At 44.1% G+C, this 576,716-nt stretch overlaps 2 protein-coding genes and 1 pseudogene across 2 annotated transcripts; 2 read left to right on the forward strand and 1 right to left on the reverse strand.

The window, feature by feature from the left end:
* Positions 1 to 12,956: 12,956 nt before the first annotated feature.
* Positions 12,957 to 414,559, reverse strand: Tln2 (talin 2). The gene is made up of 59 exons (XM_051197857.1): positions 414,461 to 414,559; positions 340,736 to 340,812; positions 239,362 to 239,437; positions 181,989 to 182,152; positions 179,404 to 179,501; positions 177,578 to 177,707; positions 176,421 to 176,573; positions 174,163 to 174,305; positions 172,802 to 172,929; positions 162,473 to 162,536; positions 161,377 to 161,481; positions 157,156 to 157,311; positions 153,700 to 153,801; positions 152,566 to 152,642; positions 146,108 to 146,288; positions 144,874 to 144,987; positions 141,599 to 141,707; positions 139,946 to 140,154; positions 139,298 to 139,396; positions 132,857 to 133,024; positions 131,332 to 131,626; positions 128,634 to 128,800; positions 126,430 to 126,558; positions 124,793 to 124,906; positions 122,688 to 122,801; positions 119,031 to 119,165; positions 116,531 to 116,659; positions 115,135 to 115,237; positions 107,957 to 108,165; positions 106,875 to 106,994; positions 104,958 to 105,155; positions 103,815 to 103,954; positions 94,664 to 94,757; positions 92,053 to 92,142; positions 89,697 to 89,819; positions 88,288 to 88,431; positions 85,936 to 86,097; positions 79,065 to 79,205; positions 78,406 to 78,587; positions 76,096 to 76,228; positions 74,289 to 74,390; positions 72,417 to 72,587; positions 66,141 to 66,287; positions 63,567 to 63,668; positions 61,072 to 61,191; positions 55,146 to 55,292; positions 51,216 to 51,382; positions 50,229 to 50,412; positions 47,957 to 48,082; positions 47,652 to 47,768; positions 44,931 to 45,116; positions 41,232 to 41,339; positions 34,461 to 34,566; positions 33,164 to 33,288; positions 20,475 to 20,600; positions 18,548 to 18,610; positions 18,273 to 18,455; positions 15,620 to 15,745; positions 12,957 to 13,833 (listed from the first exon to the last, which is right to left on the reverse strand). The coding sequence occupies exons 4-59, from the start codon at positions 182,128 to 182,130 to the stop codon at positions 13,705 to 13,707; spliced, it is 7,635 nt and encodes a 2,544-aa protein (XP_051053814.1). The 5' UTR covers positions 182,131 to 182,152; positions 239,362 to 239,437; positions 340,736 to 340,812; positions 414,461 to 414,559; the 3' UTR covers positions 12,957 to 13,704.
* A 126,203-nt stretch (positions 414,560 to 540,762) lies between these two features.
* Positions 540,763 to 542,369, forward strand: LOC127231478 (C2 calcium-dependent domain-containing protein 4A). The gene is made up of 2 exons (XM_051197036.1): positions 540,763 to 540,934; positions 541,137 to 542,369. Exon 2 carries the CDS (start codon positions 541,177 to 541,179, stop codon positions 542,197 to 542,199), a length of 1,023 nt encoding a protein of 340 aa, XP_051052993.1. The 5' UTR covers positions 540,763 to 540,934; positions 541,137 to 541,176; the 3' UTR covers positions 542,200 to 542,369.
* A 17,893-nt stretch (positions 542,370 to 560,262) lies between these two features.
* Positions 560,263 to 560,730, forward strand: LOC127231479 (60S ribosomal protein L23a-like; annotated as a pseudogene).
* The last annotated feature ends 15,986 nt before the right edge of the window (positions 560,731 to 576,716 follow it).

Below are 576,716 nucleotides of genomic sequence, written 5' to 3' on the forward strand. Positions count from 1 at the left end.
TCCCTTCACTCCCCGCCCGCCCCCCCCAACCCCATATCCAAGGCTTGCTCGCTGTTCTTGTTTGATCAATCTTGTGTGGATCTTGTGCAGGCAGCCATAGTGGCAGTGAGTTCATGGGAGGCACAGCCACCACGTGCAAAAGCCAGCATTTCACAGCCCCTGTCCACACCCTGCTCTTACATTCTTTGTGCCCTCTCTTCTACATTGTTCACTGAACCATCAGGGTCAACTTCATCCTTTGGGACAGAGTCTCTCACTGACCCTGGAGCACACCAGCTTTTCTAAGCCGGTAAAGCAACAAGACTCAAAGATCCTTCTGTCCCCACCTCCACCTGTGCGGGATTTTTCTTCATTAAAGCATTCGAAGCCGGAAGACCTACTTTTAATCTGGGTCTTTTGAGGTAGGAAGACTTTAATCTGGGCCATGCCTCCTGCTGGTAGCCCATATGAAGGCCATGGAAGAAGGAAGCATCTCTCTTGGCTTGCTCTCGCTGGCAAGTTCAGCCCTTCACTGGCATTAGAGCCTACTTCCTCAGGACTTCCAGCATACACTGAAGACCAGCTGAGGCATCTAGCCTCGAGAACTGAACATCCATACTCTACATTCTTAGACTTTCCAATGGTAGCCATTGCTGGTATACTAGCATAGCCTGTAAGCCACTCTAATAGACTGAACATGCGTGAGCGTGTGTGCACACACGCGTGCACGCGCGTGTACACACACACACACACACACACACACACACACAATCAGTTCTGTTCCTCCAGAGAATCCTGGAGCAAAGAAGCAAGACCTCAGGAAAATTCAACTGCCCAAAGCCTTTCTTCTGCTTTCACAGCCGTATACCTTTCTAGGAATCTTACTGGAAGTCCCGCTTACAGGGAAAAGTCATGCACTAGACCCCTAGACCCCAAGAGCAACGATAACAGACCCGACTTTAACGTACCAGATTGTAATTCCATCTGAGGCATCTCCAGAGTTACCTGTTTATCGCATCTGTCAAAGGAGGTTAATGTGACAGTGGGGTTTCTAGGCTGTCTTTTGAGATGTAACTTGAAGGGCTCCCAAATGATGTATAGTGCTAATGCTAAAACACTTGCTTATTCTACCTTGAGGAGCCTATACCCACACCACTGGCCATATCTTGCTTTGCCCTACTCTGCCTTGGGAAGCACACACCCCCTCTTAGGTTTGTCTTACATATTTTCTGAGCATCTCTCTTTTATCACTCATGTTTCAGCCTGTATTAAAGTATCTTAATAAACTCTCCAACTTCTCTTCATCATAAGCCAGTTCATCTTGAGATTCTTTTGAGTATCAAGGCTACCTGAGTTTAGGTCCCTAAAAGTCTGGGGGAGCTCCTGAGTCTGTTGGAGATGGTAGTGATGAGCTATGTCTCCACCCCCTCACTACTGACATGTAATAACAGAGCTCCTTGGTGGTCTCCATTCTGAGACAGGCTGCCTGGGTTCTGTTGATGATCTCTTGTTTATCACCTGCCGGACCCAGGGAAATTATTCACATTATTTTGCTTCACTCTCTTCATCCATACAAAGGGATTAGAACCTTCTTTGCAAGGATAAATACACTAGTATTTAAAAATGCTAGTACAGACAGTGCAGCTGGCATATTGTGTGCCCACAATGAATGCTAGCTGTGAAGAAGAAATATTTTTAAAATACTTACAGAGGACTAGTGACACTGTCCAGCAAATAAAAAGGCATTTGCCACCAATCTTGATGACCTGAGTTTGATCCCCAGGGCCCACATCGTTGGAAAGAGAGAAACAACTCCTACACATTGCCTCTGACCTCCACACACATGCCATGGCATGTAACATGTACTAAATTAAAAAAAAAAAAAAAAAGTAAAACCAAAAACAACCTAGTAGACTGAGCCTGGAATGAATTCTTCGAAGCTGTCCAACACCAATGCTGTTCACCTGGCCACCTTCTAGCCCCAAGACAGATTATGGAAAGGGTCTGGTTACATACAAAAAATAAAAGTTCTGAGAACCAAGACTTGTATCTAAGATTGCCTGGTCAGAACTTGCACCATATCTCACCAACACCAGCTCTGTCCTTTGTGTGCAGGTAGGGAGCTAGACATAGAAGCAGAAGAACAGCTATCCTTATGATCACCCCCACACATCCCCTGCATAGCTGTCAAAGACTTCCTACCCTCCAGTCCCCGAGATGCTGCCCCCCCATCCCCACCCCAATACCAACTCTTCTAATTCAAACAGTGATGGAAACCATCCAGCCTTAGGAGCAGGAGCCTGGCATCTCTTCTCCCTCTCCTACCTTCAGTTTAGGGGTCCTCAGGTCCTTGCTGATGCCTCCAGACATAATAGCTAGGGATTTCCATCCCCAGTGAGGAAGACCAGAAAAATACACCATACCACACCACATACCCTGAATACCAGACATTCCTCAGATGCTTTGCTTTGTAGGTGATGGCCACAGATGCTGCTGTAGCTTATTCAGGCTTACTACATGGCAGGAAACAGGAAAATCTGTGCCCCAATTATTCATCCCCAAGTTCAGGAGAGGCCAGGGACCCTTGCTGTCTGTTCCTTCTGCTGTCTGCACTGAGCCTGTTAATATTTTCATTCTCACCAAGTAAGCCCCATTTTGGAACCCAGGCATTACCAACATGTCTTTCTAGAAGAGCATGGAGTGCTAGAGAGATGGCTCAGTAGTTAAGAGCAGGTACTACTCTTACAGAGGACCCAAGTCCAGTGTATGCTTGTGCATATAAAGTTCAGAGGTCAGGGCTGACTGTTGATGTCTTCTTCAGTTGCTCCCTACCTTTTTGTTTGTTTGTTTTTGAGACAGGATTTCTCACAGTCCTTGCTGTCCTAGAACTCATTCTGTAGACAAGGCTGGCCTTGAATTCAAAGAGATCCACCTGTCTCTGCTTCCTGTCTCTCACTGAAAGTGGAGCTCACTGATTGGCTAGATTTGATTGTTAAGTGCTGGGGATCCTCCAGTCCCACCGGCTCTCTACCTCCTCCCACCCAGTGCTAAAGATATGGAGTCTTGATTGCTTTTACTTTGTCATCAGGTAGAGTCTATCCTGAGGCTGCCTAAACATATGGCTAAAAGTGGCTTCTTCATTCATCACTGTTATGAGAGAGAGAGTCCCACACCTTCAGCAGACATTTCTCCCCTCACAAGAATCAGGGAATATGCACAGTTCTGACCCAACCACTAGTAGGAGGAACGGCATCTTCCTTGACCCAGTCAGAGCACCCTTGGCTTCTGTCTGGTTGGCTCTCCATAGATACTGTTCCACTTCGAAAGGAAGTGGGAGAGTTAAACAGAATGTTAGTCATGCATTCCCAATGGTCTTGAAAGCTAATGGCTTGCTCAGAGCCATGTCTTTCCGAAGTCCAAAGCTCTTGCATGTTCTTTCTGCTTCCTTCTTTTGTCTCCAGACAGGAAAGAAAGAAAGCCTATGCCCCAGGGGCCTTCAGTGCCTATGCCCCAGGGGCCTTCAGGGTTTATTAAAGAACTCTTTCTCTCTGTCCCCCCCCCCTTCCATCTCTTCAGGTCCAGGTCATGAGTACCATCTTCTGGAGACCAGGACACACCTTCTGAAGTCTTTTCTAAATTTCAGTAACAACTTCCTTTGGGTTGGCTTCCTTCCTGTGCCGGCTACTCATTTATGTCAACTTGACACAAGCTAGATGGGCTGGTGGAAGCTTCACCCCAGCCCCTAGCATCCATATACCCAAAGAGCCTGGGATGTTATGCTAGAAATTCCACCTAAGCCCTCTCCTCTATCTCTCTCCAAACCCTGCTGCATCTCAGAATGATGACCCCTCCCTGTGAGATGCTCAGGACCACTCCCACAGGGTATTTAAACCCCCCCCCCCAGAAAATAGATGTGTGATTTTCCAGTTTTTCTTTCCCTGTCTCCTCTCTGGGGGGCTGGAAGGCCATCCAGGAGCATTGTCTCCATTAAACATGGGCTTTTTCTAATTCAGTTTGATTTGGTCTAATTTGGATTGCTGCATTGGTGGAGAGGCTTATCCAGGTGCAGAAACTTTTCACTAGGGTCATTAGGAAGAAAGAATATGAATTGAGAAAATACCTCCAAAGGATTGGCCTGTAGGGAAGTCTGAAGGGCATTTTCTTGATGGATGATTGATGTGAGAGGGCCTACCTAGCTTACTGCAAGCAGTGCCACCTTGGGCTAGTAATCCTAGGTGATATAAGAAAAGCAGGCAGAACAAGCCACGGGGAGCAAGCTAGTAGCAACACTCCTCTATCATGGCTGGTTCAGCTCCTGCCGCCCACTCCTGCCTTGAATCTCTGATCTCACTTCCTTTGATGAAGAACATGGTGTGGTACACAAAGTGAGAAAACCCTTTGCTCCCTAACTGCTTTTGGTCTGGTTTACAGCGCAGCCCTAGGAACACTAACAGATCCCACCTTTCAGGTTCTGCTTGTTAGTGGAGAGTGTGATGAGGAGGTGCCAGGATATTAAGGATCAAGCCGTGTTTCCTTGAAGCTGTGTTAGGAAGGGACCCCTAGGAAAGTACTCTTTGGACAAGCTATTTTGGGCAGTCATATTACTCCATGCTATGGTGGGGTCACGTAGGGGATAAGACGAGGAAGGAAGGAGACCGCTGTGGTAGGTGGTAGCTGTTTAGGAACAATCTTTTTGTTGTGTGTTCAAGTTCAAATTAGAGGGCCCACAAACAGGTCATGAACACTGGTCATAAACTAACCTTCACCGAGACTATCCTTCTTATCTATCATAGCTTTGAAAGCTGGTGGTGACAAGATGTGAACCCTGCCTGTGACATAGAAGGGGCTGTTTATATAAATACAGGTAGAAAATAATTCTAGTGAGATTTTAAAGTAGGACTCCAATAAACCCAAGGTGTGGTTCCAAGAGCATTTGTCTTTAGACCATATAATAATTAAAACAAAGCAATTTCCTAAGGACAAAAATACTGACATGAGGGTGCCAGGACCCTTTTGGAGACACTGAAGCCCTCAAGAAGTTTCAGAGACACACAAAGCTATTCACCTATACTTTGCTTCTTAAGTTTCTCCTAGAAACTTTTTTTCTCCTACTGGGAAACAGGGATACTCTACTAGTGTCCCATGGAACCACACTGCCCCCTGTGGCCCAAACCATCAGGGATGAGGACAGTCTGGCAAACAGCTTGGAGCTGGAAACTCTGTGGCCAGCATGGACTATATCGGCAAATATGGCTCCCTTCTAGGACATGGTCCATGTGGCAGAGCTGTCATGTTCCTGACGCATCAGGTCTGCAGACTGTGGCCTTGAGGCAGTGTGACAGCAGTGTGAGGCTGTTTCTCTTCTTCCCTTTGCGACTGGAGCTCTGAATTCCAAGTTGTAGCACTGGCAGGTGATATCTGTTTCTAAACTTCGGTTTTAGCCTTTCATGGTCTTCTCTCCCCATCCCTCCCAACCTGCAGCCCAAAGCATCCTCCACTGCTGCTGTCAGCTGATTGCTTCCCTCTGCCTTTGAAGGTCAGCTCATGCCCTGCTCAGCCTGAGCTCCTGCCCCTCCCCGAAGCTCTGTGTCCTTTTAGCTTTGGTCCACGGTGGCAGAGGGACTGACTTCTCCAGACCCGTCTAAGGTCTTTGGAAAGAAGGAATGTTTCCTACAGAGCCCTGGGAGCTGAGAAGTCACCAGAATTGGCTTTTCCCTTACTGCTTCTCTGTCAACCCCAGTAATGTTAGAACGCTGGGAATGCAGGCCTCTTTATACCCTGAGTCCCTCAAGCCCCGGATGCATGTGGAACACAGCTTTCTGATGAAACCGGAAGATTCCTGCAACACTGAGTTCTGAGCCGAAGAGAATCAAAGTCTTTCCCCCCAAGCTGTAGAGTTTCTGAAGCTAAATTGACAGGGAACTCTGAATATGGTCCCAAGAGCTTAGGCCTTACATTGACCTTCTTAGGTACTGTCCTGGACAGGCCATCCTGTCCTCTGTTCGAGTCTGTACCTGGGCACAAGGCCAGAGGCTTTCTTACTCTGGAGGACTCAGGGTAAGCAATTCTGTTGTGTTCAGGGTGAAGGATGTTCAAATGAAAATCCCCAGGTGAATGTCTCGTCATATAGTTACCATGGCACACTGGTGTTCCAGAGGAATATGTTTCCTAGCACCCATGCAAGGCAACACACAACTTCCAACTACCTGTAACGACAGTTCTAGGGAATCCAGTGCCTTATGGCCCTGTGTTGCATCTAAACTCACAAAGATGTGCACACATACACACAAATATAAAACTCTTTGGTTTGTTTTTTTGAGACGGGGTTTCTCTATGTAACAGTCCTGGCTGTCCTGGAACTCTCTCTGTAGACCAGGCTGGCCTTGATCTCACAGAAACCCACCTGCCTCTGCCTCCTAAGTGCTGTGATTAAAGGTGTGCATCACCACCACCCAGAAAAATCTGATACTAAAACCTACTAACATAGAGGCTTCCATATATGTCATTCAAAGAAATTTAAATGGAGTCACCATATAATGGCTGAGATAATCCCAAATTAAACATCAAATGCTTTCAAATAAAATACCTAATACCAGGAGTAGTTACATCTTCTTGTCCTGTTGGTCAAAGCAGTCCTACAGTCACACACCCTAAATACTACTGGCTATTGTCAATGCTGTGGTTACCTTTCACAACTTGACAGTAAGACCCTACTGCTGAGGACACCACATATTGATGGTATAGAACTTGGGGGAATCTAGCAGGCACTCATTTGGAAGCTTCACCCCTACTGGTTAGCATTCATAGAGCTAAAGTGCTTCACGCACTACTGGATAAATACAATCATCAATCTCACCTAGTAATGAACCCTATGAGCTAGAATAATGAACTGCCTGCAGGAAAGGACACTGGCACAATAGCAGTGTTAGGAGAATAACAACTACTGTTGGATTGGATTTAAGGCCTGCTCCACGAGATGGAACTCATACCCAATAACTATTGATGAGACCAAGAACCTGAAACTAGGTAGGTCATAGGCCCATGGGAAAACCTACTACTATTATTCTACAAAACAAAGATAGCATTAAAACAACTCCTATTGTTTTAATGTAAGGACATATTACTATACCCTTACATCAGTGTATTACTTAACTCTCACTGGAGCATCTTTTTTGCAGTAGATGGTAATAAACAGAGACCCATAACTGGACAATGTGCAGAAAGTGAGATGCTTTGGAGTGCTCAGTCCTGAATGAGATGTCTATCATATACCCTTCCTCTCAAGGCTCAGGGATCCATGAAGAAGAGGGGTAGAATGATTGTAAGAAGTAGAAGCTGTGAATGATGTTCCAGACAAAACAAGCTATACCAACACACACAAGACCAGCACAAGCACAAGCCAGGCAAAACGCCCACATGATAGAGGAGAAGAAAGTACAAAGTCCCAACCCTAGCCAAGAAGTTATTCACAATGATGGGAGCTGGGAGGAAATCAGTTATTTTCAATGGAATGACACTATATCATCCACACTCCAGGGCAGGCTGGCTCATGCTCAGGAGCAGTTGTTCAACACAAATCAGATTCTACATTTTTCAGTGTCTTTTAACAAAGAGAACACGAAGCTGGATGTGTAGGAATGGGAGAGGATCTGGGGTATGGGAAATGATGTGATTAAAAAATATATTGTAAAGGACTGGGGAGAAGTTTGTAGTTAAGAGCACTGGTTGCTCTTCCAGAGGACTGGGGTTTGGTTCCCAACACCAAAATAGTGGCTCACAACCATCTGTAACTTCAGTTCCTTGGGATCCAATGGCATCTTCTGACCTTTGCAGGTACAAGGCATGCATGTAACACACATGCATAGTCACAGGCAGAATACATATATAGAAATAAATACATAAATAAATCTTTAAAATATATACCATAGGAGATTAGCAAAGAATTAAGAATTTAAAAGGTCTGTAGACAAACAAACAAATCATGAGTTTGGAAAAACCAACATGGAACTTTGTCCTTTGTTAGTTGTCCTCAACAGAGTAGCTGGAAGTTCCCAGCTCTATTAGCTAACTAAAATTGGAGTAGTTACCAACTTCTCTGTGCTTTGGCCCCAAATCTACTAAATGGGGATAAGGCTACCTGCACATCTTGCTATGAGGAATAAATGGGGGTAACAGAGTGTTGGCTACCTAGCATCTGCTTCCCTGTTCTCATTGGTGGTAGTTCCCTCCCTAGATTGCATCCCTTCTTTGGAATGCTCTGGGACCCCAATATGATGTGTGTTCTTGACCTCCTCCTCCTTTCTGTACCTTTCCAAGCCCTGGACTTGCTGAATTGTTCCTTGTTCCTCTAAGCCACTGTCTCATTAAACCTAGGCTGTTGCACTTACACCCCCACTACTTCATCACCCCTGTGAAACTCCAGTGCTTAGGATCAGGCAAATGCCATTCTCTTGGAAGCCTTTCCCACTTTCAGGGCTAGAATCTGGTTTTCCATAGTTCTAGTTCAAGTGTTTCTTTCACATTCGCTATATTGAGGCCTCCTCTGGGAAGCCTTTCCCACCTTCAGATCAGTTCCCTATTGTTCCCATTTCTCTGGGTCAATTGTCTATATTCTTCAAGTTGTGACCATCTCTGGGTCTGTGAATTCAGCTCCAAAGTCCTGGGTACAGCATGTGCTGGATTTCACACATAAGGTCCTTGTTGGCCTTTTCATCTGAGTTGATCTTGTGCACAGAGGATGAGTTTTGATAGTTACCAACCAGCCTTACCCAGCTACCTCCTGCCTCACTGAGTCTTGGGCTGCCCCTTTGAAGAATGACCATACACCTTTTCTAGACTGCTGAGTCCTGAGGTATGTGTCTGGCACTCAGGAGACTCAGCAGATGGCAGCCTCTCACCCCATTTCCTGGTCTGCCCCTCAGGCTTCTCACTTTTGTTTGGGTGGTGGTCAGCCCTAACCCCGTAGTCACTGTTAAGTCAGCCATATGAGACCTTCATTCTCAATTGGCTTAGACAGAATGAGTTAGAGAGCCCTCTTATTAATTGGTGGCCATCCCAATGTCACTTTTGGTTGTAATGGTGATTCTTTGACAACCCCATCTTGCAGATTATGAATGCTTCATATTTTTCTAAATCTGGCTGCCCTGACCAAGACTCCCGGCCAAGGATCCACCCCCTCAAACAGGAAGGAAGGCTGGAGGTGACATTTTTGGCCTCAGCTGTCACAAATGAACCCAATCTTCCTGTGGTGGCTCTCCAGGTCAAGAGTCTCATATGCTTCCTTCAGGATTTAGGTGTTCAGTCTTCCAGCGACATGCACAGTCGGTCACAAGGCTAAGCTACCTGTTTCAAAGTGAAGAAGAAATGACACCTTCCTACTCAGTCCATCTTCTGGCATCAGCAAAGCTGAACAGAACTGGGTGCACCCTGTGGCTTTTGGTCTTATTCCCCCCCTGCCCCACCCATACCCTTGGTTATTATGAAGATAGTTAGCTCAGGACAGGACAGAACAGCAGAATTTCTTCCCCATGATGAAGACACTCTCTTCTCTCTCTTTTTTTGTCTCCCTCCCATTGCCATGAAACCTTCACACAAGTTCATTCCTTTAAAAGTTTATTTCTGATGAATAAAAAAAATAATTTATATGATTAGATAAATTAATTTATGTGATTAAACATTATGACAAGGGCAGAGTTTCCATTTCTTGTCTTCTGGTGGACATGGCTGCAGAGGGGTTTGCATGCTGCTGCTTCCTGGTGGGCAGGAAGCTGGGTTCCAGGGAGACCAGATGAAGCCTAGCTCACTGCACAGTAAAGCATCAGCTTTTTATGGTATTTGCAGACTAATGGAAGGCTCATCTTCATACTCACTCCCAATGAGCATAACCTCAAAGCTCCAAGCACAAGTTCAGGTCAATGGAACAGATGATGCCTTCCCTAGCAGAGGTTGCTGACCCTATGGGAGGGACTCGGTGGAGAGGTGAGACCTACTTAGGCTTTCAGGACTCTGGGAACTATTGCCTCTCAGCCTGAAAGTGAACTTTTCCTTCCAATTCCTTGTATTTGTTAAATCTCTTAGAAGTATCTCTCCCCTGGGTCACAGAGTGCCCGTTTCCTCTAAGGGTCTGAGCAAAGCACACTATCTGTGCTGGGATCTTAAGCCTTAAGTCCAGAGGTGCTGCTGTAGCCCAGAACTGCAGAGCTCAGGGGGACTTGGGGGCCACTTGCCAGAGAGGAAAGAGGGGGAGTGGAGAACAATGTCTTACCACATCCACCCTGGTTCCTTCATGAGGCTTTGGTTCTGGAGTCACTTAGGAAGGGGGGAAAATACATTCTTTTAGGGGGTGGTATATTTTGGCTACACTTTGTATGTGTGTTGCTGGGAACAAACCCAGGGCCTTGCACTTACTAGGCAAGCATTCTAACACTAATCTACACTCACCAGTGTTTGATTTTCTGAGACAGGATCTTGCTACCAAGCCCAGGCTGCCCTTAAACTTGTGATCCTTTTGCCTCCACCTCCCAAATCCTGGGATTTTAAGCAGATGTCACCACTCATGGCTATACTGTTCTCAACAAATCAGGGGTTGATTTTAGTTGCCCACACCAGCTGGTAGAATACACAGAAGACAAGCAGATGAGTCTAATGAGAAGTTTAGCATGTTTTCTGGGTTAGCACTATATGTCAGCAGATCTGCTGCTGAAAGGCTGTACACAGATGGAAGTCTGGGCAGCTGCCTCTCAAAACCACAATGACAAGTGGCAGACTGTCTAGGTCTTAAGTATCTGTTCATGAAGACTCCCAAGGTCACCCCCAACTGGCCAGTGGAAGAGCTACCCAGAGCTGTGTGACCAAACATGGCTTTTGCATCCTGATCCAAAGACTTCTGAAAGGCAGAAGCAAGCTAGATGCAATTCCCCAGCCACCAGGAATATCCCTCATTTGATCATCAAAAAATGGAAATTCTGGACCAAAAGATCAATCTAAGGAGTTCACACCCAATACCAGCCTCCCTCCCAGTACAGAAGTAGGAGAGAACTCATTTGCATACCTAGCCCTGCCCCACTCACAGAGGGATACATTTCATGCTCCAGGACTTGGGCCACTTTGCCTCGAAACTACTTCAACATGCAATTCACTGCATCCGTATTTTTTCTCCCTTAGGAGCCAGAAATCCCCTCAGCACCTGTGGGGACACCAGCAGCATTTATTAAGCAATGCTGACAGTCCAGTATTTTGTTCATTTTATGAAACGATGAGAGACCTAGCCAGCCACAAGGACATTCACATGTGGATGGACCATGGGCAAGCAAGAATCAGGTGAGGCATAGGACCATGGCAGGTGATGCCTGGGAACCACTCCCTGCAGAATTCCTAGCAGCATACCACTCCAGACAGGAGGGCAGCCTCCTGCTCTGAAAGTCCCCTCACAACTGCAAAGGGCAGTACTTTGCTTCTCATTTGTTTGAGATTTTTCTCCACTGTCCCGTCTGTGAAGGTTTTTTTTTTTTTTTTTTTTTTTTACAACTCGGGGGGGCAAGGACAGAGAATTCATTGTCTCTCACTGCCCTGTCCCTGGAACGTCCAGTATGACAAGAAACAGGTGGAAGAAGGGACGAGGATCAGCTGCCTGGAAGCATACCATGCAGGACAAAGGGTGAGTTGGCTGAGGAGGGCCTCCTGTCCTACTACGTGAGGTCATTTTCACATCTCGACCATGAACTTTTGGGTCTGGCTTAATAGTTCTGGAAAGCACCCAGGAGAGGCATGAAGAGATATACTCAAAGACGGTGAGCAAGACCATCTGTCTTCCCACGAGCACCCAGGGCTCCCCAGCATCCTTCCTCTATTGGATTTGATGCCTGCACAGCCTCATTCCCTCCACAGGCAGTCTCCATTTGCTTTCCATTCACTCCACACTTTGTATATCCTTCTACCTGTCTGAAAAGAATTCCCATGTGAGGCACTTACAAGTCTCTATACATCTGGAAAGCTGTCAGAATTCAATTATATTTTAAAACTGAGGCAGAGAAGACTCACTGGCAAGCTTGAAGGTCAATTCATTTCTTTTTTTGGACCAGAGTACCAGTATTTCCTCTTTGGTAGAAATCTGGATCTAAGAGTGAGTGCAACATACAATGTGGCACTGGCAACGTATCTTAAGGGAGGGGAAAGCCTGCTTTCAGCAGCCATGAGTCTTGAAAACCTTATGCCTCTATTACCACTTTTTCCCCTTTTGGAGACAAGGTCTCATGTAGCCAAGGCTTGCCTCTAACTTACTATGTAGTCAAGGATAATCTTTCTGACTCTCCTGCTGGGGTTGTCAACATGAGCCACCACACCAGGTTTATGAGATGTTAGTGACGGAATCCAGTGCTTTGTGCAAGCTAGCCAGGCAAACGCTACCACCTGAGCTGCAGCCCCAGCATGCCCCTCCCAACTCTTAATTTCCCTTCATGAAGTCACTGAAATCTGCTGGTGCTTGGTATTAGGCCCCTGGCCATAGGTTATTCATCCTTTATCCATCATCTTAGGTAGTGGCTCAGATCAAATGTAAACTCAGGGATCTAGAATGTTCTTTCCAGAAGAGGGCCCTGAAAAGGGGAGGAAGGAGGGGGAGAAATCTGAAGGATGGAAATGCAGCACCCAAATGATGAACTGTGAAAACACCCATGTGACAATAAGCAGTCCTCTCACACAGGCCCATGTTGACTTGAGGGTACATTTCGATGGGGGTGGGTATTAAGATACACAGTGGGAAATACCCTCCTGGGATGGAAGACCAGTGAACAGCTTTCCATCTTGATCTTGGGCCCTTCTAAGAGCACAGAAGCTGATAATGGGGCTTGAAAGTGGTAAACTCTTCTTGCTTGCCTAAGTCCCACCTGACTCTTCCTCCAGGGGGCGCTGCACTGAGACCCATCAGGGACACAAGTTTGCATGTGTTCATTTGCATGAACTGAAACAGCCTTGCAGAGTAAGGAGCCCAGGATTTTATTCTGGCCCCTGCCCACCTAACCCTGACCACTTCCCACAACTCTGCCCTTTGGATTTTGGAGAGAAAAATAAAATAAAATAACTTCCATTTTTCTGGGCCACAAGAATACAAGATGGGTGTAGATTGTACAAGGAGCTTTCACACTGAGGCAAGAAAAGCGTGCAAACAGGACAGGGCTCTTCACCCCTGAGGGCGAATCAGTGCTCCAAACTTACAAGGACCTCTATGACTGTAGACCCCAGAGTCCACCTGGGAGTGTTTCTGGCTTTACTAACAGCGTCCAACTCCAGCTTCTGTCCTCTCTAGGGAGAGAATATCTGTGTCCATGATACTGATGATCCCTGTGAGCCATTGTTGTTGTTGTTATTCTTTCCTAGAGTGATATCACAGAGGCCTTGGAGCAGTCTTGGAGGACCAAGACTATGGTGTCTGAGCACGACATAATACTGACTTCTCTCTTTTTGGTAACAGTCCATGAAATGTGCGCCCCTCTCTCCTGAGATGGAGCGAGGCACGAGGGAACTGGAGGAGCTGTGGGTAGGGCACTGTACCGTGTGAGGTCATGATCATGCAGCCGATGGTAACAGGACCGAAAAGTGAGAAAGACTCCAGGTGGAGGGCCAGCAGTTTCCAGGAAGTGCCTGGCTCTTAGGAACACTGCTCTGTCCAGTCCCGGGTGTGTGTGGGGGTGGGCACCACCTCCCAGGGCTCGCCCACATGGGTGGGTATTAGCCCTCATCTTCCCTCAGCTCGGTGGGTAGGAATTTATACTGCTGCTGGCGGATCTGGGCCAGCTTCTTCCTGGCTTCCTCCAGCTCTCGTTCTTTCTTTAGCATTTCTTCCTGGGCTGCAATGATCTGGAAGGAAACAACAGGAGGATGAATCTGAAGCTTGGGTGGAGGCCTCTGTCTTCCACAGACCCTCCAACGATGGATGCAAAAGAACATTCTTAAAAAAGAATAAACTTTATTTTGTGTGTGCTGAGGGTATGTGCATGTGCTATAGCATACATGTAGAGGTCAGAGGACAATGTGCAGAAGTCAGTTCTCTATGTCCATCATGTAGGTCTTGGGGACTGACCTCAGGTCTCCAGGCTGGCAGCAAGTGCCTTTGCCATACAAGCATCTCTACTTGCTGAGCCATAACACCGTTCTTAGCTTTCAGAACCTGTCTATACCAAAGCTTGGTTTTGAGACCAATGAACGACCTAGCTGATCAGAAAAAACAAGCTGACTTCTGGGTAGGGACTGAGCAGCACACATCTCCTGCATTCATACCAGGCCTGGTGTCTGTCTTTGACTTAGATTGTCCCATTGCCATTGTGGCAAGCCTGTGAAAGTCCTGTATGTACAACGAGGGTCTGAGGCTGAGAGGGGTGGACCACTGCAGTGACTCGGTTGGTAGAGAAGGATGAGCTCAGGTGTGCAGGAAGCTATTTTTTTTTAAACATGGGATCTGGGGAGCAAACTCAGGTCTTCATGCATGCAAGGCAAACACTTCGCCTACTGAGCCATTCCCTTAGCACTTGTGCATATTTTAGACAATCACCAGGTGAATTATAAGAGTGAATGCAGTTTGAACACCATGCACATAGTTGCTAAACTGCATGGTTTAAGGAATGCCTAGAAAAACAGCTTGTCTATGTTCTGCATAACTGCAGTTTTTCCTGAATATTTTCAAGCCACTGTTGGTCGAATCCAAGGATGGGAAAGTTGTTGATAGACACAAAGGACAAATATGCATGCATTTCATGATGCCAAGGTTGAAATCTGAGGAGTACTAGTTAGCTGGGACAGTGGCGCTAGGGTAAGTTTGTATTCAAGAAAGCCCTTCAGTGGACCCTTCCAGAATATTCACTATATACCAACAAGTTTATTGACTTGTGTACCAGGCACAGTAATATTTCCCAGATTTAACTGATCAGGGACCCTTTCATGTGAGACTTCTAAAGGAACAAGTGACTAAAAAACACTTTCTTGTAACAACAACAGTGCACAGATCAAACCTGGTGTATTTTGGGAGAGTCCAGCCAGGCTTGGGGAATTCCTGGGGCTGCTAAGAACAACAGCCCAATGTAACAGATATATATCTAACACATCCAAAAACTGCAGGCCTGGCTTCCTGGCATTTCCTTTTTACTTCCACGCATGAGAACATGAGAACACAGTCCTGCCCAAGGCAATCCCAAAGATATCCTGCTGGTCTCTAGGCTAGTCTGTTTCTTTCTCTATAACAGAATACTTGAGTTTTAGCTAGGTTTGTGATGACCCAGAAGAGAACCCCACATTTCCAGTCCTCCTGTGTGACCGTATGCTAACCAACAGTATGGGGGATGAAGTGAGGTTTGTAAATCCCAGTGCTTGCTCCTTTCTCACACCCTCCCCCCCATGTATGGGACACTGAAACTGGTAATTAAGCCATTTTGGACCCAGTTGCCAGGGGCAACATCTAGGGAGGGAGGTTAAGGTGTAGTCCTGGTCTCAAACCTGGCAGAAACATCACACTTTTCCTAAATGGCTTCTACCTAGTTCTATAAAGAAGAGATGACTTTACATCCTGCTTAAGGCACTGTTTTGTTGGGTATATGTTATAACATAACCCTCGTCTTGGCAGCTACATGTTACTGTGTGTTTAGCCACTCACCTGAGCAATGCCTCCCACAAACTTTGTTTTCACGACGACATCATCATCATCAGCTTTGCCGAATGCTGCCTTCTGGGCTGCACGGACAAGATTGTCTGAGGCTCTTTTCACAGCATTTCCTGCTGCCTAGAGAGGGAACAAGACACACGGGACATCATTAGCAGCAGCACAAGGGCCTGGCAAGAACAGACATGAAGTTCATGAGATCAAGTTATAACACAGAAGTTTTCTGGAGCCAGCAAGTACACACCAACTCCTCCAGCACCCACCTAACTACAGATCTTTCAGAGATGAACTGAGATACAGTTGTTGGCTCCCCAAAAGAACATGCTTTTTTTTTTTTTTTTTTTTTTTTGAACAACCTCAGGAATGTCAGTTACTTCCTCTGAGACAGGGTCTCTCAGTGGTCTGAAGCTTACCAATTAGGTTAGACTGGCTCACTGGTGAGCCTCAGGGATGCTTTTGTTTCTGCCTTTCCAGCATTGTAATTACAAACACACATCACCACACTCGCTCAGCTTTCTGATGTGGGCTCTGGGGATCAAGTTCAGGGCCTCATACTTACAAAGTGAATGCTTTATTGACTGAGCTATTTCTCTGGCCTGAGCACATGCTTTTGATGGGGAATGATGATCATACTACAAGTGGCATATGCTTGTAATAGAAGTACACTCAGGGGCTGCCCCTAGTCTGGAAAACCACTGCCTTCATGGCCCTAACTTGGCATGTGTTTGAAGTCTTGGTCCAGATTCCATGATTTCCTGCACTCCACGGCACTGCCCACATTCCCTTATCGATGTCCTCAGATATTCTGTGCTGACTTTGTTACTGGCCTTACCATTCTTGGGAAGACTCTATCCTGGGCAGCAACAACTTGAGGGCAGGGGCAGTTATTAATAATTAAACCCTTTGCACCCTCAGAACCTGCTATGGAGGCTGCTCAGAGTTGGGATTCACTGATGGTTTCCTAGGGAATGGAGGGCTGTGAATATACCAGTCAGGGAGCATCCGCTCCGGTGTGTGGGTTGACTCTTGTAAGTAACAGGACTTTCTGGGTTTGCTTGATTTACTTTAAGTCACGGCTTATGCCTTATGGAAAGGATGAAGCAACTGATGGAGACAGATCTAGGAAAGTTTATCAACAGAAGTCTACCCTTTTATTACTCCTGTCCATTCTCATTTACTCTTTACTGTGTACACAGGCTGAACTCATGCTAGGAAACACTCTGCAAGACAGACAGCCATATCCCTGACCCTGAAACCCAGGTCTCTAACTTAAGTGGTTTCCTCAGAGCATCTCCCATATGTAGGAGTCTCACGTCCAAGAGAAAATAAGGATTTTAAAAATCATAGGAGATTTTTGGGTTTGTAAGAAGCATCTGGACTCTCTGCTCTTTGTGATTTTATTCATAGTGTATGTATCAGATACTTTAAGCAATACAAATGATCTATATAGTAACATTTATCACAGTAAAATTCTAGAAAGGTGCAAACAAATACAATGTCTGAAGCATGGGGGAAACTGGCATAATCAGCTGATGCAAAACCATGCAGTCACTAAATAATGAGACCCATGAAGGATGGACCTTCACTCAGGGAAAAATGTGCATGATGACATGCATGTGACAAGGAAACAGATGTATCTTGTATGGCTACAACCAGACACAACCATCTCATGTAGATGACAGGAACAGAAAACAAACATTTGGTGCATGGGGACACTGAGGCAATATGATTTTTTTTTTCCTCATTCAAATCTTCCCCTGTGTTTGAAACACTTTTTATTTTAAATTCCATATATATATATATATATATATATATATATATATATATATATATATATATATATATATGTGTGTGTGTGTGTGTGTGTGTGTGTGTGTGTGTGTGTGTGTATAAGCCCACATGCCATGTGGAGGTCTGAAGACAACTTATGGGGATCAGTTCTCACCTCCCACCATGTAGATTCTAGGGATCGAACTCAGCAAGAACCTTTATTCACTGAGCCATCTATATAGACCTCAATTTTATAATTAAGGCAATCAGAATATTGTATATGTATGTTGAAGAACTTGATTGTTATAAGCATACTCTCTAGGTTCTGGGGAGGAAACATTAGCAACTTCCTTAAATCCTCTCTGGGCTTCCTCTCCCTGCTCGAGCAAACACTACCTGAGGGCCTCCTCTGAATCAGGTGCCATGATGAAGATGGGGTACCTGAGATGCTTACAGCTGTGACACAGAAAAACAAAGGCAGAGGTGCCATGGGACGGGAACCATAGAGTGGCCAAGCCAGGGGCTCTGGCAGGACACAGGAGTGAGTCACTGGAAGAGTTTCCCAAAAGAGGTGACTCTGAGTTCAGTCACAGAAAACAAGCAGTTTGCTGGATTGGGCTGGAGAGGAGCCAGACCATTCCAGGTGAGTGACGGCCCACAGGCACCAGCCCAGAAGGCCCTGGTGCTATGTGGATGTGGTAGGCAGTGGCTGTGGGATGCACAGATGCAGATGGCAGAGGGTGAGGCTGGAGAGAAAGACAGACTCTGGATGATGGAAAGCCTTTGTGGGTCATGCCAAGGAAGTGAGACGGTCCCCTTTGGCGATACTTACCCGCTCCAACAGGAGTATTTTCCCACCAGCATCAGTGACCATTACCTGTAGCCGCTTCATGGCCTCTGAATCCTGGTCGGCCTTCACCTTGCAGGCCACCAGCAGCTGAGCGGTCGAAGCTGCGACCTGCTTAGCGGATGAGATGAGTTTTTCCTCGCTGGCATGTCCCTGAACAGAGGCATTGGCTGCCTCACAGAGACTGCTGGTTGCTGCTGCCACCATCCGGGCCTGAGGACAGTCAACAGAAAAGTGACCCAGGGCCCAAACCCCCCATGGGGGAATCCACAAAGCAAATAAAAAGGAAGAAGAAGGTGACTCACGGCAGAGATCAGCCCCTGTGACCACTGTCCATCATCAGCAGCATTGGCAGGGATGGAGCCCACCTGTTGAACAGGGGAGGTAAGTCTGCCATGAGCAAGGTGATCTGTAGCCACCCCAGACCCTCCCATGTCCTGAAACTGGACATAAAGCACTGTCTGGTCACCTTCACCAATAGCACTGACCTTGGGATGGCCCAATCATTCCTCTCACAGGACCCCAGTCACATGTCCATTGGGTTACTATCTGCTGGCCAGTATGGACTGACCTCATACACAAAGGACAATGCTCCAAATGGCTCCCCATTGGCTGCTAGATAGCACATTTCTAGGAAATGATGGTTTGGGACTATCTTTGATACTGACTTGCTTTGTTGACTTCCCTTTGTTATAAACACTAAGGCTTCCTCCTTCAATGGACAAGGGCAATTTAAATCTCTCCTACTCACACCCAGAAAGCCATGGTGTGAGATTCTGGGAGAGAATATGTTAAAAGGGTGGTATATCTCCCTCTATGCAAATGTCTTAAGGAACAAGAGGCTAAAGGGAAGAATTCTATCTCTGTTTTTTCTTAGAAATCACAGCAAATGAGAGCTTTGCTGTCCAGATCTACAATCTATTGCTGCAGGAGAGATGAGTACTTCAATTTGAAAACAAGGTTGGATCCACAACAATTACAGATGCCTCCCGAGTGTCAGGCAAAATCCTGAGACCCTCATATAATTCTATGTAGCTCCTCGAAGATCAATTGGACATCCTTCCCCAACTTCTTAAAATGGCCAAACAAACCAAGTGCCATGTTGGACAGGAAACCTACCACATTCAATATAGCTTCTCGAGGCACATAGCAAAGTCTCACACTCAGTCTATCTTTTACTATGGCTGAAGGAAGCTGAATACATTAACGATCTATTGGAGTCTCTAGAGGTTGTCCAGTCAACAAGACCTTGATGAAAATGCACGGCAAGATGAGTGCGAGGCAGATCCTATGGAGATCCAGTGAGAAGCCCAGCGGTCAGCCTACATCCTTGGGGTGGGAAGATGTATACCCAATGATCTTGAGTGACACACCGTATGATGGTTTAGAAAGAAGAGCACACGTGTGCTTTAGACTAAGATGCACATAACTTCCTGGTAGAAGATGAAGAGTCACTGGTCAGGCAGAGCTCTTCCTTTGTTCTCTAAAACTCAACTCAGATCTTTGCGTACAAACAACAAAGGCCTGGTAACATGCACACAAGTGACTGAATCATCCTCAGGTCATCCGGTTTCTGGAATCATCAGCACATTTCTGGAATTCCTCTGTATTTGGGAGACTTTCAGCAGGACCCAGCCTGGACAGGATGGCCCCATGTATGGGAATCATGGGACACATGATGTATTTTAAATGCTGAAGTGCAGTGATGCTGTTATGCCAGTGCACGTGGGGCTGAATTGATGGTGATGGCATGGACTGAGGGAATCTCAGATTCAAATATAGACTGATCTTGTGAGCCACAGGCTCAGCAAGGCACTAACTGCTGAGCTGACCAGCATTCACTCAGTTGTGCTAAAACCAGGTAGAGGCATTTGGAGTTGGGAAGTGGGATTATAGAGCTCCCGACTATGGCACTTACCAGGCTGTTCACCAGGAAATGCTGACTGTTTAGACAGCCTAATGTACAGTGGGACTATAAGTGTCTCTTTCAGGCCCTGATCACCGCCTGGAGTGGGGTGTTTTCCCTAACAAGAAGCAGATGAGAGTCTAGGAGCCAAAGTGCTCACTCAGCTGGTGGAATTTGAGCACAGTTTTCAGTGGTAGAGAAAAGACGTGTAACCCAGCAACAAGATCCCAACATGCATTTCCTTTCTCAAGCCAAACATTTCTCTCCTATTGTTTAGTGGCTCTCCTCCACAATGCTCTATGGCTTGGCCAGCCAGGCTTACCCACCTTGCCTTGGGCTACCAGCTCCCTCTGGGCTGCTGAGGCTGACTTGACCAGGGCACTTGTGGCAGCAGCAATGGATTTAGCAGCTTCTAAGATCTGTTCTTCAAAATCCAGGGTCTCGTCTGCTTGCTATAATGAAAGGAAAACCAAGTCAAATGTGATGTACAGCCACAAGGGGCTCTCTCTGGCAAACTACTTACTGCTTCATCACCTGGCTCTTCGGTTGCCTATTGCTTTTTGTTGACAAGCCACACCCAGGGTAGGGAGGCCTCTCCATCAGCTGCCTCCCCTCCCTTCCACTAGAAAGCGAAAGCTGTTAGTGGTGACGGTCTATATACCTTTTAAATCAGAAAAGTCTGAGACAAACTCCTTTTCCAGACAGTCTTTAAAATTGACTGTGAGACACTCATAAGGTTCCAGAAATATCAATAACTCAACTCCAAGTAATCAATTGTCAAAGTCAAAAGCATGAGGGGTGACATATTTGGCCAGAACCTCAAGTTCAAAAATGGTTTTGAAAATAAGGGAAGATGATTAATAGCTTTAAAAAGTGTAATTTTGCTTGGGTGAAAACAAAAACAAAGACACGATTGACATTTCTGTGGCTGAATTATAGGACCACCACATCATACTCCAGAGTCGAACAGAAAAAAAAAAGTTGTCTCCGTTACCTCGATACCCAAGCAGGGCTCTGCTTCAAGAAGAGCCCTGGGCACCACTGTGCAGATTTCAGGGACCAGAGGCAGATCTTAATTTGCCACTGCCACATCCCTGATGCCAAGACTACCCAGGAAGCTGGGAAGGTACTTTGGGGAAAACCAGGCAGGTATAAAGATGGTGGTCCTGGGCTGGGTAGGATGGAGCACAATTTGGGGTGGAAGAACAGAGGACCTGTGAGGTCTGTTGGGTTAACATTCTGTGTGAGACTCTGTCAGCTTGGTTTGACTGTCCTTGGTTCATAAACAGTTGAAGATGTGGCTGGTACCTTTAGGCATTAGAAGACAAAGGCCAGACATGGCAATGCTTTTCTTTGTATGTATACTGAAATTAGAGTCAAATATATTCCACAAATAATCTTGTGTACACAATTCAGCGGCATGAAGTTTATTCACAATGTGGAGTAACAGCAAGATATTTCTGAGGGACCTGATATTTCTGGACAACCATTTACTGAAATGAACTTTATATTTTTATGCTGAGAAAATCTAGGTTTTAATGAGGTGACGGGGCACAGAGAGCTACATTCCAGCCATAGGATACTTAATGGTGTAAGAGAAATCAGACAGCATGGCTTCAAGGTGGAACATGGTGGGCCTAAGGCCATGTGGCAATATGAAGAATCTGAACCAGAATCTAAACCTACATCTCCCTTAATTCAGAATAGTATCAGCCAGATTATGTCACCCCTGAGGGCAGCACAGAAAAATGACTTTGTACTAGATATCCACAACCAGCTGTAAATGGGGTCTTTGAAGCTTCAGTTACTGCTGTTCCTCCCTCTTCCCCCAACTCTCTCTGTGTGTATATGAGTGTTTGTGTGTGAGGCAGAAAGCTACCTTGGGAGTCACATTTTAGAAATGACCCACCCCTTCTTTTTTTTTTTTTTTTTTTTTTTTTTTTTTGAGTCATGCTCTATCATTGGCCTGGGGCTTGTCAGTTTGGAATCTTGTCTCTATTTCCTCAATTCTGGGTAATAAGTATGTACCACTGTGCCTGGCTTTTTTTTTTTTATGTGGGATCTGGGGATTGAACTCTGGTCTGCATACTTGCACAGCAAGGGTTTTATTGATTGAACCATCTTCTTAATCCCTAGCTCCCTATTCTTCTCTCTCTCTCTCTCTCTCTCTCTCTCTCTCTCTCTCTCTCTCTCTCTCTCTCTGTATTGTTTTGGAGCCTGTCCTGGAACTAGCTCTGTAGACCAGGCTGGCCTGGAATTCACAGAGGCTTACCTGCCTCTGCCTCCTGAGTACTAGGACTAAAGGTATGCACCACCACTACCTGGCTAGCTCCCTATTCTTGATATCTATATCTTGAACCTTGAAAATTATTAATTATGATTATTTTTGCAACTCATACAATCAAAATAAAAACTGGATGTACTAGAAGTGGATGTGAAGGGTGAGAACAGCGTGCTGGAAGCTCCCAGAGAGAACTGGTGCGCATGCCTCTGACTTCTGAAAAAAGTCTTGCTCAAAGACTTCTGGATAGGAAGAGATTTAGCTTCATGGGCTCACTCTGGGGTTAGAAGGGTCTACACCTTGTTTACAACAATATAAAAACCACTTAGTATAAGACACTGGCATAAATATACTTATATGCATAGGCCCCAAATACATAACCTCAGATTTATAGAGTCATAGAAATATACATGAATATATATGTTTTATATATTCATTTAATGGTCTGGAGATTTTCTGGAAATTCCTTCTGCAAAAGAAAGTGAAGCATATAACAGATTAAGCCAACAGGGGAATTACTGAAAGGGGCACTTTCCTCATTTTGCTGATGAGGAAATGGAAGCCTGTGGTAGCTCCCAGACTCTTGCCTCAGGCAGTCTCAAAGCCCAAGCTCACATGACAGTAGAAGAATATCCATCATCCAGTTCTGACAAGTCTCATGAAAATGGAATTCCCATATAACTCACTGCCAAGCCTTCACACATAAGAATCTTGGTCACTATTGATTGGAAGACCCTTTCCCCATCTTCCGCTATCCTGGAGGTTTTTATTTTAATTAAACACACACACCTAACTTGGAAGTATTTGGGGCACTCTGAGATTTTTCTATAATGGCAACCATTTTAATTCTTTTCCCTCATTATTTTTCTTTCTATCACATCTCTGGACTTGAACACAGGTATAGTATACAATCTTGTCTCCTGGAGCTCCAGCTCAAATATGAAGAGCTCCCCCCAAAAAGGTAGGTGCTTGGATGCTCTGGCCTGGGCAGAGCCCCTTAGTGAGCCCTGGGTCGACATCTCCCTCTAAGCCAAGGCTATCTCTGGGAGGAAACACCCACATTGAGATCTCCTGCAGAGGGCAGTCCTGCTCATAGTGCAGCACTGGCCTGTGGTTTGCCTACCCGCTCTGGTGCCTACCAGCTGGCAGGATGGAGACTTGAAGTAGGGAGAGTAGGACAGTAAAAAGGCAGGAACATAAAATTTGGTCACATGGTTAAAAGCGGAGAAAGGATTGTCTCTGAAGGGCTATCCTATATAAAGAGAATCATAACCTGTATGTAAGGTATATTTTGAGAACAGCCTTCCTGAGAGCTGGGAGTAGTGTGGAGGACAGCCCCAACCACTAGCACAGAATCTGTAGGGAAGGCACCATGAATGCTCAGGCAGACTTCCCTCACACAAAGCTCTCATTCCCATCTCCTGGATAGGAAGGCCGAGGGGTCACTTTCTTATTTATTTGCTTGGTTATTTGGTTTTTCAAGACAGGGTTTCTCTTTGTAGCCCTGGCTGTCCTAGGACTCAATCTGTAGACCAGGCTGGCCTTGAACTTGGAGATTCTCCTGCCTCTGCCTCCCAAGTGTTGGGATTGAAGGCATGTGCCACCAAGACGGGTTACTTTCCTCTTTAATTTAGACCCTTTGCTGACTGATTCAGGACAGCCAGACCTGTCTCTATCTTAGGGAAACTAAACAGTGTGAGACGCTTACTCCTGAGTTATCTCCCACAACCCTGGGTCACAAAACTCTTTTATGATTGTTAGAAGTCATCCCTTGAAGAATATGATTGGGGTTGGTGAGGTGGCTACTAGAGTTTGCTGCCAAGCCTGTCTGTCTGTGTTTGATCCCTGGAACCCATATGGGAGAAGAGGAAACAACTCCTTAAAGCTGTGGTACACATCCCAGAACTGACTAAATAAGTTTAATTAAAAATAAAGAGCATGAATGATCTCATGCATATGGCTACTTCTATTTCTTTATAAGGCAATGACCTTGAGAAGCCACAGGATCACCAGAGAGAGCCCTTCTGCAGAGTTACCCACAGACTCATTGAAGATGTAGAGTGTGCCTTAGTAGGTCTAGGTAAGGCTCTTATTTCTAAGTGAGGTGGTTAGGAACCACCCTGTGGGAAGCACAGGTTAGTTAACTCCATTCACTAGCCTGTCATCTGCTTCAGGCTTTCTTCAGTTTATGCTTCTTTTGTACAAAGCCAGGCGGGAGAGCACATGTGACACATGGCAGTTGAATGACTCAAATCCCTGTAAGTTCCAGAGTTCAGCCAGAACACATTAATGGAAGTGAGGGCTAGGGATGGAGCTCAGTTGGCAGAGTGCTTGCCTAGCATGTACAAGGCCCTGGGCTTGATCCCCAGTATTGCATAAACTGGGTGTGATGATGTATACTTGTAATCCTAGCATTTAGAAGGTGGAAGCAGAAGGATCAGAAGTTCCAGGTCATCCTCAGTTACATAGAGGACTAGAGGCCAGTTTGGGCCAGTTTCTGACATTTAGTCCTATGCACACAGACATCTGTAAACATGGCATCTTTTATCAGGACACCCTCTTACTTAAACTGGCACATGTAGACAGTACCACCTCATGAAAGTAGTCACTGACTCTCAATCATGTCCCTTTCTCTGGTCTCCTCTGCTGGAAAGGAAAGACCACTGGCTGGGTCACCACCAGCTCCTAGCTGTCTCTTTTGGGTAGTCTGGCTGTCTGTAGCTGAAGATGGGGCTGTCCTTGCACACGTCAGTGACATTTTCTTGTTGCTGGCTATCTGCAGGGACCACCATTTACAGTCAGAGAACTGTTGGGCATGGCTGCACTTAGGGCTGGTTCCTTGCCAGCCACACTTCCCATGCTCAGGACAGAACTTGAGACCCCTGACTCTGCTCTGATACATTTCAAACTTCAGAAGCTTGAATCCCATTGGGCAAGGAAAGAGGAAAATAGTGTGAAAAGAGTAGTCTTTTCCCTTTTTATCTTATGTTTTGGTCTTTTGGAAATCTCATTCTTATTTTTGCAGTGACTCATTCTTCACTCCCTCCTGCCCAGTAGTCAGAACTGCTGGAGTAAACAGTTCATTTACATGAAACATGAACAATTCACAGTAGATACTGAAGAATGATGGCCACCTAGGTTCATTATTTCCACTCATCCGTGCCCCTTGTATTGGGGTCTGAAGCCAGAGTCTTACATATGTGAAGCAAATACTCTGCGCTCCATCTCCAGGCTCTTCACACTTCAGAAATTGCTTTTTAGGCTAAATCTTGAGATGAAGCAAGTATATTTGGATCCTGTGTTACGTGCATGATTCCATTTATAAACAAAACATAAAGCAAGGGTCAAGGAAGCCTCAGGGGATACACGGTGTAGATGGGCACTGCATTTGGCTTGTCCCTCAGCTCCAGTCCAGGCAGTGGGTAACTGGAAATGGGCCACTGTTCCAAACTGGCTAACATCACTTCTGGGTCAGCTCCCCTCTTCTCTGGGTAGTTCATTAATTTTCTTTGGTCTTTAGCTTAGACATGTTTACATTCCATATTACGTTTTTGTAAGATGTGAAAAAGGCAGGAAGTGCATTCTCTTCTCCACCCTCAGGAGTCCTGTCTCTTTCCTGCTCCGTCTTTGGTGACCCACCCACACTCCCTGATGTCCACTGGACAAGTGTGGGCAGGAAGAACATTTGGTTCCATGGTCCTTCTTCTCACCCACTTTATGAATTATGCCCGAGATCCCTTCACCCAGTAACAGCCCTGACCTCTGCTCCCATCTTCGAGTTAAGAAACTTGTTTTGTTTTCTTGAGATAAGAGTCTAATGCATCCCAGGCTGGCCCCTAATTAGATATATAGGAGACCGCTTTCAACTTCTGATCCTCCTGTCTCTTAGATTAGAGGCATGCACCAGGCCCAGTTTATGGTTGCAGGAGATTGAACCCAGGACCTCACGAATGCTTGGAAAACTATCAAATGAGCTACATCCCCTGGCCTGAGAGACCAGACTTTAAAAAGTTATTATTCTTATTACTCTGTGTATGTGTGTGTGTATGTGTGTGTGTGTACATGTGTGTGGATGCATATGTCCCATGGTGCATGTTTGAAGTTTGAGGCCAACTTCCTAGAGTTGGTTCTCTCCTTAGACTGTGGAATTTGGGGATTTAACTCAGCTTGCCAAGCTCACACAACAAGCACTGTTACCCTGCGAGCCACCTTGCCAGCTCACACTGGACTCTTTGAAAGCTAAAAAGTACCATAACCATTTTCCAAACAACCAGCTACATGTGCCAAGGAGTTACCCAAGCAATTACCCTTCCTTCAGCTCATATCTTGTTTTCTCCTGTGTTAGTCTTGCAGAATGGCCGCTACTAAAACAAGGTCACATCAAGTCAGAAGTTCAGTGGGTATGGTTTATTTTGTTGAAGTGTGAACATATTATATATAATTTAAATGTCCTCAAGGGAAAACAGGCCAATACCTAGGACTCCTGTAATATGAAGGAAGGAGTTCTTTTCCTGATATCTGGATGTAGGAACAGGCAGCCATATTTTTCCTTTGTGCCGAATCTGGTTGCTAGTGGCTTGCTTCTGGTTTTGACCAGAGAGCTGCTTTGGGGAGAGAGTCTTGGCCAAAGTATACAATGGCTATGCCAGTTTGTGCTCTGGAGGACCCATGGATGGGTTGGCTTCAGGACCCCCTTCATCCTTAATAGTTCTAACAAAAGGCAAATCTCCAAGAGCTGGCTCCCTTTCACAGAGGCCTCATTTCAAGGGAAGCTCAGAGTAACACAGAAACCACTGCTGTGTACTTGATGTTTGTGGCTGGAAAGGCACCACCTCCATCCACATCCAGACATACAACAAAGAAGTGAGTTGATGTAGCATCCATTGGAAAAGACCCAAGTCTATATGGTTAGTATCCTGGCAAGATTTTCCCATAAAATAAATTGCTTTATTGCATTTTTTTTTTTGGCTGTTTATTTTCAAAATGGAAAGTGATACCCCTGAGATAATCTTCTAATTATTCTGAGTAATGGAAAAATTCTTCAGGACTTTGTAGTGCTCTCAAAACGGGAGGGACACTTGGACATTGACATAGGAAGTATGGACAATAGAATCCTTTTGGATATTAGATGAGATACATTTGGTTCATCTTAGAAATCTCTGGTGAGTCTTCTATGCATCTAAGGACCTGACAAGGACCAGGTAGAAGGTCACCTGGGAACACATTCTCTATGCTCATCTCCTGGTCTGGAATCAGTGACTGGCGTATGAGCGCCAAACCCCATAGCTCAGCCATGCAGAAAATACAAGGTTTGCTTTCTCACTTCACAGAACACCGGCTGCCTTCTCCCACTCAGTATATTAATTAGCAACATGGGAATGCTGGCCAACAAAATCACCCAAAGAAACATGACAATCCCATCACTTCCAGCAAGTGGGCTTCATCTGAAATACCTTTCAGAGCTATGCTTTCAAAAACAATTGTAATAGCCTCCTACGTCTTTCATATGATCATTTGCCATTTCAGTTAAGGAAATGTGAATGGATGGACCTAAGACCAAGACCCTGAGTTGTGCAAATGTGGGGAATAATAGTTGCTCTTAAAATCTACTCAGCCAAGCACCTTTGGACACACACAGTGCACTTGCCACTGGGGAAGGACTCCAGGACTCCACCACTGAATGTCCTTCTCCTGTACTACTCATTCACCTTGTGGTGGCTTCTAGACACTTCTGAGGTTCCTTTCTGACAACCCTAGTTATACTTCTGTCTTGCCTCTGTGAGGGGAGGGTGTCGCATTCATCCACAGTCAGGAGTGCTCATTAAAAGAGTTTTTTTTTCTCCTAAAGCAAAACAATTACAAAAAACCAGGCTGGGAGTATAGCCATGCTGTTTCCAGAAAAACAGTGCTCATAAAGTCTTTGGGCTGGAGAACTCAGAATGAACTCATATATATTTCACAGACTCATTTATGGGACGAGGTCAAAACAGCCAGAGAAGGCTGACATACCCCTGAAAGAATGCTTTGTAGGTCACATCTCAACTTCCTGCCAAGCCAATTAGACTGTGTTTACTTTCTGACTGCTGGGCTCTTCTAAATATTATCAACCTCTGCTCATAAGTTCACCTGCCATATAAAACCCAACAGAGTGTAGTCCATGCCAGTCTCTTCATTAGACATATTTGGTCCTAACAGGTTTGCACAAAGTCCAGTGATGCACCATCCATATAGTGAGTACAGACATCGTGGTTTACATTTGTTACCAGGAGTGCAAAGTTATAGATAATGACTGCCATTGTTTTGTGTTTTTTTTTTTTTTACATTGAAAACTTGATTATAAAATTTACTCTGTGAGAATCATGATAAAGATGAATCTGGAAGAAATGTCTATCAAAGACATGGTTTGGAATCTTCCAATTTTCTCACTGAATATTTTTCTTAAGGATTCCTCACTGCATACAACTAAGCTATAGAAAATATCTCAAGCTCTCAGGAATTACGAGTCCTTTCAATAACAAAGAGTAGTAATGCTGATACAGTTTGCTGCTGTAGTTTCAAATAAAACGCCCCCTCCCCCCATAGGTTCATGTGTTTGAACATTCGGTCTTCATCTGGTGGTGCTGTTTGTAAAGGCTAAGGGACCTTTAGGAGGCATGGTCTTGCTGAAGGACATATGGGGCTTTGAGGTTTCATTGCCTGACCCCACTGGCTTTCCTTCCTCTGGGCTTCCTGACTGCCAGCCCTTCCCTGCCATGAAGGATTGTATCCCTTTTAAGCAATAAGCCAAAATACAGCCTCTCTGTCTTAAGTGGCTTTTTGTTGGGGTAGTCTGTCACAGCAACAGAGAAGTAACTAAGACACAGTTCTTAAAGGCTACAAGGAATAGAATAAAACACAAGAAGCAAGTCATCTAAACCTATTTGTGATTTTTAATATATTCTTTCCTGTTGCCTTCTAGACTTTGTTAGGACCCCCGGAGAAAGGGCAAGACACTGTAGGAATATGCTTGATATATAGTTGGATTAAATAACAACCTAATATATCAAACATATCACACAGAGGCCTGCAGAAAAGGCATCCAGGTTTGACTGAGCTTGAGAATAGGCACAGTATGAAGGCTATGGCTGCAGGAGACAGTCACCGCTGCGGTTATCTCCCAGGCTGCCCTGGAACACAGGTGTGTCTGTAGGTGTGGAAAGGGTGCCATTAGCAACACTGCTGGCACATGCTCTGAGCCTGGGACCATACCCCCAAATAAAAGGAGAGTCTGTGCATCTGTCTTTGACTCACATCTGAGAGATTATAGGTAAAAGAAGATGCTCCAGTGGTCAAGGCCCAGGGTGGAAATACATAAGAGCTGTCTTCAGATGCCATGGACTATTCCTGTAAAACAGATCACCTGAGGATCAGGTGAGCAAAGCATCGAGAGGGCTTCACCTCCCCTCCCCCAAACTTTCCTCAAAAGCAGTGCAGGCGCTCTGCAGGGATGAAGAAAGTCCACATTCATGTTCATGGGCAGGTATGAGCATGCATGTTGGGGGAGGGTGGTCCCAGTTATATTGGCAGGAATGCAAGAGCAACTGCCATTTATGGCACCCTGGGGACTTATGTTTGTCTAAGGTTACAGGAGGGGACAGAGAAGAGTAACATAAAAATATTGGTTGGTTTTTGTTGTTTCAGTCATATTTTTTTAAACTGAGGGGGGAAAAAAATCTTTCAAAAAGCAGGAGGATATTACACGCCATGGAAGAAATTTCCCAAAGTGGATGGCCTTCCTAGCAAAACAAAAGTTGCATGCCTTGGAATGGTAAGATTCTCTGAGACAATTTAATGGATAATGCCTATGTGGCAGGAGCCTGTGGTCATTGGACGTTTACTCTCTCCACTGTTGCAGAAGTAGCAGCCACTCTTCCCAATATGAGGTTGGGAGCCACCCATCAAATAAAGAAACCAAATCAACGGTGTTCACTTTACCTTCATAGAGGAATCCCTGGTCTCTCCCATAAGACCCCTATTACAAATATAAAACAGTGCAACGGGGTCTCACTGGCTCTGTAGCACTCATCACTCTCTTCGAATATGTGTTGGTTTTCAAGCACTGCTTTCTAGAACTTTAACACAGAACCTGTGATTTCCCAATTCTTAGACATTCTCTACCGATCTTTATTTCCAAGCATTGTTCATGGCTCCATACACTTTTACCATTCCTCTCCCGGTAACTCATTCCATGAGCATCTTCGAGTGATACAGTCCTAGAAAACACTACTCTGCATTGCTATAACAGGCTAATAGTCTCCCTTCATGAAGACCCAAACTTCTCATTGCTACCAACAAGACTTCAAGAAACAGTCTTCTCTCACACGTCTTAGCTTTCTTCCTCAGAACAGGAAACCAAGGAAAGCTGAACAGCTTAAAAGATACTATTAAGTACAACGGTCCTGAGGGGCTAGAACCATTTTCTCTGCCAATGGGGGCAAAGACGGAGTGGGATGTACAGAAACTGCCATGCCAGTCATATGTTCCCATCCCTGCTCAATCATGTGGTCCGACTGTGGTGAGGTCAAGGGCCAAATGAGTTAATCACTAATAAGGTAGTTAGTAGATTGGTCCGGATCATGTCTTGTCATGCGTGTGGCCTTGTCACTTGCCCTCCTATCCCTCTAGGGATCCATGGAAGACCTTTCCCTTAACATATTTTCTGAAGATGAAAGGTGAAGGTCTCATAAAGCATGCATTTGGCCACAGAGGTGGTGACAATGGTGACAATGCTACCACTTACTAAGTCCTAGTTAGGCACTGTGTTCTTACATTAGCAACTTGAAATGTTTCAACATCAACACTGCAGGGTGAAGGAGATTCCAGTAAGTCTGTTTTCCAAATCAAGAATACTGAAGCAAATGAGTAATCAGACAAAGGAAAACAGACAAGAGCTCAAGAGGACCCTAGAGGAGGATGGGGGTGGGGGCTGGCTGTTAAATGAGCAGCAGATTCTTCACAGACTACAGGTGCTACCTGACCAACAAGGAGCCTTCCTCCCCCTGTGGAAGGGGCCTCTTGGGATAGACTCAACAAGCCTCAGTACATGCAAATTAAACCGCAAACCTCCAAACCTTAGCTTCAGACTCAGCCTTAAAGTACACTTTTCATCCATTATTAACTTGATTTGCAAAGCAGAAACAAAAACCTAACCCAAAAATGCGGTTGTCTCTAAGCCACTCTCAGATCTTAAACTCTGATAATATCAGATGATCAGGACCTCCAGAGGGCCAGCAGCAGAACCACAGCAAGCACAAAAGTCAGAAATCAAAAGTCTCCAGTTACACCTTGATGAGGAAAGTCTGAAATGTGTTTGCCATCGAAGCCAATGCTAGGAGGTTGGTGGGAAGGCTTGAAGGCTTTCAGGGAAGCTCTGCTGTGTGTGCACACACCTCTTCTTGAGCATGGCTTTGGACCAGGTTGGTGCCTTTCAACCCTCAGACTCCACTGTCAGTCTGACCAAGAAAAGGTAGCATTTTAGGCAGTCCTAAACCGGGGGGGGGGGTTGTCCAGATTTTTTTTGGGGGGGTGAAAACAGCAAGATTTTATATCCTAATGTACTCTGATCATTGGGAAGTCAACTATAGACAGCCATAAAGATGCTCTAGAGAGGAAGAAAATGAAGCCTCCTTGGCTTCCACCATCTTCTTTAAGATGGCTATACTGTGGGGTGGGAATCTCCACCCTTGACCCTGCCCTTGACCCTGGAGATGGACCAGATCCTACCTCGCCACAGAAAAGAATCTCTTTCCCTGCCACTTAGGAAAAGCACACTAGCCAGCCACGTCTCCTGCACACACTGAAATTTCTCTTTGAGATGTGCTTTATTCTCTACTTGTGTGTTTGCATGCACATGTGGAAGCCAGGGATTGATGTCAAGTATCTCCCTCAACTGCTCCTCTACCATATTCCAACATAGGAATATTTACATTTATTTTTAATTATGTATACACATATGTGCATGTGTCTGTATGTGAGAATACGGTGTCTACGGAGCCAGAGAGGGAGTGGGATTCCTTGAACCTGGAGTTATAGATGGTTGTGAACCATGTGCCGTGGGTCCTCTGGAACAGTCACAGCAAACACTCTTAACTGAGCCATTTTTCTAGTCATCCACCCCTCCCATTATTTTTTAGATACAGTCTCTTGTTGAACCTGGAACTTACTAGTCTGGTTGGTCAGCAAGCCTCAGCAATGCTCCTGCCTACCCCGGCTCCCCAAGGTTGGGATTACAGGTGTACAACACCATGTGTGCTTTTTATGTGGGTGCTGGGAAATCCAAACTCATGCTTTCCCGGTAAGCACTTTACTGACTGCACCATTTTTCCCAGGCCTGTTGTTTCTAAGAAAACAAGATACTCAATACTGTTATATCTGTATGAAAGGCACAAAGGAAACCAGTAAACTGAAGGCTGTCAATCTCCTACCTACAGACAGGAACTTCTGACAGAAAACATAATGACCCGCTCTACATGGTAGAATTACACATGTTAGGGCTGTGGATGCTCTGTTTCTCCTCTAACTAATCAGTGTATTTTTCTTGGTAGTTAGCTTGACTCACTGTCTGTTCATCTGCCTCCCCCACCCTGTAAAATGGTGCTGGTCAGGCAGAACAGGTTTGCTGCTTCCTAGAGTGACCACAGGGAAGGAGAGAAAGCACTTCACATGGGAGACAAGTGACCACCAATGAACACTCACCTTTGGTTTTGCTCTCGGCTTCAGTTGCTCTAACTTCTTGGCAGCGGCTTCAATGGATGCCGCAGCTCCCAATAACTCTGTTTCTGCGATGACGGTTGGGTCTTCTGGATCCACCCACTCTGTTCCTAAAATCAGTCCCAGGAAAGTCATTCTTGGCAGGTGGAGACATGAGGGCATTGGGGCGATCACAAACAAAATCTAAATATGCATTTTGGGTGACCCGGTGAGCCTACTCCCTGCCTAAGGGATCCCTATCTAGCTCTCCAACAGCTTGATGTAGGGACTAAGGGGGGAGATAATCTGTTTTTCTAAACCAGCTACATGTGTAGCCCTATCCATAGGAATGGCTATGAATGGCAGATTCAAAATTCCATAGGCTTGAGTCTCACTCTGCCTTCTGATTTATGCTTATGAGTACAGGATATCCCAAAGGGACTCTAGGCCATGGAGCTTTGACATTCTCTACAGCATTACATGCCTCAGGGGAAAAAAAAAAAAAACCACTTCTCTTCGTAAGTAAACTACCATTGTGTTAGCAAGTAAGGGTGTGCAAATGGTGTACTCAGTGAAATTCCCTATACTTGAAAATATTATTATTACTATTATTAATCATTTATAAAGCACATACTCACTATAGTTTATGTGGGTGGGTATTCTGTATGTATGTTTGTATAGCATATGCATGCCTGGTGCCTGTAAAGGCTAGAAGTGGATATTGGATTCCCTGATGTTCGGAGTTATAGATAGTAGTGAGCTGTCATATAGGTGCTGGGAATCAAGCCTGGGTCCTTTCCAAGAGCAATAAGTGCTCTTAACTGCTGAGACATCACTCCAGACTCTAATTACTTTTTTTATTTTATTTTTTTTTTTTTTGGTATGACTATAGATTGAAACTAGGGGCTTGCTAGGCAAGCATTCTCCTACCAAGCTATATTCCTAGTTCCTCTCTCCTATCCTTCAATTTGTTCTGCAGCCCAGTCAGGTCTCAAGCTTGCAATTGTCTTCCCTGATTATCTGGGACCATAGTCCTGTGGTCTTGAGGCCTGGCTCGTGGGCATATTATCCAAGAGACAATAAAGAGCAATAGCTTGATGAATATAAACACAGCTGAAAATAAATGACAAGAGTTCCAGATTGATTATTTCACGAAGTTAGACATACTTAATACAAAGACCAGAGCCAAGTGTTATTTTAAACATGAGAAAAAAAAAAAAGAATTCTATGTTTTTATTCTCACTGTACTCTTGTTGGAATCTACCAAGGATGTCCTAGCACAGTGCCACAAGACCTGACCTACCTTTCATGGCTTCCGCTGCCTGGATGAGCTCCGTCACAGCAGCAGCAACTCTCTTGGAAAAAGCAGCCAGCTGATGCTTGAGTTCTGGGGTTGGCTTCTGAAGGATCTGTGGTGAAAAACACATTAGATGCATGGGGGGGGGGGCTGATGCTTGACTGGAGTACACTCTTCTTGGTAGAAAGGGACATCTCTGAGAAGGAATTTAAAATCTAGAGACAACAGACTCACTAGGTCTTAAAGACAGTAGAGCTGAGAATCAGGGTGCCTTGATGGTCCCTTTTGACATAGTTACTAAAGTTCATAAGGCTGACCCTTACTTGTCCTTCATTTCTTTTATTTTCACATAAAACCAATATAAAAACAAATGTAAACGTTAAATGTAAGAACACTGTGAGTGAGCACAGAAGTCTCAAGCTAAAGGTCAACTTAGACTCCAGACAAAGCAAACATGGACAGGGTTGCAGACAAAATCCCCACATGAGCAACAGCTGAAAGCTGAGAAAAGTCATTCCAGAGCCAACAATCCAGTTCTAGGATTCTGATCATAATTTGTTCAGCAAGAAGTCTTGATACCCTTCCTTCTTCCCTTCCTTAGGATTAAAGGCGTGCCCCACCACTGCCTGGCTTGATATAGATGCGCTTTCTTTGGACTATTTCAAAGTTCTAAAACAAACAAACAAACAAACAAACACATTTTATTAATTTTTTTTTTGAGACAGGCTATCTCTATGTAGCCCTGATAGCCTATGTAGATATGGGTGGCTTTGAACTCATGGAGAGCCATCACCCTCTGTCTCCCAAGTGCTGGGATTAAGGGCCTGCACCAGCACACCTGGCCTTACTGACTGACTGATTGTATACATGCTCTAGAGTGCACATACATGCTCACGTGGAAGTGAAAAAAAAAAAAAAAACCAACTTGCAGGAGTTGATTCTCTTGTTCCACTATGTAGGTTGCAGGGATTGAACTCAGGTTGCCAGACTTGGTGGCAAGCACTTTAACAGATGTTGCCTTATTGTCAGCCCCACTATGCTCCACAGTGGAAAACCTTTAGACACTATAAGATGGTTACAAGAAGACACCTACAGCCTTCTGTGGACAATCGTGGTACCTTGGAGCTGAGGAGCAAGTGTGGGCTTTGGAGTTGGACAGGCATCCCTGGTTACTGGTGTGACTACAGAAACCATCAGAACCTTGTCTCTGCTCTGTAAAGCTGGGAAATGCCTGTCTCTGAGGACTGACACACATCTCACCCAAGGCTCAGAATGCAGTAGACATTCATTTAATGTCAATTCGGCTCTGGGTATCCTACAATTTAGTCTGGTCAGATAACTCATTATTTCTTAGAAGTATGGGAGAGACAGTTCTCAGTTGTTAGGTCTAACTCCTCTGACTATGTTCCTAAAAGAAATGTAGTAAAAAAACAAAAAACAAACAAAACAAAGCAAACAAACAGGGTTGGAGGAGTTTATAGGTTATATTGTGACTAGCCCCAAACATGTCAGTGTACAAATGACATCACATTATATTCTCAAACTGATGAGTCAATCATTTTAAGTATTATTTTATATATATATCTCTCCCCATCTTCCTTCCTCTGGTAATTAATTAAAAAAATTGTGTATGTGTGTGTGTGTGTGTGTGTGTGTGTGTGTATGTGTGATGGTACTAGGGATGGAACCATGTGCATTGGGACTGTGTAAGACAGAGAGTGAACATGGTTTTCAAAGTGAGAGGGTAATAGGAAGTGAAATACAATCCCCAAAGAGATGTATCTGGTCATCTTTACTGTTTACTGTCCCCTTATCCTCAAGGCTCACTATCTGAGATGTGAAGGATGTGCTTTTGTTTTCATATTTATCCAATTCTCATTGTCAGTTTCCCCTGAACTTCATCATGCTGGTGTCTTCTTTCATCTAATACACACTTATCTCCCTTGCTCCTTCTATATGCTATGAGAATGAAAAGACAAGCCACTTCTATGGGCATGTACCTGACAACACCATGCTTCAAGGATACATGGAGAACTCTAAAATCTGAGTAAGAAAATCCACCAAAAGGGAGAAGATCTCAACCCACATTTCAGCAAAGTAGATGTATGGAAGACAGAAAAAAAAGATACTTAAATTTGGACTGACTCGGGGAGGAAAAAAAGGAGGGCACAAATTTGGGTGGGTAGGGAAGATGGTGGATTGGGGAAAAACTCAACAAGGGATTGAATATGGACAGGACTCCCTGCATAGAATTCTCAAGATCTTTAAACGTGACGGGGCAGTAGACTCACAGTGGCTGCGATGGCATGAACAAGACCCATGAAAGACCAAGCCAGCCAATTATGGTGGGGTTTATAAAATCCCAACTTAACTGAGGAGCTATAGCAACTGATGACTGCTATAAGGGGTCAGTTTTCAGGGATGACACCCATGTTCCAGTAGATGGCCCCATACTGATGGTTTTGTTTGTTTTTTCCATTAAAGAAAAAAAAAAAAGCACATAAAATTGGGAGCAAATGCCAGTAGGGTAAGTAAGAAGGAACTGGAGAGGAGGAGCTGGGGTGGACTTGACCCAAACACATTACATCCATCTATAAAATTCTCAAGAGAAAAAAGATAGTTGATGTAAATTAAATCACACAGAGAAGCCATGGTGGCACATGCCTGTAACCAGAGCACTTGGGAGGCTGGTGTAGGAGGTCAGCGAATGCCAGACCAGCCTGGACTATATAATAAGATTCTCATGACATATATCTATATGCCAATATAGGTAAAATTGAACACACTGCAATTCTATTTAGAAAATGTGAGTCAACTGCCCTGTCATGCTTAAGCATCTTTTTAATAAAAAAAATTTTTTATTAGCTCTTTAAGAAATTTGTGAGTTTTGGCCAAAGTGTAGAAAATGCAAACAAGTCTGTAATGATGAAAAGCGGGTCATTGGCTGTCTGGAAAAACTGAAGGAGACATACATTCATTATTTCAATCATGGCAGTGCTTTCGTAGATGCAGAAATGCATGCTGTTTTTTTTTTTTTTTTTTTTTTCTGTATTACTTGTGCCTCATTAAAGCTGAGGGAGTTACAGGTGTGGGAGCTTGAGGCACTTGAATCATAAAACTGCAATGACTAAAGATGTCTAAGGCTGAGAGAAGAGCCCTCAAGATAGATAGAAAGTGCCACTTCCGGGAACAGCTGGCCCTTTAAGGCAGTCAGGAGTACGAGTTAAGGTATCTTAGCTCTAGACAGCCAGGAGGAGAGCTGCTCTATTTTTCATTCTGTGACTGAGTCAACACAATTTCTGATATCAGGACATAGAGAGACCTAGATTAAAGTTCTGCCAGGGAAGTGAAAGTTAACCGTGTCTAAGATCTTGGGCTACAACATCATGGCACTGGGAAGCTGGTGCCTACATCTTGCTCTGTAGAGCAAATCCTCCAGGATGAAGCAGTACACAGCAAAGGCAGGCAGCTAATGCACTCCCACCAGCACTGGGGAACTTCCCAGAGCAGCCATGGTGGCTCTGCCTAAACCAGAACTGTGCAGGTTGAGAGTTGAATAGATTCTTAGAAAAATGCAGAAGTGGGTTTCCCTAGGCAGAGATTCTCAATTTGGTATTTCCTCCTCCTCTTTTCCCCCCAGACAGGGTTTCTCTGTGTAGCTTTGGAGTCTGTCCTGGAACTTGCTCTATAGACCAGGCTGGCCTCGAATCACAGTGATCTGCCTGCCTCTGCCTCCCAGTAAAGGCATGCATCACCACCCTGTGATTTGGTATCTCTTCTTAAACAGTTTGAGAGACATTCCATGTGCTTGTATTTCCTTGACTGTGTGTGTGTGCATGCACATATACCCTTAAAAGGTACACAAAATTTGTATTTATTTACATGTGTGTTTGGGTCTCTGTGTTAATATGTGTGATGTGCAAAGTGGTCCCTGCCAGAGAAGAAGAGGCCATCAGATGCCCTGAGGCTGGAGAACAGGCAGTTGTGGGCCCAGCCAAGGAATCAAACTCCTGTCCTCTGTAAGAACAGCAAGCACTCTTAATCACTGAGCCATCTCTCCAGCTCCCCACACAAAAATGGGCTGAGTTCTTCTCGTTTTATATTAGCTTTATGCCACTGAGCTGGTTCTTCTGTTAATGGTCTCACTCTGGCCCCAGTCAGTTCCCTTAAGAGCCTTGGCGGAACAACACATTCCTATGTCCACAGTAATTACAGATGACAAGGACCACAGCTGTATAGAGTAATGAAAAGAACCACGGCACATTGTCCACAGATAGACCAACTCTCTAGTCTGCAACACAGAAGACTGGGCCTCAGCTCCACAGGAAAGAAGAATCTGTGAAACACTAGGTCTCTCTATGTCCTGATATCAGAAATTGTGTTGACTCAGTCACAGAATGAAAAATAGAGCAGCTCTCCTCCTGGCTGTCTAGAGCTAAGATACCTTAACTCGTACTCCTGACTGAAACACTGACCATGTGAACCTCCCTCCTCTGATCATCCTATGGCTGGAACTGGACAAAGCATCTAGACAGCCCTTAAGAGGGTGCCAGGATATATAGCCTATGGAGCTTTCTGGACCTTCTCTAATGTTTTCAGGGACTCTGGATCTCTTACCTCTTACCTCCCATCAGACAGAGGCGTGCGTGCATGCCTGCAGAGTGTATGTGGCAGCGTGTATGCCTGTGGCCATTAGAGGGAACTTTGGGGAATCAGTTCTCACCCTCCACTTTTACATGTTTTACATTGAACTCCATGCCTCCAGGAGTGTGTGGCAAGCGCCTTTTCCACTGAGCCATCTTGTTGGTCCTTCATGTATCTTTTATTATAGTATGCTGCTAAAATTGTTCATTTTTCTACTAGTGATTGCTAGTAATTTCCTACTGTTCCTATCATATCTAATATGCATAGGCAAAAGCATATAACATAGAGTTTGGAACAATGATAGGTGGGGTACAGAACGTATACCCCAAGGATAATGGAGGATGGAGGATTTCCCATAAAGACAAAGATGCCCCAGAAGCTTTCTGGCTTTATCCCTTTGACTGTGAGTGTCCCAGAGGCATACTCAAGGACCAAGTCCTCTCGATGTATTCTCTGGCACATTTAGTTTGGCTATACAGGATCCTATCTTTGCTTAAGTTGTTCTTTCTTTGGCTCATGTAGTTCACAGTAGCTTCCACTCACTGAAGCTCAGATTTTGAAAGTCCAAGGTTCAAAACCACAGACTCCTCTCCTACCCCCTCCAAGATATAGTTTCTTTGTGTAGCCCTGGTTTTCCTGGAACTCACTCTGTAGACCAGGCTGGCCTCAACTCAGAGATCTGCCTGCTTCTACTTCCTGAGAGCTGAGATTAAAGGCAGGAGCTACCACTGCCCAGACAATTTTTTCCAAACAAAACCAGTAACAACAAACACTACTTTAGCAATGATTGTAGTTCTCTGGATGACATAATGACTCCTCTGAAGACCTGAAATAGTTAACGCCAGAAAATGATTTAAAATGAGGACAGTGACCACTGGAACCAGAACAAAGCTGGGGACTTGTTCTCAGTCTGTTCCTGAACTGTGGGGTGACCTTAACCAAGGGAAAAAAAGACTTTTGTGGGTTTCTGGTCATTCATTTGATCAGCCAGTTAATGTGGTTTTACAAAGAAAAACAAGGAAACCCAATGCTTGACAGTTGACTTCTAGAGACAAGAAGTGCATACTTGAGGTAGCCTGGAACTTGTTTTTATTTTTAGGTTTGGGGAGAGTGGTGCAGAGATGGGAGCAGACATGTCATCTATTTCCTTGTGTTTTCCATGGTTCTTGAACAAATTCTCCTGGGCGATGCTCCAGCCCACACAAGGTTCTAAACATGGCTAGAAAACAGTCTATACAAACCTATGTGCCAACCATAATCATGACATATGCTGCCCAGAATCTTCTGTCTTTGTCTTCTAATCTCATCTACACAGTGGGTACAGCAGGCCAGAAACTCTTAATGTGACCCAGGCCATTCACAAAAGGATGGCAAGAAGCCACCAGAGGTTAGCAGGCCACTAGCAATGGTTCTCTTTAGCTGGTCATGGGGGCTGGTGTTCTCTATATTTTTTAGAATGCACTTGGATCTCTGCAATAAGACCGCCCAATATGTGTGTGTGTGTGTGTGTGTGTGTGTGTGTGTGTGTGTGTGTGTATGCAGGTACATGTACATGTGTGCAAAAGGCTAGAGGTCAACATCAGACATCTCTTTCAACTGCTTTCCCCCTTGTTCATAGAGACGGGGTCTCTGACTCATCATGGAGCTTGCTGATTTGGCTAGACTCTGGTACCCTTCTCTCTTCCAGTACTGGGATTATAGGTGTGGGCTGCCTCACTCATTTTTTTTTCTTTTATTCATGGGTGCTGAGGATCAAATTCAGGCGCCTCATGTTTGCATGGTAAACACCTCAACTGAGCTATATCCCCAGCCTCAACACTTTTCGAGATTGGCTCTGACCTTCAACTTATCACCACTCCTCTGCCGCTGCCCCCCCCCCCCCCCCCAGGCATTCCTGTTCTGCTGCTTCCTTGGTACCAGAGTGAAATCAGATCTGTTGGACTCCCACCGAGGCTTCATGAAGGCTGCACTTTCTGTCCAGTGTGTTGGATCAGATCTGTCTGCTCAGCACAGTCCTAACCTAATGAGAGATGCTGGAGGATGCTGGAAGAGGGTGGGTGGGTATGCCCTATGTCAGCCAGGGAGGCATAAGGATACACAGCTCTTCCCCACCCTGCCCACACCCCTCCTTACCACCAAGACATGTTCCAGAAGGTCTAGGTAGCCCAGGGTGCATTCCGTGCCATACCGCAAGGCTCTGGTTCGTACCTCTTCACTGACATCAGGGTAGAAGGATGCTTGCTGGAGACAGAGAGAGAGAGGGAGCGGGAAGGAGAGAAGAGAATGTTGACGTCTTAAACTAAGAAGATCTTTGGGTGAGTTCCCAGAGCAGCAGAGCTGGGCACCCTGGTGTCTGAGTCAGAAAACATTGCCCAGTGAGCTCTGGGAAGACCTTCACCCACCCTAGGTAGGATAGGAATTCCTGCCTCCCATTTCCATGCCTCTGCAGAAGGTCCTTCGACAGTGTATAGGCTGGCTCCCTGGGGACACATGTCAGAAACACTGGAGTTGGGGACATTCTGCCCTTTCTCAATCCCCCACCCCTCCATGCGCTAACACATCCAGGAAGATTCACAGTTAAGGCTTCCAGCAGGACAGTACAGACCAGCTCTGCCTGGCTTCCTGTCAGCAGTGGCAGGGGCACTGTTATGGCATCTCTGTGTCCCCAGACTAATGAAGCCCATGTTCCCACTCAGCCTCCCAAGTTATAGTCACAGGGCAGGCTCTGTGACCAGAGCCCTTAGGTTCCTTCAGCTAGCAGCTCCCTGGTACCCTCAGGCACTGTAAATAACTCATCTTCCATTATACAAATGTAGAGATAAACAATCCAGAGCTCTGGATAAGAGTGTCTCAGGCTTTTCCTCATACCATGACCTGCCACCTCCAGTCATCCATGACAAATCATTTCAGATGGCATTCTGACTTGCAGGGCTGCCAGATAAAATGCACCCGGAATTGATAAGCAAGACAGAGTGCAAGTGTGGGATACCAGTTTTATTTGCTACAGAAGGAAACCATATCCCTTAATTATTCTTCCACAGTTTTCACTCTGCAAAGAACTTGGGAGGCGTATAGAAATGCATAAAAACAACACTCCCTACAAACCAAGCTTGAGGCCTGCCTGGGCTACAGAGTGAGTTCAAGGCCACAGCCTGGGCAACTGAGTGAGTTTCTGATTCAAAATAAAAAGTAAAAGGAGGGCTGAGGCTACAACTTGGTGTCAGAGAATGCTTGTGTGCCACACATGAGGCCTCAGGTTAAATCTACAGGAACACAGAACCCCAAGCCATACAACCGGAAAAACCTGGTTTTACAATCCATCCCTCTCTCAGGGATGAGCAGTGTGGGTGGCAGCACCTGTGTACCCTCTCTTGGGGAACATGGCGAGCAGCTGTCACTGAGGAGCTAAGTCAGACTAATGTGAGGACTAACAAACCTCAGAGGCAGAAACCAGGGTTGGGGGTGGGGTGGGGATATGGGTGAGGAGGGTGGTCCACAGCCATGCTCTCAAAGCTCCCATATGTCCACGTCTCTCTGAGCCTCCAATGTGGGTCAGAGAGTTTGTGCACTACTGCGGGTGTCACAGACCATGGTGCTGCTGTCCCGTGGCCTCACCAAAAGAGTTGGGGGAAGGACATTCTTGCTAACTGTGGTGGCTCTGTAACTTGGCAGGACCTTCGGGAGAACAATCTGGCAATAATGAAAAGGTTATACAATTTGATCCCCTAATTCCACTTCTGGGAGTCTTCCTAAGCAAATAATCCAAGGTGCAGATAAATCAAATAAGCACAAAGATGTTTCTTATAGTGAAGTTGTAGGTGAGTTGGCAGTGCGCCTGCCCTAACATGCAAGAGGAAACACCCCATAAACCAGCTGTGGTGGGATATGCCTGGAAGCCTAAAGCCCAGGGCATAGAGGCAGGGACCCTATCTCAAAAACACAACACAACAAAACAGTAAAGGCGATAAACACTGTAGGCAATCTACCTATCTGACAACAGGGGAAGGTAGTAATGGCTAACAGAACATGTATAGTCATGAGCAAATTAGTCAGAATGACTAGAGCAACCAGGAATAGCAACCATGTCATCTATAACAATGCAGAATTAAATCTAACAAAAATATAGGCACACGAAAACAGACCACACAGAAACACACACAGGTAAAGTCACCTGGGGACTGGTCAGTCTTGCTATTCTGTTAAGACTAGACAGTGTGGGACACACCTCACCTCTACACACACACACACACACACACACACACAATCTGTGTGTTGGAGCTGGAGAGATGGCTCAACAGTTAAGAGCACTGACTGCTTCTCCAGAGGGCAGGGGTTCAATTCTCAGCACCCACAGGGCAGCTCACAACTGTCTAATTCCCAGGGGATCCAACACCCTCTCCTGACCTCAGTGGGCACTCAGTACACAACATACATTCAAGGAACACATCCACACATAGAAAAATAATTAATAAGAAAATACTGTGTGTGTGGAGGTCCAAGGACAACCTTGGGCATCATTCTTCAGATGCTATCTTCCATCTGCCTGCCTCAGCCCCAGTGCTTGGATTAAAGGTGTGTGTCACCATGCCTAGGCCCACTTCTGTCTCCTCGGTGCTGGGATTACAAGTAGTCACTTGGCTTAAAAAAACATCATGACTTTAATGCTCTAGGCATTTTAAACATCCATAAAATCACCTTATCTCTGATATTATTTCCTCCTAGAGGCAAGATTCTGTGTGCAGAGGCAGAGACATAAACATCACTGCATCATGCTACATACAAGCCAGCCCCTTTGGAACCTTGACTTTGTTGATGGAGCCCCTTCTCCAGCTGCCCACGATGGGATTGGATGTCCACGGAAACCACCTCAACTGTTGAAGAAATCTTGCAGCTGCACTGTCATTGGTTGGTTCTGTGATTCCCAGCCCGTTTCCTGTGCTCTCTGACAGTCTGTGCATGCGCATGTGGGTGACATCCTGAGGGGCTAAGGCAGCATGCCACTGGCTGGCACCTATACCAGCATCCACTCCACTCCACTCCACACCGAAGCACTTACAAGTCCTTGGCAAAATGGACTTTACAATTGCCACAGGAATCAAGTGTGAGGGGTTTCTATTTAACAAATAATCATTAATCTATGTGATTAGATTTATAAATCATGTCAGTTCACAGGGCAACAACAGGATATCCAAGAAGAGCCCCATGGAGGGCCCAGTGTCGATGGTGTAGCAGGAACCAGAGGCCTTGAACCAAGCCAATGACTCTTTGCAATGAACACTTGCAAGTAAAGACGTACGAGCAAAAGGACTCATTATGTCATGCTACAGCTTCCATGATGAGATTTCTCTTTCCTTTTTAAAAATTTTCTCTTAAATTTTATTTTATTTTGGCGGGGGGTAAAGGGCAGAGGGCAGATATGAAATGACAGGGAATGAATGGGAGGGATTGAGATGCATGATGTGAAAGACACAAAGAATAAATAAAAAGAAAGAATAAGTGAGTCCTCTGGGAGAGCACCAAGTGCTCTGAGCCATCATCCTCTTCAGCTATTATTATTATTATTTTTTCCTCTTTTGAGGCTTGCTAGGTAGCCTCGGCTGGCTTCTAACTCACAACAATCCTCCTGTCTCCTCCTCCACGCACTAGGATTATAAGTGGGGTGTGAGCCAGCTGTAAACTGCATTCTCTGCATGTTTGTCTGTCATAAAGTATAAGGTGTGAAGCTGTTCCATGCTCATACTCCAGCTTGCCTCCTTCTCTAGGACACTGAATGAGTCATTTTCTATAGAAAACTATCTATCCATCCATTCACGGCAATGCCCACGTCTTTACCTTGCAAGCTGTCAGCATATCTGAGACAGCCTTCCTGCTCAGATTGGCGGTTGCGATCACGTCCTCCTGTCTACATGAATTCCCAGCTGCCACGGCTTTGGCTGTTGCCATGGTGATGCCTTTGGTCATTCTTATTGATTCTTCTGGTGATGATGTCTTCTCAGGTATGTCTTTTGACTGGAACACCTTGAAGTCAGAAACAGAAGGGGAAATAAATAAATAAATAAATAAAAAGAAAGAAAACAAAAGAAAAGGACAAAAATAACTTTTCTTGGGAGCCAAGCTAGCAATTGGAAGAGACTGTCACATGACAAGAAATTAGAAACCTAATTTGGAGGCAGTAGAGTGGGTTTTGCTTTCAAGATCCTAGCATGGACAAGCCTCTTACACTGACATTTGGCATTCATGGAAACAATATGGTAAGAGGTTTCTAAAGTGCTAACTCATCCATTTGCAAACAGCACCACCCAATATTTATGAAGTGTCTTCTTCAGTCTTGATGTGGGCTCTAGGGCAGGACTAACTTTAAGACATCACTTTGGATGACGTCCTGCCCACTTGGCATAGAGTTTGGGGAAAGTGAACCATTGTTCCTATAATTCTGTTTTACAAATAGAGCTGCAGGGTTATGCAGAGGCATTCAAGTCAGTGACTCTGATTTAAATGCCCCCCCTCTCATTTACAGAAGCTGCAAAGACTTCATGTTAGTCAACATAAGCTGCTTTTGCTTTACACACACCTGGTCCGTTCTCTTTAATATGAAGGACTAGTTCTGTGCCTATATGCTGCATATGTATCTGTCCCTGCAGAAGAGGGGCTGGCCTGTTTTCAGACCTGAAAAACCACTTAATGGCATGGGCTACTCCCTTGAGTAAGATAGGGTACCCATCCAGCATTCTTGCCATGTGACAACCAGTCAAACATCATTGCTTCTTAAAAAACGACAGTGACAATTAAGTGACTCAGGACTGTAAGCCCCTTGTTTGGATTTGAGAACTACTTGGGATGACGGCTACACATAGAGTACTCCAAACTACTTTGGTCTCCATGGCAAAGGGTCTGTGAAAAACACTGTGAGTAAATTCATATTCACTTATTTGTCTATCTACCTACTTATCTACCTTCTTAATTAATTTTCCATTTTTTTTCACATTTGTGTGTATGAATGTTTTTGCCTGTGAGAGGGTGCATATGTGCATGTGTATGTGTAGGCCTGAGGTTTATGTCAGGAATCATCATCATCTACTCTTCCACCTTATTCATTGAGGCAGGGTCTCTCAATCAAACCCAGAGCTCACTGATATGTTTAGTCTTGCTAGTCTGCTTGTTCTGGGAATGCCCTGTATCTGCCTTTCAAGACTGGAATTGCAGATGGGCCATGGTGCTGGTATTTATGTGCACTTGCATGAATCAGAACTCCTGCCTTCATGCTTGTAGGTGAGTGTTTTAAATGCTGAGCCATCTCCCCATCCTTCCAAATGAAAAAATGTGGATGCATTCTAAGCCACTCTGATATACTCACAATGACCAAGTATCTGTAATTTCCCAGGATAGTCTACATTCCATATCTTCGTCACCTGCAGTTGTCTGAACCTGTATCTAGATCTCAGGTGGAAACACAGACATCCCATGGCACCCATACTTTTGAGTTACTTATGTATTCTTTAGTTTCTCCATTAAAACTATGAACTAACTGTATCTCCTAAGCTGGTTCCATTCAAAGTGGGACAAAAGAAGCTAAGACTCATTCCAATAGCAGTGGAGTTACTCATGTCTCACGCTGCTTCTCATGTCGCCTTCACAGGTGATCCTGAAAAGGTACAGGGCAGTCTGCAGCAGAGGCAGATTCCCCTTGTGCTTGCATAGCCCCTAAAAAGCTACATGGGGGGGGGAGACCACTCATGCCCTGCATATTTCTATGTCTGGGTATCAGGATGAAGGGATGCGCAACTGTGCCGAGCACAGAGGAAACAGCTCCACAGTAGCAATTCCTGGTGCCCATGACTCTCCGGGGCTAGAATGAGGGAAGAATGAACAGAGCTAATGTCTCTAAGGAGAGACATCTCAAACAGAAAGGAGCCAGATGCTGAAGAAGACATATGGGCCTCTCCCCCAACAGTGAACCTCAAACTGCCATTCCATACGTGGGCTCTTGCCAACAGCAGCATGAGAAGAAAGAATGCATCAGGTCCCCATAATCTAAACATGAGGCTTTTCTCTTGGCCAGAATCTTCTGTAAATGCTGTAGTGTCAAGCTGTCTTTTTGATGGAATAAAGTCTGGAATGTCCTAAGTGATACATATCAGTCCTAGGGAGGTAGGGCTACATCCTGGTAGAGTGTTTGCCAAGCATGTATTAAGCCCTGAATTCAGTCCTCAGCACCTTCATAAAACTAGGCATGGTGGTGTACACCTGTAATCTCAACATTTGGGAGGTAAAGGTAGGAGGATTAGAAGTTTAAAGTTATGCATGACTACAAAAAAGTTTGAGGCCATCCTAGACTACATGAAACCTTGTCTCATAAACAGTCCCAAAAGATCCTAGTCATGCTCACTGACATACAGGTAAGCAACTACAAATGCCACCAGAAGGCAGATGAATAAGCCTCCACAGTCCAGGAGTTCTAAGTAAAAGCTCTTTCATTAAAAATTGCAGAGAAGCTCATGTGTCAGTCACATGTTGGACGGTGACAGCTGAGGATGACAGCTGTTGGGTACTCACCGTGAGTTCTTGCTTTATGTACTCGATGGTGGCCTCAAGCGCCCTTGTGCCCCGGGTGGCTTCATCTTCTACTGCCTTCACAGTCTTAAGAAGAGAGGTGACATTGGTCACCATCACCTGCACGGGAGGAGAAAATCACTGAGTACAATGTCTGAGGTGCACATTCTGACCCTTTTATGCAAATGACACAAAAGATATCTCCTTCCTTCGTTGAAGGAAGACAACCAAGGGTTCATCCTCCTGATAGCCTGGCATTATCATCCTCATATTTCTGCATGCTCAGCCCCAACTGGAGTCCACTCTACCTTGGCCGCTCCTTTGAGCTGGTACATGGAGGGGTCATCAGCTGGCTTGCTGGCAGCTCCCTTGGTAGCACCGATGAGATCAGAGAGGGCCTTGGCCACATCTTTGATGGCATTTATTAGAACCACCTGAAAGAGCAGGAGACTGGTGAGTAGAGGGGATGACCTTCAACGACTTCTGCTGGGGGAGGAGGCTCTTAATAAGAAGCCCTATGTCCTGAACCTTGACACTACTACCCAGGAAACCACCCTTGGAGCTCAGGGAGGCCAATCTTGATGCTGCTGCTAACGACGATGATAAGGCTAACAGAGAAACTGCTCCTCCTGCTGCTGTTGCTGCAACTCATGCTAAGGCTCAGAACTAATGTACAGCCCAACACAGAAGTGGAGGCTGATGCTGATGCTGGGATCTTAGCACACAGCTCCCTAGCTGCCAATTCTGCCAACAAGCTGCTTCTGTCTGGATGAAGGCTGCTAAAGCAGACACAGTGAGGTACCATTACTCACCGAGAAGCACTGATAACACAATGTCAGTTTCATGCTGGGGAAGTAAGGTCTCCGTGACACTCTGCTTACTTCTCTAGCTTTGGCTTCTGAAGTTCTCTGCCCTACACCACATGTTTAGGCACATGGGTCTTTCTTCCTATTGCCAAGTCTCACCTCATCTCTGTTAAGGGCTTTACTCCTGCTCTCCTCTACCTGGAACCTGGTTCTTTCCATCCTCTGGGTTCAGCTTGAATGTATGTCCCAAGAGACCTATCTTGACCACCCTAGCTAGCAATGGGTCTAACTCCTGAATACCAAACTGCTCTGGATTGCCCTGTTTTATACTATGGCAGTATCAGTCTATGGTGCCATTTAATGCATTCACTTATCCATGATTTATCTTCTCTCATGACCTGATGAGGTTAGAATAGGCCTTATTTGGTTTCATCCTCAGAACGTGTTCTGGCATATAGTTGGGGCTCCATGAGTCTTGAGGGAAAAATGAAGACAAAGGTGGCCTGCTTCATCCTAGAGAGGATGTGATCTCAAATGTTGGAGTTGGAATCTGAAGCAGCAGCCAAAGGGAGAGCTGACATGAACTGGGTCACTGCACTAGAGCCAAGAGTGGTGGGTTTGGAATTTGGACTCTGGTCAATGTGATGCTAAGTACCCCAGTCTTAACCTTCACAGTCTTGGTCTGGCTCATCTACAAGGGGAATTAGCAGTGCTAGCCTTTCCCACCTCGTCCAGTTGCTGTGAGGATCAACTGGGATAATAAACATAAACACCTTTCAGAAATCAAGAACTCCAGACAGCCATGACACAGAAAAATTGTGACTTTGCAGCCTCTTGCCATCCTCACACACTTTGTTGTGTCACTTCATCAACAGGGCATAGGGACCCCAGCCAACCTCCTTATGCACAGGCTGGGGCCAGCTGAGCTTGTGAAGGTGTGACACTGTCTCCTGAGCCAGTGCAGCTCCTGAGGCGCAGCAAGAGAGAGGGGTACAGCAACCCAGGGATGCAGCGAACAGCGGCGCCCAGGAAGTACTGCCCCATCCTGGTTACTTGACAGGTGACTGACATGCAGAGGGAAAATTTTTTTTCTTCTGAGAAGATTTGAAAAATAATTTTATTTATTAAAATTGTAATTTATTATTATTAGTGTGTGTGCAGTCGTCTATCCCTTTATGTGGGTTTTGGGGGCCAAATTTAGGTTGTCAAGCCTGTGAAGGAGGTGTTTTACCTGCTGAGCCATCTCACTGGCCCCTGGTTATATGTGTGTGTGTGTGTGTGTGTGTGTGTGTGTGTGTGTGTGTTTTAAGTGAGTTCTGGAGGGGCTGGAGAAATGGTTCAGCAGTTAAAAACACTTGCTCCTCTCTTGGAGTGCCCAAGTTCAGTTCCCAGAACCCACATCAAGTAGCTCACAACTATCTCTAACTTCAGCTCCACTGGCCTCCTTGGGTACCTGTACTCATGCTCACATACCTACATGCTGACACGCACCACACATACTGCTCCAGCCTGGCCCCTGTTCCCTTCCCTTTATCCTCACAATGTCTTCAACCAACTGTTCACCAGGCCTGGATGACTTACCCTTCTAGGTTTCTCCCAAATCCTTAGGCTTGTCTGGACCCCTGAACCATCAACACAGTCCATGTCTCTGTCACCTACTTCCTATCAGTTTTCCCAACCAACCACATATTGTTTACATCAAAGGCCATTTGCCTAAGCCTCATGCAGGCTGCACAGGAAAAAGTGAAAGGCAGTCCCCAAGCCCCATCCATACCTGGGTTTCGGGGTCACTGGAGCCCAGGCTGGCAGCCCCCAGCTTGACCACCTCGGCAAGCTGGGTAATGGTAGCTGCAGAGGACTGAGCTGCCTGGGCCAGCTTGTCTGGAGTAGACGCAGCCCCTGACACGAGCAGCTTCGTATCTTCCACCAAGGCCTTGGCTGTCTTCAGTATGTTCTCCCTGAGAAGGCAGGGAGGCCAGAGAGCCGGGAGAAACAGAACAAAACTTGTTCACTTGCAGTTGGGAAGGAAGGAGATCCTCTCACGGGGGCTTTGGGGAGAGAGGCCCCAGTGATGCACCCGCCTCTTGAGGGGTGGGGAGTCTTCCATACATGTGAGGTTGGAGTCTCGACCGGTATGGAGTGGGATTGGGAGCACAGCTCCAGAGAAGGGCTCAGCACTGTAGCGGGGTGGAAGCATCATTTCTTCCTATGGCCCCATGATCTCTGCAGATTATTTCCCAGCCACACTAGACTGCAAGGGTGCACAGCTTGTACAAGGTGCCTGGGAATCAGAGCTCAAGGGGCCAGGCTCCAGGACAGACAGCAGAGCACAGAGTCTTCACTCTATCACAGCCTTTGGGCTGGAGGGACAAGAAAGGGGCTGGACACGTGATGAGAGTTTAGGCGTTATGAGCAGTAAGCACGCAGAGTCACTGACACAGGTATGCTCAATGAAGGCTCCAGGGAGGCTTTGAGAAGTGACTGCTAAATATGCCTGCTTCTGCTTCTCCTGGTCCTGCTGGGTCTGTGGGAAGTCAGATGGGCAACTCCCTGGTACACAAACATCAATAAGCTAGCCTCGGTTGGGAAAGACTGTTTCTAACTTGTTAAAGGAGCTTATTCTGACCCCGTGGTTCATATCCCCTACTTTGAATCTTGTTGAAATCAAAGTGGATACCCACATTTCTGAGTCCTGGGCAGGGTGAGGTGACCAAATGTGATCACCAGTCTTGGGCATGCCAGCTGGAGTTTCCCCCAGTACCTGTGATCTGCAAAGGTCTCCCCATTCTCTGCATTCAGTGTCCCTGCTGTTGCAAACATGATGGTGGTATCCAGGTCGGCAATGATCCCAGAAACAGCAGTAGCAGCAGTGATGCATGCTTGGGTCCCCTTGTTCCCAGCCTGGAGAGCGGACAGCACCAAGGATACCTGTAAGGTAGAAAGGTGATGTAAAGGAGAACCCGGGAATGCAGAAAGTGAGACTGAAACATCATGCCACAATTGAAAACACTGAGTTCTCTGTCTTAGAGCTGATGCAGCACAAGGTTAGAGCCAAGGGCCTGGGTCTGAATACCAGCTTCACTATTCACAGGTCACCTGACCTTAGGCAGCCTTCTTCATTGCACCAAGCCTCAGTTTCCTTGAATGCAAAACAGTTAAAACATAGTATGTGCAATGTGCCCAAAAAGGTGTTTGTAGGTCACGACTATTCCTGGGTGGGCAGTGCTCACCAAGTCACTATGGTGCTTCTGACACCACACTGAGCAATCAGGTTTAGGCTCCTAATGTGGGTGCAACTTTCCACCCTTCAGTTAGGTCTAAAAGGAACAACCACAGTTAATACTCATCATTTGCCTCGCCATGCAGGATAGGCCACTTTCCAGAGTGGGTCCCAGTCAGGCTCCTGCTGCTGTCACCATCCACTGCTAAGTAGTGATACGGTGACCTGAGGCTCCATCAAGTTGGCACACTCCATTCCAGAAATCCAGGGTGCCAGCTTCTACCCTCATCCCTTCCTGTTCCCAGAGACATTTCCTACAACCACAGCCGGATTGCCCAACACATTCACAATCAAGCCATGTGTCCATCTGTCCACCATTTGTCAAGTCTGCCAGCTACTGAGTTCCCCACATATCCCTTCCTGCTCAGGGTAAGTGCTTTGCCCTGCCCTCTTCCACCAGCTCCGATGTGCTCATCTAGTGAGCTATAGCTCCAAGTCCCCTCTAGGATGTCTCTCTATTCTCTTTGCAGAGAGGTAGTTCTGCTCCAGGATTCCGAGTACACTATCCCTGTCCTTAGGACAGCTCATTGTCCTGTAGATTAGAAACAGTTTGTCACAGGGCAGCCAAAGACTGTTTACTCTCTGCCTGCATACCCGCTATTCTTGGCTGAGGCTGACCCATGTAAATGCTTTGTAAATACACACACCATGTGTGTGAAGGGGTGGGGTCTGGGTGGGGGCAAGGTCAAACTTGGGGTGTTGTCTTCAGTTGTTCTGAAAACTGCTCTTTTTCTTCTACCCCCAGGTGGTGGTAGTAGGGTGGGATGGATAGGGTGGGACAGCCTCTCTCACTGAAAGCAGACAGATTCTATTAGAGCAGTTGTCTAGTAAGCTGCAGGGCTCTGCTTGTCCCTGCTCATCTGGGCTGGGATTATAAGGTAATACACTTCTTGAAGAATGATGAAGCAGGGGAGTTAAGGCATGAATAAGAGGCATGGAGTTTGGGGTGTTCTTTCTTGTACCCCCTCAGGTTTCAGGAGACTTGTGGGTGTAGTCTGGCAGGATGGACACAGGGACCATTTTCTCCAAGAGAAGCCCACAAAGAGTTGTCTCTTCTGGGATGGTTGGCTTTAATTGTCAACTTGCCACAACCTAGTCTCACCTGGGAAGAGAATCTCAAAATGGAACTGTCTTTAAGATCAGGTTTTGCTAGTGGAACTATTGAGTTCTTCCTTTTCAACTTATTTATTTATTTATTTGTTGTCCCCAGAGAGGCCAGAAGATGTTGTGACCCTGGGACTGGAGTTACAGATAGTTGTGAGCCCCCATTTGGGAGTGGGGAATCAAACCCAGGACCTCTGGAAGAGTAACTGGTGTTTTTGACCACTGAGCCAACTCTCCAGTAGTGGATTTTTCCTTAACTGGGTTAATTGAGGTGAACCCACTGTGGGTGGTACCAGGCCCTGGTATTGGGCCATGGACTGTGTAAGAGCAGAGGAAGCTAGCTAGCTGAGCATGAAGCATACAGTCATTCCTTTCTTCTGCCCCTGACTGTGGCTGTGAGGTCACTAACTGTCCTAAGTTCCTGTTGTTGTGATTTCCCCCACAAAAGGGTTGTAACCTATGAGCTACAATAAACCCTTTTCTCCCCTAAGTTGCTTTTTGTCACAGCAACAAAAAAGCTAGGACACCTACTCATTTGTCTGACCCTTCCTTAAGTACCGCTAGGTCTCACCAGGAAAAGATGAGTCAGACTGGCATAGGGCTGGTCTGGGAACAAAGTCAACAGTTTCTGGAAAGAACTCTTAGGATGGGTGACAAAGGCTATGGAATGTCTTAAGTAAGTGTGTGTGTGTGTGTGTGTGTGTGTGTGTGTGTGTGTGTGTGTAAGATATTCTCAGACAGGGTGAAAGAAGAGCCCAGAAACAGTCCCATCCACTGTGGAAGCTGTACAAATCAAACAACAGGCATTTACTGAGCATCTATTAGCCACTGGGTCTGACACAAAGGTAGACAATGGGCGCACAGATGGGAGACACTCTACTTATACCCCAAGATATGCAGGAATAAGATACACAGGAAAAGTGACCTACAGCAAGAACTCGCCAAAAGGCTAGTTGGTAGGAACTGGCCACCTCCCCACCTCTGTCCCTCTCTACATGTCCCAAGTTAGGCTACTGTGCTTTGAGAAGCAGAGAGACCAAAGCCAGCTCAGGGTGATTCTGTATGCTGCTTGGGTGCCTGGGGAACTGGGCAAGACCTTTGAAGGGAGGGGAGGTGCCTTCCTCCAGCTCAGAGATTTAATTCTTACTGTGGAGCTCAGAGGCTGGCCAGTCCTGCCGACTGGGGGGAGGATGCCAGATGAAGGTTCAGCCTGGTCCAGGACTGGGTGACAGAGCAGCCTCTGTAAGCAGCTTCCCATTGAGCACTTCCTCTGCCTGGCCCTCCAGCCATGTCGCCAAGTTTCTGAATAATATAGAGCTCTATGCACACAGAAGAGAAGAGGAACTGCACACATGGATGCTCCAGCCTGCCCTACTCACAGCTGCAACAGCTGCCACAGGAGTGCTCTGATCCAGAAACAAAGCTAGGGGCTTGCATCCTGGGGGGTGGGTAGAGGGGGAATGATAAAAGAGCTACCGGACACGAAGGGAAGATGTAATGCGGGTCTTGTTAGCTAGGGAAACATCATGGGAGAAAGGGATTCTTGAGGAAAGCATAGAGGATAGGGCTACTTTGTTAAATGCTTAACTGCACACCTGGCACAGTACCAGACACTTACCTTGATTCTGTGAGTCAGAGATTATACATTTGTGTGCTCGTTTTATGGATGAGGAAATTGAGACTTGGACAGATGATGTAACTGATACACTGTTTAAGCCCTGATGGCTGCACCCCGACCATCTCCCCCAGTAGGAGCCAGGGCAGGTTTCTCCTCCTCCATGGTACAGCAGAACATCAGGTGACTGTCTAAAGTCACGGAGACCACTTGGTTATACACCAAGCAGATTCCAGTCTTTTTGTTTGTTCTTGCCTTTGGAGACGGACAGGGTCTCACTGTATAGCCGGGGCTGGCTCTCTGGCCTCAGCCTGCCCTATGCTGGGATTTTGGCTACAGCACTCTACCGAACTCTTTCAGTTTTTCAGTCCCAGCTCTAGCACTTAAGGGAAACCAACTGTTGCAGGGTAGGCTGTGGCAGCTGCCTTCCCCTGGCTGACCCGGATGCTGATTTAGGTAGGGCCACCTGTAGGGGGTCCCTGCTTGTACCAGGGTGCCTCTGCTTTGCTCTGAATTTCTCAGGTCCTATGGATCCTGTGACAGCGGCCTTACTGGGGAGGATCTGGGTTTTGAGGGAGACAGCTGCCTTAGCTGGATTAAATTTTGGTTTCATCCCCACCAGAGCTGGTCACGTTAAATGTCAGTGCTCGGCACAATGGTTATATTCATCTTACCTAGAGGGGGCCCCTTACCTTCTCAGTGACGGAACGGGCACACTCGATCAGCTCCCTCTTGGTGTAGCTGTCTGTGGGGCATACCTGGAGGGCCCCTGCCTTCTGTACCAGGAAGATACAGCCATGGCCCAGGTCCTGCACACGTGTGCGAATCTGGAATCCAATCTACAGAGGCAAAGCCAGAAGGGGAAAGGAGTGTGAGGGACCCTGCCATCTAGGCCTGCCCTAGGTGGAAAATTTCTCTTGTGCCCTCTGGGAGCCCAGTTAGGAAAATTCCATTCTATCTGGAACCCCTGTCTGGTGAAGTACGGAATTTTAGTTGATTTACCTTCCTGTAAAATGACTGTAAAAATGCCCACAGCCTCCATTAAGCAAGCCTGTAGCTCACTGCTGTATGTTTATCTTTTTTGAGGGTCTAGCTCATCTGGATCCCAAGCTACCCAAGAGAATAAACCCGAGAAATAGATGTTCTTCAGACTGGGCTCTGTGGGATAGTTGTTATTATTATTCATTGAATAAGCATCTACTGAGTTCCCACAGTACACCAAGGCCTCTTCTTTACATTTCATTCCATGAGTTAAAAGTACACTTTACCATTGAGCATAATTTAAAGTGGTCAGATTTTCGTAAAACTGGTATATTCACCAAACAGAACACCCCCTCCTGAACTGTATTCACGGTGAGGACAATCACATGGAGCCCAGGCTTCCTGAGCCGGGTTTGACTTTCCCTCTTCAGCTCCAAAGGCTCAGCGGGCACACACTCCTATTTCATTTATTTACTTGATTTTAACAAATTAAGGCAGGACCTCACAGAGTCCAGTCAAACTGAGTGTAACTGAGGATGAGTTTGAACTTCTGATCCTCCTGCCTCCACCTCTCAAGTGCTGGGACTATAGGCATGTGCTATACCAAATCTAGTCTTTGTGGGGCTGGGGTGGAACCCAGGGCCACACACATGTTAGACTAGCACTCTACCAATATACTGCACGGGCATGCATTTCATTAAGGATGCTGGACTGAGCGATTAGAAGGGCTAGTCTGCCTACGAGAAGCCAAATAACTTCACTACAGCTGGGCTGCCAGCTGTCTCCGTTAAGTCCCACACTGTCCTTCCACTTGCCCAAAGCATGCGTCCCTCTAGTTATGTTCTGTGCCAGTTTTCACTCTGAGTTTGGTAAATATGGTCACAAGTGAACTACCTTCCAGAGAAGTCACTAAAAAGAAGAGCAAAACCTTGAAGCATGAGTTAATAGTACAGTCAAGGACCGACATTAGCTACAAGCCAGGGCTTCTCCTAGCATCTATCAAGAATGCTTGCCAAAAGGTCTCAGATATTGTAAATAATTCTGGGGAGATTCCAGCCCTGGGGACACTATTGCCTGCTTCTATCGCATTAGTCAAAGCTTAGGAAAGAGTGACTCTGGAGAGTGGGAAGACTGTAAATGTTTGCTTTCCTACTATAGAAATACTGACTGCTTGGGGGGGGGGGGTACCGCACTTTGAAAGTCATTTAGCAGAAAGTTCGCTAGATGCAGAAGGGTGAGCATATGCTTTCCAGATGCCTTCTTAGTGTGGACACCAGGCCACAGTCCAGGCTGTGCTGCTGACCCTCTCTGTGTGAACGCACATAGGAAAGGGAGCCTGGGAGTCTACAGCATGCCATCTCTGTACATGTTTGCACTGATGCAGCAAGGCCATACCACTGAGAGGGAAATGATGCTTGCTTACATCAGGAATGCCATTCAAGTAGTCACTGTTTGAGACAGAGTCATGCCCAGGCTGTCCAGAACTCTCGATCCCCTTGCTTCGGCTGCCCGAGTGCAGAGATAATCAGGCTGAAATGCTGATGGCTTTACACATAACATCAAGGTGAAGCTAGGAGATGTGACATTAGTTTCAGACTCAACTTGGTTCTTACGAGCTGCCACAGAGTTTAACACCATGTATCCAAGGGTCAGCAGTAAATGAAAGGTGGGGGCTCTTAGATGAAGAATGATCACAGATCCCCAAGTGACAGGGGACTGTGGGAGAAGAAAACAGTGGAAGTAGCACCCAGAGGATTAAAACAAAAACAAAAACCCTCTAATTTAAGTTTTTAGGAGTGGTTTCAATAAGAACAGAATTGTGTTAAACTCTCCAGGCTTGCGCCTGATTATCTCTGAAATGGAGGACACATGATCCTTGTCTTGCATACTTTGCTGAAGATAAATGGGTGGTACTGGCCACAGCACCTGGGCTGGGCACTCATCGCTCTCACTACTCTTCAGGTTACTATGAGATGGTGGAGTGCTTAAACACAAGAGGACCAGACTCAACACAGTCTGCTGGCAATGCCACTGGAAATTTTTATGGCTGGGGAGCTTCCTAGAAAGGGAATACACTCTCAAGATTATGTTTAAACTGATAAGCACCAAGAATTGCCCAGTTCCCAAAGCAACATTAAATTTCTCAGCAAGTCTGGCCCAACTTTGCAAGACCCACAGGGTGGATTGAATGTCCGACCTGTGTTTATTGTAAAGGAATGCTGCTCAAAGACACACGACTGAGGGTTTTAAATGGGCAACTTTAGGAAAGCATTGCTTGAGCTCCAACAAAAAGCCTCAGATCCCTTCCCCGCTCAAAGAAAAAACACTGTGGAGAAAACCATCTGCTTTGGTGCCTTAAAGGAAAAAAAAAAAAAAAAAAAAAAAAAAAAAAAAGCCCTGGCCTTGGTAGTTTTAGATCCAATTACAGCGGGGAAGGGGAGAGTTGTCTAAGAAAAACGGATCATTTTCCCTTTACTGATCAAGACAAAACAAAACAAGATGACGTTTTACACACTTTAAAAGCAACTTGGTCCAGAATTGCTTCCCTGGAGGACCTTATGAGAGTTAGACAAGGGTGGCATTGGAACTTGTCAGCTCAACTTAGAAAACATAGCAGGAAGAACTGTGTGAACAACAAGACCAGGCATCACTTTCTCTCCACCAGATAACAAGTTTTGGGTGGATTGTTTTTTTATTATTTAAATTCTAGAGTGTACATCCACCCCACCTGGGGTGCAGGCTGTTTCCTGGCCAGTCACTTTACAAATCCTTTCCCTGGCTTCCAAAGTGGTGATGTGATCTTCCCCAAGGACAGAACTACAGACACTAAATCTTTTCCCCAGGACTTACATTTGGGAGCTGTGGCTCCTAGGATCTCAGTCCCTCCATCCCTCTGTCCCTCCCTCCGTCCCTCTCTCTGTCCTTCCTTCTCTTCTTCCCATTTTCAGCCTCTCCCCTCTCTGTTTGTCTGTATGCTGGTGCATGCGTGCATATGTAAACACCATAGGTCAATGTCAGGTATCTTCCTCAATTCTCTCCACCTTACTCTTTGCACCTGGGACTCAAATGATTTGGCTAGACTTGCTGACCAGTGAGCCCCAGCCTAGTCTCTACCCCCCCCCCCAGCACTAAGATTATAAGCACATGCAGCTTTTTACATGGGGGCTGAGGATCTGAACGCAATTCCTCATGTTTGTAGAGGACTGAGCCATTTCCCTGCCCTCTCTGTTCTCTGCATTCAGAGAGGAACTAATCTTAAATTGCAAAGCTGCCAGAGGGGTTTTCACTTTTCTGAAGACTTTCCACAGTGTTATTAACAAAGCCTTGAGTTTTCCATGGAAAAATAAACAGAGAAAGATCCTGTTTGATGTTCGAGGACAGAGGTCCTGCTTTTCCTGTAATTGTCACATTGTGGAAAAGACCAGAATTTGGACTCGGCAGGGCATACCGCAGACTCTGCAGGAAGGGCTTCCCGCTTGCCCTAGATATAAATATTTTCACATGGTGGGATATGGGACACTCTTGGGTATACAAATAACTTCCATAGTTTTGGTATTCTTAAAAAAAAAAAAAAAAAAAAGAAAGAAAGAAAGAAAGAAAAAGAAAAGAAAAGAAAAAACTTTCATTGCTTCAGGGACCTCCTAACCTTCTCAGTTTCCCCCAAGCATCTGCCTGGCAAATGCATACAAGGGAACGTTCCTGCACAAGCCACTGGTAATCTTATATTCTTGCTGCCATTTTTGGCTGTGGCTCATAGTGCTCTTGGGCTTGGGCTGTAAAATACATCTCAAGATGCCCCAGTGAAAATAGCAAACCTTACTGACAATGTCACAGGTAAAAACCCAGCACCCAGCAAGGTGATGCTTCATGGTTAGTGATATATTTTTTTTCTTGCTGCCTAGGTACTGTTGTCCTTTCTGTGTTGCAGCAAGGGTTAATACTGCACTGGAGGGGGCGCAGCTCATGAGAACTCTGTTACGGAAAGGGCAGGCCAGTGTTCCAAATCCAGACATGCGGGTGGATCCCATGTGCAAGGCTTTCCGTGGCAAGGGGGCCAACCTCCCTGGCAATCATGGTTTCTGTTTGCAATCCCCTCTCAAAGCCAAACACTTCTTTCCTTTGTGCTAACGTTTCCTGACTGCAGCACAAGTTCTCTTCTACTTGTTTATGAAATTCAAAATTATATGTTGATCAAACAAATTATATGTCTAGATAAATTACAGACTAGAATTATAGTCTAGTCTTACTAAAACAGGGAGACTATTCAAAAAGAAAGAGAAGGAGAATGAGGAGAAGGAAGAAGAGGATGCAGAGGAAGAAAAGGAAGAGGAGGAGGGGGAGATGCATAAAAGGAATCAAGGTTCAGTATTTTTCTTGGTGACTTAACCTAATTACTACAAATGCAATTATTTGTGCAGAAGCTTAACCGAATTTGCTCTGCAATCTGAAGACAGGGGCAGGGTTAGAAAGTGAAGGAACTCCATGCTAGATATATATGTACCTTCATACATATATATGATATGTCTGCTCACATGCATTGTTATGACACATGTTAGAAAGTGATGTGCTTTGGGTTTGTGTTGCTACAGCTGTTTCTAGAAGCCTCTGTTAGACCTGACTACTCCCAGCATAATCAGCAGCACTGGGTAGGTGGGGGCAGTATCTGTCATTTCAGGGAATGAGCAGACCAGCTGAAAACCTTGGCTTCCATAGCCCCAAGCGTTCAGGTAAATACTGAACAGGATTTACATTCAATAAACGGCTTGCTTTTCACAGAATGCATTACCTGTATCTTCCCGTGTTCCCGTAGTCCCTCTATCATTCTGAATCCCAGAATGAACCTTCTAAAAGGAGCCACATGGTTTCTTGGGCCCTAGACACCCTTCTAGGTGTTCACACTAACACAGCTCCACTAGGCCCTCTGGGTCCCCAGCTGTGCCGCATCCTCCCAGGGTATCACTCCATTTCTCATAGCTACCAGAGATGATTGATCTCTGGCAGTGGCCAAACTTGCTGTTCAAACTCTTACGAGTACAGACTTGCTGGGGCCATGTCTACACTAACCTCTATGGAAAGGGATAAAGGAACGTGCGTGGGTCTTGAAGAGGACAACAGAGGTGTCATGGTGGGCGAGACCTAGGCCAGTTTCCAAAAAGCCAGGAACTTACAGGTTGGGCTGTGTAGCATGCAAGCAGGCTTTTCTCAAGAGAGGGGATATGAAATCCCACAAGTGGATCTAATATTCTGGGGAAACTTTGGAAAACATGAGCATGATTGGTGGGATGTGCTGGGGGTGGGAGGGCAGGAAGCAGGAAGAGCAGCCCCAGCTTTTGGTGGGGTGATAGACAGCTGCAAGGAACCTGGCAGAACACTGTAAACAGAGCCCTTCAATCTGAGAGTCCACTCGAGGGTGCCCTAGCTCTTGGTCAGCTGGCCTCAGCAAGGGCCCAAGTTTTGGGCCCAATTAGAGGCTAAATAAGTCTGGGGCATCAGTTGCACAGCAGTGGGAATGAAACCTGATCCTGGCTGTTGTGATGGGGTCTTATAGAGCTAGGCTACAGGGTCCTCCCCTCTCCCATTCCCAGGAATGGACACCATGCGTTTGCTTCTTAAGATAGGGCCCTTAAGGTGGCAGACCTCCTCTGGTTCGGCGGTGGCTGCTGCCATCTGGCCCTGGAGAGCCAGGTGCCCATAGTCACTGGTCATTTGTGAAGCCAGGCCTCCCAACTCCTCCGGGTTAGTAACCGACTTAGTCATCTGGAAAAAGAAAACAAGCAAGACACAAATACATACACACATACACAAAGAGAAGCATCAGAACCAAGTGTTAATACCTCAGGGAAGCCAAAGGGTTTCATTCACTTTTAGCCCCTGGGGAAGGTGAAGGCCAGGCCTTGCATGGGGGCTGGGCACTGGGGAGGGCAATTCAAGCAAAGCCCATGCTGCATTGCACACGACAGGCCAGAGCTGTGACTACCCTGCAGCACAGGCCAGGTGGGCACATGCTCAGTATTCAGGCCGTGCAGCGTGGTCCTCAGGGGAGATTGTCCTGTTGGGGTCACCAGAGAAATTCCCACAAGTAACTCTGGGGAATAAGCCTTGTGAATGGTGTACCCTGACCCAGGCTTCTATGGGGATCTAGGCAAGAGAGAATCTGATGATAGGCTGCTTTGAAGTCATGGATGAGACTCAGTGGAGAAGCCAATATCAGGAAATGAAGGGAATCAGGTCTTGGGACAAGTTGGTATAAAGCATGACAAGGTGCTGCCAGAAACATGGTGGGCCACACACCCAGTCTCCCTGCACCTCAGAGTCATGCTGAAGTTTAATGTTATCATCTCTGCTTTTGCTTATTTTTTTTTTTTTTGGAGGGGTGTGTTTTTTTTTTAGGAATTTCACTCCTGCCTTATTTTTATTTGTAGTTGTGTGTGTGTGTGTGTGTGTGTGTGTATACCATGATTCACAGGTAGAGGTCAGAGGACAACTTTCAGGAGTTGGTTCTTTCCTCTGTGTGGGTTCTAGGGACTGAACGAAGGTCGTCAGGCTTGGTTATTGTTGAGCCAACTGGCTGACACACTCTTTGTGCCCTTTAACACCTTGATTTTTAAAGGGCCATCCCATTTATTTTTGAGACAAAAACAAATGTTTTTGAGACATTTGTTTTTGAGACAGCTCAAGCTGTCCTTGAACTCAGTATGAGGCTAAGTATGGCCTTGAACTGTGAGTCCTTTGCTTCTATCTACTGAGAGCTGGAACTACAAGCATGTGCCACCATGCCCAGCTTAAAGGGCTTTTTAAAAGACTTGCAATGATTCCATCTAAGACATGTTATAAGACCATGTCACAGCCCTCCTCCAAGAGTGGGTTCCAAAGAACACAACCTGGATCCCAGGAGAATGAAGCTGCATCTTGAGTAGTGTGACCTGTGCACTGGGACAGGAACACAAAGATTCTTTACCTCAGGTGAAGAAGTACATAGCTCCAACCTGAAGTGCAGGTTAACTACCTCAGGGTAGCCACTTACTGAGGCTGGACTTGCCAGCAATCACAGGAGTCAAGGGACGAGGCAGTCTGCCTCAAAGCTTGGCTAGAGACTCTCTGGGAACTTCACAAAGCCACCTAAAACTGCTTCCTCCCACTGCCAAACCGGACAGCGAGAGCCTTTGATCTGTCCCCTGTCCTCCCCTGAAAGGATGGTCCTAGGGTAGCTCCAGGTTGGCAGGACTCTCAGAGGTGACTGTGACTTCTCCCTCCATCTGCAGGCCACATTCATTTAAACAGTAGGCCTGGTACAGAGTTCCCATGCATGAGAAGAGCAGGCAGGGAGGCCTTAGTGATCCAAGCTCAACCTCTAGTGGACACACAATTACATGACAGAGCCAGTGTGAGAGGCGCTGGGCCACTCCAGCTGGGCCACTTGCTTTCCCAGATCAGGTTTATGTGGTAATCCTCTTTAATCTACAGTGATTGGGACTCCAAGTGGAGAGGAACATTCCCTATGTATTAACTCTCTGAAGATCTCAATTGCCATCCTTCGTGTAACTATAATGTCAAGAGAGCATATACTGCTTCCCAGTGCCATTTATGAAGATTCCTCTGGAACAGTGTTTTTACAGTGTTTCAGTTTTTAAAAAAACAAAATTACTTCCAAAAGTTACACAGCATCTGTTCTCAGGAATTAAGAAAAAATAAACCACATTAATTTTGCCTAAAAGACTAATTGTCCAAGTGTTATAATTTGACTTTGTTGCAGTTTCATCTTTTTACTATCTTACTCCTGTATATCTTTTCTTATACTAGAATTTAAACCTATTAAAACACCCCAAGTCCTTTCAGAGATGAACAGACTCTTTCCTCCTTGATACCACCTTCTTTCTCATTTCCTGCTTTCTGGAATGTTCTCTCCTGCCTCTGTTCCCTGTCCTCATGCCCAAGTCTCAGTCAACTTCAATTCCTTCTTCCTGGGGCTTCTAGACCACAGGCAGCCAGAAGGACCAAAAGAGGTAGGAGCTGGTGTCCAGCATCACAGGCGGGCCGCTCTTTCTAACACAGATCCCAGCTTTGAAGACTCAGATGGTGGTGGGCAGAAGGGCACAACCCACAGTGGGCAGGGCAGCTCCTTTTCTTCTTACCATTTCCTGAGCTGTGACAGCAATAGCTTTGGAGTATTTAACCACGGTTGTCTGGTAGTCAACGAATGTTCCCTTTGGTTCTGGAGGTGTGCCTTCATCCAGCTGTGGAGGAGAGACAAGCCCAGGGTCATAAGAGCCTGGTCAAGTACAGGCTGTACTTGTAAGAATTAGAAACTTAGAAGAACAGAGAACCCCTCAGAGGTTTTTTTGGTCCAAACTCAACCCCAGCTTCTCCAACCAGAATTGCCTACAGACAGCCCAGGACGTCATACTGATCCATCAGTTCTTAAATCTTTTTTTGGTATTTAAACACAGAGTCGAGGAAACCTCCATGGCAGAATCTCCTAAGTGTCAAAAATGGCATCCAAGTTAGAATTAACTTCGATGCCTCTTTAGTGTTTCAAGCAAACTAGTGAAGCTCAGGTACAGGATGCCAGTTCCTCACTGATGTGTGGCTTGAGGCCCAAAGGACCCAAAACATCACTTTACCTGAAGGCCCCAGAGACAGGTGGAGGAATGGAGAATGAGGAGGAGGTGTGGTCTCCCACATGTTACGTCAAGATTGGTTAATATTGATAGTCAACGTGACAGTAGAATCAGTCACCTAGGACAAAGACCCTGAGAGTGTCTGTGTGGGAGTTTCTAGACTGAGTTAACTGAGGTGGGAAGGGAAGACACAGCCTGAATGTGAGCCAGTCTATGGGTTGGGTTCTAGAAGAAATAAAAAGGAGAGTGAGCTGAGTGTCAGCACTCACAACTCCTTTTCCTGAAGGCAGATGCAATGTGGTCAGCTGCCTCATATGCCTGGCATATGTTTTCCCACCAGGCTGGACTGGGTCTCCCTAAACTGTAAGCCAAAGTAAACCCTTCCCCTCTTATATTGATGCTGTTCCTACACTTCCCTTTTTTTTTTTTTTTTTTTTTTTTTTTTTTGGACAGGGTTAGCCCTGACTGTCCTGGAACTCACTCTGTAGACCAGGCTAGCCTCAGACTCACAGATCTGCCTGCCTCTGTGCTGGGATTAAAAGTGTACACCACCATACCTGGCCCCTTATATTGCTTCTTGTCAAGCACTTTTCAATGATCAGTGTAATGAACACAGCAGGAATTTGTGGAGAGCAATGAAATCCCACCACTTTACATTGTACAGAAAGGAGAGGGAAACCTTTTTTGTGTGGCTTCTGTTGCTATCAGTTCTTGTCCCTATCAGAAAACACCAGACTTATTTCTGAAGAAGGCAGCCAGGCCAGTGACGACACCAGGTGTGTGAGAGCTACTATTGCAGGGTAAGGCATCACAGTAAGTGAGGCTTATGGGTTATCAAAGAAGGACTTCAGGACCTGACTTTCACTTTCTGGGGATTTATAGGACATCTCTCTATTTTTACATTAATACTGAGGCTAAGAAAAAGGGGATCATTTGACTTTGGCTGCTACTAAGAAACTGTGGACTCTATATTTAATATCCCTGATGGACATGTATTTTGTTTCCAGTAACCTACTATCTGCCAAGCCATCCTTATAATCAGCACTCAGTGGATGCTGAAAGAGACTTTAAGAAAGTAGAGCCTCAGCTCTTCTAATGGAGACATGGTCTAACTTTCTTTCACTAGTGTGAAGATGATGGCAGAAGTTTGAGGAGCCATTTCCCTATTGACCATTCCATGGAATCATTCCTTTATGAGACAGGGACAACTAATCTGTAAATCAGCAATTTAAGACTATATATTATCCTGAAATACTATACTGATGTATTCACAATCCAACATTAGACATTCCCCAACACAGACACTGTCTAACACTATTGTCAGCTATCACAGGCTGCCGATTTAAATGTTAATGAACAACTCTTTACCCCAACTATCTCAAAAGGACATGACTAGAGTCAGAATCCTTGCAGGAAAAGTAGAAACCATGGAGTTGAAGCCCTCTTCAGTCTGAAGTATTGGCTTAGTAAGTTCCTTAGTAAGAAAATGACTCATATTGTTCCTAGGTCTGCTACCTCTGAGAGCTCACCAAAGCCTTTCATACATACTGTTTAATGGTTTATGCATTTAGGTAGATACCAAAAGCATAAGATATTTGAAAGTTCCATTAGAGATTCCTAGGCTCCACTTAACTGAGAGTATAATACAGCAGTTCAGGGGTAGAGTCTAGGATCCTGCATTCTAGAAAGTTCCCCAATTTCAATGTATCCATTCCAAGGGCTAACATTCAGAAATCACTTTCTAACTCCTCTTGGAGTTTGCTCCCTATCACAGGCCTATGATGAGGACATAAGGTTAAGTAATTATTTCCATTTTATAAACAAAGAAACCACGGTACTTTCACAATGTCTATTTTTATCACATGTTAACTGGAAGAATTGCACAGTGGCTTACAAAGTTGATGATTTAATAATGGAGAAAAAATACTATGTTGGCTATATAACTGGCCATATGCTCATTAGTTACAACCTTTGGGAAAAGAAGGCCTTGACTGACAATCCATTTCCCAGAGAAGAGCATGTAGGGATGGTATGTGGGAGAGAGGAAGATATGGTTGCATGAGTTCTGGGAGCTAGCCTAAGCCGTACCTTGCTCATGGCCTCTGCAATGGCATCTACCATGCCTCCTACCAGCCCCACTTCACTGGCAGCTTCATTCAGTGTCACCATGATGTCATCCACAGCTTCCTTCATCAGCTGTGCAGCCTCTGTAATGGCATCGTGGGTGTGCTGTGCCTGAAAAGGGAATTAAAAATGTCTTAAGCAGCATGAAATGCTACTCACTCTTAAGAGACACTTGATCTGCTGAGAATAACCCTAAAAGTCAGAAGACAGGATTGGGCATGCCATGCATCTATGATCCCAGCACTCAGGAGGCCAAGACAGGAAGCCCTCAGTTTAAGGCTAACTTGAGCAGTATAATGAGACTTTTGAAAACAAGCAAGTCCTAGGAGAAACCACACCCCAGAAACGCAACCATGTAATGCATTTGAAATGTTTTCTTTCCCTGATTTCATACATTTACTTGCAGACTCAAAAGTAAATGATTTTTACAATAAAATGAAAAAAGAAAAATGGAACACCTAACTGTCAAAATTAGCTTTATATGCTTCTATATTCAGAACAGTAGAGAATGCCACAGGTTTCTAAATATACAAATTCACACATTTAATTTAAAAATCGATAATACAAAGAAAAAAGGTTTTCATAACAAACATACTTCTCTTCAACATTGCCCAGCACGCTATCATTCTCTTTCTATAAATAAACTGGATTATGGAAATGTAGGTACATTCAAGGGAAATAAACCTGCAGAGAACCTACTGGGCTTTAGAACTATGTGATAAATTATTGAAACAATGGCAGACTAGATGAGAAAGTCCTCCAAGGGCCTCCAAGTCCTCCACATGTTCCTCAAACAGCATCCTGGAGACTTACCAATGTCAAGGATGGAGATTGGGACTTAAAATGAATTAGTGAATGGATATGAAGCAATGCTGGTGCAGGGATCCATAGCAGACACCTGGCATGGCAGGAAGATGAAAGAGCCAAGCTATGGGTACAGGAAACCTAGGTTCTAGTGCTGGCTCTACCACGAACTAGCCACATGGCAAGGCGTGGCTTCCCTTTTGGTGAGATAGGGAGAGGTATAAGAGGTCCATGACCTAGAAGTCTGATGTGCCACACACGCGTAGACACCTCATGTATGCATGAATATACCTGCATGTGAACATGTACCTACACTCACCTGATCTTTGAGCCCCATCACTTGCACTCTGCCTGAATGATTGAGACCATCCTGAGTCTGTCTTCCCCACATCATTCTGTGACCTCTGATTTAGAGAACTTCAAGAGAGCTCAGACTTATGCACGAGAAAGGGCAGGCTAGCAGGGAACTCTGCTCTAACCCTGTGCAATGTGACCTAATGCCAGTGACTTAAACATCACAACTGCACTGTCCTCAAGTACTGCATCTGCCCATGCAGCAGCTATGGGTGTTCTGGCCCAACTCAAGGGTGTGAGGCTCCCCAAAGGCCTGAGATACCGCCTTTTTACTTTGGTGGATATAAAGGCAGGGAAGCTAGTGGGACAGAGAAGAGGGAACTCCTTGGTTTGTGTTTGTTTGCTTGTTTGTTTTAATCAAAGAACTCCATGAAGAGGTAGTGTGAGCCATGGGCCCTGCCTGGAAACAAGAAGAGCTCCTCAAAGCTGCTAAGATTCACACATGCTTCTCACAGCTATCATCAGGGCACAGAATTCTGCCTTTGGGATGGAACTCAGGACGCTCATGGTTTACTTAATAGCTGACTTCATGTCTTTATTCTGCTACAAGTCCTAAGGTGACATTCCTATGCTGAACTCTTTAGAGAAGCTTCCAAAACCACAGATTCTCATCACAGAAGGTGAGACAGAAGGGGTGCTTTCCTCTAGTCTCAGCTGCAATGAGAATACTATTGATACAAGTCCTTGTGACCACATCAAAGACAAACACATGTTTTAGGAAAGAGGTGAACAATCACCAATTAGAGGCTTGCTTTCACCCATGACCTACACGGGTCTTAGGAGAAGAACCGTAACAAGAGTGGAACTATTCTGGAGAGATGCTATGCCCCTCCCTCTGGCTGACAGACTATTGAAATAACGCTCCCCAAGAAGCTGGGGTCTCCCCATGAATTTCATGCTGGGAGAAGGAAAAGGCCAAGTCCTGGTACCAGTCAGAGAGGGAAGCTGACTCCTAGGAAGAGATTTCACAGTTTGACCACTAGTCAACTACCTTGCCAGAGCCCAGACAACGATGACAGGCAGGATCACACCATCACCTGGACTGCTTAGCTGTGCATACTTCTTGCCCTCTATTTAAACTTAAACTTGGGACTTGGGGGTTATTGAACCCCTTTATTTGTTCTTCTCCCTGGTGTGGTTGTAATGAATATTCTCTGTCTTTGACTATTCCTTGACTCTTCAGTTGGCCTACTGAGGGTGGGCAGTACCAAGCAACTTGGGAGCAGGCTTGGAGGCCATAGAAGGGAATAAAGCTAGGGTCTGACCATAACAACTCCGGGAATGAGAATACAATTCAGGGAAAGCATTAGTGAATCACAGAATGACCTTTGAACCATTCAGTAAACATTTTTGCTCTTGGGTAGTCCAGAAATAAACTATCCAACTGCCTGCCCTAGAGATGAGTTGATGAATTCTCTAGAAGGTCTGCTCTCCTTCATTCTTCATATTCTCTCGCTCTTTCTCCTCCCCCTGTGTATGTGTACATGCTCATATGTGTAGGTGCATATGTACATGTGCATGAGTGAGGAGATCAGAGGTTGACCTTAGGTGTAGGAGAAACTGTGGCCAGCCTACCCAAGCCACAATTGCCCTGCCACCTCCTCCCCTCCCTGGGCCCCAGCCCAGCCCACAAGAGCATGAGCACTTCCTCCCTGAGCCAAGCCTGCCTCTATCTATGCCCAGGACCAGAGACTGCTGAGGGAGAGACACCTGACCTGGAGACACCAATGGGGAAAGGACACTGCAGCAGAGTCAGCCACCTGAGCCAATAGGACCTTGGGAGGGGGTATAAAGGCGGGTCTAACTTCCTCAATAAATGAGTCTGCAGCATGCTCTGTTACTCATTGATTCCCAGTGTCTGAGTTGTTGGTGCTGCATCTTCTCAACCCCTTCCCCAAGAGGTGTTCGAGCAGGGTACCTGCAACACTTAGATGTCATCCTCAGTCACTCTCCACCTTATCTTGAGATAGGGTCTCTCACTAAAGCTAGAGCTCACTATCTGGCTAGACTGGCTGGTCAGTGAGCCTCCGGTCTCTCCAGGGCTGAGATTACCATGCTGCCTAGCTTTGCAGGTAGATGCTGAGGGTCTGAACTAAGGCCTTCATTCTTGAGTGGCGAGCACTTTATTGACTGAGCCATCTCTTTAGCCCATGCTCTCCATATTTGAGTTTTACAGATTTCTAGAGTGTCAGCTCAGAGTTCACCTCCTCTGTGACATCCCTAGGCATGGCTTCCTCACCATGGCCTTCCGTTCCAAAGACCAGGGGTAGGTTTCATCTTCTTTAAACAGCCTAGCCCCAGTCCACACACTGTGGGCTGGCTGAGCACACTAGCTTTAGACATCCAAAGACATAGGGGATCCCAGTGAAGACACACATTAACAACCAGCAGCCCTCTAGGAAGCGAAGCGAGCAGGCCAACAATGAAGTCATTATTTTAGGGTCTGGAGCGATTCCTTATTACTGTTCCTCACACACGAGAAAAACCACATCTGTTCTTTCTTGGACACATGTCTGAGGATGGCTTCCAAGGAGCCTTTTCCTTCTGGACAGAACTTCCAATACAAAGCCCAGGACAGCCAGCAAAGACACAGAGCAGTATGGAAAGTAAGAGAAGACAAGGGGAATACAGGAATGGACTCCAAACTTTGGGGGTGGGGCAGGACAATGGATAATTAGAGCTCTCCAGAGGGGGTAAGGCTTGGCTGGGGTGCTGCAAACTTGAAGGGAATGCTATAGAAGAGAATGGGGAGGTGTGGAGAAGATGCTTCAGGGCTGCGAGAGGGGCTGCATGTAATGCCTCGGTGCCATCTTGATTTATTACAGTCTGACTGGCAGGGGGTGCCAGTCCCGGATGGCCTCAAACGCCCTATGTAGCCGAAGACACCTGACCTTGGACTCCTGATCCTTTTGCCTCTTTCTCCCAAGAGCTGGGATCATAGGTGTGTGTCACCTCTCCCAGTTTATGCTGGGAATGGAGTTCAGGGCTCAGTGGATACTAGACTACACCTGAGCTACATCTCACATTCTTGTTTTTAAACACCACTCTTGTTTGATTTTATTAGCCACGTCAGGAAGTATTTATAATTAACCTTACTGCTTAGTAGAGTAGACAAAGAAATGAAGAACTTGCTAGCAAGAGGTGGCACTAGGATTTGAAAACCTTATGTCTGATCCAGACCCTGGGGAGTTTGTTTTACCAAATCACAACTACTGATGACAGCATTAAAATTTAACAGCATTTTATTATGTGTTTATTTAAAATAAAATTTTACACTTAGTGTGTGTGTGTGTGTGTGTGTGTATGTGTGTGTGTGTGTAGCACATATGTAATGCTGCATGCCACAGCACATGTGTAGAGGTCAAAAGACAACTGAAGGAGTTGGTTTTCTTCTCCAACCAGGTGGGTCCTGGGAATTGAACTCAGACCAACAGGCTTGGTGGCAATTACCTTTACCCACTAAGACATCCTGCCAGTCTATTTAACAACATTTTAACTTTGTTTCTTCTACAAATGAGATACACAATATCAAACCAACATCAAATAAAGCTTAATAAATATTTCCCCAAATAATAACATCTAAGTTGATTAATTATGTGGCTTTGGCCTCTTAGAAAAGGGTCTAAGGTATACACACTTGAGGCTGACCCTGTGTTACAAAGACATTCAGGTCAGTATAAGTTATATTCCCTGTTTCTGACAGAGAGAGAGAGAAAGTGAGGGGGAGAGGGAGAAGGGAGAGAGAGAGAGAAAGAGAGAGAGGTAATAAAATAAAATATGGGTCTGTCTTAGTATTAGCTGTCAACTTGACATAGCCTAGCTGAGGAACTGTCTTTATCAGATTGGTGGGAGGGTATGTCTGTGAGGGATTTTCTTAACTGAGGGTCCAGTCCATTTTGGACGGCACCATCTTTAGGCAGGTGGTCCTGGCTGTGTAAGCACGCTAGCTGAGCACAAGTCCACAAATCCAGGAATAAGTGAGCTGGTGAGCAGTATTCCTCTATGGAGCTTCCCGCCTCGAGTCCTTCCTGACTTCCCTCAGTGACAGACTGACCTGGCAGTGTAAGCCAAATAAGCTCTTTGCTTCTGTATGTTACTTTGGGTCAGAAAGAAACTCAAATAGTTGGTGCCAAGTCCCTGTTTAATGCCCCCCAACTAGCTCCCATGGCTGATAGAAAGGTCATACTCCTTAGCAAAGAAGATGAGAAGCATCAGTACATCTTGATTCAACTTGTGCAACTGTGTATTCTAGACCAACCAGACTGCTTACAATTTTCTGAAGGCACCACACTCTTTGTAATTCTATACATGCCCATGTTGTTGCTAAGTTGCTGTTAGTTTATTTGTATATGTATGTGCCTGGATATATCCGTGTATCCAAGGCTGGAAGAGGGCACTGAATTACAGGTGTGTGAGATACTTGATGTAGGTGCAGGAAAGGGAAGTCAGGACTTCTGCAAGGACAGCAAGTTCTCTTTTAAACCCTCCCTCCAGGCCCCTTTTGCCACTTCTTAAGTTCTAAGCAAAATGCAGCGCAAGGCCTGTCATCCACAAAGGACTGCTGCCATGCCCGGTTCCAAAGCTACTCACTGAAGAAATGTCCTTTTTACAAACAGGGTGGTGGCAGTGGTGGGGTACTGTTGTATTGAATTAGCATCTCTTGGGCTGGGGAGGGAGGAGGGAGCTAGCTCAGTGGTAAGAGTGTTTGCCTAGCATGTGTGAGGACTCCAACCCTGCAAAAATAAGTAAACTAAATCACCATCTTATAACAACAGAAATGACCTTCACCTGAAAGCAAATGGTGTTCCATCATGCAAGTTAGGCATCAACACCTAGCGGGCATCCAGTAAATGTACCACCTTCATTCCTACAATGAGCTCTCCTGCCCAGGAATGCTTGTCTATATATCCTACCAAGGAAAGAGAACTTGTGAATAAACCTTAACTATACTTGTTTGGAAAGCCAGTGGGTTCTTCTTCCTGTAGACTGGAAAATCAGCTTAGGGGTATGTATTTTTTTGAGGAAGGGGACAACACTGGGGGACTTGGAATCCCAAGCCAGCCCTGATGCCTTGAACCATACCTTGGGGTTTCCTCCACCTTCCTTGGCTGCATACAGCATCTGCAGGGCAGACTCTGCGAGTGTCTTGGTCTGGTCCAGCACCGTCATCTGCTGTTGATGATCCAGCATCTTGGAGGCAACACCGACTGCAGCTAAGATCAAGGGCTCAAAGTAGCTGGCAAGCTGTGTCACCTTTCAAGAAAGAAAAATCCCAGATGTATCATGTAAGTTTGGGTCTCCTTTGAGAGGGGCCCCCTCTGTGAGAAAGGGGTTTGGAGCAAGGATGAGATGACTCACAGAAAAAGACACATTTGGTTACAACTCGATTTCAAAAAATACCCGCTATTTAACAGCCTATTCTGTGGGTTTTCTTCCTTTGAGGAGGAATTCTCCATCTCCCCTCCGTATATGGTAAGAAACCCATTCTGGGATTTAGAGGTGGATACCAGATTTATACCTAATTTTATAAACTGTCAGTTTTATAAGTAAAAACTATGAAGAATAAAAGATACCTTAATAGATTCAAAGGGGGAAGGAAAACAGAAGAGGAAGAAGGTAGTGAGGAGGGGGTGGACGGGAAGAATCTGCAGGGCTTGTCAGAAGACAGTCCAAATGGCGTTGTCACTAAGATTGGATCAAACTTTGGGAATGGAATAAAAGCAAAATGATTTCACTACTTTGTTTGGATCAACCTGGGAAAATAAAAAAAGCTGCCTTCTCTGTGCTGGGGTTATAGGTGTGTACCACTGCCGCCAGCTATGAGGGTGCTGGGGATCTGAACTCGGGTTCTCATGCTGGCATAGCAAGAACTTTACCTGAGACACTTCCCCAAACCTCTCTGTGTGCATCTTAAAGCAAGCCAAGCACAGGTGGACCTGGTTCCCTGCTGCTTGCTTTGTCCCGGTGTGGAGGTCCTAGCCTGAGCAAGCACAGGCAGCACTGCACACGGGCACAGGACTTATCCCTTCCCATGAATGATGCTGGGTTCGTCACCAAAGCAGCCGGACACTGTGGCGGCTTGAATGGGAAATGTCCCTCACAGGTTCCTATGTTTAACACTTGATCCCCACTTGGTGGCACTCTTTGTAAGGTTTTACAACTTCTAGAAGATGGGAGTCTTGCTAAAGGAAGTATGTCACTGGGGCTGGCTCTGGGGATCCACTGCCTGGCCCCACTTTCTGTTCTCTCTGTCTGCTTCCTGTGTGCCAATGAAATATGATCTCTCTGCTCCTGGACTGCCAGGCTGGCTCATACTCCTGCTGTCATGATGCCTTTGCTGCCACGATGGATTATGCCCATCTGGAACTTTAAGCCAAAATAAACCTTATTCCCCCAGGTTGCTAAAAATGTTGAATGCATTAGAATCCTGTGGGTTCTCTAGGCTTACTTGATTAGGAATTAACTTTACTAATACAGGTGCAATAAGTCAAAGAGTTGTGGTAGGGGAAGTGAAATATCTCAACTAAACTAATGCCCAGCATCCTCAGGGAGATAAGCAGGACCAGGCCATGAAGAACGATATTCCTAGCCTTGGGTCCCTTGGATTTGGACTGTCCCTGCTATTATCCTCTTGAGAATTTGACACAGATTTCTTTACATACTGTCAGTTTATTCAGCTGTAAAGTGGGATTGGAGACAGCACCAAGTTCATGGGCACTGTGAGAGAGACTGAATTAAAACACAGGAAAACCCTGGGCATAGGCTTTTGTGAATAATGATAACTACCCTCATACTCTCTCTCTCTCTTTCTCTCTCTCTCTCACACACACACACACATTCTCTCTCTTTCTCTCTCTCTCTCTCTCTCTCTCTCTCTCTCTCTCTCTCTCTCACACACACACACACACACACACACAGTCTCTCTCTTAGCAGGATTCCCTGCTTGCACATTACCTTATGTCCCAGCTGGGCAGCTTCTCCTCGAGCTGCTGTGGCAATGGGGTCAATAAGATGCCCAATTTCCTGGACCACTGAGGTCAGCTGCTCCTGCAGGGCCTGACAGAAAATTGTCAAGGTCATTTGACAGTAGTTCCCTATGGCGTTGTGTCATTCTGAAAAGCCCTCTATGAAGGACAAGGGGACCCGAATGAAATCAGAATGTCTGGAGGCTCCCTGGTCTTCCATTCCTTGACTCGCTTGCTCCCCAGAGTAAGATCCCTATTCCTCAGATGAGCAGTGCTGAGGCAAGCCTGAGAGATGTGTTTCTCATTGGCTTCATTCCTGCAAGCCCTGATGAATGATGCTGGTGGTGTCTTCATGGTAGGTTATACAGCATGATTAGTGGGAATGTGCAATAGCTGTACTTTCCAAGGAGAGGCAACTTGGTCCAAATGGAGACAGATCATTAGGGAACATCCAGGTCTTGATGTTCTCAGAACTTAAAGAGGAGGGAAAGGGTGATGTGGAAATGTGCCCAGTTCTCTGAAGGCTTCCCTGATGGTACCAAGAAGACACCAGGTGGACTCCATCAGAGCTTAGTCAGACTCTGCTCACTGTCCCTGGTGACTTGTAGGCAAATATTGGAAATGACACTCAAGGTATTTCTTGTCAGGTCTGAGATGGTTTCACCTCTCTGCTCCAACGAAATGAATTCAGGATGTTAAGAGACAGGGCAGGAAAGCCAGACTACCTGGGGGCTACTGAAAGGATATGGTCTGCTGACATGTCATCAACACACACACTTCATTCAAGTTCACTGTATGTATGTACGCTTTTAAGAACAGGCTTAAAATACTAATTCTAGTATTTTAATTACAATGCTTAGTCCTGCTCTTCATTTCCTTGGAGTGAGTGTGTGTGTGTGTGTGTGTGTGTGTGTGTGTGTGTGTGTGTGTGTGTAGTTGAAGTACAACAGGTAACTAGCTATAGTAAAGAAAATGGGCAATGCTTAGCTCTAGGTCCATTACTCAGAGAACAGGGACAAAGCTCATTATGCCTAAATCTATGGCAGTAAGGTAACCATATCATCCATGCAAACTAAATGCCTTCTGAATGTTGGCTGCTGTGCTCTTAGTAGAGAAATAAGTATGAATTGTCAACTTTGCATGGACAGCAATCAACTCAAGAGAGACCACCAAGAACAGTAAAGCGAGGCTGGGGAGATGCTCAGGGGTAAAGTGGATGTTCTGCAAGCACAAGGACCTGAGTGTTACAACCAAGAGCAGGGAGTGGGGGACATGGTGGAGATAGGTGGATCCTGAGGACTCACTGGCCAGCCAGCCTAGCTGAGGGTGAGCTTCAAGTTCTGGAGAGGCCCTAATTGTAGGTACTAAGCCACTCCCCCCCAACACACACACATGAGATAAAGAATGACTTAGGTCACAGCTCTTTACCTCTGGATGGATTAATCGCATTAGAGTTTAATGCCAAACTTGGCCAAAAAGTGCAGACACAAAATGTGGCCAGAAGTGTTCAAGCTTTGCATGCCCAGGCCTGCTCCAATGATGTGTGCACCTGAACACTGTAGTCCATGTGTGGGCACAGAATTCCCCAACACTGTCATTTTCCTGCAAATTTCAGCCCCATTTGAACATTCTTCTTTACAGTATGCTCTTCTCCACACCTTCTTTCTCTTCTGAGCACTTGTCCCACTCTCTCCCCTGATTTCCTGGTTGGTTCCAACCATCATCTCACTCCGGCATTAGAGACATTTACTCCCATTTCTGGAGTTTCCAGGGTAGATGACAAAGCCCCAGCCTACCTCCACAGAGATGTCATCCCTCGTGGCCAGGCTCTGGCTGACTGCTGCCAGGGAGGCCTGCTCAATGTCCCTGATGCAGCGGTTGATGCCATCGATGGAGTAGTCACATTCCCTCTGCCCAGGGGCTTTGTCCCTAAAATGGACAGAATAAATCAAACAAAAGTTCCCAAGGCTTAATTAAACCTGTCACATCATGTTCCTGTACCGGTGGGCCATGAGCCTCTGTTCCCTGTCTACATGACCACTTCCACTGAACAGTGCATCTCTGAAGCTTGCCCAGCAAATCCTGGTACAGAGCCCATGCATTTCCTAATTAAGAGTTGTACCTGACACAGTTCTGTTTCTAGCAGAAGAATAGAATCTTCCCCTTCTTCTCAGGCTATTAGTAGGCAATTGTAAAGGAAACAATTTGCACTTGGCTGCTTCTTCCACTTAAACATTAAGGGGAAAAAAATGTGTGTGTGTGTGTGTGTGTGTGTGTGTGTGTGTGTATACACAAGTGTGTGGTGTATGTGTCCAGTTGTGTACAAGTTTTTGCAAACATCAGCACATGGAGACCGTAAGAGGGAGTCAAGTGTTCTACTTTATCATTTTCTGTGTTAGTTCCTGAAGACAGGGTTTCTTTCTGTACCTGGGGCTACTGTGGCAGCCAGCAAGCCCCATCAATCCTCATGTATTTGTCTCCCAGAGTTCTAGGATATAAGGACACACCCAGGCCTGGATTTTTATATGGGTCTAAGTATTCAAACTCAGGCCCTCATGCTTCTATAGCAAGTAACTCTCCACTGAGCCATCTCTCCAGCCACTGGAAAATAAGTACAGCACCATTTATATTGCAACACGCTAAGTGTTCTAAAGGGTACACTCAACACCTTTTAAAGTGCAACACACTAAGTGTTCTATAATGTACACTCAGCACCATTTATAGTGCAATACACTAAGTGTTCTACAAAGTACACCCAGCACCATTTATATTGCAACACACTAAGTGTTCTATAGTGTACACTCAGGATCATTTATATTGTAAATACGCTAAGTGTTCTATAATGTACACTCAGGATCATTTATATTGTAAATATGCTAAGTGTTCTACAGTGTACACTCAGCACCATTTATAGTGCAATACACTAAGTGTTCTACAAAGTACACCCAGCACCATTTATATTGCAACACACTAAGTGTTCTATAGTGTACACTCAGGATCATTTATATTGTAAATACGCTAAGTGTTCTATAATGTACACTCAGGATCATTTATATTGTAAATACGCTAAGTGTTCTACAGTGTATACTGGTCATAAACTTATTGGTTGCAGTAAAAGTTAAAGCATTAAAAATTTTTTCTCTGCAATACATAAAGAAAAGGTTTAATTAAGCAATTAAGAAGTAAAATACTGTAATTAAGGAACAAACACACTCCATGTATAAGGTATTCATTTTGGTCAACTTGAGAAATGTTATTTTCTCAGCTTTTGTGTATAGCCAAGAAGGTCAGGATTAATCTGGGATAACCCAAAGTTAGTATGGGCTGTAGAATATTCCTTTTAGTCTTATTATCAGACTAAAAGGATGTGAACAGTAGAGCTCTCCGAGCCCTTAAGAGTTGGAAATTCAGTGTGATGGTTAGAAGGGCTAGGACTGGAGGCTTTGGGTAACTATGAGGACATCCTTTAAGTTCTCTTGCCCAAAACTTCACAGTAGTTAAACTGGAAACAATGATAATACCTACTTTAAAATGTGATGATCATAAAAGGTAATGTAGGTAAAATATTTAGAATAATATCTGGTTTATACTAGGTGCTTAGATTTGCTGTGTGGCCAGTACTATCATAGATCACAAGGACATAATAAAGATGTGATTGTAATTTTCTTAAGTTTGCTTTTCTGTTTCTGTGATAAACCTCCTGGGGAAGAAAGAAAACTTATCTTACAGGTCACAGACCATCATTAAGGGAAGCAGGGCAGAAGCTCAACAGAGGAACTTATAGAGGCATGAACTGAAGCAGAGACCATGGAATAATGCTTCTTACTGGCTTGCTCAGCTACATTTCTTATATAGGCCAGACCCACCTGCAGTGGGCTAGGCTCTCTCACGTCAATCATCAATAAAGAAAATGCCCCACAGATATATCCATAGGCTGATATGATGGAGACAATTCCTCAACTGAAGTTCCCTCTTCCCAGGTGATTCTAGTTTGTGTCAAGTTGTTAACCAAGATTAGCCATTATAGTAATGAGCAACATTATTTGGAAATCTCCACCCCCCCCTTCAGATGAAGGCTGGGAGCTCCCTCTAGATGAGAAACTGACCTGATAGATGTGATGAGACTCTTAATAGAGTCAGACACGGTATGGGAATGTCCAGCCAACACAGACCAGGTGGGTGGATCTTTGGGATTGATGGCCAGAGAGCGTGCAGTGCGGATGAGGTACGATGAGCTCTCCAGCATGGTCTTAGCTGAGACCAAGATTGGTTCCTGTGCCTGGGAGCCCTACAACCAACCAATGGAGAAGTGAAAGTATTATTCTTTTAGTCAGCACTTTTACCTCGCAGAGGGAAACCAGCTAACAGAAAGGGTCTAGATTGGGGTAATGTGGGCCCAGGCTTGTTCATTAAATAATATATATTTCTTTTCTTAAATAAAAACGTTGAGTATGACACACTTCGTGAGAGGATCAGACCCAATCCCAGAGATTATTCTCAATATCGTTATTATTTCTTAAAGATAGACATTCACTGAGCTTAACAACTGTGCATGAAGCACCATCCATAGTAACTCAGCATAGCAATGTACTGTGTACATAACACAGTACTTAGTGCTTTAAAATACAATTACTATAATATGACTTAACACAGTCCACAGGGTGCTGACACAAGGTCATTTGGGATTTTACCTACCCATGCTCATTCTACTTCATACAGAATTAGCCCATGACTCTAAAGTTATGATTGCTGTAGACTCCCCTACCTCAGAGCTGATCTGAGCAGGAATGCTGACAAACTCAGGGTTTGATGCAAATGCTGTCAGGTTCTCCACAGCTTCAATCAGGGGTGTGGTAGCAATACGACACTTATTGCGGTTGTCCTCAGAGAAATCCCCATCCAGGGCCTAATGGGAAAGAAATGGAGATTCCATCCCACTGACAAACACCTATCATTCCTAAGCCACAGAAGTCACCTCCCAGCAAGGGAGGACAGTTCAATGGGAATGCTACTCTTTAACAAGTAAGAAGCAATTGGAGCCACTGACCCTGCTGCCAACCAGAGAGGCTCGGGTAGCCATCCTAAGGGATAATGTAGGTGTGCAGCTCTCAGGACAGCAGTCTTGCCGTCACCCTTCACTCCCTCCAGCCATGCTGTCACACCTGGCTGCCATGCCACTTTCTCTTCCACTTCTGAGATGGGACCCTCTTGGAATCCTCTCCACTAAGTCCATTCCCTCACAAATGACAGAGATCCTTTGCATGGTATGATACTTTTGACCAGCCTGTCTTCCCTGCCCCCACCTCTTTTGTTTCTGGGAATGAAAACCGGAGTCTACTCCAGATTAAATCTCTAGTCCCTCACACTTCCAACTTTCCTAAGTTCTACATCTAAGGCTATCCCTGAAAGACCAACATCTTGGAATGAAGACAACAGAATCCAATGCAAAGGAATAGACTAGACCTACCCAACCAAATGGGCAATTCCTAACACACACACACACACACACACACACACACACACACCCCTATTACACAATTCCATTCATGAAAGTGCGAAACCAGGAAAAACTAACTAGTGTGTTAGACACTGGCTGACACCCTGGATCAGCGGGGACAGTAGGTACACATAGTCAGGGCAGAGGTGACTTCCCAGTGCTGGTTAGGTTCTATTTCTCAATCTAGCTATTGTTACTCAGTATGTTTAGCTTGAGACATGATGTGTTTCTCCTCTATTTATTTCATGCCTCATCTTTATTTAATTAGCAGCAGGCAACACAAGAGGACTAAGCAATCAGTCACATTGTAGATTCATGGGCAGCTTGGTGAGGATCCAAGATGTGGCCTGGGATACATGCCAAGCTGCCTTACAAAGGGTTAATACTTGAGGTCAAGGTTCCCTGAACCCTGGCTCCAACTCTTCAAGAACAAAACAGGCCATGAAGCAGCTACACTGCCTATCTTCTAGCAGAAGGCTACATGGAGAAGGCAGCTATGCTTGCAGAAGAATGCAAATTTCCTTGTTAAATGACCAATTAAACTTTTAATTTAATCCTTATGAGCAATATATAAAAGCCTACTTAGACAATTAGCGAACAAACAAACCAAGAGGCACTGGCATTATCTGAGCAGCTGGGTCTGAGGTAGGAGTGAGCTGTTTCTCAGTAAGGCAAGAGGAGGCAGGCACTGTAGGTCTGAAGGCTACTTCTGAATAACAACAGCATTCCAGCCAGGCCTTGGCAGCTTGGGATAATAATTACATAGTCACAATGCTAATATTTTCAGAGGCATTCCCATGAGCCCACTCACTTACCATCCTCAGTAATTATAGTGCCTAGCTTGCCTGGCTTCTCTCACCCAACGGACCCTGACCCTACTCTAACCTCTTGGATTCAGCCATTCTTCCAGGCCCATTGGAGACCTTAACAAATGCCTGTTACTTCTTGCTTACATGCATGGCCCCACCTCTAATTGCTCTCCTGTACTCACTAAATGTTAAATCCACATTGCAGGCTCTGGCCATACAGAAAGGGGTTGCCTCAGAGTGCTGATCTCACTGTGCTATTTACATTACAGTCTCCTTGAGGTTGGGTGCTGCCAAGCCTCAGAGCAAGCTGGGATTACCAGTGGGAGGCATGGTGGATGCCACCTGGCAGGTGCCTGATATAAACGGTCCCAGGACAGGAAAATGAGTGAAGTAGGAGGATGGTCATAGTGAACTTTGGAGTCCAAGGAGCTTGGGTACCAGCTCCACAAGTCACAAGTTGCCTGGGTAGTTTCCTTTCTTCCTCTCACCTAAAAGACAGACCTCCTTCCTTCTCTGTGTGCAAGGATGGAGAACATCTAGCCAGGCCACCAACCTTCATTCGAACGTACACAAACCAAAAGTAAATCTGAAGTAAAGCTTGAAGTAAATCTGAAGAAACCATTCTCAGCGGTACAGCCTCAAACATGGACAAATGGGATGCCAAGAGGATTATTTCTTTGGCTCAGCACAGATCCTGATAACACATCTCATGGAGCCCATTGCTACTCATAGGACAGGTCACTGAATAACATGGGCTAGCGCAGCCGAAACCTACATCACCCACCTGCTTTGGCTTTCAAAAAGGAAAGCCATTGGGTGGTGGTGGTGGTGCACGCCTTTAATCCCAGCACTTGGGAGGCAGAGGCAGGGGGATTGCTGTGAGTTTGACGTCAGCCTGGTCTACAAAGTGAGTTCCAGGACAGTTAAAGCTACACAGAGAAACCCTGTCACACAGACACACAAGCTATTTCCTATTTCCTCAAAAAAAAAAAAAAAAAAAAAAAAAAAAAAAAAAAAGGGGAAGCATTTGGCATCAGAAAAGATCTGTAAAGCTATTATTTCACTTCTAAAGTTTGTTTCCTCTGGGTATGACTGAGCCTACCTAGGTAAAATGGACACAGGTCAGCCCCACAGTGAAATGCTGAGCAGCCACAAATGCTTCCTTGTGTCCATTGCATATCACAGAATGTCTTCTTTGCCAAAGGGGAAAGTTCACTTGGTTGCATATTCAAAACCATGTGGAAAAGAGCACCCCATACCTCTAGCTCAGGACTCCCAGTGTCTTCAGTCTAACCTCCCAGGCATGTGGGGGAAGCATTCAAAGACTTAAGGGCTAGAGAGGCCCTTAAAAACCACTGAACACCCATCTGCTTTTCCCAGTAAAATTACCACCTGGAAAAACGACATGATTTACTCAGTCCCTCTACTTCTTGGTCACGTCTCAAACCATCACCTGAGATGCCAACTCTCTTCTTTCTAACAAAGACAGCAAGGCCTAAGATGTCCCACAGGATTCCCAGCCCCAATCTGAAGAACTCTGCTTTAGCAGTCCAAACGTATGGATGACCAAGAAAATATACTTACAGCCAGGTCAAATTCAATTAGAGAGAGCTGGATCGGGTGTCCGCAGCACTCACTGGAAGTGCCTAATTGCAAAAATCTGAGCACTCACTCTGCACTGAACCACAAGGCCAAACTTCAACTTCTCAGCAAAACAAAAGCCGGGGTTGCATAATTTCCACTTGGCACTCAAACCTGAGTGGCTGCACATTTAAAATAACATTCCATTCCACACATCTGATTCAAGGGTAGGTAATGAGCATAATGGAGTGAGAAACTCAGCTAGTGTCCTTGCAACCCCCCTGGCACTGAGAGCCCTCCCTGGCAGGAGACAGACTGAAGTGGGTTCTTGCTGGGCTGTGCTTGGGAAGTTTAAGGAATGTCATCAGTAGAGATCTCAGGTCCCAGTAGCATGCTGTTTGCTCCCTTCTTCATGGCTGGAAGGGTGTGGGAGCTGAGCTTATGCCTGGGCATAGCCTGGTGCAAATCAAACACACACAAAGGAGCCAAAGACAGCAAAAGCATGCAGTTGTGACACTGTTATCTGTTATTCAGGAAATTAAGGAGCCACTTGTTTTTCTGTTTCGAAGGATACCTAGCCATTCTTTTGAATAGGAAATCCATTCAGTACAGAGCACGGGGCACCAAGAAAATAACCTCTGCCATTTTCTTATTAGTGAATGAAAAGAAAGGCAATGCTCAGACTGGCCAGCAAACCCTGCCACATTGGAAATTGAAAACTCTGGCCACACTTTGACAAGCTGGGGCAATAGGTTCATTTCTGTTCCCCTTATATTGATGCCGGTTTGCAGTGACGCTCATGGGACACAGGCTTTATGTGCCCCACATTATAATCACCCGGCTCTCCTCCTCTGATGCTTCCCATAGGCCTATCTTTTGGACCATCACAAGGGCTTATTTGCTGCAGGAAATTGAAGAGGGGCTGACACTGTGAGAAGAATGTGAAAGAAGATTCAATCTTAACAGACAGAACAGAATTTAAAACCAAGGAGGCAGCAGGAGAGAGAGGCTGCAGGAGAGGGGAGGGGCTGCAGAAGAGAGGGAGAGAGAGAAAGAGAGACACACAGAGAGAGAGGCTACAGGAAAGAGAAGATGCAGGAGAGAGAGGCTGCAAGAGTTTCTGAAGTCTCCCCTCCCCCAGATGTTTAACTAAGAAGTTTATTATGCAGTAAGCAACAATGACATCACAGCTTTTAACTACATTGTCCTTTCCACCCCAACTCCCAAACTTACACTCTGTACACACAGCCAGGGCCTTTTCCCTATGCAGGAGGGATGAGTTCATTGCCTCTGTTCCAAAGAGTCCAACATCACTCCAGGACTGAGAATAGGGGCTCTGGGGCCTGGGCTTGAATTCTCATCTGTCATTTACTGGCTGCTTTATCTAGGCAGTTATCTAACCTCTTTATGACCCACTTCCCCATCAGCAAGATGGGCATGACAAATAGAGTATCTGTGTGGATGAAATGATTGATATCTACAAAGCATAAAATACATACTTAAAACATTTTTTTTTTTTTTTTTTTTTTTTTTGGTTTTTTGAGACAGGGTTTCTCTGCAGAGCCTGCCCTAGAACTAGCTCTGTACACCAGGCTGGTCTCAAATTCACAGAGATCTGCCTGTCTCTGTCTCCTGAGTGTTGGGACCAAAGGCATGCACCACCAATGCCCGGCTAAAGTGTAAGTTTGTTAATTGCTAATGTCATGAACTACCATGGCGAGGGAGATGAGCTGCCACAAGGATCCCAGAGCACCAGGACACTGGATTTAATTTGTTTATGCATTTTCCATCTAGTTTCTTGTTGCTTTCAAACACATGGAGCTTTTGTTTGTTTTTAAAATGACTCTTTGTTGAAACAGCTATGGAGCCCCTGACTGGGCGAACTGGCCCAGCTCTCACCAGCCAGCTTCCAGCTGCTGCAGGCTGGATGGATGCTCTTTCTTTTGACCTCTGCAAGGCTCATTCCGTGACTGACTTCTCCATGGGATCATATAGCGATTTTCACGGCAAAAAGAAAATGAGGTCAAGTTACAGTAAGATTGTAGACCCTTTTACTGAAGTCAGGCTGGGGGTGCTAGCTATCCAGTGGGAGAGCAAGTGTCTAGTGTCAGATCCCAAAGAAACCTGGAACAAATGGCTAACTGTGGTGGCCATCAACTACCAAAAGGCACAAAGACTTTCAGGCTCACTAAGTACCTCATCTATTCTCACCACAGCCCCTGCCCTAACCCTTCCTAGCCCTGTACCCCAGAGGGTTCGCTTCCCTTCCCCCTAGCTTTTCTTTCCTATATAACCCTGCCAATTCAGCCATTCTTTCTCTCAGTTCTTCTCTGGGTCCTTGGCTCCTCTTGGTCTGACTGTCCTCTTTCTCTTCTCTCTCTCTCTCCTCTCTTCCTCCCATGCTTCCCCCCCACCCCACCCCCGTTCAGTATGAACTCTTCAGACGCTTCTGGCTGTACTCTTCCTTCATATCTACAATAAAAATTGTTTCCTCAAGCATACCTTGGGTGGTCATGTCCTCGTTTCATTTACCCAACATGCACAAAGCCACTGGTTTGATCCCCAGCACCACCCCAAATCATAAACAAACAAACCAAGCAACAAAAAACCAGTCCCTTTTGCTTCAGCACCACAAGGTTCACAGAGAACTGCTATCTTGCGCTCACAACAATGTTCCTTTGAAGGCTGGGGGAGGGGCCTGGGATGATACTGGGCTGTGTGTTTGTGGTTTGCTCTCTAGGTTTTGGCTGTTTGCCACGAGGTCAGCTGTCTGATATGTGCACGGTTCTAGCTTAAAGGACCCACCTAAAAGACCACTACCTGACCAACCCTGCCTCCTGACACACTTTCACACAACGATGATTGTCTTTGGGAAGACAGAATGCTCTATTAAAAAAATAAATAAATAAATAAAGTTGACACTTTAAGGGGGAAAAAAACCTAAACATTTATAAACAACATGGATGTCATAGGGGAGATAATTACGTATGTATATGCATGTTAGCATGTGTCAGTGTGGCCATGAATAAACCACAGTGCACATGCAGAGTTGAGAGGATGGACGGATCTAGGTGTGGGTCCGCCCCTTCTAAGCTATTTCTTGAGACACAATCTCTTTTGTTGTTTTGCCAGTATGCACATCAACCAGGCTAGCGGGTCCATGAGCTTCCAAAGAATTCTCTTGCCTCTGCTTCCCATCTTGCTGTAGGAGTGCTGGGAATATAGACATGCACTAATGTGTTATGCTTTGACATGGGTTGTGGAGATCTGAACACAGGTCCTTATGTCTGTATGGCAATCACTTTACTCACTGGGCCATCTGTGGTTTTTTAAAATGCAGTTGCTTTTATAATTTCCCATTTCCTTTCCCCTCCAGATCTTCTTTTGGTTCTAAAGTCTCTAGCAACAATGGCACAACCCTTTCTACCTGACCACTCAAAATCACACCAAGTAAATTGAATTTAAGTATGCTTTACCCACACACAGCACCAAGAGAAGCCCCTAATTTCAAACCCTAAGCTCCTAGCTACTGAATTGGGAGTGGCTCTCTCCTACCACCTTGGAGGTGAGTGGAGATGTAGTTGGTTGGGCCTTCTTGGTGGATAACTCCTGATTAGAAAGCAACCCCTCTTAACCATGACTTCAAGGATACTCCTTACCATTCATGTATCTGAGGAGATAAAGCCTCAGCCCCACTTCTCTCTCAGCTTTGTATAGTGATCAACTAGATCTGCAATACAAGGACCTACCTTGATGGTCTTGACCAAGTTGGCGGTGCTGTTTGCGACCTCCTTGGCTGACTGGACAAAGTGCCTCTTGGCCACAGGGTTGGCTGTCTTGGATGAGGCAATGCGACAGGCATTGCATAAAGCTGAGGTGTGCTTGGCAACAATGGTGGCAGCCGACAGAACCTACAAAGCACAGAGCTAGGTTGGGTGTGGGCACCACACATACTTCAGTGCAGAGACGTTTGGGTTTCTCTGCCACTCACATGTCTAGAATCTGGGTAGTATCGTCTGTCTAGTTCTGCTGTCCCTAAAGTCACCCGAGAAAGGAAAAAGCAAGAAATACGAAGCAAGAGAGAATGAAAATAGAAAAGGGAAGGAGGTGCTGTAGCAGGAGTGTGCTGGCCCCAGTCTTAAAGGGGATATGGTCAGCTAGTCTTTGGAACCCCTACAGTCCAGGCTCCAAGCCAAGACCTAAGACACCTGATTTAAAGTTTTCCAATAGGCACATTAAAATGAGTAGAAGACACAAGAGAAATTAACTTAAGTAATATAGTTTATTTAACTCAATGCATCCAAGATAGTTCATCATAACCAGTTTACAGCGATGAGACATTTTAAGGTTTTGTTCATGCCAAGTCTTTGAGATCTGGCATGCATCAGATACTTACAGGCCAACACTACTTGGACTAGCTATTTTTCTAATGATTAATAGCTACATTTTGTTAGTGGCCAACTACTTGGAGAACTCAGGTTGAGATGGATACAATAAGCACCAGATACGCAGCTCCCTCGGGGGTGATGACTAGGAGTCTGTGGGCCATCTATCAACTCCATCCCTATCCTCAACTCAGGTACTCACTTGAAGGCATAGACTTCCCTCGGTGGAGGCTAGACAGGCAAGGGCTCAGGTGCATTTGATTATACACTCTGGTCTGTAAGCCTAGTACTGTCTTCTTGGATTTTTTGGGACTGCCTTAAGCATGTTGGCCTAAGTTCACAGTAGGCACACAAGTCTGCCTCTGGTAGCCCACAGCACACGGTCCTCTTTCTTTTCAGTACAGACTACTTCCCAACATAACCAGATCTCTGTGACAAGAGGAGCATCATGATAAGTGGCACACACTAGATGGTCCTCAAGTGTTTCTTTGGCACCCTGCTGTGTTGTGGATTCTGACCTCAACTCTGAGCTTGTTAGTGCTGTCCTCTCTGAAGTGACCTGAGATAACTTGTCACACTTACCCTGGTGCATTCCTGTCTTGCTTAGTTTTTATTGCTAACCTGACACAACCAAGAGTCATCTGGGTTGAGGAAGAACTTCCTCAACTAGACTGGCCTGTGGCCACGTCTTTGACAGAGTGTCTCAATTGAGAACTGGTGTGTGAGGGCCCAGCCAATCTGTAGGCAGCACCATCTCTAGGCAGGTAGGCCTGGGCTATATGAGAAAGCAAGTTGAGCATAAGCCAGTGAGTGAGGCAGTAAACAGCCTTTCTTTATGCTTTCTATTTGAGTTCCTGCCACGATATTTCCTCTATGATGGACTGTGACCTAGAAATGGAGGCTGAAATAAACACTTTCTGCTCTCAAGTTGTTTTTCTTTGTAGTGTTTTACCACAGCAACAGAAACTGGAACAATCTCATATCTTGACATCGCATCCCAATCAAACTGCCCAATGGAGTAAGGACCAAAGGGGACAAAGGTCAGATTTCACTTACACAGACTCCTTAGTGTTGAGCAGAGAACAAACTGTCAATAAACAGCCTCAAAACTCCTCATGAGTCCTGTTGGGTTCCTTTACTCTGTTGCATCCTAGAATTTTAGATGTAAGCCTTTGCATATTTCTGCCTTTACCGAATTTTCTATACTTTCCTGGTCATTGTGATGACTAGTTCATTTGTCAACCTGATATAACCTACAATCACCTGGGGAAGAGTCTCAGTGGGCATGCCTGTGGGGACTGTCTTGATGGACTTAGTTGATGCCTGGAAACGGAAGGTACCATTCTCTGGGTTCAGGTCCTGAACTGTGTAAGAGCAGAGAAAGCAAGCTGAGCAGAGGCATGCATGTTCTCTCTTTGCTCTTCAGTAAGGTATGATGTAACTAGCAGCTGGAAGTCCTGCCCTGACTTCCCTACAATGATGGACCGAAACCTGGAATTTTAAGATGAATGGGCCACTTTCTCCTCTGCCTTATGCCACGGCATTTCATCACAGCAATAGAAATGAAGCAAGGATAGTCATTATCTGCACAGTCATCTGCACAGCTGTAGTCATCTGGGTTTGCAAGCTCTGAAGGCACAGGATTCTCTGCTTGTTTGCCCACCTCCCACCGCCCACCCAGTAATGACCATATACCCCATCACCCTTCCTTGTTACCTGTGACGGGCTGCTGCCAGGGTCCACCAGGTTCTGGCATGCCATCTGGATCGCCTGGTTAGCCCTGGCAAACTGGATGGGATCTACCAGGCCTTGGTGGCCTGCCTGGCTGTTTGGATCAGAGATGCCAACCAGGTACGCAGCCTGGAAAAGGAAAATCAAAAGCACACCTCAGGTTCCATGGTCCTCCATGAGGCCCTGGGAGACAATGGTCTACAGTGTACAAAATGGTCCTTGGTACACACGCAGCTGGCAAGCTCAGGTGCTTCTTAGTGCAAACTTCACAAAGTAAGCCCATCCCTCTCACCAATGAGGGCATGGTGACAGACAAGCCTATGCCAGTTTGACATACCATCAGGAGTTTGCTGCAGGCACCAGAGGACAAAGCCTCCTTGTTCTTAAGAGAAAGCCTTTGAGACACTCTTCTGTGGGGCATGGACCTAGTCCGCACAGCTCTGGCAGCCATCGTCTGACCACGAGGATACACTGCCTTTACAGTGAAGCTGACTCTGGCTTGTAGTCAGAAGAAAGCTGGTGCAGATTGACACAGGGAGCTTCTGAGTCAGTCTATCTTAGGCCTTTGCTATCCAAAGGTTTCATAACACAGCTTAACCGTCCTTGTTTAGGTCTCTAACTCCAACAGCTGTTAGAGTCTTGGCTTAGGCAATCAATGAGAATGAGAAGACTCAGAAAACAAAAGGAAACAAAACAAACAAACAAATCAAAACCCAAAAAGCAACAAGGTAGCATTTGATTCCCAACAGGACCCTCCCGGAAAAGGCTGTTTCTTTGGGTTCCCTTTGCCTGTGCTAGGAAGTAACTAATAGATGAGTTTGTGGTTTGAGTGGAGGGGTGAAGGTTGAGAATATTCTCTTCCAACAAGGGAAGTTTATTTTTAGGTAAAATCTCCCAAGTTCAAGTTAACCATCAATGATAAACCCTTCACAATAAATACTGGCATCTCTGCAATGTCTGTTATATGGGCTCAATCATGATTGAGAAGGAACACAGGTCAGCCTGGGGAAGGCAGCTCTGCATGGCAGGGTCTTGTTTTTGTTGTTGTTTCTTCCTTTAGTTCAAAAGTATGTGGCAATTCTAAGATTTGGGACAATTTAATTATTTAGCAGTTATTCTCCATGGAACAATTTACTTAGGACCCAGAACACTGGCTTTAAAAGCTGTCCCTGACCTCTGTATGCTGCATCTGCAATACTCATGTCCTCGCCAATCCTGCATGGAAGCACTGGCCAGTATTCTGCACATATGCCCCTCTCACCCAGAAGCCATCAGTCTTCCCATGGTTCCTGTATTGTGCATGGAGGAGCTGCAGCAGGTCTCCCTAAGGGGGTCTGTGCTGTGTCCTAGGGTATAAGGTGGAAAGGAGGGATGGACAGGGGACTGGCTCTCACCTGGGCCGCTGCCTCTGTCAGCCCACAGAGAGCCTTGGATGCAATCCCTACGCATTCCCCGAAGGCAGGGAGGTCCCCAGTCTTGGCATTCTGTGAAATCCCTGCCATTGACTCGCCCAGAACCTGCAAAAACAGCAATCAGTCATTGAGCTTTTATTCCAACCCAAGGCTGCAGGAGTGATGCTGTGGCTTTAATACTCAAGGCTATTTAATTTAAAATATTTGTCATCTTTGCCGTTACTGTGCCCAAGAGAGGTTCAAGAGAATTACACTATTTTTGTTCAATGAAGATAAATAAATAATAAAAGAATAAACCTTGCATCCAAAGGTTATCAGTATCTCCAGGAGGTACAATCAATACACGCAAACGATCAGGTAGAATGTATACAAAGCCTCTCATGGGCACATGGCCCAATCTGAGAACTACTTTACTTCTAAGAGCATAAAATCACACTCAGGGAGCTGGACTTGAAGTACTCCTTGCATGATTAATTTATCAACTGAAAATTTACGTAAGTTATTTCCTAAATATTTTAAGTAGTTAGACTTGTTTTGAAATGCTTTGGTACATTCTTTCTTTGGCCTCATAATGGCTAATAAGGACTTTCACGTCAGTGTGCAATCCACGGTCACATGCCCTCTAAAGATCATATAGAAGGTCACATGGGCAGAGCAGAGCATCTATCCCAAACCTGGTGTCCTGTCCTCTGTGGGCATGTCATCCTGGCATGTGCCAGGAGGAGAGTTTGTACTCCCCAGGGCCATAGATGATGGAGTAGAAAGTGTTCAGCCTTGGGTGAGAGATGGCACTGTAAGTCTCAAATATGGTACAGGGTTCTTCCTGAGACAATAAGCCACTTTGGAGAGGAAACAAAATAAATTACTATAATTTCTTATATACAAAATAACCGATTTTACATAAAGATGTGCAGAGCAAATCAGCTGGGGAGTGTTTGTAAGTATAGTGTTCCACCCCCTCTCCTAACCCAGAAGCAGCCCTTCCTGGGCTGGGGCTAGGTTCAGTCAGTAGAGTGATTGCCTAACATGTATGAAGCCTCAGGTTAAATAACCCACCACCAAAGGAACCAGCTATAGTGGTGTCTGCCTGCAATTCCAGCAGTTAGGAGGTGGAGCTCAAGGTCATCCGATATGGCATGTTCAAGGCCAGCTTGAGCTACTTGAGGCCCCTTCTCAAAAAAAAAAAAAAAAAAGGAAACTTCGGAATTAAGTATTTAAATCATATGCACCCTCATTTAGATAGTCCTTTGTTCCATGACAGTTGCTGAACAGAGGGTATTGTTGTCTTAGCCCAATACAAACTGAGCCCTCATGACATCATCAATGCCAAGGTGGATTGATGGAAACGCAGCATGCATGGGTCCCAGAACCAAAGTCAGGTAGCAAAAGTCCAACCCCCAATTGTCTCTCTGGCACCTCAGCAAAGGGCTCTCTTACCATTGCTTTTTCTTAACTGCCACATCACCCAGCTAACTAGTAAGGAGTCAGCTTTTACTGTGGAAAGATGGAGAAAGGCCTAGAAGCCACGGTACTTTTTCAAAACTTTTCTTTCCAACCACTCAATATCCCCTTAATATTTACTCCCCTCAAAAATGTATGCTATGATTGGACAGAACAAAATATGAACAAGGGCCTTTCATGAAAGCCAAGGTCATAGGAGGAATTTCCACAGCAGTTCAGCCTCCAATAGAGACAACACATGACTGGATCACAATGTGATATAAACTGTGGTTCTCAAAGACAGGATGGGGAATCCCTCAAAAACACATAGAGCTCAAATCTTGGGGCTGGGGTCTGGCAGCTGGTGTTTCCCAAGCTTTCTACAAGGTTCTATGATACCTTGAGTGTTGAAAGACATGTGAGCAAGGTGGAGAATGACACGGTTTCCCCATATTGGGTTACCCAGGGGTGAGGTAGGTGCACGCAAAGCTTTCTCAGTTTCTCCCCACTGAGGAGCAGTGTTGATCCAGACAGTGCGATGGTTAATACCAATTGTCAACCTGACAGGCTCTAGGCTCATCAAAGAAATAAGGCTCTGGGCATGTCTGGGAGGGAGATTCTAGACTGTGTTAATTAACAAGGGAAGACCCACCCTAAGTGTGGATGTATTATTCACAGGCCTGAGGTCCTGAACTTCATAAAAAGGAGAAATTGGCTCAAGGCCAGCATTCATCTCTCTCTGCTTCTTTGTTGTGGATATGGTGTGACTAAACTGCCTCATGTTCTTTTTATCATGTTGTACCTTTAAATTTAAGCCAAAAGAAACCCTTCCTTCTTTAGGTTGCCTTTTGATAGATATTACTTCAGTAAGGAAAGCAACTAACACAGAAAGGCTCACCTTGGAATTTTCCATCACACTCTCAATGCAGTCGAAGTAAGAGAGGTCACTGACAGGTTCATTAGGATTTTCCAGCATCCCCTTGACAGTCTACAAAGGAGAACACAACTTAGAAAGTGAGCCAGGGGCACAGAAGAAGATGTACTGTGAAGTGCAACCATTACTACCCCTTGCTGGACTAGGACAAAGGCCAGCGTTGCTCATTCATTCAGGGTCAAAGGAGGAACTCAGATCAGGGTGTCAAGACTTCAGATTTCCTGCCAGCAAAAAGAAGAAGAAGAAGAAGAAAAAGAAAAAAAAAAAAAAAAAAAAGACAGGAGTGGGAGCCTCAGGCTACCATTGCCAGGAGTTGGTATCAGTTCAGTTTGGGAGAAACCTGTTGTCTGCAGGGGGCCTTCTAAAAGGAAATTCAAAGTTAATGCAAAGTAACATATTCATGGTTGGCTAACAGAATTTCTCCACTGGGTAACTCTGAAGAGCTTAGTTTCCAAGAGCACATTCATTCACTCCTTTGTGGTTAAGAAGGACTCAATATTTCAGTTCTGGGACCTTCTAATGGAAGTAAATGGAAGAAAGTAATTCCTAAAGATGACCCATTGGGATGGTTCATTTGTTATTGATTTAAACAATACAGAAAATGTCTACTCTTATTTATCTACCCATTGAGGAAATAGGTAGAGGTCTGTTTCTCTGTCTCTCCAAATCAGTAGAAATTGTCACCAGCTCTTTCAGTGCAAAGACTTGGACTGCCACCCATAAGGAGTTCCTCCAGTGACTGACAGCCCAGGGATGGATCCTGGATCTGCTCATCAGCAGACTGCGTGCTAGGAGCCAGCAGCCTCTAGGGACACAGTCAACAAAATGACAAAACAGCCCAATTCCAAAGGATGCACGTAGGATGATGGATAATGGATGCACATCCACTTAAAGACATAGGAAAAAGGGCCACACAAAGGCATGAGCTTACTTCATTGAAAACCTTTTCTTAGCTAAAACGTTTTCAGTACCAGTGATCCTGTTAGAAGCCACCAGATTGGCAACCAAGGATACTTTCAAAGCACAAATACCCAGGCTAGTGTCATAATATTTTTAAGGCGAAAAGAGCATGCTAGAGCAGAAAACAGCCCACGCGTGATGGCTCATTTTGGTTGTCAACACTTAGAAAGAAGGAACTCTTATTTCACAAGGGTGACCATGGACCAGGACAAACATGCCAGGCCGACAGAGCTTAAGTGAGCAGTTTTATTAGAAAGGGAAGGGGGAGGGGGGAGATAGAGAGGGAGAGAAGAAGAGGGGGCCTGGAAAAGTTCTGTCTGCCCCTTCAGAGGGACTGCAGGAAAGAGAGAGCAGAACTGGGTGGAGTTTTCCTCTTAAAGGGCCAGGGTACATACACCTACCATGAGCAAGTGGGTGAGAGGCAGGGCCAGGTTTGCCTGGATTACAACAGGAACCCCAACTGAAGAACTGTCTCCTGAGGCTATGTTGTAGGCAAGTCTCTGGGACATTTTCTTGATTGCTAATTGATGTAGGAAGGCCCAGCCCATCATTAGTGGCACCATTACTAGGCAGATAGGCCTGGGCTGTACAAGAAAGGTGAGCTGGACATGGGCCTGGGAGGAAGTCAGTATGCAGCATTCCTCCATGATTTCTGCTTCAAGTTCCTGCTTTGAGCTCTTGCCTTGGCTTCCTTCAATGAGGAACTATAGCCTGTAAGCTAAACCAGTCTCTTCCTCCTGCAAGTTGCTTTTGATTATGGCGTTCATCACAGCAACAGAGAACATACTAGAACACCATGAAAGAACCATTCCCAGTAGTTTCCAAATGCTTCAGTCCTGCCCTGTTGGATCCCTTTTCATTTAAGACCCTGCCTATCACTATCATCAGGGATTTGCTCAAGCATTTAGAAGCTGCCATGAATATTTCCACTGAGTCAGACTTTTGCTAGCCATGCAAAATATGAGCAGGTACAGGGTAAAGATAACTGAGCCACATAAAAGAACGTAGATTAAAAGATATGGGTTATTTGAAGTTATAAGAGGAACAAGCCCAAGCATTCAGATGAGCTTTCATAATTAATAATAAGTATCATTGACTTTTTTGTTTTTTGTGAACTGTTGGCCAAAAGAAAAATCTGTCAACATTGTGGAGGTCAGAGGTCAACTTCAGGTGTCATTGCTCCTGCCATCAATTTTGAGACAAAATCTCCAGGATGTCTGGCAAGCAAGCCTCATGGATAGGTCTGTCTCCACCTCTCCATCACCATGCCCAATGTCTTTATGTGTGGTATGGGGCTAGAATTCAGGTGCTCCTGTTTGTGGCAAGTACCATACCAACTAAGCTACTGCTACAGTTCCAGCCTCCATATGTCTCCCAGCTACCTGAGAATAATCTCTTTAACACTTTATAATCAAAGTTTGCTCATTGGCAGTCTATACTCAATACCACTAATATGTGTTGGCCTAGAATGAAAAGGAATACTAGTAAAAGTACCTCCTAGGAGAGAAGAGACAGAAGGTAAAGAATGAAGAGAGACGGCCGCCAAACAGAGGAGGAGACTCAGGGACACGGGCACAGAGTCTTCCCATCCTCAGCAGCCTCCCAGGGCACTCACCTCAAGCTCCCGCAGGGCATTGTCACACTCCTTCTGCCCTGGGGCCTGCTGGGTACACAACATGATGAGTTGATTGATGCTCTCTGTCACAGCTCTAGGGCAGGGACAGAAAGGAACGTGGGCTTGGGTGTTACTGTTTTATTTTACTATTTTTTGTTTATACATTTCAGCCACTTCCCTCAGCACAGGTAAGAAGTGACTATTTAGGCTATGGTCCCCATGAGGCCCGTCCCACAAGCTCTCTCTATACAACCCAAATAAAATACCCCAGGGAAGAGGTCCCACAAGCTCTCTCTATACAACCCAAATAAAACACCCCAGGGAAGAGGTCCCACAAGCTCTCTCTATACAACCCGAATAAAACACCCCAGGGAAGAGGTCCCACAAGCTCTCTCTATACAACCCAAATAAAACACCCCAGGGAAGAGGAAAGGCAGACTCCCTCCCCACCTTGCTTCTGATTACTGGTCTGACTTCTCAGCGGCTCTAAGGGTTCCCTTAAGAAATTATGACTATCTTGTGATATATTCATGAGTGACAATGAGGCTGCAAACACAAAAAAGACTGCACCGACACCATTCTCAGGACCCTTCTGCAGCAGTCTTCAGGAACAAGCTTATCCAGCCAGGCTATTTCAGACACCCTTGGTATATTTAGGCCATTTCCAAATACTATAAGCAGAGATTCAAATCTGCCAAAGACTTTAAATCTCTACTTTCTAGTAAAGGGTGTGTGGATGACTAGGTCTGAATAGCAAAATCCCAGTCTTGGAAATAGCCATTTTTTTTTTTTTAAATTGACACCAATGTGGTTGCATCAGCCCTCCTGGTATTATTTTACATGTATTTCTATTTTCAGAACTTATAAGGTAAACTCATTTTTTTTTTTTTTTTTTTTTTTTTTCTGTTCCACTCTGAGAAGCTCCCAGCTTATGGATAATTTAGCAACTCCAGCTCGGTTCTGAGTTGGTTTCTACGAGGCAGGAAACAGAAGCTGCAGTTTTGCTTTTAGTTTAAGAACAAATGGAAGTCTGTTTTTAACAGAACCTGTTGAGATCCCATCTTTTCTCCATTGAATTGCTTCTGTAATTACACTCTGTTGGCTGTGTTTGTGGGCATCTGCTTCTGTTCCACTGACCAATGGTCTATTCTTCCTCTAATATCACACTATCTTCAGCGCTACAGTTTTATAGTAAGTCTCAAAGGACCAGAGAGATGGCTCAGTGATTAAGAGATACTATTTTTGAAAAAGACCTGAGCTTGGCTTCTAATATCTGTGTCAGGCAGCTCACAACTGCTTGTAAATCTACTGGCACCCAGTCTCAAATGGAAACACACACACACACACACACACTTATTAAAAGTTAAAATATAAGTCTTGACATTGCATAGGAATGATAAGTACCTAGGCACTAGAAATGCTCACAAGCAGGGCAGTGATAGTATACACTTTTAATCCCAGCACTTAGGAGGCAGAGGCAGACAAATCTCTGAGTTCCAGGTCATCCTGGTTTACAGACCAAATTCCAGGACAGCTGGGGCTACAAAGAGAATCCCTGTCTCCACACCTCCCCACAAAGAAAAGCTAATCACTGACATCATCATTGCACATTGTACACATGTATTGAATTATTATACTGCATCAATAACATATACAAATAATATACAAACACTATTTGTCTGTAAAAGCAATCTAACATATTTCGTAAATGAAGACTCCAAAAACTTAAATCCATGCCTATGTGGCTCTAAAGCCAACCCTAAGCCCTCTTCTGCAGGACTATGATAGGTCCAAACTTCTGGCAAGGCTCAGAAATCCACTCCTACTTCCCACCTGCCACAGCTGATGAGCAACCCAAAACAAGACCACCCAACTAGTAACATCATCTAATAGAAAACATCCTCATTTTATTAGTTCAACAGGTTTTTCAGCTTGCCACAGAATATCAAGTTAGATGGAAAAACGATATTGCCAACACACAAAGGCAATTAGCTGAATTACGCAGTCAAATAATGCTTTCCATTTTAAACTTAGCTAGGGAGGATGAGAAGAAAAGCACTTTATTAGGGTGTCATCAGAGAGTACTGTGTCTTCCTCCAGGTAAGCAGAAAGACCAGGGTGGCAGGGCAGTCCCTAGCTTCAGTGATTTGGGAAGATATAGTCCACAATGTATGCATTTGAAATGTCCCTCAGGGAGCTCAACAGCATGCTCTGCATGGCAGCTCTCAAGACCCAATTCTAAAGGAACAGGCAAGCATATGCCACTGTACTAAGGTTTAGAGAATGCCCTGAATTGTGAAAACATGATCACTGGAGCTTATTCTATATGTCATAGACGTTTTCCATCAAATCTATTCCTCTGTGTGTGTGTATGTGTGTGTGTCTGGAAACCAGATATTAGGTATCTTCCTCTATTACTCTCCCTCCACCTTATCTTTTGAGACAGGGCCTCTCACTGAAGCTGGCACTAGCTTGCCAGTGAGGCCCCAGTGTCTGCCTCTATCTGCAATCCCATCTTAGGGCCAGCACTAGACTTACATAGAAGTCACTGACAACACTCAGGTTTTTATGTATACTCTGGGAAGCTGAACTCAGGTCCTTACACTTGTGTAGCAGGCATCTTCTCACCCTCTACCTGGCTTACATATTACAATGTGTTTTTGTTATTTTTATTTTAAAAACATTTTTCAGAGTTTTATACAACGTACTTTGACCACATTCACCCTCAATTCTTCCCCTTAATGTCTCCCTGATCCATCCTCACCTCACTGCCTCTTAAAAAAATAACCCATTCACTTTCATTTGTAGGCTCATGGATGTGGGGCTACTCGCTGAGTTGATCCACCTTCCAGGAGCCACATCCTTAAGGAGACCCGGCTTTCCCTACCCCAGGAGCCAACTGTCCACAGTCCCTTAGACAAGGGTGGGAACTCATGCCTCTTTTGCCACCCATGTTAGAGGGCTGACTGACTGGATCCTGTGTGCAGGAAACCACAATTGCTGTTGGGTTCCTAAGTGTTCTATGTGAGGTTTTTCCTAGTTAGAAAGTGTTTACAACTGCCCAATCCAGAGGATACAGAGCTGTGAGAAAGCGGCTCCTTTCCCTACTTTTATTTTTGTAGCTGTGAACAAGATTTTAAATTAAAAGATGAGATAAGGCAAAAACAAAACAAACCAAAACACCACACAAAACTAGGCAGACTAGTAGTTTGTGGTGGGACAAACTATACAAATGCTGGCATGGCATTGCACATTTAAATGAGTCACTTAGGTAACTGATCCATGACCAAATAGAATTACAGTGTGATTAATCTCTGTAAGACATCTTAGAGTCTAGATGACAGAGCTATAGAAATTCAGTGGTTTAGAGGCAAATGAATACTTGACAAGAAATAACATTTATATATTTCACATGTGATTTTTACCAGCAAAGAATCACCAGGGACCTTGTCTATGCAACAATAAAGGACTGGCTAAATAAGCACACAGGGTATAACAAAGTCTGGGGTGCTCATTGAAAGACATAATGCATGACATATTGCTAATGTACTAGAATATTCATGATATGGGCCTAAATATAACACAATTGAATAAAACGGTATAAACAATGAGTCCATCCCCTGTACAAGTGATAGATTGAAACACATAAAAGAGTTAATAGTGAGTTATATTGTTTTAAAATTAAGTTGTAAGAAATCTCAAAAAATTATACATTGGGCAATTTATGTTATAATAAAGAAAAAAAAGTCACCCAAATAAGCAAGATCTGGGCTCTATAAACTCAAATAGCCTGATCTATTGTGACTATTATTCTTACCACAGCTTTTTAATGGTCAAATCTACATCAACTTATTTCTTTAATATAAAAAGGTCAGGGCTGGGGAGATGGCTCAGTTGGTTGAGCACTTGCTGTGTAGGTTCGAGGAACTGAGTTCAAATGTCCAGCAATCATGTGAAAAGCAGGGTACAGTGGTGCATTCCTGTAATCCCAACACTGGGGAAGCAGAGATGAGGAGGAGGCCTGGGTCTGGTTGATCAGCCAGTCTGAGACTATGAGCTCCATGTTCAATGAGGGACCTTGGCTCAAAGAGTAAGATGGAGAGTCACTGAGTAAGACACCCAACATTTACCACTGGCCTCTACATATACATATACAAGTACACACACATAAACAGACACACAGGAGAAATAGGTTGAACAGTCATATTTCATAATCTATAGATTATATTTTCTTGTTATCTCTCTATCTATCTATCTATCTTACCTACCTACCTACCTACCTACTTTGGTTTTTTTGAGACAGGGTTTCTTTATGTAACAGCCCTGGCTGTTCTGCAACTCACTCAGTAGACCAGGCTGGCTTCTAAGTTACAGAGCTACTCCTGCTTCTGCTTCCAAGGGCTGGGATTAAAGGCATGCATCATCATCACCCAGACTATGCTTCGTCTTCTATCTAGATATATTTAAAGAATGGAAATCTGGACCCTTAGAGGTTAACAGGGGTTCCTCAAGTAAAATCACTTTGTTTCAGAGATACTGAACTGACTTAACTCAAGCTTTGCAGATCTGGCAGGGATTGTTTCTCTGCTTATTCTAGACAGAGTCTTACTATGTGGTGCTGGAATCATTACAAGGTAAAATGTCACCTGTAAGGAACTTGGAGGGAAAACAAAACATGACTAGCCTCTTCTGCAAAGGGAGGCAGTCACTTTCTCTGTAAGCATTCCCTGGGCCTCACTATACTCAAGGCTTGGAGACTTTAAAAAAAAAAATGATGTAGCATAAATCTCCTTAGGCCAGCAAGGTGTTAGTAACCTAGCTGGAGAAGCAAGGTGGCAAAAGGTAAGACACCAAGGCAGACATGAGATGAGGTGAGATGGGACAGGATAAGTTGCTGATGAGAAGCCAGAAAAAAGCATGGGGTGGGGAAGCCAACCTCAATCATGGGACTTGAATTCTGCACAAAGTAAGGTCTGAATGAGGATTATGGACGTTGAAAAAGTCTATGCTGAGTTAGATCCTGGCTTGATAAAGGCTGAGAACATTTTGGATGAGACCAACAAAGAAAGGAGAGCTGACATTTTTAGTTTTCTATTTTATCTGGTGCAGGCTATCCTCTTTTTTTTTTTTTTTTTTGTTTAGCTTGCTTGGTCATCCTCTGTCAGTCTCTGCAGATAGGAAGAAACCTGTCTAGCAGAAACCAAGGGACACAAGGAGCCCCATTTCCTAGTGAGGTCCTCAGAAGACAGGAAAACAGCTGGCCAGCTAGCTATTCCTGTTGCTAGGGTAATGCATGTTGACACCAATTAGTGGGGACAGTATTCAGAGAGAATGAGCCCTTCCTGCAGCTGTAGACTGGTTTTCCATTCCAGGCCCAAGGAGGATCAGACCAAGAGACCAGCTCCTGGGTGGGAGGAGTCAGAAGAATTGGTTGTAAAATGCTCTCTAGCTCCACCAGACTTGACAGGTCCAGAGCCTGGCTAGCCACACAGGAAGATGACCAAGACAGGCACAAGATGGAACCCAACTCCTTACCCACAGGTGCCATAAACCAAAGGCCCATTGTCAAGTCCCCTTGACACACTGAGGCAGAGTTCAGAAGTAAGGAAGATAACCTCAGTATTTTCTTTTTCTTTTCTTTTTTTTAAAGTTTTTTTTTTTTTTTTTAAAGATTTATTTATTGTGTTTACAATGCTCTGTTTACATGTCTGCTTCAACACCAGAAGAGGGCACCAGACCCAATTACAGATGGCTGTGAGCCACCATGTGGTTGCTGGGAATTGAATTCAGGACCTTTGGAAGAGTAACCAGTGCTCTTAACCTCTGAGCCATCTCTCCAGCCCCAACCTCAGTATTTTCTTCAAATGCAACTTCTGTGCCCAAAGCACAAAGGATCATGGAGCCCCAGAGAATGAGGGGGTACAGCAAGGATGACAGCAATAGCACAGGTAAGCTAGAGTCATGCACAGAGGGACAAGCAAGGTTGGGCTGTTGCCAGAATGGAGAGGACACTGTGGACCTGAAGACAGAGGACCGCCCTGCTCCTATGTACTTATATGAGCCTATGTGTGTACCCAACATCCAGGACCCAGCACCCAGCATTGGCCTTGGCCCTGTCAGGCCCATTATATAAATCTCCATGAAGAAGCTATGAAACAAGCATGAACAGATGATCCCCTAATCAGATGGAACTTATGTCTCCACAGGAGCTTGCTAGACCCCTGGATCTGGCTGGAATACCTGCCGAGGAACCAACCAGGAGCAGGAGCCCAAACACACCAAGAGATCACAAAGGAGGTGCCAGGGTCATTGCATCACTTCTACTCCACACCACTACTTTCAGGCTCCCCAGGCAGTGGTGGCGTACACCTTTAATCTCAGCACTTGGGAGGCAGAGGCAGGTAGATCTCTGGGTTTGAGACTGGTATAGTCTACAAAGTAAGTTCCAGGACAGCCAGGGCTGTTACACAAAGAAACCCTGTCTCAGAAACAAAAACAAAACCAACAAAATAAACAAAACAAAACAAAAAACCATCCCTCAAGCTCCAGGTTTACTGTCAGCCTGAAAGCAGGGTCACAGGCTGAGATCTGGGCTGCTGTTCTCAGTGCAGCCACAAGGGGGCCTATGGATACCCAGAGCCATAATTCTTTTCTGGTCTGTGTGGCCATCTATAGCTGCTAGCTTTTTAAAAAGCCAATTTATATTCTCCCCTTCTTCCCACAGTTCAAGAGAGTGAACATCTCATTAAAGCTGGGAACTACAATTTGGAAATGATGCAAAAAAATGAAGATAATAAAAAACATTGGAGTTCAGATACATGGAAACACCAGTTGTCTTTCCCAAAGGCTTTTGGCAGGGGGGGGAAAAGTGAGACAAAAGAAGCCTTTCAAGGGATGGGGACCCAACAAGACTGACACCCACCCTGTCCCCGCCTCCACTGTGGAGGGATGGATGGCATTTATTTTACCAGAGCAATCACAAGTGAAGTACAGACTGGAGTGGGTTGATGAGAAGGAATTTTGCAATCCCCTGTGGCTACTATTTGCCACTAAATGTACCCGCTGCTCCAATCGTTCATATTGACTGTCAACCTGATAGGCTATGGAATTGCCCAGGAGGCAAAGCATTACACGGGCCTGTGAGGAAGATTCTGAATTGTGTTCACAGAGCTGAGAGGGCTCACCTAACTGTGGGTAACACCATTCCACAGGTTGGGGGCCTAAGTACCAGCATTCACTCATCTCCTTCCTGAGAGCAGAGACAATGTGACCAGCCACCTCAAAGTCCAGCCCCAATGATTTCCCTACTACGATGACTGTACCCTCAAGCTTTGAGCCCTTGTTTTTCTTAGGTGGCTCTTGTCAGATGTGTTGTCACAGCACAAAGACAATAGCTAATACAGAAGTTAAACAAGTAAACCCAAAGGCTTGCAAGAGCATTGTCTAACCCTTCATGAAGAAAAAGGCAAACACAAATTTGAAAAGTTTATCAACAAGGGAGGAGAGACAGGGTGCCACCATTAGTACCATAAACGCTAAAAACGGTTGAAGGCAGCTGGCGCTTACACTCCCAATTTACAGTTAGCAAAGCTTGGGCAGGTTGACCCATCTGCACATTTGACTGGGCCGGGGGACTATTAAAACATCTTGGATTAGAATTCAGGGTTTTGAACCCAGACAGCTTAAAGACCGGAACAACAACAAACTAAAACAAACAAAAAACCAAGTTAAAAATCAAATGCAAGTTAAGTGCATATCTTTGATCCTAACTGGGGGAGGGGGGAGGCAAGCAGACTTCTGGGAATTCTAGGCCAGGTTAGTCTACATAGAGAGTCCCTGGACATCCAGGACTATACAGAGAGACCCTACCGTAAAATAAATAGGTATATAAATACACAAGTCAAAATGAGTAAAATGAAAGCAGAGTTGAAGCTTTACCACCAATGCGCACATTTAGAAAAGGTTCCCCCTTATTCTATGTCCCCAGTCACCTCTCAGTGTTGTTATACCTAATGTGAAACAATGCTGGGGATCTAGGTGCCACAAAAGAATCACAACACAGCCTTTGCTTCAAGTGTGGGAAAATGAAGATGAGACTTCGTCTGTGAGGCGGTCCTGGGCCATGGCAGCAGCCTAGTGCCACACAAACCGGCAGTCAATCCTACCTACTGAGCTCAATCGTAGCAGCGGTGGCTGGGTAGCAGAAACCGTATCGCATCCCTGAAGTGAGTGCAGTGATTAAACGAAGAGAGGGATGCTGAAATCACCCCAAACTTGTTTTCACATTTTAATTCAGTTCAATAATGGTGTACATCCATTGTCACCCCAGTGACCCTAAACCAGAGCCTCCCTGCAAGTGATGGATAGAATGGCTAAAACCTAATTCAGCACAGGTGCCAGCGTGTAGTATGTGCCCAGTGTCTACAGAGTGGCTGGAGTACTGTTTGTAAGTATGTCCCAATGTCTATTTCAGTGAGCATATATTTCTTGCGAAATCTAAACGACATATGTTTTAAACAACCTATTTTGGAGCCAGGGAGATGATGGTGGTTCATCATGAGGACCAGTGTTCACATCCCTAGAGCCCATGTAAAGTGCTAAGTGAACGTGATGGCCCACGTGTAATCTACCCTTGGCAGATGGAGACAGGGCTCCTCAGAAAAAGCTGGCTAGTGAGACTACTAAGCCTTATTGGCAAACTCTGGGTTTGACTAAAACACCTTGATTAATAAATAAAGTGGAAGATCAATAGAGTATGTTCAAGGATGATTCCTAATATCCACTTCAGGTCTTTATATATGTGCACCTGAATATATACATACACATACATGCGCACACACCACACTATACATGAACATGAAAATGGAAAAAAAACCCAATCTACTTAAGCAATTATGCTTACAAATCAATGCAGCCTAAGTAAGAACCAAAGAGGCCATCTGGAAGGATGGAAAAACATTCTTAGTGGGTCCAAAATATAGGAAGGAGTTAATTTTATAATACACCAGAATTTCCATCAATTTACTCTCTCTCCAACAACAAGGATAGCAGCAATTCTTTGCTCAGCCAATGACGCAGGATGCCAGGCACACCCTTCAAATGTGACAGGCCCATTTATACATTCACAAAGCACAACTTGTCCCAGTCTTACCTTGCAGCTGCAGCTAGAAGATTTTTAGCGTTGGGAGCTCCAGGATCTACAGAGAGAGACTTGGCGGCTAACAGCAGCTTGCTGGATGCCATAGAGATATTCTTAAGGTTCCCTATCACCTGCATCTGGTCTTCTTTCGTCTGGAGAGTCAAAGGGAAACAGTCAGTTGGGACTGACAGCTTCTCCGGAAGCTCTCAGTGAGCCAGGAACAACTCCTGAGGTGGACGCATAGATGAAATCAGGGTGGTCGCTCTGCAGATGTGTAACCAGAATCTACACATCCTCAAGCAGATGCTCAGAGCAAGAGCCACGTGGCAGAAGAAAATCCATGTCCAAGTGGGTCAGCCAGGAGCTCTGCTTTCCTGTTCTATGGGAGTGTTAAGGGACTGGGAGGCGCAGAATGAGAGCTGCCACAGTGCACAGACTGAGCAATGATTCGAGCATCTTGCTCAACAATGCTGGAGTTGTCAAGCATCTTGTACATCCCAGCCTGGCACAAACAACCAGCACTATGTAGATATTCAAAGCTGACAGCATCTCAGAAATATCCGACTGGGGAAGGACACACTTCTCACCCAGCTTGCTAACTGACAAATGACCTTTTGTAGAAAATATGGCAAGAAATACCCTGGATATCTTTTTAGGATGTTCATAAGACCTCAACAGTTGCAAAGCAAAACAAATTAACAACAGCAACAATAAAAAAACAAAAAACAGTCCTGCTATCTGATGCCAGACCAGTCATGTTCCCTAGCTATAAGTGGCTCATCACTCTATCTGAATGAGGTCATTTTTAATCACCTGAAAGTACCAGATATAATCCATTCAAGTGAGTCCACTGAACTACAGATGCACATGCATGTGTATTCATGTTTGTCATTATCCCACCTCATCTCTGATAAAAATTCTTTCCCCTGCCCCATGCAAATAAAAGGATACAGGCTCTGCTGGTGGAGCGTGGGAAAAGTCACCACCATCCCCAGCATTGCTGGGCATGCCAAGATTGTGAGATCACAGAATTTCTAAGGCAGTCAAGGAAGGTGCTGTAGCTTGTTTATAGGCTCCTGTCTCCCACTCATCCAGCTGCCCTCAGCTGGAGGGTCTACCAGAGTGAAGAGACTCTGGTGGGCAACACAAACCCACCTGTGCTTGTCCAGCCATCTCAATGCCAGCATCCAGGAACTCATCAAAGTCATCACTGAACTTTCCAGAAGCAGCCGCCAGCTCTCCACTCTGGCCTCTCGTGGCGTGGACGACTTCCCCAGCGGACTGGTTCAGATCAGCAGCAGCTTGGTTCAGTTCACTCTGGGCTTCCTGGAAAGGCTTTGTGCTTGGAGGTAGCTATGAGGACAAAAGGCACATGCCATGGGAAGTGTTACCTTGCGTAAGAGGGGCAAAGGAAGGTACTGTGGATGGAACAGTGACTGCCCACGGATGTGCTTCTGAGTCATCCATTTAGAAGAAGCCAGGTCCAAAAGAAACAAATGGCTACATGTGATGCATATCAGCATACCAAGGAGGATGCTGGCTTCGAGGCTGCCACAGTAACAAGTACCTGTAGCTCTTCTCATGCAAACTCCAGCTCACAGGCTCCTGGCACCGTGCTTCTCATTCCCATATAACCATGACATTTCAGCCCCTCTCAGCACCCTCTCTCTTGGTCTCCTTTGCAATTTACTCTCTTCAACTTCCTCTCTCCCTCTCCATACCCCCATCTCATGGCCTAGTCAAGTCTGCTGGCCATGTTCAGTTGAATACTTTCTCTCCCTGTTCTGACTCTTCAGATGCCTCTGTCTGGAATTTCATATATACAATAAAAGCCTTCTCCTCAACCATACCCTGGAGCAGTCACGTCCTCAGTTTATACAAAGGGCTCTGCACAGTGTATGCCCATATTATGCTGGCCCTTCAACACATCTCTGTCCGTCTGTCCGTCCATCCATCCATCCATCCAATCACACTTATGGAATGTCCACTTTGCAGACACCTGAGAGCTAAATGTGGTGAAAGTAGCTATCCTCCAGTCATGGACACTCACTGAAATGGCAGGGCCAGTATTCATGTCCAATCTCCACCCTCATGTCTCTCAGGATGGAAACTCTCAGTTTAAGCCTTTAGAACTAAGAGGTTGATGAAAGCCAACTTCAAATCACATTCTTTGAAACAGATATTGGCCAATTTTGTTTTATTAGTGGCCCTTGTAAATAGCTTAAAGGGAGGTGGGGGAACACCCAGTGCAGTATCATTTGTGGAATTATAACCATCAAGTTTGCAGACTACTGAGCACCCACATATACCACTGGACATCTGTAACCAGAAGGAGCAGACAAATCACACCATACTTCCTTCATCATGGGCTAGGAGAGGGCCCCAAGGGAAAAAATGCATTCTTCCTTAATTAGTTTTCAGCAGGTGCCCCCGTCCTTGGGCTGTCCGTCACCATCTGTCGTGCTCTGATAAAGATCTAGAGATCTAGATGATCATAGCCTTTTGTCTGTCCCACTCAGATGACTCAAGAGCAAACATATACTCAAAAAAAAAAAAAAAAAAAAAGTCAATGTTAAAAGCTCTGCACTGGGGGTTGGGGAAAGATGGTTCGATTGGTAAAGGCGTTGCCTTACCAGCTTGAAGACTGGAGTTTGATTCACTCACATAAAAATCTGGGAGCGGTGGTATTCACATGCAACCCCAGTGATGGTGAGAAGCTCACTGACCAGTTAGCCTAGACTACTTGATGAGCTTACAGGCCACTGAGACATCCTGACTCAAACAAACAGTGGAAGGCACCCAAGGAATAACACCTGGAGCATCCTCTGGTCTCCAGAGTCATGTGCACATACGTTCATGCATACACCCATGTGTACATGTGCACGCACACCAGTACAAATTCCTCCCTGATAATTCTCCCTTGGGAACTTTGTTGACCAGAAAGGAAATAGAAAATGACAGAAAATCAGAACTCCTAAGAGAAAGATGCTCTGAGATCGAGGGAGGGGAAAGCCATGCTCCTTCCTTGGAGAAACAGAGACCTGGTACCCCTTTCCCAGATAAAAACCTTACCGAATCTACAAGCAGCTTCTTGCTGGACTCCCCGATGCTCTTCAAGGCCACATCCACATCCTTCTGGCCAGGGAGGCAATTCACGCAGTTATTCAAAGAGTGAGACACAGCTTTGGCCACCTGCACACACAGAGGGAGGCAAACACCTTAAGAAATCCACTTCTGGCACAAATGCCTTTGCACATTTGTTGAGAAAGAGTAGAGAAAATATGCAGAGCTGACACCAACATGGGAATTATTCACCGGCATCCACCCAACCCTGTTAACTAAATTAAATTATGTTGGCCAGGTCTCTGCTACCCTGGTGCTTGGAGTAACACCTAGACGTTGCACATGCCATCTGCTCCCCAGGGTTGGGAGGGGCCACAGCTCTGGAATCCAAACACAGAATTCTCTAATATGAGGCCAGGCCTAAAGCATAGGGCACCTTCTCTTAAATAAAACAGAAATGCCTCCCTCTTTTGTAGGGTGCTGAGGTCCCTAAGACTGGAGCTGTACTTGAGTGAGGTCTTTGAGCACAGCTAAGCTTCTGAAGGAATCTTCCCAGTGAACCTCTGATGTTCATACACCCCAGGACCCTACTCTCACAAGAGGTAAAGTGGGTGTTCCAGGCTACCCAGCCAAAACTGGTGAAGATGCTGCCTTTCAGGAATACTGAAATGCCTCCTTGCTTGCATGCTCTGATTATCTCAGTTAAAAAGGGGAGCTGGGGAGTGACAGCAACCTTTTAGTATTTAATTCTTAAACACCTTCCCAGCCCCATGTAGAGAACACTGTCTAGATTGTCCCTAGCTAGCTAGTTTCATTGGATAGTCAAAGAATCATGAGAAGAGGTTAAGACAGTCTGCTCTGAGTAGCTGGACCTGCATTCTGTCTACTTCCCTAGGAAGAGGAATTTAGTGAAGGGGAATACTAAGTAAGACATAACTGTGAGTACATGTATGGCCAGTCTTGTAACCATACACATTTTCAAAGGAAGATACCTGCCGAGTCCCAAGAATTCCAGCCTGGAAAATTTGTCCAATCAGGTAGTTGTCCTGTACACAATCCCAATGACTATGGTTCCCAGTTCCCAAACTCACCTGGGCTAGCCTCTGCTGACTTTCTGTATCACCAGGTGCAATTAAGGCCTGCTTGGCTTCTTGGATGAGCATGGCAGAGCCCTCCATCACATCCCGAGCAGAATCTAACATGGCATGAGCAGCCTCAGGGTCATTTGTGGATGCAGCCACTCCCCGGGCAGCCTGGGCTAATGTTTTCAGAGCTTGGGCTGTTTCTCTAGCTGCAACTCCTGGGGGAGAAAAGCTTGTTAGAGTTTCTATTAAATTCCATCAGAAGTTACATTTATCCCCTGCAATAACCGTGGGGTCCAGATTATTTTTTTTGACAAATGTGAATTGCTCTGTTTCTCAATTAAGTAGCTTATCCCCTTGTGTCCAAACCATCAATACAGATAACACAATAGATGAAATGCCCCCATGCTCCAATTTCTATTGCCTCACATGTCCCTAGATCTAAAACACCATATACATTGGAGCAGGGATGCAGATGGAGTAGACAGAATGTGAGAGTTATTTTAATATACTAATCTTCCCAATTGCCTTTACAGAGGCATAAACTATACACACAAAAGAAAGAGAGGGCAGTTCAGTGAATTTGCATGGATAGATACATCCATCATTACAACATCCTTCCCCAACAATGCTCCTCACACTGGAAGTAATTAATCTCATCTGTCACCTTAGACTAGCTTAAAGGAACCACACAACATGTATTCATTTGTATCTGTTTTCCATCTCTAACTATCAAGGCTGTGAGTTCAAGTGGTTCTGTTCTGCGTAACTATTTCTTTTTCCTTCTGTATGATCTTACATAAATGTCCTAACATTTGCTTATCTGTTCCTCTGCTGATGGGCAGTTGTTTTGTCTTTGAGATAAAACTCCCAAAAAAAGGTTTGTGTGTGCATTCAGGTCAACACAAGGAATCACGTATCTCGAATAAAACCAGGATCTGAACTACTGAGTCACAGAGGGCTAATGTAGCTTTAGAAAAGAGTACACAGCAGGTTTCCAGAATGGTTTTGCTATTACATACCCTTCTGTATCCTAACTACTAGGGTACTGTTGGAATTCGAATTTCAGTGGGGCTATAGCTACATCTCAATTGTATTTTAACGTTCATACCCTGAAGGGGTAACCGTCCAAGTTTTGTTTTTGTTGCTATGACAAATAACCTGACAAGAAGCAATGGAGGGGAGAAAATGATTTGCCTGGCTTATAATTCCAGTCCATTACTGCAGGAGGTCAAAACAGGAACTCAGACCACAACATTCACAGTCAAAAGCAGAGAAAGAAAGTCAAAGGCATGGTTGTTTCTTATTTGCATTTCTGTTTCCCTTACACTGTTCAAAACCCCTGCCTAGAGAATGATGCTGCCTACAATGTGCTAACTGATGTTAGAGGGCCCAGCAATTAGGACCTCACACACAGGCCAACCTGGGCTAGATAATTCCTAAGATTCTCTTTCCATGAGAGATTGTTTAGCAGTTAAAGAATACTTGTTCCTCTGGCAGAGGTCCTAAGTATGGTTCCCAGGATCCACATAATGGCTCACAACTGTCAATAATCTAGTTCCAGGGGATCTGAAACCCTCATCTGACCTTTGAGGACACCAGCCATTTACATGGTACACATACATACATTCACACAGGCAAGGTACTCATAAACATAATAAATAAATAAATCTTAATTTCCTTTAAAGACTCTCTTTCCAGATAATTTTATACTGTGTCAAACTGACAATTAAAACTAACTAGTTTGGGAATGATGTTGAGAACACTTAAACAAAGACTTTTAATGGCTTTTGGATATCCTCTTGTGAAGTGTCTATCTCTAAATCCATTCTGATGCAGAAGGCAGGCCTAAGGAGCGATGATGAATATAAACCAGTCCTCCAAAGGTTCAGCATCACCTCATGCAGAATAAACACATATCTAATCATGAGGCTCCTGGTCCTGAGACCACCAAAGAGAGGACGGAGCATGGAGGAACTTGCTCCTAAGAACTCTGATCTACCCTGGAGCTTCTCTCAAGAAATGGTTTCCCATAAGGCCTAGCAGTGACAGTATCTTCACCACAGGACACTTCCTAGACAGCACTGGAGCTGGAAGTGAGGTTCTTAGCTTCCTGCCACACACTCTTCAGCATGTTCTTTGGATCAGTGAGGTGTGAGGACTCTTGTTGGAACATAGGAGCTATGCATGGAAACCACTCCTTCCAGGCTGGAGTAGAGCTTTCTACAGAGTTGCTCAAGTCATTCCAACAGTCAGTGGCCTTCCCTGTGATACCTATGAGGCTCCATAAGAAGAACCCCCCAAAATACCCCCCCAAAACCAGCCACCTCTTCAACTGCAGACTCACTAATCTATAAATGGCCCATGTGTCATACAGCCTGGATGGAGTGCTGCATCCTAAACAGATTAGGTCACAATACTGCCAATCTACTGTTTGTCAGGCAGCCTGTGGAAGAGAAGGCATTAAACTCAATGTTTCTTTGTGTGTGTGTGTGTGTGTGTGAGAGAGAGAGAGAGAGAGAGAGAGAGAGAGAGAGAGACAGACAGAGAGTTGTGATGGGTGTATGTGTGTGTGCATGTGATGGGTGTGTTTGTGTATGTGACAGGTGTGTGTATGCATGTGATGGGTATGTTTGTGTGTGATGTATGTGTGATATGTGTGAAGGGTGTGTGTGTATATACAGGCATTAGAAAACTCCAGAATAGAAAACACAAAGGTAAATAAAGCTAAGGCCAAGGGAATAAAGATTTTATGTTTCAGCTTTTGGCTCAGGGTTGAGGGATGTCATCACTCAGAGGAACTCCAGATGTGGTCAGACCCTCATCTCACTATCTTCCCTGCCAAGTGTCTGTGTGTCTAGACTGCTGTCTCTCTCACAGGCCATAGCTTCTCACGAGTTTGAGGATTGGCTGAGAATTAACTGTTGAAGATTCTGGCCTATGATTTTTTTTTTTTTCAGACATCTACTATTGCCACTTCCCTTTTATTACTTGGATTCTTAAATCCACTACTATTCAAATTATGTAAGAATTTTTTAAAAAAATGAAACATTCATAATATGCAATTAAAAAGATGTGTTTATGTGAAGCTACTGAATGGAAAATGTATTATTATAGATTAAGATGATATAAAATTTTTAAGATTACATTTTATTTACTTGTTTTGTGTGAGTGAATGCGACTGTGTAGGTGTGTGTGTGTGTATGCATGTAGGCAGATAGGTCATAGCATGTACTCAGAGATCAGAGGGCAACTTGTGGGAGTCAGTTTCTTCTTCAAGCATGTGGGTTCCAGGAATTTAATTAGAATCATCAGGCTTGACAGCAAGCATGCTTACCTGCTGAGCCTTCTTACTGGCCCTTAAGATGATTTTTAAAAGGCAGAAACTGGAAAGCTAAGCTCATCCTTCCCATGGATCTTCTCTTGGAGGTTCCTTTTCAGAGGAACCAGGTTTCCCAGACAGAGGAAATCACATCATCAAAAGGATGAACCAAGGCCACTAGGAGGCAGAGAGCCCATCAAACATCAAAGGCCCAATATGGTTGCATTCACAGCATTGTTTTCAATGAGAATCACCATAGGGTCATGTGACCAAAAATCAGCACTATTCCTTCCTCCTCATCATGACCCTACTAACCCATATTGATTTTCTGGTCAAATGTACATGAAGATCTGTAGCCCCGCAGGGCCAAACTATAAAGCACACATCTGTTCTAGTAGCTGCAATCCTTGGAGAACACAGATTTCTTTCACATCTGGATCTTCGATTATACTTGGTAGCAGAGTTTCAGGACAGCAAGAAATATCAACCATAAAGGCAAACTTTGAAGTTGTTTTTGAAAGAGGATCTCATGTCACCAAAGCTAGCTTTGAGCTCCTCATCCTCCCGTCTCCAGGCACGTGTTACCACATCCAGCTCTCAGAATGTTTGTATTTCCAGAATTCACGCGTGTCGAGCCAGTGCTGGACCACAATGCAAGGCTCCAAGATGAATTTAGGAATGATGTAAATCTTTAATTTGTTTTGAAGTACTTGCAAAGGTTGTACGTAGCTGTGTTAAATGGTTTAGAAATATATTTCGACTATTTAACTGGCCAAACAAAAACCCACTTGCGATCATGCACAGCCCACTAATAGCTAATGTGTAGCCCCTGAACATTCCACAGGCCTCAAGTGTTGGGGGAGGGAGCCTAGATTCAGAGAGGAAGTGTGCCCCCTGTTCTTTCTTCCCTTACTTCCCACTCTTCAACTGGGTTGAAACTGCCTCCAACCAGATGAGCAAGGACCTCCTTATGCTTTTCCATTGCCCCATGTGACTTGCTGGGCAGCAATTCTCTATCTCCAGGGATACACCATCTGAGTTTCTCCATCCTACCCACGGATGTGGGTTCCACTTCTATCATTCGGCTTCATCTTTCACCAGTCCACCACTCACTCTCGGCAAAGTTTTCCATGACTAAACTAATAATGACAAAATCTCTATTTCCAGCCAAACCTCCTCTCCTAAGAGAGCCAGACAACAAGCTGCCTATAATACCTCTATTTGTATATTCACCAAGTACTTTAAGCCAGGTCCATCTGAAATAAGAACTGCATCCTTGAACTTCAACCCTCAGCCCTACCAATCTCGTGGTCTTACCCTAGCAGCTCATAGACCCTTCATTTAGAGGTCAGGCCTAAGAACGTTCCATGTTTTTTATTTCCTTATTGACATGTGTGACACATTCTAACCAAGCACCGAGCCGTTCCAGCCTGCTTAACTTATCACCTTGTATGCATCACTGCCACACTCTAGATCTTGAGTGTTTGAAGACCAAAGGTCCGTGTGGTAAAGACTTGGTCCCCAAGGTGATGCTATGAGCTTTAAGATGCATGGCCTAGTGGGAGGACTTCAGGACACTGGTTATGACACACCCTCAGCGTCTTCCTTCTCACTCTTTTGCTTTCTGGCCATGAGGTGAGTGGTTTTGTTTTACTACCTTCTCCTGTCACCATAATGCTACATCACCCCATACTCAAATAATTATGTACTAGAGCCACCAGGGGCCAAAACAAACCCTTTCTCTATAGAAGTTAATTACCTCAGATATTTTAGTTTAGTGACCTAAAGCTAATTATCACAGAAGATCACCATCATCTCTTATCTAGATGAATTCAACAGCCTGGTTGTTGGTCTCGCTCTTTTCCATTGTTTCTCTCCAGTCTATTCCACACACAGGAGGAAGGGTCACACAGGGGACACACCATCAACCGTCTCCACAGCTAAAACCCCCCAATGGTCTCATATGCCTTTTGGTGAAACCTGTTGCCTACGATGCCCCTTGGTATCTGCACCTCAGCTCAGCTTTGCAGCTGTGTCTTCCTCGCCTTTTACTAGAGCCTTCTCAGTTCCTTGATTTAGCCTTCTCTCTTACATTTGAGATACCACACACACAGCACCATTTCAACACCACCTTCTCAATGCCCGCCAAGGCTGCTTCTCAGGTGCCAACCAAGGAGGCTGCCTGCCATCCCGCATGTTGTCTGTACCAAATGATGCAACTTTGAGGGCTCCAGAGCAGTCTCCTCTCCTTGAAGCACACATTTCACCATCTACATGGAATCTGCCAAACTTCTGGGATCCTGTACGAGTTTCTGAAATATAAACTTTTCTCCTGTCTGCTAGTTTGTAAGAATTCATACCTCCATTTCCCTTTCTCCTGGAGCCCCTCAAGAGTCCTCAGTGACACTCAACATCAACATCCTACTCTCCTCTGGAAAATTCCCTTATTCTCTGATTAGGACAGAGTTATATATTGTTATTACTGACTATACTGTACTATACTATACCATTTTGACTTCCTGTTTTGTTCTTTTATTTTTCAAGTAATAGATATGTGCATTTTTGATTCTGCTTAGAGCAATGGCAGATTAACTCAATGCAAACCAACCCTCTCACAGAGAAACTGGGAAACATATGGTTGAAGTCAGTTGGGCAACAGGAAGACATCAAGAAAGAACGAAAAGAACAGAAAGGAGCCCATGGTACAGGACAGTTCCTTACCTCAAGGCATTTCCTAATTTACAACAGCAGAGAGAGAGAGAGAGGGAGGGAGGGAGGGAGGGAGGGAGGGAGGGAGAGAGAGAGAGAGAGAGAGAGAGAGAGAGCCTGTAAGCACATGGGGTATGGTAAGAGAATAGTTCTGAGCTTTGGTGTATGTTGCACTGTACTGCAGTCTCACTTACACACTAGGGGCTACACCCTGAAAGGAAAACCGGAAACAGATGCCATGACCTCCAGCCAGCAGTCTCTGCTTTTCCCTTTCATAAGCGACATAGCCTCCTACTCGGATTCCTAATTAAGGACTCTTCTGCCTTTCAGAGACAGACACTTGGCATTGAAAAAACTCAGGTTCCTTTAGTGTCTTCCTTCTTACTCACTACCCTCCTTCCAACACTCCCTGGAGCCCCCGAGGGCATGCTCATTCAGCTCTACCATTCCCTTCGTCTGCCTTCTGTCTGACTATTGACATTTTTTCCTCTAGCTTTTATGATCTTACACTATGGTGGGATTTCTGGAGTCAGAGATAGTCCTAGAAGTGTACAATTATCCCTGCCCCCCCCCTCCCCGAGTCTAACAAGGGATCTACATGTGGTTTGGGAATCATTTTAGGTTATATCCTTGCGTGGTTACTATTTGTCAAGCTGACGGGATCTTTAGTCACATCCGGGATGGAGCTCTGAGTTAGGTTGAGTACGGTGAGAAGTGCAGGCACTAGCACAGACAGGCTGGGGCTCTGGACTGAACAGACAGAGGCAGCAAGCTGAAAAGCTCTCTGCTTCCACACTGTGGGAGTCATGATACCAGTTGCCTCAGGTTTCTGCCAGCATGACTTCTCAGCCATGATGGACTAAACTGCCTTAAACTGCGAGTCAAAAAACAAACACTTCCCTACTCAACTTGACTCCTGACCACAGCCAGGAGGAGTGTCATCTATGCTCGGGAAGAGCTTAGCAACAAGACTGTGCTTGATGGACATGTTGTGAAGCTGGGGGTAGGGGAGGAAAGGCAAGTTTATTGTCTTGATGGACTTATTGTGAAGTTTGTGGGGGGAGGCAAGTTTAGTCAATCAGTGACCCTTCCTCTCCAGACGATCGGGTATGCAGCCCTGCCACAGGCATCACGAAGGCTCCAAGAGTCCTCCTACCTGTGTAGTGCTCGTTGCCTTGAGCAGCGCAGGTGAGGAGCTGGGCCATGGAGGAGCCCACTCCCTTAGAGGTGCTTCCCAGGTCCTGAGCACACTTTTCCAGCTGTAAGAAAACCCAAGGAAGGCAAAACTTAGAAGAGAAACATTCTCTGGAGGTCTTAGCATGATTTAGAGCAATGCTGCAGATCAGAACCTGAACCTGAGCTTTCTCACCCGAGTCAGCTGCAGTACAGGGGAAGGCAGCCTGGCTTAGACTTAAGTGAGATCCATGCAGGTCCTGATAGCTGTGGGAACCACATGAGTCAGTGACCCTCACTAAGCCCCACTCCTGAAAGTACTTAGCTAAGAAGGCCTTCAGCAAATGAATCAGTTCCTTAGCAGGCTGCAGCGATTAGCATAGTGCCTTAGATAGTTCAAAAGAAATCATCAGTAGGCTGTAATTATGCCCTGGCAGGAAGCAGGCAGACACCCAACTGCACCAGCTTCCTGGCTTATGGGACTGTTAACATGGTCCAGTTTGGCCATTATCCTTCAAGGGGTTCAATATGAAAGACATGGAAGCAAAATGAAGGTTTGAAGTGGCAACTGAGACCATGGAGGAAGGCAGAGGGCGTGCCTTTCATGAAGAGCATGTCAGCTAGCATTGTTCACCAAATAAAAAAACAAAACTGGTAAAGGCTTGGGGCACAGATAATTAATGAGCATATGAGGGCACTATTTAGAAGAGATGTGTAGTTGTACAAGGGTGAACAGAAGGACATAAGACAACATATACAGTCTAAAACATGCAACACCTTCCCCAGTGAAGGCCATGCCCTCCAATTGACATGGAGTCTGGTCCACCATAGCCAATGACAGAACACAGTATGTGCACCCACCCCTCAACCCTAATACACACACACACACACACACACACACACACACACACACACACACACACACACACATGCCTCTGGCAAATGCTTTCTCTAACAATAACAAGGTGGGCCTGAGGGAAGACTCAGCCAGAGAGGGAAAAGATGCTTGTCACTAAGCCTGGTGACCTGAATCTAATACACGGGATCCACATAATGGAAGGAAAGAACTTCTAAAAACTGTCCTATGACCTCATCCCTCCTCTATCACCCCCCCCACACACACAATCACATGCAGAAAAAATTACAGTGCATTCTACTCAACTTGACCCACTGATTGTTGTAAAATGTACAATTCACACTGTATCAGTCTTTCCCAGGAGTTTGCTGTAAAAAAAAGGAAGGAAGGAAGGAAGGAAGGAAGGAAAGAGGGAGAAAGGAATGAAGGAATGAAAGAAGGAAGGAAGGAATGAAAGAAGGAAGGAAGGAAGAAAGAAAGGAAAATGGTAGAACCTCCCCCCCCCCCCCCCCCAGTGTTTTACCGTTTCTCCTGGAAGTGGTTTCAGCTGACTTTCTGCAGCGGCCATCTTGGCATCCTGCAACTCACTCTTGAGAGTTTGAACTGTGTTCAGTGCGGAATCGATTTCCATGGGACCACAAGCTTCATGGGCCTGCCAAAAGAGTGGGGGATGTGTGCATACAGTAGGCTTGGGAAAGCGACTCTGACACCCTGCCACCTATTAAATATTTTCCTAGACACTCCCGGTAACTCTGACTCAAGGAGAAGGCAAAGGTAGCAAGCATTTCCCCAGAGAGGACAGAACCTTCGTCACTCAGGTCCTTAACCATATTTTTCCTAAGTCATTAATTATGTGTGTCTTAGGGCTGCAGACACTTAGAAACTACCTTGAAGCTACTTTACACTCAGACCTTGAAGTTACAGGCCTGGGCTGCTAGGACAGGGCACACACATAGCAGAGCATGTATGTACACAGAGGCTTGGAATGTGCTCAGCATGTGTGTGCAGCCAGAGACTCAGGACACATGCAGCAAAGGAGTGAATAAGCAAATAAGTAAATAAGGGAACAGCCAAGGAAGGACTCCACAGAGAGCAAACAGCAATTTCTTTTCATACATTTCAACACCATAAATCATACTAAAGATTTATAAACTCCCTCATCTAGTTATTCGCTTTACTTATTTAAATTTCTTGATCATCTAGAACACTGCTCTCCAATATCAGGACTCCATGGCTCTAACACATATTAATAAATTTATGCATATGTAATATTGCCTATCAGTATTCTCAATACTTATAAATTATCACTCTGAAAGCAGCAGTAAATATGAGGTGGCTTGTTTTTATGTGTTCATGCTATTAGGTTCAGAAGCTCAGAGAGGTCATCAAATTCACTGTCTGATTCTAGAGTCTTCATGCCTTCTGATGCATTGAAAAATAAATAAATTAATTAATTAAAAGCTCTTGCAGCCTTGACCTGGACCAGCAAACATTCTTGCTTAAGAATCACTTTGGGGTCCACTGTTCCAGGTTAGCTGTTTGATGCTGGCATATGCTAATATTCACTGAGAAAACTTAGCCTGCAGCTGTGTGGGCTGCATGGTTTGTGGTGTGGATGGGCTTGCCAGAGGCATGCTGGGTACCTGTATTCTAATAAGCACCCTGCCACACACACTAGGCTGTTCCAGTGTGGATGGTTCCAAGACCTCTTTGAAAAATAGCTCAATGTACAAACTTCGCTGGAGATAGTCTAAGGCCCTGGGCCCTTTTTTTTGGCAATGCAGGATCTCTGTTCATGTCAGGCATTCAAGTTGGCTTCTGCTTTCTTCTCTCACCACTTTACGAGGATGCTAGTTTCTATGAAGGGATTGCTACAAGGAAAAATGAATTCAAGCCAGAACTTCATACTAATAACTGCATCAGAGTTGTAATAAGCTCTTTTGATAACTGAGTTCCAGAGGGAGAAATTCATTTAGTTCCCAATTCTGTTCTACTGACATTCTGTTAAGGCAAACATGTCTATGTGAAGTATGAAAACATTTTAGGGAAGAAAATCATAGTTAAGATGAGGGCTCCTCTCCCAAATGTATTTTCTACCCACATAGTTTGTTTTTAAGTTCCCAAGATGATAATGGAAGATTTAGATACAATCAACTGTTGCTTTAGTTTGGATCTGAAATGCCAGTGCCTCATGTGATAAAGGATTAGTCCTAGCCCGTGGTACTCTTGGCAGGTGTTGAAATCTTTGGGAGGTGGGGACTAGGAAGGAAGGTAGGTTATTGGGACCCTGGCTCTATCTTGTAATGTTTGCATACTGGTGCCCTGCTGAAGTGAGCAAAATCCACCTGCCTGTACTTCTACTTTACCCATGGTGTTACCTAGAAGGCACGCAGTATTGCTATCAGCCACACAGGCAAGAGGGCCACCCTCTTCCTCCTCTTTCTTCTTTGCTTGCTTCCATTTCTTTCCTCCCCCCCCCTCTCTGATTTTGTTGTTGTTTTTAAAGACAGGGTCTTACATAGATAGCCCTGGATGGCCTGTGGAGCCAATAAGCTGAAGATGACCTTGAACTTTTGGAAGCTTCTGCCTCCATCTACCAAGTGCTGGGTTTACAGGCATGTGTCACCATGCTTGACTAAACCTTTCTTCCTTTTAAGCTGATTCTCTTTGGTATTTGTCATAGCAACGAAAAGCTACTTAGCACATTTATTTGGCCTGCAATTTATCTGGTACCAAGACACTTAAGATTAGCAGTCTCATCTAAAACTGAAAAGAGACTATCACTTGTCCCAGGAAATGGGAAGAGATGGAGGAAGCAAATAGCTTGAAGCCACTTGTAAACGGAACGTGATGATGAAGCCTGGGAGCTTTGCTAAATGTTACCCATAGTGCTATCTTTAATGGTCTTTAAATGAAACAGTCAGTTCTGTGCTAGGGCCTGGACAGTCTTCATACCACGACGACATCTCAAAGAGTTGAAAAGCTGCCTGAAGAGCTAACCACTGGGAAGAAGCCCCACTTGCCTTCTGCGAGGCGGTGCGGAGCTCGGCCAGGCTGGTTGCCAGGTTCTTTGCACACTGACTCAGTTGCATAGCTGCAGCCTGGTCACTCACAGTGGGGACTGCTGCCTTGGCAGAGGACACCATCTTGCTTCCAGGCTGTGGAGAGATGAACATAAAGTAAGATATCTCCTTGGCAACAAGATGTTGAGAGATCTAACAGCACTGCCCCCACAGTGACTAGGACAAATTTTCCCCTAAAACAGGGTGTGGTTGTTTGGATGAGAAAAGTCTCCCATAGACTCACGTGTCTGAACACTTGGGGAATCTTTACAAGCTAGAGCCTTGCTGGAGGAAGTGTGTCACTAGGTGTCTCAGAGTTATCACTGCTGTGACAAAACACCACGACCAAAGCAACTTGAGGAGTTAAGGGTTTATTTATCTTACACTTTCATGTTACCATTCATTATTGAAAGAAATCAGGACAGGAACTCAAACAGAGCAGGGACCTGGAGGCAGGAGCTGATGCAGAGGCTCATGATGGAGAGATGCTCCTTACTGGCTTCCTCCTCATGTCTTGTTCAGGCTACCTTTTTATAGAAATCAGGACCATAAGCCCAAGGGTGACACCACATACAATTGGCTGGGCTCTTATAGTGGGATATTCACTTTGTCTCCTTCTGTGGCACTGAGCACGCCCATTAGGGGTGGAGCCAGGGACAGAAGTGACCTGGGGAACTAAGTCCGAAGAGGCACGGGAGAGCAAGCCTCACAGGGACAGGAGGACTTCCGGAGGAACCTGCTGGTGTTCACCTGCCTATGTTGTGAGTTATTTTTCCCTGAATAAACATCTGTTTGGCCTAATTGTTTATCCTGATCCTTATTAAACTGCCATAGGCTCTTCCCTATCAATCATTAATAAAATGCTCTATAGGCTTGTTTGCTTACAGCCCAGCTTCTGTAGGCATTTTCTCAATCGACATTCCACCTTTAAGATGACTACAGCTTTATGACATGTTGACATAAAACAAGCCAGCACACCAGGGCAAGGCCTTGAAGGTTCACACCGTCACCCTACTTCCTGTTCTCTTTCTAATTGCTTCCGGTGTGTAGATGAGATGTGATAAGCCAGATCTCTGTTGCCATCACACTATGCCATGCCATACCCTCTCCACTATTCATGGACTCTTCCTTCTGGAACCTAAGACAAACCCTGTTTTCCCTAAGTTTTCTTTGGTCATGATGTTTGTTGTCCTAGCAACAAAGAATAACTGATACAAAGTGGCACATTAAATACCAACTAGTTCCTAGGTCTGGAGAGATGGCTTAGTGGTTAAGAACACTGGCTGCTCCTGCAGAGGACCCATGTTCGGTTCCCAGGACCCACATGGCAGCTCACAAAGCTATCTGTAACTCCAGTTCTTGGGAATATGATGCCCTCTTCTGGCCTCCATGGTCTTCACACACACACGATACACACACACACACACACACACACACACACACACACACACACACACACACAGAGAGAGAGAGGCAAAGCAAAAACAGGTAACATAAAATTACATAAATCTTTAAAAAATAATTATCATGGCAAATCAGACACTCCAGGGCATTACAGAATATCATAAGGGGCAAACTGATGAAAGTGACTTGATATTCTTATTTAAAATAGATTTCAAAGATAGCACTTTAATAAAAATAGTTCTTTGTGTTTCTCAGAGTAGTCCTTTCCCCTGACTTTGAAATATACCCATTAGACCAGAAAAATAAGGGTAAATACGATCATGCTTTTTCACAAACCAAAACACACTAAGTATGCATGAATGCCTATGCACATGTAGATATATCTTCAAGAACAGGGGAAGCTGTTTGTGTTACTTTATAGCATCCAGTTCTCCCTGTTTCTTAGGTATACAGTGTTCTATGAGTCTGGTTAATGTTACTCTGTTTCCTAATTTTTGGCATTCGTCCTTTTCCTTGACAACCGTGGGGGGTGCGGAAGAAAGGGTAAGGAATGAGCTAAATCTGAATAAATTTTTAGTGTGTAAAATTTTAGAAGCAGCTTTTCTGGGTCAAAAGCATACAGGCTTTTAGAGCTTTAAAAATGTATAAGTGTGTCTCAGAATAACTGTAATGACTTAAGTGTCAGTTCATAAATATTAAGGATAAAAGTACTACTTTTAGTATTTAAAGAATTAATGAGAATCATCAGTATAAGCATTAAAAAGCTTGAATAATTTCATGTTACCAGCCCTTAAAAAATGCAATACTGAAGCATACAAAAAAAATGCTTAACATTTGAAAACAAAGGATATGAAATCAAATCAAATAAACTGTAAAGGACAAATATACTAACATGCTTTTTTTAAGCTCTTGACTCCATCTTATAAAAGATGTATTAAAAAGTATGCTCCATATACTGTGAACTGTAAATTTAGATTTGTTCATCCTTCTGGAAAGACAATTCTACAATATTCATGAGGAAAGTTGGAAACGTGTATTGGGGCTGGTGGGGTTTAGCTCAGTGGTAGAATACATTTAATACATTATAGATATGTAACATTTCTCTCTAACATTGTATGTATGTATATGTATATAATGTAAACATAAATATATACACACACTTTTTGTTTTCCTATTTTGTTTTTTTGAAACAGAGTTTCTCTGTGTACTGCTGGTTGTCCTGGAACTCACTCTCTAGACCAGGCTAGCCTTGAACTCAGAGATTCACCTGCCTCTGCCTCCTGAGTGCTGGGATTAAAGGCATGTGCTACCACCCTGGCTTAAACACATATACTTTTTGATTTGTTGATTCTGTTGCCTGTTTCTTATAAAGATCTAAGTACATATAATAGCAGTTTGAAAATAGGACAGAACTGGGCATGTTGGCACCTTTAATTCCAGCACTTGGAAGCAGAGACAGGTGAATCTCTGAGTTTGAGGCCAGACTGGTCTAGAAAGAAATTGAGTTTCAGGAAAGCTGGTGCTACATGGGGAAACCCTGTCTTGAAAAACCAAACCAAACTAACAAATAACAAAAGAATAGGAGAAAAGAAAAAAAAAAGGAGAGAGAGAGGGGTGGTGGTGGTGGGGAGTTTTCTCTAAGGGCGTGGCTCCTGGTACAATCACCACACTCTAGTAAATGCACTTAGAAGTACATGCACAACACAGACTAGAATCAATGGGTTACTGAACGTTAAAAAATGAGGACCCTAAGTTGGGGGGTAGAGAGGTGATGGTGGTTCTGGAAGAAGCTAAGGTGAGGAGCTGAAGTGAATGTGATCAAATTGCATGGTAGGAAATGATCAATGAATTAATAATGGCATCTTTAACATTAAAAGAAAGATTATAGATTGTCCCCACAAACCTGTTAGCACATCTCTAGGTATGTAACAAAACTTATGAAAGTAGACTAAAACATCTGTGCTTTATCTTTGTATAGTGGAAGTATGGGCGGCACTTGAAAAACCAACCCATTGGTACTTGCTTCGATCACTAGCATTTTGCTGGGCCAGCTAATATCTCCCTCACCTGTAATGTAAAGAGGCCTTGCAGCTGCTCAGACAAAATTGTAGCCAAGGCTGTGGGGTCTGCACAGGTATGTTCCCTTCCTTGAGGACACAGGGCAGACCGCCAGATGGGGGTTCTGCAAGTGACCATGTTGTGGGTGTCTGTTACCTGCAGGAAGTTCTGGCTGGAGATGATGAGGGCCAGCTGGGCGCTGAGGTCTTCTGCTTGAGCTTGGCTCCCTCTCACTCCCTGCACGAGCTGAGGGATGTGATCCGCCACTGCCTGCAAGAAGCAAGAAAGCAGGAAGGGAACATGCTCAGAGAGGAGCAACCAGCAACAGGCCAAGGGAAATGACCCAAAGCGCTGCTTTTTGATGTGTGATCCACTCCCCAGGGACAGCAGCACCAGAAGCTGGATTAAAGACCATATTTAGCCAGCAGGGTCCTTCCCAACACTGAAACCCATCCCCCACATCTTCTGCCCATCCCTCCCACTTTAACAGTAGTCCTAATGGTCTCAGTCTATTAGATAGAAGACCATACCCTCTATAACAAAGCTGTAAAAGAACGTCCCTAGTCAAAATTCACAGGTCACCACAGAATTCACAGGAAGATAAACTGAGTCAGATGACCCTGTGACCAGAAGAAGCAGGGGAGAGGTTCACAAACCAGTTTGTTTAAGGGCTCAGGCCTCTGACTTTGCAGGTGCCAATTGTGGGCCCCAACATGCATGTGGGCATCTCTCCTGTTTCGCTGTTCCAATCAGTACTTAACTTTTCCCAAATGAGAAAGCCCAAAATAGGAAAGAGGAGCTGTATTAGGCAAAGCAGGACTACCATACGATAGTCACCTCTAGAGGCGTCTTAGGAACAGTCTAGTCCATCTACTTGTGCCTTTCCTAACTGTCCTTTAATGGAGCAGGCTTCAGAGGTCCAAGAACAACCACTGGAAAAGGTGCCCAGTGCATTTTGGCTTGGTGTCCATACCCCACCCCTAGCCAGAGTGTAAAATATTTAAAAATATCCCTATGGACATGCGCCCAGGTCCTTTCCAGTGCTGATTCCAGAAACTTGGTCCACTTTCCTCTCAACCTCACCCTGTTGTTTAGCATCCCTCTCATTTTCTGGCAGGGATATTCAAAGATCTGATATCTCAGGTCCTTTAGCACAGGGAAAGAAGGCTGACTCTGTAACAGGTCCCCAGACATGAGTGGCTTGTAGTCCCAGAGGAAGGAGAAGGCGTTTCCCACCCCGTGGGCAGCTGAATGGCACAAGAAAGAACTATACTGTGTGAGCAGAGGCCTTGCTCTCAGCAAGCTTTTCTCCTTCCACAACTCCTAAGCACAAAGGACCTCAGAGCCCTGGGCACTATAGATGCTCTTCCCCCTAGAACACAGTCAGCTCTAAGTGGGGACCTCAGAAAAACCACAATCAGGAACAGAGAGCGCTAGGCAATTCTTCCTGGCAGTACCACCATTTCAGAAGTAGAACTGAATTTCCCTTGGGAGGCACGGCCATTGCTGAAGAAGTGGCATTTCCCTCAGGTGAGTGCTATTTTTCAGAGATTTGGAGGAAAAGTCACAACAGGTTAACTGTCAGAACACTGGCACAATCAGACATGTCTGTCAGCAGCCTCCACTGCCAACACTCTCAGGAGACTCCAGCAAGATGCCCCATTGTGTGTGGCTCTGCAACAGGGTGTCTCTGGTACCCATCAAAGGTGCCTCGGGAGAGTCAACCCTCTTGGTGGGGAGAGAGAACGTTTGTGGTAAGCTGGCCTCAACCCAACACCAATGCCCCTGTCCCAGAAGAGCAGAGACAGACAAGCAGCAGGGAACAGAAAGCATCAACACATGAGGTCACAGAAGGCAGAAGGGACAAAGCAGACCCCAGATGAGGAGAAAGCAGGAAATCAGCCTGCTGTAGTGGATGTGACCAGCCTCCCAGAGGGGAAGTGGCTCGGCAAAGCTAGGGACTCATTTCTATTTCAAAGCTCCGAAATGGCCTCATTGATTCTCTTTATTTAATTCAGTCTCTTCAAAATGATGTGGATAAAGGAAAGATAATGTTGGGGGGAAAAAAGACACGCCTTCCAAAAACAGGCAATCTACTTAATGGACAAAACACAGACGTGTGTACACCTGGAGCATGGAGCCACTGCAAACTGGATTAGGAGCTTGGAAGACCTGCCTTAAATGAATTACCAGGGCATGTGCTGGTCTAATGCAATCAGTAATATGGTGCAGACCTGGCCCACAGCACACAGGGACCTTACCTTGCAGCTCTGGACTAGCTGCTGCTGGGCTGAGGGGTTCTTGTTGGAGACAGCCGCATTCTGGGAGGCTGCAATGGTCTGTGTGGCAGCAGCTGCAGCCTGCTTGGCTGCAACCTGCAGAGGACAGTGACACAGATCAGTCCAAGATTGTAGTGCAAACTCATGCACCATGCCTTTCTACGACTGAAGCAGTCACTATGTCTTCAAAGCCGCCAATGATCTCAACTTTATCACTCTTTGCTGGGGTTTGCACTCCCAGACGAAGTGGTCAAGACCAGAAGGCACGCAAACTCACCTCATTGCTTTTTGTAAAAGACTGGCTTGACCTTTTGCAGGTCTTGTGCTGGTCACCACAGGTGCCCATGAGTTCATGAACACAATGACCCTGTCACACCCAGAAGACACTGCTACGCAGCAAAACTTCCCAACTACTGGCTCTTCAATCTTTGCACCCTGATGTTCCCCAAGCCTTGCAAATGATGAAGCCAGTCAGCCGACTCTTCAGCATGGAGCAGGAAGAGGCCTGGGAGGCCTCACACCCAGCTGAGGAGCTACTGGCAGTAGCTGGTCAATGGGGAAAGCAGAGTCAGTTTTCTTCTCTGTGTAGCCCATCATAGGTTGCCTATACTCCCTGGATGGAGCCTACACCCATGCACATATAAGCAGCACAATTCGGAATGAGTGAATTATTATTAGAGGAAGGAGGTGGAGGTGTTGGGTAGCTGCAGTGGAATAAGTTAGGGAGGGGATATAGAGAAATGGTCCAGGAGTTGGAGAGTGCCATGTGGATACGATCTAAATAAATTCATGTACGAAGTTACCAAAGAGTAAATGGAAATTTAAAATACAAGAGACAATTGCAAAGCTGAGATGCCATTGGTAAGCAGCATGGAGTGTTAATGTTCCTGGGAAAGAAAATCTCCCCCATGAAGCCCAGGCTGCTCTTTGTGTCCATAGCAGAGGCCTCGGTTCAGATGGGATACTCTCCCCACCTGAGGTAATTAATCCAGTTCTATCTTTTGTCTCCTTCCAATAATGAGGCTAATTTTCCTCCAGAGCCGAGCAGATTGCCTGGGGGGGGGAGGGGGTCTCTCATTAGACAGCCTCCAACCTTCCACATTTTCATTTTTAGAGTATCCTATAAACATCCATGCAAATAAATGTTATTCTTATATAGTTTGTGCCTATTATTTTCATCTCTTTAATTGTAATAAATACTCTGAAAAGAAATAACAAGACAAGTTTATTCTTCCTCCATTCTCAGTTCCACCCTGCTCCAGCCCCAGTCTAAAATTCTCAACAGGAAGCCTAGGAAAAGCCATCGCCTCCAACGGAAGAGGAGCTCTGCATCACTGGTGCTGACTATGTCCTTTAATGCCAGGAAACAAGAGCCCCAATCTTCCTGCAAAAAGACCACCTTCTATTTCTGAATGGTGAACTCTGAACTCGAGTCTTTGGCAGCTATGAACTAAAGCAATTTTTCAAATTGTGTCAATTCTTTTAAAGTACCCACACTATCCAACACTGCTAACTTTGACTTGGCATTCTTTATATAGGCATCATTTTGGTGATTTTTTTTTTCCAGGTAACTCTGTGCAATCATAAACGGCACTCTGAAAGCCAGCCCCTTTCCTGACCTCCAGGCGGTTGACGATCTTCTTCTTAATAGCATTTTGTGCAGCGGCGTTGGTTGCTACTCGGAGACCTTCGGCAGCCTCTCTCAGTCTTTGTTGCTGGTCTTCATTCTCTGGGTTGGCTGCAGCCCCCTGCAAAGATGGAGCAGACATTTTAAATAGCTCAGGAGCAGTAGGCTACAGTAGCTAAATGTATGCCCTTAATTTCATTTCTAACTAATCGTGTATAGTATTTGGAATAGAAAACCATAAACTAGGAATATAGCTATATACCAGCAGGAGATATTGCTGGGTTTGAACCCACAACCTCTTGAATGTTGCATCCCTAGCCACTACAAACACTATCTTTATACTAAAGACCAAACCTCATGGCTATATAGTATCCAAGCATAAGTAACACTATAATTCAGTCTTGGGGATCTGTACGAATTACCTTATAGTTGTGATTTCAAAAATTCAAGGCTTCAAAGACATTTAAGCCATTATCACAAAATACCACATTAGTATGTATGCTTTCTATTAATTCATGTATCAGCTAAATTTAAGTAAAAAGAAATATATTTTCTCCTAGAGTGGAGTTTAGTTTTACAAACCTTGTAAGATAAAGGGCCCCGGGAATGTTCTTCCAGGATGAAGAACAGTTAGTTATATGGGCATTATTTACTGAACAAAACCAACCTCCCCCCCCCAAACCAAAAACCAATTAAAAAAAAAAAAAGCCACCAAAAAACCACTCCCCTTTTGCTGAGTTGAATTATTTTCATGTCAAACATGGAAAGGTCAATACAAACAAGAAAAGAGTCAATCTCATTGTAGGAAAAAATAGAATGTTCTTTGCTAAAGAAGGATGGAGGGAGGGACAGACAAAGGGCAGATAACAGTGGGAAGCTTCTAATGTTCTGTAATGCAGAGGGGGATGAGCTATGGCTGAGAACTACTAACTACAGAAGGCAAAATAGCACACAGAGTGAATGTTTGAAGTGACGGACAGCAGTATATGCTATTATGAGTCAATTTTAATTTTTGATTTGAAGAAGTTTTGATAAATCTCTCCCCATCAGATATGAGAAATATGGCTAAGTAAAAGTCTTCCTCAAGGAAGATTTTTGTTTGTTTGTTTTTCGAGACAGTTTCTCTGTATTACTTTGGAATACAGAGCTGTCCTGGAACACACAGAGATCCACCTGCCTCTGCCTCCTGAGTGCTGGGAATAAAGGTGTGCGCCACTGACACCTGGCTCTCAAGGAAGATTTTATCCTAACTGTATGACAGACCTTGATGACACATGTCTTCACATCAGTGCTGGAACATTTCAAGGCAAGAGTTAATATGAAAAGTGAAGATTCCATTGAAAAAAACAGGGGCTTGAACAGAGCATGATGACAGAGAGTGGGGAGGACACAGGGTTATGTATGTCCTACAAAAAGACCATTAAGGAAGGTTTGTTAAAGGCCATGCAAAGAAATCATGTGCTTAGAGAGTATTCTGGGAGAACAAACAGCTGGTACCCAACTCCACTCAAAAAGCAAAGCTGCTGCCCGTAATTGGAACCCACATGGCTGTCACCAGTGTCCTTTGTGTAGGACCACAGACCTTGTACCATGGTACTGTAGCTGAGCCTGTCCTCAGAATCTTGTCCACATTAGTTAGCTATGTAGGGTTCTGAGGTTACGAAAGGCTGAAGTTAACACAGGGAGAGGATACTCTTATTCCCATTGAGACAAACTATGATGCTGAAGTTTGATCGTCCACTTTTGGATCACCATGGAAACAACCCCATTGGGCATGAGTGTGAAGTAGTTTTCAGACTGAGCTAATTGAGGTGGGAAGACCCACCTTAAGAGTGGGGAGCCCCATTCTACTGGGCTGGGGACCCAGAGTGAAAATGGAAAGGCAGCATTTCCTCTCTGCTTCATGACTAGGAATGTGATGGAGGCCACAAACTCCTTCCAAAATAAATCTCTCATCCCTTGAGTTACTCTCAACAGGCATTTTTGTTGCAATGATGAGAACACTCACAATGCTAGCAGTAGTAGCTATGTTTGCTGCCTGTGCTGAACCAGCACCTCTTTCTGTTTGCTATCCCAAGGGTGTTACAAAGCAGCTTCAACAAGGAGCAATCCACCCTGCATCCTTCACCTTTGAATGCAAGCTTCAAATACCAGCAATAGTGTTTGCATTTCAAGTCAAACAACCAAATGTCCTACCTTTGCAGCTTCCACCATGCGGGCCGTGGAGTCAGCCAAGAGCTTTGCGGCAGCAAGGAGCTTCTTGGAATTCTCCATGTCAATCTCAGCCTCTGCATCTGACCTCATGGCATTGACAAGATCAGACGTGGCCTGGGCCAGCACCCGGGCTTGGCGCACCATCTCACCTAAAGGAAAGGATAGCAGATATGGGCTGTTTATTTACCATTCTGTCTGAGAATTATCTCAGTGGTCAGGGTCAGGAAGGTTTGTTAATTGTTATTTGTTTGAAACAGGGTTTCTTGTGTCTTAGTTCACCCTCTACCTCACTGTATAGCCAAGTATAACCTAATCCTCTAGCCTCTACCTCCTTAGTGCTGGGGTTACAGGCAAGCACCACTATGCCTGGCTTATGAGGTGTTGCAGGCTGAACACAAGGCTTTCTTGAATGATAGCTAGGCAGTTTACCAAAGTGAGCTATGCCCCAGTTCCTGGTTTGGAGCTTTTTTGTTTGTTCAAGTCAGGGTTTCTCTGTGTAATAGCTCTAGCTATCCTGGAAACTCACTTTGTAGACAAAGCTGGCCTCAAACTCACAGAGATCTGCTTCCTCTGCCTCCCAAGTGCTGGGACTGCAGGAATGTGCCACCACCACCTGGCTGCTGGTTTGGAGCTTTTGTTGCTGTTTGTCCTGCTGTGTCTGTGACTTTATGAAAATCTATTTCAACTGATTTTTGGATGTGAGAGGTCTATTAGGATACAGCATTATAAATGAAACCATTCCAGGGAAAGGACTGGTTCCTCTCTCATAGCTTGTCTGAGGAGCCACAAGTGTTTATACATACAGACAGACAATGCTAAAATCAGTGTGGTGGCCTCAACAGCATTGTGGGACAGAAATAAAAAAGTTACAAGTGGCAAAACTGATGAAATTCGAACACTGTGGATGGCTAACAGGGACACACACACAAAGGCTTTGACAATTGTGCCATGAGATAGAGATATTAGAAATGGGAGGAAGCAGAAAGATGGGATTCTGCTGCTTCTGCAACTTTAAAAAAAGGTAAAACTGTAACTATTCTAAAATAAAAGGTTTACATAAAATAAGCTTAAAATGAGATGAACACCAGCAAAAATCCAATTGTACACAGCATTCCCAGTTAGTTAGTAACTTAGGAAGCATATAAAAGAGCACAAGAGCCTGGTGGTGGTGGTGGCACATGCCTTTAGTCTCAGCATTCAGGAGGTAGAGGCAGGCAGACATCTGTGAGTTAGAGGCCAGCCTGGTCTACAGAGTGAGTTCCAGGACAGGCTCCAAAGCTACACAGAGAAATCCTGTCTTGAAAAACAAAACAAAAACAAAAACACAAGAAAATTTTCTCAACAACCAGCAAGCCCTTGCCAGGCTTGAGGTACACACCTGGAACCCCAGGCCATCGCCAGCCAACACAGATTATCACAAGTACAACAGGAGTAGCCCTGACTGCAGAGGAGAGTCTGTCTCTAAAAACTAGCCAAAAGGACCACCTTCAAGAACTTGTTATGAAGCAAGGTTGTACACTGGCAGAGAAAGAGGAACTGGACCTCTTACAGGTAGGGTTGCAAAGTCTTTTCAGAGAAAAATTTCACTAAGAAGTTTCAACTTCAAAATCCATATATCAGTTGGCTGGGCAACTTCACAGATAGGCATTGCCACCACATACAAAATTCTGATGGCAAGTGAAGACATACTTTTAAGAAGGGGCTATATCGGACTATTTTTGGAAAAGCAAATAGACTTGGAAACGAAATGTCTACTAACAGATAAGCAGCCAAAGGGCCAGAGGCCAGTGGTGGGGTGCAGCCTGAGCTCTCCTCAGGTTTGATGTCTAGCACTGAGGAACAAAGTTAATTGGTGAAGCGGATGATAATGCTTCTAAAATAGAACACTACCCTGTCATTAAAAAAACAAAACCCAAGTGCATAGGTATGCATGGGAAAATTAATAGTGTATATAACACAAATACATTTGTATGTGCTGTGAAGGAACCACCCTCTATCTCGCTATACACAACCTTTAAAGGCAGGGATGTTCTATGAACTGTGAGGTGATGGGTATGCTATGTCTACTACAGCAGCCATTTTACCATATATCAGTATAAAAATCAAGTGGTCATTTCTGGGGATCGAGAGGGCACAGTGACCTGATAAATTCAGATCAGTTTACTTTTCAACAGGCTGAAAAGATAATACTACATATATAACTTTAATTTATAGGATGAGCATATTACACTCTATTAAAATGTCCTACTCTATACCTCCCCAGGAAATTCTAACAAGAACTGTGGTCTAGGTCCTTCCTTCAATCCCATCTGCTGTCTACTGTCCCTCCTGGTTCTCCGCAGTGACCTTGGGAGGATTTCTAGTGCATCTCTACATAAATGTCTTCCTTCCCAGCTTTGTTCCTGTTTCCTTTGGTGGCTGCTCTGATTTTACCAACTATGTCCTGCATATGGGATAAAAGGACTTATTAATATTATAAATTCAAATAATGAAATTCTGATGAGGTTTTTAACTGTGTTTCTGGAAGAGGCTGTTGAGACTCCCGAATCTTTCTTGTGCCTCTGTGAGGAAGTTTTGGACGAAGGAAGATGAACTGTGGTTCTTGCTAGTTACTCCGGAGGCCTTTACCTAGAAAGTGTACCTAGAAAGAAAACACACACTTCCCAAACCAGTGCCTCACCAGCATCGCCCATGGAACTGAAGATGCTCTCGGTGACACACATGATGGTGTCGGTGGCCTGGTCATAGCGGCCAATGGGCTCGCCACGGCTGGCAAACTGCCGCACATGCTGCAGGAGGTCGTGCAGGGCCTGGCTGACCACGCTGGCTGCTGCGCTGACCTGCTTCAGGAGCTCACTGTCACCAGTGGCTGCCTGGCAGGCACGGACACAGTTTTCCACAGAGCGGTCCACCAGCTTCCCAGCCTCTATCAGCTGCTCTTGGCACACGGGAGAGCTGATGGTGGGGCTCACAACCTGGAAAGATACAGAAAGGTTTGTTGCAGTGGATGTTCCTGGTGCCCCAGGATGCCCAGCATCTCCCCCAGGTCCCTCCGAGCCTCACTTAGCATACATAACAGGGACTCGACTTATCCAATGTGGTCACCCCCCACACTATTATACTTTCTTTGTGACTTGAGAAATCCTGCTAGTTAGTCATGTGTGGCAGTACTTAAATAGGGACAAAGTTCTGATAGTCACCAACTATATGCATCTCCTCTTAGGATACCCTAAGTGAGTCTTGTAGGCTGAGTTAAGGTAACTGACTACCTGAAATAATTGCACGTATTTTCCAAAGGCCATCTAAAACTCTGCCTGTGTTTCCTCAAAGACTAGAGAAGTTCTCTGTGGACTCCAGGGACCCCAGCAGCATCACTAAGGATGTCTCTGGGTGTTCCAAATCCTATCCCAGAAGGGAAATGGCACCCAGCAGGAGATGAAAAGCCAGAAGCTCCCATCCTCCAAGAAGCAGACATGCATGATGGAGTGGAAGGGCCCCTGGCATCAGGGCAGGTCTGAGTCATGACCCAAATTCTGTTGCTTATTTCCATGGCTGAAAGCTCCTCATTAACACTGAGTCACTGTAGGCTCCTCATCAGTAAATGAAGGCCAATAGTGCTCAATGTGTAGAACTGCTGGCCAAACCCAATCATGTGATTTGGACACAATGAACACACCCTGAAGCCATCCACAGTAAAGGTTTCTAGGCTTCCCCAAGAAGCTGTGGGTTCAGTATGAACCCCTGTACCATACTGTGTCACCCATTGAAAAACCTCTTTTATGCACTGAGAGGCCTAAAGGGAGACCCAGCAATTTGCATCTAACAATAGAGGAGCTGACAATAAAAATAGAATTAGACTGCTTTACTAAAATCCTATCATGTTTGGCTGGGTGTGATGGTGCACAACTTTGATTCTAGCACTTGGAAGGCAGAAGCAGACAGATTTCTGTGAGTTCAAGGCCATAGATAGTTCCAAGAGAACCAAGCTATATAGAGAAAACCTTGTCTCCACCGCCCAACTACTCTGGCAAAAACTAATCACATCCCTCAAACCCAACTAAACCAACAAATGATCAAAAATTCTATCATGTCCCCACAAAGAAGCCATCTGAAGCAAGCTCCAGACCTCAGGCTACTTAATGACTGGTGACAGTTAAAAGTATATGGCACTATAGGAAGAGCTGGAAAAATGCCAGGTGGCTCACCTTGGCACATGCCACAAGCTGGGAGGTGGAGAGAGCACACTGGGTAGCTGCAGCGATCACTCTGTTCTGTAGGACGGTGTCTTCAGCCACCTGGGCCACATTTTTCGCCTTGAGTACCAACATGGCAGCCGCATTGGCAACAGCTTTAGCCAGACTCATTAAAACATCCTAAGAAAAGGGAACCAAAGCCACTCATTCATTTATTACTTTTCTTAATCACTCTTCAAACACTAAAACTGTGTGGAGTGCACCCAAATTTTCTATTAAACCCCCATTTGGTTTTATGGTGTTTATCACTTCAATTTTTTCCTTTTATTTTTGAAATGCCAGCTCATCCTTACAAGAATCTAAGGGAAAAAAAAAAAAAAAAAAACTTGTATCCTAAAAACAAAATATTTCTCTGTGGACAATGAGTAGCACAGGCTTCCATATAAAACAGGTCAGGGGCTGAGGAGATGGCCGAGTCATTAAAGTGCAAGCACCAGGACCTGAGGTTGAATCCCCAGAGCACACATAAAAAGCCACAGGCAAAGCACACACATTTGAAATCCTCTGTCAGCCCATGGATAGGTAAATCCCTAGAGCTCACTGCTCAGCCAGCCTGCTCTAATCAGTGAGCTTCTGATTTAGAGACAGACTGTCTCAAAAAATAAGACGGAGAGTGAGGGACTGAGTGAGACACATGACAATGAACTCTGGCACTCACATGTACACATATGTGCATGCATACCACACACACACAGGAGTCCATATATGGATCCCCTAAAATACCACACACAAATTTAAACATGAAAATAAAATAGACTAAAGAAGAAGGGCTTAACTACACACTTGAATTCTTGTTCTCACACTGTCCTATATATGTGATGGATTTGTGAGAAGCTGAATACATATTCAGGTACCACCAACACCACCTACAGTAGGTAGGCATTAAATCATGGCCTTCAAATTGTCATGTCCAAGATTAGTCGAAAATTTATTTTGTATGCATCTAGCTTGTTATGATCCAAAAGTCAGCTGCTTCTCTGCCTCCAGAAAGCAATGTATGCCACACACAGACAAATTGATGTCACTCCTACATCTGGAGAGCCAAAGACTGCCGGAAGGTAACTTATTCTCAGTGTCTGGAACCTTATGCATGGGATTGGATTATGCAAAGTAGACGAGAACTTGCATAAACAAACTAGTGGCAAGATGATGGGGAGCAGGGGGTATGCCTCAGCTGGTAGATTGCTTGCCCAGCAGAGATGAAACACTGTGTGCCATGCCAATGAACCAGCTCTGCTGATGACATTCTGTAATCCCAGAATTTAGGAGGTGGGGCAGGGGACCCAAGGTTCAAGGTCATTTTGTGATAATTTAATTGGTAGGGCATCTTAGATGACATGAAATCCTATCTCAAAACAACAACAACAACCTTATCTAAGGATGGGAGGGCTGCTGAGAATTTAAAGCTCAGTTTATGAAAGGCACCACCTGCAGCAGGGAGAACTTTTGATTACAACTGCCAGATCTGTCACCCATCTGTCTCACCTGAAAAAGAACCACTTTTACATTTAATTTACGTCAGTGCTGCAAATATTGAAAGCAGCTTATTTGATTTAGAAACACCTTCCCTAGCACCCAAGCCACTGCTACTTTGAGCCGGAATGTCAAGGCCTTTCTCCAGAGGAAATGTGCTCAGAAGTCTTCAGTTACTCATCAGATAATGGAAAAGAAGCACATTTGGTTCTAAACGTCAAGATTACCTATAAGGTCTTTACAAAGAGAGAGCCTATGAGAAAATATGTTGGAAATGGTGTTCAGCCTGCACAGTTTGTTTACACTGGTGATGAATAGATCTGACCCAGTCAATTCTAAAAAGTAACAAATAGCCTAAAGAAGCTGATTTGGGGGCTGTGGAGATGGCTCATTAGGGAAAAGACTCTGGCTGTTAACACCTGATGGGCAAAGGTTTGTCTCTGGGAACCCCATGATCAAAGGAGACTTTCTAACTTGTCTATGACCTTCACATGTATGCAGTGCTAAAGTGTTAAGCACGCACACGCACACACACCACCACCACCACCACCACGCACATAATAAGATGGGAAAAAAATGTTGATTTAAAATGAACAAAAATAAAGCGGTCTTAAAGGAATCATTTACTGTGGCCTTTCATTTGTCTGTGACAATGTCTGGGTATGCAAGAAAAGGCTGATGACTCTTCCAGGAGTCAAGTGGCACTTACCTGCTGTACAACTCTCAAGAATTGTTCCCAGTATGCCTCCCCTCACAACCCCCCATCCATCTTGGACATTTGTGTCTGAATTTGGGTTAAAAGCAATCTGAGTCGGGCAGTGGTGGCACATGCCTTTAATCCCAGCATCAGGAGGCAGAGACAGATGTATCTCTGTGAGTTCGAGGCCAGCCTGGTCTACAGAGCAAGTTCCAGGACAGGCTTCAAAGCTACAGAGAAGCCCTGCTTGAAAGAAAAACAAACAAACAAACAAACCCAATCTGGATGTCACAAATTACTAACAAGACTTTTAAGCTCAACTTTCTGAAGTCAATCAGAGCATTACTTCATGTGATATGAATTCATTTGCTTGCACAGGGACCAAGACTGGGTCACCAACAACCACAATTGTCACAAAGGACTTGGTTTGAGTCATTTAAAGAAATTCTGTTCCAAAAAAAAAAAAAAATTCTGTTTCTATTAATTTTGTCCAAATCAAACAGTTGGGGGGGGGGGCAGGATGCTGCAGTTAGAGCTGCTGACCAGGTCTTTGTCAAACTTTTCAATAAGTCCACTATTGTGTAGTTTGTGTGAAATACATCCCTGTCAGCTCTGGCAACATGCAGGACATTGAGAATCCAAGAAAGGCTCTACCATGAGACTCAATCAAATACAGAAAAACAGAGTGGAAACCCAGTGCCAGGTGGGCCCATGACTGCAGGAGGCTGGGGAAACGACCCCACTCTCTGGAGCATTCCACCTTGTCCCTGAACCTGCCTCCCTAACATTGCCAATGAGAAGCAAGCAGGAGATGAGGTCTGCATCTGAACACTGCAGACAATCCATCAATGGAAGAGAGAGGAAGCAAAGCCTCAGAAAACTGCAAGGGCAGGTGGCATGCCTTACAGGAATCCACAGCATCTCCTCTCCCACTCGACACCTGAGAAAGGATTGCTTTTGGGTGTGCACTTGAGTGTGGAGATCAGAGCACAAGCTCAGGTGCCATTCCTCCACAGCTGTCTACCTTGTTTGTTTTGCAATAGGGTCTCTCACTGACCATAAGCTTGCCAATTCGGCTAGGCTGGCTGGCCAGTGAGTCTCAGGATGGAGATCCTCTGTCTTTGTCTTCCCAGTCCTGACATTACAGATACATACCACTGTGCACGCCCAGCTTTAAACATGAGAACTGAGGATTTAACTCAGGTCCTCATGCTGTCATGGTAAGCACATTACCTCCCAATCTACCTCCTTGGTCCCCAGAAAGCAATACTTCTGAGGAAAGTAAATTGAGTGCTTAAAGATAATGAAGCCCAGCAAGCTAGAAGCTGAATCTAATATAGACCAAATTCCTAAGACTTATCTGCCTTGGAGAATTACCTGTACCAATATAAAATGTGAGGCCAGCACAAAGATAGCATGGAGATCTGAAAGGGAGTCAGGATGGGGACAAGAGCAGTGGGATTTACTATGTGGTCTGCGGTGAATTCTACACATAGTGAAGTAGCCCCTGGGAATCTTAGTGTAGAAATGACTTCCAGGAAGCTATTACTGGAAGCCAGCCTCTACAGTATACTGAACATCTTACTGAACCTCAGGACATGAATAGGTCTGGAGTTCCCAGAACCACAAGTACAGGGACAGGAAGGGGACATAGACACTTCTATGGATAAAAGTGTAAGTTTCTCTTCACACATACAATCATGATTTAGTCCATGTAACACATCCTGTCCCAATAATTCTAGAGAAAATGGTATCCTAGCTAGTTTTATGTCAACATGGCATGAGTTAGAATCTTCTGACAGGAGGGAACCTTAACTGAGAAAATGCCTCCATAAGATCCAGCTGTAAGGCGTGTTCTTAATTAGTGATTAATGTGGGAGGGTCCAGCCCATGATGGGTGGTGCTATCCCCGGGCTGGCCAGCCGAGCAAGCCATTAAGTATTGTCCCTCCATGGCCTCTACTTCCAGGTTCCAGCTCTGTTTGAGTTCCTGTCCTACCTTCCTTCAGTGACAGACTACAATATAGAAGTGCAAGCCAAATAAACCCTTTCTCCCTCAAGTTGCTTTGATCATGGTATTTTGTCATAGCAACAGTAACCCTAATAAGTCACGTGGCATGTGGCCACCCATGAAATGCCAGGGGAAGCTAAGAGATCTCTTTGTTTGATCTCTTTCTAAAAAATATTATGATGTCAGTGACCAATGAAAAGGTGGCCAAAGGGGATGGAGCCAAAAAATGCATCCTCTTGCGATGTGGGAAGGATGAATTTAAGATATCAGCGGTGGACAAAAAGATTTTCTTTTTCAGACTGGAGCAATAGATTAGTGGTTCAGAACACTGGCTGCTCTTCCAGAGGTCCTGATTTCAATTCCCAGAACCCACATAGTTGTTCACAATCGTCTTATAGAAGGATCTAAAGTACTTCTAGAATACAAATGTCTATGAAGACAGGGCATTTATATACATACATAATATTTTTTTGTAAAGGATGTTATTTTTCTGAATTTGGTAATAAGTGTAGTATCAGTAATTATACACTTGAAATTTTGTGGTTTCTGACTTCTAAATCAGTGTTTCACATACAATTATATATTGCATTATGATACAATGATTTAGAAAACAGTTCTTAAAAAATAAAGGCCAGGGTTGGGGACATAGCTCAATTATTGGTAGAACACTTGCCTAGCATGCATGGTCTTGTGTTCCATTCCCAGTACCACATAAGCAAGTCATGGTGGAGCATACCTGTAACCATAGCATGTAGATGAAAGCAGGAAGATCAGAATTTCAAAGTCAACCTGAGACACATAGCGAGTTTGAGGCCATTCAGGCTACCTGAGACCACATTGCCAAAAGTGAAATAAAGAGCCTGAAAAACAGCTAAGTGGTTAAGAGTGCTTGTAGAGAACCTGAGTGCAGATCCTGCCACACATTTTAGGTGGTTGAAAACTGATTGTACCACTACCTCCAGGAGATCTGACATGTTCTTCTGGCCTCTTGAGGTATCCTTATGTGCATGCACACAGACACATACTTTCACATAAATAAAAATAAGATAAATAAAAAAGTAAAAGGTAAAGGCCAGTGAAATTCAATTGAATCATCATACAATGAATTTGATAGATTTAGATAAGGCTACTCTTCAGGAAACCTAACTGGGATGCACATATGTATTAGTTGCAAAATCGGAGAACTTTAAAGAGGAAGAAGAGGCTCTGGACCCGAGTATATGGGCAGAGCTCACCTTGGCCTCCAGCCTCAGTCTTGGTCCTCAAGTGTCTGGCTGTGGGGTTGGGAGGAGGCAGACAGGCTGAGATCTTGTCTAAGCATCAATGTCATGAAACCGGCTGTGACTCAATCCAGCTGCAAACAGCAACAGCTGCTCAGCAGAGGACAATCAGTATAAGACTTCAGTGTTGAAAAGTAAGGGTCACAAAAATGATTTCTCAGCTGGGGTGCTGCATAGTACATGGCTTCACTGCATAGCAAGTGCTTAATGCAGTCATCACGTGTGTGGTGGGTTAGCCTCAGTTAAATACCCAGATCCTACTTTTAAAAATATGGTCATTCAGAAGACATCTTTTAGAAAGCAAGGCCAGAGTTCAAGAAATACAGCTCAGTGGGCATGGTGGTACATGCAGTTCTGGGGAGACCCAGGCAGGCAGATCTCTGGGCCTTGACTGCTGGCCAGCCTGGCTGAATCAACACTTCCCAGGTCTTAGCGAGAAACTTTATCTCAAAACCAAAAACGAAGGCGAAAAGCATCCTGAGAAGTGACATCAGAGGCTGACCTCCCACTTCCACACACATGTGCACATACATCCCCACACAAAAAGAAAACATCAATGACAAAAAGAATGAGGCCATTAGAACCCATTGCCCACAAAATAAAACAAGACTTGCTGAGAATGGTGGAATGGAGGCTGGGTAGCCAACAGAAAGGGATCCACGATTACTTTATCCACTTTTTGTGGATAACTGATGAACAACTAGCAAGGCTAAGTGAGTATTTTAGAGGATAATATATAAGTGACCTGAGTTTTTCCATTAAAAGCATACACATTAACTGACACTAAAAGACCTCACTACTCAAATCATATCCTTTGATCTTATTCTCAACAGCCTCAGGAAGTCCGGGCTTGTATTCCAATACATCCTCCCAGCAAGGTCAGACTCATCACTCAGAATCCTTTCCAAGACTGGGAAGCCGCAGACATCTTACTTGGAATCGCTCATCCGTCTCATTCTCTCCAATCTGTCTCAGGAGATCACCACTGGCTTGGCCGATGCTCCCAGCAGCAGTCAAAACCGTCTGTCGAGGCTACAAACAGATAACATGATTTGGTTGGAAAGAAAATGAATTTCTTCCTATGTCTCACCACACACCAGTATAGCGAGGAATCACAAGATCAGTTCCTCCCACATACAAATTAAGATCTTGGGTTGTATGCCAGATAGGAAAAAAAATCCTGGTGAGATCGATGCAAGGACATGCTCATCAACTGGTTAACAGGCAGATGTGCTTGAAATTTCCAATGAATTGGTCTTGCACAATTAGATCAAAGCTGGTATGTATAGAAATTCATTTGCAAACCTCTATGTATGCCTTTTGTGTACTAATCATGGGGGTTGGGTAACAAGCTGCATCTAATTAAACACCCTTGTTGGGAAGGCTTCCTACTAGGAGCACAGCCCTCCCCAAAAGTTGAACCACATGATCTGACTTATTTCAACAACACTCAATGCTACCCTGTGGTATTTTGCTGCAAGAAGAATGGGCAGCAGAATACTTTCAAGAAGCCAGGGCTCTGAGGACCTGAAGGGATGCAGGTGTCTCATCTGAATGTGACTATGTGTCCTTAGGGCTCACCTCTCCAGAGGTAGGCTGCACGGCCTTCAACAAATCAGACACAGCCCCGGCGAGGGTCCTGGCAGCTCTGAGAAGGTCTTCTCCGCTGCCTACATCATCGTCCATGAGGGCTGCCAGCAACTTTACACCCTTGGACATTTCAGTCAGGTTGGAAGAGATTGTAGTGATTGCACAGCCCACAGCTGTGTAGTCAGTGTCAGCAGGGTCACCTAAGACAGAGAAGGACCAAGATCACAGTGGAGTGGTATTGGATGAGGAGAGGCTAGCTTGGTAGTAGGTAAGCAGTTCTGATGAGACTTTCTCAAAACTATCATTGGCAAGAACCCATGCTCCACCATCCCGCAGGTATCAAATATAGACTTCTGAGAAACTCAGTGAATTGGACACCCAAGTGGCTTCAATAAGGTCCTCTCACCTGGAGCTCTCACATACTGAGACAGTGAAAAAGATTCCTTTAAATTTCCAAAGCAAAGGGTCTTGAGAGGGGGCAGTAGGGAGAGTTGGGAGTGTCTGGGGGTGGGTGAAAATAATTAAAATACAGTGTACTCCGGAATGAAATTCTCAAATATATATAATTTCAAAATAGAGGTCACTGAGAAGGCTCAACAGATAAGATGCTTGCCAAGTCTGATGACCCATATTGGTTCCTTACAATCTGAATGATGGAAGGAGAGATCTAACGCCAGAAAGCTGACCTCTGATCTCCCCATGTGTACTGTGGCACACACGTGTAACCCCACCCCAAACTGAGGAGTAAATGTAACTAAAAATTAAAATAAAAACCTAAAGTTCCAAGGCAGACTAGGGAGACAGCTCAGTCAGCAAAGTATTTTCCTTGCAAATACAATCCCCAGAATCTACATTAAAAAGAAAAAAAGAACTAGGCATGACGGTATAAGCTTGTAATCCCAATGCTGGGGAAATTGAGGCCTTATAGCGAGCTAGCCTGAACTACATGCAGAGTTTCAGTTGTACTCAGTTGTACATGCAGTTGTACTCAGGCAGTAGTACTCTGACCTGCTCAAGGTCCTGACAACATCATCGTCTATGTCCTTATAGCTACACCCCTTTAAAAGGCAGGGGCCCCTCTATACACCTTCTTTCTCTGTCTCTCTATCTCTCTGTCTCCCTGCTTCTCTCTCTCTCTCTCTCTCTCCAAATTCCAAAGCATGCATTAAACCCAGCTTGGGGGGGGGTCACTCTATTCCTGAAATACTGGTACACTGCAGACAGAAGCCTAGGTATTTCCTGGCTTTCACCAGACGGTGTGAGGGTGTGAGCCAGGCTACCCCAGAAGGGACAATTACTGGACAAGACAGGCAAAGGATAGATGCTTGGCAAGTGTACACCCTAAACTTTCCACAGGAGAAACTGGCCTCAAAGACTTTTAAGTATCTTCAAATGCTGATGGACAATGAGCACTAAGTAAGTGCTTTTTAATGATGTACCATATCAACAAAAAGGAATTTGATGCTCCTTATATTTCTTTCGGATCATTTGGAGCAAATGCCTAAATTAGGCCAGATGTCTGAAAAGTAGACTGTCTTCTCACAGTATAGCAATCTGTTGCTTCAATGACAGAATGAATACACACACACACACACACACACACACACACACACACACACAATGACAAATCACCCAGGGACTTACCAGCTGTGAGGTTGACAACTGAGGCTGTCCCAGCTGTGATAGCATCGACTTGAGAGTGGATTTCATGTTTGGATTCATCCACTTTGTTCTGAACCCATACCCTAGATGCCTGTAAAACAAGACAATGGAATGAAATAATCATAACACTGAATTGCCCAGGAGACCAGAGAAGTTGAGCCATAGAATGAGACCAGAATTTGATTGCACTCTCCTGCCTGGGTCAGCATTGATCATGCCGGAGTCATCTTACACAACATCCTGAACAGGTTTCTTGTGTGTCCAGAGATATTGAAAGGTCTATAAATTCTCTGTATCTTCTATGGCAATTTAAAAAAAGTTTACAACTTTTAGGAAAAATAAAATGATATGGCTAAATCTAGGAGAAAACGACAGAGAAGGAGGAGTCAAAGGTCAGCTATATCACTTCCTCCCACATCCAGGAAACATCACAGACAAGGGGAAGGAGAAAATGTAGAAGCTGGAGAGTAGTGTGGTGGTTTGAATGAGAATGCACCCATAGGTTCACGTTTGAAGGTTGGTAGAACTGTTTGGAAAATATTAGACAGTGTGGCCTTGTTGGAGAGCGTGTTTCACCAGGAGTTGGCTTAGAGGTTTCAGAAGACTGAAACAAGCCTTTATCTGCCTCCTACTTGAAGATTAAGATGGAGATTTCAACTTTTTCTTGCACCAGGCCTTCACTCCATCATGGACTCTGACCCTCTGAAACTATAAGCCTATATAAATGCCTTCTTTTATAAGTTTATTTGGTCATGGTGTCACAGCAATAGAAAAGTAAGACAAGTCATCTGGGCCATGTGACATGGCCATGACCCTCTTGGAACTTCCAGCAGTTAGACTAATTGAAAAAGGTCTGTACAAGACTGGGTCTAGGGGAGGCTGGAGAGACTCATAAGGCCTTGCCCCACACTGAGGACAGGTACTTAATGGCTACTGGGAGAAGAAGAGACATTTTCTTTAGTAGTATTGATATCAATACGTAGCACACGTTCCCATATATAAGTTCTCACCCATGCTCCTATAAGTAACCCTAATTAATTTCACTGGTTCATACAACAATAACAACAAACAAGATGAATGAGGAATGCATAGGCTCAATAGGAGTATCAGAAAATAAGAGAGGGCAATGGGGTAAATATGATCAAAGGCTATTATGTGTGTGTGTATATATATAGATATATACACACATATATATATATATACACACATATACATATATATGCATAAAATTTTACAATGAAACCCATTATTATATGTAGATAAGCTAATAAAAAATCAATGTCTCACAATAACTGTAAGTACACTAATACTAACACTTGATGGTAATCTTCACTTTGCTTTTGTAGGCAATAGAGTTAGACCTTGGGCGTTTCAGCTCACAAGGGTTCTTGACCAATACCAGATTCTTTCCTATTGAAATGACATGAACTATCATGAAGAAAACCAAGTATCACAGCCATGTGCAGGTGACATTTTTCCTAGTATGCCTGAGAAGATGGGCTGAGGTGCTTCCTCTTGGCCTGCTTTACCTCTTCCAGGTTGACAGGACAATGGCAAATTATACCCAGGTCCTGGGGTCTTACCTTTCTCCTACTCTAGAGACTCAAAAGGCATTCCTAACTCTTGTATTTTGTTTCAACCATTCAGGTGTGCCTGTCTTGAAGACTGTGGGTTACAAGTGGCTGAGGGTAGCTATGAATGTAGCCTAATACAAAAATGTAAATTTACTTAAAACAGTATGAGATTTATATGTGTGATTTATTAGTATTGTTTTATAACTTTACTTGTGTCCAAAGTTTGGATATGCCTGCTAATAAACTATATTTTCTAACATTTCAGGGCTCACTTAACAAATGATTTATATTGACAATGATGACTCTGCAAGTAAGACACTGATCTAGGCTCAGGGGAATCACATATTATCTTAGTGCATTCTACTTCTTCAAAAATTGATGAATTGGGAAAGGCACCACCACATATTTTAAAGCTTGGTCTCGAAATTGTTCTGGATAGGGATTCCACTATTTATTTCCACTCTCAAGTTCCCTGAGTAAAATGTATGAGGAATTCAGGGAGTTGACAGGATTGGTACAGAGGGCAGTAGCAACCTCCACACACAGCAGTACAGAGATGGAAAAGAGCATTCAGGGACAACTTTGAAAAAGTGATCCCACTAGACAGGTTGAGGCTGTAGAATGCATCTCGGTTCTGGCCCCTGCAAGGTCATCAGTCTATCTTGCAGCAGGAGTTTCTCACTGTGACTGCCCATCAGGAAGAGGAAGGAAAACAAACAAACCAAGCAAAGTGGCTCTGATGCCCAGGTCTGTGCACAGTGACACTGATTTGTGTAACCTGAGATTTATTTGTGATGCTCTGCAGGTGGTTTGGATATAGAGTAAGGAGAGGAGGAAGAAGAAGGTGGCAGGGAGCAAGCTTGCTAGTCGGAGCTTTGCAAAATTTAGCATGCCAACAAATCACAGGGACAGCTGGCTATCAGGCACAGTGACAGAGGGTGCTGCTTCTCTCCTAAGAACTTGGGTGCTGTCAATGCTGCTGTCCTGAAAACTATGTCTTGAAGTGTGAGGCATTAGCTGATTTTGTGCAGCAGCTACTGGAAGGCCTCAGTGCTCATCGCCTCACCCTGGAACAAGGCTCAGTAGTACTGGAGCTAACCCCTGGGGTCAGCAAAACACTGCACTCAGCCAGTATCCCTAGGAATGTGTCGGAAATACACATTCATAGGCTCCACCCCATACCCAGTAGATCAAAAACAGATGCTAAGAACAGAACATAAGTGAAGATGATTGCTCAGGCTCAGAGATAAGTTTTAACAAGCCATCCATAAGATCCCATTGTGTATGGAAATCTGAGAGCTACTGGCAGTATTTAAAATGACAAAGCCAGCTGCCTGAGTTGAGCTCTTAGTAGATGCTAAGTGAATGCTAATAATTGAATCACCATCCCTTTCCATCAGCCCTATTTACAGATGACAGGGGAAAGGCTTGAAGGGGTGAGATGCCCAGATTCACACAGCCAGTGAATACAAGAGTTTGGATCAATGGATCCTATGCTCAGCACAGCAGTTGTCTTTTCCTATGAAGTGCGATAGAGAATCAAAGACCGGACACATACCAAGACACAGATTTCTTTATCAGCTAGCTGGAGACAGCTTCATCCAGCAGAAACAAGACAGAGCATGTAACCTTATTGTGAGCCACGACAGAGACACAGGATGAGAAGCTCTGATGGATATTTACCATATCTTGTCCAAGAGGTGGCAGTGAGTCGAGCTCGCTGAGGTCATCCTGAGCCTGCTGGACAGCATGCATGCTTGTGTTGATGGTCCCCATAAGGGCTTGCTGCGCGGAAGTCTGCAAAGGCAGATGAACACAGGATGGTGAGCAGAATCTGGGGACTGACAGGGCCTCCTTGAAAAACAGAACAAAACTAAACCTTCCCAGTCAAGAGCACATCTCATTACGCACCTGAACTAGCTCCCATTTCAACCTGAGGGCTAGAAATAGCACATTATATTAATAGAACACAAAGCGAAGGTGATTGCGGTGAAGGGCTTATAATCAGAAGGGTGTGGAGAGCTTAATTAGCAGACAAGAAGACTGACGAGCATCTTCGCAGGGGAATTCAGGGGATACAGTTGATCTGAGTACTGTGGATAAAAGATCTCACGCACAGCACACAGACGGCTGTTTTGTAAGGATTCTTGATCATCTTTAGGACACTTCCCAAACTTATAGCCAACATATTTTTATAGCTGAATGATTTCCAAGCTTTGATATTCTTGAATTCTCAAAACCAGCCCAAAGGCAAGGGATTCCCAGGCAGGCCTAAGTGGTATTGAATCAGATGAATTAGAAAGGATGACTGGCCCATTTCTCACACTTTATGAGAGTCTCAGGGCCAGTCAGCTTGAAGCTGCTGCAGGGGCATGGGGCTTTGTGGCTACAGCAGAAAGAGGGTCATGATGGTTAATCTTTATTGCCAACTTGAAGAGTTTAAAATTCACCTAAGGAACAAACCTCTGGGTACATCTTTGAGGGTACACAGATTTCTGCCTTGCGTTAACTAAGGTGGGAAGATCCACTTTAAATGTGGGTGGCATTATTCCACAGGCTGGGATCCTGGACTATGTTATAATGAAAGTGAGCACCAGCACCCCCCAGCTCTCTGTTCCCTAATGTGATGCACAGTGGGATTAGCAGCCTCATCCTCTTGCCAATCCCTCCTTCATCACAATGGACTGTACTCTAAGTGTTAGCCAAAATATATACTTCTTTCCATAGGTCGCTTTTGTTAGATATTTTGCAATTGCAATGGAAAATGTAATTAAATACAAGGTCCCTCACTCGACAACCACTGATTCTAGAAAGAAGCAATTACAGGAATGCACAGTTGATGACTTGTGGCTTAGATGTGAGTCATAGGGTTCCCACATAGAACCTGTCACCATCTCTGATGGCCTAGAAGTCTCACCAGAGGAGGCATGTGCCCTCGGTGCATCTGTCCAACCATGACCTGCTGCTGTGGTGAGGGCATGCTGCCAACATTGAAAGTCTCAGGTCCACTGGAGCCAGAGCGCATGACGGCTGGCAGTGCCACTGAACCGTGCTCTGCCTTCCCAGTCCGGTTGAACTGCTGCTGTAAGATGGTAGACCTGTGGAGGAGACGGCTGGTCAGTTCTAAACAGGCACACACATGCAGTATGGTACAGTGGAGGCCATTTAAAAAGCACACAGTGAGCATGGAAGGAAGAGCAGCCCCGAGATGCTCAGTGGAAGCACAAGAGACCAATTCCTTCAGGACCAGTGTCAATGTCTCCAGTGGGTAGCATTCTAGTATTATACAGTTCATCTGTTCTCAAGACAAAATGCATGGCAGTCCTATTATAATGACGTTCTGAGGGAAGGTTGGAATATGCTGTTCTATCAGACTGAAAGAACATTTTTTAACAGGTTTCCAGTCTAGGCAGCAATAGATGGCATCTACCCTCAGCTTGACGGGTAATATGTGCAAATAAATTTAAGGAAAATGTCTCACAAGTTCAAGTCCAATGATCACAGAGGGTATTTGTCATCTCTGGAGGCTTGAGAGACTCTTAGATGTTTTCCATAAGATTTCAACTAGAGATTAGGTGTTACACACACATACACACACACACAAACACAAACACAAACACACACCATCTTAAGGTGTTTAGAATGAGTGGTTGAAGCGTGGTAAGTGCAAAGGACTGCATGTGTGTAAGTAAGGAGCTAGATGGAGGGCAGTTCTTCAGGAACTCAGTGGGGAAACCACAGGGAGGGTCTGGGGGACCCAGGTGTGCCTGTAGCGGTGAAGAGGGAAGAGAGATTTTATACCTAGAGGCAGAGACAGTCTTCCACCACTGTTAACAAATTACCATCTTAAGCAATAGGTATCTGTAGAGAGTCAAAAATGTGAGCAGAGGTGGGCGGCGGTTAATGAAGAGTCCTAAAAGGTCTAAGGGCTGGGAATAATCAACTGTTGAGTGCTCACACCTAAACAGAACATCTATATAATCTTGGCCCTTGGGCAGGGGCGTCAAGGCTCAGAGATCACGGAAGAGGAGAGGGAAGTGCAAAAGAGCTAGCAGATGGGAGGAGTGCAGCAAAGCGCTAGCTACTGGGTATGGCATGGTTGTTGTTGCACTCGTGAGCACAACAGCTGCACAAGAACAAGCCTGTCAGCATTCTAGCATGCAGTGGGTCTTATGAGGTCCCGTCACTAGCTGAGGAGCTCCTGGGAGTTGACTTTCGCTTGGGGAGGTGATGGGAGATGTCATTCTGTATATGTTTCTCATACTGGTTAATAATAAAGCACTGTTGGCCAATAGGAAAGGAAGATAGGAGGGACTAGGAGACAAGGAGGAAATAGGAAGAAGTAGTGAGGAGGAGTCAGCATGGAGAGTCTGGAGAGAGCTGGACGCCAGCCGCCTCCCCGGTAAGAGAAGGCCATGTGAAGATACATAGAAATGGGTTAATAATTAAAGGCAGAGCTAGCCGATAAGTAACAAGTAACCGGGCCAACAGTATTGTATCAAATACAGAGTCTCTGTGTGTTATTTGGGCCTGGCAGCGTGGTGGCGGGACAAGACCGGGCGGCGGGAGGAAAAAACCATACTCGTTACAGATGGCGCCCAACGTGGCTAGTAAGAACTTACTTACACTTAAAATTTAATAGAAGCTTAAAAAAAGGGTTTTACAAACAAAAGAACAGAGACAAGCAAGGTTTCTTGGTAACAGCATTTTTCTCGGTTGGACTCTGACTTGCTAGAGACAAGCAGATATTCGCACGACTCCTTTAAGGGAAGGTTCCTGACTCAGCATAAACGACAAAAAACCGCACAGCTTTTAAATAACTCTGCTAACAATTTATTGGTGTGTATGAGAGATGGCAATGGCAGTGACCACATCTCCAAGTCGGCAGCATGCTTTCTGGGTGGCAGCGCTGTCCAAGGCGGTGAGCACAGCTTTCTGTGCTGGCGGGTAAAAGTACCCGCCACCATCTTTGGTAAACTGCGGCAGAAACAAAGACTTTCATTTTAACAATGTTGTTGTTTAACAGATAAAGACTCATGGCCAGAAAAAGATAAAGATTTACAGTAAAGACAGATTCATATTAAGAAAAACCTCTAAAGGTTTACAGTGTGTTTTAAAATATACGTAGACATGAAAAAAAAATGGTTTTAAAGAGACAAAGAGGAACTGGGTGTTGTAGCACACGCCTTTAATCCCAGCACTCAGGAGACAGAGGCAAGCAGATCTCTGTGATTTGCAAAGTAAACCTGGTATGCAGAGTAAATTCCAGGACAGATAAGAGTTACACAGTGAAACCCTATGTCAAAAAATAAAAAAATAAAAGTAAAATAAACAGAGTAATAAAGGCACGTAAAGATGAAAAGCTCAGAGAGAATCTGGTTACTGTATGCTATTGTGTTGTCTCTACATTGTTTGACTGCTGAAAAAATAACAACTGATAAAGGAAATGCTGCTGGATTAATTAAATTTATATATTTTAAAAATGCTTTGACTCAAAAATTTAAGTTCAAGGACAAGTTACTGGGGAAAAGGATTTCTATTTTTGTTTCCACAGAAAATGAAAAGCTGTGGATTCCTTCCAGACTAATGTGGTTTGATCAAGCCAGGCCCCCTGAAACAGAGTTCCTGGCGATCCAACATTCAAAACAGCTTGGACAAAGCAGCCTTGCAGACTACAGCCAAGATTCCCATGACAGCGCCCCCTATCAGCAGGAAGTAGTTTGGAAAAAACGACGCCCAAATTCCCAAATATTGTTTATAAATGTTTGTTTTCATTTAAATGGACTTGGTTATAAATGGTTAATGATCACAGCCAGTTCTTTTTAAAGGTAAAAAGGGAATTATGGTATAGATATGAATACTTTGTTTTGGAATGGATTTTCATTTATTGATACAATTTAAGGTCAATTTTGTGATATATATATTTCTCCTCTTGTTTAAGTATTGTTTAGAAATGTAATGTATAATTCAATACAGATTATAGACAGTATCTATGATAGTCAGATATAGTTAAGTTAGTTAAGTTTTCTAGATATACAGAGATGTATTTGAGATGAATAGGCATTCTTCAAACATTTCAAAGGCCTACAGAATATGGCATTTAAAATGGTTTAGGGTTTTCGTGACAGTGAGACATAATTGCTCTTGGCAATACCACCTGCACCAGAAAGGAAGATGGACATCGAAGAAATGCATTATGAAGTTTGCTTCCAATATGGCAAGACTAGCCATTTGGACAAGATACTGCTCTTGTCTGGACTGTTTGACTTTATGCTATATAAACTGGACATGCAGGGCCCACAGAAAAGTGACTGCTGATTCAAGATGGACATTGCTACAGAGTTCCTGCTTCATGGAAGAGTCTGCGAGACAGTATGCAGGACACAGAGAAAAGTGACTGTCAAACTGCCAATACAAAAAGACAGTTTAAAGTTTCCTGCGTTGCTGAAGAGTCTACTAGACACACTATGGCCTATGGGCTGAAGATGGAAGATTACAAAAGAACTTCGGGTGACCAGGCAGTGAGTTGACTCTATCATTTCTAGAGTTTATATATTATCCTTCTGTGGTCTTTGAAGGAGTTGAAGACAGATAGTTATGGTTATAGTTTTCATTAGTTAGGATTAAAGATAAGTTACTTAGACTTTAGACACACAAAGATAGAATAGATGATGAAATATTTTCTTCAAATCTTGCTAAATGTTAATGGACTAAATATTGTTAATTGTGATTCTTATTGGATAACTGTTGTGTTATATATTTTGCTATGTTAAGGTTAAACCCCTTCTTTTTATTTAAACAGAAAAGAGGAGATGATGGGAGATGTCATTCTGTATATGTTTCTCATACTGGTTAATAATAAAGCACTGTTGGCCAATAGGAAAGGAAGATAGGAGGGACTAGGAGACAAGGAGGAAATAGGAAGAAGTAGTGAGGAGGAGTCAGCATGGAGAGTCTGGAGAGAGCTGGACGCCAGCCGCCTCCCCGGTAAGAGAAGGCCATGTGAAGATACATAGAAATGGGTTAATAATTAAAGGCAGAGCTAGCCGATAAGTAACAAGTAACCGGGCCAACAGTATTGTATCAAATACAGAGTCTCTGTGTGTTATTTGGGCCTGGCAGCGTGGTGGCGGGACAAGACCGGGCGGCGGGAGGAAAAAACCATACTCGTTACAGGGAGGGGGAGTCGTTTTTTTCTTTGGTCATGTAGACACTAGCAAGTTCTCCATGTTCCCCACGCCCATGCTTACATAAGCAACCCTAATCAAATTTAGGTCACTAAGCAAATACCTGAGAGTAGGAGGGAGATCCATTGAGAAAAGAGGGAGTCAGAGAGAGCAGAAAACTGGGGGAAGAAGGTAATGTGGGGCGAATCTCATCAAAGTAAAGACTGTATCTGTTCAAAATTGTAAAGAGTAAATAAAAACATTCTTTTAGATGAGCCCAGGGTAGATGACACCAGGGAGATGAGGTTGGGAGGCTGCTTTCTGGTGTCTCAGCCAACAGCCAGGTGTGAAGATGTGGACAACCTAAAGATCAGAGCACCTGGACCATTCTTCCTGATCATCTTGACTTAAATCCATGATGATGCACTAGTAGAAAAGAAAGTCTGGGGTGGGCATGGCCCTGGCACTCTGTACCCCCATACTTACAGGACTCTTCTGGTGGGATTTGCAAATGCTACGTATGCTGACGAACAAACACCTCACTCTGGTGGAAAGCACTAACTCAACACTTTCCCATTGGTGACACTGGCCATTCCAAGGACTCAGGAGACAAGGCTATCATCATATCATACAACAGCCTTCAAATATGCCATGGCCAGTCTAGCCAAACCTATGTACTTATAGGAAACACATTTTGGGTGGCAATAGCTGCCTTTCTCTTACATAAGAAACTGTGCTGGAATCAAGTGAGCAGCATTCTGGATACACAGAATAAAAATGAACACAAAGTCAGTTATCACAAAGATCTGTTTAACATGAGGGGGTGTCTGTATGGATTCCTCAGCTAGTATCACTTACTAGAAACTTCTTTTTATTAAATCTATCTCCTTACTAGTAAATGGAACTAAGAGTTCTTAATCACATGATGCTTTTTAATTAGGGGTGTTGTGTGTGTATGTCTGGGTGCCTGTGCGAGGCCATGTTCGGGTACCTGTAGGGGCCAAAAGAGTGAGTCAGATCCCCTGGATATGGAGTTTTGTGTGCTTGTGAACAGCCCAGTGTGAGTGCTGGCTCCAGTCCTCTGTGAGGGGAGCATTAACAGATAAACTATTTTTCCAGCCCCAAGGTGTTGTGTGATATTTTGATCACATTCTGACGTTCTCAAGCCTGCCAATAAAATTTGCTTTGAGTCAGAGGGCAAAGCTACCTACTGGCTGACCAAAATTAACCATAGAGGTTTGGGAGGACTGAGGAAAGACAGAGAGACACAGGAAGTAGTAGGGCTGCGCTTAAAGAGGCTCTCTGCCTATTTGGATCAAGAAGGAGAGAGAGGAGGTCACTGGTCAATTCTCCACTGCTTCTCTGATCATTTAAGTTCTTAGCCTGATGAGTTTTTATTGATAAAGAGTAACTAGAAAACGCTTTTGAATCGAAAATAACAACAATCTTTCCAATAGCAAACAAAATGTGCCAATGTTCTGTGTACATTATTTGTGATTCTGTCATCAAAATCAAATATAACAGAGTGATTTATAGGAGGACTACTGAAGATAGAAAGATCAGGGCAAAGAATATATCTCAGATCTGCTCTGAGCATGGTTTCTATACGTTTTGGTTTTCCTTTTTCTTAAAATAATTGTGTTATTTTATATGCGTGAATGTCATTGTACCATTTGCACTCAGTGCCTATGGAAGCCAGTGACAGATTCTCCTGGAACTGGGGTTACAGGCAGTTGCAAAGCTGCCATGTTGTTGCTGGGAATTGAACCTGGATCCTCTGGAAAACAAGTCAGTGATCTAAACTGCAGAGCCATCTCTCCAGCTCCAAGAGTAAATTTGTGCCCCGTCTCTTTGCTGATTCACAAACTGTGAGAGATGTGTAGCTTGTCATTAGTGTTTTACATACTAATGTATGGCCAGCCTCTGAGATCCCAGAACAGAATCAAATAGATGTCAAGTTACAGATTTTAAGGGAGGAATCCAATCCACAAAACTTATATTGGAAATGCAGATCAGAATCCGGGAAAACCAACTGCTTCTCAAGATAGAGGTGGACACCATGCCCTGTGTCAGGTGTCCCCACGAAATGCTCAGCGCCCACACAGGATGGCTGTATGACACACTGTCATCTACGGGCCATAACTGAAAAATCTAACCCACTGCCACCTCACCCAGGAGGAGGTGGGTCCCTGGTACCCTGGATACTTACTTTTTTGGGGAAACTGACTCTTCTAACATGGTTGACTCCTCATCTCCTTCCAGCCCAAATCTATCTTTGCTTTGTTTCTGGAGGCAAAACAGACACAACAAGGAACATCAGCAAATCTTAACACAGGACCACTGAAACGAGTTTCAAGGGGACACAAATAAAATACTCAAGTTTATGGCAAATTCTGTGTACTTGCATCGTTAATGAGTGAATAGCAAAAGCATGATGCCAATAAAGCAGAAACCCATGACATGATATATAAATATACTGAGCTTTGTTTATCACTGCTTACACAGAAAGAAGGAAGGCACACTTGATAACGTTCTACCAGAATATGGATGCTTGAATGGGTTATTTTGGTAAGCCTTAAAACATCTGATTTTCTATATACTGCAATGGCACATGGTGTCATTGTTTGGCAAGAATGAAAACTCATGAAAACTACAATGAACACTTTTAGCTTCAACAAAGTCAGGAATAGTGAGGAACTAGTACAGACAGTCTCAGCTAGCTTTAACTATCAACTTGACACAATGAGGAATTCCCTAGAACAATGTGACCTGTGGATATGTCTACAGGAGAATGTTGTAATTGTCAATTGACTTAGGAGGGCTCAACCAATTTTGGGTGGTACCATTTCCTGGACTGTATGAGGAAGATGGTAGAGCATGAGCTTACACCAATCATCAAGCAGCATCCTCCATGATTTCGACTCTACTTCCTTGGCTGTGAGCTCCTGTTTTGATGGTATGCTCTGTATATAGGATAGCAAATGGGCCCGATTTCAAGTTGCTACTAAGGTTGCTACCCATACCTTCCTCCAGGATAGATAGTCATGAAAGTGGAAGCCAGATAAACACTTTCCTTCCTTAAGTTGCTTTTGGTTAGAGTGTTTCATTGCAGCAACGGAAATCAAACTAGAGCCCAGACTGCTACTCCTTATCTAGCAGTAACAGATACATACATGTACTGGGGCAAAATCAGACATGTTTAGGAAATTCAAGGCCAGAGATTTCCCATACAAACAATTTTAATGTTGAAGACACAACCTGCCAATCAAACATTTCAAATAAGGATTTCACTTAACATGGCTCCATTCATGATTTTCTTGGTTTTCATCAACACAACACATACCTTTTTGAGGATGATGTCAATGTACCCTGCAATCAGCTGTGATATTTGCTCCCCCTCTGTGGTTTGCACTGAATAGTAGCTTTCCTGGTACTCCCCAAAATCCTAGAAGAGCAGCATTAGGAGAAACACAGCTGTATTAGATCTACCAGGCATCTTGTGGCCTCGGAGAGCAGCCATAAAGTTCTGTGACATGGCTCACTTTTCACTATCCTCCATCCAAAGAAAAACTGAAATTTCAACTCAATAGTGAGCATTGCAGACAGGTGCCTTTTGCCCTCAGAGAGAACAATCAGACCCCTAGTGTATCAAAAAGATAAGGTGAGTCAGGCAGGGTAGCACACACCAAGTCCTAGCACTTGGGAGGCAGAGGCTGTGACTCTGGTCTAATACTGAGTTCCTGCCCACCCAAAGCTATATATTGAGTACCTGTCTCAAAACAAAGAAACAAAAATAAGGTAAGGGCTAGAGAGATGCCTCAGTGGTCAAGAGCAGTTGCTGATCCTGCAGAGAATCTGGGTTGGGTTTCAAGCACCCACATGGAAGTTCACAGACATCTGTTATCTCAAGGCATCTAGTGCCCTCTTCAGGCCACCATGAGCATCCTAGAAGGTGCACAATCACTTGCAGGTGAATGTAGCAGGGTTTCTATTGGGCCACCAACCAGCTCCCAAATCATGATACATAGCCTTACTATTAACTATGAATGCTTGGCTTTATCTTATGCTTATCCCACTAGCTCCTATAACTTAACCTATTTCTCTTCATCTCTGTTTTGCCTTGGGGCTTTTTAAAACGTTGCTTTAATTCTGTATATCCTACTCTGTGTCTGTCTGGCTGGCTGGTGGCTGCCTGCCTGCCTGCTTGCCTGCCTGCCTGCCTGCCCCCCCCTTCTCCCTCATTCTTTCTCAAGCCTAGATTATTCCTCTTACTTATTCTCTCTGCCCACCAGTTCCACCTATCCCCTTACTGTATAGCTATTGGGCATTCAGCTCTTTATTAGACCAATCAGGTGCCTTAGGCAGGCAAGGTAAAACAGCAACATATCTTTACATCAATAACAAAAATAACACACCTTCACATGGTTAAAGTAATATTCTTCAATAAAAACAAATGTAATACATCTTTATAAAGTTAATATTTCACAGCAGTCAAACATTCACACACATAAAATAAAATAACATCTAAAAGGGAAAATATACAAAACAAAACGAAACCATGAAGTACTTTGCAGCATGCTCTCTGACCATAATGGAATCCAACTGAAAATCAATAATAGAAAGACAACAGGGAAGCCTCCAAACAACTGACCACAAGAGAAGCAAAGCAGAGATCAATCACAGACAATCAGCAGGAAAGCATCAAAACCTGGGACCGTAACAAAAGCTCCTCATGAGAGGTCTTTACCTAATTTATAACTTGGTGAAGTATCAGAGAACATGCTCTCTTTTGGGTGAGGCCTTAAAGAGCTTGTTATGAATATATCCTGTTTTTTTTTTTTTAAATTTTGTTTTTTAAGTACTTAGAACTACTTTGAAAAGACCAATGATATTAAAATATATAACAAAGACAGTTTTCTCAAACTTAACTATTTCTGCCTAGCTTTAAAATTTATACATACATACATACACACACACACAGTATATAAACCATCTTCTTTATTGATACAACAATAAAAAAAAGTCATTATTATAATTAAAGAGTTGAACACTTTCTACACTGGAGTAGATGCCTCTCACACAGAGGCTTAGATTTTTCTAACAGTTAACAGGAACAGAGGTATTACACTTAAACAAGCTAATGATTACAGATGTTACAATTTAAAATGCCTTTCCCCATGGTACCACTCCAAAGTCTTAAAGCAATTTCTTCTAGTATGCCTAAATATCATGCTTGTATGTATAGCAATTTTAAAATCTAGAAATATTGCATCATTTCCCATAATGGAAGGAGAGGTCACAGCTCTCTGAGAATGAACACCCATGTATGGGGGTTGTGTAGGTCTATCCAGCTACAGCTGGCTACAAAAGGTGCAGATTCTAAGGGTTCCTAACAACTCTTCTAGGACTACCAATCTGTGATCAACTATGATAGTTTGTTTTATTATTATTTTGTTTTAAACATGCCTTCAAGATTTATTCATTATTTATCTTATAAATGTTTTGCTTGCATGTGTGTATGTGCACCATGTGAATGCTCTGTGCCCATGGAGGTCAGAAGATGGCACCAGATCTTTCCAGAAGTGGTTGTGAACTACCATGTGGGTTATGGGAATTGAACCTGGGTCCTCTGCAAGTCTCTCTTGCCTCAGATGTGTTTTAATTGCGAACTTGACACAAGATAGAATCATCTGAGAACAGAGCTTCAATTGGGAAATTACAAAGATTGAGTTGGCCTGTGAGCATGTCTGTGGGGACTGTCCTATTTGTTAAGTGGAAGATCCAGCCCACTGTGGGCAGTACCATTCTCTAGGTGTGGTGGTGGGGAGGGGTCTTGAACAGTACAAGAAAGGAAAAAGCAAGTAAGCAAGCTTCCATGTGCTTATTCTCTCTCTGTTCTTGCCTCTGGGTGTCTTGCTTTAAATTCCTACTTTGACTTGTTTGCAGCAATGGACTGAAGTTGCTTTTGGTCAAGGTTATTTTATTACAGCAACAGAAATGAAAAAGAACAGAAACCAATCATTACTTCTAAACTCCTTTATACTTTATAAAGTGTCTTATCTAACAATATGTACATGGAAATAAAGATTCCAAAGACTTCACTCTGTAGTTAACAACTTCCAGTACTTTATTTTTCTTCTTGCTCAACTTGCTTGGCAAACTACTTGCACTTTTAAGATTCACCTGTAAATGTGTCCCTAGATGGCTACATAGTTATATTCTGTTAACAGCAATTTTTGAAGTAGAGGTCAGAAAGCCTGGAATAGTCACTTGTTTTCTATGACTTTTGTACTGTTTTACAAACTATGAAGCAGTTACTACTATGCCATTTTAAGCTGGGGAAATAAGGGCTCAGAGAGAAGAGGTAGCTTCAACAAGGTCCAGATTTCTACAATATGTACATACAGTCTATATTCTTTCCAGGCAGCCTGGGCTCCTCAGCACAATAGCACAACTGTGAGGAGGACTCCCACATGAGTCTTACTGTTACAAGTTCCCTTTCAGGATACATGAGATAATGTCAGGAGCACATGGCTGAGCGCCCTGGTGAGCATCACTTTCAGTCAATGATTCACTTTCAGTGAATGAACTCCAAGAGGACTTGGGTACACGAGAGAAATGGTGCACAGAGAATCCCAGTGCGGCTCAGCCACTGACTTCTGCCCCATTGCCCTCTATGCCCATAGACTGTACCACCTTTCCCCTCTATGCCAGGCCTTTAAGACCAACCATACCCACGGGCTGCCCTCCAATACTACCCAGGACCATATCAGTCTCCTCAGTGTCTTGCTGTTCCTACCAGTGTGAAGCTCTTGGGTGAAGCTGCCCAGCGCTTGACTGTGGTGAGTGGCCATTCCTGCAACACCTCCTTGGTCTTCTCATCCACCCGCATGACGGAATCCTTGGTGATGCCCAGGAGGCGGGGAACCAGCTTGTTCTTGCCTTTCATTTTTTCCTGGAATGAGGGAGGCCAAGGGTCGTCAGCCTTTCTAGAATACACTGTGTTTAGTGTGTTTTACCTGCAGTCTGTTAACTGGATAGATACGGCTGTTAGAAAAGCCAGGTGAATACCTCTGAGACAAAGGGATGGGGCAGGAGGTCACCAGACTCTGGATGGGTTCAGCAAAGTGCTGCTTCCTGGAAAGGAGCACTATCAGCAGGAGGGGTTGCAACAACACTGTGTCAGAAAGAAGGGACTGAACTGGACAGACACCCAGAAAGAAACTGGGAGGTGAAAACCAGGCATTACCATCCCAGGAAGCATGGGGGGGATGTGAAAAACCAAAGATGGGTAATGTAGAATTCAAAGCCTTAAAGTGAACCCACATGGCCCAATTAGGATCTTATTTTAAGGAGGTATAGATCCTTCCCCTTTCAAAAACATCTCTGCAATCCATTTACATTGTAGTGCTTGCTTGTGTACAGCTCCGGGTCTTGACTCTTTGTGGTGTTGTTTTTAGGGCATTATTTAGCATATGAAGATTTGTTATTGTGTATATTCATTGAACAGTGCTGCAGTGCTGTGTGATTTTCATACAGGTATAATGGGCAACGAGCATATCTCTCCTACCCTATCTCCAATTTTGTTTCTTTGATATATGGCCCATGCTGGGCTGCAATTCATAGCAATCATCCTGTATCAGCCTCCTAAGTGCTGGGGTTACAGGTGATTCTAAAACAACATTAATGATTAATAGTTTTTAAAAATAGGTTTTATCTATTGAGATGACTGATTCTTCCTTCACACTTACAGTAAATCATTTTTAATGATTTAGGAAGAACACAGGCATTTTTTGTTTGTTTGTTTGTTTGTTTTGTTTTGTTTTTTGAGACAGGATTTCTCTGTGAAAGAGTCCTTGCTGTCCTGCAACTCACTCTGTAGACTAGGCTGGCCTCAAACTCACAGAAATCCATCTGCTTCTGCCTCAGAAATGCTGGGATTAAAGGTGTGCACCTGGCTGGTGGGTATCTTTTGAGACTTCTGGGTTAGGAAGTGTTGTTCCAGTGAAAACATTGAAATAAGAACAAAGGAAAAGAGAAAGAACTGTAAGGAGAGGACACGCCAATGAGGTGGAGGGAGGGAGGGGGAAAGAGAGAAGGGGAGAGGAGGAGGGAGGGGGAAAGGAGGAGGGAGGGGGAGAGGAGGAGGGAGGATGAGAGAGGGAGGGGAAGGGAGGAGGGAAGGAAGGGGAGGAGGGAGGGAGAGAGCACAAGCATACAGGATAGGGGAGGCACAAAGATGGAGGGACAGAGGGATAAGGAAAAGGTCACAAGAAGGAAGTCTCATGGTAAGAAAGATTAGGAAGTAAAGGGCTGGAGAATAAACACTTGCAGCACACATGCCAGTCAACAACTTTATATATGATCTGTGAAGTGTTCCTGTAAATCAGCAAAGAACACCTCTCCAAAATGATGCAGAAAGTAGTTATAATAATAAAAATTCACCAAATAAAATTTCATTATTGTCAAACAGATTTTAAAAATGAGTTCTCAGAACTGAAGAAGGTATGAAAGGAATCATAATTAACAGAAGCTAAAAATGGTAGGGCCCAAGGCTGTAGAGATGGCTCAGCAGTAAAGAGCACACACTGCTCTTGTAGAAGGCCTGGGTTTGCCTCTCAGAACCCAGCTCAAGTAGCTCACAACCGCCTGTGACTTCAGCTCCAGGGAATCTGAGGGCTCTGATCTTCACAGGCACTAAGTTAACATCTGCATGCATGTACACACACACACACACACACACACACACACACACACACACACACACACACACACCTTAAAAATGACAACCCTTTATAGAAGAGAGTATGGCAATACCTACCCATCCAAAGGCTTAAAATTGTTTTCACTTTGACATAGGTTGCCTCTAGGAACACTTTGAATTTAAAATTTTAAGTATATGTCATAGTTTTGTCTCAGGAAACACAAGTGGAGCTTGTCCTAGTGAAAGGCTAGAAAGAACTCCAGTTTCCAATAACAGAAGACTTTATATAAATAAAGTATGACAATCCAAGAAATGTATTACAATGTTTAAAAATCACTTTGTGGGGCTGGAGAGATAGCTCCATAGCTGACAGCATTTACTGCTCTTGCAAAAGAACAGAGTTTGGATCGTAGCATCCACATGACAGCTAACCCATTGCTTCAGTTCCAAGGAATCTGACCACCTCTTTTGACCTCCAAAGGCACCTCATGCACATCACACACACACACACACACACACACACACACACACACACACACACACACACGGAAACATACAACACATAAAAAAATAGTAGGAAAACAACAGACTTTATAAAGCAAGAAGTACAGGATAAATGGTCCTACAACAACATAAAATTTATATATAAGAGAATCAGGTCCCAGGGTAGCCTTGGATTGAACTATGTAGCCAGGAATGACCGGAAACTCTGGATCTTCCTTCCTTTCCAAATTGTTGGGACTACAGCTACCATACCTGGCTCATCAAACAAATCTTTTAAGAAGTCTGTGTACATTACAGGAAAAGATGCTGTGTCTCCTGTGCTATTTTCTTTATTGCTAAAATTTCGTTTACTATTGCTGAACTGGTAGAACTATCAGGAAGAAAAACTTTTCAGTGGTATGTGCTGAAATACATAGACATACACAGTTGTCTTGAGTAAAGTATGTGTATGTTCACATTCACGTAGAATGCATGTTTGGGGGGAGTGTACCCACACCTGACATTGGGCACTTACACTTACAGCAGGCCCGATGCTCACTAAAATGCACATCACCCACAGACTTCAGACTCCACAAGATTACTGTCCTCATATTTCACTTTGTAAATGAAGACACTATTTGTGCGGTGGTTTAAAAGAAAATCCCCCCCTAAAGGAAGTGGCACTATTAGGAGGTGTGGCCTTGTTGGAGTAGGTGTGGTCTCAGAGGAAGTGTGTCACTGTGGGGGTGAGCTCTGAGGTCTCCTTTATTCAAGCTTCACTAAGTGAGACAGTACATCAATTTCCTGCTGCCTTCTGGTCAAGATGTAACCAGCTCCACGTCTGCCTGCACCCTACCATGCTCCTCATCATGATGATAATAGAGTGATCCTCTGAAACTGTAAGCCACCACCCCAATTAAATGTTTTCTTTGTAAGAGTTGCTGTGTGTCAAGGTGTCTTTTCACTGCAACAAAAGCCCTAAGACACTTTGTTTAAGGAAGCTGTGAACAAATGGTAAAGTCACCACGGGAACAAATGTCTAAGCTCAAAAACATCTTTGGGTCCTGTGTGGTGGCGCATGCCTTTAAGCCCAGCACTCAGGATGCAAAGACAGGTAGATTTCTGAGTTTAGGGATAGCCTGGTCTATAGAGTGAGTTCCAAGATAGCTAGAGCTACACAGAGAAATCCTGTCTTGAAAAAACCAAACCAAATGAAAACAACAAAAAAGCATCTTTAATATCGTGGGTGGTAGCCTAGTAGTCAGGAGACAGTCCCCCCCTTCAAGTTCAAGGTCAGCCAGGGCTGCATAATGAGACCCTGTCTCAAGATAGAGAGGGAGGCAGACAGGCAGGCAGACAGACAAACAGACCAACTGACCAAATGATCCACATAAGAGGAGGCCACAGTGTTGCTAGAGCATGTGTAGAAAATGGGAGAGAACAAAGCACTCTATGACCCTCAGGTCCTCAAAGGATACTGAGAAGAATTCAGTTCTTTATAACAAAGGGTCAGCTTCAAATTAAGGATGATATACATGACATGAATTCAATTTGGTTGTCAGTGGTCAACCATGATCGCCTATTCTAGAGGACTTTTAGGGCATTGAGTCTGTTGACTTTCAGGAATGTCAGAATAGCAGCGGCTAGACTGCAGAGCTGCCTGGAGGCTCTCTGTAACAGCAGGGCTCAAACTCATCAGCCCAGTGCTGGGGTTACATTGGGTCATGATTGGCTAGATGCTGTATCCGTCTGTGCAAGAGTTCTCACCAAGTTACTGCTTTACTGAATGGGACTAGGAAGACTCAGGTAAACACCCCCACCCTGGCCACTCACCTTTACCAGGAAAAAGGACACTCCATATGTTCGGAGGGACCGGGCAAGCTTGACATACTTGACCTTGGCTTCTATTTCACTCATTTCTCCACAGTTTTTATGTTCCTGCAAAAGCAACAGTGGGTGTGGGGGTGAGGATCTGTTACTGTAGCCTTCCACTGGGTGGACTTGGTGAGAGGAGGTCCCTGTGGACCAGGAATGAGTGACATTTCTGCATCAGATCTCTCCTACAGGACATGGGTGTCTGCTGACTGAGGAACAAACAGAGCCTGTGGGAAGTTCAGGTGCAGAGCTTCCCAAGTAGGTTACAGCAGAGTGCAAGGATCCACGCCCATACTCAGCATGGCAGGAATAACTGCCACAAGTCAATTTGATCCTCAAAGGTCCCAATATCCCAAATGGCCCAGGGTTCATATTTTAAGTGATAGCAAGAAAGATGTCCTTCTCAGAACAGGTAGGTGTCCTCTAACATCGATTCAGAATATGTCTTTTCCATGGAGCAAGACATACACATGTCCGAATATTATTTTTATTTGGAAATTATATTGGATAGAAATGTTTTATATACACAATTAATTTTTTAGCTTCTATTTCCATTTCAAAATCAAAGAAGATTGAGAACATGGATTCCCTAGAGTGTTTCAAGGTCATGTGGATAGCTGGGCTTTTCTTGTTGACTGTCTAAGATAGACGAGTCACTGACTTTAAAAATAATCCAAGATTTTCGAAAGCCCAAGCTCCCCAAATATAGCTTCAAAAACCAAATCTCAGGACAAAGGAGCTCTTTGTGTCTTTCCCAGTGCAGCTTAATGGCCCATCACCTTGTTTCAGTGTTACCGGAATAATGCCTTTGAAATTAAATGCATGCACGTTTTTTCTCAGAAGAGCTAAGTAACCTTTAGCAAGAAAGTATGAATTAAGATAATAAATCTGTCCAAAGGAGAGCTGTCAGCCTCTCTCCTCTTGAGTCACCGATCAGTCATTATATAAGAACACATGCATGGGGCACTAAACTATCATGTGTGGGATGTGCCTCATGAGCATGAATGAGGACAAGGGGTAAGGAAAAGAACAAATTTCTCTACATTTCAAATACCTGAAATATCCGCTTCTCAGCGCCTCTCTGCTTGATGTATTCTTTTGGTAGGAATTCCTTTAGACTGAGAAAGAGAGGGGGGAGGGGAGAGACAGCATTTATAACACTCTGTGGGGCAGGGAGAGCAGAGACTGTTGGTAAAACTCTCAGTTAAGTCACCAACATTGCTAGCATTTCATGGCACAATATGAAGAGGCAGCATTCCCGGATGCACTTACAAAAAACAAAAAACAAAAACAAAAACCAAGGGGGTTTTGGGCAACTGATGTATTTAAAGGAGGAAGGCCCCAGCATGCACCATCAGGTGGAAAGACAAATGTGGCCAACACATGCAGCTACAGCATGAGTCCCTTTGCAAGACAGGGAAGAAAGCATTTTTACAGCAAAATCATTTTATCTCAAAAAGTGTAAAGACAAAAGAATAGACCGGACGGAATCAGATTACTCAACACACCTTGCGTTAAGGTTTTCATTGGGGAACACACAAAATTGCAAAGAAATAGCTAAAACTCTAAAGCACACTGGCACAAACTTTTAAAAATGTACATTGTGTTGACACTACTACTACAAGAAAAATAATGAGCCTAAGAAATTTTGGAAAAATAGTCCTTGGACCATCCATCCCTAGTGAGATATACATTAATAGGAAATGAACAAAAGAAAATATCAACCAAAAATGTTGACTGTCATATTTAAATTTACCATCACATAACATGCTGCTATGATTGTGTATGCATTATGTGTGTACGGGCACACGTGTCACAGCACATGTATGGAAGTGTCTGTTCTCTTCTACTTTTGCATGGGTTAGGAAGAGACTTTCTGATCAAAGCACTAGAGGAAAGGATCCCATTGTGAATGAGTCACCCAAGGCCACAGTGCCAGCCCCAACTCACTCATCCACCAGTTTCAGAGACATTGACTAAGGCACTGCACATTTGGCACCTACAAGTTACCCTTTAATCTCATGGTACCCTATGAGATCAGAGTTTCAAAGGCTGCAGAGAGGAGAGAAGGAAAGGGAAGGGAACCACCCAGTCACACAGGAATGGTGACACCGGGTCAGGTGATTTCTTTTTTTAAAATGCCTAGAAAGCTGCTGGACTTAGAAAAGAATGATTAGGAAGAAAATCAGATCTGGTCTCAAACCCAGATGTTCACTAAAATTTCAATTTCTTTCCTTTTATGAAACTTGCAATATTACCTTTTTTGTTTATATTTGAAGGTATACAATATTTTTGATAGACACAGACATATTGAAAGGATTACCACAGTCAAGCAAATTAGTGTATCTATCACCTCACAATGTTAATGTATGTCAGGGATAAAGTACCTAAAATTTTTCTTAGCAAATTTCCAGTAGACAGTTATTGCGGTAAATAAGGATCAGGATAAACAAATAGGCCGAATAGATGTTTATTCAGGGAGAAATAACTTACAACCTAGACAGATGAACACCAGGAAATTCAACCCGATCCTCTCCTGTCTGAGTCACGCCAGAAAGAGAGAGTGCCTTCCTGGCCCCCTCCGACCTCCTTCCTCAGGTCACCTCCGCCCATCGCTCCACCCCCCAATGGGCGTGGTCAGAGCTACAGAAGGACTACCTCACTACAGACAGTATTAACTAGGGTCCTTGTGAAGGACATTTGTTCTTTAGTCATTGGTCCACAGAACTGAAACTGCTATTTGACTTCCATCGTCTCTCCATCTTCTCCACCCTCACCCTGGAATTTATCTTCCTGCCGTCTCTACCTGCTTTCTTCCTCTCCCTCTGCCCGCCTCCTCCCGGTCCGGTCCCACATCTGAGGATGGGCAGGTGTTCTGTCAATGAGTCCCATTTCCCTCCTCATTTCTCCATCTTGCTCATTTCATCTACATGACTTCAGGTTCATCCACGTTATCAAACAGGCAGACTCTCCTCAATGGCTGGTCACTATTTTATTGTAGACACACTAAACCCCCTTTTCTTATGTAAAATTGAAGCTTCCTGAACTAGCAGTTCCAACAGAAGAGTCCCCAAACACACAGAAGCTGCTACTGCTGGGGGAACTGTCCCCATATGTCCTAGGATTGCCACCAAAGGGGCAATAGGCACCTCCAGACGGGTTCTATCACCTCAAGACCAAAGACAGTTGCTGTAGCTGACATTAATTGACAAGAATGTGTCCAATTCATGGAGAACGAGGACTGAAAAGGGAACAAACAGAGATTTGAAGGGTCCATCAAGCAAAGGCTACAGTAGCGCGAAGTGGCAGGACCAAGAAGGACACTAGAAAACCAGCTTTGTTTTTCACTTCAGTCTTCATGTTGAGTCACCAAATAATAACAATAGCATCTCTAGTGGGTATCCTAGACACTTCTCTGAGTGTGATCCCTGGACCAGCAGCATCAGCACAAGCTAGGGACCGGCTAGAAACATCACCTTTCAGCCTCACTGGGACTGCTAAAAGGCGCAGTAGAGAGCTCTGTGGCCTATGTCAGCAAGCCTAGTTCTCAGGGAGACAGAGAAAACACAAGAAGTGGGCAGGTAGTTTCAATTACAAACCAGAAGACTCAGACTTGACTCCAGACTCCAAGATCGAAGTGTCTGTGTGACTGAGAGTCCTGGATAAGCTCTAGTGACTTGCAGCAAGACCACAGCCTGACGGAAGTCCTGGGTGAGTTGGGAATGCCTAGAGTGGTCACAAAAAGTGACCATCTAAAGATGAGGGTGAGAAAGACACATGGACCCCTCTGCACCACCACAGTCTGTGACATTTATAAAGAGCAGAAATTCGTGCCTCATAGTTCTGCAGTTCAGGACATAGGACATCAAGGTGATTCTATGTTCAGTCATCTGGAAAGGGTTGCACCCTCCTGAGAGGGACACTGAGTGCTCACCCAGGTGTTGAGTATAGCAGATGAATACTTCATCTTTATAAGGGCCTTGCCTGTATCCTGTGGTCCTGTCTACATGGTCTTAATGGCCTCATGGCCTCCTAAAGACCCCTCTAGTTAAGTCTAGCAGATGGGCAATCCCTGAAGTGTGGAAGGGACCAGCTAATCATGGCAGCCTGGAAAAGGCACAAGTACTGAAGATTTATGTCACTCTCACAGTGGTTCCCAAACTAGTTTGTGATTCCGAAACAAGTCTCAACACCCTTTCATGCCAGCCCAGGCCAGGGCCCTAGAACTCAGGCCAGCTTGGGGATGGATTAACCCAGTTCTTGCTGGTTTGCTGTGTTCTTGAGTTTGGACATCATGAGGCAGGTAAGCCAGGCCCTCAGAAGGCTGGTCAAGGAACAGAGTGAAAGTCATACCAGTCCTCACTTAACAAGCCTGGCAGGATCGCTCTGGGCTGTGATCTGCAAGTAGGTAGAAGCAACAAGGAAACACTCTTGCAGACAAGTACTTATTCGATCTTACTTTTAATGCAGTGGGGCAGAGACGGTGAGGTGCAAGGGGAAGACACAGCTGACTAAAAGCCCAGGTTGAAAGGCCTCCTCCAAGGTTAGTTTGAAAACACGGGCTCTAGCCAAAGATTCCACAAAAGCACACTAGCTCGGGAGGGGAAATACTGTTTGAACTGGAGCCAGCTTTCAAACTGATTCCGGGCCTCCCACTGCGACGAGAGCTTTGCTTGTTGACAGTAGGATTATCTAGAGTTTGTGGGGGAAATTTTCCAAGTCCACTCTGAAGTCTTTCAGAACCCAGATTCGCTTTGTTCTCTCGGTAAACACTGGAACAACCACACAGGAAACAGAGGTGCCAGCAATAGTGACTCAGCACCTTCCTCTACCTGTTCCCTGCTGCCCACCCTACACCAGCACGACACTCTCTTCGCACAGATGCAAAGAACCTTTCGCCCTGGTGTGCACACCTAGTAATTTGCCTTTTGCCACCTGCTCCATCTCCAACCTTTATGTGTAGGCCAGGATCCTATCTCAAATCCAGACTACTGCAACTATCTTTTGAAACATGATGCTAACTGGGAAATACTTCATGTCATAAAAAGTTTATTCTCCATAGTTCACATGCCTGTGTGGTGATGTGAATAGGTAAGGTCCCCATAGACTCATGTGTTTGAATGTTTTGCCCAAAGGGAGTGGCACTATTAGGAGGTGTGGTCTTATGGAGTAGGTGTGGTTTACTTGGAGGAAGTGTGTCACTGTGGAGGCACGCTCTGAGGTCTTATAAGTTCAAGTATGGCCACTGGGTCACAGATTCCTACTGTCTGTGGATCAAGGTGTAGGACTCTGAGCCCCTTCTCCAGCACCATGGCGGCCTGCACAACTCCATGTCCCACCATGATGATAATGAACTAGACCCCTGAAACTGTAAGCCAGCCCAATTAAATGTTTTCCTCTGGAAGCGTTGCCATGGTCATGGTGTCTCTTCAATAACAGCCTGTGATGAAGAAGTCCATGTTAACAGTACATTTGATTTATTGTGTGTTTGTGTATGCAACTGTGTGGTACATGCACAGGGGTGTCCTATCCTGTCACTCTCTGTCCTATTCCTTTAATAGCAGTGTCTCTAAATGAACCTGGAGCTAGATTGGCAGCCTACAGGTATCCTTCTGTCTCAGATAGTCATAGGGTTGCTGGGGATCTGAACTCAGATCCTTGTGCTTATGCAACATGTATCCTTACCCACTGAGCCATCTCTTCTTTTTAAGACAGTGTCTCATATAGCCCAAGATAGCCTTGCGCTCACTATGTAGCCAAGGATGACTTTGAGCTTTTAGTCTTCCTGTCTCAACTTTCTTAGTCCTGAGTTTGCAGGAATATGCCATCAAACCTGGTTCCTTCTTGATGTCTCCGATAGTAGCTGCCTTCTTGGAGTTACGTCTCACATACATTTTAACATACTCTTATGCCTCTCTGTATCTATGGATAATAATGTATCCAGTTTTTCTTTGTGGGTGTGAAGAGGCATGTTCTGGGATGTCTTGTTTCCTCTGAGAAGTCACTGGTGTTTTCATACATTCTGAAATGTGATGCCCCATGCCTTTTCTATTTGAGATTACTTGGGACTGGAGAGATGGCTCAGCAGTTCAGATACTTACTGCTCTTGCAGAGGACTGGAATTCAATCCCCAGAACCTGAATGGCACCTCACAACCACCTGCAGCTCCAGTTTCAGGGATTCTAATGCTCTCTTCTAGCCCTCCTCAGTTACCATGCACGCTTGGGATTTACACATACACACACAAGCAAAATATCCATGCACATAAAACAAGGACAAATATACTGTGTAAAAACAAAAACAAAAACATTTGCTTGCAGCCTCAAACTTATTAAATAACTGAGAACACCCTTGACCCTCATCCCCTGCCTCTGCCTCTAAGGGTCTGGGATAGAGGTATACATAAGGAGGTTGTACATGCTAGACAAGCATTGCCAACTGAGCTAAAACCTCAGGTCTCTCTCTTTTTTTTTTTTTTTTTTTTTGTAATTTAGCCATGCTAGGAATGGAACCCACATCAGCACCCCCTTAATAATTTGATTATAAACTTCAAACACATTACGATGTTCAGGTAGTGAACAATTTACACACACCTGCTAATGTTACCGTCATTCAAGTCACACCTACAGTACATGATCTAATGTCTCCTTTATCAGAAACTCCCATCTTCACCAACATAAAAGGCCCATGGGAGGCTTTTACTCAACACCCCTTAACATTTTTCATGGGCTTTCAAGGGGCATGGAGGGAGTCATGATTGCAATGTCTTATTTTGCTGCTGACTTAGGAGTTACTAGTTCTTTAAACTGACACATAGTGTGTCAGCCTCTCTCAGCAGCATCGGCTCCACACCATATTCTCCCTATGTTTCTAGAAATAGTTCATACTCAGTATTTAAAACACCAGCCTGCAACAAATGCAATAGAGACAGCTCCATGATTAAGAGCACTTACTACTCCATCATGAGGTCTGGAGTTCAGATCTCTCCACTTACACAGGTGGATGACAAGACCCTTGACCCCAACTCCAAAGGATGGACATCTTCTTCTGGTCTCTGCTCCCACCCATACATGAGCACAAAAGCAAACATATAAGTTTTAAAAATAAAATTTAAAGAGCAGACAAAGTGGACTTAAGAAATCATGAAAGAATTAGTATGTGGTGTCTTTTTGTCTTCTCTGTACTGGTGGAGCCTAGCATATATGCCAGTCTTAAGTGAATGAAAGAACAATGCTGTTGTTTTGTTTTTAAAGCTTTATTTACCACAAGGTCAGCCATGAAAAACATAAATACATACAAATAAATAACATTATATGGACTGAACAGGTTATATTTAGGAACATACACACAGTAACAATTAATGAAAAAAAGAGGTCATAAATTTGAAGGTGAACAAGGAGGGAAGGAAGTAAGGTGGAAATGTTATTAAATTATATAATCTCAAAAATAATTTAAAATGTTTAAAAATGATCTATTTAACACTGGCCACTGGGGGCCCACGCCGTTAATCCCAGCTCTTGGGAGGCAGAGGCATTCGGATCTCTGTGAGTTTGAGGCCAGCCTCCAAAGCAATACAGAAAAAAACAAAAAAACAAACAAAAAAACAAACGAACACCAAACCAAAACAAACGACTTATTTGTACCTTCCATGTATGGATGTTTGCTGTGTGTGTGTGTGTGTGTGTGTGTGTGTGTGTATGTATGTGTGTGTGTGTGTGCGCGCGCGTGTGTGTGTGCGCGCGCGTGTGTGTGCACCATATAGTACACATAGTACATAGTGCAGTTGGAACTGGAGATACAGATGCTTGTCAGATGTCATGAGGTCACTGGGAACTGAACCCAGGTCCCTCTGCAAGGGGAGCCACAGTGGTCTTAACTTTTTCCAGCCCCATGGTATGTTGTCTGTGATCACTGTCTAAACACAGAAAAGCAAAACGCAAGCCCAAGATCATCTAAGGATCTTGTGTGGTAGCTTCCTCAGGCTCTGATATAATGTCCCTTCCTGGGGTCCTCTCAGGGGACGTAAGGACATCTACCTTGTAGACAAAGCTTATGAAACTCACATGGGAGACCTCAGTTTCCTCTGGCTTCCAGTCATGAGGGTTCTGGGCCTGGTTCTGTCTCTCTCTGGTACCCTCAAACCCCATCTACAGAGTAGATGTCATGTTAAGTAATCTGTATATATCTGAAAACAAGAAGATCTTTTTGTCTCTGATTTTTACTTTTTTTTAAATTTAAAAATGTGTGTGTGTGTGTTATGTGGTGTATTTGTGACATGGGTTCTGATGATTTTTATTCAGGTTGTCAGGCTTCTGTGGAACGTCTCTACCCACTGTGTCATCTTGCCAGCCCCTCTTTTTTTTTTTTATCTCCCCCCCCCCCCCCGTTTTCTTGCAACAGGGTCTTACTGTGTAATACAGGCTTGCCTGAAACTTTCAGGGATCATCCTGAGGGCTGGGATTTCAGGAATGTACCACCATGCTTGCCACTGATTTCTGTTATTTTAAATGAATATTTTCTCTAATGTGGTACTGAGTCTAGAAATCACTGAAAAGTTTGCAGAAGAGTCAAAAGACTTTTTCATAAAAATGTCCTGAGTGTGCTGATATTGAACATGAGTGCTACTTTTAAAATTTATAATAAATACATTTGTTATGCACAAGCTTCACATTGGATTCACCAATTACATGGCTGAAATTCCCAGTGGTTCAGTTTTTCCTGGTCCTCTTACAAGTCCAACCCTCCCACTGTTAAGTTTGCAAACTCTTAATTGTTTAGGTGAAAAGCAGAGAGGAAGATTACATGAAAAAAAAAAAAAAAAAAAAAAGGAAAGAAAGAAAAAGAAAAAAAATTATCAAGTCTCCTAACTCAGGTCTCAGGTCCAGCCAGTCACCAGGGATAGCCTAAGCAAAGCCAGCATCCAACATTCAGACTACAAATCAGAAGTGTGGCCCTGAATGTTTGTTTTAATTAAGAGGGGGCTCACCTCCTCAGCAATCTTTACCAATATAGTAGAATAAGAACATGCACAATTATCTACATTAAATGAAAAAGCTTCATTACCTAGACTAGATCTGGCCTAATTAAAAAGTAAATCAAATGCAAGAGGAGAAATGCTACTAGGCATAACAAGTTTGTTTTAATTTAGAAGCTGAGCAAGGGGACAAAAACTATTGAGAGGTGCAGGATTCATTTTGGGAAAGGAAAGTCCGAAGCAATACAACCACCTAAAATAGGCTGTCAAATGGTCAGATGGCCAAGGAGAAGACATTTGGGTTGGTGTGAATATGCAGCTTACAACAGGAACATATTGCAGTGACATTTGTCAGACTACCGGTTGTACAAGTGGCCATAAGCAAAGGAAAGGACCACCCATCACAATCCATGTGACATAACACAACACATGGCATGGAGGAGGTCAAAGGAGCATGTGTGTGTGCGTGTGTGTTTATGGTCTTGGGTGTTGGCATATGCATGTGGGAACCAAAAGCTGATATTAGGTATCTCCCTCTATTTCAGTCCACCATATTGTTTGAGACAAGGTCTCTCACATACTCATTACTGATTCTCATGGACAGGCTAGCTAGTGAACACCAGGGATCTTCCTGTCTCCACTTTCCTTTCTAAGTTTATAGGAGCATGCCAGAAAGCATAGTGGGGTTTTCATTGTTTTATTTTTAATGTAGATGCTGGGGATCAAACTCAGGTCTTCAGGATTATGTGGCAAGCACTTTAACCACCCAGCTATCTCCCCAGCCCAGTTTGAAGAAAATTCTTGAAGTGACTGAATGCATCTCTCTAACTTCTTTTCACATATAGTCTGGCCTGTTTTATTTGTAAAGGGACCCTGAGAATTAGCTGTCCAGCACAGACAAAGAGCCAATATGAGATGACTAGGATGGCATGAGGCTCTCTTAAGCTTCTGGTTAGATCTCTTTCCCACCAGGCCCATGGAAGCAGGGTTATAGCTATGAACACCTAAAATGAGTATTTTTCTTCCAGTGTCTTTGTCTCTTTTATCTGCCCTCCATTTTCTCCATTTTCAGTTACTATAGAACCAGAGGTAAGTTGACAGACCGATCCAGTGTGAGGTTTGAATTTGTGCATGTAAAATCCATAGAAAGAACACAAGCATGGTACCTTTAGCAAGGCATCTAGTGTCACAGAACAGAAAGGCATATTTCCCCAGGTGTCCTGCTGAAAGAAGCTAGTCTGACCATGGAGAAATGGGCCCAGAGGAGCACTTGGCAATATAACTCATCTGGGAAACACTGACTCTAGTAATGGGAACGGTTCAAGGCTACCTCAGACTCAAGGTTGCTGAATGCATATTATCACATAAAGCATCACATCACAAAAGCTCCTGAGGTTCATCAACTCAACCTAGCATTGTAGTGTCTTTTCTTTAACAATTCAGTTTGGAGCACATAGCAATGTGTACTGTCTGATATTGCCTGAGCCCAGGAGAAAAGCCAGGTATAGACTGCTTCCAATCTTGTACCAAACAGAATATGAAGGGTCTAAACGCTTGCCTTACCCTCTCCCCTCAAGCCACCCCCAGCACTACAGATGACTTGATGGCTGAATCCTCCTCGGGCCAAATTCACATAAGCTTCTCATCCCATCTCCCTACAGGTTTTAATTCTAGTTGACAGTAGGACACTGATAAGACTAGGAGATTATTTTTGTTCTCATCCAAATGCTTCATACTAATGGAATTAGAGAGGGGAAAGAGGAGGGAGGACAACAGATAAAGAACAGCATCAGAGGAAGCAATACATAAAGCCCCTGGGAACGTCTAGATCCAGGCCAAGGGAATGGCAACCTCTGAAGACACTGAAGCCTAAGGCCCTTGTTGTGCGTGGCCATAGTCAATCTGTAGGGTTAGTTTTCTTATGTAACAACCTGAGTATAGAAGTAGAGAAAAGAAACCACCCCATTCTTCTAAAAAAGATAGCCAAAGACATAGGGGAGGCCACAGCCAGGATTCCATATGGACACTGCTCCCAAAATGACCAAGAACTCTTAAGATTCTAATAAAGAATTCAAGCCTAGGCTAGAGAGATAGCTTAGCCATTATCCTGCTTGGGGGCCCAACGTTTTAAAAAAGCAGGGTGTGGGAACCAACTGGCCAGGTAGCACACTCTCCAGCAAAGAAAGCATCGTCTACTGTGGGAATAAAGAATGGGTAATGCTGACAGTCACCATTCTGTATTTTTACGAACCTTAATTTATCAACAACAGTCTGCATTTTGGGTCCCAAATTCAGTTTTGAGTGAAAGCCAATTCTCACAACCACCTGGGACGAAGAGGTGCCCCTTGGGTTCCTCCTCAGAAGTAAACAGGAGAAAAAGGGGAACAAGAATAATGGAGGGGCACTCACTCTAAGAAGCCAGGCTTGTGTTTGTGTTCCACATGAGGTCCAAACTGTATCTGGGCTTGAAATCCACCAAACTCACAAGCCTTCTCGAAGGAGACAGGGTGAGAGCCGTTCAGGATATCATCCCGGGCCTGAAATACATGAAGAAGGAAGATTCAGGCAAGGGCCACACTTCTGTGAGTGACATATTCCTGACTCAGGACAGGTACTGTAGACACACAGGCACAGTGAATGCTGGGATAGGCAGGAATGCACTAAAAGAAAGGGAAGTTTTGTGTTCCCCTTTCAAAGTGGGAAGTAGCGGTACTGGTACCTGGGTTATCAAAAGACAAAACAAAACTACAACAACAAAACTCTACTGATAATCTAGGAAGGCAGATGAGTCTATGAAAAATGAAGAGACAATGGAAATCCAGTGAAATGCCCGGATTTGTATGGGTTGACTTAGAAACATGATTTGCTTCACCAGAGTCCAAGTCATAAAGATAGCTAGAAAATCATCTACAAAAAACCAAAATTATCCCAATCATCCATGGACCAATGAGATCTACTAGGAGAGTCAGACACACAGATATATATTCTCATACACAGACAAGAGAGCAGTCTAAGAACATACAGGACCCAGCAACGCAAGATGTGACATTGGAAGTCCTGTTCCTAGTTCTCCTGAATCACAGTGGCTGCTGCTATTTATCGCCTGCCCTTCTCTTTTCCTTTTCTCTAGTTACACAACCCAGAACTCTAGGTTCTAAATGTGTAAAGCTTCTTCTAGTTGCTCTGCTACTAGCTCTCTTTCCTTCTGCCCTCCAGCATCATTCAATACTATTCTTCCTTCTGCAGAAGTTAGTAAACAGTAAATACTTTGAACTTTCAGTAGATCCATGTTGTAACTACCTACCCACTTCTGCTAGTTAAATCCGAGAGTAGAAGAACAGTACCTCTGGACTGGAGGTTCTGTCTACGGTGTGCAGAAGTTTCCTGAAGTTCACTTTATGTTTTAGTTTCTTTTCTGTTGCTATAATAAGATACTCTGACAAAGGCAACTTAAGGAAAGAAAGAGTTTATTTGGCTCACAATTCCAGGTTACAGTCTGCCATTGTGGGGAAGTGGGCAGACGTCACTTCAAGCAGCTTACCGCTTCTCCTCTCTTATGGAATCCAGACTCTGCAGCCTGGGGAGTAACACCACCCACAGTTGGTAGGTCTTTCCACCTCAATTAACATAAGGAAGACCTGCCCACAGGCCAACCTCAGCTAGACAACGTCTCATTGAGAATTCCTTGCCAGGTGACTCTAGGTGCTGTCAAGTTGACAATTAACATTAGCCATCACACCTATCTGTTGTCTGATCAGTAAATACCATACCTGGACATAAAGCAAGTTCAATTGCACCGGGTCTCTTGAGTCCACATTCTGATCGGAGTAAAAGAACTTCCGTCGTAGAAGCAATGTTTCATTTTCATCCACCCCTTGCTCTCTGAACGTCCGGCTGTGATCTAGCCAATTTACTACAACATGAGACAGATGGAAGGACAGTGTTTACTACCCATTGCAGCACCTGATGGTTGCTTAAGACTACTTAACTTTGTGAGATGATTGACACCTACCATAATCTAATCCCTAATCATTCCCAAAGTTAGCTACAGCACTACGCTACATTGGTAATATGGAGAAGTGGAGGCGAGGAAGCAGAGAGATGAGTGTTTTGCCTAGAAACCAGGCGGTATTGTATGAAAGTGCCTGAACTCTGGGTCCTCAGGGACTGGCTGTAGTTGGGGAGAAGACTGTGGGACCTTCAGCAGGTGGAACCTCACAGAACAGTGGGTTCTACAACCCAGCCCTACTTTCTAACAATGCTCTGCCTCTGGACTGAAGACCCGGTGTGAGCAGTAGGGCTCCCCTTGCTGCTGTCTCCATGTTTTCCCTGCCAACATGGAACGTGCCCCCCTCGAACTGGGCACTTCCTTAAGTAGCTGCTTTCCTTTTGTTTGATTGCATTTTATTTTGTGTGTGTGTGTGTGTGTGTGGCTAAGTTGTAGAGTACATATTAGAGTCAGAGGATATATGCGAATGGCTTGTCTCTTCATACCATATGGGTCCCAGACGTGGAACTCAGATTATCAGGCTTGTCAGCAAGTGCCTTTACCCACTGAGTCATCTCACTGACTTCTTGAGAGGTATTTAGTCACAGCACTAAGACAAATAACGAACTCATTAAGTTGGAGTCTTCCCTGAAATCAAGAGAAGTTACTTCAATCTTATCTAGTGAGATGGTTTAGAGACCCTGGGTACAGCAAGTTTCTCAGATCTCAATAGGAAAAAGGGAGAAAATGAAAGTCATGAGGTGATACAGAAACTCAAAACTAACAGAGGTGACATCTGGCCCTGAGGACCAGCTTGACTCTGACATCATCCTAAAAATCCTGTCCTCACATCGTGGTGCACAGGAATCAGCTATTCCCCTGCTCACTCCCAGAAGCTCTGTTTCCTCTACTCCTCGCCCTCTCCTAAAGCTCCCCTCTCCCCCCACACATACATATATCACACTCACTGGCTTAAGTATTTATAACCAGCCTCACCAAATGCTAAGCAACTCTAGCGTAAGAAACCTGTCTGACAGATCTCCTCTCCCACAATCACCTGGGAGGGTGCTGTGTACACATTAATAAATCCTTGGATTTGTCTACTAAAGGCTTCTGGAAAGAAGTCTGTAACTGGAAATTTAATGAGGTAGAAAGGAAAGAGAACAGAGGAGGACTCAGAGGAAATGGCAGGCCCACCAAAGATCAATAAACATTATGAAAGTGATGATGTCATCCCAAAGCTGCAGCAGGAACAAGGAGGCTGGAAGGGAAGGAGGCCAGGTGATGAACTACGCTCCTCCCAGAGGAGGGTGGGCAGCAAGGGTCACACAGCAGGGATTTGGGAGCATCCGAGGTCCTCTGCTGCTTCTGTACACATTATCCATGTGGCTGTGGAAGTGGCAATGCTATGACAGACCAATCTCACTGATCTTAATTGCTAAGGAAATAATGGATCTAGGCATGGGTACTGAAGACTATTAATATCTCTCTTAAACACAGCCAGAAACAACTGCTTGATGGAAGTACCCCGCGGAAGGAGAGCTTATTAGCACCCGCACCCACTCCTAAGCAAGCCTCCAGATCTAAGGAATTCAGAGAGGCACAAAAGGTATATACTTACCAACATTGACAACATAAGCAAGGCTATTATTACACACACACACACACACACACACACACACACACACATACACACAGAGAGCAAGTAAGAGAGATGGACAAAGAACTTGCTTAGTTAAGTGTATATGCTATTCCGCCACATTTAGATGCCATTACATTTTTTGCCAGACAGAAGGAAATTGTGAACACAATTTATATATTTGATATAAATGGATTCTTTTTTAGATGTCAAAGATTATTACAGCCACATTAAATGTTGTTTGTAATTATTGTCTTTCAGTGAGACAAGGCAAAATAGGTATAGATTAAAAAACATAAAAACCCAAAGCAGCTCTCAGTCGTGTGGATGGTGGCAGGGCATCCAGCCTCTGAGGGACTGACTGTGTACCTGGGTCACCAATCTCCCCCACAAAGACTTACAGTCATCATCCGTGTGGAGCTTGGCCTTCAGCTTCTCCATCTTCCTCTCATCTCTCAACAACGTCCTGTCTTTTTTGAGTGTGCCCGTCCCTTCCTCTTTCTTTTCTTCAATGGATTCTTGGATTAAAGAGTATTCTTCATAATTTGTTATTCCTAATAACAGAAATTGGGTCATAATTATACATTATTAAATTGCTACCAACTTCTTAGGGCCTGGGATGCTACAAAGGATCCACATTGTCAATGCACAGGAAAGGGCCTTCCTCACTTGAGGGCTGGGGTTGTCAGACACCTCACAGCTCCAGCATAAACAAAGGCTCTATGGGCTGAGAAGCCGCATTTCAAGTGCAATTTCCTCCATAACGACACTTATATACACACTCCTTTCTTCCTGCCTCTGCCCCCTCTCTGTGTCTTTGTCTCTCTCTTTCTCTGAGACAAAACCTAAATCATTAGAGAAAAGCATCTATCACTGAGTCACATCTCAACTACTCCATTAATATAATATTTACTTACTTATGTAGTTACTTATTTGGAGACATAGTCTCACCATGTAGTTAGCCCTAGCTGGCCTGGAACTCACTATGTAGACAATGGTGGCCATGGAATCACAAAGACCTGTCTGCCCTGCCTCCTGCTTGCAGGGATTAAAGGTATATACCACCATGCCCAGCCTCCATTAATTTCTGAGAAACAAGGGCAGGACAGAATAGAGCATGACCCTGCCAAGCAAGAAGTGTACAGATGAAGTAGGTCCTTCCATGAAGGGAAGCCTAAGACAGGTAAGACTCCTTTCACCCGGCACTTGAAGGGCTTCATTTGAGCGGCTCTCTGGAAAGACTGACAGAAGCAACACAAAGTAAATATGTTACCATGAGAATTCAAGAGATGATGGCCATCAGTGGGGAAGGGTGAATCACACAATCAAAAATCATTTTCACCCAGAAACTCCTTTTTGTTTTCTACAAAGGGAAATAAAAGCTGGCAACCATGACTCATTGGGAAGTTTTATACCAGTTGGATGCCAGGCAAATGGAGAGATTGAACAAGAACTTTCCTGGGTGTGGGTAGAACTCAGGGTGTTACCACTGCAGGGGTGAGTGTGGCCAAAGCCACAGCAATGGGGGTGGGGTGGAGAGCGTCGCTGAGCTGCTTACCTATCCTGCTGCAGATGGGGACCAGGAGCTCTCCCACTGTCTTCGAGTCATCCACCATCACTGTCTTCACAGAGCCATCCAACATTCGGATTTTCTGAGGCCTCTGTTTCTTCTTGTACTCCAAAATATCCTAGATACAAGCCGCACACACCCACCACATACTGAGTTGAAAAACACAACAGCATCGAGCGAGCACTTTTCCTTGGAAATGAAGTCCCCAGGAGATGCCTACATCTTCCTTTGTCTGAAACTTTTTTGAGAGCCTTCCTAAGTATTTGCAGGGGTGCTGCTGTGACTGGCACACAGAATTCTTAGCGCTAAGTAATGACTTTCAGGAGGATTACGAAAACCCTCTCCTAATAAGATTGCCCTTCAAGAGGGAATACTTGTGGCTCACAATGACTAAAAACCACTTTCTCTAAAGTGAATATGGCTATATGCTCCAGCGGCTGGGAAAGAGCAACACTAATGAGATTGAGCAGAGGGCAATACTTCAAGCAATGGTAATAGGATCTGGGGGCCATGTTTCGTCGTCAGAAACAATTTTTACTACCCACACACACACAAAATGAACATTTCCTTTTAAAACATTACTTTAGAATGTTTGCTGTATATATTAACTATATACATAGTCTACATAATGAAAGACATAAATAATATCCCCAGAAAGCTTCATAGATGGTATCAAAGCAGGAACAGTTTAACAAGACTGAACTAAAATATGGTGGTGGTAAGATAAAACAAAGACCGTGACTGGGGGTTACTTCAAAATAGGAGACCTCATTTTCATTTTACGTCTTAGAAACAGAACCACAGATGGGTTAAGTACCATGAATTAACTGAACAATTCACCCTTGCTTTTTAGAATCTTGGCCAATCTAACAAGCCCACTTCACAGGGCACACAAAACTCCAGGACCTTGGCGGTAAAGGGGGAGAAAAGGACAACATGTTTGTATCCATCAATTAAACTGCACAGGTAACTTTTGCTACTGCCCAGGGTCTTAGGGCATCTCTGCTTTCCCTCAGGTGGCCTTAGTTTCCAATCTGGTCCAGGGATACCTTGTATCAAGGACCATGATGGAGATTATCTCCCAACTGCCCAACTTCGCTCAGCATGGAGAAACTGCTCAGCATACTAACCAGAACTATTTCAATATCTCTGTGAATTCCAAGAATTTTAGATGGCTAGAATCTTCTCACCACCTGGATGGCTTCAGAGGTTCATTGCTTGGACATTATTAATACGAAGCTCTTTCATTAGAACACTGCTGCAGTGGGTTTCCTTAGCTGGTTTCCCAGCAGTGAAGCAACGAGAAAAGAAGACCAGTGGACCAGAAGGACAGATCGGGGGTAAAGGTGTCTGGCACTAACACTGTTTAGTTCTTGGGACCCACATTATGGAAGGACAGAAACAACTCTTGAAAGTAGTTTTCTGGTGTTTTCATGCATGTCATGAAAACACATAACTCCACATAAACAGACACACAATAAGGAAAGTTTTTTTGCTTTTTTCTTTCTTTCTTTCTTTCTTTTTTTTTTTTTTTTTTTTTTTTCTCTTCTCTTTTTCTTCTTTTTAAAAAAGACAGGGCTCAGGAGACAGCTTAGTAGTTAAGAGCACTGAAGGCTCTTCAGAAGATCCAGGTTTGATTCTCAGCATCAAAATGGTGGCTCAAAGGAGTCTGTAATTCCAGTTTCAGGTGACCCAACACCCTCTTCTGGACTCCAAGGGTACCAGTCAAGGAAATAGTACATAGCCACAATGCAATTGAATCACCTATACACATAAAAACAGATAAAAGAAATAAAAAGAAAAGAACAACATACCCCATTCCGCAGCATGTAGTAATCCAGGGTCCGTCCTGCTTCTAGCCAAATCCCTTTCCTGGGGTCTTCATCAGAGAGAAACAGCCCATAGTCAGAGGCTGGAAAGGAAACAGAGAAAAAGAGGTCAAGTGTGTACATAGCTACTACTGGTCCAAAGGCACTGACTCAGCAAGGAGGAGAATACTGCCCATCACCAGAGAGACCTGCTTCTTATCAACAGAATAGCATCACTCACACGCTTGGAGGGGCTTTCCAGCAGAATCAATGGCCCCTGCAAGGTCCATACACATGGACCGGTAAGCTGGAGGTGTACCTACAGTCTAAGAGAGTCATCAGAAACAGAGCAGTCTGCATTTCTAATGGAAGTTAGCTTTGTTTTCTGGGCATTGCTGTCAGAGCCTCAATTAGCTAGGCATCCACAGCCCTGAAAAAATGGAAGGAGGGAATAACCACCCTCGACCAAAGCCACCAAGGAAAAGCAAGGAAGATAGGCCATAGTAAAAGACCATATTAGAGGGGGCTGGGGAGATGGCTCAGTGGTTAAGAGAACTGACTGCTCTTCCAGAGGACCTGGGTTCAATTCCCAACACCACATACACACATACATTTAGGCAAAACCCCAAAGCACATAAGACAAAAATTCAAAAAAAAAAAAAAAAAATTAAAAAGAACTTGTTATAAAAGATTGGTGGTGAATGCTCAACAATCTTAACCTTAGGGAAACTGAGGCAGGAAGACTAAGTAATTGGAGGCCAGCCTGGGCTATATATGACCTTGCAACAAAACAGAATTTTTTAAAAAATGAACAAGATAGTTGGGACTGCCTTATAGGGTGAAGCTTCTGTCACCCAAAACCACAAAACAGACAAAACAGGTGGAGAATTAAAATTCTTTATAAAGGTCTCTTAATCCATTGAGGGGAGGCCAAGAAATTTGGGTGCAAGAAAAGCACACTCATTCCCACCTAGACTTTTCCTAGTTTGTGGTGGGCAGGGACAGCTGCACACGCATGCCTATGAAGGCCAGAGGTGTCGTTCCTTAGGGTGCCATCTCTTGTTCATTGAGACAGGGTTTCTCATTGGCCTGCGGCTTGCTGACAGCAACGCTGGCTGATCATTAGCCCGCAGGCATCTTCCTGCTTCCTCTTTACTGGTGATGGTATTTCAAGCCTATGTAGGCTCCAGGCATCAACTCAGACCCTAAAACTTATGCAGCAAGTCCTTTCCTGACTAAGCCATCTTCCCAGGCTAGCTTTTCCTTTCAGAAAGGCCAGGGTCTCCACAACACCACAGAAAGATGATTTCTTAGTTGTCAAAGGCCTTCGCCAGAACTGGTATCAATTCAGCTCAACAAAAAGTTCTCATAGTGGCAAAAAAACAATTAAAAAAAAAAAAAAAGGAACTAAAAAGTACCAGCGAGAGCAGAGAAGCAAATCTTAGAGTTAGATAGGGACTGTTCGAAATTTGTATTTCTGTTAATTTAAGGAAACTCAAGCAATCTGAATATATCACAAACAACACTCTCTTCTGGACTCTGTGGGCGTCACACTCACACATGTACAAACCCTATGTACATGTACATACATTCACATAATTAAAAATAAAATCTTTTTAAAAATCGACGTAAAATTCATGAAGCTCCTTCAGAGGGTTTGCACAATACCTGCACAAGGCTGAGGCTTCAAAGAGTCAGTATGTATCAGGCAAGTATGTTACTCTTTATTCAACCAGTGTAGTGACACATCAAAAAAAAAAGAAAAAAGAAAGAAAGAAAAACGGTTTGTAAATCGAGAGGAGGCTGCTCACCTGAGGAGGGCCAAGATAACACGCATATCCACACTGAGTACTCAGGGTCAATGTTAATGTGGTCATTGAAAATGAAAGCCTTATTCTTGCATTGTTTTTAAAAATTCAGATACTTTTTCCCTCCTGGAGACAGTCTTAATATGTAGTGCAGACTATCCTGGATCTGGCTATGTAGACTAGACTGGCCTTATCTCAGAAATATCTGTCGGACTCTGCCTCCAGAGTGCTGGGATTAAAGGAGTAAGCCTCCATGCCTGGCTTAAAAACAGAGGTCTTTCACATGTGTCTAGGTGTGTCCCTTTAGCTACAGGGTTAAGGGATTCTAAGCACATTTTCAGAAACCAATGCATAACCATTGTGGTGATATATTGTCTATGATCTAATAAAGACACTGTAGATCAGAATGCAAAACTAGCCACAATCATAGGAGATGGGCAGTGGTGGCACACATCTTTAATCCCAGGACTCAGGAGACAGAGGCAGATGGATCTCTGTGAGTTCAAGGCCACCCAGGGCTACATGAGAGTTAATCTGTCTGAAAGAGAAACAGAGCTCACAACTTTAATCCCAGCACTATACAGGCATATAAGGTAGGAGCAGGGCATTCAGTATTCAGTCTTGGGCAATTAGTCTCCATCCATGTTGAGGACAGGCTCTCCCCAGCCTTAGTAGAGGTAAGAGCTCTCGGGTGGCTTGGCTGCTTTGCTTCCCTTATCTTCAGCTTGAACACCAAAATCTGTCTCTGGGTTTATATTACTCATGTTATAAACCATGACTCACCTTGTCCAGTCTGTGCCTCGGGCACTCGCTCCCGAATGACTCGACAGGCATCATATACGGCTGTAGACGGCTCAAACTGCATGGTCTTCACCACATTGCAGTGGCGGACACAGATCTTTAAAGACAGCGCCACCATCTTCATAGATGGGTTTCACTTAGAATATCTAGAAAACACAAGGAGGCAAGCCTTGATGCATACAATCATTATTTAGCTGCAGGAAGAAAAAAAAGTTAAATTCTTAACCCAGCTGTCCCACTATAAAATCATTCACAATCTTGTCAGAACTGGTGCAAACAACAGCAATGATTGTCAGAAATTAGTCCCTAACTGAATGAAGACACTACAGCTTATGCAGTGGCTGGACTGCCAAACAGGACGGAGGAGTTGGAAATGGCTGACACTTTCCACCACCATATCAAGGATTCAAAGGCAAGTGTAAACTGCTCCAACTCTCTTTCTGCAGGCATATTTAAGGCACTTTCATTACTTTCAGTCAACAGTCTGACTAGCAATAAACAGGCTGTTTCGCTCTGTTACTGAGTTTCCCAGATTCCCAAGATGTCCCAGCACGGCTCAGGGGTAGAAGTCAGTGGAGAAGGCCATGGGACTCAGTATCACTGTGGATGGCTTTCATCAGAGGCACTAGATAATCTTCTCTAGTGCCTCGGGGGAAAATTCCAAGTGTCCTTGTAGTGGTAGACCAGGGGTGGAGAAAGAGGTGTCAGAGTCAACAACCCAGCAGCCAGCAGAAGACTGGGTCAGACCTTAGATTCACTGAGGTGAGGGATGGGGACAAGGAGTTCAACAGCTTGGAGTTGTGTGTCAACTCAGGTAACACAGTGAGCAGAGTGTGGGTAGTAGGGTCAGGGGTGAGATGGAGGAGAGGGCTGGCTCAAAGGACAGCGACATATCTCCTAGGCAGGCTTGCTGGGAAGCAGACAGAGCAACAGGTAGAAAGTTTCCATCTTATGTGGATAAACTTACATCCCAAAGTGTGCCACCTCATATCTGGAAGCCATACGCATATGAAGTCTACCTCCTGATGGTCCTAAGGACAATTCCATGCACCTAAGCGCCCTCTCTCATCATATACCATCTCAATTCTGGGTCCTTTCCACAAGGCTGCTTCTCAGTCTGCTGGAGAGGAGAGGGTGGGCAGGTGCTGAGCAGGCAGGGCAGTGGGGTGGGAGGGCAGTGGGGTGGGAGCCTGCTGTCCAGGTTCCAGGCCAGGAATGCCTTGGACTTCTGTGCCAGTTACTGCCCTGCTTCTGACCTTCAGACAGCAGGAAGGAATCGGTACCCATGGCCAGCTTGCCTCATCAGCTTTTCATGCTTCCTCTTCCTAACAGCTCGGGGAAAGACATGGAATTCAGGCAGCTCTTTCAGCACAAGACAAAAGCTCAAAAGAATGAGGGACAGCAGAGTCATGAAAGTTGGGTTCTGCACTATTCAATCACATAGAACAACCATTGCCATCATTACCTAGGAAAACATTGTTAGAGAAATCCCTCCTCAAATAGATGGGCCTTCATCTGAGAACACTGCACATAGGCCCAGGACTACAAGTGTCCAGCATGCTTTCTTACTCCTAGCTCCTTATTTCTTTGGGATTCAGTTTTCCCAAATGAGCACAACTAACGGTTTACAGGACTCTGAGGGAGTTGGAAGGGGGTAGTGCACATGGTTTGTGTGTGGAGGCCAAGGACAACCTTGGGCATCTTCCTTTATAACTCCTCACTTTTTGAGACAAGGCTTCTTTACTGGACTGGGAGCGCACCCCTCTGAGCAAAGTCTGCCCAGGAATGCTCTGTGGGAAGCAATATTGGAGCTCTGCACCTCTCCCTGGAAAATAGCAAGTAGGAGGGCCAGACAACTTCTACTCAGAGGGACCTTACCTCTCCAGGAGAGTGAGGACTGGATAGTATGTTCATCCTTTCTTGACTATAACCCACAGGATGGCCTTGCATCCAATTATGGATGGATATTCAATCCCCTTCTTCATGTCTGCTCCTTGCTATGGAGCCATGTCTGAAACCGCATACTCCTCATAACCAAATGTCAATATATACATGGGCCTGTACAAAGTTAGCCTTCATCTGTACTTAATAGCTTAGGCTCCAGTGAGTTCTTTAACTCTCTCAGAGCAGAGCCAGGGAAAAGGCTGCCATTTCTCTGCAGCCTTATCTGTACTTATACAAAGAAAGACAGGTGGTTTCCTTGCCCATTAAGAACCCACCATGCACCAGGACTCTGCTACTCAGAGGTGCTGTAAAATTTTGCCCTCTCAGAGCTCAGTTGCACAGGGCTCACCCTGAACATTCAGACATGGGACAATACCATTTCATTACATCCTCAGGCCCAGCAGTAAGGAACAGGTTTTTCAAAGCATCCAAGCATCCATTTAGCAAAGGACCAGGCTTACCATGCCCCTTTGACGCTCCAATGGGAGCCCAGACATAGGGAACTGTCCCACAATACCTTTAGTGATTTTCTTTCAGAGAGGCCAAGACCACTCTTCAACCTTGAATTAGAAGTAATTGCTATGAGAAAGGAGCACAAGAGAAGTGATTATCTAAACAGGTATGCAATGAACATGAGACCAAGGAGGTCGATAAAAGTCCCAGCCATGACGCAGCTTTAATAACCCATGGGGCTGCCATTGTGACCCCTGTCTATCCCCAGTGCAGCATTAAGCATCTATACCATGGGTTTGGGAATACATCCACCAGTAGAACACCTCTCTTGGCCTCTGAGAACAAGGGCTGAGTCTGGATCATCAGCTTTGAATCTCATGACCCCAAGGCATGGCAGCTACTGAGGGTCCCTGAAATTAATATGTATTCCATGGAGAGATGTAGGCAGACCTTTTATGTCTTATATTGGTGTTCCATGAGTTTCGTTAGGACTGTTTACAGGAGCATGGGTACCTAACCAATGGCTATACTACTAAAAAATGTCACTCCTTTCTCCCAGCAACCACCATCTACCTGTGGAAGTAAGGAGAGGGGCAGGGCCCATGAATCTCTTCTCTTCAGGACAGAATGTATAGGCCTAATCATACCTGCTGTGAGTTCAAGAGTGCAGAGGTCAAGGCATGCCCAGAAGACACACTTCCACAATATTCCACCTCTTCCTGGGCTCTTGCATTTTTTCTGTCCCGTCTTCTGTGAAGCTCATGAGCCTTGGATAAGGTCTCATTTAAGGTTGAGGAGCCAACAGTCACTCACTCTCAAAATGTTGAAGAGATGTCTCTATAGTTACTACTGTCTACCAGAAAAAGACCTTTCTCTGACTAAAGATAACAGTAGCACTGAGTGGCTGCAAACATAAATATCTATAGAAGGCAATGTGATTGATGTATCATGTCCACCCAGGGAAGAGAAGCAGTAGCTTGCTTACTAGGCCCCACCACTTCCCCAGCCTTGAGCTTTAACAAGGTTTATACTGAATATTAACTTCCCGTCTGTGGAGTTGCCTCAAATCTGACCAAGAAGTATCTATCCACAATAATTCAATAATTCAAAGGCTTAATGATGAACAGGGTGCCAACATCCACCAGACCAAACTATGGCAACATACCTGAAACCCATTTCAAGGACCACAGAACCTCAACCTCATGGCTCACAAAATGAACTTAAAGAAAATGAAACAAAAACTGTAAGAAAGAGCAAAGTTGTAAAGTCAAAACTTATTGATAAGTCCCTCAAGAGAGGTATACTGCTCCTGGTAACACCTACCATGGAGAATGGCTCAAAATCACTTTTAATGCAGGAGTAGAGGCAAGCGGTTTTCAACCTGTGTGGATCACATATCAGATATCCTGCATATCAGATATATACATTATGATTCATAACAATAGCAAAATTACAGGTATGAAGTAGCAACAAAATAATCTTATGCTTGGAGTCACTACAATGTGAAGAAGGGTACTAACAGGTCGCAGATTAGGAAAGTTGAGAATGACTGCTCTAGAGTATGGAATACAGTTATGGGAAAAGATGCTTGTTCATTTTACCACTTCCAGATGAAGAAACTATCATCTTGAAGTGAAGAGATTTTCCCAAGGTCATAGTGCAATAAATCCACCAGGTAAGCAGAGAGCTATCAAGTGGTATGGGTACAGCCCTCCAAGGATTCCTCCAACACACCCTCCCATGTACTCCAGTATACTCTTGGCGCTGGCCCCTGAGAGTCCATCATGAAGTGCACACCTCCACTCCACTTTAATAGCACATATGTGCATCTGCCTCCGCCTGTGTTTCAGAATGCATAGTTCAGGCTTTCAGGCAAAGTAGCTGGGAGCTGCCCTTTATTAAAGATGATGTCCACTTATGAGGAGACTGCAGAGGGAAGCATTAGTGGGCTACAGAAATGTAAAGACTCTGGAGCAGGGAAGCACTGGAAGACCCTGCTGCAGGGAGGGAGAGAGAAGGAATCAGATACTTTAGATACACGTAGCTCTATCCTCTCCTGGGAGATCATTTTTTAATGCATATAGGACTTTGAAATGTAGGCATGTATTGCTCAATATTGACTGTCAGCTTGACAGGACTTAGAACTACCTAGGAGACAGTCCTCTGGACACACCAGACAGGGATGTGGGAGACCCACCCTAAATGTGCATGGCACCATTCCATGGGCTGGCCTTCTGGAATGAATAAAAAAGAGGAAGTGAGGGGAGCACCAGCATTCGTCTTTCTGGAGCCAGACTGAGGATAACATGCAGCTGGCTGCTGCAGACTCCTGCAACCATGCCGTCCACACAGTGACAAGTGACAGCCTACATACAACCTTAAACTGGGAGCCCAAGCAAACCCTTCTTAAGTTGCTTCTTTCTATTCATTGTATTGTAACAAGGAGAAGAAAGCAATGCAAGCGGCAACCACATTCAAACTACTTAGATGCCAGCCTCATCCACCTAGAGATTCCCCACTCAGATGGCATGGGTACGTGTTTAATTCACGAACAACTGTCCAGGTGTGTGTTGCTGAAATGTACCATGCTCTTGTCCGGGTCCTAATATCCTTCCAACTTGGAATCTAGCTTTGCTGGTACTAACTATCCTTTCCACTGCTCCCATGAGGAAAGTTCAATCTCTCCCATTAGCTCGCCACTGTAGCTACAGCTGTGGTGGGCTGAGTTACCGAAGAAGCCAACAGGCTCCTCACATGATGGCCTTTTGTACAAAACAGCTTCATAGCACTCTGGAAAGTGTCACTGCTGGATGTGTTTGACAAGCTAGAAAGTGACAGAGACATCCCTACCCCTCCACCCCTCACATTCTCCCTCTCTAGGACACATACAGAAGATCTGGAAAGATAAGTGAATTCCTAGGCTGTGTGAGGAATGTACTGTCAGTTTCTGTCAGACCACTAAGAATGCTCTGTGGTCTTCCAGGAACCTTGCTACTCAGCTTTGATGTTCAAGACAGCAGAATAAATCATCCACCCCTCCCTAGCCTCTTGGAGTCCACCTTTCGGTCCACCTCCTGTCTTCTCCCTCTGCAAAAGCTAAAGAAAGAAACTGGCTCTACACTGAACTCTCATCTTGAATCCTTTTACACCTTAACTTGTTCAGATTGTTGACAACAGGCTGTTTTTAGAAGCAAGTACAAGGGGGAAAAAACAAAAAAACCCACAAAGGGTCACATCCAAGAGAGAACAGAAGGAAAACCATCATGAAGGTCAAAACCAGGAGAATGAATGGCAGACTGCTTAGCATGCAATTGGTGAACTGGATGCTAACACCCCCATCGCTTGGTGTTTTGGGACCCTTTGTGATGAGCTTATGAAGTCTCAGGACAGTAGATGCTACATGCTGATGCAGAGGCAGACAGCTTTGTCTTCACAGCAAACATCATTGACTACAGACCACACACTAGTCCTGGGTTAGAGGTCAGTATTTCCTAGCTTCATCATAGGAGAATATAGTAAAGGAATGTACACACTTTTTTCCCCACGAGTGATCCTTCTCATGCCAGTGTTTAATGTGTTTCATCTGATGCCAAGCTGGTGTGGTCCCTACTGAATGATATCTGCTACAGCAGCCTGATTTCAATTGTGGAGTGATGGTGCACACTGACATGATCGCTGGGAGTTGAACTCAGGACCTCTGGAAGAGTAGCCAGTACTCTTAACTGACGAGCCATACCTCCAACTGCCTAACACACTGACACAATCGTGTGTAATTTCACATTAAAAAAAAAAAAAAAAAAAAAAAAAAAAAAAACTGAAGGAACCTCCCGCTTCCCAGCTCTGGTCCCTTTTAATAAAAGTCTGTAAACCATACATCACTCACAAAACCAATAGGATGTGGCTTTTTGTAAGAAGAAATTTTGAGGAATAAAGGAAAGAAAATTAAAGACATATTCTTGCCATTTATCTATGTTAACCTATTAACCACATATCAGAATAGCATTTCTATTGGAGACTTGATATAAAAATCTGGTGTATGTGGAGAGTTGAAACAAATGAAGGAATATGATAGTGGAGGATAAAACTGATTGTCAACTTGACAGGATCTAGCATCTCCTAGAATTTCTCTGGGCATGTTTGTGAGGGAATCGAGATTGGGTTAACTGAGATGGGAAGACATACCCTAATGGTGTCTGTCAGCATTTCATGGTCTGGGGTCCCAGAATGAATAAAGAGAGTTGAAGTCTCTCTCTCTGCTTCCTGCTTGCAGAGGCAATGTGACCTGTCATTTCAGGCTTCATCAGATGCTGCCATGATGAACTCACATTCAAAGTAATCCCTCCTTCCTTAAGCTGCTTTCACTATAGCAATGAAAAAACATAGCCGATATAGTAATTAACCATCTCATTTCCACAGACTTAAAGTCTATCAGCAGACTATCATGTGACCCATCCAGCATTCTTGGACTGGATTTCCCAAATGATTATTTTAATTAACTGCCCCTTCCTCCAGAACCACCTGCTTTATACTCAAACACTGAAATGCTCCAGTAAAAATGTACATGATTTAAAGTGTCCTCATCTCAGACTTGCATATAGAACTCCACAGGCTACCATGTTAGTCTTTTCACCCCTGTGACACACGCCTGTGAAAAATGAAAGAGGTTTCACTTCTGAGGTTACAGCTGCATCCACTGCTCTGCTTGCGGCAAGGCAGTATATCATGGCAGTAGAAGTTTCTGATAGCTGTCCTCCAGGGGCTGCTCATTTCAGGGAAGCAGAGAATAGTAGCAGAAAAGACTAGGCCAGAGCCAACATTGGCCAGTCAAAGACATCTCTAGCAACCCATTTACTCTAAGATCCCACCTTGCTAACTTTGAATCTATCAATGGATTAGATCACTGATTTCGTCAAAGCCCTCATGTTCTATTTCCTCTAGAACCTTCACCACAGACACCCAGATGCATGCTTACTGTTGTTCTCTTAAGTAATTCTGAATCCACTCAGGTTGATAATCAAGATATGTAAATCTGTCATAATTTTCCCATTTCCATAATGTAGGAACACTAATAAATGCATAGGTTAAAACACTGTAAATAACGCCAGGGAACTTACATTAGATTATATACCTAGCAGTGATTCTTAACCTTCTCTATGGGTTTAGGACACAGATTCCAACACACAACTGCTACGGGGTTGGAACTGCCTAGGAAGGCCAACCATAATAGAGTAACTTTGTAATTTCATCAAATGTATACTTTCTAAATAGGAGGGAACATGCAGAAACTGAGCACTTATTGTGATGGAAGCAGTAAAACGGGAGAGATATTTATTATTAATGCTATTATTAATAACTGAACTTTAACCTGGTAAGTTACCGTACCACACACTTGCCTAATAATTCAATAAGTGAGGTCTGATTTATCCTGGGTAAAGCAGGCTTAATAAAGGGAAATGCTTTACAAAAAGGTAAACACAGAAGGCTTGCACCCAGGTCTGCTGAATCCAGACTTCTGTGCCTAGCCCCACTCCAACTATAGATAGGCAATGCTGACATTCTGACACATCTCCTTTGGGTTTCATATATTTTTTTATATAGTTAAGAAAATGCATTCGATATAATTCTGTATATAGAGGTCTAACCCCATAATAATCATTCCCCACAGTATTGGAAACTCTGCAGAAATAATCTTTTAGTAGATATATAATACTGCAACGAAGGATCCTGTAGTGTACTGAGCTGTATTTGTTTCCATGTACACTAGCTGTACTCAGGTTTTCACATTCATAAATAGGGTAATAGTATACCTTTCCATTTTGAATTTGTTCTGTTTTTAATTTCAGATGTTTTGTAAGCTAAATATCTAAATATTTTCCTTTTTACTCCATTTCAACATTTCTTCAGAAAAGCTCAAAAGAGATTGAGACCACAAGAGAAAAACAGAAGCAAATGTACAAGGAACATCAGTTTGTATTTTGAGTTATAGGAAAGCTAAATGAATATGTAGCAGCAACTGGGCAGCCAAAAATCAATTCAGGTTTTATAGTTCAACAATGTATGCTGCAGAATGATCCTGCTATCCAAGGCTCTGGCTGTAAGGGACCAGAACAAAGGAGAGAATCAGCAAAGAAATGAACAGGAGGAAAAACATCTGGTGTGGTTCATAAACCAGATTTACAAAAGAGGCAGAGAGAAGATAGATGTTTAACATAAATTTTAAAATATATTGCAAACTGTAGCAATGACAGAAGAAAGAATGGAACCAGTTTTTCCTACAAAAAGCTGTGTGGACATGACTGGTAAGCATCAATACTCTGACCTCTGTGAGCCCAAGTTTCGAGAGCTGCCCACCAGACCCCACCAGCTCTAAAGAGGATCTTAACTACATGGCAAGACCGAGGCAGTGCCATTTATCCAAGTCTTAATAAAAATGAAGCCAGATCAAAAATCTTGCCAAATTTGTCAGTGGATGATGAACAAGATTCATGTTACGAACAACAAAGACCAATCATGGTTAAGTCTGTATGCTTCAATTTTAGTTCATCAAAAATCAAGGGAAGGCAGTAGAGGTGGCTCAATGGGTTCAAAGGACCTGAGTTCAATTCCCAACATACACTGACAGCTAACAACCATCTGTAGCTCCAGTTTGGAGGGATCTGATATCCTCTTCTGGCCTCTTTGGGCACCAGGCACACGTGTGGTGCCCAGACATACATGCAAGCAAGACACCCATATACATTAAATAAAAATAAGTGAAACTTTAAAAAACAAGGGGCAGCAGAAGGCTTTAATCAGAAGCCCCTCCTTGCAATGAACAATGATGAATGCAAAGACTCAAGCCTGCCCATGATTCAGAGAGTAAATAATGGTTATGGGTCTAACTCTAAACAAGACACCTATACCACCCTCTCTAAGGCTCAGGGAACATTGAAGAAGAGGGCAGATGGAGTATATAAGCTAGAAGAAAGGATGAATGGCTTTTAAAAAAAAAAAAAAAATGCCCATTCTCTAGACAACCAACATTTGTTGTTACATTCATCGAGCCCACACAAGATCAGGCCCACACCAACAATCAGTCAGGGAGGTGGGAGGGGCTTGTGGAACCCTACCCTGTACATATCTAAACTACAGGCTATCAATGGGTTCTGGGAGAAGGGGAGTCACTGTCTTTAGTTATGTATGGACTGAGCTCGCCAACCTCACATGGATAGCTCCAAAGTGTGTCACACATGTTTTAGTAGATCCTGAAACAGCATGGATAGACATATTTATGAGAGATTCAAAGAGGGGTAGACTGGGTGGTAGATAGATCGCAGGTGAGAGATAGTATATGTGGTATATATATGTGGAGTTGCTATGAATGAATGAATAATGAATGAATGAATGAAAAGGCACATGAATGATGATAAGCAATGCTGAAGCTTCCATGGCGTATTTTAAGGCCCAACCACATATGCGCAAAGCCTCCTATGCTGCCATCCCTACTATATAGCTTGGTATCTCATTCAGAGATGCAGCCTTTGCGGAGGCACTTGGGTTAAAATCATCCACTAATGTTCAGATACACCTTGAACATTTTACAAAGACTCACAAAATGAAGGTTTGCTTCCTTGTGTATGGCAACACTGGGAGACGATGAAACGTTTAGGAGGTGGGGCCCAATAAAGGGAAGTTAGGTCCACACAGGAGTGCCCTTGAAGGAGCTCTTAGGAGTCCTACCCCTTCCTGTTCCTCTTTGCTTCCCTGATGCCATGAGGTGAGCAGCTACCTCTGCCATGAGCTCATGACATAATATGTAAGGCAATATGATTAAATGGCCATGACTAAAATAACCACCAGCCAAAATAAACCTTTTCAACTCTGAAGTTAATCATGCAAGGGTTTTTCTGGGAGGAGGTACAGACAGGGTCTCATATCCCAGATCAGCTCAGACTCACTGTGTGACTGAGAGTGGTCCTGAAGTTCTGCTCCTTTCCTCTATGCTTCTCAAATGCTCAAACACAGGCATGCACCACTCACCCAGCGCCTTGCGCATGCTGGGCAAGTACTAGGCCAACTGAGCTGTATCTTCAGCCCTACCTAGTATATTTCCTACTAAAACAGCAACACAAAAGACTAACACGTGGTCAGCCCTAATCCAAAATAACTGGTGTTCTTATTAGGGGTAGAACCTGGAAACAAGATACAAAGACACAAGGAGAAGATGAATAAGCATAAGCAAACAAGAGGGGTGGGCCACACGCTTCCCTCACCATCCCCAGAAGAAGCCACTTTGATTAGCACCATCCTTTTGGAATGGCAGCTTCCCCAACTGTGGGGAAAGAGATTTCTGTCATCTAAGTCAGTGAGTCTATGGAAAATTTTTATGAAAGCCTTATCATACTGCTCTTCTTAGCTAGGTTAAATATTGCCACGATTTTAATTAATACAATTTGATAAAATGTAGGTGTGGGTGCATAACTCTCCTCCAAGCCAAACAACCAACAACACTTTGGGGAGTTCAGTGGCACCTGCTTGAAAAAAGATGATGCCAGCTGTGCTTATTGATTGCTTGGGTCCCCCTCATGAAGGGCTGGAAAGGATCACCACACCCTGACTGAGCTTCATTGGCTCCCACCTGTTGCATGTGCCTCCACCTTTATTCCATGTGGCCTTGGGGAGGGGATAAAGTACATAAGCCAGAGAATAGAGGAAATGGGCTTGTCTATGCTACTACAGAAAAGCCTCATACCTAATGGGTAAAGGTTTTGCAGGTGGCACCTCTGGAGTGTGTGGAAACACCTATACTCCTGTGTTAACCTTTCACCTTGCTCTGTAAGGAAGCCAAATAAGCTCACGGATTCCTTGGCATGAACTAGGGCAGACTTATGCATTCCCTTGTCACTGGGAACTTAGGAGAGAGGACAGGCATAGTTTATGTCTCTCCCTGGAAAAGAATTTTAACCTAAGTAGGTTTTTTTTTTTTTTGAAAAACTTAACCAATAGGATAATGAAGTATAGACAGTAAACTGTAAACTGAGAGGTAAACAAACACATCTAAATAAGCAAAGTTATAGATGCAGGTGTTGATGTAGGCAAAAGCACAGGCATGCAAGGTCACTCTGAGGATAAATGACAGTGGTGGAACTCTTAGCTGGACACATCATCCTCTATGGACCCAGACACCCTTAATCTGTACCACCCAATAAAACTGCATCGTCAAAATGAAAATGCCCATCAGCCTAAGATGAAGAAAGCAAGAGTGTTCTCTGCCATACATGCCTATAAGCATCCTACAAAAGCATCTTTCTGAATGATATAATCCTTTGGGGGTGTTGTTGTTAGAGTTTGCTATGAACAGAATTTTTGCAGGAATTAAATAAATAAATTCAGTTACATCAGATGCCTACTTTCTATGTTTGACTATTCTGCATGGCTTCCTTAGAAGATGAAACCCATGTTCTAGAAATGGGCACAAAAGAAATTGGCTCCATGGAATGGCTCACTAGATTCAGCACAACAACCTCAAATTTCAGGTGTTGAGTATCTGGAGCCCTGGGAAGGAAGACTGTGATTCTGTTGCTATGGTGACAGCAGCAGAAAGGGGAGAAGCTGACAGCTATAAGTGAATGAGGAGAGAGTAAGGCTGTTCTTATATTCAAGGGGCTTTAACTCTCAAAGTATACCCACACTATTCAAAAAGCCTTTAGTGCCAGATACAGCAATCCAGAGAAAAGACAACCTCTCTGAGCTCCAATGTAGGTGCAGAACGAAACCACAGAGCATCCCAGGAGATGAGTCCAGAATAAGAGCTTCAGTTGTTCATATCACCAAAGTCCTTCTAAAGTCTCTTTGACTCAAGAATGAAGGCACAGCTTTATGCATCTATGTGGTAGGGAGTCCTGGAGGCTCCTGAAGGATCCTAAGATGAATTTAGGACAGTGTGGACATTCCCAGGGAAGACCTAAGTGGATAAGATTTTGACATGATAGACATGGCCTCCAGCACAAGAATGTTAGCGTCATCCAGCTTCAATCACGCCCTCCAAGTAGCACAGGTCCCAAAGCATAAGACTACATCCTCGGCAAATTATTTGTTTATAATAACAGAAGAACCAAAAAGCGCTACTGTCCTTGTTAAAAAGCAATGGTGATAAATTTGCATGCAAGATAGAATCTCTAATTAGAAGTTAGAGAGACTGTGAGGCCACCCTATTAGTGTGGTCCAGTGGCCACACCATAGCTATCCAGGTGAGTTCTTCATCATCATTACAATCATATACAGAGAGTTGGTTATTTTTAAAGGCCTTGTTAGAGCTATCAAGTGTGAATAAAGATGAAGTCATTAGTACTACAGAAGGCATCTTGACTTAAATAAGAATAAAAACTCATTGTGTACAAGCACTGCCATGGTCTGAGTATTTGTGTCTCCTCCCAAATTAATGTTGAAACTTGATCCTGGATTTAACAATAGTAAGGAGCAAGAGGACGAAGGAGATAATTAAACCACAGGGCAAAACCCTCATGGACAGATTAGCACATTTTCAAAGGTTCCATCCTTCTGCCATGTAAGGACATGGGCCTCTGGAGGAGGACCCAGAGATGAGGCACCATCCTGGGAAGGGGGTGCAGCCCTCAACAAGCACTGTGCTCATTGGCTCCCTGATCTCTGACTTCCCAGCCTCTATAACTGTAGGAAATGTTTTCTGCTTGCAAGCTACCCAATCCTAGATACTTGGTTAAAGTAGCACGGACAGATAAAATACTGTATCACTGCTCACATGCTGACTCCTGTCAGTTGCTGTGCAGTCCAGGGAAGAGTGCATCCTTTGAATCTGAGTCCTTCAGTGTTGACGGCCAACAGCTCTGACTACAAGGGCTCAGTCAGGGTTTATTGTCATTGTGCAATTTTTTCATCGTCCAGGGTGGGGATGTGTTTCAGTTGGTGGAGTAATTGCTAACATGTAAGAAACCTGTTCAGTCTCCAGCAACTGCATAAACAGGCGTTTTTTGTGACACCACCTGCACTCAGAGGATAAAAGCAGGAATGTCAGTTCAAGGTCATCCTCATATACACAGAGAATTTGAGACCTTGTCTCAAAACAAACAAGCAAACACCATCATCTAAAACTTACTGTGGGGAAAGGTTTTACTATGTCTCTGGAGGCTCTAACCTCACTACAGTGAAGAATCTCTCTGTGAGAAAGTCTGAGTGTCAAAAAGGAAAAGGCATCTTTTCAGGAAAATATAATAAATATTTATAGACACTATGACTCCATCACTCCTGAAACATTAAGCAAAGCTATTATTTTTCCTTTTACTTCATTATTGATTTAGTTACACAGTACATGATAAGCAGAAAATAGAAAGGCAACAGTGACTCTAAAGCCACAGGGTCATACATCAAGTAAGTGCAGACCCATCTACTGACACATACCAACACACGTACACATAGACAATTGATTGACTTCATTGAATGCCATTGTTATATCCCAGAGAGCAGCAAGAGACAAGAAATCAATGTCACAGCTCTCAGCCTGGGAGCATAGGAAATGGGCTTTGGAAGGGCCCTCCTCTTCCTCTTCACTCTATGACTATATGTGCCGTTAGATGATACATGTACATATTGTACATGTATGTGTTTACGTATGACTAGGTAACGTTGCTATCTCCTGACTAGGGCTCATAGGAAAGAACAAGGCAATGGTATGGTTAATAAAAACAGAAGTCTCAGAGAATGACAAGTCTACTGACAATTGGGTGGCCCTTCTCAATATTCTTGCCATCTTTAAATTAGAAACTCCTAAGGCGGGTATCCTCAAAGGATTAAGTCTAAAATACAGCACTATTTCCTTTAATTTTTGTTAACATTTACTTTTTATTATATCTATCTATCTATATTATATATCAATATTAAATATATAATCTTAATACACCCGTATATATGTACATCAAACAAACAAATCTCTTTTGGAGTTTCTAGATAACACCAATATGGCCTATATCTGCTCTCTACAAAAATACAGTATAAAGGTCTCAAGACACAGCTTCTCACTGCACTCTTACAAACAGTTTGGGAAATAAAGGCCTGTTTCCCAGGCAACAGTTCTATCTGAAGGAATAAGAAGTTAAATGACAAGTCTTTCTGAGAAGTCAAGTTTCTTTCAGGCTATATCTTAAATGATAAAGCCAACAGGGCTAATGAAATACTATCAAGAGGCATAAGCTATTTCTTACAGTAGACATGATTTTGCAGCAGTGTCAATGATTATTCCAGAATCCCTCATCTTTATTATACAACAGGTAATCACTTTCCTAAATAACACAGGGACACTTACTGAATTTACAGACATAGCAAGATGATTCATGAAATTCAGAACAAAAAAAGTCATGTGTGGTGATAGATGCTTGTGATCCCAATGATGGGGAGGTGGACATATACAGATCCCTGGGGCTCACTGGTCAGCCAGCCTAGCCTAATGGGTGATCCCTGGCCAAGAAAGACTCTGTCTTAAAGAATAAGAGCCAGTGAGAAGTACCTAGTGAATGACACCTGCGTTTGTCCTATGACCTCCACTCACTTGTATATACCTGTACATGTATACACATACAAGCACAAGAATGGCTTCACAGCTAGAATAATTTAAATCGTAGCACGGGATTACCAATGGATTATCAACAAAGGAGAAAGAAAACTAAAGCCCTTACCTTGTTTCGAAGAGTAACTGCAGCACAGGATTTAATTAAGCAAGAGCTATCAATTAACATTGCTATTAATCTTAAATTTCTTGGCGTAAAAGAATCTAAGTGTGATAACAGAATTATGAAATTCTAATTTCTACATCAAGGCTATCGAAAAGGAGATATTTATTAGTCTGTGTGTGGTTTGGGGCCCTTCTGTGATATTTTCTATTGAAACTGAAGTCATAGCATGATTTGAATCCTAATGGATTAAATTCCAATGCTAAACACTTCAAAACTCCCCATGACACCAGGTACTAGAAACATAATGCAATCTCTACCTGGAAAGAATTAACAGAGGGGGGAGTCAAGCCAGATAATAACTGCCTAACAAAAATCTTTTTACTCTGCAAGCCTTAACAAGATGTATTCTTAAAGAGAAAAAAGGAAATTAGGAAAATTAGTATACTTGACACTTTAATGTAACTGTGTAATAACCAATTTTTTTAAAAACTGGAATAAATGGAGCTGGTTCTGCGAGAGGCAAGAGACGGAACCTTTATGCTGTGTGTGGTACAGCTCATTCTATTTTTAAAATAACATATCTCAGACATAGCGGTTCAATTTTTACCTTGTCTTTAAAAACACAAATCAATGACCTGAACTGTGATTCTGTGTCCTTGCTTATCTCAGGATAATTGTAACCCTTAAATATACAACTGGATGAATTTAACATGAAAAGCAGGGAGAAGAAGGGGGAAATAAAAGTCCTTTGCTTACCTAATTCCCTCCTTGGCTGGCTCCCAAAACTCACCAACTCCCTTCACCAGGAGGGACAAAGACAGCAATATAGAAACAGAATCCCTATAAATCTTCGTCCTCATGAAAGCAAACGAAGCATGGGGCAGAGCTCCTCCCCACCAGAAGGCAGAGCGATACAGAAATTTTAATATCTAACTTCCCTTCCTGTACATCTAAGGCTGGATCATCCCCTTAAGAATTCCCTTTTGCCAAGAAACAAAATGGTCTAACTACTAGAACTGCATTAGCCTTCCTGGTAATGAAATTTTAAAAGGCATGTGCGACCCAGGCGTGGCTAACACAGGCAAGCAGGAAGCAGGATGCTTCACTATCCTTCTATGTCTAGCACTTGCCCGAGACTCTCTCTGTTCCCCAAGCATGTCCACATTCCTCTCTGACCTGGGCAGACTATAAAAGTTCTTCTTACTGGTCTTGAATGTGGGCCAAGAGGAAACACACTTGACATAATTTGAATTAAAGACTCCCCTCCTACACTCATAGTGTCCACTGTCTGGCACCTGACGCAAGTCACCCTGTCTTCTGCTTTATCTACACATGAGCTTCCTATCACAGACCACCAAGATGGCTGTTCTAGCTAGAAACTAGTAACTTATGCCACTGCATGCAGTGGCCTCTAAGAGATGTATGTCTGTGGACCAGGCGGTGATCACCACTCAGTCTCATACTCAAGTAAGTTGTGAGGGCAGGTGATCTGAGACTGGCCTTCATCACCCACTGACAATATGCAGCATTGAGCATCCTTTGTAAAAGGGGAAGACAGTCAGAAATACGCAAGGCTGTAATCTTAATCTCAATCTCTCTCTCTCACACACCCACACACACACACCTATCTATATCTATTTATCTGTCTTTCTGTCTATCATCTATATCTCTTTCTCACCCCTCTTACCCCTCTCTGTGCACAGACACTTGTGTTATATACTATGCCTCATATATATGAAGATCAGAAAACAACTTGTGGGAGTTGGTTTTCTCCTATAGCATGAATCAGTTCCAGAGATAGAATTCTGGTTGTCAAGCTCTGTGGCAAGTGTCTTTACCCACTGAACCATCTTGCTGGTCATTTTTAATTAATAAATGAACATCAGTGTCTTACACTGTAGCCCAGATGGACTTCAAACTCAAGATCTTCCTGCCCTATTCTCTCAACTGCTGGGATTAAACCTTGTGCATCACTCTACCCAGTTGCCTGAATCCAAGTGTCATCTTCCAAGGGACAAAAGGCTTAACCTGGGCACAGTTCAACAAACTATTTATGAGATTACTCAGGTTAACATTAAATGACTTGTTCTGGTTTCATGTTTTACTTGCTCAAAGAAAGAAAAGTAATAAAGATTTCTTGAACCATGGACAATACAACTGCAAAGTAGAACTGCTGACCTGCAAATCTGAGTGGAAAGTTTCAAAAGTCTGACCAAACTATTTTATAATCTCTTATATTTCCTATATATGTTTTAAAAAAAACCCAAACAATTATTTCACATGTCACCTCCAGTGCCTTCAAATCATTAGGATGAATGGTTTTTAACAGCATAGACAGGCATGATGGCATACCCCTTTGAGCCCAGCACTGGTATTCTGACACTGTGCCCAGCTTAACCCATACCCTCTTACTACCCACTGGCTATGGGATATTGTGCTATCTGCCATTTTGTGGAGGATAATGCAAACAGATTATAGTGGAAACTCAGGTCCTACCCAGTGGTACCTAGATGTCTCCCTCCTCCCCCACACTACATACACCATGAGCAGCTGGCACTGCTACCCCAGGATTCATTCCCATCTGCACATGCATCTCTGCAGTCTCCAGCAAAATGGCATCAGCAGAATGCAGCCTGAATGCTGGTGACACAAAAGCTTAGAAATAGCTGGATTTGAAAGTCTCATCCTCTAAAAAGACAGGTGGCTTCATTTAAAATTCCTCTCTACCCATCAGCGTCAGCCTATGCTCCTCCAGCAAGCCCCCAAGCATATGCTAGGGGAGTTCCTGCCCTCCCCCTGTCCTTGCCAGGGCAAGAGCAGCTTGCTGCTCCAGGCAGCTGCTGGCTTTCCAGCAACATTGCATCCAAACACAATGAAGCTGGTACCTCTGAATCTAGCTCCCAGCAGAAGGCATTGCCTCCTTTTTTGAGCTCTATCTGTGACCTGTGCCTCTTACTTTTAATCCATATACAAGATGACTTAATTAGGTCTCTGGTACTGAAAAGTCACCAGATGACCCCACAATGGTCCCAAACCTGATCATACTCCAGAAGAGGGGACTCTGCTCTAGGGCAGGGTCTTGTGAAGCCCCAGGTGCGATTTAGTAGGGACGCCAACATTGAAGGAGTTCTCTCTTAACTGGTTCCTTTAAGCTTCCTCAGTAACCAGAAAAGTAGGTCAGCAGCCTGAGTCACAGTCCAAAGCCCAATGTGCATATTTGCTAATGAAGAAGAGCTAAGCCCCACAGTTCCCTGGGTTTTTGCAAGATGCAGGCAGCAACATCTGCACCTGCATTCTTCTGCTAAAGCCCCACCCCACCTCTGAACCTTCCCAGAAGTCTTGATTTCTAGCACAATAACATGCTTCTACCCTATGTCATGGAGTTGTCACGTAAACCCAACAATGGTCCCCTAGGCAGGGAGGGAAAACAAGACAACCTAGGATGTCACTGGTGCTTGCAACTTTCAGGTCACCAAACTCAGGTGGACCAAAGCAACAGCAGCTGATAACGATGGGCTTCATCTTCCATACACCCTCTTTCTCCATGTTTGGTCAATATACCTGATATTAATGTGATGCTTTTAGTCTTCAAGTCCACATTTTAAGATCCCACTCCCACTGGAGTTTTCAGTGGGTTTCTAGTTTGCTTTATTGTCTCTCTGATAAAACACCAAGCCAAAACCAATTTGGGAAGGAATCGTTTATTTCACAGGTGATATAGTCTCTTGTTGATGGGGACCAGGTGGAAACTTGGAACAGAAGCTAATGCCTTCCTGGGTTGGTTCAGTTGGCATTCATATACAATCCAGGCCCACCTGCATAGGGGTGGGTGGCAACAGCCACAGAGGGCAGAGCTCCCCTCTACCCAATAACAACTAAAAGCATGCTTCCAAGACCTCTATGACATGTCCTCAAGTCAGTCTGCTGCCTAAGGGAATTCTTTGGTTGAAGCTCCCTCTCTCCAGGTGACTGTAGGTTTGTCAAGTTGACAGCTGAAGTTAACTATGACAGTGAGGAAAGCACCTCCTGCATTAACCTGCCATCCTCAGTTCAGATCCCTAGAATCCACAGTGCATGAGTCTGTAGCTGCAGGACTCCTGGGGAGATGGTCTGCGGAGATGGGAAGGGGGGCACTTCTCCTACTGTTCCTGGGCCAGCTGACCTAGACAGTGCAGTGGGGAGCAACATAAGTTCTGTCCCCAACCAGGTGGAAAGAAAAGACCAACGTCACAGTTGCCCTTCAGGTTTTATACACGCACCAAGGCCAGCAGCTATCTCCCCAGGCCCACTCTCCTGCACTCTTGCCTTCAATTCTGTGGTCACAGACTTCATTTTTTACCATCACTACTGAGTAGTAAGTACTACTGAGGAGCTCGGTCAGCACTCCAGTGAGCTAGGAAAACTATTCCAAGACAGCATGACACTGCAGCAGAGAGAAACTGCTAGTGTTTACCCCTCTGCATTCTCCTTTCCTATTCTATTCTTGTTTACCTCTGACCCTGCACCTGCAGAGACAACCTTAAGCCTCTTAATAGCAGTGATGCAACTTGGAGCTGCTGTGACAAAGCTTCAAACCCGGAAGCAGAGGGCGCTGACCTCTTTGGGGATCCTGACAGAGGGAATGGTTTATTCTGTGAGGTGATGGGGACCTCTGAAGTGCTACTCCAACTGCTCGACTTGTAAGGAGAGTGCTATTCCAAGTCAGCAAAGACTGTCTTAAACTTGGCACAAGTATGGAAATACGCGACCATATTTAAATAGCATGTTAAGTCAAACTGCAGATCTCCCTCTACCTCAGGAAGCACAGAATTGTCAGACACTGAAAATCAACGCCACAGATCATCTGTGAGTGGAATGCAAAGTTGGCATGCAGCACTAACACATTTTCCTGTTCTTGCAAAGGGTCAGATCCCTAACTCTCATTGGCAGTCAGTGATATGGTGAAAATTATGGACCTTAGATATTATATGGTTGAGAGCAAAACAAAAATTCTAGCATTCCTAAAAAACAAGAGAAATCAAGTGGACATTAAATAACCTAGGGACCACTTCAATGATGGTAAATCTACTGATCATCTGAGAGTCTATTAAGCCTCCTAATATTGATGTCCACTATACTTTTAAACAAAGCATACAAATGAAAAAGAAATGGAGAAACATTTAACTTGCTGAGAAAAAAGAATTTATGTGTACTAGTTTTGCCTGCATGCATGTATGTGCGCCAGAGACAATGGATTAAAAGAAAATGTATTTTCTGCATTTTTGGCCAAACAACAACATTAACAGTAACTCCAGAGTGAACTGTTCCTGATGGTGGCCTCAGTTGGGTTTGCCACAGGCTAGCTGTGGTTCAAACTTTAGTTCAACTACAAAGCACTCACATTACCCAAAGGTCTAATGTTTCACAAAGAACTGGAAATTAGTCACATAATTATCCTGTATTGATCATCAATACGGTATAAATGTACCAAAACACCACATTGTACTCCATGAAAAATTACAATTATTATCTGAAAATCTTATTAAAAAAAAACAAAACAAAACAAAACAAAAAAACCAGGGCTGGAGAGATGGCTCAGGGAAGAACACTTTATATTCTCGCAAAGGACCTGGGTTCAATTTCCAGCACCCAAAAGGTGACTGACAACCATCTGTGGCTCCAGAGGATCCAAATGCCTCTATCGGCGTCTGTGGCCATCAGACATGCACATAGTACAAATGCATGCAGGCACCACACCCATATACATAAAATAAAGTGAAAATGAACCTACAACGAATTATCTTAGCGACATAGTAGAAGGGCACTCAACAATTTAAATTTGGCTTTAGTCAGTGTGGCCATCACATTCTCAACAGGTTAATGCATAAGAGAGGCTACCTTTACCTATGACTTAGGAGCTATAATGTAGAACACCTCCCTCCTGCGTGTGTGTGTGTGTGTGTGTGTGTGTGTGTGTGTGTGTGTGTGTGTGTGTAGACAACCTTGGGTTGTTTATTGGATGCCTGCCATATACCTAGTTTATTGAGACGGGTCTCTCATGGGTCTGGAGCTCATCAGTAGTCTAGGCTAGCAGGCCAGGGAGACCCCAAAGATCTGCCTGTCTCTCCTTCACCATCATCTGTGTCATAAGCATGAAGTACCACCTGACTCTTTATATTTCTTTCTTGATTTTTTTTTTTTTTTAAAAATGAGACAAAAGTTTTTCTGTGTCACAGCCCTGGCTGTCATGGAACTCACTATATAGACCAAGTTGACTTTGATCTCACAGAGCTTTCCCTGCCTCTACCTTCCCATTGCTGGGGTTAAAGGTGAGCAGAACCATGCTGGCATATCTTGACTTATTTATGTGGGTGCTGGGAAATGAACTCAGGTCCTTATGCTTGCAGAGCAAGCAATTAGTAACTGAGCTATTTCCCCAACCCCTTTCTATACATTTCCAGGTTTTTATTAATTTTTTTTTCAAACAATATGTTTTGATGATGTTTCCCCCTCCCCCAACTCTTTCTTTCCAAATTATTCCCACCTTCCTATCCACCCACCCAACTTTATGCTGTCTGTGTTTCTTTCTCTCTCTCAAAACAGACACAAATACCAAAATCAAAACAAACAAGCAAAAGTCTAATAAAACAAACAAAAAAAGCCAAGAAAAACAAATGAAACAAAAAGTTCAACCCTTACCCCCAAAATAAAACAAAATATAGCCATGAAGTTTGTTTTCTGTTGGCCCACCCTGGTTCTGTTCCCAATGCCATGGAAAATCACCTAGAAAATGATTCTGGAGTGGTACAGCTTTCACTTAACTGGCTCAGGGTACCCTAACCCAAAAAGCTTTTGTATTATTAATAGACATGACAATGTTTCACCGAGTTCCACTCCAGCACAGGGCTTAGTTAAAAGCAGCAGAGGGTTTGGTTTAGTTAACATCTCCAGTGCCCCAACGGTGACTCCATATGGGTATTAAGAAAAGCAAATCCACTTAGTGAGTGTCCATGAAGAATGGAGGCCATATTGATCATCATGCTGATTAGTCCTGTCTGCTGTAGTAAGGGCGACGGGCTGGCGCTCAGAGCCAGCTGTGCAGGGTCGACACACAGAGACAATGGGCACCATTGACAGCCTCAAAGCAATTGTCTAGCCAGTGATGGATGCTCTGTGGACAGCTTACAGTGTTGTTAAGGATATAGAACCGCCGACGAGAAACCCAAACTCCATCTTCCCTTATTAAGGCAAAACTGGATTGTCTGTGATATAGTGCAGGACTGGGGAAGCTTTCATCTCTTATCCCTAACATGGGGGTGGGGGGAACAATCCACAAAACAAAACCATCAACTTACATATCATGAAAAGGTTTCTTAATGAAACAAATGTAGATGTCTGACAGATTACAAAACACTGTCGCCTGTATTTTAAATCAAGAACAGGAAATATACATTCTTCAATAAGCACAAGTAAAAATTATTTAACTATGATCTAATCTGTGTTATGATTTATACTGTGTGGGGATATAAGAGAAAGAGAAGACGTGGCTAGTTCTGCATCCCCACTGTGCATGAAAAGGTATACCTTGTGTAACAGATGATAAGCCACAATGAGTTCCTGCACAATTGTAATTAAATGGCAGAAATCAGAAACTCCCTCTTCAACATTCAAACATCCACTCACACACTAACACCCTTCCCCATTTCCCCATTTATTTCAGCATGCTCAAAAAAGGCCTTGGGGTGGGGGCTGGGGAGATGGCTCAGCAGTTAAAGGGCATTGGCTATTTTTCCAGGGGACCCAGGCTTGATTCCTTTGATAACAAACACCTGTAACTCCAGTTGCAGGAAATCAGATGTCCTCTACTGACCTCCCTGGGTATGAAGTATGCATGTGGTATACAGACATACATGCAGGCAAAACACCCATATACATAAAGTAAAAATGGATATTTTATTAAAGGCATGGTGGTGCATACATTAATAACAGCGCTCAAAAAGCAGAGGCAGACAGATCTCTGAGTTTGAGGGCAGCCTAATCTACAAAGCAAGTCCCAGGATAGACAGGGCTACATAGAGAAACCCTGCCTCAAAAAATGAATGAGATTGGATGAATAAGTAAATAAATAAAATAAAAATGAGTACATTTTTAAAAGTCCTAGTAATTACTTCCTTGTATGTGAGTCATTTTCATTCTCTGACCCTTAGTTTCCAAATTAAGACTCTGAATAATTTCCATATTAACAATCTCAAAGCCACACAGGGTTACACCCAAGATTCAGTTGACTGGAGCAAGGGATGCCTGCTTGAATTCACATTCAAAAAAAATTTCCAGCCCTTTGTTTTGCTCCTGGCCACACAGAGGCAGTCCCTCAGACCCCAAATGGTTCCTACATGACACCTTCTGGGCACAAGGGTAGTACATAGTTTTTAATACTGGACACTAGTGCAGGTTTCCTAAATTTGCACACACCTGACCCTTGGAAAATGGTCCCCTACTGAAAATTGGTTTTATGTACAGAGCTCATCTGTGTTGGGAGGTCCTGATGATGAAATTATCTAAAAAGGAGAAATTGTCCAGATTTTACCATTCTTTTTCAGCAACTGCTTAATACCATTGCTTTGGAGCTGGAAGAGTCCATCTGTACTGAGCCAATCCCTTCATGGTCAGGGAGTGCTCCATAGCAAATGAGAGGGCTCCTGACCAATACAGTCAGCCAAATGGCATCATGTTGAAGCTCATGACAGCAGAAACCAATCATGTCAGGACCTCTGCCACCACTTCCGGTGACCTCATCACCGGTGTATAATTGCATTTCTCAGCCTGAAGACCGAGCCAGTTTGGATTTAAATTTCAAGTGTGCCACTTAGAATATGGGGTAGGGAATAAAAAGAGGACCAATCAATGCCACAAGACTCAGTGTATCATTTCTACTGAACAAAGAGAGTGACTTTAACTTTCCCATTGCTTTTCTTGCTCTCAAACAACTATGCTTCCACTTCCCTTTCTCCTTATCCTGATGCTGCAAGTGAATGCATCATCCCTCAAACACCATTTCCTACCAATCTCAAGGCAATACAGCATCAGCTACATTCTTCACATCATTCCTTGGTGATGCTCTGAGTGGACCTCCTCAGACTGATAACAGTAAGCAAATAAACAAACACCTCAGAGAGCCAACCAACTCCTTAAGTCCTTAGGTGGGATAAAAAGTAGGTTTAAGAAACTGGAAATTTCACTTTGACAGAACAACAGAGGTGAAAGGCTGCTATGCCTGTAGATCAGCGGTTCACAACTTTCTCAATGCAGTGGCCCCTTAATACAGTTCCCCATGGTGTGGTGGCCCCCAACCATAAAACTATTTTTGTAGCTACTTCATAACTGTAATTTTGCCATTATTATGAATTGCAATGTAAGTATCTGTAGTGGTTTAAGTGTAATTGTCCCCATAAGCTCACAGGGAATAGCACCAGGAGATGCAGCTTTTTTTGGAGTAGGTATGGCCTTGATGGAGAAGTATGTCTCTGTGGGAGTGGGCTTTGAGGTCTCATATATGCTCAAGCCATGCCCAGTGCCTCAGTTCACTTCCTATTGCCAGCAAGATGTAGGACTCTCAGCTCCAGGTCTGCCTGCATGCTGCCATGTCCCACCATAATGCTAGACTAAACTTCTGAACTGTAAGTCACCCCATTAAATGCTTTTCTTTATAACAATTGTTGTGGTCCTGGTGTCTCTTCACAGCAATAGAAACCCTAACTAAGAGAATACCTGATATGTATTCTCTTATGTGACCCCCATGAAAGGGTCATTCAAGTCCCAAAGGGACCACAACCTATAGGCTGAGAACCACTGCTGTAGACCTGGCAACAATGGTGAACACTTCTTCCAGGGCAGTAGGACTCAGACACATTAGCGTTGGCAATATATTTTAATGGAAGGTGTACTAGATACAAGAACACCTTGCATACAGAAAACTTCACAGCACTCAGCATCAATTTCAGACATAAATAAACAGGAGAACATGAAAAGATGAAGGTCATTAGACCCTGCTCTTCAGTCTCTGCCCCTGTGGGCTGGTTGCTGCATTAGCTGTTATAGGACACAAACAACTAAACCCAGAAGTTTGAAATCTGCCTCTGTTCAAAAGATCTTCCTTCTTTCAGCTTTCTAGAAGTTTCAGATTCATGTGGCACTCTGTGTGTCAGGACAGTAGTAACTGATGTTAAGATTCACCCTCATCTCTCATGATCTCATCTCCATCCTCAACTGGTTATATCTGCCAAGAACCAATTTCCAAATATGGGCACATTCTGAGCTGCTGGGCAGATTTGAACTTAAGGGGAACACTGGTCTGGTCAGCCTGCCACACTGTTAATAAATTCTAAGTGGAGCACTTATGGCAAGAATTATCTTGTTATAAATGGGTCTTCCATATGACCCAGCTATACCACTCCTGGGTACCCAAAGGACTCCAAGTCAACACATCACAGAGGAACCAGAACATCAATGTTTACTGCACCAGAATCAGTAAAAGTTGGTTTGCAGGAATAACCTAGGTGCCCAACAACAGGAGAATGGATAAAGAAAATGTAGAATACACATGCCATAAAGAAGAGTTAAAATATGTTGTTTGTAGGAAAATGCATGCAACTGGAGATTATATTAAATGATTTTTCTCATAGTGATTCCTAGATTGTTTTACAGATAAAACAAGAATACCTTACGCACAGAAAACTCCACAGCACTCATCAGAATCAGCAGTTTGAGACCTAAATAAACCTGAAAACATGAAAAGATGAAGGTCATTAGACCCTGCTTGTCTGTCTGTGTCTGTGCCCCACCCAATGGTGTGTGTATATGTGCAATACACTTACATACATAAAAGAGAAGTAAACTTATCTAGGGAAACCAAGGGAACACATGGGAAAGGACAGGGGATAAGACTGAGATGCTCAAAAATAAAATATATGAATATATATTTGTATATAAACTATACAACTGAATAAATTTTTGAAATACAATTTTGTGTAGAATGATAAAGATCTAGAAAACATGCACAGCCATCATGAAAACCAGGGGGCAAAGCATGTGAGTGGCTTCCTATGAGGAGATTAAGTGAAAGTGAGCAAAGAGAAGCCAGAATAATGGATGAATCCATTCTAACAGATCCCCCACCTTGATCCTTCCCTATAGGGGCCAGGCTCTCCACCAGAGTCAAACACAGTAAATCAATGACAGTTTTTCAGAGAAATGTGTGTCACTGTCACCTTTCCCGCAGCTCCACCCCAAGAAAGATTTGTAGCCAAGATGTACAGATTTTCTCTTTTTAAACCCAAATCCATTGCTTTGCTCAGTTAAAAACCCGAACATTGTGGCATCCAAGCCACACTCATTAATCCAAACTGAGAGCCAAAAGCACAACACAGTAAAGGCCACAGCTAGAAATGCTAATGTGCTTTTTCCAAGACATCCTACAACAATTAAAAGCTCAACTCTCCAGTCCTGGAAACCATTCATTAAATCCTAAGTCTGACTTTCAGCAATAAGAGCCTGCTGGAGAGGGAATGTTACATGAACCAGGATTCTTCCTTACTGGAACATTCTTCTGTAAATACAAAATCAGGAAAGGTTTTCAATAACTTCAGTCCAAGGTCCCACTCAAAAAATGGACAGCAGGAAAAAGAAAGTAGTAAGTTTCAGAAAAAGAAAGAGAGAAAGAAAGAAAGGAAGAAAGAAAGAAAAACCTTTCATCATCTACATATTTCCTAGCTAGAGGATATGAGCATCATCAGACAAACAAGAATTTACAAGAAGAAAACCATGGGAGACTTGTCTGCTTTGGCTGGTTCTCTGCAGTTCTTCCAGAGATGGAGGGAGATGTAGGCCATTCCATGGCTGAGTCATGGCAAATAGCACACAGCCAGTACCCAAGGTTTCAGGGAAAATCCATAGCTTCTATCAACACCTTCCCAACACACATGCAGGTACCTTTTTACCAAACTCACAATCATCACAGCCAAGTCCTCTGAGCAGGAGTTCCTCCTAAGTGTCATACAAGGGTTGCACTGTTGGTTGCCTGTAATGGGTGAATGAGTCTGTGGGCAACCTTCTCTATGAAGGCTGTAGGAATGGAAAGGGAGTTGAATGAAAATAACATCTTACATTCTATGCCAGAAAATAGTCTGTGAAATTGAACATATCTCTATTAGCATTCAGAAGATGGGTAGGAGACAACTCAATTGGTACAGTGCTCGCCACACAAGCATAAGGCGCTCACTTTATTCCCTAGGATCCCTGTAAAAAGCCAACTATTACATACATGCATGCTTGCGATACTAGTGCTGGGAAGGTGGAGACATGCAGATCCCAGACAGTCTAGTCCAGTCAGTGTGACCCAGATAACCAGTACGGACTCTGCATCAAGAAATAAGGTCTCAAAAGATAAGGTAGCTGGCTCCTAAAGAAGAAATCCCAATGTGGATCTCTGGTTCCCACACACATGCATTTGGATACACAGGTGCACCGTCCCAAATACAAATACACACATATACACCAACAATAGCAACATCAACAACAACAATACACACACAACAATAAGCCCTCCAAATAAAGTGGGGTGAAGGAATATGAGAGAAAAAAAATCTAAACTAAGTTTCAAATTCAAAACACTACAAAATATTTTCCAATCTCTCAGACTGCTAGGCTCTATCTGGCTGACTCAAAAAGCCAAAAGCCTACCCCATACTCTCCTGAAGAATGAATGAGCAAAGACAATGGGCCTCCTCCATGGCTACTTCTCAGAAAGGACTATGCCTGAACACCACCAACTCTCTTCTTGGTCACGCACTTTCAGTGCTGTGGAAAATCCCCCTTCTTAATGTTACAAGGTACCTTTTTATCATCTGCACTGCACCTTTCTCATTTATGCAACTGATTTACAAGTTCAACAACAACAGACACTGTGAGAGTGGCAACCCCACGGGAGAGCCATTCACTGCAGGCAGCAGACACTTCAAAGGGATTCATGGGAGCCACCACACTTGACTGGGCAGTCCAAGAGTTGAGACAGGAATGCAGCCATGTGAGAGAGCCCTTCAGATGCAGGTAGGTGTGATGGTCACTGCAGGGCAAGCTTGGCAGGGTACAGCATCGCAGAGCAATCAGCATGCTGCCCTGCTTCTGTTGCAACTGAGCCTCCTTCTTAGCTTTGCAATCCTCATCAATGATAGGTGTGTGTCCTAGCTTAACAGGTCAAGAACAGAAACCACCAATGCTTCCTAGCCAGTCCAAAAAACCCAGAAAAAGATGGCCAAGAGGAGGCACCCAAGACAGGGTTCATGGTCACCTGATGCTAGACCTTTGAACTCACCCACATACAACTGTGGTGAAAACCAACTGGCTCAGCTAACTCAGGCTTTCTGATCAGATACTGCAGCTGCTGGACAATTTTCTCAAAATGCATAAAGCAATGGGCTAAAAATAAAGCAGCTGTCCCAGGCTTCATAATGCTGTGCACGGGGTTTTTAATGGGCAGTCCAAGCTGCCCGAATACTCTGGAGCCCTGCATTCAACCTCAAGCCTTAATGGTGACTTTTTAGAGTTGTGGGTGCATAGTTTGGTCAGATAATCTTTTTGAAACAGTGAGAAAATCATACAGGAAGACTTGTATTCAGGAAACACCTACTGCTCTGTAGAGCTGGCCTAGATGGCAAAGATAACACCAGTCACATGCAGAAACAAGTAAGCTGTGTTGTTGTTTTATTTTAAAACATTTATTTGTTTATTTATTTTTGTGTATATGCACATATGGTTGGTGTATATGCACACATATGGGTGGGTGTGAAAGCATGCGGAGGCCGGAAGACGGTGTCAGGTGTCTTCCTTTAATGCTCTCCAAGGGAATCTAGGCCCCCTGTTTTCTCAGTTTGGCTGGAAACCAGTGAGACAGGCTATTCCTGTCCCCTTTGGAAGGAATAGGGGTACAAATATGCACCCTACAGCTTATTAATGTTGACTGATGGAACCCAGCCTGCGAGATTATGCAGCAAGCATTCTTAACTGCTGAGCTATCTTTCCAGCTCTGTGCTGCTTTTTTGAAAAAGTAATTTTTACTAAGTGCTTTCTAAGAAAATGAGGGGGAAACAAGAGAACTCAGACTACATAAAAAGCAAAAGGAATTTTTAGTAGCAGCCGAATACAATGATGTTAAGAACAACAACAACAAAAACACCAAATGTAAATATAAGGTAACAAAAGTGCCACACGAGATTCCTGTTGATTTATCCACAGACAAGGATAACCAAGGACAAACTTACAATGGTGCAGGAATTGGTTATAGACCATCTGGAAATATTTGCAACAGAAGAGAATATGTTGGAAGAATTGTAAAAGTGTAAAGCTGATTGTCACATAGTAAAAGCCACTTATAAAGTTAAAACAAACCCAAGTTCTTACTGGATCAGGGCACACAAATAAGAGTTCCAATGTCTAGGGGAGAAATAACATTCAAAGATGTGGACATATGACTTGAGTGATTCTGGGAAAGAACTTTGTAAATAAAAACAATGCAGAAGCCAGGCACAGTGGTGATGTCCTCAATTGCAGCAGTTGGGAGGCAGCTCTCTGTGAGTTTTAGGCCTACAGAGTGAGTTCTGGCTTAGTTAGAGATGGCAAGACCCTATCTTAAAACAAAAACTAGGCAAAACAAAATGCAAGAAGAGAACTCAGAAACATTTTGCAATACACAAGTAAGTGAAAATGGCCCATGAGACGATGGCTCAGTGATTAATGGCATTTATGACAAACATCACCCTGTGTTTGTTTACCCACCCACACCCACTAAAAGAGGTAGGGAAGCACCAACTTCACAACTCCTGTGTCCCTGACATGCATGCTGTGGCAAGTGGATGCAAAAACATCATGCAGACACAAACAAGAAATAACAAATTTCTTAAATATTTAATTAATTCAATATTTAATTAAACAGTTCTTAATTTCTTAAAAAAATTTATCTAAAGTAAAAACCCTATAAAACTAAGATAGAAGATAAGCAATGAACTTTAGAAACATTTTCATAGACTCCGACTCACGATGACCATCAGAAAGATGCAGCCAAGAAGGAAAGAACTCAGCAAGAAACTATGATAAACAAAGAATACAAATAAAAATTTAATAAATTATGGATGGAAATGTTAAAAAAACAAAAACAAAAACAAAGAGCACCTTCATTCAGATCTTCCAAATGTAAGCCTAAGAACACATTTCCATTCTGACAGCAGGGGTCTGAACACTACCACAACACCAGCAAGAAGACACAGTAATGAGTATGCCCCCCTTCAAGCAAGCATGCGCTTTTGGGCAGTCAATATGGCCATATTCTTTAGGAGTTGTAAGTGTGGTTACACTCTCTTTTTATTATTATTAATTTATTTTTTACATCCCAATCCCAGTTCCCCCTCCCTCCTCTCACTTTCTCCTTACCCCCCTCCACCTCCCATCTGCTTCTTGGAGAGGGTAAGGCCTCCCCTAGGAAGTCTATTAAGTCTGTCCCATCATCTTGTTGAGGCAGGAACAAGGCACCTCTCCACCCACCACACCCATATGTCTAGGCTGAGCAAGGTATCTCTCCACAAGGAATGGGCTCCACTAACTCAATTTGTGCATTAGTGTTAGATCTTGAACCCACTGCCAGTGGCCTCATATACTGTCCCTGCCCCAACATTGTCACCTATATTAAGAGAGTCTATGCAGGTTCCTCATTTGTCAGACCTGAGTCAGTGATTTCTCACTAGCTTGGGTCAGCTGATTCTGTGGGTTTCCCCATCATGGTCTTGACTCCTTTGCTCCTCTCTCACTTCAATTGTGCTCCAGGACCTTGGCCCCTTGGTTAGTTGTGGATTTCTGCATCTGCTTCCATCTGTCTTTGGAAGAGGGTTCTAGCTTCTCTGGGGTAGTGGCTTATAGTCTGGGTATCTTTTGCTTTATGTCTGATATTCACTTATGAATGAGTATATACTGGTTCTGGGTTACCTCAGTCAGGATGGTTTTTTTCTAGTTCTGTCCATTGTAGTTACATTCTTGACTGGTTATTTCATGTTGGGCTTACTCTATTTAGAGATAAGGATGCACACTTTTGTCCCAGGATGTCAACCACCGTTTTGTTCCTACACAAGATACTAGAAAGTCTAAATTACTTTGTGCATGCATATAGATACATAGTAGGTATAAAGAAAGCTCATCTGTGTTCACTTCTTTTGCTGCTGTGATAAAACACTCTGTCAAAAGCTACTTTTAAAAAGTGGGGGAGGTATTCTGTTCACAGTTCAAGGTACAGTGCATTATTTCCCTTTTTGGGAAATCAAGGCAGCAGGCGGCAGGAGCTGGAAGCCGTGGTTCCACGGCATCTACAGTGAGGAAGCAGAAGGTGATGAACTCATGCTCTCTTTCTGTGTTTATACCGTCTAGGATCCTAGCTAAGGAATCATGTACTTGCAGTGGTCAGGTCTTCAACCTCAATTAATGTAATAAGATACTATCCCATAGAGATGACAAGAGGCCTGTCTCCCAGGTGATTCTAAATTCTGCCAAGCAGATAGCCATTCCATCATCTAAATGTCAACAGAGACATATTTTCTTTAAATTCTAGCTCTACAAAAGATAATGATGTACTGCCTTTCAATTTCCTGCCATGTATGCATCCTATAGACTATCTCATTACTCAATCTATTCTTCACTAACCTGGCAAATTAAAAGACACCCTTTGGTGAGTGGTCTGCATGCAGTACTGAATAATAGGCATACTGGGGTCAGTTTATTTACCCTTCAAACTGTGCAAGCCAATTATACTTACTAAGCAATTTTACATTTAAATATGCAATGGACCAAGACTATCTATGATTGTTGTTGTTGTTTTTTTGTTATTGGATTTTGTTATTGTTTGTTTTTTTGAGCCAGGGCTTCTTTGTGTAGTCCTGGCTGTCCTAGAACTTACTCTGTAGAGCAGGCTGGCCCCAAACTCACAGATCCACATGCCTCTCTCTCCCATGTGCTGGGATTGAAGGCATGCACCATCACTGCCAGGAACTATGGAACACTTTTTAAAAGTGTTATTGTTTGTGTGAAAACTCAGCAAAAGACTGGGAATATGGTAACAAAGCAAATTCCTAAAAAAAACTTTTGAAGGGAAATTATTAGTATTTAGAATATATACTCATATTCTTTTAAAATACATTTTCAGTTTACATTCTAATTTAAAGAACCCCCGAATAGAAAGTCTAGACTCATGTGGGCTGGGGAATACTGCAGAAGTCTAATGGAAGCTAACACTGCAATATGTCCATTAAGATTCAAATGAGCAAGGCTAAAACTGCATGATTCTCGGTCCTGACTGACTGACAATGGTTACAATGACTTTAAACAACATTATAAGTCAGGTTATATGAAATAAAGAGGCCTCCTTGCATTCCTTATCCATGTTGAAAACAATGATTTAACAGAGAAATGTTGAAGAGGGAAAGCGTGAAAAGAGGAAACTTAAAAACAAAACAAGACTTAAGATTTCCAAACTACAAAATTGAAAGTCTATGAAAATATGTCATCTTGCGTTACTATAACGGTTAATTATAACATCAATATGATAATTACAAAAGCTTTTACCTGCCACAGAGGACTAGATCACAAAGGTCATTAATTTAAATCCTCTCAGACATACTGCTCCAGACAAAAACATCATCTAAGTTCAGAAATTGAACAACATAGCTAATCAATTATTGACTCAATGTTTGCTGCAGTTGGCTTAGGAATTTTTGCTGCAGTAGCTAGGCAAGCATCTTTTTTGATGTAGTGATCCTTTTCTGTTTGTTTGTTTGTTTTAAGCATTAGAATAAGATGGGTATATGACAAACTGCCTGGAAAGTATATGTATATTGTTGTGACACTTGGTGACAAGAGAATGGACAGGCACACATTCTTAAAATTTCACTGAGCTCTTTATAACACTTTCTCCCAACGTTCGCCTCCACTATCCACAGACAACTACTGGTATACTTCCTGAAATTTTACATGCAATAACTCGAACAGGATATACTCACTGTTGGGGGAGGCAGGAGGAACCTGACTTTGCTTACTCGGTACAATTAATTTGAAACTGGCCCTTCTTCAATATATGGATAGCATGCTTGATTTATGTCCTGGTCTTGTTCCCTTGAATGGACCCAGCACTTTATTTTCATTTTTCATGTACCTTCCCTAAGTTTGGGCTATTATAGATAAAATGAATGCTAACATGTGCATGTGACCAACAGCCCTCCTTTGTCATTCATGTGTCTCTCAAAGCCATGGCTTAGGTCTCTTGTGTGTGAATGCTGATGGGAGGCATGGCAGGGACACGTAGAGGGGAGGTATGTTCTACTTCTGAAGAAGTAACAAAAATGTTTTCTGGAGAGGTTGTATGACCAGGGTATGAGCTCGGAATGTTGCCCAGGAGCCAGGTGGGTGCTTTCTAGAACATAATCCCTTTGTGGTAGTTATGTTTTGCCAACTTGATGAAAACTGGGAAGAGGGAAGCTTGACTCCAAAGATGCCTCCATCTAATTGTCTGTAGGCAGAACTGTGTGGGATTTACTTAATTAATGATTTATGGGGGAGGTCCTAGACCACCGTGTGTGTAGGTGGTTATGAGTTGGATAAAAAAGAAGCTACCAATGGAAGTTGGGAGGGGGCAGGGCAGACTAGTTCAATCCCTAACTCTAGGTTCTTGCTCTGCTTCAGTTCCCGCTTTGGCTTTTTCCTTGATGACAGCCTGTGATGGGGACACATGAGGCAAATAAATTCATTTTTCTCCCAAGTTGCTTTTGATTACAGTCTTTATCACAGCAATAGGAATCAAGTTAGGACCCATTTCTATACAAGCCACCTACAGTACAAGCATACTACCTACTACATGGGAACTCAAACGACACTGAGCATTAAGGAGCATTTTAAATCCCTGTAGGATAGACCATAATGAAAAGAAGCAAAGTGTGTGAATAAGAACAACCTCATATATTCACTAAGTGTCCTTTACTGCCTTACTGTGCACAGTTTGTTTGTACACCCCTATATCAACTCCGGGATGCTCAATTTTACAGGTGTGCAAACCAAAAACAAATAAATTATCCATGGTCACTAATGCATACACTGCTGAGCCAGAGTTTAAATGTAGAATTCTGCTCTGGAGAAACTGCTTAATTGGTTGCTTAATTGGTAAGTGCTTGTGCAAACCAAAGGGCCTGAGTTTGGATTCCCAGCATCATATAAAAGACAGGCAATGTGGCATGTGTCTATAACCCCAGCACTGGAGGCAGACAGGAAGATCCCTGGAGCCGCCTGACCAGCCACCCTAACCCATTGGTAAGCTCTAGGCTCTTCTTAAAAACAAAGAGTGAGCTCTTGTGAATTTGAGGCCAGCCTTGTCTGCTTTTCCAGGCAAACCTGGGCTACACAGTGAGAACCTATCAAAAGAAAAAAACAAGTGAACAGCTATTGAGGAAGACAATGATATTAATTCTGGCCTCCACATACATGAAGATCCACCCACATGAACATGTACACATGCACACACACACAAAACAAATGTATAGCTAGATAGATTGGCAGGCACAATAGGAGATAGATAGATAGATAGATAGATAGATAGATAGATAGATAGATAGATAGATAGATGACAGAGAGGGGTGGGTGGATGGAAAGATGGATGGATGAATGGACAAACACAGAAACCTGAACGTACCTATATCCATTATATCATCACTAACTGTTACTTATCACACAAAACTATGAACTATTTATTCTTAACATATCTTACAAGAGAGAATTAATTTGAAATCATTAGGTAACAGACCATGAACAAAGCCTGGCATAGCATTTTGAGCTGAAGATTCAGATGAAATGATACAGTCTTTTAATGTCAACATCTCTATTATGTACTATTATCAGAGCAATGCTGGAATGGACACTGATTAATTCATTCCAATAGATGTAAACTATTCACTACAAAACGCAGACCTAAAATATTAAGACATTCATTATTTTAAAGGGGGCACGGCAGGGCTGGCCTATTTTAAGCAGGGCACTTTGTTGGTAGAAAAACAAAACAAAACACCAGAATTAAGAATCCCACAATCAGGCAGATTCATTATCCATTGTATCTCAGACTGCTGTGGTTTTACAAAATCCAATCCAGTTACTAAAAGGCTTCTATAAAGACCCAGAGCTGGAAGATAACCAGATCAGTAATTGTGTTATATTTTTAAAACTTCTTGGCATCACTTGCCACAGTTTTAAAAGCATAAAAATATAGAGGGTCATTGTGAGGTCACTTCCCTGTCTTGAGAAATTCTCCAAGCACAGTAAGTAGGTAGGGACCTAGGACCATGCTTGTATTACGGAAAAAGTAGGGAAAACAGCATTTCCAGGCAGCAGTCACAGACTGTGACATCGACCGAGTTACACAAACTATTGATTCATAATCAAAAAAGAGAGCACGGTTGGGAGGAAAAAAAAAAGAAAAGAAAAGAAAACAATCAGTATCTCCCCAGAGCACTGGCAAAAGGAGAGGAAATTGCTCTATTAGCACATCGTATACATGGAACAGGATCTTACAGTGAAGCGGGAGGGGGACTAGTCAATGACAAATCAAAATCTACTTAATATCTCCCGGCTGCAAAGCAGTGAGGACAGAGCTGGGGGCAGGTCTGTGGTGATGGTGACAGGGGAGCTGGGGGGAGGGACACTATACCCAAAGCAGAAAACAAGAACTCTGCTCCAATATGGAATTTGGCATTAAGTTAAGGAAAGACGCCACCCTTTATAGTACAACGCCAGGCTCTGAGACTATTCCACTCAACATTAAATAGTCATCAGCTAAGCAGGGAGGGCTTCATTTAATCCTCACTAAAGCTGAGTGAGGAGCCACAGCCCCACTCTCCTCCTGGCAGAGCACTGCACCAAGCAGGGCAAACTGTTAACGGGAGGGGAACCTGAGTGGATTTCTTCAACTCCAAAGCTAATCATCTTTACTACTGAGCTGCACAAACGCTCCACAGCCATTCAGAAATGCTTGGGCAGTGAGGGACTGGATAGCTTCCCACAGGAAGGAAGGATGTGAACTTGCAGGGAAACTGGCCAGAGACCTACAGGAGATGAGTACTTTACTCCTAGGCAGGGCAGCTGCTTAGAATGGAGGGACAGGGCACCAATCATGACATTCACGTCAGACACCGCCCATATATTGTGCCCTTGACGGCCCCGTGTTCCATGAGTCAACGGGTATGTCATACTTGGACGTTACAAATACTTGAGTTTTCTTACCTTTATTTGAAAACTCTGATTCTAAGAAGGCCTCATACATGTGTTGGTCTCATACACACATGAAACAGGCTTAACAAAGTAGCGATGTGGTAAGACACAACCATACCTCGACTGCTACTCATCTCTACTATTCCTTCCCCAGGCAATTCAACCTTCATGTGGGAGAAGACAAGGTAGGTACCAGCAAGCGGTGTGGGGTGGGGAGCAGAATAGGACTAGCTAGAGGGAAGCCCACAGACTTACACAGAAATGAAAACTGCTGGTATGGAAGATCCACATGTTTCAACACACATGGTGTGTGTGCATGGGGGGGGTGGTGTGTGTACTCAGATGCTCAGTATTATTATTCTTTTCCTGTTGTTGTGACAAAATGTCCCTACAAAAGCAGTGTGAGGTAGAGTTTATTTGGGCTCGAATTTCCAAAGAACAGCTCCTGGTGTCACAAAGGTAGTGATAAGAAGAGACAGCAATGAAATCTGTTGTTCTGTCCCCTTCCCCCTTTTTATTCACTCCAGGAGCCCAGCCCATGAAACCTGCCACTCTCATTTAGGTTGTGTCTAACTACTTCAAATAATCTAAATAAGAAAAACCCTGACCAGCAGCCCCGGAAGCACCTTTCATAGGTTATTCTAGGTCCTGCACAACTTGACAAAATTATTGGCCATCACAGCGTCTTAGGGAGGAAATGCCTGCATTAGGCTTCAGGCAAGAGTCAGAGTATTTCTGGTCAGGAGCTCAGTGTTAATGACTGAGCTGTACATATTAAATAGGCTGTCTCCAAATAAAAACAGAAATAAAACAAGGTTATATATCAATCAGTTGACAAAAATGCCACCAGCAGAGGCTAGACAAAACCTAATCCAGACTTTCTTCAGAGAGCAACATTGCAGTACTCACTAAGCCAGAGTTCAAAGAGACTATATCATGACAGTTGGAGGGAAATTACCTGGGACAAGGGAGAGGCCAGCTGTGGGAGAAGGCAATGGGGTTCAATCTAATAGATGCATATTTTAAGCATGTTTGAAAATGTCCAAAGAAGCTGGGGGGGTGTGGCTCAATTGGCAATGAGCTTCCTGGCATGCATGAAGTATTGGCTTGGATATCCAGAACTATAGGAACCCGGTATGGCAGTGCATACTTGGAATGTGAGAATTGATCGGAAGTTCAAGGTTATTCTCAGCTATACAGAGGGTTGAGGCTTCCCTGTGCTACTTAAGACCCTGGGGGGGGGGTAGGAGTGGAGGGGAGCCACTACAAGGAGACAGACAACTTATTTTTTTATATAATTAATATAATATGATAAGAGACTTTTTAGGAGTTAGCTACCATTAATAAAAACAATCAAGGAGCTAGAGAAATGGCTCTGCAGTTAAGAGCACATACTACTCTTACATAGGTTCGCAGTACCCATGTCTGACAATTCACGAATGCTGTGACTCCAGCTCCAGGGGGGTCCAGCACCCTCTCTGGCAGCCAAGGGTACTACACTCATGTGTACAAACCCATACTCAGAATCACACACACACACACACACACACACGATTAAAATAAAATATTTTATTTTTAAAAAGGATCAGCTGTGGGTTAGATAGATGTATCAGTGACGAAAAGCACTGGCTCATCTTGTAGAGGACCTGGGCTTGGTTCTCTGCACCCAAGGGCAGCTCCCAACTGCCTGTAATTCCAGTTCCAAGGGATTTAGACTCTCCTTGCTTCCCGGAACATGAGACACACACCTGGTGTACAGGAAAACATGCAGGCAAGAAACTCAAAGACATAAAGTGGAAATAAACATATCTTTTTAAAAACCTATTGTAAAAGAAATAAACTGAACTCTCTGACTGCTCTGAGAGAGACTGGGACAAACACCACCAGTGCTCAGATCTCAGTTCCTAAAGGCTTTTTTTTTTTTTTTTTTTTTTTTTTTTAAATGAAAGAAACCTATACTCACAGGAGAAACCACTGATTTCAGGGCTAGTGAGCAGTGCAAGATGAGTGTGGCACATCTGTGTCAGAAAGTAAAATATTGGTCAAATAATAATAATGGAAGAGTATCTAAATCACATAAAAACCAATTTAAAGGGGGCTCCCACTGGTTAGATTAATATCTTCAACAATGGGATAATGACAGAAACAGATTATAGCTTGTGAATAAAATATGAAAATGTGCATCCACATCAATAAAAATAAATGAATACATAAAAGGCAAGTTCAGCGAGATATGGGTCTCTATGTAGTTTCAAAATATGTCCCTGTAAAATACTTAGAACAGGAAAAATAATAACCATGACTAAGGCAAAACTAACCCTTCCTCAATCAAGTGACAGCATAAGGCTAGCGTCTATACCAAATGACAGTGTTAAAAATAGCACAACATTAGCCTGGGACATCCCTGCCAGGAACGTGCCTACGATTTGGACACAGCCTGAGTACTTCCCCAAGGGCTTGGTGTTGGAAGCATGGAGTCCCTTGTGGTGGTTGTGTGGGAATCTGTCTTTTTTTCCATTTATTTGTGTGTGTGTGTGTGTGTGTGTGTGTGTGTGTGTGTGAGAGAGAGAGAGAGAGAGAGAGAGAGAGAGAGAGAGAGAGAGAGAGAGAGAGAGAGAGAGAGAGAACCTGGAGCTTAACAAGCTGGCCAGCAAGCCCCAAAGATCCACCTGTCTATGCCTCCCCAGCACAGGAATTCTGGGAGCATGGCTGGGTTTTTACATGGGTGCTGGGATCTGAACTCAGGTCCTCAAGCTCATAAAGCAACCACTTTAATCACTGAACTATCTTTTCCAGTCCTCATTCATTATATTAGCATATACCATACAAAATAATCAGCTTCACTATAAAAGTTTCATACATGACTACAATGTACTTTAATACTAATTTCATATCCCAATTATGCTCTTCTGTCTCTCTTCCTTCCTCTTGTCAAATATTGTGGGAGTCTTAAAGAGGCACAGCCTGTGGGTCACTAAGGGTGCTTCTCTGGAAAGAAATTGGAGTTCTCTTGGTGAGGTATCACAGGACCATAGCAGAGTATCTCTGTTTTCCTGCCTCATTATGTAACCCCTCCCCCCCAAGTCCTCCTATCCTTATGCCATGTGCCATGTATGACATGTTTCAGCCACAGAGATATCTGTTAGCATCATCACTGTGTTATGACTTCTGGCTACAACACTGGGATAAATGAACATCTTTTCTCTATAAACTGTCTAGCCATGGGGTTTTGTTACAGGAATGGAAAATGAACTCACAAAGATATATAATGCCTGAATTTAATAATAAGCAAAGCTACAAACCCAAACTGATGGCTATTCTACAAAACAGCCTTTCTTCAAAAAGAGTGACACCATAAAAGATAAGCAAAGACCCTTTCCTCAAGGGTCCAGGGGGTGAAGGAGACTGAGGTCAAGTGCAATCCATCATGATTCTGAGTTACATTGGTTTCCGCTAAAGGACATCACTGGGGTATTTGGGGACCTCAGAAGGCTTGAGAGTATTGGAAACCAGGAGCTTTGATGATTGCAGTGTGGTTATAACCCAGGATGTCCTTTCCTAGGAGATACTTGCTAACATCAAAGCAATTGCAGGTAACCGTACACATGGTCATTAACTCATAATCAAAAGGTCCGGGAACAGCAGTCCCTGCTACTCTGCAAATTCCTTTAAAGTGCATGATTGCATTAAAAACTTCCAATGTGTTCTTAAAGGGTTACATATCAGAGGGCAAAGGATGCAAGGGAGGATGCTCAGAGAAATAATTCAGCTTTCCCCGCATCTACCGCGAAATCGACTCCTCTCACAAGCCCTGAAGAAACTGCACTGCTCCGCCCTCCTTGATGAGCTGCAAAGCTGGGGCAAAGCCTCTGCGAGCACAAAGCCCATGTTACCCTTGAGACTCCTTGTCCGACTTCTACTCAGCACTCCACTGGAACCTGTGCCAACCAAGGTGACTTTACCTCCTCCCTGCTGAAGCAGATACACACTTTCCAATCCAGACTTGTCCTCACAATAGTGGGCAAATGTGCCACTTTTACAGCCTGTCCTCTTTGACCCCATAGGAGCCCTAACAGACTCTGCCTTTCTGAAACATGGTTTTCCCTGTGTCCTCTCCTAGTCTCCCCTTCCTTCTACTCTACACCCCTGCCTGCTCCTTCCTCAACCCCACTGCTGTAAAGCTGCAGACAGAAGCCATAACTCTCTTGGAGTTCTCAGCCAAGACACTCCCTGGTGCCCCAAGATCTCTTATAGGCATAACAAATTCATCTCAGTCAAAATAGAATTCATCACCTCTGCCCTGCCCTGCCCTGCCCTGCCTCCCTCCAAGCCTGTTCTCCTCCTGGGTTCCTAATCACAATGGCACCAAAATGCCCACATTTGTCCAGGGCAGAAATATGAGAAGCATGATTAACACAATCTTCTCCCAAATCCCCATCTTACTAACCACATTCTGCCAACCTTAACTCCCATACATCCCTGACTTGGCCCTCTTCTTCGATTGTAGCATCTCTTAATTCTCGCCTATTCAAATCATCAGAGTGTTTTCCAGCAGGCCTCCATAACTCTCCCCTCATGCTGCTTCACTACCTTCGTGATCTCTTAGCCAATGGGCTCCTGGAAATTAAATCTGTCTAGAGCTTGTTTGGCTCTGACCATTGAGTAGACACCCACTGTTTTAGGGGTTTATCTAAACCCATTACTACATATGACAAGATGTACCATCTCAAATCTTCTACACCAACCTACTAAGATCGTTTTCTGTTTCCATCATCTTACAGTAAAGCTCACAGCAGAGTGCTCCATAAATACATGCCACATGATTGAATGAATAATGGATGAATGGATGAGTCATTTAAATGAAAGGACGCCAGACCAACTTAATATTAAACACAAACTCCAAGCTTAAGGTTCAATCAAGTTTTAAACACACAATGTACATCACTAGCAAATTCTTGACAAAAGTACTGAAATTTACACAATATAATTAGTAGTTCAGGTTCAAGATGCTTGAGGTTACACACAAGAAGGGGAGCTCACACTAGCTCAGTATCAGCAAAGGCCAAATACACAGCTGATTCAATTCACAGTGTGCATAGTGGGGTACTTAGGCATACTCACAGTAGACTGAGAAATAAGAGGGAGGCAGAACTACTCACACCCCCAGATATACATAGGAGCTGGGCAGTATAGGCTGTCACCTCTTCCACACATGACTCGGGTAAATCCTAAGCAATGAAGACCAAGTCAGAGCCGAAATACAAACAGGAACTATGAATAGAATGTAATGGCATCAAAGAACCATTACAAACCTTAAAAACAAAACAAAACAAACTTCTAATATTTTCTGTAACATTCCTGTAAGAAACAAGACAACACTTGGGTTTTGCTAAAGTGCTGAGAACCCCACCCGAGGTCACCCCTTCTATTTAAGGGATTGCTGGGAAGTCAAAGGAGATAAGAGTCGGGAGGAAAATGCAAAGGCAACAGAATTAGGGCCATTTTAACTTGAAACCATCACTGTGATGGAACCCATAATCTCATTAAGAGGTGCAGGGTGGGCTACGTCATCCTCTTGAGCCTGAGTGAAAAATCCTGATGTGCGGGTGACAAATTAAAAGCCACCATGGCTTCTGTGACCTCATGCCTACTCTGATGCCTATTAAACATTAAGAGAGATGCCTTCCCTGGAGGAAAGAGAACAGTGAATAGAAATCCAAGGGCATTTGAAGGGTGGGAGAAAGCCCCACAAGCACAAACAGAAGCAACATTCTAGAAACCAAGCATCAAGGGCAAGAAAATGATGGCTCTGTATAGAGATATAAGTAGCTTAAGCCTAAGAAAATCACACACAGGAGATGTTTTTAAAAATTTAGTTTTTCAACTGCAGGCTCCAGTAAAATAAAAAACAAATAACTACTTTTTTTTACTTTAAGAGGGAGAACCAGGGCACAGTCAAAGTCTGAACAAAGCAAAACCAAACTCCAAGAGTATTAAATAACTCAATGCCCAACATCTGGGATTTACTCACCATCTTCTGGGTTCCTCCACAGGGTCACTTCTCTGGACCTACCATCTTTAGCACACATAGCTTGTCTTTCAAACTGGGACAGGCTCTACTCCAGAGCTTCGGCTGTTCTTGGTGGCCATCCCATAGTACTGGCATCTCCAAAAATGCTGAGATCTTCTGCTTCAACTAGGCTATGCCTTCACCAATGGCCTCTTTTAGCCTTTCAGAGTGCTAAGCCTCTGTTTCTTCCTATAACCCCCTCATGCCTTTAAATCCAGTACCACCTTGGGTAACCAAACAAGTTGAGATGCCATCACAAGGCACAACTTTGGCCACCTTTGGAACACAGTTTCTGTGTGGTGACCCTCAGGAAACAACTTAAAAGATTTCACCTCAGTGATGCTGGCCTCTTCTTAATCACCACTAACTTCTCAGCTCCAGCTAACCAGCATCAATTACACCAGTACAACAAGGGTTTCACCATCCTGATTCTACTCTCTTGTTAATCACAGCAGATTCTTCAGTTCCAGCTGACCAGACAACATAGATTCAAAACACAAAATGCCTGGGACAGCCTTTCCTTCCCTCTGAAATTTCACAAGACCACTATCATCTGCACTGCTCTCAACATTAAAAAAAGAAAGATTTGTGTGTGTGTGTCTTTCATGTATATGAGTGCTCTGTCAGCATGTATGCCTGCACAACAAAAGAAAGCATGAGATTGTGAGCAGCCATGGGATTGCTGGGGTTTGAACTTAAGACCGCAGAAGAACAGCCAAGCGCTCTTAACCACTGAGCCATCCCTCCAACCTTATCAACATCCTCAACGTTCTTACCTTCAAAGCTCAGCTAGAACATCCCACTGAGCTCTCAATACTCAATGGCTCTTCTAGCACAAAATTTCCATCTTTCAACAATCCTCTCCAAAATAGGACCAGGTTGGACACAGCAATATCCCACTCCTAGTTCCAACTTGTCTTAGTTTGAATTACTACTGCTGTGAGGAAACACTGTGACCAAAACCAAGTTGAGAAAGAAAAGGCTATTTGACTTAACACCTCCATATCACAGATTAGCATCAAAAGAAGTTAGGACAGGAACTCAAACAGGGCATGAACCTGGAGGCAGGAGCTGGTGCAGGGGCCATGAAGGGGTGCTGCTTATTAGCTTTGTCCAACCTGCTTTCTTATAGAGCCAAAGATCACCAGCCCAGGGATACCACCACCCACAAGGGGCTGGGCCGTCCCCACATCAATCACAAATTAAGAAAATGCTCTTATAGGCTTGTCTACAGCCCAATCTGTGGTGGCATTTTCTCAGTTGAGAATCCTTCCTCTCAAAAGCCTTTAGCTTGTGTCAAGTTGACATAATTCTATACAGCAAAAGATGGGAATAGGATCTTAGAGTACCAAAAAAAAAAAAAAAAAAAAAAAAAAAAAAAAAAGAAGAAGATAAAAGTCATAATGGAGGTGGGGTCCTAGGGACAATGTCATCACATCAGAGATGGGGAACACTATCTTACTATGCAGAGTCTGATTGTTAATACTGATGTCAGCATAACAAGATCTAGGAGACAAACCTTAGGCTATTTGTCTGTGATGGAGTTCCTAGACTGTGCTAATCAGGGTGAGAGGACCCACCAAAATTTAGGTAATACCACTGCATGGGCTAGGATTTTAGACAAAAGGGTACAGATTAGCTAAGCAGCAACCTCTCTTATCTCTGACTGTGAGCAATGAGACCATCTATCCTTATACTCCTGTTATCATGCCTTCCCAACATAGTAGACTGAACAAACTATGAGCCAAAATCAACCCTTCCTTATCAAGTTTTTTTTTTTTTTTGCAGATGCTTGGTTGCTTTTGTCAGACATTTTGTGACAGCAAGGAGAAAGATAACCACAATTAGGGAGGATAGCTCTATTCTTTACAACCAAGAAAAGCACATAAAGGTCCACCCTTGCCAAGATCTCCTAACTGCTGGGGCTGGGACCTGAATCCAAGTCTGCCTAATTGTAAGATCAATGATGGTCTATTTAAGTTCCATTTCTGGTACTTATTTCTGAGTGTCTCTACCTCCTCCAAGAAGGTGGTGGCAATGGCAGCCGAGTCGGAAGAGGAGAGCAGGGAGACAGTGCTGATCAACTGCACTAATCAACTCTGTGGAATGAATGCAGTGTTCAGGACATTTGCCAGCAAGACGAGTCAGCAAGGCAGGGTCACTGACTTTCTACCCAAGCAGTGCTTTAAGGGACACTGAGGAACAGTATTTTCACTGACCATCTTGTGTGAAAAATAGTCAGTCCACACTGTCTTTAAGGTCTCATCCTTCTGTCACTGCACATGGAAATTCTTGCCCTGTCACTGAAGCGCCTTACTGTGGCAGGTTTATCTCTAAAGAGGAATTTCATGAGGCCAGAAGTATGGCAAGCGCCCGACTGGCTCATGAAAGCACTGAGAATTACAGACCTAAATTTCCCATGTATCCATCTGACTGCTTTGTTGCTTGGCTTAGACTCCAACAATGAGATGGATAGATTTGATTTGAAACTCATCATGGGAAGAAGGGTAAAGCACAGCCACCCACTGCAAGCAAGATTTGTTTGTGTAAGAGGCACAGTGTCTGAGCCCACAGATCAGGTCCTGGGCTCCTAACTGAAGAACTTCCTACAGCAGAAGCCAAAGAAACTGACCTGGTTCTAGGAGGGTGAAATGGCTATGGGAAGCTCACTGAAAAATAATCCCTCTAAGTCTTGGATGGATTCTGGGAACACCTACCTCCAGCTCTAATTCCCCGAGAGCCAACGCTGTGTCCAACACAGGAAATATTAACAAAAACTAGAAGCTTGCGGCTTCTACTAGATTATTAAATTTGTAAAACATTAGGTATAAAATACTTAGCCACAAAAGATAAAGAAACAAACTCAATTTATTTAATTACATTTTTGGGTAATACTGTTTAGCTAGGATAATTCATATAAACTATACTATCACTCAAGTTTTATAAACCTAAATCTACAGTATAATATGTCTCATTCATAAACATGAGATAACTTGACCTACTTTCTAATGCATTCCACTCCTTCTTGTCTGCATTAATCTGTGGCGACATTTTAAAAGGAGCTCTAATAATTTCCATTATACGAAGATGCACTTTTCATTTACATCAACTTTGGATCCTCCTCCCACAATAAAAAAAAATACTATATTCTCAACATTAAAGCTACAAGCACAGTAAGAATCAAGACATACAAGGCAGTTGCTCCAGAGAGCTCACCTCTGAATGGTATACAGAAAGCTCGATTTCTAGACAGGAGAAGGTAGAAGAAAGACAAAAAGGACGAGAGACTAAAACCCCAAGTCCATACAACATGGAAGAGTGGGTTTACATGGTCTCTGAATGCCATCTGTGCAAACTTACACAACATAGCTTGGAGAAATAAACTTCATACCCCATAATATAATGAGCTACATGTTTCCTAATACTTCCCAGCCTCAGATAATAAAAACAGAAAAGAAATCTCATTTGTACTTCCACAGGATGTTTCTAGGTGCAGCCTCCAAGCCACTGGCAGCCTGCTGAGCCTGGGCCCCAGGCCCCAGATGAAGACAACCTTTTCACCAGGCACCTCTATGTTTAAGAATTTCCTAGGCTCCCAAATGCCTAGAGCTGAGGTTGGCAGAATATCGCTTATACACTAAGAGTTGTTTTTACTCTCCTCACCCTCCCGACAATTCTCTCTCTCTCTCTCTCTCTCTCTCTCTCTCTCTCTCTCTCTCTCTCTCTCTTCCCTTGTGCTGCTGGAGATCAAGCCCTGAGGGCTTCAGCATGCTAGGTAGGCACTCAACCACAGACATATCTCCAGTCCCTAGTTGTTACATTTTCTAAGAGTGATAGAATAAAAACAAAACAAAACAAAACAAAAACAAAAACAAAAAACAAAAACAAAAAACACCCTCAAGAATACTACTTCACAATGCAAACAAATATAACAAATTCAAATTTCTTGCCCATAAATCAAGTTTATTTGGAATAACACCACACCTATTTACGAACTGTCTGCAGTTGCTTTCTGTGTTCTAACAGCAGGGCTGAGTGGTTGCAACCCAGACAGTAATGTAAAATATTTACAGTCCAGTCCTTTCTGGGAACGGGCCTGCACCACACAGGGCCATTACTCTAGCCAATGTTCTAAAAACCTGACTTACTCCTAGTTAAGGATGTAACATCTGCACCACTGGAACATTCTTCTCCTTCCCTCACCCCAGTGCTCCTCTTTCTCCACCACTGTACAGTCTTACAGTCTGGCCTACAAGGGACACACATGGTTAACTACCATCAGGTTACAAAAGGAAAATGCAAAAGTGCTTGGGAGGGCCCAGGGCTGTTGCCAAAGACTATTTGGAACAGCACAAGGTAAAAGCAACCCAGATGTCCACCCACAGGACACAGGCCAGACAACCCAGAACCAATCTACAGGATGGAGGACGCAGGAGCTGCAGGGAGTGGGAGATGAGCTCCACATGGAGCTGTGGGATAAAAACCAGGACAGACAAAAGGACAAAACAAAGGGAAGAAATGTGTGTGCTGCATGCTGGTGTTGGTGACCATCTCAGAAAGGAACTACAGATAGGAGAGCATACATATATTTCCATATGTATGAATGCTCGAGTAAAAACCAATAATGCTTTCAATTGCTACCCATGGGATCCTATGGGATAAGGGGAACAGGAGTAGGTGGATGGGATAAAGGTAACACCTCCTGCTATGTGGCCCCAAATTCACATGATAAAACCTAACTCCACAGTATTTCAGGTGGGAGTTTGAGGAATGGGCTCTGTCACAAGGTCAATGGGACTAGTGCCCTCACAAAAGAGGCCTCAAAGAACTTCTCTACCTCTTCTACTATGATTCCCAGGCCAGCCACCCCAGCCTATTGGGCAAGCTCCAGGCTAGTGACTGACTCAGTTCCAAAAAAACAAACTGGGTGGCATCTGAGAAACAACACCTGAAGTAGTCCTCTGGCTTCCAAATGCAGACATAAACACAAACACACACGTAACATGCATACATATACACAAAGCAAAGTAAAACACTTTTAACTTTCTTTTCATTTATTCTTTGTGTCTTTCACATCATGCATCCCAGTCCCATTCATTTCCCTTCCCTGTGTGTCTGCCCTCTGCACTTGCAGCCCACTCCCGCCACCACCCCCCCCCAGGAAAATTTAAGAGAAAAAGAAAAAAGGAAAAGAAAAATCTCATCATGGAAGCTGTAGTGTGACAGAGTGAGTCACGTAGCAAACCCTTTTGTCTACATACCTTTACTTGCAAGTGTCTACTGCAAAGAGTCATGAGTAACAACAGAAATCTCTGAGAATGGAAAGTAAAATCAAACCAGTTTTTCAAGTATCTTTCCAACAAAGACCATTGTATGAGGAACATAAAATAGATCAGATTAGATTCTGGTCTCATCATACTGGGTTGTAGAGCACAGAAGGATGGATGCAGGCTAATGCAGCTGTGTAAAATCCTTGCATGCTAAATTCCCATGTTTACTGCATTCATACAGCCTCCAGTTCTGTCCCCTGGAAAGATCCACAGCAGTCAAGGCACCTCCTTTTCTCAAAACTGTGCCCTCTAAACACTGGGGAAAAAAAAAAAAAAGAAAAAAACAGGGTCCCTGGAGACATAGCAGAGCCAGGGCTAGTCAAGAAACGGGATTGTGATGTCTGTTGCCACAGTCAGAACAGGATGTGCATACAGGTACAAAAAGTGCTAAATTCATTCCGAAGACAGTGCGAGTCAATTTGGATCAGCTTCCACTGGCTAAATTATGAGGCTGATTGAGCATCAACAGAAACATTAAATTGAGACACATGAACTATATTCAGACTAAAGCTTCAGTGTTATCACTATGCGTGTGTGCGTGTGCATGTGTGTGACACAGAAAGATACATATAGGTATGTAGTGTATGAGTACATGTGTACACATGTATCTGAGTGAACTTGGACTGTGAGTACTATATGGAGGTCAAGGGAAGACTGCAGGTGACCTACTTATCACTCTCCAGCTTATTCTCTCCAAGCAGGGCCTCCCATTGATCCTGTCTCTCGCTGCTTTTCAGTTCAGTAGGTCTAACTGGACAGCAAGCCCTGAGATCCTCCTGTGTCTTATGATCCTCACCCCACAGCATTGGGGTTACATGCACAAGGGCCATGCTTTTGGCTGGGTGTTTGGAATTCATAGTGCAAAGAAAGCACTCTTACCTACTTACCCATCCCCCTTAAGCAATTCTTAATGTGATTATTTGTCTAGAAGTGGTATTTGCTCCGGGTGCTGAATTTAGTGCCCCCCCTTTAAGGCCTGAGGCTACCACACTGAAATCTTACTGCTGTTGGAGTATGCCCTTGCCCAGCCAGGCCCAGACAGTCCCTCTCAGAACTTCATTCCAGGTGGAGATGCCCATGTTTTTTATCACACAGTCACTCACAGCAATGACACATAAAGTGTCTTTCTTCTGGAGACCTACTCTATTCCCTTTTCCTCTTTCTGTTCACTGTTACTCACAGGACCCACCGCTCTGCAGTATTTTATCAACATAAGCAAAAGAGAACAACACTCACATCATCCCATCCTCTGAGGCTAATTTCTTATGTCTCTCTGTGAGTTTGCTTCCTCTGAACCCGGCCTTCAGGAAAGGGAGGCCATCTGGAGAACAGTCCCCCGCTCTTGCTTTAAGTGCTGAGCCCGTGAGCCTGCTGCCAGCTGTCCACAGGGATAGGAGAGTCCTGTGCAGCCTCAGCACCAAGAGCCAGACATCATACATCAGGGAGACCAAATCATCCCTCATCTCTCTAAGCTAAATAAATGAAAGAAAATATGGTGTGTTGTGTCCAGCAGTAAAAGTGACTTTAAATTTCATCTATTTCCTTCTTTCGATAAGGCAGTTTAGAATCTGTCCTAGGTAACTAGAAACCTAGAAATTCTTGAGGCTGGGTTCAAAGAAGCTTGGCAGTGGGAGGGGGCTGGAAAGACTCAGTACAGAAACAGTTGCTGACAAAGCACTTTTGCCATGTTCCAGAAGGGCGGCTGGCTGTTCCTCCTCTCAGTTCAAATCATCACTAGAACAGATTGGAAATGGATGCTCCCCAAATCCAAGCCAGAGGAGGGTTCTGTAAGGGGAGCTCCAGAACAAGTTTGAGAAGCTGAATGGACTCTTGGGGCCGATGAGGACAGAAGTCTGCCGTAGAAAGCATGGAAAATCAATCACGGATAGCGAAGGTGTTTCCAACCTGTGAAGCCATAGCACACCGCCATGCCCAGGCTGCCCCAGAATCCGAGACAGAATTCAGGCCAGGGGTCTCATGATTCACTCACTTATAGTTCACATCTCTCTGTGTGTGACAATGGACACAAAACCTGTTCAGCACGGGGACTGTGAAGACTTCAGGAGATACCAGGCTTCTAGGATCTCTGTGTTTAACACCTCTGGTCCCCAGGTGGTGAATTTTAAGTATCAGGTTCTTGCTTTCTCCATAACCAATCCCTGGACTGTTACTCAGTATGGGAAGGAACTTTCCCCCAAATAGCAGCACTTGCTCAGTGGTGTGCTGAGACAACCCTCTCAGACCCAGAGTCGGGGCAGTGAGATCTTCAGAAACAAAGTGACTTTCTCACAGAGGAGACTGGGGGACAGAACCTAGGAAACTGGAGACTGCATTCAAGACTGCTGGTACAGTGTAAAAACTCCACTTAGCCATGCTCCATTGAAAGGCAAGGGCATTTGGCTACTACCCGAGCATCTCTGATGGGGACAGTATTTACTTAATTATATTAAATGTTGCTTACTGGCTTTTAACATTAAGAACCAAGAGCTGAAGCGTACAAGCCTAACTGCAATTAAAGAACAGAAAGAAAGGTAAAGGATCCAGTTCAGTGATAGAGGGCTTGCTAAGCATACATAAGACACTGGAGTCAATCACTACCCCAACAAAATCCCAGCAAACAAAACTGTCAGGCATTACCAATCCTAAGAATGTAAAATTAAAGATATAACTACCTAAAATTGAAAATGTCACAGGATGAGTTGGCGTAAACAAAGAAATAGCATGGAAGAGCCAAGAATCAGAGGAGAGAGGGAGGTCCTGATCAGCTCAGAGAGGAATGATGGCGGGTGAATTGGTCAGGGGTTGATTATAAGACACATAGAAACAGCCGTTAAAACTGACGAAGTGAGGGGCTGGGGAGATGCTTGTTGTATGAGTATCAGGACCTAAGTTTCATGCCCAGAAGCCATGTGAAAAAGCCATGTGTGGTAACCCATAGTTGTAATGCCAGTGCTGGGGAGATGGCAATAGGCACCTAACACTGAGTTCCAAATCAGTGGGAGTCTGACTCACAAAGTGAGGTAGGCAACACTCGAGAAACAAAACCTGAGCTGACCTCTTGCCTTCACATGCACACACGCACTTGAACCCACCCACATGTCATCTTCAGGCAGATAGACATCAGTCACTAATAAGTGAAAAGAGGTACAACGTATTACATATACATGTGAGAATCACAAAACACTTGAACAATATTCACAAAAAAGCAGCAGTTGCTTCCAAGAAGCAGGACCACACTGGCTGCTGGTACTGCAGGCCTGTGTGACCATGTCCAGATAAGGCACCAGACACCACTATTTTTTCATCAGCTTTTCTGAAATGCTTCTTCCTATTTTTAGCTATTTGTATGTGATGATTTGACTTATAACAATTTTCAATGAACTGTTTTTTATTGTTTTTAATATATATATACATATACATACGTATACATATACATATATGTATATACATATACATATACAGAGAGAGAGAGAGAGAGAGAGAGAGAGAGAGAGAGAGAGAGAGAGAGAGAGAACGGCATTATGAGCCTATTGATATGGATACTAGGAATTGAACTTGGGGCTTTTGCAAGACCAGTGTATGTTCAGCCTCCTCTGACTCCTTTGAATAAGGTTTTCTAGGTCCTATCTATTTTACATACTTGCCCCATTTATTTATTTACTCATTAGTTGTGAGTACATGTTTGTGTATGACCTGTGTATGTGAGTGCATGTGTGCAAGCTTGCCACAGGGTGCATGTGAAGGGGAGATGTCAACTTGCAGAAGGCAAGTTTTCCTGTTGAGACAGGGGCTGTCTTACTGTTCCTGCCTAGCTACATGATCCAGACCTGCTAGGCTGAGAGTTTCTCCTGTATCCACCCTCACATTTCTCCTTGGAAGTCCTGGGATTACAGATGTGCCCTGCTACACCCAGCTCTTTGGGTAGGTTCTGGGGACTGAACAAAGGCTGTCAGTTTTGCAAGGACAAGTGCTTATACTTCCCGGGACACCTTGCCAGCCCTCTTCAGTCTTTTGTGGTTCCTCTGTAGTCTTTTGGTTTGATGCTTTGACATGCATGTCCCAAACCCCATTGCTTAGAACAATGTCTCAGAGACTCCTTCACTGTTTCCTTCTAGTAAGTTCACAGACTCGGGTCTTTAAGCACTTAATACTGTTTTTGAAGTCCTGGGGTTTTGAACCTAGGATCTCAAAATATTTATATGCACTCTACCCACTAACCTCTACACCTAGTCCCTAATACATTTTTGATCACCCTTTGATGTGACAAGAGGTAAAGGCATGATTTCAGATTTCTGTATTGTGTACTTGTATTCACTTATCCTAAGATAAATTATTAGAGGGGCTGAGAGATGTCTCAATGGTTAAGAGCACTGGTTGCTCTTCCAGAGGACCCAGGGCCAATTCCCAGCACCCACATGGCAACTTATAACTGTAACTCCAGTTCCAGGGGATGGGACACCTTCATGCCAATTCACATAAAATAAGACTATATTTAAAAAATCAACTATTAAAGAGATTGCCCCTTTTCTATTATGTGTTCTTGGCACAGCTGTCTAAATCAGTTGACCACAAATGCATAGATTTCTGGGCTTTCTCTACTGTTCATTGTTCTATCTGCTATTGAGTCATTCCCATATTCTTTGTTCAATATAGGTTTGTACTATAAGTTAAGTCAGGAAATGAGGTCCCTTTAAGTTTATTCTTCAAGCTCAAGATTGCTTTGGCTATATGAGGTGTACTGTGATTCTATTTTTAAGTTTCCCATTAAAATGTGTAATTATTTAGTGTGTATGTGGGCACGCGTGCACGCATGTGCGTGCACCCATGCTCAAACATGCTCCCCAGTGCTTAGAGATCAAGAGAGAATGTCAGTTCCCCAGAAGCAAGGCAGTTGTAAGCCACCTGACATAGGAACTGAAGTTGGGTCCTCTGCAAAAGCAGCAAGTTCTGAACAGTTGAGTTACCTCTCCGGCCCAATGTTTCTCCTCCTGTTTTGTAAGCTATCTGTATGCAACAGTTGGACTCAACTGTTTTTAAGGCTCCCTATGGGACCACTGTTTACATCAGAGCAATGGAATTTTTCCTCAGCTTTTGTCAATATATACAGGTATTAGTAATATTGTAGGTGTCTATTAAGTCACTTTGCATTTCTGTAAATACACTATTTTTTTTTATAGATTTGGAAAGCTAATTCTCATGATCAATTTGAAGTTTCTAAGTTTTACAGCTAAAGAGAAGAGTGATCTCTTATATTTGTACATGTTCTGCTGTCTACATGCGAAGGCTTGCAGGCCACTGAGCTCCAGGATCCATCTGTCTCTGTCTCCCTAGTGCTGAGATTACATGTGCACCTGGATTTTCATGTGGGTGTTGGGGATCCAAACTCAGGACCTCATGAGCCCTCTTTCCAGCCCTAAAGACTGAATTCTTTTTAAAGGTTCATGTTCCAGAGGGATAAGTAGGTAAAATTACTTACTCACTAAAGAAAGTCACCAATTCCATAAAATCCAACCAATTGTTAGAAAATGTTCCAATTTTGAGTTCTCTCTTAGATTTTTTTTTTTTTACTTCAAAAGAAAAATATGGGCAGACATAATAGCCATAAGTTCAAGGAAATGGTTAGATTGTGGGTTAATCTTTGTTTACTTCATATTGATTAACTTAGATTGCATGTGTCTGCATACTTGTATGGATACACACATGTCATAATGTGTGTTGAGGACAGAAAACAGACTGTTTGCTCCTTTCATCCTGTGGGTCCTGGGAATTGCATTTTGATCATTAGTCTTGATGGCAAGAGCCTTTTCAAATTGAGCCCTCTCAATGGGATGTTGATCAATCTGAAAGCTGAGGCTTCTTTTGTTTAAAAGCATGTACTAAGCAATCCCAGCATAGGTGTGGAAACCCTTCCCTAATGAGAACCCTCAGTCAGGGCAAGCAATGGAATGGTGGTCCAAGTCACCAGGAAAAGTAACCCAAAGTACTAAACAGATAGAGCATAACTGATTTCATCTTTAATGAAGAAAAGGAAGCATGGGAAAAGAAAAGGAAACTTGTTGCTGATGTCATACCTTTAAAGTGACTGGATTAGACCACCAAGTATCAGTATTGGTCCTACTTTGAATTTCACATTGAATATTTATTCTCCACTAAACAGTGATCTGACTAAAAATTTCCCAGAAAGCCCAAATTAATATTCTTTTGTTTCTTTTGACCTTAAGATAGCTCTTAAAATATTTTTCTTATAAGCATATAGCGAACAGAGATAATAACAGATTGCATTGACACTGAAATCTAAAATGTATCATGAGCCATTAAATAGAAAACTAAACCAGTCATTTATCATTCACTACCCTATCCATCAGCAATTCTCTCCTCACATACATGCACATACACTTGCATGCCTACATGGGACCTTAGAAACACCACAATGATTTCTGTGGTGTGGTTGTCTCCAGTTCTTAACCATTCATCCCTACAAGCTCATATCCAGAATGTCCTGCTCCTCTGAAAAGCTTTGAAACATGATTGATTGGCTTTGTTCTTCATTCATTAAATTTTATTCCAACCTGGAGTCCAGAGAGCCCTTAAAGCAATTTTCATTTCCCTGGTTCATGTCAAAATAAAAGCCTCGCCTAGCATATATACTTTCGGAGATGTCCAAAGTTTAGGTATTTTCTCACATTCCTACACATTTAAGGCAAGTTGCTTGATATAGCCCTTTTCTACTTTTATTTATTTATTTTTATTTTTTTTTTATCTTTTTTCTTCAATCCTAGTTCCCTCTCTTTCCCGCATCTCATTCCCCCCCCCCCCACTCCACAGGGAGCGTGATGCCTTCTAGGAGGGATCATCAAAATCTGTCAAGTCATTTGGAGTAGGGTCTAGACCCTCCCTCCTGCCTCTAGGCTAAGGGAGTATCCCTCAATGGGGAATTTGCTCCCAAAGTCTTTTGTGATCAGGAATACATCCTGGTTCCACTGTCAGAGGTCCCTTAGACTGCCCAGGCCTTCTAACTGAGACCCCCATTCAGGGGGTCTGAGTTGGTCCTATACTGGTTTCCCAGCTATCAGTTTGGGAGTCCATGAGCTCCCCCTTGTTCAGGTCAGCTATCTCTGTGGGTTTCTATAGCCTGGTCTTGATACCTTTGCTCATCACTCCTCCCTCTCTGCAACTGGATTCCAAGAGTTCAGCTCAGTGTTTAACTGTAGGTATCTGCTTCTGCTTCCATCAGCTACTAGATATAGCCATGTTTACCCCTAAAATGGGCAGTGAGTAAATATTCTTGGAGTCAAGCCTGAGAGTTGAAGTATAGTAAATAGACAGGAAGCCAAGATTGGGGTAAACATCCAGGTAAGACTGTCAAATTTCATACTGAGTTTCTTTGAAGATTGTATTTGTAGTAGAAACATAAGCCAGAAATCATAGGAGGAAGAACAAAGGACTGATCTACCATGTCCTAAACATCACAGACAACACAGCATCTCAGTACTCTTTAAGTAAGGGAAAGGTGCCAACCTCCCAGGAGGAGCAGGGAGCATCTGGCTGCCCCTCATGTGACTTGTCTGTAGTAATCCCAGCCATGATTTTCTCCATCTCCAACACACACACACACACACACACACACCACCACCACCACCACCACCACCACCACCACCAACCACCACCAGCACCACCACCACCACCACCACCACCACCAACCACAGCCCAAGGAAAAGTCAACAGAAACATAATACGTGTTCTCCACAGCCCCACAGCACAGGGTGCCACCAAGTGTACTCCTTTCACATCCAGTGTCTCGGTGAAGCTCCTCTTTGTCCTGAGGAACTCAGACCATTGCTGAGAGTTCATAACTCTTGGCTGTGCCCTTGATCTACACCCAGCCCTGAGTTCTTCATCCTGGGGGTCACTGGTTTCTGAGAGGCCAGGTGTCAGGATCACCTCCCTGAAGATCTTGGCAACCCTCCCCCATATACACACATATATACACTTCTGAAATAAAGAGTCACATGCATTCAAATGGCTGACAAGAGCTGTTCCACCACACTGGGGAGGAAGCTGCTAAGCCCTTTCATCAGACTAGTAGGATCACTGTCACCCTTTCCATCTGCAGTGACTATACAGTGCAGTCCATAGATAATTCCATGTTCATCAAAGTGAACCATTTCAACCTAGGCTCTCGAAAGGACAGTCCCTTCACGTCACCTTGACGTCTGACCCCTCTTAGTTCACCCATACTTGCTGAAAGGGCATTTTCTGAATGCAAACAATGTCAATGTAGGTTACACCTTGTTTCCTGTTCAAGAGAAAGGACACAATTCTTGGGGCATATACTCTAGGTCCTAGCGATGTCAGCCCTCAGTCCCATGCTGCTGTCTTTCCACTGATGGTCATTGGTTTGCACAGAAAGGGGGAAGTCTTGTGAAAAGGCCAGTTGTTTTTTATAAAGCTAAAAATGTATTCTATAAAGACAGGCAGGGCTTCCCTATATAGCCCTGGCCAGCTTGGAGCTCTCTATGTAGACCAGGCTGGCCGTAACTCACAGATATCTGTGTGCCTCAAGTACTGTGATCAAAGGTGTGCACCATCACATCTGGCCCCTACTCTTTTAGTACCAAAATGATCATTCTTTTGTAAGATGATATTAGCAGAGGACAGTATTAGTCTGTGAAAATCTTTTATCATGAAAAATTTTCAGACACAAAGTAGAGCTACAGGTAAATATATATGGATTCCCACATATCAATTGAGCTTCAACAATCATCAACTTTGTCATATTCACTGAAAAGATATTGTTAATTGGTCCTAACATGGTTTTTGCTATGCCCCCCAAAACTTAAAGCACACACACAATCAGCCTGGGCTATCCTACAAATGCTACAGATGAGGACCATCAGAGGGGCTGTCAGAGATTAAATGACCTGGTCCAAGGTCTTCAACCAGTTAAAACTAGAACTGAAACAGGTGGGTGGCCCAGGACTCTAAGTAAGGGCGGTCTGACTAGATTTACCTAAGCAAACCCAGAATCTGCAGGTTATTCCTACATCTCGGTCCAGGGTTTGCATGCATTCCACTCGAGACCTGTCCCATTCAGGAGCAAAGAAAAAGCCATTCCCTGTAATCCATGTTTACTCCCTCCCATCCTATAGTCATCATTTACAGCCTGGACATCCTCAGGAACCAGTTTTTCCATTTCAAAGACTACTGGGGGGTTCTAGAGTAGTTCTTTACCTAGTGCCTCCAATCTTTACTCTCTCAAAATGTGTCCAAAGCAAACCATGGGGATGAAAGCAGATTCATGAAGACCTAGGAAGGGAACTACTCAGCTCCGCATCCCTTTTCACATACCTAACGTTCAAGGGAGCAAGGCAAACAGCAGGCAGGCCTCAGGACCAAGATTCTGCACATATGTTTCAGCACACAGGCCTTGGTGAGGACCATGGGGCCATGCAACTGACAGAACTAAAACACTCTGGAGAACATCAACATATGTCCCCGTCCCCAGGACTCAGTTAATGAGAACGTTTTTCTTTATACATTCAGTTTTTTAAAAGACTTACCTAAATTCTCAGTTTATGCAGTATCAGTTTCACTGAGAGGATCCTGAGGAACATGAGAAGCTTCTAGCGGCAATACCTAGAACAATAGGAAAAGCCATAAGACGCAAGTACCAATATACACACAAGGCTGAACGAAGTCTATACATGTGGTGGTCATTTTCCCCACGCTAAGAACGAACGAAAGAAAATAACTCCGGAAGCAACGAGTCTCCATCACACCACATGTGCTGGGAAATTTGCTGTGGCGATAGGGAATTGAGATCCCAGGGCACTTATTCAAAGACCAAAATTACATTACTGCTGGCAAAGAGGCAGAACATTCCCCGCCTTCTCTGTGCTAAGAAGGCTTTAATGGATTTGAATTTAAACCAAAAAACCAAATACATGTGTCCTTCTTCCTGTGTCATGTCTAAACCAATTTCAGGCCCTGTGTCTTCTTCTCCCCCAACCACCCTCTCCCTCATTAGCATACAGAATTGTTCTTGGCCTGCTCACTTCTATCTCACTTAGTCACTGGGACTCACTTATCAAGCAGTCTCTTCTTGCTTCATCTTTCTGTCATGTCCATTTGGGACTCACTTATCAGGCAGTCCCTTCTTGCTTCATCTTTCTGTCATGTCCATTGTGAAGCCCCAAGAGCTCCCCTCTGACAACTTACTCAGTGGAAACCCAACAAGAGGCAGAAAACACCATCGATTACAGATTTACCAAAACGGCCTAGTGAAGAAACAGGACAAGGTGAGAACCTTCAGAGTGTTCTTATAAAACAGGTACATGCGTCAAGTCTAGGCAGGAGTAAAAAATGGGCTAATAAATTATGAGGGTTTATTATTTGGGGGTGGGGGTTCTACATGTCTTCTCAACTTAAAAAAATGTGAACTTAAAATAGAATCAAATGATTATTAGAGGTATGTGTGTCTGAATATTTTATAATATTAAGATAATGAAGGTCTTTTGAAACATGATAGCAAAACCTGAAAGTATAAAAGACTAAGGGATCCGTTGTCCCAGTTAGGGTTTCTATTGCTGCGAAGAGACACCATGACCACAGCAACTCTTATAAAAGAAAACATTTAATCCCAGTGTCTGGCTTACAGTTTGGTTCATTATCATCGTGGCAGCATGCATGCCGCATGGTGCTAGAGGAAGCTGAGCATCCTTACATCTTGTCTCACAGGCAACAGGACATGGGATGGTATCTCGAACACATATAAAGCTCAAAGCTGCCTCCACAATGACGCACTCTCTCCAACAGAGCCACGCCTTCTATTAGTGTCACTCCCCTCGGGAGCCACTTTCTTTCAAGCTACTACATTTGGCTTACTAAATCAATAACAACAAGAAACTAAAGTAGGGTCTCAGCAGGTAAAATGCTTGCTGCTCTTGCCAAAGATCAGAGTTAGGTTACCAGAACCTACATGGGGTAGCTACAAACACCTGTAACTCCATCTTCAGGGGAATCTAACATGCTCTTCTAGTGGTACCTGAATGTACATGCATGTAGGAGTACACACACACACACACACAGAAAATTAATATATAAATTATAAAAAATAAGACAAAAATCCACTAATATTTTTGTCAAAAGATAAAAACTATACACAAGATAAAAAAGTTGCTCTTCATATTTTACAAACCAATTTAAGGAAATTAATATTCCCCTTAAGACAATGTGAACAATACATTTTCCTTATGGTGAAGAAATATGACAGCAGTTCATTGGAAAGGGATTATACTAAGTCCTATGATTCATCTAATGTCTGTGACCTCCAACTAAAGTTAGCTGGCCAGCTCAGTCCTAGCATCCCATAGACAAATAGTAATTTCATGAATAGGTAGAATCTTTAAATACATTTTCTGGACTTTCTTATCTTTTATATGCTTGAGTGTTTTTACCTGCATGATGGCATGGGTACCAACATGTGTGTGCCTAGTACCCACAGAGGTCAGAAGGGGCCATCAAATCCCCTGAAGTGGAGTTGAAAATAGTTGTAAATCATTATGTAGGTATTGGGGACTGAACCCAAGTCTTCTGAAAGAGCCATAATTGCTCTTGACTGCTGAGCCACCTCTTCAGCCTCATATAATTTCTAATTAACATTGAAATTTGTGAAGAGACAAATTGCATTAAGAATAGAAACAAAGGAGCCATAAGTTTCCATGTGAGCCAGTCTATTGTTAAAACATTCTCTATCATAGTATGCTTAGCCAATGCACAGGTTTATATTCATTAGATTATAATCACATATTAAAAGACTCCCTTTTCCCCATTGAGATTACAAAACACAGAACTTATTCCCACAGTGGGCCCATTATGTTCACTTTATGCCTGGAAAACAAATGTACTCTTTTCCCTGTTTTATTTTTAAAGGTTTATAAATTAAATATACAAGCATTCCTATAAGATCACAGTTACAAACCTGGTTAGAAAGTCATAATTACTGATAGCTGCATAGATGCCTTTAAATTATATTTCTCATAAGCCCCCTTTATCTGCTAGCTGCTGCCTCTATCCCTGGAAAATGCCTGTAGAAGATAGACAACGGACTAGAGCCCCTATTATTTTTTTTTTTTTCAGAGATGACCTTTCATGACATTTAGACTAAATATCTATGGCTCCAACACATAGTTCAGAAAAACCCTCAGGTCACCAAAGCCAAGTAGCCTCGTCAATGCCAAGCAAGTCCACACAGGGAGCTGAGATGTGTTAGAATTTGTGAGACAGGGCTAGGGAGATGGTTCAAGGGTTCAGCAGACAAGTGTGGAGATCGAGTTCAGATCGAGATCAACCTCAGGCCTTGTGCCAGTTCACTTTTTTATCAACTTGACACAAGGTAGAGTCATCTAGAAAGAGGGAATCTCAACTGAGAAAATGTGTCCACCAGACTGGTCCATTAGTATTTTCTCAGCTCACTGTCAGTGGTACCACAGCAAGGCAGGTGGTCCAGGATTGTATGAAAAAGCAAACTGAGTCAGCCACAAGGAACAATCCAATAGCAAGAACCCTCCATGGTCTTTGCTTGACTTCCTTCAGGTTCCTAGTGGAGTTTCTGTCTTGGCTTCTCTCAGTGATAGACTGTGATCATGATGTGTAAGCCAAATAAGTAACCTCCCTCAAGTTGCTTTGAACATAGTGTTTTATCACAGCCATGGAAACCAACTAGAAAAGGTCTCCACATACCTATGTATATATGTGCATGCAACTCTCACTCACATGCAAAAGCATACACATTCATACCCAAGCACACAACACACCATATACATGTGCACATGGGAAAAAAAAAAAGAAAAAACAAGATTTGCAGGACTCCACGTTGCATTTAGAGAAGACATTAGCATAGTGGCTAAGCAGAACAAATTTGATCTTGATCAATTTACTAGTCATTTGCCCTGGATGTGCCTTAAACTCTCTGGGCCTAAGTTTCCTGCTTTGTAATAAAACCAATGGGGGAAGGGGCAAAGCTCAAGGTGAACACACAACTAATACAATCAGCAAAGCTCAGCACCACAGAGCTTATCTGAGCAGCAGACATCTGAAACAGAGATGGAAACAGCTCGCGGCAGAGACTCTTGCTCACTGTCTGATCTTAACAGGTCCCCAGAGAAAACTGACACAGAACAGGCCTTCTGCAGGCACAGCTATCTGCTTAAAACACTTCAGCTTGATTTTTGTGGTGCTAGAGATGGGACCCAGAACCCTGCTTATGCCAGGCAAGCCCTTTCTATCACCAAACTGCATGCCTAGCCCTAAAATACTTCTGGTTAAACCCGAATAAGACTCTTTCAAGTTACATGAAGAACATTTTCCTAAAGGAGCACTGTGTACTATCAGGTGTCGAGTCACTCGGGAGCTCCCTGTGCCCTGTTGTATAGAAGATAGCATGAAGCACTGGGTGATTTGAACAGAAGGCAACAAAAGCTACTACTGATATCTTCCCATTGGCCACAAGCAAGGGCATTGTTAGCTAGGGCTGTGCTTTATAAATCTCCCCCATTTGGGGCTGACTTTGACAATTTCTGACCAGAGCCAACATGACTCGATTTTCTAAATTCCACGCCCCCATCCTCACCACTCATTCAGAGCAGCCCCACTGTAGTTATAGAAGATGAGCTATTCATACCCCATATGGTACAGAGAATCCCTGCTTCCTCTAATCCTATAAAAAGGGACCTCCATTCTGCCACTTGGGGCCTGAACCCTCCTCAGAAGAGTCCACCACCCTGTTGTGTGCCTGCCTGTCTGTGGCATTAGTAACCCAAGTATTTTGCAGCCCCAAATTAATTCGTTTTAAGACATCAAGATTATACAGAGGAGAAAATACATTATAAGTAGCTCTGAAAGAGCAAAGTGCATTCTTGACTATCATTCAGAATCACAAAATCCAAGAAAAAAAAAAAAACAGTTATTTAACAGCCCTATACAGCAATGGCAACAATCAAAGGGAGAAAAGAAGAAATGTTTTGAGAATAAAACTTTTCCAACTTTCTCCAACTTCTACCCCTTGACACGCCTGTTCTTTCCTTGTTCTGAAGTCTTGAAATACTTGCATCAAAGGGCAGCTCAATAAGCATGGCCCAGCTATGCTAGGCTGGGAGATAGCTGATTACATAGGGAGAGGCCATCTCTCTACCACCGATTTCCCCTCACTAACTTGCCCAGTTAGAGACTGGGTGCTGGCCTGAGTCAAAAGATGCTCAGTGGAAAAGCTAGCAGGCAGCAGCTGCCCAAGGCACTCCAAGGAGAACTAGAAATAAGACTACTCCATCCTCTGCAAGACGGAGTGGAAAGTGAGACCCAGAATAAAAGCTCCAGAAAAATTTGTGTTCTTCTACAGACAGCATTCCTAGACAGACAGAAAGTCCGACCGACCATTCAGGGCTGGTGAGATAGTTTCTGAAGAGCACTTCCACTCTTGCAGAGGACCTTGAGTTCAGTTCCTAGCACCCACATGGTGCCTCACAAGCATTTATAACTCCAGTTCTGAGGAATCTACCCTCTTCTGGCTCCTGTAGGAATGGCACACCATGACACATAGATAAACACCTTTCACATAAAATAAAAATAAAATCGTAAAAACTTCACATTCAAAAAATTTTTCATCATATGAATGTGGGAAATGTTAAATTAACCAAATAAAAGGTGTTTCCAATGTCAAACATTTTAGATGTTTTCATATGCTAACTGTGATTATGACTAAATAATTCCAACAATTACACATGCCACAGATTCTTTTATAATTGCTGTCTACATCTTAGGACAAATGTCCTATATACTACTTTGGAAAATGGTTTAATTAGTTATTTTATGTAAATTAGCACTGAAGGCACACTTTGCATTAATTAAATGACGGAAAACAGCCCTATAAATGATCAGTTAATGGTGCAAAGGATGCTGATGTACAGTTGGGTAAAGTGTGTCTTCACTCAGAGGCCACATGAGATGCTGAAATCCCTCTGCTTTATTTTGTTCTCACTTCATGTACTTTCAGATCAAAAATCTGAGCTGGGCCATTAAGTCTTTATTGTTCTAGAATTCACTATCCCCTATAAAAATGTAAAAATGCTTAAATACCAATTCTAGTGTGTGTAATTAGAATGAAAATTTTGTAAGAATAAGTACTACACAGTACAACTTCAAACAATGCCAGCTAGAGGGATGTCCCACAAATGAATACTGATTATAGGGACCAAAGAGATGGCTCCATTAGTAAGTGTCTGACTCTATATGTATGGACCCACAGGTACATGCCCACCCTTTCACATACACATACACAGAAGCAAAACATTAATTCTGCTTTGAATCTACAAACTGCTCCTCCATATATCACTAACTCCTTCTATGGACTGACCCAAAGGTACATTCTGTGGTTTCTATTTTATATCAGTTTTCGGATGTTTACTCTCCATCATTTTCCAAACAAGCTTTGCTTTCCCCATCTTATTTCTAGCATATTCTCCCATCCGCTAAAAACCCTACAGTAGCAGAAAAAGAAATATTTTTGCTCATGACTTTGTCCCTAGACCAACTGCCACATTCAGTCCATTATCACACCCAACTGTTTTTAACTGAAGTCTAATTAACTCGTTTATGAACAACTTGGAATTGCACTTAATCAGAGCTATGTAAGCAGTGAGTTAATTCTCTAGAACTGGGAAACCCTATACAAGTAACTTTCTGTGGTTGGCCTTTTAGGGAGGCAAGCAACTAAACACGGCATACAGGTATTAGAAAGTATCTGATGTGTTTGTTATACATCTAAATGTAATGTTCTGAATACAATAGTCACATGACCCCAAAGCGTTAAGACACCTTCAAATGAATAAATGCAAACAAATACTTTTTTGCTCAATTCACTCTATCTATAATAAACACCATTGCCAAAATCAGTTTGGGGAGGAAAGTTACAATCCATCTTAGAGGAAGTCGAGAAAGAAACTCAATACAGGAGCCTGGAGGCAGGAAGTGAAGCAGAGGCCGTGGAAGATGCTGTCACTGGTTTGGTGTTCATGGCTCACTCAGCTTGCTTTCGAAAACAGTTTAGGACCATCTGCCCATTCCTCACACATTGATTGAGTTTTAAAATGCAACTCCTATGGAGGCATTTTCTCAGTTGGGGCTCCTTTTTCCTAGGTGATCCTAGTTAATGTCATGTCAACAACAAACAAACAAAACAACAACAAACCTAACCAGCACAAAGTCTGATAGTACATTCGGAAAACTTTGGAATGATTTTTCTTTTTTACAGATGTCTAGGAATGGAAGGGCAGGGAAATAGTGTCCAATATTAATAATAACTGAGGAATCCACAGCTCTTCAAGGAAGATGTTATGGCCAAGGGATATGATTTACCAAGCCACTACTTTTAACTGGACTTTACCACAGTCAAACTTTCCTCTATCCCTTGAGTAAATCAGGTTGGGTAGAAATTTGTTAGGTTAAATCCTCAGGACCTACAAAATCATGACCAACTGTTCAGGCCACGAGGATCACCAGTACCTACTTTGCCACAGCCTGCCATGGAAGTGTGTGCCAAGTGTTCCACATACCAGAGTCCCAGCACACTCAGCTTCTCCTAAGGGATCTCTCACAGCCACTTTTCTATGCCCCAGACATTCTGGAAAAGGCTACACTAAGGAGATTGTAAAAGGGTAGTTGGTTATAGGATCAGATGTAAGGGAATGTGTGTGAATTTGCAGAGATGGTTGGATGACTTGAAGGGTGATGAAACAAACCTTCCTGCATGCGTCTCTGGTGGGGACACACATTGTGACACATCTGTCAAAAATATATAAGATGTAAAGTAGCAGGAATGAACTGACACAGAATAGGGCTATGCGACAATGATGGTACAGGTTAATCACGTGGACCAAGCACACGGCATTGGGATGTGATCGTACAAGTATCACCCAGGCACTTAAGCCAGAGAGGTTCCTGTGGAGCAGAGCCTGCCAAGAATACAGTAATCCAAGAGGGTCTTGAGCAGTTGGCAAGCTGGGTTGAGGTTGCCTGCATGTGTCTCAGCTGCCAACTAGGATGGGCTGCACACTCGCAGCTCTATCCTTCCACAAGGTACCATCTACACCACATTCATTCTCATGGACACTGTGATCTTTAATTCTCCTTTGTAATAGAAAGGCTATGTGCAGTCTCTAAGGAAACACTACTCACCTACAGCAAGGAATAACAGCCTATTTAAAGGCCAGGTACCTAAGAAGATGCACTATATCTGAGTTCTCCAGCTCCGTAAGTTGTTTGCCTGGTGCTATGCAGCAATTTCCTCTGGAGCTATAAAGACTATGAATGGAGGCTCCTTAAGACTCAGGAAGTAAACAATTCAGAAAACTCAGGAAGTGCAAGAAACTGACCAGTTGCACCAGGCCTCTGCCTTTCCAAAGTTATATAAACAGTAATTACTGCAGATAAGGCAAAAGTCAGCCTTGTTGCCTGGGAAGAGACACTCTCCAAGTATGCCAAGCAACCTGCAAGTTGTACATTAGGTCTCAGGTTTCCAGCTTTTGTGAGCAATGCTGAGTGCGGTAGGCTTTTGGTATTGCAGCTCTGTTTGAGTCAATCCTGGTTTTGTAAGAAACACCCTACCTAGACTCCTGTTCATAACTCCAATAAGAACTCATTGGCTCACCAAGCTGGACTTTGGTGGTATCCTTACTTTGCTCTACCATTAATTTCCTACCTGGGGTGAGTGAGCAGACATTTGTTCATGTCTCCCCAAGAATAGTGTTAGCTGACACCTAGGTTCTGTGAACCAATACATCTTACCCCAAAAGCAACATTCAATCCCAAAAGGAGTAACAATCAAGGGTATCAAGAAATTTAGTCAGCCCCATGGCAACCCAAGACATGTAGCACAAAAAAGAACATGGGGTCATTGAAGAAGATTTGGTCAATTAAGGTCAAATGATGCACTCAAGTAAATAGCAATATGGAAATCAAAACCACTTGTTTTTTTTTGATAAGTAAGAATCTGTCTCCATGTGGCCTTGATTAGCAGCTATTGAAACTCTCAATATTCATCTTCAAAAGTGTGAAATTCGGTCTTGATGAGTTAACAACTGGTTTTCCAAAAAGCTCTCTCCTCTTCTCTCTTCACAAGGCCAGCGAGTCTCTGTACATTCACTGTGATTCAAAGCATCCAAACCCTAGCACCTCCTGAAATTTCCTTTCCTTCTCAATAGACCATAAAAATGAATTCTCTACCCTAGGTCCCCTTGTCTGTCCCTGGTGTTCATCCCAGCCCCCACAGTAACCCCTTTTTTTTTGGAATTTTCATGAGATTAAGATGTTTCCTGTGCCATTACCAATCTACCGTGACATGTTCTCTATGTCATTTCAAATGAAGAATAGTAAGACCATGGCAAAGCAGTTATACTCAAACCCTTGCACAAAGTCTAGTGTCAACTTGCCAAGGCCAGGGCGCCTTTGTACCATTATACGAAGCTTTGTGCACATGGTGGTGTGGGTCTTCTGTTCCCCTCCCTCCTGTCAATTGCAGCTATCGGGGCATTCTCACTCATGCCAAGCCAACACATGTGGATCCACAGACCCTGTCCTCCTCATGGGCTTGTGCTAACAAGAAGAACATCTCTGTGAACACAGGAGGAGGATGGGACCCCTTTCTTCCAAGGGTGAACTCTCTGCTAGAGGGCTTGAAAATGCTCCTAAAGTCACAGTGGTTTTCTTAGGTGCTAAAATTTCCACTTCATACACCTTATACACAACTAAAACTCTGTTTAAAAAAGCCCAATATTGGGCCAGCAAGAAGGCTCTGTGGGTAAAGGTGCCTGCCACCAAGTCCGATGTCATGTGCTTGACCTCTGGGATCCACAAGGTAAAAATAAAGAACCTAATAGTACAGATTGTCCTCTGACCTCCAAATGTATGTTAAAGCATGCATATACATGTACACAAATACAATCATACGTCAGTTAATCAATGGGGAAAAAGTCACAAAATTTAAGCTAAATATACCCAAACTAGCTGGATCTATTGACACATGCTTTCAGTCACAGCAATAGGGAATCTGCAGACAAGCTAAAAGCCTGGACTGTATAGTGAGATCTCACCTATAAAAACAATAATTTTAATAATATAATAATTGTAGTTATATAGTTAGGCATAGTGGCATCGGCTTTTAATCCCAGTACTTCAAAGGCAATGGCAGCCAGATCTCTGTGAGTTCAAAGCCAGCCTGGTCTACAAAGCTGATTCCAAGCAGGAGGACCAGAAGTACAAGGTCATCTGTGGCTACATACGGAATTGAGGGCATCCTTGGCTACATAAGACTCAGTCACAAGAAACCAAAATAAAAATTGAAAATACAAAGAAACAATTGTAATGAAACCCTATATACAGATGGTCTCCAACTTAGAATTATTTAACTCAGTTTTTTTTTTTTAAGATACTATAAAAACTACATGCATTTGGTAGAAACCATTCTAAGATTTAAATTTTGGTGAGCTAGCAACCCCTAGTAGGCTAAGATCTCCTAAGATCTTAGAGTGTTCAGTTCCCAGCATGTACAAGGCAGGGAGCCTGTACCCTGATATTGGGTGGGCCGGTGCAGTAAGCTTTTTGATTTTGGACAATTCCACCCTATACTGACTCCATCATGCATGTAAGAGAAGTCACCCTTTTCCCTCAGCTGCTACAACTGCCAGCCAAACATCTTCCATCCAGCCCACCTTTTATTTCCTCCCTGCCGTCAGTGGAGGTTATTTTTAAATGAACACCATATATCTTATGATTTCTATATATATTTGGTGAAACTAGTATTTAACTTTGATCTTAGAAAATGTAGATTCGATAGTCATCAAATTAAACTGCAGACATCTGATTTGCTCTGCCACCGTTGCACACAGGAAGGTGTGGATGAGGCAAGCAAGACTCGGGTGCCTGAATGGCCTAGGTACACACATTGCACAGAGTTCCTCCCCACCCAGAGATCATGCCCAGGGGAGAAAAGCAGGACTCTAGGAGTTCAACTATAAATGTCATTTTTTGTATTTTAAAATATAATTGAGGTGCATTGGTTTAAATAAAAATTTATTAAGATCACTTTTAAAGGAATGTCCAACCTATCTCTGTTTTGTATTCTGGTCTCAGGATAATGTTCCCTAGACTCAAATTCTTTTTCACACTGAGCAAACATGCCTTAGTCAATCTCCCATCAACAGTATTATTTGAGCATGACTCTAAAGTGAAAATTAATTCATTTGGAATTTCTTCATCAACTATTTTGTACACTTACCCAAATGGTTCTTATCACTTCCAATTATGATTAAGATTCAAGTGTGTTAAAACAAAACAATGACATCAGGAAATTTGAATGCAAATCAATGGAACTAGGGGGAAAAAATGATCCTGAGTGAGGTAAACCAGACCCAAAAAAGACAAAAATGGTAAAGGATTACCATGCTGCATACAATCCACAGATCCAGAGAGGCTAAGTCACAAGGAGGTGGGGGGGGGGGCATGGATCTCCCTGGGAAGACAAAACAGAAGAGATCTCTTGGTTGGACTGGGGGCAGGTAGGCATGGGAATTGAGGGGTTGGGTGGAGGGGACAGTACTGAGAGAGATGACTGGAAAGATGGGCTTTAAGGAGTCTAATAGAAGTCTGATGCCGGGAAAACATCCAGGAGTCTACAAGGATGACACCAGCTAAAATGTCTGTCAACAGTGGGCGCATAGCCTGAACTGGCAACTCTGTGATCACATTGGTGACTACCTAGGTTGTCATCAGAGAACCTTCTTCATCCAGTGACTGATGGAGGCCAATTTAGAGACTCACTACCAAACACTGCGAACAGCTAGGAGAGTCCTGCTGAGGAGAGGGAAGAGGGATTGTAGGGAACAAATACACAGAAACCACTAGCCTGGCTCAGGGGATTCACAGAGTCTGAACCAACAACCAGGCAGCCTGCGTGGCACTGACCTAAACCCCCTGCATCTATGTGACAGCTGTGTGGCTTGGTCTATTTGTGGGACTCCTGGCAATGGGAGCAGGGCTGTCCCTGGTGATTTGACTGGCTCTTGGGAACCTAATCCTCATGCTGGATTGCCTTGCCCAGCCTGAATGCAGGGGGAGGTGTTTGGTCTTATAGCAGATTTATATGTCAAGCTTTGCTGAAGCCCATGGGAAGCCTGCCCCTTTCTGGGCAATTACAGAGGAAGGGATGATTAAAGGAGGGCAGAGGGGGGAGGAGTGGGAAGGGACATGGAGGAGAGGAGAGAGGGGAGGCTGCGGTCTAGATGCAAAATAAATAAAGAACAAAAAAGATTAAAGTGTTCCAATAAAACAATCACAGCCACCTTGAGAATAAAACATGGCATCACCACCAGGGAGACCTCTCCAGACTAAGTCAAAAGAAACATTTAACTGCTATTCTACTTGGAAAGCAATTCCCATTCCTTTTTTTTTTTTTTTTTTAATAAATCTCAGCAATTCTCATACTGTATATGTTTTTAATCTTGCAATCAGAATAGGATAAAAGTATACCAGACTGATGTGTGGATTTTGGATCCTAGAATTTCACACTGTATAGCTGAAAAAATATTCTAAACCATCATTTACCAAAAGACAAGGCAGGGCTGAGAATTTTCTAAGGGCTTCCCATGTGAGACCGAACCACCAAGATCAGCCAACATTCCAGCAGGCAACTAACTGGAATGACTGAAAACTAACTGGAATGACTGAATCACCAAAAGAATAAAGGGTGTGAAAAGGGGCATGAAGGAATGAAAGACATGTTAGAGGGTGAAGGAATGAAGGAGGGAGGGGACATGTTAGAGAATGAAGGAATGAAGGAGGTAAGGGGACATGGTAGCGGGTGAAGGAATGAAGGAAGGGGCCTGTTAGAGGGTGAAGGAATGAAGGAGGGAAAGGGACATGTTAGAGGGTGAAGGAGAAGCAAGGGTGGAGATCTGGGTGGATGTGATTAAGATATGGTAAGACACTATCAAAGAATAAATAAAAGATATTATAATCAGTTCAAAGAAAATTACTGCTTTTCAACCCCCTCCCAAAAGAAAAGAAACTGCACCTCCCTTTAGATGACTTCAGAAGCCCAGATCTGAACCACTTCACTGGGACCCCTCCCCTTTTGTTTGTAGAAGGAGATAAATGAATAAGCAGGCAAAACTCTGCTTTTTGTGTAAGACTTTGTATAAGATTTGTATAAGAAAATCCCAACCCAGGAGAGGTGAGTGGAACAGAGCCATTTCCAAAGTGTAAGCAGGGCCAGGATCTGTGACACATGTTTTCATACCTGCAACATTAATGGTAAAGCAGTTTGAATTATAAAGCAAACATTGTGGAATATTGTTTTACACTGTGTGCCTATATCTTGCTGTGATTGGGTTAATAAAGAAACTGACTGTCCAATAGCTGGACGGGAGGAGTAGGGAGGGAAAACCAGACTAAGGACATGGGAAGAAAGGCCAGCCAGACTCGGAGAGGAAACAAAAGGGGTACAAGAGAGGTAAAGTCACATGGCAGAATGTAGATTAATATAAATATAAATGGGTTAATTTTAAGTTGTAACAGCTAGCTAGAAACAAGCCTGAGCTATTAGACTCTGAATTGTTATTTGGGAAGAGGCTGATGGAACATAGCTGATCATGGTCCCAATGAGAAACTCCACCTACAATACAATAATATAATAGTTCTGATTGGCTCTTATTTCACATGTAAATATACATATGAATTGATGTTCATGTTTGCAATGATCTTATGCCTTATACCTCAACTTACAAAAAGTAAACTACAAATCATATACACACAAGTTCATGAACTGTATTTTGTTATTGTGTTTATATACATGTGTGTTCATGTGGCATATTTGTGTGCATATGTGCATGGATGAGTACCTGCATGGATATGCATGCAGGGCCCAGACATTGGTGTTTGTTGCCTTTTACTGCCCTTTAACTTGGTTTCTGAGACAAGATCTCTCACTGAACTTGAACTCCCCGATTGTCAGACTTGCTGGCCAGTGCGCCCATGGGATGCCCCATCTGCCTCCCAGCACAGGACTACAGATAAGGACTGCTATAGGTGGATTTTTACATGGATGGTGGAATTAGAAACTTGGATCTTTATTCTTGCATTGCAAGCACTTTATCCACTCCATCTCTCAAGCCAAAAAACTGTTTTTAAAGGGCCCCCAAACTAAAAGTTCCTTAGTTAGGAAGCAGCCCCAATGCATCTGAGAGACCTTGGAACAAGCCAAGAGTCCCAGAAGAACTCAGGGAAGACAGGGAAGCAGATGGTACCTCAAGAGTGAGTAGTGAAGCAAGCAGAAGCTTCACACAACTTCTATTAGGAGTCACTTAAGTTATATTTGGTCTCAAAGCTCCTTGACCCTGGATCAAGGATGGAGCTTCTGGAGGGAACTGAGGGCCTAGGCAGGAATCAGACAGCCAAGTGCCTGCCTGATTGAGCTCCTGTCAGTTTCCAATATTAACCAGCTGCCTGTGGCCAGTGCGGCCCCTCCCCTCTACTGTGCAGTGTCCTAGTCTGTGAAAGGGATAGAGGAGCACACTTCTCCAGATTTCCAACAGGCTCCTTCTGTTGGCAACAGATTCCAGGACTTGGAAAGGGCAAGATTCAATAGAAGGCAGAGAGAGAAAAGAGACACCAAGCAGGTGGGAAGAGATGATTCCTCTAGAAGAGAAGCCCCTCTCTCTCTCTCTCTCTCTCTCTCTCTCTCTCTCTCTCTCTCTCTCTCTCTCTCTCTCCAACCCCCTCCCCAGTGCTTTCCACCAGCCTACAATATCTGCAGAGTAATAAATGCCCTCTCTGGGAGTGTGGTTCCCAGCAGGAAAGAGGAGAGTGCTCTATGAAGAGTGATGCTACAGGCACCCCACAGGGACCTCAGCACAGGTGCACAGAAGCACCTGGAAGGATACATATGGGAAGGGGACCAGGCCAAGATGATGGGTCTTCATGGGAGTGGCCATTGATCTCTAATGGAGCATCCAGAGTGTTGGGCTAGGCTGAAGGCAGAAATCATACCACCTGCCACCTGCAAGGGCTTAGGGTAAGAGCTGTAGGAGAAAATAAAATCTTTCAGAGGAGACCAAGTAAAGAGCAAAGAGAAATCATAATACTGAGAGAGGTTGCAGTGACATCACAGCATAGTTGAAGGGTATAATGAAGGTGGACATACCAAGATAGACACAGTTTCTAGCCTAGCTCTGGGTTGTATTATGAGAACTGCTTCTGACAAAGAATAAACATTTCTAGAGAATGAAGGTTCAGTATTGAAGGGGGAGTTATTTTTGAGGGGGTTATGTTACAGAAAAAGCTAGTTCCAAGAGACAAGGTGGGTGGGGTGCCTATGAGAAGAGACAAGCTACTTAGCAAGTTAGAGAGGCATTGGCCAAATGGGGAACAGTGAAAGCTGGGGAAGAGTCCCTAGGTCAAGATGGGAGAGATGCAGCAGGAGAAAGTGAGGACAAATAGCAAACAGAACAGGATGTGGAAGTCAGAAGCACTAGAAGTCGGGTCCATGCAAATACCCCTCCCAGCCCAGCCAGGCCAACAATGACCAAGGAAAGGACACAGCTTTTAAAGTCACCTATGTGCAATGTCAACTCTGGTTTGGTCTCTTCATAGCTGAACACACAGACCCAAAGATACAACAAATTCACGTACATGCCTGAGGCTATTGGAAAGTTTGATTTAAAAAAGGCCTCCTGTAAGGGGTAGAGACCAGACAGCAACCTGCTAAGGGCAGGCACTTGGAAAAAATCAATCAGGTCAGCCAAGGCACCTAACAGTTGACCATTTCCCTTAAGAGAAGGCTGTGCCTTGTGTCAATCCAGAGAACCCAGAAGGAACAACATAAGAGAATATGCTGGAGATGAAGGATCTAGAAAGACCCCATCTGGTATGCTGTACATTCACTTGTTAGCACATGAGAGGTGAATAAAAAATTACTTCTGGTAAACCTCCAGCAGGAGCCTTGGGTTAGATAAAGGAGGTAAGACATTGTGAGAGGCCTGAAGGACATACAAACAACATGCAATGACGATTAAACTGAAGAAAAGAGCCTCAGTCTTCTGGAGCTGCTCACTTAAACAGAGGGAATCATGTGACACATAGGCTCAACTTCAAAATTATCAGCTGAGTGGGGGGTCTAGATCAAACAAGAAGGGCCCACATGGACAATCACTGCTGACTGTTACACAGTCTACTTGAAATTTCCAAGGAAAAGCTAAGAGCAAGCAAACAAAGGGGAGGCAACAGACAAAGGAAAATCATTATTTTTCAGTCAGGTGTATGTGGAATTTGTGTATGTGTGGGTACATGTCTGTGCAGGTGTTCTTACACATGTGTACATCTGTATGTGGAGGTCGGAGGTTGATGTCTGGTGTCCTCTCTAAAAATACTGTATTTTATTTACTGAGATAGGGTCTCTCACTGAACACAGATAGAGGTGACTGATTTGCCCAGTCGCTTTAACTGTCCAGCTTGCCCTGAGGAATCCTGTCACTGCCTCCCAAGTCCTTGGGTTATAGTGGGGGCCATCACACCAACCAGGTTTTTTATATGTATACCAAGGGTCTAGACTTCATTCCTCATACTTGCACAGCAACTGCTTTACCCACTGAACCATCTTCCCTGCCCATAAATACCTCATTTTTAAGTAATTGTGGTATGGAGACATTTTTTTTCTAACAACTCTAGAGTCTAAGATGTGCTGCTGCTGCTGCTTCTCCTCCTCCTTCTTCTTGGGAATATAACATTTAAGTCTTAAAGGCAGACTGGCAGTTCCTTGGGGACAGAGCCTTTCTTCATGCTTCTAAAGCACCAAGACTGCCTGGCAGAACATATGTGCAGTCACACTTGAGAAGGCCCAGGAACTACATCTGCCCGAACCCAGTAACACCCTGCCATCAAAGGTCAGTGCCTTCGCCTCCAATGATATAAAGTAAGTCCGACTGATTCACAGGCATGATGGACAATAGACTCCTGTCATGCTTTGCTGGCCAGCTGAGGAATCTGCAACTGGAGGTGCCAGGTGTCAGGCTCATCGCCTGAGCATCCTCCTTGTGATTGGCATGCCCTATTTAGAACTTTCACAGAAAGGCAAGAAGCCTAAAAGGGGAAACAGCTCATTCCTGCCCTGAAAGGCAACGGCCAACATGGATTTGATCACCACTAACCACCCTTGCTCCTGTGAGAGCCACATTACAGGCACATTCACTGCTGCTAGGATAAAAGCTGACTCTCAACAGGAGTCAAAGTTAAGAGACTCAGACACTAACTCCACCCTCTAACACCCGCCCACACGCCACAATCTGCCAATCATCACCAACCTCAATCTGCCAATCATCAGCAACCTCAGCTCTTCCATGCCACTGGGATCATACTGACCACTGTGAGGAGGGCCAACTTAAGTTAGGGCTCCTAAACAAGGGCAGTACCCTCTCCCCAGGGACATCTAGGGACATTTTGGAATTTGGAAGCTGAAACTGGGGAAGGGTATTACAGGCACCAGAAAGGGAGGGACCAAGGTGAGCTCCAAGTGCCACACATTGCACAGGATGGTCCCACATAACAAAGATGGATGGAGTCTCAAGTGCCAACAGGGTAGAATTAAGAAGCCCCACTTAAAGCAATTGAGATGAGAGAGAGAAAAAGGAGTGCTCAGACTGCTTAGGCGGGTGTAGATAGAGAGAGGGAGTGAGAAGCAGGAGGCAGAAAGATATCTCTCTCTCTCTCTCTCTCTCTCTCTCTCTCTCTCTCTCTGTGTGTGTGTGTGTGTGTGTGAACATGTTCCTGTAGGACACTATGTATGCATGCATGCATGCATGCATGTATGTATGTATTGCATGTGAGTAGAGGTCAGAGACTCCCTTGGTGTCTTCCTCAATCATACACTGCTGGGATAATAATAATAATAATAATAATAATAATAATAATAATAATAATTCATAATTCCTCTTCCTTTACATACTCCTTCTTCTTTCTTTCTCTGTTTTTTGTTTTGTTTTTGTTTTTCCAAGACAGGGTTTCCTCTGTGTAGCTCTGGCTGTCCCAAAACTCACACTATAGACCAGGCTGGCCCTGAACTCAGAGATTCACCTACTTTCTGCCTCCTGAGTGCTGGGATTAAAGGCGTACAACCACCCCTGTCTCTCTAAAGAATTTTTTTAACATGAATTCTAGGGATTAAACTCAGGACTTCATGCTTGTGTAGCAAGCAAACTCTTTACCAGCCTACTGTGTAGCTGAGAATGACCTTGAACTTCTGACCCTCTGCCATCACCTGAATTACTATTAGGAACACTGCCTTCTATATGCCCCTACACAAACACTTCTAATGGGTTTTAAGCAACGTGTTATTCAATACAATGCCTTCTGGCCTACCTCCTAGTTAGTCCAAAAGACAGGCCAGACTCTTGAGGGACAATGGCTGCCAAGGCAAATATTTACTTTTTTCCAACTGCCACATTTACCCAAGATTATTCTGTTCTTGGTAAAGTTGAAACCAACTACTTACTGACACACTTGGGATACAGCCTCACAGCGACCTGGCACCTTCTCCCATATGCAGCCAGGGGAAGAGGGACCAAGAAGGGACACTCTAAAACTACCTCAGCCTCTCAAGAGGGGCGATTACAAACCATGCTTACAGGCACAAGGCAAGATCGTTAACATTTTGCAGAGCCATCAGAAAAGGCATAGAGACAGAAAAACAGATGCAGAACGTAGAAAAGGAGGAAGACAGACCCAATATTCGCCAAAGGACTGAAGCGGCCTTTTTGGTCTAAAGAAGGTAACAAGGAAAACAGCATAATTGCTGCTCTGGGCACAGTAGCTAGGCTTAATGATTAACTCTGCACTATAAGCCACAGCTCACCTGCACCCTGACCAAAGTCAGCTTCTCACTTGAATCATGATGTTTGCACACATAACGCTGAATACTACTGTAGTAAACAACTGATAACTTACTCATGTGACTACATGGTCAAAAAAAATCTCTCACATGCCACTGAGCTACTTTGAACAGAGCTGTTTCCCTTTGCCACAAAAAAAAAAAAAAAAAAAAAAAAAAAAAAAACCTGAGTCATGGGGTAAGGTGGGTAGTCCACCCCAAAGAAATAAGCTATTCCACAAAGGTCACCGAGGACGGCAGCTGCCATATAACGGGGATCACTGCAACATCGGACTTCATTGACTAGCTCAATCTGCCCCCATATCTCCAGTTTTCAAGCCTTATTAACTCCTTGGAGAGGATCCTCAAAATACCCTGCTTTCTAGGACCCACTCAGCTACACAGGAGCCCTGCCTTTCTATCTCTTAGTGCCTACCTCCAATCCTATAATGAAACACCTTCATAAACTCACTTTCAGTTACCTGTGAAATTCATTCTTCTACCTTGTAAGTCCTGGAAGCCACTGGCTTGGGGCACCTCTGATGGTCGCTGATTACGTCCTGCACCTTAGCTCTCCAAGATAAGCACATCCAGTGTCCCTCTGCACACCTTATTTCATAACCCTGGAGCTGTCCAGTGTTGGGACGCTCAGAAGAGCCAGCTCAGGGTACAGGTGGACTTCATCCAGGGACTTCCTCCTCCAGCCCTGAAGATTTCAGGTGGGGGGCTTAGGGAAACCCCAAGAATTCAGACCAAATATGTCATCCAAAGGACAACACCACAGCACAGGCAAAATAAACAAGGGTTCCCTATGTCTTGGAGCTGAGCACCACCTCAGAGAAAAGTGACCCTTGTGCAAAGTGACTGTCATCAGAAACCACGACAAATGTTTACCTAGCGCTGCCTGCAGGCCACACAGAGCCCTCACAACAATTCTAAGAGCTAACCACTCATTCTGAGTTTGAATTTCATCCTTCCCTGCCCTTCCTTCAAATTGCTACCCATTCTGCATAGGCCCCACAATAACCACTTAATGCTACAGGTTAAAAGAGATGGGTTTGGTTGGAAGGACACATGCTAAATTTGGAAGGATAGAGAAATTAGCTTGGGTCCTGCACAACGATGGCGTACAAGCAAGCGAGCAAAAGAAGCCAGAGGGAAGAGTGCCTTTGTCAGCATAACTCTTGTGATGGCTATTCTTGGTTGACAACGGGCTACATCTGGAATTAACTAAAACCCAAATGGCTGGGCACACCTGGGAGGGACTTTTATTTATTTTTTTTCCTTAATTAAATCATTTGAAGTGGGAAGACCCACCTCTAATCTGAATCTTTGAAGTGAGAAGATTCACCTGTAATGTGGGAAATGCCTTCTGCTAACAGCCTGTATAAAGGCCATGGAAGAAGGAAGCTTGTTCTCTCTTTGTCTGCTTGCTCTCGCTACCCAGTCTATCCCTTCACTGGCATTAGCGTCTAATTATTTGGGATTCAGGCATATACTGAAGAACAGCTGAGATATCCAGCCTTGTGGACAAAACTACTTCTGTTGGTACATGGCCATTGGTATATGGTTCACTTACCATAGACTGTAAGACATTCTAATAAATTCAGAGAGAGAGAGAGAGAGAGAGAGAGAGAGAGAGAGAGAGAGAGAGAGAGAGAGAGATCTGTTCCTCAGAGAACTGAGCAGAAATAGTATAGTGTTGGTATTTAGCCCCAGCTCACCCAGCAGTTACTAGAGAACCCAGACCTACCAATAGAGACCCTGTTTCTTCAGGCCCTATTAACACTATATTCTGCCTTGCCTGGCCAAAACTTTTGTCCCCTTCCTTCCTTGTGTCATGCTCCTCTTTCTCCAGTGGAAGCCCATACTGGGCCAGAGGCCACAGTTCCTTGTCCAGGGCATATGGCTGCCTAGCCCCCTTTCTTCTCATGTCTATATTTATGGCCTTTAATTAGACAATATTAGGGTACATAAAATGTTAATGTCTGGATCATGGGCTCAGAGAACTTAGTTTGATAGGGGATAGTAACATTTAAGCAAAGAGTTACAACATAAGGACAAGAGAAGGAGGAGATTCAAATTGCAAAGCACTCCTCTTCTCGGTGGAAGCCTCTCCCCCACCAGTTAGCAAGGCACCATGGCTCTCCACACCCACACCTCCCTATAAGCACCCTGCTGGCAGTCCTACTCAAAAAAACCAGAGGCAACTACCACCAGCTTACTTCTCTGCCTTCCTCCAACTGCTCTCTTCCACCCTCCTTCTCCAGCCCAGGCAGCTCCATGTCCCACAAAGGTTTAAGAAGCCTTTCTGGAGATGCAGAGTTTTAGGAAAGAGCTCTGAAAAGGTACTTCAAACATCGGTGAACACATCCAGCACCCTGGATGCAAGTTACAGACATCACACCCAGAAGTCATCCAATGTGGAAGCCCTGTCTTCTGGAGGATGCTCAGGTTCATCCTCTAGGGACTTGGAACCACCACCATGACCTGCAAGGCATACTGGCTAAATTCAATGGGTTCTATGCTTTCAAATGGATATTATTTGATCAGAAAAACATTGCTTATGAGAACTTGGGAAAATCCCCTCCCCTCACTCAGTAGAAAAGGCAGACAGCTTCTCTGTACTGGTAGAGTGAGCACTTAGCCCGAGAAGTAAGAGAGTGTGACTAACTCCACGAGGGAAAAGGGGATATGAAAGGAAGTTAGTCAAAGGACGTTTGTCAAAGCAGTGGAGCTATGGGTGTTTCTCTTTGATTTTAAACTTTGTACATGTTTTCTATGATACATAGTATAGTTAAGGAAAAAATAACTCAAAAAAGTAAAGCCAAAATTCAGTTGACAGATTGCTTGTTTAGCATGCAGGAAGACCTGGGTTTGATCCCCAGCACCACATAAACTAGGAATGGTGGTTTAAGCCTGTAACCCCTGCTCTGAGAAGGTGGAGGCAGGAAACTCAGAATTTCAAAGTGATCAAATGACACACAATGATTTGGAGGGCAGCCTGGGCTACTCTGCTTCAAACAAACAAAAACGAAGAACCAAGGCTCTGTTACCAAAGCTAGCCACTGCTTTGGGGGGTTTTAGGAAGGACCCCTTCACAAGGGCACACTTCCATTTTCCTCAATATGGCCACCCATTCCGATGCACCTACAAGACCTCTGAGTACCAGTTAAATGTCTCATGTTTTTGTAACCTGCCTAACTCCCTTCACCTCAGTATTTTGCCACCATCACAGGTATGCACCCCACTTTCCCTCTCACTGGCATGAAGACTCCAAAAAGCCTTTGGGGTTCTGCTTTGACTCACTCCTGGGTACATCACCAATACTCGATCAATATCCTCCTCATACAAAGCCAATGCTCTGATGTGTACCCAAACCTTCACCCAGTACTACCCACATCACCTAATGAAACCTTTTGCCATGTTGCACCTTTTCCCATAGGTCCTTAGCACCCTAGAAGCAGCCTCACAAACCACAAATGCCCAGAGCTCTACACACTGCCTGGCTTTTCCTCACAGTGATATAACTATTGCCATTTTACAGGTGAAGAAAATGAGGCTTAAAATTTTTAAGAGATGCCCATGGCTGAAAAACAGCTCCAGGGTCCAATTCCAAACCTTAGATTTTGACAATACAATCTAAGAGGACTAGAACCTTCTAGATGACAGGAGATACATCTCCCCACTCCTTGAAATCTCCTGGTCACTGCTGTATGAGGCAAACTTGAAGATACTGGCTTAAGATGTAAGGATTGTTAGGAGCTTCTTAGCTTAGAGAGCACTAATGTCATGTATAACATAACTCAGGACAGCTGCAGGTTCAAAGAGGCTACCTAGCAAACAAGGCCAATAAAAATAGTTCCCTGACCTTTTTTTTTCTTCTTCAAATTAACATTTGACTATGTAAGGAATTTAAGGCCCCATCTGTTGCCAATGCCCCATAATTAATTATGAAGTGGTATGTTAATCGTAGCTCTTAAATATCCATTAGCACAGATCCCCTAAAACCCTCTGCCAGTCAGAAATATCTTGAAGCTGTGTCACAGATCTCATTTCCAGAACTTCTAAAGGTGATCACCTATCACCTTAGTTCCATTCACTGTGTCTTTACTTTGATGGCCCTCTAAGTTAGGTGACTTTCCATTATTTCCAAACTAGTGAACACTCCTAAAACTGGTATTTCTGACTGTCATTCATTCCTAGCCATCAAGGGACATTTGTCCCCTGAGTGCTATCTGGGAGCCCCCAGCAGGAAGCTCCAGGAGTGTTTAACACTTGTTAACAGCTTGTCAGGTCTTGCTGCTGGTTGAGTCTCTGGCAAGCTGACATACACAAATTAGCAGCTCCAGCAAGTGCCCCAGTTCTGTAGGGGCTAATTACCCAGGAGACAGTGAGATATTTATCAGCATTTCTGAGCACTTGCTTGTCAATGAGGGAAACACAGCATTTTTCTAAGGCACTATAGGTAGACAAGGAAAATCCTAGGGACATGAGGACAGGAGCGCTCCCCCTGGAGTCTGCTCCAAATGAGAGTCAGGAATTCTATGCTTTAATAACACTGGGTTAAGGTCTTTCACCTGCCTCTGGACCCTGCAATTCTCCACAACTCTCAGAGACTCCATTCAGCATCCAAGTATATACCCTAACCTAGAGCTCTTGGTTCCTGGTTTTACTTCATCTATTACATACTCATTCAAGGCAGCTATGGAGACATCCTGTGGGATCTCACGGGGGTGGGGGGTGAGGGGGCACACTTAGCAACCCTTTGAGATATAACCTGAGAGCCACAAAAATGGTGCAGATGGCCAAAGCTTAAGGTATTTAACTTCCCCTTGAGAAGCCCGCGCCTTATTCTTCCCACAAGTGTCTCCCTTTGTCTTAGTCCCCATGTTTAAACTCTACATGAAAAATGTGAGCATCCTTTAGAGAAAACCATACCCATGGTCTCAGGATATCTTCACTTTCTTCCCCAGCTCTTCATTCTTCTTCCTCCTAACACTTGATCTTAAAATATCTGTGTATTTTAAATGTCTTTTAACAAATCCCTACTGTGCTTCATGCTTGTCTGTCTTAAAATGTTTTCCTGCATCAATTCCAAGGACTCTGGCTTTGCCTCCATGAAGGTCAACAACAACAATAAAAACTACACTTGAGCTACTGTGGGTGATAACATGGAACCGTGTCCCTGACAGTGTTGGCACCCCCCCCCCAGGAAAACAATGAGCACAGAGAAGACAACACAGAAGCTACATGTAAAAATGAAAAAAAAAAAAAAGAAAGAAAGAAAATTCTGTTGGCCAGTGAGGTATGTCAAGGTAAAGTATGCATGTTCCCCTCCCCCATCACACACACACACACACACGAGAGAGAGAGAGACACACAGAGTCAGGAGTGAACTATTCCTTATGTACTAATATACTAGATCAATAAACATTTATTACGTTTGATGCTTGGCCACGTGCTGGGAAATACAAAAAGGAAAGCTAGACATACCACACCTCCAATCCAGTGGGAAGACAGACCTTTAACAGAACGACTGGATAGCATATGATGTGTACTAGGGGCCCTCACCTAAACATGGTTTTGGAAGACTCTGATGAAGGAAGCTGAAGGGATCAAGAGGTATCCCAGGGAAGTTATGAAAGAAAGACACAGGAGAGAAAGATGGCAGTCTGGGTACCAAGCCCAGCACATGCAGAAAGCATTGAGGAAAGGAAAAGATGACTAAGCTTTAAGAGACTGGAGACTGTCAGGGAAAGCTGGAAGGGACATGACCAGGAAGAAGTAACAGAAAGCCTGGCAGGGAGGCGAGTGGGAAACCTACTACCTGCATGGCTACACCTAACCCTGACAGCTACTGCAAAGCCATGACCACCCTGAGACTCCAGGTGTGAGCCACTAATTTGGTCATCCTGTGCCAAACATCACTGGGTTCCTGGCACTCTGGAATAAAGTGGGTTTGGAGCAAAGAGGTGTATGTGTAAAAACAAGCCAAAGAGACAGGGGGAAAGTTAAGATCCTTAATCAGTAGGAACATGATATAAATATATCTGAGAAGCAGCATAAATTGGTTCTAGTCAAAAATAAAAACAGATGCCAGGCATCTTCAATCACAGCACTCAGGAGAGAGAGGCAGGTAGATTTCTGAATTGGAGGCCAGCCTGGTCTACAGTGAGATTCAGGGCTACACAGAGAAATCCTGCCAATAAACAAACAAACAAACAAACAAATCGTATGGCTTGCTTAAGGGAAGATATTTGCTAACTGCTCAGTTTATCAATTATGTGTCAAGTAACATGACTCAGAGGAGAAACTGGCTTTGGTCTTGAGGAACTTGTAAATTTAAAAAAGGAAAGAAAATAAAGAAACCCAGAGCTAAGGCATGCTGTGGGGATGAACAGAACAATAGGGAGCAACAGGAAGCAATCAAATCTGACATGAGTTGATGCTTAATTCTGAAGACTGAGTAGAAAGGATAGAAAACCAGCAATGCTCAGCAACAGGAGAATCAGGAAAGAATACCTAAGGGCCCAGCTGGGAAGGCAGAGCCCAGGGAATCCCCAAGGAGGCAGAAGTGGCTGGTTAAGTATCTAAAACCTTAGGGCACAGGCAGCCGCCAGGCAAGGGTACGGAAAACGATGCCCTCTCTGTAGGAGCGCGATTTCCTCTGCCTCCTGGAAAGCACCCTGCCCACCGGTGCTTAGAAACGGTCAAGACTGTTACTGGCATGTCAGAGGCCCACATCCACTTTCTGTTCTGCATTCAGGAGACTGGAGAACCCAATCCACACTGCATCGGTCCCTAACAGACTTCAATATAAGGTCCACTCACCTGTCAAGTGGTCCCAAGGCAAAGACCCTAAGGCAGGCATCTTAGGAGTCCCCACATTAGGCCCTCAGTTCCTCTGACAGCACCAACAGTTAAGGAGGGCTAGAGGAAGTGCAGACACACCCTCCGAGGAGGGGCCTTGGACACGGGTGTGTTGCATTCCTGGAAAACAGGGCCCCTGCTGTAATGTGTGCAATCAGACCAGAGATTGGACTACAGAACTCTGCTTCCCATTTATTACAATATCATACTCCTACCCAGGAAACCCCACCCGAGAGTTTGTTTGGCAAGCCTTTCCTTGATTAGGTGTAAATCTTACTATTCCTGCCTCTCCAAAAAACAAAACAAAACAAAACAAAACAAACGTGCACCTAATGAAGTTATGACCCAGAGCCCAGGCCAAGCCCAGGCTTCCCTGAACCAGGCCCAGCAGACTTCTACTCTCATTTCAGGATGATGCTTTCTTTTTCCTTTCCTATTCCACAGGAAGAGTGGGAAGTGGGAACAATCTGTATGAAGGGAAAAAGCAAACTGCTGGTCCCTGCTGGAAAGAACCTGGCTGGCGGGGCTGGCAGTATACACCTTCCCTCCTAGCCCATGAGCTGAGGCTGACACTTCTCACTCAGCTCACTGAAAGGCCTGATGGGGACTTCAAATCCCATACTGGTTTTTGTTTGTTCCTTTGCTTTGTGTTTTCCAACACTGCTCCTGACAGAGCTATCCTCATTCCCTGCCTCCAAATGCTATGATATCTGATTGCCTTTGGTATGTAATCCAACAGCCTCCCTGTCCCTACCCACAAACCAGGTTTGAGGAGTAGGGCAGGGCCAAGTTCCAAGTCCCAAGCAGGTCCATCATCCTTCAGAGTGCTTGCAGCTTCTGATAAACCAAATAAACTGGGCGTAGGGCAATCTTACTTTCAAACAATGAACGTAGTAAATACATGAACACTAACTGGGGGTGGTGGGATTCCCAGGCTGAAGGGCTCCCATACTATCTGAATACCAGCCCTCTCTCCACCAAAGCTATTCAGGAAATGAGGCAGCTCTGACCCAAGCTGGGTTGGCAATAAAGGTGACAGTGAACTGGAAAGAAACTGTCACCTTGTAAAACCATCCATAGAAGCAGAGGAAGAATACATTCCAGGACAATGAACCGGCTGAGGAGCTAAGAGAGCACTGTCACAACCTCAGCCCAGTTCACACCTTTGCTTCCAAGGACAAACAGAAACCCTCCTTGTGTTCCCAATGGTATCACAGTGGGTTTCCATTGCCCCAAAGTCACTTGACCCACAGTGTGGGTCAGTCATGTGACAACCATGCTGCCTCAGAGCATGTGAGGGAGACAAGACATCCCATTGGAAAATTAAGGACCATGGCAGCTGGTGAAGTGAGGGCTAGGGTTAAAATGTATGGGTCTGGTAAGGAAGGCCAAGAAGAGTGGGTCTCCAACAGGGCCGATTCTGGTGATCCTAGTCAGAGCAATACCCAAGGAGGCACTCTGGAGCTCTTAACTGCTGCTGACAGACAGCATCTCCATCCTCCCTCCTTCCCTCAGTGGTACCATTCTAAAAGGAAAGGTGATGTTCATTCAGAACGCTTTAAACAGGATGGAGGCCTCAGAATATGCCAGATTGTCTGGCAATGGCACTGCCCACTGTGGGTTGGGCCCTCCAGCATGGATCAGCAATCTAGAAAACATCCCCAAAGACACGCCCACAGGGCAATCTGATGGAGGCATTTCTTCATTTGAGGTTCCCTCTTCCCAGGTAAGTCAAGCTGACAACCAAGAGCAGCCATCACATTCACTAACAAACTGCCTTTTTTTTTTTTTTTTTGGTCTTTTGTTCCAGGGCTCCATTCTTACTAAGAACCTGTGAGGGGTGAAGAAATAAATGCCTTTCCTCTTTCTACAGGAGCCACATCCTGAACTTAGTGATAGGTATTGGAGGGTGGGGTGGTGAAAAATAAATAAGGAACAAGTGGCTCCTTAAGAGGCTTAGAATTTATCAAAATAAATATAGCATGCTTATAGTTGGCCCAATCAAATGCTTGTATCCCCCAGAGTTTCTCTGGATGAGGAAATTGTTTCCAAAAGCCACATGCAGGGAAATTTTCCTTGAGAAATGCAATTGAGTTGAAAATGCAAAGTGCCTACAATTCTATAAGCAAGATCAATACACTCTATAAGGGAGGACTGAAATTAGTAAGCAAATTACAACACTGGTTTGGAAAGATTTTGCAGGAGTCTCTTTTGTGGAAGAACTATTCCGGAGCCTGGTGAGCAGCAGATCCCCCACAGAAAGCTATTTCAGGTGGAACAGGACCTCCCTGGCACCCACGGCTAGGCAGGCCTGAGAGGTCTCTACAGGACACAGCAGGGGAGGGGTTGTATGTGCTGTCAGAGCATTAGGACTCAGAGCCTTTGGCATAAACAGAATTTGAAATTGGCCAAATGAATGCAATTCCAGACAACAGAGTCTATTAGCAAAAATGATTGTTTACAAGGTATTAAGGTTATAATTTAAACCTTTGGTTCTGACCAAACCAGCCCCTCTTGGAAAATCTACATGACTACCCCATGACATCAAGGTGCCAGAGCCTTGGGATGGCACATGGCACATCTTGTGTGCTGTTCTCATCCTTTATATCTGGTTCTTCTTAACTGTAAATTCACTCCATGCAAGAAACACTCCAACTCCTTTCCAGGGATTGGAGAGATGGCTCAGAAGTAAGAGAACTTGCTGTGCAAGCATGAGGACCTGAGTTCATAACCTCAGAACACACATAAGAAGCAAGGCATGATGGCATATGTGCCCATAACCACAGTGGCATTAAAAGGGGTCAGAGAAAGGAGAATTAAAAAAGAACTATGGGGGTTTGCTGGCTTGTCCAAGGGCCTAGGTTCAATGACATTGTTGCAAGGAAATGTGGGGGGAGTGAGGAGAGAGAGAGAGAGAGAGAGAGAGAGAGAGAGAGAGAGAGAGAGAGAGAGAGAGAGAGAGAGAGGACACCTGACATCCTCCTTCACACATATATAAACAACACACATGTGTACATGCACGCGCGCACGCGCACACACACACACACACACACACACACACACACACACACACACACAAACCTCCCTTGGAACCAACCACTGGATTTTCTGAACCTCAACCCAGTTAACTGGAAAGTAACTTCATTTATTCCCAGACAATATGAATGACTTACATATCCCAAGACTAACCAAGCGTGGATCAGGGTCACTGGCCAGATACCTTTACTCCATTCATCCTCTCCTTCAGAAAAACCAGATAACACATTGGGTTCCTACAAGTCAGCCTTGGCCAAAGTATACTCTCAGTACCCTGGATGCTTTAACCGGTTCTAAATCACTGAATTCCTCAGAGCAGAGGCCAACAGCAGAGTCTCAATCAGACTGTCTGTATTTCTTTGTATATCTCACATCACTGCTAAATCCTAGGAGAAATGAAAAAATGAGAAATGTTTTCCCCAATTATAGATAATTTGATACTCAATCCTTAAAAGCAACAAACATTCCACAGAGAGAAATGAGCGCGCAAATGATGAATCACCAATGCCCCATTAATAGTAAGCACGCATTAAACTCAGGAAGACTAGCAGAGCCATTGCTTCAGTCCAGCACTCAGCTTTACTGTCAGCAACACTGGCAGAAAAGCAAAAGGAGATAAAATGTGAAGGCACAAAAGCTTTTACTCTTTATACTTGAAATGCCTGTCTTCCTAGAATCAAGTGACTACAGGCAGGCAAATAGGCAAATAGATAATTGGAATTTTTTTTAAGCCCCACTCATAAATAAGGAGAAAGGATAGAATAAAGATAGAGAGGAAAACAGAAGGAGATTTTATTGTTTTTATTTCACTCTGATTTTTATTTTTATAAAGACAAAAAGACACCTAAAATAAACATATAAATATATCGAACCAACATCATTTTAAATTTTATTTAAGAGCATGAAGTTATTGTGGTTAAAGGAATTCTTCAAACCTTTCAAAGACCTACGGAATATGGCATTATGGTTTAGGGTTTTTCTTCACAATGAGGCACAACTGCTCCTGGCAACACCACCTGCGTCAGAAAGGAAGATGGATATTAAAGAAACTCGTTATGGAGTTTGCCTCCAATATGGCAAGACTAGCCATTTGGACAAGATACTGCTCTTGTCTGGACTGTTTGACTTTATGCTGTATAAATTGGACATGCAGGACCCACAGAAAAGTGACTGCTGATTTAAGATGGACATTGCTACAGAGTTCCTGCTTCATGGAAGAGTCTGCCAGACAGTATGCAGGACATAGAGAAAAATGACTGACAAATTGCCAATACAAGTAGACAGTTTAAAGTTTCCTACTTTGCTAAAGAGTCTGCCAGACACACTATGGCCTATGGGCTGAAGATGGAAGATTACAGAAGAACTTCAGGTGACTGACAAGGCAAGATGTCTCCGTCATTTCTAGAGTTTATATACTATCCTTCTGTGGTCTTTGAAGGAGTTGAAGACAGATAGTTATGGTTATAGTTTTCCTTAGTTAAGCTTAAAGATAAGTTACATATAGGACTTTAGACTCACAAATATAGGATAGATGATAGAATAGTTTCTTTTAATCTTGTTAAATGTTAATGGACTAAATACTGTTAACTATGATTCTTATTTTATAACTGTTGTGTGATATATTTTGCTATGTTAAGGTTAAAACCCCTCTTTTTATTTTAAACAGAAAAGAGGAGATGATGGGAGATGCCATTCTGTAAATGTTTCTCATACTGGTTAATGAATAAAGTACGGTTGGCCAATAGGAAAGGAAGATAGGAGGGACTAGGAGACAAGGAGGAAAGAGGAAAGAGTAAGGAGGAGTGAAGATGGAGAGTCTGGAGAGAGCAGGACACGGGCTCTTGGTAAGATGAGACCACATGGAAATACATAGATTAATGGGTTAATAATTAAGACAGAGCTAGCCAATAAGAAACAAGTATCTGGTCAACAGCATTATAGTAAATACAGAGTCTCTGTGCCTTATTTGGGGCTGGCGTGGTGGCGGGACAAGACCAGCGGCGGCTGGCAGGAAAAACCATACTACTTAAATGAAGTACCATGTTTATTTCTGGGGCTAAAGAAGTAGTTCAGTGGTTAAGAGTATATGTTGATTGTCCTTGCAGAGGACCCAGGTTTGGTTCCTAGCATTCATGTCACACGGCTAACATCCTTCATATGAACATATAAGCAAAGGCCATGCCAAGAGCAAACTCAGAATCTCACAAGAAAGAGATCACTTCATTCCTAGCATAAGGGAATAGTTTGATTTTTCTTAGGCAGAATTCACCAACTCAAGAAGCCAGTAAATTTTTTAGCAAAGTGGGAAATTTTTCAGAATGGAATAGATGGCTCATTGATTAGGGTACATTCATGCAAGCATGAGGACTAAGCCTCCAGGATACACATAAACACTAAGAGGACTTGAAGCCCTCTTGTAATACCTAAAGAGACAGGATCCCCAGAACAAGTTGAGACTAGTAGAAATGGCAAGCTCCAGGTTACACTGAAAGATCCTGCCTTGACTAATAAGGTGCTGAGAGATCAATGAAGACTCCTGACATAAATTTGGGGCCTTTACATGCCTCTGTGTCTGTATGTGCACACACACACACACACACACACACACACACACACACACACACACACGAGAGGGAAAAGAGATTTCCCCCCCCCCTCCCCAAATCAACTTCTACTGCAGTCCGGCATTCTCAATACCCATGCAAATAACTTCTGGGATCCTGATAGGGCATTAAATGAGGGGTCAAGGTACCAAGTTATCAAATCTAAGATACTAAGGCAGGCCTTAGCCTTCTGAGCCTGTTTCATCAGGAGGTTTCTTCCTACAGAGAGAGCTGTTCAACAAACATCCCCTTAACTAAGTCTTCTTGTCAGCAGGGATTTCTTCCTGGCTTGTCTCTAAATGGTGAACAGATAACCCAAGCCTGTTCTAACTCCTCATCCTACCACGTTAGAAACAAGACTCTCATTGGCTTCTAAAGTTTGCTGCTCTCCGAGTTTATCAGGGGTCATGGCTAGTAGCATTTCCATCTCTTTCTCCAGGGCACTGTTACTATCTATCTCTATATTACCCCATTAAAACTTAAGTCTGAACTCTATGTAGGGCTTAAGACTCAAATAACATTCTGTATGTAGTGTTGACAGCTGGCACATGACCTCACTTCCTCACTCCAGACCATGGATATCTCATAAGCAGCAATTCCCACCAAATTTCCACCAGTCCCTCGATTGTCAAACCCATACAAGAGAGCAGCCCAGTAGTGCCCTCGTCTCTTGGGCAATGGTGGCAGGGACAAGGGTCAGAGGGCCATGTGGGTATTAAAGAGTGCCTCACATTTTGATCACTGCATGGTCAGCTGTTGTACTAAGTTAGATCAAGCATGAGCCTGGATCATGTTTACCCATCCATTCACTACTTTTCTACTCAAACAATGAATTCTTACCATGCCATGTCAAGTCTATAGCAGGTGGACAAAACTAACGAAAAAGGGGTATATGCTAATATTTTATAGCTATAGAAAAATAAATAAATAAATAAAGAAAGAAAGAAAGAAAGAAAGAAAGAAAGAAAGAACAAAAGTCATATTAAAATATGTCAATTACACGGCGCAGGAAAGCTCTCTCAGAGGGCCCAGGTTTGACTCCCACATGGCAGCTCACTCTAGTCCCAGGTGACCTGACACCATTGCCTGGCCTCTTACAGCACCAGCCAGGTGGAAACACACACAAAGGCAATATATTCATACACATTAAAAAAAAAGCAATTATGTGGGGAAGGCAGTTGATTCACAATTCCAGGTGACAGTCCATCACTGAGGGGAAGCCAAGTAGCAGTCACATCACACCCACAGTCAAAATCAAAGAGATCATGGATCCTAATGTGCTTGCTTGATGAGGCCAGATAGCTGCAAAACCAGGGCCAGCCCACCAAATGGTAATGCTCGCAGTGGGCTAGGTCTAACTGCACCAAGACAATCTCCCATAGATCTGCCTACAGGCCAAAAGGATTTAGATCATTCCTCAACTGAGAGGATCTTCTGGGTATTTCTAGGTTGTGTCAAGGTGACAAGTCAAAAATAGCCAGCACAGTATCATGGCTACACCTTAGCACGGGTCAACTGGATTGGTCATGGCAGCAAAAGTCCTCAAAGGTCCACAGGTGTGTCCCCAAGTAGTGACTTGAGGTTACTAACAAATAGATAAATTCTCAACACAGACTCTGTGAATGAGAATTAACTATGTGTTAAATTTATTGAGCATAATCTTCAAATGATAGGTCCAAAGCAGCATAAAACCACAGGCTATAAAAATGCTGTCTCTGCTAAATAAGCAGTTCCCAACCACAAGTTATTTCATTTCCCAAAGGACATTTGGCAATGCCCGGTGACATTTGTTTACTGTCAAAACTGGGTCTAGTACATAGAGTTGAGGTGCTACAATGCACTATACAACAAATAATTATCTAGCTAGCTGCAAATGTCAACAGTATCAAGATTGAGAGCTACTGTGATAACTGTCATACTAATGTCAAGTTTTTAAGAGAGCATCTTTGGGGATTGGAGAGATTACTCAATAGGGAAGAGCATTTACTGCTCTAGCAGAGCACCCAGGCTCAGATCCCAGAAGTACCCACATAGCTCACGATCACTTGCAACTCCACTTCCAGAGGGATCTGATACCCTCTAGCCTCTGTGGGTACCTGCACGAACAAAGTACACATAAATTCATGCAGGCACACATATATACATGAATAACAAATAAATCTTTTCATGTGTTTGTTTTTCCGGACAGGGTTTCTCTGTGTAGCTTTGTAGACCAGGCTGGCCTTGAACTCACAGAGATCTGCCTGCCTCTGCCTCCCGAGTGCTGGAATTAAAGGCATGTGCCTCCACCAACCAGATGCAAATACGTCTTTTTTTTTTTAAAGTTCATATTTTAGTATCTTCTATCAACCTATACTGTGCTACCTAAAAAAAAGAAAAGAAAAAGAAAGAAAAAAAAACCCAAATAATGTTCAGGATAAAACAAATCCATCCCCATTGCTTGGTGACCATGTACCTACATGTTAAGCTAATGAAATCTTAGCAAGTATATCAAAGACATAAAAACAGTTATAAACTACACTGAAGGGACTAGAGAGCTGGCTCAGTAGTTAAGAGCCTGCACTGATCTTGCAGAAGACCCTGGGCAGCTCATAATCACCTATAACTCTAGCATGCCCCCCTCTCCCATGGGGAAGGATCTGACCTCCAAAAAGTACCTCTTTTCACATGCACATAACCTCTCCCTTTCCCTCTACATATACATATGTATTATACATGTATAACTTAAAATAAATATGTTATATCATCACATATAATTTATATGATTTAAAATAATATCTTTTTAAAGATATATGGAAACATGTGGGACTGGGGAGGCAACTCAGAACACTGGCCTAACTTGCACCAAGTCATGGACTCCATCACCAATACCTTAGGGTGTGGTGGCCTGTAACCCCAGCATTTAGAAGTAGGATCAGCACTTCAAGACCATTAGCAGATACAGAGCAAGGCATTGGCAAGCCTGGAATACAAGAGACTCTGGATAGGAAGTGAGAAGAGATGGGGGGAGGGAAGAGGGTAGAAGGGAGGAGGAAAGACTTTTTCAGTCACTCCACTGAGTTATAATGGAGACCGAGTCCAACAATAATCAATCAGTCTAAAATCTAGTTCTTTCTTGCTTTTACTATCAGGTAAATCAAAAGTACCATTGAATAGGAAATGCATAGTGTTGTCTACTGTAGACTGTCCTGAGCTAGAGAACCCACTCATTCCTAAGACAGTTTCAGAGTAAATCAAGAACATTTAAAGACCCCCAAGGTTACACTCCTTGAAGTGGAAAGCTAAACCTGTCTTGAAGCTATGCAGAGGTACAATTCAAGCCCACTCCCCTTTCCTTAATTGCAAAAATGCTCAGCATCCCTGTCATTGGTCCCCTGTGCAGATTCAGGATGTCACACTTACACAGTCTGAATCTATCATGTTTTCAAAATACCAAGTCAAGCAATTTGTAGAGTAGCTCCAAGCTTCCTCAAGAGAATTCCAAACTCCCTGAGCTCAGATAATCATGGTAAATCATTCCCCGCTGGAAGGCATACTGGCAAGGACCTACTCTTGAGGCTTGAACCTTAATTCTTGGCTATATGAGATGAGCCAAGTCATTATGTTCAGAGTCACTTTTTTTTAAAAAAGATATTTTAGTTCAATAGAAAAAATATATATCCCTTGATATTACTTCCTACTTTATGTTCTCTGAGCTCATGTCTATTTCCTGCAAGGTTCTATTGGCCATGCAGACCTGTGACCTCTCCTCCATCCTTCCTGGCCCCTCTGCCCACTTTCTCCAGTCCCTGCAGTTCCTCTCTGCAATACACATTTGCAGCCTCTTCCCTCAACCCTCCTAGTTCCACACCTGAATTCGGCACTAAGACCTCATAACTATGACATCATCTTCACCATGAGCTATGGAGTTGAGACAAAACATAATTCACATACCATATTTCCAATATACTCATCAGGAGCACAGGTGGATGGCTCCTGGCTTTATAATAACTGTAGTCTTAGCTCAGAATAACACTTGGGTCTTCCTAGCACCAGGAGGAGAAGCAACAGAATCACAAATTCAGAGTCACTGACTGCTACAAGCCTGAAACCCTGTCTCAGACATACAAACACTACTGAAGCATGGTCAGAGCCCCAGCCAGGATTGGCAATCAAGCTTAGGGATCACATGGCAAATGCAGACTCATCCCCAGTGGCCGGTACAGTTTCTGACTCACTAGACAGTGGGTTAATGGTAGGAAGGTGGATGAATGAATGGCTTTTAGGAAACGTAAGCAATTAGACACTATTTACTGATGGGAGATGTCATTTTTGTAAATATGTTTCTCATACTGGTTAATGAATAAAGCACTGTTGGCCAATAGGAAAGCAAAATAGGTGGGGCTAGGAGACAAGGAGGAGAGAGGAAGTAGTAAGGAGGAGTCAAGTCAGCATGTGGAGACTGGAGAGCAGAACACCAGCCCGCTCTCCGGTAAGATGAGAACACATGGAAATACTTAAGATTAATAGAAATGGGTTAATACTTAAGACAGAGCTAGCCAATAAGAAACTAGTACTTGGCCAACAGCATTATATCAAATACAGAGTCTCTGCGTGTTATTTGGGGCTGGCATGGCTTTGAGACCAGTGGCAGGAAAAACCTACTCGTAATAATTTACTGTTAATGTGAATCAATAAAAGACTCTCTATAGGTCTCAGGAAAGAAATCCAACTCTGACTTAAGTTTTCATAGCCCCAACAAGGATATGAAAGAGGTAACGAAGACAAAAGAGAAAAAACTGGTTATCAAAGAGACCCTCCAGGTATATACAGACATAGTTAAGGTGTCACATGGCTCTAAACAACACTGCAATTGGTTGAATTGGCTGTCTGTAAAATGACCTCTCCATTTACCAAAGATCATTTATCCTAGGATTAAAATTCACTCATAATTTGGCTGTTGAGTGAACATTTTTCATTGATATGCTATCTATCGCCTCTCTGTCATTCCTTTGTGTTCTAGATTTGTCTTTGGAAGCTATGTATGTATGTCTGTATGTATGTATGTATAAATCCGATTCAAGACATCATGTGCTATTGGTTCCAAACAGAGTATTATGAGCTTATCAGCACAGCCTAGAATCATTAAGAAGACATTCCCCATAAGGGACTATCTAAAGGAGCTGAGCTACAGGCACGTTTGTGGTAGGTTGTCTTAATAAAGTTAATAGGTATGGAAAGACTCAGCTCACTGTGGCAGCACTATTCCATAGGCAGATGGATCAGAACTGTTAAGAGTAGAGAAAGCCAAAGGAGCCAAGCAAGCAAGCAAGCAAGCAAGCATGCTCACATTCATTTCTTTCTGGTCTTGACTGTGGATATGATGTGACCCACTGTCTCATGTTCCAGCCGCTTCTCAGCAGTGATGGACTGTAACACAGAATCATGAACCAAATAAAATACACCCTTTCTCCACTACATTGCTATTGGTTAAGGGTACTTTATCACAGCAACAGAAATGAAACTAGAACAGTGAGATACAGAGGTGAGTTGTCATTGCCGCAAGCCCGTCCCCTTCTAGCCACTTGAAGAACGAAGAGATGAGAATTTCAACACAGTTCTAAGCATGTGTCATCCCTATGGCCACCACGGTGGGCCTTCCAGCACAAAGCTCAGGTCTTTTGCTAGATGACTGTGGAAGTGAACAAGCAGCATGGAGCCCTGACTACTACTAGCCATCTTTTGGTGAACGTAAGGGAAGAGTGCTACCTAATCTTGACTGCCAGTGTAACAAGATTTAACTTCGTCATGGAAACAAACCTCTGCACATATCTGTGAGGGAGTTTCTACAGTAGGTTAACCGAGGTGGAAGATGCACCCTAAGAAAGGGTCACACAGCTCCCCCTGACAGGTTCTTGAACTGAATAAAAGGAGAAAATAGGCTGGGTACGGGCAATGTCCATCACTCTCTACTTCCAGGCTGAAGATGCACTCTGACAAGATGCTCACACTCCTGTCACCAGGTCTGTACCCTTGACCTGTGATCTTGACCTTAATCCCATCTTTCCTTGGGTTAAAAGTTATTTTGTCACAAGTAACTAATATAGACACCCAAGGAGAGTAAGGCCAAACAAGAGAGTTATGCTATGGTGGTTTGAGTTAGAATGATACATTTGAATGTCTGGTCATCAGGGAGTGGCACTACTTGAAGCAATAGGAGGTGTGGCCTTATTGGAGGAGTAGGTGTAGCCTTTTTGGGTGAAGTGTGTCACTAGTGTGTGGGCTTTGGGGTTTAAAAAGTCCAAGCCAGTCCCAGTGTCTTTCTCTGTCTGCTGTCTGTGGACCCAGATGTAGAATTCTCAGTTACTTTCTAGCATCATGCCTGCATGTGTATCCCTTGCTCACCACCTTAATGACAATAGACGAAGCCTCTGAAACTGTAGGCCAGCACAAATTGAATGCTTTCTTTTATAAGAGTTTTTGTGGTCACGGTGAGTCTCCACAGCAATAGAACACTGACTATGTCTACAACTTGAGAAAGTGTCCTTTTTTTCAATTATAGGGACAATACATTGTGCTTACTGATTAAGTCAGTTTGGGGTGTCTACCCCCCTGTGTGTGTGTGTGAATGAAGCAGACAGTGGTGTGTGTGCCCATGCACACACATGCAGAGACCAGAAGAGGACATTGGGGGTCCACCTCTTTCACTCTCCTCCTTCTCACTCTCAGACAGGCTCGATCACTTAACCAGAAACTGGTGATTCCAGCAAGGTAGGCTAGCCAGCAAGTACAGAGTCTTCCTGATTCCCCCATGGATTCTTGCTTACAGGGATGTGTAGTCACACCCAGCTTTTTGCATAGATACTGGGGATTTGAATTTAGGTCTTCATGCTTGCATAGCAAGTACTCAAACCTCTTGGAATCAAACCTCTTGTTATATATACACATATCCTTTCTGATATGAACTTCTGTTCTCTCAGAATCCATATAAAGTTCCTGTTCCAAGAGTTTGTATGCTATTCCCAGACATCCCCCATCTGTTCCCAGCTCCACAATGGTATGTCTAATGTGGCCTGACATGTTCTTTTTTCCCTTGGTCTTTCCATCATCCAAATCATGTCTGGGCTGGAGTCCTAATCCACAGAAGGCAGACATCCAGGATTGTGGTCCTCTGGTCTTCTCTGAGTTCTGACCTGAAGAACATCCTCAGCAATAACTGCCATCTTTCAATCATCCTTGGGTTGAGTGGAGTCCCAAGTTGGAATTTTGTAACCCAAATACAAATGACCACTTGAGTAATGTCTTGAAATTAGCAGAAAAACCATAAATCCTGTTTAGGCAAATTCAAACTGTGGCTTAGAACCCACTGATTGCTGCCAGTCATTCCGTCTTCCTTTTGAATAGTAACACAGAAAATGGAAAGTCGTTTTTAGATGCAGTGTATTTCAACATCACACTTCTGGCTATGGTCTTGCCACATTTCACAACTGGACTGGCAGTAAGAGCTGGATAAGGAGCAGACATTTATCAAGCTACTTTCCCATGTGCAGATGGCTGAAGTCCTTCCAACGAAGAGGCAGAATAACTTGGTGTGATCTGCACAGAATCAGAATCATCCTGGACTAATAGGAGGGGATGGGGGCTTCCAGTGACAAAACTGGCCAAGGCATCCACAGTACATCAGACTCCCCTACCAAGGTTGGGTTTTTTTTTTTTTTTTTTTTTTTTTTTTATTTAATCCCCTTTCCTAAATGCAGTTTCCAGTTTCTTGAGAGCTTAGTGGGTGAAAGGGGTTTGCAGAGCACATTCCTGTGAGACTAAGTGAGGGACACAAACAGAATGTGGTCACTGGAGAAACAGTCAGTAGATAGGAATTAAGGAGTCATGAAGAGACCTTCTTCTGTATGTCTCCCTCCCTCCTTATCTTTTCTTTTTCTTTCTTTCAGACAGGGCCTTATTCAGTCCAGGCTTGCCTGAAACTAGCTATGTAACCCAGGATGACTTTGAGCTTCTGATTCTCCCACTTCCTTTTCTTAGGTGACAAGATTACAAGTATGTATACCATCATACTTGTGTTCAATACTGAGGACTGAACATAAGGCCCCGTGCATACTAGGCAATAAGCACTCTACCAACTGAGCTGCATCTCCATCCCCTGGATATATACCATTTCCAAAGAGAATGATAAGAGAAAGTATGTGTGACAGGGGTGTGTGTATGTTTATGTGTCTGTGTGTAATGTAAGCATGTGTGTATATGCACGGACATTAATCAGTCATAGGGCATTACCTTGGCCACTCAATGTCCAATCCTTCTCTCTGTGTGAAGGGTAGTTCACTATTTAGGGTTTGTATTAACCTCATCTGGACGTACTTTTAGACAACCTAGGAAAATTAAAAGAGTAGGAGAAAAGCACTACCCTGAGCAATCTAGAGTAAATCAATGGCTTATAAATCTGAGTAAACCTATAGAGGACCTTGAACTTACCACCTGTAATCCCTGCCTTCCAAGTCTATGTTCTCATCTTCCTTCAACAGTGCTGTCCTTTCCCAAAGTTCCAACAGGTTCTGAATAGGCTGCCGGCAGAGGCTGGTAAACTCATAAAATTATAAACCAGGGGCCTGGCAACCAGCATACTGATTTCTTTACATGTCCCACATATCACAACACTACATGAGGAGTTATTTCCTCCTGGGAGCCAGGGGTGGGAACACTGCTGGAGCTGGTCTCCTGCTTTAGAGGCTACACCTAGGCTTGGGCACAAGAGCAAACTTCCAGCTAGGAAAAGTGTCTCTTGAGCAGCCATCCCAGGACACTAGCTCCTCTCACAAATCCCTTGGCTGTTCACAACCATGGGACAAGAAATGAAACCTCAAAATTTTAATGTGGCACACAGAGCTGATTGAACGCAACAGCTGCAAACCATCCAACCGCCACCAACAAAATCTCCAGTCACACTCTCCTGTTTATCTCAGGACTCCAGAACCAGTAAACCAGCCATGCCCTAGTGCACCTGTCCGGCAGCTTCTTACGCAAATTCTCAGCAAGAACTGATTCTCAGAAAGCTATGTGGTGTGTTGCATTTTCTCCTATCACCAACAGACCCACAAAGAGCTCCTTCTACAGAAGAAGAAGGGCTGATGCCAATACTCCTGCCTTCCACAGGGTCTGTTAGGCAGGCCTGCCATTCCAAGTCACAGTCAATGACTTGGTCTCCCCCCCCCCCCCAAGCAGCAAACACAGTTACTCCTACTGCATCAAGTTTTCACTTTTCCAAAATGTTCAATTCTACTGAATATCCTGCTCATCCGGTTGCACTACTTCACAGACCTAACAGAGTACAGGAAGGACATGAAGTTCAAAGCCCTGTTGTTGGTTGGACATGGCTCCCCCAGGTAGGTTTCCAAGTCACATTTACAGCACTGACGGAACCAGCCTGGAAGACATAAGCCCTCATGTGGGTGAGGTTCCTAGATACCATACCCATTTTACAAGTATTTACTGAGTGTCCCACCAGAATACTGTCTGTCTGCAAGCCAGCCAGGTGAGGTTCCCATGAGGGGGCTGGGATGATGGAATTGCCCAGTGCATAGCGAGAGATCCACAGTTTAGGCCACTGTCCAAGAACAGGCAACAATGGCTCCTTACTGACTGGGTTGACCATAAAAGGGATATGCAAATTTGTGAAAGATTTGTAGCTCTGCTATGCCTGGACCCCATCCAGAAAACTCTGGAAAGAACACTATCACACACACAGAGAGTGGGGGGAATAGACGCCATGCAAATTAAAGGTTAAAAGATGCAGCCTGTCCTAGGAGGAAATGTTTCCTTTCCCGCTGACCTACTTTTCCCCTCTCCCCTTTCTAGCCTTTCTTCTTCCCCATAACTTGACAGCTGCCATAGCAACAAAGCAATTCCTTGAAGGCAGGAAGAAAGCCCCTTGTGACGTTTGGCTTTCCTTGTCAACTTGACACCACCTAGAATCGCTAGGTAGTGAGTCTCCAGGAAAGATGATCTAGAACAGCATGCACTGTGGGTGTGTCTGTGGTTCACGGATGTGAACCGGCTGATGTGAGCACCCCCAGGTTTAGATACTGGATTATATACTAGATCTGTGACTTTGGAAAAATTTTAAATATCTTTTTGTTTGTTTGTTTTTGTTTTGCAAGACAGGGTTTCTCTGTGCAACCGTCCTGGCTGCTCTATAACTTGCTTTGTAGAACAGGCTGGCCTCGAACTCTCTGAAACCCATTGCCTCTGCCTCCCAAATGTTGAGATTTAAGACATACGCCACTACTGCCTGGCTTAAATAATTTAACTGGAGGTATCATTTATTTTAAGGGGGTGTCTTACATATCGATGAATAACAAGGGCCCAGAAAAATGTCTACACTTCACAAGTTTAAATAAATACTCTTTGCTTTTTAAAACTCACCAGTAGGGTCTGTCTAAGGGTTTTTCTTACTGTGATAAAAATTCCAGGGCCATAAGCAACCTAGGGAGGAAAGAGTTTGTTTCAGCTTACAGTTCCATATCACAGTCTGTCACTGAAGGAACTCACAGTAAATGCTATCTAAATAAAACGAGCAAAGGCGGTGACCACTTGGTCAACAGGGAGCATTCAGGGACGTTTTTTAAATCTCCACCAGTGCACACTTCTTGCCTGGCAGACTCTCCAGAAGCTAAAAAGGTCTCTGAGTAAGCTGCCCTCACATGCTGGACCAGCCTCCCTCCAGCTTCACAGATGTCCCACTAATTTCAGTGCTCAGGTATTTGATAGACAAGCAATTGCCCTGGGTCACACATTTCAAAGTGACACTAATCACACCTTCTGTCAGCTGCTATCTGAACCGATTACAGACTCAAAAACAGGTGCTGTTGTTCTGTTACACAGGAGGTACAGCATCACCCACCCAACTTTTGTTTGTTGTCCTACTATGAGCCTATGCCCTCTCAGTAATGAAGTTGCAAGAAATGTCTCCAAGAATGGGGCTAGAAAGATGGCTTAGCAGTTAAAAGTGCATATAATCTCACAGAAAATCAGAATCTAGCATCCAAGTTGGGCTTATTCACAACTACCTGTAACTGTTAACTTCGGATGATTCATTGTCCTCTTCTGGCTTACACACACACACACACACACACACACACACACACACACACACACACACACACACACATCTTTTTTAAAAAACGGAAGAAATGCCACCATCAAGACCACCCAAATCCCAATGTTAATACCATCTACCACCCAATTTTGACACACAGACCATTTAACAGGACAACTCTCTGCTACCATCAAAACCATGCAAAAACATGAAGTTCCCATGATGGTTGGTCCCATCCTACCATAGTGCCTTAAGATGCCATTTAGTACTCACCTAATATACACATTCATACCTTAAATATGGACAGAGGCTGGTGGAGAGGGGATATCACTAAGTCTTCCCTGTATAAACTAAGCTTTCCCTTTCAAGGTTAGCCCTTGGAGGAGTCCTCCTATGGCTAATCACAGTTACCCTGGTCCCCTACCATGGATAAGCAATAGGAATTGTTACTTCACACTCCTCTGAAGGCCATGGATGTTTTATTATAGTAATCCAAGGGCATAAGGCCTTACCCTCTTTCCACTGTCAATCAAACAGGATATTTTTTCTACCATCTATTTTTTTTTTCAAGCATTCTATGTGTTCTTACGAATTGACACAGTTTTCAGAATGATAGTCTGAGGTTTAATGACTCGAAAATGGCCTACATCTGTGGTGGCATGGGCTTATACCTCCCTCCCACACAGAAAGGAGTCAAATGCAAAAATTTAACATTCTAACTTATAGGCAGAACGAACCACTCCCTGCCTCTCAGAAAGCACTCATGGAAACCCATGGATGCATACATGCCCCTCAAACTCCAAAGCCAAAGCTCAGGAGGAGGCATGTTCTAAAGGGGCCCTCTGAACAACCTCTCAGGGACAAAATGTGCTTCTTTAACAAATACATGCCCTGGAATTCACCTTTCCACTAAACAGTTGAGAAATAATTTATTAATCTTCCCAGCTAAGCTATAATCTGAGCTCTGGGGCTTTGGTAAATTGTGTTACCTCTACTATAAGTCTCTGACAGTAACACTTTGCAGCTGCACAGTAGGAATTAAAGCTAACAGAGCAGGGGACTAATGGGGGGGACTAATAGGGGCATAATAATACCCGGTGGCTGTCATTACAATATTCTTCAACTTTGAATGAAAGAACAGTAGAGAGACCAGAACTACAAGAATTAAGGTACAACTGGTACTCTACAGACATCAAGGAGGAGGCAAGTGTTGGGCATGACAAAGTGGGAAAGGCCTGTGGAAATCTACTTCTTAAGCACTGTGGGTAGAAAATGGTACCTATCTGCTTGTCTGAACTAGATCCTTTGAACAGAAAATTTTCTTAAAATAAAGGAGGCAGGCAACCACCAATTTAGAATTTAATAAACTACCCATTCTTAAAAGTATTCTTTCATCTTATCTGTCATCTAGCCTCTTGGATGAACCCAAACTGTCAAGTAAACAATCCAAGGCTTTGGACCAAAAGAACCAGCTAAGTGACTGGGCAAGTCAATCATTTCTTCCCTCAAGACTCTGGTGTCTTGTCCATGAAATGGGTTTGTCCTAACCAAACAAGGTTGTCTGTATAGTACTTTAGACACTTTATAAACATAAACTGTTTGGATATAAACTGAACATTCCTCAAAGGTTTGTGTGTTTGGAAACATATGGGGTCTATAGTGAGAGGATGCTGGGTGACTGGGAGCAGACTCCTTCCTGGAAGGGAATACTGGTCTCCTGAAGGGACTGTCAAAAGGGTGAGTTACTGCAGAAGCCTGAGCCCGACCAGCATTCTCTAGCTTCCTGTTTTGAGATGTGCCCTCTCCCCACAAGCTTTCACGTTGTTGAGATCATGAGAGTGAACCAATGAAGACACCTTTCCTGGTTAGATTTAGCTACCAACCTGACACAGCTTAGAGTCATATGAGAAAATTTCAAGGAGGAAGAGTGCCTCACTCAGATCGCACTGTGGAAATGTCTGAGAAGTGAATTCTTGGTTGCTAATTGACATGGGAGGGCCTAGACCACTGTGCCTATGTCTGAATCCTGAATTATGTAAGAATGACAGCAGAGTAACTTCCCTCCATAGTTCCTGTCCTCACTCCTGTTTGTATTCCTGTTCTCTTTCTTAGGTACCTGAGAGCCTAATTAACCCTTTCTTTTCCTGTTACTTTTGGTCAGAGTGTTTTATCACAACAACAAGAAAGCAAACTAGGATACCACCTAATTTGAGACTCTGAGCATCCCAAACCAGGTACTAAGTAAGCCTTTTTATTTTTTATTTTTAATAATAATGTTAGTCTGTCCAGGACATTTTGTTATGGTAATAAGGTGACTAAGAAAATGAATGATACTAACCTTTCTAGAGCAGAGCACCTCTTGGAAAGCTGATTCCAGACTAAGTGCTTGGACATCACAGGTGCACACCACAGCCAACTGATAATGCAACTGTGATCCGCTACACTACCAGGCTGCTGAGATGCTACACGAAACAGATGAAAGACAGATATTGTGGCAACTGACAGAATCCCGCTGTAGAGAGGCAAAACTATAAATATTTATCAGAAATAAATGTGAAAGATTAGTACATAGGAATAAATCTTTTTGATTAGGTCTCCTTTAAAAAGATATTTAAACTGGGGCCAGAGAAATGGCTCGGCAGCTAAGAACATGCACTGATCTGTCAATGGACATAGTTTGCAGCTCATTGCCTATCTTATAATGCCAGCTCCAGGAACTGTGATGCATACTTTGGGCCTCCGTATGCAAGATACTACATGTACTACATGGCTGGGCATGCCTATGCACACACAGACACAATTTAAAAAGAAAAGAGAGAAAAAAGAAAAAAAAAAAAAAACAGGTCCACAGAGATGGCTGAACAGTTTCAAGCTCTTGCTACAGTTGCAAGGGACATGGCTTGATTCCCAGCACCTGTGTGATTTTTCTCAGAACCATCTGTAACTCCAGCTCCAGGAAATCTAATGCCCTCCTAAGGCCTCTGGCACACGTTGCATGCATATGTATGTATGTGCAAACATACATACACATACACACATAAATACACACGTGTGATACATATATGTGCAATATATGTGACACACAAATCATCATATATATGATCATGTATATATAGGAATAAAAATACTTTATAAAAAGAAAAGGAACAACACCGACACTGATAGACAGTATTAAAGGACAACCATATCTTTGTTTTTCATCTCAAAAAGCAAAAACTCCAAATGTGCACTTGTGACAAGTGAATGCTAGTTATGATAAGTAAGGCAGTAGCTGCAATGCTCTTTGCAGTTGTAGAAACTGACAGAACTGTTGATACATACACAAAAGAAGAGTGACCATATGGGAGTTTAAACTAGCAACATACAAGGGAACAAAAAAAAAAAAAAAGAATACAGAGATGATTCAAGTAAGCAAGTAACTCTCAGTCTTAGTTGAGAGCTAGAATCTCCTGGGGAGTGTTTAAAAACCCTGACACCCGGGCTGGCGGTGTATTACATCAGACCGGGGAGGGCAAGTCTAGGTAAGTTTCTATAGCTTTTAACGTGCCCCAGCTGATTCCACTCACGGCCATGTGACTCTCCTTGTGAGGCGGTGGGCAGCATGCCAGTCATATGACTTCATCTATACTAGAGTCACATCTAATCTACCTCCCACTCACCCATGGACCTTCACTAAAATCCATGTTAGTTTCTGAACGTCTTATTTTTCTTCAACTTGCACCTGGCTTATAGATATCAGCATGGCCCATAATCCAAACATGAAAACCCCCTGTTATGAACCAGCAACATGGTGAACCTGACAACAACTCTTCAGCAGAGAAGTGGTTCTCAAACACGGGAATCTCAGGATGGGCTGGACCCCCGATCTGCACTCCAACAGTCACCCTGCTGGGGCTTGGAAGGCCAACTTTCTACTGGAGGGAGAACTAAGTCAAAAGCAGGCTACTGGTTAGTGTCAATGACGAGCTGATATTCCCAAACTAATTTGGGAGCTGGGGATATGACTCAGTGGGTGAAGTGCTTGCCCTGCACTTATGAGAAGCTGAATGTTGATCCCAAAAGCCACGTAAAAACCAGGCATGGCAGTGCATCTGCAACCTCAGTGCTGAGGAGCTTCATTGGTACAAAGGGCAGGGTTTCACACCCAGAACTTGCTCGAATCACAATCTCAGACCTCACCTCAAACTACTGGGTCAGAATTCTCTTCCAGGGTCTTTATGTGACTCAACTGTATTTCACTATTGAAGAAGCCTGGGCCTCAACCAGTTCCCTCAAGTGCAGCACACAGCTACTGAGCACAAGGTGTATACAGAATCTGTATACAGGACACATCTTGACAGCATCTCCATCCTCACGGACATGGAATTGAATTGGAAGGTATTTAGCCACAGAATTGCTCATGCATTGCTGGGAAGAAATCTCAAAGGTTCCGTAAATATTCTGAATTGAGTATTATGAGAATACAGTAAGAGAATATGCTTATCCCTATAGCCTTACACCTCCGTCAAAAACAAAACACAACATTCCCCCTAAAAAGAGACCACTAAAAACAAAATGAGGAGGGGACAGAGATGGCTCAAAGTTTAAGAACACATACTATTCCTCCAGAGGACCTGAATTCTATACCCAGCACCCATGTCAAACAAGTCGCAAGTGCCTATGCCTCCAGTTCCAGGGAGAACAGATGCTCTGGTCTCCACAAGATACCTGCACTCAGGTACACATATCCACACACATAATTTAAAATAACTTTTTAAAAAAAACTGAAAAAAATAAACAAGGGACCAGCAAGGTGGCTCAGTGAGGTAGTTCAGTGTGTAAACGTATCTATCACCAAGCTGGCTGAGCTGAGGTCAATACCCACAATCCACATGCTGCAAGTGGTGCACACCCACACCCACCTACCTACTTTCCCACAAGCACACAGGCATACCTACGCACACATACAAACACAAAGTAAATTAAAATCTAATAAAGAATTAGAAATATAAATGAGCAATTTCTTCATATCAAGTTAGAAAACTTGACAAACCAAAGCTCAGTTCTCAAAAAACTTCTCAAACCAAACCAGCATGGCTAGATGGTATCAGACAACAAAGTTCATGTGTGTGTGTAAATATTTGTTGTGAGGCTCGAATGGGATCAATTAACATGTGAGGGAGGAGCACATTAATGTCAGGCTTCATCTCATATTGAAATCTTTCCTCCCACGCTCTGGGAAGTGCATTTGGTAGGTTCTTCTATTGATTTGTTCAGAACAGATTGCTACAACACATTTTGATGATGCCCCAGGGGGGGGGGGCCGGGGGGGGGGGGCGCGCCCCGGGGGGGGGGGGGGGGGGGGGGGGGGGGGGGGGGGGGGGGGGGGGGGGGGGGGGGGGGGGGGGGGCCCGCCGGGGGGGCGCGGCGGGGGGGGGGGGGGGGGGCCCGGGGGTCCCCCCGGTTTTCCCTCCCCTCCCCCCCTTAATTTCTGCCTAGTTGAAGGTGTAGTAATATTTATCTAGCTGTGTGCTTTTTATGGATCATCCAATTCAGTCATATTGTCCTGTCACACAAAGAAGAAAATAGCCTCAGCATAGAAGTCCCACAAGGCAGCACAGCTTGAAGCAGCAGAACCAAGCTGGCCACCTAGGCCTACCTGCCCGATGCTATATAGATCCCCACCTGGGAGCTTATGGGAGATACAGATCCTCAGGTCTCAGTCTCAACCTGCTGAGTCAGAGCCAGAAGTTAAGCCCTGATGACTAATGTCCACAGTAACATTTGGGACACACTGGAGGAAAGGTCATCTCAGAGCCCAATGGCCATCTCTCATTGGTTAAGACAGCTGGCAAAGCTGTGCCGTTCATTGGTAGATCATCTGAGCTTTGTGGCTTCCAGGATGGGGTTTTGTTTCATCACTAAATCAGTTATCCACAGGCTTGCTGCAGGGCCTTCCAGTCAGCTGTCCACAAGTTGCTGGACAAAAAGACCAACATCTCTCCTGGGGTAAAGTGCCAGGACACGTATGGTGCAGGAGCTCATCTCTATGAACATGCATGAAGACATCTAAACACCTCTGTAATTCATGCATCCTCCTGGTGGTGGCATCATCATCATCATCATCATCATCATCATCATCATTATTATTATATAACACAGGAGTAAACCTCTCAGTAACTGATGAGGAATAAATGACAAACACCACTAGTCAGATGAAACAACAGCTTGTCATTTACATATCTGTTGATCTCTTTCTCATACAGCCATCTTCAGCTATCTGTATCTATACTGGCTTTAGAATCTAAACCCCTGGATTAGAATCCTTCCTACAAAAGCTGAGTCCAACCAGATCACTTTGGGGAAGGGGCCAGCAGATGGGAGAATGTCATAAAGGAAAGCAGCAACACCCATTTTTCCTGATTGTAATTCAAGCTTCACAAAATGTACATCATAAGCAACCTGCCTGAGAATCATTTTAAAGGAATTTTTTTTTCCCCTTTTTTCTTCTTGAGACAGGGTTTCTCTGTATATCTCTGGCTGTTCTGGAACTCACTCTGTAGGCCAGGCTGGCCTCAAACTCAGAGATTCACCTGCCTCTGCCTCCTGAGTGCCGGAATTAAAATTGTTCAACACCACAGCCTGGAAGAAACTTTTAAAACAAACAAACATACATATGCACGCATGCACGCGTGCACACAAACACACACACACACACCACTTATTTCTCAGCCCAAGATCCATATTTCATCCCCATTTGACAAAGTCATGATATAAATTTTTGAGGCCAACTGCTTCTTGGCCCAAGTTCATAGTTATATGAAAACTATCAGGCTCACCAATCTTCAGAATTATCATGTATACAACACGTGCATGCATTCTATGAGGAAATTGTACACCAAGATTCTAAACTACCTATGACCTGCCATATGGATAATAGGTACATCACACTACTCCTATACATACCCAAGTCCAGGCAACCTCCAGCCTCACTTCCCCGTGATTCACAACTCATCTATGTACATACTAGACAACTCTCCTGAGAACAGGGGCTGGCATCTATAACCCCTATACAACCTCTTGCCCACAGAGAACACTTTCCAATTCTCCAATAGAAAATAAAGTTTACTAGGGACATGGACTGGAAGAAGATTCTTTTGAGCCAGCAGCTTGGAGCTAATGAAGACTAAGAGGGTTTGGAAATAAAACACTTTAAGTTCTCCAAGCTCTAGCAGAAGAGAATGACTCTAGACCCATGGAGTGAATGAAATGAACCCTTTCCAGAGACCAGTATCTGGCCAGGCCACTCCATACTAGGAGCCTAGGTGAACAGACATTGACTTCATTGGGCCAAAGAAGGTTCTCCAAGGAGATTCAGCAACAAAGCATCAAGTAGGTGCTCATGTATACCACTAACATACAGTATGAGGTTTATCCATGGGAAATCCACCAGTGTTTCCATGGTTATTAGGGAAAGGGTTAATATCAACTTCCCCTGAAATATCTTGGTATATTGTTTGCACAAAGAAAAAAGAGTAAATACACACTCTCCATGACCAACCGCATCACTGTCCACTTCTGCCCACTATTCCTGCCTGTTCCACCATGAACATAAGACTCAGGCCTTCTGTTTACTCCAAAGCCTTTCTTGATCAGCTCCTGATTACAGCAGAGCTAAAGTTCCAATGCCACACCACCAAAGGGGCTTAGACAGACAGCACTAGAATTCCTCAGCATGGTGCATGCGAGATCTACTGACAAAGACCTGAACTGAGTTGTGGGGTATAGGGTGAGAGATAAGCAGAGCATCTACCAGCCTTACTTCTGTTGCTATGCAACAGCACATACAAGGCAACATCATCTTCTGGGACTTAGTCTCCAGACCCCTTAAACTGCCTTCAGAGCCCTTCCAGACAGAATGACCACAGGTCTAGTAAATGCCATCTGCTAAGCATTCAGCACTCAGCAACTGAAGAGATAAGAAACACAGCAGGGAAAACCAAAATGGGTAAGAAAAGGATAACAGCACCCAGTGTTCACCAATTTATGACATCAGGGAAAAGAACAAACTCGATCCTAGCCTTATCACAGAGCAGGCATTAAACTAACCTCAAGTCTGGTTCTGGCCAGGGGCTGAGAAAATATGACTGGAGGAGGAGGGGTAGGATGGTCCCTAGGGGTCTGCGAATGACCCCATTTCAGAAGTGAGTACAAGGACATCTGAATAAATTCCAGTAAAAGCAAGTTACATAAATCTGTATGCACCAGTCAATCCCATGCTGGTTTTAAATCATCTCCCAGAGATTGGCATACATTGCAGGAAAGGCTGCACTTCACCCTCACTTTGCCTAAAGACACACGAATGGCTTTAGCAAGCTCATAGGAACAAGAAAATTAAACACTGTGAAGACAGTGTGTGAAAGACTTGGAACAGGAGGGCATGATCTACAGTTACACAGAACAGAATGAGAGCCAAATGAAGCCCATGGCCTCGGGCAAGGTCCTTATATTCACCATGCTTCTGTTTCCTTGCACAAAGAACTGGGCTGTTAGCAGTGCGAAATGAATGCATACATACAAATGCTATGATAAATACAACATCACACCCAAGATCCAGCTACCTTTCAGAGTCAAGGCAGTTTCTTGCATCCCAGGCTGGCCTCCAGAGTGGATCACCACACCTGGTTTATGCAAAGCGGGGGATCAACTTCAAGGCTTCATCACACTAGGCAAGCACTGTACCAACTGAGCAACATCCAAAGACCCTTCTGTCCAGATAACTTTCTGACTCAAGAATCACTTTGGTTTTATAGTCCCTCAAGTGCAGAATGAAAGGAAAATCCATTCAAATCTTGAAATCTTTTGGGTGAAGATCAAAAGGTCCTCTCTACTCATTTGCTTGGAAATCTCACCATGAAGAACAGGCTCCAACTTGAACTTCCACTACCTCCCAAGGTTTCTCAAATATCTGTAAGCATGAATGAATAGAACCAAGCATACAGTACATGCATAAGCACAGCCAAACTGAATCTGAATTTTAAAGCTATTGGCCTAAATTAATGGCTAATGTTTGCCAATCCTATGGCCCAGACAGCTGGTGTAAAAGACGTGGTTTCTACTATTCTTTCAGCAGCTACTTCAAGGTCAGAGTCTAAAGTCTCAATCAAAGCTCGAAAACCCGAGAAAGTACAGCAGTGACAGGCTGTACCAAGAATAAATAGGGCAGGGCCACGTGATTACACACATGCATGCACGAGTACATGTACACACACACACACACACACACACACACACACACACACACACACACACACACTAACACCATATGTGCCCCACTGAGTACAAGAATTATTCCATTAAGAGAACAACTTAGAGCATAAAATCCTCCCTTTACAATGTTCTTCTTCACAGTTTGGTGAAAGCCAAATATCAACAAGATATTTTTAAGTTCCAGAAAAGGCTAGGCTATTAGAATACTGGAATTGCCCAGAATTTCCAGCATCTAATGGTTTTGGGGACTCTTCCTCCTACAAAAGTGGAGGAGGTTAGAATTATGCTCACAAAATTCCTATGTTGGAAGTACAGTGGATCCCACTTCAGAAAGCCCTCCATCCTAACCCTAACCCCTCCCAGCAAATAGGGGCAGCTCAGAATCCAGTGACTCTGGGAGGTCCAACGCCTACTCTGCTCCCAGATCATCTACTCAGCTGGAGTCCAGGGGGAAATTCAGCATAGGGAATGGATCACATCATACCCCCAGTTCACAGAGCACTGGAATATAATTGCTTTTTCTCTTCAATTTCCAACCAAACTGATTATTATTATTATTATTATTATTATTATTATTATGATTATTATTATTTTGAAGTGAGACCCTTGATGTACTGATGTGTGCACATACCATTCTTCATAAAAATGCTATGTATGCCTAAGACTAAGTAAGCTCTGGGCTATACACATGCCCACTGGGTCAAGAAGTATTTGTTGTTTGATCTACTGATGGCTGGAGAAAATATGATCAATTTTCATTATAGCAATGAATCTGTTATCTTCTTTCTTTACAAGTCTTGTGTGTGTGTATATGTGTGTGTGTGTGTGTGTGTGTGTGTGTGTGTGTGTGTCCGTGTCCACAAAAAGTTATATTAAGAGCAAACAAGTGCAGGGTTACTATGCATTGCAGATGTTCCATGTAACCTCTGGGAGACCTTTCATTTCATCAGCAGCTTAAGTGGGACCCCAGGTAGGATTCCCAACTTACTCTGAAATATTAATTAATTATTTAATTAGAGATTGTGTTTGTGATGATGACTTGTGGTATGTGTGCATATGTGTGTAGGCCCCTCAAGGGAGGTTTTATCACTGAGCTAAATTGACAGTCACAAAGTTTCAGAGATCCTCTGCCTGCCTACAATGCTGGGCTCCAGGTGTTCACAACCATACCTGGTTTTTTTGACATAGATAACTGGGGATTTGAACCCAGGTCCTCATACTTACATTTACCTGCTAAGCCATCCTCCCATGCTCTATAACCTACTCCAAATGTACAAGTTTCTCATTCATTCATTAAAAAGAAAGAGATTTCCAACTTCCTAGAGCTTAGGGTTTACACAGGAAGGGAGTATTTAATACACTTAGTGAATGGCTTGGTCTAAAAATGCTAGTAGCTGATAAAAATGGCCTGGATCCTGCAGCTGTTACCTAGGATGGAAGCTCACTGACATCACTCAGTGTCAATCTGGTAACAGGATGGGGTGGGGTAGGGGAGGGTTTGCAGAAAGTTTATCTAAGGGCTTTGGGTTGGGCAGGACACAACCACCCTGCCCTCGTCTTATTGAGAATGTTATGACCCATGTCAACTCAACACTTCATCTCTTCAAATTTAATTACCCAGTGAGAGTGCTCTGCTGGAATTTATGTTCCTTTGCTGTTGGCTTAGGGTCCTATTGAAACAGCTGCCCCAAACACAGGCCATAAGCTTGGGCATATTAAGGTAGGAAGAATGAGCATCCATAGTACAGACAACTTCTAAGAACTTACCTTGTGTGTGTGCATTCAAGTGTGCAGGGGGCGTGGGGGAGCAGAGCACAGTTCAGAGCAGACCATTCATTTCACTCTCGGCTTCCAAACACTCTACCATGACATCCCCCCACATCTCAATGGGATAAGCTAATTGCACATGCCAGAGAAAAGACAATTTTCTTCTCTGACTTTTGAACTCTGAAATTGACACTTGAGAGTTGCTCTGTCCTCAAATTGACAGGCGAAGAGGAAAAAGTAAAAGAGAGAGGGAAAAAAAAAAAAAAACCTATAACCCCAAAGACAGAATAATCCACCAGAGAAGCTGCCAAGCTGAAGAAACTTTCTTAGAAAACCTCAAAGGTTAGCCAGTCAAGAATTCACTTTTTCTTTTTTCTTAGAAAAACAGAACAACAGCAGTCACCCCAGGGAAATACTCCTTGGAAAAGCAATTCTTGAGATAGAGTTTACAGCTCCAAGTTCATCTGTATCGGAAATCCCGTGTGTGTGTGTGCGTGTGTGTGTGTGTGTGTGCGTGCGTGCGTGCGTGCGTGCGTGCGTGTGTGTGTGTGTGTGTGTGTGTGTGTGTGTGTGTGTGTTGGATTACACAGTGACTAGTTCAGACCAGCTGGGTAAGCTAGTGTCTTGCCAAGCTAGCCTGTCTTATTCATGAGAATTTGATTGACAATCTCTGGAAGAACCAATCTGCTGAACTCCCAAGAAACATTTTTACAGAGGTGCTCACATCGACTCACTGTTTCCTGTCACCTCCTTTTATGCTGTGAATGGGAAATGTCCCACCTAGGCCTGCATGTCTGAACACTTTGGTTCCTGGAGGCTGGTACTATTTGGAGAGATCGTGGAACCTTTAGAATGTGCGGCTGTACTAGAGGTGAATCCCTCTGCATTCTGATCCACTGAGGTGTGAGCAAGATGGAGCCACCCTCCCACCGCCACAGACTTGCCTGTAGCTGTGTCTTCACCACCATGATTGGCATGCCCCTTACACTGTGAGCCAGTATAGAACCCCTTCTCCCCCTAAGTTGCCTCCTGTTGGGTATTTTGTCATAGTAATAACAAGAACACTGGAAGCTCCAGTTAGAGGGCTCTGTCTTCCATTGCAGCCAATAACACATGCAACAGTGTGGAGAGTTAGTTCAATGTTATCATTTCAAGCCTTCACCCTACAAGGTACGTATGTGTTCACACTTGCATGCATGTGAACACACACATTTCCAAAAGATATCAAATGTATACAAATTAAAATATCAGAGAAAGTGTTCATTCCTATCAGAAGAAATTCAAAGAGCTAGATACACACTTGTTTAACTAATATTGAACCCCCTTGATCTGCAGCCTAATGCTTCTGCTCTGCTTAACAACACAGACTGTCACATTCTTGTCCACCTGCCACCATCTCTTAGCTGTGGCTATGATCTCCTACTTCAAGTTAAAGAAGAGAAGGTTGACTTATTGATCTCTGCCAGTAGAGGAGTGGAAATAAGACCTATTCACAAGTTATATTTCCAGAACGTTCCAGAACATAGAAAGCTACCTTTTCCAGCAGCTTTAAAAAGGTTTTGTATACCTGTACACGTACACACACACACACACACCATTCACTTCTAAGGGATTCAACAAAGTTCATGGAGTAAATTAAATCCCAGGCTTTTCAAAATGCAGGGAAATGAATATACAGATGCTGTTGTCCAGAAGTAGGGGCAATTTATGAATACAACTTCAGAGAACACAGAATTCTACAACACTAATGATTCCGGATACCACTGGAGGGTGTGTACACACCTTTAATGCCAGCACTCAGGAAGTAGAGGCAGGTGAATCTCTCTGAGATCAAGGCCAGCCTGATCTACATAGTCAGTTCCAAGACAACTAGGGTCACACCATGTGAACTCATCCAAAAGTTAAAAAAAAAAAAAAAGGTATCAGGTGCCCAAAGAAAGACAGTCTATGTCCCTCAGCTCTTGGCCCAATTTCCTTTAGACTCTAACCTTACACTAATATAAAAAGCTTCACAAATATCTCCCTAGAAATGGACTCAGTTCCACAGGCACATGACATTCTCTTCTAGAGTCTGGGCTTTGTTGATAATCGTATGGTCAACTTTTAAGAAACTGGCTGCCACAGAGGCCTGGGGAGATGACCCAGTCAGTGATGTGTTCGCTGCACAAGCCTGAGATGAGTTCAGTCATCAGCACCCTTAAGAAGCAGGGCATGGTGATAGAAAGCATCCATATCCCAGGCCTGGGGAGGCAGAGACCAGCAGAGAGATATCTGGAGGTCACTGACCAGGTAGCCCAGCCAAACCAGTGAACTATAGGCTCAGCAGTTAAGAGCACATAGCACTTTTGCATAAGACCTAAATTTTGTTTCTAGCAACCACATGAGAAGACTGACATCTTCCAGTAACTCCAACTCCTAGGTATCTCACATCCCTGGTCTCAGATGAACCTGCACTCACACGCATAGATCCATACATTCACATAACGGAAAATAATTTTTAAATTACTTTTAAAAAGATAGAGAGAAGGCTGGGCAGTACTGGTGCACACTTTTAATCCCAGCACTTTGGGAGGCAGAGACAGGTGAATCTCTAAAAGTTTGAGGTCAGCATGGTGTACTGAGCAAGTTCCAGGACAGCCTCCAAAGCTACAGAGAAACCCTGTCTCCAAAAACAAACAAATAAAAACACCAAAAACAAAACAGTGGGAAAAGGTGGACAGCAAATGAAGAGGCCTCTACAGACACGGACAGATACACGGACACAAGTACCAAAAAATCAGCGGCCACAAGTTAACCATCTTTCCTATGCTGCTTCTTGGAGCCCTTTCTCTGTTCTGTTGCTGTCTGACCAGCTTCAGTGCCTGGCTCCACTCACATTCACCTTTGCTGAGTCATCAGTTCACCCCTCCCCCACTCAGCAAAGAGGCAGAAGTGCAAGGCTGGGCTTATTTAATGTGCCTTCATGATCTCCTGCTAATGATTTAAATTGAAAAGGCTTCTCATTTATGAGCTATGAAGGATGTGGGTTAAAATAAGGGTTGAGCAGTAACAAAAAATTCAACATGACCCAGGCCAAATCTTCTCTGACTTGGAGCCATTAGTATTAATGAGATGTCTATTAAGGTATGTTGTTAGAAATAGTTAACCACTTCCAGCCAAAAGTGCTGAGCTAGGCAGCTCCTAGAAGGGCCATGGCGTAAATATAAAACATCATCCTGGAAAATGAGAAGTGGAGCCGAGAATGAGGAAGTAGTTCAGTGATTGGAGAAGGGGGTGATGCCTTTGAAGGCTACACTGGATTTCAAGTCCCCTTCTAACCTCCAGCTTCCAAGTCAACCATAGAGAGAAGTGTTCTCTTTTACAGCACATGCCACAACCATGGTGCTTTCTGAGGCACACCGGGCCAAGGCACCATGACCGAACCCTCCAAAACAGTGAGCCAAGACAAATATTTCCCTTAGGTTATTTCTTTTAGGTATTTAGTTATAGATGCCATGAAACAGATTAATCCACAAGAACATAAGGAAGGGGTGTATTTGGTTCAAAGTATCAGCTCTATAGTACACCAAGGATTCCAGATCTCACAGACCAAGTTTTTTTTTTCAAATCTGGAACTTCCAGATACATGACCTTGGCCAAGACATATAACCACATACAATCTGTTTCTCCATCTAGAAAAATGAGAATAACCACTTCTTAGGACCATCACAAAACTTTAACAAGTTATTTTTATGTTTAGTCGCACATGGATTTCCATTTTGCTGTTTAACTGCTTGATAAATCTCAATAAGCACTGTATATTCTGCCTCTATCTACGTCTGTTGAGTAGGTGTATGTGCATCCACATGTGCATACATGTAGATGCTAGGGACGCTGGAGCCACAGCCCTTTCACAGGTCTGAAATCTCTAGTCGGATGGCCATCAAGCCCTAGGCATCACTTGTCTCCTCCTCCCTGGAGCTGGGATTACAAGCACCATGCCTGGCTTTTACCAGAAAAGTTTGGAGATCTGAACTCGGGTCCTCACGCTTCTGTGCAAACACTTTACCAACTGAGCCACATCTCCCCAGCTGCTCACAATTCTTTTACCAAATTACTGCTGTCTCATACTGGGAAAGGCAGCTCAGTTCCTAGCTCTATGCCTCTTTGAACACAGTACTCCATGAAGTCCTCATAGCATTCTGATAAGACAGACAAGAATTTGGATTTCCTTAGTTGAAAATGTAACACTCTGAGAAGTTTAAAAGCTTACCATCAATGCCAGTGCTCTGCTCCCTTCTGCTTCAGAGAAAAAACAATAGCAAAGGGCTGCCGCCAACCCACACTTCCTGAATACACACTACAACCTCAGTCTGACATAAGCACTTTCTATACCCTCTCACTCCACAGGACAACTATGGGTAGATGATATTCCTCCCATTTTTCAGATGAGAAAACTGAGGCTAAATTAGCTGAGACAATATACCCAAGGTTAGCAAGCCAGGAGTATTAGTGAAGGACTAGAGTCTCATATTGGCTTCACTTAAGAACAGACAGATTCTCCTAAAAGGCTGAGGAAACCTGTGTGGGGGTAGCAAGGATGTTTGATTTCTGTACCAGTGGGGTGCTAAGCCAATAAACCAAACAAACCCTAATATTCCTGCAGTACTGGCAACATGGCTGATATTTAAAGAAAAAATTACAGTCCTCAAATAGTTTTCAGAGCAAGGCAATCAATGCTTTTAAAAACAAAGGAGACATACTGGGCAGTGGTGGTGCATGCCTTTAATCCCAGCACTCAGAGGTAGAGGCAGAGGCAGGCGGAGCTCCGTGAGTTCAAGGCCAGCCTGGTCTACAGAGTGAGTTTCTTGTCTAGAGCCCCCCCCCCCACACACACACCCAAAAAGGAGACAAGCTGAGTTTAATGGAATAACCCTAGAAATAAGGGAGGATTAGGCAGAAGAAGCACAAGGAGAGGCCTGCCTGGGTTGTAGTGATTTCAAGGCCAGTGTGAACAATTTAATGAGATGCTAATTAAAACACAATAAAACAAAAAACAATAAAACAATAAAACAAAACTGGTCAGTGGTAGAGTGCTTCTCTGGCATGTGCAAAGCCCTAGGTTTGGCTGCCTAGTGCATTGGTTACTCTTCTGCTGCTGTGAGAAAACACCATGACCAAAAGCGACTTACAGAAGGAAAGAAAGACTTGCTTTGAATCATGGTTCTATCAAGGAGGGAAGGTATGAGCAGGCAAGTGTGATAGCAGGAAGCTGAGGTCTCAGATCTTGAACCACAGTATGAACCAGAGAGAACAAACTAGAAGTGGAACAAGGCTACAATCTCTCAAAGCCCTCCCCAGTGACACACTTCCTTCAGTAAGGCTGTACCTCCTAGCCTGCCCTAACAGCACCATCAACTGTGAAACAAGTGCTCACACATCTGAGCCTGTGCAGAACATTTCTAATTCAAGCCACCACACCCAGTCCATAAAGAATAAAAGAGCACAAAATCATATGAGGGGTGGCAATTAGTCATATTCATTAGGAAATGGTACTCGCCTGGGCTATAGAGATGGCTTGGTGGCTAAGAGCCCACACTATCCTTCCAAACCCAAGTTCAGGTCCCAGCACTTACAACAGGTGGCTCATAACTACCCTCTTCTGGCCTCCAAGGACAGAGAACTCATGTGTGCACATACATATGTGTCAAAACAAAACCAAAAATAAAGTATTTTAGAAAACAGTACCCTTACCCCTCACCTTTTCTTCAATGTCTAACAAAAGAAAAGGGAGACAAAGAACCATGGACCCCAAACAAGGAACTTTTAAAAAGCAGAAATAGCTTTGCTTAAGGTAGCTTTATGTTTGTTTCTGTAAGGATTTTGTTTTTTAATTTTCTTTTTCAAGACAGGGTTTCTCTATAGCATTGGAGCCTGTCCTAGAACTTGCTCTTGAGACCATGCTGGCCTCCCTTGACCTCACAGAGATTCACCTGCCTCTGCTTCCCGAGTGCTGGGATTAAAGGCATGTGCTTTGTTTCTGTAAGGATTTAACTCAGTCATTTTTCAAGTAAAAACATGAAACCTACAATTTTATTACAAATGAAGACTTCAACCTTTACTACAATGTTCTATTAATAATGGCTCTGATTAATTTGTAAACAGAAAAGGGGGAGGCAGAATAAAGGAAGAAGACTGGCCTAAGGATGGATGGCAGACAGAGGTTAACAGATGAAATGTGGCAAAGAGTATAACCCAGTAGTTCAATGCTTCCCTGGTGTGTATGAAGTCCTGGGTTCAATCTCCCACACTGAAATTAAAAGGCAGAGAGGATGCAAGATGGGAGAACAGGCAGGCTTCATACTGCACCATCTACATTGAAACTTTATGAACTCAAATGGTAAAGAGCATGAATAAGAATCAGGAACAACACAAAGGGAGCTACATCCACAAAAGTACCCTCAGCATGATGACTCACAAAATTATGGACCCCCGGAGCTCTCTGTATGACTTGTAAACAGCTCCAAGAGCTCCCCTCTCCTCAGCAGTCATAATTTACTGCTTACATCACCTTAGAGAAGAAAGGGCCTCATGAATTTCAGGGACTTCCTGAGATTTGTGGGTTATTTACTGAGTTTGTTAGGTTGTTTTTGTTTTTTGGTTTTTTTATTTTTTTTTTTTTTTTTTTTTTGTATACAGTGTTCTGCTTGAATGTCTGCCTGCAAGCCAGAAAAGGGTACCAGATCTCATTACATGTGGTTGGGAGCCACCATGATGTTTGCTGGGAATTGGACTCAGGACCTCTGGAAGAACATCCAGTGCTTTGAGCCCCTAAATCATCTCTCCGACCTCTGTTGCTTTGTTTTAAAGAAAGGCTTCACTATAGCCCTGGCTATACAGCCCTAAAATTCATTCTGGCTTCTGCCTTTTGTGTGCTGTGATTAAAGGAATGCACATGTCCCCATAGCCTCTCACTAGAACTTTCCGAATCTTCATGATTTTCCCTCCAAGAAGGAATGCTTCATTTCCCAGGAACTTGCTAAACAATACCTCTCCATGTATGATTTGGAAAGGGCACATGCAAATAAACACTATATGCATGCATGCATGCATACACACACATACACACAGTACCTTAAAAATAAAAAGAAACTTAAGAACTCATTAGTTGTATCCACCCACCTTCAATGAAGGAAATGAGTAGGTATCCACATCAGGAAGAAATAGGGAGGAAACTCTACAACCTCATACTAACATCACACTACAGAAATCCCACCACATGGACCATGACCGCCCTCCCTTCCCCTTCAAATTCAACCTGAAACTCTCCAATAAAGCTCTGGACCAATTTACAAAACACACAACTCTCCATCATGGTTTGCATGAAAACCTATAGGAACTCTTAAAAGAAAACTGTTCAAAACCAAAACAAATCTTCCCATCAAAATGGGATGTGAGACAAGAAGCTGTGGGTACAGTTTTGACTTATCATCTGCCTCCTAGAACTGCTGTCCAATTAAGCTGCATGGGCCAAGGCTGCCAATATCTAACGCAGAGACACATCAGGGCTTCAGCCATGAAAGAAAAGCCATGTGACAGGACTCTCAAGGCTGTGGCAGCTATCTAGAAGCAGGTATGTGCCCAAAGGTGAAATCAAAGGCTCTCAGACAATGAGGTGACTACCAAGACAAAGTGAATCCCTTCCCTTGTCTGCCAGATAAATTCTGTCTTATTTGTAGGAGAAACAAATCCCCCATCAGGGTCAGAATTCTTCACACAGAACAATAAAACTCCAAACTGGGTATCAGTGTAATGCAGCTAGGACAAAAATAACCTGGCAACCCACACAAAATGCAGAGATGAACTCAGAAAGGGTACCATGTGTCTTCTGCACAGAAGAGGGCAGAAATTCATAGGGCTCTAGAGCCACTCTGGTGGCACCAGTCCTGCCAAAAATTTGAGTGTTCCAGCATTCTTTTGATATCCTCAATGAATAAAGAACTTCAGACAAGATGAAACATGTAGGCAGAAAGATATCGAGCACCTAGCCAAGGCTCCATAACCTAAATTCACATCTCTATCTTCAGGAAGAAATGGCTGCATCTCAGAATCAGGGAGGTGTCACCATCAGGTGAGCTGGATTTGAAGATTTCTCTTCTTGCCTGACTGACACTCCTTAGAGTCAGGACCACATCACCTTGGAGCTATGCTTCTTTACCCAGGAATTTGTATAGGCACGGCTGTGTGGATGGCTGAGGTCTACCTCTCTAGAGATAAGATTACAAGTGTGTGCCATGACACCCAGCTTTTTATGTCGAGTCTGGGGATCAAACTCACACACACACACACACACACACACACACACACACACACACACACACACACGCACGCACGCACGCGCGCACACACACACACACACGTGCACACACACACTGGGGGGGGGCAGGGGGAAGGTCAGGGATGCCTGACAAAGCAATGCCAAGAATTCTGTGAGATTTTTTTAGACTTTGTAGCCACTGCAAATCCTTATTCACAGGAGTCTGACAAGAAAACATATTTAAGAACAAAAATAAATAATAAATAAAAATCCAACCATGCACACAAAGCAGTTCAAATGAAATGGCCATCCCAGATGCAGCATGCTGGTTTCCTCTGATGCAGTATTCACTAAGGGGAGCACCAATGTTAAGGACAACTTTTTCATATATAAACAACATTACACCAAACCTCCTAGCATGCACACCTCATGGGGCTGTGCACATCACACAGTTTACAAAATTTGACAAACAGTGAGATGTGTGGTAACCATGACGCATAGACACGAAGAAAGAAAAGCTTCAATTCCTGCCTGATGAACCAGAAAGCAAGACACAGTCCTTAGCCTGAGAGACAAATAGACACTCAGATGTCCAAACAGAGTTACATTTCACTGCTACAATGGAGGAAGTTTGATGATGATTGTTTACACACAAGTGTCATAATAAACACATTTATATATACAATACATCCATTTCCGCTGAGCGTAATGTTGGATTAATTGTAATGTACACACAGTGGATTGCTATGCTGCAGTAAAAATAAACTAGCATTACAGACAATAAAGTTAGAACTTCCTGAAATAGTATTGAGTCGATGGTTAGCAAGAGGTGAAGTTAAATTACCTTAGAGGGAATCTAAATTATGCTGAGGAGGAGCTAGAGAGATGGCTCAGTGACTAAGAGTACTAGCTACTCTTGCAGAGGACCCAGGTTCAGTTCCCAGCACCTAAGTGGCAACTCACAACCATCTATAACTCTAGTTCAAGGGGGATGCAATGCCCTCTTCTTACCTCTAAGGGAACTAGGCATGTGCATGCTGCTCAGACATATATGAAAGCAACATACCACATAATAACATTATATAATATATATTACATATATACTATATATGATTTCTATATTATATATGGAAATAACTTGGGCCAGGATACCACTGCATAGAATTACAAAGAAGAACCTCCCAAAATCAGAAACAGAAATAAACTCTTAGCATTAAAATGGCCTTACATCTTCCATTGTTTAGCAGTTTCATTTGAAAGGTCAGGAATGGAGCTTGAAATAGTTCAAACTCCCATGTATTCCTCTTTCACCCAGATCTGCCCCTGTCTCCCTCGCCTAAGATTCTAAACTAACATTCCTCTTCCCATTGGTGTCCATGAATTATGTAAGAAAAATAGCATCTTGCATATTAGTACCTAGCCTGGCAGAAATGAAGATATTCTAAAGAGGCACTTGTGTGCCATAATCTGCCAAACTGTTGAAACAATGGAGCTCAAAAAATGTGAACTTCCACAGGAATCTCATGCCAGGAGGACGTGCCTCCAGGAAAGAGATGGCACAGTTCTAACAACTTCTCAGAACACCTTGCAAGCTGAGACTGCAACGTATGGACTGCAAAGTATGGAACGGGCCATAGGTTAACCGCAACTGCTCAGCTGTGCAAAGCCCTGATTTTTTTGTGGGATATCTGTACACTGTGTGAAGATACATTGCTGTGGTTGGTGTAATAAAAAGCTGAACAGCCAATAGCTAGGCAGGAGGTACAGGCAGAACTTCAAGTAGCAGGGCACAGATTATAAGAACTAGTTAGAAACAAGTGTAAGCTACAGGCCAAGCTGTCATAATTAATAAGAAGTCTCTGGTTCAGTATTTGGGAGCTGATTATCCAAATGATCCAACAAAAAAAAACTTGCTACACTGGCCCTCTATTTCAACTTTAGTCTTTGAATGAGGCACTGGCTCAGCTGTTATGAGCATGTACTGCTGTTTCAGAGGACCCAAGTTCTAGTCCTAGAACGTGTATCAGGTGACTCAAAACCATCAGTAACCCTAGCTCCAGAGGAATCCAATGCCTCAGACTTCCAAAGGCACCTGCACCAAAGTGTACAAACCACACAGACACGTGTATACATATAAAATAATAAGAAACGTCTTTGAACATTAATCTTGCTTCAGGACCTTAAAAATGAACTTTAGGGATGGGAATCACTGGGTCTCTTTGTCCCTCTTCCCAGTGTGGCTAAACTGAATAAATCTCCTTTCTCTGTCTTTCACTATAAATTTGGCTGAGAACAGAAGTGGGTGGCTAAAACCATCTCCTTAGAGTACATGCAGACTGAGGCCCCCAACTTCAGTAACATATCCTCTTTCTTCTGGGAATGTCTCACTCCCTGGTCTGTTCATTCCACACCCAGCAGGAAAGAGACAGAGCTCTTCTCATCAGAGATGCTGGCTATCTAGAATCTGCCTCAGGCCTGCAAAGGGATCATATACAACTCACAACTCACTGGGTCTTTAACACTCCAATTACAATCCCAACCTGACACAACATGCATTTCCATGTATTAAGGTGCACACTGAACCCAGTATTTGTCACTCCTCTGCTATCAAAAGTCGAGGCTCAGAAAGTACACAATCTCCTCTTCCATGGCTGAAGGTCAGATAATGGATATACAATGATAAGCACACTGACTTAATTACCTCCCTTAACCAAACAAGACCATCCGCCTAACAAACATTGTAAGATCTGTCAGAGTAAAAAGCCAATTCCATGCCTTCTTCCAAACACACCAAATATACTTTTCAAGTGAGTTTTCTTGAAAACACTACACATTTAGACTTCTGAGAAGAATGACACCCCCGTTTCCAGAACAGAGGAAGTTTTGTGGCGATTTCTATTTCATAATGCTTGGACATGCTGCAACCAGACAACATCACAGTCTATTCAAAAGTTTTGTTCTCAAGTGGAGCACATTTGAAAATCCATTCCAACAAAGAAGCAGGGATGATGTGTGTGGACAAGGCCAGTTACCTTTAAGAAACACTGAGGGTGGGGGGAATTAAGGGCTCTGCTGGTAAGGCACCACCACACATGCATGATGCCTGAGTTTGTGACCCATATACATGTCTACCTGTAATCCCAGTACTTCAGAGCAGAAACATGCGGTCCCTGGGGAAAGGTAGCAACTTAGACTGGCAAGATGGGCAAGCTTTACCCTTAAGTGTGAGTCTCTGTGTCAATAAAGAAACTGCCCCACAGTTAAAAGTCCCTGCCTTTCTTCCAGAGTACCAAGAGCTGGGTTCCCAGCATCCACACCAGAAAGAAAGCTCATAACCTCCTGAAACTCTACCTCCAGGAGACCTAACCCCTCCAGCCTCCATTGGCACCTACACTCAGGTACATGTACATACACACAGACACACACACACACACAGATTAAAAACAATAAAAAATAATTCTTGAAGAAAGCAATCACAAAAGACAATGGTAACCTCTGGCCTCTCACAAATGCACACACACACGCACACACGTGCACACACACACACACACACACACAGGCAGATAATGACAAGATAATCGTGTTTGCTGTCACACAGTAGAGTACAGAGAGTTCAGTTGTAGCAAAGGGAACATTGGGGTTTCTGCCTGCGCTCTCTCTCTCTCTCTCTCTCTCTCTCTCTCTCTCTCTCTCTCTCTCTCTCTCTCTCTCTCTCTCTCTCTGTCTCTCTCCCTCAATCTCTCTTTTAATCTCTCTCTCTCTGTCTCTTGTGCTCACGCGCTTTCCTGCATGGAGAAAGGAGGGGTTAGCATGAAAAAGCTCTGGAACACTCTCTGCTCCTAGTAAAGATAGAAATCAGTGAAATGGAACCAGGGTTGTAACTCTGACAGACAGGGCTCCAGACCTTCATCCCTACATAGCCTGCGGCTGTGTGATGCTGGCAGGATCATCACCACCGATTCAACACCATCTACACAGTGAACTGTCCCTAGCCCTCCAGTGGAGTGCAGACAAGGATAAGAACCTGTATTTATTCAGGGTTCCTTGTGTGCTAGACACTCTGGCAGCTCCCTTGGAGTCTGCCAAACTTTATTCTAACACTCACCCAACACAGGTGTGACTAAGTGTAGGTTAAGAGCACCGAGCTCAAGAGCAGAAGAAAAAACCAAAACAAACAAACAAAAAAAAAAAAAACCCAAACAAATAAACAAAACAAAACAAAACCTGCCTGGGTCTTCCTCCATTGCCTCTCAGGGTAGAGGAGTTTGACAAAAATCCTGCATTTACAAGAGGTTAGGAAGGACAGGGGCACAGTGACCACAGGACCACCCAGAAAATCTCAAACAGTAAAGACATACAGACATAGCCTCTCACCTGGCAGAGGGTTCACAGAAAGGAATCTGATAGATTCTAGCTTTTAAGCCACCATGGCGGGTAACCAGAAGAAAAGACCACCAAAAAACAAACAAACCCCCACCATGGCAAAGATTCAGGACCTACACAGCAGGTAATAGGGCATCTTGGCAGGAAATCATGTAAGTGATGAGGCCAGGAGCGCAGAACTTAGGTCATCAATGTACGAAGGATTCAGAATGACCTCATGTGTCTGTACTCCATCCATTCAAGAGGAAAGGGGTTTAGAGGCCCCCAAAGCTAGAAAAAGCAGCTGGGGGAAGGGGCAGAGCACTGGAGGCCTTCTGCAGCAGCTGCAGGTTGGACGTATAAAACTGGGACATTAAGCAATTAGAGATTGGGACACAAACCAAAGCCATCTAGGAGGAATTAAGAGCCTTAAATTAGGACTTAGAAGAGGAAGCCTGGAGTGACTCAGTGACTCTGTGACTATGGCTGGTCGCTGAAAGGTGAGGCCTTCAGCTAGGTGGACCAGGAGAATGGAAACAGATGTCCTCAATCCACAATGGAGAAGCAGACCCAAAACATCCACTAAGGTGCAATGCAGCCCAGAGGAGGACCTTCCAAGAAACAGATAACAGCCAACAAGTCACATCAAATGCTCCATAATGCAGTGACTTGAAGCAATGCAGGGGGAACTCAGGAATTTTCAACAGTTGGTCTGTACTGAACTAATAGCATTACAGAACCCCCAAATCATCAAGAGAACAATGAAAATTTACACTTTTATCTTGTGTGTGCATGTGTGTGGGATATATATATATATGGATGCACGTGTTTCTGCAGAAGAATTTGGACATGCACACAGCACATGGGTAGAAATCCCTGGACAACCTTCCTCTTCTACCTTGTCTTTTATTGTTGGTTGCTTGTGGCTATTCCTACTTCTGGGATTCTACGGTTTCCACCTCTGATCCCCTGAAGGAGCAAACACTCAAACTACAGATGCACACAACCATACCCAGCTTTACACCACTTCTGGGGATCCAAGCTCAGTTCTCCACATTTGTTAGCACTGAAAAATCTCCCCAGTTTACCATACACTCATTTTAAGTTGGGGATTTTGTTTTTTTTTTTTAAGACAGGATCTCACATATCCTAGGCTGGCCTTGAAGTTAATGTTTAGCTAACCTCAACCTTGAGTTCCTGACCATTCTGCCTCCATCTCCCAAGTGCTAGGATTACGGACTGTATCACCATGTTCAGTTTATGTGGAAAGTATAGAGTAATTCTTTTTTTCCCATTAGCTCTTCAATTCCAGAACATTTCTCAACATGAAAAACAAACTCCTCAAAGTCCCAACTTTTCTCTTAACCATGTTTACAGGATCACTGATAATAAGTACTAGTTAGGAGCAATGTCATTATGCCCCCATCAGTCTAGTTAAACCTTAACACAACAGCAGGGAACAGGACCACAAAGGAGGAGATTTCAGGACAGCAAAAGCCAGGGTGAGCCAGAGTCCAGGCCAGCCAAACAGCCTGGCATCCAGATCTGTAATGAGAAAAGTGGGTAGCCAGTTGTGTTCTGTATAGCCAGTGAGATGCTCCATGGTTCTTGTTTCTAGTTTCTACTTAAGTTCCTGCCCTGGCTTCCCTTATTGATGTACCATAACCTGGAAGTAGAAGCCAAATAAATCCTGCCGTCCTTAAGTTGCTTTAAGTCAGAATGTTTTATCACAACAGAAAGAAAAGTGCAACGGAAGGGATGAAATAATAGTCCTTCACTGTTACTGTGCTGCGGAAAACAAAAGATGAACAGGAAAACATAGCCTCAGATAACCTTCTCTGATGGGAGATGTCATTCTGTAAATATGTTTCTCTTATTGGTTAATGAATAAAGCACTGCTGGCCAATAGAGAAGCAAGATAGGTGGGACTAGGAGAGGTGGAGGATCCTGGGAAATGTAGGACAAAGTGGAGATGTGATCTCAGGAGGCAAGGACTCATGAGTCTGGCGTTCTCAGTAAGATAAGTCCATGTAGAAATACATATATTAGTAATCATGGGTTAATAATTAAGACAGAGCTAGCCAATGAGAAGCTCTAGACACTGGCCAACAACAATAAAGCTAATACAAGTGTCTGTGTGTTATTTTGGGGCTGATGCAGCTGTGGGACCAGGTTGGCAAGAAAGTGCCCATAACACATCTCATTAAGTAATATCTCTGTGTATATCATCTTTTCAAAAAAATTAAAATAAAGTTTTGTTCATTACTCATGTAAGCACCTTAAATAATTGCAAAGAAGGGAATATGAATATCTATTACTATGAAAAGACACCATTAACAAGAGAATTCATAAAAGAAAGCATTTAATTGGAGGGTTTCTCGCAGTTTCATAATGGTATCATCATGGTAGGATCATGGCTCTGGGGCAGTAGCTGAGAGTTACATCTTGATTCACAGGCAAAGAGAGATAATACTGGGCCTAGCATGGACTTTTGAAACCTCAAAGTCTGTGCCTACTGACATACTTCCTACCCCAACAAGGCTGCAATTCCACATCCTTCCAATCCTTTCAAATAGTGCCACTCCCTGATGACTAAGCTCTCAAATATATGAGTCTCTGGGGTCGTTTTAATTCAAACCATCCCAAGCATATTCAGTCATCGCTAGCAAACACACTACTTAAGCCTAGGGAGTTACCATGGGGCACAGTTTCTTAACCTGCGGGGTATGGTGTTGTGTAATTCAATGTGGAATCCATTGAGAGAGAGAGGGAAGGAAGGAAGGAAGGAAGGAAGGAAGGAAGGAAGGAAGGAAGGAAGGAAGGAAGGAAAGAAAGAAGGAAGAAATCTGTCAAAAGTTAAAGGTAAATATGGGGCTGGAGATGTGGATCAAGCAGTTAAGAGCATTTGCTGATCTTGCAGAATGTCAAGAGTTCTGTTCCCAGCACCCACACCAGGTGGCTTACAAGCATTTGTAACTCCAGCTCCAGAGGGTCTGACACTCTCTTCTGACTTCCTTGGGCACCTATATGCAGTTGGTGTACATACATATGCTCAGGCAGGCACATACACAATGACTAAATAAATAAATAAATAAATCTTAATTTAAGTTTATGAAGTCAAAGTGACCAAAACTTAACTAAACATCAAGCATGCAACCAACACTAATGAGCTCCTTGGCTCAGGTTAGAGACTGTTCAGTGTTGTGAACATCAGTAGGTTACTGTACATGTGAAGCTTTCTGAGCTCATAGAAATACATACAGAAAATAAAGGCCTCATACTTTTACAGTGCCATACCTTGGTATGTGTCCTATTAGTCTACTCGGAATGTGCTCATGATGGCATGTTTGGTTCTTAAAATTGCTATTTGAGTGGCTGACTTGAGTTCCATAAAAAAGTGTTCAATGAATTTCAGTTTTGAAGTAGAATAAAATTTCCAGCAATTTCTGAAAATACTTTAAATATACTTCTGACATTTTGTACCTGGTATTTACGGAAATGAGCATCCTAGTAAAGATGGTTATAAAATCAAAATAGCAAACAACTCTGAAAAAGTGGTGAAAATCTTCTCGGTGCTGCACTAAAAATATATTCAATAAATCATTCAATTCTTTAATCAAAAACATCTATCTCACTGTGAAAATTTGCTTCCATCTTACTAACTATATGAATAACAACAAAACACATTTCAAAACAAATTTTGTGATAGTATGTCTTTTATACATCTACATTTCTTGAATGAAAGGGTTATGAGTGGGAAAATTTAAGACAACCTGCTATAGAGTATTTACATGGAATCTTATGAGAAATTCCCTCATCATTAACACACACACACACACACACACACACACACACACACACACACACACACATATATACAAAAATTTATAGCAAAAAAGATGACCATTTTACAACTGACTAAATATAAATAATCTGCCAGTTTAAAAAAAATTATTCATGAGCTGGAGAAATGACTCAGAGGTTAAGAGCACCGACTACTCCCACAGAGGACCCAGGTTCAGTTCTCAGGACCTACATAACAGCTCACAATTACCTCCAGTTTCAAGGGAACTGACACTTTCTTCAGGCCTCCATGGACACTGAATGCATGTGACATACATACAAGCAAGCAAAATATGCACATCAAATAACAAATAAATCATTTCTTTAAAATATAGTATTAAGCAAGGTATAGTGGTACACACCTTTAATCCCAGCACCTGGGATGTAGAGGTAGGCAGATCTTTAAGTTAACTCCAGCCTAGTTTATATACTGGGTTCCAGGACAGCCAGAGTTATACAGTGAGACCCTGCTCAAAAGGAAAATTAAAGGTGGGCAGTGATAGTGCATGCTTTTAATCTTAGCACTCAGAAGGCAGCAGGTGGATCTCTGTGCGTTCAAGACCTGCCTGGTCTACAGAGCAAGTTCCAGGACAGGCTCCAAGGCTACATAGAGAAACCCTGTCTCAAAAAAGCAAAAGAGAGAAAAGAAAACAAAAAAAGAAGAAAATATAGAATATAGATTTCAAATTAAGGATCTCATGTTTTGCTGACTGAGCTATTAGGCATCCCAAGTATTTTGAATTAAATCAAAATTTGCTTTTCAGGTGTGATATGCAGTTTTGGACACATCATTTTAGAATAACACATTCCCACATCTTCCATAGAAGACAAAAGAGCAGCCCTGTGCCAGAAACAGCTTGTTAAAGACATCTGTGCCCCCCCTCCCTCCCTGCCTGGTACTGCTCCATCCTTGGAAGACAACTCAATTGCTTACTAAGCATGCCATATTTTATTATGCTTCAATTACACAGTTCCTCTGATCAACCATGTTAGCGTTTAATTACCATGCAATTAATTCAGGGCACTAACACAAACTCATGGGTATTTCTGCTTTAGCCACAGAAATCATCAAACAGCTGACCCAAAGCCTGCCCAAATTTACCCCAGCCTGGCTGCACTCTGCCTCACAGAAACTGCCCTGCTCTGTGCCTGAAAATTGCTTTCAACACAAAGTGTCTAACATCAGCCAGAACCAACAAAGCAGGACCAGCACTGGTGCAGAGGGCCCCCAGCAACGTGGGAGAACAGTAACTCAGGCGTCAGCGTGATGAGATGTGTGCAGACTCTAATAGTTGGAACGGTAAACCCCACTGTTAGTATTTAGGCATCTGTACTGGCCTGCCTTTGGAGTTCTGACAAAATACGCCCTCAGCTGCTGCCACTAAGAGCACCACCTGTGCCTCTTCACTATGTTCCCTGAAAAGGGCCCTGCCAACCTTCAATCCCTCTTTCTTTCCTTCTGTCTGTCTCCCTTCCTCCCTTCCTCCTCCTGTCTATCTTTCTCTCTTCCTCTTTTTCCCTCTCTTTCCTCTCTCCCACTGTTCCTGTCCCCAGAGGCCAGTCTCCCCTCTGCTTGAATTCTGTTGCATTGTGTCATTCTCTGGAGCCACTTTCTAAAAATTACAACACCCACTCTTCACAAATATGGCTCATATAACTTAATCCTTAACTATCCAGCCTAAAAACAATTCCAAATCATTATTCCACTGAAAAACAATCACTGCAATGCCTAAAAATTAATAAGGATAACATCTTCCAATGAAAAGCAAGCTTAGGAATAAATGTATTGTTTTAGAATCCTTGGGTTGGAGAGATTTCTCAGCTGTTAAGAGTGCTAGCTACTCTTCCAGAGGCCCTGAGTTCAGTTTCCAGTACCCACATGACTACTCACAACCATCTGTATGTAACTTCAATTCCTGGGAGTTATAGGAACTCCCTCTTCTGGCCAGCATAGACACATGGTGGATGTATCCATGCACGTAAAAAACTCACGTACAGAAAACAAAAATAAGCAAATAATTTGTTTTAATTATCCTAGGGCTAGGGAGATGGCTTAGTGTGTTAGAGGAGCTGCACGTGCAAGCATGAGGACCTGAGTTCGAATTCCCAGGACCCACAGAAAAAGCCAGGTATAGATGAGTGTGACTAACCCCAGTAGTAGGGGGTAAAAAAGAGTAGAGATGGAATGCATCTGTCAACTGCTAGCCTAGCTCCGGGTTCAAGACTCTGTCTTAAAGAAGTAAAGCAGAGAACAGTAAAGTATGATCTGCCTCTGGCCTCTGCCCACATGCCCATACAATATACACACACACATTTACAAACATGAAGAAGATTTCAAAAAAATAAATAAAATTACATGACATCCTTCAGGTGTTGGGATGGCTCAGTAGGTAAAGGCACTTACCACTAAGCCTAGAAACATGAGCTCCACCATTAGGCCCTATACGGTAGGGGGAAAGAACCAACTTGTGTAAATTGTTCTCTGACCTTAACGTGTGTGTGTGTGTGTGTGTGTGTGTGTGTTTCTAGGCTAAATTGTTTCAGGTTCCTCTCTATTTTATCTGTTCACTGGAGCTAGCAATTATCTTTAAATTAAAAAGTAGACATAGTTAATTGTGTCCCACCAGTAAATAAAAACAGGTCACCGCACATATGCTAAGAAGATGAATACATACACAAGTCAAAAAAGAATATGCAAAGGGATGCAGAAAGGAAACTGTACTGCCTTTGTACAATTTCTAGGAAGAATAAGCCCCATTTGCCACCACTTTGTTCCCGCAAGACTGGAAAATCTGGACCTTACACTCTGTAACAAGAGTGGAATCAGCTGTTTTAACTTTCAGCTTGGGTGGTTATTTATAACTACAAGGTCTGCTTCTGCTGTCAAAGTGTGTGAGGCCCTGGGGAAGGTCATCCTAGAGTGGTGCTTGATTCAAACACGTTGTCAGTGGAGAATTCCTCAACTTAGGCTGGGGTGGGGGGGTTGCTTTCACATAGGACTGTTCTAGAGACATGCCATAGGTTCTCTTGGCAGAAGGGCTTATTCTTTGCTGTACAAAGTGCAGTTCCTGGGGCTCTAATGCTAGTCTGCAGAGGCCGGCTTTTGTAGTTACACACTTGCTCAGTAAACATCTGCTGAGCCCCTTCTATCTGCAAAGCACCATAGGAATGTGCACGTTTCCCCAGCCCTCTCAGGTTTCATCAGAAATAGGGAAGAGCCAGGTATGAGGGCCCAGTAACACATTCCTACAGCACACACACAAATAAAGAAAGGCAAAGGACAGAGAGATACCTTTCTCTTGGAGAATTCTACTTAGCTGGTTGTGCTGGATTTTAGAAAAAGAGACAAGACACCATGTCTTAGGAGTCTCCATATCCACGACACAGATCCCATTAGGACCAGATCTTTATGGTTCTTGCTCATTGTTTCTCCTGCATCTAGAACAATGCCTGCCAAGAAGCCAACACTCCCTAGGTATCTGTCTCATGAAAACAGTGAAGCAAGCAACCATCTTATACTGGACACTGACTTCACCACCATGTAACGAGCTTCAAGGCATGGTGTGTGCCAAGTTCAGGTTACCTGAAAAGTCAGTCAATCCCTTCATTCCCCATTCCTCGCCTACACAGAGACATCACAGAGCCCAGACCTTCTTGGACCACCACCACTCCCATATCAGATGTGATTTCCTTACTTTGGTCCCTGTAGACACCAATGAACCCATAACAGAGTATGTGGATGGAAAGACTGACACACTTCACAAACATCTATTATCTGTGTATAAAACACACAGACTTAGCAGTGCAGTTCTGAGACTTTCATACTGCATGGGGCCACCATGCAGACTACAAGGCTCTGTCCTCCACCCAACTGTGATATGTGTGTGTGTCGGGGGTGCACAAAAGGCTTCCAGTGGGTAGAAACTGGATCCAGGCAGGAATTACAGAAGATTGGCTTATTAACATGATACCAAAGTGTTGTATGGAGGCCAAGACTTCAAAGTGCAGTTACACCAGAATAAAGACCATTTTTGTGTAAGGACAGACATAATGCATCAACTAAGCCAGTGGTTTGCAACCTGTGGGTCACAACCCCTTGGAGGCCAAATGATCCTTTTACAGGGTTCGCCTAAGACCATCAGAAAACAAAGATATTTACATTACAATTCATAACAGTAGCAAAAATACAGTTATGAAGTAGTAACAAAAATTTTATGGAGGGGGGTTATGACAACATGAGGACTGTTTTAAAGGGTTGAAGCATTAGGAAAGTTGAGAACCATGGGCTAAAGTACAATTAACTATTAGGAGAAGGAGAAGGAAACAGAATGGGAGAATCAACTTATCTACTTTAGAAGAGGCCAGGTAGCCACAAGAATCAAGTTTGGGGTTTTCCTTTTTAATGTTATTATGTAACAAACAGGACAGTGGCATGACATTAAGAAAATAAATTAACGAAAAATGAGGGGAAAAAAAATTCAGGTGTAGTAGCACACAGCTATAATCTTTAGCACTGGAGAGGATGAGACAGCAATATCTCCTTGTGGGCCAGCCATGGTGCCTTGCAGATAGAAGGGGCTCAACAGATGTTTACTAAGCAAATCCATGAATACAAAAGCTGAACTTTGCATACTAAGGAACTGAACTTTACCTAGCCAAGACGAGAGCCCTCCTGCCAGGAGACCCTTTGGCATCTCCTTGATTTGTTAGTCAACATGGGCTACACAGCATCTCTTGGTCTCAAAAAAGCAAGAAAGCAAGCAATAGAACACTAACTACTTCCTCCTTACTTTATGAGTACTCTGCAGCAGCAGAGAATTTTTTAGGTGTTTGGGTGCACCTGGGGGGTGGGAGGCATGGAAGCCAACAGGAGGCACGGGATCCCTCAAGCTGGAATTACAGGCATTTGTAAGCTGCCTGATGTGGGTGCTGAGAACTGAACTAGGGCCCTCTCCTGCACTACAAGTGCTCTTAACTCTAAGTCTGATTTACTCTGGTGCTCTTAACTTTAAGTCTTTACCCTGGGTCTACTCTTCCAAGTGGTGCAAACTCCAGAGCATGTTTCATCTTTTCTGCATTGATGCACAACTGTCCTAACATAACTTGCTAAGAATCCCACTCTTCTCCTCACTGGCTGATACTGGCTGCTTTGATTCAAAACTATCGACTACAAAAGCACGGGGTACATTTCCAGACACTCTAGTCAGTTCCAGAGGCCAAATGTGTCTATCTTTGTACCACCCTCTCAATCTCTGGAGCTTTAGAGAAAAGCTTCACATCAGGGAGTATAAGCCCTTCAACTTGCTACTAGTAATTGTTGATGCTCTCCTGAGTCCTTAGCATTCACATGTAATGTAACTGTAGGATCAACTTATTGATGTCTTCCAGACAAATGTAAACAAGAAAGCATCACTTCTGTGATTCTGGAATGTACTGACCCTGAAGATTGATTTGTGGACAAAACATCCTACCATCACTAAGTCTTCCAATCCATAAATCCAGCATCTCTCATTTAAAGGGTCTATCCTAATTAAACATAAACAGTAACAAAATCCAGAGCCACCTTATGTGTCCTGAAAGAGAAAACTGCCCATTTCTATCAGATAATTTATAGCTTTCCACAGTCATTTCACAAATCTTGTTATGTGTAACTGATGGAAAAGGGAAGGTTGAAAACACACAGCTCAACAGGCAGGCATGCAACCCAAACTCTTTCCTCTAACTCAGGTCCCATCATTTTTGATCCTGTGAGGCTCATGAAGAACTAAGAATCCAGTGAGGCTGATGGGAGAGACAACAGCTGGAGAACAGATAAGACTTCAGCTACATGGCAGACACCTGCGTGCAGCTCCCAAGTTCCCCAACAAGCCTATGTGAGAAGCGGGAGGAGAAGGAGTGAGTGACTGGAGAGAGAAAAATACATTCAGACCTGGAGAAAACTCCCTCTGGAAAAGCACTAGCTGGAGCTCGGCCAGGGGAAGTGTCGGGGCAGCCCCTTGGAGCACAGCTGAGAGGGCACACCTGGCTGCAAAGGCTCCTGGGACAGTCCCAGGCGGAAAGGCTGAGGAGCAGCCCTGAGCCATTGTGGTTTCCTTCTCACTCCCCAGAAAATCATTTGGGTGAGGTGCTCCGAGGGCTGTGGCAGTGAGTGACGCACTTGTCCTGAAGTCTCCCAAAGTACAGAGCACATACTGGTAAAACAGAGTGCTCAATAAAGCTGCAATAAAGGAAAGATGTGTCTCGGGGTGGAAAAATTGCATGGAGCCCTCAGGTGGCTCAGCAGGCAAAGATTGATGCCACCAAGTCTGACAACCTGAGTTCAATCCTCGGACTAACATGTGGAAGGGGAAGAACCAACTCCAGCAAGTTGTCCTCCGACCTCCCTGTGGTGTGTGTGTGTGTGTGTGTGTGTGTGTGTGTGTGTGTGTGGCGTGTGTGTGTGCATGCACAGTTAAATAAAAGTAATTGAAAAGACAAACTGCACAGATAGGGAAACATCCTGTGGGTTCCAGGTGCCTTCAAAGGGGCTAGTTCAGACCTTGGTGTGCTGCAAAGGACAAGAGGCTTGCATCCTTGGTTCCACTTCAGTGGGTGACTTTAATTGTCTCCATCTTTTTCCTACATCTAACAGACTACAGCAAACATATATGACTTTTGGAATAAAAGACAGTAAATCTATCTTAACAGCCATAAAGGAAATGTGTTGACTGTCTTTGCAGCTCATCTTAGAATCTGGCCATATAAATCCCACGCACCATGGATCAAAGTGGCTGGGTCATGAGGCACAAAGCACTCGCCCTTGAAAGAACAGGAAGCTAATAGAGTCATATTGAAAACGCAGCAAACAGACCTGTAAAGTCAGACCTTCTGGGCTTTATGAAATTGTTTCCCTCCAGTCCATCGCTGGGATCTGGTAGCTAAAATGAAAGTTTTCATCTTCAGGTTGTTACCAAACATGCAAGGGCAAGGAAAGGGGGACACAAAAGCTGAGAGGGTCGTCTACCAGCCGGCTTTTGTATCTCATACACTTGCATGTTCACAAGTGGCAGCTCTCACAGCTTGCCTGTGTGCTCCTCTCTCTTTCCAAACTCCAGCCCAAATCCACACATCCAGAGCCACAGAGGATGCGGCTCTCTCCTCTTGCACAGCTGGCCCAGGAACCAATTGATTTGCAGAGTTTTTAACGGATCACGAGAACTGTGCTCAATTCTGGAGCCCAAGAGTGAAGGTGGTTCTTTTATGAAAGCTGCAGTTTAAGATCTCACTTGTCACAGGCCCAGGGTTCTGACACTGACCATGAAGCCCAGGGCCTAGGATAATTTTTCCAAGGTCAGACATGAGACAAAAGAGTAGGATTGCCAGTCTAGATTTTTCCCTACCCAGGCAGTCTTCCTTAGAAACTTTTAGACCCGATGACCACACTACTAGTCCCTCAGAGGGAAGTCACCCACCCTAGAGCCTGCTTTCTGACAACTCCATGCTTTAAAGGCATTTGAGAAAAGCTATCAAATAGCGTAAATTCGAGTTTTACTATGCCTTTTCCTAGATGTAAGATTGCATATCAGAATATTTCAGAAGGAAAAACAAAAAACAAAACAACAACAACAAAAAAAAAATGGTGTACAGCTTCTGAGGAAGGACCCCCCCAAGGCTGACCTCTAACCTCTACATGTACACAAATTCACACAAATAATAAATATTAAGATTAGCACAATACACAAAGATTGGTAAGCTCTTCCTTAGCACAAACCTTGATATCAAGGTCTACCTTAAAATCCTGTTGAGTGTAACCATGTGGGAAGAAAAAAAAAAAAAAAAAAAAACCAGCTTTTCAAGTTCCACTCACAACTCATTTCCCCTCTCCCACCCCACGCAACATGTAGGAATAGGTACTGCAGAATAAGCATAGTCACAGTAGTCGGCAGTAGCCAGGAAGGTGTGGAAGGGAAAGCCCTCAACGGGAAGGAAAGCTTCGCCACCGGTGGCCATGCATGCCTTTCATCCCAGCACTTGGGAAGCAGAAGCAAGGCCAGACTGGTCTACATATGGAGTTCTAGGACAACCTGAGCTACACAATAAGAGCCCCTGTCCCAAAATTGATGGAAGGAAGGAAGGAAGGGAAGAGGGAGGGAGGGAGGAAGGGAAGGAGGGAGGGAAGGAAGGAAGAAAGAAAGGAAGATCAAGCAAGAAAATTTCAGTTTTGGAGAACACCCAAACAACAAAAGGTAACAAGTGACCTTACAGGGAGGTGTGCCCTTCCTTTGGTATAAGCCCATCAAAGAGGGAAGTTATGGGGGACAGGGGGATCTCTATGACCAGTCATGAGTATTTTACTCCAGCCAACCCTGGGACTCAGCTGGAGGCCTGTTTAAGAAATTCAAGCAAAAAGAAGCATGTGTTGCCTGCTCAGGAGCATTGAGAACAAAGGACTTACAGAGCCCCGAGTCAGCCTCATCCATTCCTTGGCCGGGTGTAGCATGGGGTGGAGAGGAAAGCTCCTTTCTTAAACAATGAACACAAGGAGGCTTACCTGCTCCAAGGTCTGTCTCCTCCTGAAAAGAGGGCATTTGTGTTCCATTCACTGGGATGGTCTATAACGTGTGCCCTGTAGCACACTGCACTTTGAAGCGCACTATTTCTAAACCCCCAAACTTGCACAAGATGCATTTTTCAGTGGCACTGCTGGAGAGAAAGAGAAGTGCTCTGCCAAGACCGCAAGTCCCCTGGGGTGACCAAATTCCAAACAAACATAACTGTGTTGACACATGACCATGGTGGGGCCTGCACACTGAAGAAATGGCCAAGAACAGCCTCTGATAATTGTTCTTAGGTAATGTTATCTTTCTTCTATATCTTCAACGGCTCAAGAGGAGAATGCTTATTAAACAGAAAAGTTATTTAATTGATGCTGGGGGGGGGGGGCGACACACCACAACCAAAAACACCATTCCTTCCCCAACAATGTTCACTGAAAGTAGGAATTTCACTCCAAGTGGGCATGGAATCTTGTTCAACGACCTTTAGTTCCGCAGCTCAATTTGGGGCTGCTCACTACAAATCTATTTAGGAATTAAGGGTCTAAGGGCAAGTAAGACCCATGTCTCACCCCCTTGTGTGGGGAGAAGAGATTAGTTATTAAACTCTGGGTGAATAAGGGGGCACACTAGAAACAATGAAAATCTTTCTGTCAGGCCCTCACACTCTGTGAAGACACAGTGGTCAAAAGCGTGGCACCCCCTCACTACCCCCCCACCCCATGTTCCTACTTGGCAGGAGAAAACAACCAATAATCACCACGGGTTTGGGCCTGTTCACTTCCTCTCACAGGAACTGTGATCTTGAAAGAATTCGTATAACTATAAAGCTAAGAGTCCTGGAACCATGCTGCGGACAGAATTCAACAGCAGAATGGTAGCTTAGCCTATGGTCTGAGGTTCCAGTTCTAGCCCCTCCCACACACACCCCCCCAAGAAAACCTAGTATCAATAATAACATTAAAAAAAAAAAAAACTTGTTGGCAAATGGCCAAGGTGTATTCTCAGTGTACCTGTGCTGAGTTTGCCTTCAATTCCAATGATAAACGACATTTAGCTTCAAGCCACACCTAAGTTAATTATCTGTTGGACTTTCATAATAGAAGGAAAAACAAAACAAAAAACAACAACAAAAAACCCAAATTCCAAGATGGCCATGGTAGGTAACACATTCCTTTAATCCCAACACTGGGGATCTATATGACTTAGAGGCTAACCTGTCTCAAAAGAAAGAAATCGACAAATAAAATTTTAAAGAGCAGCATCCCAGAAAGTAGAAGAACATTTTGCAAATACAACCCAAACATAGCTTGGGAGGATGGGGTGGACATGCTTGGCTTCAAGGTAGCATCCAGATACTTCCACGAAGCTAGTATTGTATGTAGGGCAAGGCTGTAATTCTGCCTTAATGGGTGTAATGGTAAATCACAAGTTCCCCATGACTCCCACTGTTCATCATTAAATCAACTATGACTTAGCCAGGAGGTGGTAATACACAACTTTAATCCCAGCGCTAGGGAGGTGGAGTTAGGCAGGTCTCTGTGAGTTTGAGGTCAGCCTGGTCCACAAAGCGTTTCCGGGACAGCCAGGGCTGTTACACAGAGGAAACCCTGTCTCAAAGAAAAAAGGAAAAAAAAGATAACAATGACTTGACTCTACCCATACTGACAGTTGATCTCTACAGTGGAATGACAACAATAACTATTACAGGGTTCACTGTAGAATGCACCAACTACTTAGTAGTTTTGTCAAATTTCTTTCACCAATGTTTCATACCTTCCACATAGTCCTTCCATCCCTACAATGTAATGAGCAGATAATGGATTAGAGTGTAGCCATCAAAAGAAAAGGAGAGAAGCTCCTAGAAAGCTAGTACTATTAACAAAGCCTGATAGGCTGGGGGCCAATGGGTACAGGAAAATCTCTTATTCCAGTGACAAATACACTGACCAGGGTTGGACTTAGGCAACCCTGGGTCTTATGAACACAATCACCAACATAAAAGCATATTTTAAAAGCCAGGACTCTAGCCAATGAGATCAGCCAACAGTCCCCTTCTTCTCAAGGGTGCCAGCTCCTTTGGCTGAAGATCATCCTCAGCCTCCAGTGAGGCAGAAGAGAACATTCATTAGAGTTTAAAAACCTGAACCCTGAAACCCCGCAAACAAGATTGTTTGCAGGACCAAACCAGTCAGAATCAATGAAATCAGCACAAGAAATATGGAGATGGTACGTTAAGGCTAGGCAGAAAAATTAGAAAGAATGCATAAAGTTTTGATTTTCATTTGGGTACATATGTATCTTTACATTTTATTATTATTATTGTATATATGCATGTTTGCATGTACATATGTGTACCAGGTGCAGGTCTGATGTTCTCAGAAGCCAGGAAAGGACATCAGATCTCCTGGAACTGGAGGTACAGGTGGCTGTGAGCTGCCTGATTTGGATGCTGGGAACCAAACTTAGGCCCTCTGCAAAACAGTAAGTGTTCTTAATCACTGAGCCATCTCTCCAGCCCTTTTTTCTTACATTTTTGGCAGACATGAAAGTCTACACTTAAACTTTCTCAGTTAAGGCAGGAAGCATGAGCCTTTCCTCAGTTTTGTTATTTTGTTTTTCCAAGACAGAGTAGCCCTGGCTGGCCTCGAGCTCAGAGAACTGCCTGCCTCTGCCTCCCAAGTGCTGGGATTAAAGGTGTGCGCCACCACAGCCCAGCTTCCTTTCCTCAGTCTTAAACTTCGAGCCAGGAGAGCACACACAAGTACCACCATCGCACACTTAGAGTTTGGTGGGAGCTCCCACTCCTCAGCATTCATTCATTCATTCATTCATTCATTCATTCATTCATTCCCTCAGCAAACAATCTTTAAATCCTTAGGGTGCAATAGGCATGCCCTAAAACTAGGGGATGCCCCAAAAGGTCCCATTCCCTTGGGGGTCAGACATGTACACATACAATTCCAACGTGCAAAGCAACTGCAATATCAGCCACATAACTTTATAATCATAGAGTAGACATGGGGAGCTTGCCTCCAGATATGCAGAAGGGGACCAGCAGATTACTTCCTGACATGGGGACAGAGGCAATGATGACACAATAAAACAGAACATGGCTCATTATAAAACACAGATATTCAAATAAATCAGAGTTTTATATGTTCCTGCATAGGGCAATACAAGGCAAAGAAACTCTGAAAAACAGTCACAACCCATTTAAAAACAAAATAAAAAACACTAATGAACATCACAACTTTTAAAACACTAGCTGAGTGCAAATCAAGGCTCCTCTCTCTCTGGAGCAAAGACTCAGCAAAACAAACACAAACACCTAGGTTAATACTTCCTTTCCAGGAACCATCATGCACTGCCAATAAGACAAACAGTGTCTCAGCACAGGGCAACACCTGATTAGAGAAGCCAGGGCTATGCATCCCTGACATCCCTGATGAGCTCTAGGTGATGGTTAGGGAGCTCACAGTCCCTGGTCTGGCCCACCATTCTACTCACCTGTGGAGCTCTTCAACAGCACAAATTCCAATCCTTGCCTGGAACGTGCTCAAACACAGCCTCTTAGGAGAGAGGGGTTCCCTGCCGTCTCTTCTAGATAATTCTAAGGATGTTAAACACATTGAGACAGGCCTTCTGAGCAAATCTTCTGTGAGCACCCCTGACCCCAGGAATGAGTGGGCTCCCTCTCTGGATAGTTCTGAGCCAACAGCTTCATGGGACCAGTGAGGGTGCCAGCTCAGGAAAATGAAGTCCTCCTGCTCAGCTGGCTGGACAGGTCACACTCAGCCATTGTAACACCTGGGTTCAGAGGCTGCCTCTGCCTCATTGACAGCACCTGGGATGGAATCAATTTTGACCCTGCCCATCTACTCTAATTGCTTTCCAAGGTGACTTCTCAGATCATTATCATTGCCTGTATAGCTTCATAAAACCTACAAAGAGGAGAAAAAAAGGAATTTTGGAGGGTCCAGAAATTACAGCGGAGAGGTCATCTCTAATGGAAGACTGAGAAGCAACCAAAAGGCAAGCTTGCAATTACCCAGCCAGGTGCCTCTGGGCTCTGTCTGTGAAGGGCTCTCCAACCACACCCCGCCTAGCTGCAAAGTGCAATTTTGTTAATAAAGGGATCCTATGGAATGTGGTCCCCCAGGGCTCTTCACACACAAAACCGCTTGTTTTGAAAAAGGATGAGTAATAACAGTCTTCTTTCTCCAGGGGAAACAGTGACAGGTCTGGGACCATTTGCAGCACCAGCAGGCCAATTTTCCCTGCATCCACATTCCAAGGCCCTTCAAACTCTATTCCATATATTCAACTCAGACTTTGACTATACCCATCTCATTAAAAGCTGCAAGCCTGGATCCCCTTCACTGCTCTGCTTATGCTGAATGTAGCTGATGGAGGGCAGGCAAACTCCTCAACAAAGAGCTCTTTCTTGTCCTGAGATTGTCATTCCCAGGAGAGGTAATCCTAAAATTAGTTTCCCAGTGCCACAGTCAGAGTCCAGGAGCAGAGACATCCTCTGCTGCTATGTAGGGGCAAGCTCTTGGAGAAAGCTCCTACGTTCCTCAACTCTACACAGGTCACTCACCTAAAACAACAACAACAAAAAAGGAAATAGCTGTTTGCCATCCCTATTGCATGCCTTAATGTATCACATCCATCTTTCTATTCTTGGGTCCTAGAAGGGTAATTGTATAAAGAAATGAATGACTAGATAAATGACTGGAAATAACAACATGAGCAACATCCTGTCTTCCAGGAGTGCAGTTTTCTAGCCAGGAGACTTAGAAGGCTCTGCACAATGTAATTGTGAGTGCAGAAAAAGCAAGGCACAGTGCAGTCCAGAGTAGCAGGCAGGAATAAGAGCAGAGCAGCTGGGTCAGGGCCTGGGCACTCTGCTACATCGTGAACGCACTCTTATTTACCTTGTGTTGCTGGTTAGACAGTGGCTATCGGTGCTGTGGGGACAGAGGGGAAGGAGGCAGGGTAGCCAGCAAGACTGAGCAGCTGCATCTGGCGGGTAGGGGCGATGAGGAGGGATGTAAGGAGACCAGGTCGCCTTTAGGCTATATTGAAGGAATGTATTCAGAAACCTCTCGTCACTTACTAGCACTGAACCAGAATGAGACACATGTGGGAGGAAAAGAAGGGGGACACGTGTGTGCTGCCTCTTCTCAGCTGAATGTCTTCCCCTGTCTCACATTACATCATTATCTGTATCCTTGACTGCCAGAGCTGGAAAGAGGACAAAGGCCTGGGATATGCAAGAAAGATTGACACACACACACACACACAAAGGTGGATGGGGCGGGGTCTGAATGGACCCATAATTTTATCACATCCATGGAAACATGCTTCTTAAAATGGAAAATCATCCAGAAAAACCTCCCACGGGACCTGAACCTCTGCCATGTAATGATTTTTCCTTCTTAGGAGAAGAAAGGCTAACAGGGTGCAGGCATTTTCCTAAATAGGGTCACACAGCCTTTCCTCAGCCACTATCTGCTGTGAGGAGGATTAGTGACAAGCCCAGATTCTCACCCACCCCCACTCACCCAAAGGACAGCTCCTTCATCTTGAGAAGCCTTGCCTTTGTTTCATCCCAGAGACACAGGTCCAGCATAGCCAGCAGAGGCTGCCATCAGTCTCACCGTGGACCTACTCTAGAGCTGGGCATGTATACCTTGGTAAGAACGGCTGCTGGAACAGAACACCTCTGGGATGTGTCCACACAGACCAGGAAGGGAAACAGAAACAGGGGCTCACAGGTCTGAAGATGCTCTGGGCTACAAAAACAAAGAAAGAAAGAGAAAAGCAATGAAAGCACAAGAAAGACAAAGTTCATGTGAAAAACCACTGGCCAGTCTCTGCCATTTGGTCTCTTACCATTTTCCAGAGAGTAAATCATTTTAGCCTACACTGGTCTGAAGGAGGCTAGATCCCTAATTCTGACACATTTAAAAGAAACTCTCCCCAGCATCTTCCCTTCCTGTAGGCTGCTCACCAGCACTAGTGCAAGCCACTGGCTGGCACACTTCTATACAGTACACTACGAGGATTTGGAGCACTGTTTCTAATGCAAGCTTTTTGTAATACAGAGTCATCCTGGCAATCATTTGCTCAAATCACCATACTCTCAGTGACAATCATACGGAGAAGTAGTTTACTACGAGGTGTCTTTGCCATAGGGTCACCTGCATCATCCAGTCTAGCACTGCCAGGGAAGAGCACCTCACCAGGGTTTCCATAGGAGTAGGTGGCAGCTTTGACACTGGCCTGCAGCCACCAAGCCTGCAAGTGGAATAAGAGGTGATCCCGGGGCTCTGCTGTCTGTGACAAGTCAAGTTACGTAGGATCATGGTTCTGCATAGCTCTGTTCTGACACAATGTAAGATTCTCAGATGAACACTCACACACTGTTTGCCCAGCTACTAGCACAGCAGCTGGCTGACAGCTGTTCTGGGACCAGTTTCCCACATCATGATTTGTGCCTATTATCTAGTTCTCCAGCTATGTGTTACAAACATCCTTCTCAGCCCCCCCCCCCCCAAAGAAGGCAGGAGAGAACAAGAATCCACATAATTAGCACTTTCCAGATTCATGGGGATGTTTTTCTCTTTAGGGGTGCTAGGTTTTTTTTTTTTTTTTCTTTTGGCAGCCCAGGCATTACCTTGAACTCCTGCGCCTTCTGCCTCTTCCCAGTGCTGGGATTACAGGAATGCACCACCACGTGGGATGGATGCAGTGCTGGGAGTCTAACCCAGGCCTTCCTGAATGCTAGGCAAGCACTGTACCAAGGAAGCTACACCCTCAGCCCCCTCCCTGTCTGCATCAGCTAACCAGGAAGAAAATAGCGACACTATGATTCTCAAATGTCACCGACTACAGGGAATGTCACAGCATCACTCTGGACCACCACACCTCTCTTGAATCATCACCTCAAGGAACTTTGCAGACCTAAGAATGGCAATAGTCCTCTGTGGTAGAATTCTGGGATTACAAAAATTCCACCAAGAGAGAAAGCAACAGTTGGAGGGGGTGGGGGGTGAGGTGCAAAATAAGAATGTATCTGCAGGTTTTTCATTGTGAACTTCACAATCTAAAGACTTTTTGAAGATTATCATGTTTTTAATTATGTGTAATTGTTTCTATGTACACATGAGCACAGATGCCCATAAGTGGATCCAGAGGCACTGGATTCCCCTGGAGCTGGGGTTACAGGAGGTTATTTATGAGCCACCTGTGTGGGTGCTGGAACTAAACTCAGATCCTCTGCAAGAGCACTATGTGATGTGCTCGTATGTGCTGAACAGTCTTGTCAGCTCCAACAATTTGGGGACATTTGAAATCTCTAATGGAAAATGTTTAAGGGGGAAAAATCAAAAACAGAAAACATTTATGACCAGATATCATTTTTAAAATAGGTAGAAAGTTTTTGTGAGTCTAAATATTTATAAATCCAAAAGTATGTGTACAAGTATAACAAGTAAAAGCTATGAAAAGCATTTGAAGACAAGCTAGTTCAGAGTTGATTATAAGCTAGACATTTAAGACATCATGAAAGGGGTGTGTATGTGTGTGCATGGGAGCATGGAGAAATGGCTCTGGCTACAGATGGCATCCCCGCCTCATCTCTCCTCCACCCCTGTTCTCAGAGGCTACTTACTTGCTTCCTTGCTCTAAGTGAGAAGAGGCATCAGGTACCTGGAAGCACTTTCTTGAATAAGGCCAAGAACGCCCAGAACACAGAAGGGTAGAGGGCCCCTTTCTATTGCCTAAAGATCAGACTGTAAAGCTAGCCACAGCCATAGAGGCCATACGGGCACACCTTTGAGAGGTATATAAGACATAAGCAGGGTCTCAGAGAGGGCAATTGAAGACAGACACCTTGAAGACAGGATCGCCCCAGCCTTAAGAGAGGTAAGAGCTCTCTGGTGGCTTGACTGCTTTGCTTTTCTGATCTTCATCTTGAACCCCAATATCCATCTCTGGGTTCTTATTATTCGTGCTACACCTTTCCTGGCAGAAGGCAGGGAGCGAGGCTCTGTAACTGTTAGGAAACCTCCAAGCACCACACACAAAAAAGGTGGTAGTGACCTCAGAGAAATCGACAGGCTCCAGCCCAGGCTAATACCAACACATCTGTTTTACTTTTAAGACGTGTGTGTTGGGGGGAGGGGTATATGTGCATGCATGTTTGCACATCTGGGAGTGTACCTGTGTGTATAAACATGTATGCATGCATGTGTACCTACACACTGGAGGCCAGAGAGTAATGCCTAAAGCCTTTTCAGCTCACTCTCACTTTACATGTTGAGGAGGTGTCTCTGACCTGAACTGGGAGCACAACCAGTTTGAGCTAGTCTAGCTCGATGAATTATCCCAGCAGCGTCCAAGCATCCAGATCTCGCCTTGTCTCTTGCCTCCCAAGGCTGAGACTACAGACAGGCTGCCACATACACCTCTATCATATCCAAACTCTGGTCACTGCATTTATATGACAAATGCCCTACCTACTGAACCATCTCTCCATCCTTCAATTTGTCTTTTTTATATCTGCTTACCATAAGGTTAAATATATTAAAGACCCCTCCCTATACCTTTCTATATGGCCCAACTAGCTTCAAACTCACCATCTTCCTGGTGTAGCCTGAGTGAGAGGATTTACACTTGGCCCATAATAACTCTAAAGACCAAAACACACAGAAATTACTAACTAGCCAACCCCAAGCTTTGCCTTGTCTTTTCTCTAGAAACCTCAAAGATTTCGCTGTTGTTTTGCCATTCCTATCCTCTGTCTCCTAAAGGTTTAGTATGTGCTGGGCTAGCCAAATGAGCAAGCTTTGAGTTTAAGCAAAAAACCCTGCCTCAATATATGGAGTGTGACTGCTGAAGATAGTTAATACCAGCCTTTTGCCTCCATATACATCCATGGGCAGCAAAGCATTTGTCTCTAAAAAATTAAGGACATAGACAACCCTGGAGGCCCAAGACACAAGATAAGAAATTACTAATAATGCCTTCTTAAGGAAGATGGACACTCTCCTTCCTATTGGGATTTCCCGCGGGAGGCCTATAATTTTTACTCCAACTCAGGCACATCCTCTGGGATCATATGCCTGGGTGTATTTATTTTTCCAACCAGCTGTCTTTAGGATGTGCCAAAGGCTTCCTGTCACCACAGATTCCTCTGAGGCCATGGGTAAGCACATGTTCCCAAGTCACAGTGTCACACAGAGATAAGCACAGAAGTAAGCTCAAGCATTAACAACTGCTCAGAACAAACCAGAAAATTGTTTTGAGAAACAAATGGGCCCATAAATCAATGTAATCTTAGTAACTGTCTTTTCAAAGCATGCATACAATACAGCAAGGGAGGGTGGGGCTTGCTGGTCTCTTATAGGAGGCATCTCTTTAAAAAGAGAAGCTGCAAGATAATGGTAACATCCCTACAGATGACTCAGTGTGGGGAGTCTAACCACACATGTGCCAGCAAAAGTGCTAACCATCTTGTCTCCAGTCTACTGTTTACTACCAGTGTTGCCAAGACTTACCCCAAGTGGAGTGGCTTAAAATAAACATTATCTCACAGGCTCTGTGAGTCAGGAGCTGGTGTACAGGTCTATCCTCTGAGCCAAACTGCCACCATCTTCATCAAATCAAATCAGCTATGCTCCTTGCAAAAGATCATTGGGGTGGTGGGAGGGGGCGGCAGTGATGTGGGCTATGGACATTCCCTAGAGAATGGGGGACAGGAACCCTCCCAGAGCTGCTCCTCCTATGCAGTTCTGCTCTAATTTCACATGGTCTTGTGGTCTCTGGGTGGAGCTAGAGTAAGGGAGGGGGGACTAGAGGAAGGTGTTTCATCTATACAGCTGTGTAAATACCATGCTGAGGTATTTAGTAACCTAGAAGAAGCCATCATCCATGCTGGGTGCAAACTTTGAAGTATGGGTACCCTGTGGTCACCCATGGCTCTGTACATCTGCCCCCTCCAAAACAAACAAACAAACAAAAAAGAAACATTGATTCTCCTAGGAGAACTTAGTAAAATCAAAATTTGGTTTGCCTTTGGGGCCCTTCAAAGGTGGAGATAGCTATTGCCTAATCAGGTGGAGGTAGCCATTGCCTAGTCTCCCTCCCAACCCTACCCAAATGAAAAGTCTTGCAGCAGGAGTTTTCTGGAGTCAGGGAGTATTCACTTGGTACCATGGTTCTCTCGGGGGCTGGGTCATAGGAAGGCTTGCCTAAAGAAAAGCAGGAGGTCCTAGCTCCAAGATGGCTTGCACATGACTGCTGACAGAGGCCTTGAACTCTCGCTATATAAGTCTGTCTTTGTTGTTGTAAAACCAGGGTCTCAAGGACACCATACAAACCTCAAACTCTACATCTTCCCACTTCTTCCTACCAAGCCCTGGAATTACAGGCATGAACCGCTGCATCAGCCCTACACAGGTCTCCTGAGTGTCCTCCAACATAGCAGAAGGCTTTAAATCAAGAAATCTTGGAAATCAAGAAAGCAACCATGCAGCTGGGCAATAGTGGCCCATGCCTTTTGTCCCAGCACTTGGGAGGCAAAGGCAGGAGGATCTATGTGAGTTCAAGGACAGCCTACAGAGTGAGTTCCAGGACAGCCAGGACTACACAGAAAATCCTTGTCTTTAAAAAAAAAAAAAAAAAGGAAGGAAGTCACCATGCTTCTCATAGCATGGTCTCTGAAGTATTCGAAGTATTCCATTGTATTCTATATATTCGTAGCATAGCTAAACCAAGTCCACATGTATGGGTAAGAGACACAAAGGGGGAAAGAATTAGAAATATACAAACCTGGTTCTTTATTTTCTTTTGTTTTCTGAGACAGGGTCTCCCATATCTCAGGCTGAACTGAAATGCTCAAGGATGACCTTGAACTTCTGTTCCTTCTGCCTCTATCTCCCAAGTGCTCGGGTCACAGGCATGAGCTAACATACCCAGTTTATACAGTGATGGAGAATGAACCCAGAACTTCATGCATGCTTCCTACGCACTCAGGAGCTGAGCCACCTCCCTAGGCCTATCAACCTGTTTTGAGGTACTTAGTGTCCTGGGAGAAAAACAATATAAAAAGCAACTTTCTGAAATGTCAACTTTGCAATTATTAGTATGTATATGAAAAGTGTCAAGGGACATTTCCTTTAGAAAACGTTTACTGCCTGAGTTTGATATCTGACGTTTTTGGACTTCAAATCCTGGGCTCAAGAGAAGCAGAAAAGAGGATTCATGTGCATATTCTTGTTCTGTCAAGGAGCTTGCACTTTGTATTTATGTCTTTAACACCTCGTTTGTGACAGTTGTTTTTGTTAGTCTTGGAATATTCATATTTTACTGTCTTTTTTGGGCTACATCAACAACTCGATAGGAAACTATCATAGATAGCACTAGGCTCAGTAAATATTTTGAGATCAATTAGGAGCCATTTGGCTGAGCATTGTGTTCTGAAGATAATCACTGAGGCAGTGTGGCTGCTGCGTAAACACTCTGTTTATGTTTCATCAGACAGAATTTGAAAATTGGCCTCATTCAAGTTTTGTTTTCATTGGCAGTGCAGGGTAGTCACTTACCAATTATTCAAATTCACACACACAGATCCTGGCTACTTGGTTGTGAGTCTCACAGTCTAGTTAGCCCCAATGCGTCTGCCTGGTGGTCTGTGTAAAGCTGTTGTGACAAAACCATGAGCCTACAAACCATTGCCCTGGCCCTCAGCAGTTCCCATCCCACCTTCCTTTTCACCACGTGTCTGCCTGGATTGCCTCTGCTCCAGGCCATGACTGTGAACCATCAATATAGCAGTCTCAGTGTAGAGGGATTTGCAGTGGGGTCTGCCCTCTCCTCATAGGAAGAGGGGCTTTTCAGCTTTCACCAGGACCCATGGCCTCCTTTTTAGGGTCAAGTCTGCCACAAAGGGATTCATTATCTGTAAGGGAGTCGCTCCCCAGGCATCACACAACACAGCAGAGCAAGAGAAGACATCAGGAGATACTCAGGCCCTGTGCCTGCTTTTCCTGTCGTCACTGGACTACTCACTACACTTGACCAGCAGAAAATGAACTTCAAAGGCTTTCATATCGTAACCTCTGAAACCTATGGGGGCATCACTTTACCTGACAAAGGAGAACTGCAGGAGTTATCAAGTAAGGGCCCTGAAAGAGGGAGAACATCCTATATCCACATGCATAGGGGACCACAAAAGCCTTTCCCGTGCTCAAGGGGAGATGTGAAGCTGAAACGGGACCAGCAGAGGAGACAGCACAGGGAGATGTGAAGATGGGGGAATGGTACTCGGGAGAGGATGCAGGTGGTTCTAGAGAAACTAGAGAAAGCAAATAGCTCAGTTTTCTCCGGGCATCTCTGGAAGGAACAGAGCTTCCACCAACACCCTAATAATAGCCCTCAGAGACTTGTATCAGATGTCTGCAGACCTGTAAGATGCTGTGTTGGTACTGTAGTTTAAGGTCATCCATCAGAGCAGAGAAAGAAAACTTAACAGTGGTGTCTGTGTTTTGTAAGCATGCCCTTTACACAGCCCTATTGAAGGCTTGGTCCCCAGCATGTGGCACAGGAGGTAGAAACAATAAAGTATAGCATCCAGTGGGAGGAAGTGTGCTCACTGGGAGTGTACCCTTGAAGAGAACACTGGGACCTTCACTCCATCTCACTGTCAATTCACTTCCCAGATGCCATGAAGCAAACAAGTTAGTTACCTTGGCCATATGCTCCCAAGGCAGGTACTGTGCCACTAAAGGCCCAGGGTCAACAGAGCCAAGCAACCACAGATTAAAACCTCTGAAGCCATGTAACATAATGAAGCTGCCTCCTGGGGAGTTGATTTCCCTGGTATTTTGTCACAATTATGGGGAGCTGCTTAGCATACTCCCACAAGGGAGTAGGGGTTTCATCCTTTCTGATAAGTGGGATTATGGAGGCTGGGCCTCTTTACCACACAGCATCTCCCCACCCCCACCCCTGAGGACTATTAGAAAAAGCCATGACTCCTGGACCTGAAGCTCTGTAGAGAAAATTAACACACGTGATGAATGTGACCTGTGTGGACTAAACTTGCTGGCTGCCCTCGTTTTACGTATTTTGCTTTTAGAACCCAAAGATCTTTCTGTTTTAGAAGACAAAACTTGATGTGGGGAAATGGCTCAGTTGATGAAGTACTTGCTGTGCACACATGAGGGCCTCAGTTTGAGCAGCGGAATCCATGTAAATAGTCCCAGTGCCAGGTGAGCACACACAAGAGGATTCTGGCCAACTAGCATAACCTAAAAGCAGTGAGCCCCAGGTCCCTGTGAAGAGACCCTATCTCAAAAATGTAATGTAATATGGACTGGGGAAACTGACCGCTCAATGCGTGAGAGTGCTGGCTGAGCAGGCCTGCCAACCTGAGTTAGATCTCTGGATCCAACAAGGGGATAGAAGAGAGTCAACTCTGGAGCGCTGAGCTGGGATGTGTGCATGTGTGCACTCACAAAATAAAGAAAGAAAGCATATTTTCAAGTAAGGTAAATAGCTCCTGAGGGACACACAAATTAAAAAGTAACTAATTGAAAAAGTACAATGTATCCCAAGTTATCATGTAGCCAACCAGCAGATCCCCACAGTCTAGAAAGGTGCCCAGGCATCAGCTCACATCTGCTTCATCAGGGAACCCTGGGAACCCCACCAACCCAGGCTGACTCAGCCTTCCCCTGCTCCTATGCTGACATCAGCAGAGCTGATTCGTCCACACTTCTGAGTCATGCTACCCACTGCAGACCCTGCAGCCACAGCAGCAGCAGCTGAGCACTGTCCCAGGCCAGGGAGGAGAAAGCAGTGCTGGAGTTCAGCAGCTACTTAAAGATCATCTCCTCCCTCCCCAGCTCACTCCTGTTTTCTGCATACAGCTGCACTTGTCTCTTGGGAGCCATGTAGCTGACCAAGGGACACAGTACCAAATGCAGTCCACGGGTGCTATGCTTGCTGGCTTGTTCTGCTACACAGCAGGGGATACTTAAGAGATTGCCTCTGCTCTGAGAAGGGAAGGTATTTTTATCACAGAAATTGTTCCATGGAACACAACATCTGGGTGAGACAGCTTCTGTCCTGACTACTGTGCTATCTCACTAATGAGACCATGCCAAAGCCTGGAGGCTTTTGTCAACAGGGTTTGTTGGGGCGGAGCCTATTTGGAACACCCACATCTTTGTTCTACCAACATCTGGCAAGAAGCAGCTCCTAAAGAAGGAGGTCAAGGCAACCCCAGAAGAAAAGAGAAGCCATTATTTCTGACAGCTCAGCCACTTTAGAGCTCAAGACCACAAGAGCCATGCAGAAGAGCAATCCAGAGATGGGGGCATCACTTTTAAAGTGGGTATGAATAAAACAGAAGAATAAACCATGAATAAACCAGGAGAAGTTGGGCTAGAAATAGTTCTGATCTATTCTAAGGATATTGATACAAGGATGGATCAGACAGAGTACACCGAACAGCAAAGCAGGAAGCAGCCTGCAGGGGTTAGGAAGGCCAGCAAGGCTCATCCCCAGGGAGTGTCATCATTTGTGTTAAACATGGGATCTGTCACAGAGGCCTGCTGAACAGCAATGCAGTATGACAATGCCTTGGAGAAATGTAATTCCAGCTAATGTTACAGACCAGCACAGGCAAAACAAGCATTCACAGGAGTGTCTCTGCAAGCCAGGATGCGGGAGGAAAACTGGACCACACAGAGAGCAAGTCAGGCCTCTGTGGGCAGGGATGGAAGAGGCTTCCACACCCACCTTACTTTCCCTACCAGAAATCTGAGCAGGAGTATGCAAGCATCTCTCAGAATTGATACCACCAAACATCAGGGGAAAGCAGCTTGCAAGGAAGGGACTGGGCAAGTCTAGGAGGCGGAAATGAACCACAAGACCAGAAAAAGCTTCTTGGCCAAAGGTCTGCTGGCTAGAAAACTTTGCAGAAGGAACTGGGGGAAGATGGGTTGTGGGTAAAAACACTTGCTGAGAAAACACAAGGTCCTGATTTGGATACCTTGCACGTACTTAGAAGTCCATCACTGTGGTGTATGTCTATAATCCCAGTACCAGGGATTGCACACACACACACACACACACACACACACACACACACACACACACACAGAGAGAGAAAGAGAGAGAGAGAGAGAGAGAGAGAGATGCATTAACATACTCTCAAATAAAAACTCTGCAAAATAGTTTTAGACTTTTCACATTTAGTTTTCAAAATAATTTTTAAATGATTTTGAGATTAGTTACCTTTTATGCTACTAAGAGTCCTTGGTTGGAGACGTAGATTTTACATTTTGTAGGGATTTATTTGTTTTTTAGAGACAGGATTCCACTATGTACTTCTGATTATCTTGAAACTCACTATCTAGACTCATCTGGCTTCAAACTCACAGAGATCTGCTTGCCTCCTAAGTACTGGGATTAAGGGCACACACCACCACATTTGGGAAATTTTGTATTTTTAAGAGGAAAAAATTCTTAAACTAACCTTATGACCCTGAAATTCTGCAGATATAATCACCTCTGTTTATGAATAAAGAACATTTCAAAAAGAAGGGCATGGTGTTATACACCTTTAATCCCAGCAATCTAGAGGTAGAGGCAGGGGGATCTTTGTGAGTTCGAAGCCAACCTGGTCTACAAAGCAAGTCCCAGGACAACAAGAACTGTTATATACAGAGAAACCCTGTCTCCAAAAACAAAAACAAAATTCAAAGAAGATAATTGCAATATTAAACAAGGAAAGGAAAGATGGAGCTAGAAAAAGTTTAAAAAGATACCCAGGGAGCCAGGTGTGGTGGCCCATGCCTTTAGTTCCAGCACTTGGGAGGATCCCTGTGATTTCAAGGCCAGCCTGGTCAGCATAGAGTTCCAGGACAGCCAGGACTACATGGAGAGATCCTGTCTCAAAACAAACAAAAAGTAGTCAGGAATGAGAGAATGGGTGACTATATGTGAAAATATGTAACAGCATAAAAAACAATACATAGTCATTACACAATGGTTTTGACATATTATGTTTCAACTTTATCACAAAGAATAACATTGTTTATAAAAACACTTCCTCAGAACAAAGTCTTGAGAAGGCATTGTATAATTTAGTCTTGATGGCTGCTGAGGAGTATTTTTTTCCCCTCACACAAAGCAAACAGTTAATAGCATCCAGTAAGTCGGCATGAGACCTCTGCAAGGAAGCACAAACCCTACACATTCTAATTCTTTTCTTTCCTTAGAACTGGGAGCTTTCTGTTTGTTTGCTTGCTTATTTTGGTGTTGTTTCATTTGGTTGTAAATGGAGAAAAATTTGCATCTCAGGGTCCCAAATGGTGAAGAATTATGAATAGACATCACACTGGAGACATCGTTTCTGACAAAATTATCAAACAGATCAGAATACTCTGGCTGGCTGGAATAAAGATGCTTCTGGGTACTTAGCCATAGCATCTCTGTGCCCCCCCCCCCACTGCCTCTGTGAACAACACTGGTTCTGCTGTTGGGTTTGTGAAGGGAAAGAAAATTGAGCACAGACAAGAAACAAGAACCAAAGGTAGCCAAGTTTGGTGCTCACACAGCACTGCTCACGCATCAGTGACTACGGCACTCACACAGGGCAGTGCAGTGAGTTACAGCTCACTCAAGCACAGAGCATGCAGGGCTGAAACTGCGGTTCTCACATAGTACTGCCTATGCAGCAGAAGTGCACAAACTTGGGGCTCACAGCACTGCACATGCTGGGGGAATGCAGTGTCTATGGCTCTCACACATGCAGAGGCTGATGCGAGATGTCATTCTATAAATATGTTTCTCTTATTGGTTAATGAATAAAGCACTATTGGCCAATATAGGAAAGCAAGATAGGTGGGACTAGGAGGAGAGAGGAAGTAGTAGGGAAGAGATCAAAGATGGAGGACAGAGAGGTAGAATGCCAGCCCCTCTCTCCGGTAAGATAAGACCACGTGGAAGTACTTAGATTAATAGAAATGGGTTAATATTTAAGACAGAGCTAGCCAATAAGAAACAAGTAACTAGCCAACAGCATTTATATCTAATACAGAGTGTATGTGTTATTTGGGGCTGGTGTGGCTGTGGGACCAGACCTGAGGGAAAAACCTTACTCATAACAAGTGGCAGTTCACTGACCATGGTGTTCACACAGAATTCTCTTGTAGGGGAGAGATGTTACAGGTCTGCAGTAAGGATGCTGAAACAGTATCTCTTCAGCAGAGCTTTAGTAAGAGAGTTGCAGCCACAGGGCAGCCAAGAGAGAGAGCCAACTTCCAAGTCAGAGGGAAAACTTCATTAGGACAGACAGACATCGGAGATAGAGAGAACAGAGCCCTTCCTGGAGAGAGAGGGCCTGCAAGTCCCTTTTGTTCCCTTCAGTTCTCAGAATACCAGAGGTATACCCTGTATACCACAGGCAGTGTGGTAGGGCTCTGAAGAGAGAGATCCTTCAGTCCTGTCAGATTCCGGGGACAAACAGGGTGCTCATTCTTACAGGTTTCCAGGGAGAGGAAGTTCCATACATGTGATATAGCCTACGTGCTAGGATATGACACGATAAAGGTCAATTTTAACCCAAGGTCGCTTTGGATCTGGCCGGTAAAAGTTAAGAAGCAGCCCTTGTTTGTAGCTGTAGGCGGAAGAGAGACAACTCAGCTCCGTGAAGCTGCAAGGAGACAGCACACAGTTCTATCAGCTCTCTAGAGAAAGTGTAGGGTCACGCCCCTTTCTAGGACAAAGAGACAGAACAAGCTAGGTCTCTCTCTGCCTTGGCAAGCTAAAAGGTACACTGCCATCTAAGAACACCCCTCCCCGATGGGCAGAGACTTTCTGAAGTCAGGCTCTTCCATAACTCCTTTGAATTTTGTACTTTGACATTTGAAAGGAAAGCAAGAGTCAGACACGGTAACTAATCTAGTACTCAGGGAAGCAGAGGCAAGAGAAACAAGATCAAGATCCGCTGGGGCTATGGAGCAAGTTCAAGGACAGCCTAGGCAACTTAGCAAGATCCAGACTCAAGATGAAAAGAAAAAGGAAGGCTTGGGGTATAGCTCAGTGGTAGAGCAATTCCCTAGGTTCACTCCCCCAAGAGGGAGAGAGGGAGAAAAAGAAAGAAGGGGAGGAGAGGGAAGGAGAGGGGGGGAGAGGGGAGGAGAGCAGGGGAGAGCAGGGGAGAGGAGAGGAGAGCAGAGGAGAGGGGAGGGGAAGGGAGGAGAGCAGAGGGGAGGAGAGGAGAGCAGAGGGGAGGAGAGGAGAGCAGGGGAGAGGAGAGGAGAGCAGAGGGGAGGAGAGGAGAGCAGAGGAGAGGAGAGCAGAGGGGAGGAGAGGAGAGCAGAGGAGAGGGGAGGGGAAGGGAGGAGAGCAGAGGGGAGGAGAGGAGAGCAGAGGGGAGGAGAGGAGAGCAGAGGGGAGGAGAGGAGAGCAGAGGAGAGGAGAGCAGAGGGGAGGAGAGCAGAGGGGAGGAGAGGAGAGCAGAGGGGAGGAGAGGAGAGCAGAGGAGAGCAGAGGAGAGCAGAGGGGAGGGAGAGGGGAAGAGAGGAGAGCAGAGGAGAGGAGAGCAGAGGGGAGGAGAGGGGAAGAGAGGAGAGGAGAGCAGAGGGGAGGAGAGGAGAGCAGAGGAGAGGAGAGGAGAGCAGAGGAGAGGAGAGCAGAGGAGAGCAGAGGGGAGGAGAGGAGAGCAGAGGGGAGGAGAGGAGAGCAGAGGAGAGCAGAGGGGAGGAGAGCAGAGGGGAGGAGAGGAGAGGAGAGGAGAGCAGAGGAGAGGAGAGGAGAGCAGAGGAGAGGAGAGGAGAGGAGAAGAGAGGAGAGCAGAGGGGAGGAGAGGGGAAGAGAGGAGAGCAGAGGGGAGGAGAGAAGAGGAGAGGAGAGCAGAGGGGAGGAGAGGAGAGCAGAGGAGAGGAGAGGAGAGCAGAGGAGAGGAGAGCAGAGGGGAGCAGGGGAGAGGAGAGGAGAGCAGAGGAGAGGAGAGGGGAGGAGAGGGGGAGGGGAAGAGAGGAGAGCAGAGGAGAGGAGAGCGGCAAGTACAAGAAGAGTCAGTAACGGGTCTGTCAATATTAACGCTTGCTTTACACAAGGCCCAAAGGCTGGCAAGGTTGACACCTGGCCTGAAACCACTAGTGAGAAAGCACCTTTTCTTTAATGAGCATTTTCCCTCCTCCTCCTCCTCTTTGTATCTTTTCATTCAGAATATTAACAGGTTATAAACTGCTTTTGAAACCCTATGAAGTCCGTGAGGTTTAAAGGAAATACAAACACCGCCCGCGCTAGGGAAGAAGGTATTATCAGTCCGGCTGTTCTACTCCCTGTTCTTTGCAGTCACCTTGCATAACCCTAGAGAGGTCTACGTGCCTGAATTCACAAAAGCCTGGGGACGGACACCTGCTGGGTGATCTCATGTGCAGACTTGTCATTACAGGAGACAGTATGACCACCACTGCAACCCACAGGCCTTCCTGGTCTTCCTGGTGTGTACGATATTCCTTTGTTCCTCTCTCAGCAGACTGTTAGGGATGCAAATGGAAGGAAGGGTGTTGTTTTATTGGGTTCAGGCTGCAAATGCCTACTGCACTTACAGTCTAGGGCCAGGCCCTGGATCCAAGTATAAGGGAAGCCTCTTCCGTCTCTGCATCAGCTGGGCTCTGCCCTAAGGGGCTCGCCATGTGAAGACAAAGCAGTTGGCTTCAGGTGACAAGAAACATCAGACAAACTCAGAGGAAAACAGACAGCCACAAGGAGTAGAGGACGCTGCTGCCAGTTCTTGAAGGATGATGCATGGTCAGAATAAGCACAGAGAAGTCAAAGAACCTATTTCCACAACTGCCTTCAAAACAAAACCATTTCTCCATTTCATGCTAAAGAAGCAGGAAACAGAGAGAGTACTGGCCATCAGGAGCCTATGTGAGGAAACAGCAATACAAAGAGACACACCACAGCAAGATCCAGGGGGAAAAGCTATTGCATTGCAAATCTTGGCTTTGACTCTAGCTCAGAGTCTTTCTTCCTGGTAGAAAAGCAAGGCTAACTCTGTACCTAAAAAGACTAAAGGAGGTTATTGTTTAAATGCAATTGTCACACCTGGCATCGCACATTTCATGTGGGCAATTGGCGAAATGAAGAAACTCAGTATTACAGATGCCTTGGCCCAACAATAACTACATACAGGTACATGAAGCCAAATAGTAACAAGTCAAACTGAAAACTTATAGTCCATTAAAATGCCAGGTCTGTGTGTCTGACATAGAACAGACTAAAATAAATCTGAGCCCAACAAAGCCATTTGGAGATTATCTTCAATAGAAGTGTCCAAGTGGCCAGAAACTCTTTATTTATGATACAGTGAGCCAACTCCTGACCCTTCACTTCCTATCTCCTCACTGTGAGCTATTGAGGACTGAGTTTCAGCTATAGATCCCTGAGCCACCAGCACCTACCTCCTCTGAGGCTAGCAGAGGCAGCACAAGACACCCACCCCCAAAATACATATCTCTTTGCTGTTTATATCTGTTTATTAGATAACTATTTCTTCTGAATTGAAACAGTCCCAGAAGGAGGGAGATGGCCCTAAGACTGGGAAAGCAAAAGCAACTTGCAAGGCTCAGGGAGATCCTGAAAGTTACACGATCAACAAGGTTCCTGTAAAAGACAGTGAGCAACTTCTCAGGAGAAGGGACTCTTCCAGCCAACCAAGATATGTGCAAGTTGGCCAAGGAGTTCCAGGAATACAGCTTTCATGAGATGTCACCCATACTAGGGTGAGCTTCTTGCCTTTGAGTCACCCATGCTCATGTCAGTAATCCCAGTGAACCCACTAGTCCACTAAGCTAGACAGAGGTGAAAACATTTCTTTGACCTGCCATCTGTGTCCTACCCACAATGAACAGGCATTTGTTCATATCCCCTCAGCAAAAGTTATACAACACAATACCAAACCACCCAAGGCCTTTCCTAACTCAGGGGACCAATATGGTTTAAAATTATCTTCCTGGGAAGGTCCTTCCTAGGGACATGCTGAAAGTGTGAGGAATTAAAATACAAATGAGTAGTTAATAATGAGCAGCCCACTATCTGCTGCCCATAAAAGCCTATTTCTAGTCAGGGTAGCTAAGCTGAGACAGGAGAACTACCATGAGTTCACAGCAGCTTTAGCGCTATAGAGTAATAACTTGCCTCAAAGCAAAACAATTTGACTCATGGCCCCGGAAGTGAAACGAAGAGTGGAAAGAGCCTCATGTGAGGCCAACGATCCAAGCTGTTTTGCCCGCTGCCATGCTCCTGCGGTGTGACCCCAAATGAGTACCTTCATCCTTGGCCTCGCTCAAACAGTGGGCACATCTGCCACCTGGACAGCAGGAAAGTTAAGCTGCAAGAATGCACACCAGACACTTAGCCCAGCATCTCAGATGCAGCAAGGGCTCCATATTTGGCTTTCTGAACTGTCAATGACTCAGAAGAAGAGTCCATTTAGTTCTTGGAAAGCATGAACCACATATGTTTTAAGTATCTACAGAGGTGACTTGCCAGCTAGCTATTCAGCCTACAATACTACAAAGGACCTCAGACATGATTTTAGGGTATATTTATCACATGGACTCAACTTCCCTTTAAGACCCTCCTGCCACGCACCTCCCTCCTGTCATGCCCCTCAGGTCCTCATTCTACCTGCTCTAAGGTGTCTGAGTGTCTAACAGTCCACTCGCAGGGCTCGCATAAGGCCAGCTGATGCTGTCTGCTTTTCCCAATGGAACCCCCCCCCAGCTATTTTAATAGACACTTGACAGCATGCCCACTGCACAGAGGCCTTGGAGGGTTGCAAGGCATGAATCCAAGCTGCACAATACTGAAGAAAGGATCCAGAAACTAAGACCAAAAGCTACAACAGCTGCAAAGAAGTAAAAGCATCAGACATAAAAGATAAGACAAAGTCCTGCCTGCCAGGCCTTCAGCAAACACACACACACACACACACACACACACACACACACACACACACACACCAACCTACCTCAAGGGGTTCACTAAATCACACTCAATGGCAAATGGTCTATAAACCAGCATCAGTGGCACCTGAAATATGTCAACTGACTCTCAGAACCTCATCCAGTTCTCCCACAGTAAGATCTACAGTTTATTTTAATTGTTAAAACATATTCATTGAGCTGGGCAGTGGTGATTCACACCTTTAATCCCAGCACTCAGGAGGCAGAGGCAGGCAGGTCTCTGAATTTGAGACTAGCCTGATGTACAGAGTGAGTTCCAGGACAGCCAGGACTACACAGAAAAACCCTATCTCAAAAAACAAAGCAAAACAAATAAAATATTTATGAATTGAACACTAATGGAATGCACTGTGATATTTCAGTACAGTACATATGTCCTGAGAATTGGAGTTTTAACAAGGTACCTTAGCAACTCAGCCTAAGAGTGCTTAGAACCCAGCAGTCTACTCAGACATGGCTGTGATAGCTTACATGGGTTTTTTCATGTAATCTCTTTCTTCCTGTTGAACCAAGTTCCATGACAGCATGTTGACTCTGAATACTGGTATGTATTTGGTGTCAAATGAATGGGCTGTACAAAAAAGATTCTTTAAGGATACAGACTGACAGACAGACAGACATTAACACTTGGGTGGCAAAAATGAGGTAGTGGGATGAAACAGGCTTACTGAGGAGGTATGCACATGCACCAAGGAGAGGTTTCTAGGGAGGCCATGATATCTGCACCTGACATCATGTGGACTGTCCGCCTGTAGGTCAGAAGCAATAGCCAGTGTAATTGGAATGTAGTGAAAGAGAAGAGAGGACACAGGATGATAAAGATGGCATGTTTAGTTCTGGTGTAGCTGATGATGAGGACGAAAAGGTCACATGCAGATGTTCAGCTGCCATCTCTAAGGCTTTTGGAACTGGGCACGAGAGAGCCTGGCCCTAGTAGGCACATCCAACCTTTTCACATTGCAACATAATGTTATCTACAAAAATCAAGCTTGAGTACCATGTGATTAACTTATCAAAAATATACATAGAGATAAGGTAGGTAGGTAGGTATCACCAAAAAGGTCATAATGTTTTAAGTAATGTCATGATTTGTATTGGGCAAAATTCATAGTTATTATGGGGCATATGCAACCCATAGCTGAAGGTCAGCTGTGCCTGCATGGAATGAGCCCATCAACCAGGCCTGGCTGAACTCTTCAACTATTGCTCACAGTCTCTTCAGGATCACGAAATAGCAACATGGATATTACTCACAGTATTCAACAAGCTGATCCAGGAATTTAGGGACATCCAAGCACCAGAGGGGCCTTGATTTCAGTCCAGATGTTACCCTGCAGCAGCACACAGGCAAAGGAAACAAAATGTCAGTTCAGAGACCACATTAAGAAATGTATTAGTTAGCCATGTGGAGATGTTTCTTGCCTTTAATCCCAGCACTTGAGAGATAGTAGCAGGCAGAACTCAGAGTTAGAGACAAACCTGGTCAATAGAGCTAGTTTCAGGACAGCCAGGGCTACACAGACAAACTCTACCACCAAAAGTATTAGTTACTTGCTCATTGCTATAACAAAATACTTGATAAAAAGAACCTAAGGTAGAAAGGGCTTATTCTGGCTCATTTTTTAAGAGCACAGTTTATCAGGTGAAGACAGCATGGCAACAGGAGCATGAAGCGGAAGCCACACCATCCGGTCAGAAAGCCGAGAAAGATGAATGCTGGTGCTCAGCTCAGTTTGTTTGTTTGTTTGTTTTTAACTTGGATCAGGGTTCCAGCCCATGGAATGCTGTCATCCACATTTACGGGTCTCTCCACCTCAGTTAACCCAGTCTAGAAGCCCTCTCAGAGACATGCCCAGATGCTTGTTTCCATGGTGATGCTAAATTACATCAAACTGGCAATCAAGATGAACTATCATAGCAGGGGAGCAACATTCTCACCACAGTGAACACTCCTGATTGGATTTCAGATTGTGAAGTAGGGGTGGGGGGTGGCTGGCAAAGGCCCCATCTTCAGCCTGAGAAAGAGACCCCAGCTACTCAGTACAGACCAAGCATAGCATCTCAAGAGTCCAGACTGGGATTGTAGGAACCCTTGGAAACCAGTGGCTGGAGGTGCTCTTTTCAGAGATGAGGAAGACAGACAGGCCTTGCCCCAGATCAGCAGCAGGGGATCAGAACCAGCAACAGGCAGTTTCCTTCCTAATAAAACTCTGTGTCTAAACAAATATTCTTGCTCTGCCTGGCTGCAGACAGGGGAGGAGACAAAGTGGCCTACAGTTCCATTTCTTATCCAATTCATTCATATTCCCTCCCTCTCCCTACCTCCCCCCCAATCCAAATGGAGGTTCCTGGTTTTCCTCAATAAACAAACAAATAGATAAACAATTAATAAGAGTTTAAAAAGAAACAGAACTGTTTGTGTATGCACAGAAGACCATCTAAAATCTTCAGCATGAAATCTAAAGATATAAAAGCCATAACCCCATCTTTGAGATGTAAAGAACACAGACCAAGAGAGAACACTCCATCTCTGCACTTTAGATTGGCAGACATGGGAGAACCTGAATCTGAGATGTTCTCCACAGGTGGATGTTTCATTTTTGGTCCCCTGGCTGCCAGCACTACCGTGGGAAGCTGTGGGGCCTGAAGGAGGTGCAGGGTAGCTAGATTAGATCACCAGGAGTATGGCTTTGAAGGGTAGCAGTGGTGCCTAGCTCTGATCCATCACAACATGAGGAGACTCTGGCACACTTCTGCCACCATGAGCTCCACCATACGTTCCTTACCACAGCATGATAAAACCCTCTAAAACTGTGAGGAAAGCTGTGGAAGCTGTGTCTGTCTGGTGTTGTGGTCACAGAGATAAAAAAAAAAAAAAATCATTTGATAGGAGAGCCAAGGGACAAGAACCCATCAAAGAAAAAGCTTGGTACCATAGATGAGACCCAAGGGACCAGAACCCATCCCAGGAAATGCTCAAGGACCATCAAAATTAAGACATCTTAAAGGAAGACAGACAGACTCCATTTCATTTTGATGAAATAAAATAGACAATCAAAATGCTCCTTCTGTAGGAAATGAGGCTTCTGATTATGGTCTGGGTTCTTGAATTAAGTCTTCTCCTAATTATATGTTGAAACATAATCCTCCAAACAGTTGCCTCTCCCCCTAGGTTTTAGCTGCACCAGGTCCTGACTAACCATTGCAACCCTTCAGATTATGCCTAACCTGTGGATGCCGTGTAACGGCTCACCTGTGTACCGGGGAGTAAAGTAAGGCAGCATAAACCCAAGGTACTCTGCTCATACAAAACTGGACAACTCTCTTGCCCTCTGGGAACAGAGCTGTATAAACTTCACATGAAGTTGGCTTCCACAAAGCATAATGACTTGCCTACTTTGAGGAAGCGACTATCAGTTTTTATCACTGACAGTCAGATTGCTGTGCCTCTTTGGCCATCATTGGGATAACACAGTTACATTAGTTATATTCTGTCTGTAAAGTCAACTCTAGCCTCCCTCCTTGCTTCCCCTACCCCCCCACACACACACCCCATACACTAAATGGGGATTTGGATCTGTTTCCCCAGAGATCCATTACTTTTTTATAAGGCAAAGTTAAGGTCTCTTTTGCACAAAGCAGAATTCAGACAGTGAGGTCATTTGTTTGGAAACTACAGCAACCATTCCAATATTTTTTTTTCCTTCTGTGTTCACATTCTAGTTACTCTGGATCATGAGAGGGAGGCAGAGATTTGAAAGAAAAAAAAATGCAAAGGCTTCTTAGGCCACCCACAGCATGGTCAAGGCCTCCACACTGGGATACCCAGGCACATAGCTAAGTGATTACTTCCTGTCCAATAGTTAGACACTTGTCAGCCCAAGAAGCCAATGAAGAAACAGACAAACTAAATATAAGACTAGAAATATAAGTTCCTAGATCCATCTAAACAAACACATCAAACCCTCCCACAATGTCCACGATGTTCCTTGTTCTTAAAGGAGAAAAGGGACTAGGGAAAGGGCACATCACCAACTCCTGGAAATCCAACGGCCCTTTATGCCTGAAGGAGAACAGACTCAATTGTGTGTCCAGTGTCTGCTCCTCAGTGTAAGGATCCCCTGCATTACCGTCTTCCAGAAACCCTCTTCTATAATTCTCTCAGCTACCCCCAAGTCTGTTCTGTGAAGTGATCACGAGCAGAGAACAACGGCTTCTTACAGCAGGTGCAGGGGACAGTGTGGCTCTCCTGGGGTGTGTCAGTATTGCACAGGACTGCTGGATGTCTCATCTAACAGCCTCAGCATAGATCTTCTATTACGCGGCCAGTACTCAACCCTCAAGATTAACAGTAATAGGCAAAAGCACATAAAAACATAGTTCTAGCGAGAGAAAGGGAGTGGATCCAGTTGGGAGGGGAGGTGGGGAAGGCCTGGGAGGAATAGAGAGAGGGGAAACCATAATCAGAATATAATTTTTGAGAAAAGAGTAATTTATTTTCGATATAATTTAAAATACAAAAAAAATAAACAAAAGAATGTGCATAGTAATCATTTTGTTCTTGTATGAAAACTGGGACATTATCCACTAAATGTTTTTATTGACATGCCATACTTTCGTGAATTTTAAACATAATTTTTACTTCTTTTTTTGAAAGGATTGATACTCTTTTTAATTATATGGATGGAGGCAGGAATATATACAAATTCGTTCAGGTGTCCAGAAAGGCTCCATCCCCCCTAGAGCTGCAGTCAAGGTATGCGTGAGCTGCTCAGCGTGGAGCCAAACCAGGGCAGTGTATGCCCTAACTGCTGAGCCATCCCTACAGCCCTTTGTATTTTTGTTTTAAAGATTTATTTATTTTTATGTGTATGTGAATGCCTGCTTGTCTGTATGTGTATCACATGTCTTCAGGTGCCCCTAAAGGCCAGTAGAGGGTATCAGACAGCTGAAACTAGAGTTACAGACAGTGTGAACCACCAAATATGGGTGTTGGGAAATGAACTTGGGTCCTCTGGAAGATCAGAGCCATCTCTCCAGCCCTATAATTTTAGTTCCTTAAAATGCTAGTCTCAGATCATATTTCATTCAAAAGCAAGAGTGTTTTCTCAATAATAATTTAGATAGATTTTATTTTTTATGTTACTATGTCTCTACATCTAAACACAAATATCTGAACCCTCTGAAATAATCTACATTTTCATTTTGCAGGCATGGGGAAGGAAGGCATGGATCCCTTGGGTATTCATTTTACTACTTATAACTAATCCTTCCCAACTATGCTGGCCTTGAACTCCTAAGCTCAGGAGATCCTACTCAGACTTCCAGCTAAATGGTACAGGGAGTTACCACAGTACTGGGTCTTGAAAAATCTACCTAGATGTTTTAAGAATCGCAATAAAAAATTTAAAAACAAACAAACAAAAACCACGAGACAGATTCATGCCAGTGACAGCCATCTCCTGGGATTGTTCTGGGAATGATTCTCGGCCCACTTTAAGATGCCAGAGAAATGTGAAGTGAGCCTGAGAGCTTGTCAAGGGTGGGGTCTGACAAGCCAGCCAGCAGGCTCTAGAGACATTTATAAATACATCTTCACTTTGGAAAGTGTACACCCTGGCACAGTCCTGCATTCTGAGCCATGCTATGCCAACACTGGGTATCTGTGCACACAAGGGTCTTCCAACACATTCTGCAAGTCTATTTTCTTCGTCACATTGTGTTACCAGGAATAATGTCCTTAGCAGCCGAGGGACAAGAGAAGGGCCAGATGGGCAATGGTGGCACATGCCTTTAATCCCAGCACTTGGGAAGCAGAGACAGGTAGATTTCTATGAGTTCAAGACTAGCCTGATCTACTGAGTGAGTTCCAGGACAGGCTCCAACGCAGTACAGAGAGAAACCTTGTCTCAAAAAAAAAAAAAAAAAAAAAAAAAAAGAGAAAGAAAGAAAGAAAAGAAAAAGAAATGACTGGGGATATGGCTCAGCCATTAAAGGCTAGGCTCACAACCAAAAATATAAGAGAAGAGCCAGACATTCTACAGATCTAGGCGGACACTGCTTCATCCTGAGGAGATGCTAACCCCAGGTTCCTTCATCTTTCCCCCCTCTAGTACCTCATCCTCTCTTTGCTATTCCTATGAAAATTCTTATTATTGGCTGGTCAAGTCATCCATTGACCATAAAAGGTAGATAAAAGGTAGAGAGATGTGGGTAATGTCTCTCAATGTCTAGCTCTCCTCATGCTCGCCAGAAGCATCTTGACTGAATTAGTGAGTAAGAGCAAGTCATCCAGGCTGTTCTGAAAGCCTCATTGGAGACAGAATTTGTCATCCTTTAAGTTAATATCCTCATTCCTTTCGTGTTGCTAAAACAAAAGACGTGAGACCAGAAGATTGGTTTTTAAAAACAAACAAAAACCAACACACATTATTTCTGGATATGAAGTTTATATCCAGACAGGGCCTTCATGACATATCATCCCATGGTAGGAGGAATAAGAGAGTAAAAATGTAAGAAGGGACTAAATCAGACTTGGTAAGAAAACCTATGATCGTTTGTATAATATGCAAGTCTGTGTGTAGGTACACACAGAGGCCAGAAGCTGGCCTGAGATGTCACTCTTCAAGAGCTGTCTACTTTGGTTTTATGAGACAGGGACTATCACTAGGCCTTGGGGCGCCTTGATTAGGCTACACTAGCCGACCAGTAATATTTGAGATCATAAGCATGTGTTGCAATGTTCAGCTTTTTGCAGGCATGCCGGGAAACTATCCAAGTACTCATGCATGTGAGCAAGCACATTTCACCCAGATAGCCCAACAAAGCTTCCTCCCACATCCAACACCTACTCTTAAGATAGCTGATCTACTCTCATGGCAGTGGCATCAGTCCACTCGTAGGGCATGGCCCTCAAAACCTAACATCCTCTCCCCAGGCCTGACTTCCAGTACTATTTCATTGGGAATTAAGACTACACACAGTGACTTTGAGGAACATTTAAATTTCAGTAGTTATAATAGTCAAAGATTGATACTGATATTTAGTAACATGTTGAGCTGCTTTTAGGCAGTATACATGGACCTAACACCCAGGAAAAGCATACAGGCCTAATTATTCTAGTTCCCTTCCTTCTACTGAGGGTCTCCTCTTCTTTCCTAAATCTTCTATTTAAACAGCAAAACTAGGAACACAGAACAAACTTTTCAAGATGTTTGTGTGCATATGTGTGTCTGTGTTTACATGTGTGTATTTGTGAGTGGATGTGTATATTCCAGTACATTACATGCACATACAATTCTTGGCTGACTCAAAATAATAGCCTACATACAGGGAAACCATTGTTAAGAGCTCAGGAAAAGACAAGTCTTGCCAACTCCAAAAGAACAAAGGCTTTCAGCAACTAAAGTGGGAACATAATGACCTCAGCCCTCAAGCCCCTGCCCCTAAGCCTGTGTATCGGGGGCCCTTTTCAAATTTGGGGTACTCCCTTATAAGTACCATTTCTACCCTGGAGGATGGGGTGGGAGGACAGCCAAGACAGGAAACAGATTCCAGAGGTGGCTCTTTGATATTTTGCCCAGACAACCCACTGACCACCAGGGCTCCTCCAGCAGGCAGAGGGCTGGAACTCTCAGTGAGACTAGAGACCTCAGACTGCCCACAGGCATAGTCACTGTATCCAGCAGCTAGTTCCTGTTCAGTGAGGGTCTGAGCCAGGACTGAAATGCACTGTCTGATAACAGCCCTGCATCTCCAAGCACTAGGCTACTAACCTTTAGCTCTCAATGACTCATGCCAGCAGGCCCCTCCCAGGTCACATGTTCTGGGCTTCATGATGTCTGTGTTTCCAGCATTATCATGACAGCCACTGAGAATGACCTGGAGCAGATGATGGGGGCTACGGCTGGGTGGGATCCAAGCAGGAGCCTAGATGCTAACCTCCTCTTTGTTTATTGCCTACATACCTAGGTAGTAAGTACTAAAGGGGAAATAAAAGACCCTTTCAAGGTCTTAAACTTTTGCTAACAATGCCACACTCCTCCCCCCCATACAGTCATATTCTTATATTCTTAGGCAAGACAAAACACTTTAAGTATTTCATCTGTTCCAGTAGCCCCTTTATGCATTTGTAAAATAGCATTAACTATTTTATACAGAATGCTTGGCACCCATGGATGAGAGGCCCCTTCAGGGACACCCCCCCCCACACACACACACACACTAAAAATGGTAATTTTGTTTTATTCCCTGACCCATGCTGGTAGGGAGTTGGGGTGAAAGAATAAACAGGGAGTGAGGAGAGGGCTGTGTGTGTGAAGTCTTTGTGGTCCTAGCACCCAGACTACATTTGAATCCCCGGAACTCACAGAAAAGCATGCCTCTGTAATTTCAGTGCTCCTCCAACAAGATGTAAGATGGAGTTAGGAGAATCCCCAGAAGCTCACGGGGCAGCTGGGCTGGTGTACACAGCAGCAAACAGCAGAGAGAGGTCATCCCTAACAAGATGGAAGATGAGAACCATGGCCATTTGAATGAAAATAGGCCCCTCAGCCTCAGCTGTTCACAGGACTGTTTGGGAAGGATTACGAGGTGTGGCTTTGTTGGAGGCAGCATCTCACTGGGAGGAAGCCCTGTGGTTTCAAAAGGGTTCCATCACTCCCATGCCCCCTTTCTGCCTCCTACTTGCAGATCAAGCTGTTCCTGCCTGCCACTATGTCTTGCTCACCATCCTGGTCTCTTAATCTTATGAAACACACACACACACACACACACACACACACACACACACACACTTTGTACTATAGAAGGCTGTGCTACTTGACAGCTTTAGCACTCCCCCCAAACTCAGTCCCACCCCATGCCCCAACCCCAAACCCCCATGATGACACTTTGGGAAACAGGCTATCAGCTGCATCTTCTCCTACTTAGAGAGCAGCCTCTTCCAGCTCTCTTCAGCACTCACTGGCGGCCCCATGATAATGTGCTCAGCATACTGAAGACTGTTGTATCTCTCAACCAGTGGCTGCTGCAAGGTAGGGCTTATCCTTTCCTCTGCGTGATCAGTACCTGCTGAGGGCCTGGCATCCAGGACACTGGTGATGAGGAAAGGTAACAGATGAGGAAGCTAGGAAGCTCTTTCTTGTAGGATAAACAGTATGGAGAGATGGCGGGGCACCACTGCATTCCTCCACAATCCCTGTGTCTCCAGAATCCAGCATCATTTAGTGACTTTACAATCAGCACTGAAAACTCAAGAACTAGGGTCCAGGAAGAGAGCTCAATCAACAAAGCGCACTGCTAGCTCAAAGACCTGCGTTTGAGCCCCAGAATTTTAAAAGGCCAGGTGTGATGACACAGGGAGGCGGAGGCAGGCAAATCCATGGTCAGCCAGTCTAGTCTATTTGGCAAATACCAGGCTAATGAAAGGCCCTGCCTCAAAAATCAAGGCAAACGGTACCTGAGAAACAACAGCAAAGTTGTCCTCTGGCCTCAAAACACACGCACACATAAAAGTGCCCATGAACTCACACAAATTAAGGGAGGGGGAGAAAGTGAGGAAGGAAAAGGAAAGGAAAGGAAAGGAAAGGAAATGCCAGAGCCAAACTGAAGATACGAAAGAAAGCCGCAGCACAGATGAACATCCAGCGGCTCAGCACAGATGAATATCCAGCGGCTGCCATCATCAACCAACAGTAGAAAGGGACTGAGAGGTACCTACCCTCCTGTGCCTTCCACACTGGGCAACACTGGTTGGAGGGGGGGGTTCGGCAGCTTCCTCCTTTCTGGTCTGTGCATGACATTCTCCTCTGCTTTCATGAGAGTTCTTACTTGGAATACCAGGGTCCTCAGACTTCAGACTCACAGCTGATCACAGCTGACTCAGTCCTGTTCACACCTTCCTCACACAGACATACACCACAGACTGGTCCCCAGGGGGTGTCTGGTGTTTGGGGCTCTCTCCTCACTTTCACCACACCCTGCCCTCACTGTGGCATCTGTGAGCGAGTCATTTCCTCCAGAAAAGCTTCTTTTTTTACCTTGTCTTCCTGATATAAATACTCCTTCCTCAAAACCCAATACAACACGCCACACCCCAAAGCCTCCAATGTGACTCTCAGACCCCTGTGTTTGTGTCACTGTGAGAAACCTCCCCCCACCCCCAGATGGCTCCTGTCCTAGAGACTTTCCTTGTTAGTGTGACAAGACACCTCACAAAAGCAGCTGAAGGCACAGTGGACTCTGATTCGCCTCCTCAGACAGTCCACGATGCTAGGAAGGCATGGCAACAGAGCAGCTGCTCACACTGGATCCACAAGCAAGAAGCAAAGAGCAAGGGATGCTGATGCTCAGCTCACTTTTCTTTTATATTCAGTCCAGGACCCCAGCCAATGGGATAGCGTCACCTACACTTAGGGTGTGTCTTCACAGCTCAACCCAATCTAGACACTCTCTCACAGATAGAGTGACGTTTGCTTCTTGGGTGGGTCTAGACCTTGTCAAGTTGGCAATCCATATTATGCACCATAGTTCTCTTCTGGATGGCTTTTACCCTCACCAGCATTCATCTTTACCCTACAAGGATTCAGTACAGACTTTAGCAGATGGTGAGGACTCAGGCGACCCCTAGGAGGCCACTTCTAGAAGTAAGTCATACCAGATCAAGGAGTGGCTCAGTTGTACACACTCCATCAGCATGAAAGACTCCAAACATCAGCCCCTCTCCCCAGAATCCAGGATACAATGGTCAAGCACTAAATTTCTCCCACAAACTTCAATGGGGCCAATTTGAAAAGTTGGGGACCTCAGAATCAGCACTTGTCCTCATAAGGAAGAGCTTCAGGTCATTATAAAATGGATTTAACTTTTTAAAGTCCATCCAAAGGCTATCTGTTCTCCCATCTTTCCTTCTGACTCAGTGTGTGTGTGTGTGTGTGTGTGTGTGTGTGTGTGTGTGTGTGTGTGTCTGTGTCTATGCGTGTTTCTAAAATCACAGTTCCTGGGCCAGTGAAATGGTTCACACACATGATTCTGCCTGCCACAAAAGCCTGACAAAACCAGGCCAGTTTCTGGCACCCACATAAAAAGCTGGATGCAAAAGCATGCTGTGTGTATGCCCAGCAGTCCTGCAGGAGGAGGGCAGACAGAGAAAGGAGAATGCTAGCCTGGAGTATGCAATATGGCAGAAATGAGACTCTGTTTTTAAAAAAAAAAAAAGTAGAAAGAAATGACTTCTGAAAGTTATACACACACACACACACACACACTCACTCCCTCGCTCGCAGATACTCTCTCTTACCCTTTCTGTCTCTCTCTCACACACACACACTCCCTCACTCACAGATACTCCTCTCTCTTACCCTCTCTATCTCTCTCATACCCACACTCACTTTCTCTCTCTCTCTCTCTCTCTCTCTCTCTCTCTCTCTCTCACACACACACACACACACACACACACACACACACACACACACTGATTTACCTTTAAAAAATAGAATGGCACAGTTCCTAGGCCAGTGCATTTGCTTATGAAAGGTTAGGAATGGTTCTATTCTCAATGCTCCTCTGGGATGGGGGCTCTAGTCCTGTGCCCCCAAAGAAAATCAGGAAGCAATATTTGACCTCAGTCAAGAAGCCTCTGGAATCCTGCCCACCCCCATGAAACAAATGTTCCTCATTTGATCCAAACTCTTTCAATTGCAAGTGTAAAAGAAACAAAGAAACCCCCACTACCACCTACTCCTGCTTTGATGAAACATTTAAAAGAGTTGCTTCTGTCATCCAGCTCAGTTGTCTGATGATTAACAAATGGTCACCAAACCTGTTTGTGGGTAGTCTTTTGCTGGGCAGCCAGGCTCTACCTGTAAGTCACTAGTAGACTAAGCCTGCCTTGAACTCATATTAGGCTGCCTGCTTCCTGAGTGCAGCCTCTACCTCAGCCAGCCTCAATTCCCTTAAGGCAGCTTACAGCACTGGGAAGACAGTACTAAGTAAAGCCTTTGCCATTTGTTTCTATCTAAAGAGTAATCATGGGGCCAGGGCTGTACCTCACTTAGCAAAGCACTCATTGTATTCAAGAAGCCTTGGGCTCACTCTCCAACACTGCATAAACTGGTCATTCACATGACTGTAATTTTAACATTCCTAAGGAGCTGACAGGAGGATCGAGGGTTCAAAGTTACCCTTTGCTACACAGGAGGTTCAAGCTACATGAGATCCTACCCTGGTTTCTCTCCCCCAACAAAACCATCACAAGCATTAACTCCCAAAGATAGCTTTTAATGATTTCAGAAACAGATACCGAGTGGTGATAGAAATCTAACACCCCAATTTTCCCACCCCTGCTGTGAGGGAAATGTTTCCACTTCACATTGACCTTTGTCTATTAGAGGCATTCCCAAGAAAAATCTCTGACATACTTCCTAGATTTGGTAAACTGAGGTCACACTTAGGTATAGCTCAAGTCCATTCTCTTTCTGGTTCTAGTACCAAGTTCACAATCCAGATTAGAAGGCAAGTGCTTGGACTTGTTCAAGACCAGAACTGCAGCTGATCATTCTTCCCAAGATCCTCTCTGGTAACAGGTATATCAACCCAGCCAAGAGTCTACACCAAAATTATCTTTTTTTGCTGTTGTTGTTCTTTTACTGTTGTTACAGCTAGAACCTGGAGGTGTAGAAGTGACTTTGGGGCACCAACAGCCCAAGAATCTGCATGCTCTGTGGCCAGAATTGAAAGCAGAGTAGAGTCAGCATGCCATGCCTCCAAGCACTGAGAAGCCATTCACAACGGGCTTTCATTTCACTTACAGAATTCTGTATTCTAGCTTATCCAAAATTTGCATGCTTCCTTTCATATTAACACAAGTTTCTAACTTACATATTACCTCAGAAAACTTAAGGCTACACAACATGTCTTATGTCTGTTTCATATCGCGTAGCCCTTCAGCCCTGTGCCAACGACAGCAATTTCATGTCTTCCCTTTCTCCTACAGGGAAGGAACCTACTGCCAAAATATATTTGGCCACTCAACCAAGGAAGGACCTTGGAGGTAGACCCAGGTCTACAGACACTGTGCATGGGCCAGTTGCCACTGTAGAGACACACAGTTCATAGCCACTCAAATCACTCTAACTCATAAGGCCATGGTTGACTTTCTAATCTCCCCATACACCTGCTACATATTGGGGTATGTTAAGAATGGTGAGCTTCCTCCCCAAGTTTGACCAAAGGTCTATAAAGGGGGAACTGAGTCTTTACTGTCACCTGATTACCAAAACTCTTCAGTCTTGAGAATATTTCTTCCCCAGCCATCACATATTTTGTTTCTGTTCATTCCCATTTGCAAAATTAAAAATATAAGCTATTTAGTGGATACAGCCATGGAGCCATAATGTGACAGTAACCTTCCTGTTGCTAAGGCAGATGCCCGAGGTCAACAACCTATACAAGGAAGCAATAATCACCTTGGTTTCTGGTTTTGAAGCATTCATCCCGTGGTCTGTTGTCCCACTCTGTTGGACCTGTGGTGAGGCAGAATATGACAGCAGGAAAAACACGATGGAGCAAACCTGCTCACCTCATGGTGGTTGGAAAATGACGAGCAAGAGAGGAGAGACTGGCGTTCCAATCACTCCTTCCTGCGGTGACCTAACTTCTTTTTCACTAAGCTCTGCCTCCTCCTACCTTTTCCCCAACCTCCCAACATGCAATAGGCTTCCACCAAACCTGTAAGACCCGGGACCTCAGGAGATATACTGATTTAAACTCTAGCATCCAAGAGCATCCTCATCTACAATGGCAGTAAAGACCGAAAACAAGACCAAGGTCACATCTACTCAAAGGAAACCTCAACAGAAACACAAGGCTCAAATGGGAACTTTCCTAAGGATAGCTTTTTGAGCCAGTGCTAGCTACTGTAACTACTCTACATGTTGTAGTAAATAGTAAAGATTCCAGTTGCGTATTTCACATTCCAAAGTAATATGTGGGAAGGGCCACACTAATAATGAAGTCATGTTTAGGACTATAAGGGATGTCATTTACACCTTTTATTGGTCATTTATCTTTGGGTGTGTGTGTATGTGTTCGTGCAGAGGACATCAGTGTGCCATGGCACTCATGTGTAAATCAGAGGACACCCATGCCTACTTGAGGTATGGTTTCTTGTTGTTTGCAGCTGAATTTATCAGGCTAGCTGGCTCCCAGACTTCTGGAGATTCTCCTGTCTATCTTCCATCTTGGTGTAGACTGTGAGTATTACAGATGCATGCTACCATTTGTAGCTTTATGTGAGTTCTAGGGATCTGAACTCAGGTCTTTGTGCTTGCATGACAAGCACTTTGCCCATTGAGCCATCTTTCCTAGCCATCATACATATCTCAACACAGTAGATCTAAACAGGAAGCAATTTCTATCTCTAGGGAACACGTGGCTATGTCTAGAGACAACTTTAGCTGTCACTGGTGCAGGGAGCAAGTGTGTTTTTGTCACTTTTGATGCAGAGGACATCCTCCACATCAAGAACTGTTGTCTGACCTAAATGTCAGTGATACTGGAGGTGAGAAGCTTAAGCCTGACAGCACCAGGAAGAGATAGATGGGAGCTGTAACCTTTCTGGCAGTGGCCTCCTTGGTCTGGACATAGCTGAACTTCCTGAGTCCCAGGAGAGGTATGGAGGTAGAGAGGATGGCTTTCTTGAAGGATTTATATCCACTCAACTGCATCCAGTACTAATGCTCAAGCCTTCCAGTTAGGTGGCTCTCCAGGTCTAAGGGGCACTTCCCAGTAAGCCTCTCAAAGCCTTATAGAATTTACCTAGGGAAAAAAAGCAATACTGAAGATGCTCACTGCTCCACACTGCCGCCTACCAAAGGACTCCCTCAGGGACTTCACACCTCCTTTTTAACTCTAAAACCCAATGATTCTAGTTAGTTAACAAGAGCACAGACACAGACTTCACTTTGAAATCTAAGCTCTGTTTTGCAAAAATGTGCCAACCAAAATAGGCGGGGGGGGGGGCCCTCAAGTATATACAATATACATATAAAGTTTTTTCATTCCTGTTGTTCTTGGTAACCATATAGCAGCCCCATCACCCTGACTTTCAGAGTAGACCAAGTACTACTCCATCTGCTTCATAGACAGAGAAAGAACATGCCTGCCTTGCCAGTCCTAAGACATTCTCCTTTGGCTCTAGCTGTACCCACAGCTCTGTAGAAGACAGGGCTTCCCAGAGAGTCTGACCACACACACACACACACACACACACACACACACACACACACACACAGCCTCTAGGACCACAGAGTACAGTAAGATAAACACTCCTCTGTGGGATAAGCAGTATAACTAACTCACCAGGCTGCAGAACAGGCTTAACAATCTAGACCCGGTTACAACTTTGTCATTCATTATACCTCTTTGGAAGAAAGTAATAAAGAGTGAACCATAGGTAAAACACATACGTGAGCCCCAACATTTCCATCACACATGACACCAAGGACAGCAAGCTGCAACAGATTAGCTATGCTACAAGTGACAGACTCCCAGAAGAGGGGCATGAGGTCCCTGCTAAGGCTGAAGGAAATAGCATATGTGAATGCTGCTAAGCAGAGGCTAAAGGGCTTAGCACATTTCCTTTGCCTCCAAGAAAAAAAGAAAACACCTCCACTCACCACAAATTTCCCAGCACATCCATCATCTGTAAAACAAATGAGGGGACCCAAAGAGTATAGAGTGCTACTGAACACCCTGAGAATCTCCACAGACACCCACATGCTGGCACTTGGCAACAGAGAGTTAATGTCCTGGGGCCAAGGCTGCCTCTCAGCATGTTCAAATGTGAAATCATAATAAAGACACTGAGGGATTTAGTCATGAGCCCTCCCCTCTGCCATCAGATGGAATGGCAAAAATGCAGAGTGCTGGGAGCCAGGACAATTTCATTTTCCTCCTAACCACGCAAAGAATTTGCATTTAAAATGAGCATCCCATCAGCCTTCCAAGACTGCTCATGGCTGGCTGCTAGCATTAGCAAGAATAAAAGTGACCCCATGCTACCCCACATTGTTGCAACCAAAGTATCTGGTAGCCTTGCAGGCCACGGGACTCTGCTAGTTAATTGCATCTTACAAGGCAGGTGCCAGAGTAACACACAAAGTGTAATCAGATCAAATGAATAAAAGGGAACAAGGTGACAACACTGCCTGGGATCAGGCTTTACTTTTTCTACCATGTCACAAGGAGAGGCCAAGGGGCATCAGGGAACAAGAGATGCATAGGAAGACCAAAGTGGAAGCCAACAGGAGGGAGAATTTTGAAGCCTGTCATTTCTTCAGCAGCTTTAGCTATAAGACAACCAGTGCAATGCAAACATGGGAGCCTTACCCAGGCAGCTGCTGGGTAGTGAGGGCAGTGTGAGGCCACCTAGCCAGGAAGGCATTGGTGACAAACAATGGAAAGATCTCTAAGTTAACATCAGGGATGCTTGGAGTCCTAAAAAGCAGGACTTATTTTGTGTGTATGTGTACATGCATGTTTGTGTGCATGTGGGAGCATGTACACATCTGTATGCATCGGTGTAGATGCCAGAGGTAAACCTTCTGTGTTCTTCTACAGTGACTACCTTTGTCTTCTGTGGAAGGGTCTCTCTCTGGTCTGGGGTGAAGATGGGTTTAAAGGAATCCACAAATGCCCACATAAAGAATTAACAAGTATTTATTAGGGAGCACTCACACAATGGTAAATAACCGCCACAGTCTTCCTGTTCCTGAAGATGCAGTCTCTACCATTCAGGATGCTCAGAACACACCCCAAGAGAGTGAGAGCCCTTCCTCTTCATTATAAGGGGTCACATTCCCACACCTGAAGCCACACCCTAAGATGTGGCCACCACTCCAAGTGTACTAGCAGAACAAGATGCTACCACATTGGGGCTTTCAGATTTCTCTAGGCTGGATGGGTCAGTGAGCCACAGAGATGTGCTGGTCTCTACTTTCCCAGCACTGGGGTTACAAGTACAAACCACTAGCCCTTGTTTCTTCACGTGGGTTCTGAGTGCTTGCATGGGCAGCACTTTGTGGACTGAAACAGCCTGGCTTTTGATTTAGAAAGAGCAACAGATGCAGAGGAGAGCACTAGGGTATCATTCTCAACTCCTCAGCCACCAAGGGTCTGGGAATGGGGAAGCCAGCGGGTGGTTACTGCACACCCAGGGAAGTTTTTAAGTTTAATAAACATCGAAGGTCCTTTTGTCATCTTCACTCACTAACAAAGATGGAAGGTGAGAAGGAACACAAGGAACCCTCAAGAGAGGTTTGGAGAAAAACTGTCAGAGCTGTGGGACTAGAGACAGCAAGTGTCACCTCATCCTAAAGGAGCCTACAGGGTTCTCATGCCACAACTACCCACCAACCTGTGCAATACATGGGGACTTCTTGGGGATCGTTGGTAGTTTCAGTTCCTCCTCTCAGATCCTCCGCCTAGTGGAGGGGGCTCTACACTGTCAGCAAGTTTTCACTAGAGCTAGTTAGCCAGATGATTTCCTAATAGGAGTATTTTAATTAACAATGAGCCTTAAGGCCTTACAAGGAGAAAAGAGAACTCTCCAGAGGGTGTTGGTCCAGCCTGCTATCTCCATGTGGTTCCCATTCACACCATAGCCTTGCATCAGGCTGTCTTTTTAAGCTTGATCTTCTGGAAGGAAGGACTATCCCAGCTGGCAAGAGCCACACCCATAGCTCAGGGATATTTCCTCCTGCTCAGAACCCTAATCCAGTCTACATACAGCATCCTCAAAACAGGCTGGACCCTCTAGCTAAATAGACTTTCCCTGCATCCCCAAGGCAAGGCACTGCATCATGTTCCAGAGTCACTATCCAGACCTGGCCAATGTCCATCCTGGGAATCTAGACCCTCACAATACGGGGATGATGAGTCAATGGCTAAAAACCAGGAACCCAGTGGGCAGTGCCGGTTTCCAAAACACAGGGACCTAACAACCTTCCAGCTAGCTCCCTTGAGTGATCAGCCCAAAGGCTGTTTGGTAAGCCCAGGCTGGTGGCCAGCTATGAACAGCACAGGCCCACTGCCTGGTTCTTTCCTGGAGGCTGACACGAAGCTATTTTATTCACTATGAAGCTGCTGCTAGTGCCATTCTAGTGTCATCTATTTAAAAAAAAAAAAAAAAAAAAAAAAAAAAACCAAAAAACAAAAACAAAAGAAACTAACCAACAAACACAAACATCCAGACATAGTCCTTCACCTTGACATCTACAAAGAAACGCTGAATGTGCCTCAGTGGGTGAAGAGCTTCTCTGCTTGTCTGGCACTCTGGAGTCAAGCCCCAGTATTACATAAAACCTGGGCACAGTGGCACATGCCCATAATCCCAGCACTAGGGAGATAGGGAAGAAATCTGTGACTCCATAGCTAGTTTGAGGCCAGCTTGGTTACCTAAGATAGACAGACTGAATGGGGGGGGGGGGACGGGGGACGGGACGTAAGCTACATGCCCTGGGCTACATCAGCAGCTTGGACAGAATCTGCCAACACTTAGATTTTTCTGTGATGACTGAGTAGCTCTTGAACCGGCCGCAATGTCCCACAGCAGCACTCTGCATACTCTGTACCCCTATGTGGAGGGCATTGCACCTGGCTGCTTGTCCTCAGCCATCCTTCAATTCTTTAGACAGCCATACAAAACAGCTCCCTCTCGGCCAACCATATGAGGTGCGCCTTGTTCCTTCTGTCATCCTAGAGCCTGGGGCAGACTGGGCCCACACTGAACTAACTCCCTGAAACGGTTTACTCAGGCACTGAGTGCACTGGGAAATGCAGAGCAAACATACTGGAAATGCCTTCCCTGAGTATGAGCCTACCACGCCAAAAGGCATAGAGAAGATTATCCACGTTAGCTATGGTCATCAGAGCCTACATTTGAGAGACTAGCCCAGAGCCCGTGCAGAAGGACAGCATTATGGTTTAAACATGAAATGTCCCTATGGGCTCATGTGGGTTTTGGTGTTTTTAGGGTTTTTTTTTTTAAATGCATTTATTTTATTTTAGGTGTATGGGTGTATTCATGTATGTCTGTGCATTATATGCACGCAGTGCCTGCAAAGGTCAGAAAAGTGCATCAGATCCCTGGAAACTGGCGGACACTTGTAAACTGCCAGATGCTGGGAACAAACTTGAGTCCTCTAGATGAGCAGTCCATGCTCTCAACTGTTCAGTCTGCTCTCCAACTCATGTATTTTAACATTTTGCTCCTATGTTTGGGGAGGCTGTGGAGGAAGTGAGTCACTGGGAGGAGACCTTGAGTCTTCATAGCCTGGCCCCACTTCCTGTCCACACATGGATTAATGTGGGTACAAAGTGACCTGTCTACCTCCTATTCCAGCCCCCATGAGCCATGGTAGAAAGTATCCTCTAGAACTGTGAGCCAGAATTGAACTTCCCTTTTTTGGTTTGAGACAGGGTCTCCCTGTGTAGCTCTGGCTGTCCTGGGACTCACAGAGATCCACCTGTCTCTGCCTCCTAAGTGCTGGGAGGTGTGGGCGACACCTAGATTCAGACCTTCTCTCGACAGCTAGGTGACAAGAAAGGTAACTGATAGAGATGAAAATATGAATGACATGAAGGAACCAAAGGACAGAACCACAGCTGGGGAGATGGTCCACGAGGTAAAATGATTGCTGCTGCAAATATAAGGACCTGAGTTTGAATTCCCAGTTGGAGTAGTTTAGATGTAATTGGCTCCATACAGTTATAGGGAATGTCACTATCAGGGCTTTGGTAGAGCAGGTATGGCCTTGCTGGAAGAAGTGTGTCACTGTGGGGTGGTTTTTGAGATTTCTTATGCTCAAGATACCACTCAGTGTCACAATCTACTGCCTATAGCCTTCTGATCAAGATATAGACAAAACCATGTCTGCCTGAGTACCTCCATGCTTCCCACCATGATGATAATGAAATAAACCTCTGAAACTGAAAGCCATCACCTCAGTCAAATGTTTTTCTTTATAATGGTTGCCATGGTCATGATGTTTCTTCACAGCAATAGAACCCTAACCGAGACAGAAGTTGGGGTATTGCTATGATAGGCCTGGCCTGTTTTTGTTTAGAGGAATCTGGATTTGGTACTTTGGGTTAGGAAAGCAGTGAGATGCTTTAAACACTGCTCAATGGGCATACTAGTAGAAGCATAGAAGACTGTAGCACTGGTAATGTTTGAACTGAATGCTGGTTCAAGAGGTTTCAACGAATAAGAATCTTAATATGTGGCCCAGAGATTGTTCTTGCAATATTTTGGTGAAGAATATGGAGGCTTTTTTTTTTCCTTGTCCAAAGAGTTTGCCTGAAGCTAAAATAGTTTTGAATTAATTCCATTGGCAGAGGAAATCTCCAAACAGCCTATTTAGTATAGACTCTGTTGTGTGTTATTATTGTTAACTCTAATGAAGAATCATAATGAAAAGGAACAAGCTGAGCAAATAAAAATACAAAATGCAGAGCCAGGCAGTTGTGGCGCTCACTTTAATCCCAAAACTCAGGAAACAGAGGCAGGCAGATCTCTGTGAGTTCAAGGCCAGCCTGGTTTATAAGAGCTAGTTCCAGGACAGCCTCCAAAGCCACAGAGAAACTCTGTCTTGAAAAAAAAAATACAAAATGCAGAGCTTGAGAAAAGGGGCACCAGGAAGTGGAGTGGAATAGAGCTAAATCCTGTGTTGAAGGAGACTTTTAAAAAATTAAGAAATGGAATAAAGGGAGTGGTGACCTCAGGGCAAGATCCCACCCAGCTCCTTTTTGAACAGGAAAAGCTTAAAACCAGGTGTGGTAATGCATGCTGCCGTTAAACCCAGCACTGAGAAGGCAGACACCAGTGGATCTCTGAGTTTGAGGCCAGCCTGATCTAGAGATCAAGTTCCAGGACAGACAAGCTTAGGCAGTGGAGGACAGAAAGCTGGTAAAGGTGTAATTAACAAAGGAGCCATGACCCAGCCCCAGTAATCAGCTGCTGAGGCTGGGCCATTTCGTGAAGCTGTAAAGGTGAAGCCTGGATTGCCTTGTGGAGCCCAATATGTTGGGGATGCCAGAGCCATGGGACACCTGCAAAGTAGAGCTGGAAACAGAAAGTAGAACCAATCAATCCAAGAAAAAGAAGGTGTTGCGGTCAACAAAGCTGAACAGAGTTGGAGATCTAACCAGCACTGTGACACCAAACACAGGGGCAGAGTTTGGAGTTTGTCCAGCTGACTTTTGGTCTTGCCCAGGTCCAGTATTTCCTCTCTCTGCTCCCTTCCCTATGTTTTGGAATGGTTATGTATAATATGTGATCAAATTTTTTTATTTTATAGGGGATTATAGTTAACAGACTGCCTGAATCTTAGAAGAGACTTTGAACTCTTAAACATTGTTGTGACTGTGATAGATTTTTGGGGACTTTGAAATTGGACTAAATGCACTTTGCATTATGATATTGTTAAAAATGTATGGGGGGGGGCCAGGGAGTGTAATGTGATTTGGTTAGTTTGTATGTGATTGGCCCCTATAAGTTTATAGAGATTAGCACTATTGGGAGGTGTGGCTTTGTTGGACAGTTATAGCCTTGTTGGAAGATGTGTGTCACTGTGGGAAGAACTTAGAGGTTTCCTATGCTCAAGATACTGCCCCGTGTCACAATCCACTTCCTACTGTCTTCTGATCAAGATGTAGACAGCACCATGTCTGCCTGAACACCACCACACTCCCCACCATGATAATAATGGACTACACCTCCGAAAGTGTGAGCTGCCATTTCAATTAACTGTTTTCCTTTTATAAGAGTTGCTGTGGTCATGGTGTCTCTTCACAACAATAAAACCCTAACTAAGATACCAGTGGTTTAAAAAAAAAAAAAAAAAAAATCTGGCCAAACTGATGACCTTCAGGTTCAATGAGAGACCCTGACCCAGAAAATAAAGATGGACACTGGACATTGACCTTAGGCCTACACACACAAACACACACACACACACAAAACCCAAGATACAAACTCAAGCAATCAGGTCACTGTCTTGAACCCACAGTCTATATCCAGCTGATAATTATAAATCCGAAATATACCAAGAACCAGACCCCCAACATGAAAGATTCAAAGCTTGATATTTTTTAAAGGTGTATTTTATCATTGATTATGTGTCTGTGAGCATGTGGGGGGGAAGGTATCCATGTGAAAGTGCAAGTGCCTGTGTAGTCCAGAAATAGGCACAGACAGGCAGTTGTGAGCCACTTGATGTAAGTGCTGCAATCTAAACTCTAGTCCTCTACAAGAGGACTCACTCTTAGCCACTAAGCCATCTCCCCAACACTGCAAAGTTGCTACTTCTAATCCCATATCAAGAAGACTGAGGAAAGGCAGCAGAATGACCTTGCCTGACACATAGCATGAAGGGACATTGGAAAAAGGCCCAGGCACAAGAGCCAGCTTTGTCCCCAAATTCGCCATCACTGCATAAACTCTTACTGTGACCAAGATGCCAGCATGGTTACAGAGAAGCAACTGGCCCATAAAAGCGCCATTGTTGACTCATTCAGGCAAGATTTCCACATCCCAGGGCAGGGAAGCCAAGGCCAACAACACTAGGTAAAAAACAGTTGGACAGACCTGACTGTCACACCGATGTCACTGAGGGGAACTGTGTTTTTTCCATTTTTCTGGCAAAGTTGCTTCCAAACCATACCAAATTTTCAAGTTATGGCTAATGACACAAGAAAACGTATTTGAACTCTGACAGGTCACACAAAGAATAGCACAACAGGGACCTGATCAAGTATCAACCGCAATGAAGGAAAGACTGCTGGAGGCCAAAAGGTAAAGCAGAGAAAAGGTGACTTGGCCATTGTCCCTCCTTTCATCTGCCAATACAAACACAGAGGGGGGTAGGGAGGGAAGGAGGGTGGGAGGGAAGGAGGGGGGGAGGGAGGGAGGGAGAGGGAGGGTGGGTGGGAGCACACAAGCAAGAGTTCACCTAAACACACTCATACGCACCTTCCCTTTGTCAGGCCAGTCAGCACATCAGAGCTCTACAGTCAAGAGGCAAAGAGAAAACCTAACACATACCAGTCAACCCCCAACAACTTCCAAGATCTTTACTGCTCTCCCAGCAGGAATTCCTGATCTTGGGACAAGGTGCTTTAAAGCCAGCAGAAGTCTGGCCCCCAGGAAGAAGAGACCAGTTCTCTCAGAGCACCAACAATCCCGGCCTGAAAGAGAGGAAAGCTGGACCAAGCGAGATTGCTCAGCAGGTAATGGTGTATGGTGACTGGAGTTCAATCCCAGAAGCTCCCATTAAAATGTCCAGCAAGGGGGCTGGAGAGATGGCTCAGAGGTTAAGAGCACTGGCTGTTCTTCCAAAGGTCTTGAGTTCAATTCCCAGCAACCACGTGGTGGCTCACAACTATCTGTGATGAGAACAGGTGTCCTTTTCCGGCCTGCAGGCAGAATACTGTATGCATAATTAATAAATAAATCTTTGTTTTTAATGTCCAACAAGGTAGTGAGCTGTAACCCCAGCACTCCTACCATGAGAAGGAAGGAGGACACGAGAAGTACACAACACAGCAGAAACAAGAAGCCTGCCTCAGTGGGATAGAAGGAGAAAACTGACTTCCAAAAGTTTCCCTCTCCTCCAGGTGCACACTGTGGCCCACCTGAAGACACCCTAACAATAAAAGGAGTCTGCAATTCATCACCAGGAAAGCAAATGCTGGTGAGACATGGACAAGAAGGACCCTTACACTGCAACTGGGAACATAAACCAGTCCGGACACCATGGAAACCAGCATGGAGACTCCTCAAGAAAAACAAAATAGACCACATACCTCAGATACACCAAACCTGACTGTTCACCCAAAAGATTTTAAGTCACGACATCCCAGAGATGCTTGCAATCAATGTCAGCTATAGCCGTATGCATAACAGCTAATTTAGAGAACCACCCTAGAAGTCAGGTGATGGTGATGCACATCTTTAGTCCAGCACTCAGGAGGCAGAGACAGGCAGATCTCTGCGAGATCAAGGCCAGTCTGGTCTACAAAGCAAGTTCAAGGACAGTTGGAATTGTTACACAGAGAAACCCTATTTCAAAAAACCAAAATAGATATAGATAAGATGGATGGATGGATGAATGGATGGATGGATGGATGGATGGATGGATGGATGGATGGATGGATGGATGGATGGATGGATCTGCCTAGGTGTCTGTGGTAATTTGAATGTAATTGGCCCCCATACTCTCATAGGGAGTAGCACTATTAGGAAGTATGGCCTTGCTGGAGAAAGTGTGTCACTGTGGGGGTGGGCTTTGAGGTTTCTTATGCTCTGGATACTGCTGAGTGTGTCAGTCCATTTCTTGTTGCCTGCACGATATAAGACTCTCAGCTGCTACTCCAACACTATGCCTAACTGCATGCTGCCATGCTCCCTGCCCTGATAATGGCTTAACCTCTGAAACTGTAAGCTAGCCACCCCAACTAAATGTTTCCTTTGTAAGAGTTGCCATGGTGTCTCTTCACAGCAATATAAACCATAACTAAGACAGTGTTCATCAACAGAGGAGTGAGTGTGTGTGTGTGTGTGTGAGTGAGAGAGAGAGAAAGAGAGAGAGAGAGACAGAGAGAGAGAGAGATCAAAATTTTTTCTAGCTATCAAGAATGGAGTCATAGTATTTGCAGGAAAATGGAGACAACTGAAGGTAATATTGAGTGAAGTCAATCATAGGAACTCAAGTATCACATTCCTGCTATTTGTGTGTCTTAGACTTAATACACTAAATCATATATGTGCAAAGGGCAGGAAAGTAGACATGAAAGATGATGAATGGAAAAAGAGGAAGGTGGTGAAGTTTGGGGGGATGCTTAACATATATCACAAATTTACATATAAACCGGTATGATAAAAATTAAAAGGGACAATATATGGCTGCTATGCTGAACTATTTGCTTCCCCTCCCCCATGAAGCTCTATTCCCCAGTGTGAGATGCTGTGAGACAAGGTCCCTAATAGGAAGTTCAGATGAGGTCAGGAGGGTGAAGGGCATCACAATGCAATTAGAGGGCTTACGTTAAAAGTCTGGTGAGACTGCCTAACTTCATGCTGTCCCTTTCACTGGAGACCACGGGAAGCAGTCCACAGGCCGACACAAGGGCCCTCACCAGCACCACACACGTGAACTCTCACCCCAGAGCCCACTCTCTGCAGTCATTTCTGCTGCTATATCCATGCAGTTTTGTGATGGCAGGCTGAGCTGACTGGTACAAACACCACGAAGACTGCCCTTGACCAGGGGCAGACAGACAATGCCAAGGGCAAGTGAAGCAGTAAGGCAGGCATCCATAGGCTATGAAAATTAGCCAGTCGTGCACAAAGTCCAACCATCAGGTCCTTTCCCATGCCCCAGCTGGCTAACCCAGTGGCAACATGTCAAAGAGCCCAGCATCGCAGGAGGAAACGAGCTAGAAGCGACACACTCAGCAGTTCCAGAATTGGCCCAGAATCCCCTGAATGTGCGCGTTCTCCCAGGGAGCTCAGAGCCTAGTAGCCCTAGACAATCTAAACTTAGCAAGAGAAAGAATCTGCTCAGCTCTGCCTGTCTCCTACATGGCCCAGTATGTGTCACTACCTCCTTTGGCAATAACTTGTCTTGGGAGTGCTATAAATACCACCTGAGTGCTGAATACCAGGAATGGTTTCAGGGTTTCCAGGCACTGACTTTGTGATAGGGGTGTCAAATTCAAAGTCTCCTGCACAAGATGCCGACCCAGAGGACACACAAATCCCCTGGGGCCCCACCCTGCCATAACTCTACTGATCCACATTGCTAGCTGATAGGAAGCTGTGGGGAAGAAGACGTTTGAGATGACAGGAAAGGATAAAGTAGAGACTGAGGAGACAACTCTGGACTTGAGTTTGAAACCCAGACTCTACTTTTGTTCGCTCGTTCATCCGTTTGTTTGTGACAGGGTCTCACTATGTAGTCAAGGCTGGTCTGGGACTCACTATGTGAAGACATAGCTGGCCCTGTACTGATAGAGATCCACCTGTCTCGGCTTCCTGAGTGGTGGGATTAGAGGCATGCCCCACAACCAAGCCCAGTTATAATCATTGTGGTTTTGGGTAAGATTGGTTTTTAAAGCTAGCATGTTAGTATAAACTGTAATTCCAGTGCTAGTGAAAAAGAAACAGGCAGACCCCCCCCCCCAGGCTCACTGGCCAAGCAAATGAAAGGCTTTGTCAACCCCCGCAAAAGGTAGATGACATCTGAAATACAACACCAGAGAATATCCTCTGGCCTCTTATGTGACACACATGTGCACTTGCACAACACACAAAGACAAAAGGGATCTTGGTCCTCTGAGATACTGGAACTAATTTAGAGCTTTGAGGGGAGCCACACAAATGAAGGCAGATCTGGGGTTAGTACATCTCCCCCATGTCTGTGCCCAAGGGATTCTGGATTGGTGCTTATGGAATGAACTTAAGGTCTGTAGGTTTCATGGGGTCAGGGTTTGCTTCCCTGATATGGAAGAACAAGGTCAGCAGGACCCTTTCACCTGGGAAGTAAAGGTGAGATGGAAAAGGGGGTGGGCTCTGCAGATGGGCCCCAGGAAGAGGCTAGGAGGCATGGCCCAGGAGGAAGGCCAACACACAGCGGGAAGAGGCAACACAGAGAAAGGGTACCAATTAGGGCATTAACCAGTGAACCTCAAAGGACACCTATAACCCAAGGGGAGGTCTGAACCCAAAGGCTGTTGGAAGCCTTCCAGAATGGTGCCCTAGTGCAATAGTCACTGTAAGAACCCGAGTAGGGACCAGAGGCACAGGCCACTCTAAATTTAACCAGGGACACCTCCCAACCAACACCAGGTGTGCAGGTAAGACTATGAACCAATCACTTCCCATACAGCTACAGCCACATCTGTAACAACCTGTGCCAGGCTGCCCTCACAGAACCTTCCATCTGTGTCTTTGTGCCCTGGGATCTCCCTTCTCCTACTGGCTATCTGATATCTTCACATCCCTGGTGGGACCTGCACCCTTTTCCAAGGACCTCACCGTGCCGTCTCCTTATGGGGACACACCTCCTGACTCAGAAATAGCAGCCTTCCCTTTCCCAATCAAATCCCACTGTGGCACACACAGTTTCCTGGTCCACGCTTCCTGATTCTGATCCTGGAAGTAAAGTGGTGTCCTGCAACAGGTTATTTCAAAGAAAAATTTTTTTCTTTGAAAGTGTTGACAAGATGGTTCAGTGGGTAAAGGCACTTGTCACACAACTTTGACGTCCTGAATTCAATCCCTAGAACCCAAGTAAAGGTAGGAGAGCAGGGACTGCAGAGTTGTCTTCTGACTTTCACACAGGCACTGTGCCAAACACCCTCCCATCCCCACCTCCACACACAACAGTAATAATAAAAATAAAACTGCGAAGTTCTTTTTCTCCCTGCTTTCCTCACATTCCTTGTGCTCCCTTACAGGCCTAATCACACACCAAGCGTGTACACACGTGCACACTCACACATAGCACACACATGCACTCTTACGCATTACATCAATTATCCCCTCAATATGCCTTTGCTGTCAGGCCCTCCACAGACACAGAAGGGAAGAATGCATCCTTGTACAGGGGCCTAGACAGAAAGAAGAGCACCAGCTTCACCGTGACTCCTTGCCCAACACACTTAGTCAGAAGAAGGCAGAGCCTTGGGAAGAACGCCCCACAAGCCATTTCCTCAGGCCCTTATCCCGAGGAATGCAGTCCTTCCTCGGTTGCTCTGAGTCACTCCTCACACTAAGGGAAGCCAGTTTTCCAGGGACTGAGCCAAGCCTTCAGTGTCCCCTCCATCGTCCCCATGGCTTCCCCTACCCTTGGAATTGGAAGCAAGGTGAAGAGCATGGTAACAAGTTAGAGGGAGGTAGGGGACTGGAGGGGGGGCGGGAGAAGTGGTGGTGGGAGGGAGCATGCACCCAGCTTCCTAAGGAGGCACCCACCAGAAACTTCACCCCTAGTGGCCACACCTGTTCATCTACCTCATGAAGAGACTGCCACCCAGCACCATGAAACTTTCATTCAGGCCACGTGACCAAGCCCTCACAGCCCTGAAGAGTGGGGTCCCCAGATATCCCTCAACCCAGCCCAGCCAGCTGACCCCTTAGAAAACCTGGACACCAGAGTCATCGGACAATAAAGTATTGCATCCCATACTGCCCAGTACATAGGGATAGCAGTTGAAGCCCACCCTCAGAGTCCCAAGGGCCCCTCCTTTCTCCGCTTTTGCACAAACGTTTCCTGGGACTTCTGTATAAACCAACATCACTAGGAAGGCAGCATCCACTGTGTAAGCAGAGCTGTGTCATTAAACCATACAGTCCCTTGAAGAACAAAAAGGCCAAACCAAGCCACAAATTGTTGGGTCTTCAAAACCCAAACAGAAAGTGTATCTCTCCCTGTTCTAGGGGGAGCCTGGTATGCATCCATCTCCTCCAGCCCACAGAGGCCCTCAGGGCAGGACACCCACTCACATCCCTCACCAGCTGCTTGGCAGCCATGATGGCCCAGGCCAGGGGGTGGAGGGAGACAGCCAATAGCTGATGATTTCCACCTTCCTTGGAGCAGCTACAAGAAAGTGCTCAGACTGAAGAACCCTCAGGGTATCATTTTCTAGCCTCCAAAACACTCAGGAGAAAGAAGCAGCCAGGATGTCAGCCTCGGGGCCTGAACCAAAGGACAGTGTGCTAGAAGAACATGGTCCCATGCAATCCACAGGAAATGAGTGACTCAAGTCTGGCTTGCCTCACACGACATGAATTCTCACATGAGAATCTGACTGAAGCCACCACCATAAAAATAAACAGATAAAATAAACTTCAGGACAGTTATTGCTAACCAAGGGGGTGGGGCGCATCTTAGAATCAAAAGTTCAATAACTCACACTCCATAAAGCCACTCCTAGGTGCCAGCACTCTCCATCACAATAAACCACAGCCAGAAGAGCCACAGCAGCCTTCCCATCAAAACCTTCCTCCCTGGGTTCTCAGGCCCCTGTCAGGTACCAAGGCACCTGCACAGAAATAAAGAACCCTACATTAGAGCCCCTACTTCTACACCTGCCATACATAGATCATATTGTTGCAGAGGGAGAGTGTAGGTGTGAAAAGAGAGGCATCAAGATTAACATATGAAAGAACACAGTTGGCAGAGAGACACTAGGAGCCCACCCCTACCTGGGCTACATATGCACAGCAAACAGAGCATGCGCAAGGGCATTGAGGGAGGAAGCAGGTGTTAGGTAAATGTCTACAAAGGACCAGAACTCACGTGCCTATGAGAAGCTGCCTTCCCAGGTCCTTAGCCCACTTCCAGCCTCAGGAGGGCCTTTTTACTGTCTTTACATACACTGCCTCTGATTCTATTGCTATCCTCATAACCCCTGTCCAGTGCATTGTTCTGAGACACAAGGAGCCAGGAGTCTCAGCAACCACTCTCTGGACTCCAACCCATGCCCTAACCAGTGGATCAGCAGCTATTTAAACATCTGAAGACACCATCAACAGATGTCTTTGCAGTCACTTTTCCATCCTATATCTAGGATATAGATTTTCAATATTCTCCCCAACACAAAAATAAGTTGACAGTGTCAAATTACCTCTCTCCCTCTCTGCCATCAAATCCACTCCTCTTCCAAGATCCACCCAATTAACTATAAACCTTTTATTGACGGGCTAGTTGGCATTCACCAATGGACCGTGAAGATCTGGTAAGTGAATCTACAAGACAGCTAGTTAAATTTGAATTTCAGATAAATTACTCGTTAAGTATGGCCCACCCAACATTTGGAACATATTTATAACTGAAAGATAGTTCATTGCTTATCAGTTTATTTAAGTTTAGCTGGGCATCCCGGGTTAAAAAGCAACCTCCAGTCACCATCATAGCAGAGAAAAATCCTAATGCCTGGGAACAGCTGGAACAATCTGGGAGTCCCCAGCTGTCAGCTCAGTCTACACAGATTAACTGCACTCTGGCCCTGCCCCTCCAGATAAGAAGATAGGAAATGGTCAGGAGGATTACTTCCATATGACAAGCAAGGTCCATTCTTCTTATTTAACATAGCTGACAAAATATCAACCCAGGAACTGGAACGAGGTCTCAGCAGTAAAGAATGCCTACTGCTCTTGCAGGAGACCCAAGTTCAGTTCCCCATACCCACACTGAGTGGCTCACCACAGCCTGTAACTGCAGTTCCTAGGGAGCCAGCAATTTCTAGCCTCTTTTGTGAACACCTGTACTCACACATAGCCAGACACAGGCAAGCATACTCTTAACTAAACATCAAAATAATTTATAGATTCCTAAATGACTAAAGAGACCTTATAGTTTAATGGGTCACAATTTAAAACTTTCACCTGTTTATTTTCTCTGAATGTGGCAACACTGGGGATTAGTGCTCAGGGGACAGCGGCTGTGACCCTGCAGTCAAAGTCCTGATAAAGAAGATGACATACAACAACTTCTAAATGATCCTGCCTTCTGTCATCCACCTTCTTCCTTACTAGCAGGCATCTAGTCCAACCCCAAAGCTCCTGGCCAGGGAAGAATAGGAGGGAAATCAGTCCACTGCCAGGACCACCAATAGCAAAGATCATCCCCCAGAAGCAAGTGGAGCCCAGCATCAAGCCTCCACAAAGCTGGCCCTGAAGGACCAGTATCCACACAGCCCCCACTTGCCACCTGCCACTCTACTGAGGCCCTACCTCCTAAGACATGTTCTATCTCCAAAGCTTCCACTGAGAAATTAAGCCGCTTTTGCTTTAGGTCTTGAAAGAAAATGCTCTCTGACACATTAGTTTTTTTTTTGTTTGTTTGTTTGTTTTCTATTGCTGAGGAGTTTAAAACTCAGCATTCACTATACTGTATTAAAATCAACTATCACGTTTCCTACACATCAAAAGCCAATTTTCCCCCAAAATGGCAAAGCTGAGACATTACTAAGGAATGCAAAGGAAGCCAGTTGTCTGGCAAAATTATTCAAAATAAAGCCCTCTCTTTGAGGAGAAAAGGAGCCCCTGGACAGATAAAGGAAAAACTGGAAACAAATACTCTTGTCTTAGTCATCTTCTAACAGCGGAAGTTGCATTGTAAAATGTCACATTAGGTCAGGGCTTGGGCTGTAGTGTGAAACTGAAAATGTTCTTGGACAGATCTGTGACTCTAAAGCCCCCTTGCTATCGTTTTATTACTCGGTTCAATGACTAGAAATGTAAAACTAGAAAACAAATTCCTCAATATTTCTTTTTTAAGATTTTAAGTGTGGATAGTGTGTGTGTGTGTGTGTGTGTGTGTGTGTGTGTGTGTGTGTGTGTGTGTGTTGCAATTGCACAACAAGGTCAGAAAACAGGCTCAGGTTCAGATGTTGGCGACAGCATCCTTTAAGCCCAGCACTCAGGAGGCAGAAGCAGTCTGAACTCTGAGTTCAAGGCCAGCCTAGTCCACAGAGCAAGTTCCAGGACAGCCAGGGCTACACAAATAAATCCTGTCTTAAAACTTCACACACATACACCCAATAAAAGAAAAAGAAACCAGCCTCAGAATCCTAGAGCTGGAGTTATAGCTACCTGATATTGGTGCTCCGAACAAACCTCAGGTTCTCTACAAGAGTTAAGTACTGCTCCATCTCTCTGGCCCCTCCTCAGCATTCTCAGATTTAAAATAAGCTATACCACAGGCTGAAACATCTATGTCTTCCACATTGTACTCATCTCAGAAGTAACTGCCATATCATCTCTCATAATGAATGATTCCCCACAGAGTTTAGAAGGGAACACATGACCAAGAGTACACTAGAGGAACAGCCATTACTTCAGGACAAAGCCAACTGCAGAGGCAGAACCCAAGACCTTGCACAGGACCAGCCTAACAGGACTATGCACTTGAGAACATATGCAACTGAAGGACCTTGGGAACTGCTACCTACCACTACCACCCTATCTGAGGACGGCAATGATTCAACCACAGGGAACTCTGTCTCCTTGTATCTCCCAGCACATGCATCGCCCAGACCTTCCTTGGGGTGACCTTGGACAGAAGGTTCTAATGCAATCTAAAATTGGGCAGGTCTATGCAGGGCCCAAGGAGAGCCATGCTGGTTCTGCCCCACTTTCAATGTCCACAATCGGGACTTAATGGAAATATAAACTCCTGTCCCTCTCTCTAGTGGATTCTGATGAAATGATAACCAAGCCTGGGGGCTGAGCTTCAGAAATTCAGTCTTGGCCCAATGTCCTTGTTAGTTACTATTGCTATGATGAAACACCATGACCAAAAGCAAGTTGGAGAGGAAAGGGTTTATTTGGTTTATTCCTCCATATCTCTGCTCATTATTGAAGGAAGTCAGAACAGGAACTCAAGCAGGGCAAGAACATGGAGGCAGGAGTTGATACAAAAGCCATGGAGGAGTGCTTGTCCACTTACTTCTTATGATTTCTTCAGCCTGCTTTCTTATAGAACTTAGGACCACAACACCAACAGTGGCCCCATCCACAGTGGGACTGGGACCTCCCCATCAATCACTAGGTAGGAAAATGCCCTACAGCCTGACTTAATGGAGGCATTTTCTCAATTGAGGTTCCCTCCTCTCGGATGAATCTAGCTTGTGTCAAGTTGCCAGCACATCCACTTAGACACAGGAGTGTCCAAGTTCTATTTTAGTACCACAAACCCCTTGAAGTAGCATATCAGACCTGTGTCAATGCAAACCCTTGCTGAAACTGGATCCTGCCAGGGCAAAATGGAAGGGTGTATAAGGAGGAGGAGTGTGAAACTGAGTCCCACTGAATGCTTGGGTTGATTCTATTCCAAACTTGTTGCTAAGAAGGAAGATGGCCTGAGAGGCTTGAGAGAATATGTTGTTCCATTCCACACTCCTGTCTTGGCAACTCAGTGACAAAGTCTCCATAAATCCCCTCCCCATCCTCTACAGCTGTGTAAGTCTATGTTGGCCTCAAAGATGCTGCTGGGAACCCAACACCTCTGCAAAAACCTTCAGTAATACTTGTTGCTAAAACCAAATATCTGACTAAAGCAACTTCAGGAAGGAAGGGTTTACTTGGGCTCATCATCTGTGGGTGCAGTCCATCGGGGCAGGAAAGTCATAATAAGGGCAGAGACACAGCAGCAGGTCACACCATCACAGTCATGAAAAGAGAAGATGAGTGCTGGTGCACAGCTTGCATTCTGCTCTTTTTTTTTTTTTTTTTTTTTTTTTTTAATTCTCTTAAGCTCAATGACTGTTTCATCAGTGTCACAGAAAAACAGCTAAGCAGGTGATCCGCACGCTGCACAGGTTCAGAGGAAGCAAGTCCACACTCTCTGAGTTACCCTCAGAAGGCAGGTGGACTGCATGAGGGGCTATGAAAGCAGCTGCATGAGCTCTTCAAGGCCAGCTGTCACTGTCTCCTTTATACACAGTGCAAGATCCCAGCCACAGGATAGTGACCTTCCCACCTCAAGTAATCCAGCCCACAAGCTCTCACAAATGCTTCTCCTAGGCAATTCTAGATCCTGTCAAGTTGACAACACTAACCATCTACTAATTTCTCTTGGTCTTTGAAGTTAAAACCGCCTCACCTCTCCCATTTTCAACTTTTTGTTTGAGTGGTCAGTTGATTTGGGTTTATTTGTTATTTTTGAAACAAAGTGTCACTATAAAACCCTAGCTAGACTGGAGCTTTGAGATCTACCTTCCCAGGATAGAGATTAGAGATTAAAGGCGATTTTCAACTTTTACTTTTAAGATTCTTTTTTTCCTTTTTTTTTTTTTTTTTTTTTGGTTTTTATTGAGACAGGATCTCATGTAGCTTTGGCTGGCCTGGAACTTGCTATGTACACTGGGCTGACTCCAAATTCACTGAGATCCACCTACCTCTGCCTCCTGAGTGCTAGAATTAAAGGCTCAGGCCAACACATCCAGCCTTTTTTATTTCTCTGTTTCATTAGATGTATGGGTGGGGCAGGTATGGAGGAAAATGCCATGGAGTCCAGAAAAGAGTATCAGATCCCCTAGAGCTGCAGTTATAGGCAGTTATGAGCCACTTGATGTGTGTGCTGAGAATCAAACTCTAGTCCTCTGGAAGAGCAGCAAATGGTCTTAACTGCTAAACCAGGTTCTAATGCCCATTTTCAACTCTTTATACACCCACCCTTTCTCCTAACTTCCCAAGATAATTCCATTTGATCAGTGCACAGATAGATCATGGTTTAAAAGGGAGGCCTGCTGAACAAAGTCTTAGGAACCAAAGATTATGTACATGCACATTCGTTAAGGAGATCAACCTGTTAAAGCATCTAAAAGGCTCATGGTATATAAGGTGCTTAATTTTCTTTAATCCAACATTTTCTAAACTTATCAAATCTAAAAACCCATTCTTACAGATTGGTGGTGATGAAATAGTTTAGGAAATGACTTATTCTATTTAACAGCCAACTAATTACCCCATGTCTCACTTGAAGGTCTATTTAACCTGGTATGACTTAACTGTGTAAGTGTTAATATTAGCTTAAGTGAACTCTTTGAGCATGTTTTGCATACCTTTGAACTTCTTTCTGCCCCAAAGCAATCCCTGACCTAGTAGAGATATCCAAGAAATTCTTCTAATTTGGAAGTGCCAGATCTGAGTAAGAAAATCAGATACTCTTAGTGTGTGTATGTATGTATGTACATGTATGTATGTGTACGCGTACACACACACACACACAGAGAGAGAGAGAGAGAGAGAGAGAGAGAGAGAGAGAGAGAGAGAGATCTTACTACGAGGTCCTGGTCAGCCAGGAACTAGCTGTATAGATCCAGGTGGTCTTGCACTAAAATATCTCTTATGGCCAGTGTGCCTTAGATATTATTTTAAAATACCAATCAGCAGAAAATCAAAGTTGCATTTATTGAAGAAAAAAAAAGAGGGCACATATATGTGTATTTCTATGTGTGGGTATCCATGGAGGCCAAAAGACATGTCGGATACCCTGGGTGCTAGGGACTGAACTCTGGTCCTCAAGGGCAGCAAGCACTTTTAAATACTGAACCACCTCTTCAGCCACCCATTCATTTTTTTTTAAACTAAGAAAACTGAAATTGAGAGATGTGCAGTGGATTGTGAAAAGTCAGTAACAGAACCATGATCCGAGCACAAGTGAGTTGCACCTCTTCTGAGACTTAATAAGCCTTACTCTCCTTGGCTCCATCTGGTTTTCCAGCAGATAAAGGAGCAGAAGGTGTTCTGGTGACTTGAATGCCACAGCAGGGCTACACAGGGAAAAGTGATGTTAGAAAGACGAGCTGAGAATTATCAGAATTCTGCTCAACAGAATCCAAACACTAAGAAGATTCCAGAATACTTGTTAGGAATTTACTGTCTTAATGCTCAGTATTAAGAATGTGAGAAAACACCATGGTAGTTTGCAGAGCTGAATAAGGCATCTGACTGCTTACTGGAACATCACCTTAATAGCTTTTACTTCTTGGGGGCCTACATTCACACATGTGGGACATACTGATATTCAAATACATGGCACCTGAGGTACGTGTACACACCTGTGTACACATGTGCACATGTGTATATCACTGCTTGCTCTTTCTCCCCCAGCCTCTTGGAGTAAAGTGTGCCATGCCTGTGTGAGTGCATGTTTCTGCATGTGTGGCCACACACTGGGGTGTACATGTATGTGCAAGTGCAGACAGAGGACAAATATCATCCTCCATTGCTCTTCTGTCTTATTCACTGAGGCAGGTCTCTCAATCAAACCCAGAGCTCCCTAACATGGGTAGTCTTGTTAACCATCTTGCTCTGAGGATTCTGTCTTCGCCTTCTGAGACTGGAATTACATGCAGGCTGCCACACCCACCCAGCATTCACATAGGTTTCTGGGGATCTAAACTCCGGTCCTCCTGCTTATGTAATTTTTACTTAATCACCTGAGCCATCTCCCTGCCCCTACTGCTTGTTCTTAAAGAGGTCTATGGAAACATGAGGCCTCTTAGTCTTCTAGCACAATGCATCATGGGATCAACACCAGCATATCTGGCTCAATGACTTAAAAGGGTATGTGAACATTTCTAATACAAATTCAAGACCTCCAGACATAGAACTAGTGTCTGCACTTTAATGAAGGTATGGGTGACTCCAAACCCCAATCAGAGCTGAGGCTACTGCTTCTCTGGAGACCTGGGGTCCCACTTGGAGGTACAGCTGCCCCAGGTAGCTCATTCTCCAGTTCTATTCCCAAAGGTGTGTTTGTTCAACCAAGACTCTGCTATCTACCACCTGGCATTCTGATGTTCCAGAACTACACCTGTACAGCTGACACTGGCCACTCCTCCCAGTGGCTTCCAGAGCAGAAGAAATAACCATTAAAATTGCATTGCATAGATCTCAGTTCTTTGTACTTTTAGTTCATCACTGTGACCTTAGTGGAACTCAATCAACTAAACAACACACAAAAACAAGCTACTAAAGACAGGCAAGGCTGCACAATGTCACTTCCCCTTAGAGGCGCCCAAAAGGCATGTAACCCAGCAGCAGCCGCCTCTGAGTCTAGTCTCATCAATACTAACACATTAGTTAGTATTCTGTTAAGAAAGTTGCACACAATATTTAGCCCCTTCACCAGTGATTAGTAGCAGCTTACTTCAAGACAATTCACAACTGGCAAGACCTGTTAGTGAACTAGGACACTGAGATTAAAACTGTTGGCTGAACTTCTTACCATCAGTCTTAAGCTGCTCTTAAGACTGGAAACAGTAGAAAAGACTGAGAAACCATAGCTGTGGAGAAAGCATCAACAGTCACAGACTCAAAGTCTTAAAAGACAGTTATTATCTCTGAGGATATTTACAAATCTGGGGCTCTGGGGCTGGAGGAATGCCTCAGCAGTTCAGAGCACTTCCTGTTCTTGCAGAGGACTGTCATTCAGTTCTCAGCCTCCACCCAGCTGTTCACAACTATCTCTAACTACACAATAATTTGTCACCTCCATGGAAACCAAGGTACTCACATCATTACAAAGCATCAATTTCTCTGGCTTCTCACGATTCTCAGCAACATCTAGAATCCCTAACCTCATCCCTGGTCCTCCTTTGCAGGCTAGAGTGCCCCACCACACCAGCCCATGACAAGCTCCCTCCAGGTGGCCAGAAATACATCAACCACAACTACTAAATTGGTGAATCTGAACATCAATGAAGCACATTGCCATCCACAGTCACATGCGGATGGATGGTCAGTCCCTCAGGCTCTTCATCACCGAGTGAAGTCCAATGTGCTCACATCTTCCCCATCTCAGCTCTCCCTAGTGTTCCATTCTTTTTGCTTTGGGTTTAGGAGCTTAGGTCTATGTCGATTAGGTCTCTTGGGGTGGATGAGAATAAAAAATAAAAATTAAACCTTCCTTTACAGCTTTAATAAGAACTCATGTGTGGTTTGGCTTACTTCCCTACTGGCCAAATTTTAACATTACTATAAAAATGCAAAACTTCCCATAAAGAGAAACGAAGCAGATTCTCTCAGGAGCCACTGAAAGAACAAAACCTCCTACATTGACTGTAGGACCCCCCTGAACTCCCAAACCATGAGAGAAGCAAGCTACATTACTTTCAGCCCCTAGGTCTACAGTAAACTGTTACAGACACAAAACTGTTCAAGTTTTTATTTGATTTTGAAGGTTCAGTGCTAAGATATGACAGGACAGGCCAGTGACTTTTTCTATTGTTTCACATACCTTGGTACTACACTTCTACTCATCAAAATGTATGGGGATATGGGTAGAGAGGTGGCTTGGGAGAGAGAGCACTTGTTATACAAGCTCAGAAACCTGAATTTGTTTTCCAGCATGCATGTATGTAAAAGTTGGATCATATCTGTGCATATCTGAGCACATGCACATACCCCCACACAAACATGCAGACAATTAAAAACAAAATAAATCCTTTCAAAAATACAAAACTATTATGGGGCTATGGAAGGGCTCTGTCTCTGAGGGTCCTAGAGACTTGACTTCATAACTTTGTGGTAAATCCATCCTTAACCTGGGACCTGTTTCCATATACATTCAGGTGAGTGACACACTTCTGGTTCCATGAAGCACATGTGGAGAAATGTTGTCCCAGAGCATGGCTGGGATGGGCAAGAAGGGGGCTGAGCAATGGTTCAACAAGCAGTCCATTAATGTACCACTGCCGATACATCCAGATCCTGGCTTTGTTCCCATGGGCTATTTTCCAAAAGAGTAAAATGGCCTTGTTTTACAAACTCTTCTATGGAATACTGTTTGCTGTTAACAGTCATTCACTTGTGCTTTCCATGTTTCTGAGTATCACAAAAGGCCACACAACAATGGCTGAATTGCCTCAAGGAGCCCAGCTTTTGAAGCAGCAAGAGATGGAAACTTTGCATGACATATCTGTTTTAGAAGAGAGCTATCAATCCTAACTAGATGGTCAATAATCCTTGCAGGCTTTAGGACAAGGCAGGGAGAAGGAGGAGGTTGCCATTGAAATGACCATCACAATAAAGGAGCACAGCCATCACTGTCCTGGTCCCTGGGCACAAATATCACCCTACTGTGCTTCCAGTCAAGGACCTTTGCAGAAAGTGCCCCATCATGTGATTCTATTTGCAGATCTATAGGAAGGACCTTGTCCTCCAAGTTCCCAGTGTACCTCACCACTGCATGGTACCGTCCCATACAGTTAAGCAAAGATAAGGGAGATATGTGATCCAGCTTTCACTTCAAATTTATCCAGATTTGTTGCTGTCTTGTTTTAGAGCCAGTGGCTCATGTAGCTCAGGCTAGCCTCAAAATCAGTAGGTAGTCAAAGATGACCTTGAACTCCTGATCCTCCTACCTCCAACTTCCAAGTTACAAGCATGTACCACCACACCTAATTCCATACTATACTAGAGATTAAACCCAGGGTTTCATGCATGCCCAATGTTCTTAAGCTATTTCATCAGCCCGCATTTTAAATTTAAATGTACTAAGCTTTATAAGACCAGGTATATCATAAACCCAATTGTTGGAGCCTGCATGAATTAGATACTAACATCTATGGTATATATTACCTCTGGGTAATGGTAATATTACCTCTTGGAGATGGAAAGAGCCAAGTTCTGGGGTGACCCCAAATGAGATAAGAGCAGAATCCTGTAAGGAGTATGGTTTTTCAGCCTGCCGCCCGGTCTTGTCCCGCCAGCCGCAATTAACACACAGAGACTCTATTAGATATAATTCTGTTGGCCAGGTACTAGTTTCTTATTGGCTAGCTCTGTCTTAAGTATTAACCCATTTCTGCTGATGTATGTATTTCTCTTACCGGGGAGCCGGCCGGCATTCTGCTTTCTCCCAACTATCCATCTTGACCCCTTCCTACTTCCTCTTTCCTCCTCCTCTCCTAGTCCCGCCTATCTAGCTTTCCTATTGGCCAACAGTGCTTTATTCATTAACCAGTATGAGAAACATATACAGAATGACATCTCCCATCAGAATCCCACCATGGGCAAGGGCATAAAGCTAAAAGTGAGCCCTGTGGCAGTGTCTCTACACAACAGGTTCTTTGGGCACAAACATGGAATGTGCAAACAAATACCTGCAAAATAAGAGCAAAAGAGACCATCTGGTCATCCTACCCATGTCTGAAACTGGTCATCAAACCTGGAGTCCTGCCTTGCACCTGGCATCCTGTCTTGTACCTGGAGTCATGCCTTGCACCTGGAGTCCTGCCTTGCACATGGAGTCCTGCCTTGCACATGGAGTTCTGACTCTAGAATAACCTTGACCCTGGTTGATCTAGTGACAACTGAAAACAAAACAGCATGCACCTTCTGGCCTCCTCAGTAATGGCCTTTGACTTCATTGCAAGTCAACCTGCAAGTTCAAGAGAATCAAGGCCAAGACCTGTATGCTCCTGTAGGGTGATGTGTAAGGGGGAGAGGGGAACCTACCACACTAGCTAGGGATTCCCCCCCACCACCACCGCAAAGAATCATTGACTTTGGCTATTTGACAGAAATTAACATTTATTCTTACTGTATTTCTAGAAGCTGGTGACCTCTGGAATCTTGTTTACTCTGTCTATGAAAATTTGGGTAAGACTGTAGTGAGATATCCACCCTGCCCACACCTGTTGCACTGACCACGCCTACTGGGGTATGGGCTGGGGAGTGCGCTGGGGAGGCTAGGTCTGGGGTCCTGGACCCCAGCCCAAGCTCTTACTTCCTGGTCCGGTGGCAGAGAGCATCTGGGTGGGATCCTTGGAGAGGGAACCCTTGGCGGTCACCTGTTTCAGGTGTAAGTGATTTTTTTTCCCCACGAATAAACATCATTCAACCTATACTGTGTCCCAGTGAATCTTATTCCCCACGCATTATAAGACAGGTTAAATGTCTTATAACTCAAGATGAACCTGGGTTCAGAATAATGGACAGGATTTCTCACACAGGGCAACTGGCAATGGCTGACTCTCCTAGGATGGAAGAAAATGATATGATCTTCTAGTAATGTCTACCATGGGAGCAAGACAGAAGGTGATGGATGGCACAGGAGTTCTGATTTTACTTTCCATGATCCTAACCTAATTGCACTGTCTAATTGCATTATGTATGCACATTTATATTTGTAACCATATACAAATATATACCATATGTAATTATCTTTCTCTAATTAACATTTAAAAAATAAAGAAAAGCCAGTATTACAAACATCCCCAATATAAATTGTAACCATACTGTTCAATTGTAAGTACAAAAAAAATAATTAAGAGTAAGAAATATGACTTCAATCTAAGCCCAGCTAAAGGCATTTGCTACAAGGTTCAAAAGACTCAGGACAGACAATCAAGGACCTTTCTTCCCTGCATCCTCAGGATCACTTAAGCCCCTCCCCTGGCTTCTACAAGTGGCACTTGAAAGAATGAGACAGGAGAGATGGCCACCTACAGAACACCATTTACTGGTCAACTAATTGTTAAAGATTGACAAGGTCTCAATCACCTCATGGTCACCGTATTCTAGGGCTCCATGGAAAAATGGTTGATGGTGATACCTAATTCTCAGTTCCCATGTTGCATCCACAATGCCATCAAGGAACTGATCAATGGCACACTAAAGTAGATATGCAGTAAATGAGACCAGGAAGATGGGAAGCAGGTAAAGGCATTAAGCCACACAAACCTAACGACTCCACTTCTACCCTGAAACCCTTGTAAAAAGTCAGCAGTGGGAACACACATCTGTAAGCCTAGCACTCCTGCCACAAGACAGGAGACAGTCGGAATCATCCAGAAGCTTGTGGGCTAGCTAACTAGGAGTACACCAGAATATCCGTGTTCATATAGAAAAAGCAAATATAAATCAGTGAGAAGACCCAATGAATACAGAGACCAACAAGAAGTACAAATGACTTCAACATAAAGATGCACATCACACACAGTAAAGGAAGACATGAAAGACACCACTTTCATCAAGCAGATGAGAAAATTATCAGCCATGACAGCACATCATGTAGCTGAGGGTCAAGGAAAACAGGAGCTCTCATACTCTCAATTAAATTGAGGAATCTTCTCCAAGAGCAATGTAGAATATCAAATTAGAGATGAGCAAGGTTCATGCTGAGACATTTTAAGAATTTGTGCCTGTGTACTCAAACCAACATGAGGTACTCTCAGGATGAAAGGATGTGTGTTCATCGGCAGCATCATATAAAATGGTGAAAGATTAGGAGGGACCTAAAGGTCAGCAAGGAGCCAATTACAACATACAGGAGAATAGTGCACCCCACCGTACAATTCTAAGAAAGAATAGGTCGTTTGCAGTGACATTCATGAGTTTCAGGCCAGCAATGCTCTCTTTTGGCCTCTGCACACACAAGCACACACCCACACACATAAGTGTAAATAATGTTTTAAATTTTAAATAAAGTGCAAGGCTTGTCTATCTAATCTGGCATGCAATTACTTACAAGGATGTTGTTTGTGTACCACATAGCATTCGTGTGGGTAACATGAAGAAGAAGACAGACATCAGACAGAATGTGAGCACACAGACACACAGGGAACTCAAGCGTTCACCAAGAGGGCTGATTTTCAGGAAGAGACTTGGTTTCCAGAGGACAAAGGCTGCAGGAGACTAACTGCTCACAGCATAACCCTTCTACTGTTTGAAATTCTTATCCCCCTCCCCCACCCCAGTGTGAACCTCACCTTTCTGACAATTAGAAGTCCATCAAGAAGAAGAGGAGTGAGGAAGAGGGGTGGCCCAACAAACAAAAGAGTGCCTGCTGTACAATCATGACACTACAGAGTTTGGTTCCAAAAACCCACTTAATAAGCCAGGCTTATTATCTGGAACAGGCCTGTAACCCCAGCTGCATGTGGGTGGATGGAGATAGGAGGATTGCTGATACTTTCTGATTTCAGCCTAACAAAGAAAACATAAGCTCTGGGTTCAGGGAGAGTCTCTGCTATTGTGGGGTATATGTGCACAGTATGAAGATGTATTGCTGTGATTGGTATAATAAAAAGCTGAACAGCCAATAGCTAAGCAGGAGGTATTGGTGGGACTTCCAGGCAAAGAAACTCTGGGAAAAAGAAGGCAGAGTCGAACGAGACCTGGAGAGGAAATGGTAGATGCCAGATGGAAGAGAAGTAAAGCCACATGATAGAACATAGATTAATATAAATGTTTTATTTAAGTTATAAGAGCTAGTTGAGACAAGCCAAAGCTAAAGGCCAAGCTTTCATAATTAATAATAAGTCTCCATGTCATTATTTGTGAGCTGGCAGCTCACAAAAAGAACTTACTACACCCCACCTCAAAGGAACAGGAAGATAGAGGAAGACACCTTCACATTAATCTGGGCTCTGCATCCCTGCAAGTGGGTGTACCCACATATACACATAGGCAACACACTCACACACAAATAAAAACTGCATAAACCTTTAAGTGCATAATGAAATTTAAAAACAAAGAAAAGGAGAATTGGTGAATCTGAAATTACAGAGGAGGAAGAGACTCTAGACAGGCAACCTATGTCACTCAAGCTTTAGATGAATGACCAGAACAAGAACCTCATATATGCCTCACTGTAAGGGCTCCCCATAGCTCCACGGAAAACAAAGCAGAAGGTTCCTTCTGCCAGCTACATGGGGGATCTTATGGAGTGGGCAAGCAATTTTCACAAGAAGCACACATATGCATCCTAGGGCATAAGGCACAAAACCTTACATTAGTCATGGCCAACTTGTAAACTGAGCCTTGGTAATCTATCAATCACATAGTGAAAACTCAAATAAAACCTACAAATAGTCATTAGCCTCCAGGACCCCAATCTCCCAAAACACTGGAGAGTTTAGGCAAGTTTATCGAAAATTACTAAAAAAGCCTCTACTAGTTTCCAAGGTGACCAACAGCAGAGTCTCGACAAGATGCCCTGTTAACCCCCACCCCAACAGCAGCATGGCTACAGTGTGGTACAGCACTGATCCTCAGGAAACAGCAGAGGACTAGGATGAAGGGATGAACAAGCTGTTAGGAGCACAAACTGCTTTTGAAGAGGACCTGAGTTTGCTTCCCAGAACCAATTTCAGGTGGCTCACAACTCCAACTCCAGGGGATCAAATGCCCTCTTCTGCCCTCAGCAGGCACCTGCATTCACATAAGCTTGTACTTGGTGGACACACCGCGCACGCGCGCGCACGAGCACACAAACGCACGCACATAAATAAACAAACAAATAAATATTGTTTAAACTAAATAAAGAGGTGAGTCTTGTGCCAGGTATAACAGTACATGCCTTTAATCTCAATACTCAGGAAACAGAAATGGTTGGTTATCTGTGAGAATAAGGTCAGACTGGTCTCCAGTGTGGTTTTGAGGACTGCCAGGACTACACACTGTGTCCTAATCTCAAAAATAAATAAAAATAAACAGCAGATAAATGAACACAAATATTGATAAATGTGTTTATCTTCATGAGAGTTTTCAGGAAATGAGAGGTCACCTAAGAAGAGTAGCACACATCTTTCCATTTTTAAAAGGCAAGATGGTTGATTATAAAATACAATCCCCCTAAACCGTGCTTGTTGAAAACAATCCCCTGTGCCAGCAGTGTAGGGAGGTGCTGAGGTCAAGTTGTGTCCAGGAATGTGCTATTCTGTCCTGCCTTTCTGTCATGGAGGATGCAGTAAGAAGGCCCCACCAGAAACCACCATCTTCATTCTACACATTCCAGCATCCAGGACTGTGAGGAATAAACTTCTGTTCTTTTCAAGTTATCCAGCCTCAAATATTCTATCATAGCACCAACAAACATACTAAAACAATCTTTACTTTCCCATCGTGTTGTTTTAATTCCTTTCCAGAAATTTCTTCTGGTGAAAGGGGAAAAAAAAAAAATCAAGAAATATGATTCAGTAATAAGAAACTGAAAAATGGAAAAGTCTATTCACTAAAGAACATAAGCTGGTAGTTTTTACATCCAGAGGTTTATGAAGCATAAGGCATCCCATAGCTGAAGAGCAATGAGTCCTTCCTGAGACATGTAACAAGGGATAAGTCTGGACATACTACAATCTGTTCCTAGCATCATACCCAGCACAGAAGTGCAGAGAACATAACCAACAAGATTAAGGCAAAGCGTAGAACACACACGAATTTCTGGTCTTCCATTATGTAGAAGGTTCTCTTTTACTTCTAAATATTTATTTATTTGAGGAATGGCTATAAAATCTTCCCAGTCTTCCTTCAAATATTTTTTCTAGTGGAGAAAGCTAGACAAGTCCATACTTGAAAGGCTCTGAGGATTCCTTCAGTATCTGAATATAAGGCACCAATCTCATGCGAACCACTTGCCAATGTTTAGTTTCAAAATTCCAGGGTCTGAGTTGACATGTGCATGGCCCTTCCAGGCACAAACCCCAAGGAACCAGATAACCAGCACAGTCACTTTTACAGATTCCCAACCTCAGAGGGCTTGCAGTGGTGTCCCAGGGGACATGACACATGTTTTAGTTGACTAATTATGTAATTATCTAGTCTCATGTTTATTATGCCATTGGTACATAGACAAATAACATTCACAACTATGTAGAGGAGGATGCTGGGCCTTAATTAGGAGTTATCCCTAGGGTGGTGCTGTGCTAATCTCAGATTTTAAAGACCTAACATTATTGAGCTAGTGGTTTTCTCTTGTATTTCTTTTTATGTTCATTGCTCACTTAAATACAGAGGCCTGATGTCATTGGGTGGTCAACGAATGGACCACATACACAACTGTGCTTCCAAGATTGTATTACCCATGATGTTGGAATTACATTCGATTGTACAGTAAGTTCACTATGATGCCTCAAGAAAGTCACCTAGTGACATATCTCTCAATGCATCTCTGTGGCTAAGAGAAACACAACTGTGCACACAGACATATACACACTAATTAATCAATTTCTCTTCTTCAAGAAGGAAAGCAACATGCAGATTCTCAAATGACCCAAAAGGCTTGTTGACAAGTCTCAGGGATGCACCAGATAGGCACAGTCCTCTCTGCCTGAGCCTTCTGAGGCCTATAAAGCCAAGTCCCCCCTTTCAGCCTTACTCAGTGGGCCTGGGACTCAAGGGCTACCCTAAAGCTATCACCTCCCAGGGAGACAGTTCAGACAAAATGCTTTTCTTTTCCCTTTTTGTTTTGTAACCTTTCTCACTTCCCCCTCTCACACGTGTCCAGACCTCCAGACCAACCAATGTCTGCAACTGCTGAACCTCACTCATCACCCAGCAGCTATCCAGAGCATCTGGCCCCTTTTCATCTTCCTGCAATACCTTGAAATTGGCCCTCCAACAATTTACTGTGTACTAGTAAGTAATACACCATGTTTCATTCTTTGCTCAGGACCTGCACAGACTTTGGGTATGATGAAGACCACCAGCAGATGATCAATAGATATTTATTGGTTCATCTGAGTCTCCAGTAGTAGAGGTGGGAGCTGCCCAGAACACATCCGATTTCCTGTAATACAGAAGCACTTGGTACCCAGAAAGGCGGATGCAAATCATTAACTCACAATTGTTGTCTTGTTTGCTACCCACCCCCCAAAGTAACCCAGTGTCATTTAGAGGACAAACATCTAGGAGAGAACTAAGCCTCCAGTTCTAATTGGAGCCAACATTCCACTAGGCCAGGAGAGCCAACAGGAAATAGCAGCTACAATGTTGTTTTTTGATGGTGGATTTTTTTCTGGGTTGTAAATTGAACCATGAATGACCCAATAAAAGAGAGATAGCTATTTCCAAACTCACACAAATTTGTTTTCCACTTAAAAGACAAAATAGTTGTTTAACTTTGCAGACAGTGGTTCGGTTCCCAAAGTCAATTAAACTGTAATGGAATTATCTCCCTTTGAAGCACCAATAGTAAATCACAGAGCACAAGAATTCCAGTAAAAGTCTTAAGAATTTATAAACACTGCTACAAAGATTCCAATTTTTCTTTCTTTCTTTTTTAAAATGTGTATAGTTCCACACACACATTCTAAAAATCCCAAGCGAGAACCAGGGCAAATAAACTTTTCCAAATGTCACTGTCAGAATTGTGGAAGTGGTTAACCTGGGCAAGGTCTGTTTGTACCATTTGTATATAAACCCTACCCAGCAATCAGTCAGATAGGGGAGGAAATGATGTAATGCTTCTCAGGAAATACGTGAATTTATCAGCATAAACCATCCTTGACCATAGAGAGGGAGAGAAAGAGTCTCCAGCATTTACTGAGGTTTGCTTCTAGGAAGTTCTTAGTACTTCTGATATGAGCGTGATATGTTTTAGGAAGTCACAATTAAAACCAAAGAAAATCAAACTGTACTCCCTGCACCTGGCCCAGGACACAGACACTCCTCTTCTGGTTTCCACCCACAGGGCTGACTAAAACCTGTCCGAGTGTTAAGGAAACTTCCACATTGCCCTTTCCATAGCTTCATGAGAACTCACTGAACAGAGTGACAGTCACTGCTCAACTATGAAGCTAGAATGCCAAAAATCAGAAGGTAGCAGTCAAGATGAGGGTAGTAACAAAGCTGCCGGTGTAAGAAGCCACCGTAGACGGACCTCACAGAAGGGAAAGTGGGAGTCCCCGAATACATAGGCACAGGAGTCCACTCCCTAAACAGAACCCTGGTAGCAAGGACACTGAGAGCCACAATTAACCCATGGAGCACCTTGAAACTCAGAAGCTACCTACAGAATAGTAAAAGATCTTCACCCATCCCACATCTGACAGAGGGCTGATCTCCCAAATTCACAAAGAACTTTAGAAACTAGACATCAAGATACCAAATAATACAATTTAAAAACGGGGTACAGATCCAAACAGAAAATTCTCAACAGAACAACTCAAATGGTGGGAAAACATTTAAAAGAAAATGCTCAACCAACAGTGGAAAGGCTACCTTTTATGCCCTTCCCTGATAATGAGATTGATAACTAACTTATTATCCATCATAGAGCCCTCATCTAGTAGCTGATGGAAATAGCAGCAGACACTGAGCCAAACTCCTGGAATCCAGCTGCAGAAAGGGAGGAGTGATAAGAAAAGGAGTCAAGACCAAGCTACAGAAACCCACAGAGACAGCTGACCTGAACAAGGGGGAGCTCATGGACCCCCAGACTGATAGCTGGGAAACTAGCATTGGACGGACTCAGATCCCCTGAACGTGGGTCTCAGTTAGAAAGCCTGGGCAGTCAAGGGACCTCTGACAGTGGAACCAGGATGTATCCCTGGTGCACAAAAGGACTTTGGGAGCACATTCCCAATGGAGGGATGCTCCCTTAACCTAGAGGCATGGGGGAGGGCCTAGACCATACTCCAAATGACTTGACAGATTTTGATGATCCCTCCTAGAAGGCATCACCCTCCTGTGGAGTGGGCGGGGGGGGGGGATGGGATGGAAGGGAGGATGGGGGGCATGGGAGGGAGGAAGGGGGGAGGGAAGGAGGGAGGGAGGGAAGGAGAACTGGGATCAATATGTAAAATAACAAAAACTAATAAACATGTATAAAAAAAAACAAAAAAAAATGTTCAACATCCTTAGTCATACGGGAAATGCAAATCAAAACATCTTACACCTGTCAGAATGGTGTAAGATAAAAAGCACTAATGAAAGCTTATGCTGGACAGGATGTGGAGTAAGGGACCACACCTCCATTGTTGGTGGGAGTGCAAACTTATACAGCCTTAATGGAAATCAGTATGGTGATTTCTCAAAAAATTAGGGATCAACCTACCTCAAGACCCTGCAATACCACTGTTGGGCATCTACCCAAAGGAAGCACACTCACACCACAAGGATTTAGCTCAACTATGCTCATAGCAACATTATATGTAATAGCCGTAATATGAAAACAACCTAGATGCCCTTTCACCAAAGAATGGGTTTTTTAAAATGTGGTATATTCACACAATGGAATACTACTCAGCAGTAACAAACGATGACATCCTGAAATTTGCAGGCAAATGAAAGGAACTGGGGGGTGGGGGGATCCTGACTGAGGTAACCCAGAACCAGAAAGACAAATACAGTATGTACTCACTCATAAATGGATACCAGACATAAAGCAAAAGATAGCCACCCTACAATCCACTACCCCAGAGAAGCTAGAGCCCTCTTCCAGAAACAAATGGAAGCAGATGCAGAAATCCACAATTAACCAATGGGCCAAGCTCCTGGAGTACAACTGAAGTGAGGGAGGAGGGACAATATGAACAAAGGACCATGATGGGAACAAGACCATGATGGGAAAACCCACAGAATCAGCTGACCTGAGCTAGTGAGAGATCACCGACTCAGTTCTGACAAATGGGGAGCTTGCATAAAACTGAACTAGACTCCCTTAATATAGGTGACAATGGTACAGCTGGGACAATATATTGAGGCCACTGGCAGTGGGTCTAAGACCTAACACTAATGCACAAACTGACTTAGTAGAGCACGTTCTATATGGAGAGATACCTTGCTCAGCCTAGACATGCTCAGCCTTGGTTCAGTTTGAATGAGATGACGGGACAGACTTAGACTTCCTAGGAGAGGCAGATGGGACATGGGGTGGGGAGGAAGTGGGGGGAGCGGGAAGAGAGAAGGGAGGGGGAACTGGTATTGGAATGTAAACAATAATTAATAAGTTTTTTAAAAAGAAGCCAGGTTAGAGATGCGGCTGAACGAGAAGACACATTAGGCATACAGCTGGGCAAGTGCAAGGCACTCCAGCTCCTTATTATAAAATTTAAGACTTTGGACTTTTGAAACAGACGGAAAGGCTCGGGCCATTTCATTGACTTCACAGAACAGCAAGCTAGAAGATGGAAGGCAGAACCACCCTGAACCCAAGCACCTCCCCCCCCCTTCCTAAAGAGCTCATCAACTGCTCACTGTGTTCCAAGGGTCAGCCACTCACAAGGCAGAGCAGCAGAGAAGGAACCCATGGGCAACCTGTGAAAACTGGGGCCTCCTTCCAGAACTGGTCTTCCTTCAGAGGCAAGGCAGGCTGGCAGCCTCTGTCCGCTGTGGGAAACCCCCAGTGGCTCAGACTGAGTCTGGGGAATATTCTACCGTCTGTATTTTCTGGGTCTTTGAGATGGTGTGGTGAGTAAAGGTACTTGTCGCAAAAGCCTGGTGACCTGATCTCCAGAGCTAGGTGGAAGTGGAAGGAGAGAACCGATTCCACACAGCTGTCCTCAGCTACACACCCATCATGCATATAAACGCACACGATATTTAGATGTCTATTAGAATCTGCGTTTGCCAAGCTCTCCCAATGGACTCCTGAAGACTAATCAGGCTAGGGACTTAGTGCATACTAATTCATATCACTAATAACTTCAAGGGCTTATTCTAACCTGGCCAACAATCATGATACTCAGAATTGCTGTCCCTTTGAAATTAATTCAGAACCTGGCATATCCATCAGTTCAAAACCACCTGCCAGGTGCCACATGCCATCTCCGGAGAAGTACACACAAATAACTCATCAGGGGAGCTGTCGTCTTCTGAGAAACGATTCATACATGCCACTGTACTCAGGAATCTAAAGAGATTTGCCCATGGGTACAGAGGAGCCATTGATCCACTCAGATAGCAAGGGGTAAACTGGCCTTCAAATGACCAGCTGGCAAAACCAGGGTTTACAATCCCGTGCCTCCTGTTGTCCTTAAAGTAAAGTCCAGGGACACAAATATTCTGTCTATGTTAAACACAGGCTACAGAAGTCACATGCAGAAGGAAATGTCTGAGTACCCATAAGACAAACAAGCAAAAGAGGTTCCTCTTGTAAACATTTAGTATTTGCATTAACCCAGCCAACGATGCAATTTCTTACTGAGTCCAAAGACTTCCTTGGCTGATATGACTCCACCCTCTTCCCTACTGCTCTTCCACTATCTAAAATCCCTTATAAGAATGAAAATCTACTCAAGAACAGTAGCCCTTATGAACAATTAATGCCTGTCTTTCAACAAACAAATGAATCTATTCTTTCTTAGAAACAGATGGTAAAAAAATGAGTTCAAGGCCATCAAAATGGTAGAGTATATCCAGGACTTTTCTTGCTACTCTGACAAAATAGCAGACAAAAGCAATTTAAGGAAGGAAGGATTTATTCAGCTCACAGTACAAAGGGACATGGTCCATCACAACAGGGAAGGCATGGCACAGGCCTGTGAGGCAGCTAGTCACATGGCATCCTGCCACAGTAAGAAAGCAGAGAGGGATGTTCTTCCCCCAATCCAGGACCCCAGTTCATGGGATGCTACCACATGCAGGGCAGGTCTTCCCTCTTCAGACACAGAGACACACACAGACACACACATACACACACACACACCTCATAGTCCCATGGTAACTAAATCTAACCAAATTGATAATACATATTAATCATCACTGATGGGAAGTGATGAAAATTGCCCTAGAGCAAGAGGCTGAGACATCCTCTACCATTCACAGCCCCTTTGGATCCCATCTTCCAAATTGCAAGCTCTCGATGCATTGAGGGAATGAGATCAAAGTCCTTGAGTCATCCACAAAGATTTAGCAATGTCTTTCATGTCCCTAACACTACTTGGCCCAGGCAGCAATCCTAGTTTCCAGAAAGAAACTGGACAACTACAATATAAGTATTATTAATCTGAAGTGCTTGAGACTACAAGTGTTTGGTATTTTGGAACATTGGGAATAAATTTAAACCCAATTTAATTTCAATGTATGCTTCATGCATATACCTTGTACTCATGGGCCAAAGGTGGTATATATAGTTTATTTGTTTGTTTTTGAATAGGGTATCTCTGTGTAGCCCTGTCTATCCTGGAACTTGGTATGTAAACCAGAATGACTTCCAACTCAAGGAGATCCTCCCAAATCTGACTCAGTATGGTAAAGTGTGTGCCACCACCCCTAACCTTCATACCCATCTCTTGACTGTGTTTTGTCACACAAGGTCAAGTGTGGAATTTTCCACTGGTGGTGTCAAGTCAACTTAAAAGATTTGAGGCTGGGGAGATAATTCATTGGTAAAATGTTTACTATACAAGAAGACTGAGTACTTACAACTTGGGAACCTGGAGACAGGTGTATCCCTGGGACTTGATGACCAGCCAGCCTGTCCTACTTGTTGAGTTCCAGGCCAATGAGAAACTGTGTCAAAACATGAGGTGGAGACTGGAGGGGTGGCTCCAAGGTTAAGAGCACTTGCAGCTCATCTAGAGGACCCGAGTTCTGTTCCCAGCACCAATACTGGGCAGCTTACAACCATCTCTACTCCAGCTCCAGGATATCCAACACTTTTCTCCTTACCTCCCTAGGCACCTGCACTCACGTGCACATACCCATACACATAATTAAAAATAAAGCAAATAGTTTTAAGAACAAAACAGATGGACAAGTGAGGAACAATTCAAAATTGGCCTCTGGCCTCCACACTCATGGACATAAACAATTGTCAAAAATAGACAATTAAGTTAAATGGGGGTGGGGAATCCACACAGTGTGGTTTGGTTGGGGCAGGAAGGAATCCACTCCTATGTTCCTTCCTGCTAATCTGATCCCGTTCCACGAATCCTGGTAATTCATCCTCCCTATCCTATCCACATTGTGATTTGAATCCAATGATCCAGTTCTAAGGATTGGGATCCAGTGAGCCCTCTCCAATCCAAACCTTTATAAGCAGCAAAACCAAAAAAGAGGAGGCAAAATGCTAGATACTATTATCAAAAAAGGTTTCTGGGGAATGATGAGTTGTGTCTGTCATCAGTTTAACAGATGTACACCAATAGCTATCAAATTCCCCAAAACAAGGTTCTGTATGGTGTTTAGATAAACTTTAGAAACTTAAACATTATAGAGACTAACAGGAAGAAGCACTTTACATTTACAGTTCAAATGATAATGCCAACACTTGTTACTACACAGGTATCACAGGTCTTGTTCAACCTGCTTTCTTAGAGCTACCAGGACCACCAGCCCAGAGGTGACCCCACCTGCAATGGGTTGGGCTTTCCCCATCAATCATTAATTAAGAAAATGCCTTACAGACTTGCGTACAGCCCAATCTAATTGAGGTATTTTTCTCAACTGAGGTATTTTTCTCCCTCCTCTCTGATGACTCTAGCTTGTGTCAAACTGACATAAAACTAACTAGGCAGCACAAAGGGACAGTCTGATTAAACTCAATGTTTGAAAAGATTCCTAGGCTCCAAAGGCTTCACTTGGAAAATGGAAAGAATGTAGTGACTGGCTATAAAGAGTAGGGGGCCAGCTTGCTTAGAGAAGGCAGCAGAAGGCAGTTTCTCAGGGACAGCCATGGTGTGACCTCAAACACTAACATCACCTGGATGACAGCCCTGTCCATTTCCATCCCATCTTTCCAGGAATCCCATGGCCCACCCTTTAGAATATGATTGGCTTTCCATTAGAAAGTGGGCTTGGGACTAGAAAGATGTTTGTCCAATGGGTTAAGCTCCCGTACTGCTCCTACAGAGGCCCCAAGCTTGGTTCCCACCACCTATGATGGTTGACTCAAAACCACCTGTAACTCCAGCTCCAAATCACCTTCAGGCTGTGAGTGCAAGGTATATACAAAACAAATGAATGTGGGGTATTCCAAAACCCCAAACATTCCTGGACCCAAACATTTCAGATCACATTCTAATTCTCTAGTTTCTTCAGAGGAAACTGATTTAAACTGGGGTCCCTCAACACTTCCAAACAATGTTTCCTGTTAGTTCCACCTCAGAAGGAAGCAGCCTGTACCCAGCATTCATGCCATCACTTCCCCCTGCCCTCCCCCAAGGGAGGGCAAGATGGACCCTCCCCAAAGCCAGGCTTACTCAACCCTTTGTGGGAAGCTGTAGCTATTGACTGACTGTCAGAGTAGCTTGTTAAAAATGCAGATTTAGCAGCTTGGGTAGGGTAAAAACAAGCCACAGTTTGAAGAAGCACACAGAACCACTGGGCCAGGAGCTTCCAGGCCACACTTGGCCCAGCAGTATTGGAATCTCAGCCTGTGAAGAGCAAGGACTGTGGTCAACTCTGTCCCCAGCACACACTACAAGCAGGGCTGCCCACAGAGCATTTGCTGAGGTGCGGAGGGAGGGAGGGAGGGAGGGAAGGAGGGAGGAAAGAAGGAAGGAAGGGAGGGAGGGAGGGAGGGAGGGAGGGAGGAAAGACAGTGGCTAGCTACTAGCATGCCCTAAGAGTTGGACTAGGCAAATTTCTACATATAAGTCCCTGGTATCATACCAAGAAACTTCCAGCTGTTCAAGCCGAAGTCTATCCAGGTCTAAAAAGCTCTTGAATATAAGTCCCCTCCCCTAGCCAATCAAAGCTTGAAACTTCCCTCCCAATCAGATCTAGGGCACCTGGTCTCTAGAAGAGGTAAGGCGGAGGGGGAGGAGCTACCATGTTTGTCTATAAGGGATCTGCAAGTGGGGAGAGGGGAAAGGTAATGAGTGGCACATCAGATCTGCTGTCCTATAAGCTCCTCCCTCTCTTGCATACGTTCATATGTTGATGCCTTCCTGTGTGTGTGCATGCATGCGTGTGCACATGAATATCTGTCTGTGTGTTTGTGTATCTCCATTTTTGTTCTTAGGCACACTCTACTTGTGTTTTGTTTGTTTTAAATTTTATTGTCTATGTGTAGGCATTTTGCTTGCATGTAAGTCTGTGCATGACTTATATATCAAATGACCGCAAAGGCCACAAGAGGGTCTTGGATCCCCTGGAACTGGAGTTACAGAAGATTGTAAGCAACCATGTGGGTGCCAGGAACAATAACACAATATACACAGGGCAATGGTAAGATCTCTCTATTGACAGTGAAGACAGGTTAAACTGAGCAACTATTACTAAAAACAGCAATGGAAAAGCAAAAGGGTCCTATAGAGCTGACAGATTGAGACCTAGCTCTGGTATGTCAGCAAAACCCAGAACCCTTTCCTTGTGGAAAGGCCTTAGGACCACTTCAGTAACGCCAAACTGAGACGACAGCAAAGCAGAAGCCAGAAAAGCCCCAACACTGCACAAACAGATTGAGTCCCTGAACAGAATGTCCGGCTCACCCAGTGTCTTACATAGATTCCACTGTTGTGAGAAATACCATGACCAAAAGCAACCTGAGTTGTTTGGCTTTCATGTCCCATCACAATCCATCTTTGAGGGACGTCAAGGCGGGACCTTGAAGGCAGGAACTGAAGCAGAGACCATGGAGGAGTGCTGTTTACTGGATTGGTCATCCTGCTTTCTTATGCAACTCAGGACCACTGCTCAAGGGTGGTACTGCTCACAGTGGGCTCCACCCTCTCACATCAATCATAAATCCAGAGAAATGCCCCCACGGGCAGCAACTGGCCAATCTGATGGAAGTGTTTCCAACTGAGGTTCCCTCATCCCAGATGACTCTAGACATCCCTTATATCAAGCTGATAATAAAGAAAAAAACAATCCTAGTGTTGGGACACAACTTTATAGTAGTTCAACCCTTGCCCTGTTATGCAGAGGGGGGCTCTGCATTGTGACTGGATCCCAGAGAAATTAGCATCCCTTACTGTGACTGTGAGTGAGGTCAAAGGACTCCTTGAGGAAAGGGAGTGTCCCAGTAGTCCCCAGGATACACTGCAGGCAGAGCTCAGGGACTCTGTAGAGAGGTCATAGTTGATCATGGGACTATCAACCTCACCTGTGTTCCTCTTACCTAGAGTGCTTTGAAGAAAACAAGAGGAAGCCCAGGCAAAAGCACATGCTATTATAGATAAAATCTTTCTCAGGTGGACCATGTGGCCAAGGGTGTGGTCTGAAAGCTCCCACACTGTATCCCACAAAATGGATACCACTTTGCTGTGAGATGTAACATTTCTTGGACCAGCAAGATTGCTCAGCAGAAAAGGCTTCTGGAGACAACCCTAGTTCTACTCCCAGAACCCACACAGCTTAAGGAGAATTAACTCTTTCAAGCTGTCCTCTGACTTCCACGGGTGCCCTGTTGCAAACAAGCACCCACATGCACAACAACAACCAAATACATACATAAATGTAATCTTCAAATTTGTAAAGACAGCCTTTTGTGTGGTAAATTCAGTTACCTATGACATGTGTTTAATGGTCCAATGCCTAGTTCATAATGAAAACATGTTTCTTCCTCCTTTCTACCTTTGTACAGAGACTTCTGGGTTGGGGTTTGTTTGTAATTATATCCCTTTCATACCCAGACTCACCTCCACCCAGATTGACCTCTTGAAGTTGACATTAAGCCAGCTCCAGCTTCAACTAAAATTTTAAAGCTGTGATTTTCCCAGGAGCAGGGAGGGAAATGCTACAAGTCACTCGAGAAGCAGCTCCGATTTCAGAAAGTAGTTGAGTGACAGCCTCCCCTTCACACACTGCAAAGATCATAAGAAAATTCCAAGCCAGGAGAACTCTCCTGTAGGTGACAAGTCTCGGGTTCAGACTCCTGAGATGGCTGAACAGACCCTTTCCACACAAGGTTCCCTATACCAAGACAGCTGGCAACCGGTGCTGCCTCTGGGTAATACCTACAAGGCAGGAATCTATTCTCCTCCAGTGTCTGTGCAGCCCAAGGCAATGGCATGAATAGACACTTTCTGACTATCCTCTTTCCATTCAAAGTCAAAGTAAATTCTATCACAACTTTTAATTTGTTTCCTTTGGAAGCAGTCTTTGTACCAAGAATAACTACTCAGACAATAGATGCTCTGTTTGCACAATGCTACTGAAACTCCCTTTCAGGAGAAAACCAACTTCTTCATGATCCTATAATTCAAAGAAGCCTAAATGGGAAACATCCCCAATTAGCCCTGCCACTTCTGCAGCAAAAACCTGTTTCCCCCGCAGCCCTAGGGCACTGCTTCTCTTTCAACTATGAGATCAGGCCACATCTTCCACTCCTCACAGAATAGGGCTGTCACAAGCATCCTTGAGAGGGACCTCTCTTAAAAGCCTCGGCTCACAACCCAAGTCGGTTTCTGACAGAGATGAGTCTGAGGTGAGTTGGATGGATCTGGCTATCAGTCCAATGGACCTCGGTTGTAGTAAATTATTACTGAGCACTAATGGAAATCTAACTTTACACCATCCTCAGCAGTGTTACCAGAACAAGACATTAGCCCAATATGAAATGATTTGGGAAGCAACCCAATAGAACGCAGCATATCCAAGTCCTGTGACTGGCTTCTCTGGTGCACCAAGTGCCCTTGCACGTGCGTGTATGTATGCCTCACACTACTCACAACTGATGGCTCTGCAGGATGGGGACACAGCTGCAGAATGTGTGCTTTCAGTAAGTTCCCAAGTGATACTGTCTCTGCTAGTCCTGGGATCCCTTGGAAGTATGTGCTGGACAGAATCCCTCAGCCATCCACTAAATAAGACTGTGGCATCTTATTGGACTGAGTGGTGAGGCAAAGTTCAGGTTCTCAAACCCATTCCCCCAGGAACACTGGTACTCCAATACTGAAATCAAAGCATGCCCCTGCCCTGTTCTCAAACCACTTGCAGTTTTCATGTCAATTTAAACCTCTACTACCTAGGACTACGTGTTTCTACTATAAAGCTATCCTTTGAGGTCATAGGAGAATTGGTTCCAGAAGCCCAGGAGATACAAACATCAGTAGATGATCAGATTTCTTATATAAAATAGCAACATATGGCTGGGTGGTGGTAGTGTACACATTTAATCCCAGTACTCAGGAGGCAGAAACAGGCAGATCTCTGTGAGTACAAGGCCAGGCCTGGTCTAGAGGGCGAGTTCCATGACCAGCTCCAAAGTTATACAGAGAAACCCTGTCTCAAAGAAACAAACAAATAAACAAAAAGATAGCATCCTGTTTACACAGCCCCCCACATTCATGCCCTCAAATGATCTAATCATTCTAGATTACTTATTAATATTTCATACAATGTAAGTGATATGTAAATAGTTAACAGTTGTTACACCACATGGTTTAGGGGACATGGACATTATAATAGACGACAAAGTTTTTCAACAACACCACTACCACAGAGTCTCATATAGCCCAGGCAAGCCTTGAACTCCTGGTCCTCCTGCCTCTAGGCCTCCTAAATGCTGGGATTATAGGAGTGCACCACCATGCCTCCCAAGTGCTATGATCAAAGGCATGCACCACCACCAGGCCCATACCCAAATATTATTGATCTGTGATCAGGTGTACTTTCGAGGCTACAGAACTCTCAGAACACACAGAACCAATTAATCTAGGATGACTTAATTTCTCAGCAAAAGGTACATGCTTTTGCAAATACTTCGCGTGACTGAGAAGAAATGATGGTCTGAAGGATCCAACCAACAGCACTTGGAAAGATATGAAACTTCTGCCCACAAGGCCTCAGCCTGGAGTCCAGGCTCCTAAGACATTTTCCCTTAACCAATGCACCTAAATACTCTTCTTCTTGCTTAACAGCATGCCTTCAGGACCATCAGTGAAATGAAGGGCTTGGATCCTACATAGTGCAGGAAAACAAAATGAGCATACGCACAAAGCCATTTTTTACCAATTCAGTGTACACTCTATTGCTAAACTATGTGGTTTTGAAAAAAAAATTACCAACCTTGGATTATTCACATACGTAACCTGGCATTTAATCACAGAAATGGTCACATCCCCCTGGGGCTTTCATAAGGGAGCCTTCAGATCCCCTACTGAAGCTAAAAGAATCACTATCAAGCTAAAAGTATCACTATCAAGTCCCACTGTTCCTAGGTAGTTGTTGTTGGTCACATGTGGCAGCCCTGACTAGCCCCCAATTCCCTATACAGCCAAGGATGACCTTAACTGATCTTGCTCCACCTCCTGAGTGCTAGGATTACAGACATGCACCATCATATCTTATTTATATGGTCCTGTATATGGTTCAAACTCATGGCTTCATACACACTAGACAAGGCACTCTACCAACTGAGCTGACTGCCACCAGCTCCTACATTTTGATGTTTCAAACCCAATACTCGCCTATACCTATGGGCTTTAGAAACAGCCTATCAGCTATTTCACAACTTGAAAACATTCTGTCACTTTCAGAGCAGAGGTCTCCATTGTCCTATGCACCACCAGGTCACTCTAGCCGGTACCTGAAGGTAAGAAAACACAGCCTAGTACATCTCCAACAATAGGGACACTGGCTTGGGATTTTTTTTTTTTTTTTCTTTTCTTTTTCTTTTTTTTTTTTTTTTTTTTTTTTTTTTTTTTTTTTTTTCCTCTCTCCTCTGATCTTTAGTCCTATGCACAAAGGTGGACTAGAAAATAAAACCATCAGATTAAAATAGTCTATTAAAAAAATTCACCATGTTAGCTTTAAAGGGAAGAGAGGTCAGGCCAATACATCTGGATCCAATCACTGTAGTTTTACATTCTTAGCATCTTCCATCCCAGACAGAAGGCGGAAGAGCACAAGGGGCTGCACACGGAAGTAATTACCATCTCTGGATCCTGATCCGCCTTGTCCCTAAGTGGAAATATGACCTTGAGCAGAGCCTGACCTCACCAGAGCTGTTTTCTAAGCATATTCCAGGCCAGGACACAAGGCTAACAGGTAACATGATTCAAGTGTTGATGAATTTATAATGGTCTTCCCATTTCCACTTGATTCTATCTGCAGAGACTTCCAGTCTCCTGAGGAGGAACTCTCCAGCACTCTGGCTCCCTTTTCTCTTCCTCCCAGTCCTCTTCCAAGCCTGACTGTCTCTCCACTTGCCTAGCTCAGCCTCTTAGAGTGAGGGCTGGGATGAGAAAAGTTCCCTCAGGGGAGCTTCCCAAATTGGCACTGAGCTCCTCGACTATAATGTCCTGCACAGCAGGCCTCTAGTTCCTCAATACACTTCTGATTGTCTTTTCAGAAAAGTGCTGGGAAGCTTATTTGGTGCCATTTGGCAAGCATCTCCCAGGATAATTCCTCTGACATGGTGCTTGAAGAAGGAGGATTTAAAAGTCTGGAGAAGCATTAGAAAAAAACGGTATTCTGTCTAACCCTGTCCTTGGATAAGAATAAAACAATGCTTTCGGGGACCTGTCAGTGATAGGACGAAAACCCCCATCAGATCTCCTGAAACCCAATCTAGCTGACGTTACATTAGATCTAAGCCCCTTTTTCTTTTTCTTTTCCCCTTTCCAGGGACAGCAAGAAGGTGTCAGAACAGCCAACCGATACTAAAGAAGACATCACACTTGGGTGGGCCCAGCTATGCAAAGGCTGTCTTTTTTTGTTTGTTTGTTTTGGGAGACAGGGTTTCTCTGTATTGTTTTGGAACCTGTCCTGGAACTTGCTCTGTAGAGCAGGCTGGCCTCAAATTCACAAAGATCCTCTTGCCTCTGCCTCCAGAGTTCTGGGATTAAAGGTGTGCGCCACCTTTAATGCTGGGCTGCAAAGGTTGTCTTATCCCCAGGCACCATTCTTCCAGGAACAACACTAACAGGAAGGCAGTGAAACAGAGATGAAGACTGGAAGTGGAGATACAAAGGGAGACCAAGGTGATGAGGGTGGAGGTGATGGAATGGAGATGGGAGGGAGGAGTGGGATGAAAATGAGGGGAGGGAGGAAGGGATGGAGATGAAGGTGATGGAGATATGGTAGGAATGAAGGTGAGCGAGGAGAGAGGGGATGGAGATGAGAATGGGGAGGGGGAGCTTAAGAGCCAAGAACCACAGGGTCAACAGTGAGCAGAACAGAAACCTGAGTCTAAACCCCTAGCCTCTCATCTCTTGCAAGTGTTCCAAAGAGGTCATCAGGGATATCATCTTCCTCCCCATGTCCCTACCTTCCAGGCAAACTTCCCCTAGGATATTGTGGCTACAAGTTCACCTCAGCTTCTGACTACATGGTGCATCCACATCCATGCATAAGGGTGGAACCTGAGTTCCTAACACTGAGGTCCCTGGGTGGTACCGATGTTACCAGAACATTGGTCAACCCCGAAGAGCAAGGACAGAGGCTCATAGTCCAACCCTAGTAAGAATTATATGGAAGAAGTATTAATTAAGCACACCAAGACAAGCTCGGAAGAGTGCTGAATGTGATAGTAGCAATGTGAGTTATACAAGCAGACATGTTTAAGCACCTTCCGCTAGTCCCTTCCCATCTGTATTTAAAGGCCCCTCACTAGAGGGGCCAGTGCCTACTTACAATTTTTCATTTAAGTGAAAGGGGTTTTGTCTTTTTTTTTTTCTTTTTTTTTTTTCTTGGACAGTCTCACGTAGCCCAGGCTGGCCTTGAACTGACTATAATATATAACCGGGGATGACTTTGAACTCCTGCTTCCACCACAGTACAGGAGCTACAAACATGTGCATATACCTCCTTGATATTCTTAACATGACCCAAAATAGAGGTGGGAAAACACACCAAACACCTGTCCTGTGATTGGTTGGGACACAAACAAATCCATACACATTAGCTTGATCATTCTACAGAATTATAGATAATCAGCATATGCTCAGAAGTATGTACAGTATGGCTTCCATTCCCTTCTTGCAACAACTACATAACTGAGGCATGATGGGTACATTTTATTGATAAGCACACTGAGGGTTACATCAAGCAGGTGACATGCCCAAGGTCACAGTATAAATGGTGGCTACTATGTGGTAGGCTACCACATCAACAGGCACATGCTGTCCCCTTGCAACATGCATCCTCTTTGGGTTATTTTACCATCACTGTGAATGTGAATACAAGGACTTAGGAAAACCATGGGACAGAGCTCTGGTCTGTTCTCTTTCAGCCTGCATCCCCAGGACATTCAGTAGACACCCAGAAAGAGCTTTGCCAAGTTCACGAGAGACTCCAAAACCAGGGCTCCTCTGTCTGGGCTGTCTCCAAAGTCTATAACAACCCACACAGGTGAACCACTGCTGGGGACACCAGACTTTGAGAAACAGAAACCTATAAGACAGGAGTTGAAGAATTCGCAAAGAAGATACTGGGAGGGAAGCACAGACCTAACTGTGATTTCTTTAGCCCTGCTACTTCAGTCAAATCCAGATCACTTGGCCTCTCTGAACTATGGATTCTTCATTGTTGTGATAACTTAATCCATCCCAGGACCCCTGAGAACTCCCATGATGTTCCATATGTGGGGCCTATGGATGAAAGGGCAAGTGTATCTCTCAGTAGGACCTGGCATGTTGCACAACTCACCTGGCCTGGACTGTTGAGGAAAAAACAGGCAACACCATTTTTTGTTTGTTTGTTTTTCAAGACAGGGTTTCTCTGTGTTGATTGATTTAGAGCCTGTCTTGGAACTAGCTCTGTAGACCCGGCTGGCCTCAAACACACAGAGATCCACCTGCCTTTGCCTCCCAAGTGCTGGGATTAAAGGCATGCACCACCAACGCCAGGCTGCAACACCATTTTCAAACCACTGTGAAACTGAGACACTCAAGGTAAGTTGTGGAAGACACTGCTTCACAAATGTGATCTTTTGTTTAATTTAATATGCACACTGAGCTCAAGGATATAGTTATTGCAGGCCATTCCTAACCACCTGTGCAAGCTTAAAACAACAAATTTTGATAACTAATTTACAAAAAAGCAAAAAACAAAACAAAACAAAAAAAAAACCTACTACTAAAGTAACAAGTCCCCATTGACATAGTACATGTAGTGAAAATATACTTATATGTAGGACTAGAAAGATGGCTTAACAGTTAAGAGATGCAAAGGACCTGAGTTCAGTTCCCAGCACCTACATCAGGTAGCTAACAACTATATGTAACTCCAACTCCAGAGAGATCTTGTGCCAGAGATGGGTACCCATACACATGTGTACATACCACACACACACACACACACACACACACACTTACAAATAAAGCTCTTTAGAAAAAAAATGCAGTTACACAATAAAATTCATTCCTTATAGGAACACAATTTAATCAACTGTGGCAAATTCATACCCAGCCCTATGCAGCTTTTTGAGTATTTAGCTCTAACTTTTCAAGAATGAATTATATAAAATATGTGGGGCTGGAGAGAATGTCAGCCACTAAAGGCTAGGCTCACAACCATAAAATAACATGGCATATATGACCTAGTAACACAAAATTATTATTGGTTCCCCCTTTTAAAGCTGAAAATCTCCATTTAGCTGAAAGGGAAAACAGAGTTGAACAATAACAAAAAAATCTTGTCTCTAGGGGCAGGAAATCAATTCACACAACATCTGCAAGGCATGGATCTCAAAATACCAAGATGTAGCATCCTGGTTAATGCAACTGAATCTCCTTCACCAAGGAGACAGGGCCCCGCCTCCCGCCTCCCCCTCCCATATGTAACCATTTACAATTGTTTAATTTAATATGCACACTGAGCTCAAGGATGCAGACATATATCTATTGCAGGCCGTTCCTAACCACCTGTGCAAGCTTAAAACCACAAAATCTCCTGAAATTATCTCCAGAAATCTTTACTGTCATTCACAGACTGTGTCAGTGCACCAAAGGACTTACCTGGAAAAAGAACCTGGCTCTTTAAGACTTAGTTTTAAATGAATTGCAGGAGCTTACATAAAAATGGGAGAGTAATTATTCAAAAAAATCAGAAATGCATTCATTTCTGGCAGAACATTAAAGTCCCAACCTCCTCAAACTAAACAACAAAATCCCAAACCAGAAAATGGTTAGAAATGTCACTAAAATACGTGATGGTGTTTGTTAAATGGGGGGGGGGGGGGGGGTGTCAGTGTGTAGAAGTGACTTCCAAACCCTAGTTCTGTGACACTCAAATTTCAGAAGACCTGAGATGATCTTGACAATTAAAAACTAGGTAATCATTGGGGCTCACAGAAACCAATGGAGTAAAGACTCTCTGGGCAGCTATAGTGTTTACCCATACTCCAAAGTCATTCCAATGCTGGCTATGCCAAGACAACACTCATAGCAAAGATCTGATGGACCTAAGAGTGGCATAACCACTCAAGATGCTGAAGGGCCTAGGATGTAACTCAGTTGGTAGAGTGATTGCCTAATTTGCATAGAGCACCAGGCTCCATACCTAGCAACACACAAACTGGGTGTGGTGGCTCACATTTGAAATCTAATCACTCAGAAGGTGGAAACACAAGGGTAATCATTCTTAGCTATGCAGTGATTTTCAAGGCAGCCAAGGATTTAGGAAATTCTGTCTCATAGGAATAAGGGGGGGGGGGCTGAATAACCTGGGCATTGGTCATGAAAATGGTTTCTAACTTATAAGCTAATAGCAAAACTGAGAAATGTTCTCATTCTTCAAGGAGGTTGGTAATGTAAAATGACACATAGGGAAAACATTTTACTAATGGGGGCTGCCCACTCTACCTATAGCCCCCAATCCAGCAGCTTAGAATTCAAGTGCTACCCTCAGCTAGCAGCCCTGCTGTTTGAAAACTTACAAGGCAGAGCCCAGGTGGGTGCATTCTTCTGCAGGTGATTCTGCAGCACCCACAGGTTTAAGCACATTTGTGTTAATACATTTATAGTCTATAACAGTAAAGACACTGAATTGCCACAAAACTTTAAACTATTTAGTATAATTTATTGTTAATATAACTATATACATTGTTTAATGTATATAAGTAAATGAACGGGGGGGAGGTAATGCGCACCTGAGAGCAGAGGCCAGAAGAGGAGTGTTATATTCCCTGGAGTTGGAATTACAGGCAGCTGTGAGCTTTCTGACATGGGTACTGGGAATCGAACCCATGTCCCCTGGAACAGAAGTACTCAACATTATCCACAGGGCTATCTCTCCAGGCCCTTGTCACAACATTTCTTGCTCCAGCTTCCTGAATGAAGGCTGTATTTTTTATTTATTTATTTATTTAATTATTTATTTATTTATTTTTGCTTTAGTAAAGCGCGAAACATTTATTTGAGATTGAACCGTCTCAACTTATTTTCACACTCAATTAATTTCCACACTGGAGTGTGATGTGCACCTATATGATAGAAAATTCAAAAAAGATTTATTTTCCATTTACTGAGCCTATAATTTCCATTAGCACAAACTAAGTAGCTGAAGGCCCTGCCCATAGAATATGAACAAGAGAGTTATGTACAAAGCATACGGCTGAGTTGGTAGAGTACTTGCCTAGCATGCTGGGTTCCAGCCCCAGCAACACATAAAATCAGTTATAACTCACGAATATAATTCCAGCCCAGAAGTTCAAGGTCATCCTCAGCTACAGAGAGTTTCCAGTCCAGCCTGAGCTACGTGAGACTGTGTCTTTCTTACAACAGAAAAACAGCAGCTTGGGTTCCACACAAAGTTTTCCCACTTCCGCAGGGCACTGGTGGCTCACGCCTTTAATCCCAGCACTCGGGAGGCAGAGGCGGACCAATCTCTGTGAGTTTGAGACCAGGCTGGTCTACAGAACTAGTTCCAGGACAGGTCCCAAAGCAATATAGAGAAACCTGTCTGGGGGAGTGGGGGTGGGTTCTCCCCTTTCCAATGACTCTCTCTGTCTCTGTCTCTCCCCCCACCATGCTTCCTGCAGCCTTCCAAGCAGGACAGTGGGCAAGAAAAAGTCAAATTATAACGTGGTGGTGCTTTTATTCCCGCTGAGAAATAATGTTCAAGGTGGAGTGCATTAGGTCCTATGTGAGTCTGTCAAAATCTCTAGGGGGACAACAAAAGATACAGATTCCTTGGTTGAAAACTCAGCTTGGTTCATAAGTATCCCACAAGGCCTACCAAGTCTGAATTTTCAAAGAGTTTCCCAGGAGACAATTACTCATGTCAAGGATGGAGACAGAGGTGTTAAAGGAAACGCTTGTGAATGAAAAAGACCTGAGTTAGAGTCAAACTCATGCAACATTCGGCAAAAAGACCTTGCTGTACCTCTGCTTCCTCAAAGTCTGATGAGAACACCTGCCTCCCATGGTTGTCATGGAAACCAGCATGCAAGGTCTTAGTAGATGCAAAGAGACAAGTGCTGGGCAAAGGCACCCATAGGTGTAACATTCCACAGTGGAGGACCCAAGCTCCCTAGTCTAAACAGGGAATCCACCAACAAGAAGTCCATGGCAGATCCAGATTTTGAAACAGAAAACTGTTTGATCATCTATGGGTTGAACTATGCTCTACTCTTGAAAGAAAGAAAAATTTTACTTAAGTCTATCCTCCTTCACCTCAGAAGGTGACCTTATTCTGAAATAAGGTTTGCACAGAGATAATCAAGTTGAAATAGGATCATGTAGGTAACCCTTGATCCAATATGTCAGGTGTTTTACAAACAGGAGGCATTTGGAGACAGAAACAGACAACAGGATTAAAGGATGAAGGTACGAAGACGGGCACAGGGAAGACACGGACTGAGCAGAGGTCTCAATAGAATCTCCATGTGGTCCTCATATTGAACCAGATCTCGGTCTTGAACTTCTGGCCTCTGGAACTTCAGCTGTTAAGTGTGTGGAAACTAACCTGTGAGGGTTAACCCAAAAGGAAAGTGCCGTTTTCCTACTCTTTCTAGACATTCACCCCACACTTTGCAGACTGCACAGGGCTTGTTCTAGTATGCCCATCAGATCTGATCATCCAATTCCACATGAACACTGTAAGGTGCATCCAAGGGTCAAGTGGGCAGCAGGGAAGACAACTGCACGCTCAGATGTGCAATCTTGACCTCTGGCAACTGTCACAGGACAGGAAAGTCTCAACAGCACCAGCAAGAAGCAAGGAATGACCTTTAGAACTATCAAATCCACCATTGCACAGCTAGCTCACACATGCTTCTCTTCCACTCATACATCAGCACTTGGCCAGCATCTAGTGGCCCACCACTCTGTCAGAGAGCAGGTTAAAACCATCTGAGCCATCTCCAACCCTCACCTACCAGCCCTAATCATCAAAGCCCTGAGGAGGCGATTTCTCTCAAGCTGAACCGAGCTTTCCCTCTCACCTAAATAGAACAAAACACACCGGGGGAAAGAGGCCAGAAAGTTAAATTTCCCTAAAGAAAATAAAAGGCTATTTCAATATGCATTAAAGTGGAAGGCCTCAGAGTCTGAGTGACCAGCACGGGGCGTAGGAAAGCTGGGGAACTGTGGGCCAGTGCAAAGGGTGTCCTGCATTCCAGAGGAGCCACTTCTGTCCAGTGTGCCCTGTAGAGTCTGCCCAGTCCCCTGGATACCCTGACCTCTTCTATCACTTCTCCAACAGTCTCTCCTAGGATCCTCCCCTCAGAGACTGAAGGCAGTGAGGTGGGCTGGGTTTAGGAAGGGGATGCCTTAGAAGGCATTCCAGAAGCTCAGGTAAGAAAAGAAGAAAGCTCCTAGCAGTCTATAAAGCGTACTCCCAAATCATCTGTGTGTGTGTGTGTGTGTGTGTGATTTCCTGGGTGCATATGAACATCTGTGTATAGGCTTATGAGCACTGTATATGTGTGTGGAGACGGTGAATGTTAACATTTTTTTTTTTAAACAGGGTCTCTTCACCTGCCTGGAAATAGCCAAGTGGGCTAAGCTAAGCATGACTAGCCAGCAAGACCCCATGATCCTCTGTCTCTACCTCCCCACTGCTGAGATCACAAGCATTTGCCACTCACTAACTATACTCAGCTTTTTAAAAGCTGGTTATGGAGATCAAACTCAGTTCCTCATATTGCAAGAAAAGAGCTTTACCAAATGAATTATCACCCTAGACTCTTTTCTTTCGGAGGATAACAAAATACTCTTCCTTTGAACCAGGCTAACATGTCCTACAAAGACATCTGCCTTTTCCACTGGGTGCTAAACCCATGTGCTCTGTGACTATACCTAAGCTGCCTTGGCTGACATTTTACCACAGGGTATCTCCTTTAACTCCATATGGGAGGGCTTGGAATGACAAGTGCTAGGCCAGTTGAAAGCCCTTCAAGGAGAAAATTAAGCCTCTTAAAGTGGCCTCATATAATCTCTCAAACCCAGGAATAATCCATGCTCTCCTTGGAAGGGCTGCCATGAATGACCTCAGGCCATGTTTAGGAAATGGCTTCACTCAAATCAAACAGGAAATAGACACAAGTGCCAAGTCATTAACTAGGCAGTCCTGAGGCAAGACAAGAGAATTTCTTTCATTGACACACATCAAGTCTGAGATTCCTTAGCCTGGGTCCTCATGACAGCAACAATGGGAAGATACAGGGAACTATCCAGATGCAATAATTCATTCCCCCATGCGCCAGGCTTAGGAGAGGAGGGAGACAGCTCCCCAGTGGTCAAGTGGGCTCTGGGAATGAGTGATTCTCAAGAACACTGACTGAGGTCAATGACAAGCACTTCAGACAAGTCAATTTGTCATCTTCAACCCAGTGTCAAAAGTTACCAAGAAGACTGCTTAAGTGCCCCTCTTCAGAGATAAAAATGAGAGAGGCAGCCATTTGTCTCCTCTAGCCATCTTTGGCAGGTGCTTCCTGTCACTCAACAAGTATTTAACAAGGGTGTGCTTCACCCATTCAGTACCTATCCCCTTATTCCCAGCACAAGACCTCAAACTACTGTATCCTGATATAAAATCGGAAAGGGCAGTATTACTCCAGGGCTAACTCTGGAACTGGGAAGTGTCCATCATTGAATTGTTTGGATAAGTATTTACTGTATGACAGGCATTCTTTGTCACAAACACATAGGAATCCAGTGGTAGAACCAGCCTCTCTTCTGGAGTGTGTGTGTGTACATGTGATGTGTGGAGGCCAGAGATCAACTTTGGGTGGAATCATGCCTCAGGAGTAATCCACCTGTTTTGCTTTTGGGTGTTGTTGTTTGTTTGTTTGTTTTTGAGACAGGGATTACTATATAATCCTGGATAACCTGCAACTCCACATAGACAAAGCTGGTCTCAAACTCAGAGATCTACCTGCCTCTGCCTGACCAGTGCTTGAACTGAAGGTGTGATCCACCACATCCACTCACTTGAACTTTTATTTTACTATTTATTTATGTTTATGTGTCTGTGTGTCCAGTGTGCATGTATGTGCACGTGGGGGTAGGGTGCCATTGAAGGTCAGACTGATAATAGTTCCCCTGGAGCTGGAGTTACAGGCAGTTGTGAGTCGCCTATTATAAGTACTGAGAACCAAACTCTCAACCACTGAGCCCTCTCTACAGCTCCAACACATTCTGTTTTAGAGACAGGGTCTCTCACTACACCAGGAGCTTCAGAAGTAGACCAGGCTGCTGGCCAGGGAAACCCAACGATCCTCCCGTCTCTACCTCCCCAGCACTGCGATTACAAGTACACAACAGCACTACACCCAACTTCTACAAGGGAACTGGGGGTGGACCTCGGGTCCCTCACACTTGTGCAGTAAGCACTTTGCTGACTAGATGACCTCCAAAGCACTTGGGGCTTATATGCCACAAAATGAGTAGGATCTCATACGTGATCTGATGGAATGTCAAAGTGACACGGATTCAAGAAAGGAAGAGGCCTGAGACAGAAGAAGGAATACCACCGTGACCTCTCAGGAGCAGAGAGTATTGCAGACTCCTAAATGAAATGTTTCACAAAACCACAGTTCCAGCTTCCAGAAGCCAAAAAGATTAAATCGAGCAAGATGGCTAGAGTAGCCAGGGGCAGATTCACTTGGCAACGAGACTGTTTGAGAAAGGAGGCATCAGCTGACTGAATCATGTAGAGAGGATGGAGATGCTGAAAGTGCACTCAGTCCTCAGAAGCTGTTGATGCCTTAAGAATAAGAATGTTTCTCTGAGCCCACTGAGGAGGCAGAGGTAGGCAGGCAAGTCTTTGTAAATTCAAAGCCATCCTGGCCTACATAGCAAGCTTAAGAGCAGCCAAAGAGTACACAGTGAGTCCCTGTTTAAACACTAAAAATAAATGAATGGGGAGGAAAGTAAGTCAGAACATGACAATACTTTAATTTTTTTTTTTTTTTTTTTTTTTTTTTTTTTTGCTAAAGGGATGGAGAGATGGCTTAGTGTTTAAGAACACGTTTTGCTCTTACAGAGGACCTGGGTTCGGTTTCCAGCATCCACATGGTAGATTACAACCATTTGTTAACTCCAATTCCAGGAAATCCAATGCCCTCTTCTGGCTTCCTCGGGCACAAGGCACACAAGTAGTGCACAGACAGACATGTAGATAAAACACTCATTAATGGAAAACAAAATAAATAATGCTTTCAAATATTTGCTAAGAAGGGAGAGCAGAGAAATAGGAGGTGAGTGGGCTGGGACACAGGGTCAAGGGCTACCCCTGCTGATGGTGATGGTTTTTTTTTTTTAACTTGGGATGAAGATGCTAGAGCATCTCCAGTGAAGACAACCTGTCAGAGAAGGACTCTGGTAGTACATATGGAAGGGAAAGGAGACACCTACAGAAGGGCTAGAGAGAGCAAAAGGCAGTGCAGATGAGGAATCCTCGCCAGCCAGTCGGTGAACTCACTACAGGAAGATGAAGGGACCAGTGTGCAATTGCATCTCAGTGATGGAAGCTAAGCACCAGCTGAGAGCAATTGCAAATGAGAAGCACCGTGGGTCTGGCAGTGTCAAGAGGCCCCTCGGGAGTCCTGGTCATACATCAAGAGCTTGGCAGTGCAGATGGCCATGTGGCTTCTCCACCCAGGCTCATTAGCCAGAGGCTAGGGCAGTGAAGGCAAAGCAGAGGGCAAGTCTAATCAAGGGTGGGTTACTCAGCAAAGTGAGATAAAGGGAAAGGGTCAAGGAGGTTGAAGGTGTTCAGGAATCTGAACTGGGCAGAGGAATAAGGACAAAAACCAAGTCTTGTCTCAAAAGAAAGAAAGAAAGAAAGAAAGAAAGAAAGAAAGAAAGAAAGAAAGAAAGAAAGGAAGAAAGAGAGAAAGAAGAAATGAGGCTGTTTTTTATTCCCATTCTATGTGTATGAGGTATGAGTGGGTTTTGTTTGTTTCTGCCATTGTGTATATATGTGCACACCTAGTACCTGCAGAGGCCAGACGAAGGAATCAGATCCACTGGAAATGGAGTTACACAGTGTAGTGGCTGCCACATGGGTGCCAGGAACAGAACCTGGGTTCTGCAAGAGCGCCAAATGCTCTTAACCTTTGAGCCGCCTCTCCAGCCCTCATCTGCTTCTCTTATGGGAGCTGCCTGTTCTTCCTTTGTGCATTTTTTGATAGTTCTGTGCTCCATAAACCACTTAATCAGACTTATCTCCTCCACACCTTATCTACTAGATAGGTAGAGCACTACCCTCCAGGATATGTGTGGGGTGAGGGCAGGGTTGTCTTATCAGAGGAGCAAGATAAAACCCTAAGAGCTTTTTGCTGTGTAAATGAATGGGAGACACAAAGAATTCTGTTTGTGAAAGCCAAAGGCAGAAGAGTAAAAAGGAAACAGGAATGCTTGTGATTTGCTCTAGGCTCTTTGAACAGTATGGCAGACACAATCAGGTGGTATAAATGGAATTGTTGGTTAAGAATAAAACAAATATATGGACCTGATGTGGACTCTGGAAATTCACTGTGGAAGGAGCAACATGTGAAGGGAGGCTCTAAGGACAACGGAATCTGTGTTCAGCTTGCCCATCAATGGCCATACAAACAGCAAGTGCCACTAAGACAAAGATCACTAAGGTGGTCAGCCTCCACATTTCTGGCCTTCTTCACTTTGGTTTTACCCTCCAAGACTTCCTTACCGTTTGAGTTTTGCCTGGGTGTTGGGGAGGGGAGCAGCAAGGAAGTTTGGAAGATTCTGACTTTAGGGGAAACATCTGGTTAAGCCCACCACTTATCTCCATTATTTGTAATAGTTGTGTTTGGCTTATGTTTTAGCTAGCCTTGTTATTAAATATAAAAGCAATAGGATTAAAAAGTTCCGGAGGGGGTAAATACTGTAATTAAAAGGGCACAAGTTGGTTTGGTTAAGCTATAATTCTAGAATGCTGGCCTCCTTGTTAATATTTTTCTTCTTGTCTTTAAATATTTTTGTACCTAATAAAAATTGTTTTGAATGATTTAACTGTTTTTAGTATTTCCTGTTAGACAAACACTACCCCAAGAAAATATTCTGACTCAAAAGTCCTGGAGCAAGAATGTCACAGATCACAAGTTGCAGACACCATCCTAAGAGCCCAGGCATGCCACATGTGCGCACGCGCGCGTGCACACACACAAACACACACACACACACACACACACACACACACACACCACCTGTCACAAAGCCTCATAAACTGATAGGCAACTTTCCAATTCACAAAGGCATTTTTCTAACCCCTTTGAAGTTATAAAATCTTACTGGGGGAAAAAAAAATCAGGCACTTTGATCAAGCTATGAAGTTACAATAGTAAGAACCAGGCAAGGGACAGCAAAGCCAGGTTAATAATACCCGCTGAAAGAGACACACAAAATTAAATAAATATTAAGGCAGTATAGTTAAAATTAAATATCAGAAGATCTGAAATAAAGCATCTTTGAGGCTGGTGAGATGGCACAGCTAGCTAGGAAAGGGCACTTGCCACAAAGCCTAATGACCTGAATTCAATCCCAGAAAGCCACATGGAAGAAGTGTACCTTGGGGCATCCCTCTCCCAACCCCCAACCCTCCATCCCCATCCCAGCACAAAAATACAGGTAAATGTGATTTTTAAAAGCTTTTTTAAAGCTCTTGTACATTAATTTTTATTGCATCACATTTAAAAGGTGTGCAAAAATATATGCAGCACATATACAGACATGACTCCTCAGTTAAGGGCATCCTCTGCTTTTGCAGAGGATATAGGTTTGGTTCCCAGCATCCATGCTATAACTCCAGTTACCATAGGATCCAACCCCATCTTTAATAAATTTAAAATGCCCTCTAGGGAATAATGTTGGCAAACAAATCTGAATATGGTGGATTTTAAACACACACATAGCCTTCACCTGTAATAAACTGCAACTAAAAAAAAAAAAAAAGGATCAAGTTTGGAAATTTTTACTTCTCTCTTGGACATAGCCTGAAACACAAAGCCGAACTGTGACCCTCACAATCCCATACCATTTCCTACAGAAATGAAAAGGGGCACTAAGGCACAGGGTGGATAGTGACTGGGAACCCTCTACTTCTGGGATTCAGGGTGACACCTCTAATCTAAGCCTGGAAATTTCAATGTAATTTAAGGGGGCTTTCAGCAGCTAATTCTCCCCAACATTAGCTATTCTAATTTTGGACAGGTGTTATTTCAGTCTTTTCCACTCTTCTAGTGTTCAAATCAAGAGAGAAAAGGCATTCTTGCATGCACACAACCACCCCTTCTCAAGGCCAATGGTCACATCAACTTTTCCTCCTGACTTTCTGCACAGGGATCCCCATGGTGCAGATCAAAGAAGATACAACCTTGTTAATTGAAAGGGTAACTTCCACGCTGGAGGCACTTAATGAAGTTTACCGGGTGACTGCTGATCTCAGGGGGCACATTTCCCTAATGAAAATCTCTGCTCCTCCACCCCCAACCCCCGTTAGATTTCTGTAGTCCTTCCCGGAATCTCTTCCAATGATGAAGGCCCCAAGAGCTGACCCGATCTCTCTACTGTGACAGTTTCATTAAGATACCAAGGAGAAAAGCTAACAACACATTCCAGCACTCAGCCAATCACAGGTCAGCAAATACACTCTGCCCTGCCCCTTCACTACAAAACAGGGGTCACTATCTGTGTACAAAACTAAAGATCCCCCACAGGTCACTACCTCCAGGAGCTAGGACATCGAGAATGTCAATTTCCTAGACCATGGGCTCTCATAGTCAAAAGTGTCACTCTGAGCACCACAGTGCTCTTAATTATGTGTATTTTGGGGAGCGCTTCCCCGGGGTACCATCTTACTTTTCTGTCTTTGTGTCCTCTACAACTGCTTTCCCATTCTCTTGAAACAATTTGGACTTAGTTTTCATTAACCTTCCTTCCATCTCTGCCCCATTACCAGCAGCAAGAAAACAAGTTTTCCCACGTGTCACCTGAAGCCCCGACTTTGGGAAACGCCCCCCTTTCCTCCGCCAGCTCGCGCCACTGGGAGATCCCTGCACGCAGCCGCGGGGTGCTACTCTGATCGCTTCCACAAGCCAAGAGACTACAGGAGGCTTCAGGCTGATCCACATAAGCCAGGCCTTTACCCCATCTACGATCCTTGTCGCGTCCTCTCCAGCCATGAGTGAGCGCCCGCACCAAGTGGAACACCCCACGAGCCGCGGTGCTGGGGGGAAAGAGGCGCTAAAGCAAACGCTCTGCAACGTGCGCAGGGCCGGGGGAGCGGCGGTGCGCACGGCTCTGGCGGAGCGCTGGCGGCGGTGGCCTAGGGAAAAGAGGGGCGTGTGCTCTGCGCCTCGCAGCCCCAAATGCTACTACTCCGCTGCACCGTGACGCCCACGAGCCTCACGCTTCAGTCCCCTGCGCTTCTCTATCCCCCAGACTCGGCCTGGGCGACATGCTGCAGACTGCGCGCCCTTGTGGGGACAGCCGCCTCCTAGCTCGCCCGGGCGCGCAAACTTTCCCAGCAACAATCGCTCTGGCCTCCCCGGGGGGGCTTCGGAAAGTGGGCACCCCTTAGCCTCTGTAAAACCCACTGAAAATATGGCGCCCTCGAACGTCGTTTCTTGGGCTCCGAATTGCTGGTCTCCAGGTTCCTCCCGATCCCCGCCGGCGCGAAATCTCAGCTCCTGAGGGTCGAGGAAGGAGACGAGAGGCCGCCGCGCTGGATTCAAACCCTGCCCTCACTCTCTGCCCCGCGCTTTCCCCGAGCGGTCGGCGGGCAGCAGCTGCCAAGTAGCAAGATGACCAGGGAAAAGGGGAATCATGCAACCAACCCACAAGTCTCAGAGTCGGGGGCTGCTCTGGGCGATGGAAAGCAGCCCCAAGTGCCTTTCGCCGCGAGCCGGGGCTGGAGACTTGTTCGCAAAGTGGTGCTGGAAGTCGGAGCAGCCAGTGCTGGAATGAAGCCGCTCTGCCCTCCGCCAACTCTGTCCGTGCCGGGGAGCCCAGCCGTGATCCGGGGGACCCCTCGGTGCAGACCGGGCCGCTTTTCCGACCCCGTTACCGGAAACCCGAGGAGGGAGCCAAGGAGGGGACCAGCTGCCTAGGGCTAGGAATCAGCTCCCCGGCTCCGGCTGGAAGACTATTTGCAAAGCCCGGCACCAGGGCTGAGTGCGGTGAAACCTACATGTGCAATAGACAGGTGCAATCGTTGCAATTTATTTTTCTTTTCTTGCAAGAAAAAAAAACCCTCCTAGGAAATGAAATCTAGAAGCTTGACAGGGTTTTTCTACATGGACATCACTTACGAGATGCAAACCCGAGAAGAAAACCACCCACATATTCCTTCTGGACAGGGGAGGGAAAAGGCACTCTAAATCCCTGCAGCGCGCATGCAGGATAGAGAGCAGGGTAGCGCCACGCGCCGCGCCTTACCGCGGGGATGCAGCTACTGTCTCATTGCGGAGCGCCGGCTCCCGAGTGCAACCGGCTCCGCTCCCGCTGCGCCTCCGCCGCCGCCGCCGCCGCCGCTGCTGGCTCCGGGCGCGGAACCGGAGCCGAGGGCGAGCGCGAGCGCACGGCCCGCGAGCGCCGGGAGGGCAGGAAGCGCGTCATCACTGGGGGACGGCGCGGCGGAGCTCACCACCCGGCTCCTGGGTGTCTGCACCCCGGGCGCGGGTTGGGGGCGCCCGCGGAGTTGTGGGACCAGGGTGGGAGAGGTGTAATGGATACCCCCCGCTGCCCCAGACTCTGGGCTCGGCTCTGGGGAGGGATGAGGCGGCTTGGAGACCAGGCGTCTGCTGGGATAGGGCCTGAGTCTCCTGAGCTCCTCTCCCGGACCACCGGCCGAGTCCTGGAGGTTTCCAGGTTGGATCCAGCCCGGCGGGTGGCGGGAACCTACTGGAGCCTGAGTCCTTCAGCAGGCAGGCACACAACTCCGCATGCCAGGTCACTTGGATTTAGGGAACGAACGACTCTTCCAGAAAGATGGGTAGCAAAGGACGTCCTGCTTATTGCACTGGTTTGGTTTGGTTTTTAATTCCAGACAGCGTTTCACTGTGTAGATCAGGCTGGCCTCAAACTCGAGATATCTGCCTGCCTCTACCTTCCGAAGGCAGGGATTAAAGACCTGCGCCACCACACCCGGCTTTCTTTCTTTCTTTCTTTCTTTCTTTCTTTATTTATTTGTTTGTTTGTTTATTTATTTATTTATGTCTGTTGTTATCGTGCCCAGGAATGAAGTCAGTTATGTATCCCTTGTATTTACAGAGCTCGGAAATGCTGGAATGGCAGGGTAAAATGTAAAGGTTATCTTAGGTAACAGTGTGAAGGAGACAGGAGAACAAATCACACAATCTCTTTTCTTTAGAATTATGATGTATAGAGAGATGCAGAAAAGACATAATGTTTAGATGCCCCCCCCCAGCTCTAGAGTGGCCAGATTTAGATAGCAAATTCTTCAGTTCCTCAAAAGCAACTACAACAATGTTAGTGTCTGTAAGCTTGAAATTGCCATCACTGAGGGCTGGAGTAATGGCTCAAAGGTTAAGAAATTGCCATCACTGTACACACAAGAGAGAATCAACTTTGTAACCTGAAACTCTTCAAGGAGTCCTTTGGGACCATGAATAAACCTGGCTGTAATGTTGAAATAATCTAGTTTTACAGCAGAAGTTCTCAAACTATGTTTCTCCACCTCCAAAGGGGAATGACTCTTTCACAGAGGTCGCCTAAGACCATCAGAAAACACAGATAATTACATTATTATTCACAACCATAGCAAAACTACAGTTATGAAGTAGCAACAAAAATAATCTTATCGTTGGGGGTCACCATAACATGAGGAACTGTACTATCACTGTTTTAAAGTAAAAAGTTGTAACTTATTCCCTTTGCAGAGAATACACTTTACAAATCAGAAACCTTAATCAGAAAACAAATGAGTGTGCCACTTCAGACAGTCCTAAACATTGCAGGACAGACTTTTCCCAGCTGCATGGATAAACACTCCTGTTACCCACTCCTTTGGATAGGACACTGGAAGGGCTATCAAAAATAGAGGTAGCAAGCTACCTCATAGGATATCCAAAAGCAAATGTTTATTGATTCATTAATAAAGCTCATTAAAGTGATGCTTGCCAAATTGCCCCTTAGTTTACTGAAAGTAACAACCACATTTTGTAGTTAAAGATCCAGGTTTCCATAAGAAGAGAGAATGAGGGTAAACTCATCACAACTAGAGTCATTTCTCCCTCCTGTTTCCCACTTCATAGGGCCCGATAGTTTTCCATTTCGAAATCCGTTAGTTTATCTTTCCCCAAACCTGGATATCAAGATTTCTATTATGTAATAAGTCCTCTAAGTATATCCACAGTTTCCAGTCCCCAGTATCGAGGTGTTATTCAACAGCATAGGGCAAGCTCAGAGAGCAAGTAGGCTGGCTACATCCCTGCCTAAAAGCAGTTTGGCTGCTCAGTTGATTCTTGCTGCATGAAGCTAGACTCTTTGTTTACCACTCTCCTCCTCCTCTTCTTCTTTCTTCTTCTTCCAGGGTCTTACTAGGTATCCCTGGCTGACCTACAACTCACTATATAGAACAAAGTGGCACCGAAAGCCTGGTCTCCTTACTCAGCCTCCCAAATCGTGGGATTACCTGCATGCTCCACTAATCCAGATTAGCCCAGTAACTTTGCTCTTTTTAAAATAGCAAACAAGATCTAAAGAGTTGGCTCAGCAGTTAGACATGCATTCGGTTTGTTAGGTCTCAAAGAAACCAGGAAAAGTCTTATTCCATACCAGGGCTCCTCCCAGCACTTCTCACTCACCCCCTACCCCAAACTCTCCAGCCCGGGGTGGGCTTCACTTCCCCCAGCTCCACTTTGGCTACACAGTTCTGGTGTCCTCTTGTTCCTCAGCTCCTTTCACGGTCTGCTGCCCCCCCCCCCCACTTCCCTCCTCTTCCTTTCCTCTCATGGCCACATACGTTCTGTCTGGACCCTCTGTCTGTGATCTCCTTCATATCTACAATAAGACCTTTCTTCTCAACCATACCTAGGAGTATGCCCTCATCTTCATTCACTTCTCTTACAGATGACCAGGGTTCAGTTCCCAGCGCCCATATCAGGTAACTGGCAACTGTTTATAATTCCAGTTTCTGGGGGTGATTCAACACCCTCTTCTGAGCTCCAAAGGTACCTGTACTCATGTGAACAGAGGTACAGGTATAAGAATGTCTATATATCACTAATCGTTTCATGCTATCCCACAGAAACAATCACTTACACTCCCTTGCCTAGAGAGAAGCGTCACTGCCCTATTGTTCACTATAGTTTGGTTTTCAAACTAAATTTTCAGGACACTTCTTGACACAGGCCTTCATTTCTTTAACAACTAATACTACTTCAAAGCAACCCACTGCTTCTTTGGTAAAAGCAACTAGTCACATAGTGCCATGTATTCAGATATTCTTCAACAATTTCCCCCATGGAAGTAAGATACAGTCTATCAATGGTAACTTCTCTGAAATTGAGACTACTCCTGTTATATCTGGAAAGATAGCTGTTTATAAATTCAAAGTCACCCAAGTTATTTGTAAATTAAATGTCGCTTCTGTCCTTGAAAGCAACCATGATCTTAATTCCCAACAACCAGTAAAGTAAAACAAAACAATTACATATCAAAGCTTTCCTCCCAGCCAGCAGATGAAAACATGAAGATGAACTAATTCATTCCATCTGAGAAATTTCTAAGGTCTTTATATATGGTCTCATTTTTCACTGATCATACCATAGATAACTGAAAATAGACTCATTATATGTGAATAGAGTACTTAGGGACATAAATAAGAGTTTTCAAGTCACCTATACTAAATACATCTAACAACAACAACAACAAAAATACTTTTTCCTTGAGTTAGATCTGCAATGACCATGTTAGATTTCACTTGGTGACTAGAATCAAATGATTAAGAGCTGCTCCTCAACCCCCACCCCTCCCCCCACCCCAGCAGCTTGGTGAGCCTTTCCCTCCCAGCTTCCGGTCTGCTTCTAAAGGAGTCTGGGGTCACATTTCCTCAGCTCTAGCCATAGGAAGAGCAAAAGTGAAAGTCCACAAAATAATTTATTCCACCTTGGTTTATAAAACTGAGTTTTGTGCCATGTTAAAAACCCTACTGGGATTCAATACACTAACCGTCCAAAGCTCCTCTAAAAATTGCTTGTGCTCTCTCGCTCCATCGAAAAAGTGAAAAGCACGTTTTTCTAAAAGCCTCCCATTACTCAGAACCAGTGATGAAAGCAATATCGAGGCTTCTCCCTTGAAACTTTCAGTTTTCAGAATCGTGCCTTCTCTTTGCTAAGTTCTAGGAGATACTATTTCCTAATAATTACCAAATGGAATGGTATGTTAGCTGCAGTACAGCACACTTCAGAAGTTGTTTTGCCTTATTTGAAGGGCAGATATCTGAGAATTTGCAAAAACTAATGTATTTTAGGTATTTGGCTTTCTGAATGTGGGACCTCTACTCATTCAGGAGTTCTCGGAGTGGAATGATAGACGTGCTTTTACATTTCTCTCAGAAGAGGAAATCGGTCTTACTGGCTTTAGGAAGTAATTGTTATTGTACCCAAGTTAAGATTGGCTTTTCTTTTCTTGTGGTCTATAAAACAGACTGTAGAAGGTTCTGGAAATGTATCTGGAAAAAACAAAAACAAACAAACAAAAAAAAAAAAAAAAAAAAAAACAGGTGTGGTAGTACTTGCCTATCATGCCAGTACTAGAGAAGTGGAAGCAGGAAGATCAGGAGCTCAAGGTCATCCTCACCTACTTAGCAAGTTCAAGGCCAGCTTGGGATATATGAGATTCTGAGACACACACACACACACACACACACACACACACACACACACACACATCAACACACCATCTAGGAAAATACCCAATAATTATCTTGTCAGATTACATTTGCTTTTAGTTCAAATTATTAATATATAAGAAATAGTTTGAAAGATGACGTGTTTTTCTCACTATCTCTATTTATTTCATCTTGAGACAAATTCTCACTATGTAATCTTCGCTAACCTGGAGCTTTCTTTGTAGGTGTTTGTTTGTTTGTTTTCAATCATAAGAAGTCCTAGTGAAATTGAAAGCAGAAATTGGAGAATCACCTAGAAGATCTTGAGAACACAGCACAGCAGCGGAGAAACAAGACAGAACGTGCCTCAAAAAGGCGCAAGGTGAGAATTGACTCCTGAAAGTTGTTCTCTGACTCCCACATGTCTGCTATGGCATGTGCATTCGAGCACATACGTTCAAATAAGTGAATAAGTAAACTTCAATGTTTTAAAATTGTAGACCATTAAACAACTCTACATGTGTAACTTTGTCTTCCTTCCTTTCTTCCTTCCTTCCTTCCTTCCTTCCTTCCTTCCTTTCTTTCTTTCTTTCTTTCTTTCAAGACAGGGTTTCTCCGTGGCTTTGGAAGCTGTCCTGGAACTAGCTCTTGTAGACCAGGCTGGCCTCGAACTCACAGAGAGTTCACCACACTTTTTCATAACACTCATTGCATAGCCCTTTCTGGCCTGGAACTAGCTATATAGACTGGATTTGCTATATAGACTAGTCCCTTGTTGAACTCACAGAGATCTCATGGCCTCTTCCTCTGGTCTGGTGGAATTAAAGGTATGTATCACAACACCTGGCTCTCTCCCTCTTTTTAAGTGTTATTAGCAATATTAATATTAACGATACAGTGATAGTGTGGTTCATACCTTTAAAGTTAAAAGTAAAGGTGATTTTTATAATTCTAGCATCAGAAGACTGATATTAGAACCCTCCCTGCTCCATGAATGTGAGACAAACCTGGTGTTTGAGGATCAAATCAACTTTAATTTTAAAATAATGTATGTATTATGTAGGAAGTAGTCTTCAAAGTTTACCTTTAATGTAATGGATTTCTATTAAAATATGACTAAGACAGATCATGTAAGCACTTTTAATACAACTTTAGGGTGATAACCAGCGGTTTTGGGTCTGTTTCAGACACACATCTAATGCTGTTGTTGTTGCCTATTTCTTTAAATCAGTCTGCTGTACTGGTGCCAGGATCTATTATGAGCGAGACAGACTTCCTCCCAGAATAAAAAATGTTAACCTCCTCCCTTCTGGGGTTAAAGAGGCCATACCTAGGTCCGAATCAATTGTATACACTCTAAATATTTCCTTTCACCTTATCGCTTCCCACCAAGTCACCAGCACCAGGGGCTTAGAAAGTGTTGAGATAGCATTCTGTCTTTCAGGCCAGACTTGCCTGGCCTGGGGGCCCTGGGTCGCTGCTCTGCCCTCTCACCATTTTGACTATGCTGGTACTTTTCCCCAGGTCTGCCCTCTAGGACAACATTGGTTCAGGGACTTTTGAGCTTCTTCTTCTTGTCTCAGAGGCTGAATTCTGCTGTTTACAACTTGCTAGGTTTTTGTCACAAACTCAGTGTTTCCCACAGCAGTCAGAACTGCCTTTTGCAAAGTTTCTAGTGTTGACCTGCTGCAGAATCTTGAAAAATACAGCCGAGAATAGAAGGAAATATACACTCTAGTAATTTATGTATTAATTTTAAACATGTATTTTTTTCTTTTAAAAATAAGCTTTTTCTTCAATCTTTGACAACTTCAAATATGCATGCAATGTATTTTGACTATATTTACCCCATGTTTCCCCCCTTTACTTCTTCCAGACCCCACCCCTTACTCCCCACCTCAACCCCAGGTTCCTAACCTCTCCAATCCAAGAACTTTTAATACATCAGCTCTCAATTGTATCCTTTGTTTTTGAGACAGAGTTTCTCTGTGTAGACAAGGCTGCATGCAGACTCAAAAGATCCTGCTGAGACTAAAGGTGTGCACCACCACACCCAGCAGCCAGATAAATTTCAGAAAAAATCAGAAAGAGAATATGAAGGAATTAGTCATTCTAAGACCCACTGCTTTTAAGCCTAAAATAAAAAGTCAAATGGTGCAGTTTGCCAAAAAGCCTCATTTTGATACTGATGAATGGCTCACACATTAGTTTATTATATGTATGTATGTATACATACATACATATGGTTTCTTTGCCTGCATGTATATATGAGTATCACATACATGCAGTGCCTGCCAGCAGAGACAGGAAGAGGGCATCAGATATTTTGGAACTGTAGTTCCAGATTTGTGTGAGCTGCCTTGTGGGGGGCTGGGAATTGAACCTGGGTCCTTTGCAAGAGCAAGTGCTCTTAACCACTGAGCTGTCTCTTCAGTTCTGACTCCTCACTTTATTTCCTAAGACGTTTTAGACAAATTAACTCAGCTGAAGATGGCCTGCAAATGCTCCGTTTATAAGTCATAGGTAAATGACGAAAACAATGAAAAGTGAAAAATAAATAAATGAACAAACTCACAAGAAAGCAAGTTTATATCCCCATCACCTTCTGGGAATTTATAAGAGCTAGAAATGTAGCCCAGTGGAAGAGTGTGTGAGAAACCCTGGGTTCAAATGCAGACACAGCAAACTAATAAGAATATTTGCTTAGTCTTCTCTCTGTCCTTGTCCCTTGTCCACAGCTCCTAGTTCTTTTCTCTCTATATCTCTTTTTCTTTGTTTTATTTTATTTATTGAGTCATTGATTGATTCAGCTCTGTCTGTTATGTAGCTCTGGCTGCCATGGAACTTGCTATGTGGACGAGGCTGGCCTCAAATTCAGAGAGATATGCCTGCCTTTGCCTCCTGAGTGCTGGGATTAACTAGTTGGAGACAGTGTTGTTGTTTTAACCAACTTCTCTTCAGCACATTCTATGCATATACAAAGTAGACATATGTTCACTTTTTTCTACAAACAGTAAACCCTCTCCTACTCCATTTGTTACTATTTCTCTATGGGTAGGCTTTATTCTCAGTATGTTACTATAAAACTCTGGAAGTGTGTAACAAAAGTAAACAGAATTGTAAAATGAAAATGAGCCCAATGGCTTAACTCCAACAATCTCAAAATATCACAAGTCAATTCACATGCCTTTTATTTTTCATCTATTGGTGTTTGTACTAAACTTTTGTTTTGTTCCTTTAGATGAGGTCTCCCTGTGTAGCCCAGGCTGACTCAGAAGTCATTAAAATAACTCAGGATAGCCTCAAATTTGCAATCATCCTGCCTCAGTATCCCAAGTGCTAGGGTTGCAGGTGTAGACAACCACACCTAGCCAAGTGCATATTCTGAGGCAAATGCCAGGTACTTTTTCGTTTCACCCTTCCTCACCAAACATACTCTTCTGAATTCCCTGTGAAAGTCTTTTTGTTTTCCAAAGCTGCCTAGCCTGTCAAACACTGGGATTTTATACACCTCTCCTATCTCATGAAACTTGTATCTATCTATGCCTGTTCACCCAAACCCTGGACTCAGAAGTTCCTGAGACCTAACTCTGTATCACACCCTCCCACCTAGCACCAGTTATGAATTGGCCAATCAAGTCAGAGTGTGACTTGGAGCCCCCATCAGTGTGTGGTGAGCCAGGGTTGTCACTCTACTTTAGGGTAAAACAAAGTGAACATCCACCCTGTGTTTGGATTGTGAGCCCTTTTGTGAAAGTAAATTGCATTGTAGGGTTACTTTCACTTTGTTCTTATGTCTCTGTGTGACACTGGGAATGCCCCAGATGATGATGATGATATTTTGGTTTTTCAAGACAGGGTTTCTCTGTAGCTTATGAACCTGCCCTGGAACTCACTCTGTAGACCAGGCTGGCCTTGAACTCACAGAGACCTGCCTCTGCCTCCCTGCTGGGATCAAAGGTGTGTGCTACCACCTCCCAGCCAGACTTTGACTTTTTAAACCTCTGAAGGCAAGGAAACAAAGTGCTGAAATGAAAGGTCTCCAGTATTCATTTGATAGAGATTTAGAACCTCCTTATTTAGAAGTTTTATATTTTTTGGTCAGTTTGATCATAAATATCCCAGTTCAAAAAATCCTGAGACCCCCCAAAAACATTTTTTTTTTTCAGGAAATTCTACACCAGGGTTATTCTGTCTTCTGTGAGTGCTGGACTTAGAATTGCCTCTCTTCAGGGCATGTGATGAATTGTGGATTCATTCAGTCAACATCAGCCAATGGATGTGATGATCACTATCCGTTGCTGATATGACAGGGTCTAGGGTCACCTAGGAGACAAGTGACATGAATGACTGTGAAGCAAATGTTATGGTACAATTTATCTTGGTCTACAGAGTGAGTTCCAGGACAGCCAAAGCTACACAGAGAAACCCTGTCTCGAAAAAACAAAAACAAAAACAAAAAACAAAAAACAAAAAAAAAAAAAAAAACCAGAAGTCTGGAGAGATGGCTCAGGGGTTAAGAACACTGGCTGCTCTTGCAGAGGACCTAGGTATGATGCCCATCACCCATGCAATCACCTGTAACTCTAATTCCAAGGACTCCAAAGCCCCTTTCTGACCTCTGAAGGTGCATCCATGATGCACAGACATTCATGTAGGCAAAACACTTACACACATAAAATAAAATTTAAAAATCTAAAAAAAAAAATGCTAAGTCTTTAGTCTCTTTTAGAGCAGTTGTTACTGTCACTTTGTCATATTGTCATGGGTGTGTGTATTTGTATTTGTCTTAGTTGAGGTTTCTATTGTTGTGATGAAACAGCATGACCAAACAGCAAAGTTAAGGAGGAATTATTTGGCTTACACTTCCACATTGTAGTCCATTACTGAAGGCAGTCGGACAGCAACTCAAACAGAGCAGGCAACTGGAGGCAGGAGCTGATCCAGAGGACAGGGAGGAGTGCTGCTTACTGGCTCGCTCCTCATGGCTTTCTCAGCCTGCTTTCTTATAGAATCCAGTGTATAGTGAAAGGGACCAAAGACAGACACCAGGACCCCAGGACCAGGGCTTGAAATGGCACAAGTCCCTGAGCTTGTCCCAGAGTCAGACTATAAAATCTCACCAATCCTGAGGTCCCTGAGCTAGAAATGCCACCATAACCCTGAGCTTGCCCTAGAATCAGACCACAAAAATCTACCAATCCCAAGACACCCTGGAAAGACTGCACCCCCCATCCAATAAATCCTATGTAAGGTCCCTACAAGGTTCAGGTTGCTGCTGTTTCTCACCGGAGTCAGCCACGCCTCTGGATTCTCTTTCCCAACAAATCTCTTGAATGAGGTTTGTTGTTTGGTATAACATTTCCCAGAGCAGAGTCCACTTGTAACAACTTTCACTCCGGCAGAGCAAAGTGGAGAGGAATTGTGACACTTTTGCTGGGGAAACTGTCCTCTAGGGTGAAGAGCTGTAACAGCTTTGCTGAGGAAACCTTCCCTGCCAGGGCAGATTTGCTACCCTTACACTGGGGAAACCTTTCCCTGGAGCAGGGCTGTAAGCTGCTTTGCTTATGGAGACTTTGTGGTAGGGCTCCCTACTGCCAGGATACCTTCCCATCCAAGCTAAAATGCTTATACCCAGGACCACCAGCCCAGGGATAGCACCACCTAAATGGGTTTGGCCCTCTCCCATCAATCAATAAGAAAATGCTCTATAGCCTGGCCAACAGCCCAATCTTATGAAGGCATTTCCTCAATCAAGATTACCTCCTCTTAGATGATTATAGTTTATGCCAAATTAACATAAATCTAGCCAGCACAATATTCTACTTGTAATTTTTTGGGAAAAATCTCCCAAGTTATGTAACAGAACCTATAAGCATCTGTAAGAAAAAAAAAAACAATCCTCAACCAGTCTGAAATTAAGTCTGGCTATTCCCTTTAGAGATATAGAAACTCTCCTCTGGGGATAAAATCTCCATGGAGATGAATATTCCGAGATTGCATAGAGGGTCTGGCAGGACTGGAGATGGGGGAAAGGAGGCATCCTGGGCATTCCTTAAGGAGACTTGCATCTGTCGTGAAGCAAGGGCTTTCAAGCCGAGCTCTAGGCTTTTCATCCCGATGCCAGGTCCTCTCTGTTCTGAGAGCTCCAGGTTTACATCATCTCTTCCTGGAGACCCAGATGATAATTGTGCAGACACAACCTCATTTGGGAAACTTATCCTAAGTGCTAAGGATTCTGGGCACACCCATATCCTCTGAGCTTCACATGGTAGATCTGGTTCCTTACAATCCCGTGTGTCTCAGAGGTGTTGCCTGAAGAATTCTAAACATGGTCTGGAAAGATGGCCCAGAGGGAAAGGGTCCTTGCTGCCAAGGCTGATGACCAGAGTTTGATCCTGGGGACATACACGGTGTAAAGAGAAAATCAACTGCTGAAAATTGTCCTCTGACCTCCACGCCCCTCCAAAAATAAATGTAATAAAATTTTAAAGAATTACAAAACATAGCCCATTACCCTGTGAATATGTCTGCATTTTTCTGTCCTCTCAGGGAAAGGGTACTACTAGCTACTTGACTTTTTTTATTATTATTATTTTACTTGTGTGTATGTGGGAGGTTGGTGGTAGTATATGCACATGCATGCAAGTGCCCACAGAGGTCAGAGGTGTCAGAATCTCCTGGTGCTGGGGTTACAGGCAGCTATGAGCCGCCTGAAATGGGTGCTGGGAATGGAACTCAGGTCCTCAGGAAGAGCTGTACATGCTCTTAACTACTGAGCCATCTCCCCAGCCCCTACTTTTCTTTGAATATAATGAAACACTATGGCCAGACGCAACTCAAGGAAGAGTTTGGTTTGGGCTCATAGTTCTGAATGGAGAGTCCATAATGATGAGGATGCTATGGTAGCAGATAGCCAGAGCAAGAAACTCAGAGATCACACCTCCAGCTATGTGTAGACAGCAGAAAGGGAGAGCTGGAAGCAGGGTGGGGCTATAGACTCTCAAAACACAGCCAAAGTGATATACTTCCTATAGCAGTCTGTTCCCATGTCCAAAAATGCCATAACTTACCCAAACGGTGGGACCAAGTATTCAAATACACGATGAGCCCATGGGGAACTATTTTCAGCAAACCACCCCAGCAAATTTCATGTTTGGTCAGAACATGCCATCCGAGTCCATGAACAGAATCTGTGCCAAGCAGTGCCCTGCCTGCCATTCTGAGCTGTGCCTGTCCTTTAAAGACTGCTTCATTCTCTGCCACAGCCCCTCTCTGCCATTCCGTTTTGGAGTCCAGAGAAATGTGGACACATCAAGATCAACAAAATACACTCCTGATAGTGCACAACCAACCACAGGGACAAAGACACAGAGCCAGGGTGGGCATGAGACCAGAGGCTGCCAAGGGCCTCCAAGAAAGTGACTGGGGAGAGGAAGGATGAAGAATGGTGGGTGAAAAGAGACTGATAGACAAGGACTGATGGAAGCCGAAGAAAACCAAGGAGCAGAGCAGCAAAGTGGGTGATCAAGAGGACTCTAGGAGGAGAGGCTTAGACTGGAAGAGTGACCACCAGTACAGGTTGCTGGGAACTTCTGTATCCAGATGCTGCAACCTCACTCATGGAAGACTTCATGAGGCAATCTCAGCCTAGTCTACCCCATTTTACTATCAATAGCATATTGTAGCAACGGCTTGTGGATCAGATAGTGAACAATGTATGAAGAAGAAAAGTTGAAAGTGACAAAGGTGTGTGTGTGTGTGTGTGTGTGTGTGTGTGTGTGTGTGTGTACCCACGTGCTCTCTAGAGAGACCAAAAATAAGTAGAGACACCAAGAGGGTTGAGACTGCAGTTTCTCTTAAAAATAGGATAGTGTAACTCAAACTGTGGAGGGCTGTAGATGAAGGATGGAGAGGAAATACATGCTGGTAGTGTAGTATTTTTTGTTGTAGTTCTTGGATTCCACCGAGGAATAAAGCTAAAGAACCACTAGAATGATTCAGTAGTAAAACACCAGAGGATGCTTCCAGTCAGAAGAGCTAAGGACAGAACAGGGAGATAAGTTGTGGAAACACGGCAGGAAGAAGCCAAGCTCTGATTGGGCAAGGAACATGATGTGTGATGACTAGATTATTTTAATGTCCTGGTCATAAAACCAGTAGGTTGTAGATACAGATAAATAGACAGACACGTAGATGGTGGATAGACAGATGATAGTGGGCAGATGATAGATGATGGATAGATAGATAGATGATATATATGATTAGCTTGATGGATAATGGTATGATGACTAGCTAGCTAGATAATAGGTATGCAGATAGATGATTGGTAGAAAGATAAGATAGATTATAGTATATAGATGTTTTTATTTTTAAAGAATTTTTATGTTTTATATTATTTTCTGTGTGCCCATGTATGAATGTGCATGCATGTCTATCACAACATGGGTGCAGGTCAGAGGACAATGGAAGGAGTCTGTTTTCTCCTTCTACCATGTTTATTCTAGAGATTAAGCTTAGGTCATCAGGCTCAGTGGCAAGCACTTGCCCTTGATGAGCTACCTCTTTGGCTCCACAGATAAATGTTTTAATTTGTTCAAACTCCTTAATATTAAGGGCCTCTTACAAAACACTGCCAAGTCATTCATTTGGATGTATTTCTAATATCTACCAGTGGGCTTAGGGCACAGAAAGTATGCCTCACATATTTCTCTTCCTCCCTCAATTCCTTTATGTCTCCCTCCCACCTCTGCCCTTTCTCTTGACAGGGTCTCATGTAGCCCAAGCTGGCCTCAAACTTGATATATAGCCAAGGATGTTCTTGAGCCTGATCCTGCTGCCTCCACCCCCTAAGTCCTGTGATTATAGGCACATGCTGCCACTCCTGGTTTTAGGAGGTGCCAGGAATCAAAGCCAGCCTTTAGTGTATGCCAGACACATGTTTTACTACGTGAGCTATATCTCTAGATCACGAGTAGATTTCTGAAATAAACAAACAGGTGTTGGGGACAGTTCCAGCCAAAAGACCTGTTGTGTCAAAGAAAATAAGTTTAATCTTTGCACTGTAGATACCTCCCAGTGGATGGCTCCATCATGTTTTGTTTTTTAAAGTTTTTTTTAATTTTGTTTTGTTTTTAATGTGGTGCTGAGGGGAGGACTGGGTGCATAAAGATGGCTGCACCCCATCTTGGCACAAGGACAGAGAGTTCAAAGCTGTCAGCAAGTCACAAGACCTAAAGGTCAAAGGTGTGGCTACAGAAGGATGCTTCAGCCATCTCTGTCTAAATAACAACAGATCTGAATCTGAGGTGTGGCTACTCCTGACCTCAAGGCTAGGGAAGGAAAAGTTGGAGCTAAGGTGTAGTTACTGAACCCTCAGAATGAGAAAGGAAGAAAAGTCTGTTCCATTACCTGATACTGTGTTCCACTTTTTAGTTATGGTATATAAGAGTGGTGAAAAATAAACTCATGACGTTTCAGTTTTGACTGATCTGCCCTCCTGACCTTTATTTTGTCACTCTGCCTTTCTTTATCTATAGCTAGCCTTTCCCTCATCCACACTCCCCCACTCAGGTACGGACTTGGGGCTGCTCGGCTGGCTCCAATTGCAGCCCCGCAAAGACCACACCCGACAGAGGACCACTGAGGCCAGAAGAGGGCGTTAGATCTTCCAGAGCTGGAGTTACAGATGGCTGTGAACCACCCAATTTGGATGCTAGGAACCAAACTCCAGTTCTCTGGAAGAGCAATAAGCGCTCTTAACTTCTAGCCATCTCTTCAATTCACAGCCCCCCCCCCCACTATATTTTTAGTCATGGCATTTGGACTTAACACAGATTCACTTATCTTGTTCATCCACCACACCCTGAGCCTCAGGGTAGACCACAGGAAGGCCCCCAGGAACAAAACCACACCACAAGGAAACCAGTCCCTGGGACTCAGATTTGCATGAAGGGGTTTGACTGGGGATATTTTCAGGAGCCATACCTGTAAGGAAGAAATGGTGGTAAGAGCCACCAATGAAAGGTTGGATTGGAATGCAGTCCCTAAAAGACCACAGCAGATTCTGAGAGAAGTTCAGGTGCTGGAGTCACTCTTCCTAGTTGGTTACCCTCAGTTTCATTACTGATTCTACCCTGTGACATCAGCTTATGCTCACTGGATGCTGGCTGTCCCGCCCTGGTGCGTTCATGTCTCTTTTTACACACCCACCTGACCCCTTGCTGCAGGTGACTTCAAATGAAAAGGGATGGTGAGAGAAGGAAAGGAGAGAAGTGCATGCTGGGAGAAGCTCTGATCTTTGCCACCCCACCCCCCATACACACACAAAGTCTACAACAGCAGGAGGTCTCCCAGGAGTCTGAGTCTCCACTGGAAAAGCCAAGCGCACATGTGGTCCACCCCATGGTCTGAGAGCACACTGGTCCACCCTGTATCTGACTTCTGGCCTCAGCTAGAGGAGGGGCTAAGATCAATACAACAGCTACTGGTTGGCTAAACTTGGTCTTTTAAAGGCAAGAAAACTCTTAGTCTCCCAACTGCTTCCTCTTTCAGATGAAAACCAAGTTGAAAGGGCTCACAGTGATGGTCTGCAATCTGTTAGCCACAAGGTGGCCGGGTTTCAGGAGAGCAGGCTGTTCTCTTCCACGTTAAAGGGGGCATTGCTTTCAGGGATCTGTGGCTGCCTGCAGGGTCTCATCCAATAACTGCTAAGGTATAAGCAAGTTGGGTTGTTTCAAATGAATTTATTCAGAATCAATAAATATCCATGTGGTCTGAGCAGCAGCGTGGAGCTGTACGGTGGCGGGTGAGTGGGAGGGGGGAAAAACAAACGTCCATGTGTGAAAACATGCCCTCATACAACACACACAAACACACACACACAAAGTATTATTATTACTGTGGGAGGGCATTGTTCATGGTGCACATGGAGGACAGTATAAACTCTGTGGAGTATTTCTCCTTCTACCTTGAGGTTGGTTTTGGAATAGAGATAGAGGCAGCTAGGCTTGTAACAGTTAAGCTCCTTTGCCAGCTGAGTCAGCTCAGCCTTGTATAATTGTTTTTCCTTGATTTTTTTTGGGGGGGGGTTGGGGGTGGGGGAAGTTAGAATCTTAGACATTTGCTATGATTTTATAGAAGTATAGTCCTAGGAAATGTTTAGACAAATGGTTCTCAACCTGTGGGTCATGGCTCCAACTCACAACAGTAGCAAAATTACAGTTTTGAAATAGCATCAAAAATAATTTTATGGTTGAGGGTCACCACAACATGAAGAACTGTATTAAAGAGTCACAGTTGCAGACTTGGGGCATATTAAAGTAATTCAAATGTTGCCTTGTAAAGTGAGGTTCCAAAGGAGAAGAACGGACCACTCCAGGAAACTTCAAGCTGGTATTCTGCCAAACAATAGCTGTCCGTCCCAGAAAGGGCCTTTTACCAGGACTTTGCTGTTTGTAAATTTAATAAACTGTTCACATCTGCTCATAATATTATGGAATCTCTATGCACAGTATGTGTCAGTGTTAGCAGAAGAAACATCACTCTGGGGTTTCTACTTGAGTTCACAGTGCGATGGGAGGCCCAGGGGTGCCCTGGCCCATCCCTTGTCCCTTTCTTCCATCCTCTCTCCTTCTGCCAGTGCTTCCCTCCAGTTTTCCTTCCTCCCTTTTACTCCCTTACACTTCTTGCCTGTCTTCCTCCACTCTCACCTTCTTTGAGTTTGTGGACTCATGTCACTTACACGGCTCAGTGTGTGACATTTGTCTGGGCATGCATGATCATTCTCTCATTGTGTGTGTGTGTGTGTGTGTGTGTGTGTGTGTGTGTGTGTGTGTGTGTAGAGGTTAGTGGTCCATAGCATATGTCTTCTTGGATTCCCTTATTTTTTGAGACAGTCCTTTGCTCACCGAATCTGGAGCTTGCTGATTGGCTAGATTGGTCCCAAGGATCCTTTTCAGCCTCTCCAATGTCAAGGGTTCTACATATGCACTACCTGACAGGTCTTATGTGAGGATCTGAACTCAGGTCCTTATGCTTGTGTGGCAGTCACTTTACCCCTTCTACTCACATTTTATGTCCACAGACAGACAACTTCCTTCCTCCCATCTAGGAAGCTATTCTGAGATGTTCCATGGATATCACTTTTACTTTTATTTATTATTATTCTTTTGTTGCTTCTTTTTTTTTTTTTTTTGAGACAGGGTCTCGTGTTCCAGGCTAGCCTCTAAGTCTATTTTAATTTTATGTGTATAAATGTTTGGTCTCGTGCATGTATGTGTACCACATGTGTGCCTGGTACCCATGGAAGTCAGAAGAGGGTGATTGTGAACCAGTTTAGACAGTGAGTGACAGCAGCTGAATCCTGGTCCAGTCCAAGAGTGACCAGTGCTCTTAAGCACTGAGCCAACTCTTCAACCCCCAGCTCCTAACCTTTTCTATAGCCAGATGATGGCCTTGAACTCCTGACCCTCCTACCTCCACTTCCCCAAGTGCTGGGCCATCACAGGTAGCTATCATTTTCATTGTAATAAGTTTTCCATTTCCCCACCTTAACACTGTGCTTTCAGGTCCCAGGCTGCCGTTGAGCTTTTAGCCTATTGCTCCCCACTCTAAGGCTACGGTTTTCACGCCTTAACACCCTGCTTCCTGCTCCCTTCATATCACAATGAGTGATATGACAGTCAGTCTTGGCTTCTTCTTATTAAACTCGGAAAGCAGAGCATGTCTCAGAAATATAAGCGATTCAACAGTGGTTTTAGGAACCGTTCACGTCTAGATAAATTATTGGCACAATTTAATACAATACAGAAACAGAATATTCAAAAGCTGTTTTCATCCTGTCAAACTGGACAGCATGCTTCTAAAATGTTTGTCAGTATTAGCTTCAGCCCCAAAGAAGGAAATGTCTTTATTGGTTTTTTTTTTTTTAAGCAAACAAAAGGATAAAAGATGGGAATGTAAGGAAATATTGGCAAGGAGTTGGGGGATGGAATCATTTCTCTGAAGGACAATGTGGTGATGTATATCCAAAGCCTTTGATCTTGTAATTCTACCTTAAGGAATTTATCATAAGGCAATAATAAGGAGATTCATCAAAGAACATTAACTGTGGCATTATCTGTAATCGTGACAAAGCCAGAATCAATCTCAATATGCCACCAGACAAGACACATTGAGCTATAATAGGCCTTACTAATTAATTCATTCAACTTGTTTTTATTGAGGTCCTGCTGGATACCAAGCTCAGTGATGAAGGCTGGGGAATGAAGGGACCTGGAGAAGAGTGAACATTAACCTGATGCTCTGGGAATATTCACAGTGCAATCAATATTACAAGCGGGGTACAAAAGAAACCCATATAATCATTTTAATGTTTTATTTTTATATTTCTGATCATCAAAAGTTGTATTAAGAGAGCATTTGTGAAAAATACATATATTTTAAAAAAAGAGATTATGTAGGATGGTAGCTGTAGATTCTAATAGCACACTATACACTCCAAAATTATTGAGAGTGGACTTCAAGTGGTCTCACCTCAATAATGATGATTTCAGTGATGGAGATGCTTATTAACATGATTTAACCATTCCACATTGTGCACATTTATCCTAACCTCATGATGTACCCTACAAGCATATTTAATCATAATTTGTCTAGTTTTTCTCCACAGAGATCCACTTGCATCTGCCTCCCAAGTACTGGGGTTAAAGGTGTGCACTAAGCTGAACTTGCCCATAACTTCTGAAGGCTGAGGTTACAGGCACATACCACCATGTTAAGTTTCAAGACAAACTGTAATCCTAGCATTTAGGAGAAGGAAGCTAAGAAATTCAAGGTCCTCTAAAAGAGCAGCCAGTGCTCTCAATCCCTGAACCATCTCTCCAGTCCCACTTTCCCAGATAGGACTTTCTTAAAAACAAGTACACAAAGCCACATGATGTCTGTGGAACACCCAGGCATATTCATTAATGACAGCCAGAGGCAGCTTTCCTTGGGGCAAGTTAGTACTGACTATAATATTACCAACTTGGGCACTGGGCAGAAGTCTGACAAGCCTGAGTTCGAGACATCAGGTAAGCTTCAATCTGTTCATGACACCATTCCCACCCATAAAATTAAGGTCTTCCTTTTTCCCCGCTGTGGTATTTATTTCAAACACTGCCCTTTGCCTATTTTTGCAGTATTATATGTTTGTGCTCTTAAACTCTGAATGACTGAATTGGGTCACTGCTGCACAAATCCAATTGTCATTCTGTTGACTGTGGAAATGCCTGGAAATATTTGATCGTCCATGCTGAGGAGGCTAACAATACTGTACCCATGTGGCCCTGGGATTTCTTTTTCTCCACTGAGTGTGGATTCTGCCAATCACTAACAAAACTCTCTCTCTCTCTCTCTCTCTCTCTCTCTCTCTGTGTGTGTGTGTGTGTGTGTGTGTGAGAGAGAGAGAGAGAGAGAGAGAGAGAGAGAGAGAGAGAGAGAGAGAGAAAACTTCTAGCCCATATTCTTTTTCTATTCAAAATGCTTATCATTGTCTTAAAAAACTGGATGGTAACATTTCTCCTTCCCACTTAAAAACTAACGAGACAAAGCCAGACGTGGTAGCACATGCCTTTAGGTGGCAACATTCAGGAGGCAGAAGCTAGAAGATCTCTGTGAGTTTGAGGCCAGCTTGGATACAAAACAAATTCCAGGATAGCCAAGGCTATTACACAGAGAAACTATGTCTGGAAAAACAATCTAAAATCTAGAAAGGCAAATGGTGTTTCAAGGGAAGGGTGAGTTATCCCATAAAAACCCATGGAAGCATTCACTATTCTCTACCTTCTTTTTGAAGATATATTTATTTTTATTTTATATGTATAAGCCCCTCAAGCCACACATGTGGCCAGGCTGCTCACCCTGGGACCTCCACCTGCCAGGTTCCACCCACAGAACACTCTAACTGCCCTAGCTGGACTCTGCCCCTGCCCTACAGAGTAAAAAGCCCAAGCTCTGAACTTGATAACCCACTAATCCCTACGCTGGAAAGTTTCATCCTGAAAAATTCCACCCCCTTCCCAAACCCCCCCCCCAAAAAAAAACCTGTCTTTTTGCTCAGTTCTTTGTTTTTCTCACCTAAGCAGAGGCAGTCATGATCCTGTTTTGTTTTGGTTTTTTTCTTTTTCTTTCCTCCTAATAAATCACTTGTGTGAAATGTGTTGTGTGGTGTGACTTTGTAGTATTCTTTGGCTCTTAGACTGCCAGGATATCTTTCCATCCAAGCTGTAACACTTACAATATGTAAGAATGTTTTGTCTGCATGTATAGAAATGAGCGTAACCTGTGCCTGCTGCCCACAGAGAGGGGACCGGATTCACTGTAAATGGGATTATAATAGTTGTAAGCTGTGATATCGGCGATAGGAACCCAACTGGAGACCTCTGCAGGAGCAGTGAGCTCTCTTAACCATCGTGCCATCTCTCCAGCCTCTTTTATTTAAAATAATTTTAAAAAGATTTATTTTATTTTTAACTATGTACAAAGGTGTCTATCCTTGTGACTGTAGTGCCTGAGGAGGCCAGAAGAGGGAGACAGATCTCTGGGAGCTGGCATTGCTGATGGTTGTGAGCTGCTCTACATGGGACTGAAAACCAAATCCTGCTCCTCAGCAAGATCACTGTGTACTCTTCCATGAGAAGCCATCTCTCCAGCCCATTTACTTTAAAATAATCTTTCTGATTGCCATTGGACACTGACTGGACTCAGAACTGTTAAAAACTAAACACAGCTCCTTTTTAGGAGCAGCACACTATATAAATCGTGGACAGGCAGAAATGACTGAGTCCTTATCAGTGCTGCCTTTATCACTTTGCTGCCTAGCCTTTGTTTAGTATTTCTGGACTCCTTTGCAACTTTCCATGTGTATACCAATAAGACTATTCATAACGTATACCAAGAAGCCATGTAATAAGGTATCTTATTGAATATTTAAACTGATCAGCCACATTCCTCGCATTCCAGACCCTGCCCCTCAGAAAGCCTGCTATCAGCAGCTCCTTCCCTGCAACTGCTCAAGACCAGCTACAGACTATTTAATGACCCAGCCCATAGATCTACCACATGCTCTCCTGCTCTCCCGAGAGACACTCGGCAGTGCCTTGCTCTGATTGGCTCTGTTTATTAAATCTGGATTTATTAATTCAGTTTGATTTGGCTTGTTACGTCAACAGAGGAACTCAATAACCAGGGAGCCAATATTTACCATTGTGACCTGAGAATTGTAAGCTAAAATAAGTGCTTTCCTCCCCAAGTTGCTTTTGGCCAGAGGGTTTTGTCACAGCAATAGAAACCTTAACTAAAACAACAAGGTTTCTTTGTATTGCTTTGGAGCCTGTCCTGGAACTAGCTCAGTACTCCCAGAGATACGCCTGCCTCTGCCTCCCAAGTGCTGGGACTAAAGGCGTGTACTACCAACGCCTGACTAATATAAAATGTTTTAATACAGACTTCAAGCACACAGATTAAGAGTAGGAACCAGAAAGAAAGAAAGATTATATTCCTGAGAATGAATGTAGACTCGAGGGGGATTGTTAGTTTAAAAAAAAAGTTTTTTTTTTTAAACATAGATTTCAAACACTGGGGTGGGGTATGTGCTAGGCAGCTTGACTTATAGTGGTCCTTAAGAATGAGAGTGATGGGGTTGGAAAGATGGCTCAGAAGTTTGGATCTCTTGTGCATTTGGAGAAGACTTAGGTTGAATTCTCAGCATCCTGGGAGAGTTTTAGGGGGATGCCTGGCAGTGTTACAATCGGTAATCTCACAGGGATGGAGGAAGTGGGTACCTTTACTGTAAGCAAAGTGGACAGCCTTCTCTGAGCTATCTAGAAAGTGTTCAGGGAAAGGACTGTGGCCTTATCTAAGGTTATGTACTTTCAGTCCGAAAACCTGGTTTGTTGATATTTTAACATAAAATATGTGTACATGAAAGGAGTATATGCTATTTCTCTGTTGACAATAGTTACAGAAAATTTGGGGGGAATTCTTACAAGTTACTTATTTTCATGTATGTGCATGGGTGTTTTCCCTGCATGTGTATTTGTGCACCATGCGCATCCAGTGCCCAAGGAGGCCTAAAAAAGGACATCAGACCCCTGGAACTGGAAGTATAGATGGTTGTGAGCTGTCATGTGAGTGCTGGGAATAGAACCTGGGTCCTCCGCAAGAGCAGCCAGGGCTCTTAACTGCTGAGCCATCTCTCCAACCCCTGTTAATAGGTTCTCGTGTCTCAACTGGATTCATTCCTCCCATGTACTGGCAGTTGCTGTGTACTGTACACCTCTCTCCTTCCTTCCTTCCTTCCTTCCTTCCTTCATTCCTTCCTTCCTTCCTTTCTTCCTTTTGGTATTTTCTCTTCTTTTCCTTCATTCCTCCCTCCCTCCCTTCCTTCTCTCTCTCTCTCTCTTTCTCTCTCCCTCTCTCCTTTTGAGATTGGGTTTCTCTGTATAGCCATGGCTGTTCTAGAACTTGTATCGTCAACGAGGCTGGCCTCAAACTCACAGAAATCCACCTGCCTCAGCCTCCCAAGTGCTAAGATTAAAGGCCTGTGCCACCTCCACCCAGCCCTCTTTCTTTTCGTCAACTTCTCTTTATTTGGGGAATTAGTTCAACAAGTTCACTTTTCTGACAAATTAATTTTATTATTAGTTATGCAGGAGTATTTTTTTCCCCTATCAAAGGTAGTTTGCCTGGCCAGGGCTCACATTTCCTTTCCCTTCTATTATTATTGTGAAGTTGAGCTCCACTAATAGGTGACTCAGTCAGAAGCCATGTGAGCCAAGTATATTTGCTAGCCTGGTGTGGGTCCCACTGCACTGCAAAAAGAATTGTCTTGCTAAGTTACTTTCTTCTTGTTTGTGTTTTCCTTTGCAGAACATCAAAAATTTTCCTTCTTTGTTTCTTGCAATTACATAACCAACTTATTTTCTATACTTACTACCTGTTGTCAGATAATACACTATACCAAAGTTAACAGGTTAAGCAATAAATATTTGTCATCTTTGCTCACTGTGGGGTAGGTGCTCAGGAGAAGCAATGCAGAGTGGGTTAGCTCCAGCGAGCCTCATCTCCAGCCCTAAGAACAGATCTCCGACTCATAGAAATTGACTTTTGACCCAGATGTGGGTTTGAACTCCTTTAAACCCAGCATTTGAGAGACAGAGGCAGGCAGATCTCTGATGCAAAGCCAACCTGGTCTATGAAGTAAGACCCTTTCTCAAAATAAATATATTCTTTGTTTGAGAACTATTTGCCTGAGACTTCTGCTGTATATTACACCTTTTGACTCTATCTATGCAATTGTCCTGATCAAAAGTATTGAACTTTTTCACTTAAAATGCTTTTGCTTGTATTTAATGATCCAAGAACTCTGAAACAACATGTAATGGGAAAATAGTGAAATTCAGCTGTCAAGAATTGAGCATCAGGAATTGAGACTTTGAAACCATCTTCTGTACTAGAAACCACTGTCTGGACTCTTCAGAGACTCAGTTTTGCAGCTGAAAATGAGGCTAATCATCCATCTAACAGAGATGTTGTGTGAACTAAATAAGAGAATGTGCCTGACACATTTCCAATATATAGTTGTTTGATTAATCTATGATATTTTATTTCATTCCATTGGGTTGTATCATGTTAAGCAATTATTTTGTTGTTGTTTTATTTGCTTGTTTTCTGAGTTAGGATTTCTCTGTATAGCCCTGGCTGTCCTGAAAATAGCTCTGTAGGCCAAGTTGGTCTTAAACTCACAGAGATTTACTTGCCTCTGCATCCTCAGAGCTGGGATTAAAAGTGTGCACCAACACCTCCCAGCTGTAAAGCATTTTTACCCATGTTTGTAGCTTACTTTGAAAAAACTCCCCCCCCACCAGAGTTCTGCTAATTTTAACAGCTCTTAAAAAATATTTATTTTGGTGGGTTGTGAGCATAAAATGTTAACAGTGTTTATCCTCAGGAGTTTTTAAGGTCTAAAGAGCAATGTAGGGAGTGGCAGATTACAAGTGTCAAGGCTATAATGTGAGGAGTGAGCTTGTACATGCATGTGAACATGTGTTGTACATGTATCTTGCCTTAAGTGTGGAGGTCAGAGGTCAAACTCAGTATCACTCTTGGAAGCTGCTGTTCTCCTTGTTTTTTGAGACCAGATCTTTCATTACCCTGAAGCTCTCCAAGTTAGGGTAGACTGCTGCACAGCAAGCCCCAGCGAGCTGTCTGTGTCCGACTCCCTGGGGCTGGGTTTATAGGTGTGCATCACCATGTCTGGTTTTTTACATGGGTTCTGGGGATTGAACTCAGGTCATCAGGCTTGGCAGCAAGCATCTTTACCCACTGAGGAATCCAGCTATTCCCCCTTCTGATTTTATTTATTTATCTATTTATCTATCTATCTACCTATCTATCTATTTATTTATTTATTCGAGGGGACTAGTTCTGTCTTCTAGAGCACGGACTTAGACAGCCCACAATTTATCTTTTGTTATATTTTGTTTTTGCTTGTGTTTCATCACTCTGCATAGCTCTGGCTATCCTGATACTCACTATGTTTAGAGACCAGGTTGGCCTCAAACTCACAGAGATCTGCCTGCCTCTGCCACCACACCTGGCTGACCCCAGCCCCCCAGTTTATTTTTATTAGTTGTGTATGGTGAGTGTTTTGCCTGAATGTATGTATGTGTACCACGTGTGAGCTTGGTTCCTGAAGAGGTCAGTCTTGGTTACAGAGTGGCCTGAGAGAGACGATGCAAGAGAGGGGTAGCTCTGTCACAAAAAAGGCAAAACATTTTCTTGAGATATAAATTTTCCTACAGTAAAAATACTAAACTTCATTAGATTAGACATATTACATGAGTTAAAGTCATTGGCTTGTGCATCTATCACCACCATCTGATTCTAGAACATTCTCTCTTATCCCTGAAATAAACCTCAGGTCTATTTTCATTCTCTTACTTGAAGCCCTGGCAACTACAAGTCTATTTTCTTTCTCGATAGATTCACCACCTTGGGACATGTCATGGAGATGGACATACCAGGACCTTCTGTCTCTGAATCACACCACTGTGTGGCTTTTTGGACACATCACATTATTTATTCAGGAGCTAATTGACTATTTGGAATGTTGCCATTTTAGATTATCCTTGATGCCATTTGGCCCTTCCAAGAATGCGCCAGATTTCTGACAGTTACCTTTGTTGCAATTCCAAGTGTGAATACACCCTGACAGTATAGCCTTTGACTGAATCCCCATGAGAAGGTGGACACCTTTTGTCTTTTCCCTGTGTGCCTGTGTTTGTGTCTCTCAGTGTGTGTGTGTGTGTGTGTGTGTGTGTGTGTGTGTGTGTGTGTGTGTGTGTGCCTGCAGCTGCCTCTTGCTGGGATTCTTGGAAATAGAGCTACAAGAAAAGATGAGCTGCCTGATGTGGGTCCTGGGAATTGAACTCAGCATCAAGTGCTCTTAAACCATAGTCTTCTACTAGTCACTGTTAGCTCAGTGTCTTGGTTTCACTTGTGTTGTGATCACTACACTGGCAAGCCGGATGGTGGTGGTGCACACCTTTAGTCTCAGCACTTGGGAGGCAGGAAGATCTCCCAATTTGAGGCCAGCCTGGTCTACAAAGTGAATCCCAGGAAAGCCAGAGACAGGACTACATAGAGAAATCCTGTCTCAAAGAATCAAAATACATAATACATATTGTAAAAATCCACTGGCAAAAAGCAACTTCAAAAAATACACTGAACTCTGACCCCCTCCTACCTTCCCAGGACCTGGTGATTGAACTCAGGTCCCGGGTTTGTACAGCAAACACTAAGCTGCTCTAGTTCACTGGCCCAAGAGGACCCCTCTGTGGAGTCTGTTCACTCCTTCAGCCTTCTCACTGGTTTCAGGGACGAATCTCAGGTCAACAGACTCAAGAAGCAAGCTCTTTCCCCCTCTGAGCCCAATAGCTAGCCCCACACCTGCCCATTTCTCACCTGTTTATCATTGTTGCTTCCCCTCCCCCTCTTTCTGTCCCCTTCCCCTTTCAGTCCAAATACAAAGCCATTCTGACATGACTTCTTAGAGCTGTGCCATGGACAGCCACACTGCAGAGTGCTGTACCTAATGTTTTCCGAGGTTGCTCATGCGCACGCCTTATCCCTTGACAAAACTGTAAGCTACTTAAGAATGAAGACTGTGGCTGTTTTCCTCTTTTCTTCTTTCTTCTTCTTTAATTCTTTATTCTGGGTCAGACCAGTAGCAGGCTTCCAGTATATATCTCTGAATCGCTGCTAAATTTGCGGCTTGTTCAAAGGCAAGCATTTGACTTAGAAGAGCGCGCTGGGAGCAAATGGGAACCAGCGATAATAAAACCCCGTGAAATGCAATTTCCTGTTTTGTGTAACACTGGAGTCAACTGTTCTGCCATGTCTCCTAGGAAATGTAGGTCGAGTCAAAATTGAAAAAAAAAAAAAAAATGTAGGGAAGCTGTGCTGAATGGTGGCTAAAGAAACAGAAGTGAAGCATTGGTTTTTCTAGCTGTGGATCCTCAAGAGCTGCAGGTCAAGCCCCCGCTGTGTAGGAAGCACTGATGAGCTCCAATAGAAGGACCACCCTTACTCCATTCTTGCTCGATTTCTTCACATTTCCTCCCTCTGTTGCAGGTGAGAGGCTGCCTGGAGGGTAGAGCACTAGCAGCCTAGGCAAAGCCTCCTCAACCAGATGGCTCCTGTATGTAGGAGGGATGCCAGTGTCACCGTTATTGTCCCATGAATCCCTGCGATTGCGTTCTGGGAGCAGTGCGGTGGAGGCTGGGGCTGCCCTGCATTTCCCAAGGCTCTCCTGCCAGCTGTTCCTGGTGGAAGTCGACCTGTGAGAGGCACTGACAGCTGAAAGTATAAGAAATGTCGCCGTTGCTCTTGCCCTTGGTGGGGCCTCAGGCAGTGAAGGCCACAGCAGCTGCGGCATCTGGGCTGCAGCAGTAGGAACAGAGCCTATAGCAGCCGTAATGAGTGGCAAGGTGAAGCCGCCAGCCTCACCACAGCATCCAGATGCTGGGCAGTTCTTTGTCCCATGAACTCCTGTAGCATTGTTATGCCTAACCTGTTGGCCATGTGAAACTTTACTCTGTTTATCAATTGTTTTTATTTTATGTGTATGTGTAGGGTTCTTTTTTTTTTTTTTTGACATGTATGTCTGTGCACACCTTGGAGGCCTGGTTCAGGGAGGGTGTCAGATCTCTGGAACTAGAGCCATATGGATGCTGGGAATTGAACCTGGGTCCTCTGGAAGGACAGCCAGTGGAACCCCACTCTGTGTGAACTGTGTGGAGCAGATGCTTTTCTAACTGAATGTCATGGGCATGGCTGCTGCCCAGGCCAGAGCAGGGATTAAAACATCAACCCTTTGCCCTTGATGCCTAGGAGCCAGGATACAGGGCCCAGGAGAGCAAGGGAATGCAGGGTAGGAGCATGGGCTAAGGACAGCTGCCTGCATGAAGCTCTGCACACACACACACACACACACACACACACACACACACACACACACACACACCCCTGGTAGGGGGGGGGATACCAATCAGCAAGAAAGCCCTCACAGACAGGCTTACAGGCCAGTCTGATAAAGACAATTCTTCAACTAAGTTTTCCTCTTCTGACTCGTGTCCACTTTCCAGCCAAGATCAGCCATATGGCATTAAGTATAGACGTTTAGTAGTAGAAGAGAGTGTCAAAGCCTGCGCCATACACTAGTGACTGGTCACTTTACTCCTGGAGTCCAAGCACATCCCACTGGGAGCAGAACACCACTGAGGTACTATATGTGTGTGTGTGGTGGAGACCTGGGGGAGAGAGGGCAGAAGGGATGCAGATTCTGTTAGGTTTTTGCATTTCCTGCTCAGACCGATGGCTCCATTCATTTTTGTACATGCTCAGTTCCTCGATGTACCCCCATGGCAGCAGACTAAACAAGCTCTCCCTCCCACAGTGGTAGCTACCAAGCATAGAAGGTGCAGGTGCATTTGTGTAGACACAGGGCAGTCTGCAGAAGCACACACACCTACCAATGTGGATTTTGCAAGGCAGGCTTTATATTTGTACAATTATATGTTGGTCAATAGCCAGGTGGAGGTGGCACATGCCTTTAATCCCAGCACTTGGAAGGCAGAGGCCAGAAGCTCTCTGTGCTTTTGGGGTCAGCCTTGACTACAGAGCAAGTTCCAGGACAACCAAAGCTACACAAAGAGCTATCTGGATCACCCCCTACAAGAGCCTAAATGAATAAATATCCTGGTTAATAATTTTAAAAATTCATTTTGAGAAGACCACACTTGCCTCAAACTCATAAGTTTCTGCCTGCTTCTCTGCCTTCTGAGTACTGTGATTAAAGGTGTGTGTCATCATACTCAGAAGTATTTTAAAGTGTTTTGTTTTGGTTTTGTTGTTGGATTTTTTTTTTCGAGACAGGGTTTCTCTGTATTGCTGAACTAGCTCTGTAGACCAGGCTTGCCTCAAACTCACAGAGATCTGCCTACTTCTATCTCCCAAGTGCTGGGATTAAAGGTGTGTGCCACCAGCACCTGACTACTTTAAAATTTAAAATTTTATGCTATATTATAATTTCTAATTACAAAAATGATACTATTGACTATAAAAATTCTTTTAAAGGTCAGAGTGCAAAGTTAGCCACACTAGTTAGCCATAGAGTCCAGGGCATGGTGGTACACACCTTTAATCCCAGCACTAGGGAGACAGAGGCAGACAGATCTCTGTTACTTCAAAGCCACCCTGGGTGACACAAAATTGATCCAGTCTAAAAGAGAAACAGCTCACACAAAGGTGATCTCAGCACTTGGGATCCCGCACCTTTAATCCTAGCACTAGAGAAGAATATAAGGCAGGAGGAGACGGAGCTCAGGGCAGTCTGAGGAGTAGTTAGTTTGGAGATGCAGTCCGGGGACAGGATCACCCATTTGGTTTGGACATTGGTAGAGGTGAGAACTCTTTAGTTTCTGGCCGCTTTGCTTTTCTGATCTTCAGCTTTAACCCCAATATCTGTCTCTGAGTTTTTATTATTGATACCAACTAGAATTCCTGCTATATTGATACATGATTTTTTTCTTTTTTTCCTCTTAAGCATTGAACTCTAGGCTGTTAGCTAGACAGGTTCTCTACCACTTAGCTACCTTTCCAATCCCTTGCAGATTTTATTTTAAGACAGGATCTTCCTGAGTTTGCCAGGCTGACCTCAAACTTGAAGTCCTCCTGTCTCAGCTTCCAGATTTGTTCCCAACATCCACAGGGCAGCTCACGACCATCTAGAACTCCAGGCATTCAATGTTCTCTTCTGGATTCCCCCTGCATACACATGTACAGACTCACACATACATAACCAACACTAAAATAGCTCTCTAAGAATATAATACATTTCATAGGTCATTGTGCCACATGCCTTTAAACCAGAACTTGGAGACAAAAGCAGGTGAATCTGTGTGAGCTCAAGGCTAGCTGGGTCTATATAGTGAGTTTCAGGTCAGTTAGAACTGTTCATAGAGAGCCTATCTCAGAATAAAACCTTAAAGGAAACAAAGCAAAGAATAACAACAATAACAAAATGCTTCATTCATTTAGTATTACTATTATTCTCTAGAAAACATTTGGTTATCATGGTGTGTGTGTGTGTGTGTGTGTGTGTGTGTGTGTGTTTTCTCACTTTCTACCTAGTTTGTGGCTGGGTCTCTAGATTCTGTTGCTATGTTTCATGCTCCAGTCTAGATGGCCCATGAGCTCCCAGGCAATTCCCCTGTCTCTGTCTCCTTTCTTACTATAGGAATGCTGGGATCCCAGATGACTGCTACCACAACCAGCTTTTTACATGGGTCCCAGGGGTCAAATCTGGGTTGTCAGGTTTGAGCTGCCGGTGCCTTTATCTGCTGGACCTCTCCCTGGCCCTTGTACTGTTGTGCAAGGGACAGACAGAGACTTCTCCAGACATAGTACAAGACCACTGACCTACTGTTGGGATCTGTTCTTTGTTCAGAATAGGGGTGGACAACAAACAGCTTGATTTTACTCATGGATGGGGGATTGGACGCAGATTGGGGAAGCAAACTATACCAGGGCCAATTCCAGGGACTGAGTCTCCTGCAGACTCATCAGATGGCCCTGAACACTTTGCCAGTCACCTCTGAACATATCACTGTTGGGTGTAACTTAGAGCAACTTACTATAGTGGAGCCCTTCACAGCAGTGGTCCTGATGTCTCACACTGAACTCCTTGGTCAGTTCGAAGTTCAGTGTATAAAAACATTTAGTTGTATACATACCAATGTTTGGAAGAAATATGATTAATATGTATTATCAGAGCTACTTTCCCACCATCTTAGTTACGCTTTCTGATGGGAGATGCCATTATGTATATATGTTTCTCATACTGGTTAATGAATGAAGCACTGTTGGCCAATAGGAAAGCAAGATAGGAGGGACTAGGAGACAAGGAGGAAGAGGAAGTAGTAAGGAGGAGCCAAGATGGAGAGTCTGGAGAGAGCAGGATGCGGCAGCGGGCTCCCGGTAAGAAGACCACATAGAAATACATAGATTAACACAAATGGGTTAATACTTAAGATAGAGCTAGCTGATAAGAAAGTAGTAACTGGCCAACAGGATTATATCAAATACAGAGTTTCTGTGTGTTAATTGGGGCTGGCGCACGGCAGGACAAGACTGGCAGCGGGAGGAAAAACCCATACTCCTTTTTACAGCTTTCTGTTACTGTGATCAAACACTGTGACTATAAACAATTTGAGGAGGACAAGGTTTATTTTAGCCTACATCTTTCAGGTCACTCTCCATCCCTAAAAGATGTCAGGGTGGGAATTCAAATAGGGTAAGAACCCAGAGACAGGAGCTGATACAGAGTCCATGGAGGAGTGCTGCTAATTTGATTGCTTCCATGGCTTTCTCAGTCTGCTTTCTTATAACACACACCACACACACACATCTAACACACACACTCACATACACAACACATACACCTAACACAATTGGGTGTGGCAACATGTGCCTGTAACCCCAATACTGGGGAGGCAGAAATAGAAGGCTCCCTGGAGCTCAAGTTCAGTGGGAGACACTGTGTTGTTTAGTTTTTGACAACTGGACATAAACTGGAGATGTCTAGGTAGAGACCACATCAGTAAAGGAATTGGTTTCATCAAACCAACACAGGGGATTTTGTTTTATATTTATTTCTTTTATTCTGTTTGCCTGAGTGTTTTGCTCACATGTATGTCTGTGTACCACATACATGCTTGTTGTCCTCAGAGGTCAGAAGAAGAAGTCTAAATCCCTGGAATTGTCATGAACAGTTGTGAACTACCACATAGGTTCTGAGAATGTATTTAGGTTCTTTGAAAGAACAGTAAGTGTTCTTAACTGTTAAGCCATCTCTCCAGTCCTGTGGGGCATTGTTTTGATTAGTAATTCATGTATGAGAACCCAGCCCACTACAAGTGGTGCCAGCTCTGGGAAGGTGGCCCTGGGTGCTATAAGCAAGCTAGCTGAACAAGCCATGGGGAATAAGCTAAAGCAGTCATTTTCCCATTATTCTTGCTTCAGTTCCTGCCTCCAGGGCACTGCCTTGAGTTCCTGCCTTGGTGTCCATTGATGATAGACTATAGCTGTAAGACAACCTATACCCTTTCCTCCCAGAGTTGTTTTGACTGTAGTGTTAAGTACAACAACATGAAAATAACTAGGACAGACTCTGTCTCATAAGTAAAGTGGAAAGAGATTGAGGGAGACACCTACATCCATGTCTGGCCTCCACATGAGCATGAGTGGGTGGGTGTGCTCAATCACAAACACACACTTCACACATACACATCTCTCTCACACACACCACACAGAGTTGGGTGTGGCAACATGTATGTGTAACCATGACACTGGGGAGACAGAAGGTTCCCCGAAACTCAAATTGATGAGCTCTAGGCTCAATGAGAAGCCCTGTCTCAAAAGAGGATATAGAGTGACTGAGGAAGACATACACACAAAGCCTCCCATATGTACACATCACAGTAAACCAATAAACAGATAGGAAAACAAATACATCTACAAGGAACTATTGTAGTCAATCAAAATAAGGAGGCCCCGAGTCTGTGCCACATTTTTTTTTTTTTTCCTGCAAGAGCAGCAGGTACTCTTAACCACTGACTCATCTTACAGCCCCTTTCCCACCATTCTCCATTGCTAGGTCTCTGAGAGGCCTCTGCACATGGTCATAGGTAAAACATGTCTTCTGTGTATTTATCTAGTAAGAAACAGAGGGAAGCCTTCCAAAGAGAAGGTGTGTTGTAAGGTCAGTATTTATATCTGGGCAAGAAGTTTTGTTCTTTGGAAGAAAGAAAAACAGAGAAACCTTGTTCTTTGTAACACTCGCCAAACTGATCCTGGTCTCCATCCCTCTAAAGAGAACATGTCCTCACTGTGGCTCTTCCCATCCAGTTCTGCGGGCTGTTGATCTCCTCAATCCATCCTTTAGGAATGGCTGGCTAATTAATCCTCTCCCAGAAGCAGATGCTTTGGAACAAATGATAATTAGGAGGTGAGCAAAGGGGCTTTCATTTCAGACATTTACTAATGAGCAGGGATGTTCAGCTTAACTCAGAGATCCAAGACAGGGCTGTAGAACTGGCCAACATTCCAGTCTGGCCAGTCACCTGTGGTCTCATTTCACAGGGCTCTCGCTGAGTTTTTCTTTTTCATCTAACTTTCACAAAAAATATCATGTTTTGGTAAGCACTGGATTTTTAATGTGTTTTTCCTTCCTTCCTTTTCTTCTTCCTTCCCTTTTTCCTTCCTCCCCCCATTTCTTATTTTTTACTTAAAAAAAATTAAAGTTATGTTTTTGAGCTTGGTGTGTGTGGTTGTACACAACTTTAGTCTCAGCAGTTGGGAGGCAGGGCAGGCTGGTCTATGTGGTGAATTCCAGGACTGACAGTGCTACATAATGAGACCCTATCTCAAAACAATAACAATAGTAATAGTAATAATAGTAATACTATTGAGAGGAGGTCTTGCATGTAGCCCTGACTAGCCTGGAAAGTTCCATGTAGGTCAGGGTGGCCTTGAACTAACAGGCTACTACTTTTGCCTTCTGAGTGCTTGGATTAAAGGGTGTTATCACAGCTGGCTTATTTTTATTTTTAGTTATTTGTGTCTCTGTGTATGGGTTTGTATACATAAGTGCATTGTGCTTGGAAGCCAGAAGACATCAGATCCCCCAGAACTGGAGTTATAGATGGTTGTGAACCACCTGCTGTGGTGCAAGGAATCAAATTCAGGTCCTCTGCAAGAGTAGTAAGTCCTGTTTACCACTGAGTCACCTCTCTAGACCTGTAATCTTTGCTCTGATGCATGGTTTGCAGTTCTGCTGGCAATCTGGCTGAATCTACAAGGTCAAATGGGAGGGATCCCATCCGAGGTAACTCAGTGAGCTGCACCACAGGAGAAAACCCTACCCATCAAAGTCCAAAGATGGGGTGGGGTTCCACAGGCAACCTTGCAAAACTGAGGCCAATAGTACTGTGTGTGAGCTTTCTTTCTGGTTTTCTTTAGCATTAGACACTTAATTCTTTTTGAGTGGGTCATACACACACACATCACACAAACTTCAAAATGCAGGGTACACAATGGTATTGTGGGCATTTAATATGCACACAGTGGACTTGGCTATTCAGATGTAATCCTCCACAACTCCAGAGAACAACACAACAGATAGACCAAAATGTTTATGTATTGGGTTTCTTCAAGTTGTTTTAGTTATTTTTTTAATTGCTGTGAACCATGACCAGGGCAACTTATAGAATAAAACATTTAATTGGAGGCTTGCTTACAATACTAGAGGGTGAGTCCATAACCGTCATATCAGGAAACATGATCGTAAAGAGGCAGGCATAGTGCTGGAGAAGTAGCTGAGGATGTACATGCTGAGACAGCAACCACAGAACAAAGAGAGAGACAGAGACACTGGACCTGGTGTGGGCTTTTTACATCTCAAAGCCCACCTCCAGTGACACACCTCTCCCAACAAGGTCACACCTCCTAATTCTCTCCTAAACAGTTCCATCAACTGGGGATCAAGAATTCAAATATACGAACCTATTGGGGGCCATTGTTATTCAAACCACCACACAAGTCAAACTGTTTTTGCTTATTGCATAAATAATCTTGGGGGAGAGTAAAGGAAAGTTCTGAAACACTCAAAGGACATAAAAAAAAACAACAACAAACAAACTGATCCCCATTCAAATCATAGTGACATGAAACCACATTTGGATGAGGTTCCTTTTAGTTCTTTAATATATACGTATCTATATATTAGCTATGTAACATATATATGTGTATATATATATGTGTGTGTGTGTGTATAAAATTAGGGTGCTCTATTAATAAAGTATTAGGTGTTCTAATAAATAGTATGGTTCTCCAAAGGAACAGAACTGATAGAATAAATGTATTTTGTGGGAGATTTGTTGGTTGGGTTTACACCATTTGTTGGGTAGTCCAAGTAGCTGTCTCCACACTGGAAAGGTTGACCCTGTAGTTACTCAGTGCACAAAGCTGGGTGCCTTTGGCACTGAAGACCTGGAAGTTTCCTGGAAAGCAACTGGCCAATAGTACATGACAAAAGACTAGACAAACTGGGCCCTGTTGTCAGAGAAGAACTGAATCCACAGCAGCAGATAAGCAGATAGTATGTGTAGATATACTCATCAACAAGGAGGAAAGTCGAGCAGGTGAACCATGACCAGGGCAATTTATAGAATAAAACATTTAATTGGAGGCTTTTATCTGAGACCTCTTTACATCTAGAGCAGCACTGGAGGGCAAGACAAATGTCACACTGGGTGTATTAAATGACGTGGTTGATTAACCAATTGCATTTTAGTCCCATCTGTCAGCCACTGCCTCCTAATGTCTGCCAAGGCCTAAAGAAGGCGTTGCTTTATGCAAATAAACAATATTTATACCAGAAATGCTTGGGACAAAGAGTCTAATCTTTCAATTGTCACAAGGTGTTATATGCTCTTTAGCTAACTAACATCCTGTGATTGGCCAGGGAGGGGTGGCTAGGGCTTCAGACATGATCAGCCTCCTTGAGGATTTTCTGGTAACTCTAAGCAACATTTTGGCAGAATCTTAGCCATCTGGAATTTTAAAAAATAGTTGGTGAGCTGGTGGAATGGCTCCGTGGATAGAAGGCCCCTCTTGCTAAGCCTTAAGTCCTGAGTTCAATTCCTAGGACTTGGAAGGACAGAACTGATTCCTGTAAGTTGTACTCCTACCTCCACAGGTGTGCCACAGCATGCACATATGCCCATACAAGTACACATACATGTCCATACACATATAAGCACACACAAATGTCTACATACATATAAGCATACTCTTATATCCATACAGATATAGTCATATGCACATTCCCATACACGTATAAGCACATATACACACACAAACACATGCCATATACATGCAAACACACATATATGCCCATACATATACAACCATACACATATGCCCATATACATACAAGCACACATACATCCATAAACATACAAGCATACACAAAAGTACATACACATATAGACACATACACATGCCCATACGCATACAGCACATGCCCACATACATATAAGTGCATACACACATATATACATACAAACAACATACATGCCAAAATAAATACATACACACATGTCCATGTACATACAGATACACACATATGCACATACACATATACATCCATACACACAAAATGCATAAAAACATAATAAAAATTTAAAAGTAATTGTTATCAAATACTACAGGTTTATGAAAAGAGCTCCATCTCTTCATGTTAGTGCGGGAACAGAGGAGACAGATCAACTTCAGACTTAAGTTTATTTATATAAAAAAGGTCATCTTCAAGAATATCCTACCTTTTGACATGTATACTCTTTCTGGAAACAAAGTTTTTAAAGTCTCTGTGTGTGTGTGTATGTGCACGCGCGTGCGTGCACGCATGTGCGCACAAGAAGGCCAGAGATGGACGTCAGATATCTTCTTCAGTCTCTCATCAACCTGTATTTAGAGGTGTGTCTGTCACTTGGACCCAGAGCTCACCAATATGTCTCGCCTGGTTAGCCAGCTTGCTCTGGGATTGTCTGTCTCCACCCCCTAAGCACTGTACAGGAGGGTCACTGCAGTCCTCTTGCAGTTAGTCGGGTGCCTGAGACCCTGACTCATCTTTACCTTAGTGTGGCAAGCACTTAACCAGCTGAGCTGTCTGCTCAGCCCCCAAGGGAAAACACTTTTTAAAAGCATAGATAAGGAGTATCCTCAGTGCTAATTAAAATTTCACACTTAGTCAAATGAGTATGCATATTTTCTTTTACTTTTAGAATGTAATATGTGTTATGAGGAATTCCACTTCATTTTTCTCATCCCTTCAAACCAGAGTTGAAAGGATTTCTTTTTTTTTTTAATGTCTATTTCTCCACATCACCTTAATACAGTGCTAGTTTCATATTTTTACTAAATCAGATATGCAAAGAGAAACCATTTTTTGACTTAACCGTGAGAGGAAAAGAAATGGTTTTATGTCAAAATAATAACAAAGTGCTGAGATGGCCAACAGGATGGGAAGAAAACGTTTGCAAACTAACAGTCAGAGAATGATATAAAATATGTAGAAGGAATTTGAAAAATCTCAATAGCAACAAATGGACATGCAGACAAACTCACACAAATCCGTTCAAAAAGTGGGCAATAGACCTAAATAAACATTTTTCAAAAAGGGCAAATGGCTAACAGATTAAAAAACAACAACAACAACAAAAAGCTCAACATCACTGATTCTCAGGAAAATGCAAATCAAAACCATAATGAGCTAAAACCTGTGAGCATTGGTGGTCTTCACTCCATGGAGAGAGGGCTGGGGCCTCAGAGTAGTGGAAGGCAAGCAGCTGCCCTCATGGTCAAGCAAAGCCCAGGTCAGTGTAGTAAGGCAGACATGCTGATCAAGTGTAGAGAACAGTTGAGAAACTCAATGCTGGACCCACCTTTTTTATTTTCTTTTTTTTTTTTTTTTTTTTTTTTTTAAGACACTGGTCTCATTATGTAGCTCTGGCTGGCCTGAAATTTACTAAGTAGAACAGGCTGGCCTTGAACTCACAGTGATCCACCCACTGCTTTCTAAAAGCTGAGATTAAAAGTGTGAGCCACCAGATCTGGCTACCTTCCTCCTGTAGATGGAGTTTTTCTGTGTGTGCAGCCACTTCCCAAATAACTGATACTGAGGCTTATATCAATTACAAATGCTCAACTGATAGCTCAGGCTTGTTATTGCATCTGCCATTTAAACCCCTATTTCGTATCTATGCTTTGCCACATGACTCATGGCTTGTTACCTCATTTTCTATACATCATGCTTCCTTGGTGGCTGGCTGGGGTCTCCTCTGACTCCAACCATCTTTTTCCTATTCCTACCATTCTCCTAGTCTGGCTGTCCCACCTATAATGCCTGCCTGGCTACTGGCCAATCAGCTTTTTATTTATTTATTTACTTTTATTTTTTTTAGTTTTTCAAGGCAGGGTTTCTCTGTATTGCTTTGAAGGTTATCCTGGAACTCGCTTTGTAGACCAGGCTGGCCTCAAACTCAAAGAGATCTGCCTGCCTCTGCCTCCCAAGTGCTGGGATTAAAGGTGTGAGCCACCAACGCCCAGCTCAGTCATTTTTTTTATTAAACCAATCTGAGTGACATCCCTTCACAGTCTACAAAAGAGTTATTCCATAGCATTCTCCTTTTTAAAAACACGGCTGCAGGACAAGGCTGGCAGGAAGAGTTATTGTAACAGATACAATCTTATACATCTTCTTGGTCTCATCTTTCCCTATGTCCATTACATTTGTCCTTTTCTCAACAAAAGTAACAGGCAAGTTCATCTTTACATTTTACTTCCTGTTTAATTTAAACAGGGCCAGGCATTGGTGGCACACATCTTTAATCCCAGGATTGGGATAGCAGAAGCAGGCATATCTCTATGAGTTTGAGGTTAGCCTGATCTATAGATTGAGTTCCAGGACAGTCTGTGATACACAGAGAAGCCATTTCTTGAAAACCAAAAACCAAAACCAAAACAAACAAACAAAAATATCCCAAACCAATCAGGAGGGTACATGATGAAGATGTCATTCTGTGAATATGTTTATTTTATTGGTTGAGGAATAAAACACTGTGGCCAATAAGGCAGCAAGATAGGTGGTCTAAGAGATGAAAAGGATTCTGGGAAGTGTAGGCAGAGAGCAGTCGCCATGGAGGATGCCAGGTAAGTAACAGGTCCCCAGACCTTTCTCTGGTAAGATAAGACCACGTGGAAATACTTAGATTAATAGAAATGGGTTAGTAATTAAGACAGAGCTAGCCAATAAGGTGCCCTAGTCATTGGTCACCAGTTTCATAATTAATGTAAGTCTCCATGTGTTTACTTGGGGGCTCAAAGGCGGCTGCAGGACAAGGCTGGCAGGAAGAGTTATTGTAACAGATACAATCTTATACATCTTCTTGGTCTCATCTTTCCCTATGTCCATTACATTTGTCCTTTTCTCAACAAAAGTAACAGGCAAGTTCATCTTTACATTTTACTTCCTGTTTAATTTAAAGCTTATGTGCATGACTCTCTCTCTCTCTCTCTCTCTCTCTCTCTCTCTGTGTATGTGTGTGTGTGTATGTGTGTGTGTGTGTTGGGGATAGCTAGACTATCAGGCATTAGAAAGGGTCTAGTGTTTTCTGTTAATTTGTGGTTGGACCTAAACTGGTTCAAGGCACCTTTGAAAATGAACCATCAGATTTTAGATTTTATTTCTAGCATTACCTCAGGCCAGTGAACTATTATCAGAAAGACAAAGGCAGTAAGTGCAGTCAAGAATGTGGAGACAAAGCTAGACTTGTGAAGTGTGCACAGGAATGTAAGTTAGTTCAGTCAGGGCAGAGCTTAGCACAAGATTCCTTCAAAGATTAAAAATAGATCCATTATGGCAGATCCCTCCCTGTGAATTCCCCTGATCCTTGCTGCCACAGCAGTCTCTTGTGCTACTGAAGATTTTACATTGTCACACAAGTACAGCCAGCACTCCGTGTTTATTTTTAGCAAGGGAGGAAGCAGAAAGCAAAAGTCCACTCTCTAGAGGGACATAGTACCTGACTGAGTAGCACAACAAAGCCCAGATTTGGTATCTGGGCTTGTAAATGTGGATGGAGACATATCTATCCCCATTGTCCATCCAAGAGGAGGTCTTTTTCCTGGAATAGACAAACCACTTTCTTAGAAGCTAAGAAATTCAGTCTTTCACAATTAGATGCATAAGATGTAGGAATACGTGTCAAGCTGTACTACCATTTTAGTTCAGCCCACCCCTTAACTCCTAGAGCTCTCTATGACAGACACTTAGGAATCTGTGATGTGCTGTTGTCTTGTAGCCCAACCTTTGAAGCTGCAAAAGAGATTTATGGTCCTACCTAGTTCCTGGCTCCTTGGCATGCATGCTATACCAAACTAAATAGCCTTGTATAAAACTTCTTGTGGTCCCTGAAAATTTGCAAGGCTCAGGTATCTTCCTAGTTTGTGGGTTCTGCTCAAGCCTGTTCCTAAAATATTGTTCATGATGATAATCTCTTCTTGTCTTTAATTTAAGCCATCTCTCCCAATGGTCTCATAGTTCTCCTCAAGGCTGGTTCATGGCCACCACAGTTGCCAGGCTCTTTCTTCGAATAAAGCTGATTTTCTTTTTTGAAGGCTAATTTTGTGCCATCTCCTTTCTGGAACCTTCTGTTCTCTCTCTTTGTTCTTGAAGTGCACGAGAGTGATGGTTAGTGTTTATTGTCAACTAGAGAGAATCTAAAAACCCATGAGAGATGGACCTCTAGACACCTCTGTGGTGTTATCTTGACTGTATTAACAGAGATAGGAAGACCTGCCCATTATTGGTGGTACCATGGCCTGGTTGAGATCTGGGATTGTAAGTGGATAAAGGGAGTTGAACAGCAGTGTGCACCCAGTTTCTGTTTGCTTCCTGACTGGATGCCAAGTCACCAGCTACTAGACTTCTCTGTTGTGATGGAATGCATTTGTAAATTGTGACCCAGGGATAACCCTTTCTCCTCTGTTCTGCTTTGGTGTGTTTTATCACAGCAACAGAAAGGGCAAAGTGTATCTTGCATGAGTTTCTCAAGGAAGGGCCCAGCTGCAAGCCCCCTTATTCCACTCTCAGTGTTCCTGAATTTTCCTGGTTTTTGTTTTTTATTATTTGTTTTCAAGACTGGGTTTCTCTGTGTAGCTTTGACTGTCCTGGAACTTGCTCTGTAGACCAGGCTTGCCTTAAACTCACAGAAATCCCCCAGCCTCTGTCTCTTGCATACTGGGGTTAAAGGTGTTCACCACCACTGGTGGAGTTTGACTGTTTTCACCCTAACAGGAAGACCACATGACCCAGCAATCCCACTATTGAAGATCTATCTGAATCTATGAAAGAGACACCTGCACTCTGAGATTAATTATGGCACTATTCATAATAGCTAGGAACAATATACCTCAGCATCCGATGAATGGGTAAAGGTCATGTGGTGAACTACTTACACCATGAAATATGGTACACCTTTTTAAAAGACATGTAACTCTGTCCTTTTTCAAGAATATGAGTGGAATGTTGGGTCATTAGGATAAATGAGGTAAGTCAAGTATAAAAACAACAACAACAACAAAACAACAACAACAAAAACCCAAGCACTGCATGGCCTAAAAATATCTATATAAATTATTGTATACAGTAACTGAGGAAGGTCTGGGTGGGGAAAGGCAGTCTCTTAGTAGCTAGTCAACACCACTGATAACTAGCCAGTACTAACTTGGCAGGTGTGACAGGAGCTTGAGTGCCCCTCCCTGATGTCCCAAGACCCCACTGGCCACTGGCATAAAAGAGTGGTCAAATTGAACAATCTCCTCCATTTTATTCTCCAACTCTATCTTAGTTAGGGTTTCGATTGCTGCAGTGAAACACCATGACCAAAAAGCAAGTTGGGGAGGAAAGGGTTTATTTAGCTTACACTACCATATCACTGTTCATCATTGAAGGAAGTCAAGACAGGAACTCAAACAGGGCAGGAACCTAGAGGCAGGATCTGATGCAGAGGCCATGGAGGGGTGCTGCTCAATGGCTTACTCAACCTGTTTTCTTATATAAGCCAGGACCACCAACTCAGATGTGGCACCACCACCCATAGTGGGCTGGGCCCTCCCCCATCAATCACTAATTAAGAAAATGCCTTGCTCCAGGTGATGGTGGTGCAGAGGCAGGTGGATCTCTTAGTTGGGGGCCAGCCTGGTCTATAGAACAAGTTCCAGGATAGCCAGGGCTACACAGAGAAGCCCTGCCTCAAAACAACCCTAGCCCACCCCCCACACACACAAAAGAAAATCCTTACAGCTTGATCTTATGGAGGTATTTTCTTTACTGAGGTTCCCTCCTTTTAGATAACTCCAGTTTGTGTGTTAATTTGAAATAAGATTAGCCAGCGCAAGATCTGAGAGTGACTTACGTCATCACTTACTAAAACAGGCGTTTTTTTGATTTATGAAACCTGGACTTAGGAATGTTTGATTTTGTGGTGCTGTGAAAGTCATCTTTAGTGGGATCTGGTTTTCAAACCTTGATCTTTCCCTGGAGTAGCAATGTGCCCCAGGACATTTCTCCTGTGATGCTGGGCAGGGAGGGGAAACATCTCCTTGGTAGTATATTGTGTTGCTAAGTAACAGTACATAGATGAGACTAGATTTATAAAAGATGCTTTTCAGGTTGTTTTTTTTCTTTTTTCTTTTTTGTTATTGTTGTTTGCTTTTTGAGACAGGGTTTCTCTGTAGCTTTGGAGCCTGTTCTGAAACTAGCTGTGTAGACCAGGTTGGCCTTGAACTCAGAGATCCACCTGTCTTTGCATTCCAAGTGCTGGGACTAAAGGCACGTGACATTACCACCTGGCTTAGTTAGGCTTTCTGTAGCTGTGAAGAGACACCATGACCACAGCGACTCTTATAAAGAAAACATTTAGTCGGCATGGCTTGCTTACAGTTCAGAGCATGAGGGCGTGTGGGCAGACAGTGTTTGAGCAGCTGAAAGTTCTACATCTTGCAAGCAACAGAATGTCAACTGAGACATTGGGAACTATCCTGAGTATAGGAAACCTCAAAGCACATCCCCAGAGTGACATATCCTCCAAAAAGGTCATATCCACTCCAATAAAGTCACACCTTCTAATAGTGCCACTCCTATAAGATTATGGGGACCAATTACATTCACACCGCCACACAGGTCAATATTTTTAATTTACTATCAGATTACCAGGACGCAACCTCAACCAAAGTCAGGGATCATCGATGTTTGCATTACCTCATTTACCTTTTTTCTTTTAGCCCTTTTACTATTTTGATAACTAGTGGCCTGTGTGAAATCCTGTCTGTGTGAAATCCACCCTGAAAAAAAAAAAAAAAAAAAAAAAAAAAAAAAACCAACCCAAGTAGTACCCTATTTAAATACAAGATACATATGTATGGACTTAGCATGCATATGTATGTTGCTTAACAATGACAATAAAAGTAAGAACTGCATTTCCTTGACTTTTGTTTGCCACTAGTCAAACATTGTGGAGTTTACTTATGCAAATTAAGATGACTCTAATTAGGGTACCAACTTATATGCAGTCTACTGTTAACTAAAACATTCATATGTTTTGTATGACTATATACCTATATACATACATAAAGTTAATATTCCATAACTTCCCTTGAAAGTGTTTTTGTGTCTAGTTACAAAACCTCCCTCTGCAAGAATTTGCACAAATTGATCATAAAGTAATAAAACAAACAAAAATAGCTGGAAGGGAGCAGGTTGTAAATGAGGGTTTGCATTTCACAGAAAGCACATTAGTAGGCACTGGGTGTAGTGGTCCATACCTGTAAGCCCAGCACACAGGAGATTGAGGCAGGCGGATTGTGAGTTCCAGACTAGCCTGGGATACATAGTGAATTTAGGATAGCCTTGATTACATAGGGAGCCTATTTCCTTGCAATTTGTCTTGCGGTGACAAAATATCTGACCAAAGACACTCCAGGAAGGAAGAGGTTGTCTTGGCTTTTGATTTAGTCTATCATGGCAGTGAAGTCAGTGCTTGAGGCTGCTGGTTCCACGGTATCTACAATCAAGAAACAAAAAGTAATGAACACTTGTACTCAACTTGCTTTCTCTCCTTTCTTTCAGTCTAGGACCCCAGCCTACGGAATGGTGCTACCCACAATTAATGTGGTCCCTCTCATCCCGATTAACAGAAAGATAACTCCTCATAGGCCACCTAGAAGCTTGTATCCTAGGTGATCCTAGGGCCTAGCATTTTGGCAGTTGATATTGACCATCATCCCCTGTGTCACGAACAATAATCCTGAATTTAGAAGACAAAATACATTACTTAATATATTTTTCCACAGTTGTACTTTCTGAATGGATTGAATATGGGTTACCCAAAATGTGTCTAGGATCTAACTCCTGTGTCTACTTAAAGAAAGAGATCTCACATTCAAATCAATCTGAAATTCATAGCACACTATACACTATACACCTCCACTTCTTTACAAGTGTATACATCTATAAATGGTTCTAAGGGCTTGCAGCTAAGTCTTCTGTTTGATTTTGTCTAAACAAAACCTTTCCAAAATCATGGGATTTTTTTTTCTCCTGCTGTCAGTAGTGAGTTGCCATATTTTATATCTTATTATGGATCAGGCATTTCACAAGTTTTTTTTTCTTTAATCCAAGGCTCAAAATATATACTTTAATTCCTATCTCTAAATATCTACCATCTATCATTTTATAATGTAAAAGGTAGGGCTAGGGATGTAGCTAAGTTGATAGAGGGTTTGTCTAGCACATATGAAACCCTGGGTTGAATCCCCAGGACCATGCAAGCCAGGCAAGTAGCACATGCCTAAACAATCCCAGTAGCAGGAGGTGGAGGTAAGAGATTCAGAAATTTGAAGGATCACATCAAGTTGAAGGCCAACCTGGGCTACATAATAGCCTGTCTAAAAAAAAGTGAAAGGTAAATATTTCATGATATATTATGCCTATATCTTACATTTCATATGACACTGTCTTTGATTTCTTGGTATTTTGAGATTTACTTATTTATGCCTATCTATGTTGCTACATGAGTTTATGTATACCATATACATGAAGTACCCACAGAGGTCAGAAGTGGGCATCAGATCCTTTGGAACTGGGGTCACAGGCAGTTGCAAACTGTCACGTGTGTTCTGGGAACCAAACCTAATCCTCTGTAGGAACAGCAAGTGTTCTTAACCCCTGAGCCATCTCTCTAGCCCCTGATTTCTTGGTATTTCAATGCTAAACACTTCCTCAGACCATACAAATCACAATAAGCAATATGCAACATGATATGGTTGTGGCAATTGCCCTGAGAGCTGCTTTCTTTCACAAAATGTCCTAGGACTATATCATAGAAGGATGCGGGGTTCTTTGTCACTTTCCACAGAGTACTTCATCTTAACATGATCAATAAAATTAAACAGTGTCCTAAAGAAATAAAGGGAAGTGTAACCTATTGTCTTTGTGCTCTGAGAGGCTCAGTGATGGTGAGGAATCTAACATTCTTCATGCCAAGCAGCCTCCTGAGTGTGCAGTGAAACGGAGCCAGTTTCCGTATGAACTCAGTACCTTTCACACTGGCAACGGAAAGCGGACACCGCAGCAGTCACAGAAGCCTACTGCTCTGTGTGCGCATGTGTGCCTGTGTATGTATACATGTGTGTCGTGCGCCTGTCTGTATGTGTGCAGGTGTGTTTGCCTATGCATGTGCAAGGTTCAGAGGTTGATCCTGTCTTTTTCTATTAGGGCCTCGCTCAAGCTGCAGCTGACAGTTTTGCCTAAATTGAGTAACCAGTGAGCCTCCAGGATCCTCCTGTCTCCGCACCCCGCGGTGTGCTGCCAAACCTGGATTTTACGTGGGTCCTGAGAATCCAGACTCGGTCCTCTTATTGGGCAGCAAGCCTTTTACTCCCTGAGCCTTCTTCTCAGCCTTCCTTCGCCTGTTAGAGTGGATCATATTCTAGGATATGTTTTTACAAAATGCTTGTTCACATGTGGACAAGATTCTGCACACCCACTTGTCCCCCTGGACTCAAACTGACTTGGGACTGGAGCCTGGATTTTTCGTTGCAGGAGCCCTGGCTTGGATTTGGCTGACAACTCCCAGTCTGATTTTCTAGTATAGTCTGCTTCTGGCTACTGGCCAGCACTCAAGCCTAGCCTGGCAGAGCCTGCTTCATCTCTTGCTTCTTTCCCTTGGTTTGAAGGGGCTAACAGCTGCTTGGGAGGTGGAGCACAAAGGCCTGGCAGGAACAGGTGGCCCCACATGTGTTCACTGGTGAGAGTTCAGCAACTGGTCACTGGATAGGGAGAATAGAGTATGGGAACCAGGAAAATCCAGAGGGGAGATGCTAAGAGATAATAGGGTTGGAAGAGGGATGGCCTAAATTTTCTTGTGTGTGTTATGTACATGAATGTCTGTGTGCACGCGTGTATATGTATGTGCTCCTGTGTGTGTGTGTACAAGAATGTGTGCACAAGTCAGAAATTAACTTAACTTTTTGTCTTCAATTACTCTCTACCGTAATTTTTGAGACAGGGTCTTTCACTGAACCTGGAGTTTGCAGATACAGCCAGGCTGCGTGGCTCTTGAGCTCCAAGAATTCTCCTATCTCTGCTCTCCAGCACCCCTCCCCGTTCAGGACTGGAATTACAGATGTGTGCCAATGCACCAGGCTTTCATATGAATGCTGGAGATTCCAGCTCAGGTCCTCTTGTTTCTGAAGGAAGCAGTTCACACACTGAGCCATCTACCTTACTCCAAAGCCTGAGCTCCTCCTCACCTGGTTTAACAGCAGAGAATTAAAAGTGCACATGTGGAAACTGAGGTGGACAGTAGTCTTTTGTTTGAAGGTGCAATTCCAGCAGCATTTGAAATCTGATACCAGTTACTGACTCACAGGAAGCAGAGAGACCACATTCACTGGGCAGATTGCAGTTGGGTGTTGTCTTAGCCCTTACGAGCACAGAACAATCTTGGAGGGCTTCCTGTGGGCACCCCTACCTCTGGCTTTGAGGGGAGCCACAAAGCCCAGGAGCAAAGAACAGAGCAGGAGATAAGTGTAGTATGCTAAGGTAGGGGTAGCTCAGCCCACAAGACTCTCAGGATTCTTGGATGATTAAACTGAGTCCTGAGCATCTATCTACAAATGCCCAGTAGCTTGGGGTACCATATTATTTATTATTTTCAGGGAAGCTGTTGGTAGGCTTCAGTTCCTGCCTCTAATTCCTGCCCTGACTTCCCTTTCGTGATGAGTTGTAAGCTGTAAAGCTAAAATGGCCACACACTTGCCAAGCTGCTTTTGCTTAAGTGTTTTATCACAGCAACAGAAACCAAGCCAGGACAGCAAGTTTGCCCATTTCTCTCAGGCGTCTTGATTTCATTGTGTATATTTTGTTTTATAGAGTTGGCCAAGGGTAGTGAGGTCTAGAGAATGGCGTTGAAGGTAAGAATTTGATGGCTTCAGAATTCCAGAATCTCCTGGGATGTTTTAAAAAGAAAGAGATGGGCAAGCAGGGTTCTCCTCCTCCTTCTCTTCTGGTCTTTTTGATACAACGTCTCTCTATTTTGCAGCCCTGGCTCTCCTGGAATTCACTATATAGACCAGGCTGACCTGGGACTCACAGAGACCTGTCTGCCCCACCTCCTGAGTGCTGGAATTAAAGGAGTCAGTTCTTCCTAAAGTGATAGGTGGTCAGAAAAGAAACACCTTGCTCGTGTGTGATCAGTTGCTGTATATGAAAATATGGATTCTCCACACAACTCAAACCATGCCAATTGAATACATAAACATTAACAAATTTTAAATTATTTTCTTTCCCCACCTTTTTATTTAGAAATATTTCAAACCTACATAACTTTAAAAAAAAAAAAGATTGTGTATAGTAAAGAAAGAAAAACCTGGACCCTTTCCCCTAGATTCACCGCCTGTTAGGGTTCTGGCACACTTGCCGTTCCTTCCCCTCAGATTTTGCTTGAACCATTGAAGTCAATTGCAGATGCTGTGACTCCATTTTTGTGAACTGTTTGTTTCCGAGTCAGGGTTTCTCTATGTAGTTCAGGCTGGCATCGAACTCAGAGATCCGCCTGCCTCTGCCTCCTGAGTGCTGGGATTAAAGATGTGTGCCACCACTGCCTGGCTCATTTCTCACAAGGGGAAAAGAACCACAAACCTGTGAAAATTTAATTTTGATTCAATAGAATCAAGTTACACTCATATTCAAATTTCGGAAATGAAACCTCTAATTGTCCTTTGTAATTGGTTATTCTAAAATCCAGTATATGAGACTAGAGAGGTAGCTCAGTTGTTGAGTGTGTCTTACTCCTGCAGAGCCTGAGTTCTGCTTCCAGCACTCACGTTGGGTGGCTTACAACCTGTCTGACTCAGCTCCAGGGGAATCTGATGAACACTGAACATAAGTGTATGTGTCCACATAATTAAAAATAAATCTTTAAAAATAATCCAACATTCACCTAAAGTTCCATTGCATTTGTTTGCTGTTTTTTTCGTGTGTGTGTGTGTGTGTGTGTGTGTGTGTGTGTGTGTGCGCGCGCGCGCAGAGGACTGAACTAAGGGTCTCATGAATGCTAGTTAGCTCTACTATAGGATGCTAGGTAGCTATACCATTGAGCTGCGAACATCCCTAGTTAAATCATTGGGTTTCTTTCTCTTTTTGGAGACAGATTTCCATTGTTAGCCCTGGCTGACCTGGAACTCTCTGTATAGACCAGACTGTCCTGGAACTCAGAGATCCACCTGACTCTGCCTGCCCAGTGCTGAGATTAAAGGTGTGTGCCACTATGCCCAGCTCTTCATCGAATTTCTTTACTTTCATTTTATAATGTTGTCTGGCTCTACTTCATCCATGGACACATTTTTCTAGTTCAGGTGTTTTGAAGAATGCCCTTGGGCTGGACTTATCTGATTCTTCCTTCACAGATGAGTTTAGTGAATTTTTGTTTTGTTTTGAAAGAGCACTACAGTGTGGTGATATATTGTTTAGGTTTTATTAAAGCCACTGGAGATCAAAAAAACCAAAGCAGTCAAGCCAGTAATCTTACTTCTACACAGCTGAATCCTTAGAGGCAAAAGCTTTCGGTTCCCTCTCCTGCCTTTTCTTCCTTTCTCTGCCCAGCCATGTCACTCCTGTCTGCATCTTCCTAGGGCTGAAATAAAAAGCGTGTGATACCAGGTGCTGAGATCATTTTCGTGTGTGCAGTTTCGTTTAGGACTGGATCGATTTTGTGTAGTCAGTGTGGCTTTGAACTAACAGAGATCTGTCTACCTGGGATTAAGGGTGTGTGCCATCACCAACTAGCTCTGTGGCTGCTGGGATTAAAGGTGTGTGCCACCACTGCCTGGCTTGTTAGTATTGCTGCTGGGATTGAAGATGTGTATCACCACTGCCTGATCTCTATAGCTTGTAGCTGGTTTTGCTCTCTGAATCCTCAAGCAAGTTTTAATAAATCATAAATGGTATATCACCACACTACAGGAATGACATTTTCCATGCATCGCATCAGGACACACACTTTGGTTGGGTTTATGAAAGAGCTAACTAGTGTATTTGTGAGGTAGCATAACCTACCTGTCTTACTCACTGTTCTATTACTGTGAAGAGACACCATGACCGCAGCAACTCTCACAAAAGAAGGAATTTAACTGGGGCTAGCTTAGGGTTCTGAGGTTTAGTTCACAATCATCACGGCAGGAAGCATGGCAGCAGGCAGGCAGACATGGAGCTGGGGAGTAACTGAGAGTTCTGCATGTAGATCCACAGGCAGCAGAGAGAGACGCTGAGCCTGGCTTGAGCATCTGGAACCTCAAAGCCCACCCTCAGTGACATACTTCTTTCAACAAGGCCACACCAACTCTAACAAGGCCACATCTCCTGATGGTGCACTCCCTGGTGACCACACACTCAAATGTATCAATCTGTGGGGGGTCATTCTTATCCAAAAAAACACTACCCCTTTCTGTGCATAGACCCACCAGTTTCCAATAGATCCTCACAGCTACATAAACCATCACTTTGCTCTAGATGTAGAGCATTCCTTCGATCCCCACAAGTTCTTTAATGTCCCTCTCTACTCAATACCCTTCCCCAAATCCTGCAAACCTTCATCTAATCTCTGCTCCTATTGCTTTGCGCTTTTTGTGAGTGTAGTAATAGAATCACAGGGAATCGATATACCTTTTGTGTCTGTCTTTCATTTTGCATTATGTTTCAGAGATTTGCCCAGATTCTTGGCAGGACAAGCAAACAGGCAAACAAGCAATAGTTTGTCCTTTTTTTTTCTTTTAACTTTATTTTATGTGTATGAAGGTATCATATTCTCCTGGAACAGGAGTCACAGATAGTTGTGAGCTGCCATGTGGGTGCTGAGAATTGAACCCAGGTTCTCTGGAAGAACAGCCAATGCTCTTAACCACTGAGTCATCACTCCAGCCTGTAGTTTTGTTTTGTTTTCAGATTTATTTTTATTTTATATATACATGGGTGTTTTGCCTGTGTGTATGTATATGTGCCATGCATATGTCTGGTGCCCAGTGTAGCCAGAAAAGGGTGCCAGATCCCCTGAAACTGGAGTTATAGATGGTTGTGAGCCACTATGTGAGTGCTGGGAACTGAACCGGGGCCCTCTGCAAGAGTAGCCAGTGCTCTGAACCATTGCGCCATCTCTCCAGCTCTGAGTTGCCTTTATTTTGGTGTGGTTGTTGATTAACACTTTATCACACATGCCTGGCCTAAGTGACTTGTTCATTACTCAGTTGATGGGCATCTGAATGGCCCCCAGCATTCAGCTGCAACAAAGCAGGTTTGAATGTTACTGTGGACTCATATCTGCTTCCTCTGACTGTATACCCAGGAATGGGGCAGTGGGTTGCTACAGTAAGGACAGTGCATGTAGCTTTATAGAAACCCGCCCCACCCTTTGCCATCCTGCATCCCCATCAGCAGTTCATTCTGCTGCATGAGAATTCTAGTGTCACCCCATCCTTGGCAGCGTTCAGAATTCTCAGTTCATTTTTAGTCTTTGCAGTAGCAATGTGGCAGTATCTTAAAAAGTCGAGGCTGTGCATGTTCACTCAGCTGTGTGGTATGGTGCTGGTGTCCACTAGAGCTCCCCTGTGTACACATGGCTCTTTTGTCATTGATATTTTGAGATCACATGTGTGTCCTGTCTCTGTATTTCACTACTTCAGCCAGTGTTCAGCCAGTGTACTTGCTGTTGATAATATTTTCCTGAATTATATTGGTGATTGAAATGTAAATCTTTAAAAATTTAAACGTGTGTGTGTGTGTGTGTGTGTGTGTGTGTGTGTGTGTGTGTGTGTGCGTGCGCGCAGGGGGACAACCTGCCATACTGCACATATGGAAGTCAGAAGACAGCTTGCTGGCCTCAGTCCATTCTTTGGTCACGTGCATCCCAGGAACTGAACTGCCATTACCAGCCTTGGTTGAGGGTGTCTTTATCCATAGGGCCATCTCACTGACCCTGAAATGTAATTACTTTTCAAAGCATTTTTTCCTACGTGTATTAACAGAAATTCTCTTGTAATGATCTTTCCTCCTCCCCTGCCCCTGGTTTTATAGTAGCTACACAAATCGATTCTTTTTAAGTGTAGTCCATTAGAACCCATTACTGTCATCATTCATTTAGGGGCCTGGACCGTCCTGGCTCTGCCCCTGGGTTCCTCTCCAGGCTGGCCCGTTCACATTGTCTCTGAATACATACCTGCTTTCTGTCATGGCAAGAATTTCTAGGCTCAGCTTGTGTTTCCTTGGAATCAGCTGTTTCTCTGAGTGACCTTGGTTCCTTTTACTGAGGAATGGTATTTTAAAAATTGACTCCATGCACTCATGTACTGGGGTGTCATCATTTCTAAGCCTGTTAGTAGCTATACTTGGCATATATAAATCAGTGGATTTCAACAAATGATATTGATTTTATATTGTACCTCTAGTCCAAGTCCAAACCCCAGCGCTCTTTATATGGTCTCACTCTAAATTCTTCCACAGGGAGAATCCTCTTCCTGGAAATATCCTATTATATTCTTGTCCTACTCTAAATTATGCACAAATATTTTCAAAATCACTTTACTAACAACAGATTGACTAAATAAGTTTGAGATTTTCTATAATTCTGTAGGACTTTACCTGCTTTTGTTATTGCACTTTCAAATTTTATTTATATTATTTTCCCTCTAGTGTTAGCAATTTGATATAAAGCTAAATGAACCTATTTCTGCATTTAATTTTAAGGTATGGGACATTTTAATGGGGCATTTTAAAACTTAACTTTTAGAATGAAAGTTACATTTTTTTTGGTGTAATAATGTAAACCTAAACTTGTTTTCAATAAAAGACCTACCAGGGACCTGCCGAGATGGCTCAGTGTTCAAAAGCACTGGCTGCTTTCCCAGAGGACCCAGGTTTGGTTCTCAGCACCCACATGGAGGCTCACAAACATCTGTAACTCCAGTTCCAGTGAATCTGACGCCCTCTTCTGACCTCTATGGGCACACACGTGGCACACAGACATACATGCAGGCAAGACACTCATATCCATAAACTTTTTAAATAAAAGGCCCCACAAATCTGAATGACAGCAGAGAAAAGTCTCAACTGTTAGAGCGGCCCAACCAAACAGTTGCTGCTGCATGATCAAGCTAACATGAGTGGAAGGGTTCCGGACAACTACAGGCTCTGTGATGTTAGAAAAATCAAGTACTAATGCCTTCCATCCACAGATAAGTTCCTTTGGATCAGAGACGACGAGTTTTGAATTTCCAGAGGCGGCAAAATGATCCCCAAATGGAAGAAATTCAGAAAGCCTGTCTTGAATGAATGGAAGGATGAACAACCAGATAAGGAGGAGTCTATCTCAATGAGATAAAATGATGGGCTAACAGCAATTACATTAAGAAAAATTGAAGAGTGATATTTACCTCATAAAAACAGCAAATGTAAAATAGAGTTTGCAGGAACCCAGGCCTAATAAAATATACAAAGAGAGTTCACTGGCAGAGGATTGTTACTGAAAAGCCTCAAACCCCTGATGAAACTTTGGATTTTTTTGGGGGGGCAGGTGGAGGGAACTTTTAAAGACAGAGTTTCTCTGTGTAGCTCTTGCTGTTCTGGAACTCTCTTTGTAGACCATGCTGGACTCCAACTCACAGAGATTGGCCCACCTCCATCTCCTGTTGGATTAAAGGCATGTGGTACCACTGCCAGCTGATTTCATTTATTTTTGTTCTCATGTGTGCTTACACCTGTGTGGATTTGTGCTCACCGCCTTTGTGAGGGGTCCTGCAGAGGCCAGAAGGTTCATTCCTTCCACCATGTGGATATGGAATATTCAACTCAGGTTCTCAGGCTTGGCAGCAAGTACCTTTGCCTTATCTCAGATTTGCTGTAAGAGAAGTACTCTTGGCCATCTCTCTAGCCCCAGCATTTCTTTCAAATATATACTTGTTCTATAGCACACAACATCTGGATAGTTACATTTCCTACCACTCTAGTTAGACATCCTATCACTCTGGTTAATGTCCCCCAGGAGCAGTGCATCCAGCTTCCAGTCACAGCTGAGATGGAAAGGTGATGAATCTGAAAACTATCAGGTTACTAGGTGGAGAAAGGGATCAAGCAGTGGTGTTTCTTATATTATTTTTCATGACACGTGAGGGTGTGCATAGTTAATGGTGCTGGATGCACAGAAACTGGCATCGCAGGCAGTTATGAACCACCTGACATGGATGCTGGGAGTTGAACTCAGGTCCTCTGGAAGAGCAATGTATGTTCTCCATCCCATGAGGTGGTTTCTTCTGGGGAAACTTTTGAGTTGAAATCACAACCTTTGCACATTTATGGAAGACTGTCGCGAGAAGAGATTGTCCTGTCTCTGGAGCTCCAAGAAGCAGAACTAAGGCTGGTGTGAAAGTATAGACAGCAGCTTTGACCAGCCTGAGAAAACATGGCCTTAGGGTTGGAGACAGAGGGAGAGAGGGAGAGGGGAAAGGATGAGGAGAGAGGGAGAGGAGAGGGGGCAGTGTATTAAACTGTTGAGAACACTGGCATTGATCCTCTTTCAGGAGGGCCAGAAGGAAATGCTGCACCCCCCATGTTAGAACAATGGAAGAGCTCAGTGGATGGAGTCTATCCCTGATCTTCAGCTGCTTATGTCAGCAGAGAATATTATTTGCCTCTAATAACCAGGTGTTTCTGACATTGAAGGGAAGGGATATCTCACAGATCTAGGTGTGAGGTTCCTATGCTATGTTACCTGCCTTGTGGCTGTAAATTGTGTTCATTAGATCCAAGCCACAATATAGCAATAAACATGGCCCCTATCAAATATGTGCAAACATATTACTCTTTTAGACACATCAGACACATCCTTTTTGATGCTACAGGGGAAGTGGAAAAAGTATTGTTTGAATTTTAACTCTGTGTCTCCTAAGCTTATGACCAGTAGGACACTAGGGCGCTTAAAAAAAAAGCAAGGATGGAAGGAAGGGATGGATGGATGGATGAATGGATGGATGGAGAGTGAAGGCGTGAAGGAGAAGGAAGAAGGAAGGCAAACAGAAAGGAAGGAAGGAAGCGAACCTTGCTCTGCCTCTTCTGTGGTTTCTCACTGCCACCTGCCTCTCCTGTGCTGTCCCTGGGGGTCATCATCATCTAACGCTGTTTGTGCCAGGCTGTTCCTTCTAGTAGAATTTTCTAAACCTACCATTAGGTGGCGCTGCTAGACCTACAAAACGAAGCCATCCCTACACCCGAGCTTGCCAAGTCTGGGTCTTGCACAGGAAGGGTTTGCATCTGTGCTGGAAAAGGTAGCAGGGACTCAGATGTCTGTGTCCACACGTTACTTACTACTACTGCCACATGAGTGACGTTCCCCAAAGAAGGCTACTCATAAGTCCCGCAGTTTTCTGTTTCTCTCCTCCAGATTCCCATTTATGGGGCATCTTATTTTAAAGGCTCTGAAACTCTTCCGCGGGGTTACTAAAATTCAGCAGCCTCCTCAATAAGAGAAAGCCACATTCCTTCAAAAGCCATCTTTTCAGCTACGTGTACGGGATTTCCTTCAGAGTCGCTGAGGTCAAAGAGATTGGAAGCCCGAAGCTAGAGCCCAGGCACAGACCCTTTTTTTTGTAACCCCTGCTTACACTTTGTTTCTGAGTCATGCATTCGGATTAGCTGCAAGAGGAACAATTCAATGACTGGACGGTACCGCAGTCACATGGTTTTTGTAGGTTGATCTTATTTACTTATTTATTTATGGTCTTTCAAGACAGGGCTTCTCTGTGTAACAGCTCTGACTGTCCGGGAACTCCCTTTGCAGAACAGCCTGGCCTCAAACTCACAGAGGTCTGTCTGTCTCTGCGCCCCCAGCCCTCCCCCTTCCCTCTCCTCAGAGTGCTGGGATAAAAGGTGGGCACCACCGTCTGGCTTTTTAAAAAAATGTGTATACGAGCGTAATGTGTACACATGTTCCACAATGTGTGGCATGCACATGTTAACTTTGTAGAGTCGGTTTTCTCGCCTTCCACAAGTGGGTTCCAGGGATCGAACCTAGGTTGCTAGGCGTGTGCAGCAAGCTTCTTTACCCTAGAAATCATTAGCCTAATATATCTTATTTCTGCTCAGAAGGATAAATTTACTGTAGGAAACATTTTCCTTATTCCAAACGGGACCTTTTCACTAGTGAAATTTCAGAACAGCACAAGGAACACACCTGTCCCAATAGCAGGGTGTCTCCACATAGCCCAGGCTGTCCTACCTCACAGAGATCTGCTTGCCTCTGCATCCACAGTGCTGGGGTTACATAGGGTAGAGGTTCTCGAGCGATGGGTGGCAAACCCTATCGGGGTCACCTAAGCCCACTGGGAGCCACATATTTCTGATGGTCTTCGGAGCTGAGACGCTGCTCCTCCATCTGTCTCCAGAGCAGTCTGCCCACACACAGATGCTGCCGCATCCCAGAACTGCATTAAAAGGATGCAGCATTGGGAAGGCAGAAGGGTGTTCAGTGTACCAAAATCGCTTTAAAACCATTGCTTAGAAAGTATTTGAAAAGAGATTTTAGCATGAATGAATCTTGATTTTGTTAAGGTATAATTTCTCAGGGCTAGAGAGAGATGGCTGCTCTGGCTGTTCTTCCAGAGGACCTAGGTTTGATTCCCAGCAGCCATTTCTAAACATCTAATTCATATCAGGAGGCCCAGTTCCCTCTTCAAGCCTCCATTGCACCAAACATGTTTATGGTGCATATACAACATACCTATATACATCAAAAAGAAACATTTTCTGACATAGTCAATACCCCTACTAAATCAGAAAATAAAAACCCAAAATCTCTATAAGTTTACAATATACACACACTGTATTATCTATTAACAATGAATTATGTCGCTGAAAACTTTATTTTAATTCAAAGGTATAAACACCCTAACAAGACAAAAACTTGTTAATATCCCAAGGGCTCAAGTCCAGAAATAATGCAAAAATAGCTATCAACACATATAGGTTCAAACTAAAAATTAATCTTTTAAATATACATTGTATTTATGTAGCAAAAAGCAGTTTAGAAATTTCTGAGCATCTACTGAAAGCTTAACATAGTTTTACTCAGGAGATCTTGTCCCTTTCCCCTTCTCAGGGATTCATGCATATCTTTTTTAGGGTTCCCTTTTGTTTCCTAGCTTCTCTGGGGTTGTGGACTGCAGGCTGGTCATCATTTGCTCTATATTTAATATCTACTTATGACTACATAAGTTTCCATTCTATGTCTGGGTCACCTCACTCAGGATGGTTTCTTCTAGTTCTATCCATTTGTCTGTGAATTTCAAGATGTCGTTTTTTTTTTTTTTTTTTTTTTCCTGATGAATAGCACTCCATTGTATAAATATAATACATTTTTTCCCATTCTTTGAGGGGCATCCAGGTTCTGGCTATTACAAATAGTGCTGCTATAAACATAGTTGAACAGCTGTCCTTGTGGTATGAATGTGCATCCTTTGAGTATATGCGTAAGAGTGGAATTGCTGGATCTTGAGATAGACTGATTCCCATTTTTCTGAGAAACTGCCAGACTGATTTCCAAAGTGGCTGTATAAATTTGTACTTCCACCAGTAATGGCAGAATTAACATTTTAAAGTGCCAAAATTGAACCCCTTTCCTGAAAGGAAATCTAACATTTTAATTAATAACATTTACTTCATATTTTAGTAAGTTTTGACTGAGTTAAATTCCTCTATATAACCAAGTTTTCTTCACTTTCGAATTCTACAGTTAAATTCCTAAATTTTTTTTTCATAACTTTAAAAAAGGAAAGGCAGCCAGACTGTGTTGGTGCACACCTTTAATCCCAAAACTCAAAAGGCAGAGGCAGGCAGATCTCTGTGAGTTTGAGGCCATCCTGGTCTACAAAGGAGTTCTAGGACAGCCAGGATTACAAAGAGGAATCCTGTCTCAGAAAACCAAAGGAAAGGAAGAAAAAAGAGAAAAAAAAAAAAAACAAAAAAACAAAAAACAAACATAAGCATGGCTCTTACACTTTAATGCAGTTCAAAGGTTACAAACACACACACACACTTTTTATTTTTCTTTTGGTTTTTGGAGACAGGGTTTCACTGTGTAGCCTTGGATGTCCTGGAACTCATTCTGTAGACCAGGCTGGCCTCAAACTCACAGAGATCCATCTGCCTCTGTCTCCTGAGTGCTGGGATTAAAGGCATGCACCATTACTACCTGGCCACACACTTTTAGACACAGAAGTAATAACTTTGATGCATGTATAGTAAGTTCAAAAATTAAATGTAAAAGTGAAATGGACAGAGGTTTACAGCAAACTTGTTTTCATCACCTCTAGGGGCAGATGAAGTTCTACGGAATTACCCTATAGAAGTCATCTTAAGTTTTACAACAGACTGTCAACTAGAACTCTCCCCAGAGGGCACCAAGACAAGCAGTGTCTTCATGATTACACAAGTTATTAGTAGAATGCCCATGTGTTTTTGTGGTCACCAGACACTATGGGAGAAATTGGGGTCCCCGCTTGTGATTCTTGATCTATTAAGAATTTAAGAATGGCGTGCCTTTAATCCCAGCACTTGGGAAGCAGAGGCAGGCGGATCTTTGTGAGTTCGAGACCAGCCTGGTCTACAAGAGCTAGTTCCAGGACAGGCTCCAAAGCACAGAGAAACCCTGTGTCAAAAAACAAAAAACAAAAACAAAAACAAAACTAAAAAGAACTTAAGAATGGACACAAACGGGAGTGAAAGCAAAATTTTATTAGAGCTTAAAAGAAAACCCCAAGGTAGGCAAGCTGTGAGTTCCAGCAACAACAAAGAATCAGAGAATGGGGACGGGGTGGGTGGGGTGCGGGTGGTGAAGTGGTGTCATCCTGTTTAGTCCAGCTTGGAGGTCAGATACAAGGCGGACAAGCACCATAAGACAGAGAGGGTTTTAGAGAGTAAGGAAGCCCATAGAGTGTTAGGGAAATAATGTCTGTAAGAGAGATAGCAGGAAGGAAAGGAGAAGGTCTTCTTTTCTGAATAATTTAGAAAAACTGGCAGACTTACAAAGCTGTGTGACCGTGCCCAGTAAGCAACTCCGATAGGAGTGGGAATTATAGGAAGGAAAAGACATGATTATTCTGCCTACTTCTACTTCTTCAGCATGGCCTTCCTCAGTGTTATGTGATCTTTAGCCAGGTGAGTGACCTGTTAAGTGACCACCCAGGCCAGAGTGAGTTTTTGTTTTTTAATGGACCTTTATTGCTATTCTAATAAGATCACAATAGAGAAAGAGACTGGACTGGATACACAGTCAGAAAGGCTCATTATCCTGGCTGTATAATTCAGGTGACTGGAAGACATGCTGAGTGGAGCCTAAATGAGTTCCCCGCAGCCCCATGGACACTGTGCTTACAATTAACATGGTTCTCAGAGTAGCACATTGTACTGTACCAGGAAGGACCTCACATAGCACTCTGATTCAGTGCGCTTTACTCAACGGTGAAACCAGGGCACCGATCACCGCCAGCAGTCCTAGATCTGTTGTTCATTGAAGCATCTAGATCAGCTGCCCAGTGGCTCAGGTGCCACAGTATGGAGGGCAAATATTGCTGGGTCTGGATGACACAGGATTGGATTTCACAGCTAAACCATTTCTCAGCTGTGTCAAGTGCTGAGATGAACTCATTTCTAACAGTGGAAGTCCAGAGGGTGGATTGACAAGGGAAGCTATGCTTGCCAGTGTAGGAAGTGACATTAATGCTATTATGAACACATTTCAAGATGTAGAAAAGGGAACATGGAGAAACTTTCCATTTATTAAAGCTCTTAAATGACTGGGACATAAATGTATAGCTCCGGGCAACTTTACAAACCTGCATAAAATGGCCAACATGAGAAAGAGAAGGCCTGACGAGCTGTTCTGTGATGATAATTCCAATAAGAAGTAATGTTGACTCTCATGGGATGGAGCGTGCCCTTGCTGAGCCTCCTCTTGTACCTGACGATGTAGGCAGCTTCCAAGCTTGGCATGGAGTAGGAACTTCTGATCTATTTCATGATAAGAATGGAGAGGTTCAATGACCAGAAGCAGCAATTCGTGCACAGGTGGATGCCTCGTGCATCCCCCCTCCTCCTGCTCATTAGAAAAATAATATCGCCACATAATCTCACCATTAGGAAGCGATGAGTCCAAAGAAACAATTAAGCAGAAAGCAAGATGCTTCTGGTCAAGGAAACCCCACAGAGACAATTGTGCCAGCCCTCTAATCCTCAGCAACGGTTCAAGGACAATTAATCTTGGACCAAGAGCAATGTGAAGAAGTAATACAGACAGTGTCTGAGGTTGCAGGATTTGGGCTTGAGCTAATCAAACTTAAATGAGCCCTCAGGCACAAGGTGGCTTAAAGACTGTGAAGACTGCTTGGTCAAAAGTCTGCAAGGATATTCATGCCAAAAAAAAAAATGTTATTCTCTAATGAGAAGGTCACCTACAAGCAGACCAAAGCCTCACATACAAAGATAGATCCACTTCTCCACCATGTTAAAAAAAAATAAAAGGTGCCAACGCTGACTTTGTCTGCATATATAGAACAATGGCGCCCCAGGCTCGCAGCAACCTGGCTCTTGCTCCCATCTTGTGCCTCCATCAGCAAAGAGGAAATCACCAGAGCCCAAGGAGACAAGAGAAACTGCTCTACTTCCACAGCCAAGGGAAGCTGTCCCAACTTTCTCTGTCAGCTTGGCATAGTGCAACCGAAATAATAAGATTCAGCACTGATTGCTTGCTTGTGTTCCAGGAACTAAGGGGGAAAAGAAACAGGCCCCACCACAGACCTCCTCCACACCCTTGATTTTGTGTTGCACATGGTTCTCCAGAATCTCAGTGGCTCAACAGAGCCCCAGAATATCAGTGCCTTTCATGAATAGTACAAAAGAACTCAAAATTGCTTCAGAAAGAACTCCCAATTTGACAAGGCCTGCCATCCTGGAAGTGGGCAATAAATAGCCCAGACGGTTCACCACAAGTTCTGTGGCTCAGAGGAGTGTGAAAGACAAAGCCAAGTCACAAATGCAAGTCACTCAAATGCTTACAAAGACTCCCTTCCCCACCTCAGGAAAGGGAGACAGAGCCTGGGGGAAGGGGGGTATCGATGAGGGAGAAACTGTCCCAGTCAGTTTCTTCAGAGTCCAAAACAAAGTTCAAATACTCATATCTCTGCTTCACCAAATAGAGGGAAAAATCAGATGATGCCGGCTGGTGTTGGGATGTGTGTGTGTGTGTGAGGGAGTCCCTGGAACAAAATACCTTCAGAAACTTAGTCTCTCTTTTCCATTCAGGGTCAACTTGCTGCTAGTGACTGACACCCATCCAATTGGGTATTTTTTCTTCTGGTCATCACTTGCTAAAATTGTTACCAGAGTTTCTATAGTCAGACCCTGGTAGCTGTGACAAGCTATGCTCAGTGCCTGTCCTCAAAAGACTAATTCAAGGGACAGGTAAGCTGGACGGTGGTGTTGCAGGCTTTTAATCCCAGCACTGGGGAGGCAGAGATAGGTGAATCTCTGTGAGTTCGAGGCCAGCCTTGTCTACAAAGCTATACAGAGAAACCCTGTCTTGAAAAATCGAGAGAGAGAAAAGAGAGAGAGAGAGAGGGTATCAGTGAAGAGCAAGAAAAGGTTGATTTCAAGCAAGAAAAGATTGATTCCAAGTGGGCACACTGGGAAGAGGCACAAAGTAAGATGCCCAGTGCCTCCCCCCCCATCCCCCAGCCTTCTTCAGGATCCTGAGAGAGACCTGTGTTAAAATGTGGTAAGGGCTTTCAGAACAAAAGGAAGGTGATGTGTCGTAATCAGTAGCCATGACTTATGTGTGTTTCTGTCTGCACCCGGAAGCACAGATGACTGAGCCAGAATGTACGTTATGACAGAAAGGAGACAAGAAGACCAAGCTGGAAAGGTAAACTGATGAAAGGTGTAGAGGTTGCTCTGCTGCGCTGGGCCTTTGGCCAGAAGCCTCCATGTCCCATCTGTTTCCATGAGAACTCCTCAACAAAAATAGGAAGCAAGAGGCAGACAGAGTTAAGCAGTCCAGGGCAGGGTGTGAGCCTGTCCATCACTGATCACATGTCTATCTCTGTTATGGTTTCTCTTCCAAGGGTGTGTGAAAAGTTGTCAAAATGGTGTGAATCTAGAAACAACTTCCTGCTACTTGTTGGCACCAGGACTTGAGTCTTTTTCTTCTCTTAGTGTGCCAGGAGAGTACAGACTGAAAAAAAAACAAAAAAACAAAAAAAAACAAAAAAACAAACAAAAAAACAAACTAAGTCAAGATGAACATTCAAGAGAACCTCCTTTGCAGAGGACTGGCAACGTTGGACAAAGCGTACATGAGAACAAGCTCCGGCAACATAAACGGCAACGGAGGAGCTGTGGGAATGCAAGCAGGTAGGGGTGTCATGGGGGAGATAAATGAGGGTATAATGCATGGCCAGTTGCTATAGGGGCTTGTTCCTCAGCTCACCAGTTCACATCCACTCTTGGGTATGACTTTTCCTTTCTTAACAAGCTATTTGTATTCCATGTCTAGCTTGAAAGCCAAGACTTTTCCTTTATCTCCCTGCAGCTGCTGGGATTTTCAACTAAGCTGAACTGTTTTTCTCTTAAGTGCTAATAAAAATTGTCTTTGGGTTTCATTTTGAGCCCATTTCTAAATTCTTTTAATAATAAGACTAAAAATCCACAAAGGGAACCTGTTTCCCCAGTAACGACAACTCAAGATTCTGGGGAAATTCCAGTTTCTTGGGGACCACTGTTTCAATAGTTTGATAGCGAATGGGAGGCATTCACAAGTCTTTGGATTATCTTGAATTATCTTTATTCAAGATAATCCATGAAAAAGAAGGGTTGAATACTGGAGAGGAGAAAAAAAAAAGCTTCTAAAGATGGGGGTAGGCTAGCTTTGTGGTAAACCCCTTTAATCCCAGCACTTCGGAGGCAGAGGCAGGAGGATCTTTGTGAGTTCAAGGCCACCCTGCTTTACACAGAGAACTCCAGGCCAGCCAGGGCTATATAGAGCAAGCCTGTCTCAAATAAATTAAAAAAATAAAAATAAGGAGAGGAGGCTTCAGAAGTTCACAGAGGGGGTCATAGGACAGTTAAAAAAAAAAAGATGACGTAATGAGAAGAAGAAAGGTGAGGTGAACCCATTTGTGCCAGTTGGGTGGGTCAGAAGTGGGGTTTCCCCCATCTCAGTCAGATGCGGTTTGAGGCTGTCTGGGGAGGGAACTTCAAACTAAGCTCGCTTGAGGGAGTGAGCACAGCATGTCAGAGCTCCAGTGTGAGAGACTGACTTAGGAGGCTTCCGAGTGAACTATACAAGGAAAGGCGGTCCCACCTTTGTGTCTGGGAGCAGACTTCATCAACTGAGTATCACTGAAGTTTGGTGCCATTGACTCTGATGCCAGTAGGTATCCAAACCAATAGATGCACAAGTTGCAATATTGCTGAGATTTCAAATCACAGAACAAAAGACATGGAAAAAGCAAGTGACTTAATTTGCTTTTTGTCGTTGTGACAAAACACTGCCCAAAAGTAACTTGGGGAGGAAAAGGGTTTCCTGTAATTGTGGGGTGGGTGGCAGAATGATAGCTGAGTTCATTCTGGGAGACAGGCAAAGAGCTGGCTGTCCAGTTCAGAGAAAGCAAGAGTAACAGCTGTACTGAGGCGAGCAGACAGCTCCCTTTACAACGTGAGAGGTCGCTCCCTTTGTGGGGAATCTGCCAAATGGGCCCTGGGTTGGGTGTTGTATAAGGCCCCTGAGACTTTCTATTTCCCCTATCCATCCCACCGAGGTACCCACCCCTGGGGAAGGCTTTACTTTCCCACTGTTTTTCTGCCACAGCGTTTCCTGGGAACGAAGAGCCATCTTGAGAAACCAGCTCCAGCTGGGTGTGGTGAATGCCTTCAGTCCTAGGCAGAGGCAGGTGGATCTCTGGGTTTGAAGTCAGCCTGGTCTATCTACTTCATGAGTCCCAGGACTGTCAGGGCTACACAGAGAAGCCCTGTATTGAAAACAAACAAAACAACAACAAAAAGGAGCCAGCCCCTGCTTTTCCTATCTGCCTGTCTCCTCCCCTTCACAGAGAGAAGCCAAAGCAGTAACCCGAAGGCAGGAACCTGGAGGCCAGAACTGAAACAGAGGCCAGGAAGGGATGCTCCTTTACCCAGCTTGCTCAGCTACCTTCCTTTATGTGCTGTCTGCCTGCCTACAGAGGGGCATGGCCACAGTGGCCTGGGCCCTTCTACATTAATCAGCAAATTAGAAAAGTGTCCCACAGGCATGTCCTTAGGCCAATCCAAGTGACACAGATCCTCAACTGAGAGGTTCCTCTTCTCAGCGTCAATCTGACAAAAACCAACCAGCACAGCAAGGTAACATGAATCTCCTAAAAACTCATGACCTCAGTTCACAAATTCAAAGGTCAGACAAAATGTAAACTTGACATTCCTCCAAATCTTGTCTTTACTAGTAAGAAATGCAGGTGGCAAGAATCAATAAAAATCAGGGCAGAAATTAATGAAAACTAAAAAAAAACCCAAAAAGCCAAATTGTTTAAAAATGTTAGCTCTTTGGAATAGCTAATCCAGACCCACAGGTTCCCGAGCCAATATAACCAAAGAAGAGAAGACCCACGTTTATAAAATCAGAGGGAGAAAGGGGTTTACAGCAGGTCCCAGTGAAGTCCAGGGCACTGGTGGGGAAAACTTTGGAAACATACTTTCCTGGGGGGTTGGAGGGAAAAAAAACCCTGAAAAATCTAGAAGAAATGGATAGTTTCCAAGGTACACGTGGCCTACCAAAGTTAGATTAAGCATATGCTAACAATTTAAGCGGTTCCCTGAGAAGCAGCGAGCTGAAGCGTCGAAGCAACAATGAAATCTCCCAATGGAGAGAAGCCCAGGCCCAGAGAGAGTCACTGCTCACTTTCTATCAGGTCTTCAGTGAACAACTAACATCAGTGTTCTTCAAGCTATTCTGAAGACAGAACGGGAAGGGATCTTTGTAACAGCAGTGGATGAGGACACACCAACAAAAGACAACTACAGACCAGTTTCCTGATGAATGCAGACAGAAAAAGTCTCAACCAAATGGAAACCAAATTCAAGAATGCACTAAGAAATTCGTATACCAGTCCAAGTTGGTCTCATTCCAGATGCAAGGATGGTTCAACATTTGCAGATCAATCAATGTGACAAAACAGTTAAGAACAGACATCATCTCATCATCTCAATAGATGCAGAAAAAGCCTTTGGTAAAGTTCAACAACCCTTCAAGATAAAAGCCCCAAAGAAGCTGGGAATAGACAGAACATATGCCAACATAACGGAGGCTATTACATGACATTTATTATTTTGTTATATAGCCAACATTACATTAAACAGATGCTCTAAAAATCAGGAACAACAGGCCGGGGAGATGGCTCAGTGGTTAAGAGCACTGGCTGCTCTTCCAGAAGTCCTGGATTCAATTCCCCAAACCTATATGGTGCTGCAACCATCTGCAACTCCAGCCCCAGGGAATTAAAGTTGCCTCTCGTGGCCTTTGAGAGCATTGCACACATGTGGTTCACAAACATGCAAGCTAAACATCCATAGGCATAAAAATAAAGAATGAAAAAATAAAATAAGGAACAAGACAAATTACTGTCACATTTTGTAAGTGTAGCTTCCTTCACGAGCTCCACAGCTAACACTAAGGTTATGGGAGACCTTTAAGTAAAGCCTGGCTACAAGAAGTGTGCCACTGGGGGTGTTTATAGCCTCTTCATGTCCTATATTATCTCCACGGCCTTCTCTGTCCAGCTGTGAGCAAGCTGCCCATCCTCTTGTGGCCACAGCTGAGAGCAGCTCTTGATACCACCCTTTTCCTGCCGTGGCAGACTGTCCCTTTAAACAGTGAGCCCCAACAATCTCTTCCTCCTTTAAGTTGCTTCCTGCTGATTATTTTGTCACAGCAATTCAGAAAGTAGTTCTCTTGGCTCTTAGTATGCTGCCCCAAGTTGTAACTAGAGCAATAAGAGAAACAACGGAGATACACATGGGAAAGGGAGACGCCACATTTTCTCCATGTGCAGATGACATGATCTTATACTTAATCTGAAAAGAGTCCACTAGAAAACAGACTGCATAGACCCTTTCAACAAAACAGGGTATAGAATCAATGTACAAAAATCAATAGCTTTTTTGTACGGCAACGATCAACTTACAAAGGAGGAAACTTGTCCATAGTAGTTAAATTGTTTAAATGGTTAAAAATTAAACACAAGGATAAGCCTAACCAAAGCTGTGAATGACCTCTAAAATAAAAACTAGAACCCTGAAGAAAAAGACACTAAAAGATGGAAAGACTCCCCCTCCCCTGCTCATCCTCCATAGTATTGTAGAGATGGGTGCACTGAAAGTAGTCTGCAGATTCAATGCAACTTCCATCAAAATTCTAGCATTCTTTAGAGCCAGAAAAAAACAACAAAACCCCTAAAAAAAAAAAAAAAAAAAAGGCAACATCCTAAAATGGCATGAAGTACCAAAGACCCAGAGTAGCCAAAGTAGTCTGAAGTACTAAGAACAGCGCCAGAGGTGTCACCATAGCTACTTGTGAGGATTGATGGCCAACACTTTCTAATAACGAGGCATTTTCGTTTAGTTTATCTAGGGTCCTCAGGGTACGCAGGCCGCTTTTCTTTCCAGAAAGGCCACTACCCTGTGTTGTCCCCACCAAAGCCCACTGAGCCCAGAACCAGCCAGGGCATGGCTCTGCCCTGCTGCTCAGCTGCTCAGCCATTGACTATAGACAAGAAAGTAAAGGCCGGGAAGGCCTTTACCATGGGGATGAACAGTACAATGGACTGGGCTTCAGGTACTCATTCAAGCACTGAGCCACACAGAGGGAAGCAAGCCAGTGTTTATAAGGACTCAAAACACACCTTTGCCACCAAGCATGTGTGTGTGTGTGTGTGTGTGTGTGTGTGTGTGTGTGTGTGTGTGTGTGAAGCCATTCATAAGGAGAGGACTGCCCACATAGGGGGCAAAATTTTAAAATAAAGAAGACATTTCCCAGCTTTTAATGGCAATCTGGAAGCCCTCCCATGTGGCAGTAATATACTGCAAAGGACACCAAAAAAGGGACTGAGCCTGTCAGCAAAGGAAACCAGCTAGAGGACTGGCAATAAGTCAAACTCCTTTACAAGCCTGGAACTAGCTTCCAAGGTCCCACTGGCACCAGAATTGCCCCCTTTCTCCACAATATACTAAGAAAGAAGACCAATGGGCCATGGATGAAGGTGAGATTGAGGTAACAGGGGCCTGGTGGTGGTGACCCAATGCCATGAAATGACTCGCTATGGAAAAACCTTTTAAGTCACATTATTTTGTACCTAAGGGCCCCCCCCACTCCGCACTACCACATGCACACACACATACACATCATGCACCCAGATCAGGGCTTAGATGTGTGGTGTGTACACAAAACAAGGCCAGCCAAGGGCCTAGGCCTGATCCTGGGGTTCAGGTAACAGGTGTGGCTCCTCTCAAATATACAGAGGTCAACTTCACTTCTGTCAAGCCTTGTGGAGGCTACAGAGGTATTTTGGTGTTAGTTTGAACCTATTCAGGATAGGATGAAGCCTTTCCACATATATTGTAAGAGCGTAGGAGTTGGTCAAGGCTTGACTGAGAGAGGGAATTCCCTGATAAAACTGCACCATACTATCAGGTCTGTCATTGGGCCTGTATTGTGTCAGCAACAGTTCATATCTGACCAAGGCTTTGGAGATAAACTGTTAGCTCCACACTGCTTATAGGTCTCAAAGGTCAGGGATAGTTGAACATGTGAACTAGACCCTCAAGATTATTTTAGCTAAGCTTTGCCAGGAACCCCAGTAGCCTTGGGTTATGTCACACCAAGCCCTATTCTGAACCTGTTGTACTCTGAGACCCTTGGGCTAGTCTTCCATTGAAATTCAATATTTGCTAATAGGAGAACTAAAAGGAGACTCCTAGCAGGTAGCTGGCCTGGAGACATCTGACACCTCCAGGCCTTAGGAAAAATTCTCTACCACATCACCTGTGAGACCCTAGAAAGGTCCCTGATTCTCTCAGGAAATTGGGCACACATCCACTAACCAGGAAACAGTCTGGGTTAAAAAAAAAAAAAAGGAAAAAGGACCCCCCCTACCCTCCTCCAATCCATTTGGAAAGGTCCTTACAAGGCAATTCTGGTTCTGTCCACTGCTGTTATAGTTGTAGGTGTCGCTCCATGGATCCACCACACTTGGATTGGAGAGGCAGTGCCCTAGAATAACAGGAACCTCAGACTATGAGAGTCCACCCTGACCAACCTCTCTTGGTCACTGTCTACAAGCAATGGAGCCTTTCCAAGATCTTTAGCTTTGCTTTGGCCACACCAGAGATTGACCAATCTACACATGGTCGAAACTTGAGGAATTTCTTCACCCTCACTTCAGTTTCAAGCCTGGAAGTCACCTGGTCTACCCATGGCAGAGGATTTCAAAAGGGGACATGTGGGAATGAGGGTTATGATGCCATTGTGTTTCATTTGTACTTGTGGTAATATTAACTTTCCCAGCAGCATCAATTCCTGGTGAGTGCAACCAGACACAAAAGATTGTCCTAATCATCTTTTTTAAAATTATAAATTTGATAAGTCCATTCAAGAAGATTGTTTTTTTTTCTTTAGTTATAAAAAAAATATTTACTTATGCATGCAAGTGCTCTATCTGCACACCAGAAAAAGGCATGGGATCCCATTATCAGTGGTTGTGAGATGCCATGTGGTTGATGAGAATTGAACTCAGGACCTCTAGAAGGGCTGAGCCATTTCTCCAGCCCCACATTTTTTTAAAAAATAATAACCTATGTCTTGTTAAACTCTGTGGTACTAGGTCACTCCCCTTACCCACCTTGTGCTTGCCATGGGTACCATCTCCCCTTCAGAGACCTTGATATATGAATCACAGAAAAGCCCTCTTATTGTACTCACAAGAGACAGAACTTGATCACAGGGCCACAGTCAGAGCATCTGCTATTCTGCTATCCCACCTAAGGACCCTGTTCATGCCTTAAGCCAGTGTCTCCTGATGAGCCTGTTCTCATCCCTAACCCTAAATCAGATGATGGCATTGCCACCATGCCCCTGTAGTTCTGCCTACCATAACACACCAAACAGATGTTAGGAGGTCTTCTCCCAATGCAAATATGGGAAAGTATACTAGATGGGAGAGATAAAACATAATAATGGGAATTCCCAAATCAGACCTACTCTCACATTTCAGTCCCCATCTGTTGAAACACTAACCCAAACTACCACCCTTACCCTGACTCAAGTCAAACCAGGCTCATGATCTAGATCCCCTCTTCTACTAGACCCTAAGCCCTGCTCACTACCTCCTCAGCCAAACCTGGCAAAAGACTGCTTCATTTATACTTAAAAAGGTGATTATCTGACCATGCAAGCACCACTGAAGAAATTTAATCATTGACAGACCCCTCCATGTTAAAATCTGTCAGAAGAGGAACTGAACTATCTTGAAGGGCTCCTACATGGGTTACAATGAACAAAGGAACAAAGGCTATAGGATTGATCACTCACCAATGTGACCAAACCCACGGCAATCAATGCCTTGTCCATTCTACAAAATAGCCTATTTTTTTCTTCACCAAGGACTCTTTTGTACACGGAGCAGATGCTTAGTTAAGTTTACCTGATCACTAAACAGGTACCTACACTTTGGCTTTCTCACTCTCTAAATGGACATACTCCCCAATAACCAAGCCCTAGCCTTTCCGCTTGCCACAGACATCTGGCCAAAAAGAGCCCTCCAATTCATATCATTATTGGTTGAGTTAGGGATTATGGCTGGAATAGGAGGCATTGCTTCATTAGCCACCTTCAATCAACAATTGTCCAGACATATACCAGATGACAGATTCCTTGGCTGCAGTAATATACAAAACAGGAGGACTAGACCTGCTAACTGCTGAGAAAGGAGACATCTGCCTTTTCTTAGATAAAGAATGCTGCCTCTATGCGTACAAGTCAGGGGTGGTCAGGAAATGGGAAAATTACAAAGAAGAGACAAGAACTGAATGACTCCTGGAGTTATCAGGGCAAGAGCTGAAGCTGGGCATCCTGGCTCCTCCCATTACAGTCTGTCCTCATGTTTGCTATCTTTTTTTATAGCACTCCTGTTTAGTCCCTGCATCCTTAACATTCCTGTCTCATTCGTCTCTTCCCAAATGGAAGCCATCAAGCTTCAGATGCTAGTGTGTCAACCTTTGGGCCAAGAGGACCTAGGAATTGATGCCTTATGAAGGTATAAGGTCATCAGAATAGGATTACAAAGAGTAAAAAGTTTTCTTCTCTTACAGCTCAGAATAATGTGGGGTGAATTCTGCTTCTGTGATCCTGCAGACTTCCTATATCAGCTAAAAACTCTCTTTAGCTTGAGAAGCAGACACTGGCAAAGCAGCAGCTCTGACTTTATTACTTTCATTTCTGTAAGCGTGCTCCCTATCAGAAAAGTTCTGCTAACGGTACTCAGTCACACAGGCTAAAATTCAAATCCACCAATGACAGAAAAGCTCAAAAATGATGCTGAAGGAATGGTGAACCTGGGCATAGCTTCTCAAGGCTGTTAGCTGAATCTGCTGGCATGTTAAAACTGAGTTCTCCGACTGTCCAAGTGGCGGTGCTTGTTTCCTGATAGCCTGATTTCTGCAACACTTTCATTAATCAAATGTCCCAGAGATCTTATTTATTTTTCAACAAATTGCAGTTTGGCTTTGGAGGCCATAAGCTTCTTTTCCCATGATACTTTAGGTCAGTTGTTCTCAGCCTGTGGGTCTCGACCCCTTTGGGGCGTAAAATGACCCTTTCACAGGGGTCGCCTAAGACCATTGGAAAACACAGACATTTACATTATGATTCATAACAGTAGCAAAATTACAGTTATGAAATAGCAATGGAGATAAATAATTTTATGGTTAAGGGGGGGGTCACAGCAGCATGAGGACCTGTATTAAAGGGTTGTACCTTTCGTTAAGAGGGTTGAGAAACACTGGTTTAGGAGATCAGTAGTCTACAAAGTACTAGGATCTCTCTATTTTTGGAGACGTTAAAAGGCCAACTATGGTAACTGGACTGTTCCTACAGGCTGAAAAATCTCATACGACTTTTTCTAAGATTTGGCCAAATAGAGTTGACGAAGTCCCATGACAAAACCAGGCAGCAATATTTTTGTTCCATTTCTGGGATTTTTCCCTTTCAAAGAAAAAGAGGTCTCTGGAAGGCATACCCAGGATTCCTCCTGTAGATCCACTACACCAAACAAACCACTTGTGATCATGGAGAATTTTCCTTAATTGGGTATGTGGGCCAAGAACTATGACAATTTGATGAATAGTTCTCAGTTCTCAAACTGACCGATACGACCCACCCATCTCTCTGCCTGTGAGAACTGGAGTGCTGCAAGGTCCTAATAATCCACCCCTAATTAACTCCTCTACCCCAGATCATCACCCCCTGCCTCATCTTCCTGGTTGTTTAATCTGATTTGTTTGTGTGTAATTTGGGAGATGGGGTGGGGTTTAAGATAGGGTTTCTCTATGTAACCCTGGCTGTCCTGGAACTCACTATGTAGACCAGACTGGCCTCAAACTCAGAGATCCAAGATTTACCTGCCTCTGCCTCCTGAGTGCTGGGATTAAAGGCGTGCATTGGAGTAATTTTTAATCCCCTCTGTTGCCCTCCTTCACCCACCTCTCTTCCTTTACGGAATTTATTATTTCCCTTCTCTTTCCTTTACATTCAAGCTAACCCCCACATCACAATCAAGTCCCACTCTGGGGACTTAGTTCCTGCTTCAGGGAGACAAGAGTAGCTCTTCAATTGTTTTCCTCTCCTAATCTAATCTTTTTAAAAACTAGAACTTGCAGTTCCTCCTCTTTTATTCCAGAGACTGTCAATTTTTCCCCGGAAAAGTTTAGTCTCCCTGTCCAGGTTGATAGGACAGAGAACAGCGTGCAGTCCTTGAATGCACCAGAAAGTAATTTCTTCCTCTCTGGTCCTGCCCTTATAATTTATCAAGGATTCTCAGTGGTACCAGCTAGGGAAAAAAAAAAGAGTGAGCCCCTGGCCCCCTAATCCTCATGAAAAATCATAAGAAATATAGTCTCCTCGCTTTTTCCATTCTAGGTATTCTCTGTCAAGGTCTCTCACTTTCCTACTTACTAATGTCTTAGAAGTCCTCATGTCCTTTCAACCCCTCTGATAGGGGGTTGTCTAGGACCCTCAACTCTTGGAGGATCCTTTTGACTACCTCTTCCACCACCTCAGAGACCACAATCTTTTGTTCTTCTTACAAGCCCTTCTGGAGCTCTATGTCACACATTTCTCTTTGGAAATGTTTCAGTTTTCAGGCCACAGTGGACCTTGAGGAGCCCTTGGCCTGATGGCTCCTCTGGATCTAGTCAAGAACATTTTCTCATTTTGTCTCCCTGGGCCTTTGTAGAAAGTTGGATGGACTTTCTTCTTTTTCTTCCTGGATTTCAAACATCTCAGGAATATTTTGTGACTTAGATGTCAATTCCCTAGTGCCCCAAAGAATTCACCTGGGAGGTCTTGTATCTGAGCTCTGTCTTGGGGATTATTATTATCCCTTTCAAGATCACTATTTGGAAATTTTTGTTATGTCTTGGGAATTCCTCTGAGGTAAGGGTGTTGTCATCCCTAGATAATTGAAGCTGTTCTTCTAATCATTCTTCCTTCTCCTCCGGAGAAAGAATGGTCAAAAAGGACACTATCTCAGCCCACATGTAAAAACCTAGCACCCAGAAATCAGTCCAGTTATTCTGTAGACCTATGGGATCTTCCAAAGGGGCTTTATGAGCAGAGAGTTTACAAATCCTTTCAGTCTTTGTCCATAGAAACAACCCGAGTGGAAGTGGTTGTGAGGGCTTTAGAAGGAAGGGCAAGTTCTATTTCTTTCCTGATGCCAGAGGAGGGCTTGGGAGGGGTTGTTGGTTCCTTGAGATCTGATTTCCCAGCTCCTGCTCCCAGGCCTCTTTGCCCTCTGATTTAAGGGACATAATGAGGTGCAAATAAGACAGGGATCCTAGGACTTTTTATTGGGATCTCCCCTCTTTTAACATGGATGACAGATAACTCAGCCAACCAAGGGCTTAACTTATTTCCTCTGGTAAGGGTAAGGCTTCTGTTAACTTGAAGTTGCCATAGCCAATCCTCATATGACCAGCATTTTGATACAAAGACAGAAGGCTTGAGGCTAGGTTCTTTTGACCAAATGAAACAATCATTTTCTGTTTTCCTCTTCTTGTCTCAAAACCTCAACATTTCTCTCTAATAGACTATCAAGGACACATCAGAGGAAGACTCCACATTCCCCCCTTTTCTTCTGGAGACCTTCCTGAATAGTCCCCTACCATTGGTTTTCTTCTCAGAATTGTCCTGGGTCTTCTGGAGGGTTGTGGATACGCCATTGTCAGGCAGTGTTAATGCCCAAAGGTGGGAGGGACATAGCTCCAGCTCTCCTAGAGGCTGAGGGATTGGCTCCCAAATACAGAAATCCCAGAGAGCACTCTATTTGTGAAGGATGGGGACCCACAATTCATAATAATGGCCTCATGTAGCAAAAAATGAGGTAGTTTTAGTTTCTGCAGAACTGAGTGCCAGCCTAAAAAAAAACAAAAAACAAAAAACAAAAAACCAAACAAAAAACAAAACAAAACAAAACAAAACAAAACAAAAAAAAAAAAACAAAACAAAACAAAAATGGGGGTGAGTGGGATGCACTGATGGAGGCTAGAGAGTGGTTTTTTATAACCCTGGCGGTCCCTTACTCCTCTTCCTCATTGGCTGAGTAATGTGGTGGCGGTAAAAATCTTGCATATCAACTGCCTCACGTTTTTCTCGATGAAGACTGTGAGTGGGTTTGTCTGTGCATTTTTTATGCTTTATTCCAAAGACTATTCAGAGCATGAATTTGATCAGTTTGTAAGCAAGCCATTGGGCAAGCTTGGCTCTTATTAACATTCCACTGCGAGCTCTTTCTTTGGGTGGTGGATAGCTAGTCTGGCAGACACTAGCAGGAATCTAGAATTTTCTATTCACCTACAGCTGTCCTTCAAGGCATTTTCTTTTGTCTTGAAGATGGACCATTACATCTTATCTCTTACACATAAAATCATAGCAACCAAAACAATATGGCACTGCCACAAAACAGGAACCTAGACCAATGGAATAGAATAGATACAGCCATCTACTCTTTGATACGAGTGTGAAAAATAAACTCTGGGGATGGGGGAGCCCCTTTGGAAAATAGTGCTGATAAACTTGTATATTCACCTGTAAAAAGAATGAAACTTGACACATAGGTCTCATTCTATTAAAAAAAAAAAAAAAACCAGAAACAAAAACAACAATGGATCCAGAGAGGTCTCCGAGACACCACAGAGGCATCATGTGGCAAGAGTGTGGCAGAGCAGGGTGACAAAAGAGGCCAGGCACTTTGTGACATACTCTCACAAGAACTAATCTATTCTGAGACTAAGTTTGAGACTAAAACAGTCTCGCCAGCCAGAGATCAATCCGTCTTAAAGGACTCAGCGATACCAAGGAATCAGGGTTCCCTTTGTGGGTTCTTAGTCTCACTGATAAAATAATTTTAAAAATGAACTCAGAAGAAAGCTTGAGGACCATTTTATTGGAGTTTGAGAGAAAATTGACAAGGCAGGCAAGCTGCAAATCATGGCAGCCTTGGGAGGAGGGACCTAAGGAAGAGCCGTGGCTTCTGTTAGGCTGAGCAATGGAGGACTGCAGGAATCGCAGAGTCTTCAGAGAAAACAGCGAGAAAGCCCAGTGTTGTTTTTCATCTGTATTCATTGTATCCATTCACTTAAAAAATAGAATGTAACCATATTGTAATTTTTACATTCCTTGAAAGATTCTACCTGGCTATATAAGCTGTAAGGGAAAAAATGAAGAGAGAAGGAAGACATCAAAAGAGATAGCAGGGAAACATCAGGGTAGAAGAACAGAACAGAAAAAAGAAGGGGGGGGGTAGAACAGCAACAGAAAGAATAATAAAACAAAAGAGAGCTTTTATCCTTCAGAAAAGAAGCCTGTGTGTTTTTTCTCGCATCTCATTCCCAGTCTTTCTGACCTGCAGAAGGCGGACCCTCTGTACTTGAGTAGTCCACTGGCAGGCCCATTTGGGGTTAGCTCTTATCAGAGAACACAATAGTACAAGCTATTCTAATCTTTGGGGTAGATCAGAATGTTGTTATGACCCCGCCTAGGGCCAGGGTTCCACCCTTCTGACCAAGAGGAAGTAGCCTTCCCTCAATGGGCCCTACAAAGCTCTGATACCTCCCACCATTCCTTATGGAAAAATGGAAGGTTGGGTCCAAAAAAGGAGAGGTCCACCATGAAGGGCTTCCAAAGCCTGCTAGTGTCTGTCTAGTTTAGCTGCCTAATACCACCTCTCTCATTGCCATTGTGCTGGCAATTAAATTTCAACATGAGTTTCACTGAGGACAAACAATAGCCAATGGATAGACAATTTTTTTTTTTCAGGCAACATTGTTTGGCAATAAAAACTAATGAACATTATGGTCCACTAGAAGCTTTAAAACCATGCTACCAAGCATCTTAGCTATTTCATGTCTGGCTATTCATCTTAGAAAAACCAAAAGTAATGTCTTGAAGAGACAACTGAGCACCTATGATCTTGACAGGACTATTCACAGTAGGTAAGGGGCAGGATCGTGCCAATCCACAGACAGAGAGGGGATAAGCAATGTGTTGTGGCACACATTGCTAAGGCATTCTCCCTCATGTCTTCTTGAACTCTTTTTTCTGGCTGCTGTAATTGTATCTACCCATTTTTAGTTTTATATATTGTATAAATAAATTCTCATAAAACCTATCGTTTTCCTACTTGGGAGAGCTGGTATGAAAAATGCTTAATTTTGTGGATTGAAGGGCCTTTGAAAAGTATATTTTCTGACAAAGTGCAACGTACACAAATTATTCAATCCCCTTTTAATGTTTAAACATTTACATTTAGAGGCTGATAAGATATTTCATGTTTGGGGGTGATGCATTCCCTCACAATTCTTTAGAAATCATGACAATTTGCAATCATCACCCACTACATGCATACATTTAGCTGCTGTGCATTTCCAGTTGCTTTTATCTGCCTTATCTGCAATAGATACGTTTATTTTAAAAATGTATTGGTGTCAGTGACTGAAAATTATATTCTATGTTTGGTTAAACACGCAAGCATTGTATGAAGTAATTTTTAAATTCTTTTGTAAAGGGAAAGCACTCACGGGGTAGCTGTTTTCAGTTCACATGGGATAAGACTCCTTTAAAGAGAGATAACATAGTTTGTAGATAAGCCAAACAAGGGTTTGTGTGGGACACAGTCACTATCAAGATTGTAACAGGACAATATTTTTATCAAATAGCATATAGCTGTCAACTACAGAGCCATACATCCAACCAAGCTGATGTCTGAAATGGAGTGAAGAACACAGACAGCATGCTTACGAGTGTGGAGGGAGAGAAGACAAAGGTGAAGGGGAGCGCTCGGCAGTAGTTATTCCAGGACAGACAGCAGACAAATGTGCCATTCTTATCTTCTATGCTGAATTCTTGCTGATTCTAACATTTACATATGACTCTATGGTCATTTGTTATCATCAATGTCCACTACCTCCCTAGATGTCCTGTGTTCCTCTGCTCCTGATGGAGCAGTCAGGGATGATGGCCCTGGGGAACAAGTGCTTCTGTTTCTTGTTCTTCCGGTAAATTCTCAGAACCTTGCACAAACAAGCTTTGTGGGTGTACACTTCCCCTACCCCACTGTTCTTGGCATCTCCAAATCTCCCCAATGTCCAATGGCTGTGTTCTATCCGAACAGAGTGCTAAGATTCGCCCTACACTTTCTCTTTAATTTTGGAGTCTAAAGTGATAATAGGCAGTGACCTATACTAAAATTACCTTGAAAGTTTTCGAAACAAAATAATGTTCATCCATGAGCATTGGTTTTTAAAATGGCAGAGAGCATTGCTGACTCAACCCAGTGTGGTTGTATTTCTGCCTGCTTTTCTTCATTCAGGAGTGGGGTGCTCACAGACCAAGACCAAAGTTCATGTACAAGGTCAGGGCATGCTTCTATAGCACTAGGGATTTCCACAAGAGCCCTGCGTTTCCAGTTCTGAGTGTGAGAACACACACATACACCACAACCTATCACCGGTAATGAGGGTCTAAAACCACAGGCAAGGTTTGTTCTAACTTGGGCACTGACAGCATAGCTTGGTGTGGGAAGGACACAGGTCTGCAGAGCTGCCAGCCTTGGCCTCTGCTCCTGGAGCTGGGGCAGGGGAAGTTGCAAAGGATCAATGTCTGCTCCACCAGCCTTTCTTGAATCAGTCGCCTCCCTGGAGCTTCCTGAGTAAAGAACACACTTCATCACTGAAAACAAGTGTGGACCCAGAGACTTTGTGCCTAAAACATTTTTCTCTTTAATATCTCTTTCCAGGTGTGATTTCTCCATTCCCTCAGACAACTACATTGTTCATAGTTGTTGCAGGGTTCTGGGAGAAAACCATAAGATCAAACTGATTTTACAGATGAGGTCACAGAAGAGCAGGGAGGTGAATGGGCCTTCTCAGAGCCAAGCAGTTGATTAGAGTTGAGCAACAGTCAATGTGCTGTGTCTGCTTCTGTCTCAACCCAATCTCACATGCTCTATCCCACAATTAGAAGACTCTGGTGTCCTTTATGAAATCTTACACTCACTCTAGGACAGTGATGAGATCTTTGTTGATGTAATCAAAGATTCAGCTCTCCAGTTCTCACACTAAACCTTTTCATGTCTTGGATTTTTGTTGGCTATCAGGAGAAAATGAAATAACCTATCCAGACAGCCATTACACACACCTAACTGCACATATCTTCTGGGCTTTTATAGAACACCTACAGCCCAGTGGTATCTACACAGTGGATACTGTGGCTTCATAGCCCCAATTCTAAAGGTAGCTGGCAACAAGGCTGCTGGTCTTAGCTAGGCTGTAAAGATCCTCCTTTTTTTTCTGTTTGGAAATGATAGCCTCTACCCCAGGTGCTGTGGCTCTAGCTAAGAAGCCAGAAGTGGTGTGACCTAGCCCCATCTGTTATAAAGCTAACAGCATGCCTCCTTTCCTAAGGACTTCACCCTTGCAGTGAAAACATAACACAAACCCATCCAGCCAGAGAGCCTCGTCAGGGAGGGGGATATCTTCCTCACAAGGAGATTCTGAGATCTCTGAGATCAACTGCCCCACCATTTAAGTCAAAGTTTGTAGCAGTCACTCGGCCACTGTAATGGGTTGGCTGTGCTAACAGGACAGCCTTCAGGCAGATTTGCTCTCATGCTGTGTCCTTATAATGAGAAGCAGCTTTCTGGCTCTCTGTCTACCCGCATCTCACCTCCTTGCTTCATTTTCCTTCATAGCCCTTACCACCATCTACCCGAGACAGGCAAACCTTCCCTCTCCAGGGACTGGTAGCAAATATTTTGTGTTTTATGAGCCAGAGGGTTCCTTGGTCCACTGCTCAGAGTCCCCTCCCCACCCCCGAAAAAAAAACCCAATGAAAAGGCATGTATAGGACTGTCTTCCAATAAAACTTTATGGAGACACTGAAAAAAAAAAAGTAGCAGCATCAGTATTGGCAGCAGGGATGTTAGTATCAGCCATTCACCATAGGCAAGCAGTGCAGGTGCAAGCCAGACCCCCAGGCCAGAAGGACCTAGGTGCCTCATACATACCCTTCCTACTTGGAATGCTTTAGTCTTAGAGACTGCATAGTTAGTGAGCTATTCCAAGATTGCCCATGAGGAAACAAACAGAAGATCAAAATGTTTAGGAGACTGTTTCGCTCTTCCAGCAAAGTGGCAAAACCTGAAGGAAAAGAGACCTTTGTCCTAAGCCCAGCCCTTTATCAGTCAATTCACATGTGTGGCCTGTTGTGAGCAGAGTAATGCAGCGCTAACTAACCTTCCAGGATGGACCTCTTTGAGGCCTTAGGAAAACTTCTTTAAGAGCAAAATCAAGAAGAGTATGAGACAAAACAAGGCAGGCCAAGCCTGTCATTATCTTTTGGAGTTCCTTAGAGATTTTGGGGTGGTCCCAAAGGCATGTTGGTTACCACAGGCTAAGTAAGCCCTCATCATCTTCAGCCACTCCAGGGTGAGTCAGCAAAGAGAGTGCTTAGGTCCACACTGAGTAGTGCAGGGTTCTGGAGTCACTCCCAATCATATTATAACATCGTTAGAATGTCTCTACTTTGGCACCAAGAAAAATTTTGAAAGAGGAAAACACCCCCCCCCAAAAAAAAAGAGGAATCCTTTTATTGGATTCCAAAGAACCAATGAGAGGTCGTTTTCAAAGTATTAAAAAGACAGAACTTCTGCCCAGATCTTAGTGAGTAGTGCTAGCTGGGGAGTTGAGAGAGCAAGCAAATAGACTTTACTCATTTGTAGAGGGAAGGGTGGAGACAAAGTCCTTGGGTAAAGCAGAGACTTCAAATATGATCCCAATGACTCTTCCTTGAATTTTTCTGACCAAGCCCAAGCAGGTCACACTACTAATAACCACAGCTTGTAACCAGTTTGGAGAGACATTTGAGTGGAGCCATGGACAAAAGGTAACAGATCCCTTGCCACATAAATGGCAGCTTGTAGGGCAGGACTTTTTATCCAGAGGACAGCTGAGAGGGTTTTCTCCTCAGGGAGAAGTGAGCAGAATAACCTCTGCAGAGGAAACATGGGTGCAGCTCATGGGCAATCTAGGGGATCTAAGAAACCAGATAAACCAACACTCGTCCTTATTTCCTAAAAAAGACCACAAGCACCAAGCAGTGGCGGCGCACGCCTTTAATCCCAGCATCCAGTAGGCAGAGGCAGGTGATCTCCGTGAGTTCAGTGTCAGCCTGGTCTACAAAGCAAGTTTCAGGACAGCCAGGCCTACACGGAGAACCCTTGTCTTGAAACCCCACACCCCAAACCCACCCCCAAAAGAGCACAAGCAGTCCATGGCCACAGACCCCATGTTAACCTGCAGTTCTTCTGTTTGTAGAATGGCAGATACCAAAGTAGAGAGAATGAGGACCCTAAACATGTATCCACAGACATGGATTTGGGAAGTTCAGTCATTTAGTCATGGATTTGAGAAGTGCAGTCATTCTCATTGGCCCTGAGATAGATGTCAGGCATCTATCTACTTCAGGCCATGATTCTGATCAATGAACTTTCCCTTGGGCAGGATGTAGGAGAGGTTGGGGAGGCAGACGCTCAGAGAATGGGAGTTGTGTTTCACCTAAGTTATTTATCCTTTCCCCAAGAGGGGTGAGAGACAGTTTTGGTAACAGTGTGAGACTAACTCAAAGGCTCTGGACACCACAGGGATGGATGTGAAGAATGAAACAGCATCAAAATGGGAAGAGGCTGGGACATAGGATCCCAAAATCTCCTGAGCAGTAGAGGGTGGGCTCCAAAGACTATTCTAACACATCTAGAGGTCTCTTTGTAAAGAACATGGCCAAACCTAAGGCTTGCTGGGTGGAGTCCTGTATTGTACTTATGAGTTCGGTGACGTCAAAAGTCAAAACATAACCTCCCTAAAGGATGAAGAGAAAATTGCAGGTCCCAAGCTATGGCCACATCCCATGAGAGTGGTTCAGAGAACTGTGAGGAGTGCCATAGTCTGCAATCTAATAAGTCCTTTGACATCATAAAAATGATTATTTGGGATTGGTTTTGAGAGAGCAGCACACGAATCAGGAGGTTGGTGTACAGAGAAGAGAACCCATACTGTCATACTGTATTTTGTATTACCTCATACAACCGAGAGCAGGTTGTGGGGTGAAGTGTTTTATTGGTGTGTGTGTGTGTGTGTGTGTGTGTGTGTGTGTATGCATTCTTGGCACACCAGAACACCTTCTGCAGTGAACAGTAGCTGGTCCCCAAAGCAGGACTGGGTGAAGATGCAGGAGGCCCACACTGGTGAGTCAGTTGCCAAAGTGTTATCACCTATCTTTCCCCTAGACGAGGGAGCTGGGAGGTGTGTGGAAATACCCTGAGAATCCGAACTTCAGAAGCACAGAGGGCTTCTTGAAATAGTGGCTCCTGGGGGCAGGGGTGGGAGCTGGAGCTGGATCTAGTTCTGTGGTGGGTGCTTTTCCTTTTGAAGGCCTTTTCTGCACCTAAAAGTCTTCTTCTTTGTGTGCTAGAGCTACCTATAGTATCACCCATGATGCATCAATATTTTTTCTTTTAGATTTTTATTTGTCCATGAACTCTAGCCTGGGAATGACCAGGTTGACTCTCAATATGATCAGCTGACTCCTGAAATTACACTAAAAGTCAGGGGAACCAGAGACACTTGACAATTTCTCTCATTCAAACATCTTAGCATTTTGTCACCCTTATTGTAGCTAATGGGTTTTCTGTGCAGAGGATAGGTGTGAGAACGTCTTCTTGTGCAAGCCAGTCCTTCAGATCTGAGCAGTGTCACCCAAGCATTGACAAGCTCTTCCAAGAATTCTTACCCCCACTTCCTGCCAAAAGAATCATTTATCTTCTGGTTTCCAAATGCCACGCTAAAAATCCCCTTTCCTTGCTTGTCTTGTTTTTCCTACAATGCTGCTTTGCAAGCAGACAGATGTTGTTTGATGGGTCATTTCCTCTTTACAGGCATTGGGGGGGGCGCTATAAAGATTCAGATAAGGGGTCAGGGGGAGAGAAGTTCCAAGAAGCCATTTTGCCCTCCCCTGCACCTCCCCATCCAGGAACCCATCCACTCAAGCTGTGTTGGGAAACTCAAGCCAAGCTAAGGATGTGCTACGCCTCCAAGTCTATCCACAGGAACAGGTGACATCAAGAGACAGTCCCAGGGAAATATTACTGGTTTGGTTGTTCTGGATGTATTTTCCTGATTCTTAGAGGGCCTCCTTTGGGCACCGCCTAGTCCCTGACTATGCACTCTGGGTAAGTCAAAGCAGAAACAACAGAAAATTTGACACTTTCAGAAGCCTGACTATTCTCAACAGCCCCTGAACACAGTTCCCATCCAATACACAAAATAGCCTGGATTCTCCAAGGGTCTCATATCAGCTTGCCTGCCCTTTCTCAACGGCCCCTGCACACAGTTCCAATTGAATACATGAAATACCCTGTAATTCTCCAAGAGCCTCACATCAACTCTCCTCACATGAGATGAAGCTGGGAACACTGTTTATCCCTACCACAGATTTGACTGTAATAGAACACGTCTATCCCTATGCCAGAAACCCAAGTGCAAGGTCCATTGTCCAGGGTCCGTAGATATCCTAAGGAGCACCAGAATAATTAAAAACAATCCAGTTATGTAATACTTCTTTTCTTTCTAGATAATTTTCTACTGCATTATGTTAAAACTGATTGTTTCTGGTTTCTAGTTTTTCCTTTTTGGGGGAGTATTCAGGAACCTTATAAATATTTTCCTTTATTTAGTAAAAACTAAAATGACCCAAAGAAAAGGGTTGAGAAGAAAGGTCCAACTTTGTGGTCCACAGGACAGGCAGGGTACAGAATAAGGCAGGGGAAATGACAGTTTGAACCTAGTCTACCTTTTAAATTAGGGAGTGGGAACATGAGATGTTTGTAATTCTATATCTTGCTTTATGTAGTCCAAAGTGACCCTGACCTCTGCCAGGGGTGTCAGACATTGCAGTTGACACATGTGTTACTGGATTTATAGCTCCTGGAAAGATGAAACTGAGCCTCATTTAAAGTACACATCATCACTAGGCTTCTACCTACCTACCTACCTACCTGCATGCCTACACACACACACACACACACACACACACACACACACTTGAAGTAACCTTCCTGCCAGAGCCTTCCTCTCACACCAGCCAAAAGCTATCCAGATGTTGACTTTAAGCCTTTTCCCAAATAGAAAAAGTTAGGCTACTATCATGGTCACTGCAGCCTTCCTTGGGAAATCGTTTAGGAAAACAAACAAACAAACAAACAAACAAACACAAAACCCCAAAATAACTCAGCACTAAATCTATGCCTCCTTCTTACCCATGAACCCAAAGAATAACTAGAGGTTGCTGTACAGAGGGAGAGTTAGAGTATAAAGACTCTGGGCTCAAGATGGAGATCTCAAGGAGACTGCGCTGGAGCCAGCAGAGACACGCAAACTCCAGACATGTCTATAGCAGACCCTCCTCCAAGTCCAAGCGGCTAGAGATGCCACTTACCGAAGAAGTTGCAAGTCCCAAAGCAGAAGAGAAGAGTCTCAAAACCTAACCATGAGCTGAAGACTTCAAAAGAGATGTCAGCTCTTCTTCTCTGAGAAAGGGGAATGTGTGGGCAACCACTCTTGGACAACAGGTCCAAACCTGTTGGATGCAGATGCCAGGAAAAACCTGAAACCAAAGGGCTCTCTGACCCTAGTACCAAGTGTCTGTTCTCTTCCTAAGAAAGCTTCAGGTAGATTTTATGGGTAGGAGGAGGAGATACCTATAGCTGCACATGGAAGAAAGAGATCAAAGGGGAGGTAAAAGAGCAAGAAAGCCTTGTTACACATTTAACACAGAACAGTTCAGGGTGGGGGCAGGAGGGGGAGTCAAGAGATTCCAACCATGCTCTAGGGATATAGTTTGACATACCCAAAATTAGGCATGAAAATAGCCTGTCTGTATTTCTGGTTTCCCTCTTCCTGGAAAAGGATAATGTATAAAACCCCATCGACCCAGGCAACATTCCCACTGGCCATCATGCTATCCTTAGGCAGCAGGCTGAATGTCAAAATGAAGGATGATGGGTCTTTTTCACCTTGGTGTGTTATGCTTGTCACCTTTCCAGGACTTTGGCAAAGGAAGGCCAACACAAAACATGAAGGCACTTGCTGAGTAAACGGAGGCCTTGGGAAGCACTTTGGCTTTGCTGAGAGATACAGGGCAAGCAGGGAATAAACCACACTTCATAGAAGCTCAAGAGAAAAAGGCTCTCTACATGGCCCAAAGATGCCGACAGTGGGAGAGAGTGGTGGATAGGAAAGAAGGCAGAGTGAGAGCCCGTCTCCAAGATTCTGGAATCATTCCACACATGCCCCTGTGGTAGCAGGAAAAGCACAGACCTCAAGCAGCAGCCGGGGAAGGAAAGCATAGGAAGGTTTCTTTTTCATATTGTCTGGTTAGATAAGTTTCTTGCCAAGAGACCGGGAGCCTGTCAGGTCAGGAGGAATGATGTCAGGCAGGACCCCTGAAAGGGGCCTACTCTGGAAACTGCTGACATCATGATGTGCCCCTGGCACACAGCATCCAGACTTCGTAGATTCTAGGGCACATGGTGGGAAAAGCTGCCGATGGAAGCCAGGAGATGCCATCAACAACAAAGGGGACAAGTTCCACAGAAGATGGGACCAGGGCCTGCAGTTCGGTGGTGGAATGTCTTTTATTACAATTTGCTAATGAGTGCTCTTTGCATTTGTTAATTCTCTGACTAGACACTGATGCTGGAGAGGTGGGGGAGGCACTGCACTCCTTTAACACGTGGGCATGAATGAAGACATGGCCTCTGGCCCAGCGATCCAACAACATCTAGCTTATACTTTGGTCAAGCCAGAGACTTTCCAAGGGTCTGAATCTACCTACCTCTCTGGACTCTTAAAATAGTCCCTAGAATAGTCTCAACCAACAGGCAGCTGTAGACCCAAATGTGGGATGGCTGACATCGGTCTCTCTGTGACGCGAGCGCAGGCAGCAGGCAGGCAGCACAGCTGCAGGTGCACTTTTTGTGAACCCCATCACATGGAGGACACCCTCAAATCCACAGTTCTGCACAAATTCTGAAGCAGGAGACTTCAGAGCGGGGAGCCAGGCTTGTCAGCTTGTCCCCGCTTTGCTTCTGGTTTCACTCTCTGCAGTGTCAGTTCTCAATGCTTGCTGACTGAGTGTTAAAGCAGAAGGGTGCGGAGGGAGGAGGCAGAGCGAGAGAAGCAGAGGTCAGGTCTGTTCCTTTGCTGAAGGCTTTTCCTCACCCTGTCCTTTCTTTCCCCTTATTCTTGCTTTTGTCCTTCTTTCAGTGACCACTTCCCTCTTCAGCTTTAACATCACTTCATCTCATCCTGGAGTCCCCCCTCCCCATTTATTTCCCACTCCTATTTTCTGGCTACGCATTTGTAATAGTCTTTCTCCTTCTTTGTATATCTCATCTATTTCTCTGATGTTTTCTAGTTGAATCAATTACTCTGTATTTGTTGTTATTGTTTTCTTAGTAAGAGAGGCATGGCCTCAGGGGAGCTGAGAGGTAAAGATAAAGATAAAGCAGATAAATCCTTAGTATTTCCCATGGTGCAAGACCCATTCACCCCCCTTTCCCCAGGCACTGCCCCATTGGATCAGAAGTGACCACATTTGGGGGTGGGAAGATGGCTTAGCTGGCTTGTGGTGCCAGCATGAGAGACCTGAGTGCCCATCCCCAGCACCCACATAAAAAGCTGGATGCTAGAGTGCAAGCCTATAGTCCCAGCAATATGAAGCAGAGAAAGGGAGATCCTTGGATTTGCTGGCCAGTCCTTGTAGCCAGTGGGTGAGCCCAGGGCTCTGTCTCAAAAAACAAAAACAAAAGCAAAAACACCAATAACAAATGAACAAATAAAACAAAGCCCAATGCGGAGAAACAATTGAGCGAGACAGCTGATATCATCATCTGATCCCCATATTGCATGTGCACATGGGCAGCCCCCAGCACCCATTCATGTGCCCTTCTCCACATCACTCTGGGATCTTTCTCATCGCTCTTCAGATCTACCAGATGCTGGAAGACAATCTTACCTTGTACATCCACCCAACTTCCTGTCCCCTTCAGCCCCAGGCCCTCGCTTTGGGGAACTGAAAGGACACCTTTCATGAGAACTTGGAATTTCTCTTTGACAGCCTCTTCCCTAGAACCTGAGAGCACCAAATGCCCCTGACTAGCCTTCATGGGAGGCTACTAAGCAACTCCTAAAGGTCCAACCTCACCCTGAGATCAGTTATGTCACATTCAAAGAGTCGCATCTCCCTCATCTTCCATCCCAGTCTCAGGAAATACCTGGCCACCATAGGCTTTCTCTGTTGAAAGGATACACTCATTCCCCTAAAGACATTCTAGTATGGGTCCATTTTCTAAAGCACTGAAAAGTGGTGAGGAAAGGCCGTATGCTTTTGGTGCAGAACGAGGGGCAGGCAGGCAGAAGCTGTGGCTGCTGGTCTTAGATGGTGAGGTCCTGTGATGTGCCTGAGTTTCAGACCATGTGAAAGTGGGGAGGGTTCTGAGAAGGCCGGAGGATTTCTGAGGAAGAGCACAAAAAGGCCCTTGCTCCTTTTAGCACCCTGAAGCTAACTGGGGAGAGGCTTGAAGCAGATCCTAGATGATGAAAATGTCATCTAGAATCACCTGGCTGGCAATTTCTGTCATTCAGTTTTAACCCTTTCCAGGGAATTTAATGCAGTGGACTATAGGCAGATTCGCTGAACTCAGATGAAACTTTAGGGGTTTGGTTCCTAGAAGAAATTCTTGTCATGGTTTGAATGAGAAATGTCTTCCCATGGGCTCCATTATTTGGACATCTGACTCTGTGTTGGTGACTTTCTAGGAAGATTTAGGAGATGCCATCTTCCTGGAAGAAGTATGTCACTCAGATCGAGTGGGCTTGCCTCTTGCAGCTCACCCTCTCTTTCTGTCTTTTGTTGCCAATGAATAGCTGAACATTCAGCTTTCTACGCCTGCCACCTGCTGCCATGCCTCTCTGCCATGATGGACTCTTACCACTATGGAATAGTAAACCCAAATAATCTCATCCCCACTCCCCCCATAAGTTTCCTTGTTTATGGTATGTTTATGGTATTTTATCACAGCCACAAAATTAATACATGGTTATTTGTGTTATTTATATTTCATTGTTCTTTGATTTTTATATCTTGGTTTGGTGAACTGATTCCTATGTCCTCTTTGAATAGGAACTCTTTTGTGTACTCTACAGTACCCCACAGATATAGGAAGAAATTCAATAGCTCTCTCCACAGCTTCAATTCTCTGGCCATTGTGGTCCAGTCCTTGCCCTTCCTGTTTGCTGTTTAGGTAAGACCTGCACCTCCATCATTCCATGTGAGCTTCTCGGTGTGGCCCTGCTCCCCAGCCAGGAGAGATGCTGCATCAGGACACACTGTTTGTAGTCACTGATTTTTCTCAAGTCTGTGAAGTTTAAATTTTTTTCAGATGTTTCCGTAGACTTGGGCTATTCAGCTTCTGATCAGCATGGAGGTGGGATCGGGTGAGAACGTGCCTCAGTGACCAACAGGAGGGTCAATGAAATGAAGTGTGGCTCTTAAGGTCAATTACAACTGTCATTGCAACTGAAATTTCATCCTCATGACTCTAATCTCCCAAGCCTAAGTGCTCATCCTTGAGTTCAAAGCTAAAAAGGGAACCAAATGGCAGGTAAGAGTGGGTTGGAAGCTGGGAGAGGGAAAAGAAGACAAAAGAAAGATACAAAAGGGAGAGCATTCTTTTTCCCTTGCTGTGCTAAAACGGGCTGAGGGCACAGCCAGTCCTTTCCTTAGATTCTTCAGTCTTACCTCAGTCTGACACTATTGCCCCAGGGTGTCCCTCTCCTACCCCCTTTCTTCCCTTACACTGTCTTCTCTGCTTCTCTCTTGCTTATCCTTTCTCTCAGAGCTCTATGAACCAAAGGGGGGGGGGAGAAAACAACTCTCATTAGCAACTTCACCTTTGAGCTGGAGAGGATGCTAGCAGACACACCATCCTTTCAAACTGGCCTCACAGCCCCATTGTTTTATGCCTCATCCAAATCTCACCATGTATGATCAGACTTTCAAAGAAGGACATTCAGTTACCACAGGTCTTCTGAAAGAATGGCTGTTCCTGCATATGCTCATTTCTCCATGTTCTCAGATCCAATATCACCTTCTTTAGTTCTGGTTCTAAGACCCACTCTGACCCACAAACCTTCCTCTGTCCTCTGCCAACAGACTGGCATTTCTGCTTATACCCACATCCAGGGCAAAATGATTTCAAGGACCAACATGAAGGGCATGTCAGACATTATGAGATAACCCTCAGAGATTCATGTAGTTATTAAAATAGTTGAAATCTAAAGTTAAAACTTTCAAATAAGAAAGCAAAGTCATTTGTACCATTGGACAAGAAACTGAGGTCAGAAGCCAATCATGAGCCACCTTAGTCCTGACTGAAGGCTTGTGGTGGTGGCACTGTTTTATCCAAAGCACAGGATGCTTCAGCTGGACCGTGTAGGACAGAAAGGAAATGAGACAGAAGATACTCATAGGATTTGTTTGGGCAGTGAGAGGACAGAAGAGAAGACACCCCTAGGCTGTGTTTCAAAGGCAGCTGAGGAACTAAGGCTGTCTGCTGATGCCCTCCCCACCCCACTGCATTGGGAAACAGGAAATCTGTAACCTGAAGACCAGGAGCTCCCCAAAGAGACAAGTATCCTCTTTACTCAAGACAGATTCCCTCCTGGGAAGTGTTACTCAGTGTGAACTAAAGTAGAAGTTTCATTCACTTCCTGTGGTCTATGCATCTCACAATTGTTATTCCCTCACATGGTCTACTCACTCCACAGTCTTCTAACCCACATCATCTACAGGACAACGCCGGCCCATTAAGTTCTCAGATTTCTGGGGCTCCTGAGTTGCCAATTGGATGCTATTTTTTAGAGAGTCCTCATTCAGGTAGGAGATCCCTTAAGAACTTAATTTTCTGGACCAGCACCTTTGAAACAACTGTAATTAGCATAATAGAGACTTTTAGAGGAGGCCACTCTCTTGAGTCTGGGTCTGAGAGATTGTTAGAGCTGGGGACCTGTACACTACTTAACATGCTCTCAGATACTCCTAATGAAAGCCATAAAATTCCCTAGGGGTTTCAGGGATTCTGGACAGTGGTGCTGGTTATGGCCACCCATGCAGCATGGACAGGCTGGCAGTTCATTCTTTCATTTTAAACTAGGTTGAAATCAAAGTAACTCCAGCATGCCCCTTTTCCTCATGGAACCCAGTCCTCATGGGTTTGGGGTGAGTGGAATGAGGACAGGAGGAGACAGAAGAACCTCATGGGATTTGAACTAAGTATAGGAGTGGCTTGCAGCTATGGCCAGCAGGAGAGCCCGCCTTCCACATTTTGCAATATCTGCAACATTTTCCCTTCCTCCTACAATCTCAGGTCTCTGTCTTGTCTCTTCCCACTCTTGAGGTTTTTTTTTTTTGTTTTTGTTTTTTTGTTTTTTTGTTTTTTTTTTGGGATTTTTTGTTTGTTTTTAAGAGGGAAATGTAACCACCATTAACTGACATTTAGTATATTTATGGCTGGAGTATAAGTCTCCATCAGGTTCTAGGCTATCTTCACCAGAACAAAGGAGAAACTCAACAGACCTGGAATGGTTGATCCTTCATGACCCTCCCCAGTCAACCCTCCTCTTCTACTATTGGTCCACTCCTAGAGCCCATGGATTTTCTTATGTTCTACATTTCACATGTGTCATGCACTATGGCTTTCTGTGTCTGTAAAACATTTGGGTTTCACCTATGTTATAACCAATCATCAGCATGCATATCTTTCTGTTTGGTGAGGTTCCAGATACTTTGTATTCTGGTTTACCTGCTTATTCACTGATGAGCAGCAGAACTGCTTCGGCCTCTTGACATACTGCTGCATCTCTGAACATTTGTGCTTGCATTTTTGTGTGGATGCCAGCTTTCCACTTTGAGGGAGAGATCTAATGACGAGAAGTCCAGAGACCTTCATGGGGTAATGCTATGTTTAACATATGGAGACACTCCCAGGCCCTTGTTAGTTGTTACAGCTTTGCATTTATCTGTAGCATGCAAGGATCCCCTTTCTCCATGTCCTCACCTACATTAATCATTTTCTAGTTTTGGGATAGCTATCTTAATAGGTGTGAAGTGACAACCCACCCCCAGGGCTTTCATTTGAATTTCCACAAAGAATAAAGACTGGGAACACATTTCCATGTGGCTTTGGGCCCCTGCTGAGTCTTCCTCCTTTGAAGAAGTGTTTGAGGTTTGTTCTGTTGAAATATTAAGTTTGTTGGGTTTCCAGGAACCACACTAACTCTATATGACCAAACACTTCAGGGTAGGCATTGTCTTTTCAGGACACCCAGGCATGCAAGTAAAAGTTTAAAGTTTAATGTTACACAATTTATTTATTTTCTCATTTTTTGGGTGTTTATCCAAGCTTATAAAAATTTCCAGGAAACCTATGGCTTTAACTCTCATATCAATAGCATTGATAAACATGACTTTCATATACATGAATAAATCATTTCTACAGTGTTGCATATGAATGTCCAGCTGCCCTGTCCCAACACCATTTGTGAAAAAGACAATTCTCTCTCCATTAGTCGGTTCTGGCATCCTTATTGGACATCAACTGCCTTTATATGAGTATTGTTTCTAGACTTCTCTTCCTTGATCTACATGTCCATCTGGAGAGTGAATAAGCCATTACATGAATTACAATACAGGGTATTTTAGAAAGTAACTGCTAGCCCATCATTTACAAGGATATTTCTGAAAATATCTAGTTTTTCAACATGTGACAGCAGTTTGGAGAAACTGCTACATTTTCCTCAGTGCTAATCCTACCTGCAACTATGGCATTGAAAAGCCCTGGGAAACAGATCACTTATTAGGAACTTAGCATTAGCAGTAAGTGCATTCCTTTAACTACTGGCTAGATAGGATGGCCTGAAATCAAAAGTAACTGCCTCCTGAGAGGCCCGTGCCAGGGGAATCCTAGCTCTGCACAGAAACACAGTGACTTTAAGGGGTGGCTGAGCATCATCACATCTTGATGCCACCTCCCTGCTTTAGTTTGTCATCAGCATCTGAATCACACAGCCCTTTGCTGATTCTAGGAAAACTAGGTACTGATTGACAGCCTAGCCCAAGGAAGACTTCAGCCACAAACCCCATGAAGCCTGGCTTTGCCCAACCCAACTGCCAACAGAAGAAAGAAGGCTCATGCCTCCCCGGTGGAGGGCGGGGCATGGAATGAGTCAAGTTCTATCAAAATGGCCAGGGAGGAGTCCAAGTGGAGGGGTCAACCCTGCACCTCCAGAGCTCAGCATGGGGGAGCCAGTCTCAAGAGAGAGGGGCCTCTGAAACAGATCCACAGGCTGTCCTCCCCCCCCCCCCACCATGGGAACATAGCTCCTCTCTGACAAGGGTAATGTGGAGGGAACAATGGCTCTAAAACCTCAACAAGTGTGAGAGGGAAGGGGCCTTGGATGTCCCTCTTCAGACTGGCCTCCTCCTGTCAGGCTGGCCTGAACCAAACATGGCAGGAGCTGCTTGAACTACTTTGAAGGGACAGGGTGCTCCCAAAGGCAGCCAAGTCCAAGGCTTGCTTCAGTCAGGTCATGGCAAGGCTGGGGTGAGGTAGGGAGGGGAGGGTGTCAGTTTCCAAGCAGACACCAGGACTGTTGTCCAGATTAGGCTTCAGTGGGAACACTCCAGAGCCTTTTCCTACAGCAGAGCTACTCAGCAGCATAAGCATTCCAGTTCTGGGCATGGGCTTTAAAGGCTGTGGGGCCAGGGGAGCCCTCTAGCTGGACTGGAGGAAGGCTTGTGGGGACCACAGCAGGCAGCACTCTCCAGAGCATCCGGTTCAGAAAAGGAGTTCATCCACAGGCCTGAGGTTGCTCACTTTCAAGAACCAGGCTGCAAGAGGTTGGCCCTTCTAGGACGGAGGGAGGCAAACTCAGACCACTGAGGTCCATTCCTACTCTGTGTGCCCACAGTGGGATCGCTGTCAGCTGCTTTCCCCCTGTGTCTGAGACCTTATCGCCAAGGAGATACAGAGTAGGCTGTGTGACTATTCTCACTGAAACCCCAAGCCCAAGGTCTGAGGCAAACACCCTCTGTTGAAAATTCTCTCACAGATATTCCTGTTACTGGGTGCCAGAGGGATCTGCACCCTGGAGACTCCCTGAGAAGGAGTCTGTCCCTTGCGCCTGCTCCTGGGCCTTTGGCTCATTTTGCTCTGTATCCTCTGAGAGAAACCACAGTTGTGACTGCAACCCCATGCTGAGTCCTGAGAGTCCTGCTAGAGATCCCTGAAGGTAGGTATGGTGGCCTTGGGAAAGCCACTCCTGTGCCTTTCTTCCTCTCCTTCTTTTGTATATCTGAAAGCACCATGGGGTGTGGGGAGAGGGGTGCCGTGGGTCTGGCAAAGGACAATTTTTTATGCATTGGATCAGAGTCCTCTTTCCTTCCCATTTCTGCTCCATTCACACAGTAAACTACTCTCTCTTATGCCTCCTCATTCCCCCTCTCTCTCCTTCCCTCAGAGGGTCTTTGCAAAGCAGCTAGTGCCTCCACCAGAGTTGCTGGGTGTATGGCTCTCTCTGGAGACCATGCTATAGGGGACAGCAGCTCACTTGATTGCTGGTATGTAGACAGTGTCAGCCTTGACTTCCCAGGCCTTGCTGTCTTCTGTTACTTCACCATCCCTCCTGCAATGTGTTCCTTTCTTTCCTCTCCCTCTGCTGGACTAACACACTCCACTGTCTAGTCTCAGTTGGTGTAAAAATGATTCTGCATTTACACTCCACATACCTCCAAATGTCAACATTGTTTTCTTCTTCTCTCAACCAAACTATCTGCCAGGCTGGCCTATGGAAAGGACCCATCTGACGGACGACAGGGGTAGGGCTACAGTTTCCTTCTTTCGCCCTGCCAGCCCACATGGGTAAGGAGTCAGTATCTTGGCTGTCCTCACGCCTGTCAGTATCCATGCTCCATCCTGCTGCCCAAATCTTTCTCAGATTCTGTCGCCATTGACATGACATCAGGCTCAGATCTGTGTCCTTCAGCAATGTCACATACAGGTGTGGTCAGCCCCACATGTGACCTCAGATTCAGGCCACCCTCCCAGAGCTGGCATCATCATCGCAGACTGAAAAACTCAAAGGGATGTCAAGTTTGGCTGGCACATCCGGAGCTTGGTGACCGAGACACAGTCAGAGGTAGTAAACCAAAGTCATAGGCACCTCCTGCCCAGTCTGTCCTTCTTGGGTGAATATTGCAGTCAGTGTTCAGCCTCAGCTTGTTGTCTGCCACAACTCCAGAATGGCCACCCTTCTTCCTTCCAGGGTGGTTACAAGGATCACTCCGGTTCTTTGAAACTTTCTTCTCTGGGTTGGAGAACTTAACTCTTCATGTTTCCAGGTTCCCCACATGGTCCTTTATGCACCATCAACAGTTCCAAAGCTGCCAGTCAGATGATGTCCTCCCTTAACCTTAAAGGTCTGATGGTAATTTGTTCGCTATGCCTTCTGTAGAGACTTAGAAGGGGCAGTATTATTCATGTGGGACATTGAATGGGCAGTTCTCTAAGTGCTTTCATCCTCTTCCTATTTTCATTCATTCATTCATACATTCATTGGTTCATTCATTCATTGGATCAGCCAACAAAATATATGTTGTGCTGTGGCCATCAAGCTTGAGGCACTTGGCAGTTACCTCACAGAGTTCATAGAAGTCCTTGGTCAGTTGTCTCAAAAAATAGTTACTGTCTAAACTATCTCCATCCACCGGTCCTACAGCTGACTTTGCTGGTCACTTATTGGGCCTTTGTCTAAATCTGTTCTTCACAGACCCAGTCCTCATATATTTATGATAATATGGATGAAACCAACAGTTGAAATAAGACCTACTTATTGTTAAAATAACAAAACAGTGCAGTCAGCCTAGTGGAAAGATTCACTGGTCCAATAACCACTGAGTGATGTTCCTTCCAAACACTCCATCCAATGGGTCTACAGAGGATCTGGGCCTAAGAAATCACCCAATGCTGTCTGTCCAAACCAAGAGGACTACATTATGTGACACTAGATGTGCTCTATACAGACCCAGCTATTTACAATCAGCAATGACAGACTCATAAGGCACCTGGCAAGGATTGTTGAGACTGGCTCACCTAGCCTAGATGAGCAGGACAAATGGGGTTTTGGGTAGAGAGAGTTCAGTGACTTACTGGTCTCAATGTCCTCTGAAATGTAGAGGTGACAAACCAGCCTTACTCAATGACTTTGGTGAAAACTTAGAAATAGTAATGGGTAATGAGAATTTCTGTCAGTATGTATCTTAAATAACGAAGCAAAACAATCCCTCCAAAAGACCCCCACCCAAAAGCTGAGTTTCTTGTTTGCTACCGTAATGGAGACTTGTTTGGCCATACTGAGCAGGCCCATCTCTCTGAGCAGGACATTGCTACTATTGGGCAAGGATACTGTGAGTCTTGGAGGTTGTGGTTCAGAACACCTCAGAGAGGCTCAGGGCATTAATCTCTAGGCCTGCTGTTAATACAGGCTTTCAGAGGTATACATAGGATGCCCATCCATTGTGCCTGGGCAGTTTTCAAAGTGAGGGTTGAGACTTCTCTGCTAGCAGAAGCATGCTCACCGAAGCAAGTTCTTGGTCAATGAATCTCCTGATGTCTCTCTTGCCACATCACCAGGTTTTGATTCTGTGGCTTTGGACAGTTTTAAAATCAGGAAGCATGAACCCTTCAACATTATGATTCCTTCTCAATATTTTTTTTGGGGGGGGGCTGCTGCAGATCCCCATGAAGTACGACATTTGTGCAAAACGTTCTTTTGGGGTTTGGGCTGGGGATCTTGTTGAATTTGGAGCTTTCTTTGGGTATAATTGTCGTGATCATAACCTTGTATATTTTGCCCAGGAAGTTGGGATATCTCTCCATTTCTGGAAGCTTTTGCTTTCTTCTGTCAGCATTTTGTAGCTTTCTGTATACAAGTTCTCCCTGCAACTTGCTAAATGTCCCTTTGGGGTTGTTTGTTGCTAGGTGACAGAAATACCACTGATTTCTATTTTATACCCAGAAGCTCTGAGGACTTTTCTGATTCTTGTGATATCAAATAGAGATCACCTTCTCCAGGAATGGAAAGTTATCTGCTTTTCAACTCTAGATGCATTCTTTGTATGTGTTTCGGGGTGTGTGTCTGTGTGCGCGTGTGTGCACATGTGCCTGGGTAAGTGTGTACACACATGCCTATGTGCACACTTCTGATTATGTCTGGGAAACTTTGTGTTTAATGCCCATGCCCTTAGGAAAAAGGATTTCAGCTTTTTACCACTGAGTGTCATGTTGTCCGGAAGTTCTTAACAAATGCTGTTATCAGGTTGGGGACATTATCTTACTGTAGCCTTACATCTTCCAGTGTTTCGGTCACTGAAGGACATTGAGTGTTTACTTTGCAGAGGTTACTTGAGACAACCACGGTTTCCTTTTCTTCTTCATTCTGTACATAGCATGGAATACACTGTTTCATTTATTTGTTTATTTATTTATTTATTTTGGCACTGGACCACTGTTATGTTCTGGAAATCCATTCCAATGCCCCCTTTTATTATTCTTTAGGATTCCATCCTTTATATGTAGATTCCTCCCAGTATATTTATGTAACCCATGTAGGTTATCCCTATATAGGTCTTTCTTTACATTTGTCCCTCTCTGTGCTTTTCTGACTCTCATGGAGTATTTTATTGTCTCCCACTAGTGACACAAATAAGTGTCTCATATTTTGTCACAGGAAACAACAGAACATAGCAATGAAGGGCAGATAGACTCAAGGAGTAGGGTACCTGATAGTCAACACTAGACATAGTACTGGTGACCCAAGGGCAAGATGAGGACACTATATGCTATATTCCCATTTCAACCTCCTATTTACTGCCAATGCCCTAGGAAGCTTTCAAGACTCTGGCCTAGAATAACAGAGCAAAGAGCTACCATCTGGAGGGGCTTCATAGAATCATAGAGACTACTGAGTGGTTCCTCGACCAATGGAAACATGGTGTACACGGCAGCACTTTGAAGCCAAGGTCACTCTGCTGAAGAGCTGAATGACCCTTCCTAGTTGTTCATTTGAACATACCGCAGGAGCTTTTCTTCCTTAGGCTCAAGCGTTAGACCTGAGACGCAGCCAGCTACTCAGGAAAGTTATCAATTCTTTTGTAAACACACATGAGTGAATTTTGAGTAGGGGGAGAGAACAGGAAGATCAGCTGGGCAGAAGAGCTTCTGGGGAAGAGAGGCAGTGTCCACAAAACAGGATCTTGTGATATGGGTGAGCAAGCTCCTATCACAATGAAGGGCCAGAGACAATTGTGAGATGAGAAGTAAAATACCAGGGTACTGGGGTGGCCTCTGGCAGAAGGCTGTGTACTCCCCCACCCCCTGCCCCAGGATGTAGGTGACACTGAAATCCACCTCGGAGAACTCAGAAGAGGATATTTAATAGAGACATCATGGCAAAGAGACTTTCCCGAAGAAGTGACAGGTTCAGGTTCTGGCACTGGATGGCTATGTTAAGTCCCACACCGTTCACATCATTATCATGGGAAAAGAACAATAACAGTTCTTAGGGATGGGAAGTTCTGCATGCGGTACCCCCCATCTCTAAACCTAGCAACAAGACTCATCCCGGTGCCTCTGATAGTCTCAAAGGCCTGGGCCTAAACTTTCCACAGTTTTGGGCAGACACTGTCCCTTTATTTTGTTTCCCCTAAAACATGACTCTGGACTCATAAACTCTTCCATCTTCCTGGCTTTAATTCTCATATCAACATCATTGATGCACATGACTTTTCTACATGTTGTACACAAATAAACCATTTCCACCCTGTTCCATATGACTGTCCAGCTGAGCTGTCTCAACACCATTTGTGAAAAAGACAATTCTCTCTCCATTAGTTGGTTCTGGCATCCTTATTGGACATCAACTGCCTTTATATGAGTATTGTTTCTAGACTTCTCTTCCTTGATCTACATGTCCATCTGGAGAGTGAATAAGCCATTACATGAATTACAATACAGGGTATTTTAGAAAGTAACTGCTAGCCCATCATTTACAAGGATATTTCTGAAAATATCTAGTTTTTCAACATGTGACAGCAGTTTGGAGAAACTGCTACATTTTCCTCAGTGCTAATCCTACCTGCAACCATGGCATTGAAAAGCCCTGGGAAACAGATCACTTATTAGGAACTTAGCATTAGCAGTAAGTGCATTCCTTTAACTACTGGCTAGATAGGATGGCCTGAAATCAAAAATAACTGCCTCCTGAGAGGCCCGTGCCAGGGGAATCCTAGCTCTGCACAGAAACACAGTGACTTTAAGGGGTGGCTGAGCATCATCACATCTTGATGCCACCTCCCTGCTTTAGTTTGTCATCAGCATCTGAATCACACAGCCCTTTGCTGATTCTAGGAAAACTAGGTACTGATTGACAGCCTGGCCCAAGGAAGACTTCAGCCACAAACCCCATGAAGCCTGGCTTTGCCCAACCCAACTGCCAACAGAAGAAAGAAGGCTCATGCCTCCCCGGTGGAGGGCGGGGCATGGAATGAGTCAAGTTCTATCAAAATGGCCAGGGAGGAGTCCAAGTGGAGGGGTCAACCCTGCACCTCCAGAGCTCAGCATGGGGGAGCCAGTCTCAAGAGAGAGGGGCCTCTGAAACAGATCCACAGGCTGTCCTCCCCCCCCCACCATGGGAACATAGCTCCTCTCTGACAAGGGTAATGTGGAGGGAACAATGGCTCTAAAACCTCAACAAGTGTGAGAGGGAAGGGGCCTTGGATGTCCCTCTTCAGACTGGCCTCCTCCTGTCAGGCTGGCCTGAACCAAACATGGCAGGAGCTGCTTGAACTACTTTGAAGGGACAGGGTGCTCCCAAAGGCAGCCAAGTCCAAGGCTTGCTTCAGTCAGGTCATGGCAAGGCTGGGGTGAGGTAGGGAGGGGAGGGTGTCAGTTTCCAAGCAGACACCAGGACTGTTGTCCAGATTAGGCTTCAGTGGGAACACTCCAGAGCCTTTTCCTACAGCAGAGCTACTCAGCAGCATAAGCATTCCAGTTCTGGGCATGGGCTTTAAAGGCTGTGGGGCCAGGGGGAGCCCTCTAGCTGGACTGGAGGAAGGCTTGTGGGGACCACAGCAGGCAGCACTCTCCAGAGCATCCGGTTCAGAAAAGGAGTTCATCCACAGGCCTGAGGTTGCTCACTTTCAAGAACCAGGCTGCAAGAGGTTGGCCCTTCTAGGACGGAGGGAGGCAAACTCAGACCACTGAGGTCCATTCCTACTCTGTGTGCCCACAGTGGGATCGCTGTCAGCTGCTTTCCCCCTGTGTCTGAGACCTTATCGCCAAGGAGATACAGAGTAGGCTGTGTGACTATTCTCACTGAAACCCCAAGCCCAAGGTCTGAGGCAAACACCCTCTGTTGAAAATTCTCTCACAGATATTCCTGTTACTGGGTGCCAGAGGGATCTGCACCCTGGAGACTCCCTGAGAAGGAGTCTGTCCCTTGCGCCTGCTCCTGGGCCTTTGGCTCATTTTGCTCTGTATCCTCTGAGAGAAACCACAGTTGTGACTGCAACCCCATGCTGAGTCCTGAGAGTCCTGCTAGAGATCCCTGAAGGTAGGTATGGTGGCCTTGGGAAAGCCACTCCTGTGCCTTTCTTCCTCTCCTTCTTTTGTATATCTGAAAGCACCATGGGGTGTGGGGAGAGGGGTGCCGTGGGTCTGGCAAAGGACAATTTTTTATGCATTGGATCAGAGTCCTCTTTCCTTCCCATTTCTGCTCCATTCACACAGTAAACTACTCTCTCTTATGCCTCCTCATCCCCTCTCTCTCTCTCCTTCCCTCAGAGGGTCTTTGCAAAGCAGCTAGTGCCTCCACCAGAGTTGCTGGGTGTATGGCTCTCTCTGGAGACCATGCTATAGGGGACAGCAGCTCACTTGATTGCTGGTATGTAGACAGTGTCAGCCTTGACTTCCCAGGCCTTGCTGTCTTCTGTTACTTCACCATCCCTCCTGCAATGTGTTCCTTTCTTTCCTCTCCCTCTGCTGGGCTAACACACTCCACTGTCTAGTCTCAGTTGGTGTAAAAATGATTCTGCATTTACACTCCACATACCTCCAAATGTCAACATTGTTTTCTTCTTCTCTCAACCAAACTATCTGCCAGGCTGGCCTATGGAAAGGACCCATCTGACGGACGACAGGGGTAGGGCTACAGTTTCCTTCTTTCGCCCTGCCAGCCCACATGGGTAAGGAGTCAGTATCTTGGCTGTCCTCACGCCTGTCAGTATCCATGCTCCATCCTGCTGCCCAAATCTTTCTCAGATTCTGTCGCCATTGACATGACATCAGGCTCAGATCTGTGTCCTTCAGCAATGTCACATACAGGTGTGGTCAGCCCCACATGTGACCTCAGATTCAGGCCACCCTCCCAGAGCTGGCATCATCATCGCAGACTGAAAAACTCAAAGGGATGTCAAGTTTGGCTGGCACATCCGGAGCTTGGTGACCGAGACACAGTCAGAGGTAGTAAACCAAAGTCATAGCCACCTCCTGCCCAGTCTGTCCTTCTTGGGTGAATATTGCCAGGCCCATTGGGCACAGCAGTCATAGCCTCCAGCTTGTTGTCTGTCAAAACTTCCAGAATGGCCTGCAGTCATCCTTCCTGGATGTTTACAAGGGATTTCACTTTGGTTCTTTTAAATTTCTTTCTAGTGCTTGCAGGATTTAAAGGATTTAAAAATAATTTTCTTCCTTCTATTTTACTAATCATTCATACAACTATTGAACCTTGAAGAAAAATGTAAACTAAGAATTACCAAATATATTTGCAAAATTGGTGGTAATTTTTTTTTCAGTTTTAGTAAGTCATGCGTTTATGAGGCTTGGGAATTTGCCACTCATTGACCTGTTTTCCTCATGAGTATCTCCTGCTCAGGGTTGAGAATGTCAGGTACATAGTCTTATGCAAGTTTAAGGCCAATAGTTTTGCAGCTCTTCCATTTAGGAAGATTTCACCTACTGCTTGGTCAGTGGTTCATGGTAGCAATTATCCCATGATGATTGACCGTCAATGCTTCCTGGGGAGATTAGAATTTCTCCTCCAGTATATCAACCAGGAACAATGGCAACAAGAGGACATGTCCTGGAAACAATGCTGTGAACATTTACTGCAAGAGAAATGGGAAATTCCGGGATGTGAGGCGAGGAGACAATGCAGGAATAAGTATGATACCATTCCCTTTGGTAGTATCAACATTAGTTCCTGTGATCCAGGCAGAGCAGGGCCATCTGTTTGGTCACTTCATGCCTCCTGCCTCTTGCACAGCAAAAGCATCTGAAGGTCAGAGACATCCAGGTTACAAGGGGAGCACTGTGCATAACCCAACTAACTTTCTACATAGTGTCCCATGTAAAATTGATGAATATATGCTCATCATGTCAGAGGAGCCACCAGGGGTTGGAAGAGGTGAGATAGCCCTTGAGTCTCGTATGTCTGTGGACCTCCAAACCTTCTCATGTTTTCCAAAGCTGCCAAGTCAGGAAGGTTGAATCCTGCCTTACTCTGGGGTCTTTAGAAATTTCAGGTCAGAGGTGGCAGCTGGGTGGGTGTGAAGAATTCATTGCAGTGCATCTTGCACTAGAGACACTTTTCATTAGCCACCCTCATTCATTCATTCATTCATTCATTCATGCATGCATGCATGCATTCATTCATTCACCCATTCATTCAGCCAACACTTAAAAGAATATGCTATCCATGCATTGAGTCATGTGAAACTCAAGACACTTGGCACCAACCTTGAAGAAGCTTCTAGGCCTCTGCTTTTGTAGACTACTGCCTGTCCTATGTCCTCCTCATTAGACCTCTTGTGTGACACAGCTTTAGGAATTCACCCCTCATTCGTTATATGGAATAGTTTCTCATGTAGATGCTTAAAAGTTGACTAAAGTCTCCTCAGGAATGTCCATAGTGGATCCAATCTGTGTTACCCACCAAGGACACCTCCCAGGCCCTCTCCCAGTTCTTTTGACATACTCCTAAGAGAGAGATTTTCTGAAGAACAAGAATGACAGAGGCCTGTGAGTAAGAACAGTCTATCCAGGTGTTTCTCCTTGGCCCAGTAGCCAGACTCTCCAGTTTCTTCCTTGGAAAAGATAGCATAAGTAACAACTGACAAACTGGATTGTGTCTCATTACAGGTGCCTGAAGTAGACCAGTCCCTCTCATCTTCAAAAGCCTTCGTCAGCAAGTAGGGACCCTCTGCCACACGTGAAACTCTATCAGGGCTCTCTTCAAGGGGAGGGCAGAGGGATCCCTACTAAAGTGAAAATTCCAGGTGTTTTCATATCCTTAACACAAGCCATCTGAACCCAGCAAAGAAAGCAGGAGAGCAAGATTTTAGCATTTGGAAGGCAGAATAGGGCCCAGCCTTTAGTGACCATCTACAAGCAAGCAAGCTGGCTAATAGGTCTTGAAAATACCCCAAACAGACTTCCCTATGGCATAGCTGACCTTTAGGGCAGCCATGACAAAAGGAGGTCCAAATTAGTCCTAGAGGGTGACACCAACTCTGGTACACTATTACTTGGAGAAGCAAGTGTAGGGCAGAGGTGGGCTTCCACAGCAGCAGGGGCTTCTCCATCTGAATATTGAGCACAAACACCTCCAAAACCCACTGACACTTGTCCTTTGATGCTTTATTCACAGTCACCTTCCCTCCAGGAAGTCAGAAAAGCTGCAATGGGGTCTTTGAAAGTATAGGACATCACAATGGGTACCAGATTGTGGCTGGGAGAGGTAGTGCCTGGATTGAGGTACAGTGGCATTATCAGTTAACTCTTGCAGTCTTCATCTGTGGGTCTTATTTTACATGTCCAACATCCCTGGGGTCTCAGTATTGCTACTTCATCTTCATTTTACAGTTGAGGAAAATGGGACACAAAGGTTCTAAAGTATTTCACCCAATGTCACCTAGCTGCTCCTGAAGTAAAATGTTCTGTCACTTTCCCATATCTGCTCTTTAATCAGACCTTGGGAGCATGGCCTTAACCCTGCTTCCATTTCCCAAGCTTGTCTTGGAACTGATTTTAAAAAAGGACATGAAAGACTGGTGTGGCCAGAAGGCCAACCCCCAAGTTGGAAAGGCTCCAGGGTCAGTACACTCTGAGCTTGCCCAGATTTGGCATGCTGGCAGCCCACTATGGCCTTACGTCTGCCATTCCTTCTGTAAGCAAGTGTTAGTGTTAGCGATCTGGAGCTGCAAAGGTGTCCTGACTCATCAAGATCCAGGCTACCTAGAGCCACAATAGAATAGCTCTGGAGGTTGGAGCTGCAAAAGGACAGCTTAACCCTGGAGGGAGAGGTATCCTGACTTGTTGGGAAAGCTGGGGTGGAGTAGGGGATAGAACAGTTCTGCTATTCTCCTTGAGAGAGTGGTTGCACCAGAGCTCTGGTTTGTTTCCCTAGGGGAACATCCTAGCAGAGCCGTTCACTTCTTCCTTGGCCCAAGATGTTATTTCTGCTACACTCTGCTAAAGGGGAAGCCACTGCCGAAATGTAGTGATTTTCTCCCAGTCCAGCGAAAAGTTGTTACCTTTTCTGTTTAGCCTTGCTCAGCCTGGCTAAGGGATTGTGTCAGCAAGTGGGACATCTCAGCAAGGTTCTTCTATTCTGCACTGGGGAACGAAGATCTTCACCCAAGACTCTTGAGAAAGATTTGGGAAGGAGGAGTCCAGGACAGTAGCTACCTCTGGCAGTGTGGGAAAAGACAGTCAACAACTGAACAGGCAGAGGAGCTTATATAGGACTTCTTAGGGGCAGCATTTTCCCAGGAAGAAGTTTTTCTGCTCAGGGACTGGTTAGTTTGGTCAGGGGCAGAGATGACTGATTTCATGATCAAACTGTTTCTTTCACTGGTCCTTTTTCTGCCTTTGGGGTTTAATTTTAGGGCCAGGGCATATTTTTTTTTTTCACTGGCTCTGATTCTAGGGACAAAGTGTGTTTCTTTAGCACTGGTTTCAGACTCAGTGTGTTTGTCCCACCAGCTCAGGTTTCAGATCCTGTGTGTTTCTTTTACTGACTCTGGATTCAGAGTCAGTGCTCAGGTGTTTCAGTTGCTTGGGGGCAGAGTTGGCTCTGGTTTCAGGGCCAAATTGTGTTTCTTTCGCTGTCACTGGCTACATTCTGTATTGTGGCTTTTTTATTCCTTGTGCTGGGTGGGCACTCTATCTCCAGAAACTCCAGCCCATTTTACTGCTTTGTAGTTCTTTCCAGCTCCTGCCTCCTCTCCCCATCTGACTCCCTAGCTGTCTTTTGGGCAATCTCATTTACACACAGCACCCACTTCTTTTGTGCTCTTTCCTTGACACTTACTTCCTCTGCTGTTTCTACTACATGTTAACCTTTGGGGATGTACATATACACGTGCATGTTTTCTCTCAGCTTATAAACTGTCTGTCTATGTTACTGAGTATGTGTTTTCTCCCCTCCCCTTTCCCTTTCCCTTCCGATGCTGGATTTCATACCCAATGCCTGAGCATAATTATGTGGCCATTAAGCTACATCCCCAGTCTTTTTTCTTTTTTCTCTTCCTTTCTGAGGTTCAGGAGACAAGCAGGTATTCACTCAATTTTGTTTTGAAGAATGTGCTAAAAGCTTTTGTGTCTGCCTCCAAGTTTAGTCACCAAACACAGTGCTGCTTCTGTAAGAAATCTGTGTTTCATTGAAAGTGTTGTGCCCAGTCCTCCACAGGTACCATTCCCAGTGACAGGGACACTTGAGCACCCTGAAGCCACTTTTCTGACTTCGACTCATTAAGCCTCACACAGATTTATGAAAGATGCCCCGAAAATTCTCTTACTTGATTTCACGCTATAGTTCTATAGCTAGAACATCCATCTTGTGTCTTGTGTTGCCACAATGTCTTTTGATGGAATATAATCCTCTACCATCGTCTCTGGAACAAGGATCCTTCCTAACTGTTAATCCCCTGGCTTCTCCCTCTCCCTGGTCCTGGGCAACCTGGCCCTGTTCCTGCTCCTGACTCCTCTCCTTCTCCCACTCTGGTGGTTTCTCCTCAGCACCCACCTGTCACTCCATGCCAGCCCTCTCCTGGGCATCTCCTCTCCTGGGCCTGGGCCTTCTCCTTAGGGAACCTTTCCTGGTCGCAGGGCCTCTCTAATCCTCAGGTTCTCTCCCAGCCCTGGGATCTGTCTTCTCCATGTTCCTTGTTGATATCCTGGCATTTTGCTGACAATGGCAGCTCCATGACTCTAGTTTCAAGGGTCCCAACTGCTGAACCCTTTTAAGCAAGCGCCTCCCACCTCTTCTCTTTCTTTCCACTTCTGTTCCCGGTTAGCACCTACCCCTCCGTTCTCTCCCTTTCCCAATAAACTCCAGGTGGGTTTGTTGAGTTTGGTGGCTCATGTTTCATCACCTGAAGCTATAGCAAAGAACAATCCTGCCGAACTTGGAGGTTCTGTGGACTTCAATCGCTATAAACCCCATGCCAAGTGTTTCTTCGGGGACTTCCAGAGTCATGAAATTGGGTAGGGCATTCTCCCAGGAACCTTTCTGGTGGCAAGAAACCCGCATGAAGCCAATCTTATACCAGCAACTTCACTATTCCATAACAACACACGCATTCCTTCTTAGTGTGTCTGTGTGTGGGCATATGGGGGTGTGTGCACATGTGCATGTTATCAAGGTGTAGACACAGAGAAAGGTGCTACATAGGCTTCACTGAGAGGAGGAGGGTCCTGGGTGAATGGCAATGTTCCCACTCTAACTCTCCAGCTATTTTGAGAAACTGTGACCTTGAGCCAGAAACGTTTTGTCAGAGAGGGATTGGGGACTAACTAGTTCCAAGTGCTTTAAAAATTCAAGTACTTCTTTAAAAGGCTCCTCTAATAACTGTTGCTGGCAGAAACAACAGTCATCTTTCAGCAGAAGCGATGCCTTCAATAGCTGAACCTGCTTACCAAATATTGAACAGCATTTAACCTGGCCATTTCACTAACAAATAAGTCCTCTGTGTTTCCTAGTCACTTCTGTTGCTGGATTCACTACCAACCAGAGCTTCCAGGAATACTCCTCACCCTCCCTGATCTCTCTCCTGGCGGAGCAGCTTCCCTGAAGCCCATCTGAACTACCAACTCTCTTATGGACTGAGGATGGAATTCCCAGGATTCCCTGTGTTTGTGTGCCTACAACCAGACCCTGGCTTTCTTGTTCCCTGGGTGGTCCTTAGCTCCCAGCCCTGTCATATGTTGCTTTCTAGGGGACGTTAGGCATTATTCTGTGATGTCAGAGGTCATAATTATATTCATAGCTGGGTGAGACATTGGCTGAGATCTTGTCTGATTTTGAAATCCCCCAAAAGATTTATGAGGTAGTATTTTTAATCACTCATTGAATTCCATTTTAAAAATCAAATTCTCTTTGATTCGTGTACTATAGATAGCTGCTGTGTTGTGTAATTTCTACATCCTAGCCTAATATTCCCATCTTTTTGCATATGGGTATGCACATATATTTGCTCTTGTTCATTTCTTTAATGTTTCAGAAACATTTTATTTCAAGTATGGTTCTTCTTCAGCAACATATTATCAAATGCATAAAGAAAAAAAAAGTTGCCGAGTGGTGGTGGCACAGGCCTTTAATCCCAGCACTCGGGAGTCAGAGGCAGGTAGATCTCTGAGTTCAAGGCTAGCCTGGTCCACAGAGGGAGATCCAGGACAGGCTGCAAAACTACAGAGAAACCCTGTCTAAAAAAAAAGAAAAAAGACAAAAAAAGTTACCTATTCCCAGTCTCTTTTGAAAGGAAAACCCCACCATTTACAATGTCAGGAAAGCAACAAATGGTTCTCTACACCTTTCATCCTGCCTTACATTTACCATTTAACGACTGTTCCTTTAAAGTTTGTTTTCCTTCTCCTCTGTGTGTTCTCTCTTCTAAGAGTCATGTGTTTTTCCATCCCCATTCATAATGATCTCCAAGTTCTTGACGCTTGCCATTGAGTCTGTGTTTCTCTAGTAACAAAAAGGCTGGAAGACTCTGCAGTCCCATTAGCTGTCTCTTCTTTCCCCACCAATATCACATTTGTTCACATGGTTACCCCTGCTGGCTGGGGTACACAGATTGATTCTGCCATCGGAGAGTGGGCCTCCACCTCCACCAGAGACTGTTTTCCATTGACTGTTTGGATCTGAGGAGTCCTGAAGGCTGATACCTGAACCCTCACTTTGAATGCTGAGGGTGGGAGGGTTTCTCTCAGACTAACACACCTGCCATCAGACCCCTTAGAGGCCATGAGGGAACAGATTGGACTTGAGAGGATAAAGAAGCTGTCCCTGAGGGGCACCAGGGATGGAGGGATATAACAAAGGAGAAACAGGCCCCAAAGCTCAAAGGCTTGTGGGGTGACATTTGATTGTGAGTAAGCTTTCCCTGGGAGGGGACCCCTTTGCAGCAGATAATGAGCTTCATAGCACCAAAGTTTGTTGGGGCTCTGTGTTTGCAAAAGTAAAGGAAATGTCACAGCAGAAAAGATACCCCTTGGGTTCACAGCCAGGGGCAGGTAAGTGGTCTTGGAGGTGTGTGATGGGACCCTGCTGAGGAGGCAGGGATTCAGGCAGAGGCCCCTGACAAAATAGGCTTTCCAACTAGGGCCTGGTTGCCATGGAAGGGTGAGATTTTGTCTGGGGACAAGGAAGGCTGTGTACTAGGTCCTATTGACTAGAGGGCATAGGAACAGTCAGATCAGCCTGGAGTTGAGGTTACAGTTACATAGATGGGGGCGGGTAATGATAATCTCCTGTTGTGGTAATGATAATTCCCACATCCAGAGACCCCGCTTTTCTGGAATTTGCCAAGGTCACACACCTAACAGGTGGGATTTGGAGGAAAGCCAGTCCTTTCTGATTTCAAAGTCTCTAGACACTTCCAAATATATCACATATTTTAAAGAGCTTGGAAACTAGGACTTGAGACTTAAAAATAAAATTGAGGAAAGTAGCCTAAAGGCCAAACACAACCAAGGACTGACCAATCTGTAGATGAGCCCTTAATGGCAAAGGCAATTTGCTCCCATTTCACTTTGCTTTGCCGAGGAGCATGAGTGAGCAAGGTGGACTGGCTGGTCCCTCAGCTAGGATAAGGAATCACTTAAATTTCTCTGCCTCCCAAACCATGGTCAGAACCACCACTAAGCCTCCCCCACCGCCTTCCCTCTGCCAGCTTCTGCTGCCCTCTTTCCAATTCTTGCTGAAATCAATGTAGGTAGGTTGGAAGGCAGAGTGGAGTCTCTTAAATTGTCATCTTGGCCTGATCCCATAGTTTTTCACTTGAAACTGAAAATATCTGTAATGTACTTCTACTGCAGAAAGAGAGATAGTTAAAAAAGGGAAATTGAAAAGTTTCCTTATCAATCAAATTCTCACTGTCTGGGCACTGCTCTCTCTGGACTAGGAAAGTGTAAGAAACACAACTCAATTATCTTTAAGGGTGTGAAACGATCAGGGTTTGTAAAAGCAACTTCAGTATTTTGTGTGTGTGTGTTTGAAGAACTCAACCATACTATTATTGTAAGGTAAACAACAAAGAAAATGTTTACCAAGCTTGTAGCCAGTGAAGAAATATGTAAGTAAACATGTGTTTAGAAAGGTGAAGCTTACCAAACGTATGCATTTAAGAAATAGCATAAAGAAAACGGCACACCGTAGCAGGTACAGCTCTATGTAGTTCACTAAAGATCTTTGGGCTTAAAAAAAAAAAAAAAAAAAAAAAAAAAAAAAAAAAACACCCAACGTCAAAGACATGTAGTAAATGAGGCTTGGAAAAGTCTGGTGAAAGAACACAATAGAACATAATAAGAAAGATGGAAGAGGACCCTGAAACAAGGTGGCAAGATGCCCCTGCTGCCCCAAAACAAGCAAGCCCCAGTGAGACCTTCTGAGCTACATGAGGGCAGGCTGGTAAGAGGACCCCAAAACCGAGCATACAAAAGATCCTGTAGTGAGACTTGGGCAGCCCCTCTTCCCCAACACTTTGATTCAGAAGTGTCCCAGATAGTCCAACTCTTTCAAAGAGTACAGATGATAGGAAGGGCTGGGGCCAGCTTCACAGCCCCGGTATAGTGTGCTCAAGGGCAGGACCTGATCTCAAAACCCACCCTCTTGAGGTCGAGAGGTTCCTGAAGGCTGCTTGGAGCCCAGGCCCACTACCACCCACTTGCACTGAGCGCGATGGCCAACTGCACAGATAAACAGACGTGGGAGCACATGTGAGTGCGCATGCTTGGAGTCTACTGGGACACTCAGCCATTGGCTCCACCCTCGGCAGGAGGTACCGGAAGTCCCAGCCAGTCCCAGGCATCCCTAGTGGTTGGAACTGAGAATGCTGTTGGGGCCGTTGGAAGGCGTTGGCTATTCCAGCTCAGTGCCTTTCAGTTAGGCTGGCCCCACCAAGGATTCAACAGCTAGCCTCTCAATAAGGCTCTCCAGGGCAGTGGGGGCAGGGTGGGGAAGCCCATCTTCCCAAAAACTAAACTGTTACCAAGACCTTGAACTGTTGCATAGCTATATATTCTTGTGGTGACAGTGGCCTTAGGGGAATAATGCTACTGACTTACCTGGTGGCCTTTTGGAGCAATGTTTGGAAATTTTTCAAACCTATCACATTAAAGGGTCATTAATCTGGGAAATGCAGTCACCTGTGAGCTCTTGGCTTGGGCTGACGACTCCACGGATACCTCTCTGAAGCACAAGGCTGAAGATGTTTGGCTGGTTTTTTCTGACAAGAGAGCTGGCATGCCTCCTGCCTTTTGAGTTATCTCACTTTAGTGAGGCCTAGAAGTAACGCCTTTCAAGGATCTGTGGCTTTACCCTACACCACCCAGCTCCTGTACCTAGTTCAAAGGGTTCTGCCAAGCCCTAGGAGCCTAGGGCTTTCTGCATAACCTATTTTCCTTCTGCTCCTTTTTGTATCAAATCCCTCCCCCCCATCTCAAGTAGGAGAGGTATTCTTTCTAGATAGGAGGAAAAAATAATTTCCCAAGTGTCTCTTAGTCGCTTTGATGTCATTGGAGAAGTCACTGTTACAGAATACCCCAAGGATTAGGGGATTAAAGAACAGAGTCCCTTCTCTGGAGGGAAACTTCCTTTTGTTCTTTAGGGTGGGTGTATGGCCTGAACAAAGCCCTGAAGCTTGAGACAGTCATTTATGATGTAAGTTCAAAAACTGGTATGATTTTAGACTTTAGTCTTCGTGTGGAAACATCAGAATTGACAGGCACTATAGGATAGTGGGGGTTGTCCTTCCTGAAGCCAAGGATTGAGAAAATGAAATGGGGTTCCCAGTAGAAGCCAGCAGGGGTTAAGAAAGGCTATTTTTATGCCATGGTCGAGTCATTCTCAAATGTCAGTTTTTAAAATAGTTTGGACCTGTACATGAATAGTCACATGTGTAGTGGTATCGATTAGAGTGGTACCATGTATGTTGTTGGGTAAAGGATGGGGGAAAACTCCCTTTCTGCTGAGCTACAACCTTGTCATTCCAAACAATCCTGAGAAAAGGAAACAATACAGTAGAGGAGATGAAACAGCAGTTTATGTATAATTCTAAGGTCTCTTAAGAATTTAGGATTTAACCTTGTGTTGTAGTCCAGGATGCAGGTGCTGAGAAGCCAGAGTTGGCTGCAGCTGGTGCAAAGCAGTCTTTGTTAGGTCCAAAGTTCCCAAGAACCACACCCTCCCTGGCTTGCCTTCTAATGTCTGACCACTAACTGTATTTCTGTCAATCGTCCACCTTCCAAAGTTAGAAAGCCTTCTTTCGTCTTTGCTGATTTCCTTTCTTTCTGCTCTCCATTTTAACATCACCAAAAATGCCTGAGGTTAGTGTATACTATGTTTCCTACCCCATCTGGAACTCTGTCCTCTGTGCTCAGTGATAAAGAGCTACATGCAGGTGGGAACCTGGTGTAATGTTCTACTATAGTGGATGCTAAGTCCTCTCTAGCTGAAAGCATATAAGGAAACCAATAAGCTTTGGAGCTCAGATGAGATCTAAGAAGCCACAAACAGTATCCAGCTCTATTGGAGATTAGACTGTGATGGGAGAACGGGATGAAATCACAAAGAATGTGGATGTGGTATGGATCCCAAGTTTTTCTTCTGTTACAAGTTGTTTTGTGACCCTTGCTGTCACTCAAAGGACATGGAGCTGGACTCTTTGAAGCAATGTTATAATTCAAGTCACCAATTGTTGCCCACTGGGTAAAGCTACAGACCCTTGAAAGGGCCAGTTTCTAGGTTGATGGTAATTGGGAGAGCTTCTGAGTGATGCCCTGGTCACAGAAGGAGGGAGTCACTTGTGGAGTGATGGACCCTGCTCTCTGGGTGGTTGGACAATGCCTTTCATAGCTATTGCTTCCCTTTCACATAAACTTAAGTTAGTCTGACCCTTGCCATAAAAAAAGTGTATTCAGAAAAGATGGGGGAAAAGAGTATTCAAAGCAGAAACCCAGATAAGAATATAGACAGAGAATTAAAAAAAATGGCAGAGAAATTAGACTCCAGAAACAGAGATGGGGGTCAGAAGATGAAACAACCAAGAAAAAGAGGAACACCCTATGGAACAGGGAAAAGGGAAGGTAGGTCAGAATGCTTTATGAACAGAACCGGGCAAAATGAAACACTTTGCTTTCCATCTACTTTCTTCCTGTCCTCCTCCACATCTTGAAACCCTTGCCAAGTGCTAGGTTGATACAGAGATTGGGACAAACCGACTCCTACTCAATAGTGGACAGATGGCATTATGTAGCAGAGATGGAAAGGATGTCTTCACTGATGGCCTTTCCTGGATACGGGGAAGGAGATGGGCAGAGACAGCCAAAGCCCCACGAATGAAGGAGGTTGCTGCTTCAGCGGCTCTTGGGCAGAGGTCAGAAAGCAGGTGATTTGTGTCAGCCAAGAACTCATACTGCTTTTGTTATTTCTCTTTGGTCAGTAGTTGAGATTGTTATAAACATAAAACAGGCAACTGGAATGAGTCCTGGGGGAGGAGTCCTGTGTGTTTGTGCCCACAGTCATTGGCAGTGGGAACTGTGCCTCTCTTTTCTCAAAGTGCCCTCCAGGCTCTGTGGGTTGTCTGGTAGCAGCTCACCTTGACTTTAATGTGGCCATCATGCAAAGTGGAAGAGGGAGGGAAAAGAAATGTGTAAAACACTTAGGAGGTTGGGGTGGGGGGAGCACACCTTGTATTTCTAAATAAAACAAGAAACCAAAGGCAAAGAACTTGGCAATTAATTTATGGGCCCCTGCAGGCTGGGAAACCTGAGTACCACAAAACAAAACTTCAGTGTTGAAGGGGGTGGAATGAGGGTCCTTCTGAAGCTGGGGACTATGCAGATAAAAGCTGCTAGTACCCCTAGGGTCTTTTGGGGGAGTATTGTGTTATTTTATGAGTTCTGAAGGCTCATATACACAGTATTTCCAGGATATGAGGGAGCCCAAGGGACTGTACAGCAGGTACTGAGAAATTAGCTATGAGATTCCAGTGGTTTAATTGGTTTGGGGACCTCTTTCCACCATGATCTTGTCAATGCACAGGTTTCCTGGCCAAAGTTCAAAATAAACCATAAGCAGAAACTAAAGACACAGACAGGCACTACTTTCAGTGGTATGAGTTCCATTTTATGCAAAGTTTTGAGGATTGTTTGATGGCTCTGTAATGAGAGATGGGGTTCTAAGTGAGAGACCAAACATTGAAAGTTTAAAAACCTAAGCCACTGAACCTCCACAGAGAAAAAAAGACCCTCTAATGATAAAGAGAATGTGACCCCCTAACTGGGAGTACATCACTAAGAGCCTGAGTCCAGCTCTCTGAGGAAAGGAGTCAGCTCACCACCATCTGTGTCAACATTCCTTTGTCCTAAAAAAAAAAAACCAGATAACCACTAAATGCAGGTTGTAAAAATACCCTGGCCCATGGGATAATTGGCAAACTTGTGATCCCATGCCCTTGCCCTACCTTGCTTAAATGAATCTTGCTTAAATATACAGTTATTGCTTAACTTTTTACTTTATGTAACTGCTTTGAGTAACCATGGGAACTTTGTGGTTCTCAGCCTTGTGGTCTTTGACTATAAACCCACCCCCCCTCATTTGTTGATAGGCACTTCTTACTCTCCCAGTGTAGAGGTTCCTGCTGGTTTGAACAATAAAGAAACCTTTGCTTTTACACCGAAGTGTCAATTTCTTGTGGTGGTCTGTTTGGGGTTTCGTGAACCTGGCATAACATAGGGAGCTACTAAAATGACAGCACTGTCATATTTTTCTCTTTGGCCATGGGACTTTGAAAGGTTCACATTACCACCTTTAGTTGCCAAAGACCCAGCCCAGATGCACCAGCTTAGTGATGATTATGCCAAGGCAAAACCCACCCTGTCCTTGTTTGTTCAAGCAGACATCGTAAGAGTTGGACAACTCAAGGGTGGCCTGGTACCTGACTTGTTTAATGATTCTTATTTTGATTTCCCTGACTGCAGTTATGTTTATGGGCATTTTGCAAATTTCCCAGCATCTGCATTGTTCGTAAAGTTGGGGAGTTTGTTTTTCAGCTCTTGTACTTTCCCCTGGGTAAATGGCTCACTAGTGTGTTTAGCTCTGTTGCTAACAGTCAGCTGTTCTCTGTGAAATGACTGAATCATTGACAGATACAGTGAAAAAGAAGCCTCAAACCCCAAAACAAACCCGTGTGACTTGGTTTCAGGTTGGGTTTGGTTTGAAATGGAGTTTAGAGTCCCTATTTCAAAGTCAGCAATGTCAAATGACAAGCTTTCTGTTGTCCTTGCTGGTGGCAGTCCTGGGAGATGACTGTCATGCATGTATTTAAAGGGTGTTATGAGTAGTTTTTCCACCCTCCTGGTCCCACAGCGGCGCCAGCCCCAAATAACACACTGAGATGCTGTATTAGATATAAAGCTGTTGGCCAGTTACTAGTTTCTTATCGGCTAGCTCTGTCTTAAATATTAACCCATTTCTATTAATCTAAGTATTTCCACATGATCTCATCTTACTGGAGAGAGGGCCCAGACTTTTGTTCTCTTGGTCTTACATGTTGACTCTCCTCCTACCTCTTCTGGAAAACTTCTTGTCTCCTAGGCCCACCTTTCTTGCTTTCCTATTGGCCAGCCATCAAAAGGGTTTGACACAATGTTCCCCTTGGGAGTTAGCTAAAAACCTCGTTCCTACCATGAAAACTCTGCACTTGTTCCAAGTCTGTGTTCCTGTTCTGAGCCATGTACACATTGGAAAAATCTCCCCATTTCTTTAATAATACCTACCTCACAGGGTTGTTGTGAGGATTGAATATGCTCTGTAATTTTCATGCTATGTAAACCATTGCAGTTGAGAAACCAGCTTTGAACATGCATTGGGCACATGGAGAGCATGCATGCAAACATTTCTGCCACCATACATGCTGTTGCATGCTGTCTGGCTAATCTCTGGGCTAAAAGGGTTCTATGTAAATGTGGGTGTACAGAATGGGTTTGTGGCTTTCATCAGCTTCCTAAAGGGAGCCCTAGATCCTGAAAATTGGGAAGATAATGCTTTTTACTTGAAGCTGGATTCAAAAAGTAGTAATTACTTCTAGAAGTTTCCTTTGAAAATGACCACAGGACTGAATACAATAATTTTAGAGGTGGATCATTGATGTGTCTTGGTTTCTCAGTGTTTTGTTTGTGTGTTTTGTAATGTCCACGGTGGAACCCAAGGTTTTGTGCATGCTAGATAGCATTGTATGACTGAGCCCCACCCCCCACTCCCAGCTCATTAATGTGGCCTGATGACAGAGCACTTGAGACCAAAAATGCCGAACATGTTCATGGATTGGCATCAGAGTAGCCAATTGTCCTTCGTTCAAAGGTGAGTGATGGAAGATGTTATTTTGTATATGTTTCTCTTATTGGTTGATGAATAAAACACTGTTGGGCCAATGGCTAATGAGGCAGTAAGATAGGCAGGACTAGGAGGAGGAAAATTCTAGGAAAGGGGAGCAGACAGAGCCTGCCACAGGAGTAACACCATGCCGGATATTATAGGGTAAGCCACGGCCTCATGGCAATACATAGATTGATAGAAATGGGTTACTAATAAGACAGAGCTAGCCAATAAGAAGCCCTAGTCATTGGCCATCAGTGTTCTCAGTGTTCATTTGAGGATGACACTGCTGTGGGACCAGGTTGGTGGGAAGAACAATCTGTAACAGGTGAGCATAAAGCAAAATTATTAAATATTTGGCCCAAAGAAAGTTGACATGACTCAGTCTGTTACCTCATTTGAAAAGAACATGATCTGGATAATCTCTAGAAACTCTCATTTTGAGCCACTAGCAAAGGGAGACCAAAATGAGACTTGGATGGATCATCGGGGCTGAAATGAGTATCAAAGTGAGGAGGCAATCAGATTTAAGGATTTTCATCCTGGCCAACAGGGAAGCACGTGGGCCTATTGGGCGTGGAGCCAACACATTTGGAGCAGGAAGAAAGCATGCAGTCCTTCATGGGTGAGCGCTGTATATCATCCCTCTGTGCAAAAATGACATGGTCCGGCTTCTTTGGGAAACAGCCATGCTGATGCCTCAGGATGCATGTAAGTACTAGAAATGGGGAACTTCTTCCCTGTACTTTAAGGGGGTTGGAATACCTATTCCCATACCAGTAATTTTTTTTTGCATAAAATGTTTTTTATATTGGCAATTTACCTACAAATTTGATAAATTCTGATGGCTTTTTGGAACATTCCATGGAGCTTTGTTTGGTTGAGGCAGTGTCTTACAAACTTATCACATAGTCCAGGCTGGTCGGAAACTCATGAGTTCTAGGATTATAGTTGTGCCCTACACATCCAGCCTCCATCAGAATGTCTACATAGGCAACCCTGTTATGTTTTTCTTTTCTAATGTAGATTCCCCTTAGCCACATTTTTGGTATTATTGTAATGGTTAGAACTTCCACTACATGCTTGACATAGGGAGAGCATACTTTTCTTCCTTCTGGACTTTAAAAAGTGTTTGGCCTTTAATAAGGATGTAAGCTATGGGTTCTTTGTAGATGTCTTAATCCGCTTGAGGAGATTCTTTTCTCATACTAGTTTGCTGCATGTTTTAAATTGAGAACTGATGTTGAATTCTGTTGTGATTTTTTTTAATCCTTGAATATGATTGCTGTTATTTTGAAAAAAATAAACTAGATTTGTGTTTACTGAAGAAAATTGGAGAAGAAATTAGTTTGTTTTTTCTTATGACACCCTTGTGATTCTTGAAAACTGGACTTTTTTGCTTGTTTTGTTTGTGGTTTTTAGAGACAGGGTTTCTCTGTGTAGCTTTGTAGACTAGGCAGGCCTTGAACTCACAGAGATCCACGTGCCTCTGCCTCCTGAGTGCTGGGATTAAAGGTGTGCGCTGCCACTGCCTGGCATAAAAACTATATTTTTTAAGAACAAACTTTGTCTACAGTAATTTTTTCTCTAGTAAATATTTCAAGTATTTCCATGAGTTTACAAATATTGATTTTTAGTGTTAATTAGGTGTATGTGTGTGTCTATAAGGTTATGTGCCAACATGTGGGCAATAGCCCATGAAGGCCAGAAGATGGAGTTTGATACTCCGGAGCTGGACTTACAGGTTTTGTGAGTCACCCAGCATAGGTGTCAGGAACTAAACTTGGGTCCTCTACATGTTCTTGAACACTCCATGTCTCCAGCCCTTTCAGTAACCTTTAGATTTTATAGGCCATGTAAAATTCATGTCCTTATTTCTGAAGATGTTATTAAAAACTTTTAAATATATATTCTTAGCTTACTTGAAAACATTTTGGCCTGCCTACTAGCTCTTACCTGGTTTTATAGCTTACTATCCAGCAGCAGTGAAAGGAAACAGACAGAGCCAGCGAAGTCTAATTACTGTCTTACCCTTTACAGAAAGTAAACCCTTTGTACTAGAATATTATTGCAAAGTATTTTTCAATAGAATATTAATTTTTTGTATACTGCTTATGTAAATTAAGCCAAGGCAGATACAGGTAGCTCTTACAGCTTCCCTCAAACTAGCAGTTATTTTCTTCAAGGAGTGTGGGATGGAGAGCCTGTGAAGCTCTTGGTTGTGACCCTGGATGTTAACAGGTGGTGAGTGGTTTCTCAGACACTGGAAGGCTTGGCTCCTTGGCGTGGGAGAGACTCCAGCCGAGATGTGGCTCTTTGGAAGTGGACACACTATAGTCTAGATGGGTTGGTCCTTATCGTTCATTTAAGGAGTACCATGCATTTAGGAATTAGTATGTCTCAGGTATTGCTCTAAGGAATTGAACTTGGGTCTGTCTACTTTGCTATACAACGGAGATGCAAATGATCCAAGGTATAACTCTTTTGTAGCCCATTTGAAGTCTGGGGATAGAATCTGGCTTTTACCTTTGTGTCATATGGTTTCTCCACTACACTACATGGAGATCTTTCTCAGTTTTCTCCCTTTATACCCTGCTTGTCTTTCACAACACTGAAAATTTCATTTGACTTTGTGTGTGTGTGTGTGTGTGTGTGTGTGTGTGTATACAAGTGACAAGATTTACAGCTTTAGCTATTAAAAAAAAAGTTGGAGTATTATGTTTCTGTGTGCTATGTCTCTACCTCTGAAAGTGAACTTGGGAATTCTATATCCCTCATGGCTATTGTATGCTAGAGTAAGTGGCTGTGACCATCTATTCCACCCAAGATAGGCACCCAAGCAATTGCCTGACAGGTCGGGTGGCTTCCACCGGAACTTCAGAGGTTTTCCCAGGTCCCATGAATATACTCCCCTACCCCCCACTACAAATGGAGGCACAAGTGCCCAGCATAGCACCTAGGCAGACTATCCAGGTGAGGAAAATGGAGAATTTGATAGCTCTTGGCTGGGAGTCAAGCAGTTTCACCCCAGAGAACTTGGAGCACAAGAACAGCTTTCTCCTACCCGAGGTGTGCCAAAATGTCATTCTTGGGCATACCAATGGAAGAAAACTGACAGCTCCCTGACAGCTCCTTTTAAGCATTGTACAATTGTAATAGGATTTTTAAATTGAATCTTCACTTAAATACCAATTTAATATCTCAAGAATCCAAACCTTGGAGTGAGGAGAGCTAGTATATTCGTGGGGGGAAAAAAGCAGAGATAAGTTTGGATGCTGGGGCTGGATCAATGGCTCAGCAGGTAAGAGCACTTGTCACTCTTGCAGAAGGCCCAGGTTCAGTTCATGGCATTCACATAGCAGCTCACAGATCCTGGGGGATCTGTCGCCCTCTTCTGGCCATGGTGGGCACTAGGCATGTGCACTATGCACAGATACCCATGTAAACAAAACACTACATATACATATACATATACGTATACATATACACATATATGTATATCTTTTAAAAATGGAAGTGTAAAAGGAAAGAAGCCAAGAAGAGGAAGGCGTCTATTCAGGCTTTGTTTTTTCTCTGATTGCAACACAGAATTCTATATTCACAGGTAGCTGAAGAGCCTTTGTCAGGTTACCTTCATGGATCAGTTGGTTCAATTGTACTGTGTGTGTGTGTGTGTGTGTGTGTGTGTGTGTGTGTGTGTGTGTGTGTGGTGTATAACCACTGCCTTTTAGGACACTAATTACTTTTATAGGTCAAGAAAGAAACTTCAAATAGCAAGTCTTTTAGTTCTGTCTCCTTGATAATTCTTCTTAAGGTGCATATCCCCAGGGACAATGATGCTCAGCTGTCCACTGAGCTGCTCCTGTGTGCTGTGTGCTGCTAAGCCAGGTTCAGTGGTCCCAGAGGTTGCTATAGAAACAGACCTAGGTTCCCCAGTTGTCCTATCTTTATACACATGCCCACTTGGATCAAGTAAGGGCATTGAGGAAATGCACACTGTCACCAGGCTACATCAGTAGCTGCGTTGTAGCTTTTGACATTGTCCTCTACAAAATTCATGGTTGAGAACTCTCAATTTGAATCAACAAATGTAAAACCAAACCAACAAAAAAACAAAACAAAACAAAACAAACAACAACAACAAAAAAACAAAAAACCTCTGAAAGTTTGATTTCCGTGTTGGGTCACACTTATAGCTGTGTTGACTTCCGGTAGCCCCTTCTCACGATTCCTTGTGCTTTCAAGGAATGCTTGGACTCATCCTAGTACATACAGCCTTCCCATATGTTTGTCTTCTCCCGAGCACAGGTGCTGAAGTGGCAACTCATGATGCAGTCACCCACTCAGAAGCCTGATTACCTGAGCCCTCCATCTGTGACTGTTTACTTGAACATATTTACTTTCTGCTTACAGAGGCTTTGTGTGTCTCTCTGTAAGCATCACCTCAAGGTAGGAATTTGTCTGTACCTTTAACTCATCTACACTTCAACACATTCAGGCAAGCAGATTTATAGGCGCCATATCTCCAGCCATCCAGAGTCAGCTTAGTGGTGTCATTTAGTCCTTATTCTTGTAACTCAGTGTCTGCCCAGTATGTGTTTTAAGCAATTGGATCAACTTACGTGTTCTTGTAGTTTTTTTTAGTTTTTTTCCCCTACGCTTGTTGTGTCCTAAAGCACCATATTGAGAAATGGTGCCTTGACATGTGCTTTATTTCATGATTCTACTTTTGTCCACAGGTCCCACTGCAGAAGATGAGTGGCCGCCAACCAGAGGTCTAGACAAGGGCCTCGGGATGTGATATCCTGAAGTTTTTCTGGCATGAGAAGGGGTGTGCGGGAGGACAGATATCATTCTGCACAGCAGCACGGGATTGGCAGATTCTAGGATATGGATGCTTCTTGGAAATGGTGGGTTCCTGCTTGTAGAACACCGGTGCTGTCATCTTCCCAGCTCCGAGATGCATACATATTGCACCTTATTGAGGTATCTTCCAGTTCACAATGTATTTCAAAACAATATTAGAACATTATAATGATGACATATGGCCTGAGAAAATATTCATAAAACATCTTCCAAACATAATATAAAGGTTCTATATGTGATAGATAATGGTATCTTCATGTTATTTGGGCGCAAAGACTTTATAGCTTAGTCTTTTACTCAAAAAGAGCAGAGATAACGGTTCTATATTAACCAGTAGAGGCATCTTAATTGCTTGCTGTGTCAGAGCCCTCCATCTCAACTGGGAAAAAAAGCAGTGGAGCATGGAGACCTTTGTCTCTGATCCCTTGGGTTGTGTTGTGCCTTAGTTACTGTTCTATTGCTGTGATGAAATACCACGACCAAGGCAACTTATAAAAGGAAGGATTTCACTGGGGTCTTAATGGCAGTTTCAGTCCAAGACTATTATGGTGGGAAGCATGGCTGCAGGCAGGTAAGCCTGTAACAGTGTAACAGGAGCAGTAGTTGAGAGTTTATATCTGATTCAAAAGATCGGGGGGGGGGGAGATTGGGCCTACATGGGCTTTTTAATGTCAGAGCCATCCCCAGTGACACACCTTCAAGAAGGCCACACCCAGTCCATCAAGGCCATACATCTAATTTTTTCCAAAGAGTTCAACTACTGAGAACCAAGCATTTGCCAACATGGGTTGCTCGAAGCTGCTCCTGTCCATGGTTTCAGATCCAGGCAATTTCCTTGTTGTAACTCCAACCTTGTGGGCTCACTTTCCTGTTGATTTTGGTAGTTCTGGGCCTAGCACACAGCTTCCCTTCCCCATGGGGGCCACTGCCTCAGGAATGCCAACTGTAAACAGAGGGCCAGTGTTAATTGCCCTCCTAGTTTGGGTCTTAAATGTTCCACCAAATCTCCCAATGCCATCATGTAGCAGTGTTTAGAGCTATTCTTTAGGGAGATGTTGGCATCTTGAGGGCTCTGATATTGATATGTCTTACTTCATTCATGGCCTCATTCATGGCGGAGGTGATAGAAACTCTTGGAAGTGGGGGTCACGGCATTGAGGGGCAGGTTTTGTCCAGTCCCTTCCCCGCTGTTTCCATTTGTCGTGAAGCAAACAGCTTTGTGCGCTCTCTCTCTCTCTCTCTCTCTCTCTCTCTCTCTCTCTCTCTCTCTCTCTCTCCTTCCCTCTCCTTACTTTCAACATGATGCACTGCTTTCCTGGATCCATGGAGCCCAAGTTGATTATGGATAAAACTCTGAAACCATGAGCTAAGTATCTTTTAAGTTCATTTTCTCATGGTATTTTATCACAGAGTGAAAAGCTATCACAGTTATTGTCAGAAGTGCCAGCTGTCAATCTCCACCTTCAAGTTGGGCAGCTTATTCTTAGAACCTTGTTGGGTTTCTGTAAGGCACTGAAATGCAAGGGGCACAGACTCCATACAAATAGGGTCAGTTTTCAACTAAGGGCAAGAAAATAGGACTCAATACAAAAGTTTCCTGACCTTAAGAGAGAGATCTTTCTCTTTGATGACGCCACCCAGTCTTGAGGGAAAAGAATGAAGTTGACCTGCTCTCCATGTTGTATCCAATGTCTAAAACAAGTCTCTTCCATCTCGTTTTTTGTTTTGTTTTATTTCCCAAGCAGTAGCCTGTTTGTTTTTATTCATTTCATCTTCATGTTGCTGTGGGATTTTCACCCAACTACTAAGATGATGCAAGCAAGTTAAGTGGTTACTCACTCAGGAACAGTCATTGGATGATTGTAATAGAATAAATGGAGGTGGGGTGTAAGTGGCCAGGGCAAAGTTGAGCATTCAAGTTCCTCTGCTGCAAGAGTCATGCATCAAAGTTTGACTGCTGCCCTGCTTGGTGTGAGGCTGCAAAGATGGAGGATGTGATGTCATTTCAGATCTTCAGCTTTGGTAGAACTTGGAAATGATGGATGTTGAACATAGAACATATTTTATCCGTCTGCCCTTCTTGCTGGGCTCACTGGTTTTGTGGCCCATTGCCTGGTGCTCTCTTCTCTTTCTTTTGAAATAGACTCTCACTATGTAGCACTGGCTGGCCTGGAACATACGGAGACCCGCCTGTCTCTGCCTCCTAAGGCTGGTACTAAAGGTGTGCTCCACCATCCCTGGGCTGCCGCTCTTTCACAGCACTTGTGTCTTTAGCATGCAGTAGTGCAGTCAATTGCTTGCCTCGTGCAGCATCAGATGGCATTTCAAGAGAATGGTTAAAATCTCGGACCTTTGGGGGTTATTAGTTCCCCAAACCATTTTTTGGGAAACAGAACATGAGCCTCGAGAGTGCACAAGGTGGATCACCCTTGCAATCCCATCCTCAGGAAGGCTGAGGCAGGAGGATCATGATTTTGAGGTCATTTTAGACTAGGGTTGCACATCTGCCTAGAATACAGACCATTTCTCCTCTTGTAGTGCTATCTGATGCTGCATGATGGGTAGTCAACTATGTCAAATTATGCACACAGAGGAAGATCTTGCCTAAACAAAAGGATTTTGATTTATGTATGTGTGTGTTTTTACCTGTATGTATGTCTGTGCATCACATGCATGCGTGATGCCTTTGAAGGGCCAAACAAGGAGTCAGGTCCCCTGGAATTAAGATTATAGATGAGTTTGAGTTGTCATGTGGGTTCTGGGAATAGAACCCAGGTCATCTGGAAGAACAGCCAATGCCCTTAACCACTGAGCCATCTCTCTAGCCCCAAGTATGACTGGGAGTCACATGCAGGTCTTAGTGATGGCTCAGCCATGTGTTCCTATATTGTGAATGACAAATTTCCATTTCCTTGGCTACAGCTTGAGTATTAGATTTCCATTATCTCAAAGATTAAGTAAGTACAATGTTTGCAAAAATGATAAAGGGTTTTATTACATTGTAGCAATGTGAAAGAGACATATATCTGACATTAAAAGAGAGAGTCTAATGATTATTAAAAGGTAACCATAAGTTAGTCTAGATAGTTACCTTTAATAACTTGTCTAGATAGTTAACTTAAATAACTTTAAACGTGATAGGAAAAAGCCTGTTGTTCCTCAAGCGGAAAGAAGAGAGACTGATTTGATTAACCTTTCCCACCATTCATTCACTGTTTACACATTATTGCCTAGATCTGCCACTCTATCTCAGGACACACTTCAAGTGTGCTCTGCCTTAGAGAAGACCCTTTGCCAGTGACTCTTCAGATGACTGAACTGATGAATCAGAGCTGATCAGATGGTCAGGGATTCCCAAAGACACCTACCTCTGCCTGAATTCAGCTTTAGCTGAAGTTACTTCTCCCTGACCCCGGTGGTTCATATGGGTCAATACTTGTCCAATCTCCCCCCCCCCCCACCATGAACCAACAAGAAAAATGTGGTTAAGAAACAATTTGGTATTTACACAGAAAGCTCACTTTTCCTTATATTTAAGGATTTGGACATATGAATTATTCCAAAGAAAGGATAGTAGACCCAAATGTTTTAATAATGGACAATCTCCCAAAGCTTGGTGGCACAAGTTTATAATTTTAGCATTAATGAAGCTGAGGCAGGAGAATCATTCCAATTCTAAGGCCAGTCTAGGCTTTGTGTGAGACTCTTTCTCAACAGGCAAGCAGGCAAAATTCTGGGTCTCAAGAAGTCACTCGACCAGAGTGAGTGAGGGAAGAAGGAAGGAAATGATCAGAAAGTAGCAAGAAAAAACTCAGCAGGTATGGCTAGGTTCAGTCGAATGACCCTAGACAAGATCTTGAGTGTGCACCTCAGTTTCCCATCTGGCAAATAGAAACATCTGCCTTGCTGGTTTATTACAAGAAAGAAATCAAATAATGTAGCTAGCTAGTCAGATAAGTGGCTGGAAGCACCTGACAGTCATAAGATGGTAGATTACTATCAATGCAATGCAATATAACTCATCAAATATTGACTGAGCCCTTACTATTTGCCTAGGATAGTATCCCTGGTGTTGGAATTGGAAGGGGTTGAGTAAGATGGCAGGTTAATGACTTAGACAGGGTAACTGGGATGAAGGCAGTTTTGGGCTTTGTATCAGAGGAATTTATTATGCACATTAGAAATATGCTAGGTACCCTAACCATTATTCTGTGTTATTCCTGTTCTCATTTCTTCCTTCTGTCCTCCAACTATTCACTCAGGTTCCTATAATTCATGACACATGTTTTCTTAGGTAGGGTTCCTATTGCTATGAAAAGAAACCATGACCACAGCAACTCTTATAAAGTAAAAGCATTTGATTGGATAGCTTACATTTTCAGAGGTTTACTCCATTATCATCAGGGCAGGACATGGTGGGATGCAGGCAGACATGGTCCTGGCTACATCTTGATCAAAAGGCAACAGGAAGCAGACTGAAATGCTTGGCATATATGATACCTTAAAGCTCACCTCCACAGTGACACACTTCCTCTAATGAGGCCACATCTATCCCAACAAAGCCACATCTCCTAAAAGTGTCCTTCCCTTTGGGAGTCATTTTCTTTCAAACCACCACATTCCAGTCCCTGGCCTCCAAAGGCTTGTAGCAATGTCATAATGCAAAAATGCATTCAGTCCAATTTCAAAAGTCCCCATGGGCTATCAACTTACTTAAAAGTCTGAAGTTCAAAGTCTTTTATGAGATTCATAAATCTCTCTCTCTTTTTTTTTTTTTTTTTTTTTGGACAGGGTTTCTCTATTATTTTCGAGCCTGTCCTGGCACTCACTCTGTAGATTCATAAATCTCTTAATTGTAATACCCTGTGAAGTCAAAATAAAAAAAGCAGATCATATACTCCCAACATATAACGGCACAGGATATACATTATCATTCCAAAATGTAGTGAAAGGAACATAGGGGACCAAAGCAAGACCAAAACCAGCTGGGCAAACTCCAGACTCTGCATCTCCATGTCTGATGTCAAAACGCTCTTCAGATCTCCAACTCCTTTAAGCTTTGTTGACTGCAACACACTTCTCTCTCTTGAGCTGGTACCACTCCCCATTATCAGATCTCCTTGGCAGGTATCTCATGACTTTGGCATCTCTAACATCTTGGGGTCTCCAAGGCAATCCAGGCTTCAACTTCACAGCATCACACAATGACCTCTCTAGGCCTATGTCCAAGGATACTCCTTACACATGCCTGGCCTCATTGGCTTTCCTGAGTCATGGAGGAAAATTCTTCAGCTTCTTCCTTCTATCCTAAACTCCAGAACCACGTGGCTGAAGCTGCCAAGTTCTGCTGCTTACTGGGGCCATAAAACAGCCCCCTCGTTCAATTAATTATATTTTCACCAACCTTCTGTTTTCCATAGTCACCTTCACTGCCTAAGATTGGCTGTCCTGGAACTTGTTCTGGAGTTCAGGCTGTTCTCAAACTCAAAGAACCACCAGCCTCTGCCTTCTGAGTGCTGGGATTAAAGGTGTGCACCACCACACTCTACTTTAAGCTTTTCTTTCATTCCTTTTCACAAGTTGGAAACTTAGCTGGGTGCGATCTTGTCCTGACATCACCACTTTATTCCACTTCTTAATCTGTTTATCTCCTTGAACACAGGACTTAGTTCCATTCCACTTTCTGGTGATCCTTTTCTCCTCAAATTTTACATTTTCTTGTTCCTTTGCATTATATATCTTCATTAAAGTTAACACTAGTAACCACACAACAGAGTCTATACTGGGGTGTTTTGAGATTTCTTCTGCTAAGGGAATTAATCCAAAACTGTTAGCTTTACCCTCAGGCACACTTTTTGGATAATGGCAAAAAGCAGCTACTTTATTTACCAAAATATCACAAGAAAGACTGCCCCGATTCTCGGGGCAGTCAATGATGAACCGGGGAACACCTAGAAGAAAATGAGGGGCAAGGGATACGAAGAATGGACAGCAAGACAATATTCTGATCAAGCTGACAAATTTTATTTTCTCGGGAAGTTTATATAGGACCATGGGCTGGATGTGAGTGGGGGGGGGGTTGCACATAGCCAGGGTATGGGTCCTCCCATGTAGGCAGAGTGAGAAGGTCAGTAGAAGGAATGCCCTAAGTTGTTTGGCTATGCTGTAATTGGCTGTAAATTGTGGCAGGAGAGATAGATAGCCCTGAGCTATTTATTCTTCAGCTGGCTGTGAAACTGCAAGCCTATACCTTGGAATGCTCTGCTGATCATCCTGTTTATTTCTTAGGAGGCTGAAATTTTCTATCTCAGATACCTGAGGTTGTGAGGATGGTGATGGTCCCCAACAAAAGACCTTTAGACAACATACTAAAATTCTTCACCTCTGAAACTTCTTGAGCCAACCCTCCCCCCCCCCCAAGTTCAAATCACTCTTCACACCACTGTCTTCCATGCTCCTACTGGTATGACCCATTAAGCACCTTTAAAGCATTCCACTGCTTTCCTAACTCAAACTCAAAATCCAAATTTTTCCAGACAAAAGCATGGTCACATGGTCTATCACAATACCCCAGCCCCTGGTACTAGCACCTGTGAAGAGGCACCATGACCATGGCAACACTTATAAAGGAGAAACATTTAATTGAACTGGCTTAACATTTTCAGAGGTTTAGTTAATTAGCATCATGATGTAGCATGTAGACACACAGGCAGACCTGGTGCTGGACCAGGAGCTGAGAGTCCTTACATCTAGACCCACAGGCAACAGGAAGTGGTCAGTCTCACTGTGCTTAGCTTGAGCATAAATGAGACCTCAAAGCCTACCCCCACAGTGACACACTTCCTCCAACAAGGCCACACCTACCCCAACAAAGCCACATTTACTAAAAGTGCCTCTTCCTTTGGGGCCATTTTCTTCCAAACTACCACGGGCATCTCAAGAATCTTTGTGTCATATGTAGCAGGAAACTTAGTCTATTAGGCAAGAAAAACTGCAAGTCAAAATTTCCAAAGCATCATGTAAAATACCACAGTGGTGTATAGGCTGAGATTGGAGGGAGTGAGGATGAACTGTAGAAAAATAATTGGGCCAAAGTTCCTTGTAGGAGGCACAGCTTAGGGAAAGCATTGGAGCTCAACATTTCTTCAAAGGAAAGAAATGACTTATGCCCCTTCACCCAGAAGGCTGGAGTGCATTTTCAGTCTGGCAACCTGCTGCTTTTTGTTTAATTTTATTTTATGTAGTGAGATATTCACTTTGTCTGCACGTGTGGCACTGACCATGCCCATTGGGGGTGGGGTTAGGGGCAGATGTGAGCTGGGGGAACTAGATCTGGGGAAGGGATCCCCAAGCGCTCTCTTGCTTGCAGGACAGAGACCGAAGAGCATCCGGAGGCATCCTTGGGACCAGGAACCTGTTGGTATTCATCTGTCTCTGTTTTAAGTTATTTCTCCCTGAATAAACATCTATTCAGCCTGTTTTTTCCAGATCCTTATTAAACCACGATAATTTTGTTTTTGCTGTTCTAAGGAGTCAGGCTTCCTGGGTCCTCCCAAATCCTGGACATTGTTTAAGCCCTAATCCTGAGCTTTGTCTCTCAGCAAATAGAACCCATTCTTATGAAAGAGGTCCCATGTACTTTGCAGCACCCACCAACAGAATCTATCCTTAAGCTTATTACAAATCCTTCCTCCTTCAGCCCTTGTCCTGAACATTGTTTAGCACTCAGCAGAACTTTAGAACTTTCTTACTGTAACCTGCTTTGCTACTTCGGTAGGGAGTTTCTATGCAGCGATGTCTAGCTTTACTGTGATCACTGTCATGTGGAAACCATTCCCCAAAGTTTTCTGTGCAAAAAAAAATAAACGGTGAGGTCAGAAGTGTTTATCCAGCATCTGCAAAAGTGGTGCTGTTTCCAGCTTCATTCTTCACCTTGCAGGCATCGTTTCCCCCAAAGACCTCGAGGCTTGCTGAGTCCCTGGCAGTTCCTGATAGGATACTGCCTACCGAAAGATAAAGTCAGCTAGGTCTGGCATCAGAGGCCTGTATTCCAGCATTCAAGAAGGCACGGCAGATGGATTACAAATTCAAAGCCTGTCTGCCTAAGATACAGATGAATTCAAGGTCATCCTGGGCAACTTAGTAAGACTATCTCTCAAAACAAGAAAACAGTTCTGGGGATATGGTTCGGTGTCAGTCTTTGTTTGTTGTGTGTGAGTCCTGGGTGCCATCCCCGATTAACCCTCACCCCGGAAACAAAAGAACAAAGGGCATTTCAGACTAGGAAATACTATACTACACACTGCAGCTATCCATGTCAGCAAGCTCTTTTTAGCTTTTGTGGTATTTACTCAAACCCCTCAGATTTCATCTTTCACACTTCAGAAAATAAAGGTTGGGCCTTGTGAAGAGGGTCCTTGGATTTTGTGTAAGGTTTTTTTTTTTTTTTTTTTTTTTGTCTCCCCCATGGGTCCATATTAGGGAAGAAAGAAAATAGTAGCTTTGGAAAATCAAGTAATTTTAGGGATTTGACCAGAAGTCCAATTTTTTTTTTTTTTGCCCTAGCTTGCTGTCATTCAGAAAATTTTGAATATTATTAATTCACCCAAATTGCCAATGACTAAGGCTCTGGTAGAACAGACCATGTGATATTAGGGAGAGGCCAGCAGAGGGAGGCAGAGGCTAAACAAGGCGTGGACCCAGGGACTTCACAGATTTTTGAGTAAACGAGGATACAGAACTACTCCATCCAACCTTTTGGCCCACCCAGTGTTGAATACAACTCGTCTGAATATGTTCAGGGTAGGCTGACTAATGCATTTTCGACTTTGCAAAATTATCTACATGTAACTCCACCTTAAACGGACACACCGAGTTTAAGTCCGTCCTTGGAAACGGGTGTACACCACTGGCACAGGTGATGAATGCCGGCAGAAAAATGGAAGCCAGCCGATCGTGAGTTTAGGTCATGCGCCTAGTGGGTGACCGGATTTACTTTGTCGCCAAATACAGCTGTCCGTTTCCTCATCCGTCCTCGCCTCCTCTGAGAGGTCACAAACACTTTAACTGCCAAATTCTCTTTGGCAGGGTGACAGGATGTCCTCTAGTCACCTGCAGCATTTCCCAGGACTGTATGTGGCGCTCAAGCTCAGGGACAAAGTAGTCCCCAGCGCCAGAGACTCCGGACTTGGTAGGAAGAGGTCGCTGCAAGGCGGGCTGTTCCTCGTCCCTTGGGATTGGGCTCTTGGCAGCTGGGCGGGACTCCGGCTGTGGTATAAAAGAGGAGCGCCACTGTCCCAGCTGCAGGTGGTGCCCCAGCTGTGGAAGGAAGACCATCAGTTGTCCTCTTGTAATCAGACCCAGCGAGACTGAAGAAGAAAAGGTCTTACTTCTTATATATACATGTATTTAGCTTTGATAATTGGTAGGCAGGATGGGCATGAGGATGCACCAAAGGCTCGTGCTGACCGAGAGCCCTAGACGTGTGGAATCTAGGACTAGATTGTTTAGGATTTCAGAGGCCCTAGGGAGGGAACCACTGGACTACAGGCGCCCCAATTCAACTGTTTTTCTCTGTGTTGCAGGCACGCTTCTATCTGCTCCGCGCAACCCCAGTGTAGAAGGATGCGCCTCCTCGGTCGACTTCGCTCCTCCGCTCCTGAGCCCGCCTTCTCCAACGTGCTCACCCCGGGCCGCATCCCAGAGTTCTGCATACCCCCGCGGCTGCCTGTCCCCGGCGTTCCCGAGACGCCGCTCCCGGCTGCCACACTGCCTTGGCGCTGTGCGGCCGAACCCGACCTATGGCCGCGCACATCTACCGACCACGATGATAATGACTTTGAACACGCGGGTCGTACCGACTGGGACCCGCGCTCACAGGCCGCGCTCTCGCTGCCGCACCTGCCCCGCGTGCGCACCGCCTATGGCTTCTGCGCGCTGCTCGAGAGCCCGCACACGCGCCGAAAGGAGTCGCTCTTCCTCGGTCACCCAGGCGTCCCCCGGCCCGTACTTCGCCGCCGCGCGCACACCTACGCGGGCCCGCGCCGAGCCTCGGACTCTGCACTCGCTGCTCCGATCGATCTGGACTCTGCTCCGCCACCCGCCCCTGTGCCCCGCGTGCGCTGCCTGCTGCGCTCCCCTGATGGGTTGCTGAGCCGAGCACTGCGGGCCCCTCGCGGTAGGGCCAGCGCGCGCCCCGCACCCAGTGGCGACAAGCACGAGTGCGCCACCTCCTGCGCGTCCCCAGCCCCTGCGAGCACACTCCCCGAGCTCCTGCAAGCAGAGGCCAGCGTGGCTCTGAGTCGCGGGGACTGCACGCTGCGCCTGGCCGCCGAGTACTGTCCGCGCAGTGCCAGTCTCCGTCTCCGCCTGCTGCGTGCAGAGGGCCCGGCCGCCACACTCGAACCCCGCGCCCTGGGCTGTCGCCTCAGTCTGGTGTTGCGGCACTCTGGTCAGCAGCATGCCAGCGTTTTCCGTCGCAGCCGCAAGGCCACCCTGGACCAGGACTGCTGCTTCGACGGACTGTCGGAGGAGCAGCTGCGCCGTCTGTCCGTGCGCATCAAGGCAGAGAGCAAGGGCCGCGGGCTGGAGCGTGGCCGGCCGCTGGGCCAGGGTGAGCTGCTGCTGGGTTCACTGCTGCTCCTCTGAGCCCGGATTCCGTGGGCTGATCAACATTGAAGATGCACACACTCTTGGCCCTCGGACTTCCAGAGCCTCTTGGACGCGACGCGGACAATGGTTTGGCCCTGGGACACACATAGCCTCTTGGCTCTGGTACACTTTCCCTTTTGTACAAATAAAGTTATTTATTTTTTCTATTTGTGACCTTGCGGTGTTGATGTTTTGATTCCTTGGCTTCCACTTTTCTCGTCACGTTTTGATAGCAAAAGAAAAATTAATGGCTTTCTTAGGTCTATTCACAACACCTAATCCTCTTTCAGACCACTGTAGTAGTAAAAAAAAAAAAAAAAAAAAAAAAAAAAAAAAAATTCTCCTGGCTCTGGAGTGGAAGAGTGAAAACTCAAGCACAGTCATATGCTTGCTTTTCCTGTCCCCCTGCTTTATGTGAACACTGAGCGGTTTGCCTGGCTTAAAAAAAAAAAAAAAAAAAAAAAAAAAGCATTCATTCATTCGTTTGGTAAAGTGCTTGCCATGCAGGCACTAAGTCCTGAATTCTGTTCCGGAACCCATCTTTGAAAAAGCTGGGCCTGTGGGTATGCAATCAGTAATGCAGTGCAGGAGAGGCGGAGACAGGCAGAGAGTTCCCTGAGGTTTGCAGACGTGTCAATCTAGCCTCCTTGGTGATCTCCAGATCAGTGGGAGACCCTGTCCCAGAGAGCGAGGTGGACGAGCTGAAGAACACCAGAGGTTATAACTCAGCCTCTGCGGGAAATTGTGCTCCCGCGATTGATTCTTCTTTCTAAATCATTCCAGACATTAAGATCCATTGTTTTACATAGTTAGGCAGTGGTGTTTATACTCTCAGTTGTATGCACATGTAATCTAGGAGAGACACTCTTCTACTACGGGCATGCATTGATGAGGAGAGAATGCTGTCTGAGAAGAAACAGGACCTTTTTGGAAGAGAATTATTTTTACACTGTAGTAACAGAGGCAAGGGATGGAAATAGAAACTGGAGGTGATGGTGGGGATGGGCATTCTTTTTATTTCTTCCTTGAGGAATCCTTCTGGCCCTCGGCAAACAAGGTGTATTTGTAGCCATGTTCCCATCCAGCAGTGAGTTTAAGTTGCACAGTGCTGAGTTTTGCTTCCTGGATGAGTTCAAATCAGTTGTCAATTTCTTGAACTGTGGGTTCTAAGAGCCTTTTTTTTAAAGTTTACTTTTTCTACTTTTTAAAAAATTATATAAAGGTGCATGTATCTGTGGACATGTGCATGTGAGTGCAGGTACCAGTCAGGCTGAAAGAGTTGGTGCCTTAGAGCTGGGGTTACAGAAGGTTGTGAGCCATCTGAGTTGGATGCTGGGAATGGAACTTAGGTCTTGGGTCAGAGTGGCAATGTTCTTAACCACTGAGCCATCTCCCCTGCCTAATAAAAGTTTCATAATGTGGTTTGTTTTCATCTGTTGATTCTTCAAACAGACTGGAGCTCACCAGAAACTGCTTACATTCAAAGTTTGCCCTTGGTTCCCCAAAGTATAGTAAAATGTTAGGTAGACATGCAAACAGACGAAGTCTAGTCTTTTGTGTTCTTTCTGCCCATTGCTGCTGGTCCAAGTGGGTCTTTCTTTCATCAGTGAAATATCTGTCGCTGGGGACTTTGTTAAGAGATGCTTGGACCCCAGCCAAATTTTGAATACAGTAACTTCTGATACCTTAGCAGGACAGGATGCAGCTGTGTGGTTGAACAGTTGCTCTGTCACAGTCCAGAAGGCAGACTCCTTTGCTTCCTTTCCAGTTTCTCTGTGGTTCTGGAATGTAGCTGAGCTGATGGACAACCAAGACTGAAGACTCAAGTGACCCAGCAGCATGAATGTAGAATGCCTTAGGTTTCCCTTGGTCACTTTATTCACAAGCAGTAAAAGTAGAAGTCATAATAATTTACACTCATTCTGTATCAGAAAGCCTCTTCCCATTGTTAGCAAAATGAAGTCCGGGGTACCAACCTAAATCCTGAAATGAGTATAGTTTCAAAGCAGACAAATCAATCCTTAAAAACCGTATCACTTAAAATTGAGAACTCATCACAGAGATATTTTCACAAAGCCATGTAGCTAGCACACAAAGCTGACCTTAGACAACGAACCAAGGTGCCCCAACTGCTCCAGACAACTGGCCTACCCTGTGTGGTCTCACCTACAGTCTTTAAACCCCTTCTCTGCAATAAATAGGTGTCATACTAAGCACAGAGGGTACAGCTATGAGCAAGATAGACAAGTGGGTAGTGAAGAAGAGGATTAGGAGGAAAAGGAAAAAGCAACTGAAAGCAAGTTTTATTACTGCAGATTACAGTAGCTATCATAAAAACAAACTAAGGAGGGTGACAGAGGCCATCAGGTCTGGAAAACAGCAAATGCTTTCAGAGGCAAAATAGCCAGGAAGATTTTCCTGAGGCTTGAAAAGGGAATAAATCTCAGGAGGTATTAAATTCAGCCTAGCTAAATTGCCCCTTTCTTTGACTTTATATTCCTTTAGCAGATTGTATTCATAGCTCCAAGTCAGAAGTCTTGGTTCACACCCAAAATCATCTCTCCTAGTCTTCCATCTTGATAAATGGAATAATCACCTTTTCTTCTTCTTTTTAAATCTGTGTGTTCCTGTGTGCATAAAAGCAAGTATGTTTGTATGTGTGAGTACAGGTGTGCACTTGTCATGTGAGCCTTAGGTGTCAGTCATCACTTCCCACCTTATTTGAGATAGGTTCTTTGCCTATGCACACACTGGGTCAGGTGACCTGCAAGCTTCCAGGGATTCACCTAGCTCTGTGTCCCATCTTAACACAGAAGCACTGGGGTTACAGACCTGTGCTACCATATACAGCTGTATGTGGGTTCATTCTGGTGGTCCCAACTCAGGCACTCAGGCTTACATAAACAGGTGAGCATTTTACTTATTGAGACATCTCTCAAGCCCACTACCATTCTTTCTGTCACTCAAGTCAAGTGAAGTTGTCCTTGACCCCTCTGCATCATGTTTTGCTTTACTTTGATGAAAATGTTGACCTCTTCACAAAGTTCTAGCTGGCACCAATGTCCTCACACACTAACACTTCTTTATTTTTCCCTCCCTCCCCCCTTCTCTGTGGCACCGTTACTACCTGATGTTATAATACATGGTTTCTGTGCTGTTGTTTGCACATTTTCCTTTTTCATGACAATGTATGCTTTATAATTGCAGGAATTTAGTTTACATATTCGTTGCTCTGTCTCAGATGCCTAAAGCAAAGTACAGCACATACTAAATACTTAGTAAACATTGGCCAAAGTGAGTGTGGGAAGGAAGACAGAATAAACAGAAAGAGTAGGGGTATCAAACTCTGAGTCAGTGCAACATCCAAGAATTTGATAAAGAAGATGCCAGGGTATAGAAGACAATGAACCAGCAGCTGGCATCAGTGTGCAAGCTCAGACCAGAAAAGAGGGATGCCCACGTGTTGAGAATGGGGTGAGGGTTGGAGGTTGACAAGGTCTTCAAATGGCTGTTGAGGTCAAGCAAAGTGTATCAGGGTGAGATATCCCCCAGGGAGGCCATTGGGCAAAGGTGTGAAGATGAAGCTTAAGCTGCAATGAGAGCCATGTATGCTGGACATGCAGAGAATGGAGCATGTCCCAGAGAGGGTCCGTGTGTGCTGCAGGTGGCAGAGCAGGAAGGGTGGGGCCACCCAAGCATTTTTAGATGACAAATGATTTCATCACAAGCCCCAGATTCCTGACATGGAACTTTGGGACTCCATGTTTGCCCTGCTGGGTTTCTGTCATGCAGAGTCTGACCTTTCTTTCCTATGCCTATATTTCTACAGTTCGGAATGGTACTACATGCTCTGTCCCATTGCATCTCAGAGACAAGTAATTAAAAGAAAATTTTTATTTGATTTAAACATTTTAATTTTGTGTTCAAACATGTAGGTACATGTGTATGGGTATATGTGTATGGGCACACACATGCCACAGCATGTATGCAGAGGTCAGAGGATAACTTGTAGGAGTCCATTCTCTCCTTTCATGATGTGGGTTCCAGGGATTGAACTTTGGTCATCAGGCTTGGAAGTAGGCAATTTTACTCACTGGGCCACCTCTCTGATCCCTGTAATTTGATTTTGATGTTGTAGGGGCTCACAGTTAAGAGATTACTTGAGTCTCAGAAGTGGTTACACTTGCACTTTTTTTATATTATTGGCATGGTTAAAGATGATGGGGACTCTTAAATTTGAACTGAATGAATTTGCAGTATGAGATGGCCATGAGCCCAGGGAGTAAGGTATGGAAAAGTATTATGACTTGAAAGCAATATGCTTGGATTTCAAGTTGATAAGGGGTGGACTTAATTCATTTAGTCTGTTTTTGCTTTGTTTTGTTTATTTGAGACAGGGGTTCTCAAATAATCCTGTGTAATCCTGGCTATCCTGGAACTCACTCTGTAGACCAGGTTGGCATCAAACTCAGAGATCCACCTGCCTCTGCCTCCTGAGTGCTGGGATTAAAGGCGTGTGCCACCACTGCTTGGCAAGGGGTTGGCTTATGATGGTTAACACTGATATCAAATTGACAGGATCTAGAAGCACCTGGGAGACAAAACTCTGGGCATGTCTGTGAGGAAGTTTCTAGATTGAATTGAGGTGAAAAAACCCACCCTGACTGCAAGAAAACACATCACCGGTGAGGCTCCTGAAGCCAGTAAAAAGAAGAAAGCACACTGATCACGAGTGTCCATCTCTGTCTGCTCCCTGCCTGCCTGTGCACTGTGACCAGTTGCTTCCTGCTTCTGCGACCTTGTCTTCTCCACCACAGCAGACGGTCCCATTTCCCTGCCTTTGGTTGCTTTTGTCAGTTATTTTCTCACAGCAAGGAGAACAGAAACTACTCACCTCATTTCCTGCAAGTGAGTATTATTTTATAGAATAGCTTCATGAGCATCCGTGGTTCTAACTTTAAGTCTGTACAAAGGGCAGCCTACTGGGAACATGTCTGGGTGACTGCACTAAATGACATTACATCTTTCCACTCCACTGGTAGCAAACTTCACTCCCCAGCTGCTGTGTTCCCAGCAGAACAACGACTCAGTTGATGTGTGCTTCCCCAATGCAACCAACAGCATGAAGAGTCTGGCATCATATACAGACAGCCTCACTCTGATAGCATAGCTCCATGGACCAGACACTAGTAGAAGAAATCCGCATTTTATTTTGCAAAGATGGAGCAGGATTTATTTTACAGATTTGTTACAGTTCCCGATCTCAGAAAAGAAGCAATGTTTTCCATTTCTGTCTGTCAGGAAGATGGTGCCTGTGTTTGTTAGAACTATCTGTGCAAAAGTCTGAATAGTCACCTGGACCAGAGCTCCCACGCCTTCCCTTTACCCAGTCACCACCAGTTGCTTTTATTCATTATCGCCACCGTGTGTGTGTGTGTGTGTGTGTGTGTGTGTGTGTGTGTGTGTGTGTGTTCGTGTGTGCACACACACGGTCTGAGCAGATATTGGCACGTATGTATACATGTAATCAAAGGTATGCATGAGCATGTGGAGGCCAGAGAAGGAGAGAAGGGCTGGTGCCTTTTTCAGTCACTTTCCAGCTTACTTCTATTTTTAGATGGGCCAGGATTACAGGACATTTGCTAAACAGTACAAAGACTACCTGTGTGCCCTTCTCCCTGACTTTCCAAATGGTAACCCTTTCAACATCCAATTCTATCGTCACTGTTATCTATATCTAATCTAGCTTTTAAAAAGAGCTAGAATTGAACAATCCCCAGACTCCCTGGTCTGCATAAACTGAGATGCACTCTGACCCAGACCAACCCTCTAGATGGGAGGGTTGTGCGGTCAGCTGCAGGCAGGAACAGGTGGAGGTGGTTAATGGGAAGAGTGGAGTGGTGGACAAGAGAGGATGATAAAGAACTTTTCCTGTTGCACTGTACCTTTGGGTAGCCTGAGTAGTACAAGTCTGATTGAGCAAGACAGTTTACTCTGAGACATGAGTGCTATAACCTACATGGAATCAAATCTTACTCCCTCTATTCCAAATGGGAAATAATTAGTGTCTGGCATTGTTTGTTTGTTTTTTTAACCCCTGCATGCTTAGAAAAGGATGGACATCTGTGGGTGATGACTGGACTGAGGGTGACTTTAAGAGCTCTGACGGCAACATGAGGTGTGTGGCTGGTTTCTATGTAAACTGTAACAGGAAAGCCCAAACAGTATAATCAGTTCTAGTCTTTGTGTTTCCATCCCCCATGCCAAGGTCATGGTCACTGTGTTACTTCAGTTCCCATGAGGGGAAATCCAGAACGGGAGAGAAATAGGAACAAGAAAGCAGTGAGGCTACAGGAAGACAAGAGGGTTTCCTGAGAGTCTCCTGCTGTGTGGGCTGTGCTTGTCCCCGTAGGATGGCCCACTGTCCACTTCCTCCTCTTCTGAAAGGGAATGTTTATGGACAGGTGACTGAGGATAGCAGGAGGCCAGGAGGATAGCTCAATACAAGCATGAGGACTTGAATTCAGATTCCCAGCACCCATGTAAAAATATAGGCATGATGAGGACCTACTCCTGTAATCCCAGCACTGGGAGGTGGCAGGGGCAGGAAGATCTCTGGAACTTACTGGCCACAGAGCCTAGTTGAATTGATGAGCCTGTCTCAAATAAAGACAGAAAGCAACAGAAGAACACACATATACAGGTGTGTGTGTGTAAGAGAGAGACAGAGACACAGAGATAGAGAAACAGAGAGAGAGAGCAAGGGAGCACATGGGGTGGGGTGGGAGGGCTTATAGGACATAACTCCATGTAACTTTTACAAAACTTCCAATGCTATGAGGAAAAAAACAGTGTCCACAGGGCCAGAGAAGCTGAACAATGACTTTAGGGGCTGATGCGATGATAACAGTGATTAGAACTGACATGCAGGGCTCCTCACTCCACCCCACTCCCACCCATCCTACTGCCTTTCCCCTCTGTTTTGTTCCTGCTGGTTCCCTGGGATCCTTTCCCCAGGGATGAACTCTGCTTAAGGGCTACACTGCTGTGGCACACTTTAAGAGCACTAGGAGGAAGGGTGACAAAGGTGGTGAACTTGATTTTCATGGGCTGGAGTGTGTGTGTATGGGTGTGCAAATCCAGGAACCTAGACCAGCTGAGCACATGGACTGGACTGACAGATGGTGTGGGGTCCCTTGCCTCTGCTTTGCTTTGACAGCCACGGACAAGGCATGGGGAAAGTTGCAGTCTGATGAGAAGATTGGCTTGCTCTGAGTGGGAGGAGCCATTCTGTTTCAGAGTATATTCTCTATAGCTCTAGTTTCACATCTCTCTCTCTCTCTCTCTCTCTCTCTCTCTCTCTCTGTGTGTGTGTGTGTGTGTGTGTGTGTGTGTGTGTGTATGCCACCTTGGGTGTGTGAAGTCAAACAACTCTGGGAATCAGCTCTCTCCTATTACCATGTGTGATTTATGGTTGTGAGGATTGGGGCAAGCAGCTTTACCCTCTGAGCCATCTCACTATCCCCACATTTCAGGGTGTATTCACTCAGAGCCAAGAAAGAGGGCTCGGCGAGGAGAAGTGTGTGCAAAAGGCCTGGGGATTGGTAGATACCCACACAGTGCTTTAACTGGGCTAGATTCCGAGAGAGAGAGAGAGAGAGAGAGAGAGAGAGAGAGAGAGAGAGAGAGAGAGAGAGGTTCCCAGAAGCAAATAGGGAATTGAATATATACAAATGGCTCTATTCATACACCTTCCTGACAGGCTGTGTCAATCATCAATGTTTGCACAAACTTTAGCTTTAACTGACTTCACCTACTTCCCTAAGCCAACAATGCTCCTTAATTCCTCGACTTACACAAGCAGATTCTAAGATTCAAGGGTTTAAAGAAGCGCCCAATAGTTCCTACCTATATGCTTGCTGTCTTTAATGATTTCCTGACTATTTACAGGTAGACCCAGTAACATCAGACTATCTGGACTCCACTGAGCCCTAAGAACCTAAAACCCATGCAATTTCACCCAGTTTCCTTAAGTTTTACCTCGGGGCTAGTAACAACAATAGCCTACTCAGAGTGGCATTAAGAATTAGGGATAATCCCCACAAACTACGTGAACACTTATGCCATCTCTATTTGCTCTCTGCCTACCTCATGTCAAAGAGGTCATTGCCATACTTCACAGTACACTGAAAAGCAACCCGGGTCTAATCCTAGGAATTTGTTAGCTTATATATCATTGGCTTTCAGGTGTGGCCTATTTGGAGGGAAAGCTTAACATTTCACGAGTTGTTTGAATGTAATGAAAGTTGCCTTAATTTTCATTGTGAAATGCAGCCCACTTTGTAGGTCTGTCTCACCCATTAGAGCCCAATTTCCATGCCATCTCTGGCTAGTCATTGCACTCCCAGTACCAGAATAGTGCCTGGTACATAGTCAATGCCCAGCTGGCAAATGCTTCCTCATGAGGAACTGTATAATCAGTCCCTTTCCATTAAGCCATTTGCCTCCTTTGAGAGGGCAGGGAAACATAGCTACATATACAGATCTGAGTATCTTTGCTTTTAAAGTTTCCATTTATTTTTAATGAAAAATAACAACATAAAACTGTCCCTAGTCCTTGTGATGTAGAAGAAACTTGACAGAATAGAATTAAAGTTATAAATGATTTACTAGTAAATTTGATTAGGAGACACCCAGTCATACAAAGTAGAATTTAGCTAAAGGAGTGCTGCCTCCATAATACCCCAATGGTAAGTAATCTGCTAACTAGGCTTGTTAGAGACAAGCACAGTTTAGGATTCTAAGGTGTAAACGTTTGTTCACCAGGATTGACCAACATTAGATTTCATTCCCATAATGAAGCAGGCAATCCCAATTTACAACCAGCCATTAAGTCCCTTTTTCTACTAGAGAACATGCCTCTAAGGCAGCGATTTTCAACCTTCCCTTTAATACAGTACAGGTACCTGTATATGTGAGTATCTGAATTTGGGTGGACCCTCATGGAGACAAATAGAGGAATGGTGTCTCAGCTCCTAAGATAACTCTGCCTACTACCTTTCTCTATTTCTGTTTGGATTTCCTGCCTGGTTAAATCCTAGCTGTCCATTGGCTGAAACAGCTTCATTCTCCAACCAATAAGAGAAACATACATTCACAGCATATAGAAGGACCTCCCTCATCTATGGGATCATCTTTCTAGATTCCACATATGAGTGAGACATTACATTAATGGTCTTCCGTGTATGGCTTGCTTCACTTAAAGAAGCAGTTCTATGGGTTGTGACCCTCAAAGGAGTCACCTAAGACCATTGGAAAACACATATTTCCAATGGTCTTAGGAACTGAGACACCATCCCCTCTACCTATCTTCAGGCAGGTCCACCCACATTCAGAGATGCCCACATACATGTACCCAGAAATGTATTAAAGACTCACAGCATGAGGAATTGGGAACCAGTGACTTAAAGTAATGATCACCATAGTTCCATCCAAATTATCACAAATGATCAGCCTTCCTCCATTTTTGTAGCTAATTAGTATTATGTGAGGTTATATTTTCTTTAACCATTCAAGGGTTGATAGGAGAGACTAAGGTTGATTCCGTTTCTTGACTATGAATGGTTGTGATTTCCTCTGGATGTCTGGTTACATTGATAGTCACAACTAATCTAAATAAGTGAATGCCCATCTTGGGATCACATGGGAGGATTAGCAATAGCTAAAGAAGGGCATTGTGTGCCCAGTGCATTGACAGACACAAGAAAGTGATGTAAAATCATTTTATGCTAGCCGAGAGGGACTCGAAAGTGCCTGAGTAGGAGTTAGTCTCTCCATCCGGAGCTAGCCTTGGAAACACAAGGAACCACAGGAGAGGAACCTCAGAGGTTGTTACAGGGCATGATCATCAACAGTGGGACACGTTCATGTGGATAGGGACAAGATGAAGACCATTGGGTTACTGCTCAGAAGAGCCTATCCTTGACAATGGTTGTTGGTTCAGACGTGGCTCCTGGGAAGATGTCTGGAAAATACTGAACAGAGTTTAAATCCTTATCTCTCAGGCTGGGGACATGGTTCAGTTGACAGAGTATTGTCTAACATGCACAAGGCTCTGGGTTGAACCCAGGATTACACAAGCTAGGAGTGGTGGTGCATGCCTGTAATCACAGCACTTGCTGGTGAAAGTGTGGGACATCAGGAGTTCAAGGCCAGCTGGGGCTACATGAGATCCTGTTTCAAAAACAAAAGCAAACATTTCTGAATTCTGTTTTTTTTTAAAATATGAGATTACTGAGTTACACAAAACATAAATGCACACTGGAATCCTGGAATCTTGCCAGACAAGTGGTTTTTATGATATTTAAAATCGGGTACTTAAAAACGTGAGATTTTTAAAAAAAATGGTAAAGGTATAAAATGAAGTTAAAACATCTGCTCTCAAAACTGTGATTTGGTCTAGCAGGTGCCAGCTCTCAGTTAGTTTGATGCCAACTATCAGAAATGCAGCTGCTTGTTGGAATGTAAGCCGGCTTGACCACAGTTGGCAGTGTTTTGAGAAGCAGATGGCTGAAGGGGATATGCAGGGCTGGCTTGCACAGGCCAGAGTCTGGCTTGGTCTCCAATCAGGTATTATGACTTTGAAGGAAAAAGCCTTTCAAGTTCAAGTTTAAGCACATCTGTGATGCCCACTTTGGGCTTTCTTTGGTTCTCTGAAACACGATAAAATACAAGATCCAGAATCTGGGTTGAGGAGAATGAAAACTAAGGAAAATAAGTTAGAGTTTTAACTTAAATAATTTTAACTTAAATAAATTAGTAAGATAATAGGGAGAAATTCTAGGTCTCAGAGTGATATGAACAAAATTTAAGAAATGAGACCTTAGAAAGAACATTGGGTGCTCCCGAGAGAAACTAGGAACCACTGGTACAAACTGAGTCATCAGGGATGGGGGGGAGTTCAGTTGGTAAACTGATTATCACACAAATATGAGAACCTGGACTTGGCCCTCAGAACCCATGTAAAAGGCTAGGCATGATGGCATGTGGATGTAATCCCAGTGCTGGTCAGGCAGAGGCAGGAGCCTCCCTACAGCTTACTGGACATCCAGCCTAGCTGAGTTGCTTAACATCAGATTCAATGAGAGAAGCTGTTTCAAAACCAAAGCAAAGCAGGGCAGAGAATGACCAGAGAGGATACCCAATGTTGACCTCAGGTGTTCCCATGCATGTGCAGTGCGTGCACGCATACACACACACACACACACACACACACACACAGAGAGAGAGAGAGAGAGAGAGAGAGAGAGAGAGAGAGAGAGAGAGAGAGAGAGAGAGGAGAGAGAGAGGAGAGAGACTTATCATCCCTGAGGCTAAACTAGTTGCTAAGTAGACTTGATTCCAAATGATGTGGCAGATGCCAGGCCTGAAATCTCCCCCATCGGATCCAGGTGTGACTTTAGAACTAGGAGACAGACTGAGCCTGCTGGAACCCTCCACAGCTTAGACTAGGAAGCAGGCTCAGCCTGTAAGTTTTTGTTAGTACCTGCTGACTTTAATTGCATTGTAATTATGTCCCTCATGTCTGTCTAGCTATCACCCCATGAAGCTGAAGGGAAGATATCAAGAAATTTATCAGCCTCCAGTAAACATACCCACTCATCCTTTAATAGAGCATGGGTCAGTTCTCTCAACTTATAAAAAACAAAAAATTGAAAAAGTTCTTTTGAGTTAGTTTTCTGCACAAGAAGTTATTTTTCTGGTTTCCTGCAAGGCAAATATTGAGGGAACACCAGGGTAATGTATGGACCCCACTGTGGAGGGGAAGTGTCCAGGATGTAGGTACGTGGCCAAGTCAAGGGGGCGTAAAACATCCAAGTTGACTCCGTTCTTCCCTGCCATGAACCCTCATGGAAGGATGGAAAGATGGGGTCTTGCTCCAGGTTCTACCTACTGCTCAGGCCATCGACGCCTACAGACATGATGCACACACCTTCATTTCAGGCCATCCTCAGAGTGATTCTACCTTCCTGTCTCTAGAAACCCTGCACTCAAGGACACAAGCCCTTCCGTTCAGCCCATCTCATCAACTCCCGAGTCTTCCACTTTAAATATCTAAGGTAAGGCCTAAGGTCTCCTTTGTCACTGCTAGGGGATGTTGTCATCTTCATCAGATGCAAAGATTCAAAGATCCCAGGGAACTAGTGTGCTTCCTTTTGTTCTTGGGAAGGTGGGAGAACATGGTACTAATCTCCCTTCTAAAGTTCAGCTAGGGCCATGCCAGCTGAGGGAGATGGGAGGAGTCACTGGGCACCCATGTGATAGATGCAGAAGGAAGCAGAAAATGGGTGTGAATCCTAGGGAAAGCCTGATGTCAGGCAGAATTGGGGTAAAGGCTTAGTTACTTTTCTATTGCTATGACAAGACACCATTACCAAGACCATTTATGAAAGAAAATGTTTCATTGTCCACAATGGCAGAATAAAGGCAGAAAAGCTGAGGGAACACACCATGATTCACAACAACATGCAGAGAGACACATTGGGAATGGTGTGAGCCTTTGAAATCTCAAAGCCTCCCTCAACCCTGTGACGAACCTCCTCCAACTAGGCCACGGCTTCTCATCTTCCCAAACAGTTCTTCCAACTGGAGACAAGGCCTTTGGGGGCCATTCTCCTTCAAACCAACAATGTCAGTAGTGTTGGCTCAGTTCCATGGCACGAGGTCTAGAAAGACAAAGTTCAGGAAGATCACAGCTCACTGGAAACAGTTAAGCAGGGAAAGCCATGTTCCAGTGCAGGGATCAGAGTAGCCCAGTTTTGAACCATTCTTCTTCTCCAGCATTTCCATGAAATCCCAGGGACGATACTTATCTATACTGTGTGACAATGTGGAAAGGGGCCTAGCCGGGACTGAAGGGGCCATTGAACTCTCAGAGCCCATGTCTGCCTACTTATAAAATAAAATAGCAAGTGGATAAAATAGTGTAATTAAAGCTATTTACTTTTTATTTCTTTTTATTACTATGTTGTCTATGCTGACCTTGAACTCCAAATTCTCCTGCCTCTATTTCAGTGCTGGAATTACAGATATGCACAGCTGAGCTAAATAAAGGCATTTTTAGAGAGAGTCAAGGACCAGAAAAATTAAGACTTCTAATTATGGATTTCCTGAATCATAGGAGAGCCTACTACACACTGGTTTTATGTAGAACACACTATTTATTTATTTATTTATTTGTTTGTTTGTTTGTTTGTTTGTTTTTGTTATTTAAGACAGAGTCACCTCACTATGTGGCTGAGAATGGCAGGACTTCAGATGCTCTGGCCTCCCCTGGGATAGAATACCGATGTCTTATAATATGTATTTTATTTGTTGTTCACTTTTTCTCTTTTGCGTCAGATAATATTAGAGACCTCTGAGCACAAATTTAAAAAGCTAAGGAAAGTCACGGGTGAAATGTCTGAGGGACTGAGCAGAACTCGGCTTGTGATAAGATGTTTACATTTCCACTTACAGTTGGTACTGAGAATAAACTCTAATGTTGGAGTGGATATCAGAAGGCATAGGTTTTTAATAGGGAAAAGGCTAGCCAATGCCTGATAAAAGGCACCTTAAGCCACGTTGCTCCTTCAGAGAAAGAGGGCTCTGTTGTTGTTACAAGTTGCTATTGATTTTTTTCCCCAAGAACTTTGATAACCCTATCACAATTCCACCCATTTTTAACTATTTTGAAAACAATATCTTTGTATGTATGTGCATGGGGGTGAGGGGTGTTGTCACGTGCCTGAATATAGAGGTCGGAGGTCAATGTTGGTTATCTTCTTCTATTACTTTTTAACATTTTTAAAGATTTATTTGTTCTTATTTTTTATGTATGAGTGTTTTGTCTGCACGTGTGTATTGTGCTGTATGACTACAGGGCCTGCACAGGTCAAAAAAAGGTGCTGGATCTCCTAGCAATGGATATAAGGAGAGTTGTAAGCTGTCATGTGGGTGCTGAGAACAGAACCCTCTTTAGGAGAGGTAACCACTTAACCATCACTTCAGCCCCTTTGTACCATGGTTTTTGAGACTGGATCTCTCACTAGGACCTGAAGTTCGTGGATTAGGCTAGACTCTCTAGCCAGAGCTATCTAGAAGAATGATTTGGTTAAGGAAATGCTTGTTGTGCATGCATTGGGACCTGAGTTCAGTTCCTAGCAGTTATGTGAAAAAGTCAGGTATAAACATGTTTCTGTTATCCCAGCACTTGGCAGGTGAAGACAGGAGGGTTCCTGGGGCTGCCTGGGGAGCCAGTCTAGCAAAATCAGTGAGCTCCTGGTTCTAAGAGACATTCTGTCTCAAAAAATAAGGTGGAGTTCTGGCTGACACACACACACACACACACACACTTATGTGCACACACACTTACACTTATACACATTTGCACACACATACACTTACACACAAATCCACCAGCACAGTACTTATACAGACACAACACTTTTACACATTCTTTAAAAAGTAGTTTTGTGGTTCACTCACCTGTTGCTGCCAAGATTGTAATAAAGTGTTAGGAAAAGTTCTCACACAAATGATGATTTAAGAACTTATGAAGAGGACCCAGAATGTAGCTCAGCTGGTAGAGCACTTGCACACATGAGGACTTGGGTTCCAGCCCCCTACCAGGCATTGTGGGGCACAAGTATATTCCCAGTACTCAGGAGTTAGAAGTAAGAAGATTCAAAGTTCAAGGTCATCTTTGTCTATATAGTGAGTTCAAAACCATCTTGGGCTACAGGTGTGTGTGTGTGTGTGTGTGTGTGTGTGTGTGTGTGTGTGAGAGAGAGAGAGAGAGAGAGAGAGAGAGGTTTAAAATCTCATCTTTATTCTCCTCCCTAGTCCAGACTGACTACCTAATAGTTTCCATTGCATAAACACCCCCCCCCTTTTTAAGCTGTAGCAGGAAGGAACAGTGCACAGTAAAAGGGGCCAAGAGAAGAGTCCATCCCCTGACTAACTGGAATGGAGTAGGCCACCCAGAACATTGCCTTCCAGGCCAGGACTGTCACAGCACCATCTGCTGAGCATTGACCAGCAGCCCTGACTTTGCACTAGTTTGAGCCTTCCCTCTGTTGTGGGCTATTTGTACACTGTGTGAAGATATATTGCTGTGCTTGACGTAATAAAAAGCTGAACAGCCAATAGTGATGCAGGAGGTATAGGTGGAACTTCTTGGCAGAGAGAGGAGGGGGAATAATCAAGGTGCACAGGAGATGCCATTGAGACTTGGAGGGATTTGGGCATGCAAAGAAAGGTAAAAGGCCACATGGTAAAATGTAGATTAATAGAAGCAGGTTAAGTTACAAGAGCTAGTGGGACAAGCCGAAGCTAAAGGCCAAGCTTTCATAATTAATAAGTCTCTGTATCATTATTTATGAGATGGTGGCCCAAAGAAAAGTTTGACTATACCCCTCCCTCCTCACATCAACACATAAGTTGGACCATCTCTCTCAAGATGACCTTCACATCGTATCTTAGCACCTGAGCCCTCTGTGGCCCTGCCAGACCTCACTGTGCCTCCTGCTAACCTGTTTCATGCACCCTGATACTGTTAGGGCTGAGTCAGGGAGTTGTGAAATGATCGAGATCAGCATAACACTGCCCCAGGTGACTGAAATGGCAGTTTATCTTCACGTCTTTCCTACTCATTATTAAAAGCAAACAAAAGATGTGTATAGACTCAATGGTCTGGTAGGTAGGAGCTCTTCAAAGACTTCCCAGCATAATTCACAGCTGGTGGAAGGAGTAGACACACAGACATACTATTCTGAGTGATAAATGCTGTAGAGTTCATTCATAAAAAGGAGTGGTGGGCCAGGTGTATAGCTCAGTGTTAGAATGTGTGTGTTGCATATATAAGGCCCCAAATTCATCTCTAGAACTTAAAAAAGTCTAAAACTGGGGATATGGCTCTGTCAGTATAATACTTGCTGTGCAAGCATGAGGTCTTGATTTGAATGTCTGGCATTTGTGGAATCCAGCACCTGTAACCCTAGTGCTGGAAAGGATAGAGATGAGCGGACCCCTAGAATTCACTGGCCAGCTAGTCTAGCCAAATTGGTGAGCTCCAGGTTTAGTGGGTGATCCTGTCTCCAAATATAAAATGGAGAGCAATTAGAGAAGATACCTCACATCAGCCTCTGCTCTCCACATGCACACACACAGACATGTACATGCACACATATGCACACACACAAATACAAAGGCCATGGTGAGTTTAAGGTGGTCTCTATCCCTAGGTGAGACCTCTTAGCAGCAAGCATTCTTATACCATGATAATAGTGTGTAGGCACACACAGGTGCACACTCATGTGCCTGTGCTCACTCTCTGAGACTTCTCAATACTGCCTCTATTTTCTGTGATGTCAGGTCTAGGTCCAACACATAGGATTTAGTCAGAAGCCTGAAACTTTGCTGGGTGATATTGAATAAACCACTCAAAGTTTTGAACCTGAGTTTCCTCATCTTGAATGAAAGGTGAGATCCTGCCTAGCAGGTCACGAAGCACAGCTGTTTACACCAAGCACTTTCCTTTTGCAAACTCTAAAACGTGGGCTTGCAAGAACCCCATCTGAGGTTTGAAGTGTTTATTCAGAGAAGGCCACACACTAGCTCCCTGGGCCAGCCCTGCACATGCCTCTGGCTCTTGGGCAGCAGTGGAGTCCTGCTATGCCCTCTTCCTTTGCCCTCCTACGCTTTGAGTTTAGCATACACCTGGTCAATGCCTGCTCAGCCCTGCTACTCAAGTTGCAGGGGATGTTGACAGCTGCTAGGAAACAAGAAGGACACAGTAAAGAAGAAACGATAGCAGGCTAGGAAAATGTAGGAAGTTGGCGCAGTTGAATGATGATAGGGACTTTTCCCCCTTTTCTTTTTTGGCTAGGAGATAAGCATGTTTTTTGTTAGCTTAAGGGGAGCGGGGCTCCTAGCAGTTATTTGGCTGGACCTCATTTATGGATGGTTCCAGACTTTGAGTCCTGGCAAGTGCTGGCACTAGGCAATGCTGAAGTGTTTTTAGCTCAGAGGAAAACCCCCAAAGTCTCTTGGTGACTGCTACAGGGCTCAAGCCTGCAGAGGGAACAAACACTCGGACCAGAACAAACCATTTGGGACGTCACAGAGGCCATGTAGAGATATGACTACTGATGTTTGGCTTCTGCCAAGACAAAATGAGGAGGGGCACCTGAGCCTACCCCTCACTAGTCTGTTGTGAGCTGACTGTGTTAGTTTATCAGGGCAGTGGGCCAGTGCATCCTAATGCCCAAGCCTTGGAGGTGAACTGCTGGATACAGACGCCACAGGCTGTTGCTGACTGGCTCTTTGGCTCATGGTCAAAGCTGTTTACATGGTACCCTTGCTGACCTTCTACCAACCTCAAGCTCCACCCTCTTTCAGTCTTCTACTTTGTAGGTACCCTTTTTATGCCTCCATACCCCTGTGTCATTCTGGCATACCCTCTCCTCTCTCCTATATCTGGTGTACCTCTCTCTGGTTTGTAATCCTGAACTTCTATGAAGACTCTGTGTTTCTGGGTGAGGCTAATATTTCAGCCTCCTCTAGGACCATGCTTGGTTTAAAAAGGTGGCAGAGATTAGCAAGAGCAACTCTGGGTTCTGGAAACCCCTGCTCTGTGAGAGACCCTAGGTCCACAAGATGCAGAGATGAAGCAAGGGGGAGAGACAGAGACATGGAAAAGAGAGAGACACTGAGAGAAATGTTGTGGAATATTATTTTAACCAGGGAAAGATGTGTTACATTTGCTTGTGCTGCAGGGTATTACTTTAACTGTGTAAAGGTCTGTCGCTTTTGTTTAAGCTGCATTTGTTTAATTATGTAAAGATGTGTTGCATTTGTTTTCCCTTGCCTGTCCAAGGTTGCTGATTGGTCTAATAAAAAGCCAAACAAACAGCCAATAGCTAGACAGAGAAAGGATAGGCGGGCCTGGCAGGGAGAGAGAACAGATCTTTTGCCAAGGCAAAAGGTAGATAAAGAGAACAGATAGGCTTTTTCGCCAAGATGGCACCGAAAGCGAAGAAGGAAGCTCCTGCCCCTCCCAAAGCAGAAGCCAAAGCGAAGGCCCTGTAAGCCAAGAAGGCAGTGCTGAAAGGCGTCCACAGCCACAAAAAGAAGATCCCCACGCCACCCACCTTCCCTGGGCCCAAGACCCTGTGGCTCTGGAGGCAGCCCAAATACCCTCGGAAGAGCGCGCCCCGGAGAAAGAAGCTTGACCACTATGCCATCATCAAATTCCCCCTGACCACTGAGTCAGCCATGAAGAAGATGGAAGACAACAACACACTTGTGTTCTTTGTGGACGTCAAGGCCAACAAGCACCAGATCAAACAGGCTGTGAAGAAACTCTATGACACTGATGTGGCCAAAGTCAACACCCTCATAAGGCCTGACAGAGAGATGAAAGCATATGTTCAGTTGGCTCCAGATTATGATGCTCTGGATGTTGCCAACAAAATTGGGGTCATCTAAACTGAGTCCAGCTGGTTAATTCCAAATATACACTTTTTCACCATAAAAAAAGAAAAAGGAGAACAGATTAATTTCAGTTAAAAGAGCTAGGCAAAATGTACCTCAGCTAGGCCAAGCATTCGAAACTATTAAATCTCTGTGTCATGATTTGGGTGCTGGTTTGTGGCCCAAAAACATGAGTGCCCCCCGCCACACACACACACACACACACACACACACACACACACACACACACACACACACAGAGAGAGAGAGAGAGAGAGAGAGAGAGAGAGAGAGAGAGAGAGGTGGTTATTAGAGCCAAGGAATGAGTAGACATCTAAAGAAGCTGTTTAAAAAAGAAAATAGTAAAGAATAAAAGACAAGAAACAATCACAAGCAATCCATGAAAGGTAAAACAAAATCTAACATTGTCTTAATTACCTTAGTTACTGACTCCTCTGTTCTGGACACCATAGTCCTGGCAACTCATACAAGAAAGTTCAGTGAGGTTTAGAGCTTCGGAAGGTAAATCCATAATCACCATGGTGGGGGCATGGCAGCAGACAGACCAGCAAGGCATTGAAGCAGTATCTGAGTGCTTACATCTTGATCTACAAGCAGGAGGCAAAGAGAGATAACTGGGAATGGTGTGGGCTTTTGAAACCTCAAAGCCAGCAGGCCATGGTGACATACTTCCTCCAACAAGGCCACACCTTTTAATCCTTTCCAAATAGTTCCACTCACTGGGAACCCATGGGTGCTGTTCTCATTCAAGTGACCACAAGCATGCAGGACAAAGGGCTGGAATTTTTTTTTTTTATTTTCTTGAAAGGCTGATAAAATAGACATAATTCTGAATACGAAGAAGGGACAGATGATAATGCAGTCATTTCTTGCTTAACATCAACAATGCTTTTGTGTAAACCTTATGCTCTGTATGAAAATGCTAGAACAAGGGATTTGCTCCCCTTTATTTTGTTTAGATAAGCTATATTATCTAAAAAGCAAATAAACCCTTGCTCTCCTGCTTGCTTTGATGGTTACCAGCCTTTTTTGCTCCTGAGTTTTCCCAAGGTTCCCTATTCCTGAGTGTATACTGTCACCGTCCACTTTCCAGCTTGTGTTTGACTCCCAGAGGATCAGCTCTCCAGTGAGGAGAACTAGGGACTGCCAGTCTTCCTGGACATACTCTGCACAGATTGAGGGTAGATCCCATGCAGAAAGGAGTCATTCTGTGTGGAATCATCACAGACTTGGCAAAGTGAATTGTGTCTTACAGATCTGCTCCCAGCTTCCCAAGGGCTGGGATGACAGGCATGTGCCACCAGGCCAGGACTTGCTGGATGTTAGGCAACTCATCTACCATTGAGCTACATCTCCCTCTGCTGTTCTTCCTTATTAAATAGTTGATCACTTTGGTTTTGTGTTATTAGCAGATGGTTGTGGAAGTTGGGGAGCCAGTGCTTAATGAAAGTTTTAAATTGCATCTTATTATTATGCTCTATCTATTTTCTGTTTCTGTTTCTCTATAGGGCTGTTTTTCTTTACTTTACTTTTAGGACCCCTGTGTGTTAAGAGTAGCAACTATTTACTTGCCAATATTTTCTCCATGTTATATCTTTTGTGGGTCTCTTTTTGTTTGTTTGTTTGTTTTTGTTTTTGTTTTGTTTTTGGTCTCTTTTTTATTGAAATTCTTTTTCATAAGGGTCTGGGAAGACAACCCAGTTGGTAAAGTACTTACTGTACCAACACAAGGACCTGAACCCACATAAAGGCACCATGCAAAAGCTGGGCATGAGATACACGTCTATAACTCCAGCCCCAAGAAAGCAGAAATGGGAGGTTCCCCAGAGCTTGCTGGTTAGCCTGCCTGATCAAATTGGTAAATCCAGGTTCAGTAAGAGTCCCTGTCCCCAAAACTAAGGTGGACAGAGACTAAAGACAGCATCTGCTGTTTACCTGGTCTCCATAAAAGCCCATGATTCCCCCACCCCTAACCCATTCCCCATACACACAGAGATGCTTATTCATATCATCAGCCTTTCTAGTGTGTGGATATCAAGATGAGGGGGTTGCATTTACTATGCAATAGAGGAATCACTACTGAGGTGCTTTCTTTAAGCGTCTGTGTGGTTTGCATGTCACTCATCTCTTGTCTACATTGAAAGTGCCTTGACAAACTTTATGGTTCTTTTGTTTTTCTTTCTGCTTCTCTTTTTCTTTCTCTTTTTTTGGGGTGTGTGTGTGGCTATTTACTTATCTCCAATATTGGAATGTCATAAAATCCAGCTCATTCTTATTGATTTGATCTCCTTTTTTGCTGATTTTAAAAAGTGATCTAGGCTCAGTGGTCAAGAACATAGCTGCTCTTGCTGAGAACCCGGGTTTGGTTCCCAGCATCCACATGGTAGCTCACAACTGCCTGTCACTCTAGTTCCAGGGAACCAGTGCCCTCTTTTGCCCTCTTTAGTTACTGTAAGCCCACATGTAATTTGCACACATACACAAAGGCAAATAGTCATACACAAATTAAGCACAAATAAATAAATAGTTTGAAGGTGATCTAATGGGAAATCCAACCATGGAGTTCACATAAAAGATAAAAATGTGTTGCCAAAATTTTAATCAAAAAAGTAACAATAAATAGACACTTAATCTACCAAATATCAGGACACAATGAAAATTTACAGTAAGTAAAATAGTGTAGTGTTATCATTGGACTAAAACTAAGTACCAAAGTAAAAGTTCAATAATAAAGCCCCACCCTTGTACAGTGAGGGTTCTGGTAAGCATGGTAGTTTAACTCTCTGGAGGAGGATGAACGGTGCATGCTAAATTCTATCCATCAGCCATCACAGAGACAGACTTTGGGCCTTCCTGTGCTGTCTGGGGGGACTTATTGGATTAATACCTCATATAATTAGACTTCTTTTGTAGTATCGCCAGAGTGAGTAAATGACACAGATCTTAGGCTTAACATTACAAACAACTTTATTACGATGTTAGAGGATGATGTAAGAGAGGACATTAAGTATGATTGATTGACCTGGATGAAGCAGAGACGTGAGCCTGCCCTACACTTCTGGTAATAGCCAGTTACACCCAGATAAACTCTTGGCAGAGGAAGAGCTTGGCCTAGTAATGCTCTACCTTCCAGCTGTGCTAAGTGCCTGTGCTGGGAACTCCTGATGCAAATGCTAATGGCCCCTCCCAGGAAGACTTGACCCTTCCATTCAGGGCCCTCAATCTGGCTGGCTGAGCATACAACCAAAGGATACAATTGTGTCCATGCCACCTGGCTTCTTCTTCCTCCCTCCCAGTACTATGGGCCTAGGGGTGGCAGAAGGCAGCAATATGGCAAATATCCCAGGGTGCTCTGAAACTTCAACATAGCCAGGATTAGCCTCAATCTTTTTGCTCCAGTCTCCCCAATAGTAAGCTTACAGGTGTGAGTTACCACGTACGGTCAATTTGCCCCACTTCTTAAAACTTCTGTTGTAAGAGTGAGCTCTGTTTCAAACGTATTCTTTTTTGTTTTGTTGGTTTTGTTTTTTGAGACAGGGTTTCTTTGAATTCAGGCTGGCCTTGAATTCATAGAGATTTGCCTGCCTCTGCCTCCCTCCCAAGTGCTGGGATTAAAGGTGTGCACCACCACCACCCAGCTAAATGTATTCAGTTTTAGTTATGTGCAAGTGCATGCATCTCTGTGTGGGTATGTGCAAGGGAGTGCAGATGTCACTGGGTGGCTAGGGGCATTGGAGCCGGAGTGCCTGTGGTTGTTAGCTGCCAGGTTTGAATGCTGGCAACTGAACTTGAGTTTTCTGCAAGAGCAGTTCACGTTTTTTAACTACTAAGCAACCTGTCCAGCTCCAAGTGTATGTTCTTTGTCACTAGAACCAACCCAATTGTCTTAGTTAAGTTTTCTATTATGGTGATAAAATACCATGATGAAAGGCAACCTGGGGAGGAAAGGGTTAATTCGTCTTTCATTTTTAGATAGCAGTCAATCCATCACTGAGGGAAGTCAGTGCAGACTCAGAAGGGAAGGAGCTAGAGGCAGGAGCTGATGCTGAGGCCCTGGAGGAGTGCTACTAACTGGCTTGTACCTCATGGCTTTCTCAGCCTGCTTCCTTATACCATGCAGGATCACCAGTTTAGGGGTGGCACCCCCCACAGTGACCTGGGGCCCTCCCACATATCAATCATCAATCAAGAAATGCCCCCACAGACTTGCCTACAGACCGGTTTGGTGGGGGAATTTTCTTAATTGAGGTTTCCTTTTCCCCAATGACTCTCCCTGACATCAAGTTGACATAAAATCGGTCATCACACCAACATTCAGAAACTGGGAGATACAGAGAGAACCTTTGAAGGCACGCATAGGAGGAGAGGAGGGATAAAGATGGGTGGTAACGAGGGAGCGAGTGAAAAGGAAGCTTGGAACTTTTGTCAGTTTTGTTTCTGAAGATGAGAGAGATTTGGGGCATTATATACCAAGTGGCCAGAAAACATATTTTAAAAGGCTTACAACAGAGGAGATAATTCTTAACACACCCTATCGATGACCGCTCTTTCTACTTACCATTCCAGCAATCGTTTCTATACCCTGCCTCAGGATCCAGATTAGCAGTTACCCCCCCCCCAGCGCTTTGCTTATCTGTAATGTCTTAATTTCTCAGAAGAATTCCTTAGTAATTAATAATGAGTAATTGGGAGTAACTGACCACCTGTCCCATAGGAGGAAAAGCTGTAAAGGATAAGGCGCAGGATTTTTTAGAGAAGGAATGGATAAGGGGTGATGCTAAAGAGAAGGATGCAGGAGAATGAACAGCAGCATCTTCCTCTGTGAACTAGAAGCCTATTCCTCATCTTCTGGGTATCAATAGGATTGCCCTATTTATTTGTTTGTTTGTTTATTTAGTTGTTGAGAATTTCATATATGTGTATAATGAAATAAGATCATATCCAGTTCCCATTTCCCCCTTCCAACTTGACCTGAGTCCACTCCATCAACATGTCTCCCAATTTAATGTTCACTTGCTTCTTTCTCTAAAAATAAAGCTTATTCAGTCCAATTAGTGATGCTCATGTGTGCATGGGTGTGGGGCCATCCACTGGAGCATGGGTAGCCTATCGCTGGCCACAGCCTAGAAAGAGAGGGAGAATCGCAGCTATCAAATATTAATAGCTCCTCAGTTAAGGGGGGGCTCCCCCACCCCAACCTATGCTGGAATGTTGTCTGGCTTGATCCTGTGTGGGTAACCAATGCTGCTATGAGTTCACAAATGCAATCCCCATATGGAGTCAGAAGACAGCATTTCACAGCACCCCTCCCCATCTCCCAGCTCTCACATTCTTTCTGCCGACTTTTCCTTGATGCTCCCTAACCTTATGGAGGTTGGCAATGCTGCCCCTTTTAGGGCTAAGCAGAAGGGGGGCAGGAGGATCATGAGTTTAAGGCCCATGTTCTTTTACGACTAGGTAGGAGGAAGCTACCTCAGGTTTCAGGGGGAGGAAGTGTGTCCAAGTCTCACACTCTACCTACTATTGGTCAGGCTGCACGAATGCAAGCGGTCATTTCTGCAAACGCACAGTGCTGAATTCTGTGGATTCAAATGCTTTTCCAACTGAGCCTGGAAGAGTGGCTCACATGCCAGACTTTCTCCTGATGAATCAGCAGGGGTATAACACAAAGGCAATCTACTTGGCCTAAGGGACTAGGAACTAAGTGTGGACCAATAAGAAAGAAGGACGTCAGCTCCAAGGAGTGTGGACGAGAGGACACTGAGGCTGACAGAGGGTAGGAACACTTGCTCACCAATAACCTATTAGCACAGAAGGAAAACCAGTTGGAAAGAATGAGGTCCCTCCTAACTCCCAACTTCATTAACTGCCTAACACTGCTGGGGTGGGAGGAGACTACTTCTTAATTTTCCCAAGGATGTGTGCATTTTAAACAGTTTGCATACACTATCAGCGATTCAGGAAAAGTCAATATTTGCACTGTCCTCTCTTATTTAAGGTTGCAAATCATTGTTCATCAGAGTAAGATATAAGCAGCTTCCTGTCTCCGGAATATGCTTATTTCCCTCCCCCCTTTGCAACACTATCTTCATCTTTTTTGTTGGGTGACAAAAACAAAGCAAAGCAAAACAAAACAAAAACCCCCACCCCTGTACAGAGATAGAGAGCACCCCAAGACTCGAAGGCTGTGTGTTCTGATTTCCCCTTTAGAGCTGTGTGACCTTGATGGTGATTCAACTTCCTTAAACTTTGGTATCCTGTATAATGTGCCAGCATAAGCCCCTGGCATGGCTGTGAGCAGACAATGAGACAATCTACAAAGGACTTACAGGGAGTCTAGTGAGATTCCTGTGCATGCACTATGTACACGCTGTAACTTTCAGAGGCTTTTGTAGTCTCTGGGAGTTGGTAACAAACAAAGCAGAACTTTGGAGCTTGAGAGAAACTCTTGAAAGCATTTCTACCAAGAGAGCAAATTTCTGCCCTGTTTCCATCATTCACTTCCCTCAGACTAATAGTGCAAGGCAATCTCTGCCATGCTCATTCATATTTTCATGCATAGATGATTTTTTTTTTTGCAAATTTGCCCAAGGGGCAGACGTACTTTCTTGGCTTGTAGACATCCCTGGTGTATCTATAGGGCTGATGATCAAGAGGTTAGGATTGAACCCCAAGCCCATGAGAAACCACCTGTGACTAAACTGATCCCTGACCTCGTTTGACGTCAGAGCCGTCAAGTCAAATTTGCTGAGCCTCACTCCTCAGGTGTTAAATACACTCTGATTATTGTTCTCTGTTTAGGTAAAGGAGGAGAATAAAGGGCCTCTATCTCTAAAACCCCAGGCTATTAACCAATCCTAAGCCAACTACTCAGCTGCACCTGGGCAAGTGGCAATCAGTAAGACCCAAGGCCAAGTGGGTCATCCAACCTGTCATACTTAAACTTGGTAGACCTAATTATAAAGGTGCACTTCTGTCCTTTGGCAAGAATGAGGGGGAAATGTTCAAAGCCAGGAAAGTCACCTCTACCCCAAGCTCCATGTCCAATGAAAGGTTCTGCCTCAATGTAGGCCACAACAAAATTTCACTGACCTAGATTCGCCACTGAATCAATACCATTAAGATATCCTGACCCAGTTTTATGTGTAGCCCTCACTCTCTCATTGGGACCTTGAATCATCTTGGTGATCACAGACACTAGGATACAAGGGTTCTACTTAGCTAGGAGACTTGTTATAAATTGCCTCAAAGCTCCATCAAGAGCCGCTGAAAGGAAATTCAGAACTGAGCCCAGGATTCTCAGTGGCATTCTTTTTATTTTGAGGAAGTGTGGCTGAAGCAAATGCCATTTTACCCAGTGGTGGCTATGAGTGCCCGGTGGCTGTGGCTGATAGTATCATGGGGTGGGGCAAGGCTAGTTGCCAAAGTAAATTCATTCATAAAACTGGAGTAGTGTCAGGTATAGTGTGGGGTTAATGGGTAGTGGGACACCTGAGCAGGATATAAGTTTAGAGACCATTTGGAGAATGGTGGGATGGTCCTTTTAAAAGATTTTTTTCATCAAAATATAGTTATATCACTTCTTGCCTTTTCTTTTCTCCCTCCAACCCCTCCCATGTCTCCTCCATCCAGGCCTTCCCATGCCCCTCTCAATCCCTCTCAAATTTATGGTCTTGTTTTCTTTGATTATTACATATGCATGGATATGTAAACACAGCTAGCTGAGTTTATTCAGTGTTGTATATATATATATATGTATGTATGTATGTATGTATATGTATGTATGTATGTACATATATGATTTCAGGCTGACCATTTTGTATTGGATAAGTATTTAAGGGGTTCTTTCCTTAATTTCCAAATAAAGGTGTGTTTATTAGAGGACACACCTGCTTGCACAGCACCTACCAGACCTAGAGGTGTTACAGTGCTAAGGGTAGGCCACCTCTCTGCCTTTTGTCATACCATGTTCCAGTGTAGAGAAAGACAGTAATGGATGGATGATGAGTACTAAGTGGGACCCATTGAGGTAGGTCAGTGTGAAAGGCACTTGAGACCAAGCCTGATGGCCTGAGTGTGATCCTGGGATCTGCATGGTGGAAGGAGAGCACTAACTCTCACAAGCTGGCCTCTGACTTCCACACACTTGCTGTGGCATGCGTATGCATGTATACCTGCAAGCACATTCACACACATGATTGTGTGTGTGTGTGTGTGTGTGTGTGTGTGTGTGTGATAAAATGTCTTAAAAGAGCAAACACCAACAAAACGAGAGTGTGAAGAGTTCTTCCTTGGGGTGGAGGGAATGACAGACCAATGAGGGGTGCCTTTATACTATGCCCTTTGGGGGATTGGCATATGAAATCTGTCCTTTCCCTGAAAATCTGCGGCTAGGGAAAGCACATCTCTTCAAAAGGCCATACAAAGGCAGTAAACATGGGCCCAACCAGAAGACAGACGCTTCTGTCCTGCTGAGGCAGCTCCCACACCCCTGACGATTCAGTCTGACTTGGATTTTCTGGAAAGGCCGTTTGCTTATGTACGTAGGCCTGGAGCCCATGACAGCTGTGAGGGAAGGCAACGCTATCCTCTGCCTACAGATACGTGTTCTCTGTGGGTGTCTGTCATGAGGATGGGACGTCTCTAATGTCAGAGGTGAGACTTAGTGCAACATCATGGCCAGTGAAATAGCAGTGACCCTGGCCTTGGACTTCATCTCTGGTGACAGCTGGGTGACTGGGGGAGAGGAAAGAGATGTGAGGAGAAACAAGTCCAGATGGTGTCAGCACACAGGAAAAGGCACAGGGAGGGGCTGCACATGGGGACAGTATGGCTTTATGAGGGTGATTAAAATGTTCTGGAATGAGATAAAGGCAACAGTTGGACAACTTTGTGAATATGCTAAAAGCCGTTGGCCAGCACCCCTTCTGGAGGGGTTTTATAGTATGTGGATTATATCTCAACCACCAACACAAGCCTGGATCGTCAGAAGGAAAGGAAGAAGCTGGCCTCTAGACTTCCACTCTTACCGTCTTCCCGTTACAAGGCGCCAACCTTCTCGGTACGATGATGCTATTATGTTGCCTTATCAAAGGAAAACATCATACTAGCAAAACCATTTGGCCAATTCCAGGGACCTGTAGATCTCCTTCTGCTGTAAACTCAGTCACCTAATCCCTGAGCAGGGAAAAACAAGAGCAATACACTAACAGGAAGTTGGGCCCAAAGCCTGTTCACAGAAGCGCAAAGGAGAATTATCCGAACAACAGGTTTCTGAGTCACTGGTACAATGAGTAAGGAATCAGATGGGGTTACAGTGGTGCAGGAGGCTACAGCAGCACCTTTTCCTACCTGATGAGGTCCAGGAGGGGCTGTCATTAATGAAGCAACTCTGTATTCCTTAGGCTCCCAGGTGGCACCAGCTGATTAGTGGGGGGAAAGAGTTCTCTGCTGCCTCCTACAGTGGTAGGAATTAAGGGGGGATGTGGTTCAGGATCGCCTCTGGAATGACTGGGAATTTGGCAGAGTCACCTACAGGCTGCACCACTTACATCTGTAAACCTAAGGGAAGTCACATGCCCTCACTGAGCCTTGTTTCCTCCATCTACCGAGTGGAAATGTTAATAGTTCACTCCCATGAGTTGTTTTGTCCCATGGGCACCCTGTTTGATCCACAATGAGAGGCTAAAATGCTGCTATTTCTTCTTGGCTGACAGGTGATTAGGAAGGTATTGTCATCTGACAGAACAAAGAGACATACACCATAGCCAGAAAGAGTGCTCCCATGGCTTCTTAGGTGTTGGAGCTGGATGTATTCCTGTTTGGGGACCTGGCCCAGTCAAAAGGTCTTAATGACATATGCAAAAGAGAGACATCAAGCTAAACAGAACAGGGGGCTCCTGGTGCACTCTCCAGAGAGCCCAGGTTGCAAATGTCTCCTGTCTCGTCTTCCAATATAGTGAGCCAGCTCATAACACACTGCCCTGCCCACAAGCTGAATTCTGGAGACAGCCCTACCTTCTAGTTGGGATGGCAAAAGCTCATTGGAGCCTGGCTCTGGCTCCTCTGTGGCCTCCCTTAGGCAGCTTTTCTCCTTCCCATATGTGCCAAGCACTGGATCCTCTTGCTAAGCATTATATGTGATTTGTTCTGAAAGGTTGCTGGAGGCTTGATCCCAGTGTGGAGGGTTTGAGGTGGCAGAACCTGTAAGAGGTGGGGCCTAGAGGAAAGTGATTAGGTCATGCTTGCCCTCCTCTCACAGAAGTCTCTTGGGAGTGAGTATGGGAGAGGCCTCAGAGCTGGTTGGGATGGATTAGTTCATGCCCCAAGGCAGTTTGCCATAAAAAGTGAGTCCAGATTTTCTCCTCTCTCTCTCTCTCTCTCTCTTTTTTTTTGTGTATGTGTGTGTGTTCATTGGTGTGTGGGTACACAAATGTTCATGTGCATGTAAAGGTCAGAGGTTATCAACCTTGGTTATCATTCCTCAGGTAGCAGGTGGCAACCAGCTTGGTTGTTTTTTTTTTTTTTTTTTTTTTTTTTTTTTTTTTGTTTTTTGAGATAGGGTCTCTAACTGGGATTATAATCATACGCCATCAGGCCTGACAACAGAAATAGACAATGCTGATGGGAACAGCGGTGGTGGTGGTGAACCCGGGAGGCTGCACACAGAACCACAGCACGCATGTTTACCTACTGAGCCAGGCCTCTTCTCCATTTTCTTTCTCTGCAGAAAGAAGCCCGGCATCTGAGTCCATGGTTCGGGGAAGACAGTTGTAGTATTTGTAGGTGACAGCAAGAAGGCACAACTGTTTTGTAACTGCCTTTCTTTCAATATTAATTATTGGCAGAATGAGAAACACAGGGACCAGGAAATCGAAGCTTAAGATAGGAGAAAGCACCTGAATATTTTTTTTTCTCTGTGTACTCTGGCTGTCCTGGAACTTGCTCTGTAGACCAGGCTGACCTCAAACTCACAGATACTCACCTGCTTCTGCTTCCTGGGTACTGGATTAAAGGTGGGTGCCCCCCTTTGCTTCAGAGATGTACATGAAATCGAGATGGCAAAGTCTGTCAATCACCTCTGAAGAATTCTGGAAAGTAGGAAAGTACTAAAAAAAAATATCTGGAGAAGAGAAAACACTGTGTGTCTTTGTTTCTTTTCCTGTTCTTACGATGAAATATCCCAATGAAAACAACTTAAGGAAGAAAGGGCTTATTTAGCTCATGTTCCAAGCAACAGTCCACAGTAGCAAGAATGCCATGCAGCAGGAGCCCAGCACAGCCCCACACCCACAGTCAGAGACAGAGAGGGCTGAATGCACACACGTCAACATTCAACATTATTTCTCAAGCAACACAGCCCAGTCCTGACCCAAAATTATGATAGGACTTTCCATATTAATTAATATAATGTAAATAAGTCCCCTATAAGAATGCTCCCAGGAAATTCAAGAATTTGTCAAGCTGATATTACTCACCCCCATACTTTCCCTAACTGTCAAACGGAAATCAACAAAAAAAAAAAAAAAAAAAAAAAAAAAAAGAGGGAGGGGGGAGGTGGAGTCTATAAGCTTCATACCGGTTAAATGAAGCACCTGCGAAGTTTCTATTGGCAAGTAGAAATTCATTAGAGGATGGCAGTAGATAACTTCAATCATGCCCAACTTTATTCCCTCTTATCTAGTTTTTTAAAAATGTGTATGGATGCTTGCCTTGCATGTATGTCTGTGCAGTATATATGTGTCTGGGGCCTACAGGGTCTAGAAGAGGGTGTCTGGTCCCCGGAAACTGGAGTTACACATGACTTTGAGCCACCATGTTGGTTCTAGGAATTAAATTTAGGTTCTCTGAGAACAAGTGCTCTTAAGTGCTGAGCCATCTCTCCAGGTCCCATCTATTACCCTTTTAAGTACACTGTTAGGAGGCAATTAAGAGTAGTTGCTGCCCTTGCAGAGGACCCAAGGCAACTCAGCTCCAGGGGATCTGACCATCTGGCCTCTTTTTGTACCTGAATATACATGGCATACACTCATATAGATTAAAAAAACAAATGGTGCTATTGGCAGCTAAAGTCAGGAGTGTTCTATATGACCCATATGTCTGTTCTTTTGTTTATTTTTGTTTTGTATTTTCTTAAGGCTTTAAATAGTCTTTTGTGGTAATCAGGGGGAAAGACAGGCAAATGCTGATGACATAGAACCATAGGACATCTGCTTCAGTATGGAACTTTTGGAAAGACAGAACCTAAACATAAATGGAGGAAAGACTAGCAGACCCCTAAAGACACACTGTAGAGCTTTGATCTTGAATGGTTGTGTCCAGTGTTTTTATCAGTGACTTGGATACACACTGTGAATATTTGTGTGTGTGCATTCATAAGTGTGTATGTGTACATGTGTGCAGATGCCCAGTGTGTGTGTACACTTGCATGTGGAGGCCCAGAGTTGATGTCAAGTGTCTTCCTTAATCTTTCTCAATTTATTCCCAAAGGATAGTCTCTCACTGAACCCTGAACTCACCAAAATCTAGGAAGTCATTTTGTTCCTGGACACTCCAGCCTCTGTTTCCCAAGTGCTGGGATTACAGATGGGTTGCTACACCACCCTAACTTTTATGGGGGTTCTGATGACCTGAACTTGTGTCCTCAACACTTTATGGCAAGCTCTTTATCCATTGAGCCATCTCCTCAGCCCCCTGTAGGCTTACAAAAAATTGATGTTTATGTGAAGGCATGCAATGATGACTTTAATGCTTATGTGAAGATATGCAATAATGGGCTCAATGCTTATGTGAAGTTATGCATTAATGAATTTGGTGCTTATGTGAAGACATGCAATAACTTTGATGCTTATGTAAAGATATGCAGTAACGAGTTTGATGGTAGAATTGTTGCACGGCATGATTTCAGTGGGGCTCTTTCAGAGGTTAATATCTATCGACTGTCAATTTGACAGGATCTACAATCAGTAAAGAGATAAAACTCTGAACAGGCCTGTAAGAGATTTTTTTCTAGATTATATTAGTTGAAGTGTGAAGATCCACCACAAATATGGACAGAGCCATTACATGGGCTGAGGTACTGGCCTGAATATAAAGAAGAAAGTAAGCTGAGCCAGCATCCCTATTCTTCTCTCTCTGTGTCCCTCCCTCCCTCCCCTCTTTCCTCCCTCCCTTCTTTTCTCCCTCTCTCCATCCCTCCCTCCCTTCCTCTCTCCCTCCCTCTCTCCCCTTTCTGTGTTCCTAACTGCTGATGCAATGTGAGCAGCTGCCTTAAGCTCCCAAAGCCATGATTTTGACACCATGCTAGACAGTGTCCTCCGACGGTGAACCAAAATAAACCCTCCCTTCCTTATTTTGTCATAGTAATGATAAAAGTAACAAATACAGCCCTATTCCAGCCAGGCCATGGATGAGTAGCATATAAAGATTCATTTAGGCTTTAAACACAAACTATCTAGAGGAGAAGAATAGAGACATGAGGCCTGAAAGTGATTTGTGTTCCTGGGACCTAGGAGTTTGATAGACAAGCAGCTCAGTAGCACCCAGCAGTGTGTTCTGACCACCAGAAAACAGAATTAGTTCTCAGCAATTATTATATTCATATCCACTAATCTAACTAGAAAATGACCTGAAGTGATGGGAGTGTGATGTCTGGAAGAAAGTTCTCTACCCTTAATTGTTTGAGAAAGTGTCTAGGGCATGGGGCCTTGTTTACAATGTTGTAAGTTATAAGAAACTGTGATCCATGGGAAGGGATTATAGAGACTGGCACTAGGATGAAACAGTCTGGACATCCTAGGAGGAGTAACTGGAGGTCTTGGGAATACTTGGCCTTCTAGCAAATTTGATATGTTCTAGGAAGACTAGAGATAAGTACAGCTGTACAAAGAAGGACAAGCTTCTGAGTCCAGAGCTGTCTGAGATGGAAAGAGCTGTAAGCTGAAGCATTGAGGCTGCCAGATGAACAGTGTCCGTGTTTTTTCCATCCATCTACTCCTTGGTTCTCATGGCTTGCTGGACACTGGTAGTCGTGTTCTCGCGGTACTTCTCTTGTTTAGTTGAGACCTCCAGTCTCTTGCCCACTCCTCACTCCAGCTTTTGTTTCTAATTGTCCGTCTATTCTTAGACCTGTGGTCCCTGAGCCAAAGGAACAATAGCAGGGTCCAGAGCAAGACTTAAGGGCTGGCAGTCCCTCTCTGAGTATTATAGTTTCTTAAGGTGTGGGGAACTGTAGGCCAGGCACCCAGGATAGAGTCGTATCCAATGGCATTAGGACTGTAGGTTCATAGACATGGGCCCAACCCCAAGTTTAGAGAAGAGACTGAGCTCAAAACCCAGAGAGATTATTACAAACACCAACCTTGCAGGGGTTGGGAGATATCAGGTATGGTGTGAGCCATGGAGCCAAGGGTGCAGAACACAGTGGATATAGGACCAGAATAAAAGCGGGTGGGAATGGAAGGTCATGAGGGCTGCCTGGGTCAGCGTTATTGATCTAAGGACAGCAGGGCCTTGATCTGTGTGGCTGTGTGTGTGTGTGTGTGTGTGTGTGTGGTGATAGTAATGGAAAGGATGAGATGTGAGGGAGTCTATTGCTAATTACTGCTTGCCAGTCAGGTAATCTCTGGGAATGGAGACGGTGGCTAGTCATAGGAGCCCCGACTCCTCGCCCTGCCATTGGTACACTGTGTCCTCAGGAGGGTCATTAGGATGGTGGTCCTGTGTCCTTTCTACTCTGAATCAGAGAATACTGATGGCTGCTGTAGGAAGGGGTCTTTGGGCTCTTCGTACCCTGTGGGAAGCTGATAGCTGTCATGGAATGTGTCCTCAGGAAATTATGGGCCTCCTCCCCTTCTTCCCCTTGCTTTACTGTTTTCCCTTTTCATTCATTTTCTTAATTGCCATTGGCTAGCAAGGGCAAATACAGTTTTTGTTTTGTTTTAGTTTTTTGTTTGTTTTGGGACAGGGTTTAACTTTGTAGCCTCGCTGGCCTGTGTAGCCCTGCTGCTGTATAGATCAGGCTTGATTCAAAATCTATCAGAGCTCTATCTGCCTCTGCCTCTGCCTCTGCCTCTGCCTCCACGGTGCTGGAATCAAAGGTGTGTGCCACCACACATGTCCCATAGTACCCCATTTCTAAACATAACCAGAGCCAAACAGTCATGTATCAAGACTTGATAGGAGGGAGGCTGACAGGGTCACCAGTTCCACAGTTGGTAGGTTGTGCTCAATAATGATGTATTCCCAAGGTCATTATTTCAGTCAAACACCTCTCAGTTCAAAGAAAGAATGCAGTCTCCAGGAATTTAGTCAATGAATCTGATACCCCCTGACCCTCAAAAAAGCCATCCGAGTTCCACGGACTCCAGTTCAAGTGGGATTCGCCTGTCTTTTCTGTTCACACACTAGAATCTTTCAAGTTCTCACCATTTTCCCCATGGCTACCTTGAGGAACACCGATGCCTCTGTGACCCTTAGCATCACATGAAAAACTTAGGGCTGAATCACTGATTAGTGCTATCATTAGACCACCTTCGGTCACAGGTGTGACCATTAGTGTCAACATTGTTATATATGTGGCTTTTGAATAACACTTGTCCCTCTCACTGTGTAATCCAGGCTAAACAACAGATCTCTTCTTCAGTTGTTGACAACTGTCTAGAGATGGAGCCAAAGGGCTGTGGCTATTTTCTCTCTGCTATCCCAGCGATGCCCCATCTCTTCTGAGCTCAGCGCCCTTCCTGCCCTGCCTTCTCTGATATATCTGTTACCTCCAACAAAGTCCCCCGCTTTTTCTTTCTCTTTCCCTTTTGGTTGTTGTCGAGTAGTTTGAAGGTCTTCTGTCGTTTGTTCTCTGGCAGACATCCTTACATTCCCTGAACCAAATGATAGCAAAGTCTTTGCAAGTAACAGTAAAGAGAGTGGTCCAGCACTGACTCTTGAGTCCTGAACGGGAAGGTAGCGCCTGTGGGTGGGCAAAG

The sequence above is a fragment of the Phodopus roborovskii genome, unplaced genomic scaffold, assembly GCF_943737965.1.
Source record: "Phodopus roborovskii unplaced genomic scaffold, PHOROB, whole genome shotgun sequence".
Taxonomy (NCBI): Eukaryota; Metazoa; Chordata; class Mammalia; order Rodentia; family Cricetidae; genus Phodopus; species Phodopus roborovskii.

Excerpts from the sequence above, each read along its gene's own strand:
- Tln2 (XM_051197857.1), bottom strand. The coding sequence starts at position 182,130 with ATGAAGATGGTGGCGCTGTCTTTAAAGATCTGTGTCCGCCACTGCAAT. Across the intron at positions 116,660-119,030 it reads TCCGCACCGCCTCGCAGAAG|GCCCATGAAGCTTGTGGTCC; the intron begins GCAAGTGGGGCT and ends CTCTTTTGGCAG. Across the intron at positions 55,293-61,071 it reads CCACCGCCGAACCAGAGGAG|ATTGGATTCCAGATTCGCAC; the intron begins GTCTGCCACCTT and ends TTGCCTCTGTAG.
- LOC127231478 (XM_051197036.1), top strand. The coding sequence starts at position 541,177 with ATGCGCCTCCTCGGTCGACTTCGCTCCTCCGCTCCTGAGCCCGCCTTC.